Here is a 576,716-nt window from a genome sequence, read left to right on the forward strand (position 1 = left end):
AGGATTTTAGAGCATGTCTCCTCCCAGTTAACCTTCTCACCCTCCAGGTTGTAGATAAAAATACCCCAATGTGGACTTCCCTGGTGGCGCAGTGGTTGAGTGTCTGCCTGCCAATGCAGGGGACACGGGTTCGAGCCCTGGTCTGGGAGGATCCCACATGCCGCGGAGCAACTGGGCCCGTGAGCCACAACTACTGAGCCTCCGCATCCGGAGCCTGTGCTCCGCAACAAGAGAGGCCACGACAGTGAGAGGCCCGCACACCGCGATGAAGAGTGGCCCCCACTCGCCACAACTAGAGAAAGCCCTCACACAGAAATGAAGACCCAACACAGCCAAAAGTTTAAAAATAAATAAATAAAATATTAAAAAAAAATACCCCAATGTAACAATATATAAATAAGAAACAACGGACTATCTGAGCCAATCTTCTATCTTCCCATTTCCCTCCCAACTCCCCCTGATTTACTCACCTAGCTGTGATGTTGAGTGGGACAGCCACAGTGAGAGGGACTAGTTGGCTTTAACCAGAGCTCTGATGCTTTTTACCACATGGAGACAGGAAGCACACAAGAGAGGGTAGGACCAGACCTCAAGCCTTGACGACCCAGTAACCCAGTTCACGAGATAGAAATAAATTAGTAAATAAATGTAGTACCCCAATGGGTGTCTGGACAAATAGGTCAGCAACTCCTCTTGGGATGGAAGTTCGTACTCCACCACCCCCGAGTGGGAAGAGGGGCTGGACAGAGGTATGAACAAGAGATAGTACCTAGAGTGCCGGTGCTGGCTGGGGGGAAGCAGCATGTGTTAGGATCTTCACAGAAGAGGTGTATCGAGGGGTGTCTTGGAAGGATGAGAAGGAATCTGCTGAGGGAATGAGGCAGGAGACGTTCCCTAGACAAAACAGTCTATCTGAGTGACTGTTGGGTGAGAAATGCTGCTGGAGGAAGAGAGGAAAGGGTCAGTTAATGGCAGGTGCTAGGAACTGAAGAGCAGCAAGGGGGCAATAGAATCAGATGTGTGTTTCAGAAAGATAATTCTGACAGAAGTGTGGTGGGTAGGTTGATGGGGACAGGTGTGGTAGAGAGAGAGAAAGGTATATTGCCTCCATGCCATTATGCAGGTGATAAATGAGAAAGACCTGAAAAACAAATAGGCAGTGTTTGCATGGATCAGAGAAAGGGGAATATATTAAGAAATGTTCTAGAAACAGTACATGTCTTTTTCTTTCTCCCAAGCTCACCAAGCATGTCAGTTACTACCTGTGAATGCAGAGGCAGACAGGCCAGAAGACATCAGGGGTAGGGAATAAGTGATCTCGACCAATACTAATCTCAGTCAACTTGCAGTTTCCCTCCATTCTGGGGAGTCATTGCTAAACTCTGGGAGGCTTACTTAGTGCCAGGGCACTCTGGGTTTAGATGGTCTGTTGTCACTATCCAAGTTGCATTTCACTGAGAGGCCATGTGGACTGAATAGAAAAAATCTTCATTTAGGTCCAGTGGGTCTTCCTGCTACTCCTGTGATCCTTTTGGGTTCATGGGAATCAATATGATCTTCCAGTTTGGACCACACTGGGCTAGAGGAAGCTCACTGAAGTTGTCTAAGCTCACTGAAGTTGTCCAAGGCTGTGCCTATACACAGCATGCAATCATTTCCATCCTAGGGTACAGTGAGGAATGGGTCGCCTCTGCTCTCAACACTAACTCATATAATTGTGTTTTGCTGCTCCCAAGAAGGTGGTCCAGGAAGTGGGGCCCAGCCCCTTTCTCTGAGTCGCACCAACATTTTTGTTCTTTTTCCTCTCCCACAGCCAAGGGAATTATTTCCTAGACAGGGAGTAGGAAAGCCTTGCTCTTCCACATCATATGTGCTCTCAGATCTTTGATCTAAATCATGAATCCTTTCCAATTCCCTAAGAAGCCAGACTTTTGAAACTTAAAAGAGCATGTGTTCCTCTGCTTTCTGATGCCACACACCTTTCTTGAGACAGTGAGCATTAAATGGACTAGAAGTTCAGCTATGGAATAAAAAAGGGGAATAAAGAAAATAAGTGTAAAAAGCTTTGGTTAATTTCAGTTGAATATCCTTTGCATAAAATATAAATCACGGGCTTCCCTGGTGGTGCAGTGGTTGAGAGTCCGCCTGCCGATGCAGGGGACATGGGTTCGTGCCCCAGTCCGGGAAGATCCCACATGCCACGGAATGGCTCGGCCCGTGAGCCATGGCCGCTGAGCCTGCGCATCCGCAGCCTGTGCTCCGCAACGGGAGAGGCCACAACAGTGAGCGGCCCGCGTACCGAAAAGAAAGAAAGAAAAATATATATATATAAATCACATAGGGGCTAGGATCACATATGTTTTGCACTGTATCTCTAGGACTTTGCAGTGTTTGCCATGTGGTAGCACTCAGTGTTTAAAGTGAATAAAGGAATACAAGGGCATGAGAGTTAAAGTGGGAACTAAGTCTTAGCTATGGACAGCACATTATACATTCAATTTGGCAAGTATGCATTGAACACCTACTATGTGACAGGCACTGTGTTAGATCCTCCTCCATGGTGCTAGATCCTTCCTGTAATGGTGAATGAGACAGATAAATCCCTGTCATCAAGGAACGTACTCTCATTCTTACTCCTGTTATTAAGGAAGACAAAACACAAATAGATCATTACAAATTGATAAATAATGTATAAGGAATAAACAGGGTAAAGTGACAGATAATATTTTAGTGATGGGGGAACAGGAATGAAGAGGGGTCATAGCTACTAATCTGATTGCACTTTCCCTCAGACCACCCCTGTACGCTGAGAGTGAAATTCAAACTTTAAAAAAAAAAAAAAAAAAAGTAGTATTAGTTAAATGTTAAAAAGTCATATGAAGAAAGCAAATACAGAACTGCATTAATATTTACATAATCATCATGCAGGCACAATGATATTACATGTGGATAGCTATAGTTAAAACATCTTGGGATTTTATTTCTAAAGTTAAGTTTCATGGGCGTATTCTATTTAAAGTTCTTTTCATCCTCAAAATTTATATGCAATAAAGTATGTAAGTTGTTTTAATGTTAGCTTAGTTCTTTTTGTTCTGTATATTGTAAAATTCAAGTTTGTTGACTTTTGAAATAGTTGCATTTTACTTAGCAGAGAAAATAAAAATGTCCATTTCCCCCTAGAAAAAGGATAATACTTTCTAATTTTGCAAATACTTTATGAAAGTATCATTTGACTCTGTATTTTTACAGCTGCTTAGAATTTATTATTGGAGAGGCCCTTCATACAGTATGTTCCTTTTCTTTTATTTCTAGTCAAAGGGTGTTGTTAATATTATTTTGGAATTATTCAAATTTAAGAGAGTGATAAAGGGCCTCTCTTCAGGGGTTCTTATTAACCAAACCCCTAACTTCTCACTCCTTTAAGGAAAAATACAAGGTTTTTGAGAAAAAAAGGAAAGAAAGGAAAAAAGGGTTTTAGATTATGAGCTTCTTGATTTGGGAATCAGAACTACTCAGTGTGTTATCTTCAAGACCTTGCATCTTGTCTGGCATCTCGCAGGTGCTCAGGAAATGGTTGCTGAGCTGAACTGGTTTGGGAAGAGTCAGGGGAATACTATCCCCTCACAGAGATGGGGAAACCAAGGCTCAAAGTGCATTTGTATTGTGCTTTGCACTTTGCCAAGGCCGCATAGCACAGGGAGATCAGCTCTGTACTTTGTGACCACGTAGAGGGGTGCGATAGGGAGGTTAGCAGGGAGACGCAAGAGGGAGGAGATATGGGGATATATGTATACGTACAGCTGATGCACTTTGTTATAAAGCAGAAACTAACACACCATTGTAAAGCAATTATACTCCAATAAAGATGTTAAAAAAAATAAAATAAAAAAATAAAAGTTGGTCCTCGCCACCATTATATATAAAGTAGGAAAGGTCAATACTTTCAAATAAAAAGATGACAGTAATTACGTGTTTGACATACAGTGAATTGGTCACTGCTAGACTCCCCTATATACAGAGTCAGCCTCTGCTGTCAAGGGACAACTAAAACACAATGATGAAAAAATTCAGGTCTTTAGATAATGATGGAAAAAGGATTACTCTAAGGACGAAAACAATCAGAAAAGTTATTGGCAGTCTTTCGACTAAAAAATTGTTCTATAATATAGAGAAGAAAAGCTCTTATACACTATTGCTGGTAGTGTAAATCGGTCCTATTTTTATGGAGGAGAATTTGTGAATTTATACCAAAATTAAAATGAACATAACTTTGACGTAGTAATTTACTTTTATGAATGTATCATCACTATAGACATACTGGCCTAAGAGTACATAGATGTATGAGGAAAAGGATTTAATGAATATGAGAATGTTCACTGTGGCATTGTTAGTAACAGAAGACAATTTATTTTTATTTTTTAAATTTTTATTTATTTATTTATTTAATTTATTATTTTTTTTGCGGTATGCGGGCCTCTCACTGTTGTGGCCTCTCCCGATGCGGAACACAGGCTCCAGACGCGCAGGCTCAGCAACCACGGCTCACGGGCCCAGCCGCTCCGCGGCATGTGGGATCTTCCCGGATCGGGGCACGAACCCGTGTCCCCTGCATCGGCAGGCGGACTCTCAACAACTGCGCCACTAGGGAAGCCTGACAATTTAAATTAGTCTAAGTGCTCATCAATAGATTGTTGGCTACAGAAATTAGGTGTTATTTGGGTAGTGATATTTTATGGAGACATTTGAGGTATAACATTAATCTATGTATCACCATGAAAAAAATGACCATAATATATTAAGTCAAAAGAAAAATACTTAACAGTATGATTTCCTTTGAGTAAAAATTCTCATGAAAGTATTAGTTATAGCTACCTTGGGAAAGTGAGATAGGCTATCTTTTGACTTTGTTCAATTCCATACTACTTGATTCTTCTTTTAATGGAAATAGATTATTTTTAAAATAAAAAAATTAAAGAGAAGCTATTCAATTCTGACTACCTGAGAAGCTTTTAACTTCTCAGCCAACAGTAAGTAGACGCCAGGAAATGGTCAGCTTTTGCCCTACTTCACCATAGTGCCTAGTACTGTGCTTGGCTCATTGTTGGTGCTCGGTCAATATTCTGAGATTAAATACATAAGGAAGGCTAAGCCAGGTCACTCTTTAGTAAAGTGAGATGGAAGCATGTAAGAACATTGAGATTTTTAGATCCTACAATCTGAGTCAGTGGGTCAACAGAGAAGAGTTTACAATGACCACAACAATAGAGTTGACTTAAAGAAAGATGGGCTATATAAATGTCAACTCACTCTGAAATAATTGGGGGATTCTACTTGCATTGAATAAGGATTCTTAATGACTCCCCACCATATGTTTCTTTGAGCATCTCTTGGGGCATTCATCTGTGGGTTCAGAGGTCACAGAAGCATAAAGAGGAAGAAATCTCAGTCAGTGCTCAAATGGTCCAGCCAGTTCAGACCCTGAACCCCTCAGCAACAGTCTTGCAAAGGAGTTCAGCCTGACAGAACACTTCCTGGGACGTGGTTTCCACTTACTCCTGGGGAATTCTTTACTGATGTGTTCTGACTACAAGGAAGTTCCTTAGCACACTGAACTTGAATCTGCCTCTTCGTAAAACTGACCCCCGGACCCCAGCTCTGCCGCCAGTGTCACACACAATGGCTCTAACTGGCTCTGCAGTGGTTTAAGAGAATGGGCCCCGCAAGACTTGCCTTGAGCCCCAGTTTCCACACGTAGGTGATAAATCACCCTGAGGCAAAGATCAGCAACTCTCTCTAATCCTAAACTTGTTTACAAAATGAAGATGATCATAGTTTCTACCTCATGGGGTTGTTTTAAGAAGATAATGAAATAATACATGCAAATTATCCGTCACGAATGTATGGTACAAAATGCCCAATAAATAATTTCATTACGATTTTTGTAGGCCTTTTCCATTAGGTATTCGATTAGGAAGCAGGAAGGAAAGTGGCACCAAATGGTAAAGTTAACCTATGAGGCGTCCGCCAGTGAACTGCTTCCTGAGGATCTTGATGCCAAGTGACTTGAGCATCTTCTGTGTCTTCCTCACTAGAAACAAATTAGAAAAACACTCCCAGGAAAGGGAGGGACACTTCATACCATTAATTTGGCAACCACAAATAGTCTGTACTTTCACAATTATAGATACTAATTTATAAAAGTAACTTGGGGTGTTTGAGAATCTCACTCACCTCTGGGGGACACAAGGAAAGAGCTCCTTCAGGGCCTTCTCTCAAAACTTGTCTCCCTGCAGCTTCCTAATATTCAAAGAGCTGTCAGAGGAAACACAAGTTTCTCCAGCCATTCTGAAACTTTTCTCAGGGCTAATGACTACCTATCAGCCTGGATTTGACTTATGTTATCATTCAAGACATAAATTATAAATCCTACATATATTCAGGAATGTGTGCCTGAGCATAATGTACACATATATTTACCACATAGATCTATATAATATACCATATACAATGTCGTAGACTAGGAGACTCAAGATCTAGGTCTAAGTTTGACCTCACTGTGTGAGCTCTCAAGATCTCAGTTTACTCATGTATATAAATGGTTACAATGGATGATTCTGACACTATATTCTAAGGAGTTTTAGGTTTGCATAGCAGTGCTGGGGGCTGTTTTAATTGGGCCTCCATCTTGTTTGAAGCAGGACAGAAATATTAAAAAAAAAAATCTGTTACAAATATTGAGATTCTGTTTAAGAATTCATTTGAAAAATGAGTCTTTTTCACCAAAAGATGTTTGAAAATCACTGAGTCAAGTGATCCTCAAGGCTCCGAGTTCCTTTTTCTTACTTGTATTTCAGAGGTGGGGAGGGCAGGAGAGAGAGAAAGAGAGAAGGGAGTGAGGAGAGGAGGGAAAGGAAGAAGAGCAGTGGCGGTGGTGGGGAGAAGAGGAGGCCAGACAGACACGGTAACGTCTCTGTGCTATCACGGATGGTTTGGGAACAGTATTCTGATTAATTAATGATTCTTGCTCACTTGCTTACTCAGTACAGTACATCACCTAACTATATAATAACACTGCGTAAGGATAAGTCCCTTTTTGTTATTCAGTTGGTACTTAATGCCCAGAGCATTTAAAATGACTTCCTCCTCCCTGCCCACCCCCCACCCCAACTTCCCAGCCCCAGGTTTAAATCATTAAACGGAGAGAAAATCTTTAGCACTCCAAGTCAATGGCTCATTCCTTCCAAAAACTGTCTAGTAACATTCTTACAGTAAGATGAAATAAGATCGGAAGCATAATCGGTCTGGAGGCTGATATCAGCAATAATGAGGTCAGTCTGGAACGCACAGCAGAGGAGTTCAAGGATGTCTCTTTTGATACATAGATTCCAGATGCCCCTCTATTCATCAGCTCCCCTCAACACTCCCTCTGGCAAGGACAACCCAGCAGGGCAAATCCCAAGAGGGAGTCAGTCCCTTTACTTTAGAAAAATGTGAGCTGCTGAAAGAAGCCCATTGAATCAACATCACAAAGCCATGCCCCTGCTTGGTGAGTGTTTGGGGGAAGGGTTTATAGGAGAACCATGAGGTTGGGTGGGAGCCATGTTTGAATGAACAAGTGCCCCCTGAGTCTCTGTGGCCCCAGGGGTACACAGCTGTGGAGCTCAGCTGCATCAACAGAGACATGCGACCCTGTGTGTCGGGCTGCGACCTGCCTCTGCAGGGACATCAGGGTGTGGGGCAAAGGGGCCTGGACATGGAATCTGAAGGTGAGGGTGTGAGCCTCAGCTCCAGGACAAGGTGCTTCATTTCTCTGAACTGCTCTTTCCCTAACTGAAAAATACCCAGTGGAGTTGCCTCACAGGCGTGTTGTATGGTTTACACAAAACAGGGTCTGAAAAGCATTTTGTAAATTAGAAAGCATCATAAAGATGTAAGCTATATATCCAGTGGCCTGTGGAAAAGCTTGCTGAAATCACTTTCCTAAGGTACGCATATAAGAGGTTAGTGAATTACCAAATAAATGAAGTGTTTCACTATGTTCATGTAATTTTCAATGTGTCTTAATTATAAAAACCACTGTGTCTGGTATTCTATAAAGAACTAACTATAAAATTACATAATTACGTATGAAAAATTATATATATTATAAAATCTAATTACATATGATTTCAAAAACAGGACTAGATTATTCCTAAAGAACTACTGTAGTGGCAATTAATTTTGTAAATGTATACAGTTATATCAAAAAGTTTTACAAAAATAGCTTAAATCCAATCTCCATTTCACTTCACTAAATAGTGTGTGGTTTACTCCTATTTTAGATGTCGCGTGTCAGAGCCCTCCACGTCGATGGAGATGCCAGAAGACCATGGACCGCAGCTTCCCACAGAAAACCATCAATTCTTCTGGTCAGGAAGTTCTCTGGAGCAATCCTCTTCGTTCTCCTCTGAGCAGGACAGGGTCAGTGCGCTCATCACGGGATGCATCCAGGATGTAGTCTGTGTTACGTGACTTGGGAAGAAAAAGGGATACAATTACAGTCTGAAAGACTGTACTTCTACCCACCACGCAAGCAGTGATCCCAGTGACACTGCTTCCACCCTACTGCAGTCTCCTGAATTAGGAAGCAGTTGGAACTGGATCCAATAGTTTTTAAAAGTCTTAGATATGTTTTTAGGTTCAACAAAACCCATTTTTTTCTTTATTCTTTGATAAAAAACAAAAGAATGCAGGAGAATGTGTTATCTTTGACTCCTCACTCTTCTTTATCCATCAGCAAGTCCTGTGATTGCCTTTCTGTAACATCTCTGGAATCTTTTCCTTTCTCCTTTTCCAATGCTATGGCCTGGGTCACTGAAACAGCTTGTCTCTTTGCCTCTGTTCTAGTTTTTTAATTCATCCTCCACTCCAGCCAAGAGATCTTCCTAAATGACAGATCATACACTGCTGCTCACCTGCTAAAAATTCAGTGCAAACTAATGCCTTCTGGATCAAATACATATTCCATAGTACGAAATACCTTGTTTCTTACCTGCCTCAACAATACTTTCTTCTCTGCTACAATCTTTCCCCTTCCCGTCTTGTTTATTCAGCTAACTCAAACTAATTCTAAAGAACCAAATCTCCCTCTAGATTCCTCCAATCTGTGCCCATGGCCTTATCTCTTATACCATATTACAAATGCCTGTTTATTTTTAGGCCTTTGTACTGCATACAAAGCTACTTTAGGGCAGGAGCTGTTTCTTATCTCTGAGTCTATGGTACCAAACATATTCTCAGAACAAGTAACTAGGCGTTTCAGGGAAGAACACAAGCAGAGGTAAGGAAGGACGTACAAACATATGGGGCATGTTCAGGAAGTGGTGAAACATCACTACTTGTGCCCCTACCTGATGCATGGTGTTTTTTAGACCTAGTATCCAACTCCCAGCCTTCAGCTGGATGACTCGCCTAAATCCACCACTATCTGCCCAGCTCCTGAGTCCTGGACAGACAGCTTCTGGAATAGGATGACTTATTCCTTCTCCTTGGATCCTTGTTCTAGCCCTGGCTTACCTCACTGCCCTATCCATCCTAGATCAGTTTCCCCTGCCCCCATCCTACTCAAACTCAACCTCGGAGAAGCATCATGTCTTAGATCAAGTCCATCTGAGGGCTGGCACTTATGAGGATCAAATAAGATTGTGGATCTCAAAGTATCTCCTACTTCCTAAAATATTACAGAATAACATTTCTGAAGTGTGTTATAAGGGTTTTTAATACATATTATGTGAAGAAGAGAATTCTGTGGTCAAATAACTTTGAGATACACTAGTTTAAACATAGTTAAGTAGGTTTTTTTTACTGTAGGATTTCCCAGAGCCCTAAATATACTAATGTGTCTTACGACTCTCCAAGAGTTTATAATATTACTCAGACTAACATGCCCTATTAGCACGCATGGGACGAGTGTGCCTTTGAGCACAACTTGGGATCTGTCACAAAGAGGCACTTACTTTAGTGCCTGTTGATGACAATAACTGAAATGTTGCACTTAGTACCAATGGTCAGTTTCACTGTTATTACTAGATTTGGTTTGTTTTCAGTCCTATATTCTAAATTCTATCCCTATCCCCTAAAACAAATTGTTCCACTCTTCTGTTTAAATATTGAAAATGCAGCTTTCCATGGAAGAAGATCACTTATAGTTTCACGATAGAGTAAATGCACTTAGGTTGTTTAAGATGGAGGTAGAGGTGGCAAGGCCCAGATATCTTCATAGTTTCAAAACCTCAGAGTGTGGTTAAGTGATACAAAGAATAGTTATTCTCTTGACAGTAATCCATGTTACTATTACCTATTTAAAATGGTTTAGTGCGATTTCTTATTATGGAGGCTAAACTTACAAAGCATTTGATTCTGCACAGGTTAACTTCATTTCAAGGCTTTTGTAAAGCTGGAAAGCTGCCTAAATTGAAAGTGGTTTTAAAGAATTACCAGTGAGTGTAACACAGAGGGCTAGAATACCACTGCAAGGGGAAATGAGGACACATTGTCCCATACAACGTACTTGTTTAAAACTGAAAGGAAAAAGCTTGATGGGATATCTTAGTATATTTACTTTACTGTTTATCAGCACATTTATAATATGTTAGTCCAAAGAAGAGACTTTAATTTAGATTATTATAAATCCTTCCTCCCCTACAATGCTCCTTAACTGGGGAGGCTGGAAAGGAAGAAAAACAGGCACAATTAATTACCTGAGGGGTAAGGTTGGGTACACACTTTCTTATGTGACTTAAAAAAATTCTCATGTTTGAAATATTATAACTGCCCATATATGGACATTCCACTGAATTGATAATATAAAATAAGCAAAAGTAAAATGTTTAAGAAGAAAATGTAGTTATAGACTCTGAACAATGAATATTAGAAAGTTCTGCCAGAAAGTCATCCTTGACAGTAAACTTCATTTGGCACTTTTTAATCAACAAATCAACATCTGATCTTTCTCCAAATACAAAATAATACCGTAAAATATTAATTGGTTAATCTTATGTTCATAATACACTTCTCTGTACACAATTGAAAAACACACACCTTAGCGCCAAACATGCAAATACAACAGCCAATCACTAGAAAAAAAAAAAAAACACATCCAGAATCAATGCTTCTAAAACACAGGTAATGCATGTAAAGTGCCTGGTGAAGAGTAGATATTCAATAATGATCATGGCTGTTTCTTTGATTTTTGTTAATAATTAGGGTTTTCTGAATATTGTAAGTAAAACTTGGAATTCTTCCTGTGATGCTGGAACGGGGCCATTTGTGTGTATACGATTCAATTTTATGTCCTGGTGAGCATGGTGACTAAAGAGCTTTGACATAATCGGTATGATGAGATAATCCCAGATTTACTGGCTTGGAGAACATTCTACTATGAGAAATATTTCCTCTCTGATTTGTGTGCTTGGTAATTCAACTGAGAAGAGAGAGAATAAATCAACCCTGTTGACTCTGTTTAATTAATAAAGACCCCATTGTTCACAAAGTGAGATGCTGCTACTTAGTATGAAAAATTTAGAGGTCTGGAAAATAAATGAGGCTGACTGTGAAACACGAAAATCTTCCATTTGAACATACAGTACCTCTGGGAAATGTTCCTGCAGAGAGTGTATCTGACCTGATTTGGGGAGCAATCAACAGCAGTTCAGATATATTTGAAAATCTAAAAAGCCTAATATTACTTGCCTCTGAATGACTGCCAAATCTGCTGTTGGAAAACAGTAATATTTGAGCTGGGGAGACGACAGTGTTGTGTGGTTTCTTTTATAATATTAGTAATTTGAAAGACATATTTTAGCGCTTATAAAAAAATAAACCCTAAGAGAACATGCTTTATTTTATTGCCAAAGAAATGTAAGTGAATTATTTAAATTCCATTATAATTACCTTCCTTATGTTTCTTACCTCCTAGCATGCAAAATGCTTTCTTCCTAAATGAAAATTTAGGACAGCCAGTTAAGAGAAAAGTGGTTTAAAGACAAAAAGAACACTCGTTTTGTAGAGATTCATTCTTATAATAGTCTGTGATGAAGAAAGAGGTTCTTTTGTTAATCTTCCATTGTAAATGATACTATTTATATGTTATTGTGAATTTAGCAAGATTGCATATATTATCTATTTAAGATAAAGCTGCAGAATAATAAGCCAAAGTAATTAACTTACAATGTCCTTTTTTTACAGAGAGCAGGGTAATCTTATGTATATAATATTCATATGAGCCAGAAAATAAAGACAAATAAATATGTTAATCCAAAATGTTTCTGGTATCAGTACTTGGAATCACTGAAAAATTTTACAACTGGCCATAAACTTCAAGTAGTAATGAAAATAAAAGATTTAATAAGAAATATTCCCAATTGAAAACAAATCAGAAGGGAAGAACAGAAAGTGAACCATGTCAATAAAACTATAAAAAAGTCACCAAACCTTGGTGAGGCAGCATGTAATCTTGTCAGACACTGGTTATGAGAATGACTACAGATTAGTAATAGAAAGTATCCATTCCAAAACATGTTTAAGAGAAAATTGCAAGCAGTTTATTTCCACAGATATATAAAGAGTTCCCTCTTACATAAATTTGGAAATATACTCCTAAAATCAAAATGAGTATTTCCCATTAATGAATTCTGTAAATATCACAGAATACTTTGAGAATTTTGTAATTAGGCATTTGGAAATCCAGTGAGGCTCTGATCAAACATTAGCAGGATCCCATTCAAATCTTTACATTCTTGAAGACAAATTTTATTTCTATTCTATATTTATGGCATTCTCTATAAAAAACATATCAGATATATTTTGCAATTAAATAATCCAATTAATTAAAAAATCTTTAGGCCTAGATAGTACATTATGTTACAAGAATCTAAAGCTACAGTAATATATTACTTATGCATAATATTGGAAAAAAATTACATCACTAGACTTGTAAAAAATGAACGCTGAAAAGTCCTGAAAAAATATGAATTATATTTTTGAAGTAATATACACAGGCTTAGATTGCTGTCAATTATTGTACAGAGGCAAAAACATACCAAGTCCAAAGGTGATACATTTTTCAAAAAAAGAAAATGTTTCTATGGTCTCAGACTATAGCTTTGGGTAACTTTTAAAAATTGATGCTGTTTTGGATTGTGATAGAATAAAAAAATTCAGAAGACCTCTAAGAACATGTCCTACTGACACTGGTGCCTAGACACTGGACTGTTAGATAATAATAAGCAATTTTATAAAATTCTGTAATTGGTGTATTTGTACATTCTCATATACCCCCTTTGGCAGTGTCCACCAAAATTTATGTTCTCCATTCCACACTGTGGAGTTGTTATCAGGAGGCTGCTCCCAGGCAGAGACTACATTTCTCAGCTCCCCCTACATCCTTATGTGAGCATGTAACTAATTCCCACCAGTGGAAGGGGAGAGAGTTGATGTTTACGTCTTGTGGACCAGGGGTTTTCAAGAACAGCGCTGGAATGCCTTCTCTGTTCTCACGCCTCATCCATAACTGAACGTAGAGAACTCAGAGGCCCTAGGGGATGGCAGAGCCATGAACTGGAAGGAGCTGGGGTCTCAAAATCACTACCCAAAGAGAAGAAAAGCCACCCATCGACCAGGGATTCCCGCACTGACTAGTGTGTGAGTGTTAAGCCACTGAAAAGCAGGGTTTGTAACAGCAGCTAGTGTTACTCTAAATGACTTCAAGAGAGTATTTCAAGATGAAGCCATGACTATTACTTTCCCATTAAATATATGTACAACTTTTTACAAACCAAAGAGCTTGTCTTTCTAAAATACAAAAAGCAGGCAATAAATATATATTTTCAGGCTACTTGAAATATGTTAGTAATCAAAAGACTGTCAGAATATAGATTAATGGAAACTAAATTTAATTAGAAGCAAGTTTGCAAGACCATTGCCAAAGTTTCCATATTAAATTCCCACTTAATGAGTAGAAGTGCATGAAATGTAGAAGATGTTTAAAATTTTAATGTTCTTATTAAAATGGTAAGAATTGTAATACAAGTTATAAGGCTTTCATTTAATTTATACAATAAAATAAGTTTAATAAACATCTAACTAAATGTATTTTTTTAATTGCCAAATTTGAAGTCTTAAAAAAAACCCTAAAATTATTTGAAACATACAACTTCAACTTATTTTATACTTATCCTAATATTATTTTTCTATCAAAGTTAAGCTGATTACACTAAAAATATAAAGCTATAAATATACATATGATATTAGAAAACTGAGCATCACAAAACTGGGGACTTGGAGGGGTTCCACATGAGATCATCTTTAAACTCTTGAGGTATTTTGTCAGTATTATTGACTCCATAATGCTAAGTGCAAAAGCCACTTGAGAGTGAGTGCTATAACACAGAAACCTTCAATTACAGTAAAAAATTATGGGATAAAAACCATATATGCCATCAACCTTTACAGTTCTCTCATGAACTTTACATACTGATTGCTTCTAATGGTGCCACCTTGGACTTGTGAATAAATGGGCTTAACTGTTTGTTAGAACCTTATTTTATACTTATATTTTGTAAATATTATATATCCTAATTTACATATTTATATTATGTTTATATTTTATATATTTATATTATATATATTTATATTTTAAAGGAGAGACAGTTATATTTATTATCCTCATTTTATATATGAGGAAGCTAACAGTGAGAGAGGTGAAATAACTTACTCCAGGTCATAAAACTGATAAATGTTAGAGCCAGCATCTGGATCCAAATCTGACTTCTGGGAATTTTACCATTATGTTATATTCCTCTCTGAGGCTCTATTATATGGGTTGGTTTCAACAATATATATGGAGGCTTTGGGTTAGATTAAATGAGACCACCTGAAAAGAGGTCTTTAGCTTTACAAGATGAAATAATTAAAGATGTATTGACTGATTAATTCAATGATCATAGATTCTATCGCTAAAGCATTTTTAAATAATTTATCATAAAATTCATAAAACCTTTATTCAGTATGAATAAAAATTATTTGTGTGACACCTGCTTCTCCAGCAGTCTTAAACTTTTCACATCATGTGGCAATTGAAGAAATTGAGGCTAAGAGAGTCCCAGTGCCCTATCCAAGGTCACACAATAGTAGATCTCAGGCTTAGATGCAGACCATGGTCACTATCTTTTTGTATCAGCTTCACGGACCTGGTCTGAAATTCCGTATTGCCCAGGCACTAACTGGGTTACTTGTATGTCTCTGGGAAAGTTACTTAAACTCTGAGTCTGTTTCCCAATCTAGAAAACATGTAAGACCTTCCTCGATAGTGTTAAGAGAGAAAACATATAAATCCCCTAGTTTTATGCCTGACACATTCTAGGTCCATCACCCTCTCTCCTCCACTTCTAACTTCCTGTATTAGTTTTCTCTTGGTGCAGTAACAAATGACCACAAATGTAGTGGCTTAAAACAATGCTAATTTACTGGCTAACTGTTCTGTAGCTCAGAAGTCCGCCACAGTTCTCACTGGCTCAAATCAAGAGGTTGGCAAGGCAAAATTTCATTCTGGAGGCTCTAGGGGAGAATCCGTTTCCTTGCTTTTCCAGCTTTTAAAGGCCACCCACATTCCATGGCTTGTGGCCTCCATCTTCCAAGTCAGCAACACAACATATCTCTGACCCTGCTTCCATTGTCATATCTCTTTCTGACTCTTTCCTTCTGGCTCCCTCTTCTACTGCTGAGGACTCATGTGATTAGACTGGACCCACATGGATAATCCAGGATAATCTCCCTATTTTAAGGTCAGCTGATTAGCAACCTTAATTCCACCTGCAACCTTAATGCCCCTTTACCATGGAACCTAACATATTCAAAGATTTTGGGGATTAGCTCATAGATATTATCAGGGAGCCATTATTCTACTTACCACACTCCCTTGCCCCTCAGCTATTTCTCGCACTAAAGTCTAGAGCTTGAGGGAAGGGGCACTGGTTTGTGTTAATTCTTGCAATTTGCCTGAAACTTGGCAAATGTACAGGAAGAAAGATTATATGCTATAATACATTGTACTGGAGATAACTGACTGAAGAAAAAGGTGCTAGAGATCTATGGAAAGTAATTTAAGGAAGAAGCAACTGTTACGGAATGAATTGTGTCCCCACCCCCCAATTCTATGTTGCAGTCCTAAACCCTAATGTGGCTGTGTTTGGAGGATGGGGCCTTTGTGGAGGTAATTAGGGTTAGATGAGATCATGAGGGTGAGGCCCTGGTCCAATGGGACTGGTGTCCTTGTAAGAAGAGGAAGACACATCAGACCTTTCTCTCCATGAACACAGAGAAGAGGCCATGTGAGGAGGTAGTTGTCTACATCCCAGGAAGAGGGGCCTCACAAGAAACCAATCCTGATGGCATCTTGATCTTGGCCTTCTGTCCTCCAGAACTGTGAGAAAAATAAATTTTTCACCCAGTTTAAGCCACCCAGTCTGTGGTATTTTGTCATGGAAGCCCTAGCAGACTAATCCAGCAACCAAATTTGGAAGGGAAAGTGACAAAAAAGTTAGTATTTGTTGAGAAATTTAAATAAAGGGTCTTGGAGGCAGAGAAGATGCCATATCCGGCTAAATAAAAGTATAACCCTAGAAAGGTGATGAATTTCCAAAGTACTTTACACAATCCCAAAGGATTTTCTTATATTATCCCTCCAAAATGCTAAAAAACATGCTTCCTGCCTCAGTTATATCTGTTATTGGTTAAATAGGGGAAAAAAGAGCTTGATGTTGGCTGTCTAGATCTGGATATTTTATTCATTTCAGTGGGCTTTCCATTCTGAGTAACCTCGGTCAGCTGGCTGGCCTTCTGTTTAGATGACAGTTGCTCATACAGAGTTTCATATGGCTACACCCCTTTGTAGGTATTTATAGAAGATCCAGAGCAGGCTGTCTCAGGCTCCTGAGCCCTGCAGCCTCTTTGCTCCTGTCACAGGGCTGCTGACTGGCTGGGGAGAGGTATAAGTGTAGGTTTTGGTTGCTGGTTTCTATTTGCAGCTGTGCAAATGCTGTCGTATAAAGCTCCTCCACTGGCAAATAGCAGTAGAATAATATAAGGAAAGGGAAGGGGAATGAACATCTATTAGGCACTCACCTTGTGCCAGGTGAGTTATTTTGTTAAATTCTCAAAACAAGCCTGGGAGATATAAACTACTATCCTTGTTTTTTGATGAGAAAAGGGGTTACAGACAATAGAAATACTACTAATTATACCAAGGTCACACTCAAAAGTGGTGGTGTAAACATTAGAAACCAGGTCTGTCTGATACTAAAGCCCATATTTTTTCCCTATCAACTGCTTCCTCAATGACCGTATTCACTCATTTGATAAATACTTATTCAGTCCCTACACATACCAGGCACTGTACTAGTTACTGGATATTCTAAACCAGTTATCACATAGATGGGTACATCCAGACTAGTGGTTTTAATACCTTACAATTTAATCATAGCTAGAAGTACTTGGGAACAAAATATTTTAATAAGCTCCATACTTCTTCCTTCAAGTCCTCTGTTGATTTCTTCATTATAGTCTCATTAAGAATGAAATGCTCAGGATTGCCATACATGCAAAGGCAGTGAGGAGCTTACCCCCATTTCCCTTATCTACACTGAAGTTAGGTACATAGAAATTGCCCTGACATCTCATCAAGTGAGCCCTAGACTTCAGTAGTCTGTCCATGGCTATTTCTTAACTCATCTAAAATTAATCAAAGCAGCCAAATTAATGAGGTCTTAAGAGGGAGGGCTCCTGACAGTACCTACTAAAGTGGAGCTAAAATCATCTGCTAAGGATTTAGGAAAAGTTAAAAGTAGTAGCTTTTTATTTCCCATCCAGAAACCATCCCTCCCTCTCCACCCTCCCTTCCCCAGTCTCCTTAATTTCTAATCACATTAGAATTACCTAACATGGACTCTACGTGCAAAATAAGGTTGGAGGTAAGAAAAACAATCTCAAATTTTTCCTTTTGTGTTTTCCATTTTTTAATTTATTTTATAAATGAGATGATACAATGTAACTTAAGCCTTTAATTAATACAGAAGGCTGACAATGACAAATTTCATTCATATATAGGTTATGATCTACATTCTTTCCTACCTGGAAACAACCTAATAGGCTGTTCTACCCCAAGTTCAGACAATCATTTAGGGTTGTTAATGAACTCTGTCTGGAAAGATATGAGACAAAACATGCCTATTGGAAATCAGTTTTCCTTTGAAGTCATAAAGGCAAAGCTCTTAAATACTGACTATCTCATAAGAACTATTGGGGGGGAATGTCACTGTTTATTTTGTCATTCCAACCTACGGTTTGCATTATTACTGTTCATCCTGGCAGAGTTCCTGTGTTGGCAATATGCTCTAGAAGACCAAAGACTGAAAAAATGTGGTATGTGTCCCACACATCTCTTCCCCCGGCACCCACAGCAGACATCTCTGATGCATCAAGACAAATATCAGGGACTTCCCTGGTGGCGCAGTGGTTAAGAGTCCACCTGCCAATGCATGGGACACGGTTTTGATCCCTGGTCCGGGAAGATCCCACATGCCGTGGAGCAATTAAGCCCGTGCACCACAACTACTGAGCCCATGTGCCGCAACTACTGAAGCCCGTGAACCTAGAGCCTGTGCTCCGCAACAAGAGAAGCCACCGCAATGAGAAACCCATGCACCACAAGGAAGAATAGCCCTCACTCACTGCAACTAGAGAAAAGTCCGTGTGCAGCAACGAAGACCCAACGCAGACAACCAAAAAAAAGACATATCAGTGAGGTTGAATATAGTCTCAGAATTCTTCACAAACAACACTTGAGAAAGTGAGTTGAAATCTATTTGCCCTCTCTGCTCTAGACAGAAACTTCTGTTTTATTCAGAAATCACAGGCTCCCTAGGTTTTACTGGTATGCATTTGTAATGTAAGTATAATACTTCCTACGTAATGGAGAACAGATTTTATAATACAAGGTGTGCTATCTCAGATTTCAGAATGTGATATAAAGGTGTATCAACACAAAGGAATTATAAGCCAGGTGTGAGTAACTTTTAAAAACCAATGAGTAGACGGCTTCATGATGGCGGAAGAGTAAGACGTGGAGATCACCTTCCTCTCCACAAATATATCAGAAATACACCTACATGTGGAACAACTCCTACAGAACACCTACTGAACATGAGCAGAAGACCTCAGACCTCCCAAAAGGCAAGAAACTCCCCACGTACCTGGGTAGGGCAAAAGAAAACAGAATAAACAGAGACAAAAGAATAGGGACGGAACCTGCACCAGTGAGAGGGAGCTGTGAAGGAGGAAAGGTTCCCACACACTAGGAAGCCCCTTCGCGGGTGGAGACTGCAGTGGCGGAGCGGGGAAGCTTCGGAGCCATGGAGGAGAGCGCAGCCACAGGGGTGCGGAGGGCAGAGCGGAGAGATTCCTGCACAGAGGCCCGGTGCCGACTGGCACTCACCAGCCCGAGAGGGTTGTTTGCTCTTCCGCCGGGACGGGTGGGGCTGGGAGCTGAGGCTCGGGCTTCGGTCAGAGCGCAGGGAGAGGACTGGGGTTGGCGGCGTGAACACAGCCTAAAGGGGGCTAGTGCGCCACAGCTAGCCGGGAGGGAGTCCGGGAAAATGTCTGGAGCTGCCGAAGAGGCAAGAGACTTTTTCTTCCCTCTTTGTTTCCTGGTATGCGAGGAGAGGGGATTAAGAGTGCCGCTTAAAGGAGCTCCAGAGACGGGCGCGAGCCATGGCTATCAGCGCGGACCCCAGAGACGGGTATGAGACACTAAGGCTGCTGCTGCCACCGCCAAGAAGCCTGTGTGCGAGCACAGGCCACTATCCACACCTCCCTTCCGGGGAGCCTGTGCAGCCCACCACTGCCAGGGTCCAGTGATCCAGGGACAACTCCCACAGGAGAACACACAGCGTGCCTCAGGCCGGTGCAACGTCATGCTGGCCTCTGCCGCCGCAGGCTCGCCCTGCATCCTCATTCCTCCCTCACCGCGGCCTCAGTGAGCCAGAGTCCCCGAATCAGCTGCTCCTTTAACCCCGTCCTGTCTGAGTGAAGAACAGATGCCCTCAGGTGACCTACAGGCAGAGGTGGGGCCAAATCCAAAGCTGAACCCCGGGAGCTGTGCGAACAAAGAAGAGAAAGGGAAATTTCTCCCAGCAGCCTCAGAAGCAGTGGATTAAAGCTCCACAATCAGCTTGATGTACCTGCATCTGTGGAATACCTGAATAGACAACGAGTCATCCCAAATTGAGGAGGTGGACTTTGGGAGCAATGATATATATATATATATATATATATATTTTTCCCTTTTTCTCTTTTTGTGAGTGTGTATGTGTATGGTTCTGTGTGTGATTTTGTCTGTATAGCTTTGCATTTACCATTTGACCCAGGGTTCTGTCTTTCCTTTTTTTTTTTTTTCTCTTTTTTTAGTATAGTTTTTAGCACTTGTTATAATTGGTAGATTTGTTTTCCAGATTGGTTGCTCTCTTCTTTCTTTCTTTTTTCTTTTATTAAAAAAATTTTTATTTTAATAACTTTGTTTTATTTTACTTTATTTTGTTTTATCTTCTTCTTTCTTTCTTTTCTCAGTTTTATTCTGAGCCGTGTGAATGACAGGCTCTTGGTGCTCCAGCCAGGCGTCAGGGCTGTGCCTCTGAGGTGGGAGAGCCAAGTTCAGCACATTGGTCCACAGGAGACCTCCCAGCTCCAAGTAATATCAAATGGCGAAAATCTCCCAGAGATCTCCATCTCAACACCAAGACCCAGCTCCACTCAACGACCAGCAAGCTACAGTGCTGGACACTCTATGCCAAACAACTAGCAAGACAGGAACACAACCCCGTCCATTAGCGGAGAGGCTGCCTAAAATCATAATAAGGCCCAGACCTCCCAAAACACATCACCAGATGTGGACCTGCCCACCAGAAAGACAAGATCCAGCCTCATTCACCAGAACACAGGCACTAGTCCCCTCCACCAGGAAGCCTACACAACCCACTGAACCAACTGTAGCCACTGGGGGCAGACACCAAAAACAACGGGAACTACGAACCTGCAGCCTGCGAAAAGGAGACCCCAAACACAGTAAGTTAAGCAACATGAGAAGCCAGAGAAACACACAGCAGATGAAGAAGCAAGGCAAAAACCCCCAGACCTAACAAATGAAGAGGAAATAGGCTGTCTACCTGAAAAAGATTTCAGAATAATGACAGTAAAAATGATCCAAAATCTTGGAAAAAAAGTGGAGAAAATACAAGAAACGTTTAATAAGGACCTAGAAGAAGTAAAGAGCAAACAAAAAGTGATGAACAACACAATAAATGAAATTAAAAATTCTCTAGAAGGGATCAATAGCAGAATAACTGAGACAAAAGAATGGATAAGTGACCTGGAAGATAAAATGGTCGAAATAACTACTGCAGAGCAGAGTAAAGAAAAAGAATGAAAAGAATTGAGGACAGTCTCAGAGACATCTGGGACAACATTAAACGCATCAACATTCGAATTATAGGGGTCCCAGAAGAAGAAGAGAAAAAGAAAGGGACTGAGAAAATATTTGAAGAGATTATAGTTGAAAACTTCCTAATATGGGAAAGGAAATAGTTAATCAAGTCCAGGAAGCATGGAGAGTCCCATACAGGGTAAATCCAAGGAGAAATATGCCAAGACACATATTAATCAAACTATCAAAAATTAAATACAAAGAAAAAATATTAAAGGCAGCAAGGGAAAAATGACAAATAACACACAAGGGAATCCCCATAAGGTTAACAGGTGCTCTTTCAGCAGAAACTCTGCAAGTCAGAAGGGAGTGGCAGGACATATTTAAAGTGACAAAGGGGAATAAACTACAACCAAGATTACTCTACCCAGCAAGGATTTCATTCAGATTGGATGGAGAAATTAAAACCTTTACAGACAAGCAAAAGCTGAGAGAATTCAGCACCACCAAACCAGCTTTACAAGAAATGCTAAAGGACCTTCTCTGGGCAGGAAACACAAGAGAAGGAAAAGACCTACAGTAAGAAACCCCAAACAATTAAGAAAATGGTAATAGGAACATACATATCGATAATTCCCTTAAATGTAAATGGATTAAATGCTCCAACCGAAAGACACAGACTGGCTGAATGGATAAAAAAACAAGACCCATATATATACTGTCTACAAGAGACCCACTTCAGACCTAGGGAGACATACTGACTGAAAGTGAGGGGATGGAAAAAGATATTCCATGCAAATGGAAATCAAAAGAAAGCTGGGGTAGCAATTCTCATATCAGACAAAATAGATTTTCAAACAAAGACTATTAGAAGAGACAAAGAAGGACACTACATAATGATCGAGGGATCAATCCAAGAAGAAGTTATAACAATTGTAAATATTTATGCACCCAACATAGGAGCACCTCAATACATAAGGCAAATACTAACAGCCATAAAAGGGGAAATCGACAGTAACACAATCATAGTAGAGGATGTTAACACCCCACTTTCACCAATGGACAGATCATCCAAAATGAAAATAAATAAGGAAACAAGCTTTAAATGATACATTAATCAAGATGAACTTAATTGATATTTATAGGACATTCCATCCAAAAACAACAGAATACACTTTCTTCTCAAGTGCTCATGGATTATTCTCCAGGATAGATCATATCTTGGGTCACAAATCAAGCCTTGGTAAATTTAAGAAAATTGAAATCGTATCAAGTATCTTTTCCAACCACAACACTATGAGACTAGATATCAATTACAGGAAAAAATAATAACCTAGAGATAACTGAAGAAATCAAAGAGGAAATCAAAAAATACCTAGAAACAAATGACAATGAAAACACGACGACCCAAAACCTATGGGATACAGCAAAAGCAGTTCTAAGAGGAAAGTTTATAGCAATACAATCCTACCTTAAGAAACAAGAAACATCTCAAACAACCTAACCTTACACCTAAAGCAATTAGAGAAAGAAGAACAAAAAAAACCCAAAGTTAGTAGAAGGAAAGAAATCATAAAGATCAGATCAGAAACAAATGAAAAAGAAATGAAGGAAATGATAGCAAAGATCAATAAAACTAAAAGCTGGTTCTTTGAGAAGATAAACAAAATTGATAAACCATTAGCCAGAGTCATCAAGAAAAAAAGGGAGAAGACTCAAATAAATAGAATTAGAAATGAAAAAGGAGAAGTATCAACTGACACTACAGAAATATAAAGGATCATGAAAGATTCCTACAAGCAACTGTATGCCAATAAAATGGACAACCTGGAAGAAATGGACAAATTCTTAGAAATGCACAACCTTCCGAGACTGAACCAGGAAGAAATAGAAAATATGAACAGACCAATCACAAGCACTGAAATTGAAACTGTGATTAAAAATCTTCCAACAAACAAAAGCCCAGGACCAGATGGCTTCACAGGCGAATTGTATCAAACATTTAGAGAAGAGCTAACGCCTATCCTTCTCAAACTCTTCCAAAATATCGCAGAGGGAGGAACACTCCCAACCTCATTCTATGAGGCCACCATCACCCTGATACCAAAACCAGACAAAGATGTCACAAAGAGAGAAAACTAGAGGCCAATATCACTGATGAACATAGATGCAAAAATCCTCAACAAAATACTAGCAAACAGAATCCAACAGCACATTAAAAGGATCACACACCATGATCAAGTGGGGTTTATCCTATGAATGCAAGGATTCTTCAATATACGCAAATCAATCAATGTGACACACCATATTAACAAATTGAAGGAGAAAAACCATATGATCATCTCAATAGATGCAGAGAAAGCTTTTGACAAAATTCAACACAGATTTCTGATTAAAAACCCTCCAGAAAGTAGGCATAGAGGGAACTTTCCTCAACCTAATAAAGGTCATATATGACAAACCCACAGCCAACATCGTCCTCAATGATGAAAAACTGAAACCATTTCCACTAAGATCAGGAACAAGACAAGGTTGCCCACTCTCACCACTATTATTCAACATAGTTTTGGAAGTTTTAGCCAGAGCAATCAGAGAAGAAAAAGAAATAAAAGGAATCCAAATTGGAAAAGAAGAAGTAAAGCTGTCACTGTTTGCAGATGTCATGATAGTATACGTAGAGAATCCTCAAGATGTTACCGGAAAACTACTAGAGCTAATCAATGAATTTGGTAAAGTAGCAGGATACAAAGTTAATGCACAGAAATCTTTTGCATTCCTATACACTAATGTTGAAAAATCTGAAAGTGAAATTAAGAAAACACTCCCATTTACCATTGCAACAAAAGAATAAAATATCTAGGAATAAACGTACCTAAGGAGACAAAAGACCTGTATGCAGAAATTTATAAGATACTGATGAAAGAAATTAAAGATGATACAAATAGATGAAGAGATATACCATGTTCTTGGAGTGGGAGAATCAACATTGTGAAAATGACTATACTACCCAATGGAATCTACAGATTCAATGCAATCCCTATCAAACTACCACTGGCATTTTTCACAGAACTCGAACAAAAAATTTCACAATATGTATGGAGACACAAAAGACCCCGAATACCCAAAGCAATCTTGAGAAAGAAAACCGGAGCTGGAGGAATCAGGTTCCAGGACAGTAAATGACAGTAATCAAGACAGTATGCTACTGGCACAAAAACAGAAATATAGATCAATGGAACAGGATAGAAAGCCCAGAGATAAACCCATGCACATATGGTCACCTTATCTTTGATAAGGGAGGCAAGAATATACAGTGGAGAAAAGACAGCCTCTTCAATAAGTGGTGCTGGGAAAACTGGTTACATCTAAAAGAATGAAATTAGAACACTCTCTAACACCATACACAAAAATAAACTCAAAATGGATTAAAGACCTAAATGTAAGGCCAGACACTATCAAACTCTTAGAGGAAAACACAGGCAGAACACTCTATGACATAAATCACAGCAAGATCCTTATTGACCCACCTCCTAGAGAAATGGAAATAAAAACAAAAATAAACAAATGGGACCTAATGAAACTTAAAAGCTTTTGCACAGCAAAGGAAACCATAAACAAGATGAAAATACAACCCCCAGAATGGGAGAAAATATTTACAAATGAAGCAACTGACAAAGGATTAATGTCCAAAATTTACAAGCAGCTCATGCAGCTTAATGTCAAAAAAACAAACAATCCAATCCAAAAATGGGCAGAAGACTTAAATAGACATTTCTCCATAGAAGATATACAGATTGCCAACAAACACATGAAAGAATGTTCAACGTCTTTAATCATTAGAGAAATGCAAGTCAAAACTACAATGAGATATCATCTCACACCGGTCAGAATGGCCATCATCAAAAAATCTACAAACAATAAATGCTGGAGAGGGTGTGGAGAAAAGAGAACCCTCTTGCACTGTTGGTGGCAATGTAAATTGATGCAGCCACTATGGAGAACAGTATGGAGGTTCCTTAAAAAACTAAAAATAGAACTACCATATGACCCAGCAATCCCACTACTGGGCATATACCCTGAAAGAAACATAATTCAAAAGCAATGACGTACCAAAATATTCATTGCAGCTCTATTTACAATAGCCAGGATGTGGAAGCAACCTAAGTGTCCATAAACAGATGAATGGATAAAGAAGATGTGGCACATATGTACAATGGAATATTACTCAGCCATAAAAAGAAAATAAATTGAGTTATTTGTAGTGAGGTGGGTGGACCTAGAGTGTGTCATACAGAGTGAAGTAATTAAGAAAGGGCAAAACAAATACTGTATGCTAACACATATATATGTAATCTAAAAAAAAAAAAAAAGGTCATGAAGAACCTAGGGGCAAGACGGGAATAAAGACACAGACCTACTAGAGAATGGACTTGAGGATATGGGGAACGGGAAGGGTAAGCTGGGACAAAGTGAGAGAGTGTCATGGACATATATACACTACGAAATGTAAAATAGATAGCTAGTGGGAAGCAGCCGCATAGCACAGGGAGATCAGCTCGGTGCTATGTGACCACCTAGAGGGATGGGATAGGGAGGGTGGGAGGGTGGGAGGGAGGGAGACGCAAGGGGGAAGAGATATGGGGACATATATATGTATATATATAACTGATTCACGTTTTTATAAAGCAGAATCTAACACACCATTGTAAAGCAATTATACTCCAATAAAGATGTTTAAAAAAACAAACAAAATAAAAAACCAATGAATATACCTACTTGAAAAATCACCAACAGTATAATATAATGTTTGAAGCAAGTATATGATATTGAGATTTTTGTATCGTTTATAGAGATGTATATAATATATGTATAATAATTTAATTATTGATTAATATATTATATATAGTACATTGTGAAACAGCCTTGTCATAGGCATCCTCTAAGATAGCTCCCAGTGGTCCTTACCTTCTGGCATGTACACTCTTGTATAGCTGCCTCCTACACTGTACCAGGGTGCTCTGTTTGACCAGTAGCATATGGCAGAAGGTATGTCAATCACTTCTGAGATTGGTTATAAAAGACACTACAGGTTTTATCTTGGTGTTTCTCTTGCTTTCACTTTTTCTCTTGTCCCTTGCTGTGGGGGAAGCCAGCTGCGATATTTGTGCAGCCCTATGGCCCTATGGATGGAGAAAGGTCCACTTATGGTGAGGAACTGAAGCCTCACATGTGAGCCTGGAACAAATATTCCAGCCCCATTAAACTACTCTTCAATTCCCAGACCTGGCTAAGAGCTTGACTGCAACTTTATGAGAAACCCACATCGAGAGAGAGTCAGAATGATCCAGCGAAACCACATCCGGGTTCTTGACCCTCTGCAACTTGGGTAAGAAAATAAATGTTTATTGTTTAAGGCTGCAAAATTTTGGGGAAATTTATTAAGCAGCAATAGAGAATTAATACATGAAATCATGGCCAGTGATCACAGTGAATCTGAAACCTTCAATAGAAAAAAAGAGTTCAACGAAAGCAACGTAGCAGTTATGTCTAGTTTGTAATATTAAGTTCATTTTTACTCTCAAACATAGCTCATAATAATTCTGTTAAATTATATAACATACATATAAAGTATATGAACTTTTAAAGTGGAATCATATCAAAAGATTGTTATAAATCTGTAATAGTATATAACTGCAAAGGGAAGATAGGAAGTTGGGTGGTAAAATGGTCAGGTTTACCAGATAATTTCATTACAGCGCTATCAAGATAACTGGCATTTTGTCATTGAATTTAAGAACGCTGCAACTCTCTCTCTAAGGAGAAAATAAGAAAGTTTTCCCTTGAATGCACTGGTATTTATATAGCAAGTGAGTAAGCCCTGCCTATTTGCATATGTGCATACACATATTGGTGTATACACATACACATATATAGATGTATACTTTTGTTAGTTCTATGAGACACTGGCTCTAGCAATGCCAATATTTTGATTATGTTTGTTTACACAAGATAAAATGCTTTCTTCTCTTGTGTCAGAAGGTAAGTAGATGACTACCCAGTATTAATGGGTGTGCAATGGACATGTGGGTGGATAGGAATATTCAATGAAGACCGTCTTTGTCTAGGCATTCTTGGGACAGCACTGACAGTTATTCCTTTGCCCAAGGCTTGGCTTCCATCAGATTTAACAATTCAGTTTCCGGGAAGATAGTGACAGGTGTCAATCTCAGACATTGTGTATACGTACACAGACCGGCATCTCCTCCAATGTTCTGGAAGAGGGATCTCAGTCACTGTTCTTTTTAAGCAAAGTGACAGAGGCAATGAACTGAGTTCATTACTTGTTATTTCTTGCCCCCAAATTACCATTCACATGGTAAATGAACTACTCCTACCCAAAAGCTAACACAGGCTAGCCAGGCTCAAAAGTTTGGTTGGGGTAGTGAGAGGATGAAAAAACAAAAATCTAAATAGTTCCAAGAAAGACATATAGTGGATGCTTGCTTATGCAGACATTACTTATTTGGCATCCTATCTGAAGGCAGCTAAGAGCTGAGAGGAAACCCTCATCAAAATGTTAGGAGCAAGTGAAGAGGCCTAACCTTGGCTGAAAGTGTCTACTTTGGGTCAGGTGTTATGATAGGCTTTTTACATACATAAGCTCATTCATTATGGGCAGGAACTCTATGAAGGGCTAATATTCTTTCCATTCTATACGTAGAAATTAAAGCCCAGAGAGGTTTAGTAAACATGCCAAGGTCATTCAGCTATTCTGTGGAGACACCAGCATTGGAACCTACGTTTCTCCAAATCCAAAGCCCATGCTCTTCTTTTCCTTATACCAGATGGCCTTCCTGGAATCAAATCCACCTGCACCAGAACTTATGCACTTGACTCACATATAAACACTTGTAGATGCACACTCCAGGACTATTTACAAGCAATTCAAATTAGTCTGATTATTTGGCATCCTGTCTTCCTCAAATAAACTCCTGGGGAAGATGGTGAAGTGTGTAGAGGATTGAAAAGGAGAATGGAGATGAGGAGATGGCCAGGCATGTTGAGATCGGGGAGAGATGACAGCTGTGTCTCTATTCTAGCTTATACAGCTTAACGTCACCCTGCAGAACTCACTGTATTATGTATAAGATTGATGTTTATAATGATTTTGTTCAGGGGCCTCAGTAGAAGAAGGCAGGAAAGCACACAATACTTGTAAAATAAGACTTCCATTAAGAATAGTTAAACTAAAATAAATGTTGGTGCTTGAATGGGGTTAATGACTAGCAAAAAAGCCAACTCGGGCTTCCCTGGTGGCGCAGTGGTTGAGAGTCCGCCTGCCGATGCAGGGGACACGGGTTCATGCCCCGGTCCGGGAAGATCCCACATGCCGTGGAGTGGCTGGGCCCGTGAGCCATGGCCGCTGAGCCTGCACGTCCGGAGCCTGTGCTCCGCAATGGGAGAGGCCACAACAGTGAGAGGCCCGCGTACCGCCAAAAAAAAAAAAAAAGCCAACTCATGGTAAGCAGTCCATTCCTCCATGAGACAAGATAAAGAAAACACTGGTATATTGTTAGATTTTCTTATCTTTACTGTTTGACCTTTCTAGTCTCCAGGAGATGACTACTTGTGCTTAGAACTAAGTTTCTATTCTGCTATTTAGAAATGAATAAAGTATAGAATTCTAACAAAATCAAGATCAGTTTAAAATATCTTTCTTGTCATATGTAAACATGCTACGTTAAAATAAGGAGATGGAGATGGTGCAGCGTGGGTGTGTGTTTTGGAGGGATGGCTTTGGACTCAGACAACCCTGGAACTGTATCTTGGCTCTGAAATTTTACTACGGCCTGACCTGGATGAGTTTAGCCTCTTTTCCACAGAGTTTCTCCAACTGTAATGGTGAGACAAGGATGCCCACCACTGTCCTTTAACAAATCTATCTTACCTCTTTTCTGCTTTCCTTAGGAGTCAAGATTAAGGTCAAGGAAGATAACTCCCTAAAGAGTGTACATTATTTTCTATGACTGGAGTGGATTATACAAATGTGGTGCCGCTTTCCATTCCTTCTACGGGACTGAGTTAGATCTCAGGGCAGTCAAAGGGCTTGCTACTACTTCTCTTCTCTCTTCTCCTAGGATGCTGTTCTCCCTTATAGTAGGAGCCCAGCCCAAGGCTACTGTTCCAGTCAGCAAAGGACAGTGGCTTAAACCACTGGGTACCAGGCAATGGGACATGCTCACTCTCTGACTCACACTCACGTCTCTTTCTCCCTCCTTTTCCTTGGTAGTTGGTGATGGTGCCCTTATCCTTTCCTTTCCTGGTTAGGCTCTGACACAGCTTTGGGTTAGGATACTGACAGATGGCTAAGGCTAAGCCTTGGTGAAAGAGTTCCCCACAGGGTCCAGACTCATTTACTGACATTTTTCAAAGGCCTCTGACTTCAGAACCTGGGTTTACAATGAATGCCAGTTTGCCTTCCTTTGATGGGGCATTTCTTTTGGGGACCTTCTAGGAGACAGGCATGGCTGAGGGCAGGATGCAGCTCACCACCATCATAATATCGTCCTATTAAGAGCTGAGCGATGCCCACTTTCTACAGTGTTAAGAAGATTAGAGAATACAATGCGTAGAAAAATACCCCTAACATATGCCTGGCTGTTGAGCATCACCGCCCCCCCCCGCCCCCATCCCCACATCTCTCCCCTTATCCATTACAACGTGAACATAAGAAAGAAACCCAGTGCAAATTTGGATGTGGTTTTTCATTTTCTTGTCACCCCTACAGTACAGTGATTCAAATCTCTCAGGAACTAAACATAGTTAATACAGCATATTGAAGTGAAACTTTCCTTCCAGAAGAGTTATGATTTGGGAAGTGAATAGTATGGCGCTAAATGTAATCTGTTCATGGAATTCCTGGGTCCTTTGCTCCAAAAGTCCCTTTCTCCTTCATGTATTATAAACTACACCTTTGCTTTATTAATTACTTTTTGCTAGAGACCACAAGAAAAAAAAAATCAAGAAAATACTTTGCCAGGTTTACCCCTAGCTTTTCCTTAAATCTTTTCAAAATATGAAGCTTCTGAATTTTCAATGTCTTTAATGGTCATACGATTTTTCCTGTTCTTTTTTCCACCATGATGTTTTCTCCATGTTGTAAATTAATGATGACTATTTTATTAGGTATCTACTGTGTTCCAAATTTTATGCTAGGTGCTTAACATTTAACAACTCTATAAAGTAGGTACAATTCACCTTATTTTTTGATGAGAAAACTGAGATGAAGAGAGATGGAGGAACCTGTGTAAAGTCACAGAGTTTGAGAATCCAAAATGTGGATATTGCTTTGAAAAATACTTGCACATTTGAAAGAACAGCAAGGATACATCTCTCTTTTCCTCCCCAAATGCATACCAAGTATCATTTGCTAAAAAAGGGTCATATAAGGAAGTCGCGTGGGATTTTAAGAGGATGCTGGGAATCCCCCTTGTGTTCTCATAACTCCAACTCTGACATGAAAAGAGCTACTCAGAACATAGTGGAAGTATACCAGATTGCCATGTCCAGAGTAAAATTAACCAGTCCAGCAGCTAGAAAATGTATTTCTGTTGAGGCTTTCAAAGAGAGGTCTCTAACAGTCTAGTATACTAGAGAGAATCGTAGTGTCAGAAGACTTGGGTTCCCTTCTGGCTTGGTGACTTAGTTAGCTGTGGATTTTTTGGCAACTACTCTAGGCTTTTATTTTTTTCATCTATAAATGAAGGATGTTCTGAGACTCCATTGAGATGAGGTTTGTTCATATACTGTCTCATTTATCTCCTCAGTTATATATTGTATGTTTTTCCTCACTATTAAGTAAATTCCTTGATATCAGAGAATATATAGAATATATATAGTCTGTATATCTCACTGCTGTATCTCCAAGGTATGGAATACTGCCTGGTGCACAGCAAATGCTCAAGAAATATTTGCAGGGCTTCCCTGGTGGCGCAGTGCTTGAGAGTCCGCCTGCTGATGCAGGAGACACGGGTTCATGCCCCGGTCCGGGAAGATCCCACATGCCGTGGAGCGGCTAGGCCCGTGAGCCATGGCCGCTGAGCCTGTGCGTCTGGAGCCTGTGCTCCGCAACGGGAGAGGCCACAACTGTGAGAGGCCCGTGTACCGCAAAAAAAAAAAAAAAAAAAAAAAAAAAAATTTGCAGAATAAATGAACTGTGTACACTGCAAAGCATGAAAAAATGTTGATTATTATTACTATTATTGTTAATAAGTTTTGAGACAAAGCAGACTTTTTCATTAGATATTAACTTTGCATAAATATTAATACTTTTAGCCAAAAGTGAATTGAGGCAGCCAACATTTAGGTTCAAATGACAATCCTGTTCCAATTTTTTGATGTTTCCCTTGAACTAATTATTAGGTTTTTTTTTTTCTAAATAATATCTGATATTAGCATTTAAATCACATGAAATGAAAATGGTGAAGTTTCACTTCTTGTTACTAATTTTTGTAACCTCCAAGAGGGTTTCTTGGTATTACTGATTATTCTGCAACTTCCAGGTTCTCTCCAGATGTGAAGAAAATTGCTTACTTGGTTGAGATGCTTGTACTTACTTGATGAAGTACTTGATTCCATCTGCTGTGTAAGCTTCCTCCCACCCGTAAGGTAGACCTTGAGTGAAAGGAAACCAAAAATACATTTAATAAGATGATAAAGATAACTTTATTTCCTGGACACAAATTTCCCACAGCTTTACAATTATTTGAGTACATTTCTTGTACAAAATAATTGTCTAGAAAGGAGGAATTAAAACAATTCAGATGAGCTTTCATACTCAGCATCTTAGAACACAATAAATAAGTCTTGAACAGTTAACAATCTGCTTTAGTTGCATTAAATGGATCATGACTTGTCATTTACATGTGGTGAGCATTTTTTTTTTTTTTTTTTTTTTTCGGTACGCGGGCCTCTCACTGCTGTGGCCTCTCCCATTGCGGAGCACAGGCTCCGGACGCGCAGGCTCAGCGGCCATGGCTCACGGGCCCAGCCGCTCTGCGGCATGCGGGATCCTCCCGGACTGGGGCATGAACACGCGTCCCCTGCATCGGCAGGCGGACCCCCAACCACTGCGCTACCAGGGAAGCCCGGTGAGCATTTTTGTCAGCAGGATTCAAGCAAAAATTTTTGGTGCAGGGGATGTTTTTTTCCTGGCGGCAGAAAGATGGACAAGATGGCCTCTGCTTGTCTATTCGGGCTCAAAGTTTCTTTAATCGGCTTCCTTTACATTCTTTCACTCAGCTCCACAGGGAATCGACATATGAGTACCAGATCAGCAAGCAGTTTGAAAGTAGCTCTTGGACAAGACAAAATTCCTTATGAAGTCTAAAATTTAGCAAAGTGATTTACAATGGATTGTAGTATTTTATTTTGTTAATTAAGAATTTTGTGCATTAAATGTTAACGGCCAATTTGCTAAACTCAGCTTCCATTTCAGTAATGGGATTGAGAATAATTAGTTAGCTATAAAGAGATGCAGACTGAAGTAAGCAAGCAATCATTTGGCCATATTTCTATAAATAAGTACATTTTTGTCCTCACCAACAGAATAGGCCCAGGTTGAGGCAGCCCATTCTCTATATTCCAATTATGGGTGGTACTCCTTTAGAACACAAGGGTTTCCATCCCTTGGCTCCACCCCTGAATACTGTTAAGCAGAGGTCCCCAACCCCCAGGCCACGGACCAGTATTGGTCTGCGGTTTGTTAGGAACGGGTCACACAGCAGGTGAGCAGCGGGAGAGTGAGCGAAGCTGTGGAATTGTCTTCCAGGAAACCGGTGCCAAAAAGGTTGGGGACTGGACTTTCCTGGTGGCACAGTGGTTAAAGAATCCGCCTGCCACTGCAGGGGACACGAGTTCGAGCCCTGGTCCGGGAAGATCCCACATGCCGCACAGCAATGCCTGCTGAACCTGTGCTCTAGAGCTGATGCTCCACAGCTGGTGCTCCACAACAAAAGAAACCACCACAGTGAGAAGCCCTCGCACCGCAACAAAGAGTAGCCCCCGCTCTCTGTAACTAGAGAAAAGCCCGCGCGCAGCAACAAAAACCCAATGCAGCCAAAAATAATAAGTAAATAAATAAATTTAAAAAAAAAGGTTGGGGACGGCTGCTGTAAAGGATTGTAATTGACCTTTTGGATCAGTCTTTGGTATTGACTTATCAAGGCTCCTTTGATGAGTATAAGTATAAGAACATTAACACATCAAAGAACAGACTCCTGGTGCAGGTAGCCTACTTCTTTAGAAAGTAACTGAGCTGTAACAACAAACCATTTCCCCAAGTCTCAGCAAGGGGCAGAGCAAAAATGCAGGAACAGCAACTATGAACAAAATAAAACCTTTATCATCATTCACTTCATATTCTTTGAGAATAGCTCTAATGATGTTATTTTTATAAGAAAAACAAAACAAGCTTTACTTTATATTTACCTCCAGTCTTTTAACACAGTTGTATAAAATAAGAGCCTGGCCCAGAATTCTGTAACTACTTTCTTTGTGGATTAACACAGGCCACCTAGGAGTTTCTTTTTTCCCTTAATGAATAAATGTTCCTATTTTAAGCACAAAATAAGCATATCTGGGAACTCAGCATAAGCAAATGACTGGCTTCTTAAAAGCCCCTGAAGTGACACTATATATATCTCCGATAGTAACCATGGCCAGCACACGCTCAGCCAGACAGGCCATGATCAACTGCTGCTGCAGTTCACGTAGATTTATCGCCTTTACACTTTCTACACCTTTGTTACAGATCACTTCATTTTTCGCTGACAAGCCCCTCACCTGAAGGGAAGAATCTGATGACTGTACACAAAACCCCTGCTTTTATGACAAAAAGGTTCAGAAATGCCAGGAATGATGATCAATAGGGCAAAGACACGCTAAAAGTAGAAAGTCATTCTAATGTGACTAAGATTTTTGTTTAAATGACTTGTCTCTTCAGTGCAATTATAGCCATATTTCTAATTTATTAATTCACAGGTCTTTTTTTTTAATGAGGAGACAAAAATATGTATACTTTAAAGACAGTATCTTTTAATCTATAGGATCATTTGAGAATTGAGATTGACATTGGGATACCGCATCCCCATGCCATCAAAATAGAGTTCCTGCCCTGATTGTTTTCTTACAATTAGTAAACAAGGACTATAACTTCACAACGGTCTTATTAAAGGTACCAATTCATATCCATATAAGTCAAAATGGTTATTCAATGACTGTAGCCATCAAGATATTCCTGTTTATTGAACAATATTTGAGGATAAATTCTCTGTTCTGAAAAAATAGCATTTCTTTTTAGAAGACTGAGTGGTTTCTTCTTCTTCATGCAGTTAATATAGTCTGTAAAAAAACAGACTTGGGGACTAAATTGATAGCGACTATCTTTCAGTGATAGTTCAGTAATAGAAAACACAATCACTGTCCAATTAATTATAAGTTAAAAACCACAATATATTGATACACCAAATAACCTACTTTATAGAAAAAGGGCGCTTTTGATTTCTACAAGCTTATATAACTATGATGGACGCAATTGTCCTTTAGTAAAGATTTTCATCCCTTCACAATAAGTGATTTGGGTATAATTACAACATACTATCTAAATACTTTTCAATAATCGTTATAGTCCCAAGGCATTAAAATTTTTCTACATTCCCCACATCTTTATACTTGCAAATATATAATGCTTCTATTTTTCCTTTTCATCTTTGCTTTAAAACTGTTATGACAACTATTGTTTCTGATTGGAAGTATTTGTTTATGAACCCTCACATAACATTCTTTCCATCAGAGATCATTTGTTTCAAAGTACTCTTCATGAGTATTTTGCCAAAGTAGGAGTCTCGTGCATATTCAGCTTAGAACACTGGCTGTCACCTAACACTCCACATATCCAAAACCAAACTCATCACATGTCCATACAAAATAGTTTCCCTTCTATTTTCCCAGCCTATTTACGTAGGAAAGTTCTCTTTGTCATATTTGGCCCTTTCATTAAATATTTATTGATCATTTTTTTTAGTGATTATTTTTCTGTGTTTAGCATTTTACCTGGTGTTCAATACATAATGATTAACAAATTAACATGTACCTTGGTCTTATGAAACATTAAAAAGTAATCATAAATAAAGACACCGTTAAAAGTAGGAATAAGTACTAGGAAAGAAAAGTACTGAATACTATGAAAGAGTAACTCATAGCACAGACAAAGGTTAAACTCCTTAATACATAAATAACTCCTACAAATCAGTAAGAGAAAGGAAATGACAAATAGGAGTCTGTGAAACATGTGGAACATTCAGGACATAAATGTACTTAAACATATGAAAATAGGCTTAATTTCACTCTTAACAAGAGAAATACAAATTAAACTAGTATGAGAGGCTGTGTTCATCATGTTAGCAAAGAGTAAAAGATAGTTTAATAAGACACTGTGTTGAGGGTATGAAGAGGCAGTCATTCTCATACTCATGGGAGTATACATATGATAACATATGTATGGGGAGAAACTTTTCAAGATCTACCTAAAATTTTAAATGCTAATAACAACAGTTCACATTAATGGAGTGGCCATGTGCTAGACATTGCATTACACATGTACCAACTCTCTTAGGCCTCACAACAATTTTACGAGGTACTATTATTATCCCCATTTTACAAATGAGGAAACAGGCATGGAGAGGTTCCATCACTTGCCCAAGGTTACACAGCTGGCGGGCAGTGGAGCCCAGACTCTTAACCACTACGCTGAACTGGCTCCATGGACCATTTAATCCAGCAATTCTTCCAGGAATTTATCTTATAGATAACCTTTATGTACAAGATTATTAATTGTAAAAGTAAAAGATTGAAAATAATCTAAATAACCACCAATGGGGACTGATTAAAGACTATATATCAGATAACGGGATATTGTCCAGCTGTGAGAAAGAATGAGGAAGTACTTTATGTACAGTGTGGATAAAGGGATGTAGGATGAAGGAAGGATCTCTGAAATTGCTGGAGTTATCCAGGTACAGACGTGGGCAAGAACACTAGGTTGAGTGAACAGCAAGTGCAAAGGCTCTGGGATGGGGAAGAGCTTGGCATGTTTGAGGAACTGAGAAATCATTGTTCCCGGAGAATAGTGAGTAAGTTAGGAGGGGACTGATACAAGAGTGAGCTGGAGAGACAGGCAAATATGACTATGCAGGGTTTTGTAGGCCATGTTAAAATTGTTTGAAAGTTTCTTAACAGGAAAGCTGGAGATATGCTACTGTTTAAGATGAAGAAAGCTGCAAGAGAATGTTGCTCCCACCATATGTGCGGAAAGCTGCACAACCTAAAAAAAATTTAAAAAATTTTGTTTAGTTCCTCAGAGACTAAGTTCCTCACCTGAGCTGACCCTCAGGTGAACTGAAGTCCAAAGGGTGACAAGCCCCTCTGAGGGAAGATGGGGCACGTGAACTCTTTCTCTCGTGGCAGAGCACAGGAAGAAGTCTTGCCATAAAAGTGGGTAGGAAGAAAATATCTAAAACTGTAATAAATTTGTAAAGCCTGCTTACGGGCTAGCATGATAGTTTGGTGTCCCCGGGAGCCCTAGACACAAGGAGAGCCTGCTCTTCCTGAACAGCTCTTTGCTCATGAGAAAGACAAGGGGTAGGCAGGAGACCTGAGAGAGCCCCTGGGTAGTGTGGGCTCATGCAGGACCTGCAAAGGTTCGAGGGTGGAGCAGAAGTATCATCCATGACCTGGACCCTCCTCTGATATGAAGTAATAGCCGGCTGCAGTTCGGGGAGGAACAAGGGACATTCCCACATGTGGACAGGAATCTGAGTGACAGAAGGCAAGTCATCTGTTCCTGGGGGAGGGGCAAGAAACTGTCACACCCCCAGTCCCTCCCAGACTCCACGAAAACCTCATTTGTCCTGTTGGGGTGAGGTGGGTAGAAAACCTGATGTCTTCACCCTGCACTGACACTAAGTCATGGAGGGGTGAGAGCAGGAAACCTTTCAAATCCAGAATCCTGCACTGATGTGACACAGAGTTTGACTTCCACAAGGAGCGGGGCAGGAAACCCACTTGAGCACTTAGTAGGAGGTAGGGTTGTTTGCCACTAAGGAGGGACAGGAAGGCTGGGAAAGTCCTACCCCTGAGACTTGGGCATGGGGCCTGTCTGAAACCCAGAGACCAGAGTAGGAAAGCTGAGAGTCTCTCCACACCTCCTCACTCCCCACATGCACCACTCACCTGACACTGAGCTGCCTACTCTGGGAGAGGGCAAGAGAGCAGACAGTAAATGTCCACTGTGATGCAGGTGTGTGGAGCCTGCTGCCTGCTGAGGATGGGGCAGGCATACTGAGAACCCCTACCCCCAGCACCCCAGACCTCACATGAGCACAAGAGAACAGCAGACAAGCACTAGAGGAATTTGAAGTCTGTGGTAAACTCAATAGAACCCTAGAAACAAAATGCAAATCCAGCTTGCCTACAAATGAGAGTGAATAACCACCCTCCCCCGCAAACACACACTAAAGGCCTGACAGAGAAGAGACAGACCCATTTCAGGGTTTAAATAACATTTACCCCAGTCTCTACAGTTCTGTACCTCCAAATACTGACAATCACAATTATGAGACACAGAAAAGCAAGAGAAAAAGATCCATTGCCAAAAGATAAAACCACCAACAGAACCAGATCCAGAGAAAATATTGAGCTTTAAAATAATTATAATTACACATTAAGAGATCTAGTGGAATCTAGTGAACTATGGTCGTGTGACTGCAGTGACGCTCGTTACTTGGGTATATCACACAGAAGGTAATGACTGAGCTTGTTGAGGCCCAGAGTCTTGTTAAACAGCGGGAGGGAAGGAGAGAGTGCCAAGTGAGCTGAGGGAATGTGTAAGAGTGATTGGAATAATGGACCCCAGACTTTAAGCTGAATAAGAAGACAAGTAAAAATAACAGTGGAGGCTGAAGGACAGAGAAAATAGGAGATCTTATTGAGGAAAATAAACTATGTAGTGAGCTGGAAAGGTAGGAGGTTTGAGAGGGAGAGTCAGGAGTCTGAACCACTGTCTGTGGTGCCAAGGTTTGTGGTGGAATTGGAAGACCATGGTAAAGTGGGAAAAAATGGGCATTGGACAAAAAGAACTGAAAAGTAAAGGTGGTGGACTCACATGGATGATAGCAGGAGCTGGGATGGGGAGAAACACTGGAGAATGAGAATTCCAAGAACACAATAGAGAAAGACAACACCATCAGTCTCAGAGGGCTCAAATAACCAAATTTATCTGAAAAACATTTTCTAGTGTAGTTGTTATGAAAACTCAAACACATTTAACTTTTAGCATCTGATATCTTGAGAAAAAGGGAAAAGAGAGGGAAAGAGCTTGGGCGGAAGGGTGGCTATGAGAAAGAAAGCAAGAAAGAGAGAATCTAACTCACAATTAATAAAGCTTCACTAAAGAATAAGATATATATCACAGTGAAATTTTTAGCAGTCACAAAATCTGAATCTATATGTAATGTTCCTCAATTATAATTGAAAAACTATGGGAAAATAATAATCTTGTGGAGTCTATATGATAGTGATAATAGCAGTCAGCTTGCCTAGCTTACAGGGTTATCGTGAGACTCTTATTAGAGAATATATAACTATATGATATATATACAAAAGGAGACAATTATTATTCAGAGTAAGGAAAATAATAGCTCCTTCCTTCTCCTTCGTTTATGGTTCTAGAGATATAGAGAAATTTGGATGCTTAATATAGGAAAGGTGTTTAAATTATCTACAGGGGAAATCTCCATTAATATACTGGGATATTTTTTAGAATCCTCTCCCAGTACAGGAAATTATATAGTCTCTATTTCACTCATGATAATACCCAATAAAAGAATAACAGAAACCAGTGGGACACTCTGACCCTCAGTGAGTGGTATGATGATAAATGCATAACAACCAGCTCTTGGGGGCAGGAGGAGCCCTAATTTGCCCTAATTTGTAGCATTTGCTGATTTCCGTGGTGTAAATACTCCTACCATAACTGATTTCAAGCTACTTATGTGACGTCAATGACTACAGAGTTGGGAAGAAATATGTAGTAGTAAGCCATGATATAGTATTCCCGGATATGAGACATAAATAATCTCAATGACAAAGATAAGGAAAATAATTAGGAAGTGGTAAGTTTTGAGTATTTATTCCTCTTTTAAATGTTTAAACTGAAAATGTAATACAATTTTTAATTTTTAATAATGACTATGTTTCACAATTAGCTCACAGAATTCTTGTAAGCCAGTGCTAGCTAGGTCCGGTATAACCACCGTGGAACCTATATCTTACCTCCCTGGTCCTAATAGGAAGTTCAAAAATCAAAGGATACAAATATCGTTTTATCCAAAAGATGATAACATGAAACCGGTATCAGTCTAAAATGATGTGAGAATTACTGTCCTAATCATAAACTATGTGTTTATCAAATGTTTACACAGAGATTTCTATATGCCTGGCATTTTTCTAGGTATTTAAAAAATATTAACTCATTTTATCCTAACAATCATTTGAGCTAGGTGTTACTATTAACCTCATCTTACAGAGAAGAAACTGAGGGATAAAGAGGTTTAAGTAACTTGCCCATTGTCACACTAAAAAATGGTGCAGCCACAATTTGAACCCAAGCAATCTGGTGCTACAGCCTATGCTTTTAACTATTGTCATGCTGCTTCCATTTCCCTAATTCCTGTTAGCATTGCCAACAATCAATATTTTTAAATGGTCCAAAAGTATTTTGCTTAACTTTCTGAAGAACAAAAGAAAAAAACTCTTAACATTTCAAATTCTGCATTATTACCTAGAGAAATGCTCTTTTGAAAGAAACTGAAATAATGTTTATACTTAAACACAAAGCAGTCTATTTTAGAGACATTTTAATGTTAGAGTTACGATTGTATAAGTTAATTTGTAGGTATGAACTGCAGTGCCAATTTTTAAAGAACTACTAGCTAATTTTCCTATGAAAGATGAACCTATTATACTGAGAGATGGTTGTAACCTGTAAATAGCCAAATAATGCAGTATTTTCAGTATAAAAACTTTCTAAGGACATAATTTATTAAAAACCTATATAGATTTTGTGAATTGTGCTTTAAACTTTCCTTAAAATTAGACTTGCATAAACTTTATATTAACAGACAATTTAGGATCTGTGATCTGATTTTTTACACACGGTTACATACATCATCATTTGAACAAACAAACAAAAAATCAAATGACTATATAATGTAGGAAGATTTTATGTTTTTATATTAGTATGTCTTAAATTTAGGAGTTCAAATGTTAATATAATTAGATATAAGTCCTTTCTAATTAGAGGTCATTCACTGAGCAGGTTAAAAGCTGTAATATATTAAAGAACAACATGGTAAAAATATCCCTAGAGGTTATTTGGTGGTTCATAATCCTCTTTATCTTATCACTCTTTTTGGGCAAATACTACACTAATACCCAGTTAGGAGGAGGGAAAAAGCTAACATTTACTTTCTACATTTCTTTTCCCAACAGATGCAAAAGTCAGGATTTTTACAGCTGAAATTTTACAGTATTTTACAGTTAAAATCATGGGGTGATTTCCTTGAACTCTGATATGCAGACATTCGAGAAGCCTGCTGAAATGTTCTTTCTTAGGCAGCTAGCTTTCAATCCCGTGACACAGACTGAAGGTGAGAATGCAGAATTTCACTGGGTGTTGTCTCTGGGCATTCAGACGATGCTGGGGGAATGATCTGGTTAGGTTTGTTTGGCTTAAAATCGATAACCTACAACAAACTTCATTTTGTGCACTAATAAAACAGCATAAAACCTGCTGAAGCTTTCTTCACTAGAGTATGAGATCTCCCTCTGCATAATCAGCCTAAAGAGGTCACGTGTGTGTGTGTGTGTGAGAGAGTGTGTGTGTGTTCCTAATTCCCTTTAGTGTACAAAGATAAACAGGATTTCTTTAAAGCACCGCTATTGTTACAATAATAAAGATATTAAGAGGTCAGTGGCTGCTGAACATGAATTAATTCATGTATTAGAAGGGAAAAAAATGAACTGCCTCTTCTTTCTTCTCCATTCAGCAAGACTGATTTTAGTAATTAGAAGTGGCAAAGTTGCTGTCAAGCAAGCTTGATTTCCTCTGGTTAAGAGTACCAGCAATATGTTGAGTAGTCTAAAATGGATACTACTATTTGCCTGCAACTAACAGTTGCCTGAGAGTTATAGGTAGACAGACTTGAATTAGGAAAATAGGAACAGAAGAAGGGAGAGAGAGATAATACATAAAAGGGATTATGGCATCTTAAATTTAGGCACAGTAAACTTGGGCAGAAAAAGTGAGCTTGGAGATGGTGGACTCAAATCTCTAGATCCCATCTATCAATCTGATTTGGAATCTCATTCAAGCTATCCCTGATCCAGCTGGTCAAAATCTCCCTCACGCTTGTCCAGCATGGTAACCTCTTGAACATTCTGAGCAGTGCTTCTGGCTACTTATACCTAGCTAGGCTCTGGATCTGTCAGAAACTTTACTCGACACTTTTTCTCCTCACATTTGTTGAGTGACTACTATCTGAGGCCCGGTAGAGTGGTGACCAGATTCAGAACAGTGCCTCACACATACATCCTGGGCACCCAAGAAATATTTGTTGACCCACTGAAGAAATCTGCTTCCCATGAGGGCTGATGGTTCAATGAATCCTGAGCATATTTGAAATTTTACTGTTGTTATAAGGTCTTTGTACTCACCAGGGGAACTTTCTTACAAATATTTGCACAACTGTTACTTGTGGATTTTGACAACAGGATAGTGGAGGACCAACAGACATGCAATTTTAGAAACACTATCACAGAGCAGATGAAATTAGGTCAAGATCATTTATGTTCCCACCCTAAGGACAAATAATGCAACTCTAAGCATCACTAGTCCCTAGTCATGTAGCATTTTGCTGTTAACATCCTTCTCTTTAAATTTTTAAAAAAATGTGATTAACTGAAAATCTGTTAAGGATCTCACATTACTTTCAGATAAAATTTGAAAAAATCATAAAAACAAGAACTCTTTTGGATATTTGCCTTTAAAAAGATTTGTTTAAATTTTTATTAAATGCATTTTTTAAAATATGCAAAGAAAAGCAATAAAAACACATTAGTAGAGCGGGTAAAATTTTGAAACAACAGCCTTCATGCAGTCAGATAAACTCAATACTGATTAAAGAATTATAAACTATAATAAAAGATAAAAGATCTTTGCTTTTTTTCCTCTTCAAAGAATATTAGTGCTCACAGAAGAGTTGATTACCACTTAAAAAAATCAAAAATCCATAGTGTGGCATTTAAAATCCTTTCAAAACACATTTCTTACAGAAAGACACGTACTGGAATGTGCACAGAAACTTTACTCATAACAGCCCCAGCTGAAAGCAATTCAAATAACCATCAGTTGGTGACTGGATAAATAAATTGTGGAATATCAATCAATGAAATACTGCTGAACATTGATACAATTGCACACAACACCAAGGATGAATCTCAAAAGCAGTATACTAAGTGTAAGGTGTTACATACTTGGAGTCTATTTATATGAAATTAGAAAAGGCAAAACTATAGTGACAGAAAGCAGGTCAGTGGCTGCCTGGGACCAGGGGTGATGGAGGGGACTGATTACACAGGGGCACATGAGAAAGTTTTGGAGTAATGGAAATGTTCTGTAATACAATTATGGTGGTATTACACAACTGTATATATTTGGCAAAACTCAGTGAATTGTACACTTACATTTTATTATATGTAAACTATTCCTTTTAATTTAAAATTTTAAAAGGCAGAGGGAAATCTCTCTGGGCAGCCGTATAAAAAACCTCATTAAAAAAAAAAGAGACTTTAAAATACAGCTTCAATCTTTTTTTTCATTTTCATGTCCTATTAATCCCACCTAGTGTCTAGCCTCCTAGAATTATTGACTTCTTTCCTTCTGTGGATTTTTAGATACTGTTTTTCTACCTGGAATGCTCATCACTGTGGGATATATTCACTCAATAACCACTTCTGAATGAACTTCAAAGACAATAGTCATGTACCACAGTCTCTTTGTCAGGTTATAGGCAGTTCTCTAATTTAGGGACTTCTTCAGTTGTTCCCAACTATCTAGAAATTTTTCTTTGATGTACAATTTACATACAATAAAATGCACAAATCTTAAGTGTACATTCACTGAATTTTGACAAATGTATAATCTAAAACTCCATCAAGATATAGAACATTGCCATCACCCCAGAAACATACCTTTCCAGTTGATTCCTACCACCATTCCCCAGGCTACCATTGTTCTAATTTTTAAAAATATTATGTTTTTTACTTTTAGAAATACCATTTAGTTTAAAAAAGGATTTCTGTTTCTCTGCTTAGATATCCTATCTTTGCATTCATTGTGAATATATTTTCCTCTACTTCATTGCACACAGTTATAACAAGTACTTTCAAGCCCTTGTTCCAACATCTGGATCTTTTGGGAGTTGGCCTCAGCTCATTGTCTTTTCGCTTAAGAATGGTTACATTTTCCTGTTTCTTTTTACACTGGTAATAGTGTTTTATATTCTGGAAAGTATGAATGTTACACTGCAGAAACTGAATTCTGTTATTACTCTGAGGAGTGTTGATATTTTTGATTTTGCAGGAAATTTACTTGGTCAGACTCACGCTGTAGGATATATCTATCTCTTGGGCACAGGCTCAAATCTTAGTTCAGTTTTTTTTACCCCCTTGGCTGGGCTGTTACAATCTTCCCTGAGCTTGGGGTCAGGCAGAGAGTTGGGTGGAGTTTATATACAGAATTTGGGGGCCCTGTATCTGGCTGTCTGCTCTCTAGGCTTTCCTCCCTCACTTTCTGGCACTGGTGGTTGCCTCAAACTTCATCTTCTAGTTCCACACGTCATAGAGATTTCAGGTTATCAGAGTCTTACTGTCCCATGGGTCCTGTTAGGTCTTGGAGTAGGGTGAGGCAAGCAAGGTGTCCATGGTGCAAAATATACGAAGGTACTCATTCTCAGGCTCATGCAAGTGCAGAGTCAGCACACAAGAGTGATTGCCTCCTTAAGAAGGCCTTGCTTGCCTCACGCTAGTCCCAACCCTGGGTGCTGCCCTCAATCTGAAAGTGGAACAAACAAGAAACTTATGCCATGTTTGTTCCTTCTTCCAAGTTTTGACTATTGTCCAGAACCTGCCTGATTTTATTTACTCTCCAGAGCCTTCAGGTGGTTGTTTTTCTATTTTGCCCAGGGTTTATAACTGAGTTCTTTTCTTTTTTTGAGAGTTGTTTTATTTGGCAGGAACTTTCAGGATGCTTCAAGCAGTATCTCAAGTAACCCTGAGGGAACTGCTTCGAGAGGAAATGGAGGAAAACTATATAGAAGTTTTGCAAAAAAGAGCAGGTAGTCAGGAACATCAAAAGATTATTGTTGATTAAAGAAAACCAGATATCCCAAGTTAAGGTATTTAGCACTTTTCTGTGTATAGGGAGATGCAAGAGTCTGGGCTCACTGGAATCATTCCTTTGATATGCACCTCAGCTATCTGGGGCCAGTATCCTGTGTTTTCACATCCTGAGTTTCCTCAGGGCTCACCATGGGGAGTGGCTGCAGTCTGATGGCTGCTAGATGGCAGGTATTCTTCCTGAGTTCCCTCAGGGCTCACCAGCTCACCATAGGCTGTGGCTGCAATCTCTGATGACTGTGACATCCTTTGTTTACTGATATGGCAGCCAGTATATAATTGAGTTATGAGGGATGGTTAGTCTGTCAGGAGATTATTCGGTCATACTGGAAGTGGAACTCTCAGAATCAAAGAATTTTTGAGTGGAAAGAGATCTTAGAAATTCTCTATTGGATTGTCTTACTTTAGAAATTGGAGACTGACACCAAAAAAGGTTAAAAACCTTTGTTATAGAGTCAGTTATAGGGAAGGAAAGTAATGTGACTTCTAATCTCCTCTATGTCACTCTGTAATAATGCTGAAAGAGCAACTTCTGTGCAGAGCGTAAACTGTTGCACTCAGACCTCTTTCAAATGTAAACAGTGTATTAATTCTCAAATATTAATTACTGCCTACTTAACAGTTTGCTATTGTTATGGACTGAATGTTTGTGTTCCCACAAAATTCATATGCTGAAACCCGAACCCCCAGTGTGGCTGTAGTTTGATCTGATAGAATTACTGTCTTATAAGAAGAGATCCTGACCCCTCTCTCCATCGCTGTATGCGCACAAAGAGGAGCTCATGTGAGCTAACAGAGAGACGGTGGCTGCCTACAAGCCAAAAGAAGAGGCCTCAGAATAAAACTTACCTTGCTGGTACCTTGACATTGGACTTTCCAGCCTCCAGAACTGTGAGGAATAAGTTTCTGTTATTTAATTCACTCAGTCTGTGGTATTTTGTCATGGCAGCCCAAGCTGGCTAATGCAGCTACATAAATGGATCCAAATTTTGCACACTGGTAAATCAGCTTACTTGACAGCATTGCTTTAGATTGACCACACAGAGGTAAATTCATACTCTTCTTTAAAAGAGCTTGAACTCATTTAAAAATAAAATCTGCCAATCAGTACAATAAAAATAAATTTCTTTTGAGTGCTAAACCCATCACTTTAGGTAAATCTGCTTTGAAGTGGGAGGGCAAAAAGTGTTTCTAAAATGACTTATCTTATTGTTTTTCCTACCTTATTTTTAAATGCATACATTTTAAATATATATATATATATATGGCTATTAATATATATCAGAGTCCATTCTGCAAATGCCTTATAGACTCATACCTTCCAAAACAGCATGTAAACAGGCACTGTGTACAAGTAAGGCCCAAACACATACCCCTTATTTGCATCTTTCCATCTAGCAGTACTTAGTAAAGATCATAGGTACCATAAGAAGTTAAGAACTAGGAGAATTATCTCTCATTTGACCAGTGATGATGATAATTTCTGATAATTCAGAATACAAATACTTACATGCAATTATAAACAACTTTTATTTCTATATATTGATTTGGTTTGACTGATGTAGACAATGATTCCAAGTAAATCAGATGTCAATTCTGCCAACTCTCCCCTTAGCTTTATACCATCATATCCAGCTTTAGTAATAAGGCCCCCAAGTATTTCTTTCTCCTTCATTTAATTATCTTAAGTTACTGAACAAACAGAAAAGCTGCTATATTTGGGGATCCTGATAACAAAAGTACGTAGGTAGGAGATAATCCAACTACTACGTTGGAATTTGGGGTCCTCTGGACATTGCAAGTTTTAGGACTGGAGTTTGAGCAAACCTCTCCAAAATTGTATGTCTGCTTTAATTAATAACAGAAAAGAAGAGGGATAATAAATAAACACAAGGAATATAAATTTAAATTTGAATTAAAAAAGGAGGAATCACTGAAATCTCTGAGACTTCCTAATTAAGAAAATTTAGTTTCCTACTTTCAAGTACATTTTGATTTGAGATAATGATCTTTAATGATATATTTTAATGATTGTATACAATACTTTTAACTAAAAATGTTAAGTATTTATAGCTAAATAAGTGCTTCAAAAGTGCTTAAACATTTTTTACTTTTGGCAATCTCCTTCTAATTTTAATGGTTTAATTTGCTTAGAAAGTCATATATCAACACATACATCTAAATATGTGAGTTTACAATCTAAGGAGAAACTACTGATTAGCTCATGTTAATATTTTCATAAATTCAAGTGAGATAAAATTTAAATTAACTACCTTCTATTAATTATACAAGTATCTTCATGGGGTAAAATCTGTCTTATTTTAAAATAGAGTCATTCCTGAAAAAAAGCAAACTTAAAACATTCCATGGGCTTCCCTGGTGGTGCAGTGGTTGAGAGTCCGCCTGCCGATGCAGGGGACATGGGTTCGTGCCCCAGTGTGGGAAGATCCCACATGCTGTGGAGCGGCTGGGCCCATGAGCCACGGCTGCTGAGCCTGCAAGTCCGGAGCCTGTGCTCTGCAACGGCAGAGGCTACAACAGTACAGAGGCCCGCGTACCGCAAAAAAAACAAAGAAAAACATTCCCACCACTCGCAACTTTTTGCTTTTCCCCAATACAGGCCACGTTCCTTCAACTCATCACCGCATTTGCACGGGCTATTAACTCTGCCTAAAGTTACTAACACTTTCCTCTCTGCCTTGTAAACTCTGCTCACGGATCTGGAACCAGCTTAAATTGTATTTCCTCTGTGCATCCTCCCCTAATTTCCTTGCCAGAGTTCATCTTCCCCTCCTCTATGGTACTTCTGTGGTTTGTACCAGTCTCTATCACAACACTTATCACTTTTTCATGTTAAACATGAGTTCCTTGAGGGCATTGGCCATGTTTTATCTTTGTACCACTTTCTGGTACACAGTACAGTCTTCGGTGCACAGTAAATGTTCAACAATGGTTTGTTGAGTATTCACATCTCAAGAAGTAAGACTTATCTTCAGATTTTTAAAAGTAAGATTGCCTGGAGAGATTTAGGAAAAATGTTGCATATTAGTTACGAATGTTTTCAGGTGAAAGTGACTGACTACCCAATTACAGGCGCAAACAAACAGGAGTTTATTTTTAAGGAGCCTGGACTTTACCCAACAATAATATCAAGGTCCCAGGTTTTTTCTATCTTTCTACTCCAGCATCCTTAGTGCAACCTTGTAGTTGCAAGAAGGCCTCCAAAGCTACAGACATCATATCTATACTGAAGGCAGGAAGAAAGGAAAAAGAGGTAGTCCCAGTTCCATCTGTCCTTATCTATTAATTAAAAGTTTTACAGAAGTTCCTAAGCAGATTTTCCTTCATATCTCATTGGCCAGGAATGGGTTGTGTGGCTACTTCCAGATTCAGCAGGCTGCGAAAGCAAGTGTCTGGCTTTACAGTTTCTACTGTGACAGACTTGGTAGGGCAAACATTAAGTCTGCCATAGATGACAAAAACAAAACTAAAAAGACAACAGGAGAGTGGATGAAGGTTAGTTAAGATATTAAGGTACCTGGTTTGTCAGAATGAGATTGCCTGAGAAATTGGGGACCCTAGAGTATCAGTGCAAATGTGCATACAGTTAATAATTCATGTTGCGATATTTTCTCAAGACTGTGTTGCTTATAATGGCATAAATAATGAAATAGCTGTTTCAGTCTTGTATCTTGCAATTCTTCCAGTGCTTTTAAATTATGACAGTTCTTCTTTATCTTCCATTTGCTCCAGTTTCCTTTTGATTCCATCACTGCCATTCAAAATTTCTCAGAGCCAAATCTTAAATGTTTCGTTCTCTATAAATGCTTTCTGGTTTTAAAACAATTTCCCTCATTGTTCTTTTGAGCTATGAGCACTTTTTTACCATTCATAAAATACTTCATATCTTCAATTTAGCATTATGATAATTTGCACAGTTACTTTATTCCTCTCCTTTCATAGACTTCTAGCTCCTTGAGGGTACTGAGTCTTACTCAGACATACTTGGTTCCAAAAAATTTATTTTCTGAGTTGAATATTTAATTCATTTCCTGTCATTTGCTTAGTCAGACTCTTAATGTTGGAGGGAAGGAAATGGAAGGCAAGACTAACATGTATAAGAACAAGGCCACTGCTTGTTCTTTTGATGGTGACATTAAAAACTAGAGAAAAAAAGGTTTCATTCTGGGTTGAAAATGTGCACGTGCTAGAAAATAGAAGCTCCTCTGAGCTGATGTAACTCAGGTATGGAGCTTGGAAGGCTGGTGGTCCTGTGAAGATTATAAAATAACACTCCTTCCTCTAGGAGATGCGGTGTTGTACCACAGCATCTCCCTTGGCTTGCACGAAATACTCAATGCTCTGTGGCAGCCATACAGAGGAATTTAAGAAGTTCCATTTTCATCCAATATATCTACAAGTCTTTCATGATTTCTCCAGGCTCTGTAGTGATGGGAAACATAGGACTTCACATTTTTGGATAGGTCTAATTGTCCAAGTTTCCTTCTCATAACTGAGCCAAAATTTGTCTCCCTGTTGCTCCTATCTGATGGCCCAAAGACTTAACTTCTGATGCTGTATATAATAACCACGTCCCAAAGCACTATACATGTCTCTGGCAGGAAGCTACCTCCTCGGCAACACGAAAGTAACAGAATGGTGTGTAGCTATTTATAGGTAGGGACCATGGACATTGTATTTGGTTATTAGACATTTGTGCATGTGTACAAAACCTGGTATTTAAAATCCAACAAATCAAATCTACTTTAAGAATCTAATTTATAAATTCTGGGAATCTTAAACTTCATTTCTATTTTTCCCCCATTGGATCACTGTCTTCTATTATACTTTATTTTATTACCTACTCACTTTAATCACTTGCTGCCCCACATTGTTCACTGACAATTTGACTATTAAGTATGGAATTTTAATTTAAAAATATTATTATTGATAATTAAATACTTGCAGCTAAATTTATAGAGCAGTAAGAACTGATATTGAACATGTAGCAATACTAAATATTATTCTGATGTCTTCTAAGTATCTTGGGTAAGTTCTGAAGTTAATTGTAAAGAGAATTTCAGAAAATAAGGGTTAAACCCTTTCAATTTATAATATTCTCTACTTGAGAAGTACACTTCAGTAACCTTAACTGTGGTTATGTTTAAGAATAAAAGTGAGACTATAATGTTGGTTGAAATTAATAGGTAATCAATTACATTCTTAAAAGTTATCAGTATGATTAAGGCAAAGAAATAAAGGCCAGGTGCAGAAACAAAGACTAGGTGCAATATACATATGCTTAGCAAATTCAAAACACTCAAAGGCTCATTTTCCTTGTTTGAGGTATTTAAATATCGAAACCATGAAAGAAAAGGAATAAACTTTTATTGTAAGATTCCATTTATTCAATGATAGTTTGTTAATGCATTTTGGTAATGAACATAGGCTGAGTTAAAGTTTATCTTTGTATTGTTTACAGAAGAAGATTAACCATCAGTTAAGGTATCATATATGTATGGATATTTTTTATTTTATACTTAAATATTTTATTTTAAATCAAAACATATAAATATATATTCATCTGCCAATCTTTATTAGGCTAGAGGCTTTTCTTTGTTGATCAGTCCTCTGATTAGGGTTCTGTGTTGTTTTTCTTGCAGAAACCACACCCAAAATGCAACAGCTATCATTTCCAGTTTCAGGTTCTTCAGAGTGGATTGAGAGTTAACAACAGTTATGAAACAACCCAAGAGCAGTAGAATCCTTCTAGACTTTTATAATTTCCCTCCAATCTTTTACAGGTGACTCTTTTACATCTAATCAATAGCATTATTAAGTCACCTTTATTAAATCTCTCTAAAGTATTCAACTTAGTTTTTGTAAAATCAACTTTTTCTTTCCACTTTCACATTTCATAAAATTACAAAAATTGCAATTAATTTACAGTGGCAAGTACAACTAGCATTAATCGTTTTGGAAACAAACACAACCAACTCTGAGATACATTTTAACTGGCAGCAGTTTAAATTCATGGTAGTACTAGAGAGGGGCCTATTAAGATTGGTTAAGATAGTTTCTAAATTGGAGAAAGCAGTTCTGAAATATATATACACACATATATATAATATAAAATGAATATAAATATAATATATAAAAATATATATTGGTTCTATATTTAGAACTATATTATAGTTCTATAAAGTGGTTCTAAAATATATATAAAAGAAATATGGAATAATTATATACCAGGTACTATGTAATATAAAATAAATATATAAAAATTTAAAAAATATATTTAAATATTAATATAATATAAAAATTATATAAATTTTTATATAAAAATTTTAATAAAAATATATAAATATTTATATAACATAAAATATATTATATATATTCGTGACCATGGGGTCTTTTATAATTTGCTGAGAATAAGTTTTTAAAATTTATCTACCAGGACAATTATTTAAAAGCATTCAGTTTTCCTTGGTTTCCACAATACCACACACACCTAATTTTCCACCTAAATTTAGAAAATGAAAAAAGCCATCTAAATTTTTAAAAGATCATTCCTTTTTTGTCCAGCTTCTTCTTTCTCTACAGACCTCTAAATGTTCCTAGGGTTGAGTGTTGCATCCCCTTCTCTTCCCTACTAAGGAGAGAATGCTCTCTCCTCAGCTTGTTGGATAGTTGGCTCCTAGCCATTTTTCAAGTCTCAACTTAAATCTTACCACAGACCATTCTTGTCCTCTTCCAAATTTCCTCTATGAGGGCAGGAATCATATTGTTTCATTTATTCCTATCTACTATTAATATAGCAAAATGACTGACACATAGTTGGTCCTCAAAAATGTTTGCCGAATAAATAATACTTTATTCTTGTTCCTTAGAACACTTACCATAATTTGTACGTATATAATGAAACTTTAAAAACTATCCAGTTACCCCCTACCAAGTATATGCCCCAGGAAGGCCATGTCTGTTTTACTCTCTCTCTCAATATACAGTGTCTGACACATAGTGGGTACTCAGTCTGAATTTGTTGAAGAAAGGAAGGGAGGGGAGGAAGGAATAGAAGTGATGATATGATTGAGTGAGAGAACAGAGTCTAAAGGAGAATGCTTTAGAGTAATAGTCTGAGACTATGGTAAAAATTCAAACACAAGCTCAAAACATTCAATTAATCATTCAGTTGTTTTGCTCACATAAATGTAAATGTCTGTACCTTTGGAAACAGCTAGATGAGTCAGTGTTTCATTTGTAATACAGATGTCTGATGTCATTTAGATACAGTTGTAACTATCATTTTATTTTCTATTAGTGCAGCCAATTTGGATAGACCTATATTTCTTTAAGATGCATAATACTTAAAAGACTGCTGTGCTATTTAGTCAAGGCCAGAGTGTCGGGAAGCCTTGACCATGTGATGCACGTTCAGTGAAATAACCTGGAATTTGTCCAGTTTCTTAGCAGTAATGTTAAAGCATAATGGTTGCTATTTCACAACTAGTCTTTTTTATACTAATGGCTGAGCCAAGAGGAAAGGCTATACTATGGCTGAAATCTGCCAATATCACTTCACATATGACAGAACAGTATAGGTGTTTGTTTTCCAGAGTGTAAATACTCATTAAGAAATAATTAAATTATAATAGTAGATTGTAATAAGAAAAATTCTTTGAATAGATCAAAAAATATTTGTTTAGTACAATATTAAAAGAGTCACAGTTTCTGCCTACCAAGAATTCCAAGATTACATCAGACTTAGAAATAAGAAATTTCTTTATGCATAAAAAAAGCATATTATTAAAAAAATTAAGAGTGAATCTTTAAATATTTACCTCTTGAGAAATTTCTCTTTAGAAAGATTCTTAATTATACTTAGCTTATTAGCTCATCTGCATTATAATAGCACTTTGTACTTGTTTTTATTAATAAAAGGTTTTGATTAAAAAACCTTACACAGATAGTGCCTCTGCATAGCTGACTCATATTTTATTATTAGTGGAAGGTGCACAGAGAGGGAATACACTGGTTTTATACAGGAAATACTACAGAGATTTGAAATCTAGGTCACATAACAGAGCACTGCCAAAACAGAAGAGCACAAAGGCCAACATTTTTTCGTCTTCCACCCAAACAAAAAAAATAAACACCTTTAAACAAAAGTTAACAACTGCTTTGTAATTACATTTGGTTAACTTACATGATAATTAGATACAACCATAATTATCCTTTTTGACCTCTTCACAGTCTTAACATGTTACCTTCTTATTTAAGGAAGTTTATATTCAGTGTGTACTAAGAAGAACCACTAGACAGAAAGCCAGATAATAAAATTTGTGCTTCTGTGAAATTTTTTATCTATAAATCTCAAAGCTGTTTTAAATACCAATTAAGTTTCTGTAGCATCGTTAGGCATTAGAGTTAAGATGGGGGAACTTGACTTGTCACGTGGTAAGTCAACAACTAAACAAAAAAGAGAGCACACTTGCTGCCCTGTGCATTCCAACAGACTGCTTGCCTTCACGGCTTTCTGAATGTGGTATTATGGTAAACGTATCTCTGTGTTGTGATTTAGGCACTAATGGCCTTTGGAAAGAATAGAAATACCACAAAATACTTTGGCTATAAAATATTTAAGCTATACTCTTAAATGCAAATATACTCCACAGTAATGTTTTGAGTGCATTTATAACGTCTTTGGGAAACAGCAATATCTCCTTTGAGCATTTAAAAAATATGTTTATAAATGTGTATGTTTCATTGAATTTTCTAGCTCTTGAGACATGAGAAAGTAGCTCAGATGTTTTAATTTAGATATAAACAATCGGGCTTCCCTGGTGGTGCAGTGGTTGAGAGTCTGCCTGCCAATGCAGGGGACACACGTTCGAGCCCCGGTCCGAGAAGATCCCACATGCTGCGGAGCAATTAAACCCGTGCGCCACAACTACTGAGCCTGTGCTCTAGAACCCGCGAGCCACAACTACTGAAGCCTGTGCACCTGGAGTCTGTGCTCCGCAACAAGAGAAGCCACCACAATGAGAAGCCTGGGCACTGCAATGAAGAGTAGCCCCCGCTCACCGCAACTAGAGAAAGCCCGTGTGCAGCAACGAAGACCCAATGCAGCCAAAAATAAAATAAATAAGATAAATAAATTAAAAACATATATATATAAACAATCAAACTAGGCATTATTTCCTGGAGTTTGTCTTTGTTCCTATACTGGACTTCCAAGACTAAGGTAGGAAGCCTGAACTAAACCCTTCGTTACAATTCATAAAAGGATTGAAGAAGTCTTAACTCTGTCATTTCCCACCATGGTTAAGCCCAGCACATGAATCACTTCTGATTAATCAAGTTTAGTTCAGATTTGACTCCTGAATTGTAAATTTAAAAAGTAATCCAAGGGCTTCCCTGGTGGCGCAGTGGTTGAGAGTCCGCCTGCCGATGCAGGGGACACGGGTTCGTGCCCCGGTCCGGGAAGATCCCACATGCCGCGGAGCAGCTAGGCCCATGAGCCATGGCTGCTGAGCCTGTGCGTCCCGAGCCTGTGCTCCACAACAGGAGAGGCCACAACAGTGAGAGGCCCGCATACCGCAAAAAAACAGAAAGTAAAACAAACAAACAGAAAGTAATCCAGGTGCTGGAAGATGATACCTTGCCATCCTAACAAATGTTCTCATTATTTCGGTCTGCTTCCCTTTGCAACTGCTTTAGAACTCTGAACTTCAGATTCACTGATGGCAGAACTCTGCTGATGAATTACTACTGTAAACTGTGATTGGGCTAGAGATCCAAATATTCTAGTAAAAGCTTATTTTTAAATAATCGTGTCATTGCATTTCATTAAAGAGAAAACAAATAAACAATGGTTTCCACTCCAAAGAATAAAAAAGAGGGTACAGTTAAAAATTCAGAAAATATGTAAATAAAATTTGCTTTTCTATTTGGGAAGAAGTACATAATTAGTCCCTCTTTAAAAGAAAATTTCAAGACCATGAACTGAGGCAACACAAGTGGTCACACAAATGTGACCTTCCTCTTAGCCAACTCCTAACAAATGAAAACACACAAAGAACTAGGAAACTGACAGCTCTGCTGGATTAAGACCGTCCAAGCTTTTTGTTATCCAAATCTCTAGGAAGTCATATTACAAATTGATATATTTTTCTTATCTTTGGATTAGAAAAAAAGAGCTAGATGATTTAAGAACTATGTTTAATATATTGCATTTATATTTTTAAAAAGAGCCAATGTGTTTCCTAAGGAAGTCTTTGAAGGTTGATTTACTGCAAGATACTTAGAAAAACCTACAGCAGTCTGTTTCCTTAAGTTAATGTCAATTCACCATCTTCTCAAGCAACAAAACAATAGCACTTTGCTGTTTATAAAAACTCTCCAACCCAAAGCACAGCGATGCACTTCACAGAACCTTGTCAGTACCTTATCAATAAAGACAGATCCACCTTTGGATAATAACCTACATTACAGTACTAGAACGGAGAAAAGAGGTTTCAGAAAAGAGTAAGGTTGATAAAAAACTTGCTCACAAAAAAAAGAATATTATAGATACTTCACCTATTTTTTTCTGAGCCCCTAAACAGGAGAGTAATTGAAAGGGTGCCAAAACACCCAAAAGCAAGGTTGGCTTTGGGAAATATAACTATAATTGTCATACGCAAATGACCCATTGAGTTTGATTGGGAGAACTCAGGGCTTACTTTTGTTTTCGATCATGAAGCCATGAGAGAGGTGTTGCAGCTTTTATGGCCATGTTCTTCTGCCTTGATGCTATTTGACCAATTATTTTAACCAAGAGGCTAACAAGGTGATTTTTCTTAATCTCCCCTTTCTTTAAAGATACTTGAAATCAATTATTCGAATCCTTTCCTTAAGTAAACAAAAGAAGAAACTGCTTTCCCTTGGGTTCTCTATTACTTAAATAGGTCACATTTAGCCTAGTCTTAGAAACGTTTCTGTCACAATAGTCTGCACATAATGCACACAGTTGTGATGTGGTGCCCTAGGGACATATTACTGTTAATGGCCCATCCAGTCATTTGATTATCATTGTATGGTTAATGGCTTCAGGATAATAACTCTGATACAGACAATCAAATGCTTTAATTAGTTTATTATCCTTTTTAATTTCAGAACAGAGTCAGGCCATGTTTGACTTTAATGTGAGGGCACAGTGCAGTGCAACTTTAAGGCCACTATAGACAAGTACAATCCTCAACAGGGTTCCTCAGTTTCTCATATTAGCTCAGTATCCAGGAGTAGAGGTGGCTCCCAACCTATATTATATTTGGAAACAATATTTGCATCTTAAAACCAATGAGAAAAGTAGAGAACATTAGGAAAATGATAACTAAAATAATGAAAGTGATGAAAAGTCTTGCAATTGAGTGCCAGTGGAGGGGGAAAATAGAACAAGTAAGTTTGGAAAGGTGGAAAGAGTATGGGATCAACTCTGTTTTATATGCCAGATATTAGGACAAATAAGTTTATGGAAGAATTATTTGTTCCTGCATTTTATAGATGAGGAGACTGCGGTGCAGAGTGGTTATGAAACTCATCAAGAGATGGGATTTGAACCCAGGCAATCTAATTCTCAAGCTCATGCTGTTGGCTACTATATTCCTCCTCCCATTATAGAAAAAAATAACACAAAAGTGTTAGAAGTTTTAAAAATCTGAAATAAAGGACTGAAAGTAATTAGGTCAAAATGCAAACAATGATTGTCTCTTGGTGGTGGAGTGTGAGCAATTTTCCCTGCTTATTCATTCTTTTCAGACCTTTTCAAAATAACAAAAATAAAGTTTAACCCATTTTTATGTCAGCAGATAATAAAATAAAAATATTGTTGGCTTAACTAACATTTTCCCTTTTATCTTAGCACTTCTCAATTTAAAAAACTATGCACACGCTTAATGACACTTTGTTGACAGCTATCAGAGCACACTGCATTCCTCACTAGAAAGTCACAGAAACCTGGGCACAGGCAGTAATTTGTTTAAATTAAGGAACTTCTACCATATGCTGTAAGATCCGTATAGATCCAGTTCAATTTCCTTTATCTTTTTTCCTTAATCCAATATTTTTAAACTACTGAGTTACATAACTGATATTTATAAAATGACCAAGAGGTCCTTAGAGATGTTGAAATGCCTTATGAATCACAGAGGAAAGATTAAACTGACATTCAAGTCAGTGTTGGTGTAAAATGTATTCCTGCCCTCGCCAATCTACTGAAGCTTCTCTCTTAAAGGTCACAAATGCTTACAATCACAGCCAATCCATTTTTCACATGTTGTCCTCTTGTTATCAGCACTTAGAACTGCTTAACACTCCCTTTGTGAAATTCTCTTCTCCCTGAGCTCTTTTTTGTTAAGCTCCCCATAATCTCTTTATTCCTACTCCTGTCATCCTGACTGCTCCCCATCTGGCCCCTCTTCTTCTGAGCTGTCCCCAAAGGACTTTTCCTTCTTCTCCTGTTACACCCTTTCTCTGCCATCTTAGGGCTTCAACTATCAGAACTACATGAATTGCTCCCTAAACAACATCTCTAGTCGTGACCTCTCTCCCACCTCCCTCTTGATGTCTACCAGCATTTCTAACGTCTAATACAGAACTGGTCCTTCTGTCTTTCCTTCTGAGTTCCTTGTGACGTTTAACGGTTCTACCACCCTCCAATAATCCAGGCTTGAAAATTCGTGTTATTTTTACCTCACTTCCTTGTTTCTCTCTTCAGCTGATGTTTAGTCCTACACAGGCTACCTCTATGATCTTAGTTTTTTTACTTAACACATATTGAATAACTGCTGTAGTAATTTTTGGGGCTACAGTGGTGAACAACACAGTGAGGACCCTGCCTTCCTGAAGTTTATGTTCTGGGGGGGCAGACACAATTTCAGATGGCAATCTGTGCTATTAGAAAAACATGAGTAGAGGGATCATGAGTGATTGGTAGTGATGACTGGGATAGTATTTTAGATAGAGTGGCCAGGAAAAGCGTCTTTCAAAAGAAGACATTATAGCATGGACCTGAATGAAATGAAGGAGTAAGTCTTGTGAAGATCTGAAGGAAAACGATTCTAGGAAGTTGGAAAAGCAAGTGCAAAGGCACTGGGGTGGAAATGAGTTTGGCATGTTTGAAGAATTATAAAAAGATCAATGTGACTGGTGTAGCATAAGCAGGGGAAGAGTAGTAGAGAACTAGTCAGGGTCAGAAATGAAGGACCTTTCAAGCCAGGGTAAGGAGCTTGGATCTTACTCTAAGTGTGATGGGAAGTGATCAGAGAGTTTTGACTTGGAGAGTGATATAGCATGATTTATGTGTTAAAGACCACTAGACAACAGACTGTAGGGAGAAATAATATAGTGCTTGTTAAATTTTAAAAAATTAACCATGTTCTTAGGCATTACACATGACCCCTGAGCACTTATCAATTCATTTTTAAAAAAAGGTTTCAATTCTACAGGTATGTAATTTCCTAATTCATAAATAATGACATTATGAGTTGAAATAGTTTCATTTCCTTAGTTTAGATTAAAAAATTACCATGTTTTTGAAATGGACATTAAAAGCAATGGAGTATACATTTTTGCCCATTTTATACTTATAGGTTACATAAATGAAACTATAACAGGGCATTTGTCATCAGTAATGTCCAACAAAGCAATTAGGAATTAATTAATGAAAGTATTTATAAAGAATTCACAAATTGTTAGTAATGAGGTACAATGTATCATGCATTCAATGTACCAAACAGAAATGAATAATGTTAAAATTATGTTTCCACTGGAGGTCTACAAAGAAGGAAGCTGACAATAAAATGAATGAAAGATAAAGGCATTCCAATTATTGTCAGGTTATAAAAAGTTTGTACTTTTACGTGATGTGAAGATAGAAAATGGAGACATAACAAGTGAGTTCATTATGTCATTTGGAATCAGACAATTAAGCTTTTGGCATTTACCAACACTGACCAAGACTCATAAAACTAAACATGTCAAATATATCTCAATTAAAAAAAAACTAAACACAACTCTGTAGACTGAGAAGGAAAAAAGAGAATTATAAAATTATCAGTATTCATGTTAGGTTTTATAGATTCCTTTTATGAACAAAAAGCAATTTGCTCATCTCTGTACTCTCAGCATTCATTCATTTACTTCCTTGTACACATATAAGTGTCACGATTGCCTTTTAATTCCCAAAAGTCTAAGAAGGAAAAGGACCATAGTAGGGAGGGATGACTTTCCTTCTTTCTCATTGGATTTATAGGTGAGGTAACTTAACAAGGAATTCATTCATCAGACAGTCACTGACCATCAACTTATGTGTCATGCACTGTGATAGGTAGTGGGAATGTGACATGTGAATGAGACATCACATGGGGAGGAGGAAGACCTGTTTCTCTCAGCTCATGCCACCACTTCTAACATAACAGCAGCTGTCTGCTTCTGGAGGCCCTTGTTTTAACTATGCTTGTAAAGGAGTATCCTTCAAATTCCCCCAACCTTCCTTTGACTGGATAGAAAAGAGTTAAAGAGGTGGCGGAGATAGAGAAGAGTCATCTCATGGGGAGTCTGAAGGTTGACTCAAAGCTCTAAAAATGTAATTTGTATCTTTAACTCTAATAGAAGGAATTTTTTTTATTCCAGGGAAAATTCTAGCCTTGCTGCTTTGAAGGTCATTTTCTCAACTAGGAAGGTAGAAGCAAATGGCAGTAGTTATGATATTCATTTTCTATTGCTGTGTAACAAACTACTGCACACTTGGCAGCTTAAAATAATACATATATATATTTTTAATCTCATGGTTTCTGTGGGTTGAGAGTCTGGGCAAGGCTTAGTTGAGTCCTCTGCTTAGTGTCTGGTAAGACTGTGGTCTCATCTGAGGCTCGACTGGGGAAGGTTTTGGTATTGTTAACAAAATTCAATTCCTTGTGGTTATAGGATCCAAGGCTTCAGTTTTCTGGCTGTCAGCCTGAGGCTACCCTCAGCTCCTTGCCATGTGGGTCTCCCAACATAGCAGTTCACTTCTTTGAAGCCAGGAAAGAGTGAGAGACTCCAGCAAAACGAGCACTAAAATCTTATGTAATGTTATCGTGTACATCCTGTCATCTTTGCTGAGTTCTACTGGTTACAAGTAAACCACAGGTCCTGCACATACTCCGGGGGGGGGGGGAATCACACAAGGGTACCAACACTGGGAAGTAGGGACCATGGAGACCACCAAAGAATCTGCCTAACACACTACTTAGACTTTTCCCCTCTCTATATTAACTTAACATACCAAATCTTCTTTCTCTTTGTTACTGCTTCAAATATAGCTTTTCTCATCTTTAATTAAAAAAAAAAACGACTTAAGTTAATACTGGCTTTAACATTCCTGTCACTGTTCTGAAGAGTTTATGTTAGTTCTAGGTTGTTTCTTTGTCCAATATTTGTATACTTTTTAAACATCTAAGCTCATCAAAGAGTTCTGTGAAGTTTCCCTTGATTTATTTGTATATCACTACCTTTTCTTTCCTACTGAGACTATAAGTAATTGTGTACAGTACAGTTCTTCTTTTAGGATTTCTTACCCCACAAGCTACATTCCCATTGATGGTTTCTAAACATGAGAACAAATCCATTTTATCTAAATTTAAAACAAAACAAAGCAAGACAAAACTGCTTTCATGGAATCTGTGGTATATGTCCAAATATGTACAAACATAAACAATCACATCCTTTCCATATTCTTTTGGAAGAACTACAATTCCAGCAGATGTTACACAAAACAGTTGAAGTGCTTCAGTGTTACAACAGCTTGGCATGCACTAGTTAATGATTTACTTTGAGAAAGTATCATTCGTACTCTTTTTCTGCCTGGGCTGTTGAGGTCCACTCTTACAGATTTACTTTGGTTTCTTTCTTTTTCATCTCTAATGCTCTTTGTGGTGCATCACTCACAGTTCATGGCTTTCAATAGTATTACTCCCCATCTATCAGATTTGTTGCTTTGAAAAACAAGGTTGCAGCTGATGATGTGTGGTACCCCACCTAGGGTCTACATGTACAAGAGAGAAGAGGTGATTCCGCTGTTCCTCAAGTCTCACCTGCCTCATACCTCAGCCTCAGGGACATTCTCAGCGTTAGCAGAGCCAGCCTCTCTTCTCAGTGCCTGATACACAAGTATGCAACGAATATTTGTGGAAGGAACTGACTATTTGATATCTCTTTGCACATACAGGTGGATATTTCTGTATATTAGATTCATGCATATGAGTAGGCATTTATTTCCATAATAGGTTCCTAGAAGTGAAACTGAAGGGTCAAAGAAAATGTACATTTTAGATTCCTAGAGACACAGATAGACCGTTCTCCAAAAGAGCTGAACTGACTAGCATCTATCAACATTGTGTGAGTGTACTGGTTTCCTCATGTGCTCACTAACACTACAGACTGAGGGTCATTGTTAATAGATGGCCCTCTGGTGAATAAAAATGAAACCTCATTAGTTTAAGTTCACACCTAAGAAAATGATATTAAAACATATATGTTAAACATATACGTTAAATATATATATTAAATAGATATTAATCACAATGTTGAAATATTAATATTTCATGAACCTACTGTGTGCCAGGTACTGCTTTAGGCATTGCCTAAATTGTGCTGAACAAGACAGTCAAGATCCCTGTTCTCAGGGAGCTCATATTTTAATAGAAGAGACAGAAAATTAACAAGAAAATAAACAAAAAATAGATAGTGTACAGTCGTAAGGAGAGAATAAAATAGGGGAGTGAAATAGAGTATTTGGAGGGAGAGAGAAGGCCCAAATTAAATAGGTAGTTAGGAAAGGCCTTGCTGAGAAGCAGACAATGAGCTGAGGACTGAATGATACAATGAGCTGGACCTCTGTGTCCAGACTGCTTTCTTTGTTTTTCTCAAACGTACAAGGTACCTTCCTGCCTCAGGCCTTTGCACCTTTTGTCTGGAACATTCTTGCACCAGATACCTATATGGCTTACTCCTCCCTCATATGGGTGAAATGCCTGTCAAAGTTGTGCAGAGAACTGATGCCTAGTTATACCCATCCATGGGCACTTTCAGTATTTCTATCATCTATAGAAGGTCGGCAAGGCCTCCCTCTCCACAGACAAGACAGTATGAAATATGAGAGTCCTCGAGGCTGCCAGTTAGATACAAATTTTCTTTATTATTTCAAACTTTATATCCATGAAAAAAAATTGAGTTGAAGCTGGGTTTCCTATTCAAATTTTTACTGCTATATTAAAGAGTAAAATGATACTTTGGAATTGTTTTCAGGGATTTTAGCACATCATTTTTATGTGTGCTCAGTGATTTAATAATGATAAATTATATAAATCTACATTAATAGAAACCTTTCTTCACCTTCCAAGGTTTCCAGCTTTCCAAAAAAAAGAGGGAGGAAGAGAATAGTTGATCATATCAGACTAGGTTGCGAGGACAAAACCCTTTTACATAATGACAATGAATGATGAAGATTATGACTATAATGAGATAAAATAATGATATATTATAATGATGATATGAGCCACTTTATAAACATTAACTTTAATCAGCTAGTTACTTCAGTTAACATTATCTTTAATCCTCATAACAACCCTATGAGTTGGTGATATCTCCATTTTTTTTTTGCGGTACGCGGGCCTCTCACCGCTGTGGCATCTCCCGTTGCGGAGCACAGGCTCCGGACGCGCAGGCTCAGCGGCCATGGCTCACGGGCCCAGCCGCTCCGCGGCATGTGGGATCTTCCCAGACCGGGGCACGAACCCGTGTTCCCTGCATTGGCAGGCGGACTCTCAACCACTGCGCCACCAGGGAAGCCTTCTCCATTTTTATAGGTGAGGTAAATGAGACTCAAGAGAGCTTACATGAACCTCTTTTGGGGCTTTTGCACAAATCTATTAGGTGTTAGAGCTGGAATTTGAATCCAGCATATGGTCTTTTCACTATGCTATTCTGCCTCTATAATAGTAAAAGTGAATCTATCTTTTTGACAAAGATATTCATTTAGGGTGCAAACAACTACTTTTTATGTAAAAACTAAAGATAATTTCACAAATGTTACTTCATTTCATCCCGTAATGTAATAAGCTGTGATGCTCATTCTTTTCATTTTGTAAATGGAGCAAAAGTGCAGTTGAGGAAGTTACCTAAGGTTTAAAAAATCTTATCCAGGAATTAGGTTTTCTCACTCCCAATGCTGTATCTACTTTGACTTTAACTTTCATTAGCATTTGGGGGTTATTATAAAAGAAATGAGAAACATCAATAGTATTTATAGTCCCAAGATCTAATCATTTTAATGTAATTGGTAATCTTGGTTGGATGAGTTCAGAAGGTCATAAATTTGTGGAAAATATTATTAAAGATTTTAAAGTTTTTGTCTAGGTACATTTATTATTCTCTCTTTATACAATGTTTTGTAAATGATTCCAAAGAGCTTTTCTTTATTTATTTACTTTAATTAATTTATTTTATTTTTCGCTGCACTGGGTCTTTGTTGCTGCACTTGGGCTTTTCTCTAGTTGAGGCGAGTGGGGGCTACTCTTTGCTGCGGTGCATGGGCCTCTCACTGTGGTGGCCTCCCCTGTTGGGGAGCACCGGATCTAGGTGTGCGAGCTGTAGAGTGAAGCCTCAGCAGTTGTGGCACACAGACCTAGTTGTTCTGCGGCATGTGGGATCTTCCCAGACCAGGGCTTGAACTTGCATCCCCTGCATTGGCAGGTGGATTCTTAACCACTGCACCACCAGGGAAGCCCAGAGAGCTTTTATTTTTTACTGTGAGGTTTCCATGGTGTTTAAAAATTTATTTTACTTAAGGATGCTTTAAATTTTAGAAGTAACAAATGCTCACTCTAAAAATAACAAAGAAAAAAACAATCAAACAATACAAAGATTTCTAAAAAAAAAAAAAAAAAAATGATACTCTCCCAATCTGACCTCCTGAGAAAACAACTATATCACTGAGTCAGGTATCCATCTATACCTGATTGAAATTTATTAAAGCTTCCTGAACCAATGTAATCTGTTGCTTTATTCTGAATATTTGTAAGACATGAAAATTAGTCAATGATTCTAATTAAAATAAAAAATGAACTCTAAAACATATATATATATATTTTTTTGCGGTACGTGGGCCTCTCACCGCTGTAGCCTCTCCCGTGGCGGAGCACAGGCTCCGGACACGCAGGCTCAGCGGCCAGGGCTCAAGGCCCAGCCGCTCTGCGGCACGTGGGATCTTCCTGTACCGGGGCACGAACCCGTGTCCCCTGCATCGGCAGGCGGACTCTCAACCACTGCGCCACCAGGGAAGCCCTAAAACATAATCTTATCTTTACATAGCACTTTATATCTTACAAAGTGCTTTTATACTAGTTCATTTAATCCTTGAAACAATCTTATGAAGATTGTATCCCCAGTTTAGAGACAGGAAACCAAGACTCCGAGAGGTTATCATATTTTATCATATCTAAGATAACAATGAATATAAGGCATCCTGCCATTTTAGATGCTCCCAAGGAAAAAAAAAAAATTCTGCCAATTAATTGCGATATAATGACTTAACTATACCCCTGTGAGACTTATAGGACTTAATAGTAGAAGGCCTAGGTTAGGGTCCTGGCATTGTCCTTTCCAAGCATGTGACTTAAGTAAATTAAGTTCTCTGAGCCTTAATCTTTTCAAATCTTTTAAATTAGACATAATAATGCCTATCTCACAGGGTTGTGTGAGAACATATTGATGTAAAATGGTACTTTTAAACTGTAAAACTCATAAAATTTAAAAAATCTTCTATATATTTGGTATTATTATTTTAAAATATATTATTTGTAATAGTAATATGAATATTCTGTTGTTGAAGGCAGGAACTTCTGGATCTAAATTGATATTTTATCATATTAAATAATCATTAAAGCTGTAGCTGTACACAAGTGCTACTGCTGCTTTCTTGAGATGAGTTAATACTTTGTCCTCATATGAACTCTGGAGAACACCTATTCCATTAACCTAAAAGAACACATTCAGTTTGAATGAGGACAGTTTCAGGTCTTGAGGGAAAATATTTCTTTCTGCCACCATTTACATTTTGCTTGTCAAGTTATAGGACAGAAACATGAACTATACTTTAGACATCCTATTATTATAGTGAGTTCTAACTGTGCAAGGAATTACTTTCATTTTTTGGAAGAGAGCAAATTCACTACACTTTACCATCTATGCCTCTGTAATTTCTGAAGCATTCCTTGTATTTTTTCTGCTTTTGTGTTGGAAATCATTTTATGTTATAGTCTGTTCACCATGTTAGTACTAAGGTATACAGCCTTTTACTTAATTAAATCCTAGATATTGTGCATTCTGCAACCCCCTTGACAACTATATTCCTGCTTTGTGTGAGAAATTAGGTCTTGCTTGTCTAGCCATGCCTTCATACCTTACGGCTGCTGGCAGTATATGTGATTAAAGTATATATCTGAAATACTGTCCTGTAAATGATCTTCTGTGAAAACACATACGATGTGGTAGCTCTGGGATTGACTCACCCTGGATATCTGTTTGTGTATACTAAATACTGGAAACATGGTGGCTTCCTGATTTTTATGACTGACAAACTGTATTATGTTTGCTTCCTGTGTACCAGTAGAGAATAGCAGATGGTTACTACAGATTTGGTATTATTAAATCATTTCAACACTTCAATTCTCAGTAACTTGTTTAATGAAAAAGGCAAATACCCGACACTTAATTAATGTGCAGAAGGGGCAGTAGGGAAATATGAGGTAGTCTGAGATCCAAGATGATGACAGGCAATTGCTTTGTGCTTGTGGACTTTTGGTTACTCATTGACCCGATATGCAGTGAATATCAAGTTTAAACATTAATACTGAATTTCAAGTGTTCCAAAAAATTATACATGCTGACCAACTTCTCTTTTTAAAAATGAACATCTGTTCCTTGCTACTCCAAACCTAGCCCATGCTACTACCATCTCCTATGTAAATCATGTAATAGCCAACTAGTCTTCCTGCTTTCTTCACTCTTCGCTACTCCTACAGTCCAGTTTCAAAAAACTGCCTGAATGATCTTTTAAAATGTAGACCAGATCGATCACGTTATTCCTTCTGCTTAAAACCATTAATGGCTTCTATAATACTCAAAATACAATCCAAACTCCTTCCTGTGGTGTTCAAAGCCCTATACGATCTGGCTGCTTTCTAAATCTCCACCCTTACCTCCTGCTACTCTCCTGCTTGCTCATATGTATCAGATACCCAGGCTTTTTTTCTGTCCCTCAAATATGTCAAGATCGCTCCTATCTCAAGGCTTTTAGAGTTGGCCTAAAAAACTCTTTCCATATAGGTTTCCTCCTGGCTGGATCTTGGTTCAAATGTCACCTCTTCAAAAAAGGGGGAGTAGCATCCCCACTTACTCACATTCCCTTACACATCATCTGGCTTATTATATGCCTCACAGTCATCACTGTCTGGAATTGTCATGTACTTATTTGCTAACTTGTTTGTCCATCTCTGCCCTTACAATTTATTTAAGCAGCTTGATAGCAAGGATTTTGTTTATGCTGTTATCAAAGGGTCTACGTCAGGGTCTGGCACATTGTAGATACTCAATAAATAATTCATGAAAGAACGAAGTAATGAAACTAAGTGAATCTAAATGATTACCTTTTCTTAAGTGATATATTTTTCCCTCACTATTTTTTTTTTTGGAAATAAAATTGTGCCAGGAAAGAAATTACTTATTTTTCTTGAGGCTAATAATAATTTTCCCACTTAAAACAAAATTGAATAACTCAAGTATAGTTTATTTTCCAGAAACGACCCAAGATTAAATTTGATATATTTTCTTAATGGAACATTATAGCAGTAACTTACTTTCAATTTGCAACAATATAAGAGAATATGTGAGTTTGCCATTTTCCTTGAATGGTAAGACACCACAAATATTTACAGTGGTTATTATCTGGCTCTGAATAACCAAGTCACTAGAGAATAGGTCTGTCTAAAAAAACAGGTGAAACTGTCTCTTAAATGGCATCAGATCACATAACCTATTCCCTATGCGTGAAACATTTTCCCCAATTCTAGGAGAAGAAAGATATATAAATAATATGATTACTTTATGGGAAGTAAATACCATAATACCCATTCTAAATAGTAAAGCTGACTTCCAAAGATATATATATATATATATACACACACACACACACATGGCTATACACACATGGTATATATATATACACACATGGTATATATATATATACATGATAAATTCATGTTGGTTAATAAAAATATGCTTTGAAGGAAATAAGGAAGGCAAAGATGAGAGTCTGAGACCTCGAATAAGTACAATGAGAAGATGCTATATCAAGTGTGAGCTTTGGATCCAAAAGAAAAATTGTGAAGGCCTTTAAATATTGCAGTACTGCATTTCCCCTTTTTCTCAAAGAGCCTTTTTCCATCTGCCTAAATAACTTCTAATTAGCATCAGAATGTAAAGACAAAAAGCAGCTATTACTGACATTCTAATTTTAAAAGTTAAAATATTGCTAATTTCAGACAGGAATATCTAAAGTGAGACAGGAGTTTTACATAGACAAATATGTGTAATCGGATGGTTGTTGCTTGGTAGGGGAAAAGTTCATCTTTATTTTCAATGGGTTGAGTAAAAGCTATATAATTATTCAACCAATATGTAACAGTTGAACATCCATACTTCTGCTTTTATAAGAAATGCCACAATGAAAATACTTGTATATACATTTTTAAGCACATCACTGATTATTTTCTTTGCAAAAATACTAACAGGTGGGATTATCAGGTTAAAATATTTGACCATTAAAATTTTCTTTTGACTTTCAAAAACACTTTTCAAATAGACATTTTAAAAGCTCTTGATATATACTGCAAAACTGATTCCCAAGAATGTTGTGTCAAGTTATATTCCCACCTGTAGTGATGAGAACACTTATTTTCAAATTTAATTGGTGGCAGGCCCAGATGGCTCCTAAACTGAAGGGATTTTTATTTTTGTTTAATGCCTTATATGTGAGTAAGTTGAGAAAAGAAAGTGTATTTTATGCTGGAAGGTTCCTGCTCCTTGCTTCCTTCGCTCTGGCATCATTTGGGCCCTCGTGGGTGTTTGAACTTTTGCTCCAGCTGCTCACGTCGATCCTGTGTATCTCAGAAGCTGAAGACCCCAGTTATTATTATAGTTTTACCCTCTGTTTTTTGGTGCAGGGAGGCGTTCCTTTCTCGGTTTTTATCTTTTGAACACACACAAAATTTTAAACGTCATTTCTAAGTGTAGGAACAGAATGGCATGAGATCACCCTACCATCTTGATCCTGAAGTCTATTCTGAATCTTGACAGCTATCTCCTATTTTCTTGAAAGTGGACTTTTTCATAATCATATATTTCTATGTATACATATATATCTATTTGTTTATAAGAGCTTGAATGAACTGTGTGTGTGTGTGTGTGTTAGATGTTTCTCTTTATACAAGCCTTGAATGTAGAGAGCTCTCTACTCAGAATTGGTTTTTGACCCTTGCAAGAATATGTGGATCCCTGGCTGCCCTGACACTCAACCAAGTTGTTGACGAGGGTATGATCTAAAGCTCAGGCTGGAGGCTGGCCCATGTGCATTGCATTGCAAGTATAAGGACAATGCATCAGTCTGAGGGGAGTGAGTCGTGAGCCAGGACCAGAGGCGGCTGTGCAGAGCAATGTGGCCTGTGGTACAGAAGCTGCTGTGCCAGTTTCCCTTTATATTTATTTCTTTACATACATTTCTTGTATGCCCCAGTGTGTGTCATGTCTAAAGTGTGTCTAGGCTGCCTAAAGGACCAAGCCCCAGATGGCCTTCTGCTTGACACAGAAACTGTGTGGACCCTGAGAATTTCAACAAATGACACTGACTCATCAAAATAATAGAGTAAAAAGAGTCCATCTACCCCCTAACCAGTCTTTGACTTTATTCATTACCCCTTCAAATTAGAATGCATTAAGGGGTGCCCTCCTGTCAGGGTTCCCTCCAGTTATTCCCATAATTGCTACTGTTGTTTAGCAGAGGACCTTCATGCTTCTCTTCTATGTGGTCCTACCTGCCCTATGTTGAAAAGTTTTGGGGATTTGCCTGTAACTGCTAGTGCTTTTGAAGACTTCCCCCCAATTTTTATATTCCATTGATCATTTCCATGGGAAGGAAGGTAGAAGCCTGTGTTTACTCTGCCGATTTACCAGGGAGTCAATAAGTGCTCTTTTTATAAAAAACCTCCTATTGGATATCCAGCCAGATATTGTTTGTTTTATTTTTTTTTCAGATATTGTTTTAATATGCATTTTTAAAAAATAGAACTGCCTCTTCCTGCTTTCATTACAGAATTTTGTTAATCTAGATGTCAATCAAATGAAGATTACACTTTAAAACATGTAGTTATTTCAAATAAAGATGACACTAAAGCATTGCAATACTGACCATGTAAATATTGATGGAGATCAATATAAGGGCCTCCAGGGGTTCCAGTACTGATTGAAAATGCCTATTATGTCTACATACTGTTTCACTGAAGGTAATGTAACAGAGCAGATCTAAGTTTCCTTATAGTTAGCAATAAACAACTGAAAGATAAGCTGCTGATTCAGACATTTAACCGCAGTTTCCTGTGATGATTACGTTCTAACTCAAAATCAATAGTAGCAATAAATGTTATATATTAAGAAAATGTCTCATCTATCACATTTTCAAATGTATCAAAGTTAAACAAAGCTTTAGAAAATAATTATATAATACTTACCATAGAGAAAAAGTATTCTTTAAATTAATTACTATAGATAGTAATGTGGTACCAGCAGCAGTAACAGCTATTTATAGAACATCTTATACTTTAAGGTACTTTACATGTATCTCATTTAATCCTCCAATCCTGCCACTTCAGATATTATAATCTCTACCTTTTATATGAGGAAACAGGCCCAGAGGTTAAGTAATTTGCCTAATGAAGTTGGATGACCAATTGAGGTGCTCTCTGGGGGACCTCCAGGGAACATCAGAGATTCTGAGGCACATTGTTTACGTGGATTCAAAGTGCTGCTTGACTCTTGGCAGCCTATGTGATTCATATACTTCTCCACTGCTAGAGGTATTCTTGTGAGAGATGGATGGCCATGTTTGCAATGCTGTAGAAAGCATTCGTGTTCCCTGTAATTTTACATCAGGGGTTCTTAAGTTGGGGTTCATAAACACTCTGAAAATGCATGAAAAAAATGTGCTTAATTGCATATTTCTGGGAAGAGGACTTTCACCAGATTTCCATGGAGTCCATGATCCAAAAATGGCTCACAATTGTCCTCTAGATATTCCTTAGTGACTGGTTTTAACCTATAAGACCTAAGAAATCTTAATTTCATTTCTGAGGAAATTCCATAGTATAACATCCTGGAGTATACTTAAATTAACAAGAAAGTGGAGGCAATTACCCAAATGAAAATTTCAAATTGAAACTTGAAATAATCGGATAGCCATGGCAAAGGAAATGAGGTGGAGGCTGTGGCTGAATTATCTACCACATGATAGCAATTTTCTCCTTTTCATTACAGATGGAAAAAGCTACTGCTTAAAGAGAAAGAAAAATGAGCTGAGCTTATCTGAATTATCACACTGAAGAAGATATGTCACATATAATTACAAAAGTGCTGGGAAATATGCAAACATTAGCAATTGTACTTCTAAATAGGAAGACACTTAGAAACAATTTGCTAGTTTTAAGCAGCGGAGTGGGTATAATCTTATGACAGATAAAAAGTGAAGATGTAATTTTCCACTTTTCTTCCAAAGAAGTTCTGCTGAACTTCAAAAATTTTCTTTGAATAATCATGTTTGACAAATATAAAGGTTAATGCTAGCAAGGTAATTAAAATTAATGATTGCAATGTCCACTGGGCTATGTCTGTGCAGGTGTTTCCCTCCACTGTTCCCATCCTAGCTTAAAAATGTCTGATATATAAAATTCTGATCTTACACATAATACATTAGTAGTGGCTATTTTCATCCCTCCTAAAAAATAGGAGCAATGTGGCCTGTGGTGGTTACTGAGAACACGGAGGTTACTGAGAACACGGCTGACTCTGGGGGTGTCCAGTGGTTACCGAGAACACGGCTGTCTAAATAACTTCTAACTAGCATCAGAATGTAAAGACTAAAAGCAGCTATTACTGACATTCTAATTTTAAAAGTTAAAATATTGCTAATTTCAGACAGGAATATCTAAATTGAGACAGGAGTCTTACATAGACAAATATGTAAGGAGGTTACTGAGAACACGGCTGACTCTGGGGGTGTCCAGTGACAGATAATGCAGTCCCTTGAGAGAGGTATTCTCTCAGCTCTGAAGAGTAGGGAACTCGTTCAGCTGCTCTACAGCCCTTTAATTCGTTACCCTGCTGACTGCCCAAGGGTTTGTTCCTAGCTTTCCCTGCTTGTGATCTTAAGGGTTTTTCATGGTTCTACTTAACTCACTGTCTTTCACCTTTATTGTGTTCTGGGGTCTCTTGCACAGCTGGGCTGTATCTTCAATCTTATTCCATCTGTTGTATATTATTAAAAATTTCCTCAATGTTGAGTCCAACCTTCTAGGTTTCCAGTGCTGTTGTGGATTTATTTTTATATTTATTCTTCCATTTCAGAGAGACTTTAGATGGAAGTAGAGGTAAAAAAAAAAAAAAAAGGTCTTAATCAGCTACCTTCTGTTGGAAGCCATTTTGAGCACTTTAAATAAAGCAAGTATTCTCCCCCTACAATTGGTTGCATTAAGATTTTTATCGATAAGCTATCAATTTTACTGTAGGCAAACCAATGCATTTAACAAGATTAAACTATCAAACTTGAAATTTTCTTCTTTTGTTTTGCTAAATAAGTTATTTTTAAGCGCATGAAAAAAATGCAGAAAACTTACAATCCATATCAAGTATGGCTCGGACAGATTTAACAAGTTCCTTAGATTCAAGTGCCAGCGTTGCTGGGATGTTACGTCCACTCCTTCCCAGTGGTGTGAGGGACGTCTGGGAAGCTAACATAGCTCTTCTTTCACTATGGAAGCAATAAAATAAAGCTAAACTTATTACACAATGAATAATATCTATCTTTGCTAAGTCTGAATTCTTCGTAGTTATGAAATTGTACAAAAATTTTTGATTTCTGGGAACATTGTATTCTTGTAGCCATAATCGAAATAATTCCCACAAAATAATATTTCTGTTTTCAATTCTTTATTATATAATAAATAAGCATATTTAAAAAATTAGGTTTACCTTATACATAAGGAGGAAGGGATAGAAGGATAGCTTCCTCCTAAATCATTTGTTTGGCTTATTTTGTGAGTGCTTGTGTTATGCTAACATGATTTGGCCTTTTATTTAGTTTTGTAAACACTTAAATTAAGCACTTAAACATAAATTTATTAAAGAGACATTTACTACTACTTCTAGTAATATTAAATATAAATTCAATATGTATATTTGCTCCTGAAATTCTCTCTTAAACTCTTCCATTTGCTATCCCTAAATCTAAAAAAGCCTAGAGCATTTATACCACTTTTAAAAAATGCGAAAGTCACCTGAAATGAATGCATTCTGATACAATTAAAATGCAAGGTTTTACTTTTACCATTATGCTGAAACTTTTACTTGAAAAGAGACAATTTTAAACTGATGACAAAGCCATCATTACTTATAATGCATCTTCCTAAGCATGATAGTATTAATTCACAAGGAGAAACTAAAGCATCAATTCTTAAATTCAAATACAGAGCCTTTATTCCGTGTAGAATACCAAGGCCAACATCCATTACAGATGATATAGTATATTAAAAAGACTGAGCCAAATTTTACTAGTGTTTAACTTTCCAAGATGTAGCAAAAAGTTGCTTAATGTTGCTTTTTTTTTTTTTAAAGTTGATGTATAGTTGATTTACAATGTTGTATTACTTTCAGGTGTACAGCAAAGTGATTCAGTTACATATATTAATGTTGCTTTTTAAAGTTACTTTTGTTCTGTGAAACTGCAAGGGCAGGCTCTGGCTTTTAAATAGTCATTTTTAATACCAAAGCTTTTGAATTATTATTCAAGGTCACAATGAAACCTTGGGTGGTGGGAGTTTGGGACATGTCTAACCCATACAAGCGGAATCTGACTGCTGAGTATTTTAACATCATACTGAAAATAATCATCATGGTATTCACATAATTATTTTACATCATAAGCAGCATAGATAACAATAAAAACATCAGATTTCACCTGAAGAAATAAAGTATTACATTAAAATGAGTTTAAAGGTGTACTACCATATGTACTACCATGTACTACCATATTTTTCTAAATTCAAAAATGCTATGTGGAAACTTAAAATATAATGAATCATCTTCATTTATTGAACTGCTGTTTTCACAGAAAAGGGTGGAGTTTTCCTATGTTTCTGCAAGCATACGTTGCTAGAAGTAGAACTACATTGTTAGTGGTAGTCTTTATAAAAGGAAAAAAATTGCTTTGACTGTCTTAAGACTTTAAGAGATTTTAGTATTTTAGCACAAGTACCAGATGAAGAATGTAATCAGTGGCCATACTCTGCAGAAAGCACTTAAATTTTCTTACCTTAAATTTGACAAAGGAAGAGAATTATCACAAAACACTTCTTGAATAGCCTAGAGACAAACAAGAGAGTGAAGGTGATAATGTAACTTTGATAGCTTTTAAAAATGTTTTCTCTTGCTTAAATAATATTTATAACCCCCTCCACCCATATGATTAAAAAGGTGTTATATAGGGGAAAAAATCAATTGCATTAACATACAATTCTACTCAGAATTATAATACACAGAGAAACATTTCTTTATAGGGTAGTAATCAACTAATGTTTACATAGTATCAAAAGTTAAGAAAGTGTTCATTAAAACATAGTATATATTTGGGATCATATTACCCTGTCTCAATTATTTCTCTTAATCTGTATGTTAGCTGGTCTTTTCATTATCTAAGCAATTTAAAATCTGACTGTAAGTCATCATTGCTGTTTTGAGCCCAGAGAATGTTTCACTAGCCATCAAACGCCATGACATTTACCTGTATGTCAGTTGTCTATACATTTCTTAAAAATGGACATAAAGTGATGTAACAGGAAAATTTACCTCTACAAAATGAAGAAGCTTTTCAGTGGATGCCTCAAAAGTTTTTCGAGCCATTTCTGATTTTCGCAATTGGCAGTCAAGTACTGTGATTCGCTTTCTTAACTCCTGAACACTTTCCTGGACAGAGATATCAAAAGGAACATATTATACATTTCTTCAATTTTATACTAGTGGCTCCTATTTTCATTTTTTATTAACTAATATCCAACATTACTATATCATTTATTTTCTCTCTTCTTGTACATATCTTCTTGTTTTGGGGGGTACTTAACTAATTGCATATTTTTAAAAGTTAAACTGCACAGGAATGCTGCAAACTTTTTAAGATAAGCTACAAATAACTTTTATTTTAATAAAAGTTATATAATAATACATTTATTATATATGTTACATATAATACACTTTAATTAGTTTATATTATATTCTTATATTAAAATACATTTTAATTAGTTTATGGCATTTCTTGACAACATGGTTACCAGATGCTGACGGAAACCCCTATTACTGTGGCACAATCCAACATGCTGAAGATATACATAAATATTTTTTTTTTTTTTGCGGTACGCAGGCCTCTCACTGTTGTGGCCTCTCCCGTTGCAGAGCACAGGCTCCGGATGCGCAGGCTCAGAGGCCATGGCTCACGGGCCCAGCCGCTCCGCGGCATGTGGGATCTTCCCGGACCGGGGCACGAACCCACATCCCATGCATCGGCAGGCGGACTCTCAACCACTGCGCCACCAGGGAAGCCCTATACATAAATATTTAATGTAATATGACCCAATGTAAAGCTGAGCTGACGGGGAAGTAAAAGAATTCCAGGAAAAGTGAAGGAATTTCATGAAGATAAGCAATAGCAATGCTGAATGAACCCACTGAAGTTAGAGTACACTGTAGCACAATTTGATCTCAGGGTATTTGATGATCCTTGGAGGCCTATAGTTTGGGGTTTCATCAGGCACAAATGGCAAACAGGAGAACTTTAATGGGTGAATTAGGGAGAAACAAAACTTTTGATTTTGCCTCTGGTGAATGGTTAAAAAAGTGTCCCCCGAATAATTGCCAACCACAGTCCCCCAACTCATGCAGGTTCCAGGTCAGAATTTATATTACCTGTGTGGCCTGTACATTCATAAGCTGAAAATTTAGTTTAAATTGGTCCCTGGCTGGTAAAAGCAAACAAAAAATTTCTCTAGTGGGGTTATTTGCTAAACTCAGACATCAAAGAATGCCTACATTTAATGTATCAAAAGAACATGATCTCAGCAAATAAGCTACTATGGATGAAAAGTCAGCTGAAGGAAACAAATTATAGGATCAAACCTATAGAGATAGCAGCTACTGAAGTGATCAGATACAGAATATAAAGTTATGTTTAATATGTTTTAAAAATTAAGAGTTTAAAGCATAATAAAGAAACAAGAAACTATCAAAATAGATCCAGGTGACACAAAAAATAGATCTGAAAAGTAAAAATACAGGGAGGGTGGGAGGGAGATGCAGGAGGGAGGGGATATGGGGATATATGTATATGTATATGTATAGCTGATTCACTTTGTTATACAGCAGCAACTAACACAACAATGTAAAGCAATTATACTCCAATAAAGATGTTAAAAAAAAGCAGTAATAATTAGAAACTCAATTTATTCATTTACTATCCAATTAGATACAGATGAAAAGAGAATGGGTGAACTGGAAGGCAGAGGTAAAGAAACTTCTCATAATAGAGCATAAAAATAAAAATGGAAAATATGAAAAGAGAAAAAATAACCGGAAGAAGATCTAGCATACATCCAATCTGAATTACATAAGACAGACTAGAAATAATGAAAGAGGAATAGGTCAGGATAAAAGCTTAGGGTTTTTCAGAAATGGTGAAAGACACTGTTCCTCAGATCAGGAACCTCATTCCATGAATCTCAAGCAATATAAATAAAAATAAGTGAACACATGACTGATCATAGTCAAACTGCTGAACACTAAAGATAAAATCATCTAAAAAGAAACAACAGATAGCAAACAAACGACAGACTGACATCTGATATCACAACCATGGAATAAAAACACTGAAAGAAATTCAGTGCCGATTTAACAATCTAAATGTAGCAAAAATATATTTCAAGAACAAGAGTCAAAAAAGAAGTTTCCAAACAAACAAAAATAGAGTTTATAACCAATAGATACTCACTATTTCTAAAAGATGAACTTCTAAAAGATGTACTTCAGGAAAAAAGAAAGTAATTCTAGCAAGGATATCAAAAGAAAGGAAGAATGTTGAACAAAGAAAATGATAAACATGGAGGTCTATCTAAATGAAGGTTGACTGCACAAAATAAACTGTAATAGTATCTAATTTATGATGTTAAAAGTCAAGAAAGAACTAAAATACTTAGTTAATAGAAATTAAGCAGAAAGGGATGATTGGATTTATGTTTTAAAGTCCTTACAATATTTAGAAGAAGTGGAAAGCCAGTGATTAGTTTTATAATTTAAGTTAAAATAGAATGTTAACATTTCTAATATAATCTTTAAAAATTAGAAACCAAGTGTCTAACTTCTAAACTAGCAGAGTAAACTAAATGAAATGGGAGTAGGGGAACACAGGAGAAGTCTGACCCAATCCAAAAAAGAAAAAAAAAAGGGAGGCAAAAAATGACAAAAAACTAGAAAACATGGGACAAATAAAATGCACAAAATAAAAGGGTAGAAATGAAGCCAAGTGCATTTGCGAATAAGAATGTAAATGGAAAGACCTTTCCAATTAAAGGTCAAAAATCAGTAAAATGGGGAAAAAAATCCAACTACCAGTTGTTTATCATAGACACAATTAACATATAAGGACACTGAAAAGTTGAAAGTAAAAGGATGGAAAAAACACATAGGTAGATACCAAAAGAAAGCTGGTATAACTATTTTAATATCAATCAAAAATAAGCATTAAGGGGGAAAGAAGATTGAAGAGTCACAACATTTTCGTAAAAGGATGATAACATAATTCTAAGCTTGTATGCAATTAAAAACATTACTTCAAATATATACAGAAAATTTTAAAAAGTAATCACAAGGGAAATTTTAACCTATTCCCTGACAAAGAAATTAATATGACTAGAGAAGAATTGAACCCCACAATTAATGATCCTGATCTGGTGGACTATATAAAACAACACATCAAATGATTGCAGAATTCTTTTCAAGCTCTCTTTGAATATTTGTAAATATTGGTCAGACAGTAAGCCATGAAGCAACCATCAATGAATTCTGGAGTTATCTATAGACTAGATTCTCTGGCCACATGCAATTAACCTTTCTGTTCCTCAATGATGTTTATGAATCAAGACACAATCATAAATATGTAAATTTCCCCCAAATTATATATTTAAAGCATTTTCAGTAAAAATGGCAATCGTATTAATTTCTTTTGATGGAATTTATAATCTGAGTCTAAAATACATATAAAAGATCAAAGGGTTATATAGCCAACACACTTTTAAAGAAAAAGAACTAGACAGGTTGATCGGATCAAGATTTAGAGTAAAAGAGACTTTTGAATGAGCGGTGCTGGTATAGTTGGTCATTCACTTAGGATAAAAAAGAAAGAATGAAATGAATCCCCACCTTATACAATGACATAAAACCATGACAGAAGGATCAAAGTTTTAAAACTTTTAGAGACAAATATAAAAATATCTTTGGGAATGGAAGGACTTCTGGAAAGACACATGAGAGAAAAGACTGAAAAGTGTGATTACTTGAAAATAACACCTGTTCATTTCACCAGAGGGTGAAAAGGTAAGCTATAAATTCCAGAGAGGATTTTTACAACATAAAATATAAGATAGGTTAGTAACCAGAACATACAAACAATCACTACATGTGAATATAAAAAAGACAAATAACCCAGTGGAAAATGGTTAAAAGATATGAAGAAGCATTTCACATAGAAACACAAATGCCTAATAAGTGCATAAATATTAACTCAACTGACTATCTGGGACAAGGGGCAAAGACCTGGTTTATTGCATTTGGGGGTGTAAATAACCCCACCATGGCTGATTTCAAGCTAACAACATGATGTGTTGAACATGCAGTTAAGAAGAAATGCACACAGTCAGCTCTCATAAACTAGTACCAGCTGGTCCCAGCACATCAGTAGCTCAAAATCATTAGAGAAATTCAAATTAAACCACAATGAGATACACTTATTACACCTAACAGTTTGATAAAAATTAAAAGTAAAAGAAAGCAAGCATCAGCAAGTATTTGGGGTAAACGGTAATTCTCATTCATTACTGTTGGGAGTAAAATTGGTTCAAACACTTTCAAAAACAATTAGGAATTGCCTAATTGTAATTAGTAAAGTTGATCATACAATCACCATTCAACCTAGCAATTCCACTCCAAGATATGAACCCAAGAGAACTGTTACACATGTGGAGCAGGATATATGTACAAAACTGTTTTCAGCAACATTGTTCATAACAGAAGAAAACTGAAACGATTGGACTGTCCATCAAATACAGAATGGACAAATATACTGTAATATATCCACTCAATGGAGTACAAAAAAGCAATGAAAAGACATGAACTAGCTATAAACTTCAAATAGATGAATCACAAAAACAAAATTTTGAGTGAAAAACCAAGTTGGAACAATAAAAGTAGTATATTTCTATTTACATAAAGTTGACAAACAGGCAAAATTAAACAACATATTGTTAAGGGATATATACATGGGTAGTAAAATTATCAAGAAAATGTTTAACACTAAATCCAGGAAAGTGGTTTGTTTACCTATGAGGGTGAGGGAGGGGGATGCAATTGGAAAGGGATATTGTGGGTCTTCGAAGGTACTGGTAAAGTTTTATTTCTTAAGCTGAAGGTGAAAAAAAAAAGGGAAATAAGTAAATATAGAGATAATATAAGGGAAAACTTGTAAGAAAAATAATATTGTTACAAAAAGAATATGCCTTAAAAATGAATATTGAATCTGAATCCTGTAATATCTTGGTCAGTGTCTCTTCAAGCAATCTCAAACAATTAAAAACAAATTTCCTTCTATTTCTCCACTGGTATTGGGTTTGGAAAATGTTAAGATGCTCATGTATAACATCTCCTCTTTGGGAAAAAAAAAAAAGATTATCTTCAGAGACAGGTTAATGGTTTAGTTTAGGATTTTGTTAAGAGGAATGGCATGAGACACCATTATGCTAAAAAAGAGAAGAACTGAATTAATTATATTACTACACGACTTAGGACAAAAACGTTTCTCAGCTAGGAGCTGGAAGAAAGAATAGCAAATAACTTATGCTTTTAAAAAAATGAATAAATTCATGTGAACTCCTTGAATGTTATATTATTTAAAAAGTATTTTTAAAGACTTGATTATCCCTCCAAAAGTAAATCAAGTTATTATTAAAAAAAAGTACTTTTAGTGTTTTGAAAATTCCCAAAATATTTTCAGAATCATGTTAAAGTTACTCACATGAAATAAGCACATATCTCTGATTTCAGAATGGAAACACTGGGTCAAGAATAATAAATACAAGTAATATTCCTAAGTATTTCTGCTGTCTCAAGTAATGTTTTCCCCTTGGCCTTGTGGTATTATCAAAGGGTGACAGGAATGTCAACCTTCTTTTGGGATTGGTTTAAATGGACAGATGTGAGAAATATATTAGCGATTCTTAAGAGCTAACCGAAGAAAATTTCAGATTTTCTTCTGTATTTTGCTTTTCTAAAACTGGTTTCATTTCTACTTGGTATATTTAAAGTATTTAACTCTTTTATGTTTAAATAAATACACACAAATTTTTCAAACTTGTTTTATGTTCTCTTGAAAGATGACTGTATTAGAGAGATATAAACACTATGGTTATAAATGAACTCTATGAAGTTATAAAATATCTATTTCAATTTATTTAATTTTCTACCTTACTTCAGTGAAGTAAAAATGTCTGTTACAGTTTTTGAAGACCATTCAATGAGTGCAGTATGTCTTAAAAAATCACATAATGAAAAAATTCACATTAAAAAAAGTTCACATTGCCTTCTGGAAGGCATTCAGTATTTCACTATTGAAATTGGAGTCTGCTAAATTCAAACTCAAGTTTCTTTCTATTAATTATCTTGGGCCTTGGGCAAAAAATTCTTTAACTTTCACACTTCCTTGAGTGCTCTAATCAAAGAGCAAACCCCATCCCTAGACTCTCCTCCTCCCATCCCCACAGGACAAATTAGCAAGTTTAGGAAAAAGGAGGAAACCAATGTAATCAATTAAATGTTAAATAGTTCCAGGACTCAGTGCCTGAGCTGTACAATGTTGACCAATGACTTGAATAAACTTGGGCACATACTTTTGCATCCCAAAGCTATCTGGATAAACGGAGGCTCATAACCTTCACATTACCCCCATCATGACACATCATCCTATCACTGAATTATAGAAGACAAACACTGACCTAGTTTAGAAGTGCAGATGAAAAGAAAATGAAAACAGGATACATGACAACGGCAAGGAAACCATGGTAACTAGAAGAGAGAACTGTTTTGCTTACTTTATTTTGGTCAGAATAATCAGCAAGCTGAGCCTTCAGCTCTGTAATCTCGGCCTCTAACAGACGGATCACTTCTTCATAATCCATTTCCATTCCGTGTGCCTGTCTCTGTGCAGCTTCGGCAAGATGAAGCCGACTTCGCAGGGCTCTTGTTTCTTCGACCACAGCTTTGGCTTCCTAAAAATTTCAAAACATAATGTCATTGAAAAAAAAAACATGTAAAAACAATTCAGTGGTTTAAACAAAATATTTTCCTCCTTCCTGGAAGTTCTAATTCTAAAAGTGAATCAATTATACATATGTTTCTCACATCTCAATTTGAAAATTAATATTCACATTATTTTATTGTACAGAGTAGCTGCCTGACCTTACTTTTCCTTTCTTGATTTCTTAGAAAACTTTCAGTATGGAATCTCCAACTTCACACATCTAGCATAGAATTTTGAAAATAAGAGAAACAAAGGAGAATTGAAAGTGGAAAATAGAAGATTAAGAATTAGCTGAAAAGATAAAAAGAGTAGGCTTCTACAAAAGTCAAGCAGGTGGTAGGCTCATGTTCTAGGAAGGCTCTTGCAGCTTCATCAGATACTGCTGAGAGATTTATAGTGTTGAGGGCTTCTCCGTGGTCCAAGTGCCAGGAGCCAAAGCTTATTCCTAGACATCAGTCTAACTGCTACTTCTCCATTTTGATTTAAGCCAAAAGGTAGAATTCAGTAGCAAAATATACAGCTATTTCTATGGGATGCAATGTTCACAATACATTTATTAACCACATGTTACATTTCAGGTAATTCATGCGTCTTCTCCCATTTAACATTTAGAACAACACTGAGGGAAAGGCATTATTAAAAACCATTTTATACATAATCAAACAGAGGCTCGGAGAGGTTACATATCCTATCCAAGGACACATACTAGTGCCAGAATTTAAACCCAGGTTTACCTGACTCCAACATTAATGTTCTTTTCACCATTTTATTCCACGGCTAGATGACAAACAAACACAAAAACAAAACAAAACTATATAATAGCTACATTCTCCACCTTAGGAAGAGGACGGTGTGGGCAAAACCACTTGCTCTCTCAAAAATGTGTGGTGTTGGGTCAATAACAGTCCCCCAGGACACCAATATAATTTAATATGGCACTTGTTACAATGTAAACAGCTTCTTTTTCTTCACTTGATGCAGAAATCTCTTTTCTCTGCAATGGAACTTTCTGCTACAATTGCCATGGCTAATATTCAACTGTGGCTATTTTAATTTTCTGGGAGCTATTATAGGATACTTGCTTTAGTTTGAGCCTAAGGGACGGTTAGAAGTATTTTTACTATAGGACATATATATATATATATATTTTTTTTTGTGGTACGCGGGCCTCTCACTGTTGTGGCCTCTCCCGTTGCGGAGCACAGCCTCCGGATGCGCAGGCTCTGCGGCCATGGCTCACGGGCCTAGCTGCTCCGCGGCATGTGGGATCTTCCCAGACCGGGGCACGAACCCGTGTCCCCTGCATTGGCAGGCGGACTCTCAACCACTGCGCCACCAGGGAAGCCCTAGGACATATTTTTAAGGGTCAATTTTTCATTCATACATTCAATAACTATTAAGTACTTATTATGTGCCAGTTTCTGTTTCAGGTACTGAGGACAGAGCACCTAACAAAATAGACAAAAAGTCCTCCTTTTGTCCCCCAGAATTTACAATCTATTGAAAGTTTGGGAAGATAGACAGCAAATTAGGGATAATCAATGACGATCTCATTGAGAAGACATTTAATTAGAGAACTGCAGGAAGGATGGAGCCATGAAAGTTTTCCAAGGAGGAACTTTCTGGGCAGAGAGAACAATTTGTACAAAGGTCCTGAGACAGGATTGTGCCTTGCATCTTCAGAGAACAGCAAGGAAGCCAGTGTGGCAGAAGTAGACGGTAGTAGGGGACAGGAAGAAGGGAATAGTAGGAAATGAGGGCAAAGTGGTCACAGGTTTGGGCAGGGATGGTGTTGGCATGGAGTTGCAGATCTCGAGAGGCTTTGGAGGCCACTGAGAGGACTTTAGTTTTACTCAGGGTGAGAGGGGAAGTGACTGGAGAGTTCTGAGCAGAGACGTGGTATGCTCTGACTTAAATTTTATGTGGGTTACTTTCACTGCTGTGTTGAGAGCAGACAACTCATCACAGGAGTAGGCAAGGGTGTAATAGGGAGAAGAGGAATGGGATAGGCAAGCTACAGTTACTTTAGCTTAGACAGGGTGACAGTGGTGGAGATGGTGTGAAGTGGTGAGATTCTAAATGTAGTCGGAGGGCTTCCCTGGTGGCACAGTGGTTAAGAATCCTCCTGCCAATGCAGGGGACTTGGGTTTGAGCTCTGGTCCGGGAAAATCCCACATGCCGCGGAACAGCTAAGCCCATGCGCCACAACTACAAGCCTGCGCTCTAGAGCCCGCAAGCCACAACTACTGAGCCCATGTGCCACAACTACTGAAGCCCGTGTGCCTAGAGCCTGTGCTCTGCAACAAGAGAAGCCACCGCAATGAGAAGCTCACGCACCACAACGAAGAGTAGCCCCTGCTCACCTCAACTAAAGAAAACCCGTGCACAGCAATGAAGACCCAATGCAGCCAAAACCACATAAATAAATAAATAAATTTATAAAAATAAAAGAAATAAATGTAGTTTGAAAATAGAGCTAACAGGAGAGTTCTTCATCATTAACAACTTTTACTTAGCACTTACTGCATCCAGACAATCATATTATGTGATAAAAAATACAAAGGGGGTAAAAGACACTTTCCCTTTTTTGGCTCAGCTTAGAACAGAAGGTATGACTTAGATAAGTGGAGGAAGAGAGTAGGACATATTAGACAAATGAACAGTGTGAACAAAGGAAGAGGGAAAATTAGGAATCTGAATGAGGTACATTTGAGAAATGACAAATTTTGAAATAGATCAACTTTGACTGGAGTAGATGCTTCCTCTAGGGGCACAATGGATAAAAAAAGATTGTGGAGAGGGAGGGAAAGGGCTGGGCTCTGGTAGAAATGGCGTGATAGGCAAAGGTGCTTGGATCTGGGGAAGGCTTGAAACCTTCTGAGCAGAAATTGATATGAGAACACAGTGGTTTAGAAAGCTAGATCTGGCAGCAGCTGCAGGATGGAGACATGGCCAACCAACTGCCTATTGTACCCTTGACTCAAATAACTTTGCTTCCTTATTTTTAAAAGTAATTGTCTTGTAATAAAAGGTACTTTTAGAAAGAAATATCTAAGGAAATAAAAGGACATTTACCTAACTACCACATCAGTCAGTTCAGCCCAGGTGATCAAGGGTCACCAGTGTCAGCGCAGGATCAACTTCACATTAGACTGTGCATACAGGAGGTAATGGCTTAGTATGTGTTGACAGAGCTCTAGATGTTTGACATGGATCAACTCAGATAATCCACCTAATGCTGTGAGAGGTATGTCTATTATTATCCTCATTTAATAGATAGGAAACTGAAACGTTAGGGAGCTTGCTCAGAATCGCAAACTTAGTAAGTGGCTGAGCTGGGATTTGAACCCAGGCAGTATAGTTACAAAGTTTGAGCTCTTGGCTACCAACTACAGAAAATGTTAAAAAACCAAATCACTTGTAGATGACAATATCATCAGTGTCCAGCCCTGCATGAGCTTTTAGGATGTGGTCATTACAATAAACTCAAACACATTCGAGGCTGCTACACTGTTGCCCATTTTCCATTCACTCAGGCTAGGAAAAAAAATATTGCTACTGAAGAGAAAGGGAGGGACAGAGAATTCTCCATAGCTGCAATAAAGAATAACTAATTTGGTGATTTGTCTCCTTCACACTCGCTTCATGCAGTTTTTATTCTTCTATAAAAACAGCACTTTTATTTTTGTTCAAAGAATACTAGTTAATTAAAAGAAGAATCTGGATGGAATTTATATAGCCATTATAGTGCACTGATGGCAATATGGTGTGAAAGGCAGTTGGGTGGTAAAAGATGCAGAGGTTTTGATGCTGAATAAATTCATGCTATTTCTTTAGTAAACGTATAATTGTCAGGTTGGTAAATGTGACCCCTTAGCAAAGTTCTAGCCCAATTCCCACCGAACGGCTGTTTAAAAGATTAGTGCATTGAAATGACTACTCTTAGAGGAAGCAGTAAAGAGAAGATAGCAGCAGTGTGCCGTACTTAGCAATACAGGATCACATAATCCATTTTTTCTTTTCCTCCTGGGCTGTCTTCTAATAACTGTAAAGCCTCCTATGTCAGTAACAATTGAGCCAGAATTTTCCCAGTACCTTACCATGAGCCTGAAATCCCATCAGGGTAAATGCGGCAGCCAGTTCACTGATTTACTTTGTATTAGGTACAGATTAATTCATTTTAGAAAGTTAGGAAATAAGAGAAACTAAGATGTAATAGTAAATAGAAAAATCAACGTAAGCATTATGCTTTTTAATACTAAGCAGTACAAACAAATGCACTAGAAGGGAATCATGAATTATGAAGGCAGATCTCTGACTTAACTTTCTTTCAGTGACACTGAGGAAATGCCTTCAACTCACACTGTCTTATTGTAAAATCAGGATTTTCCACCTCACAATTTCACAATGAACCTTCAGGGAAGATCAGACCACATTCTTCTTTGAAAATATAGTTCAAACAAATGAAAATCTTTGTAGGCTACAAATACTTTGAAGTTAGCTATGTGATTGTGTTGAAACAAAGGGCAGTATAAACTCAAAGGGGAGCATAAGCTCAAACAAAAGACAATATATTATCTGTTTTTCCACATATAGCACTTTTTCCCCCTTAAGGCATTAACATGATATTGAATTAAAAATATGGGCGTTTGATGAGATATACCTCAGAATCTTAGATATGTGATTTTTTTTCATTTTCTGGCTCTGTAATTCTCCAAGACTCTGTTCATTTGTACAACGGTAAATAACAACACCTACTTTATAAGATCAAAACAACTGTCACAATAGGGTTAAAGAAACCACTACAGTTCTTGGTACAGTTTTTTTTCCTGTTCATCTTTACTGCTTTTGAAATATATTCATAATCACCAATGTGATTAGAGGGCTAGACTACATCAAATGATTGAAGGCTTTCTTGAGGCACTGAAATAGTTGTTCGGAAATATAATGTGCACATGTCTTTTTTAATGTTAGCAACAATTATGTAAAACCTTTCCTCCTCTAGTTGTGAGTTTTTAACGGCTCCCTAAAGTAGAAGGAAAAAGCACTAACTGCAGTTGCTCATTTGTAATTAGGTAGTACATCCACATCACTAAACTTAGAAGTTCTGTAATTTTTAAGCTAATCAGTAAATCTTTCAAAATGTCAATGGTTGACAGGAGAAAAAGGAGACTGCAAAGAGATATATGTTTTAGTGTAATGTAACTTATGCTACCAAGCCCAAAAGAATACTTCTCTTATCAGCTTCCTACATCCACTCATTGGAAAACCCTTCTTGGTCTTGGTCCCATTACAGCTTGTGAAAAAGATTAAGGGTTACTGCAGGAAGAGGGCTGTTGAAGGAAAGCGTTTAAAAGCAAGTTATATCTAGTTTCCTTAACTTATGTGTCAAATTTATTAAAATATGTTTCATATTCCTCTCAATGGATGATCACAAAGTAATTTGCTAGATGTTCACAAAATGAACCTACAACTCATCCCTTAACCACGATGCACTTGGAGGAGAAAATGAATTCACAGAACTTTATATACGTCTCTGATATGTGCTCTCTCCTTTCCCTTTCTTTATGCCTTCTCCGTGCATACATCCATCCCACTACTCCACCTCCATACCTAACCAGTTAATAAGCACCTGTCAATTCTTCATTGATGATGTATTTGTACCATTCCTTAATATCCATTCTCACCATCATGTTACTGTTCATGTCTTTAACACCTCGCACTTAGGTACTATGAAAATCACAAAAGTAATCACTCTGCCTACTGTGTTCTTCACTATAATGTATTCTGCATACTTCTGAAGGATCAGTTTTCCTGAAATACTGCTTAGGTAACAAACCTAAGGTAACTAGAGAAAATGTTGCTTAGGTAAGTACATGGTACATGATAAATACATCCTCAACCTCCATACTTCAAGGTTCTCCACTATTTGTTCCAAATCAACCTTTCCAGTTTTAGCACATTTGACTCTCTTACAGGACTACCATATCCAAGTACATTCACTTACCAAATTTCCCAGACTAAACTCTCCCACCTCCAAGATGCTTTTGAGCACATTATTCCTTCCACTAGGTGAATGCACTTTTCCTCTTTTTTCTTCATCCAGTTCTCATCTATCCTTCAAAATCTACTTCAGATTTTACCTCCTCTAATCTTTCCAAACCACATAAGCTTACAATGATGTCCCCTCCTTTTATTCTTAATAATATCTGTTGTCTTTAATTAATCACATACTACTTAATATCTCCTATGGCTATGTTGAACTGTCATTAAAATAGTATTTTACTCCCCAACTTTCTAATGTCAAAAGGTCTTGACTGCCCAAACTAGAACACAAGCTGTCTGAGAGTAAAACCCTATCTGATATTAACAGGTGCTCCATTCAGCATAAATATGAGATATAACTGAGTGGACAAACAGTGAAAATGACTATTTTGTTTTTCATATATAATAATTGCCTTAGAGAACTTTATTAGGTAAGAAGTTTTCACAGGAAGGTTTCAATTTTATGGGAATATTTGAGAAATGTATTTCATTTAAATAATTACAGTAAGAACCATAAGCCATGCTATGAAAAATACCACATAATGAAAAGCAAATCATTTCATTACACTCTCTTTATATATAAACAAAATCCTTTTAAAGTATTTATCAAGTAAATGAGATTACATCTAAACCATGTGGAATGAAGACTACCAAGGTCGAAAAAGGACAGATAGCTACACTTTATTTGTGTTTGACAATTTTATTTCTTGCTTTTTCATTAAATAGATTTAAAAATTTAAAGATTTAAAAATTATGCATGCTAGTTTATATTTCTCTAAAATTTACAATTTTCCACCATAAGTTTATATAATAAATACATGCTCCCAAGGACTATATAATCTTGAAAGTCCATTCCAATCCCACCCATATCCCTGATTCTGTGATTTGTGTGGTGACACTCCTTTGTAAAGTAAAAATGATAGATATGTGTCAATCCAAGAAACAAAGATTTTCTTTACTTTGTATGAAAAAGCAAAATCCTAACTTTGCAAAGGAAGACTTGGTTAAGCTTTCTGGAGGAAAAGCAGGTCAATCAAATTATAATTATCTCTAATTAACCCTCCCAAGAGCTGTCAACTTCTTTACCTGCAGCTGCCTCATCCTCCAAAAGGTGCAAAATTGAATTCTGCCTCTGAACATCAAAGCAAATCAAAGAAACAATGTTCAATCTCTGTTTATAAACAGAAATCCCTAATCAAAGACAGACACACAAGTACATCTATCTAATAAATTTTACCATGTGAACTTTGTTCAAAATATAAATTAGTTAAAACTCTGTTTTGACAATACATTTAACCCTGAACACATATTTTCCGGTTTAGTGATGGTTGACATAAAAGAAAAAACTATTTTCCTACTTCTCCAGTTCTGGTTACAAATGTACCAAAAGAGAACATTTACAGTATTAGAAATTCCTTTCATAATCAGAATTTATATCTTGTTCATTGAAACCTAGTACCGCTCAAAGGCTACTTTTGTAGCTATCAAATATTTAGAATTCATCTGAAGTTTGGAGTTTAAAAACAGAAATTTAGTCCTTCCAAATTAACTTTTAGAGAATCCAGTTAGAAAAAAATTTTTATCAAATTTTGTTTGTTTTGATGGCACTTGACCAAGAGTTCCAAATTTGAATCTAGATATAATAAGATCTAAATAATAAATAAGATTCTTAAATTGATTTGGAAGAAAAAAAATCAGTGAGAACTGGTAAGCAAATTCTGAAAAACAACAATAAGAAGGAAAAAAAGAAAGAAAGAAAACAAATAACGTGGGACATGGCCCAAGAATTTAAGGCATATATAAACTACAAAAGTTGGTGCTAGCCAAAGAAGAGTTAGATAAAACATTCATTCGCCCAATATTTATTAACAAAGCAACTGGAAAGATTAGATAGCCCAAACAGACCCCTAGATTATATGAGAATTTAATTTATGGTAATGGAGATACCACATAACAATGAGTGGTTGTGACAACAAACTATTTGGAAAAAAAGTGTAAAGTGTAGACACTCATCTCATACCATATACCAAACAGAGTAATTTCTTAGGTGGGCTAAACAAAAACAGAGATGGGAGGAAAACCAGGTAAATATGTATCTGAAATTGCTAGAAATGAAATTTTTTAAAGTTAAAAAAAAGGGGGGGAGAAATCACAAAGAAAAAGATAGATTTGACAATACAAAAACACCTGTGTTTAAAAACTTTTAAAAAATTAGAAAGACAATTTGTATATAGGGGAAAATATTTGCAACAGATTTGGTAGATATAGGGTCAATAACTACAATGTAAAGAGATCTTATAAAATCATGTGGGGAAAGTGGGAAAACAGTTATTGATTAAGAATAGAAGTGAAGAAGAAAAAGCAAGAGTGGGAAGGGGATACAAATGACATAAGGGGCATATATGGTCAGGAGTGGCAGAATGTCATGAGCAATCATATCAGGAAATCAGCTGCCTTGAATATGAAGAATTGTGATGGAAGTCACAATTTTATTTGAAACCCATGGTCATAGACAATCTTTGCTATCTAATGCGGATGACAATGAATCAAAGTACGTACAATATTTTCAAATAGGGTGATTTATTTATGTAAGGTTAGGTAGGACTAGAGAAGTCTTGTTTTAGTTCTAAAGTAGTTTGTGAATAAATCATTTAACACAATGTCATGAGTCACACAGCAAAGTAAGAGTACTGAAAGTGTTTCTCACAGGTTAAACTGCCAAGACAGGAGTTTTATAGTATCAACTGCCTTATCACTACTTCCTCCTTGGGTAAAATTTACTAGTTTGTCAGCCAAGTTAATATATATTGCTCTTACATTAAGAAACATAAAATGTTTGGCATCTGCATAGATGTTTAAAATATACCCTGGAAAGGTGCTCTCTTAGCAACTGACTTATGGAATTTTACAGATTTATATTTGCTTGTTTTGGGTTAAATAAGGAAAATTATAGGGAGTAATGCCTACTTTGGTATACAATCACGTCTCTGACAACTCACCACCGATAGGGCACCTATTCTGAAGTGCTTTCTAGGAAGTGATGGTTTTCCTCTATTTTTCGTTTTTCTTACTAGATTGAGAGCTCCTTGTAAAAAGTATATCTAGCTTTCACAGTGCATTCACACAAAACGAGCATTAAATAAAAGAAGCTGAAACATCTCCCTTGCCAAGTTGCCCTTATAAGTTACCGCAGGCATGTGTGAAACAACTGATGAAAGAATGCTGAATGTGGTCCCTGAACAGCCAGAAAATAAGTGGCTCACAGTATGGAAACCAGAACCCTAACATCAGTTCTAACTAAGACGACTGATATAGAATATACTGTAATCAAATTGAACTGAAAGGTTTCTATGAAGAATAAGATCACTTTCCTCCCAAACTTCTCTAACATTGAAAATTCTGTGAGTCTAGTTAATCTAACACAATTAAAACAGTTCTATAGTATCAATAGGGTAATAAAATTTCTCTCAGAATTCTTAAAATAGTAAGAACTTTTCTACATTAAAAAGAAACAACTATTTGGAAATGGGTATCTGAAATAGACATCTTTGTTTGCCAAAGGTAGTTTAGAATGCTACATTCACCTCCAGTGAATCTCTAGATAATGGCTGCTGTCTGCAAATAGGAATGACAACTGGGCTGTCTTCGTGTTCCTTTTCCAAGCAAGCTGTCTTTAACTAAGGCAGTTACTTGGGCAAAATTTAACATTGGAGAATACACGGGTCATTTTTTTGATTCTCATAAAGGGAATTAAAGTTGAAAAATAAATCCAACCAAGTTTGTTTAACAAGTTTCTCCACTCAGATTGCTATCATTGTAGGAGCTTTATAATCTTTTTTCTCAAAGAGGGTGCTTTTTTGTTTGTTTTATTTGCTTTTTAAAAATCATTTTAAGATCATTGTAGACTACACATGGTTGTAAGAAATAATACAGAGAGGTTTCCTGTACTCTTCACTCAGTCTCCTCCAATGGTTATATCTTTCGTTAGTATAGTAGAATATCACAACCAGGAAATTTCATTGATATGATCCACCAACCTTAATCAGGTTTCACCAGTTTTATAAGCACTCAGCAATAAAAAGGAACAACATAAATACACAAAACAACCTGGATGGATTCCAGGGGAAGGATGTTGAATGAAAAAAGCCAATCCCCAAAAGTGACATATTGTATGATAACACTTATATAACATGCTTGGAAAGACAAAATTATAGATACAGAGAACAGATTAGTGGTTGCTAGATGTTAAGAGATGGGGCATGGAAGGAGGTGGCTGAGACTATAACAGAGTAGCAGGAGGGATCCTTGCTAAAAGAGAGTTTTTAATAGAAAATACAGGTTGACATTCTGAGGTTACAAGTGACCATCTGAAATGGGAACACAGGAATATTTTACTACAGTCCCCTTTCAGAACACAAAAAAACCTGACAAATACATGTATTTTTCTTTTTTTTTTCCTCTAGAGATGAGATTGGCATCTTGGAATATCTACTAGTTCCATACAGAGCTATTGTAAAAAGTTCAGATCACTAAAGAAGAATAAAAGGGGTGTAAGAACTCATATCAATTCTAAAAATTAGAGGTTTTACTGTTTCTTTAATAAATGCACAAAATTAACAAATCTCTTCAAGTGTGAAAATGTGAATATTCTTTAGTAATCACATATTATTCTTCCTTTTAGAGATATATTTAATCTGTTCTTAAAGTTTCCGTTGTTGCTTAATCCATAAACCAAAATAGTGCACATGCCAGCTGTTCCAGCTGTATCTAAGTTCATGCTCAACTGTCCACAGAGAATCCTGTGCTGATCTGACCTCGTTTCAGCCTCGGGACTTCACGCCCTCCTAAGGCGTTCAACCCAACCTTTACACAGGTGAGGCCAACTACAACTGGGCTTATCTGAACTTGGAGAAATTTCCCGTGTTTCTTTAGGGCAGAGACTGGTTTAGACAAGCTAAATATTTTGGGTTTGGACTGTTCACCAATTCATTGCTGCCTTAGGTCATAACACTGTGCTGAAAGAAACTTTAAAAACAACTTGTATGAGAGTAGGCTTTAGAAAGCTGTTGATCAAAGGAAGTTGCTAGAAAAATGGCCCATGCCTGTTAAAAGTTGTTAGAACTTGAAGAAAAAATAACAAGCAGTATATATAATTTCATGGGAAACTGTGCTCATGATTTTAAACAGTTAGTTTGGATTATTCTGTAAGGCATGAAAACTCATCAAAAATACTTAGATTTTAGAGAATAGTACCACCAATTCTTTACAAAACAGTGAGTAAAGTATTATGGTCACAACCAGGCCATCCCTGGTTGAAAAAAATACAAATGTACCTGATCCTTCTAGTGGAAAAGGATCCCTTCACAGCTTGTTCTTTCATTCTTTTAATTTCTTCCTTCCCTTGCTCTCCCTTCCTTTTCCCCATTCTTCCTGTCTCCCTCTCTTTAGTTCTTCATTGCTTTCTTTTTGGGTCATTACACTAAATAAAGGTAAATTAATTTCCATAATTTAAAATAGGTATTGTACCTTCAAAAGGAGAGATTATTCTGCTTTTAGGATCAGGTCTCACAATAATTAAATTAAAAGTTTTAAATGAACAAAGGATATCAAATTGTGCTCTCTTCTCCTTTGGAAGCAACTGGAAACAGCACTGTAAAATAAATTGAAAGTCAATCTAATGATGTTTTAATAATTAGGTTACCTATGTATTTAAAGGATTTATATGGCATAATTATTAGTACTGTACTGATTTCATATCAAGATCTTCAAAAGGATACTAAAAAAGGGGAAAGAAATTTTGCCAAATTTCATACGACTCAAATGACTGGTTTTTAAAAGTTTTTAAGAGAAGAGTTAATCACAATTACTTTGTAATTTTTATTTTTTTTTACATCTTTATTGGAGTATAATGGCTTTACAACGTTATGTTAGTTTCTTCTATACAAAAAAGTGAATCAGCTATGTGTATACATATATCCCCATATCCCCTCCCTCTTGAACCTCCCTCCTACCCTCCCTATCCCACCTCTCTAGGTCGTCACAAAGCATCGAGCTGATCTCCCTGTGCTATGCAGCAGCTTCCTACTAGCCATACATTTTACACTTGGTAGTGTATATATGTCAGTGCTGCTCTCTCACTTCGTCCCAGCTTCCTCCCTACCCTCGTGCCCTCAAGTCCATTCTCTACATCTGTGTCTTTATTCCTGCCCTGCCACTAGGTTCACCAGTACCGTTTTTTTAGATTCCATATATATGTGCTAGCATACAGCATTTGTTTTTCTCTTTCTGGCTTCACTCTGTATGACAGACTCTAGGTCCATCCACCTCATTACATGTATTTGTAATTTTTAAAGACTTGCTAATTAAGAAAAAAGAAATTAATCCTTGGAAAAATGGAGAAGTATTTTCACTAAAGCATAGAAACTCTTTCATTAACAATAAGTCTGAAATCCCCTTAAACCGAATAATAACATTCTACATGAATAAGAGAAGATGAATGGTATGCAAGGTCCATATACTAAAAAAATGGACAGTTTTGGGTTGATTTTGGGTGGCATATTTTTATTGCAAGTGTGTGTTTCTGAAATGAGTAGTTGTGCTAGTATGTATGCACATGTTTGTATACACATATATATTTTAAAAATTATTTTTGCTAAAACTGGAAAATATGCATTAATCTATACTATGAATTAAAACATCTTTACTCTCAATCTCATTTCTCTTGCTTTGTTAATTGCATTATTATAGACTCTCAATCACCAAATTACAAAGCCTCGACCGCTTTTTCTGATTATTACTGAACATGCTATCCCTGTTAAGTCTGGTTGACTTTACCCTCATGGCATCTTTCACACTGACCGCCCTGGTATACTTGGTATAATTCCATTGCCACTACCCAGTTAAATCCTGCATTGCCTGTTATCTGGACTTCTCAAATTTTAAGGTGCATTCATATCACCCAAGGACTTGTTAAATGCAGATTCTATTTCAGTAGGTCTTGGGGTTAAGACCCGAGACCCTGCATTTCTAAGTTCCAGGTGTTGCTGACACTGCTGGTCCTCAACCGCTCTTTGAGTAGCAAGGATGCAGAGTTCTAGACCTGCCCTGTCTAATATGGTAGCCACTAGCTACACGTGGCTATTGAGCACTTGAAATATAGCTAAGTAGGCTGAAGAACTGAATTTTTAATTTAATTTTCTTCAGTTTGCATTTAAATCTAAAAGTTTTTTGTTTTGGTAGAATTGTATTTCACTTTTATCACTGCATCATTTAGGATATTAGTGTTGAACTGTAGTGTTTGTGTCAGGCATGTGAGTCATTTGAGTTGTATACATAAACACATAACTGATCTGGTTACTGTTAATGAATGAATTAATTTCAAAAACTTTTTACACAACAGTGTGCTTATCTGAATATTTTATACAGACAGCATGAGTTACAGTAATACTTGTGTAAATCATGACTGGTAATTAAATTGAAATACTTATTTTTATTAGAATATAGTTAAATTATTTTTGTATTTAAAAAAGTAGGTGAAGGACAAAAACATAACAAGTATAAAATATATAAGAAAGCAATCAGGAATACCAAAAAACTTATCCACAGACAGTGAGAGCTGGAGCATTAGTGGGGTGATGGTGCAGGGACGTCAGAGGGGCTGGAGAACTAGTAGGGGAGTGGGGGGAAGAGTGGTAAGAAATGAGGTCATTGAGGTTAGAGGGGTGTAGGGATGGGGGATAGGACTGGCTTTTATTTTGAGTGAGATGGAAAGTTCTGGAGAGTTCTAACAAGTTTTAAAAGGCTATTTCTGGCTGCTGTGTTCAGATCAGACTGTATGGGGGTGGGGCAAGGGTAAAAGCTGGGTGATCTGGTAGGAAGCTATAATTACAACACAGGCAGAAGATGATGATAGCTTAGACCAGTGATGGAAGTGATAAAAAGTGGCAGAATTCTCCAATTTTTAAAAAGTAGGGCCAACAAGTTAGATGTAGAGTGTGAAGGAAAGACAGGGGTCAGATTATAGGTGGAACAAGTTGATCTTTCTTCTCCTCTTGTCAAGTATCTTCACTGGCAATCCACTGTCTCAAATCTTAGATTGGTATTCAAGTGCCTATATGCTTTGGCCCCAACACAACACCTCCCCACAGCCCCCAAATGTTATTTCCTAATGCTTTCATCTTTCCATGTTTCCCTTATGTTCCTAGGCCTTTAATAATGATAAGATAAAAGAATACAAATCAAAACTATTATTTCTTAGGAACTTACTATATTACTGATCGTTTTAGGCTCTTAAATGCTAAAGAACTAGGAACAAATTATAAGACAGACATTATCATCACATTTTTAGATACAAACATATTAACAAGTAATAGTAAAATTAGCATACAAAAGAGGGCCCATTTTGACTCTCAAGATAAGACTTTCCCTTTCATACCACAATTTTCATGCTGCACCCTCTGCCTGGAATGCTATCCCCTTTCCATGTCTGGTCCACCTTCTCTTTAATAAAAGTCTCCTTATTCCGTCAGACAGAATTAGGTTTTCTTCCTCTAAATCAAATCGTTAAAACAAATCATTTCCACCTCTTTCTCCACACCTAATATTACTTCTTCTATTATTAATAATAATGACCATAATAGTTAACATTTGTTGAGTGCTTACTTCGTGCTATATACATTTATACTATCATATTACCTTACTTTACTAAGTATGCTTGATATTCTAAAGCTTTTAAGATCCAAGCATTTAGGAGAAAACAAAATTTTAAGTAAATGTAGAAAAAACCCTACCCCTTAATTTATTCTACATGTAAAAATTAACAAAGAAGATTTATAAATGTCCACTTTGAGCATTCAAAGAAACACTAAAATGTAAATCGGCCTGGCCATATAAACTGATGCAAGTATTGAAGATACAGAACTAAAAAGGCATATCAATCAAAGTACAAAAAAACTTAATAAAATGGGGGTCTAAAAACTGGACAAAAATAGAGGACTTTTAAACACTTTTAATTTGGAAATAATTTCAAATGTACATAAGGGATACAAGAATAGGAATAGTACAAAGAACATCTTTATATCCTTGGCCCAAATTTACCCAACTCACAGATTCACCCTTTTGCCATGTCCATGAGTGAGAAATAAAGTATTCTTGTAAACCACTGATATTTCAAGGTTGTTGTTACCAAGATTTTGCATGTTCTCAATCTCTCACTTATATACATATGTACACATACATGCATACATATACATATTTATATACACATATGTATATAAATATATATACACACAATTTTTTCTAACCATCTGAGGGCGAGTTACATTGCACTCATCATGGTTCTTTACCCCTACAAACGCTAGTATTTCCTAAGTGTAAGGCTATCTTATACAACCATAGTACAGCTATCAAATTTAAGAAATTTAACATTGAAACAATACTTTTATCTAATCTACCATCTGTATTCCAATTTTGTTAATTGACCCAATAATATCCTTTATAGCATTTTCCCCATTCCAGTGCAGGATCCAGTGTAGGATCAGCTTTTTTTTTAGTTTTCATGTCTCTTTACCCTCTTTTAATCTGCGACCTTCCCTCCCTCTCTCCTTCCTCCCTCCCTCATCCTTTCTCTCTTTCTTTCTTCCTGTCTGTCTTTCTCTCTCCCCTGTCCATCTCTTTCTTATGTCCCTCCCTCCCTCCCTCCCTTCCTTCCTCCCTCCCTCTCTCCCTCCTTCCCTTCCTTTTCATTCTTTTGTTTCTTTATGTCATTGACAGTTCCGAAGAATATAACCCACACCCACACCCCCAACACACACACACCTTTAAAAAAAATAAAGCTGTCCCTCATTTGGGGTTTGTCTGATGCTTCCTCATGGCCAGATTCAGGTTCATACATTCTTAGCCATAATGCTACATAACTGATGTTGCGTCCTTTTCAAGGTATCACATTTGAAGTCATACATGCCCATCTGTTCTTCACTGGTGATATCCATTTTTAGCACCAGTCTAGGAGTTGTCTGATTTCACTACTGTATAATTACTATTTTCCCCTTGCAATTAATAAGCAGTTTATAAAAAGCCACTTTAAAACCATGTAAATATGTAAATGTTCTGCTCTTCATAAAAAAAATGCCCCTTAGATTTAGCATTTTATGATTTGCGTCTGATCCAGCCATTACTGAAACAGATGCAAAATGCTGACTTCCCAAATCTGGCAGCTTCTCTGATAACTGTAGTTATCAGTCAGCACTCAACAGTCTATAATGAGAAAGAGCCCTCAGTTCTCCTCATTAATTAATTCATCTCTTTACTATGGTATGGACTCATGAATCACAATGTTTTCAATGGTTCATTACTGTATTTAATTATTTTGGTGCTCAAGTACTTCCAGATTGGCCAGTGGAAGGCCCTTCAAGCTGGTTCCTTGTGACATGATCCCATCATTTTGGGCATTTCCTTATTTTCTAGCATAAGATGTTTCAGGCTCATTTTGTACTTACCCACCCCTGGCCCTGAAATCAGTCATTTCTCCAAGAAGCCTGGATTCCTATTAGTGGGAAATGGGTACTTAGATATGCTATATGCTCATTGCTATTGGGGTGTCTGCTTCTTGGCTCTTTCAGCTGTCAGAGCTAGGATTATATATATATATATATATATATATATATATATATATATATATATATGTATATACACACACACGTGTGTGTGTATACATACATATATATATGGGCATGTATTATTCATATTCACATACATACATACATACATATATATTTTAGAAATGATGCATTCACAATGATACCTCCAATTCTAGTACATCCACAGGATTCTTTTTTGACTTCCTTCATTCTGCTTTGAATGTCTTTGCTTTTTCATTGAGATTCTGGCTCTCAACAACAATCAACACATTTGCTGAGACCTATATTACATCTTAAAATTGTTTCAGAATGGCTTTGGCCACACTTCTAAAATAACAACAAGACAACAAAACATACTATAAAAGTTCTGGGATTTGTTTGCAATTCTTTTCTAACTCAACCCAACCTGTCAAACACTGAACATAAATACTGTGTTCATACGTTACTGAAATTGATTCTTTCTTTTGTTTTCCTTTGGTATATTTATGGTATTCATTTGACATGCAAATGAATTAATTTATTTCACTTTGCTTGTAGTTTTAAGCTCATTTTCCCTTTCCCATCTTTCCTGATTTCTTTATATATTTTAAAAATATGTAGAATATTAACATGTCCCCCAAAGTAAAAATTACATAAAAAGGTATTCTCAGAGAGGTGTCATTCCCTCCTGCATCTTGTCCACTCTGTGCCCACCCGTGTTGTAGATAACCAATTTCATTGCTGTGTAGTTTATCCTTCCTTTGGTTTTTTTTGTAAAGATAAATAGATACACATGATAATTTCTCTTGTTTATAAATGATAATACTATATATACTCTTTCATCCTTTGCTCTTTTTTACTTGAAAGTATCTCTTGGAAATCACTTTGTACTACTGAGGAGAGATCTTCCTTCTCTCTCCTGCAGCGGCATAGAGCTCCATTGCACGTATGGACCATAGTCCATTCAATCACCTATGCTTAGGAGATGAAGGTAGTTTCCAATATTTCCTAATTACAAATAATATCACAATAAATACTGTGCACATGTATTTTAATATTATTAAAGGTATATCTTCAAGGCAAATTCCTAGCAGTGAGGTTGCCAGGTTGAAGTGTAAATGCATACATAGATTTGTTAGAAATGCCAAATTCTCCTTCATAGCTGCACGCCATTTTGCATTACCACCAGCAATGTATGAGGATGCCTGTTTTGAAACAGCCTCACCAACAGCACACTGTCAAGCTTCTGAATTTTTGCTAATCTGATGGATGAAAAGTTGTACTGGCATATCTAAAAAAAAAAAATAGCTTTGCTGAGGAATAATTTATATATATAATAGTAAAATTTACTAATTTTAGTTATATGGTTTGATAACTTTGCTTAACCCAATGTCACAAAAGTTTCTTCTGGAATTTAAGTTTTAGTTCTTACGTTTAGATCTGTAATCCATTCAGAGTAGTTTTTGAATATGAAATGAGGTAGTGGTTGAGATTCAATTTTTCTCATACTAATATTCCCTTGTTCTAGCACCATGTATTGTAATGAGCAGCTTTTCCTCATTGAATTGTCTGTGAATGTTTTCAAATACCAAGTGACCCCAAGTGAGGGTCAATTTCCACTGGTATCAGATTGCTGTTAGCTCCAGGCTTAAAACACTCGGAACAAGAAATTTAGTTCACATAGTTCCCCGCTTCCCAGAGGAGCAGCTTCTCTGCGTTCATGTTCCAGTTCCTTTGGTTGTTGCTTAGTGTGTAATGTCCAGGTTTTAGAGTTGTTCTCTTGGAAAATGTTCTCTGCAAGTGTCTTGCTCAGTACTAGAAGCTGGAAGTCCTGTCTCAATGTAGATTTAATTGCTATTTCTCTTATTATGAGAAAGACTGAATATCTTTTCATGTTTCATATGACCTTTTTATAACTTTTTGGTGAGTGGTCTGTTCATGTTTTTTACCCATTTTTCTATATAATTTTTGGTTTCATCTAAACTGTTAAAACTTCTGCTTATAATTTGTGTATATGGATGCAATTGAATTTTGCATATTAATTTTTTTTAAAAAATTATTTATTTGGCTGCATTGGGTCTTCGTGGCTGCGTGTGGGCTTTCTCTAGTTGCGGCGAGTGGGGGCTACTCTTCATTGCAGTGCGCGGGTGTCTCATTGCAGTGGCTTCTCTTGTTGCGAAGCGTGGGCTCTAGGCACAGGCTTCAGTAGTTGTGGCACACGGGCTCAGTAGTTGTGGCTCGTGGGCTCTAGAGCACAGGCTCAGTAGTTGCTGCACACGGGCTTAGTTGCTCTGCAACGTGTGGGATCTTCCCGGACCAGGGCTCGAACCCGTGTCCCCTGCATTGGTGGGCGGATTCTTAACCACTGCCCACCAGGGAAGTCCCTTGCATATTAATTTTATATCTTGCTGGCTTGTGGATTTTTCCAATGAGTTAGTTTTATCATTGATTCTCTAGAGTTTTCTGGATTACTATTATGTTACCTGAAAACAGAGATAGCTTTATTTTTTCTTTTCCAATTCGTATGTCCCTAGTTGTCTTTCTAGTCTAACTGCATTTTCTTTTTTTGTGCTACTTTTATCAGGTTTAGGCATCAAATGTTATACTTGCTCCCAGAAAAGAATTTGTATATTTTCTTTCTTTCTTTTCTTTCTTTTTTTTTTAATACTCTGAAGCCATTTATGGGAGATTGATTGCCAGAGGTTTGGTTAGATTCCCCTGTGAAACTATTTGGCCTGGTCCTTTTCTATAGGGTGGCTTCTTGGTAACTTTATTTCTTCTATGGAAATTGGTATATTAAACTTTCTATCTCTATTGAGGTCAGTTTTGGTAAACGATATTTTCCTAAAACATTTTAATAGGTGAGTTAATCCCAGTTATGTTAATTAAGATGACTATTATGTTCAGTCTCAATTTTGTCATACTGTCTTTTGTTGAAATTATTGTGTATATTTACTGCATTTCTTCATTCATGTGTCCCTTTTACTTCTTTAAAAAGATTTCTCTTGGTAATTAGGAAGATGTGTATTTTCATTCTACAGGTTACATTTGTATTATTGCTTTTTATAAGTGCCTGATATTCCCTCAATATTTACCTCATCTTTTTAATATTTGGTGTCAGTTTTAAATAATATTCAGTGACTATTATACTTTACTCATACAACAGAATGATCTTATGCTATTTTCCCTTTTTTTCTCCCTTCTCCTCTCATTAAAAATAAAATTGCATCTTTGATTTTTGTCAGACATGTAATGTTTACACATTATTCTTTTACCTGTGAACTCACTCTCATTTTAGTCTCAGCTATAAAATAACAGATAGGAAATGCTCACAGTTTGGAAATTCTTGTCAAAGTTATCCCAGGCATTTTTTGGCTGGGTGAAACTCACCTCTCCCAGATTCTTCAGGAATACTACATGTGTACATTATGCTCTGAATACTGGCACATTTTAAACTGTTTTTCTATGGCCTTGATATCTGGGAGTCAACTTGGTGGTATACAATATTCTTGGTTTACACATTCTTTCCTTTAGTTTCATGAAAATATTGCTCCACTAATGCCTTACTTTGTATGTTGTATCAAGAAGGCTGATGCTGGTCTAATTCTATTGCCTTTGTAAGTTATTTGACCTTTTCATTTGAAGGCACTTTGCATATTTTTTTCTCTATCTTTAAAGTCTACTAGTTTTACTAGGATAGGTCCTATAATTGATCTTTCCAGGCCAAATTTCCCCACTATCCATTAACAGTGTCAGGTCATCTTATTTCTGAAAAGTTTTCTTGGATTATAGTTCTAAATATTAGTGCTGTTCAGTTGTTTTGATTTACTTCTTTAAGAAAATCTTTTACTTCTTTATTTCATTCTTATTTTTCTGGTTTTCTTCAATGCCTTTCTATTTGATTATGTTCTTCCTTGGGAAACCTGTAATTTAGTTTTCATTTCTGGTATCATTTTGTCTTTTTCTTCTCTTTCTTTCCTAAGTTTTATCAACTCTCATTTCATTTATTCCTGTTTTTTGTCATTTTCTAAGTCAGTTTTAAATTTCTGATTTGAGGTGCTTTTCTTTCTTAATGCCAAATGCTTGTTTGACGATATTAAATTGAGTTTGCAGTGATGTGTTACAGTTTTTGTCAGCTTTGTGGTTGAATTGTTTGGAGTTTTCATTAGGAGGAAAGCTTTAATTCATATTGTCTGATTTTTACAGTTGTCTTGTAATGACAGGGACAGATTTTTTTTTTCCAATTCCTTTTTCTTTCATAGAAAGAGTTCTTAGTTCAACAGCACCCTCTTCTGTGCAATTTCTTTTATGGATCATGTTGTTGACGGTCATAGTGGAGGGTAGATAGAGGAGGTTTGGTATGTCTTGTTTCTCTTTCATTTCTGCAAGATCCTTAATTTTCCCCTCTTATTTCCTTGTTTCTCTTTATTTCCTAATCTCCAAGGGATACCACCCCTTCTCTATTTGATTCTTCCCCAGAAGCAATGATTCTCGAAGGCTGTCACTTCTGGTTGCACACACTTTCTCAAGTCCTGAGAACCACAAAAACCTGGCCTCTGTTCAGTATTTTGGCATTAATAGTGGCATTTTTCTCTTTCTGGGGGTGATTTTATTTGTAGTATTTCATCTAATTGCTCTGTTTCTCCTTATTCTTTTTCAGAGTTTTTAAGCCATAACTCCTCTGCTCTTTGTACGCCAGGTTTCAGTGGCAGGCAAGTTGCAAGAATTTGTTGGAATTTTTAAACTATTTGTATGTAGTTTGAAGGTTCTGGTGTTCCCTGTCCAATAGCCATATTTAAGGTATGGGTCCTAGGAATTCCCTGGCAGTCCAGTGGTTAGGACTCGGTGCTTTCACTACCATGGGCCTGGGTTCAATCCCTGGTTGGGGAACTAAGATCCTGTAAGCCAAGTGGCACAGCCAAAAAAAACCCCAAACAAACAAACAAACAAAAGAAACCAGTATGGGTCCTGTATGGTTTTATTTTGCTCTGTAAATTTTATGTTTTCTGGGAGGATAATGTTGGGGAGATTCAAAATCAGGTGATTGCCACTGATCTATAACAATGGTCTCTTAACTTCCTACTCTTATTAATATTTTATTTGTTTGTTACTTGTATCTCTATTTCATGATGATGCTGTTGTATTTTTTTGCTGTAAGTTACTTAAAATTCTCTGAAGAATGATGCAGAGTGAAAATTAATTTTTTTAAAATTAATTAGTTAATTAATTTTTGGCTGCGTTGTGTCTTCATTGCTATGTGCAGGTTTTCTCTAGTTGCAGCAAGCGTGGGCTACTCTTCATTGCGGTGCATGGGCTTCTCATTGCGCTGGCTTCTCTCGTGGAGAATGGGCTCTAGGCACGCAGGTTTCAGTAGTTGTGGCACACGGGCTCAGTAGTTGTGGCTTGCAGGCTCTAGAGCGCAGGCTCAGTAGTTGTGGCGCATGGGCTTAGTTGCTCCACGGCATGTGGGATATTCCCTGACCAGGGATCAAACCCGTGTACCCTGCATTGGCAGGCGGATTCTCAACCACTGCACCACTAGGGAAATCCCAAATTTTTACTTTTCATTATTAAAAAATAAAATTAAAAAATGCTCTGCTTTGGAGGTTTTTGTTTTTTGCTTGTTTTGTTTTTATCTTTAATAAGATGAGTATGAGTAACAGAAGAAAAGAAAAAGGGAAAATAAAAGAGAAAGAAAAAAAGAAGAGAAAAGCAATGAGATGGGTCATTTCAGTCCATAGATATCTGGCTTTGAAAGCAATTTCCAAGAGGAGTTTTAACATTTCCTTTGGTAGCAGGAATTCAGCATGGGTACAGCCCCTATGAGTGATCGCTTTTAAGATCTATACTATTTTATACTATACTGTTTACATCTGTAAGCTCTGGGATATTATACAGCATCAATACTTTGTAATTATACCTCATATGTTTATGCACACATATACAAAACACATATATACAATACATACACTTACTTGTTTCACATTTTGGAGTTCTTCTGTCAGTTGTTTCCTTTGCCTTTCCGATTGAAATAATTTTTCCTATATTTAAAAACCACTGAATTAATAACTTGTTATGAAGGTATCAATGGGTATGATATTTAGGGCTTTGTTTCAAAGCTTATAAATTCCCCAAACATCCAATTTCTACAATTTGAAAATGTTGTTCCCAGTCATTTTTCTGGCTTTACACATACCATCTAAAAGTAATTAGTTATTTACAGTATAATTGTGGTGATGTAAACATATTTTCTGTTACTATAATTAGTCACTTTTTTTGGAGGGGGGTCTGGCACCATGCAGCTTGCAGGATCTTAGCTCCCTGACCAGGGACTGAACCCGAGCCACAGCAGTGAAAGCCCGGAATCCTAACCACTAGCTACCAGTGGACTCCCTGTTAGCTGCTTTTTAAAACCTCAAAATCCAAGGTCCAAAATAAGTCAATCAGGATCAGAATGTATAAATATTAACTAAATGTTGGGTAATAGCTATCATTGCCAAAGAGCTTGCAAATTGAAGAGCATTATTATTACAACTTAGAGTGTCTCTTACTATACTAAAGAGGACTATGAAACTGGGTTAACTATTATTTTCTTAATTTAGTTTATTTTTGGAAGATTATCCGTAAAACTGAAGATATGACTGGTGTAACCAAAATATGAAATAATAGTTACTAAGGAAGAATAACATTAGGCATGTCAATCAAATATTAAAATCTTTGAACTTAAAATTCAGTTGAGCAAATATCCTAAAATGTTCAATTTTGTTAAGTATGTCATAAATAAATCTACATGTTTTTGATCAAATCAGAGATACTAAGAGTAATTTAAGAACCATTTTACTATAAACCCAAGCAGAGGAATTGCTGGAAGATTATATTGAGTGGTAAATATTCATGGCAGCATTGCAGGGTTTACAGGAAGCAATTCGCTTTCTGTTATACTTCAGCTCATTCTTGTCTAACAGATGAAATCAAAGTACATGACAATGAATATCATATAGCAATCTAATGAATCTGCCACAGACCAGAAGTCAAGAAACTGCTGGCTCCTGGGTTTTATGCAAGTCACCTTCACTTTTTGTGTCCTAGTTTTTTGCATCTGTAAATGGAAAATATATCTATTTTCATTCAGCTTTGCAAAGCAGTAGCAATGTGAACTCTGCAGAAAGGCTTTAAGTTAAATGAGGCCCATGGCACTTTTAAAAATCATTCTTGCAAAATAAAAATTAGCCATTGGTATCAAATTTTCTTGGCTTCATTTTTCTTTGTACCTCAAATCAGACATGAAGAATAGAGATGTTACAGGATAATGGGAAGTGATGAGAGACCATCTACACACTCCATGAACTTCATTTAACAACCTCTGCTATTTGTGTGAGTGTGTGTAATATCAATACAAGCAGAAAAACTCAAAAGTGCAAACATTATCTCAAATGAAATATTTATTGCTTTGTACAATCTTTTCTACAGTTAAACAAGTGGTTCTCAGCCAATAGATAGGTTCTCAGGTAAAGGAAATTATAAAATATAGAATATATTTCACCCGTGCTTTTACGTTTTGTCACAGTAGGATATGCTCAGTTACATCTCAAAAATTTTAAATGTGAATCCTGATTTACTGAATAGCTCCTCAGGAAAACTTTGTTTAAATGTTAAATTAAATTAAAATTCTAATAATTACTACTGATATTCCAATAAAAAACAGGAAAATATCACTAAATTTAACAATGATAAACATTAGGGAAATAAAAAAGATCTGAGAGCCTCAGAAAATTCTGATGAACTGTAAGACTCAACGACTTATGCAGAGTAAATTATATAAAAATGCTGTCTTACCAATGTAACCAACCCTGGAGATGTTTTCTAAGAGAATATGAGGAAACTACTGTCAATATATTTTTAAAACTACATTTATATTTTTCATCTTAACTCTTGTTACACAAAAAAATGTGGATAGTGGTTTCAAAGATGTAAAAAGAAATATAAAATATTCCTTTAGTAGTAAAATGCTTACATTTGGACGTAACATGAATTGGTAATATCTTTTGAAAGGGAATTTGGCAACATGTAAAATTTTATGCATCCATATTCTTTGATAAAAGCAATTCGGCTTTCAGAAATGTATTCAATTTGTACTTTTACAACTGCACAACGGCCCAAAGATACATCTACAAAGCTACTTATGATGGAATTATTTTTAATAATGGAAAACTGGAAATAGCCTAAATATCCATCAATAAAGAACTGGTTAAATAACCTAGAATAGAACCTTTTGATGATAGGAGAGGCATTAAAAAGAATTAGGTAGATCTGTATATGTTAACCTGCAAAGTAACCAAAGATATAATGCTAACAAAGAGAAAAAAAGAAGGCAAGTTGTAAAAAAGTGTGTATGCAATTTTGTAAAAGTTAAAAAATATATACACATGTATTTTTAAACATATGATTGGCTACATAGAGAAAGTCTCCCAAAGGATAAACAAGATATGTTAAACAATGGCTTCCTCTAGAGGTCAGAATTTAAAAACTAAGGTAGCAAGGAAATTTCTTTCTTTCTTTCTTTCTTTTTTTTTTTTTTTTTGGTGTAAAGATTTTGCTTTAATAAAAATTAAACAAATAATAGAATTTCACTTATTTAAGAAAATAATTAAAAGTAATTTAAAAATATATTCCTATGGTGAATTAATGGTAAATCAAGTAGTTATGTTGCTTTTCTTGAAGATTTGAAAAATATAATGGCTTTCTGTAAAACTTAGGATATAATGTAAATTTAATATTCTACTAAACATGAAATGAAGACATATAAACAGAACCAAAATCTTAAAGTATATTTGGGATATACTGTGTTTTTATTTCCCTTAAATCACTTTGCCTTAATTCTAAATTATGTTAGTGAAACAAGATGTCCCTGAAGCATTCCCATGAACATGGGAGAAAATGTATTTCCCAATGAACATCTGAGGATCCAAAACTGTCATGGCTTGTTTTGTGGGCTTCTCATCTAATCTTTGTTGGCTCCTCATTCTTGCCATCAGCGTAAGAAAAAACAGGGGTGAAAAGTAGCTAGATCAGAAGGGATAACTAAAAACCACTGTTCACACTGAATCTTAGATGGAGATTGTGAAATATAAATATGTGTGTGAACTAAAAAATTAATTCTCTAAAGGTCAGCTGAAGAAATAAATATCAAATTACTTGGTATTAACATTCAATGCTAAGTTATTTGATATTAATATTCTTTAAAAAAAAGCTAAGCCCCGATACTGCAGAATTCAACAGAAGGTAATTTTCTTTCTTTTCATTTTTCTAAAGAAAATATAAGGAAGCTAAATTGGAGATTACCTTAAGTGTATTCACTTCTTCCAAGGCATCATTTCTTTCATGTTTAAGCCTTTCCATTTCATCTGCTTCTAAGGAATCACAGGGAAGAAGCTGTCAACATTAAAATATAAGAGAAAAGTTATACATTAGATACTAATTATGAGAACATAAAAATCCTTTTTGATGAGTCTTAGGCTTTTGCATTCCAATAACAAGATTCAGTTTCTTACTTTGGAGTCATTTCATTAGATAAAAGAGAATATTAGGGCTTCCCTGGTGGCGCAGTGGTTGAGAGTCCGCCTGCCGATGCAGGGGACACGGGTTCGTGCCCCATTCCGGCAAGATCCCGCATGCCGCGGAGCGGCTGGGCCCGTGAGCCATGGCCGCTGAGCCTGCGCGTCCGGAGCCTGTGCTCCGCAGCGGGAGAGGCCACAACAGTGAGAGGCCCGCGTACCGCAAAAAAAAAAAAAAAAAAAAAGAGAATATTAAAATAATCTGGGGTAACTTAATTCATTTAAGCTTATCCTTATATTTTTGTTACTAATACAGAATTTAGATGATTATGAGATATATACACTCTGTTCTCATTTTTATTATTCTTATTTTAACAATATAATTTTTCCTTAAAGTCCAAATTTTAAGACTGTGTTTATAATGTATGTGTTTATATATATATATATATGTGTGTGTGTGTGTATACACACACAATGGAATATTACTCAGTCATAAAAATGAATGAAATAATGCCATTTGCAGCAATGTGGATGGACAGAGAATATTATGCTTAGTGAAATAAGTCAGAAGAAAGGCAGATACTATATGATATCACTTACATGTGGAATCTAAAAAATAATACAAATGAATGTATATGTAAAACAGAAACAGAGTCACAGACATAGAAAACAAACTTGTGGTTACTGAAAGGGAGAGGGAAGGGGGGAGGGACAAATTAGGGGTATTAACAGGGATTAGGGATTAACAGATACAAAGTACTATATATAAAATAGATAAGCAACAAGGATATACTGTATAGCACAGGGAATTATACCCAGATTCTTGTAATAACCTATAACGGAATATAATCTGGAAAATACTGAATCACTATGTTGTATACCTGAAACTAACATAATACTGTAAATCAACTATACTTCAATTAAAAAGACTTTATGAGTTATCAACATAAACTACTCCATAAAGATGTCCACACCAAGTACATGGTATATAAGGCTAACAAAATGCTGGACATTATCAACCAAGATAGTTTACAGGAACCCAGTAAAGTACATTAATTGATTATGCCTATTATTGTTTTAACTAAATGAAATATAATGTAACAGCCAAAGTGGCTTAAAAAGATTCCTGCACAGAAACTGTCTTGAAGATAGTATTAATAATTCATGCACAGGTGAATAACAACAACAAAAAATAGCAGAAATGACAATTTCTCTTACTTCTAGCTTGAACTCTGACAGTTAATTATAAGGTAAAAAAAATGGCAATCTTATCAGAGATAAAAATCCAAGTCTAATTATAGCCATCTTCTATGCAGAAGTTATAATAGAACTAAAAATAAAGTATAGAAAATATGATTTATAGGACCAAATAGAGAAAGTGATTGCTATATAAGTATGAGCTGTAAAGCAGGGCCCTTCAGATAGGAGAGGTGAATGCAGAGTAGGAAAAGATAATACAAATAGTTAATAATATCAACCATTTATTAGGAACTTTGTGCAGATACATTGCTAAGGACTGTATATATTCAATATTAAATCCTTACCATAACTTTGTGTCTATTTTCCATGAGGGAATGGGCTCAAAGGTTAGTAAAATGCCTAAGGTTTCACAGCTAGTAAGTGGCCATTCCAAGATTCCCACAGAGATCTGACATTAGTCTGTGATTTTTTACTAACTGCTCAACAAAAAATCATGGTGGTATGGATATGATAAACTCAGATTTGCTTTCCAAGTCTTAGAATAACAGAAGTTGGGGTCATTCCTCAAGTTTTTGCAGAAATATTTTTCCTAAAATTATTGGTTCCTTTTGTTCTGACACATTTGCTTTTGTGTACCTATGGCCATTGTCCATAATAACATGATCTCATATTCTTCATCTGTCTCTGTCATTCTATTTCATAAGTAGTCACAGAATTCATTCTTACACTGTTTTAGGTTACTTCCAAATACAATTTCAAATGTAGCAATATTTCCCAAAATGTGTTCCAAAGGATATTAATTAGATTTGTATAAAAGCATAACTGGGTGATGGTGATGGTGATAGTGGTCCTTGTAGGTCAGATAAGTTAGAGAAATGCAGGATTTAGAAAACAATAACTTTCTTTCCTGCAGGGCTTCCAGTAGCTTTGATATGCTAATAAGCATTTTGAATATCCCAAAAGGTAACATAATGACTTGTTTTCCTCAAGTTTTCCAACCATATTACACACACACACTCTCCTTTATTTTGTAGTATCTCGTGGGACTAATGTCTACCAAGCACATTCTGGGAAACACTGCTACTATACATTCAGATGGTCTTATTCTATTTTGTTATCTTAAGAAGTAAAAATAAACAATTCAGGAGTTTAAATGAGAATCTAGATAACAGAGCTATCATAATTAACTAAGATAAATTATGGATTGGGATTTTTAGGGATGTAATCATAAATTTTTGCATTTAAAATGAAGGTAAGTCATGCAGAAAAGAGTCCATGGTACCATTTTGGGAGGCAAAACACTAGGCGACAGACATAGAACACACCATGAGTTAAAAAAAAAAGTTTTATAACTTTATTGCTATTTTAGGGCTAAACAGAAAAAAACTGGCCATAGATATTACTTGTGAATTCTTTGAAAAGCCCCTTTGTACCCAGTGACTTTCCAAATATGCTTCAACTAAGCAAGCAGCAAATGAAATAAATACATTGTTGCTATTTAACATGAATGATTCCAGACAGATACCTATTTTCTAATATACCTCCAGTTCTTGGACTTTATCCTCCTTTCCTGCCTGGCTCCCATGATATAATTTTTGACCCTCAGGCCCCTTGACCTCTGCGATACCTGGTACATAACATTATAAATCATTTCTACTCTGCTTTCTCACGTCTCCTATGGAGATATCAAGAGATACTTCAGAAAGTCACTGCACTGAGCTGAGCAAGTCTGACCTCAACTCTCCCTTCACTATGCTCCATCATCATAATTTTTAAGTTATTTGACTTGTGCCAATTCTGGATAGCCACTATTGCACTGGCCACCTTCCTAGCCTCAATTCATTTTAAACAGAACAAAATAACAACCTCTGTTTCAGTCTAATTTTATTGATAAACCCTTCCATTACGAATCCATCCAATTACGTCCTTTCCTTAAAATTTCTGTGTATTCCCCTTTTTCCCCTTCCATTTCCCCTGCTTACTCCTTTTACTTCTTATAATCTGGTTTACGTATCTTTCCTCCCATCACCACATTTCAAAAATAATTACTTGTAGTGTCACCAAACAACCTGCTATTTGACAAAATAAATGCCTCTCATCAACTTGCTTAACCACTTTGCTACATATAACATTGCTCAAGCCATTTGTTCTTGAAACTTTCTCTTCCCTAGGTTTTTCATACTCCACTATCTCATCTACCCTCAGAATATTTACGCTGTTTTGACTTAATTTCACTTCTACTCCTTAAATGGGGGAAAAGGGAGGTTCCCCAAAGTTTGTCCCTTTCCGCTGCCTTCTCTACAAGCTCTCCCTGAGTGATAACATTCACTGCCATGCTATCATAACTATCACCCTCCAGATCATTCTCAAATCCCTCTCCTGGTGTCCAGTTCCTTATTTCCAATTGCCTTTTGGTTATTTATACCTGTCAGCATCTTGAACTTACTCTTTCCAAAACACAACCCATCATCTTCTCTACCTTTCTCTTCTTATTCTCTTTCCAGTAAAAGTAACAACATGTCATTAATCATCCGAATAAAAACTTCAGAGTTATCTTTAACTCATTCTCCCTTGGTTCTGACATCCAAATGCAAGCCTCATTGATGAGATACTTGTTTCAGTAAATATCTTAGATCTGTCTCACCATTCCTTTCCATTCTCCTCATCTTCACCATAGTTTAGCTCTTTATTATTCCATATTTGGTAGTCTAGACTACCAACCACCATGTTAATCCCTTCCAAGATAACCAACACTATTTAAGATTACTATTTCTAAAATACCACTTTGATCATGTCATTATTCTCCTTAATGGCTCCTCACTTACCACAGGTACAAATTTCTAAGTTTAATATTTACTCTTCCTTCACTGACCTGCATGTACCCAATTATCTTATTTAAAACATAGATTACTCTCTGCTTACCAACATATTATACATATTGTTTTTCATGTTAATAAAAACGCTTATCATTCTCTGTTCACCTCTTGAGCAGATAAAATCCTATTTATCATTCAAAACTCACTCAAATGCCAACTCTGTTATGAATCCTCTCTTAATGTTCTAAGCTCTATTATTACTATGGCCTTATCACACAATGCATTTTTAAATCTTATTTGTAAATTTCTTTACATTATACCCTAAATTCCTTGAGGGGCAGGCTCCAGTTTTATTTATCTTAATAACATGTGCTGGAGCACCTAACACAATGCCACACACACTGTAGTTGTTCAATATACATTTAATGTTTTACGGATGAGTATATAGTGAAGTGGCTATAAAGTATTTACTGCTACACATAGTGAGAAATACCATTTATATCAATGAAATATTATCATTCTTATTATATACAGTTTACTTTGATATTTTCCATTCTATTCTATTTCACTTGTTAAAATGCAATCCACTTAATTGATTTAGCACGAACCCCAATTGTGAAAAGTCTACATTCAGATACTTGTGGTGTTCTGTGATTTTAATATAATCCATTTATGATACTTGATTAGTGTGGTAAAGCCATCACAATATCATGGACTACAGTCTGCTGTTGCTAATTTTAGAATACTGATAGATGTAGGCTCCAACCTTGCCTTTTCTGGGTGTAATCTTGTGCCAATCACAGGTATAGCACTGTGTGAATTTTTTAATATAGCAATGATGACTAGAATCACAGAAAGATAATTATATTTTTGCTTCTAAACGCCATATTATTCCAAAACCAAACGTTTTTTGTCAACTAAACAAAAGTAGGACTGACTATACTGGCTCAGCAATTTTTTCTTTTTAAAAGATAGTATCTCAAGAAATCTTATGAGTCAGACAGAATGATCAGCAAATGAAGCTAGTTACAAAAGAGTACATACTGTATGATTCTTTTTTACTATTATTAATTTTTATTGGAGTATAGTTGCTTTACAATGTTGTGTTAGTTTCTGCTGTACTGCAAAGTGAATCAGCTATGCGTATACATATATCCCCTCTTTTTAGGATTTCCTTCCCATTTAGGTCACCATATAGCACTGAGTGGAGTTCCCTGTGCTATACAGTAGGTTCTCATTAGTCATCTATTTCATACGTCGTAGTGTATATAAGTCAATCCCAATCTCCCAATTCATCCCACCCCTCCCTTACCCTCTTGGTGTCCATACATTTGTCCTCTACATCTGTGCCTCTATTTCTGCTTTTGCAAATAAGTTCATCTATATGATTCTATTTATTACTGTGTCCATTATGCTTCCGTAAAAATATTTTTAAAAAATAAATTAAGAAAAATACAAGCCAAAAAAAGGGAAACATATGGGTAAAAAACAAGCATCCCTAACAGATGGATTATAAAATCTGACTCTGTTGTTTAAGATGAGATGGTTGAGGGGGTGACCAGAGGGGAATTTCCTCACCTTCACAGAATGTCATGTCAGCATCATGACCTCAGATTAATTGATATATTATTTCACATGAGGCACTATACTGTTTTTCAACTAAAAAAAAAAATTGGGAAAAATACTAAAAAATATATTTTTAAAAATTTGTTTCTGGTGAGCTGTTTGACAAGTAATGATTTTTACAGTATTTTCAAACTGTGGTGCATAACTCATTAGTAAATTATAAGACCAAATATTTAATGAAATAAAATTGAATATTAAATAAGAACAGAAGGATGTAGAAAAGGTAAGTAATGCTTTGAGACTTTTGTTTCAGTTACATATGTGAGTGTGGTGAAGTAAAATGCATTCTTACTATGGATTTGTGGATTCAGGTCATTTTATGGGGATTCTTTTGTGTGTTGACAAGCAGAATACAACAAAAGAATTCTTGTAAACTGATATAATGACTCTTGCACAATATCTGATTTGAAGCCACAAACAGGAAATTATTGGCATGTGGGCCTTGCACCATTACCACCAGCACTTTGCTTTTGCTATCAAAATGCCACAGATTGAATACATTCTTATCTGCCCTAAAATCATATTGGCAAAAAGGAAGTAAATTACTAATTTGGAGCATGAGTATTTCTTTGCAGTTGCTAAGAAAGTTTTGTATGCTCATACAAAGTATTCTGAATTCCCTACTTGACTTATATTGTAAGCCACCCAACAACCTTTGCCTTTCCTCATCATAAATGGATATGGTAGCTTTTAATACTTTTTGGCAATTAGAAAACAATGTTCTGCTATCAACATTAGGTAGATAAAAACAAAACACCTGGATGAGTGGAAGGAGAACCGTGCTCTTACAGCTTCAGTCTTCCTACTCTAAATGCTACATTTAGAGTAAATCAGATCTGCTAAATCAGCACTTCAATTCTGGGTGAACTAGGTAATCTCCTGAGAGTTTCCAAACAACCAGGTCTTTGGAAACTCTCATTCTCAGCAATGGGAACTCTCATTCATTGCTGGTGGGAATGCAAAATGGTACAACCACTTTGTAAGACAGTTTGGCAGTTTCTTACAAAACTACACATCCTCTTACCATATGATCCAACAATTGAGTTCCTTGGTATTTACCCAAAGGAGTTGAAAACTTATGTCCACACAAAGACCTGCACATGACGTTTATAGTTTTATTCATAATTATCAAAATTTGAAGCAACCAAGATGTTCTTCAATAGGTAAATGGGTAAATAAACATCCAGATAAGAGAGATGAAAAGACACAGAGAAACCTTAAATGCATATTACTAAGTGAAAGAAGCCAATCTGAAAGGGCTATATACTGTATGATTCCAAGTATATGACATTCTGGAAAGGGCAAAACTATGGAGACAATAAAAGGATCAGTGGTTGCTATGGGTGGGGGGCAAGGTTGTGGAGAGATGACAGGCAGTGAACAGAGACTATTTTGTGTAATAAAGATACTCTGTATGATACAATAATGATTGATACATGTCATTATACATTTGTCCAAACCCACACAGAATGTATACACCAAGAGTGAACTGTAATGTAAACTATGGACTTCGGGTGATTATGATGTGTCAGTGTAGGTTCATCAGTTATAATAGTCTATAAATTCAACGTAGCAAGATTTTGGCAAAAATGCATACAGATAAGATAAGCCAAAGTAATATTTGAAAAGAAGAACAAGGTGGAAAAGTGTGTCTTAGCAGATATCAAGACTTATGAAACCAAATAAACCAGCAGAATAAAGAGCTCAGAAATGCCCATGCAAATATGGAAATCTTATAAATGACAGAGCTGGACTGAAAATAATCCTTCCATCCCACTGAAATATGAATTTACATTAAAAAAAATTACCTTTATAAAATAATTTAACAAAATTTATATCATATTTATATTTTTTGATTGTGAATCAATAATATAATTACTACTCAAATCAGAAGAAAATTTTAATATGTAAAATCTAATGAACATAGTAAATTGAAATAAATATATTACAATTTACCTAAATTTTTTGGTAACAAAATGATAGGGTGATCAATGAAAGATTTTTAAGCTTGAAATTATAACATATCAGGGTAACATTCTAGGGCAATATAGAAGAGAAGTAAGAGTTAACAGAGAAAAAGGAAAGATGATAAATTTCTGAGAATAAGAACTGATGCCTGAATTTTCTTTTAAAAGATAATTATGGGTACCAAAAACTATAGTATTAGATTTCATTAGATATATTTAAAAGAGTTATATAATAGGTTTCCTTATAAAAAGAAAAATATTTAAGAGGGGTCCAAGATGGTGGCATAGGAAGACCCTGAGTTCACCTCTTCCCACGAACACATCCAATCTGCACCTACATATAGAGAAATTTATTTTGAAGACCTGAAGGCTGAATGGACAGCTACTGCACATAGAAGGACCACATAGAAATGGGTAGTAAAGATGGAAACATGGTATCCATGAGAACCCCACCCTGACCTGCAGTAGGGAGAGATTTTCTAAGGGGCCTGAGCACAGACTCGTCCACCCTGGGACACAACCAAAAAACAGGAGTTTAAAGGGCACCTGGACTAACCCTAGAGCTTCTGCAAATGAGCAAGGAACTGCTGGAGATCTCTCTGGGGTCAGAGGGGCCAGCAACTGCCATCATTTGAGTTCCCCCATGACTCCCCCGGCCCATGCCCACTCCAGCCCGAGCTGCACCACAAAGGCAGATTTGAGTGCAGCACTCCCCTGGGACCAAACCTGGCATGCAACAACTCCAATCCCAGCCAACCCACTAAGGTGGTCTCAGATGCAGCATTCACCAAGGCCTTCCTCCAGCCTGTGCCTATTCTAGCCCCAGCCACCCTGTCGAGGTGGCCTCAGGTGCTGCACTCTCCATGGATTGCCTGCTCTAGCTCTATGCAGCCTGCCAAAGCCACCAGGCACAAGCAGTCTACACAGGGAATGCTCCTCTACAAGCCATTCTTTCAAAACCACAGAGGTAGCTATTTTGCCCAATTTATAGAAACAAAAACTGAAAGTCAAATAAAATGAGGAGACAGAGGAATGTTTCAAACTAAGGATCAAAATAAACCCCCACCCCCCAAAAAAAAAACCTTAATGAAATGGAGATAAATAATTTACCCGATAAAGAGTTCAAGGAAACGGACATAAGGATGCTTACCAAACTCAGAAGAATGAAGGAACACAGTGAGAACTTCAACAAACACTTAGAAAATATAAGAACTAATCAGAACTGAAGAATACAATACAATAGAGGGAATATAATAGAGAGAATAACAGCATACTAGATAATAAAGGCGAATAGATAAGTGATCTGGAAGACAGAATAGTGGAAATCACACAATCAGAACAGCAAAAAGAAGAAAGAAGTTTTTAAAATGAAGAGAGTATAAGAGACTTCTTGGGCAACATCAAGAGTACCACATTTACATTATAGGGGTCCCATAAGGAGAAGAGAGAAAGGGCCAAAAAACTTATTTGTAGAAATAAAAGCTTATTTGAAGAAAAAAATGAAATAAAAATTTCCCTAACCTGGAAAAGAAAACAGACATTCAGGTACAGGAAACACAGAGTCCCCAAAAAGATGAACCCAAAGAGATTCTCACTGAAATATATTATAATTAAAATGGCAAAAGAGGGAATCTTAAAGGCAGCAAGAGAAATATAGCTAATCACATACAAGAGAAACCCCATAAGACCATCAGCTGATTTTTCAGCAGAAAATTTACAGGCCAGAAGGGAGTGGCATAATATATTTAAAGTGCTGAAAGAAAAAAATAAAATAAAATATAATATCTGGCAAGGTTATCATTTAAAATTGAAGGAGAGATAAAGAGTTTCCCAGATAAACAAAAACTTAAAGGAGTTCATCACCACTAAACCAGTCAGACAAGAAATGTTAAAAGGCCTTCTTTAAGCAGAAAAGAAAAGGCTGTAACTAGAAATAAGACAACATATGGAAGGAAGAAAAAAATCCCACTGGTAAAGGCAAATATATAGTGAAGGCAAGGGATCAGCCATTTAAAAAGCCAGTACAAAGGTTAAAAGACAAAAATAATACAATCAATTGTAACTACAGTAAGTAGTTAAGGGATTCAGAGAATAAAAAGATGTAAAATATGACATCAAAAACATAAAATGTGTGGAGAAGATAAAAACGTAGTGTTTTTATAATGGCTTCAAAATTAAGTGACTATCAGCTTAAAACAGATGGCTATACACAGGTCAATATATAAGACACTCACAGCAACCACAGACCATAAACCTTGAATAGATACACAAAAAATAAAAAGAAAGGAATCCAAATATAAACTAAAGAAATCCAACAAATCACAAAGAAACAAACCAAGAGAAGAAAATAGGAACAGAGAAGAACTACAAAAACAACCAGAAAACAACTAAAGTGATAATAAATACATACATATCAATAATTACTTTAAGTGTAAATGGACTAAATGCTCCAATCAAAAGCCACTGATTAAAGAAAAAAAAAAAGACCCATCTATATGCTGCCTGCAAGAGGCTTACCTCAGATCTAAAGCCTCAAATAGATTGAAAGTGAAGGGATGGGAAGAGATTCCATACAATGGAAACAAAAGAAAGCTGGGGTAGCAATACTCATATCAGATTAAATAGACTTTAAAACAAAGACTATAACAAAAGACAAGGGGTCAATCCAACAAGAGAATATAACACTTGTAAACATTTATGCACCCAACACAGAATCACCTAAATATACAAAGCAAATGTTAACAGACATAAAGGGAGAAGTAGACAGCAATACAATAATAAGGGACTTTAATAACCCACTTACATCAATGGACAGATCATCCAGACAGAAAATCAATAAGGAAACCCTGGCCTTAAACAAAACATTAGATCACATGAACCTAATAGATATATACAGAACATTCCATTAAAAACAGCAGAACATGCATTCTTTCAAGTGCACATGGAACATTCTCCATGACAGATCATATGTTAGGCCACAAAACAAGTCTCAGTAAATTTAAGAAGACTAAAATCATACCAAGCAACTTTTCTGACCATAGTAGAAAGACTATAAGAAGAAAATTGTAAAGAAAACAGGTGGAAACTAAACATCAGGCAACTAAACAACCAATGAGTCAATGAAGAAATCAAAGAGGAAATTTAAAAAAATACCCTGAGACAATGAAAATGGAAACACAACTGTCCAAAATCTATGCAATGCAGCAAAAGCAGTTCTAAGAAGGAAGTTTATAGCAATAAAGGCCTACCTCAGGAAACAAGAAAAAATCTCAAATAAACAATCTAAGTGTAAATTTAAAGGAAGTGGAAAAAGAGGAACAAGTTAGTAGAAGGAAAGAAATAAAGATCAGAGCAAAAGTAAATGAAATAGAGATTTAAAAAGCAATAGAAAGGATCAATGAAACTAAGAGTTGGTTCTTTGAAAAGATAAATAAAATTGACAAATCTTTAGCCATCAAGAAAAAAATAAACTCCAAATAAATTAAATCAGAAATAAAAAAGAAATTACAATGGACCCACAGAAATACAAAGGACCATAAGAAAATGCTATGAAAAATGATATGCCAAACTAGACAATCTAGAAGAAATGGATAAATTCCTAGAGACAGACAATCTTCCATGAAAGAGTCATGAAGAAATAGAAAATATGAATAGACTGATTACTAGTAAGGAAATTAATACATAATCAAAAAACTCCCCCAAAACAAAAGTCCAGATCCAGATGGCTTCATAGGTAACTTTTACCAAACACTGAAAGAAGAGTTAATCCCTATACTTCTCAAATTACTCCAAAAAACTAAAGAGAAGGCCACACTTCCAAATTCATTTTACAAGGCCAGCATTACCCTGAGACCAAAAACAAAGACACAACACACATACAAAAAATTTATCAAGGACAATGTCCTTGATAAACACGGATGTAAAAATTAATAAAATATTAGCAAACCAAATTCAACAACAGATTAAAAGAATCATACACCATGATCAATTAGGATTCATTCCAGGGATTCAAGGATGGTTTGACATCTGTAAATAAAACAATGTGATATACCACATGAACAAAACAGAGGATAAAAACCATGTGATCATCCAAAAAGATGCAGAAAAAGCATTTGACAAAATTCAACATCCATTTAAGATAAAAACTCTCACAAAGTGAATATAGAGGGAACACACCTTAACATAATAAAAGCCATACATGAGAAAACCACAGCCAACATACTATTCCACATTGAAAAGCTGAAAGCATTTCTGCTAACATCAGGAACAAGACAAGGACGCTCATTCTTGCATCCACTTTTATTCAACACAGTATTGGAGGTCCCAGCCAGAGCAATCAGTTAAGAAAAAGAAATAAAAGGCATCTAAATTGGAAAGGTAGAAGTAAAACTGTCACTATTGATACTATATATAAAAAAACCCAAAGATGCCACCAAAAAACTACTAGGATTAATAAATGAATTCAGTAAAGTTGCAGGATACAAAACTAATATACAGAAATCTGTTGCATTTCTGTACACTAATAATGAACTATCAGAAAGAGAAATCAAGAAAACAATTCCATTTACAACTGCATCAAAAAGAATAAAATATTTAGGAATAAATTTAAACAGAGAGGTGAAAGACCTGTACTCTGATAAGTATAAGACACAGAGGAAAAAGTTGAAGACAACAGAAAAAAAAAAAAATACTGTACTCATGGACTGGAAGCATCAATATTTTTAAAATGTCCACACTACCCAAAGCAATCTACAGATTCAGTGCAATCCCTATCAAAATATCAATGGCATTTTCAACAGAACTAGAGCAAATAATCCTAAAATTAGTATTGAACCACAAAAGACCCCTAATAACCAAAGCAATCTTTTAGGATATATATATAAAGGATATATATATATCCTTTCTTATATTCTTTTTACATTGTGGTTTATCCCAGGACATTGAATATAGTTCCCTGTGCTATACGGTAGGACCTTGTTGTCCATCCATTCTATATATAATAGTTTGCATCTACTAACCCCAAATTCCCAGTCCAACCCTCCCACACACCCCCTTTGGCAAACACAAGTCAGTTCTCTATGTCTGAGAGTCTTTTTCTGCTTTGTAGATAGGTTCATTTGTGTCATATTTTAGATTCTACATATAAGTGATATCATATTGTATTTGTCTTTCCCTTTCTGACTTACTTCACTTAGTATGACCATCTCTAGTTGCATCCATGTTGCTGCAAATGGCATTATTTTGTTCTTTTTTTATGGCTGAGTAGTATTCCATAGTATATATGTACCGCATCTTTATCCATTAATCTTTTGATGGACACTTAGGTTGTTTCCGTGTCTTGGCTATTGTGACTAGTGCTGCTATGAACATAGGAGTGCATGTATCCTTTGGAATTAGAGTTTTGTCCGGACATATGTTTGACCTCCATAATGTTTTCCATAGTGGTTGCACCAACTTACATTCCCATCAACAGTGTAGGAGGGTTCTCTTTTCTCCATACCCTCTCCAGAATTTGTTATTTGTAGGCTTTTTAATGATGGCCATTCTGACTGGTGTGAGGTGGTACCTCATCGTAATTTTGATTTGCATTTTTCTAATAATTAGTGATGTTGAGTATCTTTTCATGTGCTTATTGGCCAACTGTATGTCTTCTTTTGAGAAATGTCTATTTAGGTCTTCTGCCCATTTTTTGATTGGGTTGTTTGTTTTTGTTGTTGAGTTGAGTTATATGAACTGTCTGTATATTTTGGAAATTAAGCCTTTGTCGGTTGCATCATTTGCAAATATTTTCTCCCATCCCATAGATTGTCTTTTTGTTTTGTTTTTGGTTGCCTTTGCTGTGCAAAAGCTTGTAAGTGTGATTAGATTCCATTTGTTTATTTTTGTTTTTATTTCTATTGCCTTGGGAGACTGATCTAAGAAAATACTAGTACAATTTACCTCAGAGAATGTTTTGCCTATGTTCTCTTCTAGGAGTTTTACAGTGTCTTGTCTTATATTTAAGTCTTTAAGCCATTTTGAGTTTATTTTTCTGTATGGTGTGAGGGTGTGTCCTAACTTCATTCATTTCATGCAGCTGTACAACTTTCCCACTTGCTGAAGAGACTGTCTTTTACCCATTTTATATTCTTGCCTCCTTTGTCGAAGATTAATTGACCGTAGGTATGTGGGTTTATTTCTGGGCTCTCTATTAGGTTCCATTGATGTAAGTATTTGTTTTTGTGCCAATACCATGCCGCTTGTATTACTGTAGTTTTTTAGTATTGTATGAAGTCTGGGAGGATTATGCCTCCTGCTTTCTTCTTTTTCCTCAGAACTGCTTTGGCTTCCTTCTTTTTCTTCAGAATTGCTTTGGGAATTCTGAGTCTTTTATGGTTCCATATAAATTTTAGGATTATTTGTTCTAGTTCTGTGAAAAATGTCATGGGTAATTTGATGGGAATTGGGTTAAATCTGTTTATTGCTTTGGGTAGTATGGCCATTTCAACAATATTAATTCTTCCAATCCAAGAGCATGGGATATCTTTGGATTTCTTTGAACCATCTTCAATTACCTTTACTAATGTTTTATAGTTCTCAACATATAAGATTTTCACCTCATTGGTTAGGTTTATTCCCATTTTATTTCTTCTGGTGTGATTTTAAAAGGTATTGTATTTTTATATTCCCTTTCTGATATTTCATTGTTAGTGTAAAGAAATGCAACCGATTTCTGTATGTTAATCTTGTACCCTGCTACCTTGTTGAATTCATTTATCAGTTCTAGCAGTTTTTGTGTGGAGTCTTTAGGGTTTTTTATAGAGAGTATCATGTCATCTGCATATAATGACAATTTTACCTCTTCTTTTCCAACTTGGATAACTTTTATTTCTTTTTCTTGTCTGATTGCTGTGGCTAGGAATTCCAATACTACGTTGAAGAGAAGTGATGAGAGTGGGCATCCTTGTCTTGTTCCAGATTTTAGTGGGAAGGCTTTCAGCTTGTTACCATTGAGTATTATATTGGTTGTGGGTTTGTCATAAATAGCTTTTATTATGTTGAGGTATGTTCCTTCTATAACACTTTGGTAAGAATTTTTATCACAAATGGACGTTGAATTTTGTCAAATGCTTTTTCTGCATCTATTGAGATAATCATGTAGTTTTTGTCTTTTCTTTTGTTGGTGTGGTGTAACACATTGATTGATTTGCATATGTTGAACCATCCTTGTGAACTGGGGATGAATCCTATTTGGTCACAGTGTATGATCTTTTTTATGTATTGTTGGATTCAGTTTGCTAATATTTTGTTGAGAATTTCTGCATCTATATTCATCAGAGAAATTGGCCTGTAATTTTCTTTTTTCGTGGTATCTTTGGTTTTGTTACCAGGGTGATGGTATGGTGGCTTCACAGAATGTCTTTGGGAGTGTTCCCTCCTCTCCAGTATTTTGGAAGAGTTTGAGAAGGATCAGTAAAAGGTCTTCTTTTATGTTTGGTAGAATTCAAACAAGCCATCTGGTCCTGGACTTTTCTTTATAGGGAGTCTTTTTAAATTACATATTCTATTTCATTTCTAGTGATCAGTTTGTTTTCATTTCTAGTGATCAGTTTGTTCAAAGCTATCTTGAGAAAAAGAAGAGCAAAGCTGGAATTATCATGCTCCCAGACATGAACCTACACTTCAAAGCTACAGTAATCAAAACAGTATGGTACTGGCCCAAAACAGACACATAGATCAATGGAACAGAATCAAGAGCCCTGAAATAAACCCACACTTACATAGTCAATTAATCTATGACATAAGAGGCAAGAATATACAATGGGGAAGAGACATCCCTTCAATAAATTGTGCTGAGAAAATTAGACAGCTACATGCAAAAGAATGAACTGGACTACTTTCTTACACCATACACACACACACAAAAAACACAGAGTGAATTTAAGACTTAAGTGTAAGGCCTGAAACTATAAATCTCCTAGAAGAAATCATAGGCAGCACACACTCTGACATCAGTCTTAACAATATTTTTTTGGATATGTCTCCTCAAGCAAGGGTAACAAAAACAAAAATAAACAAATGGGACTACACCGAACTAAAAAGCTTTTGCACAGAGAATGAAACCACCAACAAAACAAAAAGGCAACCTACTGAATGAGAGACATTATTTGGAAATGATATATCCAATAAGGTGTTGATATCCAAAATATAAAAAGAACTCATACAACTCATTATCAAAGAACAGACACCCCAATTAAAAATGGGCAGAGGGGGCTTCCCTGGTGGCACAGTGGTTAAAAATCCGCCTGCTCATGCAGGGGACATGCATCCAAGCTCTGGTCTGGGAAGATCCCACATGCCACGGAGCAACTAAGCCCATGCACCACAACTACTGAGCCTGCACTCTAGAGCCCATGAGCCACAACTACTGAGCCCGTGCACCACAACTACCGAAGCCCATATGCCTAGAGCCAGTGATTCGCAACAAGAGAATCCACCACAATGAGAAGCCCGTGCACCACAACGAAGAGTAGCCCCTACTCGCTGCAAGTAGAGAAAGCCTGCACGCAACAACGAAGACCCAACACAGCCAAAAATAATTAAATAAAATAAAGTAAATTTATCAAAAAAAGAAAAAAAAAAGGTGGGCAGAGGATCTGAAGAGACATTTTCCAAAGAAGATATACAGATGTCCAACAGGAACATGAAAAGGTGCTCAACATCACTAATCATCAGGGAAATGTAAATCAAAACCACAGTGAGATATCACCTCACACCTGTCAACAATGGTTATTATCAAAAAGACAGCAAACAACAAGTGTTGGTGAGGATGTGGAGAAAAGGAACCCTCATGCACTGTTGGTGGGATTGTAAATTGTTGCAGCCACTTTGGAAAACAGTATGGTATGGAGGTTTCTCAAAAAACTAAAAAGAGAACTACCATATGATCCAGCAATTCCACTTCTGGGTATTTATCTGAAGAAAAATAAAACACTAATTCAAAAAGGTATATGTATTTTGTTGCAGCACTCTTTACAAAAGCCGAGATATGGAAGCAACCTAAGTGTCCAGAGATGGATGAATAAATAAAGATGTGGTATGTATATATAAACATATATATATATATAATGATATAATGTTATATATATTATACATAATATATACATACTATTACTCAGTCATAAAAAAGAATCTCGCCATCTGTGGCAACATGGATGGACTTGAAGGATATCATGGTAAGTAAAATAACTCAGACAGAAAAAAACAAATACTGTATGATCTCATTTACATGTGGAACCTAAAAAACAAAACAAACAAACAAATAAAATGAACAAAATATAACAGAAACAGACTCATAAATAGAGAACAGGTGGTTGCTAGAGGGGAGACAGAGCAGGGTGGATGCAGAATAGGTGAAGGGGATTGAGAGGTACACACTTCCAGATATAAAATAAATAAGTCACAGGGCTGTAATTTATACATAGGGAATACAGTCAAAAATATTGTAACAACTTTGTATGGTGATGGGTATAACTGGTTTTATTGTCGTAATCACTGCATAATGTATAAAAATATCATTCTCAATGTTGTACACCTGAAACTAATATTGCATCTTAATTATAACTTTAAAAACTATATTTATGGGACTTCCCTGCTAGTGCAGTGGTTAAGAATCCACCTGCCAGGCTTCCCTGGTGGCGCAGTGGTTGAGAGTCTACCTGCCAATGCAGGAGACACGGGTTCAAGCCCTGGTCTGGGAAGATCCCACATGCTGCGGAGCAACTAGGCCCGTGAGCCACAATTACTGCGCCTGCGCGTCTGGAGCCTGTGCTCCGCAACAAGAGAGGCCGCGACTGTAAGAGGCCCGCGCACCGTGATGAAGAGTGGACCCCGCTTACCACAGCTGGAGAAAGCCCTCACACAGCAACAAACACCCAACACAGCCATAAATAGATAAATAAATAAATTTAGAAAAATGTAAAAAAAAAGAAAGAATCTACCTGCCAATGCAGGGGACATGGATTTGATCCCTGGTCTGGGAAGATCCCACATGCCACAGAACAACTAAGCCCGTGTGCCACAACTACTGAGCCCACACACCACAATTACTGAAGCCCGTGCACCCTAGAGCCTCCACACAGCAACTACTGAGTCCATGTGCCACAACTACTGAGCCCGTGCCCTGCAACTACTGAAGCCCGTGCACCTAGAACCCGTGCTCCACAGCAAGAGAAGCCACCGCAATGAGAAGCCCGCGCACCACAAAGAAGAGTAGCCCCCACTCCCCGCAACTAGAGAAAGCCCACGTACAGCAACAAAGACTCAACGCAGCTAAACAACAACAACAACAACAAAACTATATTTATAGTAATTGGAAACCAAACCAAACCAAACCACCAACCATTACACAATTAGACTAAGTTGATTTTAAGGCAAGAAACATTCTAGAAATGAAGAGATTCAATATCTTGTCAGAATACAACAATACTAAATAGTATACACCTAATAATACAGGCTTAGGATATGTAAGGCGAAAATTAGCCGAACTAAATAGAGATTATAAAACACCTCTCTCTCAGTAACAGACAATACAATAAAAGGTGACCAAAGAAAGATTAATGAAATAGAAAATTCTAAAAGTAAATGGAAAATGTGAACCACATGATTAACAACTGTGACCTAACTGACATATAGGAAGCACTGCACTCAACAACTGTAGAATATACATGCTTTCCACAAGATGGGAAACATTCCATAAAATTGACTATATGCTGGGTATATGGTCAAAGGATCAATACCACATAGAATATGCTCTCTAACCTCTGGAATTAAGCTGGAAATCAGTAATCAAAAGGGAACTATATAACTAGAAAATATTTAAAACACTTTAAAATAAGGAAACATTATATGCTGTTGAGTCATTATTAAAATATGACCTATAGAAACTTATGGGTGTGATTACTTGTAAAAATTGTGTTGTGAGTTCCCTGGTGGTCTAGTAGTTAGGATTCAGTGCTTTCACTGTGGAGGCCTGGGTTCAATCCCTGGTTGGGGAACTGAGATCCCAGAAGCCATGTGGTGTGGCAAAAAAAAAAGAAAAAAAAAAGTGCAGTACATCTATGAAATAAAAAGCAATATCATCAAAAATAAGAATTAAAAATCTAAAAAAATTCCATGTTAATGTTTGATAAATTTTAATATCTTGATGAAAGGAAAAATTTTCTAGGAAGATGTACATTAACAAAATTATTCAAGAAGAGAACAAAACCCTGAATAGAACAACCTTAGAAGACATTAAAATAAGTAGGAAATATCTCTTCTCCTGAAAGATCTAGGCCCAAATCACTTGGTATATGAAACATTTTCAAACCTTCAAGGAACAGAAAACATTTCTATTACTTAAACTGTTTCACAAGAATTGGAATGGGGGCTTCCCTGGTGGTGCAGTTGTTGAGAGTCCACCTGCTGATGCAGGGGACACGGGTTCGTGCCCCGGTCCAGGAGGATCCCACATGCCGCGGAGTGGCTAGGCCCGTGAGCCATGGCCGCTGAGCCTGCGCGTCCAGAGCCTGTGCTCCGCAACAGGAGAGGCCACAACAGTGAGAGACCCACGTACCACAAAACAAAACAAAACAAAACAAAAACAAACAAACAAACAAAAAGAATTGGAATGGTATACAGCTGACCCTTGAACAATGTGGGGGGTTAGGGACACTGATCCTCCACAGGGTGGAAAATCCAAGTATGACTTTACAGTAGGCCCTCCACATCTGTGGTTTTGCACTTAAGGATTTAAGCAACCTCAGATTGTATAGTATTGCAGTATATACCACTGGAAAAAAAAAAAAATCCGTGTGTAAGTGTACACATGCAGTTCAAACCTGAGCAGTTCAATGGTGAACTGTAAAACTTATTAATTAAGTAAGATAATGCTAGCTTCTTTTAAAAAATTAAAAATGTAAAATGACTCAAATATCATGGAAATTAATTTCTTGTTCACTTTTGTAGCTCCTATTCAACAGTATTTAGAAAAAGTAAAAATTTGTGAAGGAGACAAAGTAATTAATTTCAAATGTCTACCTAGAAAACCTAAGATAAATAACTGAAAAATAACTGGAATAAGGGAGTTCAATAAAGTGGCATCACAGAGAATAACCATTCAAAAATTAATCTTTATTAATCATCAATTAGAAAATATAATGGTAAAAAAATTCCCATTTCCAATAGCATCAAACTATAGCATACTTATTCAGATCTAACAAGAAATACTTAAGACCTACATGAAGCAAGATATATTTTTTCTTTCCAAAACATCAACAAAGATCTAAATGAATGGAGAAAAAAATCACGTTCACTTCTCCCAAACCACCCTCTATATTCAATGCAATTCCAATTAAAAAAAGAAAGTCCCAATTGAAATTTTATTACCATGGCAAAATGATTCTAAAGATCATGCAGATGATCAAAATCAAGAAGTTAAAAAAATATTAGACTTAACCTAACAATAACAATGAACCTAGAACTAAACAATGAACCTAGAACTAAAAAGCTAGAGTAATTAAAATAATAATGTAGTGGCAGAGAGAAATGGATCAACAGAACAGAGTGGTTTGTTTAGAAAGAGAGCTATGTACATGTAAAGGAATGAAATTAGAACACTCCCTAACACCATACACAAAAATAAACTCAAAATGGATTAAAGACCTACATGTAAGGCCAGACACAATAAAACTCTTAGAGGGAAACACAGGCAGAACACTCTATGACGTAAATCACAGCAAGATCCTTTTTGACCCACCTCCTAGAGAAACGGAAATAAAAACAAAAATAAACAAATGGGACCTAATGAAACTTAAAAGCTTTTGCACAGCAAAGCAAACCATAAACAAGATGAAAAGACAACCCTCAGAATGGGAGAACATATTTGCAAACGAAGCAACTGACAGAGGATTAATCTCCGAAATATACAAGCAGCCCATGCAGCTCAATATCAAAAAACCAAACAACCCAATCCAAAGATGGGCAGAAGACCTAAACAGATATTTCTCCAAAGAAGACATACAGATTGCCAACAAACACATGAAAGGATGCTCAACATCACTAATTATTAGAGAAATACAAATCAACACTACAATGAGCTATCACCTCACACCGGTCAGAATGGGCATCATCAAAAAATCTACAAACAATAAATGCTGGAGAAGGTGTGGAGAAAAGGGAACCCTCTTGCACTGTTGGTGGGAATGAAAATTGATACAGCCACTATGGAGAACAGTATGGAGGTTCCTTAAAAAACTAAAAATAGAACTACCATATGACCCAGCAATCCCACTACTGGGCATATACCCTGAAAAAACCATAATTCTGAAAGAGTCATGTACCACAATGTTCATTGCAGCACTGTTTACAATAGCCAGGACATGGAAGCAACTTAAGTGTCCAGTGACAGATAAATGGATAAAGAAGATGTGGCACATATATACAATGGAATATTCCTCCGCCATAAATAGAAACAAAAACTGAGTTATTTGTAGTGAGGTGGATGGACCTAGAGTGTGTCATACAGAGTGAAGTAATTCAGAAAGAGAAAAACAAATACCGTATGCTAACACATATATATGGAATCTAAAAAAAAAAAAAAATGTTTCTGAAGAACCTAGGGGCAGGACAGGAATAAAGATGTAGATGTAGAGAATGGACTTGAGGATATGGGGAGGGGGAAGGGTAAGCTGGGATGAAGTGAGAGAGTGGCATGGACATATATACATTACCAAACATAAAATAGATAGTTAGTGGGAAGCAGCTGCATAGCACAGGGAGATCAGCTCAGTGCTTTGTGACCACCTAGAGGGGTGGGATAGGGAGGGAGGGAAGGAGACGCAAGAGGGAGGGGATATGGGGATATATGTATACGTATAGCTGATTCACTGTTATACAGCAGCAACGAATACAACAATGTAAAGCAATTATACTCCAATAAAGATGCTTAAGAAAAAAAAAAGAAGAAAGAAACAGAGCTGTGTATCCAGATGCAATTTACTATGTATTAAAGTTGTATTTCAAATTAGTGGTAAAAGTGGAAAAGGATGGTTATTGAATAAATGACGTGGAATAAGCACACATGGTTATCCATTTGGGGCCCAACCTCATGAATAAACAAAAATAAGTTATCTATATATGATATGTTAACACATAATATAAATTGGGAAGACCTTCTTTAATAATGTAACAGTATCAAAAATTCATAACAGAAAGGACTGAAAGATTTGGCAATATAAGTGTCAAAGGTTTGTAGAACAAACGAGTTACAAAGTTAACTGACTTCACAATTCCATTTTATGTAAAGCACAAAAAGAGCAAAACCAATCTATGTTGCTGGAAGCAAAAGAGTAGCTGTTACCTTGACTGGGGGTGGGGAGGGCAAGCGCTAGTAATTAGAAAGGAACTCGGCGAGTAGGAGACAGACTTCAGGGTCCTGGTAGTTTCTTTAACGTTATGTTTCTTGATGTGGATGCTGATTACACAAGAATGGTTCAGATTGTAAAATTTCAGAGGGTTTACACTTACGATATGAGTACTTTTCTGTGGTAAATTTAAAGATGGGAATAGCATGAGGGAATAGTGAGAGAGGAGGATAGAGGAGATCAAGGTAAATTTTTACTTTTGATTATCTGTATTTTATATATTTATCCAAAAAGCATGTATCATCTGCGTAATTCATTTTTTAAAAAATAAAAAAAGCCTATATATATGACAGATAACATTTAAGACTTATGATTTAAGTGCAATCAAGACAATTCTATAGGGCATACTCTACCTGTGAGTCTAATATGTTGGAAATTTCATGTGCACCAACATTTGCTTCACCCAAATGCAAGGAAAACAAGTTTCTGGCAACCTGGACAAAATCTAAAATAGAGCACATTTCAGTAAGAATACAGCATTTAACCGCATCTAAGCAAACCTTACCTTTTTCTACATGAAGCTGAAGCTATGTGTTATAACTAATGCTTAAAATTTAACTTACTTAAATTACCTTAAAATAGTGTTAACTGAAGTGACAGATAAATTTAAGTTCACATAAGAAGTAAGAGATAAATTGGTTTTCACTCATTTCATTTAACTTTGCTGAAGTTAATAAATCAGATATGATAATGAAGCAAATAAATGTCACAGGCATAACTATCTCTCCAACTCTTTTATTATGAATAGTACTTTTTCTAAAACATATGATAGTATTATGATTTACAGCTTTTCTAGCCAAAAGAACCTGTGGTTTAATAATGATAATAATAATAGCAGGAAATGTTTCTGTAACAGCCTCTATATGCTACGCATGGCCCTTTGCGATTTCATCTTGAGAATTTTCTGCGGTAGTTCTTCTCATCCTCTCCATTTTACAGTTTGGGCTAAGATAAGTTAACTGTCTTAAACCTTCCAAGGCTACTTGGCAAATAAGTAGCAGAGCAAGATTCCATTGAAGTGTGACTCGAAGGCATATTCTCTTGTTTGTTATATAACACTGCCTGATGCCAACCTAGCAAACTATATGCTTCTTCAGACATGGAGTGTGACCTGTTCATCCATCTAACTTCAGGTTTTTTTTAAATTTGATTCTTATATTTTTAGTTTCCAGTAATCCTTTTAATTGTTCCTATTTTACAGTACCCTACTCTTATTGCGGATGCCTTAGTTTCGCTTATCTTTTTAAAAGATGCTAATTATGGTTTACGTGAAGTTCTTTTTTGCTCTTGTAATATTTCCCTTTTTCTGAGTTCCTCTTTTTCTATTTGTCTGATACTTTGGGGCTTTATATTTTATGTTGGAGGATTTCTCCAAATGTCTGGTGTTCATATTTAAGACGAATCAGGCACTAAATCGTTGATTGGAAATTTTGTGTGCATAACTCGCTTTGTCAATTAGTAGGTTTTACTACAGAGCAATAACGTGGTCAGCTATTATGATACTTTGTTCAGGTTCTTCAGAGAGAATCTTACAACCTCTTGCCTACAGAGCATACACATGGTTGCAAATATCACTGAGCAATCTGTGTGTGTTTTGTAAGTGATAATTCACCATACACACCCCCAAATTCCTTAGCTGCTGGCAACTATAGGTCCAGAATCAATCTGGTTTAATTTCTCAAGGGAATATACTTTTTTTCCTCTGCAAGGGTAAGGGATGGTAGTTGTGGATTACTTGAGAGGGGGCAGGGAACAGCATTTATAATTGCTGCTTAACACAGCCTTAAGTACTCAATGTTTTCAATTCCTAAGCCTTTCCAGGAATCAGCTTGTTTCCCGTTGTGATTCTCCTATCTCTTCAGACACTTGGATTTTACATGCCTCTGCTCACTAATTCATTTATTTTCCTCATCTACTTTGTCCTTATACATTGTGGTTTTACATGTATTTTTGTTTCTTGTTCTCATTACACTGTATGATTTCAAGAGCAGAGGGGAACAAATACATCTTTTTTCATCACTTCAAACCCCCAAATTTCTTTTAGCAATGCAGATGCTTTTAAAATGATACAATGTTGCATCTACTCTATAAGAAAAAAATTAAATACTTAATGCTGTAAAGGATACAAAAAACTGTTACATTCAAACATTACTAGTGGCAGAACAAATATGTGTGTAAAATGTCTCTGGAAAACAATTTATCAATACATATCAAAAGTCTAAGCCACTTATGGGGATTTATCCTAAGAGAAAGAAGAAAAAAAAGCTATATTAAATATAGAATTATTTATATTGTCAGTTAATGAAAAACCATCAAAATTCCCAATAGTGGAAAAGCTTAATATTATAGTATATCAATGGAGTATGTTCACAATTTGCTATCTTTAATAATAATTATAAAATAAAAATAAGAATAATTATACAGCATAATGAAATATTTATTATATCATACTGGCTGAAAAAAAATTAGAATTTCACAGTAGCAGAACTAGGGCTTCTATATATTATACTGTTTCTTTTGTTATTACTAAAGCAATGTTTGTGGAATAAATTAAAAATAAAAAAAGAATATGATGGAATATTTTAAAGCTGAAAGATTCTAAGAAAGTTCTCCTTTCTGCTGACCCAGTAAGACCAATAATTCTATCTGAGTCTTTAGAATACTGATTAAGGAACTTAAAATAGATGTGGTTTTATTTTTCTTTCTCTCCTTAGAAAGAAGAGGCACTCAGTGAATATGGGCCACAATAAGTTTCTGTGATGACACACATGATGAACCTAAATATTACCTCCAAAAGACACTGTCCCCTTTGGGTCTACTTGCACTTGCTGTCTCAGGGCTTGGTGTTGTTCTTTTGTGGGCTGAATACCAAGATAATTTAGAGCCTGGAAGGAAAAGGATTCATGTGAAGCAATTTTTCAAATCCCCAAAGAATAAAACTTTTCATTACAACTTTATTTTACAATCCAGTGAAAAGAATCAATATCAAGAACAGTGATCATGATCAAAGAAAGTCTGATGACTATTTATGGATTAATTTTCCATAAAATATTAGCTTCTTGATCTACCACCACCTCATTTTTTCCCCCAAGGCTAGCACTTTGGCCAATGCCAAATAGCATATCCCTAGAACCAAAATTCAAACCATTTCTTAGTTTAAAATATGTGACATGGCAGAAGAAAAACAGCAAGGAAATCCTAATAAATCCGATTTAACATTAATTTTTCTAAGTAGCACTCTAAAACACTGATATTTTGTTGATATCTTCTTGTATTTGAGACCAAAACTAAGGATGACAGGAATTGGTTGGAATACAAAAAATTCTAATTTTTGGCTTGTTTATGGGCAGGCTTACATAAATAATAAACTAAAAAGCTTTCTCTGGAACCCTCTTCTCTCTACCTTCTCTTTTTAGTACCCATAGCTAATTAAAATTTCAGAGCCTGCTAGTTGTATTTCAGTGTCCATTCTCTCCTTGTTCTTTAGTAACAGAACCAAAATCTTTAGCTAGAAACACTGTCATTCAGCTAAAAGATATTTCCCAGCCCGTTCTGCAGCTTGATAAGGCCATATGACCATGTACTACCCAAGGAGACATAAAGCAAACTTGCAGGGAACTTCTGGTAAGTCTTTCAAAAGTGGAGTAGGTACTTCTTGTCCCTTTTTTCCTTCTCTCTTTGGTCTTAATTAAAAGAAAAAAAAAAGATGAAAGAAGGAAGGAAAAGAAAGGAGGGAAGAAAGAAAAGATGGCTGGAATTTAAGTAGTCATCTTGGTTCATGAGCCACCTCAACAAAGACGGTGGAGCAGAAAGATACTTAAAAGCATGTATAACCTCCATGCCAGCTCTGGATTACTTTCTTTCAGGTTTCCTTTTGGTGTAAGAAAAATAAATTTCTAATGGAAACCACTGTTATTTTAGGTTCTCAGGTTATATATAGCAAAATCTAATCTTAACTAATGAATAAGGACTGACTAGATGCCCTATTATCGGATTCTGGCAAGAACATCAAAACTAAAATGTAGGTAAAGGTTAATACTAGTAATTGTCCTTATATATTCCTTCCTCCTTTGAAATCTGTTCAGTCATCCATCACTTCGCTTACCAAGTATTTATTTAGTGCTTACTATTTGTTAGGCACTAAACTATACAAAGGGACACAAACAAGATATAGCCACTACCCTCAAAGAGCTATGGTCTCTAGGGAGAGTATAACATGTAAATAAATGTAATTAGTGCAATATGTAATTTAATAGAAGTGTGTACAGGATGTACTGTGGCAAAACCAAACTGGTCAATGTATAGGTGGCTGGGCACAGTGAGAAAAGGAGTCAGAAGGAAGGGAAAACATCAGGAAAGATTCCTTCAAAAGTGATTCTAGAGCATTTTAACCAAGCGTCATCTGCCTGCCCTATCTACACAGTCATTGCCTTGCATAACATGGAATAATGATTCTTAACTTTTGATATTCTTTTTTTTTTTTTTTTTTTTTTTGTGGTATGTGGGCCTCTCACTGTTGTGGCCTCTCCCATTGCGGAGCACAGGCTCCGGATGTGCAGCCTCAGCGGCCATGGCTCACAGGCCCAGCCGCTCTGTGGCACGTGGGATCTTCCCAGATCGGGGCACAAACCCGTGTCCCCTGCATCGGCAGGCAGACTCTCAACCACTGTGCCACCAGGGAAGCCCAACTTTTGATATTCTTTTCCTTCAGTCATAGAAAATGTTCCAAATACATCAAAAAATAAATAAATAAAAGGAAAGAGAATAATACAAAGAGCACCCATTTACTTCTTATCATCAAGTATCATCAAGTATATATTAGTATTTGTTTGAAATTTATATATATATATTTTTAAGAAATAAACATTATAGACTTGGTTGAAAGCTTTCTCCATTGTTTCTCAGCAGGAACCACTATCCTAAGGTTGGCATATCCTTCCTGTCCATGATTTGATGCCACTACTACATTTGTCCCCTAATAACATGTACTCTTTTATCAGTACATAAAAGAGTATTTTGTGCATTTATGATTTTACCTGCATAGTATAATACAAAAGGATAACCTTACAAATTAATTTTATTTTTTACCTCAATGCTACAATTTCACAATTGCTCAATATTGTTAACTGCAAAACTACTTCACTTATTTTAAATTTAAATGGTATCTAACTGGATGAATATATTATAATTTATTATCCATTCTCTCATTGATGGGATTTTTATAATTACTCCACTCTGTTTTTTAATAATAAGACATTTTACACATCTCCTCATATAGATGTGTAAAAATTTCTCTACAGTACACCCCTACAAGAGGAAATGCTGAGTCATAGGGTATATATACTGTCAAATTTCTTACATATTATAAAATTGCTCGCCAAACTGGTTGTATCAATTTATGCGCAACACTAGTATATAAGCAGCTCTATTTTTCTACATTCTTAACAGCATTTGCTGTTTTCACACTTTAATTTTTGTCAATACGTTGAATATGAAATAGTATGTTGTTTGTTAATTTGAATTCTCCTAACTACAAGTGAGATTTAGCTTCTTTTATATGTTTATTAGCAATGTTTTTGACATAAATTATTTAGCAATATGTTTTAAATTTTCATATGTAAAGCTTGAGGAAGTATTTTTTGTTAGTGATTCCTAATTTGGTGGCATTCTCCCAATTGTAAAAACCCAAAATGTCCCCAGACATTGCCAAATGTCCCCTGAGGCAAAAAATGTCCCCTGAGGATGTCCCCACATCCCTGCTTTTGAGAAACACTCCTCCAGAGACAAACACTATTAATCGACTGGTGTATAATTTTCCTGATTTCTTCTATGTATATAACACCTGTATATGTAAAAAAATAAATTATATATCTTTTGCAAGAATTAAATTATACTATATACAGTGTTCTATGTTTTTAAAAGAATTATCAATATATAACAGCCTTCTATTCTGTATATTTTAGATATTTTGCATGCTTTTAAAACTTGTTATAATAGTACATTAAACCTTAGTATTTAAGTATATTTACTTCAGATTTTGAATGTAACAAAACATTGCAAAAGCCCCTTCTGTACTTCTCCCCAAGTATTTTATTATATATTTGAAATATACTAAAAACATACATGTAACAAATATATGTTTTAAAACATCCATGAATCCATTTAAGAATTACAAAATTGCTAATACTATTGATTCATGTAACATACTCCTCTCCTACTATACTAGAGGTAACCACTACTAAGGAACTATGTCATTATCATTCCCATACTATTTACTTTAAAATGGTTTGTCACATACTATGTATACTTAACATGTTTTTTTGTTTTGCTGTTTTTTAGCTTCATTAAAATGTGACTGATAGTCTTCTAAAACTTGGTCTTTTTACCCTACAGGATTGTTTTATCATTCATCCACGTGGTTATATGGTATTGTAACATTAATACATTCACTTTGACTGAACTAATATTTGATTAGATGAATATGCCACAATTTATTAATCCATCCTCCTCTAGATGAACATTGGGGTTTTCTGCTTACTAGCAATGAACATTCTTGTACACATCTACTACAGCACATGGGTAAAAATTTCTTTAGGGTAGGAAGAAATTCTAGGAATTTCTTCCTACCCTAGGAATAGTATTGACACGTCTTTTTCTGATTTATTTCTAGGAGTTCTTCATATATTCTGGATATCAAAATTGTATATGTTATGTGCATTACGAATATTTTCTCCCACTTTTTGGCATAACTTCACTTTCTTACAATCTCTCTTTATGCAGTTTCTCATGGATAGTTCCCAAGTATGCTTTTACACCATTACTTCATATTTTTATAAATATATGTGATGAATAGTTTTAAAAAATATTTTTAAGTTTTAATTTTTATATAAATGGTACCATACTTTATATCTCAATGTGACTTTTTTAAAAAAATAATTAATTAATGTATTTATTTATTTTTGACTGTGTTGGGTCTTCGTTTCTGTGCGAGGGCTTTCTCTAGTTGCGGCAAGTGGGGGCCACTCTTCATCGTGGTGCGCGGGCCTCTCACTGTCGCGGCCTCTCTTGTTGCGCAGCACAAGCTCCAGACGCACAGGCTCAGTAGTTGTGGCTCACGGGCCTAGTTGCTCTGCGGCATGTGGGATCTTCCCAGACCAGGGCTCGAACCTGTGTCCCCTGCATTGGCAGGCAGACTCTCAACCACTGCACTACCAGGGAAGCCCCAATGTGACTTTTTATTAATAACAGATATACTGAGATATAATTCACAAAAAGTTCACTGTTTTAGTGTACAGTTAAGTGGCTTTTAGTACATTCACATAGTTGTACATCAATCACCTAATTCTAGAAAATTTTCATCACCTCTAAAAGAAACCCCATACCCATTAGCAGTCACTTGCTATTTTTCCCTATCCCACCAGCCCCAGTCAACCACTAATCTATTTTCTGTCTATATGGATTTGACTATTCTGGGCATTTCGTATAAATAGAATCATGTAACTTTTTGTGCCTAGCTCCTTTCACTTAGCTTAATGTTTCAAGGTTTGTTTATGTTATAGCATATATCAGAACTTCATTCCTTTTACAGTCCAATAATAGTCCATTTTATGTATGTACTACATTTTGTTTATCTTTCTTAAGTTAAAAAAGGTGAATCAAGAATAAAATTAGGAACAAGATATTATTATAAAAATACTAGGTAGAAACTCAGTGGTTATGTGACTGAAATAGCAGGTGACTGCAAAGAAAGACCGTGAATTAGAAAAAACAATGCATCACTAAAGCTAAAATACTGGGCAATAAGAAGTATATAAGTTCGGTAGAGGCTAATCAGAGTTAAAGTATTATAAGCACCTTGTATATTTGAAAGAAGGGTAAAGATTCTGATTAACTTTAGACTAAGTTAAAGATGAATGTTAAATTTTTAGGGTAATCCTTAAAAGATTAGCAAAAGAAGGTACAATTCCTAAATAAGATGGGGGAGAAAAAAAATAAAATGCAAAAACCACCACCAAAAAATCAAACATAATCAAACGAAAAAAATACAGTAAACATGGGGTAAAAAAGGGATTAAAAACAAGAACAAAGAAAAAAAATTTTAAATAAGATGGCAGAAAGAACTCAAAATGCATTATAATTAAACTAAATATAAAGAATGTGGAGCAATGGGAACTCTTGCATAAGACTAGTAGGAATGAAAATTGGAAAACAATACACCAATCAAACAATTATTTTCTGAGCATATACTATGAACCAAACATTTTTCCAGGAGATGAAAAAACAGGAGGAAAATTCTAACAATACTTAAGTTAGGTTGAAGATAAATAAACTCTTTGACCTTATTAATATTTTAGTAATCAACTTTTAAAAAGCATATAAATGATACTCAACATTTGGAATAGAGTTACCTCTTGGGGAAAGAGATATATACAATCAAGAAGAGAGACACAGGCAATGTCAAAGATTCTCATTCTTAGCTGGGTGGTGGAGTATATGTGTATTTGTTTTATTAATCTTTAAACTCTACACATAAAATATAATCATTCTTGCATATGATTAATATTCTCATATAAAGAAATAAAATAGAAATATTTTATAAAGAAATAAAAACAGGGACTTCCCGGGTGGTGCAGTGGTTAAGAATCCGCCTGCCAATGCAGGGGACACGGGTTCGAGCCCTGGTCCAGGAAGATCCCACATGCCGTGGAGCAACTAAGCCTGTGCGCCACATACTGAGCCTGCACTCTAGAGCCCATGAGCCACAACTACTGAGCCCATGTGCCACAACTACTGAAGTCTGTGTGCCTAGAGTCTGTGCTCTGCAACAAGAGAAAATACCACAATGAGAAGCCCGTGCACCACAATGAAGAGTAGCCCCCACTCACCGCAATTTGAGAAAGCTTGCACGCAGCAGCAAAGACCCAACACAGCCAAAAATAAATAAATAAATAAATAAAAATAAAGCTTCCTTTAAAAAAAAGAAATAAAAACAATTTTACAAAAATAATGCAAACAAAAGACATATCGTAGAAGGTACTCAATATACAGTGATTCTTATTGTATTAAGTAATAATAAAATTGCAAAATGCAGTTAACTACCGTGTAAATTTTTCCTGAGTTAAACTTAGTAACAGATGGAAATTCTGTTGAAAGAAAAATTTACAAGAATACAGCATGTCAGTGAGGTAAGCTCATAAATTTAAATTGAAAGTAATTTGATGGGAGATGAAGATGGCAGAGTAAGAGGACATGGAGCTCACCTTTCCCCACAAACACATAAAAAATACATCGACATATGGAAAAATTCTCATGGAAAACTAACTGGAAACTGGTAGGACTCCTGTACAGCCAAGGCTGAAAGAAAGATATGCCGTACCTGTATAGAACGGGAAGAAAAGTGATTGGGCTGGGACCTGTGTCCATGGGAGGGAACTCAGAGGAAAGGGGGGATCACATGGACGGACATTCATCCTGGGGTGTGAGTGGGTTGAGCCACAGACTGGGCGTCCCAGTCCTGGGGTGCTATGCAAAGGAGACAAGCTCCCTTGGCCACTTGGAGAACTGCTGGAACAGACAGAAAGGCTGGAGAAGCCTAGAGTCCACTCATGAGGTGTGGGTGGGTGCTAGCCTGCTCCCAGGCAGGGTGGAGAGAGGTCTGCCCTAGCAGCTGCCACCTTGACATGCTCCCCAGTCCAAGCAAAGAGAACACTCCACTCACTCTCTGCCACAGCATGGCACTGGATCTAGAGCACCCAGGACCTGGGAGAAGACTTCACTTAGGGATGCAGAGGCAACCTGGGGGAGCGGGGTGTAGCCCAGATAGGGCAACGGTAGCCATCGTTGGTGCTTACTCAAGAGATGCCCCAGAAGCAGCCCAGATTTCTTATAGCAGCGTGGTGGCCAGATTTCCTGTGACTGCCTCGCTAAGTTTGCCAGCCCAAGCTGAGCAAACACTCCAGCCCAACTAACTCCATGCTACCTTACAACACTAGATCAGAGCCAGCTCTAGCCCAACCCTCAGAGATTCTACTCCAGCAACTTGGGAGCAAATCTTGCCCCTGACAGGGTGATGACAGCCAATGAGCAGAGAAGTCCCACCTCACACCCTGCACAGACTTTAGCTCCTCCATCACCAGCCACAGGCCCTACCAAGGTGACAGCTGCCAGCACACCCTGAGGAAAGATGTGACTGGCATCCACATCAAATCCAGCCCTTCCATTAAAGGCACTGGGAACATGCAGTCAGCACAGCGATGCTCTCAAATAGAACATGCCCTCAAGACCACAATGGATAACTGTTTCACCAAAATTCCTAGAGACAGAGAAAGTTAACTAAAATGAAAAGGCATAGGAACTACTCTTAATTGAAAGAGTAAGAGAAAACCCCTTAAAAAATAAATAATGAAACAGAAATAAATAATTTACCAGATAAAGAGTTCAAAACATTGCTAACTAAATTAGGGAAAAGAATTGATCTAAACACAGATCATCTTAACAGGAACTGGAAAATATAAAAAAGACCCAATTGAGGGAATTCCCTGGTGGTCCAGCGGTTACAACTCTGTGCTTTCACTGCCGAGGGCACAGGTTCAATCCCTGGTGTGGGAACTAAGATCCCACAAGCTGCATGGCTTGGCCAGAAAAGAAAAGAGACCCAATCGAAAATAGATAATTAAATATCTGAAATAAAAAACACCTGAACACCCTAGAAGGAACAAATGGCAAACTAAATGACACAGAAGAACGCATGCGTGATCTGGAAGATAAAATAATGGAAATTATCCAATCAGAACAGCAGTCAGAAAGGCAAATAAAAAAAAAAAGTAAAAGTAACATATGGCATCTCTGGGATACCATGAAATGTACCAATATTCACATTATAGGAGTTCCAGAAGGAGAAGATGAAGAGGAAGGGTATTGAAAATGTATTTGAAGAAATTATGGCTGTAAAATTTCCCAAACTGAAAGAAGGAAACAGATATCTAGGCACAAGAGGCACAGAGATTTGAAAACAAGATGAACCCAAACACACCCACACTAAAATATATCATAATTAAAACAACAAAAGTTAAAGAGAGAATTCTAAAAGCAGCAAGAGAAAAAGAAAGAGTCATAAAGAAGGGAATCCCCATAAGGCTATCAGTTGATCTCCCTGTGGAAACGTTGCAGGCCAGAAGGGAGTGGCATGATATATTCAAAGTGCTGAAAGGGAAAACTCTGCAAACTAGGAGACCCTACGGAGCAATATCATCATTTAGAACAGAAGGAGAGAGAACTTTTCAGACAAGCAAAAACTCAAAGAATTCAGCAATACCAGATCTACCCTAAAATAAATCCTGAAGGATCTTTTCTAAATGGAAGCGAAGTAAGAATCTATAGGAAAGGGTAAATCCCACTAGAAAAGACAGATATATATTAAGGATTGAAGATTACTTAAATAAGTAGATTAAAAGACAAAAAATTGTAAAAGAAACTCTGACTACAATAAACAGTTAAGGGATAAGCATTAAGATGTAAAATATGACATCAAAAACACAAAATACAGGGGAGGGGAGTAAAAAATGTATATCTTTTAGAATGTGTTTGAACTGAAATGACTATCAGTTTAAATGAAGTACATATAATTATGGATCAACATATATGAACCCCATTGTAACCAGAAATCAAAAATTTACAAAAGATATACAAAAAATAAAAAGAAAGGAAACCAAGCATACTACTAAAGAAAATCATCAAACCAGAGTGGGAGAAACAAAAAGAAGAAATGAACAGAGAAGAACTGCAAAAACAACTGGAAAACAAGTAATAAGATGGCAATAAGTACTTACCTATCAATAATTACTGTAAATGTCAGGGGAATAAACACTCCAATCAAAAGACATAGGGTGGGGACTTCCATGGTGGCTCAGTGGTTAACAATCCACCTGCCAATGCAGGGGACATGGGTTCGAGCCCTGGTCCAGGAAGATCCCACATGCTGTGGAGCAACTAATCCCATGCGCCACAACTACTGAGCCTGTGCTCTAGAAACCATGAGCCACAACTACTGAGCCTGTGCGTCACAACTACTGTAGCCCATGCTCCACAACAAGAGAAGCCACTGCAATGAGAAGCCCATGCATTGCAATGAAGAGTAGCCACTCGCTGCAACTAGAGAGTGCCCGCATGCAGCAATGAAGACCCAACACAGCCATAAATAAATAAATAAGTAAATTAATTTTTTTAAAAAAGGGCATAGGGTGGCTGATTGGATTAAAAAAAAAAAAAACCCTTCAATATGTTGCCTACCAAAAGACACACTTCAGGGCTAAAGAGACATACAGACTGAAAGTGAGGGGATGAAAGAAAGCTATTTCATGTAAATGAAAATGACAAGAAAGTGGGGTAACAATATGTGTATCAGACAAAATAGACTTTAAAACAAAGGCTATAACAAAAGACAAACAAGGACATTATATAATAATAAAGGGATCAATATAAGAGGAGAATATTACACTCATTAACATAAGCACCCTATAACAGGAGGACCTAAATATATAAAGCAAATACTAACAGACATAAAGGGAGAAACTGACAATAATACAATAACAGTAGGAGACTTTAACACCCCACTGACATCAATGGACAAATCATGCAGACAAAAAATCAATATGGCAATAAGGTCCTAAATGACACAATAGAGTTGGATATAATCAATGTCTACTGCATACCCCCCCAAAAGCAGAATACACATTCTTTTCAAGCACACAAGAAATGTTCTCTATGATAGACCACATACTGGAACACAAAACAAGTCCCAACAAATTTAGAGGTAAAAATTATATCAAACACCTTTTCTGACCACAATGGTCTGAAACTAGGAATCAACCACAGAAAGAAAAAAAAAGTGAAAAGAACAAACACGTGGAGAGTAAACAACCTGCTATTAAAAAAAACCAATGGATCAATGATGTAATCAAAGAAGAAATCAGAAAATACCTTGAGACAAATAAAAATGAAAACACAACTTTACAAAATCTTTGGGATGTAAAAAAAGCAGTTCTAAGAAGGAAGTTCATAGTGATACAGGCCTTCCTCAAGAAACAAGAAAAATCTCAAATAAACAACCTAACCTACCACCTTCAAGAATTGGAAAAAGAATAAACAAAGCCAAAGTCAGAAGAAGGAAGGAAATAATAAAGATCACAGAGGAAATAAAATAGAGATCAAAAAGACAACAGAAAAGGTCAATAAAACCAAGAGCTGGTTTCTTAAAAGGATAAACAAAATTGACAAACCTCTATCGGGGCACCAAGAAGAAAAGCGAGGACCCAAATAAACAAATTAAGAAATCAAAGAGGGGTAATAACAACTGATATCACAGAAATACAAAAAATCATAAGAGAATACTATGTACAGTTATATGCCAACAAATTGGACAACCTAGAAGAAATGGACAAATTTCTAGAAACATACATCCTGCCAAGACTGAGTCAAGAAGAAACAGACAATTTGAATGAACAATCACTAGAAGTGAAATAGAATCTGAAATACAATAACTCCCTGCAAACAAGTCCAGGACCAAGAAGTTTCACTAGGGAATTCTACCAAAACATATAAAGAACTTATACCTATCCTTCTCAAACTATTCCAAAAAAATTGAAGAGGAGGGAGCACTGCCACATTCATCCTAGGAGGCCACCATTACCCTGATACCAAAACCAGACAAAGATGCCACAAGAAAAAGAAAATTACGTGCCAATATCTTTGATGACTATAGATGCAAAAGTCCTCAAAAATATATTAGCAAACCGAATCCAGCAATACATAGAAAGGATCATACACCATGATTAAGTTGGATTCATTCCAGGGGCACAAGGATGGTTCAACATATGCAAATCAATCAATGTGATACACCACATTAACAAAAGGAAAGACAAAAACCACATGATCATCTCAAAAGATGCAGAAAAAGCATTTGACAAAATACAACATGCATTCATGATAAAAACTCTTGCCAAAGTGGGAATAGAGGGAACATATCTGAACATAATACAGGCTATTTACAAGAAACCCACAGCCAACATAATACTCACTGGTGAAAAGCTGTAGGCCCTCCCACTAAATTCAGGAACACGACAAGAATGCCCATTCTCACCACTTCTACTTAACATAGTATTAAAAGTCCTAGACACAGCTATCAGACCAGAAAAAGAAATAAAGATTATCCAAATTGAAAGTGAAAAGGTAAAACTGTCACTATTTGCAGATGACATGATACTCCATAGTGAGAGCCCTAAAGTCTCCACAGAAAACTATTAGAACTAATAAATGATTTCAACAAGGTAGCAGGATACAAGATTAATATACATAATTCTGCTGTGGTCTAAAAACTAATAATGAAATATCAGAAACAGAAAGTAAAAAAAACAACCCTCTTTAAAATCACATCAAAAATAATAAAATACCTAGGAATAAACCTAACCAAGGAGGTGAAAGACATATACTCTGAAAATGATAAAACAATGATGAAGGAAATTGAAGCTGATATAAAGAACTGGAAATGTATCCTGTGCTCTTGGATTGGAAGAATTAATATTGTTAAAATGGCCATTCTATCCAAAGCAATCTACAAATTTAATTCAATCTTTATCAAAATACCAGAACATTTTTTACAGAGCTAGAACAAACAATCATAAAATTCATATGGAACCATGAAAGACCCCAAACTGCCAAAATGACCTTGCAAAAAAAGAACAAAGCTGAAGGTATAACTCGTCCAGACATCAGACTATACTAAAAAGCTACAGTAATCAAAACAGTGTGGTACTGACACAAAAGCAGAACATATATCAATGATATAGAACAGACAACCCAGAAATAAACCCATGCAATTATGGTCAATTAATCTACAAAAAAGGAGACAACAATACACAATGGAGAAAAGACCATCTCTTCAATAAGTGGTGCTGGGAAAACTGGCAGTCACATGTAAAACAATGAGATTAGAACATTCCATCACACCATATACAAAAATAAACTCAAAATGGTTTAACGACCTAAATGTAAGAACAGAAATCATAAAACTCCTAGAAGAGAACATATGCAGAACACTCTTTGACATAAATTATAATAGCAATATTCTTTTAGATCAGTATCCTAAGGCAAAAGAAATAAAAGCAAAAATAAACAAATGCAACTTAAACTTAAAAGCTTTTGTACAGCAAAGGAAACGATCAACAAAATGAAAAAAACAACGTATGGGATGGGAGAAAATATTTGCAAATAATGCAACTGAAAAGGGGTTAATATCTGAAAGATACAAAAAGCTCACAAACTCAATATCGAAAAACAAACAACCCAATCAAAAAATGGGCAGAACACCTGAATAGACACTTCTCCAAAGAAGACATACAGATGGCCAACAGGCACATGAAAAGATACTCAGCAATACTAATTATAAGAGAAATGAAAATCAAAACAATGAGATATGACCTCACTCCTGTCAGAATGGCTATCATCAAAAAGGCCTACAAATAACAAATGTTGGCAAGGATATGGAGAAAAGGGAAACCCTTTTACACTGTTGAAAAGTAATGTAAATTGGTGCAGCCACTGTGGAAAACAGTAAGAAGGTTCCTAAAAAAACTAAAAATAGAACTACCATATGATCCAGAAATTCCACTCCTGGGTATCTATCTGGAAAAAAAGAAAACGCTAAATGGAAAAGATACATGCACCCCAATGTTCATAGCAGCACTATTTATAATAGCCAGGACATGCAAGAAACCCAAGTGCCCATCAAGAGATGACTGGATTGACTGTTTGCAGATGACATGATACTATACATAGAGAATCCTAAAGATGCTACCAGAAAACTATTAGAGCTAATCAATGAATTTCATAAAGTAGCAAGATTAAAAATTAATGCACAGAAATCTCTTGCATTCCTATACATTAATGATGAAAAATCTGAGAGAGAAATTAAGGAAACACACTCCCATTTACTATTGCAACAAAAAGAATAAAATACCTAGGAATAAACCTACCCGAGGAGACAAAAGACCTGTATGCAGAAAACTATAAGACACTGATGAAAGAAATTAAAGATGATACACACAGATGGAGAGATATACCATGTTCTTGGATTGGAAGAATCAACATTGTGAAAATGATTATACTACCCAAAGCAATCTACAGATTCAATGCAATCCGTATCAAACTACCAATGACATTCTTCACAGAACTAGAACAAAAAATTTCACAATATGTATGGAAACACAAAAGATCCCGAACAGCCAAAGCAATCTTGAGAAAGAAAAACGGAGCTGGAGGCATGAGGCTCCTGGACTTCAGACTACACTGCAAAGCTACAGTCATCAAGACAGTATGGTACTGGCACAAAAACAGAAATATAGATCAATGGAACAGGATAGAAAGCCCAGAGATAAACCCACACACATATGGTCACCTTATCTTTGATAAAGGAGGCAAGAATATACAGTGGAGAAAAGACAGCCTCTTCAATAAGTGGTGCTGGGAAAACTGGACAGCTACATGTAAAAGAATGAAACTAGGACACTCCCTAACACCATACACAAAAATAAACTCAAAATGGATTAAAGACCTAAATGTAAGGCCAGACACTATCAAACTCTTAGAGGAAAACACAGGCAGAACACTTTATGATACAAATCATAGCAAGATCCTTTTTGACCCACCTCCTAGAGAAATGGAAATAAAAACAAAAATAAACAAATAGGACCTAATGAAACTTAAAAGCTTTTGCACAGCAAAGGAAACCATAAACAAGACCAAAAGACAACCCTCAGAATGGGAGAAAATATTTGCAAATGAAGCAACTGACAAAGGATTAATCTCCAACATATACAAGCAGCCCATGCAGCTCAATATCAAAAAAACAAACAACCCAATCAAAAATGGGCAGAAGACCTCAACAGACATTTCTCCCAAGAAGATATACAGATTGCCAACAAACACATGAAAGGATGCTCAACAGCACTAATCATCAGAGAAATGCAAATCAAAGCTACAGTAAGGTATCACCTCACACCAGTCAGAAAGGCCATTATCAAAAAATCTACAAACAATAAATGCTGGAGAGGATGTGGAGAAAAGGGAACCCACTGCACTGTTGGTGGGAATGTAAATTGATACAGCCACTATGGAGAACAGTATGGAGGTTCCTTAAAAAACTAAAAATAGAGCTAACATATGACCCAGCAATCCCACTACTGGGCATATACCCTGAGAAAACCATAATTCAAAAAGAGTCATGTATCACAATGTTCATTGCAGCACTATTTACAATAACCAGGACATGGAAGCAACCTAAATGTCCATCAACAGATGAATGGACAAAGAAGATGTGGCACATATATACAATGGAATATTACTCAGCCATAAAAAAATGAAATTGAGTTATCTGTAGTGAGGTGGAATCTGTTATACAGAGTGAAGTAAGTCAGAAAGAGAAAAACAAATACCATATGCTAACACATATATATAGAATCTAAAAAAAAAAAGGTTCTGAAGAACCTAGAGGCAGGACAGGAATAAAGATGCAGACATAGAGAATGGACTTAGGGACACGGGGAGGGGGAAGGGTAAGTTCGGACGAAGTGAGAGAGTGGCATCGACATATATACACTACCAAATGTAAAATAGATAGTTAGTGGGAAGCAGCTGCATAGCAAAGGGAGATCAGCTCTGTGCTTTGTGACCACCTAGAGGGGTGGGATAGGGAGGGTGGGAGAGAGTCGCAAGAGGGAGCAGATATGGTGATATAAGTATACATATAGCTGATTCACTTTGTTATACAGCAGAAACTAACACAACAATGTAAAGCAATTATACGCCAATAAAGATGTTAAAAATAAAAAAAGAAGAGATGACTGGATTAAGAAGATGTGTGTTTGTGTGATTGTGTGTGTGAACGTATATATAATGGAATACTACTCAGCCATAAAAAAGAATGAAATTCTGCCATTTGCAGCAACATGGATTGACCTAGAGAATATGTTTAGTGAAATAAGTCAGAGACAAATATTATGTGATATCACTTACATGTGCAATGTAAAACACAGTACAAATGAATGTATATGCAAAACAAACAGAGTCACAGGTGTAGAAAACAAACTTATGGTTACCAAAGAAGAGCAGGAAGGGGGGGTAGGGACAAATTTCAGGTATGGGATTAATAGATATAAACTACTATATATACAATAGATAAGCAACAAAGATTTACTGTACAGCACAAGGAATTATAGCCATTATCTTCTAATAACCTATAATGGAGTATAACCTGCAAAAATACTGAATCAGTATGCTGTACACCTGAAACTAATATAATACTGTAAATTGACTATACTTCGATAAAAATAATAAATTGGAGGTAATTTATTTTTGATTAAAAATAGGTTCCAATAATTTCTTGTATAATTAATGTCATGTTTTCACCGTAAACAAAAATGCAACTTTGTTAATTAGACAAATAAATGTCCTTAACTTTTTCTGATATCTAAATGATGAATCTAAAAAATGTCACTTACTTATAATATTAGTCACCTACTTCCCAACCTAATACAAAGAACACCTCATTAACTGTATTCAGACATTGGGTATATCATTGCTCACTACAGCTTTCTTCAAATGTTACATAAATGGCAAGAGGTAAAGTAAATATCAGCGAAATGGCATCTGTATCCCAAAGCATCTTTCTCAGATACAAAAACATAGATAGCGAGAAGGTGCAGTAATTCTTCTTCTTCAAGCCAACTAAAAGAAAAATCCCGGGCTTCCCTGGTGGCACAGTTGTTGAGAGTTCACCTGCCGATGCGGGGGACACGGGTTCGTGCCCCGGTCCGGGAGGATCTCGCATGCCGCGGAGCGGTTGGGCCCGTGAGCCATGGCCACTGGGCCTGCGCGTCCGGAGCCTGTGCTCCGCAAGGGGAGAGGCCACAGCAGTGAGAGGCCCGCGTACCACAAAAAAAAAAAATAAAAAAATAAAAATAAAAAAAAAAATTCCTATTTGCTATGCTTACCATACCTACTTATAAGTTTAACAGTGGGATCAAAGGAGACACATAGTATTAGTTCAGTGCTAGAAATTATTTTCCAGTATATACTGATACAAAATTGTCTACCTCGACTACTAAAACATGAAAGATTTCATGAAGTCAATGCCCCACAAACATACATCTTGAAGGTAATTTCCTTCATCAAATTCTAACCTCTTAGCCTTTCTTAAAAATTGTACTGTGTTAGCTAATGACTTAATAACCACATAATCAGTCAACACCTTTTCCTTGTGAAACCTTTTATATCACCAATTTCCTAGATACTATATGCAATATACTTATAAGCGATAAAGTAAAAAAATGTAATTTTATTACATTTTAAATATTTGAACATATTGGCCTTATCTATTACTAAATAGGAAATATGTTAAAAATGTAATGGACAATAAAGTTGAATTTGTCTACAAAGTAGCAACTAAAATAGAAGGATCTATTTCAGATTAAAGTGATACAGATATTATTACATTAATATGTAACTATTCAAAAATGTAAGAGTAGTTTAGGAAATGTATGGGTGGATAGAAGCTAATATGGATTTTAGAAAAAAAAATTTATTAAGTGAAATTTAGTTTCAAACTCTGAAAAACAGAGAATGCTCTACTAAATATAGTCACTAAAAATATTTAGAATAAAAGCAGGGAAGCTGAATTTACACAGAATGTAGGTTTCCTTTGCTGTAAAACTGCCATTTTTTTCTACAAAAATCAATTTGCTAAGGCTCAAAGGAGGACCAAAAGTGGAATACTCAATGTGCAAGCAACTCATATTTCTCAGAATCAATATAAATTTAGATGATTTTCATATCTCTAAGAAAATTAATCAGATTTTTAAAATATCATGTGCTAGGGAAATTTAAACTGAGTCAAAGAATAATGACTGCCAGGTAAAGTCATTAGCTGAATAGTTTTCTCCTTATCCAGAGGAATGGTTAGCATTAAATATTGGATGTTCAGAAATATATGTTACAGTAATATCATTAAAAAACAGTAATTATTCATTTTTAGATATTAATAGATAGGTTTTTAAACCTCAAACATTCTATTTTTTGAAAATGTTATTATTAACTGATTGTAAAACTTGCTATTATCCAGAACTTACATTTCAGCCACAAATAAAAAGAGAGTAAAACATAGGGAAAGATACTCAGGATTTCGAAGATATGAAGGAGACATCTCAAGTACCTAATTAATAAGAATTTTATAGAGTACAAACCAGGTGTTTAAATGGTGGTAGGTATACAGAGATTGTAAGCTTTGACTTACTGATAAAACAAAACACAGAAGATTACAGGGTACTGCAAAATAATGTTCAGTGCTACAGATGTGCAAAATATGGCAATATTGGCCTGAACTATAAAAGTTAGCAAGGAGCTGTACAAAGGAGTTGGAATTGAGTCAGAATTTGAACAAAGAGTAAGATTCAAACTGGCACTGAAAAGGGTATTACTATAGGACCATGCAAAGGTCTGAATATGTTAATGAATGGTAATGCATATTTATTCCAGCTATGCATTCTCATACTGTTCCTAAAAGTGTAAAAAATCATTATCCAGGGCTTCCCTGGTGGCGCAGTGGTTGAGAGTCCGCCTGCCGATGCAGGGGACACGGGTTCGTGCCCCGGTCCAGGAAGATCCCACATGCCACGGAGCGGCTGTGCCCGTGAGCCATGGCCACTGAGTCTGCGCGTCCGGAGCCTGTGCTCCGCAACGGGAGAGGCCACAACAGTGAGAGGCCCACGTACCGAAAAAAAAAAAAAAATTATTATCCACAAAACTGATAGGAAAGTAGAGGCTGTGAACCTTCGGCATTATATTCATTTTCATAATAAAAAAAAATCACACATTTTTGCTGTCATCTTCCAGGTATCCTGAGAGGAAAAGTTTTAAAATCATTTTCTGCTTATAATTTTTCTTTCTCTCTCCTTTTTTTTTTTTTTGCGGTATGCGGGCCTCTCACTGGCGTCTCCCGTTGGGGAGCACAGGATCCGGACGCGCAGGCTCAGCGGCCATGGCTCATGGGCCCAGCCGTTCCGCGGCATGTGGGATCCTCCCAGACTGGGGCACGAACCCGCGTCCCCTGCATCGGCAGGCGGACTCTCAACCACTGCGCCACCAGGGAAGCCCCCTAATTTTTCTTTTTTAATCATCTTATGTTTCTTTTATATACAGAAACTCTCAATATAATACTATTTGGTACATTGCTACCATCTTCTTTATATCTAGTAGGCTTCTATTTTGTTCTTTAAGATTTAGTTTCCCTTCACTTTTTAAACAATTGAGTAATAGAGTATTATTTCCTTGCACTTATTTTCATTACATATTTGAAGTCTACTACACTTTGTCATAATTTATCCCATGTTTCCTTTGATTCTATATTGTAAAATGTCACATTTGTCTCATTCCTACACAGGAGGAAACTGATTAATTTGAAGGTCAATTTAGTTACAAAAGGTTTTATTTCTATTTTGTACTAATGAACCACCATGAACTGCCCAAATTAAACATGAATTAAACAGTTTAAACCCAAACTGCCATTCATTTAACTGTAAATCGATAACTCTTCAAGAAACTAATGGCTCCAATCCCTTATCCTCTCAAAGAATGAGAATATTTCCTTGCTGTTGTTTTATGGAAGAAAAATGAAAATTTCAAGTATTTACCATTTCCAGTTTCTCTACTTTAAGGCGAACAGAGGGATTTAGGGAAATCTTCTTTCCTTGTGGTCCATAATTATCAGTCAAGGCAGGGGCAATATCTACGAGACAACAGGGTACACATTAATTGGAAATTTAATTGGAATAGAATTTTTCATTTGACACGATGTGTTCTGGGCTCCTGAAGTTCAGAAAGAATTCTGGCTAATCAGCAGTTTTCACTTTTGTTTTCATGGTTTTTTGTTCTTTAAATCTAAAATGTATTATATAAACCAGCTTCACTTAAGCCTTAAAAGACATGATATAAAAAGAGTGGCCAATTATGCATTAAGTCCCACAGAAATATTAATACAACAAACATACATCCCACCAGTTACCTTGTCATCACAACAGCTTACTAATTGCAAAATGAAAAGTCTTTTTTTTCTTCCAAAATAAGCAAAATCATATTAGAAAATTTAGAAGGTCATGATTTTTCTCTGGCAAAAGTGGTCTTGCTACATGAGTTCTGGAGGTACTATGGAAAAACTCACAAATGCAAATTGTTTCAAGTTTGCACATAAAGTATGATACAGGCTCAGAACTTCTTGAACTAAAAATCCTATTTCTTATTTTACAGAAGTTATATTCCAAGTAGCATAAATGGATTCTCAAGAGTTGAGTGTCATACACCTCTCACCCATTCTCTAATGCCTTCTCAGTCTACCCTAATTATTTAGACGAGCTTTGTCCTTGTTGCATGAGTAAAAAACAGGTGTCACAAGGGACTAGAACTTGAAAAATTATTTGCCTTAATATGCCAAAGTTTCCAAGCAAATTCCTGCAATTCATGTCAATCCTTATATCTAAATTGTCACCATTCTAAATACACTTTTAAATGGTATTTTACTAGTTCTACATAGAAACAAGAGGAAGAGAAAAAACTTTTTAAAATGTCACATTTTTATGCAGCGTTTTAATTTTTTTTTTATTTCTCAGAGCATCTGTCTCTAAGTACAAAATGATTTGCATTCTCTTTCTTAAGAACATAAGAAGTGCATAGGAAAATAAATAGTCTTCCTCTAAACCTTTAACGCTTCCTTAACATTCTATGTAAAATCTTGAATATAGCTTATAGGTGTCAAGATCATGAAAAAAAAATGGTTACTGACTTTTAGCTTTAAATGGAAGTCAAACCTAGAGAAAGACTGATTTTAGTATAATAAAATTTTTACAATTTTGACATAAGCAACAAAGATGCCTTAGTTGCTGTGATACCTAATTGTTGGCCAAGGGCTAAAAATACATTATACATATAAAATTTTTTTCCTCTTAAGAGAAATTTTGTGCCAAACCTAAAGTGTAGCATAAAATATCAGCATGGAGTGAAGTGGTTTGGAAGCCCAAAGAGCGGGTAAGTCAAACCTTATCTTTCATTTTTAGGGTTTGGACATGTGAGGCTTGACAACGACTTTCAGTCTGGTGCCTGACCTATCATTAAGGCACAGTAACACAAGGTGGACCCAAGCTAACCTAATTATGATCTCAGACCAAGACTAACCCTGGGTGTGAATTACTCAATTCAAGTGTGTGTGGAAGGCATAGAGAGAAGACAAAAGAGAGGGAGGGATAGGGACTCACACCAAGGCGTGGGTTCTCACGTATGTTTTCCTACATCTAAGCATAAAAATTTGCTATGTGCAGCAGTGGAAATAACAGATTAACTCTTATTTATGCTTACTTTTAGCCAGGCATTACACTAAGTACTTTATATATATAAGCTCATTTAATCTTTACAATAACCACAGTGACACAAGTGTTATTATTTCCAACCCAAGAATGATGAGACTAAGGCCCAAAAGGGTAAAGAAACTAGCCCAAGATCATACAACTAGTAGGTGACCATGTTAGGATTCTAATCTCTTATGACCCCTGAAGACAATTTCTTAAATGTGTCAATATCTTTCATCATCAGTTTTCTCATCTGTAAAGTAGGAAGAATAAAACAGATCACCTTACAAGGATTGTAAAGGTAAATTAAAAATCATAGAAAACTACTATGAAAACTATAAAGTAGCGTTAATAGTAACACACACAGAGATTTAATAGGAGTTTAATGTAAACTTATAATAATCCCCCATTTAACAATATGCAATCATGGCTTAACAAAACCTCACTTTCTTCTAGCCAAACTTCCCCTAAATCTTTACATTTGAGCCAAAACCTTAGGAGGATGTGGACATAAATCCAGCAGGCTTTGGTAATTCAAGGTAACTTGACCTGAAAAGCTCTCCCACAGACAGTTTTCCTCATTTGCCAGTGTCCTCTCTCACTTTCAGCCTTGGGCTCTTTATTTGCTCCTCTCTGGGAGGGGGTGAGAATTTTCAAAGTATGGCTTATTATTCCCTTGGCTCTTCTCTTCCTATTCCTCTTTTTAGGAGCAGAAGAAAGGAAATGTTTTATAAGGGTAGGATCAATACCATTTAGTTAATACCATGAACCCTCACCATGGATATTTTTCCCCATCACTAGTTTGTTTTCAGTTTTAAAAGCCTTATTGCAGGAGAATTAAGGCTTGTGAGGTGGTAAAGTTAATGATCGTATTCCTTCACGTAGTAATTCTTTACTGATTTCCTTAGGAATGTCGTTAGCATGTTTTTAGCTCACTCACAAACTCACGCATTATTCAGCGTATGGCAGTAGTAAACAACTCTGGATTCTGAAATAAGAAATTTATATAACAGAATAGTTTCGAAAAACATACTCAAGTATAATGTGAATTTTAAACATTCTAACCAGTTTTACACTTTGGAATGCTTCTGAGATGAGAACAGGGGTAGACTTGCCTCATTAAGTTTATTTTTGTTGAGGTTAACATTAAAACTCATTTATGTTTTTTAATAAATACCAGCTGGCTGAAGGAGTCTAGATGTGATGGTTAAGGATCTAATTTGGGAACAATCTATAATTAACTACTTATAACAGACAAATCACAAGGTATATAAGTTACCTAGAGATAATTTAGAGTTGACTTTGCTTTGTTTTTCTCCCCAGAAACATCTGGGCTACTACATTTATGTGGAAGAAAATGGTACTGAGTCAATTCCATTTCTACTCTAGAAAAATGTTCCATTTTAATTGCATTTTAATATTTACATACAGTTAACTCACTCAAATATGTTTTTCACTAAATTATTTTTCTATTACAAAATCTAGCATCATTTCTTATAGTCATTGATGTAAATTTACCTCAGTTTGTTCATTACTACAGGATCTCCTTGCTCTAATCACATTTGCCTCCTAGGGTCACCTGACATGTAGCTTGACCTTACTTCTTTGCATTTGATGATGATGCCTCCTTCACTTAGGATGATCTGTTACCTTCATCCATCTGTTGATGTTTATCACTTCTTTCAAGATCCAGATGATGTCTGACTTTTGCCAAGAAATTTTTCTCTATTGATTTCTGCATATTTTGTGACAAATTCTTTACTATGTACTAGCTTCTGGGGTAGAGGGGGAGGATGCAAAATTGAATTAAAGGACAGAAGCTTTCACTTCTGCTCTAAAAAACATGCCCTGGAATATTATCTGATCTATACTCTAAACTTCAGATTCCGTAATATTAATAATAATGACAGCAAAATGTACTGAGCATATTCTATGCACCAATTACAAAATGCTGGACATACATAATCTTGTTTAATACTCATAACAAACCCATGAGGAAACTATTTCAATATAATAAGCTAATTCAGCCAATAAGTTGGGAGCAAAGATCTGAATCTCTACGTTTGTATTCAGAGCCTGGTGACTAACCACTGTGTTTTCCCTATATCACACTCAGGTCACTTACTACTTCTTCCCTTAATCTACTTTGCTCATGTCTTCACACATCTTGTGCAAATGTGTTATATGTCCATAAGACATATACTTCTTAGAGTACCAAAACCACCCACCCCCTGCTCTAGTCAACACAGAACACTGCAAATAGTCGAGTATTTATTCAATAAAATAATCACACACGCACACACATAAATAAACACACACATATATGTGCTTTCTAATCTGAATAATGAAGGTTTTTAATCCCATATTTTATTTCACAATATACTATTAAGTATCTCATGGAAAAAAATATCCCAGTTCCTTCATATTTTCTACCGAACTATGACGCACATGACATACTCAGTAAATACTTACTGAGTAAATAAATTGGCTAAAAGAGGCATCAAGAGAATGAAAATTAATTACGTAAAGGAAATAATACTAATAAAGTTTCTAAGGGTCAACAAATTCCACTAAGTAAAAAGGCATATAATTGACAGCTAAAGATTTTTCCTAACCCACTGGTAAATATTGCTCCAAATCAGAGAAACTACTATGGAATTCACTATAAATTCCTGTTAAGTATAGGAGCTATGTGCTATGGTCTGAATGTTTGTGTCCACCTGAAATTCATATGTTGAAATCCCAACCTCCGGAGTTGAGGCCTTTGGGAGGTGCTTAGAGCATGAAGGTGGAGCCCTCACGAATGGGATTAGTGTTATTACAAAAGAGGTCCCACAGTGCTTCTAAGACCTTTCCACCATGTGAGGACACAATAAGAAGCCTGCAACCACAAGGAAGCTCTCACCCAGACCATGCTGGCACCATGATCCTGGACTTCCAGCCTCCAGAACTGTGAGAAATGTTTGTTATTTATAAGCCACCCATTCTGTGGTATTTTGTTAGAGTAACCCACACAGACTAAGACACTATATAATTTCTGCTAACTCTTCCTTATTTTGCAGTTTTGATCTACACAATGCTATTAAAAATTAAAGTATACGAGTAACAATTTGCTTTATAATTTAGACATGTAATTAACTCTTCCTTTCAATAAGTATAGTTTTGTTTGTTTGTTTTTATTGTTGTTCCCTTTAACTTTTGGAGATAATTTAAGGGAAGGAATTTTTTCTTGATATTTGAGCCTACAAACACTTTACAGATTGATAAAAATCCTTTTTTTATGGGTAGCTTACACAATTAATCCTCTACTGTTTTGAAAAGTCAATAAATCATTTCATGCTAATTAAGAACCAGTAATACTGAATTCACAATACTGATGTTCTTTCTAATTTATATCTATACAATCTCTTCCAAGAAAAACAAAACATACTTCTTTTCTTAAGCTATGCTCCCTTCTATAATTTCTCTGAAAGGTGCATTTAATATACCTCACGAGGATTTCACTAAAAGGGCAAGGCAGCCTAATCTTGAGTTATAGAAGAGTTTTCATTATTTGGTTTCAACAGTTCATTGATTATTACAGCTTCATAGACACTGCAATGATAATGCATCTTTTAAAATTTCAACCCTTTGTTCAGGAAAATTTCCAATAAAAGTCATAATATAACAGGGACCGCTGCACAATGGATTCATTTTGCTCTTTTATTCAATGAAGGAAAAAGGCATAATGCACCCTTCTTTAAAGTCTTTAAGTCACATTATGTACTCCTCATTGAGAGAGTAATTGAAAAAAATAACAGGAAAGAGGAATTAAATGTGCATTTACCTGTATTAGGCATATCTGTAGGGCTGTTGTCTGAAGAAGTAATTGGAATCTGTTCTGTTTTCTTGTATCCAGTTTTTATCTATGAAAGAAAATGAGGAAGGTGAAATGTCATTTTCTAAAGTAGGTCAAAAACCACATGAGAAGCTCACGTTAACATAAAAAGAATGATTAAAGAGATTAAAGCAATAGTCCCCCAAATATAAAACCTTTAAAATTTTGGTATATTCATCTTCAAACACAGCAATTCAGAATGAAAGTGACAACTGCTCTCAGCTCTACCATACCCAAGGACAACAAAATATAAGGCTATGCACTGTGTCTCTGAAAAGGTATTATAACCCCAAATGAGAAAGTATAAAGGGCTAAGAGAAAATCTTAAACTCTGTATCTGATTAGCATGGGCCTGAAACTGAAATTACTTTTGATGAATTTTATTGCACTGACTAAAAGCCTACCTGATTTTCAAGTTTGTTTTATAGGGTATACACTCTATTTTATAACTCATTATTTATGGCACTGTTGCAATTAGTAATTACAGTCATCCCTTCATATCTGCCATTTCTGCATGTGCAAATTCAACCAACAATGGATTAAAACTATTTTTTAAAAACTCTAAGAAGTTTCAAAAAGCAAAACTTGAATTTGCCACATTGGCAACTATTTACATAGCATTTACACTGTATTTATTTACAACTATTTACATAGCATTTACATTGTATTAGGTATTATAAGTAATCTAGAGATGATTTAAAGTATATGGGGAGGCTGTGCATAGGTTAAATGCAAATACTACACCATTTTATATAAGAGACTTGAGCAGCCTCAGATTTTGGTATCTGCTGTCGGGGTGTGGGGAGGTTATCCTGGAGCCAATCCCTCCACAGGTGATGAGGGATGACTGTAACTATATCGATTTTGATGTGGGAACTCCCCCTTTTGTGTGATTCTAGGGTGAACTATTGATATATTCCAGCATACACACATGAGGGAACAAAATCCACCTACACTGTACAGGAAAGAGCTGAGCAACAGAAAGGAAGATTGCCTGTCTTCAGTCAAGCAGAAAACAGAAAAAATAATGAACAGAACCATATTAGAGACTATCTGAAAATAAATATAACTTTCCATATCATAGGTTTGAGTGATATCTAGGCATATCTTTGTGATGCCATTCCTGATCGTGATTTTCTGGACAAACAACATATTGACTTGAAAAACTGTATTTATTGACAGCATAGCATAAAACCTTAAACAAAGAAAAGATCTTTCAAGGAAATACCAATCTGTTAACAAACTATATTACCAAAATTATAGTTCTATATGTATATGACAAACATAATGACACACAGGGGATTTGTGGACTACATAAATAGAAAAAGTTAAGATTACCTGATTTATCTTAAAAGAAGATAAAATGGCATCTGTAGATTTGGGAGTCGATGAGGTCTTTGGAATTAGTATTTCAGGGGAAGAAGAAAGAAGACTAAACTTTGAGGCTTGAGGTCCATATTCTCCTGTAGCTTGTAAAAGGGATGAACACGATGGATTTTCTAAATGACTGCTGTGAGATTTCTGTCTTATGAATGCTATCTCCCAAGCAGATTCTGACCTAGCATTAAAAAGAAATCACTTTATGGATATAGTACTATTGAATTCTAAGATAATGTTTCATATATTATCAAAAAAATACTTCTTTTGGGTCTAAAGTACTAGGACAACTTAAATTTCTATTTTTAGGGAGACATACTAAATGACTCATTCTATCTTACAGATAGAATAGTTACCTCAACTTGGCTCTGGTAATTATGCTTTTTGCTTCTTCAAATGATACACCAATCATAGACTCCTTGTTTATGGAGATAAGTTGATCTCCTGGCTTCAAACGTCCATCCTAACAAAAATAGTAACATTTGTAAAGAAACTGATTAAGGTGTTTCTTAAAAAGTTAATTGATGCAATTAAAGCAAAGCACAGTTTTAGTAAAGAATGACTTAAAGAAAAGAGTAAAAAGAAAATTTTAGACAAAGAACCTCAACAGCAAAATGGTTTGATTAAAGTCTGGTTTGGTAATATACATGAATGAAATGGAAATGTTCAAGTACTCCTTGAATAAACTTGCAGCCTAAGGAATCCTGAATATATGAAGCCATAGTCTGGTACACTAGGAAAGAGGCCTGTTTTAAAAGGTCAGTTGTATGAGACAAACACAGCTCTGAATGTGATAAAGTAGGCTAAATAATTCTGGTATATTTCAGAATATAAGCCTCATTCACTTCAGTTTCTGAGCATTCCTTTATCTTTCATCCCACCAAACACTGAGTTATTCCACAGTTAGAATTTTTAAAAATTCAGTCAAGGATCTTAATTATATTGATTCTACCCACATTTCTGTTCATGGTGAAACATCTTCTTCACTGGACCTGCTGCCCCTCCTGTGACTCAGGCCCAGTTGGTTGGACAGGTAGCTTTATTCACATCCTACTAATAACGACCAATTCTAATTGGCTGCCTGGCATTGTCTTTGTCAAGTCCTGGCTCTGCCTATAACTAGCCTAACTGAATAAGACAAAGCACAAACGTTACAAAATTTAATGTACATGTCAGGCAAGTTTTCTCAGTCTTCATTTGCCTTTTCTTTTCTTTTTTTTTTTTTTTTTTTTTTGCGGTAAGCGGGCCTCTCACTGCCGCGGCCTCTCCCCTTGCGGAGCACAGGCTCCGGACATGCAGGCCCAGCGGCCATGGCTCACGGGCCCAGCCGCTCCCCGGCATGTGGGATCCTCCTGGACCGGGGCACAAACCCCTGTCCCCTGCATCGGCAGGCGGACTCTCAACCACTGCGCCACCGGGGAAGCCCTGCCTTTTCTTTTAATTCAAACTGGAAAAGAAGAATGAGCTCTCTTAATTTTCAGCTCTTAAGATGCTTCTCCATTTATCATTAGTACAAACAGAGAAAGCATTATTTCTATAACTAGGGAAGAAGCTTATATGGTTAGAAAGTATTTTCACCCTTGATGGTATTTAAGTAAATTCCACAAATTCAAGGAAAGATCTTTTAAAAAGTCTTATCTACTATGTATAAAATAAGTTTTAATTAATAGGATTAACCAGGGAAAAGAGATGGTGAAGACAAGGGGATGGAAGGAAGTAAAGAAGAAACATATTACCATCAAGGAGGTAGCAGGATAAAGACACAGAGATGAGAAGCAACATATAGTGTGCAGGGGACTATAGCCTTCAACACAGTGTTCAATTAAAAAGTGTGAGCCAGAAATCATGAGAAATGAGGATGGGGAAGTAGGAAGAGTTCAGGTATCTGCAGGCCTTTAACCCCAAGCTATCCCTGGGATAGCTTCTGCACTTACTGTTTTTGTTTTCATACTGTAAACATTACCTAAGTATTATTTCCCACACTTCCTTGATGAAAAGAATCAACTGGAGTTATAAAAAAGGTCCATGTTATGAGACTCCTCTGTTTGAAAGTCTGATACAATATTGATATATCCCTGAATAACTGATCTTTGGTCTGAACTGCATTATATGTAATAAACGTATATAATATATAATAATGGTGATTTATGGTTACTTTACTTTTAAATAACAATATTTTTTTTAAAAAAGACCTTTACTGGGCTTCCCTGGTGGCGCAGTGGTTGAGAGTCCGCCTGCTGATGCAGGGGACATGGGTTCGTGCCCTGGTCCGGGAAGATCCCGCATACCATGGAGCGGCTGGGCTCGTGAGCCATGGCCGCTGAGCCTGCGCGTCCGGAGCCTGTGCTCCACAACAGGAGAGGCCACGACAGTGAGAGGCCCGCATACCGCAAAAAAAAAAAAAAAAAAAAGACCTTTACTATTATCTCTCACACTGAATACTGAGTATACAGGAAAGCAAAATAAATATAAAATATTTATCTTATGGGAACATGTTATTTCAAATATTGTGTAATGAAAGATATTATAATCTAAATGCATAATGACCCTATGACCCTTCTGAAATATAAACATAAAAAAATCCAAAAAGGCAATTTGATTTTAAAATATATAAAATTTGAAAACTAATTTGGATTTTATAGGTATGTGATTAAACATAATTAGCAAAGTCAGAGAACACACAATTGCTATATTCACAAGTGATTTTTGTTTCTCCTTCCATTTGATGTATGGGGGATAAAACACAGTAGTAATGCTAGAAAAGGCTAAGCAATATGGAGGAAGTATCTACCATATGGATCCTAAATGTTCAGTAAAATGAAAGAGCTGATTTTGTAAGATTTTATAAACACAGTTCAGTATTACCTGGGCCCAAGCCTTATGACAGACTTTGGTTATATATGCATTTAAATCAATTATACCCACACTATACTTAGAAACTTAGGTACAAGAGCTTTCAATTTAATATGCTAAATAGTAGTTTGAGGATAACTCATTCCTTAAGGTTAAAGTGAAATGGTAACAAACAAACAAACAAAAACAACCTTTTTGCCACAGGCAAAATGATAAGGCTAATAAAAAGGAAGAACAAAATTCTGGAGAGTGCTTATTTCTGGGAGGGAGGGTGGGGAATGCAATGGGGTGGGGGGAAAACATATAGGAAGCCTTAATAGTAAAATTTTCTACTTCATAAGTCAAATGGTGAACTCTAAGTGGATTCATAAGCATTTGTTTCATTATTATTCTTCATAAGTTAGATATATGTTCCAATATCCTTTTGTATGCATAAAATATTATATTATTAAAAAGAAAAGAAATTTTCCAGCCCATCAAAAGAAATCTCATGACATTTGCCTCAACAATGTTCCTAACCAGATGAATTTTATTTTGGTTCTATATTCCAAAACTGGCATTGGAAGTAAGGGCCAAATAGAGGTTCTTAAAATCTAATTTTAAAATAAATAAATAAATAAAATTAAATAAATGTCATTGTTAAATCCAGCTCTAGACCATTTGGCATCTGCAAAAAAAATTCCTCATTAGAATCAGCTTAATAAGGTAGATTATAACTGAAATTTAATGACTATTCTACTACTGATTTATGTCCCAAAGCCTGGAAGTAATTTGAGGAAAGAAAGGGAAAAATGAAGAAAGCCTTGCTTCATTGGAGCAAAGCATTTAAAGGACACTGACAAGGGAAAAAAGGTTCTTTTAGAATTGGGGTGGTGGACAGTAAATATTAGGTTATTTTGTTTTAATCTAAATATTCTTGGTATTAAACTGCCTTTTATTGAACTTCCTTGAAAAGGGAAAATTCTATAATGAGGACTATAAGCCAGATGGCACCTCATCTGTCTTCTAGTTGGGCAGCAGTCTTCAGAGGCAGTGGACTGATGAGGAAAAAAGAGCACGAGTTGTGGCAACGAGATAGATTTGAATTCGAATTTGAGCTCCACAACTTGCTAGCTAGATATTCATAAACAATGAAAGAAAGCTAAGGAAGGGGACAGGGGAGGTGCACAACCTCATCTACAAGGAACACGGAACTAAATTCTAAACTGTCGGAGACAGCTCCTCTATCCATGTATCTTATAGAAACCACAGTTGGTTGACAGCATTACGGAGAAAAAGCTTCAGAAAACAGAAGCCTCCCACATTCGCCTCTTGGGCCGCACAGTATTAGCCATGCAGAGGAAAAAGTTCTCAGTAAGGCAATTTAACACATCTTATATTAAAGTACACCCATGTACCGAAGTAGCATTTTCCAGGAAGACAAGAGTCAGAGAAGAGAAGAAGAAGAAAGTCTCTGACTGTGGTTTCTGGTGTTTATATATATTTTTGTTTCTAAAAAGTACTCACAGCAGTTGTTTTTTTTTTTCTTTGCCTCCTAGAATAAGATCTTAGCTGATCATGTGAATTTCTGAACCTGTTTAAAAGTCAGAACCTGCAAACTAAAACAAAGCTATTTCTGTAAAAGTCTGGCATTCAAAGCCAGTGAATTCTGCCCCAGCTGGATTAATGTGTCTGTGAAGATAGTAACTTCAGAGAGGCCTCTTCCACACTGTCTAGATTCTGGTTCAGCACTTATTGAGCAACAACACAACATGACAGGCAAGGTGCCAAGCACTTTCACACACCTAACTTCAGTCTGAATTCTTTCACATTGACATTTATAAAGATGTTGAAATAATAATGTATTCTTGAACACTTGCATACTTTCATTAAAAGCTGCCAACACTGTCCATTCCAGATTATAATGACCATTACAGTTTTCTAAATAATGTGTTACCATAACCATATATACAGCCTGATTCTAACTCATTACTCCTAAATACTAAGGAATGCTCCTGCAAGCCTTTGGATTCCTTTCCCATACTTTCATAAAGGATGAAAGTCAATGGAAGTATCACTTTTTAAATACCAGTTATTAACATGAATTTAGGCAATTTGTTTAATCTCCATGAGACTCATTTTTTTAGCTGTGAAGTGGGGATAAGTACCTATTGCACAAGGTTGCTGTGATAAATAACGTATATAAAATCCTAGTACATTGTAGGTGTTAAATTGAAGTGAGTTGAATCAGAATCCCATATCTGTTGCAGGCAATTTTTACAGTAATAGCAAATTTAACCCTCCCACTCCTCAAATTAAGAACCCTTTATGACTGCCCACTTGTGGGAAAAGCTGAACTGAACTTCCCAAACCTGGCACAACAAACTAGCTGCAACCTACTTTTTCTAGCCTCATCATCTACCTTCCCTCCTCAGCATATAAATTCTTCATTCTATTCTCAGAAAATGTTCTTCAAATCAGCCACGGTCTTTCAAACTTTAATTCACTTACACATATTAATTCCTATCTAGAATGCCACCACCCACCTTGCCACTTCTCTGTCTGATGAACTCTCATTTAAACTTCACAACCAAATTCAAATATTATTTCTGCTGTAAGTTTTCTCCATCTCCCTAGATTTACTTAATTGTCTCCTTCTCTTTGTTCCAAATGCACTTTTACTTATCTATATTATTGCACTTACTCTGTACTGTCCTTATTTGTTTACATATCTTTTTTTTTCCATTGGAGTATATTAATTCAGCAACTCCCAAATTAGCAGCATTGATTCTTTCAGTTGATCAGAACTATGTCTTTTTCATGGTTATATCTCTGAGCATAGTGCCAGGTATACAATAGGTCCACAATAAATGAATAAGGCCCAGGAAACACTTTGAGGAAATTAACGTGGCTCTAACACAAATAGTAATGGCAAAGGAGAAAAGTGAGTGACATCTTAAAGTGAACCATCTTGGCTGCTACTGCTTTAGCTCCCACCAATTGATTGGTTTCTTTACCCCCTGCCATCCAGAGGCCTTTGTCCTTTTCTGAATATTTTCAATTTGAGGTTGGTTGAACCCACAGATATGGAACCCGAGGATATGGAGGGCTGACTGTATGTGTGTGTGTGTGTGTGTGTGTGTGTGTGCCCTAGAATCAGGTAAATGAAATATGTCAGTTTTGAAGAAAAAAATTTGATTCCTGCCTGCTGTCCTTACAGTATTAGCAGAGAAACAAAGAAAAAAACAAAAACATTCAAAGTGTGGTTCAGAATCGGTCACAAAGGGCTAAGAAGAAGAGGTACTTTTGTGTGGAGCCCAGATGGTGGTAGTTGAATGGTAAACAGGCAGATCAGTGAATTCTCAGAAATGTGACTAAAGGATTATTCATTCATTGGTATTAATTGAGCAATTAATATGTGTCAGGTACCAAGCTAGGGACTAAAGATATTATTGTGAATAAAATCAGATAATATCCTTGCACTTAGGAAATAATCTGAGACTTGTGGCTCAGGCAGAGTTGGTAAAACAGTCACAGATACTGATGTATGATCATAAACTGAGAAGGAAAGAAACAGGCACAGACAGGTGATATGAAGGAAAGGTGCACAGACAGGAAAACAACCTGGCCTAGACTTGGGATGGAGGAAGCACAAGGAATACCTCTCTTTGTAAGTGGTCTTTGAATTGATATTTGAAAGTAATGGGGGGAGCTGTTCTCAGTCAGAGGGAGCAGCATATAAGATGAGAAAGAACCAGGCCCCTTCCAGGGACTGAAAGAATGCTACCCTGAAAGCATAGGTGGGGATGGAGAGTCAGAGAAGTAGAGGGCAGAAGTCACATAATACAGAGCCTTGTAGGCAAGTAAGTATTAGTTAGATAGCTGGGAGGGAAATAGGAATGGTGCATAAGAGCAGACAAAGCTATTGTGAGGTCTGATAAAAACTGATGATAGTTTAAACAATGGTGATGGCAGTGGAGATGAAGAAGACTGATGGGTTCAAGAGCTATTGAGGGTAGAACAGTCAATAGTATGTACTAAGGAATTGGATATGGGTGTTAAGGGAGAGGAAGTAGTTTGGATGCTGTTAGTTTTCTGACTTTGTGCTACTGGAAGGTGTCATTCACAGAGATTGGGAACACTGGAAAGAGGTCTGTTTGGGAAGAAATGGGTAGATGAAGGTGTGATGTGACTATCATGAGTCCTGCCTCAGACATGCTGCATTTGAGATGCCTTTAAGAGATCCAAGTGGAAATGTTGATCAGGCAATTGGATATGTGTCAAAGGAGTGTCTCCCCAAAAAAAGATCTAAGATTTAACACTGAGACTCCAAACTGATATCGGATTGGCTGGTGGGGTGAAAAGGGCCTTGGAGTTCCCATATTTCATATTTCCCTTAACTCAGTACGTAGTATATTTGTTCCCAACCTATAGGCTACCTCTAGCTCTTAAAGCTGGGAGAATCTTCTTTCCTATTTGAACTAGCAAAACGTGTCAATATGTTCCAAGTTTGAACTCAGAATACGTTTTTCAAAGAGACAGGACGATTTTGGTTACTGAACCAGTGTTGCATTTCATATATTCCAGGAGGAGAAATACTTTTATGTGGGTATTGGGATAAAGGGGAGAAGCTAACCATGGTTACTTAAAGTAACTCCTGCGTTCCAATAATCCCCTATCTATAAAGTTTGGGAATATAAATGAAATATAATCCATCTATAAACTTGAGATTGCCTATATTATTAGTTCTGAAACAATATAATGTTAAAATAAAATTACAGCAAGTGAAAGCACTCATATGCATTTAAAAAATATTAACAGTTGCTCAGTTCAGCAACTTAATAAGGATACCCTATGAACCAGTGTTTCCTATTCCATGAAAACACCTGGAGAAATTTTGTACAGATTAGAAGTTTATTAACAAGCCTAACACAGTATTTAGAATACAGTAAATTCTATTATTACTATTCATAAAAATTTTTTTAAATAAAATTGCATTAATTTGTATTTGCAGAGTAAACATGTACATAACTCTCCAACTTGACGAAGAACACAAAAGTAAATGTAAGCACTGCAAACCTACTTATTCTTCTCTGTCTACACCTTTCTCTATTTTGGCTGTTTTCTTCTCTTGGACATGACCAGATACTGTCAAAAAACATTAATAACTCTGTGCTGCTCTCTAGTGGTAAATATAAAATATACTTTATTACATGGTTTTGCTTTCTAATACACTTTCAAACAATGAAATTCTCAGAAAATCAACAAGAGAAAATATACATTATAGGTATAATTTCTTAGTCTGTCATCACTGACAGGAGATGAGTCACTCAGCACCACTGCTATCAATTTATTACTTTAACTACAAATATTTTTCATGCGGGAAAAAAAGCACAAATTGATGCTTGTCTTAAAAGTAAATTGTTTTCACTTGTTAGGTACCATGATCTACTGCATTACTTCAAGTATAGTCTAAGAAATACCTTAGCTATACTGAATACACACACACACACACACACACACACACACACACACACACACACAGACATATCTCAGCTTTAAAACTAAAGTAGTACATCTCAATTCTTACAAGAAAAATTTTGTTTTTCGTTTGTTTGAATTTGTTTAAATTTAGCATTTAAGTATGCTCTTAGTTAGTTAATAAATTAAATTCAATAGCCAAAAATTATATCATTATAATACCCTATGCTTATTGTATAATACTTACCACTTGGTAAGTATATTTGGAGGAAACCTTATTATCTCAGCAAGATTGAAACAATTTAAATCTATTGTTTTGGAAGTTACTAGTTAAACTGATTTTTTTTTCTAACAAGGAAAAAAATCCAATTGAATAAACAAACTGCTTTCTAAACAGTGTTTGGTGTAGGAATCGGGGTGGGGGTAAGGGTAGGACTATTTATTCAACCAAAACAACTAGAATAAGGACAATGACAATATAAACAGACTTTATAAGGGTATCACTTCTCATGTTACATAGCTTGATATTAATAGAATGTTTTATTAAATTCTTTATGTCCTACATCTCTCCAAAAAGGGAGGCAATTTTCAACAAAAGACATGTAGAATCACATTAGTAAAACAGAAATAGCAAATAAAATTCAAGAGAAATGAGCATGAAAATATAGTAACCAATTTGTTAACTAAGTGCTTCAAATATGGATCTGAGCTTCCTAGCAACCAGAGCAAAAAGGAACTCATGCTTTACATATTTCTTACAGTGAAGAGGACAGTAAGGTTTTCTAACTCCTAAAATAGATATTTTCTAGTCTTAATTCTAAATCTAATTTCTCATATGGGCTACTAGTGACTGGCATAATTAACAAATTCAACAAGAATTACTGCAAATTCAGAAGTGAGTGGATTTTATTTGCTCTGTTTGTTTTGTTTTGTTTTGCATTTAGAAGAGGCTAAATGAAGTACTTTAACTAATCTAAGTTAAACCTAACTGGGAGCAGTGAATAGATAACATGTCTTCAAATATAACCTCTCTCAGCCAGACTTAAAATAAAATTTGAACAGCATATAATTAAAAATATATAACATTTACTTACAGCTTGAAATCTGCTACTTTCATATTTATTTCCTATTCATTTGTTAGGTTAAAACGCCACGAGTATAAAGGTCTATCTTCCAATCCCTCTATATCTTTCACTAAGAAATGGTCACAATGAACATTCAGTTAATATTAAAAATTTACTGAGATTGGTTCAAGATGGCGGAGTAGAAGGACGTGTGCTAACTCCCTCTTGCGAGAGCATAGGAATCACAACTAACTACTGAACAATCATCGACAGGAAGACAATGGAACTCACCAAAAAAGATACCCCACATGCAAAGACAAAGGAGAAGCTGCAGTGAGATGATAGGAGGGGTGCAATCATTATAAAATCAAATCCCATAACTGCAGAGTGGGTGACTCACAAATTGGAGAACAATTATACCACATAAGTCCATGCACTGGAGTGAAGGTTATGAGCCCCACATCAGGCTTCCCAACCTGGGGGTCTGGCAATGGGAGGAGGAATTCCCAGAGAATCAGACTTTGAAGGCCAGCAGGATTTGATTGCAGGACTTAGGACTGGGGGAAACAGGGACTCTACCCTTGGAGTGTACACACAAAGTCTTGTGTGCACCAGGACCCATGGGGAAGGAGCAGTGACAACACAGGAGACTGAACCAGACCTACCTGCTAGTGTTGGAGGGTCTCCTGCACAGGCAAGGGGCAGCGGTGGCTCACCACGGGGACAAGGACATTGGCAGCAGAAGTTCTGGGAAGTACTCATGGGCATGAGCCCTCCCGGAGTCTGCCATTAGCCCCAAAATAGAGCTTGTAGGCTCCAGTGCTTGGTCTCCTCAGGCCAAACAACCAACAGGGAGGGGACACAGCCCCACCCATCAGCTGACAAGTGGATTAAAGTTTTACTGAGCTGTACCCACCAGAGCGACACGCAGCTCTACACACCACCAGTCCCTCCCATCAGGAAGCTTGCATAAGCCTCTTAGATAGACTCATCCACCAGAGGGCAGACAGCAGAAGCAAGAAGAACTACAATCCTGCAGCCTGTGGAACAAAAACCACAGTCACAGAAAGATAAACAAAATGAAAAGGCAGAGGATTATGTCCCAGATGAAGGAACAAGATAAAACCCCAGAGAAACAACTAAATGAAGTGGATATAGGCAACCTTCCAGAAAAAGAATTCAGAATAATGGTAGTGAAGATGATCCAGGACCTCAGAAAAAGAATGGAGGCAAGGATCAAGAAGATGCAAGAAATGTTTAACAAAGACCTAGAAGAATTAAAGAACAAACAAACAGAGATGAACAATGCAATAACTGAAATGAAAAATACACTAGAAGGAATCAATAGCAGAATAACTGAGGCAGAAGAATGGATAAGTGACCTGGAAGACAGAATGGTGGAAATCACTGCTGTGGAACAGAATATGGAAAAAAGAAAGAAAAGAAATGAAGACAGCCTAAGAGACCTCTGGGACAACATTAAATGCACCAACATTGGATTATAGGGGTCCCGGAAGGAAAAGAGAGAGAGAAAGGACCCGAGAAAATATTTGAAGAGATTATAGTTGAAAACTTCCCAAACATGGGAAAGGAAATAGCCACCAAAGTCCAGGAAGCACAGAGAGTCCCAGGTAGGATAAACCCAAGGAGAAACAGGTCGAGACACATAGTAATCAAATTGACAAAAATTAAAGATGCAAAATTATTAAAAGCAACAAGGGGAAAACGACAAATAACATATAAGGGAACTCCCATAAGGTTAACAGCTGATTTCTCAGCAGAAACTCTGCAAGCCAGAAGGGAGTGGCACGATATATTTAGTGATGAAAGGGAAGAACCTACAACCAAGAATACTCTACCCAGCAAGGCTCTCATTCAGATTTGATGGAGAAATCAAAAGCTTTACAGACAAGCAAAAGCTAAGAGAATTCAGCACCACCAGACCAGCTTTGCAACAAATGCTAAAGGAATTCCTCTAGGCAGGGAAAAGACTAGCAACATAAAACAACCTTGTACATATAGACTACTATATCAAAACCTCATGGGAACAGCAAACCCAGAAACTACAATAGATACACACAAAAAAAGAAAAAAAAAAAAAACAAACAACACTAAATATGATCATCAGAAGAAAACAAAAGAGAAAGAAAAGAAAAAAGACCTACAAAAACAAACCCAAAACAATTAAGAAAATGGCAATAGGAACACACATATCAATAATTACCTTAAATGTAAATGGATTAAATGTGCCAAAAGACACAGACTGGCTGAATGGATACAAAAACAAGACCTGTATATATGCTGTCTATAAGAGATCCACTTCAGACCTAGGGACACATACAGACTGAAAGTGAGGGGATGGAAGAAGGTATTCCATGCAAATGGAAATCAAAAGAAAGCTGGAGTAGCACTACTCATATCCATAAAAATAGACTTAAAAATAAAGACTGTTATAAGAGACAAAGAAGGACACTACGTAACAATCAAGGGATCAATCCAAGAAGAAGATATAGCAATTGTAAACATATATACACCCAACATAGGAGCACTTCAATATATAAGGCAAATACTAACAGCCACAAAGGGAGTAATTGACAGTAACACAATAATAGTGGGGGGCTTTAACACCCCACTTTCATCAATGGACAGATCATCCAGACAGAAAATCAATAAAGAAACACAGGTCTTACTTAAATGATACGTTAGACCAGATGGACTTAATTGATATTTATAGAGCACTCTACCCAAAAGCAGAAGAATACACATGCTTCTCAAGTGTACACGGAACATTCTCCAAGATTGACCACATCCTCGGCCACAAAGCAAGCCTCTGTAAATTTAAGAAAATTGAAATCATATCAAGAATCTTTTCTGACCACAATGCTACGAAATTAGAAATAAGCTACAAGAACAAAAAACTATAAAAAACACAAACACGTGAAGGCTAAACAATATGCTACTAAACAACTAATGGATCACTGAAGAAATCAAAGAGGAAATCAAAAAATACCTAGAGACAAATGGAAATGAAAGCACAATGATCTAAAACCTATGGGATACAGCCAAAGCAGTTCTAAGAGGAAAGTTTATAGCAATACAGTCTTACCTCAGGAAACAAGAAAAATCTCAAATAAACAACCTACCTTATACCTAAAGCAACTAGAGAAAGAACAACAAACAAAACCGAAAGTTAGTAGAAGGAAAGAAGTCATAAAGATCAGAGTAGGAATCATAAAGATCAGATCAGAAATAAATAAATAAATAAGACAATAGCAAAGATCAATGAAACTAAAAGCTGGTTGTTTGAAAAGATAACCAAAATTGATAAACCTTTAGCCAGACTCAAGAAAAAAGGGAGAGGACTCAAATTAACAAAATTAGAAATAAAAACAGAGAAGTTATAACTGACACCACAGAAATACAAAGGATCATAAGAGACTACTATATGCAACAGTATGCCAATAAGATGGACAACCTGGAAGAAATGGACAAATTCTTAGAAAGGTACAGTCTCCCAAGACTGATCCAGGAAGAATTAGAAAATATGAAGAGACCAATCACAAGCACTGAAATTGAAACTGTAATTAAAAAACTCCCAACAAACAAAAGTGCAGGACCTGATGGCTTCATGGGCAAAGTCTATCAAACATTTACAAAAGAGCTAACATCTATTCTTCTGAAACTCTTCCAAAAAAATGGCAGAGGAAGGAAAACTCCTGAATTCATTCTATGAGATCATCATTACCCTGATACCAAAACAAGACAAAGATACCATTAAAAGAGAAAATTACAGGCCAATATCACTGATGAACATAGACACAAAAATCCTCAACAAAAGAGTAGCAATTCGAATCCAACAATACATTAAAAGGATCATACACAATGATCAAGTGGGATTTATCCCAGGAACGCAAGGATTTTTCAATATCCACAAATCAATCAGCATCATACACTACACCAACACAGTAAAGAATAAAAACCATATGATCACCTCAATAGATGCAGAAAAAACTTTTGACAAAATTCAACACCGATTTATGATAAAAACTTTCCAGAAAGTGGGCATAGAGGGAACCTACCTCAAAATAACAAAGGCCATATATGACAAACCCACATCAAGCATCATACTCAATGGTGAAAAGTTGAAATCATCTCCTCTAAGATCAGGAATAAGGCAAGGATGCCCACCCTCACCACTTTTATTCAACATAGTTTTGGAAGTCCTAGCTACAGCAGTCAGAGAAGAAAAAGAAATAAAAGGAATCCAAATTGGAAAATAAGAAGTGAAAATGTCACTGCAGATACATAGAAAATCCTAAAGACATTACCAGAAAACTACTACAGCTCACCAATGAATTTGGTAAATTTGCAGGCTACAAAATTAACACACAGAACTCTGTTGCATTTCTATACACTAATAATGAAAGATCAGAAAGAGAAATTCAAGAAACAATCCCATTTACCATTGCATCAAAAAGAATAAAATACCTAGGAATAAACCTGCCTAAGGAGACAAAAGACTGGCACTCCGAAAACTATAAGACGCTGATGAAAGAAATCACAGATGACGCGAACAGATGGAAAGATATACCATGTTCTTGGATTGGAAGAATCAATATTGTCAAAATGACTATACTTCCCAAGGCAATCTACAGATTCAATGCAATTCTTATCAAATTACCAATGTCATTTTTCACAGAACTAGAACAAAAAATGTTAAAATTTGTATGGAGACACAAAAGACCCCGAAAAGCCAAAGCAATCTTGAGAAAGAAAAATGGAGCTGGAGGAATCAGGCTCCCTGACTTCAGATTATATTAAAAAGCTATAGTAATCAAAACAGTATGGTACCGGCACAAAAGTAGAACTATAGATCAATGGAACAGGATAGAAAGCCCAGAAATAAACCCACGCATCTATGGTCAATGAATCTATGACAAAGGAGGCAAGACAATACAATGGTGGAAAGACATTCTCTTCAACAAATGGTGTTGGGAAAGCTGGACAGCTACATGTAAAAAAAATGAAATTAGATCATTCTTTAACACTATACACAAAAATACGCTCAAAATGTTTTAAAGACCTAAATGTGAGACTGGACACTATAAAAGTCCTAGAGGAAAACATAGGCAGGACACTCTCTGACATAAATCGCAGCAATATATTTTCCAATCTGTCTCCCTGAGAAATGGAAATAAGAACAAAAATAAACAAATGGCACCTAATTAAACTCAAAAGCTTTTGCACAGCAAAGGAAACCATAACCAAAACGAAAAGACAATCCACAGAGTGGGAGAAAATACTTGCAAATGATGTGACTGACAAGGGATTAGCCTCCAAAATCTATAAACAGCCCATGTGGCTTAATATCATCAAAACAAACAACCCAATCAAAAAATGGGCAGAAGACCTAAACAGACATTTTTCCAAGGAAGACATACGAATGGCCAAGAGGCACATGAAAAAATGTTCAGCATCACTAATGATTAGAGAAATGCAAATCAAAACTAGTGAGATATCACCTCACACCAGTCAAAATGGCTATCATCAAAAATCCACGAACAATAAATGCTGGAGAGGGCGTGGAGAGAAGGGAACCCTCCTACACTGCTGGTGGGAATGTAAAATGGTACAGCCACTATAGAGAACATTATGGAGGTTCCTTAAAAAACTAAAAACAGAGCTAACATATGACCCTGCAATCCCACTCCTGAGCATATATCTGGAGAAAAACATGGTCGGAAAGGATACATGCACCCCAATGTTCATTGCAGTACTGTTTACAATAGCCAAGACATGGAAGCAACCTACATGTCCATCGACAGAGGAATGGATAAAGAAGATGTGATACATATATACAATGGAATATTACTCAGTCATAAAAAAGAATGAAATAATGTCATTTGCAGCAACATGGATGGACATAGAGATTGTCATACTGAGTGAAGTAAATCAGAAAGAGAAAGAGAAATACCTTGTGATATTGTTTATTTGTGGAAACTAAAAAGAAATGATACAAATGAACATATTTACAAAAGAGAAACAGACTCATAGACTTAGAGAATGAACTTATGGTTACAGGGGAGAAGGGTGGAGGGAAGTTATAGTTAAGGGGTTTGGGATTGACATGTACACACTGCTATATTTAAAGCACAGAGAACTCTGCTCAATGTTATGTGGCAGCCTGGATGGGAGGGGAGTCTGGGGGAGAATGGATACATGTACTTGTAGGGCTAAGTTGCTTTGCTGTGCACCTGAAACTATCACAACATTGTTAATCGGTTATACTCCAATATAAAATAAAAAGTTAAAAAAAAAAGTAAAATTTGAGATTATTCTTCCTTAGCTTAATGCATGCTTAAATGTTTCTCTGTCTTATTAGTCAAAATGTTAATTCTTTCTACTTCCTAGATGTATACACCATCACAAAAAAATATTAAAAATTTTACTGATGATATAGGAAAACACACCTCATCACTAGTGGTTTTGTCTTTTAGGTGAAGGGTTATTTTTATTTTCATTTTACCTTATAACAGTCTCCTCCAGGCATGATTTCCTGAATATATACCAAGGGACCTTCATTTCGGTTAATTCCTCCTAGGATCTTCAGACCAAGGCCTGTCTCCTTGGTAACTGTAATCATCTGAAAGGCAGGATCCCTAAGATAAAGTAAAGTAGCATGCACAGGTTAGCCTAGAGATGGGCACCTACTTTTTCTTTAAACTGTTTGGTAAATCAAATTCTTAGAACTAGACAACTCAGAATACTCCGTATACACTAGCAACGACATTTTAAAAAGTATGATCATACAAAAGCAATCAAATGAATTTTCTTAGCTCTAATTTTAGTTTTTCTATAAAACAGCCAAACAGTACAAGAAATTACTGCAATAATGCTTATTTCTTTGGAGTAGAAAATACTTTAAAAATATTATTCAAACAACTTTAAAGATTTATTAAAGGTGACTGAAGAGACTTAGTTTTAACTGATTATTTTGACTACAACTGAAGGATTCCAAAACAAAATACTTTAATGAATTAGGTAAGTGACTTTAAAAGACATGTTTTTGGCCACTTAAAGCAAAATAAATATGACCTTCATTTGAATCTCAAAAAAATGCAGTTTATCTTTTTAATTTAGAAAGAGTATTTTCCTGGTACAAATCACTTGCTCCAGCTGCAATTTCTGCCAGACATAAAAGTGATGCCATTAGAAAAGAAGGAACTGTTAAAAGAATTCTGCAAAAGGTACTCTCCCCCCTTCACCTCAGTTGTGTTTCTAAACAGTGGTCAGAGCAGACACTTTTACTGGTCCAAGAGAACTTGAATAAAGCATGAAATGAAGCTCAGGGCCGTCTGCTTACTTATGGTGTAGTGGGTGTTGTGCTAAGCAATATACATACATTAGGCCGTTCAACTAATATTTATAAAATCCCTATGATGATTACCCTCATTTTTCTAAAAGAACCCAAATCTGGGCAGGTTAACTTGGTGGCCCAAGGTTACGAAGCTGGAGAACAACAATGTGAGGGCAGTCTGTCTAACTCCAGAGACAAAGTATGGTCTAAGGTCTACTTCACTGGTGCATTAAAGCCATTGTTGAATATAGGACTTCCAGCTGTCTTCAAACGTGCCAAAACACAGAAACCGCTCTTTGAAAAGAGTTACTTCATATCTTACATATGATTATAGCTTTAAAAAAATTTTCTTAACTTCTGCCATAGAAGTTCTGACTATATCTTTAAGAAGACTTGTATTCAAAAGTTAAATCATAAAAAAGTAGAATGAAAGAAATTAAAAATTTAAAAAAAACTTACAGAACTCCCTGTTTTTGAATATTTTGCCCTTTATATAGCACATCCTTTAGGGTTGCATTATATTGAATTCAGTTCTTGGGTTGGAGGGCCTATCTGGGGATACTAGGGTAATAGTCAATTAGCTAGGAAAAAAAGGCAGAAAATGTTCTACAGTCAGATTTCAGAACCTCAGTCCATTCTTGACAGGAGATTTAGACTGCAAGGACGTAAAGGGGTGAAGCCTAGAAAAGGGCAAGATGAAGAAAGGGGACAAAGGTCCTCATTAAGCACCTCCAATAACCTCTTAAACCCTCTAAATGTCAATTTCCTTCAATGGGGACACACACGATCTCCAGCATATGTTATTTCAGTAAGGGATCCCTCCTTTTCTAATCCCAACACACAGTATCTATTATTAACACAGCAGTGTATTTACTTGCTAGGACCTTACTTTAAAATTCCCTCATTGTTAAGAATTTATATTACTTCCTTTTTTCTTTTTTTTTTTTTTTGTCTATTAAAAATAGTTCTGCTGGGCTTCCCAGGTGGCGCAGTGGTTGAGAGTCCGCCGGCCAATGCAGGGTACACGGATTCGTGCCCCGATCCGGGAAGATCCCATATGCCGCAGAGCGGCTAGGTCCGTGAGCCATGGCCGCTGAGCCTGTGCGTCCGGAGCCTGTGCTCCACAATGGGAGAAGCCACAACAGTGAGAGGCCCGCGTACCGCAAAAAAAAAAAAAAAACACAAAACAAAACAAACAAACAAAAAAAACCAGGCAGAGACACTGCTTTTCACCTATCAGATCAATGTAAATTTAGAACTTTCACAATATAAGACAAGGCTTCAGGAAAGAGGTACTCTTTTACATTGTCGGTGGTAATGCAAAATGGCATAACCCCTAAAGAGGGGATTTGGAAGTCTCTAACTTTACCTTCTGATCCAACAATCCCCTTTCTAGGAACCTTTCCCAAAGATACTCTGGCAAGAAATACAAATGACTTGTATACTAGGTTCGTCATTTGGCATAATTTATGATCACCAAAAATAGCAAACAATTCAAATGTCCATCAATAAGGTACTGGATGAATAAACTATGGTATATTAAGAACAGAATACTATACAGTTACAACAAGGTACAAGGAAGATCTTTATAAATTGATATGAAGTGATCACCAGGATATAATTTTAAGTTAAAAAAAAGTCTGGTCAAAACACTATATATAATATGCTACCTTTTTGTTAAGAATGCACTGGCAAGTGGAGCCTGGGAGCTGAATCCTGGGTGTTTTGGAACATTTTGCCTTGGTCATATGCTACTTCCTCATGAACTTGATTTTGCCCTAAGTAGTTGGATAAAACTCTGTGCTGTCACACAGAGTAAAACTGTTCAACATCAATGCATGGAGTTCTGTAGACAGAGCTCTTCACCTACCAACAGCTGGGGCTGGCTTATATCTCTATGAGACTGGAGCTTTCCACTGCTCCCAGGAGGAGGCATCAGAGAAAGATACCTTGAGTTTAACTAACCTGACACCCTTCTGCAGGGAAGATCTTCAAACCTGAGTCAAAGGGCTGGTGAACACTTGTTTACTATGTAAGCAAGAGTAGAAGAATGTCTATACAGTGGAACTATATACAGAATAAATAATAACTTTGAGAAAAAATATAATTATATACACACATATATATATATCACATGCATATATATTTATATGGATATGTATTTGCTTATGCAAAAAGAAACACTGAAAAAGAACTGAGAATAAAGATGACTATTTATAGGAGGAATGAAGGCACAGAGTGAAAGACAAGACTGAAAGCAGGACTTCTCCAAATATACCTTGTTATATGTGTGTTACATGTTTGCAAAACGGCCAATTCTTCTCGTCTCTGTCTGCACGCCCCCAGGAATGTGACTTTACTGTTCCTTCCATTAAAAAGTAAAGTCTGTAACTCTAGACCTTGAATTTGGACTTAGTTATCTAAATTGCTTTAGCCAATGGTGCATAAGCAAATGTGAGGAAAACAGACATTTGAAAAACACTTGTGTTTTGCTGCTGGGAACCATTCTACCACCACGTGAAAAAGTCTGAGCTAGCTGCCTGGAAGATGAGATGCCAAGTTGAAAGAGACTTCAGCTATCCAGCCTTCCTAGATGAGGCCCCAGAACATGTCAATGAGGCCACCCTACGTGATCTGGTGCAGCCCAGAAGAACTGTTCACAGAATCATGAGGAAGAATAAATGCTTGCTTGTTTCAAGGTATTTTGAGCTGGTTTGTTAGTCAGCAAATGTTAATCTTAACATTGTTATTTTTATACTGGAATTATAAAATATTTTAGGTATTTAAAAAATCAGATCAAATTTTTAAAAAGCAGTCTATATAAATAATTCTAAAAGAGAATGCATAATTATCCTTTACCCTGATTTACACAGAAAGCTCTGATCAACCTTTTCATTACCACTATCTTAGACCACAGGTACGTAGCTGTATAAAACTTTCCACCAAATGTTCATTAGTATTCTACATATTTTAAACTATGATAGTTCAAAACATATTAAATTTAATTTAGCAATTACTTTTCAAGTAGACCGGATGATACTACAGCAGATGTATTTTTATTCATGGTTTCACCACTACTGTAGCCTTGGATTTAACAGCTGTATAAATGAAGATCTTGACGAAGAGTCTATAAATTCTTCTTTTCCTAAGATTGGAGAAGTAGAAAATAAACTGTCATGTCTTAGAACAGTCAAATTTGATTTTAACTGTGCATAAAAACATTACATATACTTGGCATGTAAACAATATGTCCCTGTGTATAGATGATAGATGTATTTTATATATATTGAGCTATGGCATTTTAGTCATTGCTGATAATATCTGAGAAATGTAAAGGCAGTTCTGTAGATAGAAAGCTAGATAGAGCTATAGGACTATATCTATATCATTATTAATATCTATAGCTATATAAAAATCTGTATATTCTAGCAGAAGTGAAGAATACAGTTAAGCTTTAGGTAACTATTATAGCTTCCACCGTTACTAAGCTTAAAAAACACATAATAATAAAAGACTGAGGAAAATGTCTCTTGTGAGCACAAGGCTAGGAATTTTACAGTCAGAATGTCTGCAAAATAATTATACAATACACTTTGAAGAAAACACAAATTCCTACTGTCTCACCAACTATCTTGAGGGACTTCCTGCAGATCCTATATTACTCTGACTCATATTACTCCATGAGCTTCTTAAATACTTTCCTATAAAAAGAAAAAAATATTATTTTAATGTCTCATATAGCTCCACTGTGAAAATTATAGAGAATAGTGCAGTTTCATTTAATTTAAAAACTGTATTTGAACAGATTTACCACTTCTGTATAAGAAACATAAAGTATAGAAACCTGAAGTTGAAAAAGACATTAGGATCATTCAGCACAGCTCTCTTATTAAAGCAATGAGTAGCTAGATTCAGAGAGATTGTGTACTTTCCCTATACAAATGAGAAATAGTCAATGGTTTCTTTCCCAACTAGAACTCAGGCTTCAGAGCCCACAGCATGCAACTTGACATCAGACAGACCTGCATTCCAATTTGAGCTTCTAGGCTTCTCCAAGCATCAGTTTCTTCAAAGGTACAGTAGGTAGTAGCAATGGTTTTACAAATGGATACATATGTCAAAACTCACCAAACTGTCTCACTATAAATATGTGCTGTTTGTTATAAATCAATTATTCCCTAGTAAAGTTAAATTTTTTTAAAAATCCAATTTTCAGTTAAAAATGGCAGCTTGACCTTGGCATGTATCTTCTTTTCCTCCAAGAGCCCACTAATATAACCCTAATATAAAGGGTTACAAACAGTATAAACTCATAATGTTAGCGAAAAAATGAAAGAAGACCCATGAGATGAAAAGTTTCAATAAATTTCTGGAAGACAAAAAATAGATGGTAGGACGATAATTGATAAAGGAGGCCTGAAGAAGCTGAAAGCTAGGGAAAGGCTTTGTAAACACTTTTAAGTTTGAGCACACATATAGAAAATGGTAATACTTGTATGGTGTACTGGGGTAAACAGAGGTGGCATGCTATACCTCTAAGAAGCTAAGGGGCAATCACTAACTCAGCACACCATAACTGATTCATGGCAAAATTCTGGCCTACAAAACAGCTAGAGATGTTGAGGAACATATCTTGTAGAATCCCAGAGAGGTTGGGGACTCAGGAACCCAAAGTACTAGGGACAGTGAAACTGAGGTGGAGAACTAAAATCAAGGGGATTATCCCGTCTCTTCTCCAACTACTTATGTGAGAGAAATCCTAGATTCTTCTGTCAATAAATTAAATGGACTCTGAAGAAAGAGCCGACAACCTTCTGGGATCCTAACACAGAATTGTATCACTGGTCTGGGTGTTAAAAACCTGCTTCAACTTTCACAGCCCCTGTGGTAGCAAGCAACAGAAACAGTGGGAGCACACAGATCAACAGTAGCAGGGAAATGAAGCCACCAAGCGCTGTCAGCAGCAAGAGTCTGATGGCCAGGAAGCAAGAAGGTTACTCAGTACCCCATGGGGGAAGGAGGGGAAACTTGAGGGAAGAGCTTACAATCCTAGGGCTTGACAGAGTAATGACTCAGAGTCAAGAGCTGCTGCAGTGGTCCACAAGACTAATGCAGCGGTAGAAGAGAGTTCAATTCTAAAAGTAAGTTTTTATAAGTTCATTATAGACTGCTTTAATAATATAGCAGAATGGAGCAGATTCCCAAACCTTCAGTGAGGAAGTTTTGATATAACAATAATAATAGCAACTACCATCTATTGGCACCATGTGTCACACACTGTGCTAAGTATTTCAAGTGTATTTATCTTATTTAATATCATGAAAAATTCATTACCTTTAAGTAAAAAAAAGCTGAGTTCAAATGGCAATACCACTATATGCTAGCCATACAGCCTTAGAAGAGTTACCTAACCTCCTGGCATCTCTTCATATTAAGGTAGGAATAATAACACCTAGCTAAAAGGGTTGCCATGAGGATTAAGGGAGATGTAAAAAACTGGGCTGTCTTCACAGTGTTACCAAAGTGAGTAAGATCCCCATGCAGTAGTGATTTGTCTTAGCTGGGCACTGGGTCCCCAGGTCATGGAACATATCCAAGTATAATGGATATGTCATTGTTAAATTCTATAATAGATTCCATATAGTGTCATTTAATTTTTTTTCTACTTCAAACTATTAAAATGAAATTTCAGTTTTTAAATTATTTCATTCACCTAACATACCTGTCATTGTCCTAAGTGCTGGAGGTGAGATAAAAAGAAAAGAGTCTCTCCCCAGAGACAGTCAAATAAACAGACATCAGGAGTGTGCTAAGTGCTCTGACAGTGGTATTCGCAGGGTGCTGGGGGCATGGAGGAAGGCCATCTAACCCAGAATGGAGGAGTCGTCATGAAACAGCAACACAGCCAGGCATCATACTAGAGGATTTTATCCTCAGAGGAGCCCCAAAAGGCAGGTAATATTAACCCATTTTACATAAGAGAAAATCAGTTAATGGAGAAGCTATGTGACTTGCCCATGGCCACAGTGCTAAACAGTTATAAAGTGGAATTTGAATCCAGTTCTGCCTGGCTTCAAACACAAGCTTTTTCTGCTACAGGACACTAGAAAATTAATTTATGTGGAAAAATGTCATCCTCCAACAAAGTAGGATAAGAGAGTGTTAATTAATGCTGTCTCTCTTCTATGAAGATGATACTATTTTTTTTTTTTTTTTTTTTTTTGCTGTGTCACGCAGCATGCAGGATCTTAGCGCCCCAACCAGGGATTGAACCCGTGCCCCCTGCAGTGGAACCATGGAGACTTAATCACTGGACCGCCAGGGAAGTCCCTATGAAGATGATACTACTAATTAAACTTCTTTACAATAATGAAATGGGTTTAATCTTATCCATTCAAACATCAGGCTTTTTTTTTTCCTCTCCACATGAACAAGGTATCCATTGTCTTATCCTTAAAAATCATAAAATGCCTTTTCCTTCCCTCTCCTTTGCTTGTTTCCTACTCCTTCCTTTATACAAGCGAGCAAGGTCCTCAATTGATAGGAGTTCTAGTAATGTTACACATCCACCTCAATCCCCCAACTTCACAGTATTAATGAATGACACAAAGAAAATATTCTATTCTTTTACTAAAAATATGACTATTCAAGGAAAATATTTTGTTTTTCTAGGTTGCTGACTCATAGGGGGAAAAGGTTAGGTCAGCAAAAACAGAGACAGTGGAACACTGGGGGAAAATATTTTGTTTTATAAGCTGACTCTATTCTGGAAAACTTAAATTAGAGCTTTACTTTGATACACAACTCTCTTATGACTGCATTAGAAGTTTTCATGCCATACAATTAAAAATCTCATCAGATAAAAATCTGCCTATCATGCACATGATGTCTGAATAACAGACTTAATAATTTATGTTCTCAGAGACACGACATTCAGTATTTTCTAAAACTAGTTCTTTTTACCAGACCAAAAATAGAGAATATAAAAGGGAAAGGGATAAAAACATCTGACAGAAATGATGGTAAGTGTTAACTTGATTAAACTATAATAATGCCATATGAAACATTATATTTTTAAAATTTAAATAATAGTTAATACATTCCAATGTGGTTATATATTATGGATGCATATCTCTGTCCTATCCAGCTCCACACCATTTCCACACTTAGGTACCCACTGTTTTAGTTTCTTGTGAATCCTTTTAGTTCTTTTATATACAAATAAACAAATATAAAAAAATATTCTGATTCCTTTACATTTTTTTGATGCAGAAAGTAGCTACAATCAGGCACAAAGCACCCAGCTGTTCAGGTTGTACACTGTACAATCCTGAGGGTTTGTATGGGTCATACAGACTCTGATGTGAAGAGGTACTCTGGAGTGTGTGGTAGCCCTGCATACTATATGCACTACGGTGCAACCTGTTTCTTTTTTTCTTTCACTTAATATATAACTTGGAATTCTTTTCATATTTTTACATAGCATACTAATTTATTTTCACAGCTGTATAGTATTCCATTTTATGGATGGATCATATTTATTTATTCCCTTATTGATAGATATTTAAATTGTTTCACTTTTTTTGCTATTGCTATAATGAAATCTTTATATATAGGTCACATTACACATGTACAAATCTATCTGTAAGATAAATTTACAAAAATCAGAGTTTATACACACTTGCTATTTTGACAGAAAATGCCAAACTGCTCTCCACCAGGGTTGTACTATTTACAATTCCATCAATAATAGTGCCTCCAACAATAATAGTGCCTGGTATTCCAAATCCTCACCAACATGGTATACTACATTACTTGGATTTTGACAGTCATATTGATGAAAATGGTATCTTAATGTAGTCTGAGTGAGGCTGAGCAATTTTTTTTTTATGCTTTCAGAACCTTTTATGTGAACTGTGTTTTCCTATCTTTTGCCAATTTTCCTATTCACTGTTAGCTTTTTACTGTCTATTTTCTAGTTCATAAATCCTAGGGAGATTATTCCTCTGTCTGCACTAAGAATTGTAAGTATATCTTCCTCCTTTTGTTCTTAGATTTTTTTTTTTTTTGGTTATGCAAAAGTTTGTGGCTAAATTTATCTTTTCTTTTATGATTTTTGGTTTAAGTCAAATGAAAGTCCTTGCCGACTCCACAAAGTTACAAAGAACTCTCATATTTTCTTACAGTTTCATTCTAAAATCTTTGATCCATTTGGAAACCACCTACAGTATAAGGTATAGATCCAACTCTTATTTTCTCCCCCAAGAAGATCACTCAGTTGTCTTAACCACATTTATTAAATGTGATTTGAGATGCAACCTTTATCATACACCAGATCTCATAAGTACTTGGGTCTACTACAGTACATTTTTATTCTGGCCCATTTGTTATTCTACGTATTTATGTACCAACACTATTTTATTTTAATCATAGACACTCTATAATATGTTTTCATATCTGGTAAGGACAATACCCCCCTCACTGCTCTTTTTCATCCAAGTTTCCTGGCTATTTTTGGTTATTTTTACACATTAACATCTAAATCTCCTTGTTTTTTTTTTTTAAAAAAGCTAATTGTTGGGAATCACGTTACATTTGCAAATTGATTGAGGAAGCTCTGGTATCTATCTTTTTGATTTTTCCTGTCACAGTACTTGGTATATCTTTCCTTTTGTCCAAGTCTTCTTTTGTGACCTTCTGCAGTGTTCTAAAGTGTCTTCATATGGGTCTTGCACATTTCTTATTTATTTAATTCCTAGGCATTTTGATATTTTTTCTATTAACTTAATGCCTTTTAAAACACCTATTATTTTGAAAGGATAAAAACTGTTTTGGGAAAACTTAGTAAAATCTTCTAGAAAACAATCTCTTTCACCCCAAATTCTATCACATGATTTAATGTCTTTATTTTTTAGTGTTACTAGTAAACTAGTTGAAGGAAAAACAGGCCCAATTCATATATTACATTTTAGTTGAAAATTGTGTAACTGCAATATGTTCATTTATATCCAAGTGCATCTTATTTAACACTTCAATACATATACACGTACTCACAGCTTATAGACAATTAATTAATTAGAAGACTTACTGAGTTATCATTACAAAGATTAAAATAATAACTAGAATAGACTCATAAGAGCTTTATAAGCAAGAACCTAATTCTCATCCTCCCTTGACAAAGTATTTTTATTTATTTATTTATTTTTATTATTACTATTTTTTTTTTGCGGTACGCGGGCCTCTCACTGTTGTGGCCTCTCCCGTTGCGGAGCACAGGCTCCGGATGCGCAGGCTCAGCGGCCATGGCTCACGGGCCCAGCCGCTCCGCGGCATGTGGGATCTTCCCGGACCGGGGCACGAACCCGTGTCCCCTGCATCAGCAGGCGGACTCTCAACCACTGTGCCACCAGGGAAGCCCGACAAAGTATTTTCATATCTAATTCAAAGTTCTTAACAAGCTGTGTTGCCAAGGAACTCTAGTGTCTTTTAGTTGTTCCTCTAAAGTGAAATGGTAAACAGAAGAGACAAAGGACAGGTGTTGTAACAGGGGAGGAGAGATTTATTGGCTTAATACTAAACCCAAACAGTCTCTCCCCTCTCCCTCCTCTTCCACCTCCTCCATCATCATCATTATCATCATCATCATCATCATCATTCCCATCATCATCTTAAAAAGCACATGAGAAAGGTGCTTTGTCAGAAGCTATCGAGTCATATACATCTAAATGTCTTTGAAGACTCACCAGATTATTTCAATCAAGTGACTGGGGAACTTTAGTTCATTACTGAGTGTGACAGCTTATGCTTATGTCATTAGAAAGGGGAAAAAAAAAGAAAAAAAGGAGAACAAGGAGGCTTTTTCTTAGGAAACAGTGAAATTTTACATTAAGGTCATTTTAAGGGAGAAGGAGGGCTACCCAATAAGTTATCTGTCTGAATTCTGTGACTGACAAATTAGAAATGCCTCCTATTTATAAATTCACTGGAACTAATATTAAAAATGTCAATATCTCTTATTGTAAAGTTAGACCTATAGATTCAGTATTATACTTGAAGAAACAGACATATAAGAAAATGACAGTGTTTAGGAACTGTGACAACTTGTACACCTTATGACAGCAGAAATTCTTCAAGACAGCATTAGCTATTTATATAATCCTAGGGTTGTTTAAGAACATCGGCAAAAATCAGGTATGACTCCCTTCCCTGGGCTAGACTTTAACTGATCTTTTAAAATGGCATTAAAGTTTCAGGAAATCAAGATATAAAAAATCGGCCAAAGGGTTATTTTACTATCTTCTTGATTCTGTACCCAAAGGCAATATTCCCCCTGGTGGTACATTTTTTTCTTAGATTTTCAAGAATCTAAGCAGGTCAGGAATGCTACTCATTTGTCTTGGAGGTGGATGAATAGCATCTGCTTGTAACCCACAGCACAACCCAGTGGGAAACAACGGAAAACTGCTTCAAAGAAGGAGACCTGGGCTTCTTCGTCTTTTTTTTTTTCTGGGCGTCTTGAAAGATCTTCATCAGACCAACAGCTCACTGCTCTCACAAGTTTCCTTAGACTACCTGACTGCCTTCTGCTTGCCAATCACTGGCTCAGTACAATCATGTTCACGCACTGTGCTAAATACTTATGATATTATGCCAAAAAAGACAAGGCCTCTGCTTTTATGGCATCTACATGCTAGCGCTGGGAGAAAAATAACAAAAACGGAAACAACGTGAACTAGATTTTAGATACTGAAAGGTGATATGATCATATGTGACTGGACAAAGGAGAGCTAATTTAGACTGGGTACTAGAGTTCCATCTAAGATCCAAATAATAGGTCAGCCAGGAGAAAAACTGAGGGAAAAAAACTGAGGTACCAAGTATTCCAGGCAGAGAACATCTCAAGGCAGCAAAAAATTTGGGATGTTTACAGAACAAAATAAGTGTGACTGGAGCATGACGAATGGGGAGAGAGAGGAGATGAAGTTAGAGAGAAGTAGGCAGGGTCTAGAGTACTTAGAGTCTTAGGCGTCATGTAAGAAATAAGAATTTTTGCTTGATCTTATTTCGTACAACCTGACTGTTCTCAGGAGATCTGAATTTGCCTTTTGCCTTATCTCTTTAACTTCTGCTTATTCTAGGTAGGCTGACTATACCCTAGCCTGAATTATGCCAGAATGTCAGTCAGTTCATTTGGGATATAATCAATTGGGGGAAGGGGGCAGTACAAAATGAAAATGCGAAGCCCTTTGTTAAAAAAAATATATTAACAATTTCAAGAAAGTGACAGCAGAGGATTAAACCAAGTACAGGGTCCAACTAAGTGAGCAAGGCCTGTGTGACTGACTGCACAGGTCACATACCGATGAAGCTGGCCCTGATCTTGATAAATGTTACTTGAAAAAAATAAATGCCTTCTACTGATGAATAATTTCTGTTTTCATTTCACCTTATCTGTCAATCACATAAACTTATTCAAGATTTTTTAAATGGAGTAGCCTCTCAAACATGTGATTTAAAGGAAGCTGCCAGGCTATATGGGAAAAGAATCAAAAAAAGAGTGGATATATGTATATGCGTATGTATAACAGATTCTCTTTGCTGTACACCTGAAACTAACACAACATTGTAAATCAACTACACTCCAATAAAAATTAAATCTGCAAATATTTCCACATTTTTAAAGTGGATTCTACATGATGATAATTTAATATAAACAATTACTTTTTTGTTATCATATCAAAAAAAAAAATAAAGGAAGCTGCACAGAAATAAAAAAACTAGGATATCAAGACTCACTGCAGCAACTTCATGCCATTATTGTGTACTAATTGGAAAACAGTGATTATCCAGTCTATTCTCAGGCAAACTACAATTCATTTGTTCTTACTATTTACTCAAATGTATTACTCTTCCTCTTTTAGGTAGAAGGAAAGCACTGCAATAAATACCTACCAAATAAACAGTTGTTAGTACTGTTGGAATAATTGTTAGGTACTTCAAATTGCCAAATGGATCTAAATGGCTTTATTAGGCAGCCAGCTAAGAAATACAGCTCAGTGGCTAACATATTAAGATTTACATTGCAATGTCCTTAACTTATGCATCAAAAATACTAAAAAAATGTAATTATAAACCAATTTTTTTTATTTTTGGCCACACTGTGCGGCTTGCAAGATCTTAGTTCCAAGATCGGGGATAGAACCCATGCCACCTGCAGTGGAAGCACTGAGTCCTAACCACTGGACCACCAGGGAACTCCCAGAAACCAAATTTTAAAAACAATACGTCTTTATAATCCTTAAGTCAGAAAGCCTGAAAACCAATAATCAGATAAGAAAACATTGTGACTATCAGGTTTTTTTCCCATTTTTCCTTCTTTTTCCACCTGCACCCATTTCACTCACCTCCATCCCCCAAAATGGTTTGTATGAAAAATAACAACGTATTTTACCTACTATGTAAAATTGAACATGATCATAGCTAACTAGAAAGTGTTCACAAGGTTCAATTATTTACTGCTAAAAATGATATTACAAATAAAAGATGCTGAGTCTGAAACGTCAGTCCAGCCCCTGATGTTTTAAGTTTGTAATCAACATCTCTACTTGCAGGACAGGGTTGTACTAGCCTTGCCTGAGTTGCTCCCATTCCATTCATGGTAGAACCCATTACTTAGCATTAGTTACCATAATGATTTATGCAACATCACAAGCACACTCAGATTCACAAGAACTGCAGCCAACACTGCTCTATTGCTATCGAGATTACTGTACCTTAGAAAAGAGTAATTTCATTTGCAATTATACAACAAAATAAAAGTACAAAACAAAGACATTATTAGTGACATATTTATGCTGCTACCTCTTGCTACATGGAATGGTTGCCTGGAAAAAAAGAATAGTCAAAGGGAATGTTTTGTTGGTTTCAGTGACATTAATGTTTGCACAGGGTTTGAGTCTATGCTGTAAGGAATTTAAAATATGACAGGTCTTGTCCTGAAAGAGATGACAATCTGGTATAAGAACTAAGGTAGATACAGATGAAAAAAATTTTCAAACATTCTCATAACACAGGAATAAGTCTGTAGAATCAGAGAATCTTGAAATTTTCGTGTCAAAGTAGAAAAGTCATGAGGACACGGGGAGGGGGAAGGATAAGCTGGGACAAAGTGAGAGAGTGGTAGTGTATATATGGACATGTATACACTACCAAATGTAAAATAGGTAGCTAGTGGGAAGCAGTCGCACAGCACAGGGAGATCAGCTCAGTGCTGGGTCCACCTAGAGGGGTGGGATAGGGAGGGTGCCAGGGAGACGCAAGAGGGAGGAGATATGGGGATATATGTATACGTATAACTGATTCACTTTGTTATAAAGCAGAAACTAACACACCAAAAAAAAAAAATGTAGAAAAGAAAGAAGATACTTTTTTTTTCCTTTTTCTTTTTTTTGGTTTCTAATTTTCTGGCCCTGTGACCACAGTTAATCAGTTACTCTCTCAAGGTGACCATCATCACTCACCTGCACTACAGCAACTGCCTCCTAACTGTTCTATTTTCTTTTTTGCTCCCTTCCCTTTTCCACACCATAACCAATATCTTTTAAAAAATGTGAATCAGATATCACTTGTATGCTTCGTATTATTTTTAGAATAAAATACAAACGCTTGGACATGGCTTATAAGGCTCTGTATTATCTGGCCCCAGTATACCTGCGCTGACCCATTTCCTACCACTTTTCTCCCTGCTCACAAGGCTAGGAAGAGATGGCCTCCTTTTTGTTCTTCAGTGGTAAGTAGCTCTTTCTTGCCTAGGGGTCTTGGCATGACTTGGAATTGTCATTGTGTAGTTTGCTCCTTATCATCACTCAGGACTAGGCTCAAATGTCACATCCTCAGAAAGACCTTACTTTACCTCCCTTCCTCTTTTTTTTTTTTTTTTTTTTGCGGTACGCGGGCCTCTCATTGTTGTGGCTTCTCGCGTTGCGGAGCACAGGCTCCGGACGTGCAGGCTCAGCGGCCATGGCTCACGGGCCCAGCTGCTCTGCGGCATGTGGTATCCTCCCGGACCGGGGCGCGAACCCGTGCCCCCTGCATCGGCAGGCGGACTCTCAACCACTGCGCCACCAGGGAAGCCCTACCTCCCTTCCTCTTGACTTTCAGTCACACTGTACTGTTATCTGAAATTCCATTATTTATGTGTCTGTTACTTGCTTTTCTCCTGAGTCCCTCAGTAGAAAGGACACACTCCATAATTGAACTGATCTTCTCTGACTTTCTCTGTGCTGTAGGCCCAGTAGGTTGAACAATGTCTGGCCCACAAGAGAGCACAGTAAATAAAATGTTGAATGACAAAAGTCAGTCATTTAACTTCGCAGGACTTCAGCTTCGTCATCCATGAAGTGGGGATAATTATACCTGCTCTGGACATTAGCAATAAAAAAGTCATGTTTACTAAATGTTTACACTGTGAAAATTACTTACATGCATATTCTCATTTACTGTTATGATTCGTATTTTACAAGTAAGGCCGTTAAGTTTTAAAAAGACCAAATAACCTAAGGACACACGGCCATAGTGAGGACCCGGGTATGAATGCAGACCTGCTGTAACCTCAGAATCTGAGCTCTTAACCTCTACTTTATAGTTCCTTGAAAGATTCTTTCTTCCATTACAGCAAAATTGCCTATGCCGTCCGCCCCACGCAGGTCCTAGTTTGTCCTGTAGCACAACTGAAGAAAGCTATTACATCCCCCATGCGTTTCTTTTCCAAGATGAACATCCCCATTTCCTTCAATCCTTCCTTAAATGATCCTCATATCCTGGTCACTATCATCTCAAAAAACTAGTCTGACAACGTCTCTCCCGCCCCAGAACTGGTTAATTTTCACTGGGCTAATGGTTAAAGGACTTCAGAGCAGCAGAAGCCGATTCCCAGGGGCTGGGAAAATGTATATGTTCAAGTGTTTGAGTGGGCTGTGGTTAAAACTGGAAGACTTCCTGGGAGAGGTGATCCTCGAGCCGGAGTTCAGGGCAGTAATAGCGGATCGACGGCCACAGTACCCCAGTCAAAGGACCGCGCGTGACAGCGGCCGCTGAGTTCCGCCGGGTCTAGACAAAGGCTGCTGGAGGTTAGGAAGATCGGGGACACAAACCCACGTGATGATGGCTAGCACGCGGAAGAACGCAAGTCGTTTTCCTAAAAGTAACTTAAATAGCGACTGGAGGGAAGCAAAGTGGGAGGAACAGTCAAGAAGCAAAACGCGAACTTACCCGGCAACCCGGCCTCCGTAGCCCCACTACAGACGCCGCCACCTGAGGAGCCCCGTAGCCAAGGCAGCGGCTGGCTCAACCCAGAGATCGCGAGACAGAGCAGGCCTCGCGAGATCTGGCCTCTGGCCTCTGACAGGCGGGCGTTCTTTCCGGGTGCCATGGGAGGGCTCTGGGTTACGCGATGGACTCGCGTGCCTTTCTGTGGGTGGCCCTGGAACCACCCTGGAAACCCGACCAGGGCTGCGGAGAGGGTAGAGTCTTGTCTCAGGTCGGGGAGGAGCGGGACACGGGGTGCTGAGAGGGAGCTGAGACGGCTCGGGACATGGAGGCGCCCGAGCTTGGCTGTGCAGCCACCGCGGCGGCCGAAGAGCACTAACCCCTTCACGCGCGCACAGGAGGAGGATTGGCGGCGGCGGAACAAGACCGTCCTCACGTATGTGGCCGCGGCGGCCGTGGGCATGCTGGGGGCGTCCTACGCCGCCGTGCCCCTTTACCGGCTCTACTGCCAGGTAGGGCTTGCGCTGCCCGTTGGGCGGCCCGTCTGGAGGGGCGGGGGTGCGGGCAGTTCCCTAGACAGCGATGCTCCACGGTGCCGTGTTGGAGGGATGTCCGAGATTATCTACCAAAGAAAATCGCTTTCTAAGGAAACAGGCCTTAGAAAGTGACTTACTTGCCCAGGGTCACTAAGAAGGTGACAAGGCTACCGGTAGAACCCGAGTTCTTATAGTGATCGTGCCTATACTCCTCTGCCTAGTGAAATTTCCCGATCTCAGCTACACCACCGGCAAGGTGTGCAACCTGTATTACGGTATCCAGCGATCTGCCTTACTCTCCTGCTGTTCACACACGGTCCCGCTTTTAAAATGTAATTTATGGTCATACATTAATTCTGTGAACCACAGAAACCATGGTTTCTGTGCAAAGGTTAACCCTGGAAATGGGAGTGTGCTTGCTACTTGTAGTTAAACTGGGAGTAGCTTTTTATGTATACAAACTAGCATGAATTAGGACTTCGAGGCTTTTCCCCCTTGTTAATATGTAACTGTAATGTCCTTACACAGGGCTCCTTTTTAGATAAGAAACTCTAGTGCAATGGTTCTCAAAGTGCAGACCCCAGGACTAGCAGCAGCATCATTACCTGGGAGGGGAACTTGAGCGCAGATTGTTGAGTCCGACTGCAGAACTGTTGAATCAGAAACTCTGGGGGCAGGGCCCAGCAGTCTGTATTTAATAAGTTCCCTAGCAGATTTTGATGCAGGCTAACGGTTGAGAACCGCGGGCAAAGGCAGAGTTCACCTATTTCATATATATTCTGCTAAGTTCTTAGGCAGTAGTTTGCTGCTTTATCTGGGCATTAGGATCACCCATGGGGCTTCTTAAACAAACATGTCAGGGCTCCTGTACCCCAGAGATCCTGATTAGGAGACGTGGGTAGGGGTCAGGAATTTATGTTTTAAAAACATAAATGAGAGCTATGCATTGGGTTCATTCAGTGCGTGAGTGATAGTGGTTCCCAAACTTTGTTGTACATCGGAATCACCTGGAGAGCTTATCAAAATCCTGACACCCAGGTCACATCCCTAACCAATTAAATCAGAAGGTCTTGGAGTGGGAGTCAGGAAGTAGTAATTTTTTAAAGATTGCAATGCTCAGAAGAGTTGGGGAATCACTGGTTAGTTGCTCTTTCCTGCCACTATTGTTAATGCCTGGCTTACTTCTCCTGTCCTTATGAAGATTAACTTTTGCCTTTATTTTCGATAATGGCTGAAACAGCAGAAATCTGAAGGACTTTTCAGTCTCTTAATATCAGCATCTATGTAGGAAAGTGCAGTAGCTTGATTTCTGGAGGATGAGTGTAGAATGTGAATTAATTTTCATCAGAGGCCAGCCTGGACCAAGCATGAATCCCAGAACTACCAGTTGATTAAGTCGTAAGCAGACCTGAATCTAAAACAGCAAGTGTAGATCACCCCAAACCACCGGTGAGTAGGCAGGGGAAGGTGGGTGTTGATTTTATTCTTCAGGCAATATTTAACAATGTCTGAAGACATTTTAGGTTGTCACAACCTGGGAAGTGAGGGGGGGGAGGGTGCTACTGGTATCTAGTGGGTAGAGGCTAAGGGATGCTGCTAAACATCCAACACTGCAGAGGGCAGATCCATTCCCCCACCCCCACCAAAAAAACGAAAAAAAAACCCAAAGAATTATCCTCTCCAAAATGTCATTAGTTCCAAGATTGAGAAACCCTGCTCCAAACTGAAGTGAATGACAATATTTCATGCACCTGGGTGAAAGTGCAGGGCAGGAAAGTAAAAACAATTGTAATTTGTAATCCTAAACTTAAATCATGGTTGGATGTTTAGTAGTGACGTTTCCAAAAGAGCACCTCTTTTATTTTTGGAACCATGAAACTTTAGAGCCAAAAAATTAGGGATCATATAAACCACTTCATACACTGAGCTCATTTTATGAGTATGGAAAGTGTAGCCCAAAGAAAGTAAGATTTAGTGAGTTTTTAGAGCTAGTGACAGAACTAAACTGGAGCGCAGGACATTTTCTTTTCAGTGCCTTTTTCTATTGTTTAATTTCTCAAAGCATCACATTTACTAATTTGAAGAATCTGTATTCAAAGACAGCCTGTCAGAAAGAAAATATTCAGGAATCTTTATTTAAGTGACTCAGGTTCTTCAGGAAAACATCTTAAAACTTAGCCCTCTTGAAGAGAAGTATATACTTGTTTATTAAGCAAGAGTAAATAAAGGCTTGCCCTCTGATGTATCTTGTAGGGTTATAATGTAACTTTATATTGCATGGCAGCTGAGTGAAGCTGCTTGACTTGTGTAACAAGCTAAGATGGTAATACTATATTTTGCTGGGAGTCTTCCCTAGCCTCAAGTTTGGTACTTTTTTCCTAGTATAGTAACAGGTTAATTATCCAGAGACCAGAATTCTGGCAACCTCAAGCATCAAAAGAATAATTTTTTTTAAGCTTCTCTGATAAGGAAATAATTAATGGCAATGAAGATAGACAAGAAGTATCACAGATTATCTTGATGCCTTATGACTAGTTGATTCAGTGGCCAAAGAGATCAGGTTCTCTGATTAACTGGTAATATATATATATAAAAGCTGTACTATACAAAAAAATACAGAAAAATATTTACCAACATGGAAAAATACTTATGATGCTTGAGGAAAGCAGACTATAGAAGTGAAGCTACACACTAATCTGTGTTCTAAAAGTTATGATATGAAAAAGGACCAGACAGGGATGTGGAAAAATGGAATTATTTAAATAGTTTATTGAAATGACAGCGTTGTGGGTAAATTTTATTTCTAATAATAATAGTTGATATGAAATATTAACAATAAGGGGATATATGTTTAATGAAAAGTTCAGCTAAAAATTCTGAGCTCTATTATCAGTGGAGAGTCCGCTCTCTTTCAAATGATTCATTTTTGACCATGCCATATAACCAAGTGATTACTGAATAATATGACTTTAACCAGTATAGGCCCTTGACACCCAAAAAGTGGTCAAACCATTGGCACATTCATAGGAAACGGCCAGTGATAGTATATAAACCTTGCTGCTACTGGATTATTAAAGTTAAATAGTTTTTAAAATTTTGTTTCATCCAATAAATAGGTCATCAGCACTTAAAACTACTGTATTGTTGTTTAGCATATTATATTGTACCTTGTTGTCTTTTCCTAGACTACTGGACTTGGAGGATCGGCAGTAGCAGGTCATGCATCAGACCAGATTGAAAACATGGTACCTGTTAAGGATCGCATCATTAAAGTCACCTTTAATGCAGATGTGCATGCAAGTCTCCAGTGGAACTTTAGACCTCAGCAAACAGAAATATATGTAAGTGATTAAAGCAGTTTTTAAAAGATTGCTTTTTTCAATGTAAAAATCCTTTCTTTCATCGCTTACTGCTTCATAATTTAGGAAACATTCATCTAAACTTAATTTCAAAATACTGACAGATTCCATTACTGTAATCCTTTTATTCCTGCAGACTACTTTTTGACAGTGCCCTATATTCTGACCTAATGTAACAGGATATACTTTTAAGTTACATGGCATTATAATAAAAGTCAGTTTGGAACTATGGAAAATGTCATGTTTTTATTAGAATCGTATTAAAAATTCACTAAGAAGTTTTCTGGTCACTAATCTTGACAGTAGGAGCAGCTGTCATCCTTTATAGTTGACTTTACCTCAGGTATAGATGATACAAGAAAAATGTTGAAAATCATTGGTTACAATGGAAAGTAGTTTACTGATTTACATCAGAAGTATCCCTGTCCCTTAAAAAAAAAATTTAAGGATCTTTGAAGTAATCATGCTAAATAGTCATGTTCTATTTCAGAAAGATTATACACCTTAAAAGTTTCCTAAAATTGTGATTAGAGGATTTAACTGAAATTATCTCATTAACTGAATAGCCAGAAAAGCTTAATTGTAACTCTTATTGGAAAACCCTATTAATATTAGTGCTTCCCCAGGTTAGTAAGCTTCATTGAATCTCTTCAGTGATTTGAGGGTGTTATAGGTTATGGTTCTTTCTGGTTTTTTTTTTTTTAATTAATTAATTTATTTTTGGCTGCGTTGGGTCTTTGTTGCTGCATGCGGGCTTTCTCTAATTGTGGCGAGCGGGGGCTACTCTTCATTGCAGTGCGCGGGCTTCTCATTGTGGTGGCTTCTCTCGTTGCGGAGCATGGGCTCTAGGCGCGCAGGCTTCAGTAGTTGTGGCACGCTGGCTTAGTTGCTCCGCAGCATGTGGGATCTTCCCGAACCAGAGCTTGAACCCATGTCCCCTGCATTGGCAGGCGGATTCTTAACCACTGCGCCACCAGGGAAGCCCTAGATTATGGTTCTGAATATTAGTTGCAATCACACAGTAGTATACAGTGGTGTTAGTTGCTAAATTGGTACATGAGACAGAGCATCCTTTGGACGGTGATTTCTTTTTTTTTTTTTTAATTTATGTCTCATTTTACGTTGACTTCTTTAAAGCCTTGCAATTTATTTTATCCGTTATTTTCTCTCAAGAAAAAAAAAACTGTTAGTGCTTTTTGGTTAAATAAAAGTTCTATTCAGTTAGTTTTACTCTGGTTTACATTTAATTTACTCTGGTTGTAAACTAAGTTTAAGGTTGGTAACCTTTTATAAAAAGAATCTTTAGTCAATTATATAATATTCAGGGATAAGTGTTAAGAAGTTAGGCTTGGCTTGTTCTTGGACACATTTTATTTTCTTACATCTTTATTGAAGTATAATTGCTTTACAATGTTGTGTTAGTTTCTGCTGTACAACAACGTGAATCAGCTATATGTATATATATATATATCCCCTCCGTTTTGAGCCTCCCTATCCCACCCCTCTAGGTCATGACAAAGCATGGAGCTGATCTCCCTGTGCTATGCAGCAGCTTCCCACTAGCTGTCTATTTTATATTTGGCAGTGTATATATGTCAGTGCTACTCTCTCATTTCGTCCCAGCTTACCCTTCCCCCTCCCCGTGTCCCTAAGTCCATTCTCTATGTCTGTGTCTTTATTCCTGTCCTGCCCCTAGGTTCTTCAGAACCTTTTTTTTTTTTTTTACATTCTATATATGTTAGCATACGGTATTTGGTTTTCTCTTTCTGACTTACTTCACTCTGTATGACAGACTCTAGGTCCATACACCTACCTACAAATAACTCAATTTTGTTTTTTTTTATGGAGCAATATTCCATTGTATATATGTGCCACATCTTCTTTATCCATTCATCTGTCGATGGACACTTAGGTTGCTTCCATGTCCTGGCTATTGTAAATAGTGTTGCAATGAACATTGTGGCTCATGACTCTTTTTTGCGGTACGCGGGCCTCTCACTGCTGTGGCCTCTCCCGTTGCGGAGCACAGGCTCCAGACACACAAGCTCAGCAGCCATGGCTCACGGGCCCAGCTGCTCCGCGGCATGTGGGATCCTCCCGGACCGGGGTACGAACCTGTGTCCCCTGCATCGGCAGGCAGACTCTCAACCACTGCGCCACCAGGGAAGCCCCACAACTCTTTTTGAATTATGGTTTTCTCAGGGTATATGCCCAGTAGTGGGATTGCTGGGTCATATGGTAGTTCTATTTTTAGTTTTTTAAGGAACCTCCATACTGTTCTCCATAGTGGCTATATCAATTTACATTCCTACCAGCAGTGCAGGAGGGTTCCCTTTTCTCCACACCCTCTCCAGCATTTATTGTTTCTAGATTTTTTGATGATGGCCATTCTGACTGGTGTGAGATGATATCTCATTGTGGTTTTGATTTGCATTTCTCTAATGATTAGTGATGTTGAGCATTCTTTGATGTGTTTGTTGGCAATCTGTATGTCTTCTTTGGAGAAATGTCTATTTAGGTCTTCTGCCCATTTTTGGATTGGGTTGTTTGTTTTTTTGATATTGAGCTGCATGAGCTGCTTGTGTATTTTGGAGCTTAATCCTTTGTCAGTTGCTTCATTTGCAAATATTTTCTCCCATTCTGAGGGTTGTCTTTTCATCTTGTTTATGTTTTCCTTTGCTGTGCAAAAGTTTTTAAGTTTCATTAGGTCCCATTTGTTTATTTTTGTTTTTATTTCCATTTCTCTAGGAGGTGGATCAAAAAGGATCTTGCTGTGATTTATACATCATAGTGTTCTGCCTATGTTTCCCTCTAAGAGTTTTATAGTGTCTGGCCTTACATTTAGGTCTTTAATCCATTTTAAGTTTATTTTTGTGTATGGTGTTAGGTAGTGTTCTAATTTCATTGTTTTACATGTAGCTGTCCTGTTTTCCCAGCACCACTTATTGAATAGGCTGTCTTTTCTCCATTGTATTTTCTTGCCTCCTTTGTTGGATACATTTTAAATAACTTCATCTGCAGATTATTGCTTGAAGACTTCAGACATACAAGAGGACAATCCGTATCTAAGTATGCGTAAGAGAACATTGGTTCTCCACTGACATATGCAAGTAACATTTGAAAATCAAATGTTCTTGGGTAGTATTCACAATTTATTTTGCTGACCCTTAACATTAGTTTAAATGAGGTATTATGGTCTGAAATGATAATAATGACTAATTTAGGGGGGAAAGAAGGAGCCATGTGAGATTTAAGGATAATGTATATTTTCCTTAAAACAGGTAGTGCCAGGGGAGACTGCACTGGCGTTTTATAAAGCTAAGAATCCTACTGACAAACCAGTAATTGGAATTTCTACATACAATGTGGTACCATTTGAAGCTGGACAGTATTTCAATAAAATACAGGTATAACTAAATGCAGACATTACAGAATGTGATAAAGGTACATGAAATTGTTTGATACTAAATCTATTTGTGTCTGTTTAGTAGGTACTAATTTTTTAAAGTTCATTTCTTCTAAACTTCAAACTTTATTTTTCATTGCTTATAATAGCTATGCAGAGGTTGAGAGTCAAACCATATAGATATCTGCTTTTTTAAGATTAGAAGAATTTGCTGATTCTCAATCCTTAAAGCAAAACTCAATCTGAGATAAAAGATGCTGTTATTCTATTACAGAATTTAAAGATTATAATTAACAGTAATGCTTATTAAAGCCAATAAATGAAGCATTAGTTTCTATTATAGGTAATAGAATAGAAATATTAATTAATGAATACCTTTCTATAACTTCTAGTGCTTCTGTTTTGAAGAACAAAGGCTTAATCCACAAGAGGAAGTAGATATGCCGGTATTTTTCTACATTGATCCTGAATTTGCTGAAGATCCAAGAATGGTGAATGTTGATCTCATCACTCTTTCTTATACTTTTTTTGAAGCAAAGGAGGGGCATAAGTTGCCGGTTCCAGGCTATAATTGAAGTCAGAACTAAGTCCTGCTTCAAATTTGTGATTTTTGAAAAATCATGTATCTTCTCAGAGGAGAAATATTTATAATAATGTGAAGCCTTCTATTTTACATTTTATATACTTATGGTTCTTTTTTCCCAACTAAGTTACCCTACTTAGAATGTGTAACTGTTCAAAACCATACTTAGAGTTTAAGTAGTATTAGAAGAAACTGCTTTGTTTCTTAAATATGTTGGCATGGACTTGATGGTTCAGCTTAATTCACTGGTCCCCTTTCAAATTATGAGCACTTCATACTTGTAGTAATGAATTTTTATTATTATTTCTAGAATAGTTGGTTACTACTTTCATTATGAACAGTCACTATTTTAAAAGCTCAAAATGGAAGAGGAATCACTAAGCCCTAACAGCTTGCCTAAAGATTACATTCTGATTTCAAATTTGACTGTATTTTTCCTTTAGGATCTAGGGCTATTTTACATTCAGAGTACTAAACAAGTACTTTGAAATTTCAGTACCATGAAATTTAAATAAAATGCATAAGTATATCCGGTAGGTTTGTAGCATTTTTTGTGATAGTTCCAAGTCTCCAAATTTTAAAATGTAAGTGGGATTGTGAAGATTTACTGACAGCAGAGTTCTTCTGAAAAAAGATGTATTGAACTGTTTTAATAGTAATTTATGACAAACCAAAGTACAATTTATTCTGAATGTTTTCCAGTAGTCTTTTTTCCAAAAAGAAATAAAAAAGGAGCATTTAGTGTTATAAAGAATTATATTTAAAGGCAAACAAACAGTGTAGAATCCAGTAACCTCTTGAGGGTACCTGAAATATTAAACTACAATCATCAAGGCTTTTACAATTCATAATCCTAAACAAGAGTATTATTTATAAAGAAGTGCAAATTGACTTTTACATTCAACTTTAGTTAAATGAAGGCACTCAGTATTCTTCCTGAATAATAATAGTTTTTCACATTTCACGCTTTCATCTGTTAACAATTATTTTGTAATGAAAGTCTTCATCTACTCTTATCCGAGCTCTTGTGATGATTTCTAAATGTAGGAAGGTCTGAAACATAAGGTGCTACACTTAATCTGGTTGGCCTCAGTACCAAGAATTTTTCTTCTGCTTAAGTTTTAAGTGAATATATGTTACAACCAAGTTCTTTTGAGATAAAGCTTGAGCTGCTGTCAGGAGCCATAAATGTTACTCTGGAACTGTTACTCTTCTGTTTAAACCTCATTACTGCAGAGGAGAAATGTTCCACTGTGGCTTTGACGTTCTGGAAGGTCTTAACTTCTGGGTCTCAAAGCTGGACAGGGTCTACCTTTAGGAGAATTGGCACCCATAATGCTGCTAGTGAGCTGGTCATCCACTTCAACCTGGAATAAAAAGAAGAGTCAACCATCTCCATCTTTTCCTCTTTCCCCATTCCTTGTAACTAGAGAGCCACAGTCTAGTAGAGGAAAGGTGGGAATGTACTACTTCCATGGGGGAAGGTGTGGAGGGAATAAATAAGGTTAATAGGTTACTGGTGGCTGTGTGCATTTATTAGTAAATAAATGGAATGATTAGTAAAGCAATAGAATCCAGACCAATCTAGACTAACAATGAATGGCTTCTACCAGTCCCAGCTAACAGGTATTAACTGCACATAAAAGACACATCTGATTCTAGTGCTAAGAAGTTTTTATTGATCATCGGTTTTTGTTAGCATTAACATTTCTATACCATAAACCTACTTCTGCATTCCCAAGATTTATAATTTTTAGCTAACATGATCACAAAGAATGTATTTCATTAGTGAACAATAGTTCATTACAATTTGAGTGACTCAGAGGAACTTGTGTAATAATATCTCACTCATCAGAGTGTCAGACTGTGATGGCCCTTACAAAATGTAAATAATAAATGTAGAAAGTGACAGTTACACTGAAATCATGTGGAATGTAAGTTGCGTAAGTTGAAGCCTTTACCTCAACGGTCACTGTGACTTTGAGCTCCTTTGTGGTGGTGAACATCAATGTCTTCATAAATAGCTCTGAAACAAACAAGCCATAATGGCAAAAGGGTTATATATCAGTTTCAATGTACTATTTTGGCTTTTAGCTGCCAACAACTTAACTAAAAATCTGGTGCTATTTTAGGTGTTCAGGAAATCAGGCTATATCAGTAAATAAAAACAAAGGTCTCTGTCCTGAAGCTTACATTATAACTTTCTTAGATCCTAATGCTGCTATTCCCGTACATCTTATAAATATGTATCTCATGTAACCATTTTACTTGTAATTTAATGAGAAATATGGCTCAAAATTTGGACAGTTTGCTTCCTGATTTAAAAAAAAGCAAAAATTGTTCAGCTTTCCCTGGCTTTATAAAAAACATTAAAAATTAATATTCTAGCTTATTTAACGTATGTTATTACAGTCCAAACTCCTGAGCTACCTTTAGCATACAACTGTCATCTTTGTGCTTTGTATATAGTCCTTTCTATGACAGCCTTTGTTCAATTCTTTATATTTGTCTTACATATGTCTGTAGATAGAACATATCTATACCTAGAAATATGACACTAATATATACAGTATAACAACACATGGCTAAGGAAAAAAAATCTCATAAAAATCACAGCACATTGAAGGCATGATCCCTAACCTCAAGAAGCCCCAGCATGGTCCAGAAATTTTAATGTTTTTCTAATAAGTTTTGTCTCTCGTTTTCCACAAAAGTATTTCAACCTCCTTCACTCTATTCAAATCTCTGATGCCCCTCCTCTCAGTCAGAAACCTCACATTTTAGTAAATTAAATGTCTGGATATGGAAACCTCCTCATGCTTCCATCACCAAATCTTCAAGTCTGTTTTCATCTGCACCATCATCTACTTCTATGATCCTATCTGTCTACCCCTAGGCTTCTCAAACACCTCACTCATTTAGGTATCTCCCTTCCTAAATCTTCAGCCTCTCATTCTCTACTAAATCCTACCCCTTAGGATTCACAGATGTTCCAGCATCTCCCATTTTATAAAATAATACAGTCCTTTATCCCATGTCTACTTAATCACCTCAGTAATCCTCTAGCTCCCAGGCCACTTTCCACAATCCCTTCATGTTTAAGTTTCTATGTAAGTTACCTGTGCACTTACTGTCTACTTCATCTCTTACTTTTTAATGCACTGAAATTTGGTTCTGTCCCCATCGATTTACCAAAATGCTTCTACTAAAATCACCAATGATTTCCTGTTACTTAGTCCATTATTGAGTGTTTGTCTTCAGTAATGTTTACCACAGTTGTGTACTCCCTCCTTTTTGTTTCCAAACTGCAATTTCCACATCTGGTAATAGGTTGTTCCCCGTTGCTCTCTTTGCTCTTGGCTTTTCCATTTTCTTGAATGCGCCAAACTCTCTCCCCACAGGGTCTTTGTATAAGTTGTTACCTGGGCCTGCAACACTGATTCCCAAACTTGTCACACTAAAAACTGCAGGTCTTAACCTTAACGTCACTTCTCAGGCTTTCTCTACCCTCATTTAAATCAGTTCTTTCTGTTATACACTGTCAAGTCGATATCTTTCATACCATTAACACAAACTGTAAATACATTTTTGCCTGCTGATTTAATTTCTGCATCCATACTAGATTTACCCTCCATGAGTTTTAACACGATAAATTAGGCAGCAATCAATTCCCCTTGCACATAGACAGTGTTCAGTCATTTGTCAAATGAATGAATCATGTGTATGTATATGTATATGTATATTCATAAATACTATACTCTCTGTTCTCCTGGAGTAGAAATTCTTAACCTGGGGTTCATGGACAACTAGTGATGTGAATATCCCAGAACTTTTCTGCAAGATTTTGTGCTTTTCCTTAGGCAGAAGTTCCCTGGATTTCATGGAATGTTCAAAGAAATTGAGACACCCTACCCTCCTGAAAGTAAGAATTGTAGTGGTAGGGAATTCCAGCTTCTTACTATCTCTCTTACCTTTAATATCTATTGCACCACCACATCTACTTACAACAATCTCATAATTAACTAAAATATAATAATATACTTTTCTACTTCCTATTTGCCTAGAGAAACCGATAAAAACATCCGGTTTCCAGACAGCATACCCAGTTTAACCAGTTTCTAATTCCTTAAACCACTAATATATTCATTGATACTTTATCAAGCAGAATGACCTAGGAAAGTTTCATAATCTTGTTAGGAAAAAATATTTAATGAATTCCTAAGCCTATTAAGATTCGTTCATAAAGCATTCCAAAATAGATCACTACATTGAGGGTTTAAACCAGGGTCAAAACCTCAAATGCCTACACATGCCAGGCAGGTCAGATGAAGGTATGCAGTGGGCCAGGTGGGGCCTGGTGGACTGCAGAAGCTGTCTCATCTTAAAGAGGCAGCTACTATGCAGCCCCAAGCTATTGCTAACACGTAAAAATGCTGTTGTATCGAAAAGAATCCAGAGGTCCAGATATTTTTGGAAATATCCCACTTTTTAACTGTTGGCAGTTAGTGTTGAAATGCATATTTAAAATTCACACAGGTCAAACAAAACACAGCTGCAGGCAAGATAACAGCCTGCAGGCTGCTAGTTTCTAAACAGTGATTTCCATAAACCTGCTTTAATCATTTTAAACAATTTTGGGGGTAACCTTTAGTCAAAGTATATTAAAGCTCTAAGGAGCCTACCATTCCATAAATATTTTTATATACTGACCAATATGAAATCACAAAATAATGCTGCTTTAAGGATTCCAAGTTAAAAAGTAATTTTTACACTAATAATCCATTTTAAGCACACTCTTGTCATAGGTAGTGAAGATTAAAAACAAGTTCTTATAGAAGTCTTTTTTGGCATTAGTCAAAGAACAACTAAAATACCCCATCCATGTGGTACTTATGTCACTAATCAGTGAATAGTGCCCTTCTCAAGCTGGAGAGAACCTGACTTTCCTCCAAGCAACAACCTCCAAGAAAACTTCACAAGTCATTTTTAAATAAGGTCATTGATTTCTGCCAAGACCTAAACAAAGTTAAATGTATGACCAAGCCCTGTTAGCTCTGCTACCAAAGGGAACCAAGACAAAAAAGATAATCATTTTGTAAATTACTTACTCTGTGGTGACAGCAGGAGCTAAGGGATCAAACTCCATTACCTCGTAGTAATTGGGTGGCTGGAAATCATTCTTTGTCATCGCTGTAAGCAACAAAAAGAAACACACATTGTGCTTTTCGAGGAGATACACACAATTAATATTCTCTTTATGACTTAGACTTCTGACAGAAGATCCTAACAAACACAACAAGAAACAAGCACACTGGTGTTCCAATGCTACTCCCAAGTACAACAAATCTATACATAACAAAAAGGTTTCCAAACTTCGATTACAGGTTCATTTACCTCAGCACTCAAAATACAATATTCAGTGCAACACAAGCATTTTTACAATCTCCTAATGTCAGTAATAATGGTATCTGCCCTGAATTTATCTCACGTAGCTTAAAAATGTAAATGAACTCTAATTTTTCCTCTCTGTATATCTATTTTCAGTTACCAATAAATCTTTAGCAGATTCATATATTCTCACAAGTTTCCTTATTTGATGCAAATAATAAGGTGTCAAGTACCTGGATGATTGCTGGGCAGGGATGGTGGTGTCTGGTTTGATGGTGTTGCTGGAATGGTCTTTAGAGTAACTGGCTGTAGTAATACTGAATTTGAATATTCCGGAAACTGAAGAGAGCAGGGTGTACGTTCAAATAAACATTCTACATTAAGCTTTACTTTATAATTTAGATTCCTGGGCTTCCAAGGGGCAGTATTCCAAGAACCATATATTCTGAACTGGATAAGAATTAGTAATTATTAACTATTATTTTAGTTTTTAAGATAATAACCCCTTACAGAATTTACTGCTTTTCTGTCTGGTTTCATGCCCATTGCACCTCATTTCCCATATAAAATGTAAACTTAAAAAAAATGTTGCTTTTTAAAAAAAGAAGCAGGAATGTATGGCTCAGACCAGAGTCTGTTGTTCCACACTGAATAAAACCTGGGCCTCAAAGGACAAAAAACAATATTAACCACAAAAAAGCATAAGGTGAAGATATTAAATCAAGACTTAAAGATTAAAGTTTTAATTAGAAATATCTCTTCTTGTAATTTTCTTCATTCATTTCACAAGTATGTCCTGGGCACCTACTGTATGCCAGGCTCTATAAATAAAGCAGTAAATAAAGCAGGCCAAATCCCTACCCTCAAGAAGCAGACAATCAACAAACGTAAACAGGTGTCAGATAGCAAGTGCTCTCTGGAAAAAGCAGGGTAATGGGAGAAGAGAGGCTGGGGTGGGATATTTCTCTGACAGTCATAGTCAAGGGAATGCCTCACCACTGGGGACACTGAGCAGAGCCCTGATTCTGATGCGGGTCCTGTGATTAGCTAAGGTCATATGGTCATATGCTCTGAAGCAGGGGGGTGGCCAGTGCAGTTGGAGAGGCAAGAGGTGCAGCTAGAGAGGTAGTGGGAGGGGTCAGAGCAGCATTTCAGGCTTTTACTGAGTAAAATGGAGTCAGGAAGAAAATCACAGGTGGTTTTAGAGCAAATGGGTAACATAATACAAACTTTACTTTTAAAAAAGATTGCCATGGGGACTTCCCTGGTGGTCCAGTGGTTAAGAATTGGTCTTGCAATCCAGGGGACACTGGTTTGAACCCTGGTCAGGGAACTAAGATCCCACATGCTGCAGGGCAACTAAGCCCGTGTGCCACAGCTGCTGAACCCATGTGCCACAACTAGAGAGCCCACACACTGCAACTAATGAGCCCACGTGCTCTGGAGCCCGTGTGCCACAACTAGAGAGAAGCCCACACACTGCAACAAAAGATCCCACGTGCTGCAACTAAGACCCAACACAGCCAAAAAAAAAAAAATGAAAAAATAAAAGATTGCTCTGGTTTCTGTTTTAAGAATAGATTGTGTGATGGGGGTGGGGGTGGAGAGGAAGGTGAAGGCTGAAGCAAGGCAACACTCAGGGAGGCCACTGCAATATCCATCTGATGGTAGCTTGAAATGGGATGTGGTAGTGGAGGTGGTGAGAAGTGGCTGGATAATGGATATATTTTGAAGGTAGAGGTAAAATGGTGGAGGCCACCATGATTTCTCAAGGTTTTTGACCTCAGCCCCTGAAATAGTGGTCATTTACTGAGTGGGGGAGACAGCAGGAAGAGCAAATCGGGAGACAGGGCTGAAAGAAAACGAGGAGATGTGAAGTGGAAGGTGGAAATGTGAGTTCTGAGTGTAGGGAAGGCATAAGGTCTGGAGACAGCAACTTGTAAGTCGTCAGTCTGAATGGAATTTCAAGATATGAGACCAAAAGACCATGGAGGAATGAATGCCGGATTCCTGGGGTCTCCAATACTGAAAGGCCAGTAGAGGAGGAGGGACCAGCAAAGGGGATGGAGAACTGAGGCAAGAGAAGAACCCAAAGTGAGTGGTGTCTGAAAGCCACACGTGCAGAAAATAGGATGTGACTGACTGTCAGTTGCTGTTGATCAGGTGAGATGAAGACTGAGAATTGCAGGACTACATTTAGTAAATCTGGAGGTCTCTGGTGACCTTGACAAGAGCTCTGCCAGTAAAGTGGCTGGAATGAGAACTTGTCTGAAGTCTGTCAGAGGATGGGAGGAAAGAAAGTGGAGACGGCAAATATAAACAGCTCTAAGGGAATTCTGATCCTTAACCATCTTTCTAACGGAAGTGAGACTACACTTGTCTATCTTAAATGATTAAAAAGACAGCAAGGAAAAGTCCTAACAAGGGCTGCATCAACACATTATAAAGAAACTTTGAGCAGAACATGAGAATTAAGGACCAGGAGTTCCTTTTTAGCATGATAATTGCTCATCAGGTGCACTGCCAGGGAAGGTCTTCATTACTTACACTCTCATATGTAGGACTTGAGGCGAGGTTTTGGCTGGTCCTTTGGACAAACCTAGGATAGTGTGATAACACAGCACGATTACCCTACAGTGAGATCAAAGATGCCAAAAGATGAGTTTCCTGGTCTAAAAACAAAACCCAAAATGTACCTTCAGACTACACAAACGTATTAATTTTATATATCAATAAAAATTACCATTGGTTTTAGTGCCCAGCAGATCATGATGCCCAAATACCAAAGACAGTAAAGATAAAACCCTGTCCCCAGGCAGTGGCAGCCTTGAGACCCTGGAGTGTGCACACTCTACCAGTGACAGCAGAGCCTTCAGTCTTTGCATGAGCGTAGCTACCACCCCATCGTTTCCTAAAGGATGAGGGGCAATGCAGAGTAGAAGTTAGGAAGGGGGGACAGTTTGGAGTAAAGTTGGAATAAACACACTTCACCCTGTCTCTCCCACCAAATGCAGCTATAAAACATGGACAGGATGCGTGGAGCAAATATTTGAGAACTGAAAAGTAAACACTAGTTACAGGCTGATTGGGAAAGAAGACTAGAATTTGAGTATCAGTGAAATGTTGGTGAACTTACCATGTTCTGCCCCTCTGGTATTCCCTAACTGGAATGCAGTGCAGCCTAAAACCCAAGTGGGCAGTGAAGACAGAGCTCCAGGAGAAGCCTCTCATTCTCACTCAAGGAGCAGAAAAGGGAAATCCTAATGCTCAGAGAGAGTGTGGAAATCCCCCATCCCTTTTCTCCTCTTTGTTCTTTCACACCCCAAACCCTAGGCAATCCCAAGGTGGCTGCAGTGACAGCAGAGGCAACAGGGACCTACAGGGGCTTAAAACTCTGAGTGAGGGGAACCTTCCTCTCTAAGAGGTAGAACTGTGATCCCAAGAGGATATGGCAAACCTCTGTTGTTTCTTTTATCCCTTCTGTCTTGCCATTTGGTGCCCAACACAAGCATAGTCAAGGAAATGCATGGCATAGTAAACCTTCAGCTTTTTGACTGGAGAGCCAAAAAAGGGCGTCCCAGGAAAGCAAAGAACCAGAGAAATCACAAAGAGGGAGGAATTCAGGAAAACAACCTTAAAGTTGTTTATGAAACAACTTTATGCATCTATGCATCCATGGCTGATCCCAATAAATGCCAAAGATGTTGAGAACTGAACACACAGCCTGCTATCCAGACCTTACATGAATACTGGGTGGCACACATGTGGGACAGGTCTCAATGGCACTGCCAAGGCTTTGAAAATTTAACTGACATCAGAACCGAAGCACACAGAAGGCAGGCTGAAACTGTGGCGTAAACCTCATGAGGTTGTTTGCCTACTAATCAAAACATCAACATTCTCAACAGGATTTAGATAAGATGAAGTGTCTCATATCATTAAAAATGTCCAAGATACAATCCAAAATTACTATGCATATGAAGAACTGAGAAAATTTAAACTTGCAAGAGAAAAGACAATCAACAGTGGTTGACATCCAGAGTACACAGATGCTGAAATTATCTTACAATTTTAAAGCAGCTATTTATACAAATGCTTCAGCAAGGAACTGTGAACACTCTTGATAAAAAACAGGAAAATAGAGTCTCAGCAAAGAAACACAAGATTATAAAGAAGAGCCAAATGGGAATTTTAGAATTGAAAATTTCAGTAACTGAAATTTTTAAAAAGTTACAGAATGAAAAAAAAAAAAAAGTTACAGAATGAGCTAAACAGCAAAGTGGGGATGACAGAGGAAATAGAGTGAGAAAAGCAATGAACAGAACCCTATGGATCTATGAAACAATGACAACAGATCTAACGTGTGCCATCAAAAGTCCCAGAAGGACGGCAGAAAGTGTGTAGTGCCGAAAAAAACATTTGAAGAAATAAAGGCTTAAAACTTCGCAAATTTGGTCAAAGACAAACCCACAGATTCAAGAAGTTCAGTGTAATAGGTTGAGTCGTGGCTCCCAAAGAGTTATGTCCTTGTCCTAATTCCTGGAACCTATGAGTGTCACCTTATTTGGAAAAAGGGTTTTTGTAGATATAATTAAGGACACTGAGATGATGTTCGAGTGGGCACTAAATTCAATGACAAGTGACCTTAAAACAGAAAAACAGGAGTAGGGGGAAGGAGGGGCTGAGACACACAGGGGAGAAGGTAATGTGAAGGTGGAGAAAGAAAGTGAAGTGATGTAGCCACAAGCCAAAATAACAAAGGAGTGCCAACACTCACCAGAATCTTTAAGAGGCAAAGAATGGCTTCTCCTCTGAGAGCCCTGGAGGGAGACTGCCTTGCTTTCTCTCAGACTTCTAGCCTCCAGAACTCTATAAAGAGAAGTTCCTGTGGTTTTAAACCCACCAATTTGTGGTGTTTTTATGGTAGCCACAGGAAATGAATACACTCAGTAAAACCAAAAGACAGCCATGCTCAGACACATCATAATCAAACTGTTGAAAATTAGAAGAAAAGTTCTTAAAGCACAGACAGAAAAAAACAACACAGAATCAACAGGGGAAAATTTGAATGAATGTTAGCTTTCTCATTAGAAGCCATTTAGGCCAGAGGAGACTGGAGCAATGTTTAAAAACTGCTGGAAGAAAAGAACCATCTACCCAGAATCCAATGAGAATATCCTTCAGGAACAAAAATGAGAAAGACATACTCACATGAAATAATCTAAGAGACTTTCACTGCCAACAGACCTTCTCTAAAATAATGCTAAAAGAAATTCTTCAGAGAGAAGAGAAATTGTACCAGAATAGAAGGAAAGCAACAGAAATGGTAACTATTGGGTAAATATAATAGACTATTCTTCTCTTCCTGAGTCTTTAAAATTTATTTGAGGGTTGCAAGCAAAAACTATATTATGGAAAAATAATTGTATAATAATTATACATTGTCTAGTTGTGGTTTTTTAACATACATAATACATACAGTAACTATAATTTATATTATTAAAGGGGAGCGCTGTATGATAATAAGGTTTCTACATTTCACTTCAAATGGGAAAATACTGGTTTTAAGTACCCCCCAAAAACTGTAATTCCTAGAGCAACCATTCCTCCCCTCCCCATATATACACTACACAAAGATACAAAATCACGATAAAATGGAATATTGAAAACATTCAAATAACCTAAAGTATGAAGGAAAGAGGAAACAGAAAAAAAACCCACACACACCAAAGGGAACAAATAGCAAATTACACAGTGCTAGACCTAAATCCAAACATACTAAATGTAAATGGTCTAAACATACCAATTAAAGACATAAATTATTAAAATACATAAAAATGTACGACCCAACCATATGTTATCAATTAGAAACTCACTTCAAATAATTAAGTTAAAAGTAAAAAGGCAGGGCTTCCCTGGTGGTGCAGTGGATAAGACTCTGCCTGCCGATGCAGGGGGCACAGGTTCCATCCCTGGTCCAGGAAGATCCCACATGCCACGGAGCAACTAAGCCCATGCACCACAACTACTAAGCCTGCACTCTAGAGCCCGTGAGCCACAACTACTGAAGCACATGTGCCTAGAGCCCGTGGTCCACAACGAAGAATAGCTCCCGCTCACCGCAACTAGAGAAAAGCCCACGTACAGCAACGAAGACCCAACGCAGCCAAAAAAAAAGTAAAAAGGCAGAAGATATACCATGTGAACACTAATCAAAAGAAAGCTAGAGTGGCTATATTAATATCAAAGTAAACATGAGGGCAAAGACAATTACAACGTATAAAGAGGGGACATTACATAATGATAAAAGGGTCAATTCACCAAGAAGACAACAATCCTGAATGCAAATGCACTTAAAGACAGCTTCAAATACATGAAGCAAATAATTTTACATAAACTTTTCTAGAAATATCACATACTGTATGACTCTATTCAGATGCTATTGTCACAAACTATAATGATAGAGAACAGACTGGTGGCTGCTGGGGGTTGGGGATGGGAATGTGTGACTATAAAGGAATAATAGCATAAGGAAGCTTTTTGGGATAATGAACTATTCTACATTCGGACTGTGGGGGTGGTTACATGAATCTATGTATATATGTTAAAATACATAGAACTGTACACCAAACAAAAAAAGGGTCAGTTTTACCATACGGAATTTTTTTTTTTTTTTTTTTTTTTTTGCGGTATGTGGGCCTCTCACTGTTGTGGCATCTCCCGTTGCAGAGCACAGGCTCCAGACTCATAGGCTCAGCGGCCATGGCTCCCGGGCCTAGCCGCTCCACGGCATGTGGGATCTTCCTGGACTGGGGCACGAACCCGTGTCCCCTGCATTGGCAGGCGGACTCTCAACCACTGCGCCACCAGGGAAGCTCTCGGAAATTTTTAAAATAAAATTAAAGTGCAGAAAGAAAATAAAGAGAGCAGGTATGGAAATCAGATCCACTTGAATTTGAATCCTCTTTTTGCACTAGTTAGCAGCCTTGGTTTCTTCACTTGTACAGTGAATATTGGGGATACCTATCTCATAGGCCTGTAGGGAGCACTAGTAAGTAATTAGTAAGCATTTCTTATTCTTCTTAGCCTATGGCCTGATACTAACTGGGCTATAAATATGACCTGTGGCTTTATCCCATCATCATCACTTTTCAGGGATCCTTTCTGTTATGAATAATTCCATCACTCATTTGTTCTGTGATGATAAATTAAACTGCAAACACAGAGAGATGGAAAAATCTCAAGACTGTAAGATATTTTGATGGCTGATTTTACCACTCATATGTAATCTTTGGCATATGATTTAACCCAGATTCATGCCTTAGGTAACTTTAGCGCTTCAATTTCCATCACTAAAAAACTGACTAGTGATACTTTCACTCATGTATCAATATAAGCTTCTTCTGAAAATCAGAAAAAAAATAGATACAAAAGACATAGTCTAGAAAACAAAATATAGATGTCACACATTATCTTTTATTCCAGTAAATTCTAAGAACTATTATAATTATTTTGATATCTGGAACTTGGGCAGACAATTATAACAGGGTTTCTAACGATCAGCCGATCACTGCCTTATGGTTCCCCAGAGACATTTTTTAAAACTAAAGATTCTTGCTACTGAATCAGAGTTTCTGGTGGCCAGCAATTTTACTGTTCAATAATCACTCAAGTGATTTTTATGCACCTTAGAGTATGAGATCCACAAAACTAAGCAGCTGTTAGCTAGGATTTGATCTTTGTGTGAGTTGTATAGACAGACATTTTTTGTAATGGGATTTCATCTTTATGGTCAATCTTTCCCAACAAGATTTGCAGAATAAAGGAAAACAGAATCAGCTACTTCAGACCACATTGTTTACTAATCAACTTCACTGGAGTTCTGCCTACAACATTTCAACATTTACTTGCATCACAGCAGTCAAGACCAGAGGGAGTCAAGCTAAGGTAATGACCCAACCTGGTGCTTCAAGAGATAGCCATGTCCCAGCACATGAATCTTTCCTTTCTCTCTTCTTCCCTTACACATTTTTTTGTTTTTTTTTGCTTTTTTCCCCAGTTTGATTCTCCTTTCTCTTCTCCTCAGTCTGCCCCTCTCCTTTTTAATATAGAAAAGTAACTAAAAAATATCTAAGTCCATTGACATAAAAACACAGCCAAGACATGCTGTTGAGTGAAAAACAAAAGCAAGGTTCAAAACAGTATGCATAGTATGCTGCCCTTTATTTAATAAAGGAGAAAAAATAATTCATATTCTTATTTACCTAAAGACACTTTGGAAGGATAAATAAGAAACTAACAAAGGGGTTTCCCGGGTGGGAGCAGGTATGACCCAAGGGAGGGCAAGAGGCAGGATGGGGGTGGGATGAGATCAAGTATTGTCCTTGTACATCTTTTTATATTGCTTTGATATCTGCATCATGGAAATGTATTGTCTATTACCGAAAATACATATATTTAAAAGGAAAAAAAAGAATACAATAGGCTTTGATGGAAGGCAAATCTAACTTCTGTTTATTTTTTTGCTGTTTATCTGCTCCATCCTGCCTCTTCTTGACCTTAGGTAACCATGTTTTTTTTAGGTTCTTCTGCATCTTTCTTATGATTCTCTATGCAAAGAGTGGCAAATATTAGCATATATTACTTCTCACTTTCTTATACAAATTTGAGATAGTATACACACACTACTTTGCACCTTTTCTCATTTAATAATAAATACATTGGTGGTTGTCCCTCACATAGAGGGCCTACTTTTTTCTCCAGAAGTATAATAATATATTGTGTAGATGTTTATTTAACCATTCCCCAAACTGAAGGGTACTTGAGTTGTTTCTAATTATTAGCTATTGCACAAATTCTGTCAAGAATAATCTTGTAAAGACCTTATTTTGCATAAATAAGCATAAATTCCTAGACTGCAAGTTCAAACGTAAATGCATTTATAATTTTAATAGATATTGCCACTTGCCCCTCATAAAAACTGCACAGTTTTGTGATAGTATCTGTCTCTCCACAGTTAACAAAGCATGTTAACAAACATGTAGACTACTGCCAATCTGTGAGGTTAAAAAAAAGTCTTATTGCAGTTTAATTTATATTTCTGTAACTGTACGTAAGGCTGAGCATCACTGAGCAAAAATATGTTTCTAAATCATCTGTATTTCTTTTTTGGTGAACTATCAGTTCACCAGACCTGCTACTTAATCACTACATGAACTTCTATTCCCTAGGTCTCAGCCTTTTTTCCTATAAAATGGGAATAATGATAATAGCACTGATCCAAGAACTTTTGAAAAGATTAAATGCAATAAATAAAAACAGGTCAGCAAAGTGCCTGCCACATAGCAAGTGCTCTGCAATCTGTGTGGTCGTTTCTGTTCCCCCACTTTGTCTTTGTATTTTTCCTACCTCCTGTTACCACTAAAAAAATAAGAGAAACAGAGAATTTATGGAAGGCTTGCTATGTACTGAGTGCTATACTAGGAGGTACATACAGGAGTACCTACATACTAGGAGGTACATACAGCATTGCACAGAATCTTTTTAAGAATCCTAGAGAGTATTCTTAGAAGAGAAATGAAGGCTCACACTGGTTAAGTTTCTCATCCAAGGTCACACAGCTAATAGGAAGCAGTACTGAAATTCTAAATCAGTTATGTATGATTCCTAAGTCTCTACCTTTTCTATTATGTCATGTTTTCTTAAATACGAGGAATCAGAATGAGATGGAATTAGTTCTGGAGTATTACTGACATACTTACAGGGGTGTTTCTGTGTTTTCTGAGGCTAGCAAATCCACCTGTGGATGAAGACTGGGTTTCAAGTTGTTTGTTACAACAGGACTTGTAGAGCTGAAATCTAGAACACAAAATGTACTTATTGCTTGGCTCTAAAACATTTTGTCCATCAGTTCTGTTGAATTTTCTGTTTTTTTTTAAAAAAAAACCCACCAAATTAAGGAGATTGAGATAGTTCTGTCACCGTAAAATCGTGGGATTTCCTCAAACAGAAATTCAAAAACATCATTTATGGCAACTGGAAAGAGAGAAATTCCCTGCCATAAAAAGAGGATGTTGTAAAGGTAGCAAACGTTATTGTGTTGGGTTTTCTAAAATCCCAAGCTGACTCACAATGGAAGGGATTTTATGTCTTATCCTGTCAAGCACAAAAGTAAAAAGCTATGGCATATATAGAGCTCTACCCTCACCTCTCCAAACTCTCAAGTTCCCATAATCATGAGACACCCCAAAGAGAATAATTATTTCCACCCCCGCTCTGAAAATGCCTGATAAAAACTCAAGAAAACTCTTCAATATAATGGACTCCAAACATCCCACTGGTCTAAGCAAGCAGCCAACATTTTAGAAATGGGTTAAGTAATAAGAAAACCACAAATTGAGTGATACTGACTATTCTGATTCTAAAAAATCCTGCTAACATAAAAGGAAAACAAACTGATTTTAATTTGGCAGAAAATTCTGGATTTCAGCATTTTTCATCATCTTTACTTTGTAATTTACCAAAACTCTTTGGGAAGGGTAATAGGAGACAACAAATAAGACAGATAAGGTAGGTAACCCTAAGCCTACAGTGCAACATCATTCATTTACCTTCACAGAAGACCATTAAAGCAACAATTGCTCTCACTTTATAAAGTAGGAAAGTCTCTAAGGTGGGGGGCTAAGAGGTGCCAGAACTGGGATTTCAACTTGGACTTCTCTGACTCAAAAGCTTGTGATTTGCCCTCCACATTTCGCCATCATGAGGCCTCATAATTCCTGATTTTGTCTATATGCATCAAATATTCCCCTTCCTGATGCTATAGTATGGCAGAGAAAACCAAAGATAATAGTGAGTGGGTTCACAGTAGGTTTAAGTATTGGCCATGGAGCTGAACAAGCTCTATAAGCAGGCCAGGCGAATTTGTCAAAATACTAAGCCAGTGGGACGAGTTTCAAGGACCTCCTCCGCCAGACACATCCCATTCCTGTACTGGGTGTGACCTACCATTTGTCAAGAAGTACTTAAATCTCCTGATATAGTTCTCTGATATTCAAACTGACTTCAGTTCTTCTCAGGTTCCATTTAATCAAGAAACCAAGAGAACTGTTTCACATCAAGCTCTTCCACTGGTCTGAAAAGGCCCATGTGCTTATTTACTTAAGTCTGAAAGCTGAGCATTCAGGGTGCTGAGTTCTCCCAAAGTGGCCCTATGCATCGGAGGGCTGCGACTCAGGTCAAGGAGATCGGAGGATGGGGCAGAAGGTTCACTGGTAGTCTGAAAACAAAGCAAACAAAAACACAATTTAGAAAAAACTATGTCAGGCAGTTTGTCACAGCTTTCTCCCCAGACTTTCCTTTGGAGAAAGGAAGATCCTATTTGGAAGTATCCTGAGAGGGAACTCTCCATTCAATAGACAATGCTAGTACTAATCACATCTCGCCACTGACATGGGTCCCTGCTTAATTAGAGAATCTTCTTATGACCTCTTATCAATAACTCAATGAGTTATTAAGGCAGATACTCTACACTACTAAAACCACTCCAAATCATTAATGCATGTCTTCTCTTTTTTAAGACTTGTTTTATATAAGCTTTGCTCCTTGCTGTAGAATTCATAAAATTTTTAATTGTTTATTTTATAACAGTTCTATTTACTTACATTGGCATCTTCCCTCTGGTTCTTATTTTGCTCCAAAATCCTTTGTTGGTTTCGAATGAACCTGTTTGAATTAACAAAATGCAAGTCTTTAAAAGAAAACAGATATGAAAATGCTATAATATTTAACAGAATTATTAATGTGCAAATATTTAGGGATAATCAGCCTCATCCCCAACTCCCAATAAAGTACTTTAATAACTTTTTCCCAGTTTATAAAAGTAATAATGCCTTTAAAGAAAACTATGAGAAAATGGACAAATATTACAAATATGAATAATTCCATAATCAAGATATGGTTCCTATTAATATTATGATATACTTCCTTCTAGTATTTTTTTCTGTAAGTTAATCTATTTTAAACTTAGTTGAAATTATACTTTACATAATTCTGTATTCTAATTCCATTATGTTCAGATCATTTTTCTAGTTATTCAGAAATACAACTTATAGTGGTTGCATACTTAACCTAATGAATCACATATATAAATATTCTCCTTATTCTCAAATATTTGAGTTGTTTCTAATTTTGCCAAAATTATCAAAAATGATCATTTTCCATAAAATTCACATACAATTAACATATTTTCACTGTTTAATCTTCATTTTTATAAGACACTTGACACCTAACAATATTACCTTTTACAACTTTGTTTTAATTTTACATTGTTCGTACACTGTGGGTAAAGGAGGAGCAGTTAAATAAATAAATAAGAGAATAGGTTTCAAAGAATAGTGAAGCTGAAAGCAGAAATCCAAGGCACAAGTGTCAGTATTATTACTGAGTAGTTATAGGACCACACATATGATCCTCAGTTCTCCATCTACTCAAAGAGAATAGCAATATCTGAACCATTTCCTCAAAGTTATTCTCAAGGGCGAGATACAGACAGATAATACAGGTGGATGAATGTGGAAATGCTTTGCAAACTAAAAGCTGCTTTAGAAATACATAGTATTACTCTTACGACACATTGATTCCATGAACCTAAACACTTTCAAGTCTAAAAGCTTATACTGAATTAAAACATGACTTAGGTTTAAGGATTTTCCCCTTTCTAACACACGTACTACTTCTTCCATCTACTCATGGTATTGGCTTCCTGCATGCTAGCTAGTTATGTGCAAGGTATGAACAACCTTCACAAATCAAGCCTTGAGTAACAATTTCTGTTACCTTATTTGCACAGCTATTCCCTGGATGTAATGAGTGGAAACTTCTGGGGATTTTGGAATAGGGTGAATGTATTTTGCCTGTGGGATGGATGTGAATCTTTAGGGAACAGAGGGCAGACTGTGGTGAGCATGGTAAGTAGGATGATTCCCCTGCCAAGATATCCACATCCTAATCAATGGAACGGTGAATATGTTAGGTTAGATGGCATATGGAGTGAAGATTGCTAATGAGTGGACTTTAACAGGGAGATTATCCTGGACCACACAGATGAGCCCAGTGTAATCACAAAGGTCCTTAAATGTGGACGAGGGAGGCAGACGAAGGAAGCAAGAGGGATACAATGTGAGAAGGACCCGACCAGACAACTTTGGCTTTGAAGATGGAGGAAAGGGGTCAGGAGCCTAGAAAAGTGGCATAAGTTGCACAAGTTAAGGAAAAGATTTTCCTCCAAAAAGGAATGCAGCCCTGGTTCAAAGCTGAATCAGAAAAAGCTGTTCACAGAAATAACCCAGTCTCCTGATATCAAGACCAGATAAACACACATTCCCCCTTGGAGGAAGCTTTTAGTAAGGGGTCTTATGGTTTGTAATAGAATTCTCCAAAATGAAAACCATGAGTCAGCACTCTACTGAAAACCATATGGTTTTCCTTAGATATCTTCCCATTTACAAAGATTTATACCAACCACCCCCCCAAAAAAACCAAACAAACAACAAAAAAAACCCAAAAAAAACGAAGGGCAAGCTTTGCTCAGTGGTAAGGGAACATGGTCACAGGGCTCACATCCCTCCCTTGGTGCCCTGTCACCTCTTCACAGAACGGCCGCTCTCCCTGACAGTGAGATAGTGAGGGAAAGAACTTATTTTGCAGCTGTGGGTTTTACTTCCCTGATTCTCTTTGTTCATTCACGATGAGTGGGGAAAAAAAGTCTAGACAATAAATTAGAAGGCTCACTGGGACAAGAAGAGGAGGAGGACAAGAAATTAATATTTAATGTGCTAGCACCCAGCTAGGTGCTTTAATATACATTATCACATTTAATTCTTAGAAACAAACAAATAAAATAAACAAACCCTCTCCAAATAGGTAGTATTATCCTCTTTAATAAATAGGAAAAAACCCAAATCTTAAAAAAAGTTAAGCAATTTGTCCAAAATCATCAGTAAGACTTGAATCCGGACCTGTTCACCTCCTTCCCTTATGTCACACTGGTCCCATTATTCATCTGTTGGTGGGAAATATGGCCACTAATTCCAGGGAATTCTCGACAGAAATGGTTCCCCTAAGGGCGTCTTGAAATGTCACTGTAACTAGGAGGAAAACCTCTGATATTTAGCAGGTAGGGGCCACATAAGGGAAAACTGCCCTACCCAAAATGCCAATACAACTCTTATTTGAAACAAGGATCTAGAAAAAGTTTGGGGATCTCAGAGACTCCAGAATTTCTATGCTAGGAAGACCTAGGTACAGGTTTGGAAAGAGACCAGGAGACTTGCCTGAAGCTATGTTTGTATATAGCACTTCTCATTAAGACTGAGGAGAAAGCCACCTGTCAAGCGAAGCATGCTGCCGCTCTTTGGGGCCGGGTTCTAGGTGCCAGCTCTCTCCCCAGGCCTGTTGTGCCTTCCCATAGCTTCACAACCGTATGTGCTCTTACCTGCTCCTGGTTTAGTCAACTCCTCCTCATCCCAGAGTTCTCAGCTTAAATGGTACTTCCTCATAGAAGCCTTCCTGTCCTTCTTCTGACCTGGATTAGGTCCGGCTGTTATTCTCACTAAACAGACCTCCTATTCACTGCATTTATTTCACTTTCCAAGTGTGTATATTTATATATATGATTGAAGGTGTTTTCCTGACTATAGGCTTGACTATAGATTACAATAGGTTATAAAACTATTACTTTGGGGGCTTCCCTGGTGGCACAGTGGTTGAGAGTCCGCCTACCGATGCAGGGGACACGGGTTTGTGCCCCGGTCCGGGAAGATCCCACATGCCGCGGAGCGGCTGCGCCCGTGAGTCATGGCCGCTGAGCCTGCGCGTCCGGAGCCTGTGCTCCGCAACGGGAGAGGCCACAACGGTGAGAGGCCCGCGTACCACAAAAAAAAAAAAAAAAAAAGACTATTACTTTGATGAATGAATAAAAGACTTGGAAACAACTTAAATGCCTAATAAGTGAACTGTGAGAGAAACGTGGACCATTATGCAGCTATTAAAAATAATGGTTTAGCCAAAGCATTTAAGAACATAGGATACACAAATACTGGTTTTACGGCAAAGAAAATCAAGGGAGAAACAAAAGTATATGTTCTTTATATGATCACGACTATAAAAAAGTTTAGAAAAATACTAAAATGTTAGAAACAAAATTATGAGTACAGTTGACCCCTGTATCCACAGGTTCTGTATCTGTGGGTTCTGTATCTGAGGATTCAACCAACCTCAGATTGAAAATATTTGAAAAAGAAAAATTCCAGAAAGTTCTAAAAAGGAAACTTGAATTTGCCATGAACCAGCATCTATTTACATAGCATTTACATTTACTAGGTATTATAAGTAATCTAGAGATGATTTAAAGTGTACAGGAGGATGTGCATAGGTTATATGCAAATACTACACTATTTTACATAAAGGGCTTAAGCATCTGTGGATCTTGGTATCCTTGGGGGGGGGGGGGGTTCCTGGAAACAATCCCCTACAGATATCAAGAGATGACTGTGTTTAAACTTTTTGCCTTCATACTTTTATGAATGGAATTTAGAAAAAAAATCTGTGTTCATATACAGCTTATCCTCACTGGCTACTCTGGTTTTGTGTAGACTATTTTCTCCATATAAATATCCTCCTCTCTTCTCTTTACCATTTCCATGTTGTTCTCCACCTCAAACTTAGGGTAAACCTCACTTTCACTACGACTCTTTGTTTATAGCATTGGTCTATTTGAGAGCTTACGATGTGCTCAGTGCAGACAACATTCTGTGATTAAGATCCAGGCCCTGCTCACAGGGCAGTACGTGAGCATTGCTTACACTGCCCGTGAATGCCCCTCACACTGCTCAGGCACACGCTCATTCCTGCAAGCCATATCACACACTCCCAGAAGAGCAGGACCAGGATTCCCTATCTTGGGAGGAAGGCAGCCATGTCCAGAACTTATTCCTGATCTTTCTGAGTGCTCACCTGTAGGCACTCTAAGAACACAGAGTACCTGGAGGTTAAACTAGCACTGGAGGAGGGTCGGAGAGGGCGTGCCACTGCTCACCTCTCATATCCAAGGATGGCGTTATTCAAATCCTCATTCACCTGAATTAGCTCAACAGTGACATCTTCATTCTCCACCACTACAAGCAGGTCCATGATCCTCTCCTGCATCTCCCGACCTGTCTTATAAAGTTTCTGTCAAAGAAGGAGAGAGATTTCTTCTTCAGTGCTAAAAAAACAACTGATTTGCCAATCTGTATACTACTGTGACCATCTCCACACTGAGTCACCTATGGGAGATTACCAAAGTATTTAACTATGGACAGCTCATCCTTTCTCTATGAAGGATATCAGAACAATATTTTCCTCTAAAAATCAAAATGGGCATCATAAGGACAATAATGTACATTGCATGTAATGCTGGACTAGAAGTCAGAAGTGGTGTACAGGAATTCTAGGTTTACTACTTATTAGCTGTGCTGTGTTAGGGAAAAAAAATCACTTGTTTTCTAAATCTGTTTACTCACTTGACAAGTGAAGAATATACTACTTGCCACATCTACCTCAAGGGGTGACAGAAAATCAAATGAGGTGTATAATGAGGAGCTATATAACTATAAAGAACTACATAAAACATAAAATGCTATTGTTGTTATTTGTGGTAATAGAAGAAAGTAGTTAAAATGCATTTATAGCAGTATAATTTTCTTGTTATGTTTTACTTAAACATGTAACGTTTATAGTTACAACATCACATTCCAAGGTAAACTGAAGCAGGATTAAAAAACTAGTCATCAATGCCATTTTTATTTGGACTGCCTGGAATCACTGTATTACACAAGACTCTACTCCCCAAACCAGCTTTTTCTCATAAGCATCAGAGGCACCTACAACAGACTTACTGACTCAGAATTGCCTAGGCTGAGAGTTTGGGAATTTACACTTTTTAAACAAGCATCTCAAAGTGTTTCTTATGTACACTGATACTTGAGAACTGCTATCTTACAACTTACTTTCTCTTAGGCAAACCTCCAGTAAGCCTGAGGAGCATAAAACTGGTATTAATATTCCTTCAAACCCACCCTGGCTAGAATTTGTCCATGTAATAATACATTAACATCAGGCAAGAACACAGGGAAGCTCTCCTTTCAAAATGAAAGCAGCAGAACTTGCTAAATCACAGCACTATTACATTATCTGATCTTTTCCCTCAAGAAAGACAGACTTAAAAAAAAAAAAAAAAAAGACCTGCTGAAAAACTTACACTTCACAAAACCATTTAGAATCTCAAACAATCTATCACAAGATTTCCAACAGGAAATCTCTAAATAAATAAACCAAACCACTACTAGCTGGCATTTAGACTCAGAGGTAAAGGCTACCATACCTCCACAAAATCTTAACAGAAGTATTTAGAAGACAGAAGAAAAGGGAAAGGAAAAAAAAAAGTGAGACAGACAGATGACAGACTCTAGGTTTTCATACTTGCACTATGCAACCAGAAAAATTGTCCCGGTTCCTAATGATGTGGTCACTGTCTGCAGCAGTTGACAAACTTTTCCTTAAAGGTCCAGATATTAAATATTTTCTGCTTTGTAGGCCACAAAGCCTGTGTTGTAACTACCCAACTCTGCCAAGGTGAGAGTAACCACACACAATATGTAAACAAATGGGTGTGGCCACATCCTAGTAAAATTAAGTCAGGTGGTTGCCAAATTTGAGTCACTTATGGTCCCCTGGTAGAGCACAAAGAGAAAAGACTTCAGACTCAGTGATCCAAAGGTCTCTCCCATCTACATACCTGATACGGGATATGGTTAAAACTTAGCCTCAGTTTACTTTTTTATCTGTAAAACAAGGATAACAACCATCTTATAGGGTTGTTGTCAGAACAGAAAATGATGCGGTTGAAACCCACGTATGGCATACAGGGTAGTCAATGAATGTATTATGGTTGCCTAAGGAGGTGTCCCTAGCAGCTTAACTAGCAAACTAATATTATACATTCCTGGGACTTCCCTGGTGGTCCAGTGGATAAGACTCTGCACTCCCAATGCAGGGGGCCTGGGTTCGATCTCTGGTCAGGGAACTAGATCCGGCATGCATGCTACAACTAAGAAGTCTGCATGCTGCAACTAAGACCTGGTGCAGCCAAAATAAATACATATATATATATATTTTTAAAAAAGGAAAAAACTAAGAAGCATTTGGTTATAACCCCATGATGAACGAGAACTTTACCTCTGTTCTGCGTTAGTGTACAGAACAGTTCTCCTCCTTGCTCACTGGCAGCCTTGCTAGAACAATGTCAAGATCAAGGAAATACAATGGCTGTTAGATGCCTGTGACAAAAGTAGAAAGTAATCTGAAATGAATTTGCAGCCAACGTCAACAGCCCCCGGTCACATGAAGACTGTCCCTTTGCCCTCTCAAGAGACAGATGGAATGGAAACATGAAAGGGGCACCACATTTCTCAGCAGGTTTGCAAAGCAGAATTTGAAAAACCTCTTCAAAAGCCAGCCCACTCTGATCTTTGCAATTGATGTCTGTCTCAGAGGAGGGCCAAGCCACCTGGAAACAGCACAGATCAAGTACCATGGACCAAAAGGATGGGTCAGAAGTTCCCCACAGCAGGCACCTGCAGGGCTGTGGATGTGGGGAGCAAGGGGGCACGAGTTAAAATACGGAGGAACAGCTGCTGGTGCATATGCCCATCACAGAGGCCCTGGAATCGCCTCCCTTTACACCATATCAAAGCCCAGGCAGGCTTCTGAGCTAAAGTGATTCTAACAATCAATTCAAACGTCTTTGGAGCAAAACAAAAAGGAGCTCATTAAGAGCTTCCTCTTCTGACATCCAGATGGCTCCCACTCTTTCGCAGAGCATTCAGGAATTAAGGAAGAAGATTCTTCCACACTTTGAACTTCAACTGCAATTGTCCCACATTCACCAACACAGGGCAACTCAATAAAAAGAAAAACAAAAGTATCTGAACATATCCCTTGAAAAAGTAATAAAAGGAAGAAATGTGTTTGCTTAACAGCCTTCTCTGGAAATAATACCTCTGGCACTACTGCTATTACACATCTCCTCTCTCCCAGGACCTCCTACCAAGACAGCAAGAGACCCCGAGAACGTCCCTATATACTCAAAACCAAAACTGCCCCCGCTCACCATGAAACCAAACATTCCTCAGCATAACTTGCTCATACACTTTCTTCTTTCTTTTACAGGCTTCTATTGAATGAATGACAAGTTAACAGTTAACATAATCCTCCAGAAAATCATTAACTTCCAACTCTTTTTCCCAACTAAATATTGTAAACATCTTCAGTAACTCCTTAGCCCTTCTTTTGCCCTAAATCATTAATTCTTCAACAGAGGATCAATCTATTCAACTTAATAGACATTTGATAAGCTCACTCAGTACACAAAACATACACTCTAAATGTGCATAGCTGTATGGATTTATAACTAGAGGTCTTGGTTACTGCCTTCAAGTTGCTTCCACTCTAGCTCAGGAGCTAATATATACCCACATGAACAGACAATAGGTTAGCCACCTATGCTAGAAAGTCAGTCCTGGGTTCAAAATGAGAAACAAGAGCTATACTGGATAGAACACAGCCTCAGGAGGACAAGGTTCCCACTCCAGCTCCATCACTCGCTTGCCACTGTGTGGACAAATCATTCCCTTTCTGAACATGTAGCCTCATCTGTAAAGGGAGATGGTCTTAATGGCATTGAAAGTCCCTTCCACTCTTAACACCTTACAAGTCTCTGAATGGGAAAGACAGTAAGAGCAGTCAGGGCAGATGACTTTTTATTTTACTCTCAGGTTTTTTTTTCTCAACTGTTACCAATTATTCTCACAGGACCAAATTTTAGATTCACATGATTTGAAACTTCTCTAATAAGTTAGAGTAAGGCTTTTTCTAGTTGTGCTTTCAGAATTGGAGCTCACTTTATTCTACAGAAGACTAAAACATTCTCTTCTTTCATTGTCCTTACTGGGTCTAGGCAAAAACAAGACTAAAATGGGAGGTGAGCCACTCACGGTAAGAGTACGGTGATTCAGAGACAAGTACACAACACCTAGAAAACAAATGCAAGAACGTGCAGCAACATTTCATTGCTGTGACCAGAACAGATACTTTTAACTCATCGCAATACTCATAGACTAGACGTGGCCTCAGAATCTTCGCACACCACTCTGGCAAGCTAAAAGAAATCCTGTCTCTGCCCCTAATGAAGTTCAAAGTGGTTGGGAAAGGTGTCTTTCACCAAAATAGTTTCATTGCCTAAGAATCTAACAAAGAGAAAGGAGCTCTGAGAATAAGCAGGGCTTCGGGATCTAACCGCTCGGCACGGATTGGAGGAACAGATAGGGGATTCCACATAAGTATACCAGATTTCAGACAGAAGGAAACAGACAATGCATTTCAAATAAACAGAACAGCTGCCAGAAGGTATGCGCCAACAGACAAAACAGGAAATGCTTTTAATGTTAACAAACTGCATATAAGACTGTGATCACTGGTAAAGTATATGTACAAGAAGAGCCGAGAAATTTTTGAGCGGAGACTTTTCCTACCGGCTGCACACCTTTCTTTTGCCTTCCAGATCCACCATCCATACTCTGCCCTGCTGTGTGCCCGGGGGGCTGGCCTGTAGCGGGCATACCACCAGGTCCCCTGCCCTCTAGCTTTTGACTGGGTTCAGCCCACAGGATGCACGGGGAGGAAATGGGAGGGCGAAGGAGAGTGAGGTCTGGATATTATCTTCATTCCTTCCACCAAAGGCACCACTACTCTCAAGGCTGCCTTCCTCATATTCTGCCCACTGGGTTCTGGCAAAAGTTTCTTCTTGCCTATTTATGCCTAGGGGTATTAGCTAATAGCCCAGGGTAACAAACTTGCTCCTGTGGTTTCTCTGAGCCCTGTGGTACCTCACTAAATAAACAGTACCTTGATTAAATTCTTTTCAAATTACCCAAATGGAGCATGCCATCTGTTTCACTGATAAGCCCTAAAAGGCATGAAAACAGAGCAATTTAAATAGTATGATACCAACACAGGGATAGACAAACAGATCAAACCAAGAGAACAGCCTCTGGAAAGACATCCTTGCACTAGAATAAAAATATGATAAAGAGGTATTTGAAATCAGTGGAGAAGGTATAAATTGTTACTAAATGTTATTTGGACAACCAGCCATATAACTGAAAAAGATCAATGAAGGGAAAATCTCTAACTGATACCAAGGATAAAGATTTTAATTTTATTTTTTAAATTAATTAATTTTGGCTGCATTGGGTCTTTGTTGCTGCTCACAGGCTTTCTCTAGTTGCAGAGAGTGGGGGCTACTCTTCGTTGCGGTGTGCAGGCTTCTCATTGAAGTGGCTTCTCTCGTTGTGGAGCATGGGCTCTAGGCACACGGGCTTCAGTAGCTGTGGCACGTGGGCTCAGTAGTTGAAGCTTGCAGGCTCTAGAGCACAGGCTCAGTAGTTGTGGCACACAGGCTTAGTTGCTCCGCGGCATGTGGGAACTTCCCGGACCAGGGATCAAACCCGTGTCCCCTGCATCGGCAAGCAGATTCTTAACTGCTGTGCCATCAGGGAAGTCCCAAGATTTTAATTTTAAACCACATAAAATCAAGGGAAAATCCATTAATTTATTAAAGATATTTTTGTTGAATGATTACATTGTGCAGCACTGCTCTGGGAGCGGAACCTGAGCAGTAAACAGGACAAGGCTTTGAAGCATCCATTCTAGAAGGCAAAGACAGCTGCACAATCATGCAGGAAAAGCATCAGTGTGCTGGGCAGAGAATGAAAAGGGGGTGAAAAAGAAAGTGATGACTTTAAACTGGGGAGCCAGTGAAGACCCCTCTGAGGAGGTAACATACTAAGTTGGAATGATGAGAAAAAGCTGGCCATTAAAAGACAGGGGAAGCATGAGAGTCAAGGGTGAAACAGCTCCCCGACAAGAACGAACTCAGTGTGTCCAGGGAATAGGAAGGTGGTCGCTGTGGCTGGACCAAGGACACATGAGCTATGGAAGGAAAGGCGGGCAGGAGCAGACTGGGAGAGGTTTTGTGGCCAGAGTAAGAAAGTTGGGTTTTATTCCAAGTGTAATGGGAAGCCACTGGAGGGTTTCCAGCAAGGAGCAACATGATCTGGTCTACCTTTTAGAAAGCTATAGAGATGCTCAATATCATTAGTTATTAGGGAAACGCAAATCAAAACTATAGTGAGATACCACTTCACACCTACTACGTAGCTAAAAAACTCCAGAAAACCACAAGTGTTGGCAAGGAAGTGGAGAAATTGAAACCTGTGTGTTGCTGGTGGGAATGTAAAATGGTGCAGCCACTGTGGAAAAAAGTTTGGCAGTTCCTCCAAAAAGTTAAACATAGAGTTTCTATATGACCTAGTGATGCTACTCTGAGGTATATACTCAAAAGAACACAGGTATTCAAACAAAAACTTACACATGAATGTTCACAGCAGCTATTCACAATAGCCAAAAGGTAGAAACAACTCAAATGTCCATCAACTAATAAATAAATAAATAAATAAAATATAGTATACCCATACAATGGAATATTGGGCCATAAAATGTGCTACAGCATGGTTGAACCTTGAAAACATTATAGTAAGTGAAAGAATCATATTTTATGATTCCATGTATATGAAATACTCAGAATAGGTAAATAAATACACAGAAAGAGAAAGCAGATAACTGGTTGCCTGGGACTGGGCAAAGACAGGAAGGGAGAGAGATTGCTTAATGGGTATAGGTTTTCCTTTGGGGATGATGAAAATGTTTTGCAACTAAATAGAGGAAATGGTTACACTGTGAACATGAATTCCACTAAATTGTACACTTTAAACTGTAAACCTTAAAGTGATTAATTTTATGTTTTAACATAAAAATGTTTTAAAAAAATGTTTTAACATTTTTATTAATATTATGTGAATTTTACCTCAATTAAAGAAAAAAAGCTATATAGTTCTTGATTTTCAACACAGCACTGTACTCAATATCCTGAAAATATTTTTGACAACAAAATACCTAAAAATATTGGATACAATATAAAAGTATTTTAATGTGCATGCCTAACCTTTCAAGGAAGCATGAGAAGTCCTCAAAGGCTAAATCCAAATAGGATCCAAAGATATGAGAGGCAATAAAGGCACAAGGGCCCGAAAGGCACCCATCTGTCAGTCTCTAATAACCCTGAGAGGCAGGAGACAAAGCCTGGGGCCCGAACAAGGTACTGAGATGCAGCTGGGACATCTGAATGGCTACGACCTATATACGAAATAAGAAATATACATATTGATCTTTGCCCCCCAGTGCTGACAGAGTTCCTAAATCCCTTGGAACTTCCTGGGTGATAGGAGCATCTTTTGTTCTGATGAGGCAACTCTTGATGGGCTCCTGGATGGGGGCTGGTCAACAGAAAGACTAAAACTTGATTAGAAGCTTGGAACTTTTAGCCCTATCCTCCATCCTCCGGGTATGGAAGGGAGGCTAGAGATGAGAGTTAACTGATCATGCCTACTTGATGAAGCCTCCATAAAAATCCATAAACTTTGGGGTTCGGAGGGCTTCCAGTTGGTGAACATACCCATGTGCTGGGACAGGGGTGCACCTCAACTCCATAGGGACAGAAGCTTCAGTGTTTGGGACCCTTCTAGACCTCACCCTTTGTACCTCTTCACCTGGCTTTTCATCTGCATCCTTTGTAACATCCTTTATAATAAACCACTAAATATAAGTAATTGTCTCCTTGAGTTCTGTGAGGCATTCACGCAAATTATCAAACCTGAGGAGAGGGTTGTGGGAACCCCCGGTTTATAGCCTGTTGGTCAGAAGTATGGGAGACTTAAACTTGCAAAGGGCGTCTGAAGTGGGGCAGCCTCGTGGGACCGAGCCCTTAACCTGTGGGATCTGATGCTAACTCTGGGTACTTAATGTCGGAATTGAATTTAATTTTAAGACACCCAGCTGGCATCAGAAAATCAGTCAGTGTGGGCAAAAAACCCATACATTTGGTGTCAGAAGTGCTGGTTGTGAGTAGTACAAAAAACAAAGTTTTCCTTTTGTTATATAAGTTAAAAAGTTAGAAAAAGCAGCTCAGCCCCACAAAGGAAAACGGCAAGGAGAAGGAGAAACTTCACCTTTAGAGGGAGAGAAGGAAACTACGTATTCTTCCTGAGAATTCTAACAGCCTTTCTGCATTATCATCTCTAGGGATGAGACCCTCTGCCTTCAAAGTTTAAAAGCCCTAGTGAGTGTTTTTCTTTTTTCTTCTGATTGCTGAAGTCCCATGTTCTCTTGGAAACCACAAGTTATTTGAAGTCCTTTTTCTCTGGTCTTATTAGTGACACTGGAAGTTCCCTGTTCCTGGAGGTATAGTGCTGGGACAGCAGAAGACAGACTCATGTCCATGTGAGTGCCTAAGGCCCATCCAATCTTACTATGATTCTGAGGTTACTATAGGCTTCTTCTGAGGAAAGTCACACTGTAAGGGTCTCTTTCTTCTGGGACTGTGTGTACCTCAGTTGGCTGATCCCACCTACATTACTGGACTCTGAATATCCTCACTCTTCTGGTCCCCTGACGGTCTGTCTAGGCTCTCCTGTAATCCTTGGAATTTATTCTTATTTTCATATTTTGTCTGTCATTTCAAAGGGGTTTGGGGAAGAGAAGGTAAATTCTTTTAACAAGCTAAAAGAAAAAAAGTGGTTATTAGCTAGTTTGGGGAAAAAACAGTGTCTGTTTCACAACTATCACAGTGGATTTCAGATACTTTTAGTACTTCTTTACAGAAAAACTCTGAATGCCCTGTAATGCTCCTGGGTCCTCAATGCCTCCCACCTTGCCCACTACCCCAACTCTGATGACCCCCCACCAGGCTCATGCTGAAGCCTCCAAAAGCCCCTGCGGTTACATGGGGAAGCTAGGCAGGAAGCCAGCGTTGTCTGGGGGCCCTAACTCCACTAATCTGTAGATTTTACAACAGGGGTCCGCAACCCCCAGGCCACAGACTGGTACCAGTCTGCGGCCTGTTAGGAACCGGGCCGCAGAGCAGGAGGTGAGCAGCGGGCAAATGAGCGAAGCTTCATCTGTATTTACAGCCACTCCCCATCACTCGCAACCCATCGCTTGCATTACTGCCTGAGCTCCGCCTCCTGTCAGATCAGTGGCAGCGTTAGATTCTCATGGGAGGACGAACCCTACTGTGAACTGCTCACGCAAGGGATCTAGGTTGCCCGCTCTGTATGAGAATCTAATGCCTGATTATCTGAGGTGGAGCTGAGGCAGTGATGCTAGCGCAGGTGAGTGGCTGCAAATACAGATTATCATTAGCAGAGAGGTTTGACTGCACAGAGACCATGATAAATCAACTGCTTGCAGAATCTTATCAAAACCCTATCAGTGAGTGGCAAGTGAAAACAAGCTCAGGGCTCTCACTGATTCTGCATTATGGTGAGTTGTATAATTATTTCATTATATATTACAATGTAATAATAATAGAAATAAAGTGCACAATAAATGTAATGTGCTTGAATCATCCCGAAACCATCCCCCCACCAGCCCCAGTCCCTGGAAAAATTGCCTTCCACGAAACCGGTCCCTGGTGCCAAAAACGTTGGGGGCTGCTGGTTTTACACTGTTGTGACAAAACCTCTGAAAAAGTACAAACTAAAGAATTACTTTATTTCTCCATAGTCTATCTTTGCTGGTTTCATTTTTAGATTCCATCACCTTATTTTAGATTGACCATAGTTGGACAGGATATTGTGATAGAAGAAATATATATTTGGTCTTTATCCCCAGTACCTAGCACAGAGCTTCTAAAACCCTGGGAATTTCCAGAGCAGTAGGATGAGAGAAGCATCTTTCGTTATTGATAAGAAGCCCCTTTCAACCAAGCCTGAGTTTATGCTAATGAGGTAATTCTTGGAGGATGGAGGCTGGCTGCCAGAGGAACCAACCCTGTGATTAGAAGGTTGAAACTTGCAACCTCCAGGAAGGGGAGAGGGACTGGGGGTTGAGTTAGTCACCAGTGGCCAATGATTAAATAAATCATGCCTCTGTAATGGAATCTCTATAAAACCCTAAACTACTGGGTTCAGAGAGCTTCTAGGTGGTGAACACACTCAGATGCTGGGAAGGTGGTGAACTCCAACTCCACAGGGACAGAAGCTCCTGTGCTCAGGACCCTTCCACACCTTGCTGTATGTATTCTTTGTCAACAACGGAAAAATGTCACCTGCCATATCAGTAAACAAAGGATGTTGCAGCCATCAAGCCATCACATTACAGCCTCCCCGAAGGTGAGCCCTGAAGGAACTCAAGATAGAAACAGGATGCCCACCATCTAGCAGTCAGCCTCTGCAGCCACCCCCCAAGAGTGTACCCTGAGGAAAGTGAGGATGAGAAAGCACAGGATGCTGACCCCAGATAGCTGAGGTGTATATCAAAGGAATGACTTCAGTGAGTCCAGACTCCTGTATCTGTGCAAACATAGAAAAGCACTAAATTCTTTAACTTGAGATATCTGGTTTTCTTTCAGTAACAGTAATCTTTTGATGTTCCAATTACCTGGTCTTTGTTAAAAAAACTCCTATATATCCTGGCTCCTCCCTTGCTTCTTCAGAGTAGTACCTTAGAGCTATCTGAGAGGCTGTGTCTTGGGCTTAAGTCTTCAGTTTTGTCCACCGAATAAAATATAATTCAAAACCTTTAGGGACTTCCCTGGTAGTCCAGTGGTTAAGAATCTACCTTCCAATGCAGGGGACGCGGGTTCGATCCCTGATCGGGGAACTCAGATCCCACATGCTGTGGAGCAACTAAACCCACACACCACAACTAAAGAGCCCACACACCACAACTACTGAGACCATGCACTCTGGAGCATGCGTGCCACAACTAGAGAAGCCCGCTATGAAAACCCAGCACAGCAAATAAAAAAACAAAAAAAAACCACACAAAACTTTTAGGTTGTACTTTTTTCACTTGACATCTTCATCTGGCTATCATCTATATCCTTTATAATGAACTGGTAATAGTAAGTAAAGTGTTTCCCTGGATTCCCTGAGCCATCCTAGCAAATTACTGGACCTGAGGAGGGGATCACGGGGACCCCCGATTTGACTTGTAGCCAAAATGGGACAGAAGTGTGGGCAACTTGGGTACCCACTACTTGTGAATTGGCGTCTGAAGTGGGGGCAGTCTTGTGGGACTAAGCCTCTTAACATGTGGGGTCTGTGCTATCTCTGGGTAGCTAGTGCCAGAATGATTTAATGTGAGGGAAAAAACTTCAGACCTGGTGTCTGAAGTGTTGTGAGTAGAGAAATAGTTTTCTTTTACGAGGTTATTTAGATTACAAGAAAAAGTTCAAATACCTGTCAAAAGAATTTAAAAACAGTGCTCCCCGCACCAGCTCTCTGTTACTAACAAAACGGGTTAAGAGAGAAAAATAAAGTTACACATTCAATAGGCTCCATAAACAAACTGACCTGGGGCCAGAACCATTCAACTGGAATTGGCCATGAGTAGTGTTCTAACATTGATTTACAGCCCAAGTCTCTTTACTATTCAAGGCAACACACAACCCTAGCCTCTGGCATCAAAACAGCAACCAGCAAATTAGCATTATCCTTGCAAAATTCAACCAAACATCTGTACCCAAAGACTTGGACACAAAAAGGCATTTCAGTGCACTCCACGATGGCATCAAATAAAACTGGATGCGCATATTTGAATGGGATGTTTCAGTGTACATTTTACTGAAGGAGTGATTGTTTGCCACAGATAGATAAAAACATGAGAGAAAAATCCTATCACTTCATTTGAGAGCTCTGAAAGGCTGGGAAGACTGTGTGGAACTAGGAATATTGCCATGTCCATTTTTGAAAAATATTATCTGCCACATATCCTTTTACTTTGATATTTACTTTTTAAATTTTAGTTTAACATGCTTGTTAACATCATGAGTCACAGAATTTATATCTGTGAATGCCTTTGATTGTGGATTTTTTAAAAGGGATTACTACACAGGAACTCTATAATTAATTTTCTTTTTAATCTCCTCATAACTTGGATGTATAAATGAAGAGCTAAGCTCTTATCTTAGCTCTTCATTTTATATATATATATAGAAACTAAGTCCAATGATAGTAAATGACTTGCCCAAGGCCAGGAACCATAAGAATCATTAGCAAAATGATATAACGTTCCTAAGTAAAATATCTTAAAAATAATATACTTAAAACCACTGATCCAAAATACTGATTTATTTCTCAATGAATATTACTCTGATGTTCTATAGGATATTAACAGATACTTAGCAACTAGAGATTCTTTAGTCAAAAAGTCTGTAAACTTTGGGTTAAAGACTCTTTGCACAGATGCAAAAATCCTCAACAAAACATTAGCAAACCAAATCCAAAAACACATGAAAAGGATCACATACCATGATCAAGTTGGATTCATCCCAGGCTCACAGGATGGTTCAACATATGCAAATCAGTCAATGTGATACACCACATCAACAAAAACAAGACAAAAACCACATGATCATCTCAACAGATGCAGAAAAAGCATTTGATAAAATTCAACATCCATTCATGATAAAAACTCTTGCCAAAGCGTGTAGAGAGGGAACATATCTCAACATTATGAAAGCCATTTTATGACAAACCCACAGCCAGCATAATACTAAATGGTGAAAAGCTGAAAGCCTTCCCAATAAATTCTGGAACAAGACTAGGATGCCTACTCTCACCACTTCTATTCAACACAGTATTGGAAGTCACAGTCAGAGCAATCAGACAGAAAAAAGAAATAAAATGTATACAAATTGCAAGAGAAAAGGTAAAACTGTCATTATATGTGGACAATAGGATATCTATATAGAAAACCCTAAAGACTCCACACAAAAACTATTAAAACTGATAAATGAATTCAGCAAGGTAGCAGTATACAAGATTAATACACAGAAATCTGTTGCATTTCTTTCACTAACAATGAAATATCAGAATGGGAAAGTAAAAAACATACTGTTTAAAATTGCATCAAAACAAAACAAAACAAAACCTAGGAATAAGCCTAACCAAGGAGATGAAAGACTTATATGCTGAGAACTATAAAACACTGATAAAAGAAATTGAAGATGATTCAAGGAAATGGAAAGATATCACATGTTCTTGGATTGGAAGAATTAATATAGTTAAAATGGCCATACTACTCAAAGCAATCCACAGATTTAATGTGATCCCTATCAAATTACCCGTAACATTTTTCACAAAATTAGAATAACCCTAAAATTTATACAGAACCACAAGAGACACAGAATTGCCAAAGCAATCCTGAGGAAAAAGAACAAAGCTGGAGGCATAACCATTGGAGACTTCAGACAATACTACAGAGCGACAGTAACTGAAACAGTGTGGTATCGGCACAAAAACAGACATATAGATAAATGGAACTGAATAGAGAGCCCAGAAATAAACCCACGGTCACACATAAATAGGTCACACCACAACTACAGTCAGGTAATCTTTGACAAAGGAGGCAAGAATATACAATGGAGAAAAGACAGTCTCTTCAGCAAGTGGTGCTGGGAAAGTTGGACAGTCACATGTAAATCAATGAAGTTAGAACACTCCCTCACACCATAAACAAAAATAAGCTCAAAACGGCTTAAAGACTTAAACATAAGACATGACACCATAAAAATCCTAGAAGAGAACACAAGCAAAACAGTCTCTGATGTAAATTGTAGCAATGTTTTCTTAGGTCAGTCTCCCAAGGCAATAGAAATGAACAAATGAGACCTAATCGAACTTACAAGCTTTTGCACAAAAAAGTAAACCATAAACAAAACAAAAAGACAACCTACAGACTGGGAGAAAATCTTTGCAAACAATGTGACCGGCAAGGGCTTAATTTCCAAAATATACAAAACAGCTCATACAACTCAATAACAAAAAAACAAACAACCCAATCAAAAGACATACATTTGGCCAACAGGCACATGAAAAGATGCTCAACATTGCTAATTATTAGAGAAATGCAAATCAAAGCTACAATAAGGTATCAGCTCACACTGGTCAGAATTGCCACCACCAAAACATCTACAAATAATAAATACTGGAGAGGGTATGGAGAAAATAGAACCCTCCTACACTGTTGGTGGGAATGTAAACTGATACAGCCACTACGGAAAAACAGTATGGAGGTTCCTTCCAAAACTAAAAACAGAGTAACCATATGACCCAGCAATCCCACTCCTGGACATATATCCAGAAAAGATGAAAGCTCTAATTCAAAAAGATACACACCCCAATGTTCGTAGCGGCACTATTTATAACACCCATGACATAGAAGCAACCTAAGTGTCCATCAACAAATGAATGGATAAAGAAGATGTGGTATATACATATATACACAATGGAATACTACTTAGCCAAAAAAAAGAATGAAACAATGCCATTTGCAGCAACCTAGAGATGATCATACTAAGTGAAGTAAGTCAGACAGAGAAAGACAAATATTATATGATATCACTCATATGTGGAATCTAAAAAATTGTCCAAATGAACTTATTTACAAAACAGAAACAGACTCACAGACGTAGAAAACAAATTTATGGTTACCAAAGGGGAAGGGGTTGGGGGAGGGATAAATTAGGACGATATATAAAATATATCTACCATATATAAAATAGATAATAAGGATTTACTGTATAGCACAGGGAACTATATTCAATATCTTGTAATAACCTATAATGGAAAAGAATCAAATAAAAGAATATAGATATATACATATATATGTATTGATATAACTGAATCACTTTGCTCTACACCTGAAACTAACACAACATTGTAAATCAACTATACTTCAATAAAAAAAGACTCTTAGAGCCTTTACTATACTAATGAATTTTTTGACCCTCCAAGAGGAGAAATGCAGTAAACAATTGGTTTTGGAACTTATTTGACCACAGATGTCATATTCCCCACATAACATACAACATAAGACCAGTAGGAAATGCTGTCTTAAATTGTTTCCAAGAGTTGTGTCTTGCTTCCCCCAGAATTTGTCATCTCAGTGTTCACCAGAGGACTCTTTCTAAAGTTTTACCTAGTTATGCAGTCCTTCAGCTTATATCCCTTTAATGGCTTCCTTCTGCCACCTGGGTTAAGCCCACTTAGGCATAGCATATCAAGTCCGCAATAACCTGGGCAGACCAGATCTTGCCACCCTTCTCCTGGAACCTGATGCTCCCAAGCTGTGGTTTAAAAGCCCTCTGTGCACCTGAGGGATACCACAAACTCAAATCCATTGATAGTGGGTGGGGGGTGGCAAGGGGTTCCTTGAGGGGTGTGTCTGACTCCCTTGTGGTCTCTGGAGGTAGGCTTGCATAGATATAACTTGAGAAATGACCTGTTTTTTTCTTTTAAATCGTTTAAAAATGTAAAACCCATTCTGAGTTCACAGACAACCGAAGCCTGCATATAACCCACTGGTCACAGCATGCTGACCCCTGGATTAGAGGAAAGCACAGTCCAGGACACTCAAGACTGCCCACAATGAGTACTGCCACAGAACATGGAAGGAAATGAAGGATGCTCCATGACTAGAGACCGTGGAAGCCAGAAGAAGACAGTATGAGGGGCAGCTAACAAACAGCTGAGGTACGGTAGTGAGACAACTGGACAAGACAACCTGTGCTCACGCCTCTCTCCCCATGTGAGACCAGACAGCTGAGGCAGGAGCATCTGTGTCTAGGTGGGAGCAATGCTTGGGACAGAGACATAGGGTACTGTTTCCAGTTGCTGGTAGCAACCAGGAAAAATAGGAAGCATATAACTTAGAAGATCAGCTACCAATATAACCCACCCAGCATCATCCCGTGCCAATGCTATGTACTCTGAAAACAGCAGCAAACACAGAAATACTCAGAAATAGTACTAAGAACAAGCTGCAGTAACAGTGTTTTCCACTTGGCATGGGCAAGGTGGGTCACAGAAATGCAGACGAGCTGTCAGGGATCTCACACAAAAATAAGCTCACTATCACCAGTCTATCCAGATACTTGAGAAATGAAATGAAAGAGGTGATGAACAAAAGAACTTGTACCCAAGGAAAGAGAATCCACAGAGCAAATGGAAAAGCACCTTTAAAAATAATTACTATCCTTAGAAAGACAAAAGGGAAAAGCGTATCCATGAAAGAACTATTATAAAAATTGAAATAATTTTTTAAAATAAAAAATTGTTGAAATAAAACATTCATTAGGAGGGCCGAATAGACAATCTGATGTTCACATTTAAGAGAAATAATACATAAAATTGAGAAGCTTTGCTACAACTACAGCGTAAAAGGAAGAAGAAACAAAACGTTTATAAAAGTTGAGATAAGAAAAATATAACTGAAAGTTTCATCATCTAAATCATGTTCCATACAAAGACAGAAAGAATACTAGAAAAGAAATATCTGAAATAAGAGCTGAGAATTTCCCAGAAGCAAAATACACTTAAGCTGACAGGGCAAAAGGCCTATCAAGTATTGATACTAAGCAGGTTAAGTAAGGTAAATACACATATGCACATACATGCACACATATCCCTAGACACAGTATAGTGAAATTTCAGAGGCATTAAAGAGAAATCACAAATACAATCAGAAAAACAGATTATAAAACAAAGGTGCAAGAATACATAATATGATACTTCTCAATAGCACCACTGGGTGCAAGAACAATGGAGCAGTATCTTTGAAGGACTTAAGGAAAATAATTCTGTACGTAGGCCACACTGTGAGCCCTTAACATGGCAGCCAAAAGACATCTTTGGACACGTAAACACTCAAAGTTTACCACTAGTAACAATTTAAAGAGATAGCAGTTAAATACAGGTGGTAATGTTGAAAAAGGACATTTTTACACCATTGATTGTTTCCCAAACAAGCAATAATCAGGAAAAATGTTATTTACTAACAATCGAAGGACTTAAAGGAAAGATAACAACAACATGAGAAGTGGGGAGTGGAATCAGAGAAAAGTAAAAATATAAGTTTCTTAACTTTGGGGGGAAGAAAAAGATTTAGAAACTGCTTTTTTTCCTCTAACTGCTTCTAAAATAATGTGTTAAAGTGTGTGTTAAAACTTAAAATTGATGGGCTTCCCTGGTGGCGCAGTGGCTGAGAGTCCACCTGCCAATGCAGGGGACACGGGTTCACGCCCCGGTCCAGGAAGATCCCACATGCCGCGGAGCAGCTGGGCCCGTGAGCCATGGCCGCTGAGCCTGCGCGTCCGGAGCCTGTGCATCCGGAGCCTGTGCTCCACAACGGGAGGGGCCACAACAGTGAGAGGCCCACGTACCGCAAAAAAAAAAAAAAAAAAAAAAAAAACCTTAAAATTGAAAATTAGAACAAACCATTAGAGGGAAAAAGTGCACTGGATGTAGAGACACAGAAGAGGGTCTCGGAGGGCCCCCACTCCAGTTATAATGAGCTGCCCGTGTCCTTCACATGCCCATACACATCCAAATGCACTGTCCACTTGCTCCTCCACAGCGTCGGCACTGCCTCCACCTAAACCTTTCCAAAAACCCTCACCTTTCTCCTTGCCCCCACCCCTGAACCCACAGTATGATAAATACATTTCTATTATAGCATCAATATTTTATTAAACTTGTTGTTTACAAAACACTCTTGCTCACTAGACCTAAGTTCCTTAAGGACTAGGACAGCCTCCTCATTTCTATATCCTTTAACACGTTATAGTTACTCATTATGTTTGCTGAATAGATAGGTAACTTTTACACACTGAAAACAATTAGAGATTAGTAGAGGCTGTATATGGCTAGGCTATGAATGATTAAATGATGTTAAATTATTTATTGCAAGAGGGTAAGTACCACGTCTAAGTTACCACGGCATTTCTGATAAAGTCATCCTTGCAGCTCCTTGTTAAGTTTAAAAATCAAGTAAACATGCTGGAGCATGGACAAGTCAATATTACGGTGCCTTCTATCTCCAAGTCTCTAAGTTTAGAGAATAACTTTCAGGGACTGCTTGTCCCTGAAATCATACTACACCTGCAGAAGCTCTGTGTCTTCATGGTTTTCAGACCCAGGAATATTCTCCATCAATATGGCAGACATCACTCTCACATTCATTTTCACCATATCCAATTCACTGCGCAGTTTTCCAATCTGTCGAGAGCAACACAATCACCAGTAAGTGTGACACAATGAATGGCTACCTTGTTTCTTGCTTGCAGAGAAAACACTTTTGTAAAATTTAATATTTTCAAATTTATACAAATGTACATATAATTATTTTACAAATGTACAATCCGTCACCTTCTAAAAGGTCTTGAGAGCTCTTGTAATAAATTTAAAACTATGCTCTAGGAAAGTTAATGAAGGGAAAAAGTCAGACTGGAATCAATATGGAGAAGGGAGAAAGTAACAATATCAGCAACCCGAAGAAAATGGCAAATGTTAGTCTGGGTTTCTTAGAAACCAATGGGAGAGAAAAAAGTGAATGTTTTATAGTCCCATGGAATTAAGAGGGAAGAATCAAGAGAGAAACACTTTTTTTTCTTCCTGGATTAAATTCTAAGAGGAATTAATCACATGGATTGTTATATAATACCGAATAATAATAATATAAAGTCTTAAATGATAGTTCCCTTATAGCAGGACAGAAATGAGCTTCATTTAATAATTGCTTGTCTAAACATTAGATAAACAGATATAGACAAACAAGTAAATGTAATTCAGTTGGCACAGTTAATAATAGTAATAAGATGACCACTTACTGAGCTCTCTGGTGTGGCATACAGACAGTCCTATCAGGAGCAACAGGAATCAACTTACACAAGATCCATCCCACAGCCAAGCCTCCACAAAGCCACAAAAGCCACTCGACGAGGACAACTGTTAAAAGCTCAGGCTTTTATAATCAGGCAGAATCCATGGGATTAATTCCACTTAGAGTTGAACCATCATAACTTATACAGTGCCACTAAGCTTCAGTCCCCTCCTCTGTAAAATGAGGTTAAAATGTACCTCTACCTTACGATAATATTGTTAAAAATAAACAAACTATATATAAAGTACTTAGAACTTAGAAAAAGTCATCAATAAATACAGTCATTGCTGTTGTTACCTGTTCTGGGACCAATATAATAGTGGAGCTCTTGGAAACTACAGAAGAAAGAGCTGGTGCAGTAGGAACAGATGGTGGTGGATTTGGTGAGATCTGAGCAGTCTATCAACATGAAATATAGAAATATTATTATTTAAATTAAGTCAGCCACTCCAAATCCAGTTTTTCCATTCAGATGACTCAGTCACTAGGGAGAGTGAGCCCTCAGGACAAAGCCTTCACAAAGATCAGACTTTTGGTATACACCTGAATTGCTTTTTCTACCAAGGCAGGACTCACCAATATGCAGAAGGAAAGAATTACTGTTTTTACGTTATGGAAATCATAGGAAGTTAGGAGATGAATTATAATCAGTCACTACAAGTGTTCTAAGTTCAAAACCTTGAAAGTTGCTTGCAAACTTGAGAATGAATACATGTGAACATTGCGAAACTCTTCTATGGGCACAGTATTAATAAGCAAATCTATTATATGAATACGTATAATAGAGACCCCTGCCTGTCTAGCACCAATCTTTTCTTTTGAAAACTGCCCCTCTTCTGCTCTACCTAAATAATTTCTATATGGAGCAACCCCGTTCTTACATGACCTTAGTTAATTTGTGAAGAAATGGAAAACTGACCTAGGTTGGTTCAATGAGGCCCTTCTCTGAAATTTGGGACGTGGAATGTGAAAAAGCTAAGGCTATAATATGAAAATTTGGGAGCTATGTTGTTTACCATGTGGAAAAAGCTAGTCTGCAATGAGAGAGAAGAACGAAACTGATGATCAAAGGAAGGTAGACAAGTAACAAGGCATTTGAATGCTTGGTTCTCTGTTCAAAGATCCAGCTAACACCACCCTTCTTGCGGCTTGTATTTTATGAGGTATCACAGTATCCTTCTAACAGATTAATCTTTTAGGTGAAGCTAGGTGGAGCTAGGGTGGTCCCTTTCAAAGAGAAAAGACCCATGCACTACACTGTCTTACTCTACATAGGTCAAAGAACGGCCTCCTACCTCTTGTCTGGCTGTTTCAGCCACTGCATCTGATGGAGGAAACTGAACACCTTTCTTAAGGAGGTCCAGGTACACTTCTTTCACTTCACTTACATCCACAGCTCCTGGAAAACCCTGCGACCATGTCTGAATTCAAGAGATGGAAAGTTCCAGAGATAAATAAGCAGCAAAACAAAACACAACTCCTAAACTGGTGACAGAAAATGAGAGATTGACAATTATGTACCTTACTCAGAAAAAGAAAGCTACTTTTGAATGTACATTTTTAGAGACTAGAATAATCTATCTATCTATCTATCTATATATATATATATATATAACATCTTTATTGGAGTATAATTGCTTTACAATGGTATGTTAGTTTCTGCTTTGTAACAAAGTGAATCAGTTATACATATACATATGTTCCCATATCTCCTCCCTCTTGTGTCTCCCTCCCTCCCACCCTCCCTATCCCATCCCTCTAGGTGGTCACAAACCACTGAGCTGATCTCCCTGTGCTATGCAGCTGCTTCCCGCTAGCTACCTATTTTACATTTGGTAGTATATATTAGACCATGCCACTCTCTCACTTTGTCCCAGCTTACCCTTCCCCCTCCCCATGTCCTCAAGTCCATTCTCTACGTCTGCGTCCTTATTCCTGTCCTGCCCCTAGGTTCCTCATGACCACTTTTTTAAAAATTTAGATTCCATATATATGTGTTAGCATACAGTATTTGTTTTTCTCTTTTTGACATACTTCACTCTGTATGACAGATTCTAGGTCCATCCACCTCACTACAAATAACTCAATTTTGTTTCTTTTTATGGCTGAGTAATATTCCATTGTATATATGTACCACATCTTCTTTATCCAGTCATCTGTTGATGGACACTTAGGTTGCTTCCATGTCCTGGCTATTGTAAATAGAGCTGCAATGAACATTGTGGTACATGACTCTTTTTGAATTATGGTTTTCTCAGGGTATACGCCCAGTAGTGGGATTGCTGGGTCATATGGCAGTTCTATTTTTAGTTTTTTAAGGAACCTCCATACTGTTCTCCATAGCGGCTGTATGAATTTACATTCCCACCAACAGTGCAAGAGGGTTCCCTTTTTTCCACACCCTCTCTATTGTGTGTGTGTATGTATATATATATATATATATATATATTTTTTTTTTTTTTTGCGGTACGCGGGTCTCTCACTGTTGTGGCCTCTCCCATTGCAGAACACAGGCTCCAGAAGCGCAGGCTCAGCGGCCATGGCTCACGGGCCCAGCCACCCCGCGGCATGTGGGATCTTCCCGGACCGGGGCACGAACCCACATCCCCTGCATCGGCAGGCGGACTCTCAACCACTGTGCCAACAGGGAAGTCCTGTTTGTATATTTTTTGATGATGGCCATTAGAATAATATATTTTTAATCACCAAACTGCCATGCCTCAACAATTTAATGAAACTCTGGAATAAATACTATTGTTTGTTTTTTGCTATACTAAATCTAGAATTAACAGATCCTAAAACAGCATCAGTAGCTCTTTTGCCAAATAACTCTGAAAGCAGTGAGTTATCTACCCCAGAACATAGTTTCCACACCTGCAAAATGAACGTACACGTCACTCTCTCTCCTATCTGATGTAGATAAGATAGAAACAGAGAGACATGTATGGAAAAGACTACAAATTCTTCAGAAAAAGGCCACTATCCAATGCCAAGAAATTATTATTACATGGAAAACCGAATAGTAAAAACTCTTTGGGGCTCAATCCCAGGCTTGTAAAGGATCACTGAACCAATTGGGAGTTAGGTAATTAAATCTCCAATCTTAGACATTCACCATCCCATAAGATATATAATAGACTTACCTTAATGAAATTCAAAATTCTATTCTGAATGTCTATTGGCAAGGTATATCTGGGACTCAGCAGCTTAACTAGACTATCTTTAACGAATTCCTTCTTCACAATCAGAGACTGGAAACTCGGACCACAGTTCTGCATACACACGTCAATAAGCTAAAGAGAAAAATCAAACGTTTTATCTCTTTGCAAAACCACCTCCTAAATATAAGGTAAAAATTGCCAAGTAATGATTTCCACCAGCATTCCAATTAATAAACATAATTTAGTATCTACTAAAATACATGGCAAAATGTTAGGTTCTGGAAATGTGAGGAAATATAAGGCATAATGTAACTGCTTAGCGGATGGTCCTGTTGGGGAGCCAGGACACAATTGTACGAGAACTAATAACTATGCAAGGTAGTAAATGCCAAGGGCCAATGGGAGGTGCAAACAAAGCATGTGGGCTCTATACAAGGTGACGTGTCCTAGTTTTGCCAGGAAAGTCCTGGTGAACTCCTGTTGTCCTGGTTTTATTAATGATGATACCTCCTTTCACTCTCAAAAATGTCCTTGCCTAGATGAAAAATTACATGGTTACCCCAGCTACAGACCTTTATAGGCAGATGTGATAATTTAGGGCCAGGTGGTCTTAAGACTTTTGGAAAAGGGTGGTTCTACGCTGGGCTTTGAAAAATGGTCAAGAAAAGTACAAATGAGTATAGAGCAATAGTCTAGACAGGTAAATGGTATTAAAAAATATAAGTACAGGTGACAAAGCATATGAGCTGTGAGGAGGAAGATAAGTACTCCAGTTTGTAGAGGCTTCTTTACATCAGCAAACTGGGGACATTGGGGAGGTGGGTGGATTAAGTCTGGAGGGGCTTCATCCAGACAGTAGAGAAATTTTGTGTGGCAATGTAAAGAATTTGAAGATTATCTTGAAGGCAGTAAGAAGCCACTGAAGGGTTCTTATTAGTTTTGTCACCATCACACCTCTATCCTGAACTTGAGAGAAAGGTTAGTGCATGCATAGTACTCTGACAAGGTTTTCAAGCAGCACCCTACAAAGGGAATTGGAGGGCAAAGACCCTGGAATGATAGAGAGATCCAGCAGTTACCCACTAGTACAGCCTGAAGCAGAAAGGCCTAAACTAGGATGATGTGGGTACAAGGAAGGGAAAGACATGAGAATTATGAAGCAAGAACTTTCAGCAACCGGGGTTTGTTGAAAAGGAAAGGCTGAAAGTTAAGTGACTGCTACTCTGCATGAGATTGATGGAAATCTGGAAGTGGATGGGATACTATGACTAGTCGAAGGTCAAAATGGTGGGTTGAAATTTAGATATTTTGAGTTTATAAGTGCTGTGAACTGAATGTTTGTGTCCCTCCCAAATTCCCATGTTGAACCTCCTAATCCCTAATGTGATGGTATTTGGAGGTGGGACTTTTGGGAGGGAGTTAGGTCATGAGGGTGGAGTCCTCATGAATGAGATTAGTGCTCTTATAAGAAAGGGATAAGAGAGATCATCTCTCTCTTGGCCATGTGAGGATACAGCAAGAAGATGGCCATCTACAAGCCAGAGGGTGGGCCCTCATCATACACTGGATCTGCCGGCCCCTTGATCTTGGACTTCACAGCCTCCAGGACTGTGAGAAACAGATGTCTGTTGTTTAAGCCACCTATCTATGGTATTTTGTTAGAGCAGCTCAAGATGACTAAGACAAAAAGGACAATGCGACATTCAAGTAGAGATTTTTTGCTGAGAGCTGTACATGCACAGCTATAGTTCAGGGGAGAGTGAGGCCAAAAGTGAGTAATCAAGCCTGCCTTGGATGAGCAGAGAGGAAGGGACAAAGGGGTTCACCTGTGAGGCCAGAAGGACGCTCAGGAAAGGCAATCAACAGAAACTGATGCATAAGATAAATAGAACATAATGTTGGTAAAATCAAAAGAGGGCAGAGTTTCTAGGAGGATGGAGTGTCAAATGGTTAAGAATATGGACTGAAAAACTCAGCTAGGTTTGATGATTAGTGGGGTCATCAGTCACCTTGAAAAAAAGATTTTCAGTAAAGCAACATAAGCAGAAGTCAGGCTAAGAAAGAATGAGCTGGTATTGAAGAACTGCATGCAGAAAGTGGATTTCTAAAAGTGATCTAAAAACAAAATTAAATCTCTAGTTCCCATGCTAACACCTTCTCCGAGGTCACAAAAACCATAACGTGACCAGGATAGGTATAATCATCTTTGCAGAAAAGAAGCCCTGAAAACTGACTTTACACCATGCTCTGTATTTGTGTCACTTTAATGGCAATACAAAAATAAGAAGGTATGAAAGCTGCAGTTTTAAGGGCAATGTGGCTAAAAATGCAACCATAAAATACAGAAGCTGAGCACATGCATCTCTGTGAAATATACAGGGAGAACCTTTAAGGCAAAGGAAAGTAAAATCAGAATCCAAAACATATTAAGATGAATCTATTGTATTTTAATGCAAGTTGTTTAGAAAAAGACAAGCTGAAAAGTTGAATAACAAATGAGTTTTTGCTTGATATACTGTTATGATGAGTTTTTATCTGATGAACTGCTGAGAGGAAAAGTGCCTCTAGTTCAGTGGGAATTTATAAAAATACTTCATGTAACCAGATATGCTGTCTTAGGCAAGATACTTTGCCTCCAAATCTCATTTTCCCTAACAGTAAAATGAATGCTAAATATTCACGGGCCTAGTTGCTCCGCAGCATGTGGGATCCTCCCAGACAGGGGCTCGAACCCGTGTCCCCTGCATTAGCAGGCAGATTCTCAACCACTGCGTCACCAGGGAAGCCCCTGGATGATTCTTTCTGTGACTAATCTCTCTCATGATTAAGTCTGGCTTAAGTTAATATTAAAGTCTGTTCTGAAGCCTTAAAGACACCACTACAATGCAGTGAGTAGCGTGAGGTGAGGTGATTGGGCCATTGACTATACAACTTGGGGAAATATGCATGAAGCTAGCAAGAGTCAAAGACCAATTCAAAGAAAATCCAAGAAGTAGGTACCTTAATGAACTCTGCCCCTAACAATGACCCCCAACCTGTGACTCTCACCCTTACTTTGGCACAGGTTTTAGATTCGCTTGTTCTCACGTACTAGTGTGGAAATTAGGAGGTGGAGGATGTCCAGTTACCTGAGGTGGAACAGGGAACAGGCAGCTAGCTGGGAGTAAGGCCTAAGAGATCAGAGGACTGGAAGGACAGAAAGAGTGGGAACTCAGAGATGGAGGGCTGAAAGAGACAACACTCTGGAATAAATCAGATTCCCCAGGGAAGAGTCCTGGTTCATCCCCAGAAGGAAGGAACCGTGATGGAGGAGGATATGGAGCTGAGGATAAGAAGCAACCATGGAAATGTCACGTAGGCTGGCTACAACAGAGAAAGAGACAAACACATTATACAGAATAAACAACTGTGAGAAGGTGAAATACCGCATGCTGAAATTCAAAAGTGGCATAAATTCATCTTCTGCCCTTAGGTTACTCAGTCAATTCTCCTAACCTTCAGCAGCCCTGAGATATCCTAGATCCACTTCATTTTAGGGCACAGCTACGTATCTTTCTACCCCAATTCTACAGTACATTCCTTGAGTCCTTCCTGGATGCTAGGAGAGTGGGATGGGGGCTGAAGGACACTCAATCATTTTAACCACTCAACACCCGGTACACTGATGCACTAGGTCTTCTACCATGTAGAAAGGAGTTGAAAACACAAATGAAACACAGCAGTCTTTTCTTTCAAGGGGCTTGATTTGTTCTGAGAAGCAAGGTGGTATGGGGCAAGGACATGGAATTTAGAATCAGAACCGGATTGAAATCTTGCCTATGCTACTTAAATCTTGGAGGGGGAAAAAAAAAAAATCACTTAACCTCACTAAGTCTCAGTTTCTTCATTTCTGAAGTGGAGTCAATAATACAACTTCTTCAAAGGGTTGTTGAGAGCATCAACCAGGTACCAGGCAAAGGTTTATTTCCACCACCAACCCATCGTTCTGACATTTCTACTGAAGTGCCTTACTCCTCTCTCTCCAGTTGCCTGCATTCTGTGACCTCCCTGAAGGGGCTGCTATGGTAAAGGACAGGGGAGAGGTCAAAAAAGATGAGAGAAGAAAATCCCTCCAAAACTATATTCAGACCCCAACTTGAAGGGTTTCTTCAGTGATAGTATCATTAAGACTTCAATTCATTTTCTCATTCAGTTACTCTCCAAGTAAGCAAGATGTGATAAATGATTTTCCCCCTGAAGCTAGAAAAGGGGGGCTGTGCTCACCTCTGTTCCACAGCCCTCTAGATAAACACGTCCAAGTCCCCTAAGAGCAGTGTGATGCTGGCAGAGTAGTGCCATAACCACGTGTGGCTTGCGGCTGGGCTGAGGTCAGCGAAGGCACACAGAAGAAACTAGAAAGCCACACAGCTCACTCTCAGGCAGCAGGCAGGGTTTGCAAAACATACTGAAGTAAAACGGGCAACTCACCAAGCAACTGAAGAGGTCACACGGCCAAGGTTGGGGGAAAATGGGAACATGTCAAATAAATGTCCACACCCAAATCAAGTGATAAGGCGCACAAGAGAATTGTTTAAATCAACAAAGAACATTCTCCAAATTATACCAAACAGCAGAACTTGGCGGAACCCTAAAGAGCCTCCAGCATCTCAGAATTCCACAGAGGTGTTCAAATGAGGTAGAAAGATGACGGGGAGGCACTTCTCAAGCTTCAATCTTCCCCATGTGTAACACATACACAAACTTCTTGAGCAACTCAGTACCTACAGGTTTTTCATGACCAGTTCCCATCTCCTAACCAGGAAAATACGCTTTTCCAGGAACACTCACTTTCCACCGAATTAAATGCTATTACAAACAACGAAACTCCCTTGATTCTGCAATTCTCAATAAATGAATAGTTTTAATTCATACTGTAAATAACTTTTTGCTAACCTATTAATTATCTCAGAATATTTGTATCTTTTATACCCAAAATTAGAAACGTGACTATAGCTTGGAAAATTCTGGTCTTAATTTAACATTAAAGTAAATACTTACTGACAAGGTAAGTTGTATTTCTTTATGATTGTAGTTTTTGGAAATCCTTTTCTTCAAAGCTTTTACTGCATCTTTTGGCCTGTGGCAATAAACACAGTAAAATCATCAACGTAGCCATTGCTGAAAGCAAGTAGTCTCTGAAAAGCAGCATGCAGTGTGGAAAGAGGAACGGCTAAGGAGATAACCAAGGTATTGGTTCTGTGTGGCACTGGGCAGATGACTTAACATTTTTACACCCGTTTCCTCATACATCTAGGCAGACAATACCACCTACCTCCTTGTCAGAATCAAATGAAATATGCAGATGATGATCATTACCTAGAAAGCACTACATGTGAAATATACTCACACCCACAGCCCATATCAACGCATACTCACACCCACAGCCCATATCAACACACAGAACCAGTTTACAGGAAATGTAATTTCCAAAAATGTTACCTATTTTTATTAGTATTTCCTAAGCATCCTATAGGCAATGGGATGTAGGAGGAGTTAGGACTAACCAGGTCAGGTTCTGATATGCTACAATGTTATGTTACAAAAGGAGGAACTATGTGTAAGTAGACAGTCTAAATTTACTCTGAGATGGTCAGTTATAGATAAGTAATGGGGATGTAACGTACAACATGATAACTATAGTTAATACTGCTGTATGGTATATTTGACAGTTGTTAAGAGAGTAGATCCTGAAAGTTCTCATCACAAGGAAAAAACATTTTTTGTAACTGTATGAGGTGATGGATGTTAACGAAACTTGTTGTGGAAACTGTTTTGCAGTATATGTAATTCAAGTCATTATGCTGTACACTTTAAACTTATACAGTGCTATATGCCAATTATACCTCAAAACTTAAAAAAGATACAAATATTTTTTGAATTTAGAATTTCTATTATATGATAATATAATTACATAATATTACATATACTTAAAATTGTAACTATTATAAAATATTATATATATTTCTAAAAAATCATATATGATATCTAAGATGAAACCCTTAGAAAAGTTGAAAAGAATAAAGACACTGTTTTAAAAGAAAAAAATTTTACATTGCATTTCCCTTTTTGCATTATCAATGAAGAAATTAGTATTATCAATGAAGAAAAGTTTTAGAGGAAACAAATATGGTAAACAAGATTACAGGGAAAACACCATAAATATTTTAAAGTACTAACCATAAGCACTTTCCATTGAGATAGTCAATAATTAAGTGTAATGTTTTCTTCATCAACAAAAACTAAGACAGTCTCCTTTGCTGTTCATTAGTTTAAATGCACAGGAAAATCAAGAGAATTGTATCCCTTTTAACAACTTGTAGTTCAGACTAAATCACAAAATAGTTGGTCTTCTTAATGATTTTATTTTTTAAACTTCAATTCTGTAAAGTTTAAGAAGTGTAACAAAAGATAACACATTGTTTAAGAACTCAGCATAAACATGGGTGAGTTGGCATTCGGAAGAAAAAAAAAATTGTCTTGTGACAGGCAGAGGAAAACAACTGCTAGATTATTTCCTGGTTGGTAATGACAACTGCCCAGAGACAGGTCACCACCAGGAGACCACTAGCTTCTTGATAATATTTTTCAGTTACAGTAACATAAAATATTGCCAATCAGAGCAAGAAGAATTCCTAACAAAGGAAACAGTATCTTCCTCTCTCCTTAAAGAACAAGGAATTTGAGCTTCACCGAGACAAAATTTGAAACTATTAAGGAAAAGGCAAAGAGGAGAAAAATTATAATGGATTCTCAGATATTCCACATGCTGAAACAAGCAGCTGTCCTAATATTTCAACCTGACATGTCTTCAAAAGGCAGTGGGTGCTTAAAGGGTGATGGAAACACTATTTCAACAAGAAAACCAGTTTGCAAGAGAAAATGTGTTCTGACACTTCTTATGAGAGGCAAATACATGAACCACACACTGAACTCACCCATCGTGGGCAGTGTTAATTATGTAACAGATGTGCATGAACTGGCCCCAATCTTCAGTCTGAACTCCAGCAAATGTAGCCTTTTCTGCAAAGAAAAAGCTGTTGTGTTGAATCTGAGCTACAACAGAATAAAACATGTCTGGTCCTCCTGAAACAATCTGCCTGGAGTTCACTAGCAAGTACCATTAAGTTTATATCACCAAAGAGCAGAGAGATTTTTTTTTTCTGAGCAATTCCCAGTAATTCAAGAATCAGTCAAAACCCAGGTGTTTCTGTTGCAACAGTAATGAGTGACCTATTAATAAAGGCTGCAGGGCCAGGACAGCCCAGCTAAATCTCCATCTGCCTGCCTGTCTTTCAGAGAAGGACAGTCACCTACAAGATGAAGTGCACAGTGCTAAACTAAGTATTTTATCTTATGCAATTTCATTTAACCCACTGTTTTGAGGTGATGAAACAGAAGTTCAAGGAGGTTAAGGAAGTTACCCAAGGCTACACAGTCAGTACACGGTAGAACTAGCATTCAAATCTAGGTTGTTTGATGTTTGATGCCAGTTTTTGTTTGCTTTTTAAAAGTCACTTATTCTCCTTTGGGGGTGGTGTTGAGAAAAAGACAGATCTACTGAAACTGTCCATGTACTTCCTAGCACCTGTACTAACCAGAGCTGCACCAGGCAGACTTGAAGGCTCCTGTACCTGTAACCCCATCACTAAACAGTCAGATAGCTTTTCCCTCTTCTGACATCCTCCTTAAGAATACAAAATGTCACCTGGGAAGGATAATAGAACACTCAACCTGAATGAGCTTAACATCTCTACTACGAGAAAGGAGAATATCCCTCAGCATGAAAACATGAGGTTCTAGGGGAATTGAGCAAAAATTAAAAGGATAATGAAGAGGATAAAGGTTTGGTTAGGGGAACTCCAAAGCTTAGACTGCTCCTCATCTAGGAGAAACACTATTTGAATTTGGCATTCAAATGGACAAGGCTTACCAATCTTGTGTTCAGTTACAAGGTTCTTTCTGCCAGATTTCTTGCTCCCCATTCTGTCCTCCTTCTTCCCACCTTCCCATCTTCCTAGAAAACTCCTACTCACCCTTCAAAGGCCATGGCAGAGTTAAGTTCTCCCTTTTCATAAGTTTTGGGTGTTTTACACTTCTCTTCTATTGCAAAGGTACTGCACTATTGTCAGTACGAAATTGTGTGCGTCTTCCCTATAAGATTATGCGTTCCGTGATGGCTGAGACCACATCTTACCTTTGCCTGGTCCAGGTCCAGGGATATAGCTGGCAGTCAGTAAATGTTCACAGCATTAAAGAATAAATCAACTTATGAAGATGCAGCCTGAATCCACTTCTGTTCAGGGTTCATTTTAATACCCAACAGAGATACAGCCAGCAACAGTTTAGAAAGCATCTCCTCCTCAATGATAGTTACACTCACCATCTTATAAAGGTATGGGAACTAAGCTTCAGGTTGAGTAGTGTTTTGGTTTTGGTTCTTTAATTTATTCATTCTTTATTTATTTTTGGCCGCGCAGCATGTGGGGTCTTAGTTCCCCGACCAGGGATAGAACCAGCGCCCCCTGCATTGGAAGGGTGACGTCTTAACCACTGGACCACCAGGGAAGTCCCTGGGTAATGTGTTCTTGTCATACAGCAGTTAACTGAGCTACAGGCAAAACTGTTCAAATCTGAGCCTCCTTATTACAACTACCAGGTTTTCATGATTTCCTCATCCCACGAAGCTCCCCGAAGTGATGACGCTTTGCTTGGCATCTATATGCACTGGTGCCACACCCGGTTCCCAAGGGAGGTATCAGAGACCAGGGAGAAGGGAGCCGGTGTTGTTAAACAGTCCAGGCACTGGCTCCGGCTTCCGCGTACATGGATCAGAGCACGGCCACGGGAGAGGGAAGGAGTCAGGCAGACACCTGTGTAGCCCCTAGTGGCCTGGAGAGGCCTCTTGTGTACCCAGAGCGCGCCTGGCTCCCTCTTCCTTCGCTCCAGTGCTAGGCATGTTCGTTCTCTTTGTTCACCCCTAAAAAGTAACTCACGTTTTAAGGGCCTGGAGTCAGAACTAGTTTGGAGACCTGCCTGTCACATCGAGGTCACTGCACTTAACCTCCTGGAAACTTTTTCTCTTTGCAAAACGGGCAGGACAACACTTGGCCCTCGGGTGGACTCACTTTCTGAACAGCTTCCCCTTACCCAGAAGTTGACACGCCCCTGTAGAGGCCCAGCCACGCCACACCTGGATCCCCTCGGTCCACCTGTCCGCTTCCACCCCACCCCCACCCCGGAAAGCACCGGAAGACGGGAGGTGAGGAGGTGGGGTTCGAGAGAGGTCGGCGGGGACAGGTGCCGCTCGGGACCAGCGGAGCGCGGGGCCTGGGAAAGTTGCGGGGGAGCGGGGAGGAGTTCGTCGAACTCGGACCCACGCGATCCTCTGCGGCCGGGAACAGAGTCAACGCGTAGCGTCCCGGCCCCAAGCCGGAGGGGTCCCCCTTTTACCTATGAGCTGGCCCACGGAGGTCGCGTATGGGTCCCGGTGACTCTTCCCGAACGCCATGGTAGCGCAGGGAGCCGGCCCGGGCCTCCAACACCGCGGCTCACGACTCCACCCGCACGGCCCTGGCTCCGCCCCCCGGGCCGCACTTCCCCTGGCCGCTGCGAGGCGCCGGGCTCCGGGCTGGGTCCTTGGGGGCGCTGAGGCGGGAGCGCCGGAGGGGGCGGGCACACGCGCACCTGCCACGAGCCGCGGAACCGGCCGGGCGGCCCTGGGGACACCGCTGGGGACGAGTGACCCGGGGGCGGATCCTGCCGCTCACGGGGCGAGGTGCTGTTCTTCTCTGCGCTTCCTGCTCCCCGTTGTAAAGAAGGAAATATGGAGTTAACACACGTCTCGGGTTACTGTGAGCATTAACCACATAACCCGCTCAGGTCAGCGTTTGGCACCCACAAAATACATGTTTAACCACTGAGTGAATCGCCTAACTAGAAATATTTACCCCACCCCGACTTATCTACCCGCCCCAGAGATCCGGGAGGGAAGATGTGTCCCTGGCACTTTAAGGCTGCAGGTGATGGACAGGAGGAGGGACTGGCTTCAATCGAGAGGCCTCACAGGAGCCGGCGTCCTTTGTCTCGCCCCAGTTTCCTGAGGGACCACGTGGCGCCGCCCAGCGAGTTCTCGGTTCCTCCAGGGAACTATTTTCCAGCGAAGGTGAGAAGAAGAGAGGGGCTTTCCTTCTGTTCCGGCAGGGAGTGTTTGGCTTTAGGACTGCTTTGGAATGTAAATCCGAGCTGGAGCATTTCAACCTCTTTCCAGCTGCCCTTTCAGAAGCGGAATTTATTTCCTTTTCTGGTGCATTCGATTAACATCTGATTAGCGATGGTAACAATCTTCCACGATGATGCCGGAGCCTGCTGGGGAGTGGTGTGTCTCCAAGGTGATGGAAGTTAGCATAAGATGGGCTCCCTGTGCCTCCAGATCTTGCTTCCTGTGGTCAAGTGGGGCCCAGTTCGACAAGCCCTTCCTGGGCCCTGGAAATGGTGACAAGAGATCAAAAGGAGATCGGTCTGGCTTATGTCCTTAGTCATATATTTAAAAATAGAAATCAAAACCAATTCCAGTGTGTGCCAAGGGGTTAACTTTTTTTTGCTCTAATTCTGCTATTTCTAATTTTTCTTGACCCATGTGAGCTAATACCTGGGATTCTAAAATCTAGAATGAATCATTTTTGTTGTAAATGCCTCCTGCCTGTAACTAATATTCTCCACCTGCTTATCCAGGGTGAATAACTACTTCTTGTGGTGCTACTTATCAACTACCTTAGTCATCGCTACAGCTTCTGCCCACACTGTTGAAAACCTCTTGTGACATCACCAACCTAATCTCTTTCATATTATAGACTCTACAAAATATTCCACTCTCTGAACCCTACAAGCTTAAAGAGAAAATTTCAGCTTAGGCTGCTGTTGGTGTTAGTGGCCTTCCCAGGGAATGAGAACTGGGAAGGAATCAACATACATATTTTTAACATAATTCTGCTACTTCTTATGGGAGAAGTTTTGTTTTTTATTTCCTTGTGCTACAGGATTGAGGCACTGAGAACATGGCACCAGGGAGTGTGTTCAGGACATTATGTCGGGGTAAACAGAACCAGGTTGATGGGTACTACCTGAAGCTCTTTTCTCCCCGTTTGCCTACGGGGGTGTTGTGGTGGTTGCAGCCTTCTTTCTGTGTTCTGCCACTTTCTCCATGATCTGCCAAGTCCCCGGGGGGATAATCAACCCAGTCCGTGTTAGTATGGTCTGAGAGTAGGATAGAATTCACAGCTAAGTTAAGGTCAGAGAAGAGGCAGAATCCCAGAAAGAAACAAGGGTAAAATTTCTGGATACCAGAAGCAAAATCTCACTAAAATTTCAATTCTAAAAACACTTACTAAGCGTTTATTTACACATAAGTCATAATGCTAGGTAGAAGCAAAGAAAATAACCTTTATTTTTTTATTTGGCCACGCTGCGTGGCCTGTGGGATCTTAGTTCCCCAACCAGGAATTGAACCCGGGCCACTGAAGTGAAAGTGCCAAGTCCTAACCATTGGAACACCAGGGAATTCCTGCAAATAACCTTTACAGTACTTTAAATACACTTAAGTGCCTGGAAGTGGAACTCCATCTGAATGCAGTCTTCCTAAGCCTGGAGACAGGTAGCATACACTTCATTTGTACAAATATGTAATCAGAGATTTAAAAATATAAAGCTAGGGCTTCCCTGGTGGCGCAGTGGTTGAGAGTCCACCTGCTGACGTCAGGGGACGCGGGTTCGTGCCCCAGTCCGGGAAGATCCCACATGCCGTGGAGCGGCTGCGCCCGTGAGCCATGGCCGCTGAGCCTGCGTGTCCGGATCCTGTGTTCCGCAACGGCAGAGGCCACAACAGCGAGAGGCCCGCGTACCGAAAAAAATATATATATATATGTATATATATAACTAATAAATAGCTTGACTAGAGTTTGAATCATGGCTGCCTGATTCTAGAGCCTGTATTTTTGCCACTAGGCGAATCTGCTTATTGAGCATGTTTCTCCTCATTTTTCTTTTAAAGATCTGTGTGGTTCAAAGTATATCACGACCCGTATTCCTATCTTAAAGAAGATATACATAGACTTTGCTGGCACAGGGTCCTGCTGTTCTTTCTGTACCTGTTCAAGAATGCTAATATTTTCTTTACTAGAACTATATGCTAGGTGTGCTGTAAATACATTACATGCACATGCATTCTCTCATTTAATCCCATGATAACTCTGAAACCAGTACTCTTATTTGTTTTACAGATTAGAAAAACCAAAGTAAGTCATTTTTCATGCAGTCATAGTGAAGGACTGTATGATTCCAGAAGCTGTGACTTTAACCTATGTACTCTCATGGGTAGAGCATAGATGGTAGGTGGTACCCTTTCCTTTTTAAAAAGTGGGTTCTAGAGGATGGTACCTGGAGAATGAGGTGACCGAACGTGGCAAACACACGTATCTGGAAACAAAGTTGACCCATCATCAGGCTTTATGCAGTTAAGAGTCTTTTTCACCCTCTCATTTGATTCTGTTCTTTCCACTAAATTTTTTAGATTGTCAGATCTGGACATACGCTTATAAATCTCATGTCTACTGCATCATCTTACAGATGAAAAATGGACAGCCAGCTAAGCGAAGTAACCGCCCCAAGGCCATTCAGCTCCAGCTAAGAGAATGCAACACAATAGCTTATCCCTGAGTCCCAAACTTTTCCCACTACAGGCACCTTTTCTCTATTTTAATATTTAAATGTTCTCCCCCATTCCTCCCCATAGTATTGGGTTGGCCGAAAAGTTTTTTCATACAGGTTTTTCCAAAAGATGTTATGGAATGAACTTTTGGGGCAACCCAGTATTTTCTCTAGCCCTCTCTTTATCCTTCTCTTTTTCTACTGGGTCCAGTTCCAGACATCTCCCACTCTCTCTTCCCTAGCTGTTCCACTGTGGAAACTAATTTCCGTAGCCACTTGATCATCAACTCCAAGCCATTTCTCAGCCTCATCCTCTTTGCCCTCTCTGTGCTATATGATGCCGTCCCATTAGCCATCCTTCTTTCCCCCCTCACCTTTCAGGGCACTTCCCTATCCTATACAGTACTCCCTTCTCTGGCTGCTACTTCTCATGATCTTCATCTGGCTCCATCTTCCTCCTTGCCTGCTAAAACTGTTAGCCTCCCCAGAGTTCTGTAGTCTCTCTTTTCCTCTTTCTCCGTTTCCCTCAGGATGCCTTCTCCTTGTCCCTTCTCTCTGAAACATTTTCTGACCACTCCCAAGAAAACTGAGTCCTCCTTTCCTGTCCTACATACAGATTTCTGTCTTAGAGCTCACAACACTTTGTACTGCTTGTTTGTTTAGAAATATGTTCCCCCCATGGGATGAATTGGGAGACTGGGATTAACATGTATACACTAACATGTATAAAATAGAACTAATAAGAACCTGCTGTATAAAAAAATAAATAAAATAATTTTTTTTAAAAAATGGTATTTAACAAGAGCCTAACCTAAATAAATAAACAAACAAATAAATATAAAAGAGACCCCAGAGAGCTCCCTGCTCCTTTCACCATGTGAGGACACAGCAAAGAGATGGCAATTCATGAACCAGGCAGTGGGCTCTCGCCAGACACTGAATTTGTCAGTGCCTTAATCTTGGACTTCTCATCCTTTAGAACTGTGAGAAATAAAATTCTCTTGTTTATAAGCCAAAAAAAAAAGAAATATGTTCCCCCCTCCTAGATATAAGCCCCTCAAGGGAATAGAATCCTGTTTGTTGGGCTTGGTATCCAGGCACTTAACAGGCCTTAGGAAAGTTTATTGAATGCATGAATGACTCTCCAAAATCTTGAGCTCTATCCTTCCTGAGATCCAGTCCTTAATTCCTCCCTGGATGCCTTGTTGGAGCTCTGACCTTGACAGAACTAGAATTATACTCATCCCCTTCCTCCACTGTCTCAGTATGCTACCTGACTTCTTTGTTTTGATGAAGGCAGTGATGGTTGTGTTGGAATCACCTGAGCTACCGTAAAGAGTACTGATGCCTGGCTCCCACCCTCAGAGATTCCGATTTAAGGAACCTGGAATGTATCAAGGGCATCAAGATTTTTAAAAGTCCCCAGATTGGCTAATGGTATCATACTTTCCCAAATAAAAAATCTTGAAATTATCCTCAATTCTCCTCTTTCAATTAGTTTCAGATTCCTTTGTGTTCTTTATCTATCTCCTTGCCTTTTCTCCTCTATGAATACTGCTCAGACCAGCAGTTCTTAAATGTCATAAGACAATACTCTTTAAGGATGAAATTGGACTGAAGCTTGGGTTCTTTCAAATATAGCAAGACCCTATGCATCTATAGATGTATTAGTATTAATTATCTTTAAAAGTAACATTTTACACAATAATTATTGCCCATTGTTTTTGAAAACTATATGTACAAAGATGTATGTTGACTTTATTTCCACAGTTATTTTTTAGTATCTACATCTTGGAAACTTCTTATTCTGGAAATTAACTTCAAAGCTCAGTCTTTTCTCTCTTCCTGCTCTTGGGCTTTTGGCTGAACTTAGAGACGCAAGATGAGAGAGGCATAAGGAGAGTAATGGGAGCTAACACTGGTTGACTTCCTACTGTGCCAGCCACTCTAAAAAGTGCTTTGGTATCTCCAATAATAATAATAATTTTATAAACTAAGAATCGTTATTTCCATTTTACTAAATGACTTGCCTAAAGTCACTCAGAATTGGGAGATGAATTTGGGTTTGTCTCATTCCAAAGCTTAGGAATGAGACAAACTGTACCCAGAGCCAAGTTCCTGTCATTGATCTTGGGGAGCACCTGTGAAAGCAAGCAAGACCCTGCAGGGTCTTCCCAGACACAAAAACCCTTTCATGCCCCCCCATTCTTGTTTTTAGAAAAGGTTTTAGTCTCCTAGGCCTTCCCCATGTTCCAAAGAGCAGGGACAAGAAGTTAACAATTAGAGAATTGAGGGAATGCAGAATCAAAGGAAAAACAAGGCACTCAAGACAGGTAATGATAGCTGAAACAATAGTTCAGCAATAAAACAGAGTCCTAGTTCCTCCTCAAGGAATATACATAACAATTTGACCTGTATCTTTGAGTTGTTCCACAGAAATGCAGACCCCCACCCAGATGGAAGTTGGTGATTACATGCTGACCACAAACATGTAGACCCCAGGCTGGTTGGAACCAGAAGGAGGATGATTACAATTCCTGAAACATCACCCTGTTACCTCACCACCAACCAATCAGAAGAAAGTTCACGAGCTAATCATGCACCCTGCAATGCTCACCTCAAAAGTTGTCTTTAAAAGACCTTCCCTGCAAGCCATTGAGGAGTTTGGGTCTTTTGAGCACTAGCTGCCCATTCTTCTTGTTTGGTGCCCTGCAATAAACACTGTACTTTGCTTCTCTGCAACCTGGTGTCAGTAGATGTGTTTTGCTTGTGCATCCAGTGAGTGGACCCAAGTTTGGCTTGGTAACACCTGCAGCATCTAGTCAAGCACTCCTCATCTGGCAGTGCTAAGTAAAAGTTTGTTGGTTGATTTTAAACATTCACCCTTCCACCAATATTGAACTTTAAACCACACAAATGCTTTCATTAGCTTCCCTCATCATACTTATAATTAAGGAGTGCCACTGAGATCTGGGACTAAAGAGCACTTTTTGGCTAAATTTGTCATCTCAAAGGATTCCAATGAAGTTTTAAACCAAAATTTTATCTGAAAAGTAAACCAGGGGAACCAATATTTTCATAACCCAAGGCAACTTGCTTTTGGTGGGTTTCATGACCTCACCAGTTCACACTTAACTTATTTGAGGTTTGTAATTTAATTCCTATGTGTTCCTTTGGAAATCTTGCTCAGATATGCAAGTCAGATCACCTGGTTTCAAGTCCCAGATCTCAGATGATAAAAATAACTTCATAAGGTTATTTTGAAAAATGAGATGATGTATAGCACATAGAATGATGCTCAGACTATAATAAAACTCAGTAAATATTAACCAGTTTATTAACCTACTAGGTGTCCTAAAATGTCCACTATTAGAAAACAGCTTCTGAGGTTTGGCAAGGTCTCCCTAAACACCACTATTTAAATATGCAAGAGTCACCTATTTGGGAAAAGTATGTCCTACTAGCATTATATCAGTCACATGTTTAGTTTCTATTAACATGTTGTGAATCATGTATGATTTGTTGATCAGTTTACTTGAAAAAATGTCTGGTGGGAATGGGGCTCAAAAAACCCAAGAGATTCAGCACTGGAATTTCAGGCTGGAGTGGGGAAAGGGCAGGCCTAGAGGGATGCTCCTAGGATGTTTGTTCTCCAGGAGAGCCTTGAAAGAAGAGGTGGACAGCAAAGGAAACAGGGACATTAATTTAGATGTTAAACTTGGTTCAAATGGCTTGGCTCACAGCCATTCACTGACTGTGAACTTTGACAGGCAAATCATTCTTTCAGAACCTGTTTCCTTATCTATAAAAGTGGAGCCAATTCCACATTTCTCAGTGTGTCTCAAGATTAAATGACACAACATTTGAACACTTTTAACAAAGGCCTTGGCATATTACTGGTGCTCAAAATTGTTAAAGCCCAAAGTCTAAAGTAGGCTCCTATTTCCTACTTTCTACCACGTCATTTTGGTTATGCCCTTTATAATGCTGGTTATAATCTGAAATTGTTTTGTATGATTATTTTTCACTTGTTGCCTGTTTGCAAAAGTTAATATTGCCCCCCTCAAACTGCAAAGCATACCCTTTTGTTATTCTACATTGTGCTGCAGGGAAGGCCCACCATGTAGTTCCCCATAGTCTCTGAAAGCACACCTATCCAAAGAGATGCATTTTTGCTCCCCCCATGTTATCAACTCGGGCTTGGCTGCTCTCTGCTGGAAAGGCAATACTCAAGAGACAAGTGCTCGTAGGAACAGAAAGATTGCTTTATTCAAGAGGCTGGCAACCTGGGGAGATGGTGGACTCGTGTCCAAAAACCCAAGATTCTAACCCAAAATCCTAAGATTCTGATTGGCTGTGAAAGTTTTTAAAGGGAGAATTATTTGGGGAGGGCACCAGAGTCTTTGTTATCTTCCACTGTGTGCAGATTTTCTTCTTATTGGTTGGTGGTGAGGTAATAGGGTGGTGGTGCTCCATGAATCTGGTGCTCAGCCTGAAATTACCCTCCTCCACCTGGGTGGGGGCCTTAATTCCTGTAGAAGAACTCAAAGATATTGTTATGTGTATTCCCTGAGGAGGAACCAGGACCCTGCTCTGAGGCTGCACTATTGTTTCTTGACTGCCCCTCCTTTGTTTCTGCATTCTCTCCCTTCCCTGATAAGCAACTGTTTGAATCTGCCCTTTGGAACTCAGGGAAGGTCAAGGAGGCTGAATGAAGCCAAATTCCTGCAAACAAGAAACATGGGAGGGCCCCACAGGGTCCTGCTCCATTTTACCCACATCTTTGCCTCTCATTTGTCCTTCAACACACTTCAGTCCAGCTGTAAGCTCCCTTTTAAAAGATATGGTCTTGGAACTTCCCTGGTGGTCCAGTGGTTAAGAATCCACCTTACAATGCAGGTTAGATCCCTGGTTGGGGAACTAAGAACCCACATGCTATGGGGCAACTAAGCCCCCGCACTCTAGAGCCTGCACCACAACTAGAGAGAAGCCTGTGCACCACAATGAAAGATCCCATGTGCCACACCAAAGATCCTGTGTGTCACAACTAAGATCCAATGCAGCTAAATAAATAAATAAATATTAAAAAAAAAAATAAAAAAAGATATGGTCTTGCCAATACTAAGGACAGTCCTCTCAACTCATCTTACTTTTCCTCCTAATGCCAGTGTCACAGTTGACCTCTGCCTGCTTATTGAACACATTTCTTCCTTCACCTGTTGTGATGGGATGGTATACTCTCCCTTGCCCCTGCATTTCCCTACAGTGCTAATCTAAACCTCTCTCTGCCCTGGCCTCCCTTTATCCTATTACTTTCTTTTATTGTCTTCATAGCACTTAACACTATTTGAAATGGTCTCATGCCTTTATTGTTTGCATGTTTATAGTTATCTCCCCCTCATGTGGCTCATGAGGGCAGAGAAAGCTCTGTTTGTTCATTGCCACGTTACTCAGTGACAGTGACATTGCTAGTACATTCCATGGTTCATTGAATCTAAGACTTTGTTGTAAGATGCACTATTATTTTAGGGACTATTAATTAGATGAAAGGTTTCCAATTAAACTGTGCTTCCTGATTACTTAGCATTTTTATTTTATATTTGTTTAAATAACCCTTTGAGATACAATAGTCCTAGATTGTTTTGCATATATGACTCCTATTTATATCTGAGCAGAAAAATGAAAGCAAAAAAAAAAAATTAACAAAATTTTTCCCCCATATGTAACCAACTTTCCTGATTCACTCTTGGCTCAGAGATGTCAGTGTGTCAGTGTGTTTTTCCACACCGTGTCATCCTTCGTGCCATCAAGAGCATTGGTGTTTCAACATTCCTTAAACTGCTCCCCTGTTTCCTCCCAATATTTTGTCTTAAACTGTTGACACCCATTTTGCAAGTTTGGGTGGTGGTGCTTTCTTAGTCTTACCAGAAAGTATCAATGAAAGGTTTATCAGGCAACAAGCAGGATTGGTTTTCCCTCCCCAAATCGTCCTTAAATAGACTTGGGGAGGGATGACTGAATCATGAAGTAGTTGCTGTTGTCGTTATGAGCCAACAGCAGCAACAAGCAGACTGTATATGCCCAGGCAGTGACAACCCTATCCACGTCTCTAACTGCCACCTGGTGACAAGTTATAACACACCACAGTTTGTCAAATGCATCAGAAATGATAATATATGGGGGGAAAAAAAGTATTTTAGAATTGTTGAATTTCCCTAGTAAGTACTTTATAGATATTTACTCAATGAATGAGTATATGAATGGAACCCTTGTTGCTGCTGTGTAAAGCAACTAAAGTCTAAAACAAATCACCTATTAAAGAAATCCCATGTTTTTAAGGATTACTTCATCATCCTTTAAATTCTGAAACCAGTTATGAATTCTTGATGAATATTTTAATTCAATCTAGAGCAGGCTTTTCAATGGACAATGTACTTTTTCGCTTACAATTTTACTTATTTATCTTATCTTAGAAGCTGACTTGTGTGCTTTAAATTATCTGCTTTTAAAAAGACATAAGCGGGCTTACCTGGTGGCGCAGTGGTTGAGAGTCCGCCTGCCAATGCAGGGAACACGGGTTCGTGCCCCAGTCCTGGAGGATCCCACATGCTGCGGAGCGGCTGGGCCCGTGAGCCATGGCCGCTGAGCCTGCGCGTCCGGAGCCTGTGCTCCGCAACGGGAGAGGCCACAACAGTGAGAGGCCCGCGTACCACCAAAAAAAAAAAAAAAAAAAAAGACATAAGCATTACTCACATTTTCAATAGGGTGCCCTGGATTTCTGTGTTTGGAGAATAGAAAACATTTTATTTTATATAGCTGTTGTTTTTTTTTTAACCATGAGAGGGCAGCCTTGTTTAACTTATCAAGTTCTCCCAAAGGCCTCGCTGGGTAGCTGTATTCTGGCCGAATGATCCCTGGGAGCAGCAGGAGCGTTCTGGGAAGGGCAGGCAGCTGTGTTTTCCAGGGTGCTTTGCTGCTAAAGGCTCGCTGCTCTGCAGGGAGTTACGTGGATGCTGCTCGCTGCTTTTCACATAGGCAGTAAAACCTGATATTCTTTAGTTAGCAGACAGGTGGGGGGCTTGGGGAGGTGGTTGTTTGGGGATTGACATGTATCAGGAATTAGATAGCTGCAGAAAGGGATGGTTTAATAAAAGCCATGTCTGGGATTTGAACCTCTGGATGGCAAATATATACCTACAGTTGTGCAAACTTTGAAATACAGTAGAGGCTACCTGGAGAGGTTACACCATTAAGAAAGATGTGTAGAAAGAAGGTAGGTCTAGCAAATGAAGTATGTCATGATCAATTGGCATAGATGGTCAGGGAGAGGAGAGGATAAAGCCTTATATTTTACATCCTTTAGATCACTTATTCATTCGTTATTGAATTTTATCATACGGAGGTACAATATGAACTTCCAAGCTATTGAGAGAGACTGTCTGGTAAAAGATTGTGATTCAGTCTAAGTGCTGAACACAGAGTGGAACTAACTTTGCAAGGAGGGTTGGCTGCTGGAATAGATTAAAGGTCTGGGCAACATAGGGTTAGAGCCAGGTCTGTTAGTATAGGCTTGAGCACAAATACTGCAATGACCAGGAGGGGAAGAAAGCACTAGTTAAGTCTGGATTTCACAAACTCCGCACCTGATTCCCTTATAGGGAGAACTTTTAAGTGTTTTTTCATTTCTGTAGGGGGCATAGCACTTACAAAGTTGTGCCCAGATTCCTTTCCAGTTAAAGTTCATTCTCTGTCAGCTTTGTTAACTGAGCCATGAGAACATATGGCAACATTCACTTGTTTATTCTACAAACACATATTAGGGTCCCCAAATGTGCCAGTCACTGTGTTAGGAATCAGTGGTATATGAAGGAGATAAAATCCAACCTCTACATGCCAAGTGCTCACAATCAAATAAGGAAGAACTCATAGCTTAGTGGGCAGAGTTAATTTTGTTGTCAAATGGACAGAAAATTCACTTTTCATTAAGTTCTTGAGTCTAGTGATCACGTTTTTTCCTCATTGGCTTCTTAACATAAAAGAACCAGATGAGCTCCAAAATGTTAGAAATTATAGTATTTCATATTAGCCTTAACCCCATGTTATAAGGTGAGTGTCCTACCACGTTCCTTACAAAAACATAACAAAACAACATCAAATTGCATTCCAGAGCTAAACAGAAATGCTTTTCAGATCATGTACTAGTTTGATATTTCTATATCAGGGGTTCTCAACATGATTGAAAATCCATTCCAATTCACAGAGAAAAAAGAGTCATTGAAGAGATAGTATGGGATCAATATCACTTTCAAGTGAATTAATTTATATTTTACCCACAGCAAAATCGTCTATATAATTTGAATGTATGCATATTTATTCGGTCTGTAACGTGCATACAGATCCAAGTACTTCTCAAGACAACTCTGCAGCTTTCTCCTGAGGCTTTTAGCTTCAGAATACCTGCTCCACTCCTGAGCCTTTCCTAAGAAAACCCACTTATAGCTCCTTTTCAGAGTACTTCCTTGCTTGGCTGTGTTCTAAATCAGGGAACAGCAGACACTTTCCTAAAAGGCCAGATAGTAAATATTTCAGGCTTTGTGGGCAACTACTCAACTGCCTGCCCTTGTAGTGAACAGCAGCCACAGACAATACCTAAGTGAATCAAAGTACAAAAACAGCTGGCAGGCCAGATTTGGGCTGTGGGCCATACATTGAGTATCCTTGTTCTAAATCATTTGACTCCCCCATTTTAGCTGACTGGACCAGGAGAGCGACCTGAAGTAAGAATAGCAAATCTATGAGCCAGTCTCCACATGGTTGGCATCCTTAGAAGTGACCTGGTATGAGACTTTGTATCAGTTAGTGTCTCTTGTTAGATAGATGAATAGATCAAGAGATAGGTAGGTAGATAGATAGGGCAATCATTAGTAGGATCAGATACAGCAGGAGCCAAGAGTAGTCAGAAGCTATCAGTAAACTAAGGCCAAAAGACACAAAAATGATATCCAAATAGAGAGTGGGGTAGTGGGTTAATAATATCAACAGTAGAGAATCTGAGAGGATTACCATTGAGGAGGGTTGTCAGAGTTTTGATGCTGATGAGTCTTGCGAATTGTATGTCCTGAAAAAAACCTCACAGTTTTTAAACTATATTCCAGCTTCAGTCCAGCCATTCCTGGGTTCCTGGGAGATTTCTGCTGTTCTTAATTCCACATGTAACCTCACAGCTGATTTCCCATTGCTAGAGGTAACCATAAAGAATCTCTATTTCTGATAGTTCTGTAGAGCCTAACACTCTCTCCTCTGCCTGTAGGTTGGGAACCAGAGTTGTACATGAAATATTCATCACCGAATATTGGCTATGTTTGGAGATTTTCTTAAGCATTCGTCTTAGACTTTGTGTCTAGTTTTTGAATGGATTGTGTGTGCCTAAATAAAGAGCTTCTGGGCTTCCCTGGTGGCGCAGTGGTTGAGAGTCCGCCTGCCGATGCGGGGGATGCGGGTTCGTGCCCCGTTCCGGGAGGATCCCATGGGCCGTGGTCGCTGGGCCTGCGCGTCCGGAGCCTGTGCTCCGCAACGGGAGAAACCACGGCAGTGAGAGGCCTGCGTACCGCAAAAATAAATAAATAAATAAAATAAATAAAGAGTTTCCCTTGAAAAAGCACAGACATTTTCTCTGGGGCATTTGACGAGGAGCAAGCATGATTGTGTATCCCCTTCAGACCCTGCGGGGCTGCTCAGTGAGGCATTCAGGCTCCATATGGTGAAAATTGTTCTATGACAAGTCTAGTTTATTCCAGTTTTTGCTTCTATTGAGGATCTTGGGGAAACCTTTTCATATTTCTCATCTGAGTGCAGCGAAGGATTTTGGGCTACTTGGGAACAGGTTTAAAATAAGGTTACATTATTAATCAACATGCTTTTTTTTTTTTTTGCGGTACGCGGGCCTCTCACTGCTGTGGCCTCTCCCGTTGCGGAGCACAGGCTCCGGACGCGCAGGCTCAGCGGCCATGGCTCACGGGCCCAGCCGCTCCGCGGCATGTGGGATCTTCCCGGACCGGGGCACGAACCTGTGTCCCCTGTATCGGCAGGTGGACTCTCAACCACTGCTCCACCAGGGAAGCCCCAATATGCTTTTATATCCAGTTATTCCTGGCCAGAGATGAGTCCTTCACATCACTCTTAACAGTCCCTGGAATTTAATTCAACCTTTGTCATTTCTGACAGTGTTTTATGGTCCCCTTCTCTGACTGCCAATCTTAAAATAACAGATTTTGGAAGAATTTTTTGTCCTTTTCTTCCACAATATGGGAAAGGAGGTGCAATTTTGCAGCTATTCAAGGTGAAAAGGTATTTTATTTTTGAAGGGCTGAATTCTTGGATTTGTTAATATATCTCTCTTCACAGCTATGCTGAAGGATATTTCATTTCTCTGATTCATTCTTACTATTAAAAAAAATATTTAGCCAATCGCCAAACATTGCATAAAACATGGCACCCTGATTTTGGAAACTATTTCTTACAGATCTAGGAGTACACTGAAATTATTAATATGAATCTTTTAGCATCCCCTCTTGAGAGCAGGAGAAAACAGACATCATTACTATCATCATTCTGTTAGGGACTAACCTGAATTAATAACATACCTAAGATTTGAAAACTGGCCATGTGCTAGACACCAAGGCACAGAGTATTGGTAACTTGCCCAAGGGATCACAGTAAGTAGCAGATACATTTGATTCCAGTGTATGTAACCACTGTACTGTCCTGCTTCCACAGCCTTATGCCCATGAGTGCAGACTCCAGAAAACTTAAAAGAACTCTCCATGCACAGGGTGTTGGAGACCTGAAGAAGAAAACCCAGGTGTGAGCAACAAGATATTTGATCCCTCTAAATTTCTGTGTTTTTCTCTAAGCAGGAGAAATACACTTTTCTGGATTACATTTTAAGTAGCAAATCAGACAGTCAATGCAATGTATTGATGCTGCCATGTGGAGTCTTCCATTAGGCACCTTCACAATGAGGTTACAGGTCAGAAAAAGGCAGTTCAGGGAACAGAGATGGACAGAGGCCTGGGGAGATGGACAGAGGCCTGCAGTACACCCTTGCTTTATATGAAGCTTGTTTTCCTTTATAGAGGCTGTGTTCCATGCTGCTCACATAGCTGTTTCCTGTCCTAATTAATTTTTGAGCTCTCTGTTGGATTTTAATTACAGACCTAATAATTCATGGGAAGAGTTGACAGGTGTTTTAGGTTGGTCATCGTATTTGAATAAGCAGGTGACGGGTAGAAAGTCCTGAAAACTCTTCAGTAATTGACTCACAGACAAGTTGCTACTTGGAAGTAGGAAGCACAACCAGGAAGAGCTTTAGTTACCTGGAGCAGCATTTTTAGAAGGAAAGAAACTGAGGTTGAAAACACAGATCCCAGTTTGGACTTGTGCTTTCCATTGGAGTGGGGAGGGTGAGTTGGGGTGCTATAAAGAGAAGGAATGGGTTTGATATTGGGCTGGGGCACCCAGAAAGACTTTAGCAGTGTCCCTTGGGAAGATATAAACACAATGGAGGCAAAAGAGAATAAACAGACACCTTATTTTTAGCAGGGTTTGTTCTCCAACCTCAATACAAAACTCTACAGAGTGCTAAACTATAGAAAGTTCCCTTTTTGCCTCTAGTTAAGAGCCTAGAATCAATGCTTGGAAAATGGCCAAATTGTTTTCCCCTAAGTCCACTTCCAATTTCAGAACTTTGTCCCATTGTCGAGAGAAAAAGCCATGCCAAGAGAGCCAGACTGCAAAAAAGCCCCCTTGCCCCACTGCAAAAATATCCCTGCTCCTGGCTTTGCCCTGGCCCAGCCCTAGCAAAAGGGGACATCAGAAGTGACAAGCTGGTCAGCCTCTTTCCATTTGGAAGCAGCCCTCGCTGTTCCTGGTGCCTGAGGGAGATCTACAGAAAGTGGAGAAAGACCACAGTAATAAGGTGACCTTTTAACACTTTTAAAAACTCTGCCCATAAAAGCACAGCCCTCAGTCCAAGGATGTCATCCTGATCAGCGATCCTGCCCCCTGAAGACTGAAGTGTCTTCCCCGTCACAGGCCTCATCCTTGGAAAGGTGTAAAATGAGGGTGGGGGACAAGCAAGGAGCCTTGAGTTGCCTGTAGAGGTCAATACTTGTCTCTGTAGGGAAGTCAAACCATCCAATTGCCATGTCCTTAAGGCAGGATTTCTGTCAACCAAAGCATCCTCTTAGGAATGAATTGGAATTACATAGAAAGGGATAAGAGCATTCAAGAAGAACTTTCTAATTAGTAGAGTGGTGAGATTGTGGAATAAACAAATATAACTAAGAATCTCTTTAAATAGTGAGATTTGGTAAATCTCTTTACCAACTAGTTATTTGGTAAAAATAAACAAATGCATTAAGTAGTTTTTCTAACATGCCCCCTACCTTTCTAACATAATTATTACCAATCTTTTAAGACCCCACCCCACCCCACCCCCAATGTATTTCTAGCATATATTTGCATATTTGCATATTCATTATTATACCTATTCATGGGCAGAGAATGTAGTTTATTCTGCTATTAATTATTAGTTGCATTACTTAAATGTGGTGTTGTTTAAAAAAGTGTTAACCAAAATGACTGTTTCAATGGTATCAAACATTATTTTTCCTGAAAATTTTCAATAATGAGGCTGTTTCTATAGGCAAAGTATGTAATTATAAACCCAAATATCACTGAGCAGATCCACATTTAATTGTCTCAAGTGAAATGGCTTCTTTCCCTTTAACCACCAGTATGCTCATTAGCAGAGCATTTCTTATACCCTCTCTTTATGACTTGATATATCCATTGTTATTGCAAAATAAAGCTCAGAGTCTCTCATACAAAGTAGCTGCAATAGGTCAGCAAAAGCAGTTTTATCATATCAGGTGGATGACAGATTTTTTTCCTTCCTACTGGCATTGTGAGTTCATGGTAAACCCTTTATAACTGATACTTGTCCTTGCAATGCAAATAGTGTTCCCCAAGTTTTCAATCTAATAGCCAAATAATGTTATGAAAACACAAATTAAAAGACAATTCCTGTGTCAGTTGTGCTTTCCACAACTGGCTGCACATTAAAATCACCTGGGCATCTTATACACAGTGCAGCTTCTTACCTGCATATCAGATCAACAGAATCAGAATCTCTGGGGAATGGGGTCTTGGAATCTACATTTTCTAAAAGCTTCCCCCAGGATTCAGACGTACAGCTGGATTTGGAAACCACTGTATGTGAATACTTAATTCTTATAGCCTCTCAAAGTTTAGAAATCCTTCAAATGAGAAAATATTCACTTTTTTGCCCAGTTAAGATTATTGCAGGTAATAGCTGCCTAATTAATAACTATGGAAGGAACATAATCTACTAATTCATATTCATAAAATGATCTTACAAGGATTAAATATTTCCCAATTAGCACTGAAATAAAGATGGCCAAGGAAGGTTGGTCAGAGATTTGATGACATGATGGACGTGAAAGTATCACAACAAAGGTTGGCCTATAATAGCTTAATAGATGCTCAGTAATATATTTCTCTACTTTTACTGCTTCACTGACCATTTCCTTAGTCTCTAGCAAACTAGCCTCTCTATATTAGAAGTTAGTTCTTTTCTTTTTTTTTTTTTTTTTTGTGGCTGCAGGTCATGCTGGATGCAGGATCATAGTCCCCACAAGACCAGGCTTTGAACCCACGCTCCCTGCAGTGGAAGCTCTGAATCTTCATCACTGGACCACCAGGGAAGTTCAAGAAATTAGTTATTTTCTACCCTTCAATAAGACAGTCCCAATCCTATGTTTTTCCTGATGATTAGCAACAGTTCAGACAAAAATCAATCCCTTTTTTCTGTTTGATCCCAAAGCACTTTGTACCTCTGCTGTAGAGTTATCACACATTGGCTTTTATTTTAATTACCTAACTGTGCATTCATTTTTCTATTTTGATTACTCTTCGTAAATGAATGGGTATCAGATTTTAGGTATAAACAACAATAGCAGCAAAACTGGTTCTTGTTCTCAGATGCTTATTTTTAGAATAGTTTGTGATGAGAAATGGGAGAAAGAAGCATTGGCTAGGGATTGAAGAGAACTTGGTCCTAATACCGACTCTGTCACCAATCGATGTATGATTTGAGACAAGCCACTGGACTTCCCTGGACCTTGATATTCCCACCATACAATGGGAAAAAAAATTTGGCCTAAACTCTCCTCTAAAATACTTTATGGCTCAATAAGTCAATAATCCTAATTGAGGAGACAGGGTATGCACACATAAGCAGACATAAGAATGCTTACAAAGTAATTTAGCAGTAAGTACACACAACTGCAGGCAGTGTATATTAAGCATTTAGGCGGGTCAGCTGAGAGAGTGACCCCACTTGGTTAGGCCTACTCAAGAGAGGTATTGACATCTTGACTGAAGAGTCCTATGCCACTAAACTGTTTACAATAAAACACTTAAAAAGAAACGTTCATCACACAAGGCTGGAACTACGTGCATTGAAGTCTCCACATCAGATAAACAGATCAAGCAAAATTCTGCTTGGTGTCTGCTAGTGCCAGGCACTTTCATACTCATTATTTCACTGAATTTCAGATTAGTTCAGTAACTTGCTAGAGGTCACCCTGCTAGCAAATGGCAGAATGGAGATCCAAATGTAAATCTTCTGATTCCAAGTCCAGTGTTGTGCTGCTGTATCACTATTGCCTACCTTCCACTTGACCTCATCCATTGCATGCAAAAACCAGGTTTGACTCTAGACCTCAAAGAAGCCAGTCAACTGGCTAATATCTGTCTCCCCTAACCTTTGGCTTGCAAAATGCTTTTACATTTTTTAAAATTAAGTAACACTTCTTGTAATTGCCTTGCCAGAGTTTTTTCTGTTGATGACATTCCAGGAGCTGGCAGCTGCTGTTTCAACTGTTTCCTGTGTATCAAATGGGACAAATAACCTCAATGCATATCTGACTTGCTTGAGCCTGTAGTTCAATTTCCACCATATCCAGCTGATTCTTCCAACAGCGATTCCTTTACTGTGAACCATTCTTCTCTATTTTGTGGTGGGGGAGAAAACATTATCATTAAGTTTCTTTGTAATGCTTTTCTCCTGTCCATCTTTTTAGTCTTTACCATACACCCGATCTCGCTTGGGCCACTGGAGTATTTCCTTGAGTTGCTACTAATAGATTAATGCATGGTGCTTTATTAAGATGTATGGATGTGTCACCCCAGTGCCATGCTAAGCATCAGCTGCTCTGGAGTGCAGCTGCAGTTCTTCCCTTGAGCTCTCTGCAAAAAAATTAAATAATCAGGCCATTCCACCAATGCCTGGAGCAGCTTCCTGCATTTCTTCCTCCTGAATCCTCTATGGAAAATATTCCATACAATGAGATGAAAATAAACTAAGAGAGAAGTATATCTATCACGTGCAAGGCAAAATACCCTGTTTCAGAAAGCTCAGAAACAATAATGTGAAGTTACACTCTTTCTCAGTCAGAGGCAATTGCTGGTTTCAGATTGCACACAGCGAGCTGAAATCACCTCACGGATGGCAGCCTTCATGAGCCTGCGTTTGCAGCAGGTATTCACCAAGTTCACCCTTGAAGGCGTGATTCTTCTTTCAATACTGCTCATTAGAGAGTGTGCTACAGACCAGAGGGAACATGTTATGCACTCAGGTTGAAATAATCCTTAAAAATTACATAAAGGGTGCTCCTACTAATTACTATATTTTGTTCATTGTGAGAAAGCAGAAATGTAACCAGTGGAATCCATTTGGTTCAGATATCTATATTTTATAATCCTTGGGAGAAGTATATAACTTGGGGATTTTTGAAGCTGACAAAGCATTAGCTAAGAATGATTAACTCCTAAGTGTGTAATAGAAAATCCTACATTCAGTTTAATATACATTCTTTTACAGATGAGGAATTTTTGAGGTTCAGTAGCTCATGGTTGATTACTTTTTAAAATAGAAAAACATTTATTAGTAAATTCAGGTAGTGATTTTATTTTACTGTTGAATAAATGATAGTTTATGATTTCCTACATGTGACAATTCTATTTGGGATCCAGATTGTGTAAAATACTTTTCTACTACTAAACTTTAAAGGCAAATGTAATAAATATATCATATATATTCTTTTATTAAAGTCAGGTTTAGGTATAACTTATATACAATAAAATTTATCCTGTTTTGGTATACAGTTCTATGAATTTTGACAGATATATTATTTATATATATATATATAGAGAGAGAGAGAGAGAGAGAGAGTTATGTAACCACCATCACAATAAAGATATACAATATTTCCATCACCCCCAAAACGTCCTTCTAGCTGCTTCGTAGTCAATATCCCCACATGAAGCCTTGGTAACTACTCATGTGTTTCTTTCACTATGGTTTTGCCTTTTCCAAAATGCCATATGCATGGAATCCACAGCTTGTACCTTTTAATCTGGTGTCTTTCACTCAACATAAAGATTTTGAGCTTCCTCCTTGTTGTTGCATGTATCAATAGTTGTTCCTTTTTATTGCTAAATAATGTTCCATTGTATGGCTATACCACACATTGTTGACTCATTCACAAGGTAATGGACATTCTCTCAATTCCCCCTCCACCCCAGTTTTTGGCTATAAAGCTGCTATGAACGTGCATGAACAAGCCTTTGTGTGAACGTATATTTATTTCTCTCAGGTAATTACCTAGTAGTGGAATGAGTGGGTTATGTGGTAAGTGTATATTTAGCTTTTTAAGAAATCACCAAACACCAAACACCATGTTTGGTGTTTAAGAAAACACCAAACATGTTTTCAATGGTGCTGGACCATTTTACATTCTCATTAACAGTATGTGGGAGTTGCATTTGCTCCACATCCTCACCAACAAGTGCTATGCTCAGATTTTTTAACTTAGTCATTCTAACAGGTGTGAAGTAATATCTCATTGTGGTTTTAATTTGGATTTTCCTAACAACTAATGAAGTTATTAGTTATTAGTAGGTACTCAACAAATCAAGATATTGAGCATCTTTCCATGTACTTACTTGCCATCTGTATATCTTTGATGAAGTGTCTATTCAAATTTTTTCCATTTTTAATTGTGTTGTTTTTTATTATTGAGTTGTAAGGGTTCTTTTTTTAAATAAATACTTATTTTTTAAAATTAATTAATTTATTCATTTTTGGCAGTGTTGTGTTTTGGCTGCACTGTGGGCTTTCTCTAGTTGTGGTGAGCGGGGGCTACTCTTCTTTGCGGTGCATGGGCTTCTCATTGTGGTGGCTTCCCTTGTTGTGGAGCACGGGCTCTAGGCACTTCAGTAGCCGTGGCTCACGGGCTTCAGTAGTTGTGGCTCGTGGGCTCTAGAGCGCAGGCTCAGTAGTTGTGGCGCACGGGCTTAGTTGCTCCGCGGCATGTGGGATCCTCCTGGACCAGGGCTCGAACCATGTCCCCTGCATTGGCAGGCAGATTCTTAACCACTGCACTACCAGGGAAGTCCCAAGATTTCTTCATATATTCTGGATATCAGTCTATTATCTGATATGCATTTTACAAATATTTTCTCCCATTTTGTAGGTTTTCTTTTCATTTTCTTAGCAGTGTTCTCAAAGAGAAGTTTTTAATTTTGATAAAATCAGATTTTCTAAATAAATTTTTTTAATACTTTTTGCTTTTTGTGCCTATCTAAGAAATCTTTACCTCACCTTCTTTGATAAGGACAATTCTCTACAAAACCTGGAGATAAAATCTCCATGGCTTCAAAACTTTCCTAAAATTTATGTCTGTGTAAATCAAAATAACTCTTACACAGAATAAATCTTTCTAGCTGCATTATTTTAGTTCACAGTGCTCTTTTCCTAATGAGAATTTCTCCATGTTGGTAGCGTCACCTTTAGGTTTTTTTCTTTTTCTTTTTTTTCATCTTTTTTGGCCACGCTGCTCAGCATGTGTGAGGGATCGACCTACCCCCACCTCCACTCCCACCCCCCGCATTGGAAGCACAAAGTCTTAACCACTGGACCACCAAGGAAGTCCCACACCTTTAGGTATTTTTATGCATGTGATTCATCATTAGGTACTAAGGTATCTCATAGTTCTTTTGTTTGCCTAATACCATGAGCATATTATCGGCTGCAAGAAGTTATTTGATATTCTTTGACCTATATTTCTTTTTTATTACTCAACTATAAGTACGTTAGCTTGTAGTTTAATGACATGATGAAAAATCACAGGCATTTTCTTTTTAAATTTTGAATAAAGGCAGAATCAGCTCACAATGGAGAATGCTGTGTGTATGTCCTCAAGTGCTGATTTAGTTAAGTAAAAGGGTGAAATTTCACTGTTAGTAATAATTGTGTCATTGAATATATTCTTGCTTTTCTGCTTCAGTTTTGCAAGGAGGCTTTTCCTACAGCTTCACTTTTCACAAGGTATATTTCATAAAATATTTCATGATTATATAGAGCTCTGCACAGAAACAAAGCACAAATAACAGAATTAGAAACTTATCTCATTAGGTATCACACATTATGCTCGCCTCAGTCCTTAATCTTATTGTTGATTATGCCAGTTAAGAAGATCTATAGTCTTTTGACAAAAAAATATTTATTTTGATTTCTTCTCTACACAGGCAGTTGCTTCCTCAGTTGTATCACTGTACAGTGCTTGGACTTCTATGTTATACTTCATTGTGCCTGTGTCTATTTCTTATGCTAGATATAAGTTCCTTGAGGACAAGAACTATGCTTTATTCACTTTCATATCCCCAGAACCTAGCAGAGGACCTTCACTACAAGCACATCAATATTAAATTCATGTCTGAATTAGTGTAAACTAACAAAATTTTAATTTTCTATATTCGTTTTTCTGGAAACAGAATGCAGTGGCTCTTGGAGATCAAAAGCTAGGTTTTGGAGTCAAATGGACTTGTGTTCAACTCTGTCACATCCTGACTATGCCACCCTGGAAAGATACTTCACCTCCTATACATCGATTTTCTCATTTATAAAATGGAGATAATATTCAGCTTCAGGCTGTTTTAAGTGTTAAATGAAATGAGGTCATACAAAGTGCATAGCATAGGTTATTCAATACCTGACAGCTGCTAATAGTGGTAACATCAAAATGTATTTCTATGTCTGTGTTCACACGATCACAGTATTCTGTCTCATAGAAGTTTAAGATATTGAGTTTTACAGGCTACTATCAAATTGTAATTTTTTTTTGTAGTAAATTTGGCTTTTTGTAGTCTCTGAACCATTCAGAATTTCCCCCTCTTGTCTGAAATTCCACTTTGAGTGTCTCAGACCCTACGGCATCTATTGATGTTTGCTTAGCTTGAATTTTCTTAATGGTGTGTTATAGCTGAGTCTCATGCCAACTAAGGATTGTGACTTCCCAAGTGAAAAACTCACACAGTGGGTACCTAACTTTTCTTTATTCTACTCACGAATATAAGGCTCTCATCTGGTTTCTGCTTTACTCAGAGAGGGTAGACTCACTACCAAGTACTGAAAAGAGGTCATAATCATCTAAAATGTTTGTAAAAATGTTCTTATAATTTAAAAATATTTTAAAGTTATCTGCCTACACCTGCATGCATCTAGGATGCTCTAACTGAATGCATATGATACCTTTCCTTCATTCACTCACTCATCTATTTTTCTGTTTAAACATTTCTTAAGTACCTACTACATACTAGGTACTGAACCCAGTCTTGGGAATTCTTAGTGGTATACAAAAGTGCTTCTTACAAGTGTCTTATATCATAAAATTCTAGATTAAGTTCACCTAGAAAATCTGTATTTTCTGAAAAATAATAACATCTGATAGCATTTTTACATGTAAATAACTTAAAGGGCATAGTGTATATTTCAAAAGTTTAAAAAATTTATCTCCAGAGAGAGATGGATTTAAACTGGCTTCACAGGCACACAGTAGTTAAGTTCAGCCAGCCTTCAAGATTACTCCCGACCCCTTCCAATTTCACATCCCCTAACCCCCCATGGATATTAAGACATTGTGTCCGGGCCATCAATTTTCAGATTTCTTGTGAACTGAAGAATTCAACACGGCAGAGACAGTCTTCCCTAGAACAGTCTGTTTTTATAATTTCTCTAGTGGGTGTTCATGCCAATTCTCAGTTTGGCTCAATAGAGCTAAATATATATCTTGTTGCATCTGATAATTTAACACAACAAAACCATGATTCCTGGAATCATTTGTGTTTTGTTTTCCACGAGCCTTTGTTGTTACCATCAGACGTCCTCTACACAGAACAGCCAGGTTATCTTGGCCTCAAGGGATACAATTTTGCCCCTGTTTCCCCTCCTTTTTACTCTGTGACCCTTTTCTCTGCCTCCCACCTCCTTGAAAACTCCCACACACACTTACAAAACACAAACATCGGGGTCTTCAAATCTCCAATTTTTCTGAAGTCTTGGGCTAATGTTTCCATTAGTTTGGCTTTGCTTCCTTGAAGCAGGATCATTGATTTGCCTGTATCCAGATCTATACATTACGTATTAATGGACGAGAAATCACGCACACATGGCAGGACTTGGCAGGAGGCATCAACACAGATTAGCTCTAGCTGATCAAATAATAACCACAAGCCAACTCTGCTCTCTGCTCAATGAGTCTCAAGAGGGAAATCACAGGAATCTTTTCTATTTTTCAGAATGGCTTTCCCTTTCTTGTACTTTTAATAAAAAACATTTATTCCCTAGGCATCCTAGGGTAAAGTTTAGTCCAAATCAGTAACAGTCATCATAGCATTAAACATTAAAGAGGAGAGGGCTTCCCTGGTGGCGCAGTGGTTGAGAGTCCGCCTGCCGATGCAGGGGACACGGGTTCGGGCCCCGGTCCGGGAAGATCCCACATGCCGCGGAGCGGCTGGGCCAGTGAGCCATGGCCGCTGAGCCTGCGCGTCCGGAGCCTGTGCCCCGCAATGGGAGAGCCCACAACAGTGAGAGGCCCGCGTACGGCAAGAAAAAAAAAAAAAAAAAAAAAGAGGAGAGTTGCGATGGGGCTGTCAGAGTTCAGGGAATAATGGAGGGAGAACTAAGCTGGTATTAAAGCACCAGTTAAGCACTTCCTGAGCAAAATGTGGAGTTCAGGGAAAGCCAGAAAGAGCTAGATGGCTGGCATTGGTCCTGAGAAGAAAAGTATTGGTGCACCCACTGAATCAACCAACAGCGCCTGAGAAGGAGGAGTCGCAAGTATTTTCTGGCAGAGAGAAAATGTTTTCTCAGTGATGGTCTGGAGGCCAGCAGTGGAAATTTCCACTCAAACCTGAATATCTGAAAAGGGTCCTTGCTCTTTTTCTCTGCCACTTAACACATGGAAACTGCATGGGTGTTCAACAAGGCTGATTTGTGCCCTCTTTTGTAACCAAAGAAAAAGTGATGAAGGTTTTTGAACTCACCATCATTAGAATGTCTGCTTAGAACTGGAATGTTTACTTAGCCCACAGCTTTACTGCTCTTTCGGGACACTGTGACCTCCTGCTTGGGTGTTAACCCCACCGCAGTAGTGGGGTGGGAAGGATGGAGCTGAGGGCCAGCAAGTGAAAGGAAATCAGAGGAGTCAGAGGCTGATCGGTATGCTAAAGTTTCCAACTAAGGTTTGTGGAGTGGATATATTTTATAGCAACTGCCAGGTACACTGAGACTAAGAGAATTTACGGGGTGGAGATTAACATTCTAGATAAGGGAATTTAGAAAGGTCCCTGTACCAATCAAGGGAGACAGGATACAGGGATCAACTTAAAGGGAGCATGAAGCAGCATGGGAAAGCAAATGAATTGGCAATCCAGAGCAAATTGTCAGATATCATCTTCTAACTTTCTGCCCTTGCACGGAATATTTAAAGGTCAACTGGCAGATGCATTACTTCTACTCCTGACTTTGGCCTCATTGACCCCTCTTATGTCTTTAATTCCCTAGTGTCTGACCTCGTGGGGGTCTGGGCTATGTGGTAGTAAGTACTTAGGCTTAAGCACTGTACATACAGAGTTCAAATCCCACCTCTGACACTTAACAAGCTGTTCATTCACCCCTTGGAGCCTCAAACTTTTTGTCTATGAAGTAGAGAAAATAATTCCCATCTTACAAAGAGCTGTGAGAATTAAATGGTATGAGGCATGTAAAACCCCTATTATGAGGTCTGACATGGTGAGTAATAGGCTATAATTATTAATATGGCTTCTTACCAAGAATCTGACAACTTTTGACCTAGGATTGTATCTTGCAAGAGCCCATTAATTTTTTGGCTTCTTTTTAGGAAGGGTCATCCCTGGCCAGTACCAGTTCCCTGCATATTCCTAGAGTAGCATCTTGGCATTCTGCAAGCCAGGAATTATTTGCCATTTCATGGGTTCCACCACGGAGTGCCCTTTAGTTGTGTTAGTCATCCCAACTTTTGGTCTGTCCCTGTGATATTGTGATTTACAATAAGAAATACATATTTTGTTTTCATCCCTGTCTCTGGCGCAGAGCTCCTAAAAATCTTGAAATTTCATTAAGTGATGAGAGCCATAAAGGTGTCTTCTGTTATGTCAGTCTCCCTCACCTCCACACACATCTGGGGGAGGGGACAGGAGCTGGAGGTCAAATCAATTGCCAATGACCAGTGATTTAATCAATTGTGCCTTGTAATAAAGCCTCCATAAAAACCCAAAAGGACTGAGTTCAGAAAGCTTCCAGGTTGGTGAACACGTGGAGATGCAGGGAAAGTGGCAGGCCTAGAGAGGGCATGGAAGCTCAGCACCCTTTCCCTATACTTGCCCTATGCATCTCTTCCATCTGGCTGTTCTTGAGTTATATTCTTTTATAGTAGACCAGTGATCTAGTAAGTAAAATGCTTCTATGAGTCCTGTAAGCCTTTCTAGCAAATTAATCAAATTCAAGGAAAGGGTTTTGGAACCTCTGTCTGTAGCTTGTTGATCAGAAACACAGGTGTAAACCTGAAGTTGGCGGGGGAAGCAGTCTTGTAGGACTAAGCCCTTAACCTGTGGGATCTGACGCTTTCTCCAGGTAGATGGTATCCAAATTGAGTTGAATTGTAGGACACCAAGGTGGTGTCAGAACATTGCTTTGTTGGTGCAGAGAAACCCCCCTACACCCTCCATAGTGGAACTGGGTACAGAATTCTTAGTCCCTTAGCCTTTTGTTAATCTTAGTAAAAGATCAGAACTTCCTTCAGGATATCACCTAAGCAGATTCCTAATATTTCTTCTCCACTATTCAATGATTCCTCGACAGTTCAGGAACATGTTAGGCCTTACAGTTGCTCTTCTGTATCCCTGGGTTCCATATTCATTAATTCAACCATACATGGATCAAAAATATTTGGGAAAAAAGTTCCAAAATGTAAAACTTGAATTTTCTGCACACCGGCAACTATTTATATAGCATTTACATTTATTAGATGTTAAAAGTAATCTAGAGATGACTTAAGGTGTACGGGAGGATGTGCATAGGTTATGTGCAAATACTGTGCTATTTTATATAAGGGACTTGAGAATTCACAGAATTTGGTATCCTCGATGGGTCCTGGAACCAATCCCCTGTGAATATTAGGGGTTGACTGTGTTCATATGGTGCTGGATGACCAAGAGTTAACTTAAGAGCTAGTGAAAACATTCTGACATTACCTATTTTTTTTTTTCTGGGCATTAAGCATTTGGCTAAGTGTTTCAACATCAGCTAAGATATAGGATAATGCACTTTGAATTCAGTATAAACAGCATATTTAAATAGCCAAGCACCATTTAATATTCCCAGGCATAGGTCATAGGAAATGATGTTTGTGCTTTTTTTTTCCTTTAGTAGTTTCCCTACATGAGGGAAACCAGGATCCATAAACACAAATACTAAGGAACTCACTTTAAAACAAATAGTTGGTTTCAACGACTCTGATCTGAGAGGAATACCTGACCTTTACTGGAGTACGCTTTGCTTTGCCTGAGAAGCTGATCATCTTCTTGGGTACATCTCTTTTTTTGAAAGCATATTCTTTACCCGCGGGGCTGTCAACTCCTTCCTTGTTCCTCCTGCCCTTGTTTTTCTTTCATGGCAAACTGAAAATATCCTACTTTAAACACATGATTTCTAGTGTCATTCCACCTCAGTCTGGTGGAGGCCAGATACGCCCTGAGAATGATGACCACGGGACAAGCTTGAGCCTACCCTTAGACAAGGGATGACACTCACTGGTCTTCTAGAGTTTTTGGCCATGGTAGAGAGATCAGTGGCAACATTGCCACATTGTCCTCACCATTATAACTCTAATTTTTCCATTTTGTAAAATGCGTGGAGCTACGCTTGTTCCAATATTATCATCCCTTTGAAATGAGTTATGTAAAAGTGAGAGAGAATTAAGATGAGATAAAAAATATCAAAGATTTGGTAATATAATAATGTAAGGACAGCCATATAAGGTATATGCCTTTTAAATTGTTTATTTCAATAATTCCTTTTTGTTTACAAACCAAGGCAGTATTGCCATGATTATAGGTATAGTCAGCACATTGAAGGGATATGAGCTAGAGAGAAAGATCTCTTGGAAAAGCAGTTTTTAGGGCCTGGAACACAGGACTAGATAATGGCCAATGATTCTATTAGATTGAGTCCATGTGTAGACACCCATGGCTATCAGGTGACAGACAGTGGTAACGGTACCAGATGCCTTCTACTCTATCACTCTTTGATTCTATTTTTGTTTAACTTGAGAGGTTAGTTATAGGTGTTTGGGTTTAAACACTTTCCTCTTAAGAATACAGGCCAGATCCCTTATGAAAAATATTTGGGTAGGAGCAAATATGGAAGTTGTATAGACAAAGTCATTCTTTATAGAATGGGTGGGATGAAGGAGCAAACTGGTCCTGTGTTGATCATTCATGCCAGGCGCTTTCCATTCAGTATCTCATTTACTACTCAAGCAAACTTGGAAACATTTAGGCATTTTATCAATAATAAAACAGGCTCTCAGAGAGGTTAACTGACTTTGCTTAAGGTCCCCTTGTGAGTAATTGGCAGAGATAAGATTTGAACCATGTCAGTCTACCAAGAGCACATACTCTCTCTGTTGAAATCTACTGTATGTGGTAGATGCTGCAACAGAGGAGGAAATAAATGGAAATGGATGGCTAGACCTGGAGATGTGAATGCCAACATGGGCATCTGGGAAAACTTCCTGGAAGAAAGAGAGTTATAGTAAAGGCTTGAAAGATGGGTGGGACTTTGAGTGAAAGAGATGAGGGCCACGGAGATGAGATGGGAGAGAGGTAGGTCATCGGCTTCAAAATGAGTGAATAGGGCTTCCTGGTGGTGCAGTGGTTGAGAGTCCGCCTGCCGATGCAGGGGACATGGGTTCGTGCCCCAGTCCGGGAAGGTCCCACATGCCGCGGAGTGGCTAGGCCCGTGAGCCATGGCCGCTGAGCCTGCATGTCTGGAATCTGTGCTCTGCAACGGGAGACGCCACAACAGTGAGAGGCCTGCGTACCACAAAAAAAAAAAAAAAAAAAAAAAAAGAGTGAATAAATGATGTGGAGGAAAATGGGTTGTTCAAAAATGACAGAAAATTCAGTGTGACTCAAATATAGGCTGTGAGGGATCGAAAAGAGTGTGCAATGAATGATAAGACTAAAAAAGTGGGTGGAGGCTTTAATAACCCAGCCCGGTGTGTGATTACCTTCCAAGTGGCTTACACTGTAAGTGATGTAAGCTCAGAGGAGGAAAAGGCAATGTGAGCATTTGCTCCTTGAGTCATTTTTGTAGTGGAAATTCTATGCTGACAGTTCTTCTCCCTGGTTCTGTCTTCCTGAGTGATCTTTGAAAACACAGACCCTGTATCTATGTGTAGCAGAGAGCTTAGCAAATCACCTAGTGGATCAAGGAAAGTTCTGTCATTCCTCAAACCCAGGGTTATCTGTTCCCTCAGCCAGCATAGCTGCCAGAAACCCTGGAGAAGTCTGAAAGGGCTTGCCCGTTCATGGGCTTATCAGGCAGAGCAGCTCAGAGGCTGTTTGTGAGAAAGATAAGATAGCAGGTCTCCAAAGAGAAGGAGGAAAATGACAGAGCAAAGAAAAAAATATGTGTATATATGTGAGTGTGTATATGTATACATGTGTACATGTACTTATGTGTATATGTATGTGTATATGTATATATGTACCTGTCTGCCTATTATCTCTCTCTCTCTCTCTCTCTCTCTCTCTCTCTCTCTCTATCTATCTATCATCTATCTATCTATCTCTCTAATCTCATCTTCTTGGCTGGGCCTTCTCATTTAGCTATGTATCTCTTTTAAGGAAAGGGATTCTTCACTAAAAGAAAATTGAGATTGTATTCAGGTGGGGAATTTCCTGACTCAATCAGGGCTGTTTTCAAAAACCAGTATATGTAGTCTCAGATGAATTTTCAGGGTAAAATCTGAGCACATAAGCAGATGTCTGTGTCAGGGGGTTTCAAGAAAAGTCAAGTAAGCAGGCAGCCAGTTTGGTAGACAGGTATGGTAGACAGAAGGAGTGAAGGGGTCACAGCACATGGCACACACAGACAGGTTATTATTTTATTATCTGGTGAGAATTTTGTAGGTTCTAATTCAAGATATCCATGTGCCTGTGTGGCAGTGGGATAGAGTAGAAAGTAGATGGACTTAGTAGTCAGACTTAGGTTAAAATTAATTCATTTATTTAGCACATATTTATTAAGCATTTATTATGTGCTAAGCCCCGTGTTAGAAGCTGAGGATAGATTAGAACACAAGAGAAAAAATGTATCTCCTGCATGGAGTTTGTGTTACCAAGTTCAATCTTGCACTGCTCACTGCATGACAGGCCGATAAGTCAAGAGACAAGTTGTTGGGGCAGGAATAGCGACTTTATTTGGAAAGCCAGCAGACTGAGAAGGTGGTAGGCTACTGTCCCAAAGAACCACCTTACCCAAGTCAGAATTCAGGCTTCTTTTATACTAAAAAGGGGAGAGGGTGTGGTTGTTTGGTGCAAATTTCTTGGTGTTGGAATCCTTTGTTCTTGCAGCAGCTGTCCACATAGGTCAGGTCACAATGTTCCTATAAACTTCCAACAAGACAAATGCCGTTCTCTGTTCTGCAACTTTTTTTCTCTGTATGAATGGAAAAGTATTAGACCCTTAAAGGTCAGAGCCTTGAGAATGGGCTATCCTGTATATTTCAGGCTATAGGCAACATTCTCAACTCAAAGCAAAAGCAGTAGAATACAAAGGTTAAAGTAAAAGAAGCATCCAATATGGAGTCAGATTTGTTCTTCCCTATTACGCTGGCATTCCCTTCTGATCTATAGGTTCCCTGTTATCTACTCAACACCATTCACAGAAAACCTTCTCCCAAGAGTAGTTTATTGTAAGAGTTGGCATAGTATGGCCTGCCAAATCTGGCCTGACAACCATTTTTGTACCGCTCAGGAGCTAAGAATTTCCTGTTTGTAAATGGTTGGGGAAAAATCAAAAGAAGAAAAGTATTTTGTGATGTGAAAATTATATGAAATTCAATTTTCATTGTCTATGTTTTATTGGAATACAGCCTTGCCCATTTGCTTATATCTGTGGCTACTGTCACCCTGCAATGGCAGAGTTGAGTAGCTGTGTCAGAGACCATAAGGCCCACAAAGTCTGAAATACTGACCATCTGGCCTTTTGCAGACCCCTGGTCTAAAGTCTCTGCACTTCCTCATAACACATTCTCCTCCCAGTTCACTCTCCTCAGGCTCCTGTATCCATCCATCCCATGTGACTGCTCTTGTCAAGGAAAACAATATTTTCCATGTTGCCAGGTCCAGAGATTTCCTGTTACTTATCTTTCAGCAGCATTGTACACAGGTGGCAGCTCTCTTCTTGTAATACCTTTTCCTCCTGGCTTCCATGACCTGTATTCTCATTTCTTTTTACCTACTGCCCACTGTGCCAACCCCCCATTCTCAGTAAAGCTGAAGGTCTAGAAATGGCCATTGTACTTATATAGCCTGTACTTGCCTCCCATGAGACATTCTAATGTTATAAACCCCCTCATGGAATTATGCCTACATCTGCCCACAGCCACCTTTGGGCTTGTTCCCCACAAGCTCTGGCATCACCTTGCTGTCAGTTACATGGAAAGAGAAACTGTGGTGCATTTTAGGATCACTGGGTCCTGTGGTTGGTGACCACACCCAGATCTCCGTCCCCTGTTCCTCTCAGGGCTATATGGTCTAGAGGAGAGATGTAGAGCAGAAAGTTCAGTAGTCGTCCTGCTACAATACAATTTTCCATAATGTGAATTATCCAATATGTGATTGGTGAGGGAATGTCATCACAGGAGGAGGACACTATATATTAGGTCACATGTGATTTTTCCTAGGCAAACTGAACAAGGATAGTAGAATTATAACCCTTAGCAGGAAAGAAAAAAGACATTCAGTCGTCTGAGGCAAAGACAGAAGCTTTTTCACCCCTATGTCAAGAAAATGAAACATGAGCATTTGTACAGGGGCATCCCTCCCCAGAGCGGGGCTCACTCAGCCTTGAGCAGATTGCACTTCCCTCTGTTTAGCTCCACCTGCATTGTCTCAGGCCTACAAGTCACATTTTTACTTTTGGGGTGGAAGATATTTTAGTATTCCCCAGAGCATTCTCCATCCCTGCTGACCTGGGGGTTTGGGTTCTCCAAGTTATCTCCTGAGGTTCCAATTATTGTTATCAATAGCGCTCAGGTTACAGTTACAGAAGTCTTGAATAGTTCGCCCTACAACCACAGGCAAATGCCATATTGATTAATGAATCTACCTCTCGAAATGGTTAGGGAGTTCTAGAATCTCTGAAGCTGATGACCTTGAGTTGATGAATAGGAGTGCTTTTACTGCAGAGCTGAGAAGACCCCAGACCCCTGTGTCCCACCACTGCCCTATGAGGTCCAGGCCAAAGAGCTGACTTCTAACACCAGGTGCCTCTTGGATTCTTCCAGGTGAGCAGCAGCCTCCTCTGCTTGCCTGCAGATTGTTCCTGATTACGTTCTCAAGCCAGAGCCCTGAGGATTAGCCAGAGGCTTTGTCCTTTATTCGGTTGCCTTCTCTGGGAACAACCAGGTCATTTTGAGCTTTATTGTTTTCTTTTTAGGTTTGGTTATTTCATTTAGGAGGATTTCCTGGAGTTAATACCTCCTTCATATCCTTCTGTCATTTTTGGGAGTGGGTCTCCTTTCTCCCTGCACTGCACTTGTGAGAGACAGATGCTGTCACAGCATCACCAAATACGGCTGCACCAGGTCTTAGCTGAGGCACTCAGGATCTTTAGTTTTGGCACGCAAACTCTTAGTTGTGGCATGTGGGATCTAGTACCCTGACCAGATTAAACCTGGGCCCCCTGCATTGGGAGCACAGAGTCTTAGCCACTGGACCACCAGAGAAGTCCCTTTATTTCCTTTTCTATTATGTAGGGAACTGAAGATTCTCTGTGAAATCATGTTGCTCTGAAAACATGTCCAGTGGACTTCGGTCACTCACAGCACATGTGGTAATAAAGTGGTGCAGTGTGGGGAGGACTAATAATCGGGGCTTGAGGGAGAAAGGCAAGAAGACAGTGGCATCATCTCAAAGCCCAGAGACTTATTTCAAGTTATGATTTCAAGTGAGCTGCTTAACTCTGAGGTTTATTCTAGAAGAATCCTTAAAGGATCATGTAAAATTTTTAATGTGTTTAAAAGCATATGTTGAGTTCTCCCCAGAGAGCAATTTCATTAATTGCTGGGGTTACTACAAGGTAGAATCATAATCCTTTTCTTATATTACAGAGCATGCTTCAACCAAAGTATGCTCCTTATATACTCTCATATTAAGGAATATTGTTTTTAAAAACAATAAACCAGAAATATTTTCAAGGATGCTTTTGACATAATTCTTTTCAAATATCATGGGGTTTCCAAATGAGACCAGTTTATGATAATACTACCATTCACAGTTACCCAAAACTCTCACTTATTCTTTTTTGAAATAGTCAGATATTAATTAGTAATTCCTCATATTGGAGGGACACTATTATTCCAGACGGGGCTACCTGGAATGCTTAAATGGCAATCGTACTGATTCAGTATCAACAAACGGAGATGATACGGATTTGTCTCAATTAGGAAGAAACACAGACACCATGCTGTGTCATTATCAGCCGTGTTCTCAAGTCGGGAGTATGTGGTTCCTGGGTTCTGTCTTTTCCTTCCTCCTGATAACTTCCTCAACACTTTCAAGACCCCCCAAATCCATCTCTGGCTCCCATTACCTCAAGAACAGTTAAAACTTTTTAATACGGCATCAAGATACCAGACCTTCCACGACCTGCCTCCCCTACATCCTCTTCTCCAGCTCCCACAGCAGCCTCCCGTACATTTTATGCACAAGCCATACAGGACTCTTGTGATTCAGTAAACAAGCTGTGCTATTTTTACGTCTGTCCTTTTGGGCATGTCTCTTGCTTTTTCCTGAATGCCCTTTAACTCCTTGCCTGTCTGGAGAATTCCTTCTCAGTGCTTAAACTTCAGTTCACTTGTCACCTTCTCAGTGAAGCCTTTCCTAACCATCCCTGTCCATTCTCTGCCTCCTGCCATGAAGGTATTATTTCCTTCTTTGCATCACCCCAAGACCTTGTAAACATGACATAGCAATTAGCAAGTATTTATATGCTTACCTTTCTTCTTTATTCGACTGTGTTTCTTGAGAGCAGCGGTTGTATTTTACTAAGTTTTGTCTTCTTAGTGCCTAGAATAATATCCAACATACAGTTGGCACTCCAAAAATAGAAACTATTATTAAGGAATTAGAATAATTTTATCAAACGATACATATTTACTGAAATGCTCTATTTTCTGCACCGTGCTGGTGTTAGTAGGGATATAAAAGAGACAATTATTTCTCTACTCTTGGGGACTTTATGATTTAACCTGAGAGACAAGGCTGGCACACTCGAAACAATTAGACATTGTTTGCCAAAGAGTGTGCTGCAGAACACTAATCGTGGGAGAGCTGCATCAGAAAGGGTTCTGTGGTCATTTAAATTTGAAATGTTGCAGATTATATCACCCTTCAGAGATTTCAAAGTACTTATGTACCCTAAAGGCTCTGAGAAATCTGATAAAGAAGCCTGTGTAATATCAAATTTCATGTGATCAGGAGCCTTTTCGGTGTGGGTAACACCTATTAACATCCTGTGCTTCTTAGGAATACACTGATTTAAAGAATAGAAATAAGTGTTAAACTGCATTAAATTACAATTATGTGCAAAGTAGTGCAAAGAAAGGGACATCATTGTGGGTTTGAATAGGTAGGGAAAGATCCTAGTATGAGTCTAACTTTGGGGAATTGAATTAAGGAATATTTTATAATCTAGGTCCTTTATGTTGCTTTTATTTTTCTGTTCCACAAGGTGAAAATAGTTACCCTCACCATTACCTGGGCAAAGTTAGATGGCTTCTCCTGCTGGTAGTTGTGGAGACAACAGTGTACTAGGTGCTGTGTCTCCATCACTTCATTGCAACTCTGGGAGTTGATCATTATAACCTGTATTTCACAAATCAGAAACCTTTGGGTAGAAAGTGAATGTGACCTTCCCGTAGTCACAAAGCTAGTAAGTAGAAGAGCTAGGACTCAAAATTAGGTTTAATACCAAAACTCATAGAGTTAACCATTAGTTATGTATCGTGCTGCATCCCCCCAAAGACTGGGACCTTCCCAGGGAAGGAGCAACATGAAAACATTTAGAGGCCACTGATTTTCCATCTTTTCCCTAAGTGAGTTTGATGGTTAGTTTTATGTGTCACCTTGGCTGGGCTATGGTGCCTAGGTATTTGGCCTTGCTTCTGTGAGGGTGTTTTTAGATGAGATTAACATTTAAATTGGTGAACTTTGAGTAAAGTCGATTGCTCTCTATAACATGTGTGGATCTCATCTAATCAGTTGAAGGCCTGAATAGAACAGAAAACTGAGCTCCCCCAAGCAATAAGAAATTCTGCCAGCAGATGGCCTTTGGTCTTAAACCACAACATCAGTTCTTCCTGGGGCTCCAGTTTGCCAATCCACCTTGCGGATTTTGGACTTGCTGCTTCCATAACTGCATGAACCAATTCCTTAAAATAAATCACACACACATATACACATTCACGTACACACACACTCACACACACAACTTATTGGTCCTGTTTCTCTACAGAAACATACTACAGTAAGTCCCCTACATAAGAAACTTCAAGTTGTGAACTTTCAAAGATTCGAACATGCATGCCAGCCCCTGTATGCCAGCTGTTGTACTGTACTGCTGTACTGTACTGTAAGATTTATTTTTGTATTCATTTTTTATGTATGTATTATTTGTGTGAAAAGTATTTTAAAGCTATTACTGTACAGTACTATATAGCCGATTGTGTTAGTTGGGTACCTAGGCTAACTTTGTTGGACTTACGAACAAATTGGACTTACAAATGTGCTCTCAGAATGGAACTTGTTCGTATGTAGGGGACTTACTATACAGAGAGGAAAGGAAGCTATATAAATGTCCTTTTGAGTTGCAGGTTCCACCCATGGAAATACTAACCCAAAGGAGAGGGTAGGCACTGTTTCCGTAAGTGGATAAATCTGCAGCAAATGTAGCTCCAGAGGCCATGATTCACCGTCCTACGCACTGGGCCATCCTGCGGACAATACAGCATTCAGAGCATACCTATTGCTCTGCACAGAGCTCTCCAGGTCTTGAACTTCAAATGGAGTCATCTGCCTTCCTCGAAATTCTGCTTTCTTTTATGAAAGGTACACTTCCACAGAATTTATTGATTCACTTGTGGTGAAATGCCAAGCATGTTAGGAACATCATTCACCCTTTGTTCTGAGCCAAGGCTTGATGGTTGGTGTGGGTTCTAATTTTGGCTCTACCACTTCTAACCATGTGACTCTGGGCAAGTTTGGATACCCTTTTTTTTTTTTTTTTTTTTTTGCGGTACGCGGGCCTCTCACTGTTGCAGCCCCTCCCATTGCGGAGCACAGGCTCCAGACGCGCAGGCTCAGCGGCCATGGCTCACGGGCCCAGCCGCTCCGCGGCATGTGGGATCTTCCTGGACCGGGGCACGAACCCGTGTCCCCTGCATTGGCAGGCGGACTCTCAACCACTGCGCCACCAGGGAAGCCCCTGGATACCCTTTGTTTTTGTTTCAGGATCTACCCCATAGGGTTCTGTGAAGATTAGTTGAAACAATACATATAAGGTACCGTAAAATTAATACAAGGTAATCATCCAAATGCTAGTGATTATTAGTTATTAGATCTTAACAAGAATTGGTTTTCCAGCCATGCTAGGTAGTCTATTCAAAGCTCTTTGGTTTACTGACCCCACACCCTCATTAATATAACTTTCTATTCAAGCATGACTCTGTAGTAATCCATACATCTGCAACTACACTCAGTACACTTTAGTTGCTGGACATACCCAAGTGTGTATATTCTGCTCCTGCTCTCAGGAACCTTGGAGTCTTTACTAAACCAGTAAGGACCAACTCCTAAGACTCCTTAGTTTCTAAGGAGTTTGGTGCTACATTTCTAAGGCTACTAAAGCCTCTTACTTTCATAAAGACCTACATTACTGCTCAAGCCCAGAGTTGAGGCATTTACCTTGATTCCTCCCATTTCTTTACCCCTTACATCTAATCCAGTAGCAAAGTCTCATCACTCTCATCTCATTGCTTGTATATGTGTTCTGAATCTATCTCCTCACATCACCACTGCTCACACTTGTGGAATTCAAGCTGCGATAAAAATTGTATGTTTCCTTTTGCCCAACTTGACTGAAAAGGGAACATCTAAAACAAAGAATCGTTCACTGAAAGAAAATGCTGTGGAAATTTTGTTTATACAGATGCAGTGCTGTTTATGAAAGACTTTACTTTGATCTGATAAGAAACTCAAACTAAACAGAAGTTTTGACTATCCAATTATTCAAGCTGAAGGTGGTTTCCAATAAGACTAAATTTAACTGTTTTTCTCCCTGTCCCAAATGTTAGATTTCCTCTTTTGAGATTTTCTTTTATCTCCTATAAATCAAGATTTTTGTCAAATTCTTTTTATCTGAGTTTGCCTTTAAGTACTTGCATTGTAACCTTTGTTCTCTTCTTGAAAACAATGGGTAGAATCATGAAACCCTGAAAAGGTGTTGATTCCTAAAATGTATGTTGCTTTTGTTTATGTTGCAAATGACATCATCGATATACTTTCCCTCCACTTTTTGCTTCCTTTTTTTTTCTTCCAAATGTATATGTTATTTCCAAAATTTTCTGAGTGGGGAGAAAGTAGTTCAACCCCTGTTTTTTCCAGCATCATCAGTTTTAGAATAAAGAATTGACTATGATGTTTGTGATTCAAAACCAATGTGGTTTATTTTTCCCACACACCCTAGTCTATGTCCCTGCCATTAGTCACCTGGATTACACTATTGTCTCATTTATGTTCCACCATTACTCAGTTTTCACCCAGTTTCATATAAAAAATATCAGAGTGGTATATATATATATATATATATATATATATATATATATATATATATATATATATATATATATATAATTTTTGGCCATACCTCTCAGCTTGTGGGATCTTAGTACCCTGACCAAGGATTGAACCCAGGCCACGGCAGTAAAACCACCGAGTCCTAACCACTGGACCACCAGGGAATTCCCAGAGTGGTATTTTTAAAACTTAGATAATGCCAACTCCAGCTGAAAACTCTTGAGTCTTCCTACCAGGTCCAGTGGGTTCTGGCTCCTCCTATCCCTCTGACTCAGTCATGAGACTCTAGCCACACTGACCTCTCAATTCTTGGACTATCCCAAGCTGGTATGTACCTTGGGATTTTGAACCCTAGTTTGTTTATACCTATTTCCTTCCCATCATTCATGTCTCATCTCATATGTCACCTCTTCAGAGAGGCCTTCCCTGACCACCTACCCAAAGTGTGTCTACCCCAGTGCTCCCTATCACCTCACCCTGTTTTGTTTCCATCATGACATTTACCTCAATCTGAAATCAGTGAGTTTATTTATTTGATTTTATGGTATGTTCTTTCTGGTTTCTCAGTATGATTATAAACTTCTGAGAGCAATGATCTTGTTTGTCTGGTTTGACACTGTATCCTGAACACCTAGAACAGTTCCTGGAACATAGTAGTTGTTCAATAAATATTTGTTCAGTGAATAACTAGTTACTAGCCATGTTTTCTAATTATATTTGGGTCATGGACACATGTGTGCCTCTTGATTGGTGGTTTGATACTAATTATAGGTTCATCTGAATATATCAAAACAAATAATGACAAATATTGTTTGGGTACTCTTATTTTCATGTAGTAGGTTGAATTAACCTTAAGTCTGGGCAGTCATAATATATTAGGATGTATACTGATCAATAAGTCTAGCAGCATCATTTCTTGGACATCAGGCGAAATGCAGGAATGATAGCCGGGAACAGCAGGGAGGCCATTGACTAAAGCCTATAAATGTGTAGGCATCTGAAAATCAGGAAAGAATATTTACTACCCCCGCAGTCCTCACCCCTTTCACCGCTCACATCTAAAATATCCCTTAAACATTCTTCAAGACAATCTATCCTTCAGGGTATGGACCCTTCCAGCCTAGGAGAACAAAGGAAATAAGTGACAGATTTTGTCTAGTGGCTCTCCCCAATGTAGCTGGAATTTCATTTCAATAAAGCAGATGACTTCTTAGGGAGGGTGAGCTGAGCTATTAATTCGTGGGAAGGAAAAGAGGAGGTTAAATGTGGGGCTGTCAATCTGAGCAATGCCCTTGCAAGACAGATGATACCATCTTTCCTTTTCAATAGCTTTCCTGGCATCTAATTTGCATGAGTTGTGAGATAACGCTCAGCTCTGTCTCATTTGCAAATCTGGAAACATAGGGGACAGACACTGAGGCCTCCAACAGTAAATCCAGAAAGTGTAGCAAGGTTAACTCTTCTCATTTATAGACAGAAATGTTGTGCTGGTCACTTCCTGGATGAAAAAGAAGGACCTGCAAAATTTATGGGGAGACCTAGTTAAGTAAATACTATTACAGCCCCGGAAACAAAAGAGTCAGATGAAGAAATTTACTGTCTCCAAATTGAGGGTGTCTGCAGAATATCACCCCGTAATGAATGAATAAAATTCTTATCAAGAAAAAGAGCAATCAGCAGGGTGGACAGTCATGGCTTCAAGATATTTTTGGAATAGCTACCAAAAAGGTTTTTGGATTTTTGTTTTGCATTTCCTGTTCCTCATTTGAACTGCTAGATCTATGGCCTTCATTGCCTCAAGTTATAGAGAATGAAAAAGAAAGCCAAGAGAAACTGGAATGTTTTACAAAAGAACAGTAAAGTTGGAAGTATATGAGTCAGAGCCAGGAATCAGGCCCCAAGACCAGATGGGGACTTGATAGGTTGGGAGCTGGAAACAAGTTTGAGGAGGAGCGCGCAACATGGGCTTAGATATTATAGGTCTCTTAAAAAGCACCTTGACTGGGCTTCCCTGGTGGCGCAGTGGTTGAGAGTCCACCTGCCGATGCAGGGGACACGGGTTCGTGCCCCGGTCCGGGAAGATCCCACATGCTGTGGAGCGGCTGGGCCCGTGAGCCATGGCTGCTGAGCCTGCGCGTCTGGAGCCTGTGCTCCGCAGCGGGAGAGGCCACAGCAGTGAGAGGCCCGCGTACCGCAAAAAAAAAAAAAAAAAAAAAAAAAAATGTAGCAGGTGTGTCTGAAGACTCTGTATGCTGTTTCCAGAATAGAATCTTGGAGAGAGATGGCAAGATCATCCTTAAGGGAAAAAGTCGGAAGCCTGTTCAGATACTTATACCCACGTATTGCAAGGGTGAAACATATCTCTAAAATGTTTTAGCCAATCCACATATCTTAAGTACGTCAGATTTTCCCAAAGAGGAGTTGCGTATCTAGCATTTATGACGTTATTTAACATGCTACACATTTCAGCAATAAAAACCCATTTCTGCTACTTCCTGTGCCAATTAGCCAAACTTCAAGTGTTGATTAAAATATGAATATAGAAGTGCTTGTAGTTATTTCCTGTGGACTGAGGCTCTTCTGATATAATGCCAGCTGACCACCCTCATTGATACACAGGTGTTTCTGTTCTTTCTTTTTATCACGGCAGGGATGTATTAGCAGAGAGCATAGGGGAAAAATGTGCCTCTTCCTGGCTTTTGAGCTTCTTAAGTTTAGGTTCTATGAGTCATATTCAGATTGTTAGGGAAAAAACATGACAAGTATCATCCTTTTCCTCAGTATAGAAAAAGTTCTCCAGGTCTGGGGGAGGAGGACAAAGGGAGAGAGCGGAAGTGATGAGAGGAAACGCTTGTTAGGGCTGAAGTCAAGGGTGCCCCCGAAGGGATTGTTGGGGAGTCAGCGTCCTCATACTCCACAGACTGTACTTGAGCAAGTAGTGTTTGCCCCCAGTGACCAGAGCCCATCAGTGGCATGGGTGATCATCCAGTCTCCCTGCTAGTGACCAGGGTACATCACCCGTGTCTAGGGTCTCTGTTAGATTTACCTCATGTCTAGCAAGATGTCCTTACTTCATTAGCACAAGGTCTACTGACCACCCAGCAGAAAGATGTTTTTTGTGCTTGGAGACTGCTCTGTCCCTGTCCAATCTATCTGAGGTGAACAGCCTACCACCTTCCTCCATCTTGTAAGGTCCCAAATCATTTGTAAGCCCCAGAGGAAAGCAGGATACAACCCCAGAGGATGAAAGCAGAGCCCTGTATCCATCATGGCAGTAATGGTGAGAAAGGGAGTGTTCCCACCTGAGCTTGTGTGGGATGAATTGGAAACAGCTAGAGATCTTCTCTGAAGCAAGAAAGTGATAAACTATCTCCACTCTGACCTAGACTGGCATGTTTAATTCTCTGAATTGGACAAATAAGAATTTAATTACTTGCTGGAAATGCACCTCAAATAGCTCAGGCTGTGACCTGTGGAAAATATGCTGTGGACCACATAGCTACTTTTGTTTGGCTAAGCTTCTCTTTGCAGGGCCGTATGATCAGTCTTGAGTTGATCTTGCCTCACTTTTCCTTCACTGTTGGTCCCTACATTTTGGCCTGATCCTTGCTGGCAATTTGTGTGAACTAATTAATTATGACATACACAAAGCTCTAACTTTTCAAGAAGTTTCACCTTGTTTCCTCAGATAAAATTTACTTTAGTCTTTACATTTAGTGAAAATAAATATCCCAGCTTTAACTGCATATAAGGAGAAAGCCTATCTTAGGAAAATATAGTTTTCTTAAGCCTTCATCTCTGGAGAGAAGAAGTAGTTTGGAATAGAATCCAAAGGAAAAGGATGAAGAAAGAGCTAATTGCTCAGGTTTGGGCATTAAAAGACCATGTCGGTAACTCAACAACAGCAAAAAAACAAAGAACTTGATAAAAATATGTGCAAAGGACTTGAATAGATATTCCTCTAAAGAAGATGTACATGTGGCCAGTAAGCACATGAAAAGATGCTCAACATTGCTAATCATCAGGGAAATGCGAATCAATGAGATACCACCTCACACCCATTAGGATGGCTACTCTCAAAACACCAGAAAAAAACAAGTGTTGGCGAGGACGTGGAGAAATTGGAACACTTGTACACTGTTGGTAAGTATGTAAAATGGTGCAGCCATTGTGGAAACAGTATGGCAGTTCCTTAAAAAATTCAAAATAAAATTACCATATGATCCAGCAACTCCACTTCTGGGGGTTTATCCAAAATAAGTGAAAGCAGAGTCTTGAAGACACATTTGTACACCTATATTCATAGCAGCATTTTTCACAATAGCCAAAGCGTGGAAGAAACCCAAGTGTCCATTGATGGGTGAATGGAGAAAAAGAATGTGGTATATACATACAATGAATATTATTCGGGCTTAAAAAGGAAGGACATTCTGACACATGCTGCAACATGAATGAACTTTGAGGATGCTATGCTAAGTAAAATAAGTCAATCATAGAAAGACAAATGCTATATGATCCACTTATATGAGGTACCTAGACTAGTCGAATTCATAGAGACAGCATGTAGAATGGTGGTTGCCAGGAGGTGAGGTGGGGGCATGGAGAGTTATTATTTAATGAATATAGCATTTTAGTTTTGCAAGATAAAAGGAGTTCTAGAGAGGGATGGTGGTGATAGTTGCACAACAATGTGAATGTACTTAACTCTGCTGAACTGTATACTTAAAAATGGTGAAGGTGAGAAATTTTATGTTAGGTATATTTTACCACAATTAAGAAAACAAGACCATATGAAGAGTAGGCCATAGAATTTTGCATGTTTTCTAGTCCAGCTCATTGGGATAATAGAGCAGAAAGTTATTTGAGGCTGCAATCCGAGTCAAGAATAAAAGGTGAGAATTTTTATGAAGGGTTCTTGAATCACATATTTCACAGGAACTAGTAAGGAGAGAAGAGGCTATGTGATAACAAAATTACCTTTGAAATCTCAGTCACTTATTCAGAGAAAAAGTTTATCAATTAATTTATTTACCAAGTGATTTACCAATTAGTTAATTTACCAATTAATTACCAATTACCCATTGAACCTATTAGTTATCAATTACCAATAGGTACCAATTATTTATCAATTTGTACCAATTAATTTTCCAATTACAATTAATTACAAAAATGACCAATTAATGAATTTACCAATGAATTTACTAATTATGCTAGATGTTCAACTTGGGAGAATAGAGGGCCTCTACTCCATCCACATAGTCACTTAGGGACCCAGGCTGATGGAGGCTGCATCCTCTTATGATGCTACTTTCTCATCATGCCTTCCAGGGTTGCTGAAGAAGGGGAAGACAGTGCAAGGAGATAGCATGGAATGGTTTTAAGTGTCATGCTTAGAGTGATATACATTTGTTCTTCTAAATTTTATTGGCCAGAATCCACAGATATAGTACCACCTTAACTGCAGGTTGGGCAAGAAGTGAATAATTCTTCCTGCATGTCCAGGAAGAGGAAAATGAAATGGAGATTGGTAAATGTATAGCATTGTTTCTGCCACAGGGAACTTTCCTCAATATCCAAATTAATAAATGGATGTAAAATAAAAAATAAAAAAATAAATGGATCTAACCATGAGATGCACACTCATAAAAAAAGAAAACAATAGTGAAGCTATAATTATCATTCCACTTTTATTATTTTTATATTTACTTCCAATATCTATTAATCCTATACTTCCTCTTTCCAAAACTGACTTGAGAGAGCCTCCAATAAGACAGGAGTAGAGGAATATAGAATCAATAATGGAGAAGGTACAAAAATATTAGTTTTGAACTTCCTGGATGTCTTGGTAGAAAACCTCAATGACATCATTTTCTGAAAAAGTTTCTGTTTGTTAGGGAATCTAATACTTCCCTTGCACTGATTTTGCTTTTGATATGTTTTATAGAGAAAGCATTACACAATGTACTATTTTCAATAGCAATTTTGCAAAAGATGACAAATTTTTGGTCCTTTCAATAAGAAGACATAATATAACACTGGGTTGTAAAGGCATTTTTATAGGGAACTAATAGAATAATCCTTGCACATAGCTCTTCTGGCTACTTGATTTGATTCAGAGATAAAAGTTAGAAGATTGAGGGAAATGAATATTTAACAATTCTCTTAGCCTGTCTCTGTAGAATATCAGTTGTCTCATGGAGAGTTTTTAGATTAGATGGATAGAATATATTATGAAGATCAGTGTCTCCTTTCTTAATTTCAAATATTCTGTGTTATTGATTGAAAGAGATCCATATACTTTAGAAGAAAATGCACAAGGGGAAGAGTTAACATTTTGATAGGAAAACTAAGGAACCTGACTTGAATTTTTACTCTGAGTATAAATTTTAAAGTAGAGTGTTTAGAACTCAGCTTTTTAAAAATTTTAAAACACTGGTTAAGTTCTGAATTGACAGTGTCTGGAGCCCATTCCTGTGTGATCTATTTTTCACAGGGGTGATTTAACAAAGGCTTGGAAGAATCATTTGGAGTCCCTGACCTATTTTGAGATGACTGACCCATACACTGTTTCCATCTGTGTGATCAAAGGCTTCTGCAGCCTACTTCTGATGTGTTAAGCCAGGTGGTTATGTCTTCCTAGCTGCCCAAATGTAAAAGCACACCACAGACCCTTGAAGGGTCTTTTTAGTTAGGACTTTGGATCTTCCTTGCTTGTTCTTGATGTATTCTTTGCCTGATCTAATCCCCTTCTGACCTTACACTTTTGACTCCTTCCCTCAAATCTTCCATTTCTGGCATTGTGGATTCCTTCCCCAATTTTTTTAATTGCTTCTTTGGTATCTTACTTTCAGCTATCATCAATATATTTTGACTTGTGTGTATGTTCCTGCTTCTTTTCATACTGCCGTAGATTGGTTGCTACCCTCTAGTTTAAAGGTTTTGGAAACTCCTAGCACTGAGTCTTTGCTTATCATGTGGACCAGCCTTACCTCCTAAGGAGAGTGTTTGAACAAAGTTATAGATAAATCAATTCTTACTTCTAAAAAGTTTTTAATTCTTATCAACATTCTCCATCAGGTAAAATTTGAGGGTACAAATACTCAGTGGTGTACCAGTTAAATCTGTAACCTGGCAATCCTTTATGAAGGCAATGAGTAGAGAGCAGCTCTTGTAAAAAGTATGGTTTACTGTACATCCATTCCCTAGAGACATACACCTGAGCCATTAATTAGATAAATTGTTTTGCAAGGATTTGAAAATACTTTCTTTAGGAATATTCTTTAATTTAAAGTGGTTGATCAGATACTCAATAATGAGTGGATTTAACATTTCACAATTAGATAGAGGTTGAATTCTACATACATGCCTTATACAGATTGTAAATTTAGGGCATTTAGAGTTAAAAATATTTGTGATTTTTTTTTTGAACCAGAAAATCACTAAGAGCTCTATGCTTCTGTGTTTATAGGCAGATTCTACAATACCTGGTATTTTGGTCTATGTAGATAAGATTATATTAATGCACACCTTAACTTGTATCATAAAATTAGCCAGATAACTTCTATGCATCTACATTGTTTTGATGTCTCTCTGAGTAGCTTTCACCATCTGCAACTGGCTGAAATAGCTCTGGGTGGCTGGAAGGAAAGAACCATCCTATCTACTACTGGGCTGATCTTTCTGCTTCAATAGCCATGTCTTCTCCTTTTCTATTAGGTATTAAGGGCACAGCTCTAGGGTTATTACTTACCTGGAGGGAAAAGAGATTGGGAAGAAATGAAGAATCAGCCCTTGTTCTTCAGAACAGGGCCCCACTCACAGAATACTCATGTGTGGCCAGTGCCAAATGCTTCAGATTAGTCCTGTGGGACCCTTGAGTGTAAGCCCTGCTGGCCACCAGAGCCAGGTAATCTAGAGGTGGCCCCTAGTGGCAGCCACAAAAATCAGGGTATCAGAAGAGGGTACAAGCTCCTTTCTGGAGACATATTGAGTTGGATGAGGCAGAGGGAGAGTGGGAAGATGGTGCTGCCAGGCCCCTGCCTCCTTTCACAGGAAGTCTGAGCACTTTTCAACCAGGTGCCTCTGCACAGGGCCCTGGGATGGGTGAGTCTGAGTACAGGAGCTTTTGGAGCTGTTTCTCAGTTCACTAGAATCTTGTGGGTCTCATGGACACCAGCCTTGTTGACTTTCAAAGCTAGATGTTTTGAAGGCTTAACTTTCAGGTGCGAGTCTTAAAAGTTGGGGTGCCCAATGTGACGTTCAAATCCTTTGCTTCCCTCCACTTGTGAGTCATCTGCTGGGGGTAGGGTTTATGACAACATTGTGTCTCGGCCTCTCCTACCCGCTTGATTGTGGGTTTTTCTTCATTTGCCTGATGTGTAGTCATCGGTCAGCTAGTTTGGGGTGTTTTTTCAGAGGAAATTGTTCCACACGTAACTGTAGATTCTGTGTGTCCATGGGGTGAGGTAACTTCAGGAACTTCCTACATCACCATCTTGAACGGGATGTAGTTCTTTAACTGAGGTGAGAAATGTGTCCTGAATACTCTGTGTTCCCAGATAAGCAATGGAAAGCTGACATTAACACAGTCCCACAAAGTTCACAAAGATTAATATGCTGTTGAATTATTTAAAAGGATCGACAGTTCTTTATCTTATCCATATGTATTGCTTGGTGATCCAGCAAACTTGGTACAGTTATGATGAGAAGATATTTTAAAGATAAGGTTAATCAGAATGTCCTTCTAAGCTAAAAATCAGCTCAGTGCTAGATAAAAATGTGTACTCTGTGGGACAAGAATTGACCTCATGAATATATTCCACTCCTCTTCAATAATCTCTCAAAATAACTTTGTTTGAACTGCACCCCCTTCAGGAAGTGCTACTGCTTGTCAATGGATTAGTCACCAGGGATGGAAAGGTAGGAGTCAGAAGAACCAGACATGGTCAGAAATACTCAGGATAAACAAGTGAATGGGACTGGATTGGCTTCGTGGTCCTGGGTTAAGCTGCAGCTTTACTGTATTGTTTTCTCCTCTAAAAGGGATGCCCATGAAACCCTGGAGTTGTGTGATGCAAATTAAGCTGTTTGTTCTCAGCCTCTCAGAGGTAACCCATATAGGCAAAGTCTAGCTGATTTATTGTTTCAGTATCCAATCTTAGTGCTACCTTTTGTCATGGCCACGCCCTAGTGTTGCTTCTGAAACCTTGGTGGGTAGTAAACACCTGAAATGGTGGAAGAGAAAGTCAACATGCTTCCCTTCTGGGGTAATTTAGGTTAGGCTTTGCATCTGGATCACAGGAGATTAGCTATAAGATATTGGTGAGTGGATTTAGTACTTGGCAAAGGCAAATACTTAAGAATCCTGGCTGGGGAGAGGCTGTGAGGAGTCTTCACTGGGTCTGTTGGCGGGTCCAGCTTTGACTTGCCATATGCTACTTTTTAGCTGCAAGGCCTACTGGGAGCAGAACTGGGTTGTCTCAAAAAACGGTGTGAGTCTGTAGAGTCTATGAAGAAAGTCATTCCAGAAAGAAGGAAGAGCATAATCAGAACCACCAGCATGAAAGCTTTTCTTTTTGGGGAGAGGGGGAGGGACATCAAAAAGTAAGCAGGATTCAGATTACAATGAACCTGTTTGTCATACTCAAGAAGGAATTCGAACTTTATTCTATGGATGTGTTTTAAAAACAGAAGCAACCTGATTAGATTTGAGATAAGGATACATTTGACAGCAGTCCTGAGAGTCCTTGCCACTTCTCCTGGGGGGAAGGGGACTTTTGGGGACAGTAGAATAGATCTGCCAAGGCATAGACACTGATGATCCAACAAGACCCCGCTAAGATCAGCAGATTAAAAATTTTTTTTTTAGATTATTTTTTGAAATAACTATAGATTTACAGGAAATTGTAAAATAAATACAAAGATGATAGTAGTTCTCAGTAGTAACATTTTACCAACTATATAGTACAATTATCAAACCCATGAAATTGACATTGGTACAATCTACAGAGCTTATTCAGAGTTTACCAAATCACATGCACATTTTTGTGTGTATGTGTAGTTCTATGCAATTTTATCACATGTAGATTCTGTTACCGTTACCCCAACTAAGACACAAAACTGCTCCATCATCTCAAAAATTCCTCATAATACCCCTTTATAGTCACATCCATTGCTATTCTGCCTCTCTGCCACTCCCCACCCTCCATTCCTAACCCTTGGAAAACACTAATCTGTTTTCCATTTCTGTCATTTTGTCATTTTGAGAATGTTACAGGAACGGAATCATACAGTTTCAAAACAATTTTGAAATTGTTTTTTCTCCCCCACTCAGCAAAATGCCCTTGAAATTTATCCAAATTATCTTCTGTATCAATAATCAGAGGATTTGAAAAGTCCACAAAAGTTTATTTTGTTCCTACAGTGTCTTAGTGGGTAACAATTTAAATATTTAAATAGAGGCCTTAAAATAGAGGACAAAGAAAGTGAAATGGTGGCTAAGTGCTAAAGGAATTTTGCATTCTGTTCTGAAGGATAATTATTACACGTGACATGTCTGAAGGGACTGAGCAACTTTTTCTCAGCCATGATAGTCATAGGTAGAGCTGTCATTGTTTATTTTCCCCTGTGATTTGTGGTTTTCCTGGTCATCTGTCCATATGCAAAATGAAAGCTGAAGTAACATACCTCTATTTTCTTTGGTACAGTGTTTTGGGAATCATGAAAACTCATAAAAATTAGACAACCTGGCTTTGTGTCTAGGCTCTGCCTTACACCAAATCTCAAACTCACTGGGTCACATATTTTTCCTCTGTAATGTGAGGGATTTAAAATCTGCCTTCCCTACTCACAGGCATTAGTAGGATTAAATGAGATTATGTATTTTCAAGAAATATTTAAACTATCAGAGATTATTTGAATGGAAGGATGATTTTTAACATTGATATGTCCTAATGATGGGATTAAAAATTACTTTTCTATTCTAAAGCCATAGGTTTAAAACATGAGAGGCAATTTGGTGTAATAAAGAGCATGGCAATCAGATTCAAACTATTAAAATTTACCTAACTGGGCTTCCCTAGTGGCGCAGTGGTTGAGAGTCCTCATGCCAATGCAGGGGACACAGGTTCATGCCCTGGTCTGGGGAGATCCCACATGCAGTGGAGCAGCTAGGCCCGTGAGACACGGCAGCTGAGCCCGTGTGTCTGGAGCCTGTGATCCACAGTGGGGGAGGACACAACAGTGAGAGGCCTGTGTACCACAAAAAAAAAAAAAAATTACCTAACATTTCTCAGGCTCGGTTTTATTTTTTTTTTATTTTTTGTTAAATCTTTATTGGAGTATAATTGCTTTACAATGGTGTGTTAGTTTCTGCTTTATAACAAAGTGAATCAGTTATACATATACATATGTTCCCATATCTCCTCGCTCTTGCGTCTCCCTCCCTCCCACCTCCCTATCCCAGCCATCCAGGTGGTCACAAAGCACTGAGCTGATCTCCCTGTGCTATGCAGCTGCTTCCCACTAGCTATATATTTTATGTTTGGTAGTGTATATATGTCCATGCCATTCTCTTGCTTTGTCACAGCTTACCCTTCCCCCTCCCCATATCCTCAAGTCCATTCTCTAGTAGGTCTGTGTCTTTATTCTTGTCTTACCCCTAGGTTCTTCATGACATTTTTTCCCCTTAAATTCCATATATATGTGTTAGCATACGATATTTGTCTCTCTCTTTCTGACTTACTTCACTCTGTATGACAGATTCTAGGTCCATCCACCTCACTACAAATAACTCAATTTTGTTTCTTTTTATGGCTGAGTAATATTCCATTGTATATATGTGCCACTTCTTCTTTATCCATTCATCTGAGGAAGGACACTTAGGTTGTTTCCATCTCCTGGCTATTGTAAATAGAGCTGCAATGAACATTTTGGTACATGGCTCCTTTTGAATTATGGTTTTCTCAGGGTATATGCCCAGTAGTGGGATTGCTGGATCATATGGTAGTTCTATTTGTAGTATTTAAGGAACCTCCATACTGTTCTCCATAGTGGCTGTACCAATTCACATTCCCACCAGCAGTGTAAGAGTGTTCCCTTTTCTCCACACCCTCTCCAGCATTTACTGTTTCTAGAGTTTTTGATGATGGCCATTCTGATCGGTGTGAGATGATATCTCATTGTAGTTATGATTTGCATTTCTTTAATGATTAATGATGTTGAGCATTCTTTCACATGTTTGCTGGCAATCTTCTTTGGAGAAATGTCTATTTAGGTCTTCTGCCCATTTTTGGATTGGGTTGTTTGGTTTTTTGTAATTGAGCTGCATGAGCTGCTTATAAATTTTGGAGATTAATCTTTGTCAGTGCTTCATTTGCAAATATTTTCTCCCATTCTGAGGGTTGTCTTTTTGTCTCATTTATGGTTTCCTTTGCTGTGCAAAAGCTTTGAAGTTTCATTAGGTCCCATTTGTTTATTTTTGTTTTTATTTCCATTTCTCTAGGAGGTGGGTCAAAAAGGATTTTTCTGTGATTTATGTCATAGAGTGTTCTGCCTATGTTTTCCTCTAAGAGTTTGATAGTTTCTGCCTTACATTTAGGTCTTTAATCCATTTTGAGCTTATTTTTGTGTATGGTATTAGGGAGTGTTCTAACCTCATACTTTTACATGTAGTTGTCCAGTTTTCCCAGCACCACTTATTGAAGAGGCTGTCCTTTCTCCACTGTACATTCCTGCCTCCTTTATCAAATATAAGGTGACCATATGTGCATGGGTTTACCTCTGGGCTTTCTATCCTGTTCCATTGATCTATCTTTCTGTTTTTGTGCCAGTACCATACTGTCTTGATTACTGTAGCTTTGTAGTATAGTCTGAAGTCAGGGAGCCTGATTCCTCCAGCTCCGTTTTTTGTTCTCAGATTGCTTTGGCTATTCGGGGTCTTTTGTGTTTCCATACAAATTGTGAAATTTTTTGTTCTAGTTCTGTGAAAAATGCCAGTGGTAGTTTGATAGGGATTACATTGTATTTGTAGATTGCTTTGGGTAGTGAGTCATTTTCACAATGTTGGTTCTTCCAATCCAAGAACATGGTATATCTCTCCATCTATTTGTATCACCTTTAATTTCTTTCATAAGTGTCATAATTTTCTGCATACAGGTTTTTTGTCTCCTTGGGTAGGTTTATTCCTAGATATTTAATTATTTTTGTTGCAGTGATAAATGGGAGTGTGTTCTTGATTTCACCTTCAGATTTTTCATCATTAGTGTATAGGAATGCCAGAGATTTCTGTGCATTAATTTTGTATCCTGCTACTTTACCAAACTCATTGATTAGCTCTAGTACTTTTCTGGTAGCATCTTTAGGATTCTCTGTGTATAGTATCATGTCATCTGCAAACAGTGACAGCTTTACTTTTTCTTTTCAGATTTGGATTCCTTTTATTTCCTTTTCTTCTCTGATTGCTGTTGCTAAAACTTCCAAAACTATGTTGAATAAGAGTGGTGAGAGTGGGCAACCTTGTCTTGTTCCTGATCTTAGTGGAAATGCTTTCATTTTTTCACCATTGAGGACGATGTTGGCTGTGGGTTTGTCATATATGGCCTTTATTATGTTGAGGAAAGTTCCCTCTATGCCTACTTTCTGCAGGGTTTTTATCATAAATGGGTGTTGAATTTTGTCGAGCGCTTTCTCTGCATCTATTGAGATGACCATATGGTTTTTCTCCTTCAATTTGTTAATATAGTTTATCACGTTGATTGATTTGTGTATATTGAAGAATCCTTGCATTCCTGAGATAAACCCCACTTGATCATCATGTATGATCCTTTTAATGTGCTGTTAGATTCTGTTTGCTAGTATTTTGTTGAGGATTTTTGCATCTATGTTCTTCAGTGATATTGGCCTGTAGTTTTCTTTCTTTGTGACAACCTTGTCTGGTTTTGGTATCAGGGTGATGGTGGCCTTGTAGAATGAGTTTGGGAATGTTCCTCCCTCTGCCATATTTTGGAAGAGTTTGAGAAGGATAGGTGTTAGCTCTTCTCTAAATGTTTGATAGAATTTTCCTGTGAAGCCATCTGGTCCTGGGCTTTTGTTTGTTGGAAGATTTTAAATCACAGTTTCAATTTCAGTGCTTGTGATTGGTCTGTTCATATTTTCTATTTCTTCCTGATTCAGTCTTGGCAGGTTGTGCCTTTCTAAGAATTTGTCCATTTCTTCCAGGTTGTCCATTTTATTGGCATAGAGTTGCTTGTAGTAATCTCTCATGATCTTTTGTATTTCTGCAGTGTCAGTTGTTACTTCCCCTTTTTCATTTCTAATTCTATTGATTTGAGTCTTCTCCCTTTTTTTCTTGATGAGTCTGGCTAATGGTTTATCAATATTGTTTATCTTCTCAAAGAACCAGCTTTTAGTTTTATTGATCTTTGCTATCATTTCCCTCATTTCTTTTTCATTTATTTCTGATCTGATTTTTATGATTTCTTTCCTTCTGTTAACTTTGGGATTTTTTTGTTCTTTCTCTAATTGTTTTAAGTGCAAGGTTAGGTTGTTTATTCGAGGTGTTTCCTGTTTTTTAAGGTAGGATTGTATTGCTATAAACTTCCCTCTTAGAACGGCTTTTTTTGCATCCCATAGGTTTTGGGTCCTCGTGTCTCCCTTGTCATTTGTTTCTAGTTATTTTTTGATTTTCTCTTTGATTTCTTCAGTGATCACTTCGTTATTAAGTAGTGTATTGTTTAGCCTCCATGTGTTTGTATTTTTTACAGATCTTTTCCTGTAATTGATATCTAGTATCATAGCATAGTCGTTGGAATATATACTTGATACAATTTCAATTTTCTTAGATTTACCAAGGCTTGATTTGTTACCCAAGATATGATCTATCCTGGAGAATGTTCCATGAGCACTTGAGAAAAAGGTGTATTCTCTTGTTTTTGGATGGAATGTCCTATAAATATCAATTAAGTCCACCTTGATTTATGTATCATTTAAAGCTTGTGTTTCCTTATTTATTTTCATTTTGGATGATCTGTCCATTGGTCAAAGTGGGGTGTTAAAGTCCCCTACTATGATTGTGTTTCTGTCGATTTCCCCTTTTATGGCTGTTAGTATTTCCCTTATGTATTGAGGTGCTCCTATGTTGGGTGCATAAATATTTACAATTGTTATATCTTCTTCTTGGATTGATCCCTTGATCATTATCTAGTGTCCTTCTTTGTCTCTTCTAATAGTCTTTATTTTAAAGTCTATTTTGTCTGATATGGGAATTGCTACTCCAGCTTTCTTTTGGTTTCCATTTGCATGGAATATCTGTTCCCATCCCCTCACTTTCAGTCTGTATGTGTCCCTAGGTCTGAAGTTGGTCTCTTGTAGACAGCCTATATATGGGTCTTGTTTTTGTATCCATTCAGCCAGTCTGTGTCTTTTGGTGGGAGCATTTAATCCATTTACATTTAAGGTAATTATTAATATGTGTGTTCCTATTCCCATTTTCTTAATTGTTTTGGGTTTGTTATTATAGGTCATTTCCTTCTCTTGTGTTTATTTCCTAGAGAAGATCCTTTAGCATTTGTTATAAAGCTGGTTTGGTGGTGCTAAACTCTCTCAGCTTTTGCTTGTGTGTAAAGGTTTTAATTTCTCTGTTGAATGTGAATGAGATCCTTGCTGGGTAGAGTAATCTTAGTTGTAGGTTTTTCTCCTTCATCACTTTAAATATGTCCTTCCAGTTCCTTCTGGCTTGCAGAGTTTCTGCTGAAAGATCAGCTGTTAACCTTTTGGGGATTCCCTTGTGTATTATTTGTTGTTTTTCCCTTGCTGCTTTTAATATGTTTTCTTTGTATTTAATTTTTGACAGTTTGATTAATATGTGTCTTGGCATATTTCTCCTTGGATTTATCCTGTATGGGACTCTGTCTGCTTCCTGGACTTGATTAACTATTTCCTTTCCCATATTAAGGAAGTTTTCAACTATAATCTCTTCAAATATTTTCTCAGTCCCATTCTTTTTCTCTTCTTGTTCTGGAACCCTTATAATTCGAATGTTGGTGCATTTAATGTTGTCCCAGAGGTCTCTGAAACTCTCCTCAGTTCTTTTCATTCTTTTTTCTTTATTCTGCTCTGTAGTAGTTATTTCCACTATTTTATCTTCCAGGTCACTTATCCGTTCTTCTGCCTCAGTTATTCTGCTCTTGATCCCTTCTAGAGTATTTTTAATTTCATTTATTGTGTTGTTCATCATTGCTTCTTTCATCTTTAGTTCTTCTAGGTCCAAGATTTTGGGTCATCTTTACTATCATTATTCTGAATTCTTTTTTAGGTCGACTGCCTATTTCCTCTTCATTTGTTAGGTCTGGTGTGTTTTTATCTTGCTCCTTCATCTGTTGTGTGTTTTTCTGTTTTCTCATTTTGCTTCTCTTACTGTGTTTGGGGTCTCCTTTTTGCAGGCTGCAGGTTTGTAATTCCTGTTGTTTTTGGTGTCTTTCCCCAGTGGCTAAAGTTGTGTCAGTGGGTTTTGTAGGCTTCCTTGTGGAGGGGACTAGTGCCTGTGTTCTGGTGGATGAGGCTGGATCTTGTCTTTCTGGTGGGCAGGTCCACATCTGGTGGTGTGTTTTGGGGTGTCTGTGGAATTATTATGATTTTAGGCAGCCTCTCTGCTAATGGGTGGTGTTATGTTCCTGTCTTGCTAGTTGTTTGGCATAGCGTGTCCAGCACTGTAGCTTGTTGGTCGTTGAATGAAGCTGGGTGTTGGTGTTGAGATGGAGATCTCTGGATGATTTTCACCATTTGATATTATGTGGAGCTGGGAAGTCTCTTGTGGACCAGTGTCCTGATGTTGGCTCTCTCACCTCAGAGGCACAGCACTCCTCCTGGCTGGAGCACCAAGAGCCTTTCATCCACACGGTATCACCTGGCAGGCAGCAAATCCACAGCCATTCTTTCCTTCTTAGTTTTCCTAAATAAATATGTTCTTTTGTTTATCTCATATAATGAGAACTCTAGAAATGAGCAGCATAGGGTCAATATGGCAACTCCATAATGTCATCATAGACCAGCCTCTTTCTGTTTTTGCTGCTAGAGTTGGAAGGTCTCCTGCAGAGGCTAGGGGTGGCTGTGGCACACCGTAGTGACAAAGACACTGGCAGCAGAAGTTCTGGGAAGTACTCCTTGGTGTGAGCCCTCCCAGAGTCTCAGCATGTTTCCTTTTAACACTTGTTAGAGGTCAAGTGTCAACTTTTCACTTTCTTATGTGTTCAAGCATATGTAAGGTGTTTATTAAAAAAAATTACATGCAAAATTTACTATTCAGTGTATATAGTTCTGTGCCTTTTTGACATGTGAATAAAGCTGTGTATCCAACACCATGGCCATGATACTGAACATTTCCATTACACAAAATTCCCTTGTACTTCTTTGTAGTCAACTCTTTCCCCCAACTCTACCCTCTGGAAATCATGAACCTGTTTTCTGTGCCTATAGTTTTGCCTGATCAGACTGTCATAGGATAAAATACAATGTGTAGTCTTTTGGGACTTTGTCTTTGGCCCAACAAAATGCATTTGAGATTCATTCATGTCTGTGTGAATCAGTAGGTCACTCTTTTTCATTTGCTGAGTAGTGTTCCACTGTGTGACTGCATTGCAGTATGTTTATCCATTTGCAAGTTGAAATACACTTCATTTATTACTGGTTTTTGGCAATTATGAATAAAGCTGCTCTAAACATTTGCATACATTTTGTGTGCATGGACATAAGTTTTCATATTTCTTAGGCAAATACCTAAGAGTGAGATTGCAGAGTAGTATGGTAAGCATATGTTTAATTATAATAAACCCTCAAACTATTTTCCAAATTGGTTGCACCATTTGCATTTCTACCAGTAATGTATGAGAATTCTTGACACCCCACATCCTCACCAGCATTTTGTTTTATCAGCTTTTTATATTTTAGCCATTTTAATAGATGTATAATTGTCTTTCATTATATTTTTAATGATGCTGATCATCTTTTTACATGCTTATTTGCCATCCATACATTTTCTTTGGTGAAGTGTCTGTTCAGATCTTATGCACAACAATGTACATTGTTTTCTTGTTATTGAATTTTGAGAGTTCTTCATGGATTCTGTTTACTAGTTCTTTGTCAGATACATGACTTGTAAATATTTTCTCCTAATCTGTGGCTGATATTTTTATTTAATAGTGTCCTTCCTAAGGCAAAGTTCTTACATTTTGATGAAGTCCAATTTATCATGATTTTCCACCTATGGATTACACTTTTGGTGTCATATCTAAGAATTCTTTACACAATCTAAGGCCACAAAGATCTCTTATGTTTTCTTCTAAACTTTTTATAGTTTTACATTTTACATTTAGATCTATTTTCTGTTAATTTTTCAATAAAAAGTAAAATGTAGGTTGTGATTCCAATTGTTCCAGCATCATTACTGAAAAAACTCTCCTTTCTCCATTAAATTGCCTTTGCAATTTTGTCAAAAATCAGTTGTTCATATATAAGTAGGCCATTTATGAACTCCCTATTCTGTCCTATTGATCTAAGTGGCTATCCATTCACTATACTCTTAATTAATGTAGCTTTACATTGTCTTGAAATTAGGTAATTTGAGCCTTCTTCATTCATTTTTTAAAATTTATTTGGTTATTTTAGTACCTTTGCCTTCCCATAAATTTTATAATATTCTTGTCAAAAGTGTTGTGGGATTTAGAGTGGTATTTTGTTGGTTCTACAGATCAGATTGGAGAGAACTGACAGCAATATTAACTCTTCCAATTCATTGATATAGCATATTTCTTCATTTCTTCAGATCTTTTTTGCTTTTTCTTTCATCAGTGGTTTGTACTTTTTATCATATTGTCTTGCATGCATTTTGTTAGGTTGATACCTATGTATTTAATTTTTTTGTGTTATTGTAAATGGTACTATTTCAAGTTTTGAATTCTAATTATTCATTGCTAATGTATAGAAATACTCTTGATTTTTGTATATTGAGCTTGAATTCTGACACCTTGTTAAACTCAGTTAATATTTCTAGAAGCTCATTTATAGATTCATTTAGATTTTCTATGTATACAATCATATCATCTGGAAACAGAGGAAATTTGATTTCTTTTTTCTAATCTGTATGTCTTTTTAAAATTCCTCCCCCAAAACACTGGTTGGGTGTTTCAGAATACTATTGAATTGGAACAGTGAAAGCATGTATTATTCTCAATTTTAGGATGAAAGCATTTAGTCTTTCACCATTAAGTATGATATTATCTATGGTGTTTTTTTGTAAATGACTTTTATCAGGTTAAGGAAGTTCCTGTACATTCATAGTTGCTGAGAGGTTTTTTTTCTTTTTAAAATTATTTATGGATATGAGTTTTCTCAATTGCCTTTATGCATCTATTGAAGTGATCATGTGTTTTTCTCTTCTTTAGTCGGCTAAGATGATTAGTTATATTGATTAACTTTTGAATGTTGAAACAACATTACATTTCTGGGATAAACCCAAATTGGTCATGATCCATTTCATATACTCTTTGATTTGATTTGCTAATATTTTAACTCTATTTTCATGGATTTTTGAATTTATATTTATGCACTGTATTTTTTATTTTGGTAATGTCTTTGGGTTTGGTATCAAGATAATGCTGGTCACAGAAATGATTTTGGACATCTTCTCTCCTCTTTTATTTTATGGAAGTAATTGTGTAGAATTCATATACTTTCTTCCTTAAATCTCTTGTGGAATTGGCCAGTGAAATCACCTAGGACTGGAGTATTTTTGTTAGAAGATTTTAAACCAGAAATTCAATTTATAGGAACATTCCAGTTATCTAATTTTCTCGAATGAGCTTTGGTAGTTTGTTTGGTAGTTTGGAATGAGTTTTCCTAGGAATTTGGACCATTTCATTTATGTTGTTGGGGTTATGGGCTTACTGCTGTTTGTAGCACATCCTTATTATTATTTTAATATCTGTGCTGTCTGTAGTGATGCTCTGCTTTCATTCCTATTACTGGAAAATTGCATCTTCACCCTTTTTTTTTTCTTGGTCAGTCTTTCTTTAATGATTATATGTTTTATTAATCTCCCAAAGAACCAGCTTTTGGTTTCATTGAATTTTCTCCATTATTTTTATATTTTAGTTTCATTTATTTGTGTTTTTAGGAAAACTTAAGAGGAGAAAGGGTCTATTGTGTTTATCCAGATGCATGCCATTGCTGTTTTTCCTTTATTCTTGAAGTTCCAAGTTTCCCTCTGGTTTCATTTCCCTTCCACCTGAAGAACTTCTTATTGCATTTATTTTAGAACTGATTTGCTGGTGAAAAATGTCTCTTCACCTGAAACTTCATACATTTTCCTCCATTTGAAAGTGGCTTTATTTTGTCTTCATTTTTGAAGGGTATTTTTACTGGTTATAGAATTCTCAGTTGACAGTTCTTTCTTTCAACACTCTAAAGATGTTCTTCCAATTTCTTGTGGCTTTAGAAATTCCTGAGGAGAAACTCGTAATTCATTTGAATCACTTTTCTCCTTTTATGCAAGATGTCAGTTTTCTCTAAGTGTATTCAAGATTTTTTATTAAGTGTGAGACACCCAGGGTGCAGAATTTTAGGAGCTGCTCACTCTGGTGTGTTGAATGTACTGAGCTGGCACTTGGATGACCCTGAGAACTAGTGCCCTCCTCAATTTTGCTCCCTAGATGCCTACATTGCCTCACCCTTGTCACAGCCCTGTCTTTCTCCCCAGCTCCTCAGGGCCTCCTCTCTTAGTTTCCTTGGACAGAACGACAAGTGCTAGCCTCTTGCACTGTCTTATAGTTCCACACAACTAGGGCTGCCTGTGGTGTGATGAGGCAAGAGGACAGAGAGGAAAACTTAACAGCGACATCCCTGTATACTCTTTGGACCACAAACATCCTTTTCCCCATTTTCTCTGGCCAGAGAGATGGGTTTTCCTCTCAAGGGTGCTGGTGCCCACACAACCATCCATGCTGTGATGACAATGCAGCTCTGTGACTTGGGCTGCCCTCCAGGCATGTCCAGGAGAGAAAAAATGAAAGAGATAGATAGATAGATAAATAGAGAGAGAGAGAGAGAGAACCCTCTACTTTGCAAGAGTGCCTTGTCTCAGTCCTCTAGCCAGAAAAATGATGTTTCTTTCAGAGGTTTTGTTGTGCATTTCCACACCACACTGCCCTGGGGTCAAAGAAGGAAAAAAGCAAGGAAAAAACAAGGAACTCAACACACTCTGGTTGCTCTTTAAGTTTCCTAATAGTGTTTATTTTTCAAAATTCTCAGGTTTTTGCTTTTTGTATTCTGTGCAGTGTTTAGTTGTAAGCAGTGGGAGAGAAGCTGTGTGGTAAGTTTATTCCATCTTGGCACACACTCGTACTCCTAAGGTAATTTTAAAGGTGGAAAACATACATAAAGATGAGTACATTCCTGACAGATTAAGGAAGTGATGGCCATATTTTTCAAATCATTTATCAGTGTACATAGATTGACACTTTAAAATATATCTATGGAGGCAAATTACTCAAAACTGGGTTTGTTCTGGAAAATGTAGGAGGTGTGTTTAGCAGGTCTTTTTGATCTTAAGACTGGGATGGGTGTCTCTTCTTTACATTGTCAAAATACTGTGACATTGTTTTCTTAGTTCTTTTCTAAACCGAATCGCAATAATCCATTTCCTTATCTCTCTCTCACATTAAACCATTCAGTTCTTGAGAAAAGGAGCTATGTCTTATTCTCCCGGACATTCTCAGCATCTAGTAATAATGCCTGGTAATTGATAGTCATTGAATAAATATTTGCTGAATAAAGGGATAAACCAAGCTATGGAAGGCTCATTCACAGCTTTTCCACATACAGATACTTACATATAAAGGATTCTTCACCCAGACATGTATTATTTACCCAGGTGTTGTGAAGTCAACCTGTCCTTTGAGCTAACTCTGATACTTTCCCACACATATTTTTTTTCAGATTCTCAGGGACTTATGTTCTCATGGTCAATTTTTACTTTGATATTTCAATCCAATTACAACTTACCTCCTTTGACACTGCTTTGGTTGCACGGTGAATCAAACATGGGATTTAGCTTTTTTCTTTGTTTATTCCCCACATCCTTTATGCAAGGTGTGTGTGTGCGTGCTTGCGAGCACGATGTTCAAGAAAGTACATGATGATGAAGTTTATCACCTGTAGACAAAAAAACTGAATAGTAGATGCTTTTAAGAGTCTGTCCACCACATTGCTACACAATTTCCTTTCCCCTCTCTAGTTTCAGTTTCCCTCACATCATTATACAGAATGATTTATCTTTTCATCCTTCTACAGAGTTTGGGTCTACTTTTGCATATCCAAAGACCCGTTACTGGGCTCTGTTAAAATAAAGAGTAATTGAAACTCTTTAGTCCAACAGAAGGACTGTCAGAGGCTTTAAAGCTTCAGTTTTCTTTTGCCTTTCTCTTAAAGAGCATATAGACATTTATTTTTCAAGTGGTATGATTTAAGCCATACTCTCTACCCTGCTTCCTTACTTCCTTAACAAACACAGAAGAAGTTAAAGTCAGCTTTGAGTTTCAAATGACAATTTAACTATACTGCTACACATCCGGATACACATACATGTTCATTTCCCCAAGACCAAAAAAAAGGCATACCTCACTAAGAAGGGTAACCCTACCTGTTTACAAAAGAGCATGAGATTTGGAATTGGAAGACCTGTGCTTGAATCCTGGCAATAGAGCTTCCCACCTTATTTGAGATAAGTCTTTTTCGCAAACTGTGGAGGGCTCATTTATATCTTTTCTACATAAAGATACTTATACATAAATCTGCATATTTTGGTAATCTATTTATTATCTCTTTGAGTTTCAGTTTTATCACCTGTAAAATGAGAATAATTATATCTTTGGATGCAAAATTGCTGTAGGAATTAAACAAAATAATATATATATCAAGGCATTTTGTAAAATATTATTTGTCCTATAAATCTTAGCTATTATTGTCATTATTATGTACCTGAATTTCAGCGGTGATTATCTCAAGAGGAGTTGTTGTTTACTTTTCAACATTGAAACCAAAGTCTGTCACTCCCAATCAATTCTGAAGCAACTACTTTATGATGGAAGCACCTGGAGGTCAAGTCGTGCCTGAGGGGACTTCTCCATACACAGAGGTGCCCTGTAATGTGAGGGCACTTCTTTCTATCGCATCACCATACCTCACTTTCTCTCCTTACTGTACTCCAACATAGGGGAAGATTTCCATGTGGTAATGGAGAGGATTAGAGGTGGGGAGGAGAAGACAAAAAAGTAAGTGTACAGGACCCTGTACGTTACTGGTCTCCAGTTATATCCAGGAAATTTAATCTGGGCTGGTAAAGATTCTGTCATCCTTGTAGAACAAATAAGTCTAATGCAAATATGTTTAGTAGCTAATTAGCTAATTAGCTCAATGTCCAAATCACCTTTGATGACAATTCTTGGTTGTTTTCAACTGTAGCTAAATTTGATCAAGTAATCTAGATATTACAGTTCAAAATTTAACTCCAGGAATGTTTGGACTGCAGGCAAATTGCAAAATAGCCTCTTGTTGGGGAACTATAGCTATACCCTATGAACCATAGAGCTTATATTAACCACATCAAATCTCCTATGAGAACAGCACTGGGCCTTTTGGAATTTCTTTGGTTTGTACATGAATTTGATTAAATGAAAAGGAAAAAATGTTCTGGAAAATTACTTGTAGTGATGAGTTACTAAGAAGCATATAACTATGGCCAGATGCCTTGACATTATCGTTAAATAAATCCGTTGGAAGTTTAATGGTCATCTTTCAAATCCACTTACTGTGATAAATGTTCACACTAAAGTCATTGGATTTGAAAGGCTAGCTTTCATCACTCCTCACTTATTAAACCAATTTTTGAAAAATTGAAAGGCAATTTTACAACAAAATAAAAGGAAGCTTAAACAATGAAATATTAGTCATTTATTGTATGTTATCTTAACCCAGTAATTGATTTCCTAGTTTTCAAATGCTCTTTCAATTCCATATGCATTTGTTATTTTGTAGTTGCTGTCTTGGTAGTCAGATTTATAATCTGTTTTTACTTAGCATTATGATAGCATTAATACTTTCTATTATGCTCCGTAGTGTTCACATTGTCTATTTTAATAGTTGCTTGATAAGAGTATAATATTACATTATTTCATTAACTTAATGTGCCATCATTTACATGGACATTGAAATAGTTTTCAAGTATTTGCTGCTATAGATATTGGGGCACTATCTTCATGGATTTAGCTTTTCATTGTTATTCTGTTCTATTATTTCTTTAGGATCCATTTTCTAGTAGATTGAAAGAATTATTGTACTATCTTACAATGCCACAAGCACATAGGATTATACCAATGTCAATACAATATTGCCATTTTTCAAAGTGAATATTTTAAACTTTTGAATAGTTCAAATAATTTAATAGGTAAAAATTGTTATCTCAAGATTGACTTTACATTTTTATTAATAGTGAAGTTGAACATTTTCCATATATTTATTCATTAGAGTTTCCTTTTGTGTGACTGAATTGTTGCTATCCCTTGTCCATTTTCTCTATTGGTGGCTTGAGCTATTTTCTTGTAATATATATTAACAACTTGCTGCAAATATTTTCATAACTTTGGTTTTCCTCTTTAACTTACTTTTTTATGCAAATGCCTTTTAATTTTAGATGGTCAAGCAAGTCTTCAATTCTATTTATGATTTCTTGTATTGCTTTAAATAGAGGAAATAATCATTTCTCCAAAGATGTGGTAAATAATATTTTAATTTTTTTCTATTTTCCTACACTAAAAAATTGTACATTAACTCTTAATCTTTAAGTTTATTTTGAAGAGTTGGTACTCATTTATATACATCAAATAGGCAGCTTTAATAAAATAATATGCTATCATATTTCTATGTGCAAACATGGAGAAAGAGATAAAGTTACTAAGCAAACATGAAAAAGAAAAAAAAATTTTCCAAGGGCAGAGAGTTATTACAAACTGACAAATGTATAACTATTTCTTTTTTTCTTTTTAGAAATTTTAAAAGAATTTTTATTGGAGTATAGCTGTTTACAATGTTGTATTAGCTTCTGCTGTACAGCAAAGTGAATCAGTTGTACATATACATATATCCCCTTTTTTTAGATTTCCTTCCCATTTAGGTCACCACAGAGCATTGAGTAGAGTTCCCTGTGCTATATAGTAGGTTCTCATTAGTTATCTGTTTTATAAATAATAGTATATATATGTCAATCCCAATCTCCCAATTCATCTTACCCTCCCCTTCCCCCCTTGGTATTCATAAGTTTGTTCTCTACAGCTGTGTCTCTATTTCTGCTTTGCATGAATAAAGAAGATGTTGAAAAAATAAAAAAAAGAAGATGTTGTACATATATACAATGGAAAATTACTCAGCCATAAAAAGGAATGAAATAGTGCCATTTGCAGAGATATGGATAGACCTATAGTGTGTCATACAGAGTGAAGTAAGTCAGAAAGAGAAAAATAAATATCATACAGTATCACTTATTTGTGGAATCTAGAAAAATGGTACAGATGAACTTATTTGTAACTATTTCTTATTTCTTTACATGACCATATTGAGAAACTGATGAACACTTGAAAAAATTATATCCTATAAAATATTTCTCATTTTTCTATTTTCTAGAAGATTTTATGTTATGTTGAAATTATATGTATCTTGGAAATTTGGTGGAAATATTCTGCAGTATTACCTGAGTGTGGATTTTTGTGTGAAAATTTCAAAATAGTTATGAAACTTCCTACTTCTTCCTGACTGTTTTGATGTTATTATTATTTTTTGCTAGTGTATTTTCATTTCATCTAAGTTTTCAAAATGTTTGGCATACAGTTGTTCATAGTGCTTTCTTAGCATTTAAAATATCTCTTATGTAACTATAGTTATTCCTCTTTTGGATCACATTTTAATTTGTTTCTTCCCTCTGTCTCTTTTTCTGAATTAATTTTCCAGAGAATTACTGCGCTTATCTCTTTAAAGAGTTGAATTTGTCTTTGGTGATGGTCTCTAATGACTTTGTTTTCTATTTCATTTATTTTCTGCTTTTAACTTGATTACTTTTTTCCAATTTTATTGTGCTTCACTCGTTAATTTTAGCTTTTTAATTTTCTAATAGAAGCTTATTTTAAAGCTAAAATTTCCCTCTAAAAACCACTTTAGCTATATTCCACAGATTTTGATACACAATATTTTCTTCTAAGCATTTTAACATTTCTATTATAATTTCCTTTTCAACTTTTCAGTTATTTAAAAGAGATATTTACAAATTTCCAAATGTATGGAAATTCTTAATTTTTCTTTTATTATTGATTTTGAATTTAATTGCATTGTGGTAGAAGAACATAATCTGCATGATATCAGTTCTTTGAAGTCCTTTGAGACTTGACTTATGATCTGTATTTGTAAATGCTAATTTTTGTAAATGTCCCTTGTATGCATGGAAAGAATATACATTTTAAAATTGACAGGTGCTGATATATATATGTTCATTAATCAGTCATGTTATTTATGTTGTTCAAATCTTCAGTATCTGTTTTTATGTGCTTGGCATATTGGTAGTATGGGAAGTGGGTTGAAATATTCCACGATAAGTGTGGTTTTTAATTTTTTGTAATCTTTTGTTTTTGCTGGTATATTTTTTATTAGGATGATACGTCTTTAGAAATGTTATATTTTCTAGGTGAGTCGACATTTTATCAATATTAGTGGTAATCACTGATAGAGGTTTTCTCTTAAAGTTTATTTTGTGTTATATTAATATCTCTATGCAAACTTATTTTTAAGGTGTTTCCTTTTTCTCTCCTATTTTATTTTATGCCCTTCTTTGAATTAAAACAATTCAATCTAACAATCTGTCTTAAAACTGACAAATTTAGTCTTTATTAAGACTTTTTTATATCTTATTTTGTGCTTATTATTTTTCCCATTTTCCTATGCTTCTTTTTTTTCTGATGAACAGAACAGATGATTTCAATATCCTTTCTAGCTCTAACATTCTATGATATTGTAAAGTAGATAAAACTAAATGAAAACCAGTGTGGTTCAAGCTGTATATTTAGTAGCCACCAGTGTGAGGGAGAGAAGTCAGGAATTACTGCACTTGAAATCTTTCTTGAAGGATAGACTCTATCTGAATAAGCAGAAAGACAAAGATTAACAGTAGGAAACAAGATGAAGGATATACATTGCGAAAGAAGTTTACAACTTTGGGAGTAGATAATAAACTGGAGGTCAGGGAAGAGAGATGTTAGGTCATGTCTACCAGAAGAAAAAGACTTGCAACAGAAAAGAAAGGTGAAAGGGAAGAGGAAGACTGGGTGGAAAGCTGATTATAACAAGAAGCACAAGAAATACTACAAACATATCTTGTAGATGTTTACTCCAGAGATTGGAGAAGCAGCTTCACATCTTGCAGTGGGCTGTCCATAGTCTCAGAGTGGTCATGCAAAAGAATCTTTCCTGTCTTTTTGATACAGGAGAAACAGGTTGGAAGTTAATTGTTTCTGGTAGCCTTGGGTGCAGGGAAAACACAGGCGTCATTTTTGACCATTGAAATCCCGTTTCCATAAGAATGGTGACACATATCATTGGAAGTGACATCCAAGTTGTCACAACATGCCAAGGTCCCCAACTGCTGTCAATCTGTGGACTTCTCCTTTGGGAGAGATGACCTTTTCTGAAATGTTTATTAGAAAGCTCAGAAAATAAACTTGACTTCCTAGCACCATTTATAGTTTTTGTAAGTGTAAGGGCAAAGGCTATCTTGCACAGTGTTGTAGAAAATGTTTGTAATTTTGGACGAAGGGAATAGAAAATACTAGTAAATAAATCTCATTGTAAGAGAGCAAGATTTGTGTGCCCTCATTTACATTCCAGCCTAAGAAATGGTCTTTCATTGGATGATAAGAAACAGGCAGAAGCTTGTTCATGACCCTTCTATTAAAACCAAATTTATGAGTAAAAAAGAAATAATGATTGAAAATTTTCAGGAAATATGAGGGAAGAATTGGGGTGTGTGTTCTGCAGCTTTCACTCTTGCTATCTCTAAAAAATCTGCACTGCCCAATTGCTACTCTTAGCCCAGGGAGCTGAATGATAATGATAAGATATCTCTCCCACATGAGCAATCTGAACAGTGTAACAACATGTCACTTTGCTGAAGATTAGATGTCAGCAGGGGGTCAAAAATGCAAATACACGAGTCAGTTCCACAAAAACTCCCCTACTTCTTATACCAGCTAAAGGAAACTTGCTATTAGAGCTGAAATTTGTGTAACCTTCTTCAGGCTGCATTTGGTGTTTTGTCATTAGTTTTTTTAAAAGGTCACAGTAAGGGAAGCTGAACAACTTTGTGATGCTCAGCTGTCAAAACTCTTTTCCATAAAGTCCCAATTATTAAGAGCATGCTACTGGCACAGAGGTAGACAGAATGATCAATGAACAGGCTAGATGACCCAGACCCTCAAATATGTAAACACTTAATGTACAGTTAAATCCTCATTTCACATCATATATCTAAAAAAGTGTTAGATTTTAACATAATGAACTACACAAGCATTATAAGAAACTGTCAGTGATTACTTCCCTGATCTCTGAACTGGAATATTGTTTGTAGGATGAATGCAGGCAGTATAGAATACTTTGATTAAGAGCATGGCTGTGGAGTCAGCGACCTGTGATTTAATTCTAGCTAGCAATTTACTAGCTTTTTCACTTAGGCAAATTGCCTAATCTTTCCAAATTCACAGTTCTGCAATCTGTAAAATGGGAGTGACAGTAGAAACTATCTTGGGCAAATTATATTTCCTCATCTCAAATAGTAGTAAAATAATAAAGATTGTCACAGTATACAGTAACTGGAATAATAATAAAATCTAGTTTATTTTTACCAGGACAAAAATGAAATAGTAAGTAAAGCTATATCATAATAATTGTCTCATAATCACATCCTTTGTCATCTAGTATCATTGTTAATTTATACATTGGAACAAAGAAGGGAAAGATATGGCTATGTAAAATAACAACAATTTAATAAAAGAAACTTAAAGGGAAACAGCAAGCAAAAATATTTTTAAAAAATCTGTCTAATATATAAACTTCCTTTGGATCCAATTTTTTTGGTATAATTTCTAGTGGGTCTATTGGCAATAAATTTTTGTGGCTTCCTTTTTTTTTTCTGAAAGCATCTTTATTCTTTTCATTTTTGAGGGTTATTTTCGCTGGATATAGAACTCCAGGTTGACAATTCTATTCTTTCAGATCTTATGTATATCATTCTATTATTTTCTGGCCTAAATTGTTTTGATATGAAGTCAACTGTCATTTTTTCATTATTCCCCTCCATGTAATGATTTTTTTCTCCTGGGGTTATTTTTAAGATCTTTATTTTTGTTTTCTAGCAGTTAAACTCTGATGAACATACGTGTGATTTTCTTTGTATTTATCTTGATTGGAGTTCAATGATATTTTTGGATTTGCTAATATATTTTTGATCAATTTTAGAAAAAAGTTGGCCAAATTTTTTTCTACCCCATTCCCTCTCTTTCCTTCCAAGACTTTAGTTACATGAATATTAGAGTACTTGATATTGATTCAGATGTAACTGAAGTTTTGTTAGCTTTTCTCCCCCCAGTTTTTTTTTTCTCTTTATGCTTCAGTTGGATGATTTTCATTGACTTACCTTCAAGTTCACTGGTCTTTTTTTGTTGTTGTGTGTAATTTGCTATCAATCTCATCCAATGATTTTTTTCAAAAAAAATTTTGATTTCAGATATTGTATTATTTAGTTCTTAGATTTACAGTTGCCCCTTGAACAACATGGATTTGAACTGCGCTGGTCCACTTATACACAGATTTTTTCAATAAATATGTATTAAAGTACTACATGCCCCACAGTTGGTTGAATCCAGGGATGCAGAACTGTGGATATGGTGGGCCGACTGTAAAGCTATATGAGGATTTTCAACTATGCAGGGGTCGGTGCCCCAACCGCTGTGTTGTTCAAGGGTCAATGGTATTTTTTTTTATTATAATGTTGAAATCTCTTATTAAATTCTCAATATATATATTTATATCTATATCTTTTAATATAACTGTGTATTATTTTTATCAATATCTTAGTTATTTTAAAATCCTATCTGAAAATAGCAAATCTGGATTGTTCTGAGTATGTTTTTCTTGAATAACGTTTCTCTTGACTGTTAGTTACATGTTCCTGTCTTTCCACTGTGGTCCCCCCTTCCCCCCACAGGCTAGTAAATTTTCATTGACTACTGGATATTTTGAAGGACACTTTATAGAGACTGGGTTCTGTTATCTTCCACTAGAGGATGTTTAGTTTTGTTTTAGAAGGCAGTTAAATTACTCACTGCTAATCCTGAACCTGTGAAGGCTTAGTTCTATAATCTGCAAGACCAGGTTCCCTTTCTTGCCATAATTCCTAGGGCAAATTCTTTAGTTGTGAAATGTTTCCTTTACTCCTTAAGTGGTTTTTCTGTGTTTCCATGAAAAGCTTGAGACGTTTTCCAAGTTCCTCCAATTTTGAGGTCTAGAATTACACATTTTCCCCTTATTCATCTCTTTTAGGTTTCCAGCTACTGTTTTCACCCTGGTATCCTTGGCGTCTCTCTCATGTATGTGCAGTTTGGAGATTAGACAAGCATTTGAAGGAAATCTCAAAGTTGCAAAGTTGGGTCCTTATGGATTTCTTTTTTATTTGAAATTTCCCCCTTTAATTTCCAATGACTCTTGCAGTTCCAAACTCCTTTTCCTGATTCCTTAGGTCAAAACCAAACCAAACCAAAACAATCTGTACCTTGCTTTGCAAGTTTTAGCCACTCCATGCTATGGAGTGCCCTCATGGAACAAATTATATAAACACATGTGATTTTCAAGAGTCAAATCCCTTCCATTTTCTGTTTGATTTTGGTTGCTTTCCTGTGCCTTCAAGCAGTTATTTAAAGAAATTTTGTCCAGAGTTTGTAATTGTTATTTGCAAGAGGGTTAGTCTGATATAAACGTTCTTCCATTATTTATTGGAATTCTTCTTATAAATCATTACATACGTCCAAAATATTCAGAGGTGGAAGCATTTAGATAAAAAAAGAAAAAGTTCACTTGTAAAGAGTGCAGGAGAGTCAGACTTCAGGAGGACTGACTCATGAAATACAGAACACAAAAAGCATTTTAGGGAATCAAAGTGCAAAATTGCATGGTTACCAAGTTTACGTTGGTCTTCTCATAGTGAAAGATGACAACTCTGTCACAATTATGAAATTCAGAAAGTTTATGACATGTCCTCAGACAGCAGCATAGCAAAAACCTAAGAAAATAATTTTGTTAGAGTCCAGATTTACAAGAAATATTCAAGGTTTTATTATTTTAGAGACCAGAATTAGTCAGAGTAACTTTTGCTTGTTTTTCTTTGTTTGTTGTTTGCTTTTTATCTTAGAATGAAAAGTGTTGATTATTCTTATTTTCTTTTTTGAATGATATTTGGTTATTGAGACATAGAGATTTGATCTTTGAGAGACAGAGATTTTATGAGTCTGTCTCATTTCTCATCATTATGCCATATGTAACATTCTTTCTTTTTAGGAAGTTGAAAATATGCATCAAGTTCCTTAAAGCTGTTCATATTCTTTTGTCAATAATTCTAATATACAAAAAGCTTACACAAACTGATGAGAAAAACATTAAAATTTGAATGGCAGAATAGGCATACATGAATCAGACAATTAACAGAGGAAATATAAATGAAAAACATGGGAAAATGTTCCAAATCATCAAACATCAAACAAATTCAAAGTAAAAAAATAACATCCAATTTTCCTGGTGTTACATTAATGAAGAATATAATACTTAATATTCACAAGGATACCATTAAATGGATAGTCTCATGTACTACTGGTAGAAATATAACTTGACAAAACTTTTTTGAAAACCATTTGTTTATATGTTTGAAAACCTTAAATATTCATAAATTTTGGCCCAGTTATTCTCTTTCCAAAGTGCTATTTTAAGAAAATAATCAAAATTCAGAGAAGATATATATTTATATGGAAGTTAATTAAGAAATTTTTATTCAGTGCTAGTTAATTATATATATGCTGAAATGTTTAGAGATGAGGCTTATTGTTATCTACAGATAACTCTAAAATGCATCAAAATTTATTGATGGGTGTATAGAGGAAGAATAAATGGATGGATATATTCTAAGCTAAATATAGTTGAACATTAATTAGTTAATGTTTAATTAATAGTAAACCTAGGTGGTTTGTATATTGTTGTTCACAGAATGATTCTTTCAACTTTTCTATATATTGAAAGTTTTTAAGTTAAAATGTTGGGATAGGGCTTCCCTGGTGGCACAGTGGTTAAGAATTTGCCTGCCAATGCAGGGGACACAGGTTGGAGCCCTGGTCTGGGAAGATCCCACATGCTGCGGAGCAGCTAAGCCCGTGTGCCACAACTACTGAGCCTGCGCTCTGGAGCTTGCAAGCCACAACTACACTACTGAGCCCGCGTGCTGCAACTACTGAAGCCCGCCCACCTAGAGCCCATGATCCACAACAAGAGAAGCCACCGCAATGAGAAGCCTGCACACCACAACGAAGAGTAGCCTCCGCTCGCCGCAACTAGAGAAAGCCCGTGTGCAGCAACAAAGACCAAACACAGCCCGAAATAAATAAGTAAATTTATAAAAAAAAAAAAAAAGTTGGGATAAAGAAAAGAATAATTAATAACCACAAATATTTGAAAAGTCTAATGTATAATTAATTATAGTGCATACAAATGATATATTAATGAAATAGTTATTCAAATAATGTTTTAAATGAGTTTTTAACAAAGCTTGTTTAATGAGTTTAATATTAGGAGGGAAGTAGAGGATTCAGTGTACCCTTAATTAAAAAGAAACTATGTATATATTATCATTTTAAAAAAGCAAGCTAGAGAGAAATGTATCGACATTTTAATGTTTTTAAAAAGTTCTGGATGCTAGTGTTATGGATGTCTACTTTCTTTGTGCCTTTTTCCATATTCCAGATGCTCTGTAGATCACATGTATTCGTTTTTTATTGTTGGTGTAACGTATTCCTACAAAGGTAGTGGCCTAAAACAACATACATTTGTTATGTTTCAGTTATCTTACAATTGTAGACTGTAGACTCTGAGTCTGATGTGGGTCACTATGGGCTAAAATTACTGGGCTGTGCCTCTTTCTGGAGAATCAAGGGGAGAATTTATTTTCCTGTCTTTTCCAGCTTCTAGAGGCCACCCCTTAAAACTTGGCATGTGCCTCCTTCCTCCACCTTCAAAGTCAGCAAAGTTGCAGAAGCTTACTCTTCTCCCTTAGTTACATCCTTAGGTGTCATTATTCTGCCTACCACAGCATGTATTACTCCTGTAAGCAAAAAAATATGTATTTAAAGTTAAAAACCACCTTAAATTATTTCTAAAGTAGTTCACTTACAGGACTCAATCTTAAGAAATTGCAAATATAATCCATGGTTTATGTAGAAGATTATTCATTGCATTTTTAATAATAATGGTGAAAAATTACAAAGAATTATAATTCCCCAAAACAGATGACAATAAAATAGTTTCATAGAGTATTATACTTCTAGTTGTTATCCTATGCAGTCATTAAAAATGTTTATGACTATTTCTATCTGCTTGGGAAATTCTCAGTTAAAATGTTGTATATAAAAAGCAGAATAAAAAATCTATGTACAGTTTGATTTCTACAGTGGAAATGTGTATATTAGATGGATGTATGTGTAATCTTACTCTCTCTCTCATATGTATATGTATGACAGAGATGGAAGGCAGCACAATACAGCAAAATGTTAACAGTGGTGTCTTTCTTGATGGTGGGATTGCAGGTGATCAAGACTATCTCCCTCTTAGTTGTGTACTAGAAAATGAATTATTTTAAAAACATATACTTGAGTGTGTGTGTGCATATACATGCATGTACAGTTGACCCTTGAAAATCATAGGTTTGAACTATGCAGGTCCACTTCTATGGGGATATTTTTTCAGTAGTAAATATTACAGTACTATGCGATCCTCAGTTGGTTGAATCCAAGGATGCAAAGGGCCGAATATAAGTTATATGTGAATTTTCGACTGCATAGAGAATTAGCATCCCTAACCCTTACATTGTTCAAGGGTAAACTGTATGTATATATGTGTACACACACACACACACACACACACACACATACCAAATAATATATCAAATAATTAAGGTGGCATTCCCACTGTTCATTTTCTAATGAGGTATTTAGCTTCCCAATAGATATAGTACTTCTTATTTTCTACTTAAGAATGCTGTGATTTGTTTATCCATTTATTTTATATTTATGGAGCTCCCATGATGTAAACTACATTGTGAGGGTCCAATAGAGCTGTTAGATTTGTCTTTATCAATTTATATCTTTGATGAGCAAAGAAAATTCTATGCCTGGTTCTTCTCTCTGTTCTCTTTTTTCTCCTAAAAGTAAAATTTAAAACATTGATATGTTTCTAAACAGAAAGTGACTTTCACACTTCTCAAAATAGCTTTCTACAAGCACTTGAAATTCAGGTGTTTATTGGAATTTTCATAGGATGATCCCCTTAACAACTTCGGCAAGAACACTATATTTTTCAAATAGTTTCTAATGCAAACCATAATAGCAAGAGGGTATTTCGGAACTCATTCTAAAAGAGCTCTATCCCCATTAGAATGAAACACTGTATAACATTTAAAGATGATGTTTAAAAAAGATTGAATTTATTTTTTGAAGACAGTATAAAAAGAAAGAAGACAAACACACAGAACCTCAGGTGCTTATAATCAAGATAATAAAACAAGCCTGATACACATAAAATATTTAGATACTATGGTAATATTTTATTAATATACATATTATTAACTATGACTGGTTCATCTCTGGGTGATGTAGCTTCATCTCACTAAGGCTGAAAGAGAAGGAGATGAGGCTGTGGGCGGAGAAGAGGAACCCTTTTAATTTATCACAGCTCAATGGATTATTTTAATCCCTTAATGAGGCGTGGGAGTCTCTGAGTTCACATTGACTTCTTTCCCATATGTCTCCTCTGCTTTTTTCCCTATGTACATTTTAAATTGTTCTAATTTTCTATTGAAAGTATAAAACTCCAAGTGGCCAGTTAACAAGATTCCAACAATTTTTAGAGGAGCAGTTGAGAAGTAGGTTTTGGCATCTGAGAGATCTTTATTCAGATCCAAGCTCTGCTGTTCTGTGCACACACTTCAAACTTAAATTTCTTCGTCAGTAACAATAGGAATAAAATAACAAAATAATTTGGTATTTTCTTGTGAAATAACAAGTAATAGTTATTTTTACTTGTAAAAGTAAATAAATTAATGAAAGTCTTAGAGTCCATTTACCTATTAGGTTCTGAGGTTTTTCTGAGAAATCAACCTTATGTGGTATGCAAATTTATTTCTTGGGAAGGATAGATATGGGAAGTGAAGCTGTCCATAAAAAAGGATATATATGTGTTCACAGAATTAAGGGTACTATTGATTAGCTGCAAGGATACTCAAGAATTTCCAACTACTTGTCCATGTACTCCATGTTAATAGAGCAAGGGTCACACCTTGTCTGTTTTACTCTTTTCTGTATCCCTCTCCTCTCTAAGTCTATCACACCTAATTCCTTTTTGTAGATTTAGGCTTACTCCATCCAATACCAGAAGAAGTTTGATCTGAGGCAGAAGGAATCAACCAGTTCTCACCTCACAGTCTCAGCATAATTTCTTCTAGATATTGATACACAGGCCTGGGATTGTGTTTTAATCTTTATTTCTTTTTCAAATCATTTTCCTGTAAGCCATCTATGACAAGGGGCTAATTTTTGACCTTACTTGTCCTCCTGTAAACCAGAGTCCTTCTTCTGAAACTTTATCCAATGGCTGTAGCTCTTCTGTTCTTAGATGGAACATCCTAATTCTACTTACCTGTTTGGACTTGAGAGTATTGTCTGCCTTGGATCCTTTCCCGCTTTGTGCCGTTCACTTGTGGGCAAGCTCGTGCATGATACTAACTTTTCACCTGAATTGATATAGTAGAGTTTACTAAAGAATATTTGTTAGCCAGACCAAACCTCTTGTGCTATTTTATTCTGAGTTCTTTGAACAAATATTTATTGAACTTTCTCTGTATGCCAGGATCCCAGAATATGGAGTTGACTACTACTGAGAAATTCTGATGTATAACACTGACTACCCACAGTAAGAATAAAATAACTGCTTGTTAAAACTTGAATGGGGGAAGGCAGTCTCTAAGGGAAGGAGTGTGTTTGTGTGTGTGTGTGCAGGTATTATTTATCATGACAGAACAATGGGAGCCTCGCCGAAATATTTGGCATTGGCTGATGGCCAACATCTCATTTGCTTTCCCCATGAAACCAGAGGACCTTCATTCCTAGGCTGCCAGAGTGACACTTTCTGAGGTCAGCTCATGGGCCCAGTGCTGGGAAATGGCATTTAGCATAGCTGGCATGTTCCTCAGACAACAGTTACCTACTGAGAGCAGTGGTGGAGGCAAATTGCTTCTCAGTTTTATGCAACGCTGACTCATCAACCCAGTGGATGCATTTCTTTATCTGGGACTTTGCTGAGGATTAGTCTGGACAGTGTATTGAGGCAAATCTGCCTATCAAACCAATACTAGAGGCTTTTATTTATTTATTAAATCTTTTTCTCTTCTATCATAAAGAAAATTAAAAGCAGGAGAAAAAGTACAATTAAAAATATTGGTAAAAATTAGAAAAAAAAGAGAAAATGTAAGCTGTCAGAGCAGTCCACTTTGTAGATATGTAGAACAATTGCAGCGGTCACTCCTTTGCCCTGGGAAGGGATTCATGTGTTATAGAGTGATGAGCTTCCCTATTCTCTTTCCTTCCATTTCCCTCTGGTTATGGCTGCAGAGGAAGGATATTTTTGTGATCCATTCCACCATTTTAAGATATCAGGGTTTCTGAATTCTATACCCATTTGGCCCCATTCCCTTAAGGATTGTGTCACGTAAGCACCAGGACCTGAACCCTTACAGTACCCTCCTTAATCATTAATCCAAGAATCCAGGAAAAACTGTATTCCTATCCACTCATGCACCAGAAAAGGAGGTTTTGGAAACTACTCCAAAAAAGTTTTGATAACACTCTAAATAATAGTGGTTTTCAACTTTTTCTTAGCTCTGGAACCCTTTGTTAAAATTAAAGTTTTCAAAAATATGGTGGAAATGGATGGAGACTTAATTCCTCAGTTACTACTCTCTAGTCTGGGCCCTTCAAGTAGCTCCTTGAACAAGTGCCTTCAAGCCATCTGAATATGTTAAATGTAACTCATGCTTATTATGGAAAATTTGGAACATTCAAAACAGGAAATCACATCACACAATAACTACCTTTAAACATATCATGTATGTGTGCCTGTCTATGTGTGTTTGCTTTAAAAGTTTTGAAAACATAATTTTATATCCCATATTTTATTTGGAATTTTAATATGAATAATATCTATTCTTCAAAAATACTTTGTTTAATGCTATATCACGTGGCTCTGCCCTTTCCCTACTGTTGTATATATAGGTTTTTTCCCCAAATTTTGTCTATTATTATGACTAGCATTATGATAGATGTCTTTTTGTATATGTCCCAAGGATAGAACACAGAAGTGAAAAAATCTGTGGTCTCAGTAAAAAGTTTTTTATGAGAAAGAAAGAGTAAACCAAATGGGACCTAATGAAACTTAAAAGCTTTTGCGCAGCAAAGGAAACCATAAAGAAGACCAAAAGACAACCCTCAGAATGGGAGAAAATATTTGCAAATGAAGCAACTGACAAAGGATTAATCTCCAAAATTTATAAGCAGCTCATGCAGCTTAATAACAAAAGAACAAACAACCCAATCCAAAAATGGGCAGAAGACCTAAATAGACATTTCTCCAAAGAAGATATACAGAGTGCCAACAAACACATGAAAGAATGCTCAACATCACTAATCATTAGAGAAATGCAAATCAAAACTACAATGAGATATCATCTCACACCAGTCAGAATGGCCATCATCAAAAAATCTAGAAACAATAAATGCTGGAGAGGGTGTGGAGAAAAGGGAACCCTCTTACACTGTTGGTGGGAATGTAAATTGATACAGCCACTGTGGAGAACAGTATGGAGGTTCCTTAAAAAGCTACAAATAGAACTACCATATGACCCAGCAATCCCACTACTGGGCATATACCCTGAGAAAACCATAATTCAAAAAGAGTCATGTACCAAAATGTTCATTGCAGCTCTATTTACAATAGCCCAGAGATGGAAACAACCTAAGTGTCCATCATCGGATGAATGGATAAAGAAGATGTGGCACATATATACAATGGAGTATTACTCAGCCATAAAAAGAGACGAAATTGAGCTATTTGTAATGAGGTGGATAGACCTAGAGTCTGTCATACAGAGTGAAGTAAGTCAGAAAGAGAGAGACAAATACCGTATGCTAACACATATATATGGAATTTAAGAAAAAAAAATGTCATGAAAAACCTAGGGGTGAAACAGGAATAAAGACACAGACTTACTAGAGAATGGACTTGAGGCTATGGGGAGGGGGAAGGGTAAACGGTGACAAAGCAATAAAGAGGCATGGACATGTATACACTACCAAACGTAAGGTAGATAGCTAGTGGGAAGCAGCCGCATAGCACAGGGAGATCAGCTCGGTGCTGTGTGACCGCCTGGAGGGGTGGGATAGGGAGGGTGGGAGGGAGGGTGACGCAAGCGGGAAGAGATATGGGAACATATGTATATATATAACTGATTCATTTTGTTGTGAAGCTGAAACTAACATACCATTGTAAAGCAATTATGCTCCAATAAAGATGTTTAAAAAAAAAAATAAAAAAATAAAGATTTCAGTTTTATTTATTTATTTATTTATTTATTTTTTGCGGTACACGGGCCTCTCACTGTTGTGGCCTCTCCCGTTGCGGAGCACAGGCTCTGGACGCGCAGGCTCAATGGCCATGGCTCACGGGCCCAGCTGCTCCGCGGCATGCGGGATCCTCCCGGACCAGGGCACGAACCCACGTCCCCTGCATCGGCAGGCGGACTCTCAACCACTGCACCACCAGGGAAGCCCAAGATTTCAGTTTTTAGAGCAGTTTTAGGTTCACAGCAAAATTGAGAGGAAGGTAAGAGAGATCCCATATACTCCCTGCTCCCACTCATGCAAAGCCTCCCCATTAGCAACATCCTCCACCAGAGCACTACATGTGTTACAATTGATGAAACTACATCATTATCATCCAAAGTCCATAGTTTACATTAGGGTTCACACTGGTCTTGAACTTTCTGTGGGTCTGGGCAAATGTGTAATAATATGTGTCCACCATTATGGTATCACAGACAGTAATTTCACTACCCTGAAAATCCACTGTGTTCTATCTGCTCATCCTTTCCTTTCCCCAACTCCTGGCAACCACTGATCTTTTTATTCTTTTCATAGTTTTTGCCTTTTCCAGAATATTTTATATATATATATATAATATATATATCATATATTATATATATATATTTTTATATATATATATATATATATATATATAGTCATATGATACGTAGCCTTTTCAGATTGCCTTCTTTCACTTAGTAACATGCATTTAAGGTTCCTCCATGTCTTTTCATGGCTTGTTAACCCCATTTCCTTTCAGTGCTGAATAATATCCCATTGTCTGGATGTACCACAGTTTATCCATTCACCTACTGAAGGACATCTTGATTGCCTCCAAGCTTCGGCAATTATAAATAAAGTTTCTGTGAGCATTTGGGTGCAGGTTTTTTGTGTGGACTTAAGTTTTCAGCTCTTTGAATACCAGGGAGCACAACTGCTAGATCCTATGGTAAGAGTATCTGCAAGACTTTTGATTGTCCTATCCACGGCCTGTTCCACTCACTTCCTGACCCCCCATCTTTATACCAGATATTTCCACACAAATATTCTTCAAATCCTTTAAACTCAACAAATCTAACATTGAAATCATTAACTGCCCAGCCCTACTCCTGTCAAACTAGCTCAACTTCTGGATTCTTTCTTTTGTTTTTAATAATCTCCATTCTCCTGTGGCTACCAGGCTTGGCAATGCCTAGTCATCTTCCTACCTCTCCCTTTCCCTCCGTACACCATTAGTAACCAAGTTTTCCAACTTCTTTCATTCCAAGTTCTCCTTTTCCACTGCCACTATCCTACTGCAGTACCCCATTTTTGCTTAAGCTATTACAATATCCTCTTCTTTGTGTCTAAGCTTCCAATTATTCCATTAATCTAATCCATTTGTAAATTCCTATTTGCTAAATAATTCTTCATAAGTAATACTTTGATTGTATTGAAAAATTATCAGTTGTTTCCTAGTCCCTGGTGATTAAATTCAAAACTCACTCATATCTTGTCAGTCAAGACCCTCTATATTCTGGCTTCTACCTTCCTCTCTTGACTGTTTTTTCTCTCTCCCCTGATATATTTTGTGACTTCCTGCCTTTGTGCTTAGCTCAACTTGTTCTATTTTAGAATGTTCCCCACACCTACATTTATCTCTTAATTGTTCCTCAAAACCAGATGAATAGCTATGACTTTCCTAATTGTGTACTGATCATTCCATGTATAAATTGTCTCACTCTCCAACTAAACTAAAATCTAATTGGAGCTCTCTCAAATTTGACTAATTATAAGAATCATCTGAGCTTTGTAAAGATATACAGATTTTTAGGTATACGGCAAGCCTGCTGAATCCTAATCTCTATGGAACATCAGGTAGGTGTGTGAAACATCATCTAATCATATAAAAGACACTGGTGTTCCTTTTCACATGTTGTCTATGGTGCCTTAATGTTTTTTGCATATAACACGATATTTTCTACTAGGTTACAAGACTGCTTAGGGCTCAGGACAGATCATTATCTCTGTATGCCTTGCATTTCTCAGCACAGTTATTTGTATACACTAGGTGCTTAATGAGTATAGACTGAATAAGTAAATAATATAGTTCCCAGGGTACTACAATGATTATTTTTAAAAAATTTATCAGCAGCATTCCAGCCAAACCCTATCTGTTCTTGGCCTTGCCATCTTTTTCTAAAATGTCTTTTATCACACTCTGATCTCTTCTTTTGGCTGACAGGACCTATATTTCCAGGATCGGTCTTAGGTTCAAACATCTTCCAGAAAACTGGGAAAACAATTAATCCTGTGTCAATATCTCTTATGTCTGGGAAACCCTATGCCTGAATCAATGCATGTACACTATTTTTGATGGGGAAAGGAGAATATTATTCACTCTAACAGAACTATGAGCCCAGAGTATGATATGAAAATCATGAGTATAAAATTATCTTCCCCATATGTGTGAAGACAGAAAGATATTGAAATGCCCTGGGTAGTTTGTTCTTACAATTGCTCATGGTGATTTATTCAACTTCAAATCCCTTCTAAGTTTTTCTGAAGAAAGATAAGGCCAAATTACCTGCTGGTGCCTAATCTTTCAGTACGATTACTTAAGAGAACAATTTGGGGCAGTTTTGTGCTTTGATGATATTATGGTGCATTCATGATTTAACAATGGTGAGATGATTGTCATTTATGGGACCCATCCTCACTGCACAAGTGTTTCTGATTAGGATAAGACCGAAATTGTTGCTGATTAGAGTCACACACTGCGGTTGGCTGTTAGTGCCCCATATCTCCTTAGAAAAAGGTGGCACCTGTAAAAATCAATAATGCATGAGTTGAGAAAGCTCTGAGATGGCATTTCTGTTAAGTCCAGAAGGAAAGACAGAATCACTTTCTCAGCCTCCAAGTTTCTCATTTTATTCACATCAAAGGGTTTATATGGAACACCTGTGTTGTGCTTTTTACTCTGCCAGCTGTTGTGGGTTAGACAAGAGAAATATGTCATTATTCCTACCCTCAAGTAGTTTATGATTTTATTAGGTGAGACAAGACATTTAAACATATGCAATTAAAAGGAAGTGCAAGGCAGTATGTGGACAGGTTGCAAAGCATGTTATGTAAGGAGAGAATGGGATCAGATTTATAAGAGAGAGAAGGAAATGGGCCATCCTTAAGGAGAGTTGGATTTAAGAATGGTCCTGATTTTATGTGAGAGTAAAATGAAATAAGTAAGTAAGGAACAAAACCACTGATAAATGAAATAAGTAAGTAAGGAACAAAACCACTGATAGAGCTGAATGTCTTTCATCTTTTAGGCAGGGGGTTGAGCACTGAGTAGGAAATCTAAGAATTTTTAAGTGGACAACTTGGGTAATTCTTAATGTCTTGTATTCATTACCCTTGAAAATGCCAGAACATAAACAACCTTTTTCTAATAGGGGTGTCTCATTTTGCATTTTAAAGTGATTTTATTTACAACTGGTCTAATCATTATCTTCATCAGTGGCAGCCTTTGAGCCATTCATTTGCAGTCTTTGCATTCTGGTATTCTCCTGCTGTTTCTCTTTGTGAGTGTACTTCTCTCTCTGCAGTGATCTATGGTGCTCAGGAAATGATTTTTAAACTGACAGCCTGAAAGATACCAGCACTGAGAGAGTTTATTAAACCCACAGCCAATGAACTTGGTTCAGCCAATGCCTTTAAAAGAATGAGTGTCTGAGAAACTGCAGGGCACTATATCGTTTTAGCACTGAAAAATGAGACGGAGATTTTGAACAGTGTGAAATGGACATTTTGTTCTGTAGTTGAAAATGTGTGTGAGAGAGGAAAGAGGTTTTGCCAGTGGAAGAATGAAGGAAGTTTGAACAGGGACAAATTTATGTAAGTGGCAGTTTTCCAGGGACTCTTGGGAGTCTGTTCTCTCAAGGGTCAGGGCAAGGGAGCAGGATTCTTCTGGATAGAAACCAGAAATTCTACAAAGGCAATCTTTGCTACTTCTTTCTTCTCCTGTTTTAAGGGGGAAAAATGAAGCTTTAAATGAAGCAGAAAATGCCATGGATTATTTAGACACTCACTTACTTTCCTGTAGGCATGGATTGTATCAGATGGTTCTGGAGACTTTGTCCAGCCCCTGATTTTGAGAGTCTCTGTCTCCTGAGAAAGCAGTTTGTGTTTAACTTAGACATAAAATATAGACTCTGTTGAACATTCTAGAACATTGGCCAATCAGCTCAAATAATAATGCAGTGAATTCTGTTAAATGTACATTCTCCAGTATATTACCTGGATTACAGCTCCCAATTCCTGCTTTCATCTGTCTGTTCAGTCTCACTTATTAAGCACCTATACATGACAGGAGACCAGGATACAATGAGAGAGAGGCCCCTGACCTTAGGGAGCTTTGAGTCCAATAGGAAAATTACCAAATGTAATTTGTGGTGGAAACAGAGACTTGGAGGTCAGAATATGATTCCAGAACTGAGTTTTGATGCCTTTTAAGAGTTAGCTAGGTGGGCTTCCCTGGTGGCGCAGTGGTTGAGAGTCCGAGTGCCGATGCAAGGCACACGGGTTCGTGCCCCAGTCCGGGAAGATCCTACATGCTGTGGAGTGGCTGGGCCCATAAGCCATGGCCGCTGAACCTGCGCGTCCGGAGCCTGTGCTCCAGAATGGGAGAGGCCACAACAGTAAGAGGCCCGCGTACCGCAATAAAAAAAGAGTTAGCTAGGTAAAATGTGGAAAGGCCAATAGATTATGTATCACAGAGCTTTAATTAGAGAATTAAATTCATATGATATTGGAATATTTTGTAAATTGCTCTCGACTGTAATTGCTATACAAAAGTTACCTACATGTATATAATAATAATTATTTATATTTACTTTTATTTTTTTTGCAGTACACAGGCCTCTCACTGTTGTGGCCTCTCCCATTGCGGAGCACAGGCTCCGGACGCGCAGGCTCAGTGACCATGGCTCACAGGCCCAGCCGCTCCGCGGCATGTGGGATCTTCCCAGACCGGGGCACGAACCGTTGTCCCCTGCATTGGCAGGCGGACTCTCAACCACTGCGCCACCAGGGAAGCCCTATAATAATTATTATTATAAAACACTGAAAGAAGAAAATGCCCAAAGGAAAAATGATTCAGTTAGCCATGTATAGTTTGATTATGTCACATATATTCAAAACAACAATTTTATCTGTAATAAGCTAAACTCTGACCGAAAAGATACTGTATTACATTGTCCTGGCCACTTACAAGAGACTCAGAAAGACAGATTACTAGCTCTACTGATACATATGTTCTCAAATGTTTAGTTGTTTCCTCTGGTTGCCTTTTGGGGTGAGGAGTAGAGCTGCTTGAATTAGTAAGTTTTAGTGCTTGTCTGAAACAGGCATTATGAAGAGAAATTATATATTTTGTGGGCTTTTAACACGTGTTCTGGTGGCTTCAAATGCATAACACATTTCTTAATGTGTGACTTTGGTCACAACACTTATTGTTCCTTTTCCATCTATTAAATTGGGGAAAATAACATCTTTTCTTCTTTATAGGGTTGCAGTGAGGATCAAAGCCATGTGTGTAAACGTCCTTCATAGACTAAAAACTTGCCACATTCTGTTTTGGGGTCAGAAATATCAAGTTAAGCCCTCTCTGGAAAATTCTGACCTTTCAAACTATTCCACACTGCTCTTGATTTTCAGTTTTCTACCTTCTTACTTTATATATAAAATTAATAATTCTAGAATTTACTATATATGTATACAAACATGGAAGAGAGCTGAATTTTAGTTATATGTTCTCAGAATGCTTTTTTTTTCTTTTTCCATCTTCTTATCAAGCCACCTTTCATATAAAATTAAATGACCACTTAAGATTAACTGTTCAGGCCTAGCAGGCCACCTTCTCTTCTGAGAATTCTCCTATATAAATTGCTGCTCTGAGATCTCTCTCACTGTCATGTCATTAATTGCAGAACTAATTTGTTTGCTCCCTTGCCCAGGTTTATTATCATTAAAGACTCTGTGAATCGTTGGAGAGTCTGGGGGCTGAATTGCTATAGGGAAAATGTTGTAAGTGTGAAACCTGCATGAGCTTAGAGTCATTCAAACTCAGATCTGACAATACATCAGGAAAATATAAGGTGCAATTCTAGTTCAATGTCCTTCACGGGAATCATGATGTTTTTAAGCATGGAAGGGATCTTAGGGAGAACTCACTTCAGCCATATCTCTTCCTCCTGTTCTGGAAATGATGCTGAAATGAATGAAGTGCTTTTGCCCAGGTTGCGCCTTAAGCACCAGAACTCACGTCTCTCAGCTTAGAGCTCTTTCCATGACGTGCTTCTCCTTCCCCTTTCTGGTATTGTAAATTTCAGGGCCCAGGTGCTTCATAGTCGGATGCAGGATTTGTCAGGGCTATATAGTGAGAGTGTGGCTTTTGGTTCATATTATTCAATTCAGGGTTTCATCCTAATAGGCAAGAAAATGGATTTTAATTTAATCTTTTAGTATCATAATCTTAAAAAATTGTTTAGATGAAAACATTTAGCTCTTTATGTGGGTATGGTGGGCTCTATTGACATAAGTTAATGTAGTTTATAAATTAAGTACACATATGTGGCGTAGGATTTAGAAAACCTGGATTCTATTTCTCCTCTCTCTACCATTTGGCTGTGAGACTATCAGCATTTCAATGTTTCAGAATCTTAATTTACTTTTCTGCAAAATGAGAAGACAACTGTCTACTACATAACATTGCTGTCTGGTTTAAAATAATTTGTGAATGTGGAAGCTCATGTTGTCTGTAAGATATAATGCAAATACATTAATATTATTACTTAACTGTGTACTCCAGAGCCCTCCAGCTTTGCTGCCTCCTATATGTGGTTGAATCAAGTCATATACAATCCCAGCAGTAGGTAGCTCCATAGGAAGTATCAAGGGTCTTCCTTAAAGGTTTTTAATTCTGATAATCGATTATCTTCCTTGTTGAATTTTAATCATATCTGAATTCTAATCGTTCAGAGCTTTGACTCTGGAAATGAGCAATGACAGGGAAAAGCCATTTCAAGTTAAAAAAAAAATCACAAGTTAGGAGAGATAACAAGGAAACGGAGGCGATTAAATGGTAGAAGGCTTAGTATTCTGAGCCTTAAAAGAAACTATAGTTTATTTTGAATGTTTATTTTGAAGCAGAATTTTTGTGACTTTCGGCCATGCTCCATGTCCATGCTAATGGTAACAGATGTCCCACCTTCCAAAACAGAGGCAAGCTTGGCAGCTCTTCTCAGCAACAAATTTAATTATGACTGCAAATATGATAATGGAGCAACCTTTCCAAGTTTTAATTGGATCTGCACTTGGCAGAAGCAACCTTCGTTTTTCCACCATATGGGTAACAGTGGTGCAAGGTGCTGGCTTGTGCCCTTGTTGTGAATTAGTCAACTCTTGATTATTTGCACAGGAACCAGCCATGTAGTGGATCAGTCATGACTCTTTTATAACCCCATCCAGTTCTCCCTGAACCTAATAGGTAGCTGGACTGCCTCACCACATTGTCACTTGGTTTAGTCTTGAGAACAGTAAACTCATTTTAATATTTATTTGGCAGAAAACCACATATTAATTCTATGTCAGCTTCTTCATCACTCGTTGCCATGAGATTCCATTCTAAATGTAATATTCCCATGATCTTAGATGTGTACTGTGTTTTATGATTTGCAGAATATAGTACAAATTGTGTCATCCAGACACCAGTCCTATGGCTAGGAAAGGTAAACATTGCAGGTGAAGAAACTGAGTTTCAGAAAGGTTGAGTGACACCTCCAGGGTCATCTTATAAGTAAGAAGTGTGACTTCAGCCTTATGTCTCTGAAGTTAGGGCTCTTGCTCTGTATGACACTTTCCCCCAAAGGACAAGAGGGTTATTTAGATGATCTACTATTTGGAACTATGTATACTATAGCTTCCCTTTATCAGTGCAGGTAATGGAGAGTTTGAGCTTGAATAAAGATGGTAAGAGATGGATATGCAGGTAAAGAAGCAGGGAAATCTTGATATGGTTATGATATCCATTATCTTTCTAAACATTCCTCTCTGTCTCCCTTAGAACTATTGTCCTCTCATAGCTTCAGGCAGGTCTGTGGAGGTTCTTGGACGGGAGGTACAAATGGAGAAGAAATAAGGTTTTTAGTATAAACAGTGCCCGAGGGCATTGAAATGGTTATCATGGACATGTAAAATTTTAATCCAACAACATATACATTGAGTAATGATTAGGTCCTTGCCAGGCACTTGATTAAGCTTCGGGGATAAAAAGATAACTAAAATATATTGTCTTTAAGACACTTATTGGCTAGAGGGAAAGGAAGACATACATGATTTTGACACCTAGTAAACATAAAGTTAAAAGGAAGTTTGAAGTGCTGTGGGAACCCAAAGGGGGGAAAAACTAATTCAGTGTGCTGGTGAATTTCAAGCCTTCCTGGCTTAATTTGCACATATGGGAGAGCTGAGACCTTCAATGATCATGAAATTTAAAAAAATCTCTTGAGTCAAATGAAGCTATAATTCCAAATTAAGGCTGAGTGTATAGAAATAACCTTGTAACATTAAGGCTAAATCTTTTATGATCAACTCTTTAGAGCCATATCTGGAAGGAGTCTTTTCGCTCATAGCATGTATAGTCAGCATAAAAGCATGATGCAGAATAAAGCAGAGAAAGCGCTCTCAGTAGCAAAGCAGCATAGATCATTGTGTGGGAGGTGGGGTGCAAACCCAGATACCTGAAGGCCCTCGATTTAAAAATTTTGCTTTGGTCACAGCAACCGTCCTGGATGATTTCAAGGCATGTTGAAATAGCAATGTTCCAAGGCATCACACGGTTCTAAGGCATCACACGGTTCAACCATGTGGTCCAGGCTGGGCTGCGGGGGTGGAAGGAATGAAGCCACTTTACAAATTGCTACGTGCTGTCTAGGTGCAGGGCAAGGAGGTGGTCTCTCCAATTTGTCAAAAACTCATTTTCAAGCCGCTAGGTCTCCTCGCAGCAGAATGGTTTCTGGAGCCTGCTTTTTCTTTCTTGGGCCAAAATAGGAGTATTTAGCCAGATGCAAAAGTTGAAAAATAATGACCTTAAAAAGGATTGGAGTGCTTAAAAATATGGACTTAATTAAGCATTTCTATCATTTGGGGTGGAGGGACTCTGATTTGGAGCTACATGTAAGATACAACTTCTATCTTTTCACTGCCTCTGGAACCATGGTCCTAATAGGCCACTCCTTGGCCTTTCTCTGGCTCAAATGGGTAGATAACATGGAAATGATCCTCTATTTTTGTTTTTTTGCTAAATATTACTTAGTTAAAACATTCCTCCTCTGGTACAAAAAAGAAGTGCTGTACGTGTGTGTGTGTGTGTGTGTGTGTGTGTGTGTGTGTGTGTGTGTGTGTTTGCATGTGCAGAATGCAGCAGAAATAGTGGACGTTGCAGTAATTCAGTTTATTTTTTAATTAAAAAAATTGTTTTTAGTAATTCAGTTTAGAGTAATATTCTTTCCCCATAAGTAGCTATTAGGGTGGTATGGGTACAATGTGAAGTAATTTGGCAGAATGATATTCTGAAAAAGGACTGGATCTTAAGACAGAGAAGTGAATTTGAATCCCACTCCTGTTGCTTACTAGGTGGTGAAATGTCCTGCTCCTGCTGAGATGGTTTTCTCCCCTGTTCCCATTGTACAGATTCATAGTCTCTTTCAAAGCTTCCCCTAGTTACCTCTGGGAGTCCTCAGGTTTGGGGCGCTTGTACACATGTGCTCAGGGAAAAGTTTGACCATGTTCTTTGGCTCTGCTTTCTTGTCGAGGCTTCTGATGTGGCTCTGCAGCTGCCCCACCCTCACCCTCATCACAGTATGGCTTCAGCAGGTTAGCTGTCATCCAGGGTGGAAGGGATTCAGAGTACACTGGGTTTGTGGTCTTGGAACATGGGTTTGGGGATGGGCTTCGTGTGATGAAAATGGCTCTCACTCTGATTCTGTCTCACTTCATAAAATGTCCTGAAGAAGCACAATTTGTTCCCAGAATCTCACATATCCTTTATCAGACCTTATCTTGCAGCTTCTGGCCTTAATTTCTCTCTCTATAGGACTTTGAAACCAGTCCTTCTGGCCAACAGGGAGATAGATGCCAAGCAATTCCCTCCCAAATCTAATTCTCCCCTCTATCTTTGACTCAAGCCTCCCTGTATTAAATTCTTCCCCCGCAATTCAACCCTGCACCATAAAGTCATACGAATAAATACCCAACAGTGTCACCAGCCTGCCAGATCCACAAACAGCTCAGCTCTGAATCTCAGGTTTCAATCTTTGCAACCCAAAGAAACAGCAAAGAAAACATCAAGCTCTGTTGGTAACTGGAAGGTTTCATGACTTAGTAGTATGTTACAGTAATAATTCAGGAAAGTAGTAATTCTGATACTTATCAGATCCATTTCAATGACAGATGAATGTAATGTACGTGGTCAGTGCAAACTGAGTTTTTATAAGTATATACTGGATTCATCCTGTTATAAGAACAGAACAACAAAATCATAATTTGGCAAATAATAATGCTTGGAAATATACAGTACTTTTTAAAACACTTCCAGAACCATCTTGCTTTTAAAAACGATTTTCTAAATGTTTATTTGAAATACACCTTGATTCAGGCATATCACTTACCATATCTTTATTGTACTTTACAATAAAGTGACAATAAAAATACTAAGTATAAGAGATAACTTTTATTAGATATTTACTGAGATCAGGCACAGTTCTAAACATTTTACATATATTAATACATTTAATCATCTTTACAACTCTATGAGATGGCTATTGTTATTATTAAACTTTTACAGATGAGGAAACTGAGGATAAGAGAGGTTAAGTAGTTTGTCAAAGACAGCCAGTGAGTGGTGAAGCTGAGATTTTTTTAAACCTTGGCAGTTTATTAAGTTTCTTCATCTTTCTTCTTTACTCCTTTTTCCTTTTACACTCTTTTATAAACTATTGCACTGCTTAGTAGGTATTTGTTTAGTTTCTTTCTTTCCCCACTAGATGCTCCCTGATAGAAAGGACTATAACTTAATGAAGCTCAGTGTTACACCTGGCACATGGTCAGGACTAAAATGTCTGCTGAACATAGAAAGGATTCATCAGTGAACCTCAGGACTATTTATCTATTTCTGTTTTGTGTATGGAAAATGTTGTTTAGAGAGTAATAACAAAGAACACATGGGCCACATTCTCATATTGTTCCCAACCAATTTGAGGAGAAAATCTCTTCTCAGATGAAGAGTGATGTGACAATCTGAAAGATGACATGAATACAAGACAACAAGCTGGTACAGCTAATGTGTGAGAAAGTCCCAAATGAATGACAAGGAAGGAAGGGGGAGCAGCCCTGGGATCTACCAAGTTGCTCAAAAACATAGAGTGAGTTAGTGTTCAATCAAGGACTAACACTGGAGTCTTTCATCTGCCAGGTTATCAGGTTATTAGCTTTTAGATAAAACAGTTAGATCAATGTGGGTCAGTTAGATCTGGGTAGATTAGAGCCCAAAACTTACAAGAGGGTAGAAAAGAACTAAAGTTACTGATTTCCAAATGCTTGAATGATCCAAATAGCAAATTCACTTGATTTATAAAACTCTTGGGTCTGTAGCTTGTTAGTTCACTAAATTATTCACTCATTCATTCATTCACTCACTCACTCAACCTTCACATTTATAATTAGTGCTTACTATGTTTTAGTCGTGGATGTCTCTGGGTTTGAAAGAGAAAAGCAGAAAGCCCTAAGTTTCAGAATAACTTTTCTGGCTAGGCAACCATTTCTTGGCAGCAACGTGGCATTGTGGGAGGTGTTTAAGAAACCGCTGCTGATTTTGGACGTGAATCAGGTCGAATCGGGCACCTGACTAGTTTTATCAATTCAACTAGCATATTTTGAGTACCCACTATATTTAAGCATTGTAAGAATAAAGTGACAAAATGTTCCTGCACTTAAGTGGCTTGCAGTGTATTTAATTAGGTTTTATAGAGAGTCTGTAAACCAGAAACTCTGGGAGTACATAGATGAGGAGGATCTTTTCATGTAATATAAGCTGAAGAATCGCATAAGTTCATTAATGCCTTGGCTTAGTGTCTGTATCTAGTGCTCACAGCTATCCATGTTCTGCTCTCCCTCCTGGGTATCACAGCTTACCATTTCCAGATCCTTTTTGTAGTTAGCTACAACAATGTGATTGGGTGCTGTACAACAGAATGTGAGTAGAAGTGTTGTACCTCTGCCCCATCTGCCCATAAAATTCGCTCCTGGACTGTGCCTACTCTATTTCTTCATCAGCTGATGGAAAGGAGAGGTCTCTATGAACCTAGAGTTGTGGGGAGTCATGAGATACAAGAAGCTTGGATGAAAAACCACCTGCTGATGCATGATGGGGTGTGACATGAGTGAGAAATTACAATTAGCCATGATAAGCCAGTGTGATCTGGGGGCTGTTGCTTGCAGCAGTTAAACTACCTTAATTATTCAGCATCAGTGCTTGACTTACACAGTGCCAAATCCTAAAAGCCAGGACACTAAGTCCAGGCATAGGAGGGGCAAAAATAAAACTTGTAATCATGAACTGTGTTCAAATTTACAAAGCACTTTCATGTACAGTAGTTAGTTTTGTCATTGGGTCATATAATAACCAAAGGAAACAGGGCAAGTAGTATTATGTCTGTTTTTCCAATAGGGAAACTAGGCTGTTTGTGTTAGTTAGGCTACTTGGAAATATAAGACTATCAAAATAAACTTTAGTTCAGTTAGGAAAATGCTGCTCTTTAGGACTATCTATGAACTAGGATTTTTTTCCTAACACAGAGTTTTACTCAATTTTTTTTCACAGCCTCTGCCTCCCTGCTTTAACCAGATACATGAGCATGGGATGAAGGGAGTAGAACATGAGAGAGGCAGGATCATCCCCCTATGGGGGACCCCATTGACTGTCCTGGGACTGCTGTGAACTCCAGGAGCACAATTCCCATGGTAGCCTCCATAATACGGCAGAACTGGGCCTTTTCCCTGCTTGGATCACTATAATTATTTGAGGGCATCTGGATTCTTTAAATATAGCTTCTGACAGAATACCCTTTCTCTTTTCACTCCTCATCCAGTACAGGCAATTCTGTCCTCCCCAGAGCATCAAACCTTCCTGCAGCCTTTGGTATACCTTTTCTTATTTTAGACTTTGTCGATGTAATTGTGCATTTTCTTCTTTCTTATAAAAGGAGAATTTTCTCATGCAACATTTTTACATAGCCTACAGGGACTCTGTACTGACAATAACTCACTTCAACTCCTCCCACCCAGGGGATTTTTCTAATTCAATTTAACTTCATTATTTTATGCAACTAATACACCTAGCATTTTACTAGGAATGGGGCATATAAAGAGACTAGGGTATGATTCCCACTGTTAAGTGGATATTTTTCACAAGAATAGTTTTTTAAAATATTTAAACCAATCAGTATTAATATTCATTTGGAATGACCTTATAAATATATGTTATACGCCTTCAATAGACACCTGATTATACTGCATTGTTCTTGTGAGAATAGAACACATGACAGCAAAGGAGCTCTGAGGATGAAAGAGCAGATTATACTCAGGCTTGTCGATGTCTGCAAGACTAGATAAGCCTACTGTTGTGGGTCAGGTACTGTATTAGCCTAGACTCTTTTGGTAGCAAGGTATAGAAAATGTAATTCAAATTGGTTTGAGCCAAAGTGAACTTATTGGCTCCTATGTCTGAAACATCTAGGCCATAAGTCTGTGTATTAGTGGGATTAGAAACAAATCTTCCAGTTTCAGAGGTTGGAATTAGAACAAGTTCTTTTTCTTCTAGATATGCAGGCCTTTACACACACAGAAATAGAATCACTTAATGTAGGTAAAACAAAAGCAAGCTTTAGGGCAACTACCTATCTTTCTTAGATACAGCAGGAAACAAAATAAAGCACTCCAGCAAGAGGACAGTTAAAAGTTAAAAGCTTCTCACCAATATGGCCAAGTAGATGGTATAGATGTCCTGATAGCCTATGGTCCTCAATCTTCAAAATAGTTGGGTCATAAGATGAGAAAACACTTGTCTAGTCAGTGACTTCCAGTAGGTATAGTAGCAGAAGGACAGGCTGGTGTGTGTCCTCCTACCTTGGGCTCCCTGAAGAGATGGACCCTCTTTTTTATAGCCTCATCTGTGTATGAGTTAGGTAACTCAAGCACACCAGGTTTTGCCAAGGCATTTAGGCAATGAGGCTGAAGGCAAAAAAATTATAAATCTTTTAAATATATAATTAAAAACCACCTACACACTATCATTTTAAATGTAGCAGTTTTACCTGAATTCAAATGCCATGGTATTGTCAAGTTATTGTCAAATTGGACTAGCCACCTTTGTATCAGTGGCCAAAATCTTTTAATGATGCTATTGAACTATCTAGATATCAAAGAAAGAAATTCTTTTTACAAAGAATTTAAAGGGCTTCAAAGTCTTGTACCAAGATAATACTCAGGCTTGGCTGGATCCAAGTTCTCAAACAAAGGGTCATTCTCATTTCTCAGCTATCCTTTCCTCTGTGTTGATTCCTTCTCAGGCAGATTCTCTGTTTAATGTGCAGACTGCTGTTCCAGTGTTATGTTTCATCCCCTAATTAACCAATAGAAAGAGAGAGTCTTTCTTCCCCAAAATTGAAACAAAAGTCCTAGAGTTGAGTTATTGCATCCACTTAGGTCATGAGCCTATCCTGAAATAATCACTTCCAATGAGTCTCTAGTTTTGTTTTTTTTTTTTTTTTTTTTTTGCGGTACGCAGGCCTCTCACTGTTGGGGCCTCTCATTGTTGTGTCCTCTCCCGTTGCGGAGCACAGGCTCCGGACGTGCAGGCTCAGCGGCCATGGCTCACGGGCCCAGCCGCTCCGCGGCATGTGGAATCTTCCTGGACTGGGGCACGAACCCGCGTCCCCTGCATCAGCAGGCGGACTCTCAACCACTGCGCCACCAGGGAAGCCCCTATCACCTCTTTTTAAAGGTGAGAAAATTAGGTTCATGGAAATGAAATTTTCCAATGTTGCATAGCTAATAATAGCAGAGCCAGTATTTTCATTTAGTTCTGATTAAATTTTTTTTATATATTCTGTATATAGTACCATGACTGTTAAACTAAGTGTAATAGGATTCTAAGCTTATAATTGTTAAATGTGATGATTCTGTTTTTACATTTGTGTGCCTTCTTTGTGCTTTGTTAATTCTTTAGTTTTAATCAGGTCACACTTAAATATTCCAGTCTTTCCCAATGAGGCAATGTCCCTAGGGAGTGCATATGGCCGGCATCAGGATTAAAAGTAGGATGTGTTTGTCAAAGGCAAAACCCCCTTGGACAACTGTCCTTCCTCTTTCAGTGATTCCTTCTCAGAGCTCTTCCCTTCTTACTTGTAGAATTTTGAGTTTAGGGTTTTTTTTTTAAGAAATAATTCTCTTATCACACCACCCTATCCCCCATGAACATACATGATTTGAAAATTCCAAACTCTTAACAGTTTCTGTTCACAATATGTGGAAGGAAGAGTTAGAAGCACATTTCACAGTAAGCACAAAATGTGGCAAAACTAGACAGAAAAACACCCAGTGATGGCACAATTCTGTTAAGAGCAATGGGGCTCTTTCCTTTACCAGGCAGCAAAACTTATTTTAGAATCATACCTATATATCTATAAAACAAATTTAATTCTATACAATGTGGTTTTGTGTGTTTGTTTTTTAAGATGTGATTCTAAGGTTAACTTCTAACCCTCTTCACTAAAGAAAAGTTAAAGTGCTTATGGTGGCCCTATTTGGCTTCTCTTTCACTATTCTTTTTCATGGATGGGTTTCTCCTGATTTCAGGCAGCTCTTATCACACGCAGTTCATGCTGGGTTAGTCACTTCTTACTATTAGAGAATATTACAGTACGTAAGATTCAGGGTCTCTCAGATGACAGTTGTTCATATTTCACTATTAAGGCACAAAGTCCTTGTCTTTGTCTACACATTCTGGAAGCTTCCCACTGCCACTGTACAATGTTTCAGTTTTCTGCTTGCTCTCTTTGATTTGTAGTACTGAATAAAACCATTTCCAAGTGTGGGATAGCTTGAGGAAAGCTCCATTTCTACAGAAATAAATCGACTCTGGCATAGCATCATCTAATATTCCCTTTTTCATTAAACTCCTTGATCCCCTTCTTTTCCCCCTGTCTCCTCTCTCTTCCTCCCCTGGCTATATGGATAAGTGGAGCATTGTTGCACTAAGCATTTCAGGCCAGCATCAGTGTAGGCTACAAAAGCACATGTGGACATGGCCTGCAGACAGTACTGTGGAAGGCAAGAAACTTACCAGAAGATGTTGAGGATAATACATACCTCTGACGTCTGACCCTATCCAGGGCAATCTGGCTCAAAGGAGAGTAGGGTCATGTTCATGAGATAAGTTTCCTTTTCTGTACTGGGAAAGTCATCAGGCCAACAAATAACTGATTAGCATCTTACAGTCTACAAAGCATTTCTAAATGCATTAGCTCCTTTAATCCTCTCAACTCAGAGGTAAGTGTTATTATGATCCCCCTTTTCAGACAAGGCTCAGATTCAAAATTCAGAGCCAGAGCTGTGTCTGAATCAAGATCCTTTAGCTCTGAATCTCCTCTCTTTCCCTGATGCTTCATAGCTGTACCAGAAAAGGGTGTAGTTTTTGTGCTTTTTTAACACAGAAACATACCCTGCGTTGCCTTTTGTGTGAGTATGGTGAGGTACAGGTCTGTTAAATGATTCACTTAAAGAGGGACCCAACAGGCAAGAAGGGATCTACTTATAGGGCAAATGCAAGGAAATTTGCTTTAGATAAAGGATCAAGAATAAGCTGTATATGAAGATCAAATGATCAGGAATGGGGCAAAGAGGGGCTATTTTTTTCTGTAATCTAGAAATCCATGTAACTTGTACTTTCTTTAACAAATAGAGGCAAATAAACTGCGTTCTTCTGCATGGGAATATTCTGTTTATTCAAAATTATGAAAATCAGTATTTTAAAAAGAAATATTATGTCTATTGAAAAGACTCTTGAAATTCTCTAGAATAAGTCAGCTAGCAGAGGTTATGACTAGCAAAGGCAAAACAGAAAAGAGGAGGATTTTTCTTGCCAAGAGAAACTGCTGTGGCAGCCAGAGAAGTCCCTTCACATGCACTGTGAAAGGAAGCCCAGTCTGTGCTTGTCTTAGGTGATAAAGGAGGAGGTTTGCTAAGGCCTTTTCTCCATTTAAGGTTTTTGATTCTGTGGAGGTGAAATAAATTCCAGACATTTAAAGACAAGCCTAAAATATAGAAAGCAGCCAAGGGTCCTTTTCTCAGTGTGACAGTGTTGCTGACACACAGCTGGAGATTGATTTATCTTCACATTTAAGGAAAGTCTTTAAGAAACTACAACACATATGGACTAGGCAGTTCCTTTCCCCTGCATAAAGCAAAGTGATAAATGGTGTGTGAATTTTAAAGACATAAATTCTCCAGTAAAAACACTAAAACATGTGAACTAAAATATCTGAGAATTGCTAGTGATTTCCTCATTTCAAATGTACAAGGTGACTCATAGGAGAGGATTGAGAAAATTTAGTTGAAATCTATTAGTCTCTTATTTCAATGCTAGTCTTACGTCACCCTTTCCGTGCCTCACATTTATAAAAAGTGTTGTGATTTTCCTTTAGAAGACTAAGGTGGGTTGGATTTATCATCAGTCTACTCCCTCTGCATGTCTATGATACCCAGTTTTTATTGTTGAAAATTAAATTAGGATGATTTAAAGCCGACCAGATCAGAAGCAGACCTTTAATCTTTTTTTTTTTTTAATTTTTAAAATTTATTTTTGGCTGCATTGGGTCTTTGTTGCTGCGCGCGGGCTTTCTCTAGTTGTGGCGAGCAGGGGTTACTCTTTATTGCCGTGCGTGTGCTCCTCATTGAGGTGGTTTGTCTTGTTGCGGAGCACGAGCTCTAGGCACGTGGGCTTCAGTAGTTGTGGTACACGGGTTTAGCTGCTCTGCAGCATGTGGGATCTTCCTGGACCAGGGCTCGAACCCATGTCCCCTGCATTGGCAGGCGGATTCTTAACCACTGCGGCACCAGAGAAGCCCCAGACCCTTAATCTTTAAATCTTTGAATTTTATGGGAGTCAAGAAGACCAAGTCAAGAGAAAGGTCCAGGAATATGTCAAAATTTTATATGGCATCTGTCAACAATGCATCTACAGTAACCCAATTACCTCCAATTCACACACGTTTTCTTCTTTGGACATTTCAGTTTGACCCCCTTAGGAGTCTAAGTAGCCAGCTTGGCATCAACATCTAGACCAGAGGTTAGTAAACTAAAATCCCTGGCCAAAATCAGCCCACTTCCTGCTTTTATGAATAAAGTTTTATTGGAACACAGCCAAGCCCATTTGTGTTGCCTATGGCTGCTCTCACACCACAATGGCAGAGTTGACTAGTTGTGATAGTTTGAACCTAAAACACCTAAAATATTTACTAACTGGAGCTGAACATAAGTAGTTTGCTGACCCCTGGTCTAGTCCCATTCAGGCAAGTGTTATAGGGCTGCAAAAGGGATTTTTTTTTCCTTCCTGATTCTTTGATTTATAGAAAACTTAATTTTTTTCAATTAAGTATCTATTATTTGAAAATTCACCAGACCTGGATGTAGACAGATTCCATTCTTTACATTCAAATGACCATTAGACTTGGCAGACATTTCTGTCTGTGGTTCTCTATTTTACCATTTAAAAATACTTTCAATAGAAAGTATATTTAATGGAAAGATTAAAAAGCCATTTCTTGTCTACTTAGCTAGCTTACAAATCTCCGTACTCCCTGAAAATATCCGCAGAAATCTCCAAGTGATTTTTTCAGTGACTTGAAACCACTGTGTCCACTGCTCTCTGCCCCAGCCCCCATCCCCACTCTAAACACGTCTTCAATGGTCAGAGTGCACGGTACCAACAGAAATATGCAGGAGACACATAGGGCCCTTTCACGTAAAACAGCTTTAATTTTCACAGTTTTCCTTGTTGCAGGAATTGAGATTCCCATAAGGAAATAACACTCTCTTTAGTGGGTTTGAGTTGGATCTTGAAACTATAAAGTTTCCTCCTAACAGTCTGCTCATAAATCCTTTTAAGCATGTAGCCCTTAGCACAAGTTCCTACTAAATTAAATATCAAGCAGCGCTAGGAAAGAACTGGTAGGTACATTTGATTATTTTATAAGGTTGGGAGAGAGAAAGTGTCACAGGAGTTTGAAACTATGATTGCTGCTTTTCCCTTGTCACTTTTCTCATTTCCTGAAGAATTGTAAGAAGTTCCAAGCTCGTGCTCTCCTGGCCATGCGTGTTCAGTCTTGTCCTCAGCTCTGATACCACGTGCCAAAAGTGCTTACCCAGAGGACATAGTGAATTCAGGGTAGTTTTCCTTTGTATTGTTGAGATTCTTCCTTTAAACAAGGAATATGCATCTTTGGGGCACACCACCACATCATCTGAGGCAATAAAACAATTCACTAGTGACTCAGCAACTTTAATTTTCTCTCCCATATACCTCAAGTCTCAATAATTCTGCAAGCCAGAAGTGAAATTCTCCAAATTTTCCCTCCTTCTAATATTAAAGAGGAAGATAAAAATCATATTATCAAAAGAGAACTAGAAGCATGAGTATATCCCACAACACGAGGCACTTAGGTTATTTGGACAATATGCAATCATTGAGTTCTAATCCTTGGGCTGCCTTTAATTAGTCATACAACCTGAGGGAGTCCTTTCATATCACTGGATTCGTAAATGTAAAAAAGGAGAGAGATTAGGACATGATTTTTAAAGTACTTCTGGCTTATATATTCAGATTAAACTCAAATTCTGAACTGTGAGGGCTGTCAATCTCAAACAGTTTTTCAGTGAATGGCAGTCTTGGAAAATTTACTGTCCTATGTCATCCTCTCTCTGGCCCTAAATAAACCTTTTTAGAACTCGCAGTGAAAAAGAACAAATCCTTGAATACCCTTGATAAGATAAATGGTCCTTCTGTTCGGAACACTGTGCTTCTTGACCAAATGTGCATCTTTGGCAAGGGCCCAAGTAGAATGATGAGAAAAAGAGGAAGTAGCTGCCTTTCCCACCAGATCAGCTGAAACCACTGTGACCCTTAGAGATGTGTTACAGATGGCCTCCACATACCAAAGGGAATTGCAGCATTTTACATATTGTCTCATCTAGAGCCAAGGGAATAGAGAATAAGCTATGCAACTTCCTTCCTAGGTCTATAATTTTATGATTTTCTTAAGTCTACAATTGAAACTTTGATAAGCACACGTTTTTATTGAGATGAATCTTGCCTTAAGAGCTGCAGGTGGGACATACTTTATTAGGGGCCTCTATGTTAAGGATTACATGTAATTCTCCCTTAGTTTTTGTAGAAAAAAATCTTGACAGTAACACTGTAATATTTGACCTTAATAACTGCACCTGGAGTCATTCACCAAGAATACCAGAGGAATTTTTCCAACAAATTTAGCTCTGCACATTAACAGTAAATCACATCCATCTGCACTTTTTAGGAGGTTCTAAAGCAGTGAAGTTAGCCTTGATGAATTAGTTCTTTCTCTGAAACAGGGAATCACATAACTTATTATTAGCACATTTTATGGAAACGACACTAATCCAAATTGTGAGTAATTTAAGATGCATATTTCAAAAGTGCATGATTTAATTCAGTGTAATGAATGAAATTAAGAGTAAATTTCCTCCCACTTCTTGTCATGAAATACACGGTGATGTTATAATGCATGGGAAGCAGATTTGGTAATACAGCATGCTTGGGGACTTAAATCAAAAGATGTCATTTTACCCTGGCATTCTACTCAGTGGTCCTACGTAGAAGTAGACTGCTGTCTGCCCCTGGAGACCAGTGATTCTTCTGCACTCTTTCTTTCTAAGTCTACAAGCACTTAGAATGCATCATCATTGAGACCATTCAGAAAAGAAATGTCTGTTGAGGAACAGGAAGAAAAAGAAAAAAATCGACATTATCCAAACCCTAGAAAAAATGCACAAACACCTTTCTTCTTACACCTTGAACCCCGATATATGAGTAATGGATTTAAGATTAGTCTTTTAGGAGGTCGGAATAAGACCTTTAATCCAACTGCCTCACCTACGAGAAAGTTGTCCATCTTCACTACCCTGCCCTAGGTCAAGACCCTTAATATTTTCACCTGGAAAAGTACTGCAATAGCACTGTAACTGATTTCTTTGCAGCCACTTTTGCCTCTGGCCCACATGCTTTCTACATTGTTAACAGAGTCATCTTGTTGAAATAGAATTTAGATCCAATCACTCTCATGCTTAAAAATCCATCAGTGTCTCCCATGACCCATAACCATCAAGATAAAATCCAGATTAGTCAGTACTGGAGCCAGGCTCCTTCCGCATGATCTGGGCTCTATCTGTATCCCCAGAAGGATGCTCTGCTCCAGTCTACTCAATCTAAGTGCAGTCTTCCAAATGGTTCCGGGTTTTCATGCCCTTGATTTTTTTGTACATGCCCTTCACTTCTCATTTAAGCTGAAACTGGAAGAATGAGAAATGACAGCCAAATTTGTTAGGCACTTAATTATGAGCCAGTTAGGATTCTGAGGGTTTTCATTTATTAATGCATTCAGTACACTCAGCAACAGAACGAGTAGGTACCCTTATTATCCTCACTTTATAAAGGAGGGACCTGAAGCACTTGCCTGAGTTTACACAGGGAGGAAGAGTCAGATCTGGGAATCCACACCACATGCTCATGACGGCAGTGCTCTGCTGCTTCTAGGTTTCAGGAAGCATTCACTCACCCTTCACCGTGCAGATCAGAGGTGATTCGCTGGGAAACTCCCATGATGCCCCTGATCTGAAGACAGTGTTGTGTATCTGTGCTTTGTATCCTGTCCCCCTGTTGTAACTTGTCACACAACTTGCTAAGTTCTGGGAGAGACAGGCATCTTGACAGTGTCTCCTGCCTTTTTATGCTTAGTACTTCATAAATATTTGTGGAATGGAGAAAATCTCATTGTTTCCTACCATAAACTATTTCCTTTTGTTTCAAGATTTTCTATATTTCTAGTGAATAAGTTAGCCCTTAGAAGACAGGAGGTATTCAGTAAATGTTGGGTGATGAAATGAAAGAGGAAATGAGTTTATGGGCTATTTCTTGGTGCCCATAGGAAGTAGGAGATCAGCTTCTATAATGGCAATTCCCTTAGTTTTCTTTATCACTTTTTTGCCACTCCCTTAATTATAAATATCCCTACTCCACACATCTATGAACTGTAAAGAAAATATTCTCTTGTGTAGAAACTAGAAACTTCTCTTGTGTTACCTTTGACTTATAGGGTATAAGTATATTTTTAATTTTAACACAAAAATAAAAAATTACAACAGAATGTTTTCAAGATTGCTATTTGCTATAGCAATAAAAGTGAAGGAAACCCCTACTATATGCCAGGTCCTGGTGTAAACATTTTATATGATTTTATTTCATCATCATAGCATATTTTAGGATAAACATTATTACTCCCGTTTTGCAAATGAGAAAACTGAGGTGGAGAGTGATTAACTATCTTACCAGAAGTGACACTAAGAGTAATCTGCAGAGTATAAACCCAAACCCAGATCTGCCTGACTCCAAAGTATCTCTCTGATTCAAAGTCTATTCAGTGGCCTGGTGTCTGAGGCCAGAGGGTGCCTGTGTAACTGGCTACACTTTGGGATTACAAATTCAAGTAAATTCACCTATGTGACAAACCTATCCACTTCATTCTGCAGTGGCAGGCTCTGTATTGAGTTTGCAGTGTAATAGGAAGAAGGCATCATTTCCTAGTGATAAAGAGAACAATTCTGGTGCTAGATTGCTGGTTTGAATCCCTGCTTGCTTGTTGTGTCTTTGGGCAAGTGGTTGAACTTTTCTGTACCCAGTTTTTCCACCTGAAAAACAGGTAATAACAATAAATGAAACAGTTTATAATAATAAAACCTACCTTCTGGGGTTGTTGGACTCTGGCTCCTGATCTCTGATTTAAGTTACAGCTTCCCTGTCAGCATTCCAGTGCTGGATAAGCTGGCATCTCCATGCCTCCTTAGTTTAGTGCTCTGTCGTCTGCTTTTTCCTGACTCTAATATGCCGTTCCTCATTCCAGGCTCTGCCGCCGGAGGGAGGTATGTGGTCATGAATGCAAACAATCCTTTTGTTAATGTATTTTCCCCAAGAAATGATGAAAATTTCTTGCTTCAGCTCTAACCGTCTTGCAGTTTATGTATACACTCTGCTATATTAATTGTAGTCAATTACTTAAGGTTAGCAACTGAATTTCCCAGTAGTAGTAAAGAAGCTAGCCATTTGTAAGCCATCTGTAGTAATTTTTAGTAACCGATCATTAGACACTCGTTAGCTCATTTGCTTAGTGTTGTTTTTACTTAGTAAGACAGTTAATGAGCTAATTACAAGGAAAAGAATGGTGATTAAATGACAATTAAAGGGTTTTATATGTAAGTAAACTACATTGTTTTAAATAACAACGTTTAAAACAATAGGCTAAATGATTGAAGGTAATGTGATAAGAATTGTTCTATCCCTTATTACCGATTTTCATGGTGCATTAGTCTTGCTTGGTGTGCAAAAGACTAAGAAAATCTCAGGTGATCAGAGTTTTTCAACCTCGGCTCTATTGACATTTTGAACCAGATAATTCTTTGTTGTGGGGACTGTCTTATGCAACATTGGATGTTTAGCAGCATCCTATTCCTCTACCCACTAGATGCCAGTAGTACACTCCCATTTGTGACAACAAAAATGTCTCCAGTCATTGCCAAATGTCCCCTGGGGGGCGAAAACGCCCTACTTGAGAAGTACTGGGTTATATTAAATATCGCTTTCTATTTCTTTTTTCTTTTCCTCAAAGGTATTTTATTTTCACGACTTACCTGAAGCTGATTTTTTTTTTTTTTTTTTTTTTTTTTTTTTTTGCGGTACGCGGGCCTCTCACCGCTGTGGCCTCTCCCGTTGCAGGCACAGGCTCCGGACACGCAGGCCCAGTGGCCATGGCTCACAGGCCCAGCCGCTCAGCGGCATGTGGAATCTTCCCAGACCGGGGCACGAACCCGTGTCCCCTGCATTGGCAGGCGGACTCTTAGCCACTGCGCCACCAGGGAAGCCCTGAAGCTGATTTTTTAATGCTCACTGTAACATCTGTGGACTCCACTAAGAATTAACTGATAAAGGGGCAAGAGCACTGAATTTGGTACCTGAAACCTGACTCATAGTAAGTGTTCTACTTACACAGTGAGTAATGAAGCATTTTTGGATATTAGTTTCCTCATCTCTATAAGAAGGATAAGAGAATCATTTTGTTTTCAAATAGGGTTCTAAGAGTTTGAAGACAAAAAATGCTTTGCAATATGACATTTAACCTTTGGTCCTAAGGATCATCTAGAACCTTCCCTGACCCACTGTCTATTTTTTTCTTTTATTTTAACATACTTATTGAGTGCTTTCTATATGCCAGGCACTGGGGATACAGAAGTGAACAAAACAGACAAATGTATGTTGTGTTAGAGTGAGAAATAGCACAAAGACAAATAAGCAGAGAGTGGGGATGGAGAATTCAGTTTTTAGTAGGGTGGTCTGAGAAGTTCCAACTTAGAAGGAGCCCAGACTTGAAGGAAAAGGGGAAGTGAATCATGTGGATATCTGAGGGAAGAGTATTCAAGACAGAGGGAACAGCCAGTACAAAACCTGTTTCCTTTTTTCTTATACAAAATTTGAAAAGTTTATGAAAATAAATAGACATCATTACTGATCTTGTTGTTTATAAAATTAAAATTGGGTGTTTTATTACAAGCATTTCAGAATTTTTCCTTTTAAAAGTTATTAATGTACATTTTCAGGATACTTAAAATATGCATAATTATACCTCTTTATTATAATATTGGGATAATTTGAAGAAATAAGTAATATCTTTGTATATTCCAACTAAGGATAGTGAAAGTAAAATTTTATTGAGAGTCAGTTAAAAAATAGACAAACACTGTTGTGTTACTTTTAGTAACATTAATTAGTTGCTCTTGTCAATTTGAGTCTATTGACAAGAACTCGGCATGACATTAAGAAGTCATACTATGACCTATACAATTTGAAATCCTCAGAATACCTATAAAAGTACGTCTCATTTTAATTAGAAAACCTGATAAAGTAGACAAATATTGGTTTTAGAATCTTAACCACACAATACAAATCAGTCATAACTGTAATAAAGACCATGTGCTCTCACTGCTAGATTTTCATATTCTTTGCAGGCCACAAAGTTCAAGGGCAGATCATAGATCTTCATTTTGTATTTGGAAGCACAGAGATTGATTTTTTAAAGTGATATTTCCATAATTAACACTATGGTTAATTGTATGTTGGGCTGACAAACTCAGTCATTATCGGGGTCTCATAGACTATCCGTTCTGGAACTCTACCAGTCTTTATGTCAGTGTTTCTTGGATCATTTAGAATGTATTATTCTCTAGTAATTCTTCAGGAAAGGCACAAAGAAACAATATAGTCCTCAAATCCTTGCATGCTCATAATAGTTTATATGTGGGCTTTATACTTAAAAGTTAGTTTGCTGGTATGTAGAATTCTTGGCTCAGATTTTCTTTCCCTTCGTAACTTAACATGTTATTCCACTGTTATCTGGAATAACGCACTGGTGTAAAAATATGATGACACTTTTATTTTCCTTATAAGTGAATTGGTTGGTTTGCATGAATCTCTAAAGGATTTTTTTTTTTTTTTTTCCCTCAACAGTTCTGTAGCTTTACTAGAATAGATCTCAGTTTGGGTCCTTCTGGGCTGATTTTCCCGGGTAGATTGTGTACCCTTACAGAATATAATGTCAACTCTTTTTTTTTTTTTTTCTTTTAGTTAAAACTTATAGGAAAGTTTTATTCAGGTAAAGTTTTTGTATTTGTTCTGCTCCATTGTTTTGGTTTACTTCCTCAGGGATTCTGTTAGAAGTTTTGTGTCAGATTGTATTTTTCCAAAGATGGTCACACTCACCTACTTATTCCACCCACATGCTCTTCTCCCATTATGGCTGATATGCTTCTCACCAAGAGGTGAGTCTCTGTTTCTTCTTCTTGAATCTGGATCATGCCTTGGAACTACCTCGACCAACGGATGACGAAAGAAGTGATACTGTATAACTTCTGAGTCTAGGTCATAAGAATAATGCAGCCTCCTCCTGACTGTTTCTTGGGATACTTGGCCTTGGGACCCTGCCCTCATGCTGTGAGGAGGCCAGGCCACCTGGAGAGGCCACATTCCAGTGTTCCAGCTGTTACCAACCAGGGTTCTTGGCCTCCTTAATCAATAGAAATTGATCAGAGGCCAGACAAGAAATTCGGGCAAGGCTTTATTGGGGCCCCTGCTGCAGCAGAGGGGAGCGAGAATGAACAACAGGTTCCCTTGCTGGCTCGCTCCCTGAGTGGGGGCAAGCTTGTTCCTTATATGGGGTGAGGGTAGGGGTATGTCCAGGGGTTGGGCTGGAGGGGTGGCTTAGGTGTTTTGCCCACCCCTTAGGTGGTTTTGTGTGCAAGGATCATGCACAGTACCCCACTTTTACTCCTGACCCCCTGCTTTTGCTCCAGGCTCTTCAAAAGTGGCAGTTTGGTTTTTGGTCTCTTTGTATCTTTTGGGTCCAGAATTTGCCCCAACTGCACATGCGTGCAGTTATTTTTAGTCCCATATAGTTTCTTTGTATTTTCTTGCTTGAGGAGAGGTGTGTCCATGTGTAAGCATTGCAGCACTGCAGCAAAGGGTCCCAGGTCCCAGCCTGTCTCACAACCCTAGCCAGGCTCTCAGAAAAGAACCAAAAATGACTGCCAGGTATATGACAGAACAAGGGTTTAGATGATTCCAGCCCCCAAGTTTTCCAGCTGAAGCCCTAGACATCATGGAGTAGGAATAATCTCTCCCACTTATGTACTGTCTGACACTCAGAAACCAAGAGACATAATACATGGTTGTAGGTTTGGGGAATATTTGATACATAGCAACAGAAAGCTAACACAGGTGTGTTGGTTCTTCATTTTTTAAAAAATTTCTATATCTGCTACTTTTTTTCTTTTTCAACTTCCATGGTCTTTTGTGTTTATTCACTTCTGTGTTCCTTCTAGTTTAGTCATTTAGTCTTCATTTCTGAAATGATTTTTAGCAATGTATTTTAAAATTTTCTTGAGCTCTGTTCTCTTATTTCACCTATTTTTGTGTTGTACTCTGTGTCTTATATCAAATTCATGTGCTTTTTAGCTTATTTGAGGAAGTAGGTCACCGTTTTGGTTCATTTTGGACCTGTCTTTCTGGTGTGTTTTCATTTGGCTTGCGATGTGTGCTGTCCAGTGTGCCCGTTAACAATTTGGGGTCCCCTGTTCTCAGGTGTGTGTGACGCCCTTTGGCTTCATTCCACATAGATGCTGATATCACAAGGGCCTTTCGGCTCTAAGTGGTCATTCCCCACCTGTTTATATTCTGGGGTTCATAGGAATACCTTTGTTACCTGGTGTTGTGGGTGTTGTCTGTGTGAGTTTTGTTTTGCTATTTTAGTGGCTTTATATGTTTTAATGGGGGAATTAGGGAGAATCATCACCATTGCTATGGTTCCAGTATTCCATCTATGATTTTTTTTTTTTTTTTTTTTTTTTTTGCGGTACGCGGGCCTCTCACTGCTGTGGCCTCTCCCGTTGCAGAGCACAGGCTCTGGACGCGCAGGCTCAGTGGCCGTGGCTCATGGGCCCAGCCACTCTGCGGCACATGGGATTTTCCCGGACCTGAGCACGAACCCGTGTCCCCTGCATCGGCAGGCGGACTCTCAACCACTGCGCCACCAGGGAAGCCCTCGACCTCACCTTACTTTTATTAAGGTGTTAAGGGAGATTAGACTTGAATTACATTTGGGAAAAAAATCTCTACTTTACTACTATGAAGCAAATAAATCTTTAATGGTATTAGAACGGCACTATAAGGTTTCTTTCTGCCTTTTTTTCCCCCCACCAAATCTTACTTTCTAAACAATACATTTCCGACTTAAGTGTAAACCAATCAGTAGCATATGGCTTAATCTTCTCTCAAATCCCCTTTGGGCTCAAGGAATTAATTGACAAACTTAGCAGCAAAAGCTTCCTTGTAGTATTTGGAACCCCAAACTCAGGCAGCATGCCTGGAATCACTTAGAGACTCCAATTTCAGTTAATGGCCTTTTCTCTATCAAAAAGTCTTAGAGGGCTAATGGGAATGCAGCCTTCATAGCTGACTACCTCAAGCTCCTGTGTCACACTTTCCCCTCTGCCTTTCTTTCTCTAAGATCTTATTAGGAAACAAGCATCTGTTAAGTTCAAACCAAAGAGACTCTTGCTCTTGTGCTGTGAGGCAGTCAAGCAGGGGCAAATGCAGAAGCTGGGAAAGCTGAGCTGTGCTGTTTCTTTCCTGTCTACTGTTTCAGAAGTCACCTGAATTCTAAACATCCCACAGAGAACTCAGAATGAGATAAAAGTTTCTCACTACAGGCAAATGTTAATTAAGATCCTTCTGTGTTTGCCAGAGCTTAAATAGGAAAGTCAGCTGGTATGCAGGAAAGACTATGGGCTTTGGAGTATTGAAAGACTGGAGTTCCAATCTCCTCTCTGCCTCTCACTGGTTACCTGGCTGGTTACAAAAGCTGAGCTGAAATGGCAGGTGCATGACGGGGGCTGTTGGGAACCCCAATCAGCTCCTGCCTGAGGTCTGGCTGGGGATGAGCTCTAAGGCTGGGAGAGTTTGGGCTAAGACGGCAAAATCAATTAAGACCACACACATTAGCTTCTGACCAATGTTAGAGTTGCTTCAGACATGGGGAATGTGTAAAGTAATTAAGAACAATAGAAATCAGACTATCAGGGACCCAAAGGCAATCTGCATTAGACTTTTTGGTAACCTCACTCCCACCACTTAAGACACAAATAATTGCCCTCGGGCCGCTAAAATAATTCATTTTGCTCTTGCCTAATGGGGTACACTCTCCCTGTTAGCAGGAGAAAGGGGAGGAGCTGTTATGTATGCTGTGCATGTGGGGACTGAGAGACATGCTGGACCAGTCTTTTTGGCTATGGGTCTTAACCTCATAGTATTAATTTCTTCGTCTGTAACATGGGTATGATAACATGTACCTCATAATATTGCAGTGAGAAGTCACTAAAATACTGTCTATAATATGCTCAATGCAGTAAATGCCACATCATAGGGGCTTATTGCTAGATCTCTTACAATCTGCTATCTCCTAGTTTATGAAGTGCTGTACATCAATGGCAAGGATTACCATACCCTGAAGGTGATAGGACAGGTGATTGTGAAGTTCAGGGGGTTCTGCTTGTGTGTAATTTGATTGAAAGTTTTAGGAGTTGGAATGAATCTTGGAAAGGTTGGTTATTCCCAAAAGCCCTTTAAAAGACATAGCTATCAAAAGCAAGGTGCCCCTGAAACCTCAAACTGCTGTTTTGTGACACTGTTACATGTGGGAATGGAACATCCCTTCCCCCAAATAACCACAAAATTCAATCAGTGTAATTACAGAAATCACAGCTGACTCATATTTTTCTTCTGCTTTTTTATGTTGCCTTATTATCTCTGTCACTAGTTGCTTTATAGCTGTTTTATTACCCTCACAATGTTTTGAGACATCAAACTTCAAATAACATTTTTTTTTTTAATTTGGGGGAAAAAAAATGAAATAGAAAAGAACGTGGAGAATAATATTACTAACACCTATGTACCCACCACAGAAAATGAATAAATGTGAAATTGATAAATTTCTTTTTACTTCTGATCTTTTAAGTTGAAGTCTCTATCTCACTAATCCTGTTCTCCTTACTCAGAGTCAGTCCTTAATATACCTTTTGTGTGAATCCTGCTAGCCCATGTTTTTGAAAAATTTTCACTATATACAAAAGCTTAAAACCTGTGTGTATTTTGTATTTTTTAAAAATTATGTGAATGTTTCACAACTCCCTATTTCATTCAACGGCATGTTAGAGAGTGAGTCATGTTGATTGACACATGCAGATCTATTAATTCACAGTAACCACTGAATTATATTTTATCGTGTAACTGTGCCAGGAGACTTTATCTCTTATTGATGTATATTGAGTATTTCTTAACTTTTTGCTATTTATTTCCTAAAATGCTTTAGTAGTTTGACAACATGTAAACTTACAAAGCTGCAAGATAAATAAAGCATGTTTTTGTTTTGTTTTTTTTTTAACATAACCAGGAACAAACCATCACTTTCAGGACAGAATTCTGTAAGATGCAGCTTTGCCCACTTGGAGTACCAGAATCTTGACTGTAATGAAATTGGTTCAATATGTTTGTTTTATATCCGTGGTTCTCAAATTTTAGTTTTTGTTAGAATCACCCAATTTGTGTCTTTAAACAAACTCTCTAGCTTTTCCTTGGTTTATATTTCAGGAAACCCTGTCTTTAAAGACACGAGTTTGGTGTCTAGCATATAGAAATGCAATTGAGTTTTTAAAATTGTGCTCTTATCCTGAAATTTTGCCAACCTCAGTAGTTCGGGTAGCTTGTTTGCAGACTCTGTATGACTTTCTGCATATCATGGCATCTGCACATAAAGACAATTCTAATTCTTCCATTCCAATCTAGGTGCCTTTATTTCTTGTCTTGATTTATTGCACCAAAGACAAAATGAGTAAAGGGAGTGAGTAAAGATACCATTTCCTGCATTCCTGGTCTCAGGGGGAAAACACTCCATATTTCAACACTAAGTATGATGATAGCTGTAGGTTTTTCATAGATGACATTTATCAGGTTGGAGGAAGTATCATTTATTCCTAGTTTGCTGAGAGTTTTCATTAGGAATGGATGTTGGATTTTGTCAAATGTTTTTCTGCTTCTCTTCAGATGATCATGGTCTTTGTTTTTAACTTGTTAACACGGTTAATGACATTGATTTATCTTTAAATATTAAACCAATCATATTTATAGGATAAACTCACTTGGTCATTATGCATTTAAAAAATATTGTTAGATTTGATTTGCTAATACTTTGTTAAGGTTTTTTGTATTTTTCATGAGGGATATTGTTCTGTGGCTGTCTTTTCTTTTAATGTCTTTATTTCATTTTGATATAAAGATAATTATGGCCTCATAAAATCAATTAGGAAGTGTTCTCATGTATTCAATTTTCTGGAACAGTTTGTGTAGAATTCTATGATTTTGTTTTAAAGTATTTTATAGAATTCACCAGTGAAATCATCTGAACTTTGAATTCCTTTTGTGGAGACATTTTTAAACTACAAATTCAATATGTTTAATAGGTGTAGGGCTCTACAGATTATCTAATTATTCTTGAAGGAGTTTTAGTTATGCTTGTCTTCCAAGGAATTTGTCCATTTCATCTAATTATTTAGACATAAAGTTTCTAACATTCCATTATTACCCTTTTAATATTTGTTAGGACCTGTAGTTATGTCTTCTCTTTCTTTCAGGTGTGTCTCCTCTCTTTGGGCTGGCTAGAGGTTTATTACTTTTATTTACTCAAAGAACAAGATCTTGGTTTTATTGATTCTCACTATTGCTTTTAAGTTTTCTGTTTCACTGAGCTCTGCTTGATCTTTATTTTCTTTTTTCTGCTCACTTTGGGCTTAGTTTTGTCTACTCACTAATTTTGATATTTTGTTTTTATTTAATTCCAAATACTTTCTAATTTCTCTTTTGATTTCTTCTTTTGGATTTATTTTGGAATGCATTTCCATTACATAGAAACTATTTAATATTTTCTAGCCTTGCTTTAAAATTTTTAAGGTGGAATTAGGGCAGCCTTTAGTGTACAGCTTAGCTTTCTCCATCTTTCACAGTGGAGAAAGATACCCTTCTGAATACCCAAATGTCTGATGCATTACAAGGTTCTTCCACTCTGCCTGGTGGGAACACAAACTATTCTTGGTCCCATGTGAGCTCTGGAGACTGTTCCCTCTAGTCCTTTTGAATTGTTCTTTCCCTGACTTTTGGGTAGTGTTCTTAGTTGTGTACACTAAGTTCTCACCTGGAGCCTGGAGGGGAACTCTCCACAGACCTCCAGAGCTTTCTGTCTGTGCAGCTCTTCTCTCTTCTCTGACACTTTGCTCTGAGAACTCTTGCCACCTTGACTTGTCGGGACTCCCCCATTCAGCTTCTTGACTCATTGCTCTGGAAACTCTACAGATGGTAAGCTGGAGCCATTGTAGGGCTCCCCTTATTTGTTTCTCTTCTCTCGGGAATCATTACCCTGTGCTATCTAACATACAATGTCTGAAAATCTTTGTTTCACATATTTCACCCAGTTTTTAAATTATTTCAAGCAGGAGTCAATCTAGTGATTCTTACTTCACCTTGCCACGCAGTAATTTTTTTAAAAAGTGAATATGACCCTAGATTTCCTTGCTGTACATACAGTATGCTGAGCAACTGAGGTACATAGTCTCATACTACTTGGAACTGGTTAGACAACACCCAAAATATTATGTTTAATATCAATTTGAAGAAATTCATGAGTGACCTAGACTGTAGCCCAAAGACTGTGATTAGAACGGAAATGTGTTTAGAGTGGGGGATGATGACTGTCTTCAGGAATCTATTCTCAATGTAGCAGTCAGAAGGGATTCTTTTAATTTTTTTTAAATTTATTTTTATTATTTATTTTTTGCGGTATGAGGGCCTCTCACTGTTGTGACCTCTCCCGTTGCGGAGCACAGGCTCCGGACGCGCAGGCTCAGCGGCCATGGCTCACGGGCCCAGCCGCTCCGCGACATGTGGGATCTTCCCAGACCAGGGCAAGAACCCGTGTCCCCTGCATCGGCAGGCAGACTCTCAACCACTGCGCCACCAGGGAAGCCCCCAGAAGTGATTCTTTTAAATCAGAAGTCCAATTATATTTCTAACTTTCTTAAGACCCTCCCATGATTTTTCATTATATGAGAATAAAATCTAAACTCCACACAAAAGCCTACAAAGCCCTGCACGATCTGGCAAGAGCTGCTTTTCTGATTTTCTCTCCTAACAGTGTATCCCACTCCCTCTGAGCATCACTCACGTGGACTTTCTTGTTGTTCTTCAAAAATATTAGGCTCGTTGCTAACTTAGGGCCTTAATTCTTGCTGTCCCCTCCACCTGGACCATCTTTCTCCATATGTCTCCAAGGTCAGCGTTTTAAAAAATCATTCATATTAGTATTCATATGTTACCTCTTCAGAGAAGCCCTCTCTACTCTATTTAAATAGCCAATCCCCACCCTACATTATGTTTTTCAGAGCACTCACCACTTTTTTTCTCTGATTATATTTTGTATTTATTTGTTTACTTATTTGTCACTATCTTTTCCCCCAGCATGTAACCTTCATGAGGGAAGGGACTTTATTTGTCCTGTTTGCCGTTACATGCCCAGTCTCTAGAATGGTATCTGGCATAGTGTAGACATGCAATAAATTCTTATTTAACGTGTGAAGAAATGAAGACTAGATTTTTATGTGTGCTCCAGATTTAATTATATGCTCCAGAATATAATTATATTCTTCTAATTATACCAGAGATAGAAGAGAGAATGATCATTATTGAGCACCCATTAAACACAAGTCACTTTACATGTATCATCTCACTGAATAGGGACAAAATAAAAATTATTTTATAGACCTCAGATAAGGTTCAGAAGGGTTACTTTTTTTGTCTAGTTAATAGAGGAGCAGGGATATAAATCTCAGTCTGATTTTCCCCAAATGCCATCATCTTTCTATCATATTCCAGTACAGATCCTCAGCTTGGTCAATAGAGCACTAGTGAGTTCATTAACTTCATCTAAATGAACTGGTCATGTAGGTCACATGGCATACTGTGGGAATGAAACAAGAGGTGTTTTTGCTTTGTGGTGGTTGACTCAGTGCAGGTGAAATAACTGAGACCCACATGGGTAAAGTATGTGCATATCCCCCCTCATTGTTTCTTGTCCCTCTTCTCTCTCTTTTTTTTTCATCCTTTATACACTCAAGACAGATTTAAAATCCCATCTTGAATTCCAAGAGACTGTCTAGGGAAAAATCGGTACAGCTAGTAGGAGATATTTGTTGTTGACGTTTAAGACTTTTTTTCCTGGAGGGCTCTCTAGTGAGGTAGAAAAGCCTTCTAAGAAGAATTACTCCTCAAAGTCTTCAGCTAAAACATTTGTAAAAATTGACAAGCACTGAATTTTTCACTGGGGACAGCTGCAGCGCAGTGGGTTTTCTTCAGGGTCATGGTTCTTAAGGGCAGAGCAAGTAACTTGACTACATTAGCACAACTTCTCATGTCCTGGATACACAGTTGCAGGAATGCTGTGGATTGATCTTATAGTCAGTGTGGCACCTCCAAATGGGCTGAGTGACCATCCCAGGAACATTTGAGCAGAAAATTAATGAGGAAGAATGTTGCATAAATATATTGGGCTGGGTAGTGGGTATTTGATGCTTGTTCAGAAACTCAGTATCCATTAACCCATCCACCACCTGTTGCTTTGTAATAACATTGCAAGTAACTTTTGAGCAATAATTTCTCTGTGATTGTGTGTCATCCTGGTAGCACTGTACATCAGTATGGTCTCCTCTCCCCTATCCAAGGAGTGGTCATATGTTTTAATGTTGACTCAAGTCAACATTAGATAGTGATATTAGTCAACATTGACTAATATCACTATCTTGTGATATTGGAGGTGCTGTGAAACATGGAAAAATACTTACTTTATTCTAGTGTGAGCACTTTGATCAATGTCTTACCGAGAATTCCTTCTCAGCGTCTACTTCTCCAGCCTTTCCATGGACTATGTCGCTATTTAAGATCTTTCCAATAAATATCGTGTTCTCTTTAAGCTTGTCAGAGTTCATTTCTTATAATTTATGAAAATAAATAAAGAAAACCTCATATAAAATAGAGTCAGGAAGCCCTGAAGTGGGAGCTCTTACACACTCATTGCAGGAAGAAGGAAGATAAGAATTATTTTGACAAGTGAGGACATGAATCACATGGGAATTTTATTTCCTGCTTTTAAGAAAAAGAAGGAAGAACTCTCCTGCCCCAGCAACAAAACTTTAACTCCAGAGTGCAACCAATGAGAAAATGTCAAAATCTCAAACTCTTGCTCTTCTCCAAGGAAATTTTGTTCAAAACAACCCTCCCCAGTTTCCTCCTAAAACCTAACAAAAGCTGACCTTCCCTTTGTCTCTTTGGACTTGCCTATGTTTCACCATAGCTTGCTTGTCCTGAACTGCAATTCTCTGCTCTTCCCAAATAAACCCATTTTGCTGGTAAAATAATTACTGTTTTATTTTTAAGGCCGACAAATCAAAGAAGCTGTCTGCAGTGGGTCTGTGAATGTGTTTTGGATGTTGAAGTCATTTTCCTAATTATGGCACCCTGATTTTGACAGAGATATGAATGAAACAGTGAAATAAGTTATTGTGAGTTAGCAAGGAGTTTCCTTATATGGTAGTTGGTAGACCCTTGAGTGATGCTTTGACCTTTCACTAAGCTAATGACTCTGGGTTGTTGAAACTTTGTGTGTTGCTAGATCACAAAGCTTTGGGGTCTCCCTGAGGAAAAAGAAAGTATTGTCAAGGTGTCTCCACTTTTTTGCATTTTAATTTCATGTATCCTTTTACACTGATCGTTTACTGATTTGGTAGCAAACTGAAGTAGTAGCAACCGTGAACTAGATCTAAGTTATCATTCTCATACTCTTTGGAATTGAAATAGCCCTTTGTTATGTGACCTGGTTCAGCTTGTTTTCTCCTTGGCAATCAGCTTAAGACACGGCCTTGAGAATGGAGCTTTCATATTAAGAATGTGATTTATGCTATTTCTTCTTCAGCAAGAACACAGGGCACAGGAATCTACCTCAAATTCCAGGAAAGTTACAGACTTCCGGCAATACTTCCTTTACAAAAGTCATTTAGGGACATTCAAATTTCCGGCAAACCAGAAGTAATTTAAAAACTCAGTACCCTGGGTTGTTTCTCATCAAATCTGGTCTAGGTGTCCCATTCCTTATAAGAACTGAACAGAAAAAGAAAAAAAATCTTAATATTCTACCTTAATTCTGGGATGCCTATTGCTTGAAACTAGATTTATATTTCAAAGTAAAATGGCTCTAGAAGGCAATGGAATCTAAGAAATACAAATCAGAACCAAAGGAGCATGACTTGTAATTGCATTTCTGAAAGACTTCAGTGTAGTGTGTAAGATCTAGACTCAAAGATCTGGTAAGAATGGGAACAAAAATGAATCAGGTTAGGTAGAGAGACACATTTGAGACATCATCAAGTGAAAAATATTACTAGATCTTTTCAGGTAACAGGCAGTAAGCAGTGGAGATTGCAATTATTACAAATATTTTTTCTTCCATCCATGCCCGTTGTTTACTTGGCCATGCTAATGCTATATAATAATATATTAAAAGACTCATAGAATTAAGAACACTTATTCTTGAATGGGGTAGGTGCTGTACTGATACTCAGTCAAGAGACAGGGTGTGTGAATTTTCTTTATTTCTGCTCATTGTCCCTTTGAAGAGTGATTAAATCCTCTTCTCAGATTTACAGCTCAAGGAAAGTTTGAGATGCACAGCTTCCAGCCCAGCTTCCAGTTTCTATCAGAGATTTATCTGGTTTGGTCTTGCTATACTGAGTTGAGATCTGATCTTACACCCCAGTGGCTGTTCATGATACTCTGAACTACAAGAGAACATATAAGCAACATCAGCAATAACACAAATGAATCCAGAGAAAAACAAAAAGTTTTATACTCTGGCTTCAGCCTGCAGTTTCATGAGTGTTTTCTCTATTCCTTGCTGCCTCTGCTAATGGTTTGGTTGTGGGAATGTCAGGTAAACTGGAAGGCCACTGCCTTTCAACCCTCAAATTCTTTTTCTCTTTCTTCCTCCACTTTCCCCAAAGGATATCAGCCCCAATTTGGACATGGAAAGCTGTCTTCTTCAAATATCAGTACCTGGTCAGGAGCAAGGTAGGTGTTCAGTTTCTGGCTGGCAGCAACCGCAGGTGTCTGAGTAGGGGCGGGTAGAGTGGGGAATGGGTATGACCGTGCTTTGGATATTAAAAAGAGCAACCCTATGAAAGGCCCTGGTTCCTCTTTTCATCTTTATCCAAAAATACGCACATTTGGGCATGCCTATTATCTTCTGATTTCCAGAAATGGAGTCCAGGAAGGGATCTCTTGATTTTAAATATTAATACATGTATATACAGTGATTTATTCCTGAGCACATGAGAATTTTTATAGTCTTTTATTCATAAATGGATTAGCTACATTTTACAATCACAAATTGATAACACTCTTCTCCTCAGAAAGCTTTGAGATGCTGTAGTTTCTCTCATGAGTCAGTGTATACCCAGTGTGTCATATGTACATTCATGTCTGCAAATATAATTAAGGAAATTCTGCTCCTTAAAAATGCTATATCGCAAAACCTCATAGGAATATTTTTGATTATTCCCTTATTTGCATTAGCGTCTCCACTATACCCCTTTTCAGGGTGAGAGGTAGCTACCTTTACGGGAAGCTTCTATTTTTTAGGCAAATGGGGTCAGAAATAACTTAAATTGCCTCAAAGGACCATGTGTTAACCCTTGGGAAATGCTAATCCCTGCGTTTATGAACTGGCTTTTTGATAGTTATGTGAACCAACCCAGCGTATTTATTTCTTTTCTTTTCCCAGAACTATTTTAAATATAAAATCTAAGTGATTCTTTGGTGGGGGCCTGGATAGAAAAAAAATAAGCTCTTTTTCATGTTGATTACTTTCTTTTCAGAATGACAGCATCATTGGTTCCAGCTTGACACCAGACACAATAAGCAAACTATAAAGTGCTCCCCTTCCCAGCTGCGTTTCTTTAGCAGCCCTTCAGACAGCCTTTCTGCTGTTTAAAGGTGTTGGAGATTTTCTGTTGTATTGGCAACTCTGAGGCCTGGTGAGGGTGGAAGGGTAGAAAGAGCTAGTAAAAGGGAAGAGCTTTGTTTACCTGCATCAAACTAATTCTCCATGGTTTAGTTTACTCACTGCACTTCAGAAAATGCAGTAAGAGAGAAAGAACTCCAAATCCCTTGATTGCCCATCTGTTTCACCTAAAGATCAGGCTATCCTCCCCTGGCCGCTATAATATTTCACCTTGCCTTCTGACTTTAGGACTTCAGTTCACATAAAGTAGTCAAGAACAGTATTTATAACAGAAAAGCTTAATAAAACCAAAAGAGGCAGAAAATGGGTCACTGATGGACATCTATTTGTTCATAGATTTTTTGTTGTTGTTATTGTTGTTGTTTTTGTTTTGTTTTTAGTTAGAGGGTAAAATTCAAGTCTTAGGAAGTACGTTGTGAAATCTGCTACAGTGGGACCATTAGACTCCTCCCCACAGACATGCTGCCTGAATGACTCACCCACATTTCCTAGACGGAAAAAAGTTATTGAAGCTAAAAGTGACTTTCACTTGGAATTAATCATTTTTTTAGTTACCCATTTTCTTTCTCCCTCTTTAGGATCAACATAAGAAGGATAAGCAGGCTGGCTTTGTGGGCAGGCAACGTATGTAGTCACAAAGTCCCCATGCCCAGAAGGGCCTCTTGATTTGTTTAATGGTCTTCTGCCCCCTTCTTAAAATTCTTAACATTTGTTGTAAATTATGTAATTGGTCCTGAGGCTAAATTAGAGGTGATGCTTATTTTGATGGTGAACTAAGAGTAATAACAGAAGCACCAGACTCGAAGGTCTCACCTAGGAGGTATCACTAATTAGCAGTCTAACCACTGGCAGTTAACCATTTAATCTATCTGGTGAATTCTGTTAGTGAGTGGGCCTAGACAGGTAGTTTAAGGTACATGGTATATTCGCCTTGAGGTATCATGATTTTTGCTGCAGGGCAATGTGGAGGAGTGAGTGGACTGGCCTCTGGGTCCCTTTCCTGCTTCAATGTGAAGAGTGGGTCTTTAATCTCTTCCATGTTCCAAAGATCTCTTCAGGATCAAGATTCTATGAATAGTGTTCTCAGAGGACAGGACTTGTGATTGGGGATGAGGTAAAAACAGAGAAACATAGAGGCCAATGATTTTCCAGGATGAAAGATTTGGATTGGGAGGGGCCAGATGCCAAGAAAATTATGATGGCAAATTAAACTCCTCTTTATTTGCCGGCTGAAATACTATCTTCACAAGGAATTCTTCCTTGACTCACCTAGTTTCCTGTGACATTTCTTGCTTCTGAACTCCCATAGGCCTTAAGATCTTATCACTCATTTGACACAAACTTATGCTGCTTTAAATAATATTTTGGAATAAAAATGCTAATATTAGCATTGCAGTACCATATATATATTTTTAAAAAATAAATTTATTTATTTATTTATTTTATTTTTGGCTGTGTTGGGTCTTCATTTCTGTGTGAGGGCTTTCTCTAGTTGAGGCAAGAGGGGGCCACTCTTCATCGCGGTGTGCTGGCCTCTTACTGTCACGGCCTCTCTTGTTGCGGAGCACAGGCTCCAGTCGCGCAGGCTCAGTAGTTGTGGCTCATGGGCCCAGTTGCTCCGCGGCATGTGGGATCTTCCCAGACCAGGGCTCGAACCCATGTCCCCTGTACTGGCAGGCAGAGTCTCAACCACTGCACCACCAGGGAAGCCCGCAGTACCACATTTTTTGTTTCTGGTAGAAAAAAAGTTTCATTTGTGTGGCCTGCCTCCCCAGCCAGTTATAACTTAGCACATGGTAATCTATCAAAAATAGTTCTGAATGCATTTATGGAATGGATAAATATATTATAAGCTCTTTGAAGACAGACAAAATTAATTTGGAGTTCATGTTTTTCTCTCAAGACCTAGCAGAAGATTATGTGTATTCCACTGATACTGGTTATGAAGTGATTTAACAGTTGCCTCCCTGGAATGTTGCCTGGGGAAAGTTTTATGAAGGTACACAAAAAGCATCAGTATAGTATAAAATAGCAAGTCTATATTCATTTTAATTTCCTGAAGGAAACTGATTTTTCTTACAAAATATCTCAAATAAATAAACAAATAAATAAGAAATGTAAAAGAGAAGAAAAGAAAAAAAAGCATTTCCTTCCATTTCCTAGCACAGTGACCTAAGTGTACAGAAAACCCTGATCCTTCAGAGGGAAGTTATCCAAATGGAAATTATCCTCTAAAACAGTCCCACCTTCAGTGCTCAGGTTGTAGGGACACAGACCAGCAGCATCACGAAACCATAGGCAGGATTTTGCAGATCATACTGGAAGAAAAGAAAATTTCCCTTAGAAATCATTTGATTCACATTCAGTCCTTAAAGACCATATATATATATATATATATATATATATATATATATATATATATATATATATATATATATATTTTTTTTTTTTTTGCAGTATGAGGGCCTCTCACTGTTGTGGCCTCTCCTATTGCGGAGCAACAGGCTCCGGACACGCAGGCTCAGCACCCATGGCTCACGGGCCCAGCTGCTCCACGGCATGGGGGATCCTCCCGGACCAGGGCATGAACCCATATTCCCTGCATTGGCAGGCGGACTCTCAACCATTGCGCCACCAGGGAAGCCCCTTAAAGACCATATTTTGACCAAACATATAAACCAAGAATTAAAGCTTAACACCCATATATACACTACCAAACGTAAAATAGATAGCTAGTGGGAAGCAGCTGCATAGCACAGGGAGATCAGCTTGGTGCTTTGTGACTACCTAGAGGGGTGGGATAGGGAGGGTGGGAGGGAGGGAGATGCAAGAGGGAAGAGATATGGGAACATATGTATATGTATACCTGATTCACTTTGTTATAAAGCAGAAACTAACACACCATTGTAAAGCAACTATACTCCAATAAAGATGTTAAAAAAAAAAAAAAGTGCCAGCAGAATGAGTCAACCCACCGTACATTCCATAAAATCTTCCCTAGGACCAAGAAAAATTTGACCAGGGCTAGGCAATTAGATACCACGCTAATTAAGAATTAACAGTTTCAGTTCAAGATGGCCAGAAAGGAGGAGCCTATACCCACCTCCTCCCACAGACATCCCAAATCTAGAGCTACGTATGGAAAAATGCCCTTTGGGAAAAACAAAACAAAACAAAACAAAACACAAAACAAACTAGCTGGGCAACTCCTACACATTGGGTGAACAAGAAAAAAAACACATCCAAGAAGGTAGGAGAGACTGAAACACAATATTGCCAGAAGCCTCACACCTGGCACACGGTGACCCACAGTGGGGAGGAAAATCAAATTCCTGAGCTTCTCTGTAAAGAGTGAAGGGATTTCACCCCCACATCTGGAACCCTAGCTTTTAAGACTTGCACCTGGGAAACGAGCCCCCAAAACATCTAGCTTTGAAGCCAACAAGACTATCGCAAACTGAGAAACAGTCCATAAAGGGCTTGCGTGGACTCAGCCACCCTCGACCCTCGATCCCAGCACAGAGGCAGCTGACTGAAAAACACCCAGTCTCTGTGGAAGAGGCTTATCTTAAAGCATTGGCCTGAGAGGCAGGAGTCTAATTTAACACACATCCAGGGGCCTACTGAAATACTCTCCAAAGACAGAGGCTGAAGGGTGCCATCTTTGTGTTCTCCCTATATCTATGAGGTTTTCTTTTAATTTTTTTTTGTTTTTGGACAAAAATCTTTTATTTTAACTAGAGATCAAATATGTATTACCTTAATAAAGACAGACAGGCAGCCAAGTTGTAAAAACAAAACAAAATGAAAAAAGTTTAGTATAAATAATTGTCTATTTTTCTTTGAGAATTTACCTTAGTAATAATTACTGAATGCATTAGTCACGGTGAAAATTATATTCTATTTTACATATACTTCTCTACTGGTACAGAAAAATGAAACTGGCTATGGTCACCACATGATACTGCTTTTGATAGTCCCAAATTAGACGAGCCACTGGTTTTGTTATTGGCAGAAAATGTCCCATCATAATTGTGAAACTCCTGCTGAAAAAAAGAAACAATAGTGTTTGTAAAGCCACTGCAAAATAGAAATACTAAATAGAAAAAAGAAAGTCTTATAATTTGGTACCATCTGTTAATGATTTTCTTTTCAATTTCCACAAGAAAAGAAATAATTTGATGCTATTGTTTGAAGAGGTTGAGAGAGATGTTAATGTCCAGTGTCAGTTAATTGTCTCTTGGTAAGAAAATCACACACAAAATACTTTAGATAAGGGAGAAAACCTCATTGTAAAATTGTGTTGGATGAGAGGACAATTGTTCTATCAGGTTTAAGAGTTTTTGGCCTATGGAGATAAGATTCACTATTGCTATATTAGATGAATTTCTTTTAATAGACTTCAGTAAGTTAACTTCATCAGTATGCATCTTATAGCAAGAGACACACTTTCCTTGCTATAGTATTTGGAGCATGGCTCTAGGGACCCCATTTACCTCTTTTTTTTTTTAACCTCTTTATTGGAGTATAATTGCTTTACAATGGTGTGTTAGTCTCTGCTTTATAACAAAGTGAATCAGCTATACATATACATATATCCCCATAGTTCTTCCCACTTGCATCTCCCTCCCATCCTCCCTATCTGACCCCTCTAGGTGGTCACAAAGCACCAAGGTGATCTCCCTGTGCTATGGGGCTGCTTCCCACTAGCTATCGATTTCACATTTGGTAGTATATCTATTTCCATGCCACTCTCACACTTCGTCCCAGCTTACCCTTCCCCCTCCCCGTGTCCTCAAGTCCATTCTCTACATCAACATCTTTATTCCTGTCCTGCCCCAGGTTCTTCAGAACCAGTTTTTTGTTTTTTTTTTTTAGATTCCATATATATGTGTTAGCATATGGTGTTTCTTTTTCTCTTTCTGACTTACTTCACTCTGTATGACAGACTCTAAGTCCATCCACCTCACCACAAATAACTCAATTTCGTTTCTTTTTATGTCTGAGTAATATTCCATTGAACATATGTGCCACATCTTGTTTACCCATTCATTTGTCAATGGACACTTACGTTGCTTCCATGTCCTGGCTTTTGTAAATAGAGCTGCAATGAACATTGTGGAACATGACTCTTTTTGAATTATGGTTTTCTTAGGGTATATGCCCAGTAGTGGGATTGCTGGGTCATATGGTAGTTCTATTTTTAGTTTTCTAAGGAACCTCCATACTGTTGTCCATAGTGGCTGTATCAATTAACATTCACACCAAGAGTGCAAGAGGGTTCCCTTTTCTCCACACCCTCTCCAGCATTTATTGTTTGTAGAGTTTCTGATGATGGCTATTCTGACTGGTATGAGGTGATACCTCATTGTAGATTTGATTTGCATTTCTCTAATGATTAGTGATGTTGAGCATTCTTTTTTTTTTTTTTTTGTGGTACGCAGGCCTCTCACTGTTGTGGCCTCTCCCGCTGTGGAGCACAGGCTCCGAATGCGCAGGCTCAGCGGCCATGTCTCACCGGCCTAGCAGCTCCACGGCATGTGGGATCTTCCCGGACCGGGTCACGAACCCATGTCCCCTGCAACGGCAGGCGGACTCTCAACCATTGCACCACCAGGGAAGCCTGATGATGAGCATTCTTTCATGTGTTTGTTGGCAATATGTATATCTTCTTCGGAGAAATGTCTATTTAGGTCTTCTGCCCATTTTTGGACTGGGTTGTTTGTTTCTTTGATATTGAGCTGCATGAGCTTCTTGTAAATTTTGGACATTAATTCTTTGTCAGTTGCTTCATTTGCAAACATTTTCTCCCACTCTGAGAGTTGTCTTTTTGTCTTGTTTATGGTTTCCTTTGCTGTGCAAAAACTTTTAAGTTTCATTAGGTCCCATTTGTTTATTTTTGTTTTTATTTCCATTTCTCTAGGAGGTGGGTCAAAAAGGATCTTGCTGTGATGTATGTCATAGAGTGTTCTGCCTATGTTTTCCTCCAAGAGTTTTATACTGTCTGGACTTACATTTTGGTCTTTAATCCATTTTGAGTTTATTTTTGTGTATGGTGTTAGGGAGTGTTCTAATTTCATTCTTTTACATGTAGCTGTCCAGTTTTACAAGCAACACTTATTGAAGAGGCTGTCTTTTCTCCATTGTATATTCTTACTCCTTTATCAAAAATCAGGTGAGCATAGGTGCGTGGGTTTATCTCCAGGCTTTCTATCCTGCTCCATTGATCTATATTTCTGTTGATTACTGTAGCTTTGTAGTATAGTCTGAAGTCCAGGAGCCTGATTCCTCCCACTCCGTTTTTCTTTCTCAAGATTGCGTTGGCTAATCGGGGTCTTTTGTGTTTCCATGCAAATTGTGAAAATTTTGTTCTAGCTCTGTGAAAAATGCCATTGGTAGTTTGATAGGGATTGCATCGAATCTGTAGATTACTTTGGGTAGTATACTCATTTTCACAATGTTGATTCTTTCAATCGAGGAACATGGTATATCTCTCCATCTGTTTGTGTCATCTTTAATTTCTTTCATCAGTGTCTTATAGTTTTCTGCATGCAGGTCTTTTGTTTCCTTAGGTAGGTTTATTCCTAGGTATTTTATTCTTTTTGTTGCAGTGGTACATGGGAGAGTTTCCTTAATTTCTCTTTCAGAGTTTTCATCATTAGTGTATAGGAATGCAAGAGATTTCTGTGCACTAATTTTGTATATTGCTACTTTACCAAATTCATTGATTAGCTCTAGTTTTCTGGTAGTGTCTTTAGGTTTCTCTATGTATAGCATCATGTCATCTGCACACAGTGACAGCTTTACGTCTTCTTTTCTGATTTGGATTCCTTTTATTTCTTTTTCTTCTCTGATTGCTGTGGCTAAAACTTCCAAAACTATATTGAATAATAGTGGTGAGAGTGGGCAACCTTGTCTTGTTCCAGATCTTAGAGGAAATAGTTTCAGTTTTTCACCATTGAGAACGATGTTGGCTGTGGGTTTGTCATATATAGCCTTTATGATGTTGAGGTAAGTTCCTTCAATGCCTACTTTCTGGAGGGTTTATATCATAAATGGGTATTGAATTTTGTTGACACTTTTTCTGCATCTATTGAGATGAGCATATGGTTTTTCTCCTTCAATTGGTTAATATGTTTTATCTCATTGATTTATTTGCATATATTGAAGAATCCTTGCATTCCTGGGGTAATCTCCATTTGATCATGGTGTATGATCCTTTTAATGTGCTTTGGATTCTGTTTGCTAGTATTTTGTTGAGGATTTTTGCATCTATGTTCATCAGAGATATTGGCCTGTAGTTTTATTTCTTTGTCACATCTTTTTCTGGTTTTCATATCAGGGTGATGGTGGTCGTGTAGAATGAGTTTGGGAGTATTCCTCCCTCTGCTATATTTTGGAAGAGTTTGAGAAGTATAGGTGTTAGCTCTTCTATAAATGTTTGATAGAATTCACCTGTGAAGCCATCTGGTCCTGGGCTTTTGTTTTTTGGAAGATTTTTTTCACAGATTTGTGATTGGTCTCTTTATATTTTCTATTTCTTCCTGGTTCAGTCTTGGAAGGTTGTGCATTTCTAAGAATTTGTCCATTTCTTCTAGGTTGGCCATTTTATTGGCATAGAGTTGCTTGTAGTAATCTCTCATGATCCTTTGTATTTCTGCAGTGTCAGTTGTTACTTCTCCTTTTTCATTTCTAATTCTATTGATTTGAGTCTTCTCCCTTTTTTTCTTGATGAGTCTGGCTAATGTTTTATCAATTTTGTTTATCTTCTCAAAGAACCAGCTTTTAGTTTTATTGATCTTTGCTCTTGTTTCCTTCCTTTCTTTTTCATTTATTTCTGATCTGATCTTTATGATTTCTTTCCTTCTGCTAACTTTGGGAGTTTTTGTTCTCCTTTCTCTAATTCCTTTAGGTGTAAGGTTAGGTTGTATATTTGAGATGTTTTTTGTTTCTTGAGGTAGGTTTGTATTGCTATAAACTTCCCTGTTAGAACTTCTTTTGCTGCATTCCATAGGTTTTGGGTCATCATGTTTTCATTATCATTTATTTCTAAGTATTTTTTGATGTCCTCTTTGATTTCTTCAGTGATCTCTTGGTGATATGATAGTAATGTATTGTTTAGCCTTCATGTAGTTGTATTTCTTAAAGATTTTTTTCTTGTAATTGATATCTAGTCTCATAGCATTGTGGTCGGAAAAGATACTTGACACAATTTCAATTTTCTTAAATTTACTGAGGCTTGATTTGTGACCCAAGATATGATCTATCCTGGAGAATGTTCAATGAGCACTTGAGAAGAAAGTGTATTCTGTTGTTTTTGGATGGAATGTCTTATAAATATCAATTAAGTCCATCTTTTTAAATATATCATTTAAAGCTTGTGTTTCCTTATTTATTTTCATTTTGGATGATCTGTCCATGGGTGAAAGTGGGGTGTTAAAGTCCCCTGCTATGATTGTATTACTGTCAATTTCCCCTTTTATGGCTGTTAGCATTTCCCTTATGTATTGAGGTGCTCCTATGTTGGGTGCATAAATATTTACAATTGTTATATCTTCTTCTTGGATTGATCCCTCGATTATTATGTAGTGTCCTTCTTTGTCTCTTGTTATCATCTTTATTTTAAAGTCTATTTTGTCTGATATGAGAATTGCTACTCCAACTTTTGATTTCCATTTGCATGGAATATCTTTTTCCATCCCCTCACTTTCAGTCTGTATGTGTCCCTAGGTATGAAGTGGGTCACCTGTAGACCGCATATATATGGGTCTTGCTTTTGTATCCATTCAGGCAGTCTATGTCTTTTGGTTGGAGCTTTTAATTCATTTACATTTAAGGTAGTTATTGGTATGTATGTTCCTATTACCATTTTTTTAACGGTTTTGGGTTTGTTATTGTATGTCTTTTCCTTCTCTTGTGTTTCCTGTGCACGCTTTTCCCCTTTCATCATTTAAAATATGTCCTGCCACTCCCTTCTGGCTTGCAGGGTTTCTGCTGAAAGATCAGGTGTTAACCTTATGGGGATTCCCTTGTATGTTATTTGTTGTTTTTCCCTTGCTGCTTTTAATATTTTTTCTCTGTATTTAATTTTTGATAGTTTGATTAATATGTGTCTTGGTGTGTTTCTCCTTGGATTTATCCTGTATGGGACTCCCTGTGCTTCCTGGACCTGATTGACTATTTTATTTCCCATATTAGGGAAGTTTTCAACTATAATCTCTTCAAATATTTTCTCAGTCCCTTTCTTTTTCTCTTCCTCCTCTGGGACCCCTATAATTCGAATGTTGGTGCATTTAAATGTTTTCCCAAAGGTCTATGAGACTGTCATCAATCATTTTCATTCTTTATTTCTTTATTCTGCTCTGTGGTAGTTATTTCCACTATTTTATCTTCCAGGTCACTTATCCGTTCTTCTGCCTCAGTTATTTTGCTATTGATTCTTTTTAGAGAATTTTTAATTTCATTTATTGTGTTTTGATCATTGTTTGTTTGCTCTTTAGTTCTTCTAGTTCCTTGTTAAACATTTCTTATATTTTCTCCATTCTATTTCCAAGATTTTGGATCATCTTCACTGTCATTATTCTGAATTCTTTTTCAAGTAGACTGCCTATTTCCTCTTCATTTATTTGGTCTGGTGGGTTTTTACCTTGCTCCTTCATCTGCTGTGTGTTTCTCTGTCTTCTCATTTTGCTTAACTTACTGTGTTTGAGGTCTCCTTTTCGCAGGCTGCAGGTTCGTAGCTCCCGTTGTTTTTTGTGTCTGCCCCCAGTGGCTAAGGTTTGTTCAGTGGGTTTTGTAGGCCTCCTGGTGGAGGGACTGGTGCTTGTGTTCTGGTGGATGAGGCTGGATCTTGTCTTTCTGGTGGGCAGGACTGCATCCAGTGGTGTGTTTTAGGGTGTCTGTGACCTTATTATGATTTTAGGCATCCTCTCTGCTAATGGGTGGGTTTGTGTTCCTGTCTTGCTAGTTGTTTGGCATAGGGTGTCCAGTACTGTAGCTTGCTGGTCGTTGAGTTGAGCTGAGTCTTAGCATTGAGTTGGAGATTTTTGGGCGAGCTTTCACCGTTTGACATTACATGGAGCCAGGAGGTCTCTGGTGGACCAATGTCTTGAACTCAGCTCTCCCACCTCAGAAGCACAGGCCTGACACCCAGCTGGAGCACAAAAACCCTATCAGCCACACGGCTCAGAAGAAAAGTGTGAAAAAAAGAAAGAAAGAAAGAAGAGAGCAACCAAACCAAAAAACAAATCCACCAATGATAACAAGCACTGAAAACTATACCAAAAAAAAAAAAAAAAAAAACAAAAAAAAGGACAGAGAGAACCCTAGGACAAATGGTAAAATCAAAGCTATATAGACAAAATCACACAAAGAAGCATTCACATACACAGTCACAAAAGGAGAAAAAAAATATATATATAATATATATATTTTTTTTAAAAAAAGGAAGAGAGCAACCAAATCAAACAAATCTACCAATGATAATAAACTCTAAATACTAAACTAAGATAAACATAAGAGCAGAAAGAAATTAGATGCAGAACGCAAACCCCAAGTCTACAGCTGTTCCCAAAGTCCACCGCCTCAATTTTGTGATGATTTGTTGTCTATTCAGGTATTCCACAGATGCAGGGTACATCAAGTTGATTGTGGAGATTTCATCTGCTGCTCCTGAGGCTGCTGGTAGAGATTTCCTTTTCTCTTCTTTGTTCTCACAGTTCCTGGGGTTCAGCTTTGGATTTGGAACCACCTCTGCATGTAGGTCACCTGATGGTGTCTGTTCTTTGCTCAGACAGGATGGGGTTAAAGTAGCAGCTGATTAGGGGGCTGTGGTTCACTCGGGCTGGGGGGAGGGAGGGGTATGGAATGTGGAAGAGCCTGCAGCAGCAGAGGCCAGCATGACATTGCAACAGCTTGAGGCGCGCCGTGTGTTCTCCTAGGGAAGGTGTCCCTGGATCACGGGACTCTGGCAGTGGCAGGCTGTACAGGTTCCCAGGAGGGGAGGTGTGGATAATGACTTGTGCACAGGCTTCTTGGTGGCTGCAGCAGCAGCCTTAGAGTTTTATGCCCGTCTCTGGTGTACACGCTGATAGCCACAGCTCGCTTCTGTCTCTGGACCTCATTTAGGAGGTGCTCTGAATCCCCTCTCCTCATGCACCCTGAAACAATGGTCTCTTGCCTCTTAGGCAGGTCCAGACTTTTTCCTGGACTCCCTTCCCACTAGCTGTGGCGCACTAGCCCCTTTCAGGCTGTGTTCATGCAGCCAACTCCAGTCCTCTCCCTGGGATCTGAACTCCAAAGCCCGAGCCTCAGCTCCCAGCCCCCACCCACCCCAGTGGGTGAGCAGACAAGCCTCTCGGGCTGATGAATGCTGGTTGCCACTGATCCTCTGTGCGGGAATCTCTCCACTTTGCCCTCTGCACCCCCATTGTTTCGCTCTCCTCTGTGGCTCTGAAGCTTCCCCCCACCCCCGCCACTCCTTGTCTCCGCCAGTGAAGGGGCTTCCTAGTGTGTGGAAATATTTCCTCCTTCACAGCTCCCTCCCAGAGGTGCAGGTCCCATCCCTATTCTTTTGTCTCTGTTTTTACTTTTTTCCTTTTGCCCTACCCAGGTATGTGGGGAGTTTCTTGCCTTTTGGGAATTTGAGGGCTTCTGACAATATTCAGTAAGTGTTCTGTAGTAGTTGTTCCACATGTAGATGTATTTCTGATGTATTTGTGGGGAGAAAGGTGATCTGCACATCTTACTCATCCACCATCTTGAAGGTCTCCCCTTTTTAAATTTTAGATTCCACATATAAATGAGATCACACAGTATTTGTTTTTCTCTGTCTGACTTGTTTTACTCAGCTTGATGTTTTCAAGTTTCACCCATACTATCACAGTGGCAGAATTTTCTTCTTTCTGTGGCTGAATAATATTCCATTTTATATATATACCACATTTTCTTTATCCATTCATCCATCCATGGGCACTAAGGTTGTTTCCATGTCTTAGTTATTGTAAATAATACTGCAAGGAAAATGCAGGTTCAGATATCTCTTTGAGATAGTTATTTCATTTCCTTCAGATATATACCCAAAAGTAGAATTGCTGGATCATACAGTAATTCTATTTTTAATATTTTGAGGAACCTCCAAATTGTTTTTCATAGTGGCTGTACCAAGGTACATTCCCACTAACAGTGCACAAGTGTTCCCTTTTCTCTACATCTTTTCCAGCATTTATCTCTTTTCTTTTGGATAATAACCATTATAACAGGTATGAGGTGATATCTCCCTGTGGTTTTCATTTCTGTTTCCCTGATGATTAGTGTAGTTGTGTACCTTTTGGCCATTTACATATCCTCTTTGGAGAAATGTTTATTCAAGCCCTTTGTCCATTTTAAAATCAGATTTTTTTTTTTTTTTTTTTTGCTATCAAGTTGTCTGAGTTCTTTATATATTTTGGATATTAACCCATTATGAGATATATGATTTGCAAATATTTTCTCCCACTTCTCTCAGTTTTGTGGAAGAGTTTGAGAGGATCATCTCTGGTTGTACAAGGTCAAAGTTTTGTTTCCCGGCAGGGCTGCAAACTGGGCTCCACAATCACTTCTGGTCAAATAGGGTCTCAGGCTGTGCTCCCAGACTGCATATGGTGCTGCTGGCTGAGCTCTGTGTTTAGGTGAGGCTGTAGGTAGGGCTTCATGATTGGAAGGGCCTTAGGCTGCACTCCGTGAGCAGGTAGGCTCCTGGCTGTGCCTGGCTGTCAGGTGAGGTCGCTGGCCAGGATCTTTGGTTGGGCATGGTCACTGGCTGAGCTCCCTGCCTGGGCAAGGCACAGACTGTTTTCAGTAGTCTGGTGGGGCTGTAGGCTGGGCTTTGTGTTTTGGGTGGTACTGAGGCTTTGCAGGGTCACTCTTCAGGCTCCCTGGCTGTGCCGGGCCAGTGGCTATGCTCAACATTTGGACAGGGCTGTGGGTTTGACATCCTGCCCAAGTGGGGCTGTAGGACGGGATCTGTGGCTGCCCATGTGTGACAGGAGGCTATGCTCAGCAGCTGAACAGAGCTGCAACTTTGATTCCTTGCTTAGGTTCTGTGGGTTTTGGCAATATTGAATTGACATGCATACTCTAAAAAATCTCACTATGGTCAACACAGGCTCAGGCAATGTTCCACAACCATTTCAGTTAAAATCTAAGTTAAAATACAAACTTATTTTAATAATTGAAATACTTGATCAAGATCCACACAGTAATTAGGCATTGAATCTGGAATTCGAACCTCTTCTTTGTCTGATTTTAAACCCTGTTTTATTCCCAGACGTTGAGATATAGTAGTGCATGGAGCATTAATGTGTTTTGTTTGGGTTTCACAGTGTTTTATTAAAAATGTTTTTAATTATATATACATAGGATATATATATATGTAGGATATATATATATGTATATATACATATCATTTACATAAATATATGGATTTTCAGATTTTGGAAGATGAAAAATAAAATGTTCGAGATGAAATACACACTGGGTGGGTTTAAGGGATGATTAGATGGAGCAGAAAAATAGATTAATGAACTTGAAAACATATCCAGAATAGAACACAACAGAGAAAAAAGGCTAAACAAAAAATAGAGTGTCAGCAAGCTGAGAGATAAAGTCAAATGGCCACATAATTATGAAACTGGAGTCCTTGGGGAGACACGCTGACCATTAACACTATAGCACTATAGCATGTAGCAAGGAACTGTGGAGGGGTGAGGCCACTCCGTCTGGTTAGGTGCGGTACAACAGAGGGCCCAGATTTGGGTCCATCCTTTAGCAAGGAGGCTTCAGTGGCCATGCCAAGGCTGCAGGTGCTACTTCCATGACACTAGGCATGAAGGGAAGCTACATGTGAAGGGTCACAGGTTCAGGGCCTTCAAGGGCCTCTGTTTCAAAGAGAGCCCAGTATGTAGTCAGCAATTACCACTTAATGGCATATAGTATGGGACCAAGGAGGAGGGCAGCTTCTTATCTGAGAATCCCATGGACAGCTTATGGCCATCATAGGTGGTCCAGAGACTCCCGGACACAGAAGGGAGTTTGCTAAAGTCTCTAGAATGAAGGAGTTTCTGGAAAGCCCTAAGGAGAGTACCTACTGTTTTGTAATTTGGATAGATTCTACAGACTTTCTTTGGAGGGAGCCCCATTCAAAGGGGGAAGATTTGCAAATAATGGCATTAATGGGCTTAAGCAAAAATTTGTATATGCTTCTAGAACCCTCCAAAGCCTGAAAGATGTTGGACTTGTTTTATAGCTGTAGATGCTGAAAGAGTCAATAGCTGTTTCCTGACAGTGTCAGGGATGGAGTGGCCTTTGGTTTACCAAATAATTTTAAGGAATTTAATTGAGGCTTTGAATCATATCTGGGGCAATGGCTCATCCCCATTTTTTTTTTTTTTTTTGCGGTACGTGGGCCTCTCACTGTTGTGGCCTCTCCCGTTGCAGAGCACAGGCTCTGGACGCGCAGGCCCAGTGGCCACGGCTCACGGGCCCAGCCGCTCCGCGGCACGCGGGATCTTCCCGGACTGGGACACGAACCTGCGTCCCCTGCATTGGCAGGCAGACCCTCAACCACTGTGCCGCCAGGGAAGCCCAATCCCCATTTTTTGAGCTCTTTTATGAGTATTTGTATGTACTAACAAGTATATTAAATGAGTCATCTTGGAAGAGAATATCATCAATGTAATGTCATATCTGTGCCCCAGGAGAAAGCTGAATGCAGTTAAGATGTTGCCTGTAAAGATTACGTGTGATTAAAAACTGTTGAGGTACCCAATGACCAGCTGGGTATAGGTCTGTTATGTCACTTCAGAAATGATGGCAAACTGCAGTTGAGAGACTGTTGAAAAAGGCACTGAACAGAACATAGCCAAATCGATAATGGTGAATATTTACCAGTTCCTGATTAGATAGAGTCAATAATTTCAATAATATGCCTTAATTGTGGGAACATGGCATTCAATTTGAGGTAATCTACTGCGAAGCACCATTCACTCCTACCAAGTTTAAGAATAGACCAAATTGAGCTGTTAAATGGAGAAGCAATGGGGATAATCATCCCTTATGAAATAGATACCACTCTTTGAAAGCTCTGTTTTAATTTACTCTGGGCCATATTAATTGCGCAGTCCCTACTGGGCTTCCTTGTTTTCATTTACGTTAGCTGGCTGCCTTTTGTAGGCGTTTATATACTACACTGCTGGAAGCCGGCCATCTGTATGAGTTAACCTCCCCCCCCCCCACCCCAAACATACTAGCCTTCCTAAAAGAACCTCCATGTCACCTGTTTTTTTCAGATTCTCCATAGCAAACGGGATTCTTCTAGACACATGGCTGGCATGCAATCGATATGCTGAGTTTGAAACATACGGTTCCCTAACATCCTTCTGTGAAGTAAGCCAGTTTGGGAGACACTGTAATATAAAGGTCGTAAAGGTTAGTATCTGAACTGGGTTTGGTTTTTGGCTTTTCCTCTTATTAACATTGCAAAAAGAGCAAGTCAGTTCCCTCCCTAGGCTTCTCATTTATAAAATAGAGGTGTAATAACATGTATTCTAAAGTTACCATGTGTATTCAATGAAATCTAGTTCATTGACTACAAAGTGGTTAATCAATGTATAGCCTCCAGGGCATCCCCCTTTCCACACTATTTCAAAGGAATGTTCTCATCTTAGCCATTGTTTTAACCAATTAATTACATTTTGATTGCTTGTGGGATGCCCATCTCCTCTTTAGGCTGACTCTGTCAGCGCTGTTTATAACTTAGTCGGGCTTTACTTATACTGTGTTTAGCTACCTTGATCAGTTATTTCTAGAATTTCCTCTGATTTTCAAGTGGATAATTTGAAGTAGAAATCTGAACTTGCTTCTACCTTAGGAAATTCATCTCCTGTGACAGTGCATGTGGCAGATGGCATCCTCTGATCCTTCTGCTATACTCTGAAGGGTGAAGGTGGTTTGCAGTTTTTTCCTTCTTGATGATACTATTTCTTGTGAATGAAGAACATGAAAATAGAATTCACTGCCTACTCTACTTCTGTTTAGAAAACTGTCCTTCAGCTTTGCTCATCTGCATCTGTCCTTTAAACCTTTCCACAGCCCACTTCTCTTCCTCCCCTAAGGCAGCCGTACTCCCGCTTTCCATCTGACAATACATCTCCCACACACCTTATATAATACTGGAAAAGAAGGGACCTTACATATCACTGAGTCTAATTTTTTGAATTATTATTTTTCAGACTAGATTTGCTCGATTTACCTTAGCCATAAGTGAAAAGAGGATTAGAACTTCATAAGCCAGCACTAAAGCAGGCATATATATCTAAATATTAGTCACTTAAATACAAATAATACATGCAAACTATTATATATGGAATAGATAAACAACAAGGTCCTACTGTATAGTACAGAGAACTATATTCAATATACTGTGACAAACCATAATGGAAGAGAAGAAAAAAATAAATACAAATAATACATGCCTGATGTAATAATTTAAACATTATGAAAGTATTTAGATTAAAATTAATAGTGTTTTTTCTCAAGCTCCAATTCTGCCCTCTTCAATGTATCTACTGTTAAACATAAAATTCTTATCATTCTATATATTTTTATTTGTTTATGCAAGATTACATCAATTGTATACATATACAATTTTATTATAAAACCAGAATCACAGTATGTGTTATTCTGGAATTTTTTTCACTTCACTCTATTTCATGAATACTTTTTCAAGACAGCCCTCAAAAATATAACTCAGTTTTTAAAATGAATGCATTATATCCCATATTAAGAATGTACGTCATTTACTCAACCATTCTCATATTGAAAGATGCTCCAATTTTCCCATTTTTTTGCTAATAAAATAATGCTTTTATATACATTCATATGTCTATATTTTATTTTTATTTTTAAAATAAATTTCTGGAGGTAGGATTGCTTGGTTAAAGGATGCCTGCATTATAAATTTTAATCCATATTGCCAGAAGGCAATTCAAAAATTGTTGCAAGTTAAGCCTTTCAACAATGCATGAGTAGACTTCTTTACTTACTTCCTTGCTTCATAAAATGTTGCTAAACTTTTCCAAGTGGAAGGAAAACTATTACCTTTTAAAAATTTGTATTTATTTTGTGTTTTGTCAACTATTGTGTTTGAGAGTATTTTCATATTGGCCTTTTGCATGTCATTTTTTTGTGATTGCTTCTTCAGATACTTTTGCTCATTTTTATTGGTTTATTTATCCTTTCTTAATCAGTTTGAAGGAGCTCTTTGTAAATTAATGATAATTATTCTTTGTCTTCATACATATTGCAAATAGTTTGTATTTTCCTAAGTTTATCTTTTATTCTTTGGTTTTGTATATAGTACCTTTTGCCATAAAAGCTTTTTAAAGTTTTACTGAATTAAATCATTTATAAAATACTCCTAGGTTTTCTGCTTTCCTTTAGGAAACTTTCACAAGGAGTGGGTATTTTAAATAGAAATGCATACAAATTCTCATATTTTTTTCATTTTTAAGAACCCATTCAGACTTAAAAGCCTTAGGCCAAATTTTCATTGCACATGAAGAATTTTCTTACAGTGCATTTTAATTTTTCTGGAAGCGTGTCCTCATGAATCACATCTTTAAATTGACTGTACCAGTTATGAATTTATTGCCTCTTAGCCTGAACTATACTCTTCTTCACTGTGCTTTGGATACTGGAGCTGGGCCCTGTAGACATTTCTTCTTTCCAGTTGGAGCAATGTTTGTCTTTGATAATAAAGTGTGCTGGAGTGATTCTGCAAGGCCAGAGCAGGAAGAAGGGATTTCTTTTCCTTCTTCCAGTCTGCTGTGATAGCCACATATTGGTTTGTGTGTGTGTGTGTGTGTGTGTGTGTGTGTGTGTGTGTGCAGGTAATAGTGGGAAACATGCTCATCTCTACAGCCCTCATGGTTTGTTTGCAGCCTTCACTCTTCAGCAAATATTTCCTCTGTCTACCCCTGTAGTCCAGCTGTAGTGGCTGCCCTTTGGCAAGTTGATTTTCCACTATTGGCTGTGTGTTCCTGTAGCTGCTATACCTTTTCTTAGAGATCTGAATCTCAGCTTGTGGGAAGGGCTCCTATAAGTTTCTAAATCCCTTTCTTGTTTGTTCTCCCTTAGTCCTAGGAATAGTGCTGCTTCCTGCCATTGCTGCTTCAATTGCTACTATGTCTTAGAATCCTCTCTTACTGCTTTTAGTATTAACCATTCTTTATTCATTAATAATTCTTTATATTAAAATTTCCTTGTTAAATTACTGGTGTGGTGTTTGTCTCCTGACTTGGCCTTATTTGAAATGTAAGCATAATTTTAAGGTTTCTGGGAGAAAACGTCTTCTGTGCATCAATAAGGATTGGTATGTAGATTTACCTTAAAAGATGAAGTTACAAATGTTGACCACAGTGACAAATGAAGGCAACATGATAGGTAGATAAAACTCCCAAATATAGAACTTATAGGAATTTCCCAATCAGTAGTAGTTTGTGTTTTGCCTTATAATGTTTGCCATAACTATGGATCACCTGTGCTTTTATTTATTAATATATTTCCTTCAACCAAACCATATTTAATTGTCTTTATTTTTAATACAGTCTTAGATTTACAGAAAAATTAAGCAGATGGTGCAGATGAACCCGTTTTAACTTAAATAACTTGTTTAAAAATTAACTTTATAAAATAGTAGGTAGTAATAATATATATTTGCCATAAAGTGTCAACTGATAAAAAGTATTTAATTATTAAAATAAAGTGTTCACATATTAACTAAAATCATATCTTGTAACATTGTATGTTCTATGTTTGAGAAAGAGTAGACCAGAATATCTCTGGGGCAAGTCTCTGTCTCTAAACTATGGGCACACTATGTTCATGCACTTTTTGTTTGTTTCAGGAGAGTGTGAAGGTCAATTGTTCCAAATACTATCTTTTATAAACAACAAAAACACCTATCTATATATACATATATATCTATCTACATTTGCATTTGTGTATGTATCCACAAATCTTTCTGAATGTATGGCTAATATCTATGTCTGAAATATCTTAATCTATATACCATCATTTCTTTTTTCTTTGGAATTTGTTCACTTACTTGATGTACTGGCATAAATCAGACCCATCATTATCCCTCAGCTGTTCTTGACATTTTTATTTAAATCATAACCTTGAAAGGGCAAAAGCAAATTGCTTTCTCTGTACTCTGTAACCCTATAGCAGTCAAATAGTGCTATTCATGATTCATCAGCCATCAGGAAATGTTTTCAATGAAGATGATAAGGAAGAAATTTCAAGGATTTTCTATTGTTTATTGAGTTCAAACAAAGCACGTGGGATTGCTGTTGCCACAGTAGCAGATCTGTCTGCATTAGTTCATAGCTTTGTCTTTAATAATAAGAAACTGGATTCTTTGTCTGTGTGTGTGTGTGTGTGTGTGTGTGTGTGTGTGTGTGTGTGTAGGCATGAATGTTTGTGTACTTCTATTCCACTTTACATTAGATTTGTGACCTTTATTGTAATGGCATATGCACATACAGATCCATTTAAGGACTAAACAGTCTTTTTTTTAGACTCCTGAGGCATAGACTGTTCCCTCTTTTTACTAATAGCAATAATATTGCAATGAACATACATGTACATATCTCCTTGAACATGGAAAAAAATCTTTAGAGAGCTTAAAGGGAAATTTCTGAGTTAGGGTTAGTATTATATTATAAATGTACAAGCAATATATGTTTCTATTTTCCCACATTGTTTCCAAAAGTTAATTTCATGAATCTTATTAACTTCATTCAGTTAAATGAATGTGTGAAATTGTATCACAATTTAAATCTACATCTTCTCTGGACTTCCCTGGTGCCACAGTGTTTAAGACTCCGTGCTCCCAATGCAGGTGGCCCGGGTTCAATCCCTGGTCATGGAACTAGATCCCACATGCATGCTGCAACTAAGAGTTCACATGTCACAACTAAGGAGCCCGTGAGCTGCAACTTAGGAATACATGTGCTGCAACTAAGGAGCCTGCCGGCCACAACTAAGGAGCACGCCTGCTGCAACTAAGACATGGTGCAACCAAATAAATAAAAATAAATATATCTACATTTCTTATTTAGTAGTGAAATATAATATTTTTTTCATATATTTATTGTCCATTTGTGCTTTTTTGTTTGTAAACTGCTATTACAATATCCTTTGCTCATTTTTATGATCTCATGTCAGCCTGAGGTATGTCTTTTCTATTTATGACAGTTCTATTTTTCCTACAAGGAAGTTCATCAGTAAGCCTACGCTGGGTTCTGTTGTATTAACAACCTTCAAATCTCAATGGCTTCATGCAACAAAGATTTATCTTTTTCACAGGAAGTCTACTGTGGGTTCAGATGTCTCTTCAGGAAAGCTGTCCTCCACGTAAACACTCAGCAATCTAGACTGCTCTGACTTTTCAACACAAATTCTCCTCCACAATTCCTGTGCAGGGAAAGAGAGCTGAAAGGTCTCACACTGGCAATTAAGTCCTTATGTCTAGAAATGACACAATTCATTGGCCAGAATCAGTCACATGGCTTAGCTTAATTGCAAGGGGCAGGGAAGTGTAATCCTGCTACATGCCTGAAAGGAGAAAAGGGCCACTTAACGATGATCACTAGACATTGTTATCACAGGAAGATTTAAAACTTTATGGACATTTATTCTTCCTGATGAACTTTAAAATTATTTTAAGTTCTCTCCCCAAATAGCATTGGAATTTTAATTAATATCGCCATACCATTTCAGAGTAATTGGTGACAAAGAAGGAGGAGGAGAACTGACATCCTCCATTATTAAGCCTTTCTATTCATAAGCATCTTCGTGTCTCCAAACATTTAAACTTCATTTATATCTTACAGGGAAGATTTACAGCTTTAGCCATATTTAGTGTCTCTAGTCTTTAGTTAATTTCTAGGCACTTTATATTCTATGTTGCAACTATAAACAAGATTTTTTTTCTAATTGGTTGTTTCTCATTTATAAAAGGACATTTAGGTATATTTATTTGTATATTACAACCTTAAGAACTCTCCTTTTAGTTTGAATAGGTTTTAATGGATTCTTTTAGATTTCTCCAGGTAATAATATTGAATATAATATATTCAATAATAATATTGAAAGCAATATTTTTACTTTTACCCAGTTCTTTCTCACGTCTATATATTTTTCATATAAATAAATATTATTTTTCTGTTTAAATAACAATAGTTTCAAATAGTAGTAATAATCACATGCAACATTACCTTGCTACTATAAAGAGAATGACTTTAGGATTTTACAATTAAGAATGACATTTATTACCAGTTTGAGCGAGTCTCACTCTTTACATGATTAAGGTACTAACTAAGATGATTAGGAATGGATATTAAGTTTTATCAATTATCTTTTCAGTATCAAGATAATCACATGATTTATCTATTTTGACCTACTGATATGATGAATTATATTTAAAAATTTTCCTATTAAGCTCCTTTGCATTATATAACAAAGCCAACTTGGTCATACTATACTATACTTTTAATTATGTTTATGGACTTATTTTTCAATTATTTAGAATTTTCCTGTGTTTTTAAATAATAATTGGCCTAAACTTTAGTTCTCTTTGTGCTATGTTACACCTTGCTGGCAAGATTATGCTAGCTTTGTATAATGAATTGCAGAGATACATCTTTTTTATTTGCACTACAATAGTTTAAGTGGCATCTGGATTTTCTGATAATTAAAAATTTGCAAGCAATCACTTATAACAATCTTTGGTACTGGAATTCATTTTTGACTATATTTCTCAATTCCTTCTTCATTCATTTTTTTATTAAGTTTGCTTACCCTTCTTAGGACAATTTTGGTCATTTTTGTTTTCTTAGAAAATGCCCATTTTATCATAATTTTCAAATACATAAGCACAGAATTGTAGACTATATTCAACTATTTAAAATATACCTCTGCATTGACGGTTATGTTTCTTTCTATACTACTTTTGGGGGTTTATATTCTCTTTATATCATAACTTTATTATTTCTTTCTTCCTGCCACTCAGTCTAATTTGATGTTAGTTTTTATAAATTACTGTGCTGAATGCTTAATTTATTTTTATCTCATTTAATGATAACACCAATTATAGTGTAAAATTTCATCACAAGAAATTAGTTCATATCTCATAAGTTTTGACATAAACTATTCCCTTTCCTATTGTTATATATATTGTCTTATAAAATCAGCTTTAATTTCTTCTCTTGCCCAATTGTTATCTTAAAAAGTCTTTTCTATTTTTAAATAGTTGAGTTTTTGGTTAGCAATTCTGTTTTTATTTAAAGTTTATTGCATTATTAAAAAAGTCTTTTTTTTTTTTTACTTTGAAATATTTTGAAGTTTCTTTAGCTTGTTCTAGTATGTGCTGATTTTAATGTGTTCTAGGGAAATTTGAAGTATGTGTTGTTCCTAGGGTACAAAGATTGCTATACATCCTTCTAATTTGTGTCCCTATTCCCATTGCTGACCCCATGCAATCCATGCTCCATGCTGCTGTTGGGGAGGATTAAGGAGGAGTGTTGAGCTATAATTAGGCACAGAGATAAGGATCAAATGTCTGTGGTTAACTGAGACATCAGAATTGCCTCAACATATCTCTTTTTATTTCCTTGTACATACCTTAGCGTTCTGCATTTTTCATTATATCCTGAATTCCCTTCATCATAGAATGTTTTACATATTAAAAAATAGTGGGTACTAGTTAAAGACTTGGAGGCATGGTCCTTACTCTTCTTATATTTGTTAGGTTTGTTTTATTTGTTGAAATGTGCATTGAGACATTGGGGAGAACCTTTATACTTCTGAACTGTTTTCCTGATGCCACTGAAATCAGTGCATTTTCATTAAAATCGGGCTGTTCTTAGTTTTGATTGGCCAAGGATATCAGTTTCCTGAAGACAAACACTTGAGAATTAGGAGACTGGTACATAATTAACCATCAACAAATATTTTTTGAGTAAATAAGTTTGGGGGGGTACTTTTTTAATAAATAAAATTTAAAGTTCAAGTGAAAGGCTCTTCATTGTAAGGCTCATAAATGGTAAGACTTGGATTTGAGCCTAGGTCTTCTGACATTGGGTCAGATTTTCCCAGTGAAGCGTTGCTTGAAATTTTGCAAATTTCTTTTGCAGCCCAGACAAGAACAAGTGTAAAGGTAAAATTCTGCAAAATCTGCTTTTTTGTGGGTTTTGCCAGTTTTGTCAGCAGAATCTTGTCATTTGGGGTCTATCTCACGTACATTAAGTTTTTGTAAAACAATTATACACACACACACACACACACACACACACGTGCATACCTATATGAAATCTAAACAGTAATTAACTCAGTATTTTAAAACACAACAAAGGATTAACAAAGAATTACTGAATGGGATGAGAAATATATGCAGTTTACTAGTGAGTTAATCTATGCACATTTATATAAGAAACAACCAAACAATAATGTAAAGTTTGGTTTAAGGATGAACTTTTATTCTGTTCTTACAGAAGAATTGGTTAAACCAAAAGTAGGAAACAGCAAAAGGCAATGTCTCTCTTGGTTTTATTTGGATAGCTTTAAAAAAAATTATTCTCATTCTATATTTTCCATTGATTCTTTTCTGCATTCTGTGCTATGTATATCCTATACCAACTTTTTTTTAACAACTTCTTTTTTTTAAAGGGTTCTTAGTACTAAAACGAGAGATTGTCAATATTTTTTCTCAGTCTGTAATTGATGAAAGTTCCGGCCTTAGAGAGTCATCACTGATTGTATCCCTGGATCTTCCCATCTCTATTCCTGTTTATAAAGAAGTCGAGGAGGGGTTTCCCTGGTGGCGCAGTGGTTGAGAGTCCGCCTGCCGATGCAGGGGACACGGGTTCACGCCCTGGTCCGGGAAGATCACACATGCCGCGGAGCGGCTAGGCCCTTGAGCCATGCCTGCTGAGCCTGCGCGTCCGGAGCCTGTGCTCCGCAACGGGAGAGGCCACAGCAAGTGAGAGGCCCGCGTACCGCAAAAAAACAAACAAAAAAAGAAGTTGAGGAGATTTTCTCTTCTCTCACATTGACAGCATGCACACACACACACACACACGCGCACACACACACACATTTCTAGAAGCCCTGTGTGGAGAAGCAGCATGTCTGCTTATTCACTGCTGCATATTTCTGCAGGCTCAACACAATGCCTGACACGGAGCCAGTGCTCAACATCTGTCCAAGGTCTCTCTGGGCTATGCTCTTTGTTTCTCCGTCTGAATCTTCTCTCTCTGATCTGGGCTAAAGCATGAGGTGGGGATGAAAGTAAAGAGTGTTCAGGTTGGATACATCTTGAAAACAGCCTCCTTCCAGAACTCGTTGACTCTCTCTTATTTCCGTTGTATACTATTCAAAATCTCACATGTCTGCAACTGCACAGGGTTTTTCTATTAACCACTCATGTTTTCTGGATGAGAGCCAATGCTTCCACATGGACACATTGTTTTAGTCTAATTTCTGATACGAAAACATAAAACAATATCACAGTTTGTTTTGAAAAATGGGAACTATCATATAAAATCCCACCACTCTATCACAATGTCCACTTTTGAGTATCCTCTTTGTTTTCCACATGTATCTCAGTCTTTCCAAAGTAGCCATCATCCTGCACATATTACTTTGTATACTCATTTAATACAACGTTGCAGCATTTATTCTTTCTTTTAATTGGAGTATAATTGCTTTACAATATTGTGTTAGTTTCTGCCACACAGCCAAGTAAATCAGCTCTATGCCTACATGCATCCCCTCCCTCTTGGACCTCCCTTCCCCTCCCCATCCCACACAACTAGGCCATTACAGAGCACCGAGCTGAACTCCTTGTGCTGTACAGCATGTTCCCACTAGCTATCTATCTTACACATGGTAGTGTATTTATGTCAAACCTAATCTCCCAATTCATCCCACCCTCCCCTTCCCTGCTGTGTCCACACATCGGTTCTCCATGTCTGCCTTTCTATTCCTGCCCTGCAAATAGGTTTATCTGTACCATTTTTCTAGATTCTACACATAGGATTTAATATACTATATTTGTTTTTCTCTTTCTGACTTACTCCACTCTGTACGACAGTCTCTATGTCCATCCACTTCTCTACAAATGAACCAATTTCATTTCTTTTTATGGCTGAGTAATATTCCATTGTATATATATATACCACATCTTCTTTATCCACTGGTCTGTCGATGGACATTTAGGTTGATTCCATGTCCTGGTTATTGTAAATAGTGCTGCAGTGAACATTGGGGTACATGTGTCTTTTTGAATTATGGTTTTCTCAGGGTATATGCACAGTAGTGGGATTGCTGGGTCATATGGTAGTTCTATTTTTAGTTTTCTAAGGAACCTCCTACTGTTCTCCACAGTGGCTGTATTAATTGCACATTCCCACCAACAGTGCAAGAGGGTTCCCTTTTCTCTGTACCCTCTCCAGCATTTATTGTTTGTAGATTTTTTGATGATGGCCATTCTGACTGATGTGAGGTGATACCTCATTGTAGTTTTGATTTGCATTTCTCTAATAATTAGTGATGTTGAGCATCTTTTCATGTGCCTCTTGGCCATCTGTATGTCTTCTTTGCTGAAATGTCTATTTAGGTCTTCTGCCCATTTTTAGATTGGGTTTTTTTTTTGTTTTTTTTTTTTTTTTGGTATTGAGCTGCATGAGCTGATTGTATATTTTGGAGATTAATCCTTTGTCTGTTGCTTCATTTGCAAATATCTTCTCCCATTCCGTGGGTTGTCTTTTCGTCTTGTTTATGATACTCTTTGCTGTGCAAAAGATTTTAAGTTTAATTAGGTCTCATTCACTTATTTTTGTTTTTATTTTCATGTTTTCCTCTAAGAGCTTTATAGTGTCCGGTCTTACATTTAGGTCTTTTATTCATTTATTTATTTTTGGCTGTGTTGGGTTTTCCTTGCTGTGGCTTTCTCTAGTTGTGGCGAGCAGGGGCTACTCTTCACTGTGGTGCGCAGGCTTCTCATTGTGGTGGCTTGCTGTGGAGCACGGGCTCTAGGTGTGTGGGCTTCAGTAGTTGTGGCTCGTGGGCTCTAGAGCACAGGCTCAGTAGTTGTGGTGCACAGGCTTAGTTGCTCCACGGCATGTGGAATCTTCCCAGACTGGAGCTTGAACCCATATCCCCTGCACTGGCAGGAGGATTCTTAACCACTGCACCACCAGGGAAGCCCTACATTTAGGTCTTTAATCCATTTTGAGTTTATCTTTTTGTATGGTGTTAGGTGGTGTTCTAATTTCATTATTTTACATATACACCATGGTCAAAGTGGGATTTATCCCAGAGATGCAATGATTCTTCAATATACACAAAACAATCAATGTAATACACCATATTAACAAATTAAAGAGTAAAAACCATGTGATCATCTCAATAGATGCAGAAAAAGCTTTGACAAAATTCAACACCCATTCATGATAAAAACTCTCCAGAAGGTGGGCATAGAGGGAACCTACCTCAACATAAGAAAGGCCATATATGACAAACCCACAACAAACATCATTCTCAATGGTGAAAAACTGAAAACATTTCCTTTAAGATCAGGTACAAGACAAGGATGTCCACTCTTGCCACTATTATTCAACATCGTATTGGAAGTTCTAGCCATGGCAATCAGAGAAGAAAAAGAAATAAAAAGAATACAAATTGGAATAAAAGAAGTAAAACTGTCACTGTTTGCAGATGACATGATGCTATACATAGAACATCATAAAGGTGTCACCAGAAAACTACTAGGGCTAATCAATGAATTTGGTAAGGTTGCAGGATACAAAATTAATGCACAGAAATCTCTTGCATTCCTATACACTAACAATGGAAGATCAGCAAGAGAAATTAAGGAAACAATCCCATTAACCATTACAATAAAAGGAATAAAATACCTAGGAATAAACCTACCTAAGGAGGCAAAAGACCTGTACTCAGAAAACTATAAAACACTGATGGAAGAAATCAAAGATGACACAAATCGATGGAGAGATATACCATGTTCCTGGATTGGAAGAATCAATATTGTGAAAATGACTATACTACCCAAAGTAATCTACAGGTTCAATGCAATCCCTATCAAATTACCAATGGCATTTTTCACAGAATTAGAAACAAAAATTATACAATTTGTATGGAAACACAAAAGACCCCGAATAGCCAAAGCAATCTTGAGAAAGAAAAATGGAGCTGGAGGAATCAGGCTCTCTGACTTTAGACTACACTGCAAAGCTACAGTAGTCAAGACAGTATGGTACTGGCACAAAAACAGAAATATAGATCAGTGGAACAGGATAGAAAGCCCAGAGATAAACCCACACACCTATGGTCACCTAATCTATGACAAAGGAGGCAAGAACATACAATGGAGACAAGACAGCCTCTTCAGTAAGTGGTGCTGAGAAAACTAGCAACATTTATTCTTGCATGTACATGGCAGTTATAATTTTTTTACCTTTAAGAATTTATAGTGTTATGGGTTTCCCTAGTGGCGCAGTCATTGAGAGTCCGCCTGCCGACGCAGAGGACAAGGGTTCGTGTCCCAGTCCGGGAAGATCCCACACGCCGTGGAGTGGCTTGGCCTGTGAGCCATGGCCACTGAGCCTGTGCATCCAGAGCCTGTGCTCCGCAATGGGAGAGGGCACAACAGTGAGAGTCCCACCTACTACAAAAAATAAAAATAAAAAATAAAGAATTTATAGTGTTACATCAAAATCAACATGGCTTTGAGCCTTGAAAGAAATGGAAAGGATATTTTCCTAATAAGTAAAATATTCAGTATACATATTGGGACAGTATCACAAATTTAGTGTATGACTTAACTAGTTCTCCAACCCATGTTTTCTGACACCAAATCTAGAGCTTACTCCTAATACCACCTAATAGCTTCTCTGGATAAGAGGCTTCAAAACACCTGCCTTCCAAACACCACTATATTTGTTTGCCCCTTTAGTTTGTAAGAGTTGTAGCACTTTATCTGCACAGAGTGAGGATATAGAAATGTCTCTGTTCTAGTGCTTAGTTGTTCCAATAATGGCTCCTGAATTTCCTTCAGGAGTGCCTGCTTTGCTTTCTACCTTTCACATTTAGTCTCCCTAGGTAAGTTGGGTTGGTTAACCACCATCCAAAGTGGGCCATTTTTCTCAGGTGGTCATAATTGGGAAATTCTCCCTAACCCAATCACTTGTGCCAAAGGCATCAATACTCTTTTAGCTTGAAGCACATGATTTGCCTGCCACAGAATACTTTTTGAGTATTAGTTTCTTAGCAAGATTTTTTGAGGCTTCTCGTCCATTGCATCCCACCTCCTACCTACTGGGTCATACAGCTTCCTTCATGGTGATTATACAGCTCCGAGGATGCTCTTTCCTAGCACTGTAAAATGTTCTTGTGTAGCCACTTGAAGTCACATCCAGTCATTCCATCCAGAGGCAAAGCTGTAGTCTTCCTTAAAAAAAACTGTTTTTGTCTCAAAGTTCACAATATCTCCTGGTTCTCTCATAATTCCATCTTAATATTCCACTCTTCTGTATAAAATGGCACACAATCACTAACACTTTCTGATTGTGGAGTAAAATTGCAATATTAGTAAGCTAAGCAAAAAAAATGTAAGTAGAATTCCTCTATAGAATAAAGGTCTACTAAAGATGACAAAAGAAAGCAGAGTATATCTCAAATTTAAATACTCTGACAGTGAGCAAGAAAAGGAAATTTAAAACATAGCTTTTATTTGTGTAAGGGATTAGAGTCAGAATAGTTCCTGGAACAAAGCAGATGCTCAGTATATGTGCTGAACAAATGAATGAGTAAACAGCTGGTACATACAGCTTCCCTCCTTGTTCATTGATTCACAGATGCCTTTAGCCATCAGTCTTAGAAAATGGGTTCTTTTCCTACTGAATGATCCTAAACTTCTTTTCTGAGAGATCTAAGCCCTAATTAGTCTTCTATTTATCTTTGCTGTTCGTTACAGTTTTATAGAAAGTTTCCTGGGCTCTAAAACCACTGTTCCAGCTCCATGGAACATCAAAATCCCAGCTCCCCTTTAGAATTAAGGTCGTTTCCATTGCATTGAAACCTTTATACTGTCACTTTCTGGATACCTTGTTAGGATCCCTTTTCTGGGCACTAAAACCTCTAAAGAAGCAAGGACTAGGGGAATGGGTTTGGGGAGCAAAATATATTAAAATGAGTCAGTAGATACACTTCTAATTAGATACACCTCCACATTCATCAGCAGCTTGCTGACCTCTCCCTCACTTCCTATGCAGCTACCATTTGGAGTTTCTACCAGAGTGTTCTCTGTGGCTAGGTGACATCATTCTTGCTCTTTGACTTACAGGCCAAGTAGGTGTACAAATGAGGCTAAGACCATACATGGCTTAGTTAACAGCACTTAGATGTGTCATTATATCCCTACCTCTTGCCATGTTATACGTCACTAATTGCAGGAAAGGAGTAGAGTAGGACAGAAAATCCTTATTCAATAATAACAATTGAAAACATATGCCTTGATGCTCCAGTAGGTCATTCTTTGTATAAAAAAGGGAATCTAAAGATAATGATGACTTTTTCATTGTTTACTATTATATGCTTATCTTTACATAAATTCTGTTTTCAACACAGTTTTGCTTCTTTCTTTCTTTCCCCTTTCTCCCTTCCTTCCTTCCTTCCTTCCTTCCTTCCTTCTTTCCTTCCTTCCTTCCTTTCTTCTTACTATGTATGCGTCCTAATTTCTCTTTGCAGGGGTTGTAATTCCCGTTCCTCCTGCCATCACCCCTCTCACCTGTCTATGGTAAATAATAACTATGTGCTTCTGTCAGTGCTTTCAGGCTGATCTATCTCATTCTCCAAGTGGGGCTATGTCATCTCCCAGTAAGTAGATGGGACGGAATAATTAAACATCAGACTTGGACCGTTAGAGAACTGTGTACCTAGACTGCATTATTTTGACTCTTTATAAACTGTCTTTACTGAGCTAGGTTTGGAGTGACACCAAGGTTAGTACTGAGGAATGTTATACAGAAACAGCTGTGTGAATCTTGCAGCTGCATGTCTTGTAGGCATGGTATTGAGGATTTACAGTCTGTTGTATTATATAGCTTCTTCTATGTAAGGATGCAGAAGAAATTCCGTTCATATCCGAAGCCCAGAAAGGTTGGACTTCCCCTCAACAATATTGTAACTCTAGTAATTAATCTTAATATTTTCACTACCTTTTGCCCAGGGAAATCAGATATAAATATGCACCTCCTTTTGTGAAAATGTATCACTTGTTATAAATCTTGTATCAGTCTTATCTTTGACTTATTTTTTGACTTCATTACCTTTTCACACCAATTAGCTCACTTATTTCAAGATTTTATATTATTCAATTGTTCACTTTTCTGTAAGCTGCCTCAAATTCTTCCCCATTTTTTTGAATGAGTCAGATAAGCATCTATAATAAAGTTTTTATAAACACCCATAAATAAATTTTAATATTCAGTAGTTGGTTCAATTAGTTTAAAAAACTTTATAAGAATAAAATTGAATTTAAAACTGATTATAGGGCTTCCCTGGTGGTGCAGTGGCTGAGAGTCCACCTGCTGATGCAGGGGACGCGGGTTCGTGCCCCGGTCCGGGAAGATCCCACATGCCACGGAGCAGCTGGGCCCGTGAGCCATGGCCGCTGAGCCTGCGCGTCCGGAGCCTGTGCTCCGCAACGGGAGAGGCCACAACAGTGAGAGACCTGCGTACCGCAAAAAAATAAATAAATAAATTAAACTGATTATAAAACACTTTTGATGCTAAACTCTTACTATTATATGCTTATCTTTACATAAATTCTGAATGAAAATGAAAATTATATTGTTTTAAATTTATATCCTGTTAATCCAAACATATATATTTTTCTACCATTAATTGCTTCTGAATTAATTTTTCCAAGCCATGTATTTTTAAATTATTTTAACTTTTTGTCATTGGATTATTATTGCATTTTCAAATTATTTATGGAGATTCATTCTGAAAATATGCAGATGAGATTTTATGTTTCTTGTTCAGACTTTTGATTTTTTATATTTAGGAATTTTCACATCTATATCATCTGTACCTGGAGACGGAAACCTCTTCAAGGTCAGGGCCCAAAATGACTCTATTCTTTATTATTAGTCACTAATAAACTGCCTTCACTACTTACTACCTCTGTGACCTTGAACAAATGGCATCTCAGCTCTGGGCCTCAGTTTCCTCACTGATAAAACGTGGATAATTATAATAACCATTTCATAAGGTTGTTGTGGTTGTTTTAAAGGATTAATCACATCAGGAATTTGTAACTAGCGCTTTGGGTATATTAGTAATGGCAAAGTAGCTGCTTAGCTGACAACTCCCCAAACCTCTGTTGTTTTACAACATAGAAGTTTATTTTTCACTCCATAAATGAGAGAGGGTACTCCACACAGTAATTCAGGGGCCCAGGCTGATGGAGGCTCTGCCATCATCAACATATAACTTTTAAGTTTTTACTGGATGATCTATTATCTATCTGCCCTATCTATCTATCTATCTATCTATCATCTATTTCAGGTGGCAGTGGTGGGATATATGCCTGGAGAGGAAAAGGGTTAATGGAGAATATCAGAAAAACATCACTTCTGCCCACATTCCATATGGTCTTCCTTATATTTGACTGTGACTGGGAAATGTAGTACCTATGTGGGCAGCTTCTTCCCAGCAGTAATTCTTCCCTTCAGAAGAGGAACATGAACCTTTGATAGACAGCTTGATATCACTACCTCACAGATACATGGGAAGTAATTGGTACATGTTGGGTATTGTTTATATATCTTTATATACCACTCAACACAATGTATCATACTTACAATTTCCTTGTTAGACTCTCCAATTAGGCAGGAGTCCTTTGAAGTCACACAGGGACTATATCTTGCACAGAGTCCCTGATTGTTAGCAGAATTGAAGAATAATATAAGTTCTTAACAAATGCTGGTGAATGGATGTCTGTGGATGGCACTCACTTAAATAAATATCTGATCTGTTGTTGAATATACAATCATAATCACCATTAGTATTAACTGAAAATTACAAATAGCTCCTCTACATTGGAAGTTTAAAGTTCCAAAAAAGTGAACTAGTCTCATTGCTTGGCCTCACTGAGTATCAACAATCTGAAGAAAAATAAGCCATCTGGGTGTGGATGGATTTGAAGAATAATAGATGCTGTCATGGCAGGTAATGACAACATGGTCACCCCCTTGAAGTATTGTATAATGGTTGCCACTGACTTCCCATTTCTCCACACCTTTTTTGGGAAATACTCAATAAACCTAGATGTGTAGTACAATTTATCAATGATTTTGTAATCTAAAATCAATATCTAGAGTTATGAGAATCTGCTTAGATTGACTAAGCTTTCCTCCACTGCTCCAGTTGTGTTAACGCCTGCTTTTCCAATTAGATGACATTTAATCTAATGGGGAATGGGCTGTTGAACACAGTGTCACGTTCCCTCACAATTTGGTCCTCATTACTTCTATTAAAATTACAAAAGAGGACTCCAGTAAGAGGTGAGTAACTTGTAATCTAACCTTTGCATTATCAGAGCCTTATATCCATGTCACTCATGACGTGCAATACTTTCTCTCTTCTAAGAAGGTGATATCTCAGAATGCTAGAGCTACAGAGGTAAAAATTGGCATGGACGGTTGTGTCACTATTCCTCTGGAACTTTCACATATCCTCCCCCTTTTTCTGGTTCTTCTGAGATCATGACAAAAGGAGGGTTCTAGATGGTAGGAGAAAAGTTTTTTTTTAGTTGTTTGTATTTCTCTTGTGGTTGTACATGCACTGTCTCATGGCAGGCATCCAGATATTGGCTCTTCTGTGGGTGTATCAATGGATTCTCCAAAGGGCCCTATGGGCACATCTCTCATGAACAGGCCCCTGATATGGATGCACCCTCTGGCTGGACCTGATGATACCCCCAAAAGCTTTTGCCTGTAGCAGAAATCCCTATAGCTTCTTACCACTTGCTTGTCCTATGCCAGCAGGGCATCCTCTTTGGTAGAAGCCCAACAAGACAATTCAAACATGGTTACTTGGCCCCTAGGACATACATCCTTATCCTGCCAAATCATGGAAGAGCAGTCTCCCCAAATTCTAATAGCCCTCTTTTAAACGTGTAGACAAAGGCTGATCCAGCCAGCCTCTCACCTTCAGATTTCCCCAGTGACTACTATTTGTGCCTGCAAACTCCTGGGGATACATAGCAGACTCTTCAAATATCTCTCCCCATAGCTTCACTTTGGCTCCACAGAGACTTGGGACAGGCCTATGAATTTTTCTTGCTCAAAGGGCATTAAACTAGTATTAACCTCACTTCTTTTCTTAATCTTTAAGCTTTCTTTCTCTTGGCATGATAGAGGGGAGACACCACCCTTCCAAATCTTTTCCTAAGGGGGTAGGAAGAGAAAGAAAAAGAATTCTTCACTTGTATGAAAATTCTTCGACCAATTCTGTTCAATAACTATTTGAATTTCTAGTCTTATAAGTCAGAAGCAGAAGATGATGGAAGGTTTCATAGTCACTGATTTGATGTGTTTATGTTTTAGCACAGCATGGATTCATCTTATATACAATAATTATCTGATAAAAATTTGTACAACTGCCACAGATCAAGCCATTTCAGGGTCTTTAATTATTTTAAATTCCAAAATCCCATAACAAATTCAACTTTTCAGTTACCCTGACTCTCTACTATATTCTTATTTTTGTGTGTTTTTATGTTTTGCTGCACGCTTGGACCATTTTTCTTTTCTTACAAACCATGTCTTGTAAATCTGTGTTTGGATTTAATTTTCTTTGCATAACCCAAGGGATATATATCATGAAAATCTGTTGCTTTGCCACTAAGTGGTTCTGATTCTTAAATTAAATATAGTAACTCGTATGATTATGTGTATATTGGCTAGATTTTTCTGTGTTTATAAGTTAGGTATGTTGTCTTCTGAGGTTGAATGGCAACTATTACCACTTGTCTCTCCTGAATCAGTCAGTTCATCATTAATTTCCTTGTCCATTGTGTCATTCATGATGGTGCTTGGATATTTAGCCCTGCAGGGAGAAAAAAATAATCTAGGAATATGTTTTATTGTTTTCTGTGTTAGAGTTTCAGTCAAAATCCTGAGATAATAGAAAATGTTCCATTTAATATATTGTTACTCTAATAGGAAATTTTGATGGCATATTTTCTTTTTTGTAAAGTATGAAAAAAAATCTTAACTAACCTACTTGAGACTTTTGACACATATTATCACTCACATGGCAGTTAGGTGATAACCATAAAGCTGAGTGAGATGCAGTTGCTGGGAGGTGGGGCTAAGTGGTCCTTTTCCCCACGCCAGACTGACAGTACACACTTTCCAGCCTTCTCCTCAGCAAAACTGAAAATAGCCACACATCTTGAAACTTCAGAGTGACTTACAAATATTCAAGAATCTCCCATTGTTAAATAGATGCTGAGGGTCTGCTAAGTGGAAGTAATAGGTTGTTTCAAGGATTAAAAGCAATTAAATTTTTTTCTGACCCTGATATCCTAAATATCTCTCCTCCTTGACTGAAACCTTTCTGAGGACTAGGGCTCACTTACTTATCTCTGTCTCTTCCACCATCCCAGTGGGGTTGAACATATGATCTTTAGAGTGTTGTCAACTTGGATTTTGCTCTGGAACTTAATGGGGTCCTGAATCACCCTATGATTCAGGAAACTAGCCAGTGGTTTGATTCCTTTGTCAGGGTTTTCTCCCCTTTATAGAGAAATTCCTCAAAACCAGATGTCTATATTTGCTGTTTCCATTTCCTTTACTCTCAGTCTCTTTTGAACCCATATTAATTGGTGTTTTTTTCCCTCTTCCACTGAAAGAGCAATTCTATAGTCCTTGATGATCACCATGGTACCAAATCCAGTAGGTGATTATTATTCCTCATCATATTAGGTCTATCAACAATGTTAGGAAGAGTTGATCATTCTCTTCTTCTTGAAACACTTTCTTCACTTTGCTTCCAGGAAGTACCCTGGTTGTGTTTTCCTTCTATTTTGCTTGTTACCCTTCCTCGATCTCTGTTTGTTCTTCCTCATCTCCCTGAAGCCCATTCTTCAGACCTCTTCTCCTCGGGTTCTATACTCACTCCCTAAGCTCTCTCTCCCAGTTTCAGGGTTTTGAAAGCCATGTGAACTCTGAAAACTCCTAAATTTATATTTACAACCCACATGCCTCTCCCGAAATCATTCTCAAACATCCAACTGCCTACTCAACACATCCCCCTTGATGTAAAGTTGTCATCTCAGACTTAATATGGCTAAAACATAACTCTTGATTTCTAAGCTCCCAATCTGCTCCTCCCACAGGGTTATCTTAGTGACTGGCAGCTCCATCCAAGTCACCCGAGCCAAGAATCTCGGATTCAACTCGAGTTTCCTCTTTTTCTTGTAAAATTCTTTCAGCGGTACCTTCAAAACATATCCTGAATCCAATCATTTCTCAAGACCTTCTTTACTACCTATTTTATCTAAAACAATATTGTCATTCACTTGGACTATTATAACCTCCTAATTTCCCCTGTCCACCTCAACACTTGGCAAAAGTAGGCATTCCAGTAATATGAATTAACTAAATTCATATTAAATTTGAATTCAGATTTTTGCTAAGGGAATGAATGAATGGCTGCTTATTGTTACTGGGTGGCTGTTTGGAGGTCATGTCCCCCAGGCTCACCCTCAGGATTTGAGATTGCTTTGAGACTCCCTCACCAATCAACACATATGTGTGCACGTCTGTGTACACAGTTCTCACCTCTCTTATCTCTTAATAGGCTTTAAAGACTGCCTTTTAACTCTTGGTAAGGTTATTCCAGTAAGGCAGTGAATGCCCCTTTAGGTAGAAGAAGGTGAGCTCCACCTTAGGAAAATTATGGGGCTAAGCTGGCAAGACATTCTAAAGGGTAGAAGTGAGAGCTTTTTATTATTTGAAGACTAAGATTCTTTTATAATAGATGATGGAATAGGAAATTAACAATGAGTGGAATCTGGCAAAACTACCTATCTAGGTGGGATCTTAAATCAGATATAATTGACCTCTGACTTCCCAGTGACAGGAACAACTTCAAGATCAATGACTACTGGTAGACATTTTCTTTCTAAAAAGAGCCCAAATCAGCATTTATGCTGGCTTGGTTTGTTTCTCACTCACTCTGACCTATTCCATTATTTATTGCCAGAGGTCTGAGACTTGAATATTATCTCAGCCCTGATTTTCTTATTGCCCTACTTTTAGGCTTCATGCTATGTGGACTTGATCTGCCTTTGGCTATTAGGTTCATCAAAAATGTTCAGTTTTTAATAATAACTTCTAGTTCTTTATGCCAGGTGCCCTAGGGCCTTTGGATCCACAGCCAAATCACAAAAATGAATAAAAACAACTTTTCTACTTTCACTAATAGGAGTGCAAACTTCTCATCACATTTTCAGCAGAATTGTCCTTTCATCAAAGTCTCTTATTTGGGGTGATTGGGTCTAAGATTTAATCAAAGGACATTTGGCTCAGACAGAAAGGTGTGGAATTATTAACACTTCACTTCAACCCTGCTTTGAGTATTCAGATAATAATAATAATTATAGCTACAGTTAATACTGCTTACCTTGTGCTAGGCAATGTGTTGTATTTTTCACTTTTAACTCTACTGACAGCCTTATGAAATATGTACTATTTTTTATCTCTTTTCTATATATGAGGTTTAGAAAGGTTAAGTGACTTGCCAAAAGTCACAGAAGAGACAAATTGCAAAATGGATACTCACAAATGTACTCCTAATGCTAAAGACTATTATTTAAAAAAACTTCACACTACTATCTCCCTTAGAGCAAGGGGTAGTGACTATGAGGCAAGGCATGTTGCTTTCTCCTCTTTCTGTAAGAGAAAAGGACCAACATGTGAGTCCTCTCCAATTATTTTCATTTCTGTCCTGAAAGAATAAGGTAGCAGAGTCATTTAGATGCACCTTTGGTGCCCAAGTTGAGACAAAAGATTTCCTAACGTTCCCTACTTGATAGAAGCTTAGGGAAGCTACTCACTCAACTACGTCATTGAACGAACCATGAGATCAGGATATTTTCTGTCCTGGCAGATTCTGAAAAAAATGGAGCCAGAAACCTTTTGGAGGAAAAAAGCCACATTTGAGAAGCATTCTCTGGCATTATCCTGTCCCAAGGCATCCACTTTCTGTGACTTATTGAAAGTAGCAAATGCTAATGTTTAAATTAGATTTTTAGTATATCAATTTCACTATTTTTTAGAAAAGGGCTGTAATTCTACCCCTGGGCCTTTTTAGCTACCTTAATAAGGCCCAAACCTATATAGATAACTTTTGATTGTCTGAAAGTGAAAATACTTCATGAATCAGACTGACAAAAACAAGGAAACCCAAACTCATTTAAACCAATAATTGGCTCATTCCTACTTTTGGCAATTCCTTATATATTTCCCAATAAATTAACATGATTACACTTGAGACCAGAGAACATCAATTTTCATTTTAAATTAAAGAGAAAGTACTTTGACTGATCATTTATCTGACCAGCAACAGGTCTCCAGAGACTCCAGGAACTCATTAATATATTGAGCTTTGAAGTTTTTGATTTGGTAGAATATCTATGTTGAGTCAGTATTAAATGGTATAATGCTCAAATTCCTTCTCAGCTAGTTAGGTCCATGGGTTAGAAAATGCTGCTAGCAAAGCCACTTATTCTTTGTAGAGTAGAGAAAGTTGCTGTTCTGAACTATTGGTTGGATTCTTAACTCCAACTTGTAAATATTTGCAGTGTTTCACAAGGCGGGAACCAGGGACAATCGAACCATGGCATTCATTAGGGCCTTTTGTACTAAGCTTGATCTCATCACTAAAGGAAAACAAACAGTGTTGCTTTCCTTCTACCTCCAAGAATCTCATCTTGCTTGGTCAAATCCACACCATTTTTTAAAAGATAAAGCAGAAGTCTCTTTGGGTTATATCTAAGGGCATCAACATTGGGAATGACCTAGCCAGGGCAAATTACTTTATATCAAGGACCATTTTGTCAATTACTCGATTGTATAGAAGAGACTCCTGTGACATCTGAGCAAGCATGGTTAGAGGAACGAGTGGTTGAACTCTTGGCTTCCACCATCATGTGATTGTTTACTCAACATCTCCACTCAATAAATTCAGACGAGTCTCATATTTAACATGTAAAAATAGAACTCTGGTTTTCCTTTTGTGGAGGGTTGAATGGTGCCCTTCCCAAAGGATATTTCTACCTGGAATCTGTGAATATGACTTTATTTGGAAAAGGAACTTTGCAGATGTAATTAGGTTAAGGATCTTGAGATGAGATATTCTGGATTATCCAGGTAGGTCCTAAATCTAATGGTAAGTGTTCTTATAAGAGACAGAAGAGAAGATACACAGAGGAGGAGAAGGTCATGTGAAGACAGAGGCAGAGATTGTGGTCATACAGCTCTAAGCCAAGAAATGCCACCAGAAGCTGAAAAGGCAAGGGAAGATGCTCCCCTAGAGCCTTTGGAGGGAGTACAATCCTGCTGACACTTTGATTTTGGACTTCTGTGTTCTAGAACTATGAGAGAGACTAATTTCTGTTGTTTTAAGCCATCAAGTTTGTGGCACTTTGTTACAGTCGCCCCGGGGAAACTACCTCCCTCTTCAAATCTGCTTCAGCCCCAGCCTTCAGATGATAGTAGCTCTGGTCTTCCAGCTCAGGCCAAAAACCTGGCAGTGGGGAAGGTCATCCTCGATTCCTTTCCTCTCATCTAATCCATCAGCAAATCCTGTTCCTCTACCTTCAAAATATTCCAAGAAGTCAATTATTTCTCATTATTTCCATTGCTACAGTCATCATCTCTTGCCTACCATATTACAAAAGCCCACTAACTCATTTCCCTGCTTTGATCATGTCCTACTACACTTCATTTTCAACAGAACAACAGGAGGTAGACTTTAAAAACCAAATCAGATCATGGCATTTCTCCATTTAAATAATGTCAGTGGTTTCCTATTTTACTGAGTAAACCCCAAAGTTCTTACAATGCCTCTAAAGCCCCAAGTCAACTGCTCGTTACCCTTAACTCACTATAAGAACTGCCAAAACACCTTTTCAGAATGTGAAACTCCTCCCCTTAAACATGCCCCATTCCCCTTACCCTGATTCCTCTCTCCCATGACACTTAACTTTCTAACTATGTGAACTTTTTACTTAAGCATATTGACAATCTTCTCCCATTAGAATGTAAGCACCGTGAGGGCGGGGTTGTTTCTTTGGTTTTTTGTTTTTCCTATTTTTACCACTGCTGTATTCTAAGCTCCTAGAATAGTAGGCAGCAAATTCTTTCTACAAAGGGCCAGGGAGAAAATATTTTATGCTATGTGGTCCATATGGCCTTTGTTGCTGCTATTTAATTTTACCATTGTATCAATAGTATGAAAGCAGCCATAGACTGGGTGTGGCTATGGTCCGATAAAACTTTATTTGCAAAAATAGGCATTGGGCAGGATTTAGCCTGTGATCTATAGCTTACCAATCTCTGTTCTAGAACAATATCTAGCATGTAATATTTGTTGAGTGAGTAAAGACATGAAATTCACAAAAGTGGGAAGATTATTAATCCTCTGGGAGCCTCATTTTATTTAGCTATCAAATCAGGATATTAATGTAATTCTCCTAGGGGTGTTTTCAGGTTTAAATGAGAAAAAATATGTGAGAACACCTGGATGAGTGTCACATGCATGAAATTCATAACAGGACTTTCTCCCTCTGCCATGTAGAGAGTAGGAAAACGTAAAATGGGTTATTGAAAAGCATCGTCTTAGTCCACTTGCCCTGGGACCTCTTACTGGTTTACAGACCACCATCTTCTCATTGTATCCGCACAGGGCAGAGAGAAGAGAGTAAGGAAGCTCTCTCACTCTCTTATAAGGACGCTAATCCCTTCATGAGGGTTCCGTCCTCATGAAGCAAGCAAGGCCCCACCTCTTAATTCCATCATGTTGGAGATTAAAGTTTCAATATATGAATTTTAGGGGACCACAAACATTTAGTTTATAGGAAGCATCTTGTATTTGTACATTATTTTTAATTCTGGGCATTTCACATGTATTACTTCAGTGGATCCTCACAGAAACCCTCTGATGGAGTTGGGACCCTCATACTCATAGAGCTTATGTGATTTCAAAATCCCTCAGCTGGGGACGGTGCAGTATGAGAATCTTATCTTAGGATCCTGATCTCTGATCATGTGCTATTCCCATCATGATGGCCTCAATCATTTAAAAGTTATTCTTCTTGAAAATAGTGCAGTTTTTCTAAAATATCAAGTAGTTCAGTTTTGTTCCAGTACCACAGTCTTCCCATTCCATGCCCCAGATCTGAGTTACATAGAACAAAGACCTAGAGGATTCTCTCTATGTGGTGCCTGCAACACATCTAGTGGTACTTATTTGCTAAATAGTTGCCACAGTGGGCTGTATTTCTAAGATATTTTCCCCCTCACTGTGAATTCAGAGCAATGAGAAATAGAGGAGAATAATCAGCACAGGAAAAGTACCTCATAAGATGCAGAGGGGGCACTGAGATATGGTAGGAGCAAAAATTTTGATTACATACAGAGCTCTGGCCAGAGGGAGTTGGAGGAAGTTTCTGCTGGGAATCCCCTTCTCCCACTTTTACTTGGCTGCACAGTACATTTGGATACCAGGCATCAAGAATGTCTTTCTGACTCACTGCGGGGATTTCTGGCAAGTCAGCTTGTCAATATGGGGCAAGAAAAATCATCATGAGGCCTGATGGCATGGAACCAGGAAGACTGCCCCAAAGAATGTATCTGTGGCTGTGCTTCCCTCATCCTTTGTGTGCATCCCATTTCCACAAAGAGAAAGCAAACACATTACTTTGCTTCTTAGTCTTTTTACTCCTCTGGACAACTGTCAAAAAAACCTAACCAATAAGACCTGTGTATTTCTATTTTGCAAGTATTATGTCTTAAGTATTATTTCTTAAGATCATTTCTCTCAAACCCTTTCTCGCTTTGTTCCTTTTCCAACCAAAAGAAATGCTAATTTCATTAGTTTTTGTAACCATAGTGGAGAGGTCCTTCATGATTCATGGATCATTGCTCCAACCCAGTCTCGTTTATTTTCTGTGTCACATAAGACCTGAGGTCCATTAGTCTCAGGATTATTGAAAAGAGGATGCAGTCGCTTTTTAACATATTAATGCTGTTTAAATGGGCCTTTGTATACTAATTTGGATTTAGTAAACATAGTTAGGGTTGGGAAGAAAAAGATGAAAGGGACACTGTGACTAAAAAGACAGTGTTAGTCAGGAGCTACACTGGTAATAAGATCATTTGAATATATTTTGATAATGTGCAGGTGCCAAAAATATTTGAAAAGTGGGATGAAGAGAAAGGATAATATTGGAAATGGCAGGGGAATGATTTTCTACTGTATCTCAGCTCTGCCAATAAGGCAACCAGGGAAGAGAAGGGTTGAATAAACACAAAATTTTGGTTGCTGCACAAAATAAGATCAAAGAAAAGGGAAGAATAATCAGAGGTAATGATGGTAAATTGCTTTTTAGTTCAGAGATAATTGACCCGCACTGAAGACATAATTATGGTACCTTGAGGAGATTAAAAGAAAGACAAAGGCAAAGGCATGGAGTGACAACAAACATGATTCAAGATCCTATAATTATGATGTTTTTATAACCACAATATTTTGATAGTAGCCTTTCAACCTACAAAATGCAGGAACAGCAGAAAACCAAGCAGATTCCATTTCAGTTGTCAGATATGTTTTCTTTTATTTAATTTCTATTTCTTCTCCTTTTCAGTTTCTTCTAACAGATGCCGGTACTTGAATTGTATCTGCTAGTAGTAAAGATGTGGAAAAGTGGAGAGAAATGATGGTGTATTTAGATGAGAAGGGTGAGACTGCAATGAGAATTCTCCACTCCTGACTTTTCATCCAGCTCAAGCTAGGGTATTTTGGGCTCAGTCTGAAATTCTAGCAGCTCTCAGCTGGGCTTTCTATTAGATGTGAATTTTCCAAAGTGTGACTTAGGTACATAAGATGATTTTAGGTCATGTGTGAACATTTTTTTTTTGTTCCATCAGTTATGGATTTGAATGAGCATTTAAAAAGTTATTCATCCCTTAAATCTGTGTTACCATGGTTGTTATTTGCTTAGGATGAGGCCAAGTAAACATAGCAAGTCAATTTAAAGGATAATACAATTAAATAATTGTATTAATGGTGCATGACTTTGGTACAAATCATGATAGAAGCTATCATAAATTACTGACATTTGCAAAATGCTGGTTAGTTCCTCCCTTTCCTTCATCCCACGGAACTGTCCCATCACTGCCCCACGGTGATACAGTGAGAGAGAGATGGGATAGCAGTTCTGAAAAACCATCAGAATGGAAATTGTACTGCTATATACTGACCACATTGGTGTTAGTTAAGGCAATATGTAATCAGAAATCTGGACTTGAATTATGTAACGAGTCAACTACTCACTGTTGGCAGGTTAGCTATTAATCTAGAGAGTATGCACAGAGAAACCCATAGGTGCCACCAAAGCTGCATGTTGTAGCAGGGATACATGTGTTTTCTGTCTCAATGTGTGTGTGTACGTGTGTGGTGCAAGGTTGACTGCAGGCAGAATGTGCCTCAATGTGGAACAGGTGGTGTGCTTTTCAGAACCAAGCAGACTCTTCAATCAAAATGGGATCTGTCAAGAATAACATACAGAACCCATTATAAGAAATTCAGTTTTTCCCAACTCAATTCTCTCCTTACCTAGCTTCTCCTATTACACAAATGAAGACACACACCTTTTCTTTGATCCATGGCTCAATTCATCATTTTTGGAAGTGCAATTCACTGCTTGCTTCGTTTTTTTTTTGTTTGTTTGTTTTGTTTTGTTTTTTGCAGTACGCGGGCCTCTCCCTGCTGTGGCCTCTCCCGCTCTGGAGCACAGGCTCCGGACGCGCAGGCTCAGCAGCCACGGCTCACGGGCCCAGCCGCTCCGCGGCATGTGGGATCTTCCCGGACCAGGGCACGAACCCGTGTCCCCTGCATCGGCAGGCGGACTCTCAACCACTGCACCACCAGGGAAGCCCCACTGCTTGCTTAGTTTTTTAGGAGGCTAGTATTCACCACTCATTGTACTTTCTAACTGAACTTCTAAAAATCTTTTCAATTACACAAAAACTAGAACTGACATCCAAACTACTTGCTCAGAAGGAAGTGAGACAATTTTTCTAAGTATACGAGGTGAGCCAAGTGGGTTGCAAAGTCTAGAACAAAAATGGTCTCCAGGTTGGGAAAAATAAGCATAAGAAATACAAGGAAAGTTGGTTATGAATTCTTCTTAGATGGAAATATCTCACCAGGTAGACCTCAGAAATGCTATTTAAAATTTTTTCAAGATTAGGTACACAATCCTCACATACCATTCTCTTTATGGCAAAGGTTTCTGTTTTGAAAGTTGCCATCTACTGCTCTCTCTCATTTGGAGCATCCTCCAGGACTTGGTGCTCAGCTCACCAAGTCTACCCTTTGCTCATGTCTCCGATTGTGAGTATTCATCTTCCCTAAAACTCTTGCAGGACATTTTCCTCATCCAATTCCTACATAGTCACCTTTGGTAGGGGGTGTTATTCAGCCTACAACATGTGATTTTCAACTCATTTGCCTTTCAGAACTCATGTCATAGAAATGTTTAAGGTTGGACAAAGGAAAAAGTCCCTGGAAGTTTATATTTAACTTCAGTTAACCATTTTATTTAATGTCCTTGCAACTTACATAAATTCTTAAATATCTGTCATGTGTAGCACACCTATCTGTCTATCTATCTATCTACCTATCTGTCTATATTTGTAGTGTGTGGTATACTGGGTACCAGTTTCTTCACTGCAGTTGTCAGTCATACCCATATTCAGTTATCATTAATTAACATTTGGAGTGTCTAACTTGACCTTAAGCATCTTCCCCTCCATTCTCAACTTCCATTTCAGGATTATGTAAAGGGTTCCCTTCCTCTCTATATCTTTGTCTCATAGAATTTCTCCAGATTCTTACCCTTGAACTCTCTCGCTATTTACTTGACCAGTGTTATCAATCTTTTGCTTCAGATTCTTTTCCTCCATCTTTTTTGACTTGATACTTCATTAAAAAAATTATTTCTCCCTTACTCAGAATACAGTCTTGATTCATCCACTTTGTTCCCATAAGAGTTTTTTTTTTCTTCCGTATAGTAATATCATTAGACGGGAAGGTGAATTTTGTCGAACAATAAACCTTTCCCTACAAGTCTACAACATTTTAACTTATTAACTACACTGAGCATGGCCCCACACAGACCAGATACAACAGATCTCTGCCATACCCAGCAGTTTAGTTTACAGCCAACACCTGGCATTTGTGTTGACATTTTCAACCCACACCTCTCTGGCCAGACTGGATTGTGATACTCTTTAGTTTTAGCCTAGAAATGGCCTCTCAACACGGTGCTTGAGACAACCATCACTAATCGTCAAAAGGAAACATATGCATCCTTGGAATAAATCCATGGAAGGAAACTTGGTAGAATCATATGGGCATTTGTAGAAGGAAATAATATATCATGTAATAATTTCACTTGCCCCCTTACTTCACAGGGCATTTTTAGTAGTTTTAATAAGTATTATTTTTCAAGTACTTTGTAACTTAGGTGCAAGTGCCTAGGTACATTAGTCTGTTTGAGGTCTGTAGGGCAAAAGTCAATATTAAACCTTCTAAGCTTGACAGCTCCATTTCAGACATGCCCAATTTACCACACTTCAGCTTTAAGCAACCTGGGTCAGGATGAAGGCTGTGTTCTGCTCCTGTTTGACACCTTCTGAGCATACATTGTCAGCTTTAACAAGCTGTATTGACATTATTCAATATACCTTATCTGCCAAGATGCATTCTAGCCATTAAACAAGGGTGTACTTTTAAACTGGCAATGGGAATGACTAGTATAATGCTTACAGTGTCAAAACTTGAGCACACAATGTCACTCATTGGCTATATAGGTGTAGGGAAGATGCAAGATGCAAATTTTAGTTTCCAGGAATTTTACAAGGAAAAGGTAAGGACCTCCAAATCTTTTAATCAGTTCTTTCTTTCAAAAGGAATTACTTGCAAAACAAACTATCTATCTATCCATCTTTTATTTATACTTATATACTTGTGTATATGAATGTGTGTATATGTAGATATATTGTGTATGTATATATATATACATATATTTCTGCTATTCATTCTATTTCTGCACCTCCTCTTGTATTCAGTAGTGAGGGTTAGTTTCATATTCTTTTTGAGTCATGGGTTATTCATGGAATTGCTGCTCCTTAAGGTCGTGTGTTCTATATCTCACTCTGCTGAACACCACTTGTATCTCCCACATACACCCCCTTCCATAGTATGCTTGGGCACCAGAAAATCACACTAGCCTTTACTCCCCATTTTTCTTTTTGTCCAAAACACCACTATGCAAGCCTTCATGGATATACCCAACATTGTTAAAAGATTGGAGTCTAAAGGAAATTACAATATAATAAGGGAAGAACAGTCAGTGGGAAATACAACTATTCCCATAGTAGAAAGCATCCAAGAATTTCAACTTTGGAGGGATAATGGTTGATTCTGAGTGTGGGGGGTATCTTTGGAATGTTTTCTGTTCCTTACTCTGTATCACTGTTCTCATATGCAGCTCTTTCTGGGACCACCACCTTCTTCTACTTGCTGTACTTCAGGCTACCCATGCTATTCCCTACCCACATGGAGGACATATGACAACGTTTTAATTATTTGTTTAAGTAATATTTAGAATAATGGTCTGAGGTCTCCAGCACAACAGAACGCATGGCCCCTTTCTCTTCGACCCCACTGAATAATGTGTTAAAGAGTAATGGGGTCTGGAGGACATTATTACTCAAAACCCACACAAAAGTACAGGATGGTGTAAGGCAATTCCCTTTGAGTATTTTCCACCAGTGGGAGTTGCAGATTCATTTCTTCATTATTTTGGTTGTCCAGTAGCTAACTATAAAATCAAACAAAGAGAAATACTTACCTTTCAAAAAGAAACAACTCTTAGGATAAGTATAGTCTAAAGCAGAGGTAACAAACTCAGTTGCTTAGATGGCCAGGTAAGGAAATTGATTGATTGGGTAGGGTAGGGGTTGTGTCAAACTGAAGACTATATATTTCTTTTAAAGGTGTATTTCATAGCTTCAGGACCTCAGAAGTTGCTCAGATCCAGGGAGTAACACATTTGTATCATATAAGTACAACTCCATTGTATTAATTTTACTTAGGTTACAAGCTAAGTGGTGCTCTTTGAATTTGTAAGACAACATGGCCCTGTGACATTACATTTGATTTTTAGTATGTGGAAATTCAAGCTTAGAGTTGTCAGGACTTTCTTTCTTTCTTCCTGAGAAAACACAATTCTATGTGTGAAATCTCCAATTTAATTTTTTTGCAAGTAATTCAAATAAAAAACAACTCTGTGTAATCCAACAAAATGTCTGCAGGCCAAATTTGTACTATAAGCAAAGCTACTGCAGTCCATCTAAATTCTTAAGGCGAGAGAAACATTTTCCTAACTTCCCTAATAAGTTGAGAGATTGTTTTTCTTACAGTGGGGATAGTACTTCACATTTTAATCAGAATGACTGTACTCCATGTTTTGCCTGAGGCAGTCCTGGTTTATGGCAATAATCATGGTATCCAGTTTCATTTAGCATTTGTCCTAGATTTTTCATTTTTTTTGAGCATAATGTCATTATAGATAACTGCATTCAGATAACCAGTGTGCCTTTGGTTGATTTCATTTCTACTTCTAGTTTCTGCCATCTTGAGTGTCAGATGCATGTGCAGTGAAAAGGGTTCTTACTTTAACACATAGTTAAATATGAAAAATGGGTTAGTGATGACCTATTTCTCTTTTCTGACTCTTTCCAAATGTAAGGTAGCTAACACCCTAAATTCTTCCTTTGAATGATAGCATTAAGATGCTTGCTGTTGAACTCAAGTGCACTCTAGAGAAGCTAGGGACAGCTAACACCTACTTTTAGGCAGAAAAGGGAGAATTGTTTATTGCTGCTGTTTCTGCTGGCCAGTTGGTAAATTGCTGTGGGCTTGCCTTGAGATGCTAGACACACAAAGCACCAATCACAGACAATGGGAAACTAGCGAAATTATAGGTGAGATATATGTAAAACATGTTTGAGAAATATTTATTGGAATGCTGTTTCCACAGTGATTTTTGTCATTTATTCTATGGTTACTCTATCTACAACGATTTACTTATTTTACTGTTTCATTATGCATTTTTAAATTTTGTAATAAATTATTGCTGCAATGAGCTAAAGCAAAAAAGTGTATATTTAATAAAAGATTAAAAATGAATTTTTGCTTCTTAAGAACATTTTAATGAATGTGAAGCTTTCATAAAATTTTATTGACAATTATTATTCACTAAGGAGGTTGTGATGATATTGATGACCACATAAAAACCAGGAGTCAAAAATATACTAAATAAATAAAATATTAAAGAAGCATCATCATTTATTTTGAAAGTTAGTAGTTACTTTAAGAATACTATCTCATTGGCAATGACTAAAAACATAGAGCTACAGAAAGTGCACTTACATTTCATCTTGTGAAGAATGACTTTTCATTTAGATCAAATGATGGCTTCAAATTAATTTCTTTTATTGTTGATTCCAACTTTCCTTGTGAGCATAATAAAAGTAGAGTAATTGTTGCTAATATGGTAATTTCATTAGCAGAAGAACTTTGCAAAGATTTAAATGATACCACTTTTTTTTCCCTCAGTGTAAACAAATAATTCAAGTAGAAAATAAATTTAGATAAATTCAACAATAGTGAATTTTTAAGTCCCAATTAATGGAATCAAAATCATTCTGTCGAAATTACAACATCTGACAGTATTGTGAATACTATTATAAATTTAGTTAAATATGTCAACATTTAATATAAAATATTTATTATGTGGAGAAAAGATGAATACAGATTTTAGTGGAGTATGGTGGTAAAAATAATGTTCTTATTAAATAAAAGGCCATGGAGCAGAAATGTACTTGAAGTTGGTTGTGGTACACACATTATTTATAGTTGCATCTAAACCAAATATACTATTTTACCAATCAAAATGGAAGCTGTAGAAATCAAAATAACAAATGTCATATATATCCACTTAGAATAAATAAACTACAACTTTTTTTTTGGTAATGAAGATGGTATTAAATTTAAAAAAATACTTCAGCATGGCAGTACATGCTTACTGCTCTTAGTTATCCAGTATTAGTCAGAAATGTTGGATTTGTGATGAGAAACTTTAGAAAATAAACTAAATGTTTTATGATGCTTTTTTTTAAAGTAACTCCTTTAATTTTGATGGCATTTTGTTCAAAATTAATTGGAAATCTTTAATCAAAATATTTAACACATGAATGCCAAAAAACTGCAGCTTTTGAAGTATTTAGCAAGCTTGCAAACAGGAAGACAGTGAATTTGGTCTCTCAAAAAGGAAAGGAGAAACTGAACAAATAAAACAATAAAAACCTAGATTGTAACTTTGCTATTCAAACTGTGGTCCTAGGCAGCATTGGCATCACCTGTTAGAAATGCAGACTCTCACCCACCCCAGAATTACTGAATCAGAATCTTTGTTTTAACATGATTCATGGGGCTTTTGTATTTACATTATAATTTGATAAGCATTGGTATAAAAGATTTCATTTAGAAATTTGGTAATTACACTTCAGAATACCTTGACAAATAAGAAGAATACTTTGATGATACTTTTTTATTAATTGGAAAAATTATTATTCTCTGCTAGGATGACATGAAATTGAAGAGGCCTATGAAGATAGCAAAATTTGGCAAAATATACAAAATAATCATAGAGAAAAAATCATAAATAGAGATTTGATGATTTTTTATTAAAGAAAATATCTAAATGGAAGCAAAAGTAACAGTATCCATAAAAATATTTGTTCTGAAATATTTACACATTAAAAAAAGCAAAGCATTAGGATTGAGAAAAACATCCATTTATGAGAAATTGCTCTGAGCAATACCTGCTCTGAGCAATACCAGCAAGACACTGAGATACCTCAGTGTCTCTGGGAATGATTTTCTCAATTAAAGACATTTTGGTCTACAGAGAAAGGTCAACTGGAGGTGTCAACAATTTAAAATCTATTACATATAAAATGCAATGTTGAGGGTGATGTGTGAAATTTAATTTTAAAAATTAAAAAATAACATTTTGAAAAAAGCAACTTTAAGAAGAATACTAGTGGTAAGAGATTAGAGGTAGATATGGCTAAGAAAGTAAAGGAAATTAATCCATACCAAAATAAGTATTCCACTTATGTTATTTATACTTTTTTGCTATAACATCAATAATCAAACACTAATAATCAGTACAATACTGTTTTATTTGCAGCTACATGGATATATATTATTGTAATTTAGAGAAAGAATTATATTTTGAAAATAATTTTTAATTCAATTATTTTAAGGTCCAGCAATATATTTGATAGTCAATAAATTATTTCAAAAATTATATAATTTTAAATTATCCCTCAAAGTGTTTGGACAGTATATCACAATGCAGAACTGTGTTAGTTTCTTTCCATTTGTTTCTTTCACCTTACCCTTTCCAAATTATGCCTCTGCTGACCTGTTTAAAGAAAAAAAAAAAAGGTAACTTTAAATTACCTATTTTCTTAAGTGTGAAAAATCTGGTTAAAGCCTTGAAATTGTCACTTTTAAGGGCTCAACCAAATTCTCAGGCAAGAACAATAATCCTCTTCAGTTTTGAGGGGTGGGAAAAAGAATAAAGATGGGTAGTTTCAGAACTGCAGCTACATCTAAATTCATTTAAAATGATTTTAGTAACTATGCATTTATATTGACATTATGCCTAATACGGCTATTATACCACATTAATATGTAGTACCTACTATCACTGCTGTCATCATCCAGGTCCAAATCACCATCTATTACAGGGATTATTGAGGTAGCCTTCAAATAATACATCTCCTCTTGCCCTATTACAGTTAAATATTAATATAACAGCCAAACTTATTTTTTTTTTTTTTTTTTTTTTTTGCCGTACGCGGGCCTCTCACTGTTGTGGCCTCTCCCGTTGCGGAGCACAGGCTCCGGACGTGCAGGCTCAGCGGCCATGGCTCACGCGCCCAGCCGCTCCGCGGCATGTGGGATCTTCCCGGACCAGGGCACGAACCCGTGTCCCCTGCATCGGCAGGCGGACTCTCAACCACTGCGCCACCAGGGAAGCCCCAGCCAAACTTTTTAAAGTCCACTTTATAACACTTTTCTGCTCAAACTTCTGGTGACTTCCAAATTCATTCACAATAAAAGCCAAAGTTCTTACAAAGTCCTATAAGCCCCTTCATGTTTGCTTTCATCTGGATTATACATACCGCAGTGAATGTAGTAATGTGATGACTTACATTTTATGTGGTCTTATTTCAGAGATCCTTGATTAGGATTTCTCCGTTGTTGCTACCGTTGTTGCTCCACATCTCACGCTCTGCTATCTTTTCTCTCTCCCACCATGAGACTCATCCCACTCAGTCTCTAATTCTACCTGCTCCTCTTTTAGAGAGAGCTCCATTTAGCCAGCTAGCCTTCCCCTAGAGTTCTGGAAAATACATTTTTTTCTTTCCTGTTTTACTGCATGAGATTATTAGCCAGTGATCTATTTCTCTGGTAGATTGATTTTTGACAAGCATTTGTTCCCAGTTAGACTTCATCTTTCTAATTTAGGACTTGCCTTTCTGGCTACCAATCAATGGCTATTAGAGCAATGCAGATCTGCTTGAATATGAGAATGAGCAAAATGCACTAAGGCAGTAGTTTTGCTGAGTCTCAAAAATCATCCAATATCCATTCAAAGCCCACAATGTCTTTTGTTCTGACCTTCTCAATTAACTCTGTTGTGAATCATCCATGTGTATATTTGAGAATTGATTCTGCTACAAAGGTAGTTTTCCAAGAACGATATAACTTGTGGCAGTCTCTCTATATTTTGATCTCTAAAAGAAACTATTTTCTGTACCATGCATTTGGACAATAGAATATACACTGCATTTTCTAATGTATAATTGTTTCACTCATTTAATAGTGCATTCCTACTAGGTGTTGAGCACACTTAAGTTTCAGAGCTATTTTCAGGGTACCATTAGTCAAATGGCAAATTTGTGCCAATTTTTTAAAAAAAGCAGCTTTTCTCTTAGAAGACATAGTTCTGTGTCAGGTTGCATAGCTTGATGAGCAGAGCATGGGTTATTTCAAACTTTATCTTACTTCCTTGGCTGGCCATCTTTGGGCAGTGAAAAACTTGCACCACAGTATGTGACAGTTCTAGAGAAGAAAGGCATTTCCTTTGTCCTTGAGGAATTTCAGTACTGTTGGAAATTTCTGGAGGAGCTGGACTCTTGTTTGATCTTTTTTATTCCCACTTATACCTAGAAGAAAGACCTGAACGCATAGTAAGCTCCTGATAAATACTTATAGGGATGAAACATCTAACTTACTAGAAATAATGGGATAGTAGAGTCTAAAAATCAGCATGTGTTTTTTCACCAGCTTTTTTTCTAGCTGTTGTGAAACTTTAAATTTTGACTGAAAGGGGAATATAAAAAAATTAGAAAGAGAATGAGGGAGAGGGAGAAAGAGGAAGATGAAACAAATATACTTACTTGATGAATTGCAAATGGGTTTTTGTTGTCAATATTAAAATAATACATAATTTCATTTGGAGAACATAGTAACTCTTTGATTGCTTTCAGAGATATAAATCCCTGTGCATATAATAATGAAATGAATTCTTTGAAATATGGGTGATAAAGATTATTTGATTTCAGATGTCTATTCAGCCTCTTTTCACCTCTCTCTGCAGAGCAGCGGTTATTCTTCTTAGCAGAGATGTCAGAGGATCCATCTGAATTTTACGGATACCTACTTAACACTCTACTCAACCAACCCTGGACAGATCCTTGTCTATCAATTATACAAAAAGAGATGTCACTTGAAGTAAAACCAATATCTCAGAACAGAGACAAACCTCTTCCATGTCCTGACATCTTCTCTCCTTTAGTGAGACTTAAGAACAGTTCTCTTGAGTAGCTTTATCACTTCTTTATCATCCTTATATTTGCAATTGAAACACACTGGTGTGCCAGAATGTCCATGACTTCCCCGTGAATGTAGTACCTGTTCATACCAGCTTTTCTCTAGGGGGCTTGTGGCAGCCATGAGAATACTCCTTGCACACTATCAAATATGGAAGGTGTAATTGAACAGGAGCCCCAGCTGCTGTGTTCTGAAATCTACTGCCACATTTGTACCTAGTCCATGCTTCCCATGGCTGCTTCCAGCCAATGACTGAGCTTGGCCAAGATACACAGGCAGACCCATTCCTGGGAGATTTGGGACTGCTCTCATGGATACTTTGGCTCAAGTACTCTCTCAAGACCTTGTCAAACCTTCTTCTGAGAACATGGTGGTCTAGAACACGTCTATCAAACATTGGGGTCAGACTGGCATCATGGTCTGATGGCTCGCCCAGCATTTCCCCTATCATTTTTCTATTTTTTCTCATACAGGTATTTCCCTAATAACTCCTTGTAAATTTAATCCCATCTTGGCACCCAGTTCTTGGATAGCCTGGAATAACACAGAACCTGACCCTTAGCAGCATATGCCCAGAATTCTACTTGGAAAAAAGGCATAGAGTCAACTGTCTTTGTTCTACCTCAGGTAGAATGTTGGTAACTCATTGAATGATAATCCCCATTTTCATAGTTTAATCTCATTTCTTCATCTGTTGCTTTTTACCCATTTAAACTAACGCCTGAGTCATAGCTGTACTCTAGAAAACCACATCTGTTCATACCTGTCTGTTGGGTCATTTGGTCACTGACTCTGTATGTGAGGCCCTAAATTCAAGTCCATGTGGTTGAACTTCCTAACTGCAGTCTGTCATGTGACCTTAATCTTGTCTATATCCTTGACTGGGATGAAACTGTAGGTTTGCCTCAGGGCCCACAGAATTTCTGCTTAAAGGTAAATTTGTTAAAGGAAGAATGTAAAACTTCTATAATATTTTAAAATGGAAACCTTTACTAAAATCTTTATACCACTTTATTCTTATGTTCCAGGCACTCTGCTAATTAATATGCATGCATTATCTCTACTAATCCATATCAACCCCTTTAGGCTGGCATGATTACTGCTCCATTTTACAGATAATCAGCCTACCAGAGGTCTCACACTAATGAGTGGTGGGTCCAGGGAGTGTGACCACTGAATTTTGCTCTTGATTTTAATGTCTATATGACATTTCTTCACTATTAAAAGCTGTGTGACCTTGACTAATTCACTTAGCTGTGGTAAGCCTATTACACATATGTAAGAGGAAGGTAATAATACTACTGACCCTTTATTGAGTTTCTCATGTTTTTGTCATTTTAGGTAATGCATTGTATTAGTCCTCATTACAATCCTAGAAGGTAGGCATTGTTCTTGTACCTATTGCTGTATAACAAAACATTGCAAAACTTAGTGGTATAAAACAATAATATTTTATTATTTCTCATGATTCTGGGCATGTACAGTCTGGGTGGTTCTTTTCCTGGCCTCATTGGAAATAATTCATATGGCTGCTGTCATCTGATGGCTCCACTGGGACTGGAGTTTCCAAGAGGGCCTCAGTCACATATCTGGCAGTTGAAGGGACAGAGTCTTTTCAGTTCTTCTACCTGTAGCCTTTTAACCTTCACTAAGCTAGACTGACCTTCACAGCATCATGGCCTAAGGATTCCAAGGAAGTGAAATTGAAAAGTATAAAATAACTTAAAGCTTAGGTATCACACTTGTAAATATTGCTTTTGCTGGTCAGGGTAAGTCACAAGGCCAGTCCTGATGAGAAGAGCAGCAATGCCACATTCCAAAGTGGACATTATTACATTCATTGGGAGTCATTATTACTATAAACCTCATTTTAAAGGTGAGAAAACTAAATAGAAAAGTCAGAATTAAAATCCAGATCTGTATTCTCACCTCTTTGGTTTTCTTCCCGCTCTGCCATGCTATCAGTAGTACCTCCTTCTCCACAGTTTTGGTATTAGGACTAGATGAGACTGATACTAGGGAAGCAGTCTGCAAACTCAGCTGTGTCATTCAAAGTCCTCTCAGGTCTATGTATTGAGTTTTTATTCTAGAACATGTTTATTAAGTGTAAGACACTGTTTCAGGGCATGGAGTTATAACCCAATGATAAAGTAGGATTGGAACTTGAACATGAATCCTCTGAATACCAATTCATTACTCTTTTTACCATATCAAGGGATGATAAATGCATGGAACTTATGCTGCCACTACCATTCTCCCATGACCCTGGTACCACTAATTGATCAAAGTAAACACTCAAGATGAAAGATTTTTAATATAAAAAATGGGGAAATAGTAGTCTCAAATAGTGCTGGGGAAACTGGATATTCATATGCAAAAGAATTAAACTGCACCCTTATCTCATACTTCTCACCCAAAATAACAGGAAATAGATTAAGGACTTAAATTTAAGACCTGAAACCATAAAGCTCCTGGGAGAAAACATAGGGATTATACTCCTTGTCATCGGTCTTAGGAATGATTTTTTGGATTTGACACCAAAAGCAAAGGCTACAAGAACAAAAATAAACAACTGGGACTACATAAAATTAAAAAAAAAACTTCTGCACAGCAAAGGAAACCAGCAATAAAATGAAAGGGCGACCTATGGAATGAAAGAAAATATTTGCAAGCCATATATCTGTTAAGTGGTTAACAATCCAAATATATAAAGAAGTCACACAACTCAATAGAAAAAAACAATCTGATTAAAAAATAGACAGAGGAATGGAACAGACATTTTTCCAAAGAAGACATATGAATGGTCATCAGGCACGTGAAAAGGTTCTCAACAGCACTAATCATCAAGGAAATGCAAATCAAAGCCATAATAAGATATTACCTCAGGGCTTCCCTGGTGGCGCAGTGGTTGAGAGTCTGCCTGCCGTTGCAGGGGACACGAGTTCGTGCCCCGGTCTGGGAAGATCCCACATGCCGCGGAGCGGCTGGGCCCGTGAGCCATGGCCGCTGAGCCTGCGCATCCGGATCCTGTGCTCCGCAACGGGAGAGGCCACAATGGTGAGAGGCCCGTGTACCGCAAAAAAAAAAAAAAAAAGATATTACCTCATACCTGTCAGAATGGCTATCATCCTTCACAATATGTGAAAATCAAACAATCATGCTGTACACCTTAAACTTATACAGTGATATATGTCAATAATTAATAAAACTGGAAAAATAACATTATATAAAAAGGAATGACCATCCTCAGAAAGATAAGAGATAACAAGTGTTGGCAAGGCTGTGGAGAAAAGGGAAACCAGGTGCACTGATGATGAAAATGTAAATTGGTGCAGCCACTGTGGAGAACATCATGGAGGTTTCTCAAAAATTGAAAATAGAACTGCTGTATGATCCAGCAATCCTACTTCCACGTATGTATTCAAAAGAAATGAAAACACTATCTCAGAGAGATATTTGCACTCGCACGTTCATTGCAGCATATTCACAAGAGCCAAGATATAGAAACAATCTAAGTGTTCATCAATGGATGAATGGATAAAGAAGTTGTGGTATATTACATACAATGGAATATTATTCAGCCATGAGAAAGAATAAAATCCTGCCATTTGCAACAACATGGATGGGCCTTGAAGGCACTATGCTGAGTTAAATAAACCAGACACAGAAAGACAAATACTGTGTGGTATCACTTATATATGTAATCTATTTTTAAAAGCCAAACTCATAGATAGAGAGAGTAGAAAAGTAGTTTGCTAGGGGATGAGAGATAGGGGAAATATAGATTGGTAAAAGGATACAAACTTTCAGCTATAAAATGAGTAAGATCTGAGGGTCTAATGTACAGTGTGGTGACTATAGTTGATAACACTGTATTATATAATTGAAACTTGCTAAGAGACTAGAAATTAAATGTTTTTCCCTCCCTATCTATCTATGTATCTATCTATCTAAATATGTGAGGTGAGGGATGTGTTAATTAATTAGATGGGAGGAACTGTTTGACAATGTATACCTGTATCAAACCATCACAATGTACACTTTAAATATCTTACAATTTTATTTGTCAATTATACCTCAATAAAGCTGGAAAAAAATGGGTCCTACTTGAAATTTATCTATCTTTTCAGATAATAGACAGATATACAGTAAAATCATTGGTCATTTTCTTCTTAAAGGATGGAACTGCCCAACTCAGCTTCCTAAAATATTTAAGACAGGGTACTTTGCAGTCAAAAGAACACTTTTTCTTTTGTTTTCCCTTTTTAAATTAGGTATTTCCTTTCCTGGTAAACTGGGCATGGAAATATTTGGGGCCTCTTTACCACTATTCCACAAATCCTTTTCTGATTGTTCCTTCTTTTCCTCAGCCCCGCCTCCATTTTTTCATCATTTCCTCTCTTTCTCTCTCTTTTCTTCTTCCATCTTTCTCTGTCTCTGTCAAAGGCATAATTAGCACATCTTGCATTTAGAAATGAAATCCTGCAGAGTGCACTATTATACTACAAATAATGATTACACCCTAATTGCAGTAAAATTGCCATTTGGAATAAGAAGTTTAATGCTCTGCACATCTGCAATGAATAAATCAAAAGAAACCATTGTTGATTTTGTTTCATGATTCCTGCAACAAATACCAATTTTGATCAATGCAGTTGCTTAAATGTTTCCTTTTCAGCAGTACCTCACTGCAATAATGAATGCAAGCATTAGAATGATGGCCACTGTTTTTCACCATGCAAACTCAGACATTTCTCTGAGTCCCAGAGATCTGTTTGTATACAGTCGCTGCTGACTTCAAACAATTTAAAAATGCTGAAATCATAAAGGCGTCTGAAAGAAAATTAAAATTCTCATTGGTCAGAAAGTTTATCTGGACAAAATGGACCTCATATGTGAGTATTTATATGATAAACTGGATGTAACTAATCAGGCAATCTAAATGTAGTCACAAATCTATTTTTAATCTATGATATTTTTTGTCTGAATGAACATGAAAATTTACTTCCCTTACTATTGTTTTGAAATTGTAGAAATTGAAGTGAATTCTGAAGATCATTTTGTCTAGTTTCCTGTTTCTAGAACTTCATTCAAAAAAATTTATTATGCCTCTATCATATATCAGATCCTGGTAGTTACAGGGACATTTCAGGATGAATAGAATACAGTGTCCATTATTACTAGCTATACCACGTAAGTCAGAAGGGTATTTCTACTTATAGGCATGTTTAGGAATAAAAATTCCATGAACTCTTCACGTTATCCAAATGATCAAAGCAAGCAGTTCTACTTCACTTATATTTCTATGTAACTCTAATTATTACTAGGGGATTAGAGGGGAAAAGAAACCCTCAGCTCTCAGCTTATACAGAAAGAAATTAATTGTTATTTTCCTTTGCAACCAAGGAAAATAGCCTATTGACCTAGTGAAAAGAATTAAAATGGATTTGTTTCACAATTGCTTGGCATGAAATCTATTTGGCATAAATTCAATTAGTCATTTATTTGAGGGAAATGCATTTCCATCTGTGGCCATGTCAGCTGAATCAGCTACTGGGAGTCCACTTACTGTGATGCTCCATCTATAATTATTTTTGTTTTTTCAACCCAGGTGGGTTTTAACGTACTCCAGTTAGTTGCTATATAATTTTATGGTTATTTGTTTGCTTTTCCCCCAAAGATCTTAGTATTTTGTACTCTCTAAAATAAATAAATGATGTGTATACTTTTACCTAATCTAAAATCACATGCACATGAATCTATCATAGTGGTTTAAGCAATGAATTCGATGTGTATCAGAAAGTGAAGCATGAGTAAAAATGAAAAAAAGTGGAACCTAATTGTCAAGTTTACGGAATAGTCAGGGAATGCTGCCCACTGGTCCTTTCTGTGGCAGATGTGCTGGTAGCAATAATGGAACTACCATTTAATTTGCTTTTTTTTTAAAAAAAAAAAAATCTTTATTGGATTATAATTGCTTTACTATGGTGTGTTAGTTTCTGCTTTATAACAAACTGAATTAGTTATACATATACATATGTCCCCATATCTCTTCCCTCTTGCATCTCCCTCCCTCCAACCCTCCCTGTCGCACCCCTCTAAGTGGTCACAAAGCACTGAGTTGATCTCCCTGTGCTATACGGCTGCTACCCACTAGCTATATATTTTACATTTGGTAGTGTATATATGACCATGCCACTCTCTCACTTTGTCCCAGCTTGCCCTTCCCACTCCCTATATCTTCAAGTCCATTCTCTAGGAGGTCTGTGTCTTTGTTCCTGTTTGCCCCTAGGTTCTTCATGAACTTTTTTTTTTTTTTTTGGATCCCATATATATGTGTTAGCATACAGTATTTATTTTTCTCTTTCTGACTTACTTCACTCTGTATGACAGACTCTATGTCCATTAACCTCACTAAAAATAACTCAATTTTGTTTCTTTTTATGGCTGAGTAATATTCCATTGTATATATGTGCCACATCTTCTTTATCCATTCATCTGTTGATGGACATGTACGTTGATTCCATGTCCTGGGTATTGTAAATAGAGCTGCAATGAACATTTTGGTACATGACTCTATTTGAATTATGGTTTTCTCAGGGAATATGCCCAGTAGTGGGGTTGCTGGGTCGTATGGTAGTTCTATTTTTAGTTTTTTAAGGAACCTCCATACTGTTCTCCATAGTGGCTATATCAGTTTACATTCCCACCAACAGTGCAAGAGGGGTCCCTTTTCTCCACACCCTCTCCAGCAATTATTGTTCGTAGATTTTTTGAAGATGGCCATTCTGACCGGTGTAAGATGATATCTCATTGTAGTTTTGATTCGTATTTCTCTAATGATTAATGATGTTGAGCATTCTTTCATGTGTTTGTTGGCAATCTGTATATCTTCTTGGGAGAAATGTCCATTTAGGTCTTCTGCCCATTTTTGGATTGAGTTGTTTGTTTTTTTTGATATTGAGCTTTATGAGCTGCTTGTAAATTTTGGAGATTAATCCTCTGTCAGTTGCTTCATTTGCAAATATTTTATGCCATTCTGAGGGTTGTCTTCTCGTCTTGTTTATGGTTTCCTTTGCTGTACAAAAGCTTTGAAGTTTAATTAGGTCCCATTTTTTTATTTTTGTTTTTATTTCCATTTCTTTAGGAGGTGGGTCAAAAAGGATCTTGCTGTGATTTATGTCATAGAGTGTTCTGCCTATGTTTTCCTCTACGACTTTGATCATTTCTGGCCTTACATTTAGGTCTTTAATCCATTTTGAGTTTATTTTTGTGTATGGCGTTAGGGAGTGTTCTAATTTCATACTTTTACATGTACCTGTCCAGTTTTCCCAGCACCACTTATTGAAGAGGCTGTCTTTTCTCCACTGTATAATCTTGCCTCCTTTATCAAAGATAAGGTGACCATATGTGCATGGGTTTTTCTCTGGGCTTTCTATCCTGTTCCATTGATCTATATTTTTGTTTATATATCAGTACCATACTATCTTGATTGCTGTAGCTTTGTAGTATAGCCTGAAGTCAGGGAGCCTGATTCTTCCAGCTCCATTTTTCATTCTCAAGATTGCTCTGGCCATTCGGGGTCTTTTGTGTCGCCATACAAATTGTGAATTTTTTTGTCCTAGCTCTGTGAAAAATGCCATTGCTCGTTTGATAGGGATTGCATTGAATCTGTAGATTGCTTTGGGTAGTATAGTCATTTTCACAATGTTGATTCTTCCAATCCAAGAACATGGTATATCTCTCCATCTATTTGTATCATCTTTAAGTTCTTTCATCAATGTCTTATAATTTTCTGTATACAGGTCTTTGGTCTCCTTAGGTAGGTTTATTCCTAGATATTTTATTCTTTTTGTTGCAGTGGTAAATGGGAGTGTTTTCTTAACTTCACTTTCAGATTTTTCATCATTAGTGTATAGGAATACAAGAGATTTCTGTGCATTACTTTTGTATACTGCTACTTTACCAAATTCATTGATTAGCTCTAGTAGTTTTCTGGTAGCATCTTTAGGATTCTCTATGTATAGTATCATGGCATCTGCAAACAGTGACAGCTTTACTTCTTCTTTTCCAATTTGGATTCCTTTTATTTATTTTTCTTCTCTGATTGCTGTGGCTAAAACTTCCAAAACTACATTGAATAATAGTGGTGAGAGTGAGCAAACTGATCTTTTTTCTGATCTTAGTGGAAATGGTTTCAGTCTTTCACCATTGAGGATGATGTTGGCTGTGGGTTTGTCATATATTGCCTTTATTATGTTCAGGAAAGTTCTCTCTATGCCTACTTTCTGCAGAGTTTTTATCATAAATTCATGTTGAGTTTTGTTGAAAGCTTTCTCTGCATCTTGAGATGATCATATGGTTTTTCTCCTTCAATTTGTTAATATGGTGTATCACGTTGATTGATTTGCGTATATTGAAGAATCCTTGCATTCCTTGGATAAACCCCAGTTGATCATGTTGTATGATCCTTTTAATGTGCTGTTGGATTCTGTTTGCTAGTATTTTGTTGAGGATTTTTGTATCTATGTTAATCAGTGATATTGGCCTGTGGTTTTACTTCTTTGTGACATCTTTGTCTGGTTTTGGTATCAGGATGATGGTGGCCGTGTAGAATGAGTTTGGGAGTGTTCCTCCCACTGCTATATTTTGGAAGAGCTTGAGAAGGATAGGTATTAGCTCTTCTCTGAATATTTGATATAATTTGCCTGTGAAGCCATCTGGTCCTGGGCCAGGAATCTTTGTTGGAAGGTTTTTTTTTGCGGTACGTGGGCCTCTCACTGTTGTGGCCTCTCCTGCTTGGAGCACTGGCTCCATAAGCACAGGCTCAGCAGCCATGGCTCACGGGCCCAGCCACTCCACGGCATGTGGGATATTCCTGGACCGGGGCACAAACCTCTGTCCCCTGCATTGGCAGGCAGACTATCAAACACTGTGCCACCAGGGAAGCCCTGTTGGAAGATTTTTAATCACAGTTTCAGTTTTAGTGCTTGTGATTGGTCTGCTCATATTTTCCATTTCTTCCTGGTTCAGTCTTGGCAGGTTGTGCATTTCTAAGAATTTGTCCATTTCTTCCAGGTTGTCCATTTTATTGGCATAGAGTTGCTTGTAGTAATCTCTCATGATCCTTTGTATTTCTGCAGTATCAGTTGTTACTTCTCCTTTTTCATTCTTAATTCTATTGATTTGATTCTTCTCCCTTTTTTTCTTGATGAGTCTGGCTAATGGTTTATCAATTTTGTTTATCTTCTCAAAGAACCAGCTTTTATTTTTATTGATCTTGGTTATCATTTCCTTAATTTCTTTTTCATTTATTTCTGATCTCGTCTTTATGATTTCTTTCCTTCTGCTAACTTTGGGTTTTTTTGTTCTTCTTCTTCTTCTTTCTTTAACTGCTTTAGGTGTAAGGTTACGTTGTTTTAGATGTTTCTTGTTTCTTAAAGTAGGATTGTATTGCTATAAACTTCCTTCTTAGAACTGCTTTTGTTGCATCCCATAGGTTTTGGGTTGTTGTGTTTTCATTATCATTTGTTTCTAGGTAGTTTTTGAATTCTTCTTTGATTTCTTCAGTGATCTCTTGGTTATTAATTAGTGTATTGTTTAGCCTGCATGTGTTTGTATTTTTTACAGATTTTTTCCTGTAATTGATATCTAGTCTCATAGTGTTATAGTCGGAAAAGATACTTGATACAATTTCAATTTTCTTAAATTTACAAAGGCTTGATTTGTGACCCAAGATATTATCTATCTTGGAGAATGTTCCATGAGCACTTGAGAAGAATGTGTATTCTGTTGTTTTTGGATGGAATGTCCTATAAATATCAATTAAGTCCACTTTGATTTATGTATCATTTAAAGCTTGTGTTTCCTTATTTATTTTCATTTTGGATGATCTGTCTATTGGTGAAAGTGGAGTGTTAAAGTCCCCTACTATGATTGTGTTATTGTCGATTCCACCTTTTATGGCTGTTAGTATTTGCCTTATGTATTGAGGTGCTCCTATGTTGGGTGCATAAATATTTACAATTCTTAAATCTTCTTCCCTTGATCATTGTGTAGTGTCCTTCTTTAGCTCTTGTAATAGTCTTTGTTTTAAAGTCTATTTTGTCTGATATAAGAATTGGTGCTCCAGCTTTCTTTTGTTTTCCATTTGCATGGAATATCTTTTTCCAACCCCTCACTTTCTCTGTATATGTTTGTAGGTCTGAGGTGGGTCTCTTGTCGGCAGCATATATACATGTCTTGTTTTTGTATCCGTTCAGCCAGTCTATGTCTTTTGGTTGGAGCATTTAACCCATTTATGTTTAAGGTAATTATCAATATGTATGTTCGTATTCCCATTTTCTTAATTGTTTTTGGTTTGTTATTGGAGGTTTTTTTCTTCTCTTGTTTTTCCTTCCTAGAGAAGTGCCTTTAGCATTTGTTGTAAAGTTGGGTTGTTGGTACTGAATTCTCTTAGCTTTTACTTGTCTGTAAATCTTATAATTTCTCCATCAAATCTGAATCAGTTCCTTGCTGGGTAGAGTAATCTTGGTTGTAGGTTTTTCTCCTTCATCACTTTAAATATGTCCTGCCACTCCCTTCTGGCTTGCAGGGTTTCTGCTGAAAGTTCAGCTGTTAACCTTATGGGAATTCCCTTGTGTGTTATTTGTCGTTTTTCCCTTGCTGCTTTTAATATTTTTTCTTTGTATTTAATTTTTGATAGTTTGATTAATATGTGTCTTGGTGTGTTTCTCCTTGGCTTTTTCCTTTATGGGACTCTCTGTGCTTCCAGGTCTTGATTAACTATTTCCTTTCCCATATTAGGGAAGTTTTCAACTATAATCTCTTCAAATATTTTCTCAGTCCCTTTTTTTTTTCTCTTTTTCTTCTGGGATCCCTATAATTCGAATATTGGTGTGTTTAATATTGTCCCAGAGGTCTCTGAGACTCTCCTCAATTCTTTTCATTCTTTTTTCTTTATTCTGCTCTGTAGTACTTGTTTCCACTATTTTATATTCTAGGTCACTTATCCTTTCTTCTGCCTCAGTTATTCTACTATTGATCCCTTCTAGAGAATTTTTAATTTCATTTATTAGGTTGTTCATCACTATTTGTTTGCTCTTTAGTTCTTCTAGTTCCTTGTTAAATGTTTCTTGTATTTTGTCCATTCTATTTCCAAGGTTTTGGATCATCTTTACTGTCATTATTCTGAATTCTTTATCAAGTAGACTACCTATTTCCTCTTCATTTGTTAGGTCTGGTGGGTTTTTGCATTGCTCCTTCATCTGCTGTCTGTTTCTCTGTCTTCTCATTTTGCTTAACTTACTGTGTTGTGGTCTCCTTTTCGTAGGTTGCAGTTTCATAGTTCCTGTTGTTTTTGGGGTCTGTCCCCAGTGGCTAAGGTTGGTTCAGTGTGTTGTGTAGGTTTCCTGGTGGAGGGGACTAGTGCCTGTGTTCTGGTGGATGAGGCTGGATCTTGTCTTTCTGGTGGGCAGGTTCATGTCTGGTGGTGTGTTTTGTGGTGTCTGTGGCCTTATTATGGTTTTAAGCAGCCTCTGTGCTAATGGATGGGTTTGTGTTCCTGTCTTGCTAGTTGTTTGGCATAGGGTGTTGAGCACTGTAGCTTGCTGGTATTTGAGTGAAGCTGGGTCTTGGCATTGAGATGGAGATCTCCAGGAGATTTTCACCATTTGATATTACGTGGAGCTGGGAGGTGTCTTGTGGACCAATGTCCTGAACTTGGCTCTCCCACCTCAGAGGCACAGCCCTGATGCCTCGTTGGAGCACCAAGATCCTGTCATCCACACGGCTCAGAATAAAATGGATAAAAGAAAGAAATAAAGAAGATAAAATAAAATAAAGTAAAATAAAATAAAATAGTTATTAAAATAAAAAATAATTTTTAAAAAAAATATTTTAAGTAATAAAACAATTAAAAAAGAAAGAAAGAAGAGAGCAAGCAAACCAAAAACAAATCCACCAATGATAACAAGTGCTAAAAAGTATACTTAGAAAAAAAAGAAAAAGAAAGGACAGACAGAACTCTAGGAAAAATGGTAAAAGCAAATCTATACAGACAAAATCACACACAGAAGCATACACATACACACTCACAAATAGAGAAAAAGGGGAAAAATACATATATTTTTCCTCCCAAAGTCCACCTCCTCAATTTGGGATGATTCGTTGTCTATTCAGGTATTCCAGAGATGCAGGATACATCAAGTTGATTGTGGAGATTTAATCCGCTGCTCCTGAGGCTGCTGGGAGAGATTTCCCTTTCTCTGTGTTTGCACAGCTCCCGGGGTTCAGCTTTGGATTTGGCCACGCCTCTGCATGTAGGTCACCTGAGGGCGTCTGTTCTTCACTCACACAGGACGGGGTTAAAGGAGCAGCTGATTCGGGAGCTCTGGCTCACTCAGGCCGTGGGACGGGAGGGGTGCGGAGTGTGGGGGTGAGCCTGCGGAGGTAGAAGCTGGCTTGATGTTGCACTAGTGTGAGGCGCGCTGTGTGTTCTCCCGGGGAAGTTGTCCCTGGGTCACGGGACCCTGCCTGTGGCAGACTGCACAGGCTCCTGGGAGGGGAGGTGTGGATAGTAACCTGTGCTTGCACACAGGCTTCCTGGTGGCGGCGGCAGCAGCAGCCTTAGCGTCTCATGCCCGTTTTTGGGGTCCGCGCTGATAGCCGCAGCTCGCGCCCATCTCTGGAGCTCCTTTAAGCGGTGGTCTAAATCCCCTCTCCTGGCGCACCAGGAAACAAAGAGGCAAGAAAAAGTCTCTTGCCTCTTCGGCAGGTCCAGACCTTTTCCCGGACTCCCTCCTGGCTAGCCAGGGTGCTCTAGCCCCCTTCAGGCTGTGTTCACGCAGCCAACCCCAGTCTTTTTCCTCGGATCCGACCTCCGAAGCCCGAACCTCAGCTCCCAGCCCCCACCCGTCCCCGCGGGTGAGCAGACAAGCCTCTAGTGCTGGTGAGTGCTGGTCGGCGCTGATCCTCTGTGCAGGAATCTCTCCACTTTGCCCTCCGCACCCCTGTTGCTATGCTCTCCTCCGTGGCTCTGAAGCTCCCCTGCTCCGCCACCCGCACTCTCCGCCCACGAAGGGCCTTCCTAGTGTGTGGAAACCTTTCCTCCTTCACAGTTCCCTCCCACTGGTGCAGGTTCTGTCCCTATTCTTTTGTCTCTGTTTTTTCTTTTTTCTTTTGCCCTACCCAGGTACGTGGGGAGTTTCTTGCCTTTTGGGAGGTCTGAGGTCTTCTGCCAGCATTCAGTAGGTGTTCTGTAGGAGTTGTTCCACGTGTAGATGTATTTCTGATGTATTTGTGGGGAGGAAGGTGATCTCCACATCTTATTCTTCTACTATCTTGAAGCTCCCCAGTCTAATTTGCATTTGATAAGTTTCAAAGTTACTGAAAAGATACCTCATAGAAGTGTATCTCTGTGAAGTTTTCAGCCAGTATAATGCACAAAGACAAACAAAGGGTCACAAAAGTTCTCATGTACTCTAAACTGAAGTGTAGAATAAGACACACAGGAAGGTGAGTCAAGATTATCTGTCTTACATGGGTAATACAAGCCACTCAAATCCCTACAGTTCTGTCTTTTTGAAGGTATTTGAGACCACAAGAGAGTCTGCCCAACCCCCTTTTCTTTTCCCCTTACCCATCACACATGGGCTCCATTATTCCGCATGCTTGCCTTCTTAAAGACTGATCAGATTACCAATGCACAGGCTTTCTCTGTTATCACTGGTGCCACCTCTGTTGATACATATGATCATATTAATGTTCCCTTCATTGTTGGTCAAAGGAACAAACTGGGCCACCATTGAGAGGTGGTGATGTAAAAAGAAATTCAGATACATATAAATGTGCAATCTGATATACATGACTCAATCCACTTAGAAAGTGTATCTTTATGTTTTTGAGAAGTGGTAAATGTTTATTTTTCTTTTTCTCCTGCAACATCTGTTGGCTTACGCTTGGCATCCTTTGTAATGCACATGTGTAGGAAATGAAAATTTCAATAGAGAAGGGAGAAAGGTGGGCAGGAATAGGGAAGAAATGGGAAAGGCATTTAAACTGTTATCAATTTATGAATGCCAGTGTTTCATCTTGTTATACAAAAAAGTAAATGCATGTGTGAGTGTGTCTGTGTATACTGTCTTCGACTCACTTGCTCTTCTAATTAGGTGAATGCAAGATTATTTTTAAATTGTGTGTCACAGCCAAAAGCACAATTGGTGTCTAAAGTACAGGCTTAGTTCTGTATGACTGAAGCAAACACCCATTCTTCTGGAAGAATAGCTCCTTAGGGAGTAGATTTAGTCCCTCTCTTTTATGTCCTTTGAGTACTTTGAATCCTCTCAAATTGCTGCCTTTTTTAGGGCTTTGTATGAGGATCAAGGATTCTCAGTGAGTCCTCTAGGGATATGTACATACAAACCAGATAAGTGCCCTTTCCAGGTCACCTCTTGGCCAGTAAGTTGGTCTGATTGCTTTTGGTGCTGCATGTTGGGAGTTCTTGAATAGTTTGGCAACAAATTAAGGATGCAGAAGAGTTGTTGTTGGTAGGGGAAGAGGCAGATACTACTCTTGACTCCCGCCTTAAAAAAACCCCTCCTGGTCCCCACAGGGAATGGTTGGTTGTAAACCTTGGCACCCTTAAGTTTTTTCTTTTATATAGGGGTAGGCAACATCTGTGCTTTAAGCACTTTATAGAATAACTATAAAATAAAGGAGAGCCTAAAATTAATAAAATACATAATGTGAAGGCATAGCAGGCATATTAGAATGTGCCACCTTAATCCTCACGATGTCCTTATAACCTCATTTTACAGATCGGGGAGCTGAGGCACAAAAAGTTTAAGTACCTCACCCAAGCTCGCACAGTAAGTTGCAGAGCTGGAATTTGATCTAAGAGTCAAATATTCACTACCCAAGAGAGAATCTTATAAGCCTGAAGCCAAAAAAGCAGTAAAAGTAAACTGACATAAATACATAAATATTTAAAACCTGTATTCATCAAAAATTATAAACAAAATTGGAAATCAACAAACTGGAGAAAAATGCCATTGCACTGTATGGCAATATGTTTTGTAAAGGAGCAAAGTGTATTTTAATATTTGATTTGTACTGAAAAAGAGGAAGCTAAATTCTATTTCCTTTGCATATTTAGAAAATAAAAGAATCAACTTCTAATGATTAGAGTTAATATCATTTTAAAGGAATTAAATTTTGGTGGTTCTAGAGATTATGTAGGGAGACCCATAAGAAGATATAAAATACAGAAAGCTAGCATATTAGAATAAGGAGAGACTAAGGATATTAAATGAAGACAGAAATTAAACAAAAAAAATGCAGACCGTAGACCATTTTATCCTTGTAAATGGGCTATGAACGGCCTTCTCAAAATATTTATATCATTACAGCAATGTCTTTCAAAAAGATTGTTCCCACACAGTCCCTGTATATAGCTGATAGCATCTCAACAGAATACAATTCCATAAATGCACATCTACGTTGTACAGGAATGAATATGAAAATTCTTTTAGGTACAAGGTAAATGTACAAAATCAGTAATAATTATAAACTACTCAACCATTTACAGAATGTAATGGATGAAGGAAAAAACCTTATTTCACAATTGCAATGAAGAAGATAAAAACCCAGCAATAATTTTAACTTAGACTACATGACATCTATATCAAGGAAATCTATAAACACTACTGAGAGACGTTAAAAAAAGACTAAATCTAACCAACATTGTAAATTACCTATGATTCAATAAAAAAGCGTTATAAAATAAATAAATAAATACTAAGAAAAAAAAGACTAAACTATGGCAAGTCAATCTAAATTAATAGATGGAAAGTTCCAATATGATAAAATAACATGTCAATAAATGTATTTGTTAAAATATAGTTCTCATTAAGGTGTGTGTGTATATATATACACACACCTTAATTCAACATTTTATCATATATACATAAGATTTTGGTAATTTGTCTAAGTGATTCTAAAGTTAAATTGAATACATATATATCACTATCTGGGAGAGAAGTTTATCAACCTAAAGCTAATAAAGCAGTAAAAAATCAATTAATAAAAATACATATTTAAAACATATATACATAAAACATTTATAAACAAAATGGGAATATCAACAAACTGGAGAAAATGTACCAAAAATATAATTGTGATAAATTGTAAAAATAGGCATTGAAGAAAAGGGAAGCTGGATCCACCAGTTCCAGTGCCTCACTGATTGAGGGTTGCCCTTGGGAAGGTTGAATCCATGGCACTTTGGGGCGACCGCAAGCTCCCATGAGCCTGGAGAAAGTCTTCAAGCAGAAAAACGGAGATGCTGGTGATGGAGATAGGAAGCTGTCAGCGTGTCTGGGAGCTGTCCATGTGACTGCAGGTGAACTCAGGGAGGGTGGAGGCAATATGGGGCAAGGGAAATTCAGCAGTATCTCTTCAAAGGAGAAGTGTCTTGATTATAGAATTTAATGAAAAATGCTGGAGAAAAACTGTATGTATGGAGAACAATGACCATTATGTAAGAAAAGTGCATAGGTTAAAGACTGGAAGGAAGCATGGCAAAACATTAAAAGTGAATGCCTTGGATTCTAGAACTATCACCAAATTTCATTTATAATTGTAGTAGCAATAATATAGAAATAAAGAGTTGTCATAATTATTGTTGTTAATTTTGTTTCGTTTAGAGCAGGTGTTGGCAAACTACAACTCAGTTTCTATTTTTGCAAAAAGAGTTTTATTGGATGCATAGCCACACTCATTCATTTACATATTTTCTATGGCTGATTTTGCTATAACTAAAGAGTTGAGTCGTTGCCACAAAGACTGAAAACCTAATATATTTATTTTCTGAATTTTTACAGAAAAGTTTTGCTGATCCCTAGTTTAGAACAATATACTGAACTAATAAGATAATTTGAGCACAATTTGAGTATTTAGGGGGAAAGAAAATGGACAAGGCAGTAAAGTACTGTATTTACGTAATGCACATTGTGACATAAATTTAAGAAGTGCAAAGGTAGGGACATAAACTATTCATAATATCCTCTCAGGTAACAATCAAATTCAACTTTTCTAGCCTATATTTTGGCTGTTAATCTTTTATAGCACAGACTGGGAAAATTTGAGAACATCAACCATTCCTCTTGAAAGAGTTCAATCAGTGCTTGAGTTTCAAATCAATACCATCTTGAAATTATGTGAAGATAATGAAGTGGCCCACTAGTAAATTGCCTTTAAAATTGGGTTTGAAAAGCTTCAATTAAATGGCTTCATTAAGAAAAGTGAGACCCTAAATACCCAATAAAAGGGAGCAGGACTCCTTTGAGAAATGGATAATTCCAGGACTGAGGCAGAGAAAATACAAGGTGAACCTAGGAATGTTTTAGTGCCTGAAAGTAAGAAAGTGTTCAAAAACTATTGAGAACATGTCAAGTGGATACAAGAGCTAAACTGATGAGTCTGGCTAAATTTGAGACAATTTAAGCTTAAAAAATAATGATGGCAATGGAGTATAATACAAGTAAAAAAATACATGAACTTATAACAATACCGAAAAATGGGAGAGGGGGATGGATGCTTTTCTTCATAGAAGAATGCTAGCTAATACACGTGGAAGAAATGATAGTGTTAGAATATAACCATTTAGATACCACCAATATAATAATTCAGGCAAGGATCATCAAGGATGCTAAAATTACTTGGTGAAATAGGGAGCAGCATATTTCATGGTCTCAAAATATCACCCTAGTGATTGCTTGTTAAATGACAGAAAAAAGGTACTTTCATAATGAAAAGATTAGACACTAATCTGACCTGAATCAAATATTTAAACTTGGGCCCCCATTAATAGAACAAATGTGACTCAGGAATTTATACAACATCACCTATGCAGTATTCTTATCAAAAATGTTTACTCTGAATTTAATCATAAAGAATCAGGCAAATCTAGAATATGGAACATTGTACTAGTCAACTGACCTAAATTATTAGGAGATTGTTCTAGGTTGAAGGAGATTATTTTGGTTTAATAGGAACCAAATGCAATACATGTACTCTGGATTCTGGACAGGGGGAAAAACAGATATAAAGGACATTTGGGAAAATTTGAAGATGAATTTTATATTAGACAACATTATTAAATCCATGTTAAATTTCTTGACTTGTAATAACATTGTGGTTATATAAGATAATGTTCTTGTTCACAGGAGATAGATGCTGAGGTATTTAGGGGTGAAGTGTCATGGTATTTGCTATGTACTGCACATAGTTCAGAAATGAGAGGGGAGTGAGAAAATGTAGCAAAAATGTTAACTAATATTTATTCAAAATTATCTTTATTTAAATTACTTTTTATTATTTAAGTTGCATTTGTTTTGTTTTGTAATAACATTATTGCAAACATTTATCATACAACTACTATGTCTAAAGACCTTTGCTAAGTGTTAGATCACTAAGAGACATAAACCATAGAATCCAGTTCTCAAGAAGGCATCTATTTGCATGGCAAACATTTCCCAATCACTATATGTTAGATGCTAAATAGATAACTCCAGAAATAGGTACTGGAAGAGTTCATAGGAGAAAGCAGTTTCTTGAGCTGAACTAATTTGATACGCTACAAGTAATAAGTGAGTCCTGAAGGAAATACCTCCATTTACTATGCTGAAAACTCCAACTAAAACCTTATACTCACCTTTCATGGCAAAATCTCTGAAATACAAATTCTGATGAGCTCACACTTACAAAATTCCAAATGTATTGTTTTATTCCTAAAATCTTCTATCATACTTTCTCTGATCAACTATAGAAAGAATAAAAGTAAAGAGTGAGTTTTCTAATCCATTGGTGTCTGGATAACCCTCACAAATGGACTTATTTCCCGTCTGGTAAGAGATATGCAGCAGGTTGTTCTGACACTTTGTTGGATCTTAGCAACATTTCCTCCCGTCTGTGCTTTCACTTTATCACGAGAGACTAGAAGCCTACAAACTACATTTCTCTGATTCCCTTGCCAGCTGGCTTCTAATTAGGTTCTTCCAATAGAAGACACTGAAGGCATATTGGAGGGCTGGAGAAAAGAAGTCAGTCCCCTTGGTTGATTCCTCAGACAACAGAAGTCCAGGCTCTTGAGGTCCTGCTCAGGTAGAGTTCCACATGGTGCAGTGGCAGCAAAGACACAGCAGCCTCCACAGCATGGGGCTATCTGCTCTGGTTCTGGTAGGGGTGGCATGGCAGCTGTAGACACCAGTGCCTCAGTAACATAGCCCTGTGGCCCAGTGTCTGTGATGATAATAGCTGAGTATGCCTTTGGACTTACAGCAGCATCAATAGAAGAACAGTGTCTTAGCTTTTTGTCAAGTAGCAGAAATGGGGTTCCAATAATGGCTGTGGATGCTCTGGCAACCTCAGTGACGTAGCAGAGGCTTTGGGTACCACAATTTACCCTTTTGCTCCTTCAGTCCTATTAGAAAATGGAGGCTTCCTATCATTACCAATGTCTGAACAAACTAAACTTTTATTTTTCTCCTCTAGTCAGTCCAACACTTTGGAAATGCTGTATTAAATTCTCCCTACTTAGAATTCCCAGAGCCATTCCTGCTTCGTTTTTGTTTTGGACTGGACATTGACTGACACATCAGTGACTTTAAGGATCTGTGTATAATTGGGCTTCAGGACTTGGGGTCCTGGGAGCAGCAGATTTTAGGTTTAATCTAATACATTTTTCTTTATGACTGCCTCTTAGGTGTGTTTAAGAAACTGAAATTTGATTCACTCATTTAGATGGTTTCCTGATGCATTTTCTGCTGATGGCAGCAAGAGCATGAGGTATCAGGAAAGCTTTGAAGCATGGGAGCAGCAGAAGTGGTGGTGGTTGGTTTTGCTGGATGATACCTGTATAACTTTGGGAACTACTCCTGACAATATGTATTTAGCACCTCCAAAGTGCCAGTACTGACCTACATGACTTCACATGTGTTACCTCATTTTTCTTCCCTGATCCTGTGCCAAGAAACCCCTCAAATCCATAGTCTAATGAGTATTATCATTTCCTCCTTAGGAGAAAGATATTTTGGCCACCTGCATTAGAATATCTTGGAGTGCCTATTAACAATCAGGTTCCAGGAACTTACCCTACACTTACTAATCAAGAATCTCTGTGGGTGGCACCTGGGTGTCCTAGGTGATTATTATGCATCCCCCAAATTTGAGAAGCACCATCAGAGAGAAGTAACTTGTTCAAGGTCAGGGTATTAGAGATAACATTTGGTCTGACTTGAAATCCCATGTTTCTCCCACTCACCCCACTTACATAGTCCCATCATCTAAGGGAAGGAATTGTTGAGCAAAGATGAGAGGCCACATGCTCTCAACTATTATATTAATGTTCTACACTTGATGAATATTTTGAGGTTCCAAGATATTTTTATCCAGCTTTCCCATTTAACAAAGCATAATATGGTTTGATTAAACAAAGACTTCTTCTTCAAATTTATTTATTTATTTATTTATTTATTTATTTATTTATTCCGAGTACTGTTTCATATTTCTCTTCTCTTGGCAAGTGATGAGACAACTCAAATTATCTATCATTAAATATATTATGAGAATATACCCCATGTCAATTTACTACACTTACTGGTTCTGAAATGGAGGGCAATTTACCTCTGTCTTCTTTATTTCTCCAACAACCTGCTTGTTATTTGTTGCTTTGACTTTTCTTCTAGTATCTCATCTAATTTAACAATCTTGATTCATTTCAATTCAGCAGGCATTCATTGACAGCCTATGTTTTTCACACTGTCTTAGGCCCTGTGGGAGATAAAGACTCTGCCCCCAATGGAGCATGTTCTCCAAAGCTCCTCTTGGCGTGACCTCATATCCATGCTATGCTGCTTTTGGAGTGAAATCAATAAAAATCACCCTTTCATCTTTAAAATTATCCAAATTGACAGCATATGGCTCAGATATTTCTCAATTAAGAGGTCATTGAGGGCTTCCCTGGTGGCGCAGTGGTTAAGTATCCACCTGCCAATGAAGGGTATACAGGTTTGATCCCTGGTCCGGGAAGATCCCACACGCCATGGAACAACTAAGCGCGTGTGGCACAACTACTGAGCCTGTGCTCTAGAGCCCGCGAGCCACAACTACTGAAGCCTGCGAGCTTAGAGCCCATGTTCTGCAACAAGAGAAGCCGCTGCAATGAGAAACCCATGCACTGCAACGAAGAGTAGCCCCCGCTCACAGCAACTAAAGAAAGCCTGCGCACAATGAAGCAGCCAAAGAAAAAAGAGGTCAGTGAAAATGTCATAAAATATGCTAGGCAAGGAAGTTGAAGTTTCCAATGTTAAATGTAATTGATGTTGAAGATGTTGCAAAACAAATTCCTTCTTAAGACATATTTCCCAGGAGTGGGACCACAAGCTGATTCACTTGGCTTTCCAGTGTGCTAAGGTAAGCACTCTTTCCAGAATCAGAAATTCCCATTTTAAAGAAAAGTCTAGGCTATTCGAGGTCTTTTGTGTTTCCATACAAATTGTGAAATTTTTTGTTCTAGTTCTGTGAAAAATGCCAGTGGTAGTTTGATAGGGATTGCATTGAATCTGTAGATTGCTTTGGGTAGTAGAGTCATTTTCACAATGTTGATTCTTCCAATCCAAGAACATGGTATGTCTCTACATCTATCTGTATCATCTTTAATTTCTTTCATCAGTGTCTTATAATTTTCTGCGTACAGGTCTTTTGTCTCCTTAGGTAGGTTGAGAATGAAAAACGGAGCTGGAGGAATCAGGCTCCCTGACTTCAGACTATACTACAAAGCTACAGTTATCAAGACAGTATGGTACTGGCACAAAAACAGAAAGATAGATCAATGGAACAGGATAGAAAGCCCAGAGATAAACCCACACACATATGGTTACCTTATCTTTGATAAAGGAGGCAGGAATGTACAGTGGAGAAAGGACAGCCTCTTCAATAAGTGGTGCTGGGAAATCTGGACAGGTACATATAAAAGTATGAAATTAGAACACTCCCTAACGCCATACACAAAAATAAACTCAAAATGGATTAAAGACCTAAATGCAAGGCCAGACACTATCAAACTCTTAGACGAAAACATAGGCAGAACACTCTATGACATAAATCACAGCAAGATCCTTTTTGACCCACCTCCTAGAGAAATGGAAATAAAAACAGAAATAAACAAATGAGACCTAATGAAACTTCAAAGCTTTTGCACAGCAAAGGAAACCATAAACAAGACCAAAAGACAACCCTCAGAATGGGAGAAAATATTTGCAAATGAAGCAACTGACAAAGGATTAATCTCCAAAATTTATATGCAACTCATGCAGCTTAATAACAAAAAAAAAAACAACCCAGTCCAAAAATGGGCAGAAGACCTAAATGGACATTTCTCCAAAGAAGATATACAGACTGCCAACAAACACATGAAAGAATGCTCAACATCACTAATCATTAGAGAAATGCAAATCAAAACTACAATGAGATATCATCTCACACCAGTCAGAATGGCCATCATCAAAAAATCTAGAAACAATAAATGCTGGAAAGGGTGTGGAGAAAAGGGAACCCTCTTGCACTGTTGGTGGGAATGTAAATTGATACAGCCACTGTGGAGAACAGTATGGAGGTTCCTTAAAAAGCTACAAATAGAACTACCATATGACCCAGCAATCCCACTACTGGGCATATACCCTGAGAAAACCATAATTCAAAAAGAGTCATGTACCAAAATGTTCATTGCAGCTCTATTTACAATAGCCCGGAGATGGAAACAACCTAAGTCCATCCTCGGATGAATGGATAAAGAAGATGTGGCACGTATATACAATGGAATATTACTCAGCCATAAAAAGAAATGAAATTGAGCTATTTGTAATGAGGTGGATAGACCTAGAGTCTGTCATACAGAGTGAAGTAAGTCAGAAAGAGAGAGACAAATACCGTATGCTAACACATATATATGGAATTTAAGAAAAAAAAAATGTCATGAAGAGCCTAGGGGTAAGACAGGAATAAAGACACAGACTTACTAGAGAATGGACTTGAGGATATGGGGAGGGGGAAGGGTAAGCTGTGACAAAACGAGAGAGTGGCATGGACATATATACACTACCAATGTAAGGTAGATAGCTAGTGGGAAGCAGCCGCATAGCACAGGGAGATCAGCTCGGTGCTTTGTGACTGCCTGGAGGGGTGGGATAGGGAGGGTGGAAGGGAGGGAGATGCAAGAGGGATGAGATATGGGAACATATGTATATATATAACTGATTCATTTTGTTGTAAAGCAGAAACTAACACACCATTGTAAAGCAATTATACTCCAATAAAGATGTTAAAAAAAAAGGAACATTTAAGTGAAAAAAAAAAAAAGGAAAGCCTCATTTTGAAGGAAGAGATTTCCATAGTACCTTACCCTCTAGAGCTGTTGGGGTGATTAAAAGAGGTTTTGCATTAAAAATGCTCAGGATAGTTTCCACCTAAAAGTAAGAGCTCAGTACGTGTGAGTGAGTCACTTTAAAATTGAGGGCTGTGCTTGATAGGAAACATTTTCAAAATGCAGGAACAAACTTATAAAACATTTAGTACACATTTCAACACACATTTTTGGAATGTGCTTATGGGAGAGAATAACAATAAGACCTGGTTTTAACTTACTATCAAGTTGCTTACCATCTAGATTTATACAAATATTTTCATAAATATTACCTAAAGCATTATTTTTAATGATCGTAAATGAGGACATGTCCAAATAGTGATGATGATGATAAAGATGATGATGATGATAAATAAAATAAGGACAATATATTTTTATATGGCCTTACAGCTTAAAGTGCTTTCACAAACATTTTCTCACTTAATCCTCACAATAATTGTGTGAGACAAATATTCTTTAATTGAGATAACTGAGCATTGATGAATTGATTTGTCTGTGGTTCAGAGCTTTGAGGGCACAGAGCTAGGACAAAAATCCAGTTTATTCCAAGGTTAAATCAGGACAAATGATATGAGAGAGAGGTATGAACTGTCCCTTGGATTTTAAGGGACAGTTCTAAGAAAGAAATGGAGTCCATTTGTTCAGATTAAAGAGTTAGGCTTTTTAATTTGCCAAAGGATGTACATGCAAAGAAGTGATCTTGTTCTCTAGGCTTTTTATATCATCCAACAAATCATCCTACACTGCCTGTTAATAAACCAGCATAAAATTCCTAACTCATATTCAAGTGTGATTGATGGTTGTGTGATATTATGAAAACAATAAGTTAATATCATTAATTAGTCGATAATATCTCAACTGAGTCTACTAATTGGAAAATGAGCTTGGAAATGTTGGTCAAAAATAAATTATGCCAATACAGTCATACAGTTTTGGACCTAGTTAAAATAATTAAACATTTAAATCATTATATTTTCTAATTAAGCATCATCCTAGGACACCCTTAGAGAAAACACTGAAAGGAAGGAAATGCTGTTTGACTTTCAAGCCAATAGTATTTAAACTATGGCTAGGAAAGAGGGAGGGAGGGAGGGAAAGGGGGGAGAGAGAGAGTGAGGGGAAAAGATAGAGGTAGATTGAGGAGGGGATGGAGGGAGAGGGAGAGAAGGAAAGAGAGAAAAAATGTTTAGCTTTTAAATTCATATTCCATGATGCCTATGATATAGATATTTAAGACTGAGTTTCTGGAGAAAACATACAAGTAAATAATAGTACCATAACTTTTACTTTAAACTAGTAGAGAACTTCTGTAAAAATATCACAGAGAATAGATGGCATTTTTAATTGTCCCCTATGTTTAGCCTACCTGAAACAATAAAAGAATAAACAGTTAACCTCCCTTCACAATAAAATTAAGAAATAATTATAGGGCTTCTGTGGTGGCGCAGTGGTTGAGAGTCCGCCTGCCGATGCAGGGGACGCGGGTTCGTGCCCCGGTCCAGGAAGATCCCACATGTCGCGGAGCGGCTGGGCCCGTGAGCCATGACGACTGAGCCTGCGCGTCCGGAGCCTGTGCTCCGCAACGAGAGAGACCACCAACAGTGAGAGGCCCGCGTACTGCAAAAAAAAAAAAAAAAGAAAAAAGAAATAATTATAAATTCACCAACTATGAAGACAATTTGCCAATAATAGACACAGCAGCTAAAAACTGATATATGATTCAAATGTAAGCTAAAACCCATGTGATCCAGCCTTCGAGCAGTATCTCAGTCTAGCAGCCAGAAACAATTAAAAATTAATTCATTACTAAGCTATTTTCTTTCAGAAAAGTCTAGCTCTTCCATTTGTAATCTGAATTTCTTTAATTCCTTCTAAACTCTTAGAAGACTTCAGTTCTACAGTTGGCCCCTCTCTTTCCTGCATCCCCATCTCTAATGGGATAAATCTAGTAAGCATATGAACAATTTAGTGCTAACATCTTAATATGCTCTTGATCCCACAATCCTCTCCAGCCTCATTTCTTCACCTTTTAGAAACATTATTTTCTTAGTTGTCCCCACACCCCAGATTTATTGAGATATAATTGGCATATGACATCATGTAAGTTTAAGGTGTACAAGGTGATCATTTGATACACATATATTGTGAAATGTTTACAACAATAAGGTCAGTTAATGCATTCTTCACTTCACATAGTTACCATTTTGTTATTGTTGCTATGGTGAGAATATTAAAGCTCTACTTTCAAAGCAACTTTCAAGTAAATAATACATATTGTTAACTATAGTCACCATGCTGCACCTGGAAGTTAATCATCTTATAATTGAAAATGTTTGCCCTTTGACTAATATTTCCCCATTCCCTCCAATCCTCATCCCTTAGCAACCACAGTTCTACAATCTGCTTCTATGAGTTCATCTTTTTTAGATTCCACAGATAAGTACAATCATACAGTGTTTGTCTTTGTGTGACTTGTTTCATTTAGCATGATGTGCTCAAATTCCATCCATATCGTCACAAATGTCAGGATTTCCTTCCTTTTTATGGCTGAATAATATTTCATTGTATATATATTACTGTTACTGAAACGCAAGTCCATGTGCCCAATGCACAGTGAGGCCAAACAATACCAAAACGTCAGAGTTTGGAACAGAGAAAAGTTTATTGCAGGGCCGTGCATAGAGATGTGTGGCTCATGCCTTAAAACCCCCAAACTCCCTGAAAGCTTTCAGCAAAGCCTTTTTGTAGGAAAAGTGAAGGAGGGGAGTGGTTAGTTGTTGCAAACTTCTTGATGTCAGATCCTTTGTTCTTGAGGTCAGGTCATGGTCAGGTAATGATGTTCCTGTAAATCTTCACCAAGCAAATGTTATTCTCTGTTCTGACAAGAAAGAGCAAGGTCCCAAGGCACAACTTTCACCCTCTGAGGTCCGGATCCTGGCTGAAGAGGCAGATCTCAGCTGATGGTTCCCTCAGGGTCAGGTCCCCAGATCCTGTCCAGCCACCATCACTGAGGGAGTCAGGTGCCCAGGACCCAACCAGCCCTCAGGCTCCCAGGCCACCCAAATGGCGAGGGCCAGGTCCCACAAACTGCATCCTATGCAAACTGTCGCTGTCATTAGGTTGCAGAGGCAGGGATGCAAACTGTCGCTGTCATTAGGTTGCCCGGCCAGTGGGCAGCCTTGGTGAGGGCTCTGGAGACCTGCAGGACACAGCCCCCAGCCTGTTCCCTGGGCCCCATTAGGTCACCCACTGGCCTGAGGCCAGGTGAGCTGGAGGGCTCCAGGGAGAAGGCCGGGATCTGTCTTTTACCTCACTCTCTGCCTGACGACCACCACTCCACTGACCGTTGGCTGAAGAGGCCCACAAACTGTTGCTCACTGACAGTTGCTTGCTTGGGGGAGGGGCCCACTGCAGCACCGAACAATGGCTGAGCAACCATTAGTGGTCTTGAGGTAACCATTGCCTGGTAACGGGGTGCGGGGTATCGGCGCAGAGCAACAGCTGCCTGCTAAGGGCTGCACACGGCTGTGCTCTATTATATTACCACATCTTTATCCATTCACCCATCAACAGGCACTTAGATTGTTTCCATGCCTTGGCTATTATTAATAAAGCTGCAATGAACATGGGGGTGCAGATATCTCTTTGAGATAGTGATTTCACTTCCTTGGAATATATACCCAGAAGTGGGATTGCTGGATCATATGGTAGTTTTATTTTCAATTTTTGAGGAACCTCCATATTGCTTTCCATAGTGGCTGCACTAATTTACATTCCCACCAATAGTGCACCATATTCTGGTCAGCACTTTTTATCTCTTGTGCTTTTGATGATAGCCAGTCTAACAGGTGTCAAGTGATATCTCATTATGGCTTTGATTTGCATTTGCCTGAGGATTAGTGATGTTGAACACCTTTCCATATACCTGTTGGCTAATTGTATATCTTCTCTGGAAAAAAATGTCTATTCAGTTCCTCTGCCCATATTTTAATAGGATTTTTTTTTATTGTTAAATTGTGTGAGTTCTTTATATACTTTGGATATTAATCCTTATCAGAGGGCTTCCCTGGTGGTGCAGTGGTTGAGAGTCTGCCTGCTGATGCAGGGGACACAGGTTCATTCCCTGGTCCAGGAAGATCCCACATGCCGCAAAGTGGCTAGGCCCGTGAGCCATGGCAGCTGAGCCTGCGCGTCTGGAGACTGTGCTCCACAATGGGAGAGGTCACAACAGTGAGAGGCCCACATACAGCAAAAAAAAAAAAAAAAAAAAAATCCTTATCAGATATATGGTTTGCAAACATTTTTCCCATTCTGTAAGTTGCCTTTTCGTTTTGTTGATGGTTTCTTTTGCTGTGCAGAAGCTTTTAGTTTGATGCAGTACCAATTGTTTATTTTTATTTTTGTTGCCTTTGCTTTTGGTGCCAAATCCAAAAACCATTGCCAAGACCAATGTAAAGTAGCTTACCATATGGTCTCTTCTAGGAATTTTATGGTTTTAGGTCTTAAAGTCCTTAATCCATTTCCAGTTAATTTTTGTGACTCGTATGAGATAGTGTCCAATTTAATTCTTTTGCATGTGAATATCCAGTTTTCCCAGCACCACTTGTTGAAGAGACTATCCTATCTGCATTGATTATTCTTGGCTACCCTGTCAAATGTTATCTGAACATATATACATGGGTTTATTTTGAGGCTCTTGATTCCATTCCATTGGTCTATGTGTCTTTTTCTATGCCAGTACCATACTGTTTTGACTACTATAGCTTCATAATACAATTTGAAATTGGGAAGCTTGATATCTCTAGATTTGTCTTTCTCAAGATTGCTTTGGCTATTTGGGGTCTATTTTTTAAAATTTATTTATTTTTGCTGTGTTGGGTCTTCGTTTCTGTGCGAGGGCTTTCTCTAGTTGTGGCAAGCGGGGGACACTCTTCATCGCAGTGCACGGGCCTCTCACTATCACGGCCTCTCTTTTTGCGGAGCACAGGCTCCAGACACGCAGGCTCAGTAGTTGTGGCTCACGAGCCTAGTTGCTCCGCGGCATGTGGAATCCTCCCAGACCAGGGCCCAAACCCGTGTCCCCTGCATTAGCAGATTCTCAACCACTGCACCACCAGGGAAGCCCCTGGGGTCTTTTTTGATTCCACACAAATTTTAGGATTGTTTTTTCTATATCTGTGAAAAATGCCATTGGAATTTTGATAAAAATTGCATTGAATCTATAGATGGCTTTGAGTAGTATGACATTTTAATAATATTTACTTTCTGATCCATGAACATGAGATTTTTTTCCATTTATTTGTGTTTTCTTCAATTTTTTTCCTCAGTGTTTCCTATAGTAAATTCAACTGATTTTTATATGTTGATTTTTTATCTTGAAATTTTACTGAATTAGTTTCTTGGCTCTAACAGTTTTTTTGTGGAGTCTTTAGGACTTTCTATATGCAAGATCATGTCATCAGTAAACAGACAATTTTACTTGTTCCTTTTCTGTTTAGATGAATTTTACTTCTTTTTCTTTCCTAATTCCTCTGACTAGGACTTCCAGTACTATGTTGAATAGGAGTGGTGAGAGTAGACACCCTTTTCTTTTGATCTTAGAGGAAAAGATTTCAACATTTTACCATTTAATATGATGTTAGCTGTGGGTTTGTCATACAATATATGGCCATTATTATGTAGAAGTACATTCCTTCCATATCCAATTTTTTGAGAATTTTTATCATGAAAGCATGTTGAATTTCATCAAATTTATTTTCCTGCATCTATTGACATGATTATATGATTTTTGTCTTTCATTCTATTAATGTGGTGCATTATATTTATTGATTCATGTATGTTGAACCATCCTTGTATCCAAGGATAAATCCCCCTTAATAAACTCTTGAATTTGGCTTGCTAGTATTTTGTTGAGAATTTTTGCATCTATATTCATCAGGGATATTGACCTGTGGTTTTGTTTTCTTGTAGTATCCTTATCTGGCTTTGGTATCAGGGTAATGCTGGCCTTATAAAATAAGTTTGGGAGTTTCCCTCCTCTTCAGTTTTTGGAAACAGTTTGAGAAGGGTAAGTATTAATTCTTTAAGTTTCTGGTAGAATTCACCTCTGAGACCATCTGGTCCTGGACTTTTCTTTGTTCATATGCTCCTGAATTGATCCCATTAAAGGGCAGGGGTTGGGGGACACATGATGTAGGAAAGAGAAGGTAACTGTAGAACTGAAGTTTTCAAAGAAGATAGAGGGGATTAGAGAAATTCAGATTATAAGCAGAGGAGCTAGACTTTTCTGAAAGAAAAAAAGTTTAATTGAATTAATTATTGATTGTTTCTGGATGCTGGACTGAGATGCTACTTCAAGTCTGGGCCACATGGACTTGAGCTTCACCATCTGGCCTCTGCTCCCTCTCCCACTCACCTTGTGCTACTCTGCCCTCACCCCTTTGTCCATCTGGCCACACTGAGACATTCCTCATACCAGTTCACTACTCAGATGAGGCAAGTTATTTCCTGTTTTAGGGTTCATGTCCTCTGATAGGAACACCCCTTAACCAGCTTTACAAAAGGAAGCTTTCTTTAATCCTTCAGGCTACAGTTCAAATGTTACTTTCTCCAAGAGTACTTCATTGACCCCCTCAACTGTCTCTCCATCTCATCACTTCCATCCTACCATCTTGTTTATTTCCTTTTTAGAATTTACCACAAGCTGAAGCTAATGTTGTTTGTTTGTATGTTTGTTTATTTATTAACTATCTTCACCAACTAGAATGTGAGCTTGAGGAAGGAAACTTGATGAATCTGTTTACTGCTCTACCCTGCAGTGTCTAATATATAGAAGATACGTATAGAAGTTAATAGATATTTGACAAACAAATAAATGGAAGAAAAACACATCCTTTGTGACACTTTGTAAAATCGCCTTTTCTGGTTTCTCTCCTCCCATTTTCTTCCTTCTGTTACCACATTTTCAGTCTGGCTGATTTCTTCTATTCTGTTGTTGCTCATTATGGACATGTAGAAATTGGTCTAGCAAAAATCAGACTCTACTCAAAATGCAGGAAATCAGGGGTCAGGGTGGACCCGAAGGGAGTTTGGAAGGGAGCTTGAACATGTTAATCAATTGACCCCCTTGATAGACTCATATTTTTTTAAACCTAAACAATGGTAAAAAATTCCTAAACACAGTGAACTTGTCCTAAAAGCTCTAAAGAAAGTGTCTCTTACTAGGAATGAGGATGATCAGAGTGTGAGTTGGCCTAAGGAGAAGCAAGAAACACATCCTTAGGATCCCAGTTTCATACTATTAGAAATACATGCCATCTTTCCTTTTCTTGAGATAGCCTCTGATCCAAGATACATGAACTGGGGTGAGGCAGAGTAGAAGAGAGGGAGAAGCAGCAATCAGCTTTTTATTATAAGTTCCCTTCAGATTCAGCTGAACAGAGATAAATAATATTAAACTACAAAGAAGTCCTGGGAGCTTTGAATAATCTTCTTAACTCTAAAAGTGGGAATTCTGAAAACTGAGGAATGATATTTCCCTAAGAAAGAGGACAATGTTCTAAGCTCATCTCTGACCCCAACTGCTATTTTTAGCAAATAATAGGACCAGAGAGAAATGCCTACATTCAGGGATAAATAATAATCCACACATAAGATGGGAATATATCTCATTACTATAAAGAGTAACAGGAAGGACTGACCAAAGCCAAGGGAAAAGAGAAAGAAATGAGGTAAAAAATATTTGATAGAAGGAGGGAATTCATCATTATCTTTAGATGATGTAGTGGGATGAATAATGACAACCCTCTGTTTTACTTTACTTGGCAAAAGGAACTTTGCAGACATGATTAAGTTAAGGATTATGAGATGCAGAGATTATATTAGATTACCCAGGTGGGCCTAAGTAATCACAAGGGTCCTTAAAAGAGGGATGCAATACAGGTAAGGAAAACATGTAAAGATGGAAGTAGAGGTCAGAGAGGAAGAAAGATGCTATACTGTCGGCTTTGAAGATGGAGGAAAGGGCCATGAGCACGGAATGTAGGTGGCCTCTAGAAGCTGGAAAAGGCAAGGAAACAAATCCTTCCCTAGAGCCCTCAAAAGGAATGCAGCCCTGTGGGCTTCTGTGCTCCAGAACTGCTAAAATTTGTGTTGCTTTAAACCACTAAGTTTATGGAAATTGGTTACAGGGGCAATAGGAAACAAATACAGATGATGTGTTTATAAACCTGGGAAGCCCAAGATGATTAATTTTCAGACTCTCTTAGAGATGAAAAAGTTCATTAAAATATTTCTACTTATAAATCAATGTGCAGAAATCAATAGCTTTTCTATATACCAACAGTAGCCACTTAGAAAATATAATGAAAGAACAGATCTGATTTACTACATCCACAGGGGGGAAAAAATGTTCCTTGAAATAAACAGTCTAGAAATGGGATACCTCAGTGGTTCTTAATCTTGGCTGCATATTATTATAATCTGGGAGAATTAAAAAATCCTCATGTTCAGACTGTACCCCAGACAAAGTAAATCGGAATTTCTAGGGGAGAGCCTTGATATTGATATGTTCTTAAAAGCTCCCCAGAGATTTCAATGTGCAGCCAGATTTAAGAACAATTGGTAAACTGTATTTTGGGTTGGGGGTAGGGGTTGCATGGAGTTATAGTCAATTAGGATAGAATAGTCAAGCCCACACTTGAGGACTGAGCATCTGGACTGAGATGCTGATCATAGCAATAAAAGGAGATGAATTCAATAGGTGCTTTGCAGGCAACATTGAAAGGACTTGGCAACAAATTCGATGTGGAAAATGAAGAAGAAGGCTAATTCAATGATTATTCAAAGGCTTCACAATGGGCAGAACTTTATGTCGCTAATTCAAACAACTATGTAGGGGGATAGATGTCCATATTGAAGGAAGAAAACATGCTGACATGTGGAAACTGAAGCGACGGTGAGGAAAACACGTGCATTCTTTAAGCAACTGACAATAGGCATTTGAGATCTCAGGAAAATTGGCAAACCTAGAGAAAAAATTCAGGCATCACTAGCTCAGACATGAAACAGCAAGAGAGAGAGAAAAACAGCTTCACAGGAAAGCCTGTAAGAAAAGAAAGAGGAAACATAACCAAAAGAGAAAAATGAGTAGACATAATAGAAGGTATGCTACTGCTACATAAAAGTGCTGTAACTAAAAGGAAATATGATTTTGGAAAGAGGTGTTTTTCAGGTTCAAAAATTAAAATAAATTTTAAAAAAGAAAGTAGGCTAAGGAAAGTCCTTTGGATCCACCACTAGCAAAGCTACAAGTTAAGTGACATTAAGAATAGATGAGAATGTGAAATCTATCTACTGAAATTACAAAGCATATTTGGAAATATTGATGATTTTAGCCAATCGAATCTAAGTTAAGAGAAATGGATGCTCCTTCCTAATTGACCAATTAAATTCAATTAATATGTACTGAGCATAAAACACAGTGCTTAGTGCTATGGAAAATGCTGAATTTTGAAAGCATCATTCATGATGCCATAAAGCGCTTATATTTTGGAATGCGATATTTCAGTTGCTTTGATGGATATTTTGGTGGCTTTGTAGGTCACTAGTCACTTTGAATAAATGTCAGTGGGAAAGTGCTGGCATGTGCCAAAAGCCCAAATGTAATCAAAATTCTGTCTCATCTGTTACATCCTAAAACTACCTCAAGACATGCAATATTTATTTTCTCTGAAATAACAACTTTTTTGACCATAGTTTAAAAATGCAGTTTTAGTATTTCTGAAGATGTTTTCTGTGGGCATGTCTAACAAATTTACACTCTTGGCAGATAAGATTAGGGCTAGAAAGATTAGATGACTTGGCTAAGATCAAGTAGCATTTGGGAAGAGAAAGATCAGATTCCCAGACCTTTTAACTGGTCTAAAATGTTCTTATATTTTGGTAATACATAAAGAAATACATAACATTCAGAGACCCCATCTCAATTTGTAATGGTCCAAACCCAGTAAAAGTTTACTTTTTCTCATGAGAAAGCCAAACGTAGGTATGCTTCATCAGTAGGAGTCTGACTTCCCTGTTGATGACTCAGGGACCCAGGTTCCTTCCAAATTGTGACTTCCCCCATTCTGCAGGTCCTATGGTCATGCTATCTTCCGTATTCAGTTGATGGAAGGGGAAGCAGGGTGGTAAGCAGGCACACGCATTTCCAGAAAGCCTTGCCTGGAAAGTGATATAAATCACATCTTACCACATCCTTTGATGATAATTACTTACATGGACACAACTTGATGCAAGGTGGGCTTTGTGAGAGAATGGATTTTAAGAATAAAGGGCAGTCTCTCCCATACATTACAAACGAGACTTTAAAAATCAATAATTTAATTCAACATTTTAATAATACTTCTGAGTCAACACATCTAGAAGCTAGTTTCTAAGGAAGATCACTAAGCCCCACTGATTGTTTGGTTTAATTTAAAAAATATAATGAAACCTGATTTTTTTTTTAGTGGCACTTCTAGCCTAGTATCTAATTTATTGATATGCACAATTACTCACTGTTTGAATACAGTGTAAAACATAGTAACATAAATTCTGCAAGTGTCATACCACTACTGTAATTACTTGTCATGTTCTCACCTTTTCCTTGGCCTGTCAATGCTTTTTTTTTACATCTTTATTGGAGCATAATTGCTTTACAATGGTGTGTTAGTTTCTGCTTTATAACAAAGTGAATCAGTTATACATATACATATGTTCCCATATCTCTTCCCTCTTGTGGTTCCCTCCATCCCACCTTCCCTATCCCACCCCTCTAGGTGGTCACAAAGCACCGAGCTGATCTCCTCGTGCTATGCAGCTGCTTCCCAGTAGCTATCTATTTTACGATTGGTAGTATATATATGTCCATGCCATTCTCTCGCTTTGTCACAGCTTACCCCCCCCCATATCTTCAAGTCCATTCTGTAGTAGGTCTGTGTCTTTATTCCTGTCTTACCCCTAGGTTCTTGATGACACTTTTGTTTTCCTTAAATTCCATATATATGTGTTAACATATGGTATTTGTCTTTCTCTTTCTGACTTACTTCACTCTGTATGACAGACTCTAGGTCCATCCACCTCATTACAAATAGCTCAAATTCGTTTCTTTTTATGGCTGAGTAATATTCCATTGTATATATGTGCCACACCTTCTTTATCCATTCATCCGATGATGGACACTTAGTTTGTTTCCATCTCTGGGCTATTGTAAATAGAGCTGCAATGAACATTTTGGTACATGACTCTTTTTGAATTATGGTTTTCTCAGGGTATATGCCCAGTAATGGGATTGCTGGGTCATAAGGTAGTTCTATTTGTAGTCTTTTAGGGAACCTCCATACTGTTCTCCATAGTGGCTGTACCAATTCACATTCCCACCAGCAGTGCAAGAGGGTTCCCTTTTCTCCACACCCTTTCCAGCATTTATTGTTTCTAGATTTTTTGATGATGGCCATTCTGACAGGTGTGAGATGATATCTCATTGTAGTTTTGATTTGCATTTCTCTAATGATTAGTGATGTTGAGCATTCTTTCATGTGTTTGTTGGCAGTCTGTATATCTTCTTTGGAGAAATGTCTATTTAGGTCTTCTGCCCATTTTTGGATTGGGTTGTTTGTTTTTTTGTTATTGAGCTACATGAGCTGCTTATAAATTTTGGAGATTAATCCTTTGTCAGTTGCTTCATTTGCAAATATTTTCTCCCAATCTGAGGGTTGCCTTTTGCTCTTACTTATGGTTTCCTTTGCTGTGCAAAACGTTTGAAGTTTCATTAGGTCCCATTTGTTTATTTTTGTTTTTATTTCCGTTTCTCTAGGAGGTGGGTCAAAAAGGATCTTGCTGTGATTTATGTCATAGAGTGTTCTGCCTATGTTTTCCTCTAAGAGTTTGATAGTGTCTGTCCTTACATTTAGGTCTTTAATCCATTTTGAGCTTATTTTTTGTATGGTGTTAGGGAGTGATCTAATCTCATACTTTTATATGTACCTGTCCAGTTTTCCCAGCACCACTTACTGAAGAGGCTGTCCTTTCTCCACTGTACATTCCTGCCTCCTTTATCAAAGATAAGGTGACCATATGTGTGTGGGTTTATCTCTGGGCTTTCTATCCTGTTCCATTGATCTATCTTTCTGTTTTTGTGCCAGTACCATAGTGTCTTGATTACTGTAGCTTTGTAGTATAGTCTGAAGTCAGGGAGCCTGATTCCTCCAGCTCTGTTTTTCATTCTCAAGATTGCTTTGGCTATTCGGGGTCTTTTGTGTTTCCATACAAATTGTGACATTTTTTGTTCTAGTTCTGTGAAAAATGTCAGTGGTAGTTTGATAGGGATTGCATTGAAACTGTAGATTGCTTTGAGTAGTAGAGTCATTCTCAAAATGTTGATTCTTCCAATCAAAGAACATGGTATGTCTCTACATCTATTTGTATCATCTTTAATTTCTTTCATCAGTGTCTTATAATTTTCTGCATACACATCTTTTGTCTCCTTAGGTAGGTTTATTCCTAGATATTTTATTCTTTTTGTTGCAATGGTGAATGGGAGTGTTTTCTTGATTTCACTTTCAGATTTTTCATCATTAGTGTATAGGAATGCTAGAGATTTATGTGCATTAATTTTGTATCCTGCTACTTTACCAAACTCATTGATTAGCTCTAGTACTTTTCTGGTAGCATCTTTAGGATTCTCTATGTATAGTATCATGTCATCTGCAAACAGTGACAGCTTTACTTAATCTTTTCCTATTTGGATTACATTTATTTCCTTTTCTTATCTGATTGCTGTGGCTAAAACTTCCAAAACTATGTTGAATAAGAGTGGTGAAAGTGGGCAGCCTTGTGTTGTTCCTGATCTTAGTGGAAATGCTTTCAGTTTTTCACCATTGAGGACAATGTTGCCTGTGGGTTTGTCATATATGGCCTTTATTATGTTGAGGAAAGTTCTCTCTATGTCTACTTTCTGCAGGGTTTTTATCATAAATTGGTGTTGAATTTTGTCGAAAGCTTTCTCTGCATCTATTGAGATGATCATATGGTTTTTCTCCTTCAATTTGTTAATATGGTGTATCACGTTGATTGATTTGCGTATATTGAAGAATCCTTGCATTCCTGAGATAAACCCCACTTGATCATGGTATATGATCCTTTTAATGTGCTGTTGAATTCTGTTTGCTAGTATTTTGTTGAGGATTTTTGCATCTATGTTCATCAGAGATATTGACCTGTAGTTTTCTTTCTTTGTGACATCCTTGTCTGATTTTGGTATCAGGGTGATGGTGGCCTCATAGAATGAGTTGTGGAGTGTTCCTCCCTCTGCTATATTTTGGAAGAGTTTGAGAAGGATAGGTGTTATCTCTTCTCTAAATGTTTGATAGAATTTTCCTTTGAAGACATCAGGTCCTGGGCTTTTGTTTGTTGGAAGAGTTTTAATCTCAGTTTCAATTTCAGTGCTTGTAATTGGTCTGTTCATATTTTCTATTTCTTCCTGATTCAGTTTTGGCAGTTTGTGCATTTCTAAAAATTTCTCCATTTCTTCCAGGTTGTCCATTTTATTGGCATAGAGTTGCTTGTAGTAATCTCTCATTATATTTTGTATTTCTGCAGTGTCAGTTTTCACATCCCCTTTTTCATTTCTAATTCTACAGATTTGAGTCTTCTCTCTTTTATTCTTGATGAGTCTGGCTAATTGTTTATCAACTTTTTTATCTTCTCACAGAACCAACTTTTATTTTTATTGATCTTTGCTATTGTTTCCTTCATTTCTTTTCCATTTATTTCTGATCTGATCTTTATGATTTCTTTCCTTCTGCTAACTTTGGGTTTTTTGTTGTTGTTGTTGTTCTTTCCCTACTTGCTTTAGGTGCAAGGTTAGGTTGTTTATTCAAGATGTTTCTTGTTTCTTAAGGTACGATTGTATTGCTATAAACTTCCATCTTAGAACTGCTTTTGCTGCATCCCATAGGTTTTGGATCATCGTGTCTCCATTGTCATCTGTTTCTAGGTATTTTTTGATTTCCTGTTTGATTTCTTCAGTGATCACTTCGTTATTAAATAATGTATTGTTTTGCCTCCATGTGTTTGTATTTTTTACAGACCTTTTCCTGTAACTGACATCTAGTGTCATAGCGTTGTGGTCAGAAAAGATACTTGATACAATTTCAATTTCTTAAATTTACCAATGCTTGATTTGTGACCCAACATATGATCTATCCTGGAGAATGTTCCATGAGCACTTGAGAAAAATGTGTATTCTCTTGTTTTTGGATGCAATGTCATATAAATATCAATTAAGTTCATCTTGTTAAATGTATAATTTAAAGCTTGTGTGTCCTTATTTATTTTCGTTTTGTATGATCTGTCCATTGCTGAAAGTGGGGTGTTAAAGTCCCCTATTATGAATGTGTTACTGTCGATTTCCCCTTTTATGGCTGTTAGTATTTGCCTTATGTATTGAGGTGCTCCTATGTTGGGTGCATAAATATTTTCAATTGTTATATCTTCTTCTTGGATGGATCCCTTGATCATTATGTAGTGTCCTTCTTTGTCTCTTCTAATAGTCTTTATTTTAAAGTCTATTTTTTCTGATATGAGAGGAGCATTTAGTCCATTTACATTTAAGGTAATTATTGATATGTATGTTCCTATTCCCATTTTCTTAATTGTTTTAGTTTTTTATTGGAGGTCTTTTCCTTCTCTTGTGTTTCTTGTCTAGAGAAGTTCCTTTAGCATTTGTTATAAAGCTGGTTTGGTGGTGCTGAACTCTCTCAGCTTTTGCTTGTCTGTAAAGGTTTTAATATCTCCATCAAATTGGAACGAGATCCTTGCTGGGTAGAGTAATCTTCGTTGCAGGTTATTCTCCTTCATCACTTTAAATATGTCCTGCCAGTCCCTTCTGGCTTGCAGAGATCCTGCTGAAAGATCAGCTGTTAACCTTATGGGGATTCCCTTGTGTGTTATTTGTTGTTTTTCCCTTGCTGCTTTTAATATGTTTTCTTTGAATTTAATTTTTGACAGTTTGATTAATATGTGTCTTGGAGTATTTCTCCTTGGATCTATCTGATATGGGACTCTCTGTGCTTCCTGGACTTGATTAACTATTTCCTTTCCCATATTAGGGGAGTTTTCAACTATAATCTCTTCAAATATTTTCTCAGTCCCATTCTTTTTCTCTTCTTGTTCTAGAACCCTTATAATTTGAATGTTGGTGTGTTTAATATTGTCCCAGAGGTCTCTGAGACTGTCCTCAGTTTTTTTCATTCTTTTTTCTTTATTCTGCTCTGCAGTAGTTATTTCCACTATTTTATCTTCCAAGTCACTTATCCATTCTTCTGCCTCAGTTATTCTGCTATTGATCTCATCTAGAGTATTTTTAATTTCATTTTTTGTGTTGTTCTTCATTGCTTGTTTCATCTTTAGTTCTTCTAGGTCCTTGTTAAATGTTTCTTGCATTTTGTCTATTCTATTTCCAAGATTTTGGATCATCTTTACTATCATTATTCTGAATTCTTTTTCAGGTAGACTGCCTATTTCCTCTTCATTTGTTAGGTCTGGTGGGTTTTTATCTTGCTCCTTCATCTGCTGTGTGTTTTTCTGTCTTCTCATTTTGCTTATCTTATTGTGTTTGGGGTCTCCATTTTGCAGGCTGCAGGTTCGTAGTTCCCGTTGTTTTTGCTGTCTGTCCCCAGTGGATAAGTTTGTTCAGTGGGTTGTGTAGGCTTCCTTGTAGAGGGGACTAGTGCCTGTGTTCTGGTGGATGAGGCTGGATCTTGTCTTTCTGGTGGGCAGGTCCATGTCTGGTGGTGTGTTTTAGGGTGTCTGTGGACTTATTATGATTTTAGGCAGCCTCTCTGCTATTGGGTTGGGTTGTGTTCCTGCATTGCTAGTTGTTTGGCATAGGATGTCCAGCACTGTAGCTTGCTGGTCGTTGAGTGAAGCTGGGTGCTGGTGTTGAGATGGAGATTTCTGGGAGATTGTCATCCTTTGATATTATGTGTAGCTGGTAGGTCTCTTGTGGACCAGTGTCCTGAAGTTTGTTCTCCCACCTCAGAGGCACAGCACTGACTCCTGGCTGCAGCACCAAGAGCCTTTCATCCACATGGCTCAGAATAAAAGGGAGAAAAAGTAGAAAGAAAGACAGAGGATAAAATAAAATATAATAAATTGAGGTAAAATAAAGTTATTAAAATAAAATAATATTATTAAGAAAAAAATTTTAAAGTAAAAAAACAAACAAAGAAAAACAAACAAACAAACCAAAAAAAGGGACAGATAGAACCCTAGGTGAAATGGTGGAAGTAAATCTATACAGATAAAATCTCACAGAGAAGCATATACATACACACAAAAAGAGGAAAAGGGAAAAAAATAATAAATCTTGCTCTCAAAGTCCACCTCCTCAATTTGGGATGATTCGTTGTCTATTCATGTGTTCTGCAGATGCAGGGTACATCAAGTTGATTGTGGAGGTTTAATCCGCCGCTTCTGAGGCTGCTGGGAGAGATTTCCCTTTCTCTTCTTCGTTCTCACAGCTCCTGGGGCTCAGCTTTGGATTTGGCCCCGCCTCTGCAGTAGGTCGCCTGAGGGCGCCTGTTCTTCGCTCAGACAGGACGGGGTAAAGGAGCAGCTGCTTCGGGGACTCTGGTTCACTCAGGCCGAGGGGAGGGAAGGGTATGGAGTGCGGGGCGAGCCTGCGGCGGCAGAGGCCAGCGTGACGTTGCACCAGCCTGAGGCGTGCCGTGCGTTCTCCTGGGGTAGTTGTCCCTGCATCCCGGGACCCTGGCAGTGGCAGGCTGCACAGGCTCCCCGGAAGGGGGGTGTGGATAGTGACCTGTGCTCACACACAGGCTTTTTGGTGGCAGCAGCAGCAGCCTTAGCATCTCATGCCCGTCTCTGGGGTCCGTACTTTTAGCCGTGGCTCGCACCCGTCTCTGGAGCTCCTTTAAGCAGCGCTCTTAATTCCCTCTCCTTGCACACCAGGAAACAAAGAGGCAAGAAAAAGTCTCTTGTCTCTTTGGCAGGTCCAGACTTTTTCCTGGACTCCCTCCAGACTAGCTGTGGTGCACTAACCCCCTGTAGGTTGTGTTCACGCCGCCAACCCCAGTCCTCTCCCTGTGCTCTGACCGAAGCCTGAGGCTCAGCTCCCAGCCCCACCCGCCCCGGTGGGTGAGCAGACAAGCCTCTTGGGCTGGTGAATGCCGGTCGGCACCGATCCTCTGTGCGGGAATCTCTCTGCTTTGCTCTCTGCACCCCTGTTGCTGTGCTCTCCTCTGCAGCTCCAAAGCTTTCCCCCTCTGCCACCCGCAGTCTCCGCCCACGAAGGGGCTTCCTTGTGTGTGGAAACCTTTCCTCCTCCCACTGTTGCAGGTCCCATCCCTATCCTTTGGTCTCTGTTTATTCTTTTTTCTTTTGCCCTACCCAGTTACATGGGGACTTTCTTGCCTTTTGGGAGGTCTGAGGTCTTCTGCCAGCGTTCAGTAGGTGTTCTGTAGGAGTTGTTCCACGTGTAGATGTATTTCTGGTGTATCTGTGGGGAGGAAGGTGATCTCCGCATCTTACTCTTCTGCCATCTTCCCCCGTCCCCCCGTCAATGCTTTAATCATGCAAGAGAGATATTTGTGTTGAACTTTTATGTAAGCAGTTTCATTAACAATAATAAAATACATCTCTCATCTGATTTGTTTTGGATAGGGTAGGACCAGCATGGATTTTCTATAGCTGGTAAAGTGCAGGTCTGAAGGACAAGTGGCAGAGACCGACACTTAGGCTATTGAACAAGCATCTGTGTATCTGTGCTGTCATCGGCCCCGGGTGCTTGGCTCTGCAATTCTGCATTGTGACACAGTAGATGCCAATTTTAATAAGGAAAAGAAAGAGAAGTAGTGCTAATATGCAAATATCTGAAGCATTCTAGTGGAGCTGAGCTGATTAAATTGCTTATTATACTGAAGACTCAAACAGAAGGAAGAGAGAAGCAGGGAATTTTCCCCAAAGCAGATCTGATCATAGACTTACAGCCTCCAGGTAGAATATATATCCCGAGTACTTTTTCCAAGCAGGAGTAGATACTGCTGGGTTTTATCCTTGCATGTCAGCAACTGCAGAGTGAGGGGGGATGCTCATGGTTGTTCCCCACAGGTGGGGAAAAAATATTCATTTTGATTCCCCTTTTCACTGCATCTATGCTGATGTATTTAATTTAGCAGAATGAAATGAGTTGAAAGGAAAATAGAAATTGTGATAAAAATATTTTAGTATTACATGACAGCCTTTATTTTCAGAGAATTGTTGTCTCTCAGGAACTCTGAACTTGATTTCTTCTCTTAGTCAGAGAATGTGACTGTGAGGGCTGGAAAGGAAATATTTTGAGCATATCCTTTGGCCTACTAGATTCCTTGTCCATAAAATGAAAATAATAGTGTTGAGAAAGTTCATGGAGGAGAGTTATAATAGAGAAGAGGATGAGCAATATTGAATTTCCAATTTTAAGGTAGAACCTGAGGCCAGCTATAATCTGATTTTTCTTATTTTTCCAGGGTTTAAAAAAATTTTCTCCTTAACATTCTGCATTTCATTGTGCTTTAGAGCATATGCCAGTCATCAACTTGTTGCCGCTCAGTTCCAAATCCACCTTTCTTTGTCTTTAGTAATACCTGGCAACCCTGGGCTGGTATATTGTATACATTCCTCCTTTGCCAGTTGGAACAAAGCTAGCCCTTATCAGTAGAGGGTGATGGAGGAACGCTGCAAGATGAAGGGGGTGTTCATTGATTCTGGTAGTGTTCTTACTCCTTTGGCAGTGGGCAGCTTGTCAGTGAATCTCAGCACAGCCACCACCCTGAAGAGCTTCTCAGGAAGTCCTGCTGGTACTTACGCAGGCACTTCCTACTTGCTAACATTGACCGGTATCACCTCAGCAAACATCTTCCCACTCCAAGGAGCCACAGTCACACTGCTCTAAGATCTGGCTCTTAGCCTTGGGGGAGGCAGGACCTTTCCATTGTTCCTTCCTCGAGTGCTGTCTCAGCCTAAGGTAGTGGCTGTTTCTTAGGTTTGCCGTTCATTTATTCTTTAGCATTTACTTTCCCCCTATTAATAGTTAATCCTTTTCACGTGATCAAAGTTCTTATTAGTTTTTTTTCTGTGCAAATCACTCATGTAACTTTTGTCTTCTGACAGACCCTGACAGATACAGAGTGCTTCTAGAATTTTCTTTTGTGACTAGGGTTGTCTGAGCAGGGACTTTGGGATGTACTTAGGATACTGGGAAAAGCACATGTAGTTGGTTCTAAATTCTATCCTTGTCACCAAGATGCCTTGGTACCTGTTTCTAGTGGCAGGACCGTTTGATGTTGATGAATAGGTCTTATGCATTATTAAATATTAAGAACCTATCAAGAGGAGGTTAAGAAAAAAAACTCCACTGGATAAGATGGCAGTGGAAAGTTTTATTTCTAGGCTTGCACTTCTCAACTCTCTTGTCAAATGTCCCTGCTGCTCTATGTCATGTGGTGCATAGCAACAGGAAGAAAGTGAAATGGGGATAGAGAAAGATGTTGCAATGAATATATTTTGTTCCTTCTTTTTGAGTTGAGCCTGTTCATCCCACATCTCCTTCCATTGAACTGGTGAACACTCCAAATAATCTGAAATACAGAGTGTTCCCTGTTGTCGCTGTTTATCCTGATGACAACTAGGTGACCCAAGTCATGTAATTTGTCCTCAAGATTGAGCATTACAACAAAGATAGTGCAGTATCTGAAATGTGTAGCGGAGTGATTTTTGTAAATGACGTGATATTGTATCTTTTCAGGGTATTGCAAACAAAAAAAGTCAAATACCAAAGAATGGATTTACTAAGAAGTGTAGATCACATTTGTGAGGAAAGCATAAAACCATTATCTATTTCTGTTTAAAAATTATCCCAAATCTTAGCAGTTTAAATCTGTAACAATTATTAATTACCTAACAGTTTCTGAGGGCCAGGAATTTTGGAGAAGCTCAGCTGGATGTTTCTGGATTGGGGTTTCTTATGAGGTTACATTTAAGATGTTGGCTGCAGTCATAGTTATTTAAAGGCTTCACTGAGGTTAAAAGATCTGATTCCAAGATGGCTCATTGCATGGCTGGCAAGTTGGTGTAGGTTGTTGACAGGAGGCCACAGTTCCTCATTAACTGGACATCTCTGTAGGCTACTGTAGTGTCCTCACAACATGATGACTAGCTTCCCTCAGAATGAGTAATCCAAGAGAGAGCAAGGATAAAGCCTTTGAAGTTATATACTTTCACCTCTGCTGTATTCTGGGGTCACTCAGAACAACCCTGATAAAATGTGGGAGAGAGCTGTACCAAGGCATTAATTCCAGGAGGTGCAGATCATTGGCGACATATCTTAGAGGGTGGTTACCACTGGTATTTAAAGAAGAGATGAACACATTAAGAAAATTACAATGTTTCAGGATGGGAAGACCAATACTCTTCAAAATGTCAATTCTCCTTATATTCATATATTAATTTAATGCTATTCCAATCAAATTGTTTCTTTTTGGTCAAAGATTTTGACAAATTGGATATACTAGTTCATCTGGAAAAGTAAATGCGTTAGACATATAGTTTTAAAATTCTGAATAAAGGATAATTAGGTGGGCATTTGCTCTTTTAAGCTGTTAAGTTTTTAAAAAGGTACAGTAATTAAAACATTGTATGGATCAGGACATGCTGGACATTAAAACATGCTGGATCAGGAATGATTTAATAACCTGGTTAAAACTGTAATAAGGGGTCTGACTCTGTTTCTGATGTTTGCAGACAATTTGAAACCCCACCAATCTCTTTTCCCCTTCTGCCTTACATCTGGGCAAACTGATAAGAGAGCCCAGGTGTTCCCTTCTTTGGCATCAGCATGAAGTTGAAACCACAGAAGATTCTGCCTGTCCATGGGAAACCCTCACCCTGGCCCCATCCCTAACCACCATAAAAAAACATCGTTATGTACTGAATTGCATCCCCTCTACCAAATTCGTGTATTAATATCCGAAATCCTACTACCTCAGAATGTGAACTTGCTTGGAGATAGGTTTTTTTACAGAGGTATTCAAGTTATAATAAGGTTATTAGAGTGGGCTTTAATCCACCATGACTGGTGTCCCTGTAAGAAGGAGAAATTTAGACTCAGACAGACAGAGAGAATGCCATGTGAAGATGAATATGGCCATCCACAAGCCCAGGAGAGAGGCCTGGAACAGATCCTGCCCTCAAGGCCCTCAGAAGAAACCCACCCTGCTGACATCCTGATCTCAGACTTCTAGCCTCCAGAACTATGACAGAATACATTTCTGTTGTTTAAGTCAGAGGTCCCCAACCTTTTTGGCACCAGGGACCGGTTTCGTGGAAGACAACTTTTCCACGGACCAGCGGGTGTGGGGGTATGGCTTCGGGATGATTCAAGCACATTACATTTATTGTGCACTTTATTTCTATTATTATTACATTGTAATATATAATGAAATAATTATATAACTCACCATATTGCTGACAGGAGGCGGATCTCAGGTGGTAATGCGAGTGATGGGGAGTGGCTGTAAATACAGATGAGGCTTCACTCACTCGCCTGCTGCTCACCTCCTGTTGTGTGGCCTGGTTCCTAACAGGCCACGGACCAACAGCAGTCCATGGCCTAGGGGTTGGGGACCCCTGGTTTAAGCCACCCAGTGTGTCGTGCTTTGTTACAGCACATGTAGCAAACTAATACAGACTTACTACCAGCACCATTTCCCTGTTCCTGAGGCCATCGTTGGACCTGCTTTGGACCATACTGTGATCTCTCCAGAACGCTTCATTGTGTAAATAGTAAATCTTTTCCTATCCTCTTGAGGAGTGTGTGTGTGTGTGTGTGTGTGTGTGTGTGCGTGTGTGTATGTGTGTGTGTCTGTTATCATCAGTCTCAGCTTATGAATCACATTTTGGATGTATGTTGTGGGGGGGGGGGGGTCTTCCCACTTCTGAAATGACCACAGCAGGAGTCCAATTAAAGGCTCACATGTTGGCAGAGGCAGCATAATAGAGTGGTTTAGAACTTGCCCCAGAGCCAGATGCCTAGGTTCAAATCCAGTTCTACCAGTTACTAACTCCATGACTTTGGGTAATTCAGTAACCCTTATAGGCTGCAGTTTTCTGGTCTTTATAATGGGAATAATAATAGTAATACTTCATAGGGTTGTTTGGGAATAAAGTAGTTTAACTTTAAGTGTTAAAAAAGTACCTGGCTTATAGTTAGCATTTAATTGAATTTGTTAAATAATATATACACTACCAAATGTAAAATAGATAGCTAGTGGGAAGTAGCTGCATCGCACAGGGAGATCAGCTCAGTGCTTTGTGACCACCTACAGGGGTGGGATAGGGAGGGTGGGAGGGAGATGCAAGAGGGAGGGGATATGGGAATATATGTATACATATAGCTGATTCAATTTGTTATACAGCAGAAACTAACACACCATTGTAAAGCAATTATACTCCAATAAAGATGTTAAAAGAAAAAAGTTAGCATTTAATTGAATTTGTTAAATAAATCTTTGAAAATTTAATGAATGATAAATGAAACATTTCAAATCAATAAATAAGAAAAGGATTATTTAATGTTTATTTTTTTAACAAATGTCACATTGTATATACTTCCTTATACAAATACAAGTTCCAGATGGATTCAATGTGTAATATTAAAAATAAAACCATAAAAGTAATAGAAGAGAGCCGGTAAATATTTTTATTCATATAGTTCCATTCTTTCATAAATAATACATGTGTATGAAATATGTATGAAACTAAATGTATGGAAGTAAAGCAATAGATATGTATTGTTTTATATAGTCAGGGGATGTGGTAAACTGGCTAGATGCTCTCAAGTCCTGTTTCCTTTTCTTGGAAATGCAGAGAGCCTAAATTTCTCAGTCTCCTTTATATCTGACTGGGATCTTGTGACTGTGTTCTGGACAATGGGGTCTGTGAAAAAGGGATATAGACTATTTGAAGGCCTGACCACAAATGTTTGTGCAGTCTCCCATAGTCTTTCATTCTCCTGTTTATCTGCCTACAAGCAAAGGACTCTGACAAGACAAAAGCTACACAATGAGTAACCATTTCAAGCAGAGCCACTCAGAACTGTATTGTTCTGTGATGTGAATGAGGAATAAACTTTCATGGTGGTAAGCCACTGATATTTTGGGGTTGTTTGGAACAGCAAGTAACATTACATAGCCTAACTAATTTTGGGGGTGGCAGGGGTCCATTAAAATAGAGGGAAAAATGTTGCCTTATAAAACCAATCTTTGTTAAAGCAAAGCAGAGTAAAATAGTAATTAATTGTAGAAACACTACTGCAAGGTTAAAAATAGCTATGTTGTTGAAGCTGACCTTGGCTAGTAGGGAGTGCAAAACATACAATAATTAAAATGGAATGTTTATGACCTAATGTCATAAACACTGAATGTCTAAATGTCTGAGTTCATTATTGGCAAGTTGGTTTGGGGACAGCAGTGTAGTATAGGGAACTCCAGCTTGCGTGAAAATTAATCATATGAAGGTCAAGGGCTATCTATAATTTTAGCTGGGGAAGACCCCAAGTCAGAAGCCATCAAAGAATAGACTGCAAGATTTTTACCATATGATATTTTTAAAGTCTGCATGGCAAAATCATCATAGCAATATTTAAAAATAACTGACAAACTGGGAAAATAATTACGTAGTATATAACTAGGCATTTTAGTAGATAAAAATGCTTATAAATAGCTAAGAAAAAATTAATACCTTAATGGAAAAGTTGGTAAAAAAACAAGAAAAAGTATTTCACATACACCTACATACAAAAATGCTGTTGACCAACAAACATGGGCTAAAATGTTTACTCTCATTTAGTATCAAAGAGATATAAATTTAAATAATAAACTGAAGATTAAAAATGAATAAAGCTCAGTGTTGACATGGATGTTGGGAAATAAGCACTCCATACATATATTTTGGGACATCTGGTTGTAATTATCCAATATTTTTGGAGGGCAATTTGTGCATATCCTTTCATCTGTCAGTTTTACTTCTACCATTTACACATTTATTTCAAGGAACCCAGTAATTATGTGTAGACTTGTTCACAATATTGAAAACTAGAAACAAATCAGGTGATTAAATAAGTTATGGGGGATTCTTACAAGAGACTATCATTCAAATGTCAAACAAAATGAGGTAGGTATTTATGACTTGATGTAGAAATGTTCCCATAATACATTGTTCACAGACTGGGGAGGGGCACAAGCAGGCTACAAAACATTTTGGAAATAAATATATATATATGATGTACATATATTTCGCCTCCCTTTCTTTCTAGAGTTGCTTTCCTCTAATGTTTTGGGAGTGGGATTCTTATCTTCTATTCACTCCTGAGGTATTAGGATACAACAGTGCTCCTCCACTCTTACCTGGCTCATGCCTTCTTTCCAATCTGTTTTGAAGTATTGTCCCCACTTGGGGATCACAATGTTTCTTCAGTATGATATTGTTGCCATCACATGCTGGCCTCAACATAAGGGCAGTGTTGGAAAAGAACTGAATGTTCCACACTAAGAACAATTCTGTTAAAAGAAACTCAAAGAAGAAAATGACAGAATTTAAGTCAGGGTAGAGAAAGAAGGTAGTACACACTTGTCATTATGTGTGTTGAACAGAACAAGGAAAGGGGCATTTGCTTCTTGACAAACTGGCCTGAAATGTCCTTCCTACAGGAGAGTGAGGAGAGAGGTGGAATGTTTTCCAGGGGAGGGCTCAGTCCTTTACCTGAGGTCTCTCCAGCCTCCCTGGCTGGTTTGGTTCCAACATCTCCTCCCCTCTGCTAAAACCTACTTTGACTCTTGGCAAGAATGTCATTAGTGGAGGGAAGACAAACTTGGTCTGACAGATTTTAGAGTTAATGGTACCGTTAAAATAGCTGTCAAAGTAAACCCTGCCAGAATTCATGGCACTCATGGAATAAAGAGAGTAATTTGTTCAAAATCTTATTATCCCAGGAGCATGTATATTAGGAAAAGGAAGATGAGGTGCTGCTTAATGTTCCTTGTAACTGAGTATATTTCTTCCCCTAATTCTAACTCATGGCCTTAGGGAGTTGACTTTCAACTGAAATGGGCAGCAGGGTGTTCTTTATGGGGAAAAATAAATAATAAAAAATTATATATTTTTGTATCCTCAGTTTTTCCTTACGGGAAGCCACACACATATATTCAGAGAACACCACGATGCTCTTGTAGAACTGAGTCAACTCCTGGTCTTGGCTCTGTGTTAGACTAGGGGTGACTCAGTGGTTAGTGATGTACTGCCTAGTTAGGGTACATTGATGGAAAGAAATCACACAATAGAGGATGCTGTTGGGTGATGCTTTTCAATCACTGGAGCTGTTGTATGATAAATATTGTATTCAACAGTATGTATTATTCATGCTTTCTGCAAAAATGTCTGCAAACTAATCTCTGACAAGCACAGATGACAGGAAATACTTAATGCAGGGCATTGGCAGCTTGCTGACATGCTGCCTACACATTTCGTGTAGGCAGAAGCTCCCTTACAGACAGAGAGATGAAGTGCTTCACAAGTAGGATAATAATAGTCCTCAGTGCCCAGTGCATTTTTATTTATCCAAGAAACTGAAATGCTTCCCAAATGTTGTCCTATTCCTCAGTGTTTAAATCGAAGCAGAGAGAGTTTAAATGCTTTTCTACCATCTTCCAGCAAATCTAATGTAGGTGAGAGTCCTGATAGTATATGCACAAACTCTCCAGTAGGCACCTGGCAATTTCTGTGCCCCGCTAACCTACATCAGAGGAGTAATGGGGCAACTTAAGTGTTGATTATAAATGTCAAGATGTTTGTAGGCGTGGATTTGAAGTGGTCTAGGTGACATAGAATATTTGTAGAAGTCATGCCCTGAGCAGCAAAAGTGAAAATGAAAATGTGTTTTCCTGAGAATTAGGAGAGATGGGGAGGTGTCAGGGAAGGGTGAGGCTTGTCATCAGACCAGATCTTTGAGACCTAAAATTTTATCAGCTCTGAATTCACACCCAAAGGGAGCTGAGAACTGAACAGTAAGGATTCAAGTACTTATACACTCTAGGGCTCTGAAAACTATTGAAAAAAATCAGAAGGCAAATATCATTGATTCAGAGGGCTGGAAAAACCCTGGGGATTGTCTCCCTTAAGCCACTGCCCCCTTTTCCTTTTACAAATGAAGAAATGGAAATCTCATAAGCCATAGTGATAAAACGACTTACCTAAAATCATCCTATGAGTTAGCACGGAACCAGGAAAGAACCAATCCAGTTCTCTCTTTCAGCTTCTTGGACATTTATAGGAGTTAAGGAGACTAGATTGTTTTTAAACCAACTCTTCCTTGGAAATATAGAGAGGAGGTATCAAAGTTGTCATTTCTTCGAATATTCTTTCAGACCTACTCTCTATCTCTTCTCCTTCTGGAATTCCAATGACAAGAATATTGGATTTTTCATCATTGTCCCACAGGTTTCCAAAGGTTCTACTCATTTTTTTTCCTGTCTCTTTTCTCTGTTGTTCTGATTGGGTATGCTCTTTTATCTGTCCTCAGTTCACTGGTTCTATCCTTTGTCATCTCCCCCCTATTATTCAGTTCATTCAATGAGTTTTTTAAAATTTATGTTATCATATTTTTCACTTCCATAATTTCCATTAGATTCTTCTTTATAACTACTATTTATTAAAATTGAGTTTTGCTATTTTTAGCTTGCTTCAGAGAATTTATAATTAACAAGTGTTTTTACGATGGCCACTTTAAAATTCTGGCCACATAATTCCAACCTCTGATTTGTCTCAGCCTTGGTATCAGTCGATTGTCTTTTCTCCTCCAAGTTGTGATTTTCCTAGTTCTTGGTATGATGAGTTTTTATCTACTATACTCTGGACATTTTGCCTATAACCTCAGGACACTCTGGGTCCTATTTAAATCTTTTATTTAACAGACAGTCACACCATTTAACGTTTAAGCCTGAAAGTCCTGACCTACTTTTATGAGCTGTGTCTCCAATGAGAGTTTCCTAGTCAGAGTTTTTGCCGTGTCCTTTTGTCCTGTTTAGTGTATCTGGTGCCCCTGGGGCTCCATTGTTCCCTGCTGGTGCTGCCTGAGGGGACAGTAGGGACTTCTCCAGGCTGTGCCCCTTAGGTGTCTCTCAGTTGAAAAAGGGAGTCTCAGGACCACGGACAAAGGGGCTTCCTGGGCTCGACTACTTGTGGTGGTGGGAAAGGGGGATCCCCTTGCTAGTGACTGGCTGCTGCTTCTTAGCTGGGTTCCCTAATGAGAAGTGGTGCCCAATTCTTCTGGTGCATGCAGGGGACTCCCGTTTGATCCTAGAAGAGGAACGAGCCTGCCTGGACTGCCTTCTGTTGCTCAGTCAGGGGTCAATAACTGTTATGCTTAGTTGCTTTCTTCTGTTGGGATGCACTGGTAGGGTGTCCTAAGAATGTTGTTGTGTTGTTCCTACAGTCATGGGGCTCCAAACAAGTTTGTCTTCCTCTAACCGCCTTTCAGAACTCTCCTTTGGTCGCCACTGGCTTTATTTCCAGGGGTTATTGTATTTAATGGGGAAGAACATGGAAAAACAGGTCTATGCCAACATGTCTGGATCAGAATCTACTAGTTTCATTTTTATTACCATTTTATTCTTATTTATGGTGTGTGTGTGTGTGTGTGTGTGTGTGTGTGTGTGTGTGTATACACGTGCACATGCCTGCACGTGAAAATTAGCAGCAAAAGGAAGAGAAGCCAGGTGGAGTTGTGGTGACCTAAAGAACGGTATTATCCCTTTGGCCTTAGTCTGTCAGATCCTCAGGTAAACTCCACTACATTTGCTACAGTAAACCTAGAAAGCATAACTGAGTCACTGTTTTGGGGGATTGGGGCGTGGGGGAAGGGTGACAGCCCTGCAATGAAACAGTCACTTTGTGAGAATGTGATATGATTTCAGAGACTTTTGAACCCAGACATCAAAGAAGCTCAGAAATGAGACCATAGTGTTTCCTTATAACCAGAACTCTGCCTTTCCCATATGAAGACTTCTGATAATTTTACGAAAGGGCTTGCAGTTACTTCTTTGTCCTGTTTCATACAAGGTTTTTTTAAAAAAAGGGTTTCAAGCGGGTAGTCAGATCTAGAGAGGTTTCACCTTAAAATTTAATATATTTTTGGAATAATCTTACATTTACAGAAAAGTTGAAAGTACAGTACAAAGAGCTTCCCTTTTCTTCAAGCCATTTGTGGGCAAATTGCTATCACCTGCAAAAGCTGCAGTATGTATTTCCTACACAAGAATATTTTCGTATATAACTAAAATGTAATTAAAAAATTAGGAATTTATCACTGATACATTGCAACCATCATATTCTCAGCCCTTTTTCAAGTTTTGCCTTTTGTCCCAATAATATATTTTCTGGCAAAAGGATTCAGTGCAGAATACTGCATCGCATTTTGTTGTCAGGTCTCTTTTGCCTTCAGTTGGGAGCAGTTCCTAAGTCTTCCCTTGACTTTGGAGACCTTGACTCTTTTGAAAAGGCCAGGCAGGGGCAGCTTCATGTGTGTGTGACCTGTGTAGTCATACAGGACCCCATGCTTAGAAAGACCCTGTACTTTGTTTAGTGTTCTAATGTTACTTCTTAAAAGTGTTGATACGTTTTGAACAAGGGTCCCTGCCTTTTCAGTGTGCACTGGGCTCCACAAATCACGTGGCTAGTCCTGAGTCTAGTTGTTTTACTGAATGTCCCTCAGCTTGTCTGATGCTTTCTTAGGATTAGATTCAGGTTATACACCTTTGGTAGAATATCATAGACATGATACAGCATTCTTACTGCCTCCTTTCAGGTGGCACAACATTTTAATTTGTTGCATTACTGACGATATTAACTTTGATGACTTAAGTTGGTATCTGCTAGGATTCTTCAATTTGTAATTAATATGTATTTTGTGGGGGGTATTTTGAGACTATGTAAATGTATCATTCTTCATTACACTCTCAATTTATTTGTTGCTTTTTTTATATCAGTATGGACTTGTAGATTCCAGTTTTACTCAATGATTATAATCAATTATTATTATTTATTTTGATAGTCAAACTGTCTCAGATTTGACCAGTGGTACCCCTGCAAAATGGCTCTATGTCCTTTTGAGAAATCTGCATCATTTGGGGGGTGTTGCCTTATTTTCAGGTATAAGAAGATATTCCAGGCTCAGCTTGTATCTTCCCAGCCATCCTTCCAAAAAGTCCTGATTTCTATAGGTGGAGAAGGGTATTTAAAATCATGATCTGGATGCTAAGTATGCTTCTTGGTATTGAGTGTTCCTGTCAGTAGACAGAGCTAGGGACACACACCCACACCCACACAATATCTATACATATATGCATGCATACATACATACACATATTTATCTATCATCTACCTATCTATATTAATCAATCAATCTATCTATCTATCTATCATCTATCCATCCATCCATTTTGAAAACCATGAGTTCACACTGATATCTACAACTCAAATCCTATACAACAAAATACATTCCAGTCTTCTCTCTTTCCATACTTGTAACTCCCTTCTCTGACAAAGAGAAACTTTGCTCTCATTATCTTTAATATATTCACTTATTTGATCTATTCCCTAATCTCCTGTTGCTGCTGCCTGTTACACACCCCTCTCCCCCTTCACTGGATGCCATCAGTTTGTCCCGTGTGGGTGCTTCCTCTCTTTACTGGGGTCCCCAAATCCTGGACCACTGTTGCTGCATCCCCCATGTGGATCCCCTCCTTTTCCTCACTTTGGTTTCAACATCCATTCCAGGGTCTACCTTATTCTCCTTCCAATATGATGCCTACCTGTTGAATTCTACCTAATAGCATTTTTTTTTTTTTTTTGGATCTCAAGGTCTTTACTCTGGGTGAAAAAAGAGAACTCTTAAAGGTTACATACTATATAATTCTATCTATATAACATTTTTGAAATAAGATAATTATATAGATGGAAAATGTATTACTGGTCGCCATGGTTTAGGGATGATGCATAAAGAGGATGGATGTGCCTATAGATAGGTAGCATAAGAGAGAACTTTGTGAGGATAAAACAGTTCTGAATCTTGATTTTGGTGGTGGTTACAGAAATCTACATGTGTGATAAAATGACATAGAACTATACACACAAACATTGTACAAATGTCCTTTTCCTGTATATATATATATATATATATATATATATATATATATATATATATATATATGTATGTATAATTGCTTTACTATGTTGTGTTAGTTTGTGCTATTTGACTGAATTGTTTTGGAAGGAAAAGAATGGGAAGGGAAAGAAAAAGAGGAGGAGCCTTAAGTTCAATCTTAATGAAAATTCCAATTATTTTCAAGTTCTGTTTTATTTCAGAATGTTACTAGGAGCCAAATATAAAAGAAATTTGTTATATAAATTTTGAAAATTCCATTTTAATGCAGGAAAAGTTAATCCTCTTTCCAGCATCTTAGGTCTTTAAGAGAATTAAGGTTTGTTTCTCCTCATTTTCTACTTCTTATAGGAAATTCGGACAAAGACATTTCAGGTTGGTTTCTTCTGAGTTCTACTACTTGACAAGTTACAAAGTAAAAATGTTCTGTCATAAAATCAAGGTCCAATGACAAATCAAGAAATTTTCAAAGAATGAAAACATAAGTAAATGCATATTTAGTCTGTATCTGAGAATAAATGGCTATTCCAAGTTTCTGATATCTATTCAGGAGTATTGAGTTTGTTGATCACACCCTACCAAGCTTAATACTACTCTTAGTAGGATATAAAAGAGTCTCATTACTTTCCTCTCCATTAGAAAATACTGTCTGGCTTCTCTGCCTGACTTCTATAAACTGCCTAATCCCAAGAACGGTATTATAATTTAACTGACTCTCTACCTTACCTTAAGAAGTCATCAGGATTAATCTCATCATGATGTGTGTGCCCATCCATAATTACCAGGCCAACAATAATACTCTCAATATAAGGGAAACTGAAATACATATAATTTATATATATTTATGTATATTATATATTTATGACTTATAAGTACATATCTTATATGTATAAATTTAAAATTTACAGATATTTATAGACGTTTCAGTTTCTCTTATATTGAGCATGCTCATTTAAAAGAAGAGTATATCCAGTCTCCAGGAGGTTGATTGTGATTCCATCTGTGTAACTGCTAAATTTGAGGCTACAGAGTAATATTGACTTCATATGAGTAAGAATTAGTACAGACTTCTCTGATTCCACTTGGCAACGTCTGCCTGCATATACACATGTAAACACATGGCTCACATGCTACTCTACTTGTTAGAAAGGCAGTGTGGTGGCATGCAGGAGAAGTTGGAGGTGACAAAAGAGTGAGTACCTGGAGGAGTATTGATTTTTTCAATGCTGGCCTTGGTTGTCTCTGATGAATTCCAGGTTGCTCTACAAAATAAAAGAGCAGCTTTAGAGCAGCTATACCTGAATACGAAATAGAGTTGAAGGTGAATCATTTATATGTTTGTTCAAAAGACTCTCCCTTTCTGAAGTGAGCCTGTGTGGATTTGTATGGCACAGGTGAGAACTACAAACCCATTTGTTTTATGACTAGCCACTCACCACTCCTCCAGTACTCTTCACATATTGGATTTCTCTTGATGACCCAGCCCAGAAGCACTGTTATTCCTTGAGGAAAGACACAAAGGAATATAAATGCAAAGTTTCATGGTATTAATAATACCATCTGACTGCTTGCAAGGAAGCAGCTGTCACGCAGGTCAAAATATTACACAATATGTTCAGAATTAAAATTTGGAATTAATTTTAATAAATGAATTAATGTTTTAAAAACTATTCAGAAGGTCTAGAATGAGAATATATAAAAGCACTTATTATTGCAAGATGCATAATTAGGTAATAATTCATATCCTGAAATGTCTTAGTTATAGCAGTGCTCTATAAACTTTGTGTTGTTACTCCAGAAGACCCATTAAAATGAATAAAGGTTTGTCTTTTTTGACTCTGTTGGTACTATTGAATTCAGAGTAAAATTTAAGTGTATTGGAATGGGGGAAGAGAAACAGGAACACGAAAAACCCTGAAATGCAACAGTCTGTCCTAAGGGGATTTGGGTAGAAGTACCTAGAACAGTGCTGGCTTTTGATAAATATTTGATGAATAAATGGATGGAATATGAAAAAAAAAATAAAGCAGTACATTCTACTGTGGTGAATCTAAACAACAGATGGAAAACAATCAATTTAAGGGACATATTTTCTCTTACTTAAATCATGCTTAATCTTATCTAACATGGAATCACTTAAGTATCATTTTAATAGTTTATATTTGGGTTTGTTTAAATTTAATGAAATTCCTTTCATTAAACTTTCTAGAGCCTCAATATATTTTGTCTACCAAGTGAATGAGGTGAGAACACAGAAACTCACATTGATCTTGTACCTTTCCAATATAAAATTATCATATTTTAAATAAAGATTTGTGTAAAAGATACTAACCATAATGCAATGTGATTGTTGCTGGTGGGGATGTGGCTGTGTGAGATACAGACATGAGTTAGCTTAGCTCCTTCCTTCAATGATCTCACACTCTGGTTTCAGAAACAAACAAAAAATTTGTTACTATAATATAGAGCTGAACAAACATTTTGGAGAGGTAAAAGCCACATGCTATACGGAGAATAAAGAGAAAGGGATCAAGTCAAGTTTCATGGATCAGGATGTATGTCAAGGTGATGGTGCTAAAGGATGCACAGTGTTTTGATGGATAAAGAGAGCAATGAGAAACAGAGAATTTTCATCTGGAACAGACATAATCATTTAGAGATGAAAAAGCAAAGGACCTGTTAAGGAAACACAGAGAATATTATTCCAGTTTGGATGGGACACAAGATACATGCAAAGAAGTAAGTTCAAAATGTAGCTTGAAGTCACACTGTGGAAACCTTAACAGTCAAATTAGAATTCAACTTGATACAGTAGGTAAAAAATAAGGACATTCATCTGTTATGGACACTTAGGCTGACTGCATATCTTGGCTATTGTAAGAATGCTGCAGTGAATATTGGATGCATGTAACTTTTTGAATTAATGTTTTCATTTTCTTCAGGTATATACCAAGGAGTGGAACTGCTAGACTATGTGGTAGTTCTATTTTTTATTCTTTGAGAAACCTCCATACTGTTTTCCACAGTGGCTGCACCAATTTACATTCCCACCAACATTGTACATGAGTTCCCTTTTCTCCACATCCTTGCCAACATTTGTTATTTGTACTCTTTTATTTATTTATTTATTTTGCGGTACGTGGGCCTCTCACTGTTGTGGCCTCTCTCATTGTGGAGCACAGGCTCCAGACGCACAGGCTCAGTGGCCATGGCTCATGGACCCAGCCACTCCGTGGCATGTGGGATCTTCCTGGACCGGGGCACAAACCCGTGTACCCTGCATCAACAGGTGGACTCTCAACCACCGTGCCACCAGGGAAGCCCTGTTTGTACTCTTTTTGATGACAGAAGATGTGACATACATACACAATGGAATACTACTCAGCCATAAAAAAGAATGAAATATTACCATTTGCAGCACCATGGATGGACCTAGATAATATCATACTAAGAGAAGTAAGTCAGACAGAGAAAAATGAATGCTATATGACATCACTTATATGTGGAATCTAAAAAATAATACAAATGAATCTATATACAAAATAGACACAGACCAACAGACATAGAAAACAAACTTATAGTTACAAAGGAGAAAGACAGGGGAGGGATAAATTAGGAGTATGGGATTAATAGATACAAACTACCATACATAAAATAGATGAGCAACAGGGATTTACTGTATAACAAAGGAAACTGTATTCAATATATTGTAATAACCTATAATGGAAAATAATCTAATATATATATATATATATATATATATATATATATATATATATATATATAACTGAATCACTTTGCTGTTCACCTAAAACTAACACAGTATTGTAAATCAACTATACTTCAATTTTAAAAAAATCATCCCCAAGACTGAATGTCAAGGAAAGAAATCTACTCCAACGTGCAAAGTAGAGGAAACAGATCTTAGAATAAAGGGAAAAATAATCTGTGGAAAAGACATAATTTGGAATATCTGAGTTTAAAATTTGGCCTTGTCTTTCTTTGATTTGTTTTATCATTGGAGAAATTTCTTTAACTTCTTTAGGCATCAGGTTGATTATTTTTAAAGTAATAATTACTTACCTTCTTATAATGCTTATTATTCTTCAATGCAAAGGCTTTTATTTTATAGTCAATTAAAAATGTTCATAAAGAAAATACTGGAAGACTTCTCAAAACAATTGCTGAAAATATGCTCCACGGTATTGCCCAAAATTCTTGTGTGGGAAGCCATGGATGAAATGATTCTCAGCATGCAGTGCTAGCTTGTCTCTCTCTCCTCTGATGACTGACTAGAACTCCTTCCACATTCAAGCAGAACCCAGTATACTCCCCATTATTGAAATTTTCTCTGGACTCATTTATAGTGCTTTTACTAGCATTCTAAAGTCACACCATTATTAAACTTAAATTATACCCCTGTACTTAAAAATAAAGTGACATAGCATGGCTGAATGGATTAAAAAAAAACAAGATTCATATTTATGCTGACTACAAGAAACTCACTTCAGATTCAAAGACATACACAGACTAAAAGTGAGGGGTTGCAAAAAAGATATTCAATGAAAATGGAAATAAACAAATAAAAAGGTAGGGTAGCTTTCCTTAAATCAGAAAAAAAGACATTAAAACAAAGACTGCAACAAGAGACGATGAAGTACATTACATAAATGATAATGGGTTCAATCCAACAAGAAGATATAACATTTGTAAACATATATGCACCCAATACAGGAACACTTAAATATATAAAGCAACTATTAGCAAACATACAGGGAGAACTTGACAGTAACACAATAATAGTAGGAAATCTTAACACCCCACTTCAATGGACACATTATTCAGAGAGAAAAATCAATAACAAAACACTGGCCTTAAATGACACATTAGATCAGATGAACTTAGTAGATATACACAGAATATTACACCCTAAAACAGCAGAGTGCACATTCATTTCAAGTGCACATGGAATATTCTCTAGGATAGATCATGTTAGACCAAACAACAAGTCTCAATTAATATAAGAAGACTGAAATCATATCAAGCATCTTTTCGGACCACAAATGTGTGAAACTAGAAATCAGTTATAAGAAGAAAACTTGAAAAAACACAGTCATGTAGAGGTTAAATGACATGCTACTAAACAACTAATGGATCAATGAAGAAATTTAAAAGAAACCTTTAGACAAAGGAAAATGGAAATACAGCTTTCCAAAATCTATGGGAAAAGCAGTTCTAAGAGGGAAGTTTATAAGATACAGGCTTACCTCAGGGAACAAGAAAAATCTCAAACAATATAACCTTATACCTAAAGGAACTAGAAAAAGAAAAAAAATAAACAAAACACAAAGTTAGTGGAAAGAAGGGAATAATAAAGATTACAGCAGAAATAAATGAAATAGAGACCAAAGAAAACAGTACAAAAGATTAATGAAACTAAGAGCTGGGTTCTTTGAAAAGATAATAAAATTGATAAACCTTCAACCAGACTCTTCAGAGAAAAAAAGAGATCTTCCCCAAAATCAGAAATAAAAAAGGAGAATTTACAACTAACACCACAGAAATAAAAAGGACCATAAAAATTACTTTGAACAATTATATACTGCTTGGACAACCTAGAAGAAATGGACAAATTCCTACAAATGTAAAATCTCCCAAGACTGAATCAGGAAGAAATTGAAAATATGAGCAGATCAATTACTAGTAATGAAATTGAATCAGTAAGAAAAAACTTCCAACAAAAAAAAGTCCAGGACCAGATGGTTTCACATGTGAATTCTATCACATATTTAAGAAAGAGATAACACCTATCCTTCTCAAACTACTTCAAAAATTGAAGAGGAAGGTATTGTTTCCAAACTCATTCTGCAAGTCCAGCAATACCTTAATATAACATACTTCACAATCAAGTGGGGTTTATTGCAGGGATGCAAGGATTGTTCAATCAATAAATGTGATATAACATACTAACAAAAGAAAGGATAAAAATCACATAAAAATCTCAATATATGCAGACAAAGCTTTTGAAAAATTCAACACTCATTTATGATTAAAAACTCTCAACGAAGTGAGTATAGAGGGAACATAACTAAACATAATAAAGGTCATATATGATAGGCCTATAGCTAACATCATACTCAACAGTGAAAAAGTGAAAACATTTCCTCTAAGATCAGGAAGAAGACAAGGACGACCACTCTTGCCACTATTATTCAGCACAGTATTGGAAATCCTAGCCAATCAGACAGTAAAAAGAAATAAAAGGAATCTTAATTGGAAAGGAAGCAGTAAAATTCTCACTGTTTGCAGATGACATGATACTATATATAGAAAATCCTATAGACAACACAAAAAACTGTTAGAACAAGTAGTTTTAATATAATAAATAATAATAATAAATACATTCAGTAAATTTGCAGGATACAAAATTGATATACAAAAATCTGTTTTATTTCTATACATTAATAATGAACTATCAGAAAGAGAAATTAAAAAGAAAACAATTCTATTTACAACTGTACCAAAAAGAATAAAATTTCTAGAAATATATTTAACCAAGGAGATGAAGAACCTATACTCTAAAAACTATAACATATTGATGAAAGAAATTGAAGATGACACAAATAATGGAAAGATATACCATGCTCATGAAATGGAAGAGTTAATATTTTTTAAATGTCCATACTACAGAAGGGGATCTACAGATTCAGTGCAATCCCAATCAAAATATCAATGACATTTTTCACAGAACTAGAAAAAGTAATCCTAAAATTTGTATGAAACCAAAAAAGCCCCCAAAGAGCCAAAGCCAATTTCATGTTGAATATAATACAGACAAATTACATTTATTAATTTAAAAAATATTCATTTAACTCAGAGGAAAAATAGAAGATGACTTTGGTATGCACTTTTTGAGGATAAGTCTTATTTCAATACTTGAAATAAGAAAAGAGTGTTAGGCTCTGAGTGAGCAATAGTAAAATTTGACATAAATTTCATCTAAACCAAGAAGGGATGCTTTACAAAGGATTCTTAGTGGCTGATAGTTCTAATATCTTGGTGAAATAATAACATTTTTCTGTTGCTTGACTTGTATGCATGCCTTAGGCTGTAAGGAATATAAAACAATCTGTAAGTTATGACTTTAAGCAGATTTCTCTAAATGTTGTTTATGGTGCAATTTCCTAGTAGTTTTCTCAAAGTAAGGTCCATGGGTTGATGAATGAGCATCTCTAAGAGGAGTGGATTTCTGCTTCCAGTAGCAAAATACCTTTGCTCCCATGGTAACACGAGGCAAAAACAGATAATATAAGGATCATGCTTTAAAAAAAAAAAATCAGGTTACAAAGTAGAGAATGATGCCTTGATGAACTGAATTCTTGAGAAGGGTTCCTTACAGATGAGCAGAAAGTTTCATACCTGAAGGAACGTGTCTGGTTTAGATATGTCCAAGTGGAGCAATTGATCTGATTTACATGAGATTTTTCAGGGATGAGGAGAAACCAGCTGAGTATTTAAATGAGAGTATTGTGCAATAAATTGAAATCTATACATATTCAGACTCAGTCTGAAAATCGCATTGCTACACCTTCTTCCCACCAAAACTTTTATGTATAGAGAATGTATAGACAAGGGGTTAGAAGGCAGATTTGTGTGTGTGTGTGTGTGTGTGTGTGTGTGTGTGTGTGTGTGTGTGCAGGCTTGCACATTTTCAGAGTATTTAGATTCTATAGCTCTTGTGCATTTGAATCAAATGATGAATCAAAACTATCTGAAAATGGCCAAGTACCCCTCCCATTTCAAACACTGTCAAAATCAAAGGGATTGATCCCTGATCTTCCTAGCTGTTTCAGGAAGTTGTCAGTGGGGCTAATGGGGTAAAGTTAATGTATTTAAAACTGCAGCTCAGCCCCAACTAAACTCAACTCTTGAAGTAATGTGAATGCCCAGCCATCCAGCATATCTTTCAGACATTCATTTTCTGAAAACAAAACAAAATGATATGATATTTCAGTCCCCATTCTTCTTCTATATACAATGTCCAGAATACAGTTAAAAATTACTAGATATGTGAAGAAGTAAGCCTGGGCCTGGACCCCACCTAGATCAGCTAAATGAGACCCTGTGGAATAACTAGTTGGAAGAGAATGCTTAAATGGAGGAGGTTTCATGTAACATAAAAGAAGGAACATAATAGGTGTGAAAGAACAAAGATTACTTTCTGTCATGAATGCTGGGGAGGTGAAATGATTTAAGAAAGGAAGTGAGAAGCATCATATGTTGCATAAGAGAAGGTATGAACCAGATGAAATCATATTGGTTTCTTTATTCCTTAAAAATAGTCTCCTGTTTTGTCCACCAGAAGTAGAATTTATTAAAACTCACAACTCAATCCATGGAAGTTCAAATTTGCTGTTACAAGTTTGCAAGAATAACTTTATATTTCAAAGGTTGCTTTTCTTAAAAGCTTTATGCTTGTAAGACAAGTAATTTCTAATCAAAAAAGAGAAAGCACAAATTATATCTTGCAGCTAACTGTACTTTATCAAGCTATTAATTTTAATCAGAAAGCCAATATGGTAGGCTACAAGGAATGGAGAATTAACCAGATGCTCATTGATAAATTAGAAGAGAAAATTTTATGTGAGAAAGCAATTAATGTTTTCTCTGTTATCCTATTTAAACAGATGTTCTGCCTAATCTGCATTCACTTTACTTACTATTTTATCTTTGACCCTTTCTTTGAAGGTATTCATGGAAGCGAATGCCAGTATTTACCTACCTGCTGTGCTTCCATCTGTCTAAGCAGTGCATGGGTACACACAAATTATATTTTCTTTGTATGACTTTGAATGACAGAATGTAACCAAGACTTCATAGACATAGAATGGTCAAATATTATCTCTTTAGTCCCAGGATAAACTATAACAACATCTTACATCTGAATAGTTTATGTTAGGAAGAGGTGCTTTCAAATACTTCAAACTAGAAATCCTGATTTCCAGATTCCTCAGAGGCCTCTCAAAACAAATTTTGTTGGCCTGCATATTTGGCCATTTTGTTATTAATTTTCTCTGCCTGGACACGTGGGCTAGGGTAGAAAGAGCAACAGTAATTATTTGTGATATGTGTTGATTATTTTAACTGCCCAGTCAAATAAGCTCTCATGTTTGCAGTCTCAGGTGTTCATTGATGGTCTGGGATTAAAAGCTCAATCTGAAAAGAGCTTGGGCTATTTGGGATTTGCTTCATTGTTCAAATGGCTTGGTACTTTTCCAAGTGTACAGGGACCTGAAGCAGACAAAAGTATCTCTGATAAGATGTCTTTCCATATATCTTAAATAAAAATGTATTTCTTGCCCATAAGGGGCCTTAGATATCACTTTCTTAGTTGGAATAGGGGAGGAGGCATTGCAGCTATAAATTGCTCAAACAAGAGACCTTAAAAAGTCAAGGATTCTGTTAAAGGTGATATCTTGGTATTCTGGACAAGAAAATATATTAACATTATGAAAATATTTCCAAGATGGTCTAATGATATAGCTCATGGCATAAATAGATTTAAGTTCTTAACACATACCTTATCTCTGACAAGTATATTGGGGATAGAGACTTTCTCCATCAGAAAAGGCCAAAATAAACTTGGACTGGTGTTTATTGATATCATTTTTACATAATTTGGGCATAATCTTCTTGAAGTCTGATTTGCTTTATAAAAGTGATACAATAAAATAAATGCCTGACACCTTCCCATCCTAATGCATCTGTCTCTGAAAAAACTAGCATTGATAGCAATGCATAAGAAATTATGTCACAACTCAGTGTCTTAAAACAACAAACGTCTCACATATTCTGAGGAATCTGGGAATATCATAGATTGTAATGGTTCATAGTCTCTCATAAGTTTCACTCAAGATGTTGGCTGGAACTTCTGTCATCTGAAAGCATGGCTGGAGCTGAAGGGCTCACTTCTAAGAGGGAAATTTTAGAACTGAAAAATATAATACATGAAATAAAAAACTCACTGGATGGACTCTATAGCAGACTGGAGAAGACAGAGATTGATAGAATCTGTCTAAAACATATGATCCAATTATATGATATCTTTAAGAAACTGACTTATAATAATGTAGGTAGGTTGAACATAAAAGAATGGAAAAAGATACACAATGCAAACACTAATTAGAAGAAACCTGGAATAGCTATACTAATATACTTTTTCTCCCACAAAGTAGATTTCAGAGTGAAGAAAATTACTGGGACAAAGAGTGACATCTAATAATGATAAAAGGTTAGTTTACAAGAGGATATAACAATCCTAAATGTATGAGTACTAAACAACAGGGTCTCAAAATTCATGAAACAAATGATAGAACAAAGGAAAAATAGACAAATCTACAATTGTTGTTGGGGACTTCAACATCCCTGTGTCAATAACTGGTAGAACTATTAGTAAATCAGCAAAGATATAGAAGAACTAAACACCAAAAACTATAGGATGTAACTAGCATTTATGGTACATACCATCCAACATCGGCATACACATTTTTTTCAAGTGCCTATGGAACATTTACCAAGACAGATCACTTCCTGGGCTACCAAAAAACCCCCAAAAAACAAAAAAAACAAAACCTTAAATTAAAAAAAGTGAAAAAATTAAAAAATGTTCTCTTACAATAATGGACTCAAAATACCAGAAATATAAAAGAAAAATCCTAACAGACCTAAATATTTGGAAATTAAAAGGCATAATTCTAAATATTCCATAGGTCAGACAAGATGTCTCAAGGGAAATCAATTCAATAGGTCTGGAGTAGATTCAACAATTTGCATTTCTTATAAGTTTCTGGTTGACACTTATGCTGCTGGTCTATTGTAGGTGTAGGGGTGGAGCAGTGGGGGACCACATTTTGAAAACCACTGAGGTGGAGCATTGGAAATGCAGAGTTCCTATCCCAGAGGTATTTATGTTGTGCATACAGACCACTATGCCAGGTCAAGCACTCCTCTTTATGGAATTATAAGAGCTTATGATCACGTATTTCCTACTTATAAATTATTCTCTAATAAAGCTTAATTTACAATTATACCTCCATGACACTAGTGAGAACCATGCCCTTTTGCCTGGCATCCTAGCTACTTAACATGTTTGTTACCTGTTCAGCCCCTGAAGACTTGCTTGTTACTCCTGTTTAGACAGTGTAATTGAAAGATGGCACATAGAATGTATAGTGTAATATTAGCCCTTACTTGATATGTTTGAATTGAGAAAACCAGCAAATATATAATTTGTTCCTACATCAGCACCATATTCACAATTAAGCTAACTTCTACTTTAATTTACGGTGGTGCCTGGTTTGGGTGGTTCAAATAGCTAGATGGGTAACTGAGAGTGATGGAGTATTGATTGCACAATCCCCATGCAGTTGATCCTTTTCTTAAGAAAAAGGAAAAGAAGAAAAAAAGAAAAAGAAATAAAAAAAGAAAGGAAAGAAAACAACAACCAAAAATCCTCTCTGTTAAAATTATAAGCAAATATGCAGCTATTCACGAGTGCCTTATATACCTTTAAAATTTAATGAAAGGCTCTGTGTAAGACAGGTACCAATCTACAAATGGCACAGATCAATTCAATAAATGGTTATTATGTCCCTATGTGTGTCAGACGTTACATTTAAAATGGATAGGGAGTTGAGGAAGACGGCAGAAGAGTAAGACACGAAGATCACCTTCCTCCCCACAGATACATCAGAAATACATCTACATGTGGAACAACTCCTACAGAACACCACTGAATGCTGGCAGAAGACCTCAGACCTCCCAAAAGGTAAGAAACTCCCCACATACCTGGGTAGGGCAAAATAAAAAAAACAGAGACAAAAGAATAGGGACGGGACCTGCACCAGTGGGAGGGAACTGTGAAGGAGGAAAGGTTTCCACACACTAGGAAGCCCCTTCATGGGTGGAGACTGCGGGATGCTGAGTGGGGAAGCTTCGGAGCCACAGAGGAGAGCACAACAACAGGGGTGTGGAGGGCAAAGCGGAGAGATTCCCGCACAGAGGATCGGTGCCGACCGGCACTCACCAGCCCGAGAGACTTGTCTGCTCACCCACTGGGGCAGGCGGGGGCTGGGAGCTGAGGCTCAGGCTTCAGTCGGAGCACAGGGAGAGGACTGGGGTTGGCGGCGTGAACACAGCCGGCAGAGGTTTAGTGCACCACAGCTAGTCTGGAGGGAGTCCAGGAAAAAGTCTGGACCTGCCAAAGAGACAAGAGACTTTTTCTTGCCTCTTTGTTTCCTGGTGTGCAAGGAGAGGGTATTAAGATTGCTGCTTAAAGGAGCTCCAGAGACGGGCACAAGCCACGGCTAGAAGCGCGGACCCCAGAGTTGGGCATGAGACACTAAGGCTGCTGCTGCCACCACCAAGAAGCCTGTGTGTGAGTACAGGTCACTATCCACACCTCCCTTCCGGGGAGCCTGTGCAGCCCGCCACTGCCAGGGTCCCGTGATCCAGGGACAACTTCCCCGGGAGAATGCATGGCGCTCCTCAGGCTGGTGCAACGTCACGCTGGCCTCTGCTGCCGCAGGCTCACCCCGCATTCGTACCCCTCCCTCCCTGTGGCCTGAGTGAGCCAGAGGCCCTGAATCAGCTGCTCCTTTAACCGGGTCCTCTCTGAGTGAAGAACAGACGCCCTCAGGCAACCTACACTCAGAGGCGGGGCCAAATCCAAAGCTGAGCCCCAGGAGCTGTGCAAACAAAGAAGAGAAAGAGAAATCTCTCCCAGCAGCCTCAGGAACAGCGGATTAAAGCTCCACAATCAACTTGATGTACCCTGCATCTGTGGAATACCTGTATAGACAACAAATCATCCCAAATTGAGGAGGTGGACTTTGGGAGCAAGATATATTATTTTTTCCCCTTTTCCTGTTTTTGTGAGTGTGTATGTTTCTGTGTGAGATTTTGTCTGTAAAGCTTTGCTTTCACCATTTGTCCTAGGGTTCTGTCCATCCTTTTTCTTGTTTCATTAAAAAAGAATTTTATCTTAATAATTGTTTTTTATTTTAATAATTTTATTTTATATTATCCTCTTTCCTTCATTCTTTCTTCCTTTCTTTCTTTCTTTCTTTTTTTTTCTTTCTTTCTAATTTTTCTCCCTTTTATTCTGAGCTGTGTGTATGAAAGGCTGTTGGTGCTCCAGCCAGGCATCAGAACTGTGCCTCTGAGGTGGGAGAGCCAACTTCTGGACACTGGTCCACAAGAGACCTCCCAGCTCCATGTAATATCAAATGGCAAAAATCTCCCAGACATCTCAATCTCAACACCAACACCCAGCTTCACTCAACAACTAGCAAGCTACAGTGCTGGGCACCCTATGCCAAACAACTAGCAAGACAGGCACAGAACCCCACCCATTAACAGAGAGGCTGACAAAAATCATAAGTCCACAGATACCCCCAAAACACACCACCAGACGTGGACCTGCCTACCAGAAAGACAAGATGCAGCCTCATCCACCAGAACACGGGCACTAGTCCCCTCCACCAGGAAGCCTACACAACCCACTGAACCAACTTTAGCCTCTGGGGACAGACACCAAAAACAACAGGAGCTATGAACCTGAAGCCTGCAAAAAGGAGACTCCCAACAGAGTAAGATAAGAAAAATGAGAAGACAGAAAAATACACAACAGTTGAAGGAGCAAGGTAAAAACCCTCTAGACCTAACAAATGAAGAGGAAATAGGCAGTCTACCTGAAAAAGAATTCAGAATAATGATAGTAAAGGTGATCCAAAATCTTGGAAATAGAATAGAGAATTGTAAGAAACATTTAACAAGGACCTAGAAGAACTAAAGAGGAAACAAGCAATGATGAACAACACAATAAATGAAATTAAAAATACTCTAGAAGGGATCAATAGAAGAATAACTGAGGCAGAAAAACTAATAAGTGACCTGGAAGATAAAATAGTGGAAATAACTACTGCAGAGCAGAATAAAGAAAAAAGAATGAAAAGAACTGAGGACAGTCTCAGAGACCTCTGGGACAACATTCAATGCTCCAACATTCGAATTATAGGGGTCCCAGAAGAAGAAGAGAAAAAGAATGGGACTGAGAAAATATTTGAAGAGATTGTAGTTGAAAACTTCCCTAATATGGGAAAAGAAGTAGATAATCAAGTCCAGGAAGCACAGAAAGTCCCTTATAGGATAAATCCAAGGAGAAACACGCCAAGACACGTATTAATCAAACTGTCAAAAAATAAATACAAAGAAAACATATTAAAAGCAGCAAGGGAAAAACAACAAATAACACACAAGGGTATCCCCATAAGGTTAACAGCTGATCTTTCAGCAGAAACTCTGCAAGCCAGAATGGTCAGGCACAACATATTTAAAGTGATGAAGGAGAAAAACCTACAACCAAGATTACTCTACCCAGCAAGGATCTCATTCAGATTTGATGGTGAAATTAAAACCTTTAGAGACAAGCAAAATGTGAGAGAGTTCAGCACCACCAAACCAGCTTTACAACAAATGGTAAAAGAACTTCTCTAGGCAAGAAACAAAAGAGAAGGAAAAAACCTACAATAATGAACCCAAAACAATTAAGAAAATGGGAATAGGAACATACATATCAATAATTACCTTAAATGTAAATGGACTAAATGCTCCCACCAAAAGACACAGATTGGCTGAATGGATACAAAACAAAACCCATATATATGCTGTCTACAAGAGACCCACTTCAGACCTAGAGACACATACAGGCTGAAAGTGAGGGGATGGAAAAAGATATCCCATCCAAATGGAAACCAAAAGAAAGCTGGAGTAGCAATACTCATATCAGAAAAAAATAGACTTTAAAATAAAGACTATTAGAAGAGACAAAGAAGGACACTAGATAATGATCAAGGGATCAATCCAAGAAGAAGATATAATAATTATAACTATGTATGCACCAAACATAAGAACACCTCAATACATAAGGCAAATACTAACAGCCATAAAAGGGGAAATTGACAGTAACACATTCATAGTAAGGGACTTTAACACCCCACTTTCACCAATGGACAGATCATCCAAAATGAAAATAAATAAAGAAACACAAGCTTTAAATGATACATTTAACAAGATGGACTTAATTGATATTTATAGGACATTGCTTCTAAAAACAAGAGAATACACATTTTTCTCAAGTGCTTATGGAACATTCTCCAGGATAAATCATATCTTGGATCACAAATCAAGCCTTGGTAAGTTTAAGAAAATTGGAATTGTATTAACTATCTTTTCCGACCACAATGCTATGACACTAGATGTCTATTACAAGAAAAGAGCTGTAAAAAATACAAACACATGGAGTCTAAACAATACACTACTTAAAAACGAAATGATCACTGAAGAAATCAAAGAGGAAATCAAAAAATACCTAGAAACAAATGACAGTGGAGACATGACGACCCCAAACCTATGGGATGCAGCAAAAGCAGTTCTAAGAGGGAAGTTTATAGCAATACAATCGTACCTCAAGAAACAGGAAACATCTCAAATAAGCAACGTAACCTTGCACCTTAAGCAAGTAGAGAAAGAAGAACAAAAAATCCTAAAGTTAGCAGAAGGAAAGAAATCATAAAGATAGTATCAGAAATAAATGAAGAAGAAATGAAGGAAACGATAGCAAAGATCAATAAAACTAAAAGCTGGTTCTTTGAGAAAGTAAACAATTTGATAAACCATTAGCCAGACTCATCAAGAAAAAAAGAGAGAACACTCAAATAAATAGAATTAGAAATGAAAAAGGAGAAGTAACAACTGACACTGCAGAAATACAAAGGATCATGAGAGATTACAACAAGCAACCCTATGCCAATAAAATGGACAACCTGGAAGAAATAGAGAATTCTTAGAAATGCACACCCTGCCAAGACTGAACCAGGAAGAAATAGAAACTATTAACAGACCAATCACAAGCACTGAAATTGAAACTGTGATTAAAAATCTTCCAACTAACAAAAGCTCAGGACCAGATGGCTTCACAGGCGAATTCTATCAAACATTTACAGAAGAGCTAATACCTATCCTTCTCAAACTCTTCCAAAATATAGCAGAGGGAGGAACACTCCGAAACTCATTCTAAGAAGCCACCATCACCCTGATACCAAAAATGGACAAAGATGTCACAAAGAAAGAAAGCTACAGGCCAATATCACTGATGAACATAGATGCAAAAATCCTCAACAAAATACTAGCAAACAGAATCCAACAGCACAATAAAATGATCATACACCATGATCAAGTATGGTTTATTCTAGGAATGTAAGTAGTCATCAATATATGCAAATCAATCAACGTGATACACCATATTAACAAATTAAAGGAGAAACACCATATGATCATCTCAATAGATGCAGAGAAAGCTTTTGATTAAATTCAATACTCATTTATGATAAAAACCCTGCAGAAAGTAGGCATAGAGTGAACTTTCCTCAACATAATAAAGGCCATATATGACAAACCCACAGCCAACATCATCCTCAATGGTGAAAAACTGAAAGTGTTTCCACTAAGATCAGGAACAACACAAGGTTGCCCACACTCACCACTCTTATTCTACATAGTTTTGGAAGTTTTAGCCACAGCAATCAGAGAAGAAAAATAAATAAAAGGAATCCAAATTGGAAAAGATGAAGTAAAGCTGTCACTGTTTGCAGATGACATGATAAAATACATAGAGAATTCTAACAATGCTACCAGGGAACTACTAGAGCTAATCAATGAATTTGGTAAAGTATCAGGATAGAAAATTAATGCACAGAAATCTCTGGCATTCTTATACATTAATGATGAAAGATCTGTAAATGAAATTAAGAAAACACTCCCATTTACCATTGCAACAAAAATAATAAAATATCTAGGAATAAATCTACCTAAGGAGACAAAAGACCTTTATGAAGAAAATTATAAGACACTGATGAAAGAAATTAAAGATGATACAAATAGATGGAGAGATATACCATGTTCTTGGATTGGAAGAATCAGCATTGTGAAAATAAATCTACTACCCAACACAATCTACAGATTCATTGCAACCCCTATCAAACTACCACTGGCATTTTTCACAGAACTAGAATAAAAAGTTTCAAAATTTGTATGGAAACAAAAAGGCCCCGAATAGCCAAAGCAATCTTGAGAATGAAAAATGGAGCTGGAGGAATCAGGCTCCCTGACATCAGACTATACTACAAAGATACAGTAATCAAGACAGTATGGTACTGGCACAAAAACAGAAATATAGATCCATGGAACAGGATAGAAAGCCCAGAGATAAACCCACACACATATGGTCATCTTATCTTTGATAAAGAAGGCAAGGATATACAGTGGAGAAAAGACAGCCTCTTCAATAAGTGGTGCTGGGAAAAGTGGACAGCTACATGCAAAAGTATGACATTAGAACACTCCCTAACACCATACACAAAAATAAACTCAAAATGGTTTAAAGATCTAAATATAAGACCAGACGCTATCAAACTCTTAGAGGAAAACATAGGTAGGACGCTCTATGAGATAAATCACAGCAAGATCCTTTTGACCCACCTCCTAGAGAAACAGAAATAAAAACAAATAATAAACAAATGAGACCTAATGAAAGTTCAAAGCTTTTGCACAGCAAAGGAAACCATAAACAAGACCAAAAGACAACCCTCAGAATGGGAGAAAATATTTGCAAGTGAAGCAACTCACACAGGATTAACCTCCAAAATTTACAAGCAGCTCATGCAGCTCAATAACAGAAAACCAAACAACCCAATCCAAAAATGGGCAGAAGACCTAAATAGACATTTTTCTAAAGAAGATATAAAGACTGCCAACAAACACATGAAAGAATGCTCAACATCATTAATCATTAGAGAAATGCAAATCAAAACTACAATGTGATATTATCTCACACCGGTCACAATGGCCATCATCAAAAAATCTAGAAACAATAAATGCTGGAGAGGGTGTGGAGAAAAGGGAACCCTCTTGCACTGCTGGTGGGAATGTGAATTGGTTCAGCCACTATGGAGAACAGTATGGAGGTTCCTCAAAAAACTACAAATAGAACTACCATATGACCCAGCAATCCCACTACTGGGCATATACCCTGAGAAAACCGAAATTCAAAAAGAGTCATGTACCAAAATGTTCATCGCAGCTCTATTTACAATAGCCCGGAGATGGAAACAACCTAAGTGCCCATCATCGAATGAATGGATAAAGAAGATGTGGCACATATATACAATGGAATATTACTCAGCCATAAAAAGAAACGAAATTGAGCTATTTGTAATGAGGTGGATAGACCTAGAGTCTGTCATACAGAGTGAAGTAAGTCAGAAAGAAAAAGACAAATACCATATGCTAACACATATATATAGAATTTAAGAAAAAAAAATGTCATGACGAACCTAGGGGTAAGGCAGGAATAAAGACGCAGACCTCCTAGAGAACGGACTTGAGGTTATGGGGAGGGGGAAGGGTGAGCTGTGACGGGGCGAGAGAGAGCCATGGACATATACACACTAACAAACGTAGTAAGGTAGATAGCTAGTGGGAAGCAGCCGCATGGCACAGGGATATTGGCTCGGTGCTTTGTGACAGCCTGGAGGGGTGGGATAGGGAGGGTGGGAGGGAGGGAGACGCAAGAGGGAAGAGATATGGGAACATATGTATATGTATAACTGATTCACTTTGTTATAAAGCAGAAGCTAACACACCATTGTAAAGTAATTATACCCCAATAAAGATGTTAAAAAAAAAATCTAGAAACAATAAATGCTGGAGAGGGTGTGGAGAAAAGAGAACACTCTTGCACTGTTGGTGGGAATGTAAATTGATACAGCCACTATGGAGAACAGTATGGAGGTTCCTTAAAAATCTACAAATAGAACTACCATATGATCCAGCAATCCCACTACTGGGCATATACTCTGAGTAAACCATAATTCTAAGAGTCATGTACCAAAATGTTTTTTGCAGCTCTATTTACAATAGCCAGGACTTGGAAGCAACCTAAGTGTCCATCAACAGATGAATGGATAAAGAAGATGTGGCACATATATACAATGGAATATTACTCAGCCATAAAAAGAAACAAAATTGAGTTATTTGTAGTGAGGTAGATGGACCTAGAGTCTGTCATACAGAGTGAAGTAAATCAGAAAGAGAAAAACAAATACTGTATGCTAACACATATATATGGAATCTAAGAAAAAATAAATGTCATGAAGTACCTAGGGGTAAGACGGGAATAAAGACACAGACCTACTAGAGAATGGACTTGAGGTTATGGGGAGGGGGAAGGGTAAGTTGTGACAAAGTGAGAGAGTGTCATGGACATATATACACCACCAAATGTAAAATAGATAGCTAGTGGGAAGCAGCCGCATAGCACAGGGAGATCAGCTAGGTGGTTTGTGACCACCTAGAGGGGTGGGATAGGGACGGTGGAAGGGTGGGAGATGCAAGAGGGAAGAGATATGGGAACATATGTTTATGTATTTGTGATTCAGTTTGTTATAAAGCAGAAACTAAAACACCATTGTAAAGCAATTGTACTCCAATAAAGAAGTTAAAAAAAATGTGTATTATGGCCTGTGATAGCCATACTATATTCACTAATTTTATAATTCTTTTATTTCAGATATTTTGATTCATGGAAAAATAATCATCTTGTATAATTTAGTAAATCATGTTCTATGGTTAGCTGGATCAAATTAGTTTTAGCTGCAGGGAAAAAGATCTCAGATTATGATTTTTAAAACTATTTTATGATTTTTAAAATATCTACAAGAATAAAAGTTAACTGTGATTTAAGTTCTTTTTATCAATGTTTACAAGTCATTAATTATAACCAATAGAAGAGCAAGAATTAAAGAAGTAAAAAAACAAATGAAGTTGAAATTGAGAGGAGAAATTTTTTATCCAAACCTTGCTTTCTTGTATCACATTTAAATAGAAATCTTAAATTCTTCTTTTCTGTTGAGGTTTCAGGGCCTCCAAACTTCTTGCCCATGACTCGCCAATGAGAGCAGAAAAATACAGGCTTCAGTCTATAAGTCAGAAACATTTAAATTCCTACTTGCACCTATGGTTTTTTAAGAACAAATGTACCTACAGCTATGTTCAGGAGTAGAACCAGTGATGATGACTGCCAAAACAGAATTCTGAGAATGTCTTTTTAAAAGTCTTGTCAATTAATTTTAATGACAATAAATTTAGAAAATGACTGACTTCGTTAAGTGACTCCCCCTGCTAAATGAATAACTTAATCAGTCTTGGCCAACAATTAGGTTTACTCTTTAAGAAACATATGTAATACACACACATGTAGTCCATTAATTACACATTAAGATAATTTTCAATTTAATCACAGAGAATACTGTTTTCCACTTCTTAGACATAAGTTTTAGTTTCATTTTTTTTTTCTAGCATTATTGGAATAAGACTGAATGAATGCATCTATTTTTCCTTTAGCTAACAATCATTAAGCACCCACACTGTTTAGGCACTGGATCTTAATTACCCTGCAGCCATTTTTCCATATAAACCGTGCAGGTTACAACATCCAAGAGGATGATGTAAGGCTACATCATCTTGCTCATCACATTAGCACCTACTAGATGGATTTTCCGAGAGTGCATTGGAGCCTGTAACTCAGTGACCAGGATTAAGTGTTAAAATTTTCGGAAACCTTGATGGCTAGAAGGGAAGGGGGTTGGGACTACTATTTTAAAGTCTGAGGAAGGTTTTCTTTATCACTAAAGGAAGAGGCTTAGGGCTTCCCTGGTGGCACAGTGGTTGAGAGTCTGCCTGCTGATGCAGGGGACACGGATTCGTGCCCCAGTCCGGGGAGATCCCACATGCTGCGGAGCGGCTGCACCCGAGAGCCATGGCCGCTGAGCCTGTGCGTCTGGAGCCTGTGCTCCGCAACGGGAGAGGCCACAACAGTGAGGGGCCCGTGTACCGCAAAAAAATAAAAAATAAATAAAAAAGAAAGAAAGAGGCTTAAATTTGTTTAAATAAACTTTTAAAAAAATTTAGGATAGTTTTAGAGTTACAGAAAAAAATATGATGATAGTACAGAGAGTTCCCATATACCTTATACCCAGTTCCCTTATTATTAATAGTTACATTTGTAGTTCATTTGTTACAATTAATGAACAAATATTGATACATTATCATTATCAAAAGTCCATATTTTATTGACTCCTCGGCTTTTATCTAATTTCCTTATAATGTACCAGGATCTCATCTAGGCAACCATATTATAATTAATTGTCCTGTCTCCTCAGGTTCTTCTTGGCTGTTGTAGTTTCTCACGTTTTCCTTGTTTTAGCTAACCTTCATGGTTTTCAGAAGAAGTGAACAGATATTTCGTAAAATAGCCCTCAGTTGAGATTTGTCTGATGTTTTTCTCATGATTAGACTGGAGTTACAGGTATTGGGGAGGAATAATCTCAGGGGTAAAATGCCATTCTCATCACATCATATTAAGGGGGCATACTATCAACATGATTTATCACTGTTGATATTACCCTGGTCAAACTTTGCAATGTTTAACAATTTTGTCCATTTTAAAGTTATTCTCCACCCCACCCCCCTTTTTCTATACTGTACTCTTAGGAAGCCAGTCACTATGCACAACCCACACTTAAGGAGTGGAAAGTTATGTTCCATCGTTTAAAGAATGAGTATCTATATAAATTATGTGGAATTTCTCTGCATGGGATATTTGTCTATTCTCCCCCATTTATTTATTTATTCAATCGTTTATTTACATCAGTATGGACTAATGGGTACTTATTTCATTCTTTGTGTTATAATCCTATACTACTTTAATTGCCCTGCTTTAGAGATTGAGAGCACTTTCATTTGGCTCTTTGACATAACATAATTCCTGTCCTTGTGTGTGTGTGTGTGTGTGTGTGTGTATTTAATTCGACTTTCTTACTTTTATTTTCTGCCCCAATCTTAGAATCAGCCACTTCTCCAAAATCTTGGCTACTTTTTTAGAGAATGGCATTGGACATCAAGATCTTGATTCTAGGTATGCTTGTTGCTGCTAAAGAGTCATTGTTTCTAGACTCTCTCAGCTGACAGAGAAAGGAAATATATATATATATATGTTTGTGTACTAACTGGTATATATGCATATATTTGTAGATATCTCTATATGTAACCATCTATAACTATGTTAACTAAACATGAGCTCATATTGATGTCTCAATCTCTGATCCATTAACACATGGATTATTCTTGCCTTTCCCCCTTGCTTTTCTGTAATCCCTGACTCTGACACTGATAATCTGAATCTTTTCATCTGCTAACCATTTACTTGTTTCATTCTAGTGTACACATATAGCGGTTTCAGAATTGTTAACCCATACCTCTGGGAACCAATTTTATCAATTAGAATATAATGCTCACTACAACTCCTTTTTAAATTAGACTTACAGACTACATTATTTTCCTGCCTGATTGATCTGTCAATTACTGATTGACACAAGACTGTTGATGTCTCCAACTATAATAGTGTGTTTTTCCATTTCTAATAGAACTCCTTCAGTTCTATTAGTTTTTACTTCACATATTTTGAGATTCTATTGTTAGGAGGATGACTGTTTAGGACTGTTATGTCTTCTTATAAAATTGACCCCTTTATAATATGTAATACTCCTCTTTATCACTAATACACTCCCTTGTTCTAAAGTATGCTTTGTCTGAAATCACCAATCTTTTAATTAGTGTTTGCATGGTGTAGCTTTCTCCAGCCTTTTTACATTTAATGTTTTTGAGTCACTATATTAAAATGGGTTTGGTATGGACAATATACAGTTGATGTTTGTTTTAAAATTCAGTCTGACAATCTCTGATCTGGTGATTTTAAACCATTTACATTTAAAGACATTCCAGAAATTGATATAGATATATTAATATCCATTATATATTTAACTGTTTTGTGGTTAACTTAAATGCATATATAACTGCATTTATTGATTGTTTCTTTTTATTTCTGTTTTTCCCCTGGAGTCAAAAAACACCAAAATCCACCTGGATAAGATTGAGAAATTAGATTAATTTCTTTGGCTCAGGTGAGTTTGTGTTGTTTTCATCTCTTGATGGAAAAGTGTCATTCAATCATACTTTCTCTTTCATTTATGATGTGCAGAGGATAGGAGCAATATAGTGTTATTTGAAAGTGGACTTAGGTTAGGTAAAGATTTATATTGTTAACTTTAGAACAATCACTAAAAATTTTTAAGAGAAGTATAATTGACATACTGAGAGGAGATAAAATGAAATAGTATAAAATGTTCAATTAAAACCAGAGAAGTTGTGTTGTTTTCATGGTGGTCATATCCTCATCCGTATTAAAATACAGTTGAATTAATTTACATATTTGATAGTTGGAAAACTCAGATCCCCCAAAACGCGAAGTGACTTCTCAGCTGCAATCTTTAGACCACCCAAAGGGAAGTCCTTCAGGATCATTCACTTTTAGTAGGCAAACGTTTTATTTGCTCCCAGGTCCTGAGGCTGTGCAGCTCCTCTATCAAGGACAGGCAGAACAGAAACTAGAAAGGGTAGATTAAAGAAAAAGGGAAAAGTTAATAGAAGTTACCAATGTAATTGATAAAAATGAGATTGAAATGTTTTCAGGATTTCCATTATGCCAAAAAGATAGAAAAGTTCAGCTATTATTTTATTTCCTGCTGTGATCTGAAATAAAAAGGTTAAAAGTAACCTTCACTAAATTAGGATAGTTTTGTTTTGCCACTGGGAATACTAAAAAAATTTAACAACATGTCTTGATTTCATGTTGTTTGAAATACATCAGGCAAAGAAAATTAGGTAAACCATACAAGCTGAGATATTTGTAGATTGTTTTATAGGCTAACATTTGCCAACTGTCTATGGTGTAGAAAGCATGAGATGGGTGTGTCAATTTCCCACAGGGTCTGTTTTATTGGAAGCCATTGCTCTACATACTCAGAATGTCTGTTCTTGAACTCCTTGGCCTTTTCATGTCCAATGACATGATACTGGCTCATTCTTAAGAGTGGTTCACGGTGATGCAGCCAGAGAGCTGAGGTTCTATCCCTGGAACATTGTGCTTGCTCCTCTATTTCTCAGGCAGCATCCACTGGTGTATTTTATGAATGGCAACATTAGCATTCCTCTCACTCTGCTCTGGTGTCTTGTTGAAACTTTTCAGAGACTTATTTCCAGTAGCAATTTAGAATTTTCCCTATTACACTAATTAATTTATTTCACCTAGAACTTTGAAAATGGATAAATCAAAACTGTGAGCTTTGAGCCCCACTTGGTATAAGAAAGAACCTATTTTTAAAAAATATTGCATATGTTTTTATGTCTGACTTCACATATTTTCTAATCAAGAAAGAACACTCAAAGACTTATATGGAATATGAAAGGGCCCCATTACATCACACCAATTAACACTATTTACAAAATTCTTTCTAACTATTTTGGCAAAAATTTTTATTACAAGGGAGAAAATTTACCTACATATCTCCCTAAGCTAAGTGTTCTCTCTCTCACTCTTCCTCCCCTCCTTTCTTCTCTCCCTGTCACTCTCCTTTCTATGCTCTTCAACATTATTCTATTGTTTATAAGAGCTAAACATCTTCGCTGTCTTGATTTTTTTCCTAGATCTCATTTATGTATCATTTAGGCAGCAGTTATATAGGTTATATGGTTATATGTTGTCAATATGGAGCTTAGTTTAAGGTGGTGATTCCAGGTCTTATTTTCTTGAATTCTGTTTAACAGAATTAAGTTAGACAGTTAAGTGCATTAACAGATGCACTTGTTATATTCTCTCTACCCAGCATTCTTTGAACACTATTACTATATTTGGAGTATTTCCAGTCACATTCAATCTTTCAGGTTTCATTAAGTTCCTTTGTATCTAGTTCCCAAGCATATGTCTTAGACTTCACCTGCTGATGCCTGCCTGCTGTGGATTGAATTGTGTCCTCTTCAAATCCACATGTGGAAGCCCTAATCCCCAATGTGACTGTATTTGGATATATAGTCTTTAAAAAGTAATTAAAGTTAAGTGAAGTCATGAGGGTGGGGCCCTAATCCTACAGGACTGGTGGCCTATTAGTTTTCTCATCTCTTTTTTTTATTGATTAGTGTGTCATTTTGATATATTAACAAAACTTGTCTTTTGTCTGTAATAGGTGTTTCAAACTTTTTTTTTCAAGTTTATTGTTTGCCTTTTAATTCTTTAGTGTTTATTCAGAAATTTTCTCTTTTTATAGCATAAACATTCAACCCTTTCCTTTAATGTTTCAATATTTTTTGCATGCTCTGAAAAACTTCATTCTTGAAGATTTTAAAATTATTTTTTAAAATGTTTTATAGAACTTTTAAATTATTATTTTTATATTTAAATTGTGATTCATGATGGATTCAGAAAAAAATAGATGCAGGATTTTACTTTTACTAATGATTGAATAATTGTCCCATGTATTGAATAATCTGTTTTTCCCCCACCAATGTAAAATGCCACATCTATCGTATTCAGTTTCCTTATGTTTTTATGCCCATTTTGGACATCCATTCCACTATGTTGATCCATCTGTTTAATCCTGTGCCTGTAGCTTCTCTGAGTGTTTCTCTTACTTTTTAAATCTAAGAGCACCAGACTTTTCCTCAGAACAATGTTTCCCTGAAGCACTCTGAAGTGCTTTTCTGTTCCATGCTCCTCATGTCACAGAGCTAGGGGGTAGAATGTTTTCATGCTCCTCATTACTGCTTCCAGATTATTCTCCACTTTTTTCCTCTCTAAAGATACCCACATTTAAGTCTGAAGTCTTCAAACTGATCTTTGAGTCACTCTCATTCAATCTTTGAAGATCTTAATTCTCTCTCCCTGTTGGTTTTATTATAATCTTGGTGACTTCCATATCTATGTAGATGATCTCTGTGTCTGAACTTTCTCTTCTCTAGTGAGCTTATCCCACTAATTCCCACAATCATGTACTGGTCCTCTTTGTTTCCACACTAGCAACATTCTTTAATCCTCACTTCTCAGTTTCTGGGTTCCTTTCCTCCAGTGATCTTCTTTTGCAAGTATATAAGTCAGTATTTCCACAGCCATGTGCTAGCCTTGTTAGTACCAGTATTATTGACCTCTTCATTAGCTCAATTTAAACATTCCACTCTTTAACTAGCACCTGCTATTTTTCTAGCTCACTCCCTCTAGTCCTCCATCACTAACACTCCTTCACACACTTGTGCTTAAAACCCATCAGTCATACCACCTTTTTACTGTCTCTCACCCTACTCCATACTGCATCTTCTTACCCAAATATTGGAATCTCTCCCTTGCAAACATTCTCTCTCTTTATGATACTAACTTGCTAAACTGATTAACTCCAACTCTCCATGGATTCTGCCCCTGCACAGGATTGAACCCAGCTGGAGAAAGCACATAGCCATTCTAACCATTAAAAGTTCTCCTTTTTAAATTCATAATTGTGGTTTCATGTAGGCTTTTAATACTGCCTAGCAGACAGACTATATTTCCTTGGTCTATTCAGTCTCTCACTCCCCTAGATGACCATTTCATTCATTTTTTTCTCTCCTCAAATCCCCCCAAGATCTTTTCCTACATCTTCATTCTCAGCTAAGAACCTTGTTTCATATTTCACTGAGAAAACAGAAGCAGCCAAAAGGAAATTCCCAAGCTTCCACCTCCTCCTCAGTTCAGCTGCCTGCACAATTTCCTTTGCTTTCTCTTCCGGTTCTATGGATTTCCATCCATGTTCCTAATCAAAGCCAAGTCCTCAACTTGTGTGCACCCTTTGTTCATTCCTTCCTAGTGTCCCTTATTAGTTTCAGTTAATTTCCTCAGTCTCTAAGTATTTTAGTGCCCATGGCTATAATTTTAGGATCTCTTTTCTCTTTTTCTATCCACAGTCACCATTTGGTGATCTCACCTGATTTCTTGGCTTTTAATATTATCTACTTTTGCATGACTCCCAAATTGACTCCAACCCATAACTTTCTTCCAGACATCAGATTTGTATATCCAACTATCTCTATGAGGATAGATGTTTTAGACTGATACATCCTCTGAAATTCATGTGTTGAAGCCCTAATCCCTTTGTTACCTACTCTAATGGTTGAGGCATGTCTGTGGAATTCTAGGAATTTCGTGATCCACCATTTGAAAGTCATAACTGTAATCAGTAAAGGATTTTTGACTAGGTAAGGAAGACAGCTTAGTCTCCTAGAACTTTCAAAACTTACCAATACTAAAAAGCTTATATTTTAAAAATAAACTTAGTTTTCATTATTTAGTGACTGAATGCCATCTCTTGCTGAGACAAGTACTAGAGTTTGGCAAATTATTTTACATGGACTTTCTCAATTCACTTTCCTAGGATTCTGGGAGAGTTAGAAACTATTGAAGGGTATTAAGCTTTTAAGTTAACTCCAAGATATGGCCAAGTGACAAAAACTTTATATACCACCTATTTTTTTTTTAAATAATGTCTAATTCTATTCCACTCTATTTATATCCAAAATAGAGAAAGCTTCAGGGAAAAGTGTCAAACCACAGTATAAAGCCAACTCAAGTAGTTACAAAGAAAAGGGTTTTCTGCATGTGTTGAAAGTTATTTTTGACATCTCTATAAATAAGCTCATCTCACATTTCTGTGCATTTCCTTCACTTAATAAGAATTTTAAAAGTCTATTAGCAGAGTTTCCTCTTTCATACATTATCTAAATTTCAGTTAACTTATTTTTTACTTTTAGATGAAAACTGGGTGGAAATATTGCTACTGAATTTCTACACTCATTAAAATAGTTTAAAGTGTAACTCTATCTCTCTGAAAAAGCAACTTGTCACTAAGGTGTCTATTTGAAAATATGTTTGATTAATTTTATACAGCTGCCCAATATCAATTGTCAAGGGTGCAGACTGAAATCTACAATAAGACTGAAATCATGTAAACCAGAACATATTTGTTCTGTTTGAAATTATTAGAATTTCATGATTAGACAACATGACAGAATTATCTGGTAATGTTCCAGGAGTCTGATTGTTTCATAGAAAATAAGGAGTTAAGTAAAGAAAAACTTACAATCATAGGAGTTTCTAATGTCTGCAGTAATTTTCTAATTTAGAGTAGAGGAGATTATTTTCATGGTGTGAGCAAATGGGTTCTGTGTGTGTTGGGGTAAACAATCCTTTCATCAATTTTAAAATAAAAAGAGAAACAATACAGCAAAAAGATAAATGAAAGAAATGTGTGCACCATCTATCTAATCACCTCAGTTACTTCATATTTTTCTCCTGTAGTTAATGAGTATTTATTAAGTACCCATCACATCTCAGGAAGTATGACAGGTGCTGGGAACATAGCAAAAATCCAGGACAGGATTTCCCTCTGCATTCATGAAGTCTAAAGGGTGAGAAAAACACAAAGTGAACAATTACAAGTATGATGAATGCCATCTGGGAGGTGTGTGCACAAAGATCTAATTTGGCCTATGAAGACTTCCATGAAAATTGAATTTTACTGAAGCATGAAAAAAATGAAGCACAGAAGTCTGAGGAGAAAGGAAGAAAATATTCCAGCATTTTACCTGCAACAGGAGAGAACTTTTCTTATTACAGATACATAGAAAGTTCCAATGTAACTGCATGAAATAAAGGGAATAAGAGTGTATGAGTTAAGCCTAGAGGAACTACCAGGAATCAGGGACTCATGTTACTTGATCCAAATCCACAGAATAATTCTAAGTGGAGAGGGGTAAGCATGACAAGATTTGCATTTTAAAAGACCCCTATAACTGTTTGAGAAAAGAATAATGATTCCCAAAAGAGAATGGCAGTAGAGAAAGAGAGAGGTGGTTGAGTTTTGAGCTTTTTAGGAATCAGCCTCCATTAGATTTAGTAATGATTAAGCAGAGGTGAGAAGTGGAGGAGAAGAGGACATGTGTGAATCTTAGGTTTCTGGTGTGGGCAAGTAGGTAGGCCAATTAATGGGATGAAAAAGACAGAGGAAGAACAGATTTGGGGGCTGAGAAACAAAGAATTCACATGCGTGGTTCTAAAGCGCAAATGACAATTTGAATCTGGAGATTTACATTTGGAGACCATAAGTGTTTAGATGGCATGGAAAATAGTGAGAGTGGATAAGATTGCCTGGGGAAGAGAAAAATGAAATGCAGAAGTGTGTGGGGTTTTTCAAAAGTATGGTGGGGGTAAGTAGTATGAAAGCCTGAGGTAAGAAACAGGTGTGGGAAAGGGGAGCTTTATGTAGAGGATACCGAGACTAGGAATTGAGAAATGTTGGTAAAGGAAACTATGTAGAGGGGTTTATTTTTGTGCTTTCCTCAGGAAAATGATGACTGTAATACCTAGCTTTTTTTTCATATTCTCATCTGACATTATAAATTCATGTTTACTGTCAAGTAGCTGAAATAACCTCTAAAGTTAGATGTACCTGTCTTTCTTTGCATGGTAGTGTGGAGAACTGAGGGTCATGATGAACGACAAGTATGAACTGCCCCAAATGCACAACAGTTGACGTTAAAAAGATAAAAGTCACATATGCACAAAGATAATCAGGGAGTGCAATGTTAGGATCAGACAAGACTGAATGCAAGGTAGAGCTTTAAAGGAGACAAACTGGGGCACTTTCTGATGAACAAGCTGTAATCCACAAAGAACATATAAGTGTCACAAGTCTTTGTATAGCTACTAAAATACCATCACAATACATAAAGCAAAAAAACCAAAAACAAGCAAAAGCAAAAATAGGACAAGAAATTAACATAACACATCTCTCAGCCAGCTATGGATAAAATAGACAGACAAAAAATGAATATGACTAAGGAGGATAAATAAGAGGAAAAATAAGTCAAAGATATAAATCTATATTCCAGACTCTATGAAGCTAACAGAGAATGTCCCTTCAATTTAATCAACACAGAGTGTTCATACACATGCACACACACAGACATGCACACTCATACACACATATTATTTTGCTTTTTGGGGAGATATCCATGTATATTTCTCTTTATATATGTTTATACATATGTAAATCATTGTTCTGTTTAGTTTATACATACACGTCTCTATCCTATAAAGCATAATAACTTCCAAAAGTTATTGATATGATCATAAGCTATATAATAAATGTTATATTATCTAAGCTGAGTACATTGAAACTAGAAATTACTAATAAAATAGAAAAGTAACACAAAAACAACTACTTAGAAATATAAGGCACACAAAATAACTTGTTAAAATGTGAATTAAAGTAGTCTAAAAAGTAAAAATAATAAAAACATAAATTACGATATAAATAATATTGTTGAAAATTGTACTCAGAAAAACTCATTTCTTAGACACTTGTGTTATTAAATAATATAATACAAAAAGAATTAATTGTTAACTGAACCTAAGTTGGAAGAAAGATTTTTAAAAACTTAAGGAAAATTAAATGAGGAAATAAAGATAAAAGAAGAGGTTAGTGAGATAGAAAACAGAAAATAAAAAGAACAAAGACTAAATCTAAAAACTGGTTCTTTGCAGGGCATGACAAACTACTTTCTGACCTATTGTAAACTGACCTATGACAATTTAATTCTTTTTAATACACAATGGTAGCTTCCAAAATAGTAAAATATGGTAGATAAAAGTAGCTTCTAAAACCTCATTACCAGTTATTGATGACAAGTCTCAGACTAAAATTTGTCATGAATATCAACATTTATTTATTTTTTAAATTTTACATGTGAAACAGAACATTTCAAACATTTTGCACTATAAATGATTTCATGTGCACTTGCTTTTACTGGGTGAAGTGATCTATATATATCTGTTATATCTAGTTGATTTATAGTGCTGTTCACATCCTCTATTTTCCTATTTAACTTTGGTATAGATATTCTATCAATTATTTACGAAATCTCCAACTATTAATGTGAAGCTGTCTATTTTCCCCCTTCAGTTCTGTGGGTTTTGCTTCATACATTTTGGAGACCTATTGTTTGGTGCTTATGTTTGGATTATTATATCTTCTTGATGAATTGACCCTTTTATCAATATATGGTATGCTTCTTTGTCTCTTGTAAGAGATTTTTACTTGAAGTCTATTTTGTCTGATATTAGTATAGCTACCCCAGCAGTCTTTTGCTTGTATTTGCATGAAGTATCATTTTCTATCCTTTCACTTTTAACCTATTTGTGTCATTGGATCTAAAATGAGCCTCTTATAGACAAAATACAGTTTTTTAAATCCAGTCTGCCAACCTCTGACATTTGATTGGAGAATTTAATCCATTTACTTTTAAAGCAATTGCTGCAGGAAGGACTTACTTCTGCCATTTTGATATTTGTTTTCAGTATGTCACACTTTTTTTGTCCTTCATTTTCTCCATTACTCCCTTCTTTTGTGCTTTCTTTTAGGTGAGTCTTTGTAGTGTACCATTTTGATTCACTCCCAATTCCTTTTGTGTATATATTTTTAGATATTTTCTTAGTGTTTTTCATGGGAATTACAGTTACCATACTAAATTTATAACAAGTTATTTTTAATTGATATTATCTTTGCTTCAATAGTATACAAAACTCTTCTACAATATAGCTCTATCTCCCCTTTATACTGTTATTGTCACAAATATATCTTTATACATTTTGTATTCATTAACATAGACTTACAATAATTGTTCCATGCATTTGTCTTTTAAATAATGTAGGAAATAGGAGGAATTGCAAATCAAAAGTATAATAATATGATTTTTATATTTGCTTATAGAGTTACCTTTACTGGAGTTCTCTATTTCTTCATATGGCTTTGAATTACTGTGTATTTCAGCCTGAATGACATCCTTTAGCATTTCTTGTAGGCCAGGGCCAGTCAGCTTTTGATGAACTCCCTCAGCTTTTGTGTATGCAGGGATTCTTGATTTCTCCTTCATTCTTCATGTATAATTTTGTTGAGTATGGAATTCTTGGTAGACAGTTTTTTGTTTGTTTGTTTTGTTTTTTCCCCTGTAACACTTAAAAACAACATCATCCCACTCTCTTCTGGCCTATTCAAGTCTTTTGCTCTTTAAAAAATTAGATTGTTTGATTTTCGTTGTTTGGCTGTAGGAATTCTTTACATATTTGGATATTAACCCCCCTTCAGATATATGACTTGCAAATATTTCCTCCCATTTCATAGGGTTTCTTTTCTCTGTGTTGATTGTGTCCTTTGCTGCACAGAACTTTTAAGGGCTTTTTTAGTCCAATTTATCTATTTTTCTCTTGTTACCTGTGTTTTGGATATTATATTCAGAAATCATTGCCAAATCCAATGTAATAAACTTTCTTTTTATGTTTTTTCCTAAGAATTTTAGTTTTAGCTCTTATATTTAGGTCTTTTATCCATTTTGAGTTAAGTTTTGCATATGGTGTAAGGTAAAGATCCAATTACATTCTTTTCCTTGTAGATACCCTGTTTTCCCAGCATCATTTGTTGAAAAGACAGTCCTATTCCCTTTGAATGATCTTGGTACCCATTTAAAAAAGCATTTGACTATATATGAGAGTTATACTTCTGGGCTCTTTATTCCTTGGTCTATATGTCTGTCTTTATGTCAATTTCAAACCTGCTTGGATTTCTGTAGCTTTGAAGTAAGTTTTGAAATCAGGAAGTGTGAAAACTCCAACTTTGCTCTTCTTTTTCAAGATTGTTTGGGCTGTTTTGGATTCCATATGGATTTTAAAATGGATTTTTCTATTCCTGCAAAAAAAAAAATCACCTTTGAGATTTTGTTAGAGATTGCATTAAATCTATAGGTTGCTTTGGGTAGTATTGACATCTTAATAATATTGTCTTCCAATCCATGAACATGAGGTATATTTTCATTTACTTGGGTCTTATTTGATTTTTTTAGGCAACATTTTGTAATTTTCAGCGTACAAGTTTTTGCATTCTTGGTTTAGCTTATTCCTAAGTATTTTATTCTTTTTGATGGTATTGTTAAGATTTGGTTTCTTAATGTCCTTTTTGGATTGGTCATTGTTAGTGTTTAAAAATGAAACTGATGCTGGTCATCTTTGAAGATGATCTCTCAGGGAGGGCAATATTTTAAATATGTTGTAGCTAATCTATATGTATTGAGTGTAACCCATCTCTCCAGGAAGAGTCCACTGTAACATTTATTGTACAGATAAATAGCTCACTAATTTTACTGGTGAAAATTCATTTCTGATATTAATTATGCTAATTTACAAAGCTTCTGGTGTAACTGGTATATCAATAGCTGAAGCACTTATAGTAATCACATTTGAAACATAGACTTCCAAAATAGTATGCTAGCTGGGTCATGAATTTATAATTAGGTCTATGGATTTTTTTCACCTTAAGTGTAACTTAGACTAATACATACATAGTATCATACTGTCTATGTTGATGTATATTGAAAGTAAATTGCCAATTCTAATTAAGAAAAAAATGAGAGTAAGCAGAAACACACAGAATTAGAACTGAAAAGTGAACCATTCACAGATACAGAGAACATTTTTAAAAATGTGAGAGAACCTTTTTATCATATTATGCAAATGAATTTAAAACTTGGGAAAAAATACTATTTTTAAAGGAAAATATATATCATCAAAACTGTCTTTAAGGAGTAAGAGAAAATAGGACAATAGCCATGGAAATACCTGAGAAAGTTATTGGAGAACTATCTTCTAAAATGAAAAGAAAAGAAAAAAATGAACAACTAGCCTTATATATTTCACTGGTTAATTCTCTAGAGAATTCATTAATCTGATGTGATTTGTGAGGTTCAGGGGCATGGAGAAATAAGATAGACATCAAAATTCTTTTTATTTTTTGGAAGGCAGTCAATTTAATACAGGATGCATAAAAGGAAAAATACATATAGAATTTAATTTATTAATCTTGATGAGAATATTCTAAATTAATAAATAAGTTCATAGAGTCTAGCTGTAACTTAAAAGAATACTGTGGCATGACAAAACAGGGTTCATTATAAAAATATAAAACTGGTGAAAATAACAATCTATTAATTAAAAGCATAACAGAAATAAAACCTTGTGATCATGTCAAAAAGTGTCAGTCTCATGTTTAATATGAAATACTAGAAACATTTCTATTAAATTTACAAACAAGACAAGGAGCCCACAGTCACTTTTAACACAGAGTGGAAAAACTAGCTTATTTCCATAGACAAGAACACAAAATAAGAGATATGAATAGCAGCAAAGAGGGAGTAAAACCTTTACTTTCAGCTGACAAAACCAAAGAGAATTGATTAAAATCTATTTTGAAACAATAAGTATACTGACTAGTTTGAAAGTAATATATAAAATTATTACTTCCCTATAAACAAATGCAGTTTATATCTGGAGAATTGAGTCTTCAAGCTTTTAGTAGATGAAACCGCTTCTGCTTCTTGGATTGGGAAGGTAGAATTTTGAAATATACCTTTTTACCTCTTCTGAAAACACCTTAAAGGATCTCTTTGGTTACCCTAATTAAGGTAAGCACCACTAACTGTTGAAAAAGTCTGTAGCAGGACTCCATATGGCCTGGCAAAAGGCCTCCCTAAACACTCCTCCATACTGAGTGCTGGTTCATGGGAATAAGCTGGGTACATTTTCATAGTAGTCATGTAACCTGTTGGGAGGAACCCAACTATATTGAGACCCCAGTTTTTTTTTTTCATTTGAAACACAGTGTCATTAAAACTTACTGATGGAGTCAGAGTGTTGTGAATTCTGACTGGAAGTGACAGCTTAGCCTAATGTGGGTATAACTTTTGAGAAAAACATCTAGACCAGAGTCAGGGTGTAACACCCAGGTCTAGACTAGAGGCTCATAAGGAAAGGCTGGTTCTAACACAGCAAGGGGCTGAGACTAAAATCCCTAAGCTGACCCAGACATCAGACCACAGTTGCCCTGATTTGGGAATAACTGAGATTGTGAATGCAAATGTTAATGTGTAGCTCAATCTTGGAATCACCTAGTAGATACACATCTACTAACATTTCTAGTAGATACCCATCAATAGGACCAGCTTTCAACAAAAGGGCACTTTGAAGAGGCAGAAGCAATGGCAGTCGGGGGCTAATTGTACTCTCTAGTTTCCCTCCACTTGGCATCTGAAGGGAAAACAGATGTCTTAGTAAACCACCTGTATTCCTAGATATTTCAATGGGGAAACTTCAAGAGGGAGAGAAGGATATTTCCTGCCAAGATGGGCAATGACAGCAATATACTAGAAAAATAACAACAGGGAATAACATTTTTAAGGTTATTGTCTTGCTGGATACATAAACAATACCCAGTGAATCATGTCACATTTATTCAGTGGGATATATATTAAAAAGATGAGGTAAAAAGGATAAGGCAGTTTTTTACATACAAATTTGGAAGGGAATTAGAAGTATGTATCAAGGAAAGAAACACATCTATAAGAGGATTCCATTTAAAGAAAGTCTGATCTCATCCCCTGCATGAACATACACACATACATATGAATACACACACATTTGCTTATTGATAGACTACATGAATATATTCATTCTCAAAACTGTTTACCATGATTTCCTCTAAAGAATGGAAATTGAGTAGCAAATAGGAATTTTAATTTTTATTCTCTATATTTCTAAGCTCTTCACATTTCTGTATAATAGTATGTGTTAGTTTTATTATAAAAGCAACGGATAATTTTTAAATATATTTTTTAAAATCTGAGAGTGGTCAGTAATGCCCAACTAGTATGAAAACTTAGTAATGGAAAGGATTCAGTATATTTAACAGAATAGAAGTCTTATTAAAAATTATTTCCTCTAGGGCTTCCCTGGTGGTGCAGTGGTTGAGAGTCCGCCTGCCGATGCAGGGGACACGGGTTCGTGCCCCGGTCCGGGAGGATCCCACATGCCTTGGAGCGGCTGGGCCCGTGAGCCATGGCCGCTGGGCCTGCACGTCAGGAGCCTGTGCTCCGCAGCGGAAGAGGCCACAACAGTGAGAGGCCCACGTACCGCCAAAAATAATAATAATAATTTCCTCTTAGTAGGAAAATGTACTCAGTTTAACAATTCTAGCAATGCCTATCATAATTTAGTAAGCATTTATTAATTTAATTTTAAAAATAAAGAATTTACAAATCCAAAAATTTTGAATTGCACATATGTCTAATATTGTTCAGAGGGAAACAAAACTTCATGGGATTTTTGAAAGGAAGGTTGACAGTTGCTTCAAAGATCATTTCAGTTTATGGAAGAGCATATCAAAGTGAATTTGATAGATTTTCTTATTGATTAAGGCAGCCAATAAATAGATGCTTGAGAGGATAGACTTTTGAGGAAAAGGACTCATGATAGAAAATAAATAGTGATAGTAAATTAATAGTGGCATAAATTCTTATAAATCCTATGAAATCAGTACAGCAAAAGTCTTATCTAAATAGCTGAGGTAACTTGAGGTTTAAATAACATTATAAATTGCTAGATTGACCAAAATTCTGTGGCAATGAAAAGAATTTTAAATAAAATTGTGTTTATCTATTTGATTTCCTTTGAGTCAGAAGTTACAGTTATATTTCCCACTAAGAATCAATCTTTGGAGGAAGACAGCTTTTACTCAAGACCTTTGGAGAAAATAGATGGTGGTATGAGATGCTGATACAATAGATTCTCATTCATGATAGTTATATTCTATAAAGTTGCCATGAGCACTGGATTAATTAATACTGAACCACTTCTCCCATATTGAAATATAGGGTTAAGTTCTTTCAACTCTTTGGTCCCATTTTTTGTGAATTGATCAATACATAACTTGGTTTTGTGTGTGTGTCTGTGTCAAGACACCTTACTTAATATATATTGTGGATTCACAAACATTAAACTTCCAGTCAACAGCATCATGACTCATGTCTTATCTAATGTGTATATTTTCTCCATAGGGCACATCAAAGCCTTCCTGGATTTAGAAACACTAGGAAGCACTTTGGCACTGTGCTTGGGGGCCATTTTAAACAGTAAAATCAATAAAAAGCACAAAAATGCAAAAAAAAAAACCCAGGAAACATGCTACTGAATAGAAAACAGAAAGGATACTTGCTAACACTATGAGACCTGAAACAAGAAGGTAGAGTTTTACCATGTTCAGCCTCAGCTTGGAATGAGCATGTTGGAAGACTTAAATTTTCTGCTGTGCTGGGAATATCCAAAAGTGACCACAAAAGCACCATGGATATTGATTTGGAAGTTATAAATAATTGTTGGTAAGTGGGCAAATTTGCAAGAATCAAATCAGCAAATAATTAGGATGGACTGTATCTTCCAACTAAGATCCATGGTTAAAATCCAGATAACAACTTGAAGTCCAAGTTGTCATGCTTTAATCTGTAAGCTTTAGGTATGCATTTTCCTATTTTCTTTCCTCTTTCTTTAGAATCAAATTAACTTTCATTTTATTATCCATAAAGCCCCTATTCTTTGTGTTGATTTTTGCCTCCTTAGTCATTTCAGCTATAAGTAAAACACCTGGCTAGATTTTAATTATGTGTTGATAAAAGACTGAAATTAACCATCATTTGGGTTTGTATACATTTTCCTTTGGGACCCTTATAGCTTCTTTCCCTTTGTGCCACTTGTTATGGATCTTGGTTTCCTAAATAACTTGACAATTAAAATAATTTTTAGATTGCGTATACTACAATGGGTCAGACAGCAAGAAATCTAAAATTTAGAAATCTAAAATTTTCATACCTGGTTAGAGAGGTTCCTATCTCTACCAAGAACAGGGTCCTGCTGTGGGAGGTCGCTTTTGTAACTGAACCTTCACAGACATAGAACTTGAAAAAGGACTAGGGAATAGAAGGTGCCTATTTGGAGGCTGCTAACTTCCACAGACCTCACAAGTCAGATATGCTGGTTAAATTCAACTTAAATCTCTTTTGATTTAGACTTACCTAATGCTCTCTTTATTATAAATTTCATTCAAAACTATTTGATAGCCATATATATATATATATATATATATATATGGAAAATACATCATTAGTTGACTTTAGATGACTGTCATTCGATTGTGGTACAAAAGTCAACTGGTTATATTACCTGCAAACTAGCAATGGATTTGTCAATTTAGTGGATGGAATACCTGCCTTTAGGATAGTCCCTGATATCACTTGGGTTACTTTTAAATCCATGTTTGCCTTTGCTGAAGAAGATATAATTAGATTCTTAATTCAAAACAGAAAACAAACAAACCAACCTGAGCCTTGATTTGAAGACTGAAACTCCAGCCTTTTAAGGGGAATTCTGGATCACTTTCTTTTATCCTCAAGCTTCTTTACTTCATGCTTTATAAATAGCCCAGAGAGTAGGGGACTCCAATGGGTTATGATTCAAAGAATGTGTGAGGAATAAGACAATACCACCAAGACTATAGAACTCCTCACTAGAGAGGGTCATGAAATTGATCAGGTGTCAGTTTAGAACAGAAGCTCTTTGGATATAATTTGTCCTCTCACTGGGGAACATATGCTATTTTGAAGGAAGAATGTTATGCTTATACCTCTCCAGGGTCTTTAATATTATAAAAATTACCCAAGAAGCAAATAGTAAAGAAATTATATAATATAGCTAATAACCCCATTTCTGGGTTTTTTCAGATTAGGGCTTGGATATTTCCTCTTGACTTAGAGCATTCTTGGCTCCTGGTTGAGAATTACACTGCATATAAACTCTGATCATAATCCTTCTCTTAGTATTCATTTGCTATGTTCAGCTCTCTGATCTCCATGGTCTTAAATGCTGAAGCATAGCTGTTGTCCCCTAGCGACTGTCCCACCAAATGATCCAACAAATGAGTACAGGAAAACCTGATACTTTTTAGAAGTTAAAATGGCCATCCACTAAAACTTCATGTGCAATCATGACAACTCACACAGTGGTGAAATTAGGATTGCCTTTGTTCCCATATTTAATGATATATCCATCAGGGTAGCCTGAAGAGTAACCACAAGGGGGATCTGAGAACTGAAACCATTTACAACGGCAGAGCTAACTTACTATCCCAGGAAATTCCTGCCCAGGAAGACGAAGTTGAAAATAACTTTTTGTTGTTTCAAGAGCTTACTGTAAATCCATTTGTCCAAACAATAGACTAATCAACCAGCTCTCATCAGCGTAAATACCCCCTCTTCAGTACAATAGATAGTTCAACCAGGCTCGTCAAACCCAAGGCCTCCTCTTTGTGTCCACCTGTCCTGTGCTATGTCACAGATATGCTCTATCCCTATCATTCCCCACACTGAAAGACACACCTTAAAACAAACTGTCCCCCCACCAGGACTTCTCTGGCGGTCCAGTGGTTAAGACTCCGGCCTTCCACTGCAGAGGGCATGAGTTCGACCCCTGGTCCCTGGTTGGGGAACAAAGATCCCACATGCCACATGGCCAAAAAACAAAACAAAACCAAAACCAGATAAACAAACAAGAAAACAGACTCCTTTCCAAGTCTTATAAATGCCTTGCCTTCCCCCTCCCCACTCCCCGGCTAAGACAGGACTAAGACTCTGTACTTGCTTCCTTTAGTGAAGGTAAGCAAAAATTCCAGTTCTGCTTAATCATCAGAGTTTACTTTGTTGGTATTTTTGGAGTGTTGGCAGCTTGCAAATGAGAAACTGATACACACGGAGAAACTTACTTACCAAATACCACATAGCTAGTAAGGGTTACTTCAGAAGCTGTAAAAGGGTAGATGCAGGCAGTAGATTAATTTTGTTTGGTTTCATTCATTTAAAAAGTTGGATTTAGTAGCTAACACTTAGAAACTTGAAGATATCATATAAAATCGGAATTTCTGACTTTTTTCAAATATTGAATTTGGTAAGCTGTGCCTGCTTTTTTCTGCATGGTAATAATTATTAGGTCCTTCAGATGTAATGCACCCTTGTTGGTTCACCACAGTCCCTGCCATTTCCTATTGTTTATTTCTGGCCAACTCGTTTACTTCAGGGGTCAAATAGCAATGTTTTTGGTTTCAAGGACCATATGGTCACTGTCTTACTTTCTCAACTCCATTGTTGTAGCAGGAAAATAGCAAAAGACAATGCATAGATGAATGAGTGTGGCTGTGTTCCAATAAAACTTTATTTATGAAAACAGTCCTGAAGGCATCATTGTGACCTCTGAGTTGTGTAATATGCCTAGCCACAGTTGGCATTTGAATTTGGAACCACTGTTATGAAGGAACCTGGTCTGGCTTCGAGGAAGTGCCCATGGATTCCAAGGAAAAAGAAGCTGCAAGGTAAAACTAAAAATGTATCAGAGGGCTTCCCTGGTGGTGCAGTGGTTGAGAGTCTGCCTGCCAATGCAAGGGACACGGGTTCGTGCCCCGGTCCGGGAAGATCCCACATGCCGCGGAGCGGCAACGGGAGAGACCACAACAGTAAGAGGCCTGTACACTGCAAAAAAAAAAAAAAAAAAAAAAAAAGTATCAGAAAGGTTAAAAACAAATTTATTTTTGGACTTCCCTCTCCTAAAAAATAACCCAAGACAGGAAATCTATTGTCCTGACGGCTGGAGAGAAAAGTGAGTATAAGAGGTCAAAGTGGGTGAGCCTGGCTTTATGTGTTGCTGACATGGAAAACCAGCAGTTTATGGAATATTCAAGTTGCATTTCTAAGTGTTGTATACATATGCACAGCTGGTTGCTTCTAAGTATGCATGAGAAAATATAGAATTGTTTAAAATTAATGTTAAATTTGTATGTAGATAGAAAAATAGATTGCTTTAGATAGCAAACTTTCTTGGCACATATAAATTATGTTTAGATTTGTGAAACTTCAGTTTTTGATGACTTTTTTTTTTTGCAACAACTCTTCTAGCAACAAATTTAGGACCCAGAGCAATATGAAGTATTATCTGAAAATACCATATCTTGAAACTTTGTTTAAATATCGAACTTATTGCAATCATCATAACCAAAATATATATATATATATAGTTACTCTGATCCTGTAAAACATTATAAAATTCTGTGAAATTTGCCTAAGTAAAATAGAAATCTAGATAGTGAACATCAAGATATAAATTTTTAAAAATTTGTTAATTAACACTTCACTAATTCACTCTTGAAAATTCCGAGAACAGCTGGGATGAAATCATATTTGGCTATGTATGAAGGCGACTTGGCAGGAAATGCTTGTGTATTTACAAGTCTATGTACAATCCTCTTTACTTGCATTGGCAATTTTGTCAGTCTTCTTAAATAAGAGGCACATTTTTTTGCTACTTCAATTTCTTCACCAATTTCCCTTGTAGGCTCTTCAAAAGTAGTTTCTATTTCCATCATTCTATTGAAACACTTCTCAAGAAGGCCATTTTCTAAATTTCTTATTTACACATCTGTTAACCTTTTTTTTCATTTTTCATTTTCCAAGACCTCTCTGCTGGGTACTTTAAGTTTTTACCACCTTAACCTTTTACAACCAGAATGTTGCTGTTATTCTTTTATCATTTCAATGTCTCCTTCTGTTGACTCTATTGTTCCTCCTATAATCTAGCCAGTAAAGTATTCTTCTAGTGTCTATCTTTGGCTGCTGGTCTTGGATCTTTCTTGTTCTTGTCCTTGGAAATATCAAAGACTTCAAACCCTGTATGCCGACAGTACTAACCTCTTGCATAGACTACATTCCTTTACTTTTGCTTCCTGGAAATTTCCATTGTTGCTGCTATGGAGGACATTTTTGTTAAAGTCCCTCCATTGTGTCTGATACCAGCCATATGACATTTTCTTTCTTCTTTCTTTATGAGAATGGCAGATATTGAAATTATCCACTGTTCCTAAACAAGATGGTAAAAAAAAAATGATACAGCCCTTTTTTACTGCATGATGTTTTCTCTGTTTGCACTACAGAAGGTAAATATAATTTATAGTTACCTGTTTGAAATTATTTTGTGTAGAGATCTTACTCTTCATGTATTTGTTTACCTAGGGTCTAATAGGACTAGGGTTTATCTAAAGATGTTTTGTTTTTTTTTTTTACCACTGAAAAGATTATAAAGATGTTTATCACAGCCTTTGGGGCTGATGATCTAGAAATTCCTGCAGAGCATCAGATGCTGACTGCAGGAGTGTTCCTTTGTTAATCCGCTTGTTTGGGACTCAGGTAGTTAAGAACTGTAGATGATTTCAACTTCAGTCAGAGGGTGATGTGAAATACAGCTTTTACATCGTATTTAATAGAGAATGTTATAGTTTTTTTTTTTAACCTTGCATTTAATAAGGAATAAAAAGACATGTCAATTTAAAAGATTAAAATCTGAAAATGTTACTGAGTCCAAGCTTGTACTCCTCACCACAATAAATGGAGAGAGAAGTTGCTGAGGCAAGAAATAGTGACTTTATGGGCTTCCCTGGTGGCGCAGTGGTTGAGAGTCCGCCGGCCAATGCAGGGGACACAGGTTCGTGCTCAGGTCCGGGAAGATCCCACATGCCGCGGAGCGGCTGGGCCCATGAGCCATGGCCGCTGAGCCTGCGCGTCCGGAGCCTGTGCTCCGCAACGGGAGAGGCCACAACAGTGAGAGGCCCGAGTACTGCAAAAAAAAAAAAAATAGTGACTTTATTCAGAAAGCCAGCAGACCTAGAAGTTGGTGTCTTAAAGAAACATCTTACCTCAGTTAGAATTCAGGCTTCTTTTACATTTAAAGGGGTGGGGGTCTGGCTGGTTGTTGCAGACTTCTTGGTTCTTCCAAGACCCCAGAGGGGATGTGATAATCCTTTGTTCTTGCAGCTGTCCATGTAGGTCTGGTCACTATGTTCCTGTAAACCTTTAATAAGACAAATGCTATTTTCTCTTCTGCAGCTTTTTATCTCTATGTGAATGAAAAAATGTTATGGCTTTAAAGGTCAAGACTGGGAGGCAGAACCTTGAGAAAGGGCTACTATGTATATTTCGGGCTATAGGCAACATTCCTTTACAAAGGTGCAGAGCCAGCATGACTAAGCACAGGCAACAGAGCACAAAAGGAAAGATCCAATATGGAGTTGGGTTTGTTCTTCTTGTTACATTACTATGAGGCATAAACCTTATCTCCTCCCTGTAATTAGGTCAATTACTCCTACTAATATAGTAAGTCCAATATTTTAGTGCTAATATACTGAGCCCCTAATGACCGGATGGCAGGTATAATGTTAGGTCTAGTGAAATCCTTACTTTGGTCCTAGTAGAATGTTACTCCAGGAGCCATGGCTGCTAATGAACCTATAGTAGTGATGACAAATTTAAGATTATTTAAAAATCAAAATGGAGTAACTATGGTTCAGGCATCCAAAATGGAGCCAGGTGGCCATTGTAGATAGGGTTTCAGACATGTTCCTACATTACTGAGAACTTGAATTTTCTCTGAACTGTGTCAAACTCAAGGATACCACCAGCACTTTTTCAAAACAGTATCTGCTAGTAGCTGCTAGCTGCAACCTTGTAGTTTCAAAGTCCCCCCACCCTTGCAACTGTGTATTATTTCTGACCCCAACGAAACCTTGCTTAACAAGCACCCTTACTTCTTGCCAGCTCCAATCCTAATTCTCGACAATTTATGTAAACTTGTGGGGTTTTGCTTTATAAACCTCCCTCATTTTGTAGTCCAGTGGAACACAGTTTAAGCGTTTTCTTTGGATTCGTGCTTCCCAGGCTGTAATCCTAACAAACCCCAAATACACACTTTTTTTTTTTTTGCCTCAACCAGGTCTCTGTTCTTGGAATTCTTGGTTAACAGATGCATTGCCAATATAACAGTCTCATCGTATCTAAAAGCCAACTCACCCGATTTTTTCCAAAATCCTATCTCTGTATCACCTCCCCATAACTATAACACCACTATTCTGTTTTTCCAAACAAAGAGGAGAATAATAGTAACAATGAGCACTTAATAAATGCATGCTCTTTCCTTGACACTGTTCTAAGTACTTACTTCTGATCATAACCCTTTGAGGTGGGGACTATTTTCATTCCTACTTAACAAATGACATACAAATTGAAGTGATATGCCCCAAATAAAATGGGTATTAAATGATGGAGCTGAGATATGAACCCAGCCAGTCTTACTCCAGACCCATGCATGCTATTAACCATTCTATTATATAACCTCTCAAAACTTGAGATTACCTTGGAAGACCACTTAGTGAGTTAGAAAGGTCATGTGGATACTATCTAGATCAACTTGAGTTAAACTCTATCTCCATCACTTTTGTGCTGTGTGACTTCAGGAAATGTAGTTAACCTTCCTAAAGTTCAGGTTCATTATCTGTTAACTGCAACTAATTATTCCAGCTTTTTGGGTATCTTTAAAATCAGAATTAAATCAGATAATATTTTTAAAGTACATTAAACAAGAGTCTTGGAACATAAACTACTTAATTAGTTGCCAAGTTCTGTTGAATATTTAAGTCTTTAAATTCTCTTTCATATTCACTTATTCCTTTCAACAACTATCCTCATCACAAATGAAATAAAGTCTATCTTTAATTGTTCTTCATTCTGGACAATACAGACTCCATATTCTGGCCTTCAATTTTTCTCATCATCTGGTCCTCAATTATTGCACCACCCTAGAGTTCCCCAAGTGAACCCACTATTCTATTTGGACTGGTCTTTCCACCACTAAGTGTGCTTTTGTTATTTCCACCTCAAAGCCTAGTTCACATTGTGGCCCCTGTTTCCTGCATCCTGGAAACCGTAGTGTATACAAGACATTAGGGAGTAAGAAGAGTGTTTTTCTCCTAATTTCTAGTTATAAATCTTTTTGTTGGGGACTTGGAAGTTCTTACTATGGTTTCAGATTTTAGAAGAAAAGCCACTGAGAAACTAAATCAAACAAGGTGTTAATTAGGTTTTAATATCTAGTAAACAAGTTGGTTCTATTTCTCACATCAGAATCTACAGATCTTCTTCAGCTTAAAGCCATTTTAAGACACAAAGCTGTAATAGAAGGGAAGAGAATGGCAGAGTAGAACACCAGACAGTATTCTTTCACACCTCAGTCTTTATTTTAAGGTAAACACACAGAAAAATAATGGCGTGGATTATGCAAGGAAATGAAATAATGCAACTGCATATAAAAATATATTCCCACAATTCAAATTTTCACAAGTTGCGATTAGCCTTCTTCCCAATTAAATAAATGCTCCTGATTTGTTGTGGTATGAATGGTGAGAGGGTGGGGGGAGCTGATAGCCATGTCCTGGCAGAGGGGACATAAAGCAGTGGTTCATGGAAATATTAGATCTATTCAAAATATTAAGGCAAATTCAGACATTAAGACAAAACAGCGCAAAACAAATGAACACACAAACAAAAAACCACAGCTGGGTCTGTGTAGGTGTAGCTTGCTTCAGAAATATTCACAAATTGTGCAAATTTGGGAATAACTAAATTTTAATCAATCTAATCACCATATTTTGAATTTTCTTTCTTTAAATTAATTTTTATTGGCATATAGTTGATTTACAATGTTGTATTAGTTTCTGCTGTACATCAGAGTGAATCAGTTATATATATACATATATCCAGTCTTTTTTAGATTCTTTTCCCATATAGGTCATTACAGAGTACTGAGTAGAGTTCCCTGTACTATACAGTAGGTTCTTATTAGTTATCTATTTTATATATAGTAGTGTGTATATGTCAATACCAATCTCCCAATTTATCCCTCCCCCCTCTCCCCCTTGGTAACCATAAGTTTGTTTTCTATATCTGTGAATCTATTTCAGTTTTGTTGAAAAACTTAAGATATCAAGACATTTGGATGTAATCTTTTTAAAGACCAGTCTTTTCATAAAGCAAAGTTGTTGTGCAGAATTTTCTATGCACAAGTGTAGGTTTCTAGTTATTGGCTCTGCTCCAAGAAAGTTACTGTAGTTCAATAATCTGTCACTTTTTTCAGAGTAATGTCAAATTGGAAGTTTGGCAACTTCAAAAAGAAAATGTACTTGAACCTGAACAGGGTTCTCCCCACTTGTGGGGAGAGGCTATAAGCAACCAATGTATTCATAGTGGAAACATCACCTTTCAGTGACCCAGGGTGAGCAAACATTATTGCTCAGGCTTTTTTTCCCCTCTCTAAGTTCTTTCTTCACCGTATTACAAAGCAGAATAACATTACCTATAACATCAGATTGCCAGGAATGATAGAATCTAACAAATGGAAAACTGAGTGTTTGGTAATTATGTTAACTTCAAAGTCAAAAAGTTATAGCAAATGAGTATGATATGAAGTCTCCTATCCAGTCTCACTTTAAAGCTGGAATTAAAATTGATGTTTCTGAAAGCACAAGTACTGAGAGTATGGATTACAGAAAATTATGTGTGAGATGAAGTTTTTATGTTTAAAGAATATGACTGCTACTAAGGACCATGTAAATACATTTTTAAAGTCAGGTAGTTAATTTAGTATAGATACGGCTGCTGTGAGACTCTTTGAACTATTCACATCTGAGAAGCAGAAGAGATTTTAAATCAGTGGACACAAGTCTATGTCCTGATCCCAAGACCTCTTAGCTGCAGGGATACTGGACAAGTTATTATGCTTCTTTAAGCCTCAGGTTTCCGAGGGAGTAATAATATTGCCTGCATTACAGGGTTACGGGGAATGTTTAAATTGTAAAATATGTAGAAAGGGGTTTTGTAAACTCTAAGGCATATTATTAGATTTTTCATGAATAAAACAGTTTAGGACTCATTTTAGGTACATCATCACCAAGTAGTAGTAAATGTCTTGATTGCATTTGTAATCTCTTGCCTAGAGAAGATTCTCTTACTTGCTCCCTTGATGCTAGTTTGCCCCGTTCCAGTTCATCCCTTACTCTGCTCTCAGGGAAGTCTCTCTTTCCCATCCCCTATTCTGCCCCCTCCTTCTCATCCTAACTTCCCTACCTGTGCCATCTCCTTCTCCCTCTTCCCTTTCTTTCTTCTCTTTCTCCATCTAATATGAATACATAGACAGTTAAAGAGAATAACATAATGAAAACTTGTGTTTCCCTACTTAGTTTAATCAAGTCTTAACATTTTATCATATTTTCTCCAGAATTCTAATGAAATTAAACATTTCAATTGAATCCTTCTGTATACTTCCCTGGATCCCACTTTCCTCAGAGGTAACTATTACCATGTCCTAGTTAAGAGCAGGGTTAAAATTCCAGCATTTTATTATTTACGAGCTATATAATAAGGACAAATTATTAATCTCCATGTACCTCAGTTTTCTTATCTATAAACTTGGAATAATAATGGTATATATCTTATAAGGTTGTTATGGTGATTAAATGATAGAATTAAGTATCTGTAAATCATTTGCAGCAACACATGACACTAATTCCACTCTCAAAAAAATGTTATAAACTAACACAGCAATGTAAAGGAATTATACTCCAATAAAGATGTTAAAAAAGGGACTTCCCTGGTGGCTCAGTGGTTAAGAATCTGCCTGCCAATTCAGGGGACACGGGTTCAAACCCTGGTCTGGAAGATCCCACATTCTATAGTGCAACTAAGCCTGTGCACCGCAGCTAAGCCTGTGCACCACAACTACTGAGTCTGAGTGCCACAGCTACTGAGTCCACACGCCTAGAGCTGGTGCTCCACAATAAGAAGCCACTGCAGTGAGAAGCCCATGCACCACAACGAAAAGTAGCCCCCCCGTTGCTGCAACTAGAGAAAACCTGCGCGCAGCAACGAAGACTCAACGCAGCCATAAATAAATAAATTTATTTTTAAAAAAGCTGTTAAAAAATATTATAATTATTTACTGGTAGCTGATGAGGTAGAAGTATCATGAATTTTGGTATTTATCATTCCCATGCATGCTTTTGCATATTATTACATATTTATTCTACATAGTAAAAATATTCATGTTTTTAAAATTGTATATAATTGGTATCCCATATACGTATCATCTTACAATATACTTGTTTAACTGTAGGTTTTTGAGATTTTTTTCATGTTGTTAAGTACATTTTCAGTTCATTTGTTTTAATTGCTTTATACCGCTTAAAAGATTACATAAATGCACCACAATTCATTTATTGTCCTGTAAACGGATATTTGAGATGTTTTTAATATTTTTGCTGATGCAAATCAGATTACAAAAGAATAGCATTTGTTGTGAAGCATTTATTCCATGTATTAACATTGTCTTAAGGGCTACACTCACAGGTGGAGATGCTGGGTAAGAGGACATACACCTTTTCTGCTCCATGAGTATGGCCAAGTTGTCCTTGGTGGTGGTTGTACCAACATTTACTCTCTCCAGTAATATGTGAGAATTCCTGTTTTTTCAAAAATAGGAGGAATTGTTATACTCTAAAATTTTATCCATTAGAATGGATATTAAGTGTACTTCATTGTGGATTAGTCCTTTGTCAGTTACATGTATCTCAAATGTATCTCTCACAGACACTGCCTTGTCTTTTAGATTTATTTTCAGGGCTTTTGTTTGAACAGAAGTTTGACATTTTACTGTAGTCAAATTTATCAGTCTTTTTCCTTTTCATTTCTTAAAAAAGTATACCCTTCCCTAAGGTCTTAAATGTATTTTTCTATATATTCTTTGGACATTTAAAGATTTTGCTTTTCATACTTTGGTCTTTAATCTACCTGAAATTTATTTTTATCTAAATATTAATTGGGAATCCAATTTCCTTCTTTTTCCTACTTGATTAACCAGTTGTTCAAACATCATCTATTAAAAAATTCACACTTTCTTCCCAAATACTCTAAAACATGATTATGATAATGACAATGCTGTAAAATATATATTTGAAATATATTTATAATATATGCACACACAGGTATATATCACATATGCTATATATACACATAATATATACACATATATATGCAAATATATATTTATATGTTTGTAGATATATACATGAAACCTAACCATATCACCTACATACTTAAAACCCTTCACTGTCTCCCTTCTTGTTTAAAAGATGAAATTAAACTTTCTCAACAGTGGAGATAAGTTTCTCCATGATGGTTTCCTTCTTTCCTATACTTCTTAATCTCCTGTCATTGATATCTATGCCTTACACTTCGGCTGAAAAGAATAATCTGTAGGTTTTGAACTTGTCTTGCTGTTTTACAGCTTCAAACTTATTTGCATGACATTCCCATACCTGGAGTTCCTGATCCTTCAAGGTACACTTGGCATAAGCCTTTCTAGTCTTTGAGATTCGGTTTGAGTCCTTTTACTCCATGAAACCCACTCAAGCAGCCTTAATGATTTCCCCCTTTTCACTTAGCACATTTTCAATGCAATTATTTTTGAACTTGCCACACACATATATACACATCCTATTCAGTGTGAGGGTTTGTCTTGAGGCAGGAGTGCCTGGAACCCATGCATGTTTCCATAAAAGCCTGTATGCACAGCAAGTATTATATTTGTCAATCCTCCTACCACACTGGGAGCACTTTTATTTTTGAATCAGCACAGTGCTTGATACCTGATAAGTTCTCATTAATATTTGTTGAATGAATGAATAAATGCATTTTTATAGGCTGTGCATTAAAAACGTGAAATATCCTTAGGATGCTGTTTCTAGTTAGCCACTTTATAGGAGAATAGAAATTCCATATTTGACTTTAAAACTGTAGGATTTATGACTTAGACTAGATTTTCTTGAGAAATAACATCAGATCCAAATTGGAATTTAAGCTCTGAGATCTGGTTATCTTATAAAGTATCAGGTGAGGCAAATTAATGATTAAGCCTTTCACAGTCAAACAGAAGTGAAGCTTCACAACATGGGCAGATTTCCTAATAAATCTGACAGATATTCTTAATATTCAGAGCCAGTTTATGTGTATACTCAAAGAGCTCCTAGCATTAATGAGCTATGCCACAAACTTTCTAACTTGTCATCTGCTACAACAATTTTGTCAGTTTTTGGTGTTTTGATTGTTTTGGTTTGTTATTTTGAGCAAGACAGAGCAAGGAGAGAAAACTGGAAATCCAGGAAAAGATAATCTGGTGGCACTGTATGAAAAATCATAAACAGTATCTATATAGCACTGAAGGAATTTCTCATCTCTGATCTTCAGCTACCTCATCAAATGAAATGAAGAGCCTGGATTTGTCAGTCTCTAGCCTTCTCTATTTTAAAATACTCTATCATTTTAGGGTGAAAAGTATTATGTTGAGTCAATTTCCTGACCCTGGAATGTTTATGCATAGTTTGAATGACCAGGTCAAGATATTCAACTGTGGATTCAAGCATGTGGTGGGGATTCAGGCTTAAGTGATTTGTTAAATCTCTTCTCTCATTTGAAAAGGGACAGAGAGCTGGAGTAGTGGGGGATAAGCTAACAGCAACTACTTTACTCTGCTCTTCAGAGTACCCCCTGGGAGTATCAACAGAACTCCCATAATTTATTTAGCACTTTAGGCTACCCCAAAAGTAGAAGTTGGTGATGCTATTCAATTACTATCATAAAAATCAAGAGCTCCTGGAGTATAAGGAAGCGTTTTTTGATAACAATAGGCTTGATCTTTCAAACATAAAATAAGCATCATATACTTGAGATTAAATTTAGAAACCTGGACTAAAAAGGCAAATTAAGTACAAAGAACTAAGTAGATTTTCTATACTGATATTTGTGGGGGGGAAAAGGACCAAGTGTATATCAAAGAAATGATTGACTTCTAATGCACTACAGTCTAGACAGTATTTACCTTTATACAGGATAAAGAGGGACATGTTGATGGGGAAAATATTTTCATCCCTATAGTTGAATTTATTATCAGTTGAAAAGATACATGTACCTTAACACTTAGGTTGGTCTGTTGGATCACAAAAAAAGCTGTCTTAGGTTGGACCCCCTGGAAATGACTCCTGAGATAAGAATTCCTGTACAATGGAATTATTGGGAGAGTGCTCACAGGAGAAGGGGAGTAATGGAAGAGCAGGGCAAGATGAACTAAGCAAGAGGTGGTGTCAGCTGGAGACTAGCTTCCATCTGATCCCTTGGGTAAAGTCTGGAGCACAGACTGCACCTCAGAGTATGCCCAATCTTGAGGCAAGGGGAATATGCTTTTCCTAACTTCAAACAGTTATTGGCCAAGATCTGGGAGTATACACAGAATGTATCAAGGAGGCAGTTCCCCTTTAAACAAATTATCTAATTCTCTAGAGAAAAGGGGAGCTGTAAATCGTCATCAGCCAGCATTTTCAGCAGACAGGGGTTTGGTGGGGTCTCAACAGCATCCTCTTTTCTGACAAATTTTCCCCAGATGATGATCACTACTTTTTTGTGTTCCAGACCTACACTATATGTAATTTAGTCTAGTTCTTGTCATAAAATTTTGTTATCTGTTTAGTTATGCCTCTGCCATCAACTGTGAGAGTCTTACCTGAGGAAATATGCTTTCAATCTCATGCCTCAGAATTCAACACAAGTGCTATTTTAGGGGGGAAATAAAATTATTTTCTTTCTAATTGTTTCTCCTAGGAATTCCAAAACCCTAGGTATTAGTTTCCACCCCAAATTTTAAGTCACTAAAAATGTGTGTCCTGTGAACTCTCTGAACCCATTTGAGTAGATGATTATGATGTTTCACATTTTATTTTTTTAACTCTTGGCTATGGTTTATTGTATTAAAAATATGTTAATTGTATCCCATGGCAACCATTAAGAAAAATATACATGGGATTTGTGTTTTTTTTAACATCCCATCTGTTATTGAGCACTTGGTAAAATGGCAGGATTCCAGTAGGGCTGTCATAGTCCTCTAGGTTTTCATGTGCTCTATGTCACCCAAAACTCCTTGGCCTACTTTTTCACCATATGGAATTCATGCCACATTCTTCTGATATTAGTGGAACATGTGATTGAGATATATTTGCCCGGTTGCCAATATTCTAATGTGAACTCTATCTGAAGTCAGGCAGGAGCTGGTCTTTTCTGCCTGGTGCCTCATAAACCACCCATAGCAAAACTGAACCAACTAATTAGGGCCATAATTTATGTATGGTCGACTAAAGAGTTTTTAATGGCTCATAACATATTTGTCGGCTCTAAGAACAATTCACTGAAAACCAGATGGCCCATAGTATTCTCCTTTTGTTGGTTCAACCTACCTGTTTTCTACAGCTCACAGTCAAGATTAGCTCCTCTTGGTACTATAATATTTTTTAAATTGTAATTTTCTTTCATTGTCAACATTACAACATGAACCATAAAGTAGGAGCCAAGTAGTTAAGATAAGTGACAACCCTCGTGTCAATACGTCACTACAGGGAATTTTTGAAAGAAAGGTGATCAACAAGTTCCCTTTCCAATGATTTATTTTGGTTTTGGTAATGTAGGGAAAAAAATCAATAATCTGATAAAAATGGTCAAAGAATATGAGTGTTCAACATACAGAAGAAGAACTATAAATCACTAATATGTGTGTAAAACAGTCAACTTTTCCAATATTCAAAGATATTTTATTCATGAAAATTGGGAGCATGAACTAAACACTATTTTGCAATATTTTTTCTAGGTCACTAACAATCTATCACCAAAAAGGGTACGCTTGTTCTCTATCAATTAACAGCATCACATTTGTTGTCACTTTATTATTTGTGTTCATTAAAATGAAACATTTGATGCAGGAAGTGCCCATCATTATTTGGTAGTAATAATAGCTATTATTTGTTGAAAACTTCCTACATGATAGACATTGTACTTTGTGCTTATACAAAAATTATTTTACATAATCCTTATAACAATTTTATTGTTTTACATATAAGAAAAATAAGGCTTATTTATTTAAGCTTAATAAGGCTTATGAAGAAAAATAAAGTTATTTTGAGATTTTTTTCGAAAATGATATCGTCGAAAATGGTGAAGGTCGGATTTTAAACTCTGTTATGTCTGTCTTCAAAGCACCTACATTAAGTCCACTACATATGAACCTTCAAACTGTGAACTTTCAAAGATGCAAGCGTGCATTCTCATGTCCAGTCACATAAGTTAGTTCCCATGTCTAGCGTACATTGTCATGTGCGTGCATCCTCTACAAGTGGTTGTGCTTTTGTGTACTTTACTGTACAGTACTGTTGCTGTGCAACACGAGGAGCTTACTAATGAAGACCTGATGGAATTGGAGGCCCAGTGAAAGGACAAAGAGAGACAAGAGGAAGAAGTAGCTAAAAAACCAAAGAGATTCACGACACAGGAAATGGCAAGGGGATTTTCTTTATTTGAGGAGGCACTGTTAGTTTTTGAGGCATAGGACCCAAACATAGAACAATACACAAAGGTTGAAGCAGCCATTCAGAATGCAATCCAGGGCTACCGTGTCATATATGATGAGAAAAAAAAGAGCTACTATCCAGACATCACTGGATTGTTTTTTCAAGAGGGTAGATAGAATTGAATCCAGCAAGAAACCAGAACCTGTACCAACAGTATCAGCCATGAGTGAAATTGCAGCTTGCTCTCCATCTCCTATTGCTCACAATCCTTCAGCTCTACCATCTCCCACGTCCTCTCCCTCCTCCAGTCAGTAACTCTTCTTGCCTGTTCACTCGATGCCAACCACTGTATGCCAGCTGTTGTACTGTACTACTGTACCTTTAAAGGTACTGTACTGAAAGATTAAAAATGTTTTCTTTATTTTTTGTGTTTGTTCGTTTTTTATGTATTATTTGTGTGAAAAGTATTATAAACCAATTACAGCACAGTACTATATAGCTGACTGTGTTAGCTGAGTATCTAGGCTAACTTTGTTGGATTTATAAACAAATTGGACTTACAAACGCACTCTCAGAATGGAACTCATCCATATGTAGGGGACTTACTGTACTCTTTACAAGAAATCAAGTTCCCTCCTTAATTTGAGGTGAGATTGCTTTTTGTTGAATACATTTTTTTGACTCTATATAAGGATATTGCTCTAAATTCATTCAGTTTGCTGAGTCAAGTGACCTATTGTCTCTACTAGAAATAAAGGGAGAGATTGAGAAAGAGGAGAGCAGTGGCCAAAGACAGAGAGGTGAGGTTCTGAATGAGAGAAAATTTGTCCTTGACTTCTGTACCTGAGTTGGGCCATGGTGTTCTCCTGTTGAACATAAATAATTTCACAGAACCCAGCATCAGAAAAGGTCACTCTGACTATCCTGGAACAAGTCAAAACAGTACCACTCTGTCATCTGAGTCACAGACAAAAACAACACTGTCCAAACTACAGCAATGATCAAACATCTCCCTGTTCAGCTAATATGAGTGACTGCTGCTTCTTTATCTACGGTTTCACTCTGCTCCATCCCCCTTACCTTTTAGATAAAAGTTGGTAAAATATTGTGATTGTTAATTTTAAGCGTCAACTTGACTGGTTACAGGGGCTCAGATTAAACATTATTTCTGGATGTTTCTCTGAGGATATCTATGGATGAGATTAGCATTTGGATTGGTGGACACTGTAAAGCAGATTGCCCTCCCCAATATGGATGGGCACCATTCAATCTGTTTCTCTGGAGAAGCTTGACTAATACAGATAACGAATAAGATTTTTCCCCACTTTCTGACAGCTCCTAATACACAGCAAAACTATACCATCTTAAACGCCCCCACCCCAAACCACCTAACACATGCACAAATCCTACAACAAGCCCCTTCTAGTACTCTCTTTCTGAGACACCTTACAGTTTCCATGCTGTGCTCTCTTTCTTGCTGCAATGAGCCAAAAAATACAACTTTCCTTGACTACAGGTGTGTTATTATTTGTCCCTAGTGGGAAGGCATTGGAAAGCTCCTTTTCTAATGAAGCTCTTAGATTTAAGTATGGCTTTGATAAAGCTGCCCTCTTTGATTAGCTCTCAAGGAAAGACTTCTGGTTTGACTAGAGGTTAGCAAACTTTTTCTATAAGAGGCTAGTTATTATTTTCATCTTTTCCCACCATACGGCCTCTGTTGCAACTACTCATCTCTGCCCTTATAGCACAAAAGTAGCATAGACAATATGTAAACAAATGAGTGTGATAGGGATAGAGTAGGATAATTAAATAGTCAGTTTAGAAATCCCACTAGGGGATTAAAAACAGAAAGGGAATTTTAAGGGAGTTTGGGAGATTGTTGTAAGCTAATGACTGCTCAAGAAAAGAATCTAGTAACCAAGCGACAATCTACACTACCTTGAAGGAAGACCAGGTGCATCCAAATGTCAGACACACTCAAGCCACAAACCCAGTTAGTTAAAACACAAGACAATAACTATAGGGTCTGAATCTTGTTACATGAATTCAGAGTGTTAATAGTCCTTGAAGAGTATCATTTCTGCATGTAGCCAAGACAGAAATATAGGTGAAAGGGAAAAAAAGCTAGGTGAAAGGGGACATTATACTGAAACCTGAGATAAATTACCATATTTTAGTATACATTACCACCCTTTTGCTAATATGCAGATGATTTAAATAACACCATGACAGTCCTGGTTAAACCATATAGGGCCAAAGGAGGAACTAATGATGTAAGCCTTGACATCTGCCCAAGAATGAGGAAGAAAGTGGTCTTCTCCCCTCCCCACTTTTTCTTTGATCATAAGAGCATGGCCCTCTCTGTTCTTGGGGCTGTTGCACTCCCTTGCCAGCCTACTCGTATAGCTCACAAGCATCCTATGTTAATAAACTCACTCTTTGCCTGCTGCTTTGCCTCACACTGAATTTTTTCTGTGACAAGACAAAAGAACCTGAGCGTCAGTAAGTCCTGACACCAGGTGAGCAGTTTTAATCAAAAGACAGTGGGTTTGAGTACCGTCCTAGTCAGGGATCATGGGTTCAAATTCCAATATGAGGTGTGAGTCCCACTGAGAAGGAGTGCTATTTCAAGTGAGGCTGAGTTTGGCCTGCCCAATGGCTGTGTTTAGATCCCTGGGTTTGACTGACTTGACTGGGGTAACTGTTAGACTCACACTGACACATTTTTCCTCAAGAACTACTCTTTCAATTGTCTTTATTTTCTTAATTAGAACCTGATTATTCTGTATAAACTTCTTCCCTTATGATTGTCATATAAAATGTCCTTTCATATAGGTAGAATTCTAAATTATATAACATCTATAGAATTAGCTTTGCACATTTGAGTGGTTCCACAGTGTTCCCTGCAAAATGAATCAATGTAGTCATTTGATTAAAAAATATTTTTAAGGCACAACTCTGCCCTGGATACTCTTTTAGACACAGAAAGTAGGAAGATAATCATCTCCTTTAGGAACTCAGAGTATAGCTGGTAATTCAGACAATTAATTATGAAGAATAAATTTTAAAAGGCTAAATGTTTGAACCAAATGCTAACAGAAACCCATAGAGGGAATGAACAATTTTGTTAGCCTAAGAGTGAAGAAGGAAGTTAGGAATTTACAGGTTTTGAAACCAGAAAGATCTGGGTTCTGGCCAAACCCTGACTCAGCTACTGATTTGCTGTGAATTTGGGCAACTTATTTAATCTCTTTCCTTCCTCTGTTTAAGGATGTTAGTACCCATTTTAGAAGATTGTTATGAGAATTGGAGATATTTAACATAAGGCCACCTATGCAACACTCAGCAAGGAGTTATAGTAGACACTGCTACTATTCACCAATATTCAGTTGTCTACTACCTTAGATACATTGAATTGTTTTTCTCCATTCCATTAAAGTTAAACCTAGCTATGTGGCTCTCTATAGCCAGTGGAATATTGTGGGCATGTGATACATATCACTTCTGAGTGGAAGTTTAAAATCTTCTGTACTCTTCTTCTTAGTGATAATGATGAAAGCTGTGTTGAAATGGAAGTGCTATAAAATCAAAGTAACCTGGAATGTTAAACCAAAACTTAGAGAGAAACCCATACCTGTGGTGGGTTTTATGCCAGTGAAAAAATGAACTTTTTTTGTTAAGATTTTAGGGTCATTGGTGGCTGCACCATATTCTAACCATTTTGATTAATACAACAGTAGATACTTTAAAAAAATGTACTTGGACTTCCCTGGTGGCGCAGTGGTTGAGAGTCCGCCTGCCAATGCAGGGGACACGGGTTCGTGCCCCGGTCCGGGAAGATCCCACATGCCGCGAAGCCGCTGGGCCCGTGAGCCATGGCCGCTGGCCTGTGCGTCCGGAGCCTGTGCTCCGCATCGGGAGAGGCCACAACAGTGAGAGGCCCGCGTACCGCAAAAAAAAAAAAAAAAAAAAAATGTACTTATTATTATTAGGCAGAGATGCAGGAGAGGAGGGACAGTGGAAGAAATGAGAACTTGGATTCACACAACAATTGAATCAAATTAAAGGGAGGAGATTATAGAGATATTTTTGTTCCTTAACTCCTTCTCCATAGAAGAATTAGGAAAAAATGTAAGGAAGTATTAACTTTCATGATATATATTTCAAGTGACTTGGAAATTTAAAGAAGTGCTATATACTTGAATATTTGAGAAGGTAATACTTGAAAGGTCACAGGGAATATTTAGAGTAGCACTTTCTAATATAACATAAGCCAAAAATGTGGTCATTTATGTAACTTAAAATTTTCCAGTAGCCACAAAATAAATAGTAAAAAGAGACAGAAGAAATTAATTTAATGATGTATTTTATTTAACTTTATCTAAAACATTATAACTTTAACATGTGATCAACATAAAATATCAACAATATATCCTCCAATCATATTTTCATATTAAGTCTTTGAACTCTTGTGTATACTGTGCACTCAAGGCAGATATCAATTTGGACTACTCACCTTTCAGGTGCTCCATAGCCACATGTCACTAGTGACTCTTATATTGGATGGTGCAGATTTAGAGACTGGGTAAGGAGAGATGTAAGGAGAAGAGGAAAGATATAGAAATAAACACAGTCTACAAATACACTTGTACATTCTAGTGAGTGAATGGGGAAAGTTCTCTTACTTTTCTGGGCCTTAGTTTCCTCCCCTATAAAATGGGGATGATACTTAATGAGGTATTTTAAGGATCACACAATACTGTGTATATAAAAATACCTCGTAAGGCACACCAACACAACACTGTAAATCAACTATACTCCAATAAAATTAATTAATAAAAATATAACAATTAACTTTTAAAAATCTGTATTTTCCAAAATAAAAAGAACAGAATCTAAAAAAAAATATGTTCTCAATAAATGGTATAGACATTCATTCATTTATCAGATAAGTGTTTATTTAAGGTCTAATGCTGTGTTGGTCACTGTTGAGGGGATCATAGAGTGAGTGCCCTGACTTCAGTCAGCTCTCTGTATCAAACATTTACAAAATGAAATTGAATAGGTAGAGAAGATACTGGACAATTCAGTGAAATAATAAAGGGGGATATATGGTGTGGGGAAATGAGTTTATGACACCTGGTTTCAAGATCCACCTTTGCCAATGACTGACTGTGAGACATTCAGCAGGTCCCTTACACTTTATGCGTTTGCTTACTACTCTGTAAAACTGGACATAACAAATAGTAATTTTTCAGGATTGTTCTAGTGGCTAAATGAGGATTATGTGGGAAAGTAATTTATCATCTGTGAAGAGTTACAGAAATTTGAGAAATTATTAAGAGCTTTCATGGAGGGATTTTAAGTTTGTTGGTATTATTATTTATCCACAATACAAGCAAACACAAAATGTGAGTGTTCGTGCGTTGAGGGGTTTCTTCTATCCTATGATTTGTCACATGGGCTTTTTCTTTTTCTTTTACATCTTTATTGGAGTATAATTGCTTTACAATGTGGTGTTAGTTTCTGCTGTAAAACAAAGTGAATCAGCTATATGTATATGTATATCCCCATATCCCCTCCCTCTTGCACCTCCCTCCAACCCACCCTATCCCACCCCTCTAGGTAGTCACAAAGAACCGAGCTGATCTCCCTGTGCTGTGCAGCTTCTTCCCACTAGCTATTTTACATTAGGTAGCATATATGTGTCAATGCTACTCTCTCACTTCATCCCAGCTTACCCTTCCCCCCTAACCCATGTCTTCAAGTCCATTCCCTACATCTACATCTTTATTCCTGTCCTGTCCCTAGGTTCATCAGAATCATTTTTTTTTTTTTTTTTTAGATTCCATATAGGTATGTTAGCATATGGTACTGGTTTTCTCTTTCTGACTTACTTAACTCTGTATGACCGACTCTAGGTCCAACCACCTCATTACAAATAACTCAATTTTGTTTCTTTCTATGGCTGAGTAGTATTCCACTGTATATATTTGCCACATCTTCTTTATCCTTTCATTTGTGGATGGACACTTAGGTTGCTTCCATGTCCTGGCTATTATAAATAGTACTGCAATGAACATTGGGATATGTCTCTTTTTGAATTATGGTTTTCTCAGAGTATATGCCCAGTAGTGGGATTGCTGAGTCATATGGAAGTTCTATTTTTAGATTTTTAAGGAACCTCCATACTGTTCTCCATAGTGAGTGTATCAATTTACATTCCTACCAACAGTGCAAGAGGGTTCCCATTTCTCCACACCCTCTCCAGCATTTATTGCTTATAGATTTTTTGATGATGGCCATTCTGACAAGTGTGAGGGGATACCTCACTGCGGTTTTGATTTGCATTTCTCTAATGATTAGTGATGTTCAGAACCTTTCATGTGTTTGTTGGCAATCTGTATATCTTCTTTGGAGAAATGTCTGTTTAGGTCTTCTGCCCATTTTTTGGATTGGGTTGTTTGTTTTTTGATATTGAGCTGCATAAGCTGCCTGTATATTTTGTAGATTAATCCTTTGTCAGTTGCTTCATTTGCAAATACTTTCTCTTATTCTGAGGGTTGTCTTTTTGTCTTGATTGTGGTTTCCTTTTCTGTGCAAAAGTTTTTAAGTTTCATTAGGTCCCATTTGTTTATTTTTATTTTTATTTCCATTAAGCTAGGATGTCGATCAAAAAGGATCTTGCTGTGATTTTTGTCATAGAGTGTTCTGCCTATGTTTTCCTCTAAGAGTTTTATAGTGTCTGGTCTTACATATAGGTCTTTAATCCATTTTGAGTTTATTTTTGTGTATGGTGTTAGGGAGTGTTCTAATTTCATTCTTTTACATGTAGCTGTCCAGTTTTCCCATCATCACTTATTAAAGAGGCTGTCTTTTCTCCATTTTAAAACCTTGCCTTCTTTGTCAAAGATGTAGTGACCATATGTGTGTAGGTTTATCTCTGGGCCTTCTATCCTATTCCATTGATCTATATTTCTGTTTTTGTGCCAGTACCATACTGTCTTGATTACTGTAGCTTTGTAGTATAGTCTGAAGTCAAGGAGCCTGATCCCTCCAGCTCCATTTTTCTTTCTCAAGTTTGCTTTGGCTATTCAAGGTCTTCTGTATTTCCATACAAATTGTAAAATTTTTTGTTCTAGTTTTGTGAAAAATGCCATTGGTAGTTTGATAGGAATTGTATGGAATCTGTAGATTGCTTTGAGTAGTATAGTCATTTTCACAATGTTGATTCTTCCAATCCAAGAACATCATATATGTCTCCATCTGTTTTTATCATCTTTGTTTTCTTTCATCAGTCTCTTATATTTTTCTGCATACAGGTCTTTTGTCTCCTTGAGTAGGTTTAGCCCTAGGTATTTTATTCTTTTTGTTGCAATGTTAAATGGGAGCGTTTTCTTAATTTCTCTTTCAGATTTTTCATTGTTAGTGTATAGAAATGCAAGGGATTTCTGTGCATTAATTTTGTATCCTGCTACCTTACCAAATTCACCAATTAGCTCTAGTAGTTTTCTCTTAGCATCTTTAGGATTCTCTATGTATAGTATCATGTCATCTGTGAACAGTGAAAGTTTTACTTCTTCTTTTCTGATTTGATTTCTTTATTTCCTTTTCTTCTCTGACTGCTGTGGCTAAAACTTCCAAAGCTATATTGAATAATAGTGGTGAGAGTGGGTACCCTTGTCTTGTTCCTGATCTTAGAGGAAATGATTTCAGTTTTTCATGATTGAGAACGATGTTGGCTGTGGATTTGTCATATATGGTCTTCATTATGTTGAGGTAGTTTCCCTCTATGCCCACTTTCTGGAGAGTTTTTATCATAAATGGGTGTTGAATTTTGTTCAAACCTTTTTTCTGCATCTATTAAGATTATCATGTGGTTTTTATCCTTCAGTTTGTTAATATGGTGTATCACATTGATTGATTTGCCTGTACTGAAGAATCCTTGCATTCCTGGGATAAACCCCATTTGATCATAGTGTATAATCCTTTTAATGTGCTGTTGGATACTGTTTGCTAGTATTTTGTTGAGGATTTTTGCATCTCTGTTCATCAGTGATATTGGCCTGTAGTTCTCTTTCTTTGTGATATGTTTGTCTGGTTTTGGTATCAGGATGGTGATATTCCATATTTTGGAAGAGCTTGAGAAGTATCAATGTTAGCTCTTCTCTAAATGTTTGATAGAATTCACCTGTGAAGCCATCTGGTCCTGGGCTTTTCTTTGTTGGAAGATTTTTAATCACACTTTCAATTTCAGTGCTTGTGATTGGTCTGTTCATATTTTCTATTTCTTCCTGGTTCAGTCTTGGAAGGTTGTACTTTTCAAAGAATTTGTCCACTTCTTCCAGTTTGTCCATGTTATTGGCATAGAGTTGCTTGTAGTAGTGTCTCATGATCCTTTGTGTTTCTGCAGTGTCAGTTGTTACTTATTTTTATTTTCTAAAAATCTAAAATTATTTTCTAATTCTGTAGATTTGGGTCTCCTTTTTTCTTGATGAGTCTGGCTAATGGTTTATCAATTTTGTTTATCTTCTCAAAGAACCAGCTTTTAGTTTTTTTGATCTCTTCATTTCTTTTTCATTCATTTCTGATCTGATCTTTATGATTTCTTTCTTTCTGCTAACTATGGGGTTTTTGTTGTTGTTGTTGTTCTTTCTCTAATTGCTTTAGGTGTAAGGTTACATTGTTTATTTGAGATGTTTCTTGTTTCTTGAGGTAGGGTTGTATTGCTATAAAATTCCCTCTTAGAACTGCTTTTGCTGCATCCCATAGGTTTTGGGTTGTCCTGATTTCATTGCCATTTGTTTCTAGGTATTTTTTGATTTCTCTTTGATTTCTTCAGTGATCTCTTGGTTATTTAGTAGTGTATTTGTTTAGCCTCCGTTTGTTTGTATTTTTTACAGAATTTTTTTCTGTAATTGATATCTAGTCTCATAGCATTGTGGTTAGAAAAGATACTTGATATGATTTCCATTTTCTTAAATTTGCTGAGGCTTGATTTGTGACCCAAGCTATGATCTATCCTGGAGAATGTTTGATGTGCACTTGCAAAGAAAGTGTATTCTGTTGTTTTTCGATGGAATGTCCTATAAATATCAATTAAGTCCATCTGACCTAGTGTGTCATTTAAAGCTGTGTTTCCTTATTTATTTTCATTTTGGATATCTGTCCATTGGTGAAACTGGGGTGTTAAAGTCCCCTACTATGATTGTATTACTGTCAATTTCCCCTTTTATGGCTGTTAGCATTTGCCTTATGTATTGAGGTGCTTCTGTGTAGAATGCATACATATTTACAGTTGTTATATCTTCTTTTTGGATTGATCCCTTGATCATTATGTAGTGTCCTTTATCTCTTGTAATAGTCTTTATTTAAAAGTCTATTCTGTTTGATATAAGTATTGTTACTCTAACTTTCTTTTGATTTCCATTTGCATGGAATATCTTTTTCTATCCCCTGACTTTCAGTCTGTATGTGTCTCTAGGTCTGAAGTGGGTCTCTTGTACACAGCATATATAGAGGTCTTGTTCTTGTATCCATTCAGCTAGTCTATGTCTTTTGGTTGGAGTGTTTACTCCATTCCCATTTGAGGTAATTATCAATATGTATGTTTCTATTACCATTTTTTAAAATTGTTTTGGGTTTGTTTTTTAGGTCTTTTCCTTCTCTTGTGTTTTCCACTTAGAGAAGTTCCTTTAGCATTTGTTGTATAGCTGGTTTGGTGGTGCTGAATTCTCTTAAGTTTTGCTTGTCTGTAAAGATTTTAATTTCTCCATTGAATCTGAATGATATCCTTGCTGGGTAGAGTAATCTTTGTTGTAGGTTTTTCCCTTTCATCACTTTAAATATGTCCTGCCACCCCCTTCTGGCTTGCAGAGTTTCCGCTGAAAGATCAGCTGTTCACCTTATGGGGAGTCCCTTGTATGTTATTTGTTGCTTTTTCCTTGCTACTTTTAATATATTTTCTTTGTATTTAATTTTCGATAGTTTGATTAATACGTGTCTTGGCATGTTTCTCCTTGAGTTTATTCTGCTTGTGACTCTCTGTGCTTCCTGTACTTGAATGACTATTTCCTTTCCCATGTTAGGGAAGTTTTTAACTATAATCTCTTCAAATATTTTCTCAGTCCCTTTCCTTTTCTCTTCTTCTTCTTCTTCTAGGACCCCTATAATTAGAATGTTGTTAAGTTTAATGTTGTCCCAGAGGTCTCTGAGACTGTCCTCAATTCTTTTCATTCTTCTTTTTCTTTATTCTGCTCTGTGGCAGTTATTTTCAATATTCTATCTTGCAGGTTGCTTATCCATTTTTCTGCCTCACTTATTCTACTGCTGATTCCTTCTAGAGTATATTTAATTTCATTTATTGTGTTGTTCATCATGGTTTGTTTGCTCTTTAGTTCTTCTAGGTCCTTGTTAAATATTTCTTGTATTTTCTCCATTCTGTTTCTGAGATTTTGCATCATCTTTACGATCATTATCTGAATTCTTTTTCAGGTAGACTGCCTATTTCCACTTTATTTGTTTGCTCCTTCATCTGCTGCATATTTCTTTGTCTTCTCATTTTGTTTAACTTACTGTGTTTGTGGTCTCCTTTTCGCAGGTTGCAGGTTCGTAGTTCCTGTTTTTTTGCCGTCTGCCCCCAGGGGGTGATGTTGGTTCAGTGTCTTGTGTAGGCTTCTTCATGGTGGGAACTGGTGCCTGTGTTCTGGTGGGTGGGGCTGGATCTTGTACCTCTTGCGGACAGGGCTGTATTCGGTGGTGTGTTTTGGGGTGTCTGTGAACTTAGTATGAGTTTAGGCTGTCTGTTTGCTAATTGGTGGGGTTTTGTACCTGTCTTGCTCTTTGTTTGGCATGGGGTATCCAGCACTTGAGCTTGCTGGTCTTAGTGGAGCTGGGTCTTAGGGTTGAGATGGAGATCTCTGGGAGAGCTCTCTCCAATTAATATTGCATGGGGCTGGGAGGTTTCTGGTGCTCCAGTGTCCTGGACTCGGCTCTCCCACCTTGGAGGCTTAGGCCCAACCCCCGGCTGCAGCACCAAGACCCTTCCAGCCACACAGCATGGAGGAAAAGGAAGGAAAAAAAAAAGGAGCAGACAGAACCCCAAAACAAATGGCAACAGCAAAACTAAACAGACAAAATCACACCAAGAAACATACACAGACACACACACACACACACACATTCTCAACAAAAAAAAGAAACAAAAAACAAACAAAAAAGAACAGGCAGAACCTTAAGATAAATGGTAAAAGCAAATCTAAACAGGCAAATTCACACAAAGAAACATACACACACACACCGACAAAAAGAGGATTAAAAAAAAGGAAGATAGCAACCAAACCAATAAACAAACCTATTAGTGAAAACAAGCACTAAAAACTATACTAAGATAAACATAAATCCAAAAACAAATCAAACACAGAAAGCAAACCCCATGTCTACATTTGCTCCCAAAGTCCACCACCTCAATTTTGGGAACATTCATTTTCAATTCAGGTGTTCCACCAATGCAGTGTTTTATCAAGTTGATTGTGGGGATTTAATCTGCTGATCCTGAGGTTGCAAGGAGAAACTTCCCTTTCTCTTCTTTGTTTGCACACCTCCTGGGGTTGAGCTTTGGTTTTGGCCCAGCCTCTGGGTGTAGTCTGTCCTCAGGTGTCTTTTCCCCACCCAAACAGGAGCAGGTTAAAGCAGCAGCTGATTAGGGCACTCTTGCTCACTCAGGCCAGGGAGAGGAAGGGGTATGGTAGTCATAATTGGAATGCGGAGTGAGCCTGCAGCGGCAGAGGCCAGCATGACAGTGCAACAGCCTGAGGCACACTGTGTTCTCCCAGGGAAGTTAGTCCTGGATCACGGGACCCTGGCAGCGGTGTGCTGCACAGGTTCTCAGGGCGGTGTGGGTAGTGACCTGCGCTTGCACACAGGATTCTTGGTGGAAGTGGAGGCAGTGTTAGTGGTTCATGCCTGCCTCTGGGGTCCGAGTTGATAGCCACAGCTCACACCTTTCTCTGGAGCTCACTTAGGCAGTGCTCTGCCTACTGTGGGCACACGGGAAAGGAATTCCCTCTCCTTGCACACCCCAAAACAATGGTCTCTTGCCTCTTAAGCAGGTCTAGACTTTTACCCGGACTCCCTTCTGGCTAGCTGTGGCTCACTAGGCCCTCAGACTGTCTTCACACAGCCAACCCCAGTCCTCTCCCTGGGGTCTGACCTCCAAATCCCGAGCTTCAGCTCCCAGCCCCCACCCACCCTGGCAGGTGAACAGACAAGCATCTCAGTCTGGTAAGTGCTGCTCAGCACCAATCCTCTGTGTGGGAATCTGTCTGCTTTGCCCTCTGCACCCTTGTTTGCTGTCCTCTCCTCTGTGGCTCTGAAGCTTCCCTCTGCCTGTCCCTGCCCATGAAGGGGTTTCCTAGTTGTGGAAACTTTCCCTCCTTCACAGCTCCCTCCCAGAGGAGCAGGTCCCAACCCTATTCTTTTGTCTCTGTTTTTTCTTTTGCCCTACCCAGGAACGTGGGAATTTTCTTGACTTTTGGGAAGTCTGAGGTCTTCTGCCAGCATTCAGTAGGTGTTCTGTAAGAGTTGTTCCACATGTAGGTGAATTTTTTATGTATTTGTGGGGAGGAAGGTGATCTCCACGTCTTACTCCTCCGTCATCTTGAAGGTCTCCCCTTGGATCACTCCACATGTGATTCTTCTGAGGCTTATTTTTTCTGGGCAAGTACAAAGTTGATTGGGAAAATAAATTTAAAAAAACAAATAAATGATAACATTTGGATTCAACTTACAATCTTTTTTGGTCTCTGGGGAGGAAATTGGTTATGTAAAAGGAATTATTGGATTCTCTTTGCAGGGCTGAGCCAATTTTTTGGTCCCTTCTAGGACAACTACACACTTCTCCTTTGAAGACTCACATTCTGTAACTGAAATGAAGTTCACCAAGGCTCCCTTCCCTTCCTCTCCCTGCAGTGCACCTGTAGTCACTCTCAGCCCAAGTCAGAACCAGCACCCAGTCAAAACTCCTTTAGAGAAATTTTGCTGATAAACTTTAAAAATTGTCCTCAATCCTCAACTTCCCTTTTATCAGAAGAAATAAGTAAGGTTGATGACTGATAACAATCCAAAAGCTCTGGAGAAAAACAAAAAATGCATATTTTTCAGGCTAGGTAACTTCCCTCATCCTTCATCCTGAAAGCAAGCCTTTTCCTTTCTTCTCTAATTAAACAGTTAAGATAGCAGTGATTATTCAACCAAAAGACACACAGACCTGTCAAACTCTCCCATCCTCCCTTCCCTTCCAGGCAGATTGTTGTGATTTGTGAGAAAGTGTCAGGAGCAGATGTTTGCTGGGCTTGGAGGTGGAGGTCATTCTTCCAAAGTCTCCTTAGGGAGTCCTGTTTCTTCAGCACCTTCACTTGTTCAACCATACATTTGGGTCAAGATTTGAGCTGGTGTAATTGCTGAATCCAAAAGAGGGTTACATTATTAAAACTGCCAACAAGGAGGGCAGGTATTCTGTATTATTTTCAGACTAATGGAAGAAATGTTAAATGGAATTTTACCTCTTTTCTCTGGCTGCTAACAGTGGTCCAAAACTTGGGATAAAGGTGCATCAGGTACAAAACATTCTAAGGAAAGAGGTGAGGAGTCACAAGAACTGGGGCCACATATGTCCCTCAGGCTTTGTTAAGAACCAGATGAAATTGCTCTCCTTGTTTCCTGCCCTCAGGTCACATAAGAAGGAGGAGAAGAGCAGGAATGAGAAATGTGTGTGAGTAGGGAATCTCATAGATGGTGTATACATCCTGCTTTTAGGAGAAACTTAAGAGAGAGTCATTTATAGAGATTGGGGGACACCTATAAGAAGGAGGGAAAACTGGCATTACACTGTCTAGAGGAACACAGTGTCAACAATGCATTTGCATCTCGCCCATATCTGCCCATTTGTAGAACAGAAGATGAGAATTAGAATGAGGAGAGGGAGAAGGGAGGGACAGTGGAGGAGCATCCTCTATGCCTACTGTTTTGATGGCAAGGATGCATGCAGGCCCTTCCTACCTAGAGCATTAGACTAGGTGGTCTATAATTCAGTGTGTTGAATTTTCTTTGTCCTTAATTGTGGATCTCTTAGTTCCATTAAAACAGAAACAATGTGACCATGTTGTCTACCAACTTCACTCCTCACAAAAAAAGAGAAATATAGAAGAGGAAGAAATCATCCCACACCATGAGGACTCTTAAAGCAAAGCATGCCAAATTTAAGAATGGTTTGCTAATCATAATGCTTGGCACTTTCTAATCAAAAGCGTATTCTTGACCTTGCCCTTCTTAGAATGGAGAAAAATCCCTAAACTAATTCAGGGCTGTGTCACTTCAGGCTTGCCATAGAACTAATTCTGAGTCTGGGATCAGAATCGTGAAGTGCTCCACATCACCGGCATTAAAAGCTTCAAGAAGTCAAATTCTGGGACCCTCTTGTCCTTCCCAGTCCTAAGCATGCACCTCTTCTCATCATTCAGTTGGCTAATGATCCCCTTCCAGCAGGTGTAAATGAGTTTTCACATTCCAACCTGGCTTTTGTCGAGACTTTAATGTAAGTAGTTAATGAGTGCTATTGCTCTGAGTTTCCTCCTGTGAAAGAAGGACATGTCTAACTAGTGATATAATGACAAATGCACACTAATGTTATTCTGTTCAGTGGTGCTGAAGAGCACTGAGAATTTAAGAAAAATGAATCCCTCAAACAAAGGCAGACTAAAAACATATTAAGCAGAGCTGTACTGACAGCTTAATTCCGTTACTTCTACACGATCTTGAATCCACTCAAGCATAGCAAAGATATCTCAGAGGCGAGGGAGAAGGAAGCAATATCCTCATTAAAAATGCAAGCAGAGCCTAGAGGCAGACCTGGCATGGTAAATTGCCCTGACTGGTGAGGAGAGGCCAAGGAGGCAAAAATTGATCAAACCAAACATTGTGACTTCAGTGTTTCTGGGCACAGAAATACTCAGAGATTTGACCTCCTGCCAAATAAGACTGCAAATGAATGATCTTCTCCAGGACTCTTGACGTTCCTGCTGTTCACCTTTCCCAGAACAATAGGTTTTTATTTTGATGATCAACTCCCAGAGCTTTAGAAAGTGCTAAGCCCAACAAAACAGTTTTATTCTCTTTGCAGTTAGCGCATGATAGTCGTGTTTCAAATGTGATGGTGTGCATTTTAAATAACACAAGTAATACTTTTGGAGATAAATATTTTTAAAAAACTCTGTTACAATTTCCCCTCTGATCCTTATAAATTACTTGAAACACAAGTTGTTCACTTCATTCAGTAATGGGTGGCAGGGATTGGATGCTAAAGTATTTCTCTTTTTGTGTTAGGAAGTAAAGTTCCCCAACTCACTTGAGTTTCCCTGGTATTTTTTAAAACATCTCTAGCGTTGGTTTTCTGTATCTGCCAGATAAGATTATGCTTTGTTCATCTATGTAGCCCTGGCATCTTGTGCTGGCTGGCACAGAGCAGTTACTCATTGATGTTTGTTAAGTAAATAGATGAATAAATGAGTGAATGAATGAAGTAATTGGTTAATCCAAAAGTCAAAGAAGAGACTCTTATGAAAGTATACATATATACTTTGTTTTATTTTAACCAAAGGATATAAATTCCCATTTATTTGCCAGTCCTTTGATATAGGGTCAAGGGCTTTCTTTGGGTAGCATTACACCCAATGAAGTCCCTTGTTTGTTTGGTTTTTTTCTTGCATAAAACACACCAGTAGTGCATCTTTCAAAATTTCAAATTTTGGTATCTTTGAAGGGAACAAGAACTTAAAGACAAATATCAAGTAATTTGAGTACAGATTTTTTTTTAGATTTTCATGATTTCTCCCCAAATGTTTTACATTTGCCCTCATACACCTAATTCAACAATTCAACAACATTTTTAAAGCTATTGTACTAATTTTTGAAGAATCGTTTGCTTTTCTAATTAAAAAAACAATAATAACAATAACAAAAAAACAAAACAAGACAATGTAATTAGTATTACACTTATCTCTTTTTTTTCTCCTTCTTTTTTCCTTCCATGATAAGGAGGACCTGGGCATGATAGCTGGAGTTTCAGCAACAATTTTGTTACACAAAGGAGAGACCAGTGCAATCCCATGCTCTTGACTGTGGGGTCTTGAGTTACTGAACTGTAACTGCCTACCTCTGACTTCTTGTAAAGTGAGGAAAACAGTTCCCTGGTGCTTTCTGATTCTTACTGTCAAATATATTCTTAATTGATCTAATGGTTTCAGAAATGCATGGACACACTAGAGAACTGCCTACTAGCTATGAGTATTCAATTGTCATGAGTATCAGTCAGTGGGTATTACAGAGGGATTGGAATGAGAGTTTACAGGCATGTTGGTTAAGTGGAGGTCACTTAGGGAACAGTCTAGTATTCACTGAATGTACTATTGCAAAACAGTGTAAAGCACAGTTGCCTTTCACGTCAAGATTTTATGTCTATGGCTGGAAAATGTCATTTTTAATCAAGTTAAATTCCATTATTTAAAACAGTGTAGTATGTGTGTTTTGGTTAAATAGAGCCTTTGATGAGACTTCTAGGTGTCCTAAATGGTAGAGAGGTCAACCTCCTGGCTCTTCATTCAATGTCCTGGAAGTGCTGAAACTGTATGTTTTCTCTAAAATATCCTATGCTGGTTCATAATTATATCCCTTCAGATGTATTGTCCCCTCTACCCACAATGCCCCTCTTCCCTTGACAATGTGGAAATTGCCTATTTAACACTTCAAACACTTTTCAGGTATACCTCCTCTGTGAAGCCCTTCCTTATCCCAAGATCCAGGACATCCTTGGCCCTCCTCCCCACAGAGCAAATCAGTTAATCACTGCCGAGCTACCTTCTGACCTTGGATATACTTTTACCATTATCCTTGCACAAACCTCTTCACATGCCTGCTTCTACTTGTGAAGAGTTGAGATCATGTTTAGTGTATTCATATTTGTAACTCCAGCATCTAACACAGTTCCTGATACATAGTGGTCCCTCAATACATTTTTAAACTAAATTAACCGTGCCTTCTTTCCTTTCCTCCCTTCCTCCTTTCCTTCCTCACTGCTTCTGTACTTCCTTCCTTCCCTCCCTCCCTCCTTCCTCTCTTCCTTCCTTCCTTCCTCTCTCTTTTAATTTTTTAATAGCAAGGACGTACAGTATACCAGGACTTGCTCTGAAGTCCATTTGCTTGGTTTGAACCTGGCTGGGCCACTCACAAGTTTAGTGAGCTTGGAAAAATTACTTGAGATTTATAACCTTAGTCCCTCACCTGCAAAATGAGGACTAAAGTAATCTGCTCAATAGAGTTTTTAGGAGGTTATAAATGTAATTCATGTTTATATGTATCTGTGTATCATAATGACAGTCACACAGTATGTTAATGATTATTCATGTGTTGTCTTCCTTTAAGGTACTCAGTTTCACTTACCTTTCTTCCCTAGGACCTCTCTCACACTTTTTTGTGGTCCTTAAGGGAGCTTTAAGGAAACTTACACTCTGTGAATCTCAGTGTTTACCCAAAATCACAAAGCAAGTGACTGTAAAAATAGTACTAGCAATTAGTGAACATTTTTATGGGTCAGGGATCTTGCTAAGAGGTTTATGTGGATTATTTTATTTATTTCTCATTTAAAGACAGAGAATGGGCTCAGAGCAATTTAACAATTTGATCAGTGTTAGTTACAGGGCACTGGGTGATGTAGCTGGGATGAGAATCCAGGGCTCAGTTGGGTGCTCTTTCTTGGGGCCATCATAGTCTCCCTTCATTTCAATTATATCCCATTCTCCTAGTTCAGAACTATGTCATTCTTTATAGCTCTTAGGTCGGCATGAGACACATCAAAGATGCTAAATAAATACATGTTAATTGACTGATCAACTAATTCCTCCCCATTACTTAAAGGCCTTTACTGATACTTCTTTTAAAACTATTTATGTTTCTCATAGAAACTATGAAATCTGTGGCATATTTAGAAACAACATAAATTCAGTTAAGCTGGACATTAGATAGAATTGAATATGACATTTAAAATGATGTTAACAAAAGCTCTATTCCAACATGCAAAAATATTATTTAAAGTATTTTCAATGACAACAAACCCCCAGGATTTAAAGCTGTACATGTAAGATAATCTGAACTAACTTAAATTACACTGCCATGCTAAAAAGTTATTGATTCTGGATGGTGGGATTAGAGTGATTAACTTTTTTTTTCTTGTTTTATATGTATATACATTGGTTATAATTTTATAACTAGTAGAAAAACGTTTTAAAGAAGTATGCAGGAAGGCAATAGTCAATATGAAATTCTAATGATGTCTAAAAAATTAAAATGAGATGACAGTCTCTTATCAATGCTTAATTGCCTAAGAAAAGGCTGATTAATTTTACTGATCTCTAGCTAAGTCAGAAAGTTTTAAAACCCTTTAAGGCTTTTTTAGTAGCATAATGACTGCAGCTTTTTAGGACACCTAACATTAGGCTGCATGGAAATGCATAATCCTCAACTATGGTTTCTGACTATACATGATTAAAGTCTTCATTTACACTCTTTTTTTTTTTTTTTCATTTACACTCTTAACAACTGATTTCTCTAACAAGTTTTTCAAAGAGTTGCTCACCATTTTGTAGAAGAAAGATTACAGTTCTTGTTAACAGAAGAATAAACTAATTTGGGGACTCTTTCAGGAAGCTGCTTGTATTTATGTAATTTTTAAGCCTATAGGTTGGAAGACTTACATAAAATTGTTATGCCCAGTTAGCAGATATAGGTCCTACTCATCTTTTCAGGGGAATTTATGCAACCTATATCAAAGGAGTATTCCCGTCCAATGAATTTCCTCATATGAATCTTTAAGAATTGTTATAGCGTAACAGAAAGAGCTTGGGTTTCAGAGTTAGAGCAAAGTTATCATACTATATGCTTCAGGCAACCCAATAATTAAATATACCTACAGCAACAAACAAGTAAACAAATATACACGATGGCAAACATTGCTTATATTCTTACCAAGATGTGGACATCTTCTTAACTTGAATTCTAAAAATAATAATCTATTCAACTTGACATGATATTTCAGATGACTACAGGAATCTTAACTGTGCTGATACAGAAATTAACCCTTTAAAATTTAAAGAATTATATTTCTAAGGGTTATAAATCTTCTTGCCTTACTGAATTAAGAACATTGAATATAATTTATTCTTTCTTGATGATGTTCTGTCTAGGATTTCCAATACTATGCTGAATGAGAGTGATGAGACAGCCTGAGAGGTTTGTCTACTAACCCTCTGGGGCGGGCGGGGCTGGGAACTGAGGCTCGGGCTTCTTCGGTCTGAGTGCAGGGAGAGGACTGGTGGCGTGAACAGGGCCTGAAGGGGTTAGTGCACCACGGCTAGCCGGGAGGGAGTCCAGGGAAAAGTATGGACCTTCCGAAGAGGCAAGAGACTTTTTCTTCCCTCTTTGTTTCCTGGTGCGTGAGGAGAGGGGATTAAGAGCACTGCTTAAAGGAGCTCCAGAGATGGGTGCGACCCGCGGCTAACAGTGTGGACCCCAGAGACGGGCATTAGACGCTAAGGCTGATGCTGCTGTCACCAAGAAGCCTGTGTGCGAGTACAGGTCACTCTCCACACCTCCCTTCCGGGGAGCCTGTGCAGCCCGCCACTGCCAGGGTCCCGGGATCCAGGGACAGCTTTCCCAGGAAAACGCACGGCACGCCTCAGGCTGGTGCAATATCATGCTGGCCTCTGCTGCCACAGGCCCCACATCTGCACCCCACCCTCTCCCCCGGCCGGAGTGAGCCAGAGTCCCTGAAGCAGCGACTCCTTTAACCTCGTCCTGTCTGAGCGAAGAACAGACGCCCTCCAGTGACCTACACGCAGAGGCGGGGCCAAATCCAAAGCTGATCCCCGGGAGCTGTGCGAACAAAGAAGAGAAAGGGAAATCTCTCCCAGCAGACTCAGGAGCAGCAGATTAAAACTCCACAATCAACTTGATGAACCCTGCATCTGTGGAATACCTGAATAGAGAACAAATCATCCCAAATTGAGGAGGTGGACTTTGAGAGCAAGATTTATTATTTTTTTCCCCTTTTCCTCTTTTTCTGAGTGTGTATGTATATGCTTCTGTGTGTGTCTGTATAGCTTTGCTTTCACCATTTGTCCTAGGATTCTATCCATCCGTTTTTGTTGTTGTTGTTGTTGCTTTTTTGTTTGTGTGGCTTTTTTTCTTACTTTTAAAAAAAATTCTTAATAATAATTTTTTATTTTAATAACTTTATTTTATTTTACCTTACTTTATTTTATTTTATTTTATCCTCTTTCTTTCTTACTATTTTTTCTCCGTTTTATGCTGAGCGGTGTGGATGAAAGGCTCTTGGTGCTGCAGCCAGGAGTCAGTGCTGTGCCTCTGAGGTGGGAGAGCCAACTTCAGGACACTGGTCCACAAGAAACCTCCCAGCTCCACATAATACCAAATGATAAAAATCTCCCAGAGAGCTCCATCTCAACACCAGCACCCAGTTTCACTCAACGACCAGCAAGCTACAGTGCTGGACACCCTATGCCAAACAACTAGCAAAACAGGAACACAAACCCATCCATTAGCACAGAGGCGCCTAAAATCATAATAAGTCCACAGAGACCCCAAAACACACCACCAGACGTGGACCTGTCCACCAGAAAGACAAGGTCCAGCATCATCCACCAGAACACAGGCACTAGTCCCCTCCACCAAGAAGCCTACACAACCACTGAACCAACTTTAAAAACTGGGGACAGACACCAAAAACAATGGGAACTATGAACCTGCAGCCTGCAAAATGGAGACCCCAAACACAGTAAGATAAGCAAAATGAGAAGACAGAAAAACACACAGCAGATGAAGGAGCAAGATAAAAACCCACCAGACCTAACAGATGAAGAGGAAATAGGCAGTCTACCTGAAAAAAAATTCAGAACAATGATAGTAAAGATGATCTAAAATCTTGGAAATAGAATACAGAAAATGCAAGAAACTTTTAACAAGGACATAGAAGAACTAAAGAGGAAACAAACAACGATGAACAACACAATAAATGAAATTAAAAATACTCTAGAAGGGATCAAGAGCAGAATAACTGAGGCAGAAAAATGGATAAGTGACCTGGATGATAAAATAATGGTAATAACTACTGGGGGGCAGAATAAAGAAAAAAGAATGAAAAGAACTGAGGACAGTATCAGAGACCTCTGGGACAACATTAAACACACAAACAATTAAATTATAAGGGTTCCAGAGGAAGAAGAGAAAAAGGGACGGATAAAATATTTGAAGAGATTATAGTTGAAAACTTCCCTAATATGGGAAAGGAAATAGTTAATCAAGTCCAGGAAGCACAGAGAGTCCCATACAGGATAAATCCAAGGAGAAACAAGCCAAGACACATATTAATCAAACTATCAAAAATTAAATGCAAAGAAAACATATTAAGAGCAGCAAGGGAAAAACAACAAATACACACAAGGGAATCCCCATAGGTTAACAGCTGATCTTTCAGCAGAAACTCTGCAAGCCAGAACGGACAGGCAGGACATATTTGAAGTGATGAAGGAGAAAAACCTACAACCAAGATTACTCTACCCAGCAAGGATCTCATTCAGATTTGATGGAGAAATTAAAATCTTTACAGACAAGCAAAACTAAGAGAATTCAGCACCACCAAACCAGCTTTACAACAAATGCTAAAGGATCTTCTCTAGGCAAGAAACACAAGAGAAGGAAAAGACCTACAATAACAAATACAAAACAATTAAGAAAATGGGAATAGGAACTTACATATTGATAATTACCTTAAATGTAAATGGATTCAATGCTCCCACCAAAAGACACAGATTGGCTGAATGGATACAAAAACAAGACCCATATATATGCTGTCTATAAGAGACCCACTTCAGACCTAGAAACACATACAGACTGAAAGTGAGGGGATGGAAAAAGATATTCCATGCAAATGGAAGCCAAAAGAAAGCTGGAGCAGCAATTCTCATATCAGAAAAAAAATAGACTTTAAAATAAAGACTATTAGTAGAGACAAAGAAGGACACTACATAGTGATCAAGGGTCAATCAAAGAAGAAGATATAACAACTGTAAATATATATGCACCCAACATAGGAGCAACTCAATACATAAGGCAAATACTAACAGCCATAAAAGGGGAAATGGACAGTAACACATTCATAATAGGGGACTTTAACACCCCCCTTTCACCCATGGACAGATCATCCAAAATGAAAATAAATAAGGAAACACAAGCTTTAAACGATACATTAAAAAAGATGCACTTAATTGATATGTATAGGACATTCCATCCAAAAACAACAGAATACACATTTTTCTCAAGTGCTCATGGAACATTCTCCAGGATAGATCATAGCTTGGGTCACCAATCAAGCCTTGGTAAATTTAAGAAAATTGAAATTGTATCAAGTATCTTTCCCAACTGCAACACTACGAGACTAGATATCAATTACAGGAAAAGATCTGTAAAAAACAAACACATGGAGGCTAAACAATACACTAAGTAATAACAAAGTTATCACTGAAGAAATCAAAGAGGAAATTTTAAAAATACCTAGAAACAAATGACAATGGAGACACAATGACCCAAAACCTATGGGATGCAGCAAAAGCAATTCTAAGAGGGAAGTTTATAGCAGTACAATCCTACCTTAAAAACAGAAAACATTTCAAATAAACAACCTAACATTGCACCTAAAACAATTAGAGAAAGAAGAACAAAAAAAAACCAAAGTTAGCAGAAGGAAACAAATTATAGAGATCAGATCAGAAATAAATGAAAGAGAAATGAAGGAAACAATAGCAAAGATCAATAAAACTAAAAGCTGGTTCTTTGAGAAGGTAAACAATATTGATAAACCATTAGCCAGACTCATCAAGAAAAAAAGGGAGAAAACTCAAATAAATAGAATTAGAAACGAAAAAGGAGAAGTAACAACTGACACTGCAGAAATACAAAGGATCATGAGAGATTACTAAAAGCAACTCTATGCCAATAAAATGGACAACCTGGAAGAAATGGACAAATTCTTAGAAATGCACAACCTGCCAAGACTGAATCAGGAAGAAACAGTGAATATGAACAGACCAATCACAAGCACTGAAATTGAAACTGTGATTTAAAATCTTCCAACAAACAAAAGCCCAGGGCCAAATGGCTTCACAGGAGAATTCTATCAAACATTTAGAGAAGAGCTAACACCTATCCTTCTCAACTCTTCCAAAATATAGACGAGGGAGAACACTCCCAAACTCATTCTACAAGGTGACCATCACCCTGATACCAAAACCAGACAAGGATGTCACAAAGAAAGAAAACTACAGGCCAATATCACTGATGAACATAGATGCAAAAATCCTCAACAAAATACTAGCAAACAGAATTCAACAGCACATTAAAAGTATCATACACCATGATCAAGTGTGGTTTATCCCAGGAATGCAAGGATTCTTCAATATACACAAATCAATCAATGTGATACACCATACTAATAAATTGAAGGAGAAAAACCATATGATCATATCTCAATAGATGCAGAGAAAGCTTTCAACAAAATTCAACACCAATTTATGATAAAAACCCTGCAGAAAGTAGACATAGAGGGAATTTTCCTCAACAGAATCAAGGCCATATATGACAAACTCACAGCCAACATCATGCTCAATGGTGAAAAACTGAAAACGTTTCCACTAAGATCAGGAACAAGACAAGGTTGTCCACTCCCACACTCTTATTCAACATAGTTTTGGAAGTTTTAGCCACAGCAATCAGAGAAGAGAAGGAAATAAAAGGAATCCCAATTGGAAGAGAAATGTAAAGCTATCACTCTTTGCAGATGACATGATGCAATACATAGAGAATCCTAAAGATGCTACCAGAAAACTACTAGAGCTAATCAATGAATTTGGTAAAATAGCAGGATACAAAATTAATGCACATAAATCTCTAGCATTCCTATACACTAATGATGAAAAATCTGAAAGTGAAATCAAGAAAACACTCCCATTTACCATTGCAACAAAAATAATAAAGTATCTAGGAATAAACCTACCTAAGGAAACAAAAGATCTGTATGCAGAAAATTATAAGACACTGATGAAAGAAATTAAAGATGATACAAATAGATGGAGAGATATACCATGTTCTTGGATTGGAAGAATCAACATTGTGAAAATGAATATACTACCCAAAGAAATCTACAAATTCAATGCAATCCCTATCAAACTACCACTGGCATTTTTCACAGAAATAGAACAAAAAATTTCACAATTTGTATGGAAACACAAAAGACCCTGAATAGCCAAAGGAATCTTGAGAACGAAAAATGGAGCTGGAGGAATCAGGCTCCCTGACTTCAGACTATACTACAAAGCTACAGTAATCAAGACAGTATGGTAATGGCACAAAAACAGAAAGATCAATGGAACAGGATAGAAAGCCCAGAGATATACCCATGCACATATGGTCACCTTATCTTTGATAAAAGAGACAGGAATGTACAGTGGAGAAAGGCCAGCCTCTTCAATAAGTGGTGCTGGGAAAACTGGACAAGTACCTGTAAAAGTATGAAGTTATATCACTCCCTAACACCATACACAAAAATAAGCTCAAGATGGATTAAAGACCTAAATGTAAGGCCAGAAACTATCAAACTCTTAGCAGAAAACATAGGCAGAACACTGTATGACATAAATCAAAGCAAGATCCTTTTTGGCCCACCTCCTAGAGAAATGGAAATAATAACAAAAATAAACAAATGGGACCTAATGAAACTTCAAAGCTTTTTCACAGCAAAGGAAACCATAAACAAGACCAAAAGAGAACCCTCAGAATGGGAGAAAATATTTGCAAATGATGCAACTGACAAAGGATTAGTCTCCAAAATTTATAAGCAGCTCATGCAGCTCAATAACAAAAAAAACAAACAGTCCATTCCAAAAATGAGCAGAAGACATAAATATACATTTCTCCAAAGAAGATATACAGACTTCCAACAAACACATGAAAGAATGCTCAACATCATTAATCATTAGAGAAATGTGAATCAAAACTACAATGAGATATCTTCTTACACCGGTCAGAATGGCCATCATCAAAAAATCTACAAACATTAAATTCTGGAGAGGGTGTGGAGAAAAGGGAACAAACACTCTTGCACTGCTGGTGAGAATGTGAATTGGTACAGCCACTATGGAGAACAGTATGGAGGTTCCTTAAATACTACAAATAGAACTACCATTTGACCCAGCAATCCCACTACTGGGTATATACCCTGAGAAAACCATAATTCAGAAAGAGTCATATACCAAAATGTTCATTGCAGCTCTATTTACCATAGCCAGGAGATGGAAGCAACCTAAGTGTCCATCAAGAGATGAATGGATAAAGAAGATATGGCACATATATACAATGGAATATTACTCAGCCATAAAAAGAAATGAAATGAGTTATTTGTAGTTAGGTTGGTTGGACCTAGAGTCTGTCATACAGAGTGAAGTAAGTCAGAAAGAGAAAGACAAATACCGTATGGTAACACATATATGTGGAATCTAAGAAAAAAAAATGTCATGAAGTACCTACGGGTAAGATGGGAATAAAGACACAGACCTACTAGAGAATGGACTTGAGGATATGGGGAGGGTGAAGGGTAAGCTGTGACAATGTGAGAGAGTGGCATGGACATATATACACTACCAAACGTAAAATAGATAGCTAGTGGGAAGCAGCCACATAGCACAAAGAGGTCAGCTCGGTGCTTTGTGACCACCTAGAGGGGTGGGATAGGGAGCGTGGGAAGGAGGGAGACACAAGAGGGAAGAAATATGGGAACATATGTATATGTGTAACTGATTCACTTTGTTATAAAGCAGAAACTAACACACAATTGTAAAGCAATTATACTCCAATAAAAATAAAAAAAAAAAAGCGTGGTGAGAGTTGGCATCCTTGTCCTTTTTCCTAAAAGAGGGATAGCTTTCAGTTTTTCATCATTGAGTATCATGTTAGCTGTGGGTTTGTCATATATGCCTTTTATTGTGTTGGGGTGTGTTCCATCTCTACCCATTTTATTGGGAGTTTTAATTATAAATGAATGTTGAATCTTAACTGCTTTTTCTCCATCTATTTAGATGATCGTATATTTTTTTCCTTTATTTTGTTAATGTGCTGTATTACATTGATTGATTTCTGGATGTTGAACCATCCTTGCATCCCTGGAATAAATTCCATTTTATTATGGCATATGATCCTTTTAATGTATTGTATTTTTCCTTGCTAATATTTTGTTAAGTATTGTTGTATCAATGTTCATCAGACTTATTAGCATATAATTTTTGTTTGTGTGTTGTCTTTGTCTGGTTTTTGTATCAGGGTAATGTTGGTCTCACAAAATGAATTAGGAAGCGTTCCCTCCCTTCAATTTTTGGAAGACTTTGAGAAGGGTATATTAAATCTTCTTCATTGTTTGGTAGAATTCATCTGTGAAGCCATCTGGTTCTGGAGTTTTGTTTCTTGGGAGGTTTTTGATTGCCCTTTCAATCTCTTTATTAGTGGCTGGTCTATTCATATTTTCTATTTCTTTTTTACTCAGCCTTGGGAGGTTATATGTTTCTAGGAATTTGCTGATATATAGCTATCATAATATTCTTTTATAATCCTTTGTGTTTCTGTGTATTTGTTTCTCCTCTCATTTCTGACTTTATCAGAGCCTTCTCTCTTTTTTCTTAGTGAGTCTTGCTAAAGGTTTGTCAATTTTGTTTACCTTTTCAAAGAATCAGCTCTTAATTTCATTGATCTTCCTATTGTGTTTTCAGTTTCTATTTCACTTATTTCTGCTATGATCTTTATTATTTCCTTCCTTCAACTGACATTGGGCTTGTTCTTCTTTTTCTAGTTCTGTTAGGTGTAAAGTTAGATGGTTTATTTGAGACTTTTTCTTGTTTTATTTGAGGTAGACCTGTTTTCCTATAAAATTACCTCTAAATACCACTTTTTTGCATGTCATAAAGTTTAGTTTGTTGTATTTTCATTTTCATATGTCTTCAGGTATTTTTAAATTTCTCCCTTGATTTCTTTGTTGACCCAATAGCTATTCAGTAGCATACTGTTCAAGCTCCACATATTTGTGATTTTTCCAGATTTCTTCTTGTAGTTGACTTCTAGTTTTATACCACTGTGATCAGAAAAGATGCTTGAAATAATTTCTCTCCTCTTAAATTTGTTGAGGCTTGTTTTGTAGCCTGGTATGAGGTCTATCCTAGAGAATATTACATGCATGCTTGGAAAGAATGTGTATTCTGATGCATTGAGAAGAAATGTTCTATATAAATCTATTAAGTCCATCTGGCCTAATGTTCACTTATGGCCACTATTTCCTTATTGCTTTGCTCTCTGGATAATCTGTCCATTGATGTAAGTGAAGTGTTAAAGTCCCCTACTATCAACATGTTGCTGTCAATTTCTTCCTTTACTTCTGTTAGTAATTGCTTTAGATGTTTTTTTCCTCCTATGTTAAGTGCATATATATTAATAACTGTTATGTCTTATTGATGAATTGTCCCATTTATCATTATGTAATGTCCATCTTTGTCTCTTGTCACTTTTTTTGGCTTGAAGTTTATTTTGTCGATATGAGTATGGCTACATGTGCTTTTTTGGAAGGCTGTCATTTGCTTGGAGTAACCATTCTCTATCCCTTTACTTTGAGCTCATGCTTGTCTTTAGAGCTGAGATGAGTCTTCTAGAGGGAACATATAGGTGGGTCTTGATTTTTAATCCATTCAGCCACTCTGACATCTGAGTGGTGAATTTGATCCATTTACAGTTAGAGTGATTATTAATAGTTAAGGATGTAGTATTGCCATTTTATCTTTTGTTTTCTGGTTGCTCTATATCTCTATTATTTCTTTTTCTCTCCCTGTGCTATACAGTAGGCCCTCACCAACCATCTACTTAATACAAGTAGTGTATATATGTGAATCCAAATCTCCAAATTCAGCCCATCCCTTTTCTTCCTTGGTGTCCATACATTTGTGCTCTACATCTGTGTCTCTATTTCTGCTTTGCAAATAGGTTCATCTCTGCCATTTTTCTAAATTTCACATATATGTGTTAATATACATGTTTGTTTTTCTCTTTCTGACTTACTTTACTCTGTATGATAGTCTCTAGGTCCATCCACGTCTCTGCAAGTGGCATGATTTTGTCTCTTTTTATGGCTGAGTAATATTCCATTGTATATATGTACAACAACTTCTTTATTCATTCCTCTGTTGATGGACATTTAGGTTGCTTCCATGTCCTGGCTATTATAAATAGTGTTGCAATGAACATTGGGGTGCATGTATATTTTAGAATTATGGTTTTCTCCAGGTATATGCCCAGGAGTGTGATTACTGGGTCATATGATAGTTGTATTTTTAATTTTTTAAGGAATCTCCATACTGTTCCCCATTGTGGCTGTATCAATTTACATTCCCACCAACAGTGTAAGAGGGTTCCCTTTTCTCCACACCCTCTCCAGCATTTATTGTTTGTAGATTTTTTGATGATGCCCATTCTGACTGGTATGTGGTGGTACCTCATTGTAGTTTGATTTGCATTTCTCTGATAATTAGTGATGTTGAGCATCTTTTCATGTGCCTCTTGGCAATTTGTATGTCTTCTTTGGAGAAAAGTCAATTTAGGTCTTCTGTCCATTTTTTGTTTGGGTTGCTTGTGTTTTTGATATTGAGCTGCATGAGCTGTTTGTATATTTTGGAGATTAATCCTTTGTTAGTTGCTTCATTTGCAAATATTTCCATTATTTCTTTTCCTTGAATTTCTGTCTGCTATTTTGGTTCAATGGTTTTCTATGATGTTTTTCTGATTCCTTTTTTCTTTGTTTCATGTCTCTGCTCTAGTTTATGTTTTGTGGTTACTATGGCATCTGTATAAGATGAATCACAGATAAAATTGTCCTGTTTTTGCTGATATCATCTTACCTTTATTTGCCTATACAGGGTCTGTCCTTTTCCTCTTCTCCTTTTATATTTTTGTTGTCCTAAATTATATCTTTTTATGTTGTGAGTTTGTTATCAAATTGAAGTAGCCACAGTTATTTTTTCATACTTTCCCACCCTTTCACCATTATACTATAATAAACTGTTTTACAATCTATTTTGATAGAGTTGCAATTTTCTGATTCTGTCTGTCTGTTTATCATGTTACGCAAAGTTTTGTGTATTTTTGAATTTTGGTACTAGTAGAAGAGATCCTTTCTAGTAAGGCGGATCTAGTGATGATTAACTCCCTCAGCTTTTGTTTGTCTAGGAAAGTATTTCTCCTTTGTATCTGAATAATAGAGTATCCTTTGGTGACAATTTTTATGTTTCAGTATTTTGAGTGAGAATGTCATTCTAATCTCTCCTGTCTTATAGAGTTTCTGCTGAGAAATCTTTTCATAGCCTAATGGGGGTTATTTGTAGGTTCCTTTTGCCCTTGTTGCTTTTAAAATTCTTTCTTTTTCACTGACTTTTGACAGGTTTAATATAATGTGTCTTAGAAAAGGTATTTTTCATTGTGGTAATTAGATGTTCTCTTAACTTTATGGACTTGTATATCCAGTTCCTTCCCAGGTTTGGGAAGTTTTAAGCTATTGTTTCTTTAAATAAACTCTCTGCTCCCTTCTCCTTCTCTTTTCCTTCTGGTATAGACATTACATTAATGTTGCCTTTCCTAAAAGACTCAGATAGCTCTCATAGAATTTTCTCATTTTTAAAATATCTTATCTTTCCTCTTCTACTTGTATCATTTCTAGATTTCTATCTTCAAGCTTGCTAATTCTCTCTTCCATATGATCTGCTCTATTTCCAGTGTTTTCTAATGCATTCATCGTCTTGTTTTTCAGCTCCAGAATTTATGTTTTTTTTTCTTTTTTTAGAGTTTAAGTCTCTTTGTTAAGGGTTTCTTCTGTTCATTCATTTTATTCCTGAGCTCATGAACTGTCTTTCTGAGTTTTCTTGTAGCTCATTGAATTTCTTCATGACAGTTATTTTTAATTCTCTGTTTGTTAGATCACAATATTCTATGACTCTAAGTTTGGTTTCTGAAGAATTATTATTTTGTGATACAGTTTTACTGTGGTTCTTCATTGTGTTTGATGGCACCATGACTGTCACATGTAAAGTAAATGTTGTCCTTTCTTCTTTAGATAAAGCTTTGTTGTTGTTTTTTTCTTCCACTTGATTCTAATGTTTCATGTTAGAAATTAGGGTCTTCTTTTATTTTTCAGTAGGTGGCGCTTTAGCACAAGTTTCTGGTGTCTCTTTCCTGAACTGCCTCTGGCTATGTTTGAGAGTTGGCACTTTCCTCTGTCAGAGTGTTGCTCAGTACCCTTGATATTGCTGCTGTGCTTCCAGGGTTGTTGGTGTCTTGCTACAGCAGGTGTCATTGGTTTTGCTGTCTAGGGCACCAGGATGGTGGTGCCTCTGCAATGTCCAGGATGTCCTGAGTCACAGGTTCTGTCACTGTAGGGGAAGTGGGGGAGGGGAGCCAGGGTGCTGGGCTCCTGTGCCATGTCTGGTGTTGTTGGGTTCATGAGCTCCATCACTGCAGGGACGGGGTGGGGGTCCAGAGTCTTGGGTGCCTCCACAGCTGGAGAGATGGGGTCACAGGCCCACTGCCTCTGCTGCCCAGTTATCTGTGACCATGGGTGCTTCTGTGGTCAGGAGTAGAGAGTCATGTGTGTTGCCTCCCTTGCTTCTACTGGGTTCTCTGGAACTGTGGGCTCAGCCACTGTGGCAAGGGAATTGGTCTTGAAGGCACTGCCTTCACTGTCCCCCCTGGTTCTGACTCCTCTATGTGTTCCAGCCCACATAACTTTAGGTGTACAGATATGGAGAATACTCAGCCATCCTGGTGTGTGGGGCAGAAGCACCTTTGTTGAGTTGTGGATGTTTCACTGGTTGTATGTTAAAAGGGGAGAGACAAAGAGAGCATCTCCCTCCAGTATGATGTTGATGTCACACCCTAATTTACATTTATTTAAATAGAAAATATAAATGGTATCTATATAAATATAGATAAGTAAATAATATATATTCAATTTTATATATAATTTACAGATAATTTATTATAATTTATTTATTTATATATACATAAAAGAGTAATTTTATAAAGTGTCAATCAATACATGCATGGCATATACTAAAAAATAGGAATTACATCTCAGTTTGTTATACTTTTATTTCAATTTTTTATATGGTTTTGTAAGTATAGCTATGTGCTGGGCCATATATATACTAATATTTCTTGCTATGGAATGATCCAACATATTTGAAAGCCACTGCTCTTATACCACAGTGGCTTGAGCAACAGAAGGGTATATACAATCAGCTGAAAAGGCCAATAAAAGAACAACCACTCTTTCTGTTTTGCACACACACAGAGTGATAATTCCTCTATGCCAGGCTATAATCACTCTTTGACAGGCTCATACTTGTTGCCTTGTCTTTTCAGATTTGTAGTCAGGCAGCAATCTTTGTTTAAAAGAACATCTCCCGTTTCTTATAACTACATGCAAGGCTGAGAATTCTGGTCTTGGCTTCCAAGACGTTCATAGCAGTGCCATCAGTTTAGAAGTTGTTGTCCTATCTTTCAAATCTTTATTCTGCTTACTCAACTTAGAGCAGCCCTCTTCAGGAATAATGTGAAGATCCTACTGCCCTCACCTATTCTACCATCCTTAATCTAACAGAGCAATTAAGAGTATAAACCTATAGACACAAGTGAATTTCATACTGTAATTTCTAAAAAATATATGGCTTATTTTAATTATATTATGTAGAAGGAATTTATATTCATTTAACTTAATGCATAGGCAATTATGCTATCTTCTAAGAGTAAATCTGTAATTATTCTTATATCAATTCTTTTCTAGATAAGCTTTGTAAGTTTTTGAAATTAAGAAAATAACATTTAAACTAATAAAGTTGAAAGTCTCAGCAAAAATGTTGTTTTTTTAAAAATAAAACTACTAAAAGTAATAAAACCAAAAAAATGACTATATATGAAAAGTAGGATATGTGCTTTTGGTAAAAGACAGTATGAGTAATGGAGATGCATTTTTTGTTATCATTGTTGTTGAGGAAAAAAAAAATAATGTTGCTCTAAACTAAAATTATTGCCAGAATAAGAGGGAAAAAAATGATAAGAAAATGAAAATAGTAAGTTATAGAATATTTGTGAGAAAGGAATCTTTAAAGAGGAATTTTCATATATGTTCAATCTTGAAAAAGAAAAATGGAGCTGGAGGAATCATGCTTCTTGACTTCAGACTATATTACAAAGCTACAGTAATCAAGACATATGATACTTGCACAAAAAAAGAAATATAGATTAATGGAATAGGCTAGAAAGCCCAGAGATAAACCCACACACCTATGTTCACCTAATCTATGACAAAGGAAGCAAGAATATACAATGGAGAAAAGACAGCCTCTTCAATAAGAAGTGCTGGGGGCTTCCCTGGTGGCACAGTGGTTGAGAGTACGCCTGCCGATGCAGGGGACACGAGTTCGTGCCCCGATCAGGGAAGATCCCACATGCCACAGAGCGGCTAGGCCTGTGAGCCATGGCTGCTGAGCCTGTGTGTCCAGAGCCTGTGCTCCGCAATGGGAGAGGCCACAACAGTGAGAGGCCCGCATACTGCAAAAAAAAAAAACGAAGTGCTGGGAAAACTGGACAGCTACGTGTAAAAGAATAATATTAGAACACTCTCTAACACCTACACAAAAATAAACTTAAAATTGATTAAAGACCTAAATGTAGGCACAGACACTATAAAAGTCTTAGAGGAAAACATAGACAGAACGCTCTTTGACATAAATCACAGCAAAATCTTTTTTGACCCACCTTCTAGAGTAATGAAAATAAAAACAAAAATAAACAAATGGGATCTAACTAAAAATCTTTTGCACAGCAAAGGAAACCATAAACAAGACAAAAAGACAAGCATCAGAATGGGAGAAAATATTTGCAAATGAAGCAACTGACAAAGGAGTAATCTCCAAAATACACAAACAACTCATGCAGCTCAATATCAAAGAAACAAACAGCACAATCAAAAAATGGGCAGAAGACCTAAATAGATATTTCTGCAAATAAGACATACAGATGGACAAGAGGCACATGAAAATATGCTCAACATCACTAATTATTAGAGAAATGCAAATCAAACTACAATGAGGTATCACCTCACACCAGTCAGAATGGCTATTGTCAAAAAAATCTACAAACAATAAATGCTGGAGAGGAAATGGAGAAAGGGGAACCCTCTTACACTGTTGGTGGGAATGTAAATTGATATAGCCACTATGGAGAACAGTATGGAGGTTCCTTAAAAAAATTAAAAAATGGAACTACCATGTGACCCAGAAATCCAACTGCTTGGCATATACCCAAAGAAAACCATAATTTGAAAAGACACATGCCACCTAGAGGGGTGAGGTAAGGAGGGTGGAAGGGAGATGCAAGAGGGAGGAGATATGGGGATATATGATTATGTATAGCTGATTCACTTTATTATACAGCAGAAACTAACACACCATTGTAAAGCAATTATACTCCAATAAAGATGTTAAAAAAAAAAAAGGAAAAAAAAACAAAAAATGACACATGCACCCCAATGTTCATTGCAGCACTATTTACAATAGCCAGGACATGGAAGCAACCTAAATGTCCATCAACAGAGAAATGGATAAAGAAGAATTGGTACATATATGCAATGGAATATTACTCACCCATAAAAAGGAATGAAATTGGGTGATTTGTAGAGACATGGATGGACCTAGAGACTGTCATACAGAGTGAAGTAAGTCAGAACTATAAAAACAAATATTGTATATTAATGTGTATATGTGGAATCTAGAAAACTGATATAGATCATCTTATTTGCAAAGCAGAAGTAGAGACACAGACATAGAGAACAAACGTATGTATATCAAGGGGGAAGTGGGGTGGGATGAATTGGGAGATTAGGATTGACCTGTATAAACTATTGATACTATGTATAAAATAGATAACTGATAAGAGACTGTATAGCACAGGGCACTCTACTCAGTTCTCTGTGGTGACCTAAATGGGAAGGAAATCCAAAACAGAGGGCATATTTGTATACTTATAGCTGATTCACTTTGCTGTACAGTAGAAATCAGCACAACGTTGTAAAGCAACTATACTCAAAAATTAATTTAAAAACCCATAATTTGAAATCGTTGATCTTAAAAAATAAAATAACCAGACCTTTAACTAGCCAAGATGAGTTTACTTGGGAATAGCAGAGGAATTGCAATTCAGGACAAGCCAACTATGATGAACCATAGGCAAGTTCAAGGAGACCAAAGGAAAGTCAGTTTTTATTATATTTTAAAAGGAAACTCGGGAGGGCTGTGGCAGTTTCTTATTGGCTGCAATTATAGGCAACTTGTTGTTGCTGTCAGAAGGTACTCTTTCTTTGCCTGGGGCTTGAAATTGCAGTGAATGATACGTGTGTTAGAGCCCCCTCTTCATAGTTTCCTCACTCCATTTTGATTTAGGTTTCCTTTGTGCATTTTCACAAGATTATAATTTCAATAAATTAAGTACAAACATACCTCAAAAAAATCATAACAGTGAACTGGGTAAATTTTTTAAAAAGCTTTAATGGAAAACTCATTGATTCATAAAGTTTCTAACACAAGATCCAAATTGAGAAGAATTAATTACAGGAGACTAAGGATGATTGTAATTTTTATGACTTCTTATGCAGGTTCTCTAATGTTTTACTTTTCCAGATTTAAGGAAACTTTTCTTAAACATCTATGACTTATAGCAATTTGATAAAATATACGTTTTTAAATAAAGATGAAACATTTATCTATCTGTTTTCTGTACCTGATCCCTCCAAAAATTGGGAACTCTCATTAAATATTCTTATTTTTTTTAATTATTATTATTATTTTTTTTTGCGGTACGTGGGCCTCTTACTGTTGCGGCCTCTCCCGTTGCGGAGCATAGGCTCCAGACGCGCAGGCTCCGGACGCGCAGGCTCCAGACGCGCAGGCTCATCGTCCATGGCTCACGGGCCCAGCCGCTCTGCGGTATGTGGGATCCTCCCAGACTGAGGCATGAACCCGCGTTCCCTGCATTGGCAGGTGGACACTCAACCACTGCACCACCAGGGAAGCCCAAATATATATATATATATTTCACAATATATGTATTTGCATAAGTTCAATAAGAATCTGTTCTCATTCTAACAGAAAACAATTGGAAATGTTGGTTATGTTACCAAGGCTTGACTGAATTATTATATTCAAGAGAGGTGGACATAGACTCAGATATGACCAGACAGCTTTAAGAAACTGTTTGAAAAAATTGGTCAAGGTTCCAGCAAAGCAATCTTAAGAAAAGAGCTAACCATCAATAACCATTCTTGCTGCATTTATCTAAATAATCAGGCCAAGTTTAATACAGACAAATTAACTTTGCTGTGATTATCTTTGATAAAATAGGAGAATAATTATGAAGAGAGAAATTATGTTTGCACCTATATAGATGTTAGATTCTTGTCCTGTTAATTGCCTTCAAGGTTTTATTATACACGTGTAAACTGGACTGAGTCCTAAACTCTTCTAGTTTCTCCAAATATCTGACTACAAATCTCTAAACTAATATTTCCAATTTTCTCCCACCCATCTGATTTGAAATCATTAAGAGCAAAGACTGCCCTTATATCTCCTTGGAAGGGACCATACCAGGTTCTCCTCACTACCCAGATGGCAGCCAAACTTCAGAGACTCCAGCCTTAAGTACACATCTCACAGGTAAAGAAGAGTCCATCTGACACCGTTTCTATACAAGCCATGGAAATCTCGGAATCAAACTGACTAGGAATTGAAGCAGATGACAGTTGAGGGAGACAGCTTTCTCAAGATGATCGGACCAGACCTGTATATCTTTTTCCTGCTGATAATTTTTACCTTACCCTCTTCCTTTTTTTCTTGGAAAGACAATGCTCTTATCCACATTTTTCAATCTATTGCAAAAGGGGAAAACTTACATAATTTTGGGGTTTGCCACTAGAAATTGTAATCTGTTCGTGACAGTGGTGACTCTTTAGTCCATACTGCAACAATTTTTTTCAGTTGTCCCAAGTGCCACTGCTGATTATGCCTGGTGTCTCCTTGACATCAGCTACAGAGTAAGACTTTTGAAGCCTGTCATTGGTCCACTCTATTAAGCCTCCATGGCCTCTTAGAACTTCCAGGAGGCATACATGACTCCAAGTTTGCCTCCATAGGGAAAGTCCTCCTCCTTTGGGTTGGAATAAGTGCCAATTAATGCTTGATCAAGAATCTCTCCCTAACGTTAGGAGAGCTGGCTGATTCCACAGCCAAGGCAATAGCAACCCAATGATGATCATTGGCTAAAGTAATTTTGGGAAATCACATGGCCCTCAGTTATCTACTTGCTGAACAAAGAGGCATTTATGAAATAGCAAACAACACCTGTTGCACAAGGATAAGTGTCTCTGGAGAGATTTAAAAATTACACAAAATCAGGAAACAATCCCATTGGTTACAACAAATTTCACCTGATGACCTCTGGTCTTTTCATCTATTTAGCTGGTCACCCTCAGGCTTGGACTCCTATTTTAGAACCATCATACAAACTGAACTTGTCATATTACTTTTAACTCTGCTTTGCATAATCATTTTTGAGTTTTGTACCTGTTGCCCGTCAAATCTTTATAAAAAGGATGAACCCAATAGGGTGATGCTGGCTCAGCACTTTGAGATGAACTTCAGTGCTTATAACCTTGATAAGATATAGACTTTAGATGAGAAATGCCTGAACATTCTCACTCCCACTCTTCCTTGTTACTCAAATGAGGCCTCAATGGTTTCCAGTCTGCACTTTCCCTCTGACATGGGACATGACAACTAGTAAGGGTCCTTCCTCACATTGAGGGACAAAACCACTACATGCAGAAGATCCAACTCTTGATCAGTGATGCTTTCAAGGAAAGATCTTGATCAAAAGAGGGGAATGTGAAAATAAAGGAAACCTCATTTAAAAATCGAGGCTGGAAGGCCTGAAGGTGGAACTCTCATGCACATACCACTCATTGCAGCCTGGATAAACAGCAGGAAAAAAGAATATAAGAATTACTTTGACTAAGGAGGATATATTTCACCTGAGAATTTTACCTGCTTCTTTTAAGAAAGATGAGGAAGATCCCTCTTACCCCAGCAGCAACACTCTAATCACTGCTTGCAGCCAGTGAGAAACCACGACAATTCCTGCTCTTCTCCAATAAACTTGTGTTTAAAATAGTCCTCGCCAATTTTCTACTGAAACCTAGTAAAAGCTGACCTTCCCTTTGTCTCTTTGGACTTGCCTATGTTTCACTATAGCTTGAATGTCCTGAATTGCAATTCTCTGCTATTCCCAAATAAACCTGTTTTGAAGATCAATAAGCTTTAGAATATTTATCATAGTTTGTGTGTGCATATGTGTATGTGTGTATGTGTACATGTACACATATGCCTAATATTGGGTTCTTGGTCATGTTCCAGTTTGATCAATAATGTGAACTCCAATAAGTGATACACTACTAAACATATATTTTCATAACAACACATGTTTTCATGAAAATAAAATATTGAGGTCATTTAACATATTTTACAGGTGATTTTGAAAGTAGTAAACTGTATTTAGAATATAGTATTCAGTATTTGGAGACTGATGCAAGATACCATACATTCTATGGTATTTTGTTATGACAACCAAGCTAGGACATCTCCCTTTTTAGATGGCCAGCTACTTGAGGGCAGTAATTGGATCTTATTCCTTCCTGTATCTCTAGCGTGGTGATTCAGAATCCTGGATGCACATCACAGAGTATTTTAAATATATCAGCATCTTGGTCCCATTCCAGATAATTGAATCTGATTTTCTGAGGTGAGGGCCCAGGCACCTTCTACTTAAAAGTACTACCCAATTTGTTCTTATGTGTAGACAAAGATGAGAAAGACTGTTCTAGCAACTAGTAGAGTGCCATCACATCGTAGGCACTTCATACATGCTTTGGGATTAAATTACTGCTCAAAACAGTAACTAGAAAACAAAATATTTAATTTTTCAGTTATAAATGCTTTTCAGTTTGGGAGCAAATGGTAAAAATATCTTTGTTTTTTTTTACATTTATTTTATGTGGTATTTTACAGAGAATAAAGGAGAAAACTTTAATAGGAAATAATAATTAGAATGCACCATTTTTCAAATCCAAGTGCTCTGCATTCTTTCCCTCAGACTTAGTTATTTCATTGTTTTTATACATAATGCAAGAATTACTGCTATATTAAATAATAATTTAAAGTTAGGCTTTTTGAGAAACAAGTCAGCCACTGAAATAATGATAAGCCTTGATAGGTAGTGAATGGATTATCTGACACTCCAAAACACTTTCAAAGGAGACTATCTGGGAAGCTGGAAAGATCACTTTGAATATGTTCTCTGACAAGTTGTCTCTGAGCTGAAATAGGACAATTTACTGCTTACATGCAAAGCAACTTAAGAAGGAAACAGAACAGGGGCATAATCTTCCATAAAGAAAGAAGACAATTTATTTCTTGAAAAATAGGCAGAGGGACAAACTACCAGACTACTGCCAGAGCGTTTTGCAATTCAGAGGATGGCTGTAGTTGGTTTATAATGAGTTTTTCAGGGAAGCAGTGTAGAGCTACTCTCTGGAACTTTGCAATATTAGTCTAGCCCTCAACCAGCTTTAAAAATGATAAATCTTTGTCCCTGAAATAGCATCTTTTATGTTTAATTTATTTTCTTTAGCTTGAACAAAGCCTCCCTATTTATTTTCTGTGGCCCTGGGGGTTAACAATTCATTTTCTTCAGCCTCAAGAATGTCGTCTTCATTTATTTTCCACAGTTCAAGGAGGAAACATTTTAGATGCAGATCAAATGGTACCAGTGACCATATAAGCTAAGGGACAGAGCAAATATGGAAGTTTATTCCTCTGTCCTTGTTATGCATTTTTCTACATCTGACAGCACACATTAGGTTTAATTGTGTGTAGTGATGTAGGCAGCTGCAGTTACAGATTTCTGTGACAATGTAATAAATTGTCATTTGTTTTGAAGACTCCATACTGGTGTGCTAGACCTGGCTGGCACCGTCTCATGAAAGTTGATTTGTGAACCTCTTCCCAACACCATGATCAGTAATATCTTGTTGGTAGCTTGAAATTGACTGCAGTGGTAGCATTTACATCAAGAAATTGGCAAATCTCACAAATCAGGTCTTTTGTTTCTTTAGAAAGCTAGTATTAAACATGTTCCAACACATTACTCTCTCTACGTGTGTATATCTGTGTGTGTATTGAACAACTTTATTCTGTTTCTATATGTAGCAGAGATTAAATTCATAGCTTCAGAGATACTTTGTTTTTTTTTATTCAGTTAATTATCCAGAAGTATTAACGTGAAACTAATTCAGTCATGAAGTGCCTATACTTTACTGCTCCCTCAGGTCTTTAACTGGTCAACTTTATGTTTGTTTTTAGTTGCTACGACTTAAGGAACTTTTGCATATTAGGCATTCACAATTTATTATTCTATTCTTATTTGTTTAGCACAGTGTCTCCAAACATCCATTCAATACAGAATCCCCAAAATCAATCTATTTTCCTATCATTCTATCTCCCCATCTTCTCTCCATCCTAACTACCACTCCAACTTCCACTGCAACCTCAGACAGGAAGATAAGAACTTCTAAGACTGACAAACAATATTCATATTTATGGCTAAAACAAAATAGTTTAAAGCTTATTCCCTAGGGAAAACAAAAATAAATACAGAATGTCCAAACATTAACATTTGCCTTGAAGATATATCTACAATAACATAGTTCATTTCCACCTAGCATATTCAGAGGAGAGAGATCAAGTTTGGTAAACCACTTATAACCATGCCACAGGAGAGAAAGTTGAATGAAAGGACATAAAATTCAGATGATGTAGTAGATACCAATTCAATGTCCTTCCAGCCACAATGTGCTAGATATGGGACACTCATCCAAAAATTGTATAGTCTCTGCTCAAAAACAGGGACAATAGTTTGGAATTTTACCTACCTTTTCTAAATAAACGGAGTTTTGAGAGGCCTCTCCTGTTGCGGAGCACAGGCTCCGGACCTGCAGGCTCAGAGGCCATGGCTCACGGGCCCAGCCGCTCCGCAGCATGTGGGATCTTCGCGGACCGGGGCACGAACCCGTGTCCCCTGAATCGGCAGGCGGACTCTCAACCACTGCGCCACCAGGGAAGCCCTAAACGGAGATTTTGACATTACTTAATTCTTGCTAAAATATTAGCAAAGTAAAAACTACTTAAAAATAAAATCATCTTAAATGATTAAAGTTTAATTGAGTGGGAGTGGATTCTGGTATAAAAAGTAAATATGACCCAATGTTGATAAGAGTTTAGGTGAATGGACACCTTCATTTATGGCTGGTGGAAGATGAAACTGAGAGATACTTTGGCCAGACACCCCAAAATCTGAAATGTCAGCATACTTTTGGACATTATTCTATGGATTTTATGCTGTATATGTGTGGGGGGGAGTTGACATGCATGAAGATGTAGATATAGGGATGTTGATCAAAGCATTTTTCATCAAAGGTTAGAATAATATAGGTGTTCAGAAATAGATAACCATGTAAATAGTGGTATAGCTATTGTCAAAATGCTAACTATTTGAGCTTGAGTAACTTAAATCCCTCTGAACCTATCTTCTATTTGTAAAATGAGTAAAATACTAGTAGTTGACACTTATATAGTGCTGATTGTATGCAGCCACTGTTCTAAGTATTTTACATATTTTAGCTTTTACTACTCACAAACTCTGAAGTGGATACTTTTATTATCTGAAGTGCCTAGAGAATTAGTGACTTGCCTACAATTACACAGCTAGTAAGTGGCATAACCAGGCTTCTAACCCAAATTACTGGCTTTGCCTCTCCTCTGTGTTGCATAACTTTCCCTATGTACCTCACAGAACTGGAAGGAGTGTGTGAGATAGGAATATAGACTGCCAAACATTTGGAAAGTGCTCAATAATACTTTCCATTAAAAAAATAGAACTAATATAAGCTAGTTGAACTTGGTCAAGTCTAAAGAGACAGATCAGAGCCAATGCAACTGTAAAGGGGATTTGAGTAAATTGGAAAATTCTTCGAGGAAATGTGTAAACAGGTAGGCAAATGGTCCCAACAAAGCACTTCTGGACAAATTTGGAATTGTCTTACAGTTGCTGTAAAGACTTGTAATATAGAACTTTTGAGGACTAGAAAGCAAGAACAGAAATTACTAGAGTACCAGAAGGAGGAAACAATTGTAAGAAATACCACAGGTATTTAAAAAGTGCTGCATAGCTGCATAGCTGAGACAGAAGGGATTGAATTTGGAGCAACTACCATTGTCTATGAAAAGTGAAACAGCAGTCAGGAGGCTGCCCACTGGGCAGGGAAAACAGGACACTGATAATTCATTCACGGCACAAGAAGTTCCAGGGCAGAATTGGGAAATCTGGTATCAAAGACTGGCCTTTCTGGATCTCAACACCACTACACTGGTTGGTAGTGTAGATATTCAGTAAGTGCCCATAAAAAGAGGGGAAAAAACAAGGCAATTACATTGCCAAGCCTTTTTTTTTTTTTTTTTTTTTTGCTGTGCCACGCAGCTTGTGGGATCTTAGTTCCCCAACCTGGATCCACAGCAGTGGAAGCCCGCATTCTAACCACTGGACTGTCAGGGAATTCCCTGCCAAGCCATTCTTGATTGAGGTTTTACTAATTTGAATTCTGAAGTCTTAGTAATTAATACTTGACGAACACTAAATTGGTCAACTTCTTGTATCTAATAGGAACTTTTCAAATTACTTACGGTTAATGTTTCTTGGGTACTGGATAGATCTTACTTAATTTTTATTTAAGTTGAAAATTGTTGGTGTGTACCCACACAAAAGCACTTATACATACACATAGATTTTCCTGTGGGATAATTAAGCCCTGTAAGATATAAGCCTGTTTTTCACAAGCCTTAAATAACAGCATGTTTTTTCCTCTTTCAAACTATATGTTCTTTAGTAATATTCATCCAGTTCCACCATTAACCTAGCTTTATTCATGCCAAAATGTACTACGTATTCTATTTAGTATACATATTTTTTATTTTGCTACATTTTAAATTTAATTACCTCTTGAATGCATGATTGTTAATAAAGAAAATCAAAATACACAGAAGTTTTTCAGGTTTTATACCTGAAGATCCCTCTTCAGTGTGACCCATGTACTTAGTACTCAAAAGTAAGTTCTGACTCTTACACATATTCTCTGGGACAATGAATTTACATACTCATGTTTTAATATTTATATTTTAAAATATTTACTTAATAATATTTTTTTATTAAAAATAATATAGGCACTTTTTTCTCAATAGGAAATTTCAAGTCAACAAGGCTTAACTGTGTTATCTGATAGGTCATTAGCAACTTGCCAGTAATTCCCAAATATATTTGTTTGCTTCTAACTTCAATCATAAAAAATCAGTATTTTTATTTTTTAAACTTACTTTATGTCATTCTATTCTTTCAGGTGTCATGTTCTTTATATAAACATGTGGTAATATATCCTAGATGCTCTGAGTCAGATCTGGGCACCATGTACTGTGACTATTTACCTAAACAATTCACTTTTTGTGTTTCTTGAACTATGGTTTCAGGCCAAGTTCTATTCATAAATTTACATTAAATTTATCATATTATTTCTGGCCTCACTTCTTCTCCTAAAGAGGAAAAACATGATTTTTTTTGGCATTCTCTCTTCTCTCATTTTTTTTCCACCGTCACTCACTTTTGCCTCACAGCCACACAGCACGATCACTACCACTGCTTTTTACTATTAACTTACCTCACTTCCCACAAAGGTGTTTGCATTTAATAACTGTTAATTTCCTGTTTTTCAAGCCCCTTGTAATTAGTTTTTTATGTGTATGTGCTAGCTTGCTTCAACAGGCCCTCTAGCCTAGGAGACTGTCATTGCTTTGGGATCTATGCTGTGTTGCAAAATAACCCTAAGTGCCCACCCAACCTTCAGTTGTCAAATGCCTAATCTTGATGGCATGGTTTGTGTTTTGTATGCCACTTCCAACATATGGTTGTTAGATGCCTGGGACTTTTTAATTTCATGTCAAGTGGATTGTTCAAATGTTCTCAGGGATAGGGATATAGCTTTTATTGGACTCTATATTGCTTCAAGTCTAATGTAGAATTTTCTACTCCAGAAAACTTTGCTATATTCTTGAGGCATAGAAAATAATGCAATTATAGTGTTTTCTACTGTTATATGAATTTATCAGTTCCTACATGCAATTCTGTCAGATACACTATTAGGTATATTCTATTTAAAATTGTAGAATCTTTCTAGTGAGTTTTTCATTACCAATTTGTAAAGACCATCATTAACCCTATTAATAATTTTTTTCATTTTTTCATTTTTTTTTTTAACTTTTGACTCCTTTCACCCATTTTTCCCAACCCCCACCCTCAATTCTGGCAACCACCAATCTGTCCTCTGTATCTATGAGCTTGTTTTTGTTTGTTTGTTTGTACATTTTGTTTTGTTTTGTTTTTTAATTCTACATATAAGAGAGATCATACAGTAATTGTATTTCTCTGTCTGACTTATTTCACTTAGCATCATGCCCTTGAGGTCTATCCATGTTGTTGCAAATGGCAAGATTTCCTTCTTTTTTTATGGTTAAACAATATTCCAATATATTTAATATAAATTTCTTTATTCATTCATCCATTGATGGACACTTATGATGTTTCCATATCTCTGCTATTGTAAATAGTGTTCTAATAAATGGGGAGGGGGAGCTGCATATCTCTTTTTGAATTAGTGTTTTCTTATTTTTTTCTTTTTAGGTAAGTATCCAGAAGTGGAATTGCTGGATCATATGGTAGTTCTATTTTTAATTTTTTGAGGAACTTCCCTACTGTTTTTCATACTGGGTACACCAATTCTCATTCACACCAACAGTATTCTCCACATCCTTTCCAACACTTGTTATTTCTTGCTTTTTGATAATAACCATAATAACAGGTGTGAAGTGATATTTCATTGTGATTTTGATTTGCATTTCCATGTTGATTAATATTGAGCATCTTTTCATGTACTTGTTCACCATCTGTGTGTCTTCTTTGGAAAAATGTCTTTCAGATCTTCTGGCCAATTTTTAATTTGAATTTTTTTTTGCTGTTGAATTATTAAAAATTAAATTAAAAATTATTTAATTCCTTCAGATATTTTGGATATTAGTCCCTTATCAGACTATGATTTGCAAATATTTTTTCCCACTCAGTATGCTGCCTTTTCACCTTGTTGATGGTTTCCATTGCTGTGCAGAAGTTTTTAGTTTAATGTAGTCCTAGTTGTTTACTTTTGCTTTGTTGCTTTTGCTTTTGGTGTCCTATTTAAAAATCATCACCAAGACTTATGTCAAGGAGCTTACCACCTGTGTTTTCTTCTAGGAATTTTATGGTTTCAGGTCTTATGTTCAAGTCCTCAATCCTTTTTGAGTTAATTTTTGTGTGTGGTGTAAGATAGTGGTCCAGTTTCATTGTTTTCCATATGACTGTCCAGTTTTCCCAGCACCATTTATTGAAGAGACTGTCCTTTCTCCCTTGTATATTTTGGCATTTTTGTCTTAAATTAATTCACCATATATAAATAGGTTTATTTCTGGGTTTTATATTCTCTTTCATTGATCTATGTGTCTGTTTTTATGCCAATATCATACAGTGTTAATTATTATACCTTTGTAATATAGTTTGAAATCAGGGTGCATGATGCCTCCAGCTTTGTTATTCTTTCTCAAGAGTGCTTTGGCTATTCAGGGTCTTTTGTGGTTACATACAAATTTTAGGATTAATTGTTCTAGTTCTGTGAAAAATGTCATTAGAATTTTGATAGGGATTGCATCATATCTATAGATTGCTTTGGGTAGTATAGACATTTTCTTTTTGAATTTTATTTAATTTATTTTTTTATACAGCAGGTTCTTATTAGTCATCAATTATATCCCCATCAGTGTATACATGTCAATCCCAATCGCCCAATTTATCACACAACCCCCCTCACCCCCCAGCTGCTTTCCCCCCTTGGTGCCCATAGGTTTGTTCTCTACATCAGTCTCTCAATTCCTGCCCTGCAAACCGGTTCATCTGTACCATTTTTCTAGATTCCACATATATGCATTAATATACGATATTTGTTTTTCTTTTTCTGACTTACTTCACTCTGTATGACAGTCTCTAGATCGATCCACATCTCAACAAATGAACCAATTTCATTCCTCTTTATGGCTGAGTAATAGTCCATTGTATATATGTACAACATCTTCTTTATCCATTTGTCTGTTGATGGGCATTTAGGATGCTTCCATGACCTGGCTATTGTAAATAATACTGTAAAGAACATTGGGGTGCATGAGTCTTTTTGAATTATGGTTTTCTCTGGGTATATGTGCAGTAGTGGGATTGCTGGATCATATGGTAATTCTATTATTAATTTTTTAAGGAACCTCCATACTGTTCTCCATAGTGGCTGTATCAATTTACATTCCCACCAACAGTGTAAGAGGGTTCCCTTTTCTCCACACCCTCTCCAGCATTTGTTGTTTGTAGATTTTCTGATGATGCCCATTCTTACTGGTGTGAGGTGATACCTCATTGTAGTTTTGATTTGCATTTCCCTAATAATTAGTGATGTTGAGCAGCTTTTCATGTGCTTCTTGGCCATCTCTATGTCTTCTTTGGAGAAATGTCTATTTAGGTCTTCTGCCAATTTTTGGACTGGGTTTTTTTGTTTTTTTTAATATTGAGCTACATGAGCTGTTTATATATCTTAGAGATTAATCATTTGTCTGTTGATTCGTTTGCAAATATTTTTCCCATTCTGAGGGTTGTCTTTTCGTCTTGTTTATTGTTTCCTTTGTTGTGCAAAAGCTTTTAAGTTTCATTAGGTCCCATTTGTTTATTTTTGTTTTTATTTCCATTACTCTAGGAGGTGGATCAAAAAAGATCTTCCTGCAATTTATGTCAAAGAGTGTTCTTCCTATGTTTTCCTCTAACAGTTTTATAGTGTCCGGTCTTACATTTAGGTCTCTAATCCATTTTGAGTTTATTTTTGTGTATGGTGTTAGGGAGTGTTCTAATTTCATTCTTTTACATGTAGCTGTCCAGTTTTCCCAGCACCAGTTATTGAAGAGACTGTCTTTTCTCCATTGTATATGCTTGCCTCCTTTGCATAGATTAGTTGACCATAGGTGCGTGGGTTTATCTCTGGCCTTTCTATCATGTTCCATTGATCTACATTTCTGTTTCTGTGCCAGTACCATATTGTCTTGATTACTGTAGCTTTATATTATAGTCTGAAGTCAGGGAGTTTGATTCCACCAGCTCCATTTCTTTCCCTTAAGACTGCTTTGGCTATTTGGGGTCATTTGTTTCTTCATACAGATTTTAAGATTTTTTGTTCTAGTTCCGTAAAAATTGCCATTGATAATTTGATAGGGATTGCATTGAATCTATAGCTTGCTTTGGGTAGTATAGTCATTTTCACCATATTGATTCTTCCAATCCAAGAACATGGTATATCTCTCCATCTGTTGGTATCATCTTTAATTTCTTTCATCAGTGTCTTATAGTGTTCTGCATACAGGTCTTTTGTCTCCTTAGGTAGGTTTATTCCTAGGTATTTTATTCTCTTTGTTGCCATGGTAAATGGTAGTGTTTCCTTAATTTCTCTTTCAGATTTTTTCATCATTAGTGTATAGGAATGCAAGATATTTCTGTGCATTAATTTTGTATCCTGCTACTTTACCAAATTCATTGATTAGCTCTAGTAGTGTTCTGGTGGCCTCTTTAGGATTCTCTCTATATAGTATCATGTCATTGGCAAACAGTGAAAGTTTTACTTCTTGATTTCCAGTTTGTATTCCTTTTATTTCTTTTCTTTCTCTGATTGCTCTGGCTAAGACTTCCAAAACTATGTTGAATAGTAGTGGCAAGAGTGGGCAACCTTGTCTTATTCCTGTTCTTAGAGGAAATGCTTTCAGTTTTTCACCATTTATAATGATGTTTGCTGTAGGTTTGTCATAAATAGCCTTTATTATGTTGAGGTAGGTTCCCTCTATGCCCACTTTCTGGAGAGTTTTTATCCTAAATTGGTGTTGAATTTTGTCAAAAGTTTTTCTGTATCTATTGAGATGATCATATGGTTTTTCTTCCTCTATTTGTTAATATGGTGTATCACATTGATTGATTTGCGTATATTGAAGAATCTTTGCATCCCTGAGATAAATCCACTTGATCATGGTGTATGATCCTTTTAATGTGTTGTTGGATTCTTTTTGCTAGTATTTTTTGATGATTTTTGCATCTATATTCATCAGTGATATTGGTCTGTAATTTGCTTTTTTGTAGTATCTTTGTCTGGTTTTCATATCAGGGTGATGGTGGCCTCATAGAATGAGTTTGGGAGTGTTCCTTCCTCTGCAGTTTTTTGGAAGAGTTTCAGAAGGATGGGTGTTAGCTTTTCTCTAAATGTCTGACAGAATTCACCTGTGAAGACATCTGGTCCCGGACTTTTGTTTGTTGGAAAATTTTTAAACACAGTTTCAATTTCATTACTTGTGATTGGTCTGTTCATATTTTCTATTTCTTCCTCGTTCAGTCTTGGAAGTTTATACATTTCTAAGAATTTGTCCATTTCTTCCAGGTTTTCCATTTTTTTGGCATACAGTTGCTTGTATTAGTCTCTTAGGATGCTCTGTATTTCTGTGGTGTCTGTTGTAACTTCTTCTTTTTCATTTCTAATTTTATTGATTTGAGTCCTCTCTCTGTTTCTCTTGATGAGTCTGGCTAATCTTTTATGAATTTTGTTTATCTTCTCAAAGAACCAGCTTTTAGTTTTATTGATCTTTGCCACAGTTTTCTTTGTTTCTATTTCATTTATTTCTTCTCTGATTTTTATGACTTCCTTCTTTCTGCTAACTTTGGGTTTGTTTGCTCTTCTTTCTCCAGTTCCTTTATGTGTAAGGTTAGATTGTTTATTTGAGAGTTTTCTTGTTTCTTCAGGTAGGCTTGTATAGCTGTAAACTTCCCTCTTAGAAATGTTTTGCTGCATCCCATAGGTTTTGGATCATTGTGTTTTCACTAACATTTGTTTCTAGTTATTTTTTGATTTCCTCTTTGATTTCTTCAGTGATCTCTTGGTTATTTAGTAACATATTGTTTAGCCTCCATGTGTTTGTTTTTTCAATGTTTTTTTTTTTCCCTGTAATTCATTTCTAATCTCATAGTGTTGTGGTCAGAAAAGATGCTTGATATGATTTCAATTTTCTTAAATTTACTGAGGCTTGATTTGTGACCCAAGATGTGATCTATCCTGAAGAATGTTCCATGCACCCTTGAGCAGAAAGTGTAATCTGTTGTTTTGTGATGGAATGTCCTATAAATATCAATTAAATCTATCTGGCCTAATGTGGCATTTAAAGCTTCTGTTTCCTCATTTTTTTCATTTTGGATGATCTGTCCGTCAATGTAAATGAGGTGTTAAAGTACCCCACTTTTATTGTGTTACTGTCGATTTCCTCTTTTATAGCTGTTAGCAGTTGCCTTAGGTATTGAGGTGCTCCTATGTTGGGTGCATATATATTTATAATTGTTATATCTTCTTCGTGGATTGATCCATTGATCATTATGTAGTGTCCTTCCTTGTCTCTTGTAACATTCTTTATTTTAAAGTCTATCTTATCTGATATGAGTATTGTTACCACAGCTCTCTTTTGATTTCCATTTGCATGGAGTATCTTTTGCCATCCCCTCACTTTCAGTCTGTATATGTTCCTAGGTCTGAAGTGGGTGTCTTGTAGACAACATATATATGGGCCTTGTTTATATATCCATTCAGCAAGCCTGTGACTTTTGGCTGGAGCATTTAATCCATTCATGTTTAAGGTAATTATCAATATGTATGTTCTTATGACCATTTTCTTAATTGTTTTTGTAGGTCCTTTTCTTCTCTTGTGTTTCCCACTTTGAGAAGTTCCTTTAGCATTGGTGTAGAGCTCGTTTGGTGGTGCTGAATTCTCTTAGCTTTTGTTTGTCTGTAAAGCTTTTGATTTCTCCATTGAATCTGAATGAGATCCTTGCCAGGTAGAGTAATCTTGGTTGTAGGTCCTTCCCTTTCATCACTTTAAGTATATCATGCCCCTCCCTTCTGGCTTGTAGAGTTTCTGCTAAGAAATCAGCTGTTAACGTTATGGGAGTTCCCTTTTATGTTATTTGTCATTTTTCCCTTGCTGCTTTCAATAATTTTTCTTTGTCTTTATGTTTTGCCATTTTGATTACTATGTGTCTTGGCATGTTTCTCCTTGGGTTTACCCTGTATGGGACTCTCTGTGCTTCCTGGACTTGGGTGGCTATTTCCTTTCACATGTTAGGGAAGTTTTTGACTATAATGTCTTCAAATATTTTCTCTGGTCTTTTCTCTCTCTCATCTTCTGGGACCCCTATAAAGCAAATGTTGTTGTGTTTAATGTTGTCCCAGAGGTCTCCTAGGTTGTCTTCATGTCTTTTCATTCTTTTTTCTGTTCTGCAGCCGTGAATTCCACCATTCTGTCTTCCAGGTCACTCATCCGTTCTTAATCCTCAGTTATTCTGCTATTGATTCCTTCTAGTGTAGTTTTCATTTCATTTATTGTATTGTTCATCTCTGTTTGTTTTTTAATTCTTCTAATGTTTGTTAAACATTTCTTGCATCTTCTCGATCTTTGCCTCCATTCTTTTTCCAAGGTCCTGGATCATCTTCACTATCATTTTTCTGAATTATTTTTCTGGAAGATTGCCTATCTCCACTTCATTTATTTGTGTTTCTGGGGTTTTATCTTGTTCCTTCATCCAGTACATAGCCCTCTGCCTTTTCATCTTGTCTCTCTTTCTGTGAATGTGGTTTTTTTCCCACAAACTGCTGGATTGTAGTTCTTCTTGCTTCTGCTGTCTGCCCTCTGGTTGATGAGGCTATCTAAGAGGCTTATGCAAATTTCCTGATGAGAGGGACTGTTGCTCTGATGGGCAGAGCTCAGTAAAACTTTAATCCGCTTGATTGCTGATGGGTGGGGCTGGGTTCCCTCTCTGTTGGTTGTTTGGCTTGAAGCAACCCAACACTGGAGCCTACCTGAGCTCTTTGGTGTGGCTAATGGTGGACTCTGGGAGGGCTCACACCAAGGAGTACTTCACAGAACTTCTGCTTCCAGTGTCCTCATCCTCATGGTGAGCCACAGCCAGCCCCTGCCTCTGCAGGAGACCCTCCAACACCAGCAGGTAGGTCTGGTTTAGTCTCCCCTGGGTCACTGCTCCTTCCCCTGGGTCTAGATGAGCACACTACTTTGTGTGTGCCCTCTGAAGAAGTGGAATCTCTGTTTCTCCCAGTTTTGTCAAAGTCCTGCAATCAAATCCCAGTAGGCTTCAAATTCTGATTCTCTAGAAATTCCTCCTCCTGTTGCCAGACCCTCAGGTTGGGAGCCTGAGTTGGGGCTCAGAACCTTCACTCCAGTGGGTGGAATTCTGGGGTATAAGTGTTCTCCAGTCTGTGAGTCACCCACCCAGCAGTTATGGGATTTGATTTTACTGCGATTGTTCTCCTCTTACCATCTCATTGTGGCTTCTCCTTTGTCTTTGGATGTGGGGTATCATTTTGGTGAGTTCCAGTGACTTCCTGTCGATGGTTGTCCAGCAGCTAGCTGTGATTCTGGTGTTCTCACAAGAGGGAGTGAGAACACGTCCTTCTACTCTGCCATCTTGGTTCCAATCAGTATAGACA

At 37.5% G+C, this 576,716-nt stretch overlaps 3 protein-coding genes across 3 annotated transcripts; 1 reads left to right on the forward strand and 2 right to left on the reverse strand.

Annotated features, from left to right (window-relative positions):
- Nucleotides 1-8,281: 8,281 nt before the first annotated feature.
- STXBP4 (syntaxin binding protein 4) lies at nt 8,282-178,494 on the reverse strand. The gene is made up of 17 exons (XM_082678958.1): nt 178,417-178,494; nt 177,810-177,937; nt 173,962-174,094; nt 158,415-158,521; nt 158,020-158,239; nt 156,631-156,709; nt 151,101-151,195; nt 132,152-132,248; nt 129,717-129,808; nt 107,099-107,188; nt 103,732-103,797; nt 80,887-81,063; nt 74,333-74,449; nt 73,800-73,849; nt 72,106-72,239; nt 32,128-32,185; nt 8,282-8,511 (listed from the first exon to the last, which is right to left on the reverse strand). The coding sequence occupies exons 2-17, from the start codon at nt 177,854-177,856 to the stop codon at nt 8,397-8,399; spliced, it is 1,677 nt and encodes a 558-aa protein (XP_082535084.1). The 5' UTR covers nt 177,857-177,937; nt 178,417-178,494; the 3' UTR covers nt 8,282-8,396.
- An 11,695-nt stretch (nt 178,495-190,189) lies between these two features.
- On the forward strand, nt 190,190-198,472 carry COX11 (cytochrome c oxidase copper chaperone COX11). Its single transcript, XM_082678220.1, has 4 exons — nt 190,190-190,571; nt 193,781-193,936; nt 197,236-197,361; nt 197,753-198,472. Exons 1-4 carry the CDS (start codon nt 190,221-190,223, stop codon nt 197,933-197,935), a joined length of 816 nt encoding a protein of 271 aa, XP_082534346.1. The 5' UTR covers nt 190,190-190,220; the 3' UTR covers nt 197,936-198,472.
- Nucleotides 198,473-198,607: 135 nt separating this feature from the next.
- On the reverse strand, nt 198,608-251,021 carry TOM1L1 (target of myb1 like 1 membrane trafficking protein). The gene is made up of 16 exons (XM_082678219.1): nt 250,923-251,021; nt 248,408-248,492; nt 246,471-246,549; nt 241,416-241,565; nt 239,568-239,693; nt 238,570-238,671; nt 237,492-237,608; nt 219,428-219,561; nt 214,995-215,055; nt 214,492-214,609; nt 213,093-213,189; nt 205,879-205,930; nt 203,565-203,670; nt 203,052-203,133; nt 199,905-199,969; nt 198,608-199,310 (listed from the first exon to the last, which is right to left on the reverse strand). The coding sequence occupies exons 1-15, from the start codon at nt 250,978-250,980 to the stop codon at nt 199,906-199,908; spliced, it is 1,431 nt and encodes a 476-aa protein (XP_082534345.1). The 5' UTR covers nt 250,981-251,021; the 3' UTR covers nt 198,608-199,310; nt 199,905.
- Between the last annotated feature and the right edge of the window lie 325,695 nt (nt 251,022-576,716).

The sequence above is a fragment of the Grampus griseus genome (genome assembly GCF_964374135.1).
Source record: "Grampus griseus genome assembly, chromosome: 20".
NCBI lineage: Eukaryota > Metazoa > Chordata > Mammalia > Artiodactyla > Delphinidae > Grampus > Grampus griseus.

What these genes read in the sequence shown, in the direction of transcription:
- STXBP4 (XM_082678958.1), bottom strand. Translation starts at nt 177,856, where the DNA reads ATGAATAAAAATACATCTGCTGTAGTATCATCCGGTCTACTTGAAAA. An exon ending in GGGGACAGTGTCTTTTGGAG is followed by an intron (nt 129,809 to 132,151) that starts GTAATATTTAGG and finishes GCTCTATTTTAG; the next exon opens with ATTTTGTCCAGGTTGCCAGA. An exon ending in CCAACATATTAGACTCACAG is followed by an intron (nt 107,189 to 129,716) that starts GTAGAGTATGCC and finishes TAATGTTGACAG; the next exon opens with CTTCTTCCCTGTGATTCCTT.
- COX11 (XM_082678220.1), top strand. Translation starts at nt 190,221, where the DNA reads ATGGGAGGGCTCTGGGTTACGCGATGGACTCGCGTGCCTTTCTGTGGG. An exon ending in TTTACCGGCTCTACTGCCAG is followed by an intron (nt 190,572 to 193,780) that starts GTAGGGCTTGCG and finishes GTCTTTTCCTAG; the next exon opens with ACTACTGGACTTGGAGGATC. An exon ending in CTCAGCAAACAGAAATATAT is followed by an intron (nt 193,937 to 197,235) that starts GTAAGTGATTAA and finishes TCCTTAAAACAG; the next exon opens with GTAGTGCCAGGGGAGACTGC.
- TOM1L1 (XM_082678219.1), bottom strand. Translation starts at nt 250,980, where the DNA reads ATGGCGTTCGGGAAGAGTCACCGGGACCCATACGCGACCTCCGTGGGC. An exon ending in TTATATTGGTCCCAGAACAG is followed by an intron (nt 237,609 to 238,569) that starts GTAACAACAGCA and finishes TGCTCTCGACAG; the next exon opens with ATTGGAAAACTGCGCAGTGA. An exon ending in GAAAACACAGAAACACCCCT is followed by an intron (nt 205,931 to 213,092) that starts GTAAGTATGTCA and finishes ACACTATCCTAG; the next exon opens with GTTTGTCCAAAGGACCAGCC.